This window comes from Pongo abelii, chromosome 10 (genome assembly GCF_028885655.2).
Source record: "Pongo abelii isolate AG06213 chromosome 10, NHGRI_mPonAbe1-v2.0_pri, whole genome shotgun sequence".
In the NCBI taxonomy this organism is placed as follows: Eukaryota; Metazoa; Chordata; class Mammalia; order Primates; family Hominidae; genus Pongo; species Pongo abelii.
In genome coordinates this window covers 3,115,357-3,525,995 of record NC_071995.2, presented here as the reverse complement: position 1 = coordinate 3,525,995, position 410,639 = coordinate 3,115,357, and the positions used below count along the sequence as shown (strand labels likewise).

At 49.7% G+C, this 410,639-nt stretch overlaps 1 protein-coding gene, 1 long non-coding RNA gene and 2 pseudogenes across 6 annotated transcripts; 2 read left to right on the top strand and 2 right to left on the bottom strand.

Annotated features, from left to right (window-relative positions):
- Positions 1–108,023: 108,023 nt before the first annotated feature.
- Positions 108,024–111,498, bottom strand: LOC112135728 (uncharacterized). Its single transcript, XR_002916955.2, has 3 exons — positions 111,483–111,498; positions 111,182–111,342; positions 108,024–108,341 (listed from the first exon to the last, which is right to left on the bottom strand). It is a non-coding gene; the product is annotated as an uncharacterized LOC112135728 (long non-coding RNA).
- A 31,251-nt stretch (positions 111,499–142,749) lies between these two features.
- On the top strand, positions 142,750–185,189 carry LOC100456520 (tetraspanin-11-like; annotated as a pseudogene).
- A 9,587-nt stretch (positions 185,190–194,776) lies between these two features.
- TSPAN9 (tetraspanin 9) lies at positions 194,777–401,099 on the bottom strand. Of its 5 annotated transcripts, none has more exons than XM_063711993.1 (9): positions 400,806–400,883; positions 391,546–391,726; positions 278,276–278,355; positions 202,741–202,932; positions 202,287–202,361; positions 200,874–200,975; positions 200,028–200,159; positions 199,535–199,618; positions 194,777–198,303 (listed from the first exon to the last, which is right to left on the bottom strand). In XM_063711993.1, exons 3-9 carry the CDS (start codon positions 278,336–278,338, stop codon positions 198,232–198,234), a joined length of 720 nt encoding a protein of 239 aa, XP_063568063.1. In that variant the 5' UTR covers positions 278,339–278,355; positions 391,546–391,726; positions 400,806–400,883; the 3' UTR covers positions 194,777–198,231. The 5 variants fall into 5 exon arrangements, with proteins under 5 accessions (XP_063568063.1, XP_063568061.1, XP_063568062.1 ...); XM_063711991.1 differs by lacking the exon at positions 391,546–391,726 and adding an exon at positions 358,905–359,096 and having other exon boundaries at positions 400,806–400,869; XM_063711992.1 differs by lacking the exons at positions 391,546–391,726; positions 400,806–400,883 and adding exons at positions 358,905–359,096; positions 359,339–359,456.
- Positions 401,100–406,061: 4,962 nt separating this feature from the next.
- LOC129049393 (large ribosomal subunit protein uL13-like) lies at positions 406,062–408,731 on the top strand (annotated as a pseudogene).
- The last annotated feature ends 1,908 nt before the right edge of the window (positions 408,732–410,639 follow it).

The window sequence follows — 410,639 nt, the reverse complement described above, 5'->3', positions numbered from 1 at the left end:
GTTTCCTATTACTGGTAAGGCTCAGTTAGATTAATTGTTGGCATAGATAATGTAGAGGCCCCACAAACACCAGAAGGTTGAGCAAGCCCTCTGAGGTTCCACCTGCCTTGTGCTGGGACTCTGTAATTCTGTCTCCTGTCAACTCTGAGCCCATACTGGAACCCCAGAAGGTGAAGACTGTACCATACTTCATCTCCAGGGGCCAACCAACACTTCCTTTTGCTGCTGCCCAAAATCCTAGGCCCCTAGAATCAGGAAGCAGCATTTTAACCTGCGGACCATGCTGCCTGGGAAATCTCAGGCTCTAGCTTGTTCCAATGGTCATTGCTGCTGAAAGGGGCAATGTATTATGTGGTTTTCTCCTCCTCCTCCCAGGGGACCTCACACATGGCCAGGGTTCACATATGGCCACAGCACACTGCAGTGAATCCATGGCTCCTCAAGAATCAGGCCACAGCCATGATCCATCACCACCTCATGGCAGCTAACCCAGCAGTGTTCTTAATGTCTTCTGGGCCAGATGGGAGCCAAGCCAAGGCTGCAGCAGCCAGCTACCTGGCTGAGCCTCCAGGCAGCCCCACACCTGGGCCGTTCTCCTACACAAAAGCCTTTGTGGTCCTATTCCTCCCTAACCCAAGGCCCAATATTTTTAAACTGCATTCCAAAGAACAACTCGCTGAGTGCCACCAGTACCTGCAAAGCAATTTGAGGTGGGATTTTTTTTTTTTTGCCATTAAAACCAGAATGTTATTTCTTCCTTGCTCTGATAATGTCTGATTAAATCAATTCACTGTGGTTTTGTGCTCGATATGATACTATTTGCTTTAACAATATCTGGGAGGCATTTTCTTAGTATAATACTTCTGCATTTATAGCTCAATCCTGCTGTTTTATTCTAAAAAGTTGAATACTCTTGTTACCTACCTTTCTCTAAGGATGAGAAAGACCCAAAAGATTCTGTTGTGCTGCCACAACAGAATTAGCTTTTTCTACTGGGTGGAGGTTGTACACTCTACTCCTTTCCTCCTTTTTAAATCTTTCATTAAGGCTCACCTTTTTATAGGAAATCTCTCTGGAATCCCTGAAAGCCAACTGGAAGCCATTCAGTCTTTCCAGTGCAATAACTTAATACATATTTTTTCTGTTAACCTTATATGACTATGGGCCAAGCATGTGCTAAGTATTCTGGACTAAAAGGTGAAAAGACTTATCTCTGCACTGGTGACCCTTATCTTCCGGGAAGAGTTGGTTAAATGACTAACTCTAATATACTAACTGTTATAATAGATTTAGGTACCATCGGGGGTCTTATGCATTGGTTCTCATAGGTTAAATATAGCTATAATCAATGGCTTACAGTCAGGTAGGCCCTACAAGAAGTATCTACTGATATGGACAGGGAGACCCTGGAGGCTATAGGGCCTCAACCAGAAGCATGGTAGATTCCAAGTGTGCCTGGAGACACATTCTTTTTACGAAGATACCAAAGTTCTTGTATGCCTTGGAAACTTTTACAGATGAGAAGTTTTATAGCCTTTTCTCTCCAAATGCACTATTTACCAATATCACTTGTGGCATAACACATTGTGATCTGCCTTAGCATAGGGCTGATCTCTGGTGCGTCAGGGCAACCCAACCTGAAAATGCGCAATGAGTGGAGGTGGTAAAACAAAGCTGTGATTGAGTCCACCTTTTCCTTTCTGAATCACGTAACCATTCTGATCCCTTTCTTCTCAGGGGATTTTATTTTAATTTAAACGTTGCTAGATTTTTCTTTCATTTAAAACTTCACCCCCTTAAGGTAATATTAACATTTTACTGTGTACTCTTCTCTATTTTTTGCTCATGCAAATATATATAAGACCTAAGTTATATATATAAAAGTGTGTGCTGTTGGTGTATGCTGTATATAAATGGAATCATGTTATATACATTACTCAGAAACTTGCTTTCTTCATTAAACAGTGTATAATGGGCCTCTTTCCAGGTTACTACATGTAGATCCAAGTTATTTTTAAAAGTGTATAACATCTCACTGTATGGATAAACCATACTTTCCAAACAATTCACCTACTGATGAATTTTCCAGTTCTAAGCAATATTTTAATAAATGATTTTTAAATATACCCTTATGAACAGAAGATTTTATTTTCATATGATAGTTTCCCCCAAAGTGATATTACCTTAATATTCATTGCCAGTTCCTCACCAAATTGTAATTTCTAAGACTGTAGCTGGAACAATCGGAAGGTGCAAATCTAATTTTCCTTCCCTTTCCTACCCAACATCGCCCTGGATCACGCACTTGAGGAGGAAGATCCACGAAATAAAAGACGTAATCCTGTTTTAAACGTGTTTCTATAGCAAGAGCCTTCCAATGCCTGGGGAAAGGCTCGTGAGAGATGCTGAGACCTGGGGCATTCTTTCCTAGAGGTCTTTACAGGGAACAGATAACTTCCAATTGCTGGGCAACAGAGCATGGATTTCATGTTACCAAGAAGTACTGTGATCCGAAAAACTTAAGATTTTCTTAATTGGCATCAGTTACCTGTCTCTTAGGTAGAACTACCACAAAGGATACTCAGGCCTGAGGTGCACCCTCTGTTTCCTTTCCTTCCAGAGGCTGTGCCTGCAGGAGAGCCTGGATTGATAGCAGCCTGCCACCTCTGCCCATACCAGTGCCTAGTAGAAGCCCACTCCCTCAGGAACCACACTCCCCACTCCCCAGAAGGTCTTGTTTGACTCTCTTTTAAACCAACATTTTCTGTATTCAGACTTGCCTGTAACAAGTGACCTACCCATTGCCCTCAACCCAAGGAAGCCTTGCCGTTTAAAACCTCCCAATGGAGCCTATCAAAGGGTGCTTCAAAGTGTGAGGGAGGCTGAGAGAGGAAGTAAGTGAGATGAAGGAGGCATTTAACAGAGCCTAGGGGAAAGAGCTTTGTGGTCTTACAGAACAGTAAGTCAACCTCTCCATCTGTGTACAAACAGCTTAATGGTGATCACTGCCTGGCTAAGGGGTTGTGAGGATAAAATGAGCCAATGCAGATGAAGCATCTGGCACAGTTCCTGGGACATAGTGTTGTTAACACAGGTGAGTTTCCTTTTCTTCAGCTCTTCCTAAAAGACTGTATTTAACCATAGGAGACAGAGACACAGAGTAATAAGGAGAAAGAGCATGACAGCAGGGGTCAGCGTGCCTGTGCACTACTAGTCCCAGCTCTGTCATTTAGCAGCCAGGTGGCCTTAGGAAAGTCATTTAACCTTTCTGGGCCTGTTTCCTCCTCTTTAAGAGATTTGCCTGAGACAAACCCTACATCTTCCTTCTGTTTGCCGTTTCATTCATGATGTGGATTACGATGCTAACCACCTCCAAATGACAGCAAAGACTGGTCAGAGGCATCTCAAATCAAAATTCAACTCTGATGACCAAAATAAAGGCTGAAGAGCAGAACGCCCCCTCCTTCCCACTGATGGGAAGGGAAGTCAGCCTGCCATCAGTTCAGGGGTTTACAAAGGAGGCCTGTAAGTAATGTTAATTACTGTGTTCATTGCAGCACTGGGCTCTAGTTTGGCTTTTCCGGAGGTCAAAAGAGGTGCCATTTTTTAAGAGCCCCATTTGACTCCAGCAGCCTCAACAGTAGTAGCGAAGCAGCCATTGTAAGTAGTCATCGCTCGATTTCCTCATCACTTGTCAGGAGGCAGAGCTTGATGGGGAAGTCAATGAATTTCTCAGCAATACAGGCTACTGGGCTGTAAGTCAGCATAACCCCATAGCTCTCAATGATCCATGTCAGTACATGAATGATACAAATCAGCAGATTATTGAAAAAAATTGCTCTTTGACTCATTGTGTGTATTATGTATTTTTACATGCAAATAAAATTTCTACCTGTCTATCGATTCTTGACTACAAAAATATATTCAAATTAACATGCTGCTCAGACACACACAGTGATGGCGACAGACCATAGCCCCTAAAGCAGGGGGCCAGGTTGCTGGAGAAGCCAGCCAGAGTCCTCATCTTACCAGGCACAATCTACTCGGTGGCTAATTCACCTATGGAGAAACAAAAACTCATGTTTATCCCAGTGTAGCTCTCAACCTCAAGTCTAAATAAAGTGGGGTTAAGGACTGTTCAAGTTATTCCACAGGAAAAAAAAAAACTATCATGGTTAAGTGACATTTTAAAATCACACAGCAAGAGAAGAGTGGTTTCCATTTCTTGGATCTTCCAGGTATCCATTTATTTCCAACACAGCTGTCATTTACAGAGGGAAGGGCTTTCTTCTCCAGGGATGGAAACACTGCAGGCAAGTATGAGAACTGTCTCCTGTGCTGTGGTTCTTTCTGCCTAGGGCCTCGCAGAAGGGAGAGGGAGCCTGGTATCATGAGGAGAGTGACCACAGGCCAAGTACCCACTGCGGACCAGGTGCTGTGCTGTGTACTCCCCGTGGAGCACACCCACCAATCCCCACAGCAGCCCCAGGCATTAGTTACATGGTTACCCCCACTTTACAGATCAGGGAAGGATGGCTCAGAAAGGTTGCTGAACTTGTCCAGGTCACACAGCAAGGTGTGGGTCTGAACCCTGCTTAAAAACCTTGTCTCCTTGACACCATCAATGGCACAGACCTCAGAGCCACACAGACCTGGCCTTAAATCCAGGCTCTGACAGTTAACTGACTCTATGATCTTGGACACATTGCTCAACCTCTCTGAGCCCCAAAATTCCCATTTGCCGAGAGAGATGGGCCTGGTAAAACCTACTATTATGGGCTGCTGTAAATTGCCTAACCTAAAACCAGGCTCATTGTGGACCTCAATAAATGGGAGTGATGACATGTGGCTTATGGCTGGAGGTGACAGGCTCAACCCAGCAAAACTGCATCTGTTGTTCAACTCTCAGGCACACATACAAGTGTAAAAAGGACACCCCAGCCCCAGAAGCCAGAATAACTGTCAGCCTGACAGTGGCTTTTGACAGGGCAACTCCACTTAAGTGACACCTATCAACCTGTGTTCTTGCTGCAGCTCTTTCTGTCACATCCACTTAGTAACTTCTCTAAGTGGTATCACTCCAGCTTGCATACCATATTTGCAGGTGTTGAAGACATAGCTTTTTATTTTTTAACTTCTAGAAAACTGAGCTTACATACTGCCCAGATCTGCTATGCAACGACATCAGGACTTAGTTAATGCATCCTGAGCAAATGTGGGCTTCATCACAGGAAGGAAGGAAAGATCTAGCACCTTGGCAAGTGGCTGGTGGAGGAAGGAGGAGGAGAATAGTATCAGAACAACTTTGCATATATGCCCCAACTCTTTTCCAACCTACAAAGATGGTCTTTTCTTTTCTTCCTTTCGCCTTCTTTTTTAAAACCAATCTATTGTCATCTCCTGCAGGACAGTCCATGCTACACTGGGGTTAATTTAAACTGAACATCTGTACCTTTTCCTCCTGGCCCATAAAACAAGCCCTGGAAGGTTTAAGTCAGAGTATGTGACTGGAGGGCTCTGAGCAAATCTTGCCCTTTTCCTTCAGCCTCATTTTATCTCAAGTTAGCTAAGACGAAGATTGGGCCTCTCCCTTCCTTTCCCCTGATTGGATAACAGAGTCCCTGAAGCCATTCTCATCACTATCCTTTTGCAGACAGAGTTTGGCACAGACTTTCTAGTCATGTAGAATCATAGCCTAAATTTGGTTGCATTCAAAGGGAAGAGCTTGGGCCTGTGAGCTTCTGGGCCACTTTGGTCCATCAGCATCTCAGGTGAGCTTCTAAGGATCTAAGAGGAGCTCAAGTATCACCAAGCCATGACAGCTAGTGACACACCATGTAACAATTGTCCAAAATTCCTCTTCTGGGCCCCTCTTGAGACAAAGCTCCTCGCCACCAAGGATTTCCAGGAGACTCTACAGGACCACATCATAGGTTCACGTCTTCTTCACCTCTGGCCGCCCTCAGTCAATACTCCATGACCTTGAGGTTGCTTTCAGAAGCCCTGCTGTTGCCCGCATTAACAGTGTCCCTCATGAGGTGGTTGAGGGCTATGCTAGGGTTGCTGCATCCCAGTACTCTCAGAGCTGGATGTTGTGCAGAATCAGATGAGCCTCAACCCCCACTCCTTGTGTTCAGAGTTCCAAGGCTCCTGGAGAAGCGCAGTTTCAGTTTCTGGCCCTAACTCTTCCATTCCTCTGTAAGGGCACAAAAGCCAGTGTCAGGGTGGAGTGCAGATGACACCCCTTCCCCTCTGTTGCCTAGGTCTTTTGCCCTATCTTCCACTCACAGGATAATAAGACAGACTTCTCCTCTCTTGAGCCATAGACAAAAGTGCCCATAAAGGTCAATCCATGCAAGTGAAGCCTCGGGGGAGGAGAGAGGGTACCTGTTACAGAGAAAGCACTGGGCTGGCTGCTCTCAGATAGTATGTGGGGTGGGCAGCCCTGCCTCTCCCTCTGGGTTTCCTTGGGAAGGGGATTTCCCAGCCATGTGCCTGGGTCATGGTCTGTCTTCTGCATTTGGTCAGGCAGATAGTAGCGTTTATCAAATGTCTACAAAAGAGTGGACCCACCTTCACATCAGTCTCACATGCATCCTCCCATGTGAACTCCCTGTCCTGGCCCCTCCTCTAGACCGCCACCACCACTTGTGGGTATCAGCTCTCAGAGGGACAGCCTTTCCTGTTTATTAGCTATCAACACTTAGCTTTCCCAGAGGGATTTCTGTTTCAAAAGGAGATTCTGGAAGAAAGCCTCCTAAGCTCAAGTTACAAGAGAAAGAATCTCTAATGGTGGGAGGTCAAGCACCAGTTACAGGCGGGTGTGAGCATGATTTTGAGGGTGGAAGTTCACCCTGCACTCTTTAAAATCATGTCAGACTGGTATTTAATTCTGCCTGCCAGTAAGTTATGCCCTGGACTATAGGCATCAGAGAAAGCATGAAGCTATAAGAAAGTGGGGGGAGGGGAGGAAGCACTGAACTAAAGTCAGGAGAATCAAATTCTAGTCCCAGCTCTGCCGCAAGTTACTGGAGACCTCAGAGAAGGTAGGTGTCAAGAAAAAGACCCCCGAGAAATGGGGGTGGGGAATGGTTAAGGTATGCTTCTGCCCTTAAAGTCCCTCGTATTCCTGGTTTTCATTTCTTCCTCTATAATGTGAGAAGTTTGGACAAGTGGAATTTGTCACTTTCAATTCTTCCATTCTAAGATTGTGAGCCATGTGACTGGCATTCAGAATACAGATACTGTCCCCATTTCTTGGAACAAGCAAGGGGGAAGAAGGAAGAAGTACTGGAAAAGCCTGTGCTCTGGGGCTCAGGCACTTGGGCCTCGAGAATAACCAACCCTACCTAGATTCCAGGTTGTTTTTCTTTAAAAAAAAAATTTTAAGCTTTAATTTAAATACCGCCTTTTCCCCATGAAGAGCTCAAATGCTCATGGTCTTTGGGCAGAAATCATCTGTTTTAAAATATGGCATTCAAGACAGACTTGCAGAGAAGGTCTTTCTAAATAGAAATTTTAAAGAAATATGCCCATCAGGGTTTGTGCATTATCCATGTCCATGGAAGAGGCTTGCTGATGAAATGCATCTGTGGACTGCTACTTCTGGGTATCATTTTGCCAGGCGACCCTAAACAACAGCCTGTCCCTCTCCCATCCTCCCTTTCACACGTCTTAACCTTTTCTACATCTACCATAGTTTCCTCTCATTCTGCTCAGCTGGTTTTAAGTGGGTATATAGTGCCTGATGCATGAAAAAAAAAATCTGAGAGTAGAAACTGACACTAACATGTAACAAATAAAAACTCTACAGCAGGTTCAAGAATCAAGAGGCCTTCTTATTCCTAGGCAAAGATGGCATAAGGCCAAGGGCATTCAGTGCTCTTTATGGGGTGGGGAAAATTCTCAGGCTGGCCCTTTCTATAAGTCATAGTGGGTCTGTAGAGGAGTGACTTAACCATTCTTGGTCCACAGCAAGAAATGCAGGAAAGCCTTCCCAAGAGATGCTACAGTAGCCGCTTCTTTAGGGGAGTATTGTTTTTTCTTAAAAAATTGAGATGATGGCTATCTGAGGAAACTGGTTCAAATTCTATCCTCTCCAGAGCCAAGAGACAGGACAAACAGCTTCAAGGGATTCTTCTAGGTTGTACAGCCTGTGATGACGATGAAAGGACTAAAAAAAATTAGCCAAGTCCATGGGGCTTTTTTGAACACAATCAATTAGGCACAGTGTCCAGTCTCCTTCCTATCTGGAGAGCCAAGGGGCAATGGCAGAAAAGCCAAGAGACAGATGCCCACCCAGGTGAAGGAAGATCGAGGGGGCTCTGTTCCATGGAGGGCCAGGCCCAAGTGAGAACTGGGGGGACGCCAAGGGGAGGCATGAACCCATGCTGGGAACATTAGCCCCACTTGGTTTTCTCAAACCCAATTAGGCAGAGGACAGAAATCTGAGGGGGAAGAATTACTTTAATAACCTGCAAATTTTTAAAGAGCCTCCAAACTATCCTCTGTGCAGAAGCCTGCCAGGGAATCCAGGCCACTTCCCAGTCAGAGCCTGCTGTACACTGACTCTGACTCTGGTCACCTGTGAGGCCGCCCCATGGCCTCCTCTGTCTTGCACCTGCCCAGGAAGCTTACCCAGGTGCTTACAGCAGCACGTACAGCCTCCGACAGCAACTGTTACTTCCTTCCTAATGCTTCCCTGTAACTTTTATTTTTTAAAACTAACTGTGGAATCATTGACCTAGTGAGTGATTTCAAGTAGATGCCAACCTTGGCACCTGATGGTAATCTCAGGCCCCAGGAGGGCAGCTTGCACTTGCTCCTCTCTATTGCTTCAGATTCCGCAAGGATTGATAAGCTGGAGAGAGACCCTAATATTTTCCATTAATAACAGGTGCCCACATGAGCTAACACCCATTGGTGGCTCCTGACTTCAACTTTTTAACCCTTCTGAAATATTAGGAAAATTCAGATTCTAGGGAATGGAATAGGCCCTTGTCAGTGCAAGAAGAAAGTGAATCTTCTTCCTATGCTGCCTTAGAAGCACCTAGAGAAGCTCAGGAATATATGGTCTCCTTTCATGTCATCTGAGGGAAAGCCAAGGTACAAGGTTCTCTTCTGCAATTCACCCTTACCATCAAGGAAGCAGTCACAACCAGAAATGAACCATGGCTTCCTTCAGAAGGTGGAGGGGCCCAAGCCAAAGTTCTGTAGAATAAATCCCTGCATGGCCTGGCAGGGTGGACCACAGGGTATCATCTACAACCTCATGATTAGATAGACAGATAGATAGATAGATAGATAGATAGATAGATAGATAGATAGATAGATAGATAGATATAAATATGTGATAGATAGGATGAAGACTCTATTTGTTTCCATTGGAGAGTTCAGTCTACTCCTTAATTAATTGTGTGGCTACTTCCTCTCAACTCACCCAGGCCCTCTCCTGTCCTCAAAGTCCGATTAAGTTTCCAAACCTTTCCTGGGGCCTCCCAACCCATAGGAAATCTTCTTTTTCTTCTTTACACTCTTACAGCATTATAGATGGTGCCACCCATTCTGACACCTCATCTTATAGAGGACCATCCTCCCCTAGCCAGAAGTTACATCCAACTACTGTGATTATACAGAACACAACCTAAGAGAAAGGAAGGAAAACACCCTCAGAAAGGTAGGAGAATATTTATTCCATTATTCATGCGACACCCAACCACCAAACAAGAGCTTATTAACTTTGAGCTGGATATAAAGTTAAGCTTGCTCATAAAATAGTCCTCTTGTTCCTCCAAGTCAGTCTTCAGTCTTAATGGTTACAGCCCATTCAGATACAGAAGCAATGGGGACTTTATGTAATGAGAAACGACTGCCAGTGGTTTGGAAGGAAAAAGCACCAACAATCGGAAAAGGTTGAGGGATATTCAAGGAAGGGCAAGTTTGGCCCAAACCATCAAAAAGAGATAAAATTGTGTTCTGTGAATTCTTTTTTAGGAGGCAGAGGAGGGTATCTTTTTCAAAATCTCTATCAGAAGTGTTCAAATAAAATGTTTCAGAACTCAACGTCAATAAGACTACACGATGCAAGAAAATCCAGGTGCTTGGGACACCTCACGTCCAAGCCAAGATAAAGAAAACTCAAGCCGCCTCCCCCTTCCTTGCTGTACAGGTGCTTGGCTATTTCAGGTTATACCTCTTGGTTTCTCACTGTAAGCTCCAAAGGACAGGCCATGCCTTCTGTTTCATTTCCCTCTCAATGCCCAGTCCAGTGCGGAGCACTTAGAAGGTGCCTATGCACTCGTTAAGTGAATAAATGAATGAATAAACACATCTCAGTTCTGATTCCTTCCTCTAATATTTTAGTCCCACTGGCTTTTGTTACTTTGGAGAATGACCAGGAAACAGATTTCTAAAAATAATTTTTGAACTAGGTAGCCTTGTTACTAGACCACAGTTTCAAGAGCATCAGTTGGTCTGCAGCCCCCCATACCTCTTCACCCCAACTTTAAGCTTCTCCTCATTCCCATCACAATAATAAAGAAAATGAGGTCTCGCCTATAGTCAATCACACTCCAGGCTGACCCTACAAATAGAAGTTTCTGAACAAAACAGTGCAGGATACGGATTCTCTCTAAAATGCTTCCCAATTTCTCCATGGCCTGGACCTTGTGGTCCCAGCTCTTGAGGGGCTCTCCTCTCTCCACCACTCACTAAGTGGACAGACTCAAAGCCCAGTGCCTACTTAGCTCACAGTCTTGCTGCATGCATAGATGCTCACATCCAAACCCACAAATGTAGCTGCAGACACTTTCACAGGTAGACAGGAGAAAGAGTATAAGAAGCTGCTGTTGAAATTCCCAGGGAAGGCATCCTTACACTGGCTATTCTGATTTAGCCCAACCTGAAGAGAACTCTGCCTGAGAAAGCTTTTTTTGCAACGACTCATCCAGTCCGCCTTGTCTCATGACCTTTCTGCAGAGCGACGAGAAAAACTCCTATCCTAAGAGAGAGAGATGGGAGAGGGAGAGGGAACACATGCGTGCTAATGAGCCAGGGATGAGGTTCTTGTTGAAAGGCCTAGAGCACCTGTGGGCCTTCCAGACAGATGCAGACCAGCTCACAGGCACTTCCCTGGTTCACTGTTTATGTACCTGCCAGTAACAAAACGTAATTCAAGCAGAAAATCAGATTCCTTGAAAGAAATGGTCTGTCTGAGACCAGCAGACGCAGGCTCCCAGTACCCAACAAGCCCACGTCTGGTACCCTACATAGATGAGAGCTCATCCTGTTGTAAAGACCTCTGCGGAAAGGTTACAAACGCTCAGATTTCCAAAAACATCTCAACTTCTAGCAAGGTGTGTTGATGTGTGTCTGGCCTAAACCACTCCCACTTAGAGCTGAAGCTCTCTTCAGATTGCTTGGTTCCCAGTAGGGCCAGAAAGTGTCTGGCTCTCTGCTCTGGAAACTCAGTGTTCAGAGGGAAAACGAAGTCATTTTTATTATCAGTCTTAGGACCTGTTACTCAAATGAGATTGTCCCTCTATAAAGGTGTCCAGATCCTAAAGGCTCTGCTGAGTTTCCAGCCCAACCCTATTTCTTAGCAAATTATAAGAAAGGCAACTTTGAAAACTCTGACATGGAAAAGGTGTCTATAAACAGAATTGGAGGCGTAGAATTCCTGACTCCTCGGCCCCTTCATTCTCCACATACATCATACACCCACAGGATGTAGAAGAGAATGAGCATAACAAACAAGAGTGCTCTGGGACACCAGGCTGCCTTCCACCTCCCTCCCCAAGAATCAGCAGCCGAGGCCCCCCATCCCAGCCCTTCCCCTCCACACCCCACAGTACTGGAAGGGAGGCCCTGCTCAGGCCCTTTCAGGACAAGGAATGGGAAGCTATCTGCAGAGGCCTTGCAATCTGCCTCCACTTCTGTTACAGACCAAAAGTGGCGAATACCCCCAGTGATGTCTAACAACTCAGGAGGTGGTAGCATTCTCTAGACACAAGGATGCTGTGGGCAGAGGGCTGATGAGCCAGCCTGACCCGGATCCCGAGGCAGAAAAAGTCCCCAAAGCTCCCTCTAACTAAAAACAGGCAGGCTCACTTGTGATCTGCTGGAAAGTGATGTTCTGAGACTCTCTGTCCTGCCTGAAAACTGATTTAAAAACAAAACCTAAAACCGGTTTGGTGGTAAAAGTCAGTCCTTATCTGACAGTCCCTGGGGCAAATGTCCACAATTCTCCCAGCCAGCCAGAATAAGAAATCGTTCATTTCCTGTGGGACTTTGCTCTGCCCTTCCCCTTCCAAACTTCCTCTGCCTCCCGGCCACAATGTCCCCCTCTCCTTCATGACTGCCACCACTCCAGGACCTCCAAGCCAACCCAAGATGCTCCACAGCCACTGGGTTTGGTTTGTACTAGGCGAAGTGAGGACCCAGCCTCCTCCTGTTAGACTTCCCTTCTTTTAGTGGCCAGGCAGTCAGCCACAAGATATATGTAAGAGTCACCTGTCTGCTAATTCTACAGGTCACCGAGCTGCTAGGAGCCTGCCCTCAGGGAGCCTCACAGTGTGAGGGTGGGCTGGATGACAGCCACTGTGTCTGAGAAGAGCAGAACAATAACCAAGAAACAACGAGAGCAAGGGCGTTTGAATGCCATCTGGATTTGAATTCCATGTTTGTTTGTCCATCCAGCAAATGTTAACTGATAGCCTAACGTGTCAGGTCCTATGCTAGGTACCGGGGATATGAAGATAAATAAGACATGATTCCTACCCTTGAGGAGATTCCTTGCAAGGGGAAGAGCACTTGAGAGGGAAGGTAATTGCAAGATGAGAAAGTGAAGGCCTTATGGGGGCATGCAGACTGTTTTGGAACCTTTAGGAGAAGCAGCTCATCTTGCTGTGCTTAGGAGAAACTTCCAGCAGGTCATTCCTGAAGGGAACCTTCAATGACTGTGACGAGTTAGTCAAGCAAAGAAGAAGAAGGCCAGGGGAGAGCATGGGGTCTGCACAGTCTCAGCTGGTGGAGATGAGGCATGGCTTCTCTGGGGAGGACAAGCCCCTCAGGATGGCTGGAGCAGAGAGCATCGGGTGAAAAGCTGACAGGAAGAGACAGGCGGGGGACAGGCTGGGAGCAGAAACCATGGGTCCCGCCATGCTGGGTGGCTGCAACAGAGAGAAAAAGGCAAATGTAAGAACAAAGGCACAAAAGTATGCATTTTATCCTCTCTACACTTGTGAAGCAGGCAGGGTACCCCCATTATATACAAAAAAACACAGAAGCTTATAGAGGCTAAGTAACTTACTCAAAGTCACACAGCAAAAACGCTGCCAGGATCTGAACCTGGGCCTATCTGAGCCCCTCTCTCCAAGTGCAAGCCCCTCACCGTGTGATGTGAAGGGACTTGGATGCCCCACTAAGGAGTTTGGACTTTATCCTGAAAGCAGCGGGGTTACCTTGAAGAATCTCAAGCAGGAGGAGGGCAGGGCATGAGCCAATTTGCATTTGTAGAAGCTCATTCAGGCAGCTGTGTGGAGAATGGACTGGGGGAATCCACAAACCCAGAAGAGGAAGAGTTGAGTGGCCATTGTGTTAACCCCAGCAAGTGATGGCAGGGTCTGGAGTGGATGGGAGCAGCAGGGATGAAGAGAAGGGTGACCTCCACAGAGAGTGAGAAGGTGGGCCGACAGGACAATGACACAAGGATGGGGTGTCGGCCTGAAGGAGAAGGAACTGCCCAGGATGAGAGGGAGAAGCAGGGAATGCGCCCAGCTAAACTAAGGCGGGGCTGGGGCTCATGTGATGATTTATTTGGCCAATTGGGTGATTGGAGAAAATATTTACTAAGATAGGGAATAAAAGAGCAGAATAAAGGAGAGGATTTCGGGGTGACAGAAGGAACTTTGTTGTGGGGGTGGCCAAGAGGAGATGCCCAGGTGACAGGTGGCTGTGCAGACCTGGTCCTTAGGAAACACACCTGGGCTTTAGATCCCAGTGGGGAGTTGTCAGCAACACAGGGGTCGTTGGACCTTTGAAGAGAATCAGCTCACCCAAGGAGAAAGCATTGTTTGGGAACTGCAGAGAGCACAGGACTCCGGAAAACCCCGATCTTTAAGTGAGGCAGGCAGAGGTAGAGGCTCTCAGAAAGAAGGCTGAAGAAGACCAGCTAGAGAGGCAGAGGAGAACCAGAGGCAGCACCATTGGGGAAGTCGAAACAAGAGACCCTTCTGGGTGGAGCGATCAGCAGCATTCCATGGAGAAGCCTGGAGTTCTGTGAGGCCTGAGAAGCTGTGTCTGTTGGGCTTTATGATCCAAAGGTCAGCAGGGATTTCAGCCCAAGGGGTTGCATGGAATGTTCTTGGGGAGAGGGGAGCCGTGAAAGTCAGATTGTGAGGGTTGAGAAGTGAGGGAGGGGAACACAAAGACAGTGCATGCAGGTGATGCTTACAAGAACTTTCTACTGTATATACAAGTGATGATGAGGCCACAGTTTCATAGGGACAAAGGGCTGAGAGGGGGTCTTGTTATAATTCCATTGAAAGAGCCTGGGGCATGTTTGAATGCCAGTGGGGAAGAGCTGGAGGTGGGGTGGGAAGGGAGTGGTGAGGGAAATATAAAATATGAGAACTGGTTGGTTTGGGCACCACTGGTAGAATTCCCCTCATATTTGATCCTGTCCTTTCCAGCGCTTGCCCAAGACCTGGCTTCTGGAACACAGCCCCTGCCTGCCAGACATTCTAGCCTGGCCCTGTCTCCACAGCCTCCCTAGTTCCCTGGGTGGTGAAGAGAAGACATGGAGCTTTGGACCTCCCATTCATTTCCCTCTCTCCACCACAGTCAAGCAGCTAAGTGTCCCAGGCTTCTCCATGCACCCTGCATATGGGGACGGAGATGCTCTGACCCTCCTAGCCCCTTGAGCCAGCCTAATAATTACAGCCGTCAAAGCTCACTGTGTCAGGCCCTATGCTAGAAAACACAAAGTCACTTGGACTTTCCAAAGAACTTCTAAGTGGGCATTATCCTAGCCTTACAGTTGAGGGAAAGGAGGCTCAGAGAAGTTAACTAACTTGTCCCAACTTGTCCCAATGTCACACAGCTTGCAAGCGGCAGAGCCGGGATTCAAAGTGAGGCGTTTCTTACACCAAAGCCAAGCACCTTTACCCACTCCTGTCCTGCCTTCAGTGAAGGGCTGCTGACAAATTCACTTTTCATTTATTCATCCATCCATTCATTCATTCATTTATCAAACGGTTAAGCATTTACTATGCTCACAATACTACTTGGAAATTTAGAAATGTAAAGTTTAGCATAACAAGGAAAAGGCTGAGGCCAGCCAGAATGTCAAGCAAACAGAGGCCCTGGGGAAGCCATTTCACAGGGCAATCTGTGGATCACCTCCTATAGCACAGAAGGAACACCACACACCTTTCTGATCACCTTTTCTTGTTCTCAGTTACAGAACCGCCTGACATTGGCTGCAACCTGATGGGGAGATCTGACTCAAGGAACAGTACATGGCCATTGATGTCCCCGCCCACGCACTCTGTAGAAGCCTTGGGAATCTTTTCAAAGCACTGCCCCGACCCACCGCCCGAGAGCATCATGACTTCTGTTGCTGGGACAAAGGTTCAGACAGGCCAAGTCTTGGGAGACCCGCTCTTCCCTCATTCAACATTCCCCTACCCTCACCCCCCTACCTTACCATCAGTGTAAGCAGAGAAAGCCCCTCCACGGGGAAAAGAAGCCCGTCCTTGGCAAGCCCACCATCCCAGGTGCAGCTGATTCCACCAGGGACGGGCGCCTGCCTCCAGCACAGTTGTGTCTTGGCGGCCCAGCATGGAAGTGGGTACTTACAAGGGCCATGGTGACCAATCGGCCTCATTAAATTCTCTCAGTAAGTGTGAATGTGAGAGAAAAGGCAGCTGCTCGTGTGACTTGAGGCTAAAAGCCACACAGAGCAGAGCCATGAACAAGCAGAAGTTGGGGTGAGCAGATGCCCCATGCTGGTGGAGGCAGCCCAGGGGTTGGGGGACTCAGGGCCAAGGGGGGGTGACTGAGGAGGCATCGTGCTGGGAAGATGGGGAGACAACCAGATCCTCGGAGCCCTGAAGACCCAGAGTCCTGGTCCAGGCTCTGAAAACAAATCTGCCCTTGGTGTTTATGGAAACCTGAGGATTGGTGGCCTGCTGATTTCCAGAAATATCCTTACCATAAATCCCCATTGCTGACAGTAACCTGGGAGGGTCTCTGGGGCCCTGAGGGAGTCTGACTGATACTTAGGCTCTAAGCACCTGGGGTTTGCAGAGACAGTAGGGAGAGCTGGGAGCAGAGCAAGCCACCACCCTCCCACTCTTGCCTGTTTTCACTCCACCCTGCCCCTCTCCTTCCTGCCACAGTGACAGACTGCACCCACCCAGAAGGAAGCCCTGGGTCAAGGATTTGGGTCTCAGTCCAATCTCTTAAAGTGCAGCCTTCAGACAGGCACCTCTGTCATTACCACTTGCTGCTCTATGAAGAAACCACCGCTCCTTCTGCTCCTCTGAGCCCTGCGTCACTTGGTTCCAGGCCCCTAGAGCTTAAGACATGGGTCACCATCTCTTCATTTTCAACCCCCAGCTTCCGCCCAGGGTGGCCTGAAGGAAAGCCCCACTATCAGAGTGGGAGTCGTCCCATTGAGCCTGTCCTTTTGCAGGAGAAGGTTTGAATTGTCATCTTTAAAAACTGCAAAATACTTACTTTACAAAGCAGGCCCTGGGTCCCAGGGCTTGCGGCAAGTGGGGACCTTAGGTGAAATTGCCTGAGTGTGGAAGTGGCGATGTACAGCTGAAGAGATAATCTGAATTTACCAGGCTGATGTGGAGTTGAAAGCGGGCCCCCGTTCTGTCCCTCCATCCCCGAGGCCCCTCCCATCCCCCGCCCCGGACACCCTGACCACAGAGGCAGTGCTGTGTGCCAGCCTCACTCCTGCATATTCTGGAGACCCTGTTCCAGGAAAGAGGTTTCCCCACACCTGCCCCATGCCCGCCACCCAGCAAACTCCAGTGGGCAGAACCACGCCAGCAAAGGCTTCACAGCGAGGCCCTGGAGGGACGGAGCTCACAGACCTCCCACTTACTGAGAAAAACATGGTAGACAGCCTGGGGAAGGGCGGCAGATTCAAACAGAGCCCCCACCACATCCCCCGCCTAGCCCCCACCATCCGACCTCTTCCCCCCACCTGGACTCAGCACTGTCCTGAGTCCCTGTGTAAGAGCATGTTGAGTCCTACGGAAAAATAACCAAAGTGAGAACAATTGCTGCAGTTGCCATGAGGCCCTGGATGCCCAGAGGACTGGAGGCTTTGACACCCTCTGACTCGGCCCCTCTCAGGGGATCCTGAGGACTATGGGGATGTTTGCCTCTTCACACACACAGAGCATCCCATTCCCTGAGATTTGAAACCAGAGGTTTCCATATTTCTTTAAAAGGTTGGCAATTTTGAAATGGTTTTTCGTACATGTATTTATTATAGTCCGCTCCTCTGCTTTCTTATAATTGAGCGTTTTGAAAATAATTTAACCTTTTCATCATGACTTGGGGACCTGATGACGAACACCATTTTTGTGTTGAGGTGTCATTCCCCCCAGAGTGCAGGGACCATGTCTCAGTCCTCTGTGTGCTCCTCAGCACCTTGGCCAGCATGTGGTGATGCTGTGTGTGCGTGTGCGGGGTGGCACTGACAGAAGCCCACAGAGGCTCTGACATGGAGGCTGACAGAGCCCTGCTGCTCTAGGCGGCTCTGCTTGGTGAATACACATTCCTTAGTGTCTTCCAGATCTCTCTTGCTATCAGGCTATGAACTTGCCAGATCCTGAGGCCCTTCTTCTTTTTTCCACTTTTTAAAAATTGAGATATAATTCACCTATCATAAAAATCACCCTTTTAAGGTGGTTTTTGTATATGTTCACAAAGTTGTGCATCCATTACCGCTATCTCATTCTAGACATTTTCAACACTTCCAAAAGGAAATTTCTGGCCAACGGTCACTCCCCACTCTCCTTTCCCCTAACCCCCGGCAACCATGAATCTACCTTCTGTCTCTCTGGATTTGCCTGTTCTGCACATTTTCATGGAAATGGAATCCTGGGCCACGCGGTCCCTCATACCTGGCTTCTCTCATTTGGATCATGTCTGCAGGGTACACCTGTGCTGTAGCGTGAACCAGCACTGGAAGCTCTTCTTGCTCCTGCCCCTAAGCATTTCTTCACTTCTAAGGACAATTTCCACTTTATCTTTCTCCAGTAGTCTGCCTTCAATCTTAAGGACTCAGCTCCTTACATGGGCTTTGGTGGGGGTCGTGAGGCAGCACCTGAAGGTCTAAATCGGGGTGGGGGCATTTGGTCCTTGCTGGCTTCACTAGATCGGTTCCTGACTACTTTGCTGTGAATTGCACACTCACACAGGAATATAGCTTTACCTACAGCTTGGGAAGCACATAGGCATAGAAGACACTTGCTTCAGAAATGTCCCTCACTGCTGCAGCCTCCACTATGTTTCAAATGATGAATTTCTTAATGGCCTTGTCATCAGGCATGCATCATGCACAGTTCATGCAGTGAATAGACAGCACGTGGCCATGGCCCTTTTTGGCACAGCACTAGTTCCTTCTTTTCTTTGTCATCCTGGAGGCATGGACTGGAGAGAGGAGCCTTCCTTTATTTCTAATGTTCTATGAGCAGGATAACAAGGCATGCGAGAAATGCGTGCAAAACAGCATACATAGAGCTTGAGCAAAATTTTGAGTTCTTGTAAAAATGTGGGGCATTGGAGGACTTTTATTTCAGGTGTTTCAGGGACATTGCCTGCTTGCTGACCATTTCTTGGCTATTTTCTCAATGGCTAAGGTTTCTGGATAAGTGGGCCCCAGATAAGTATCAATCTAAGACTCATTCACTTCATCTCCATTGTGCTATACATTTTTACAAGTCAACTTTCATAACTATTCTCTATTTTGAGTCTTCCATCAGGACTCAAGAGTTGGTGTATGGAAGAAAGAGAAAAGCAGCCTCTAACATCCAGGAACTGGCCCGAAGCCAACGACTGGGCCTCAGTGTTGGGAGGAGCTGGCGTGGGCACTGGACCTTGGTGTTCTGCTGCCTGTACACAATCCCGTGGGACCCATATCAGAGATGGGCACTCTGTGATGACAAAGTGAGAGAAAAAGCAAGACTATAATCTTGTCTAAGCACAGACAAAAACAAGGTCTCTGTGCACATCGCAGAACTATCAAACATCTCCTCCTCCAGGCTGATGGGAATGGCTGCTGCATCTTTCCCAGCCACATCTTCAGTCTTGCTTCATTTTTTCTCATCTTCTAGATAAGAATCATTAGGATACATGATTACCTGCTTACGCACAATATCCAGCCCAGAGAAGGTCCCGCTTCCTAAGCCCTCCTGAGACTCACCAGCCACAAGCCCACATCTATACTAAGTTCTTTCGAAGGCCCTCTTTACTGCTGGACATTCTTCCTTTGTGCAACACGTCAATAAACCCAACTTGGTTCAGCCACAGGTGAGTTCTTGATGGTTTTTAATTTAGGGGGATTGGCAGAAATAGAGGTTCCCTGAGTCAGCCAAAGCCCTCCCTTCTTGGACAAGAGCCCCCGCCTCAGTTAGGGTGGACACAACTGAGACACGCAGGTTGTCTCTGCCTGTCTGAGGTGCTGGGTGGCCCACAGCTGGGACGCAGCTCGGGTTGAATGGAGTCTGATGTTTCCATGAGGTCCCTTCACTTCGCTTCAGGTGCATTCTGTTCTAGGAATGAGGTGCTGTGAGACTTTTCCTGGTGATCTGATCACATTTGCCGGGCTCCTTGGTGAAACTGCTTTCTAGCCTTCTGAGAAATGCTCCTATGTCTATCTTCTGGTTGAATGTTATAAATGTTGTCTCTAAGTGGAAAAGTCCACAGTCGACAGGGGCCTGGGAATTCTGTCCTTAAGCTGGTCTCGGAGGCCACAGCACTCAGGAGCTCTCCTCAGACCAGCACCCATTGGAATGAGCTTTGCTGGGGGTCACCGAAGGGTTTCCACACCTAAGGGCAGATTTCCCCTCAACCTCTGTGTGGTTTCTGAGAACTGCTCGCTTTAAAGTTCTCTCTGCCTGGAATCAGGAGGATTGCGGACAATCAGCCTGTGGCCTCTGACCACGCTCCAGAGGCAAGAAGTCTCTTCTCAGACTGCTTGGGTGTCTGTGCGACCTTCTTCATCGGAAGTGGCTTTTCCCCAGGCCAAATACCTGCTGCTTCCAGATTTCCTCACTGACGTGTGAACTCATCTTATGTTTCTGACATGTTTCTTTTTTTTTTTTTTTTTTTTTTTTGAGATGGAGTCTCGCTCTGTCGCCCAGGCTGGAGTGCAGTGGTGCGATCTCGGCTCACTGCAAGCTCCGCCTCCCAGGTTCACGCCATTCTCCTGCCTCAGCCTCCCAAGTAGCTGGGACTACAGGCACCCACCAACACGCCCGGTTAATTTTTTTGTATTTTTAGTAGAGACGGGGTTTCCCCGTGTGTTAGCCAAGATGGTCTCGATCTCCTGACCTCGTGATCCGCCCGCCTCCGCCTCCCAAAGTGCTGGGATTACAGGCATGAGCCACCGCGCCCAGCCATCTCTGACACAATTTCTTAAGAGACCATTTGAAATTACAGTGGCCACTCTGGAGAATTTTCACATGAATGAGATTGTTCATTTGAGAGTTTCCATACAGCAATAAGTGAAGGAGCTCCACGAAGAGGTTGCTTTGTAGAAAAGAGACATCAATTTGTTTAATGCAGGAGACATTAAACAAACTTTTTCCTTTGTTTCTATACCTCAGGGATTAGTAAGTGCTGCTGTTTTGACAGGTTGATAAAACTGTCAAAGGCCCAAGCTATTGTCCAAAACAAGATGTCACTAGCTGTTGAGCGTATTTGTCAAAATCTATTATTCTAACTTTTCTTTTTTCGCAAAAAGAACTCAATTAGCCTGATAGTGATAATGTCATACTTATTGGAAGCCACCTCCCTCTAATTTTTTGGTTTCCATCCCTCCATTTTTCTTGGGCTAGAGGACATTAACTCATTATTTTTCAGAAAAGAAAACAGAGGCTCAGAGAGGTTAAGTGACTTGCCCAAATTCACACTACTACAGCAGGGCCAGGACTCTACTCAGACTGTGAGACCTGGCCGGGGTTCTGAACAAAAGTGCATCTCATTGTGTTGCCTCCCTCAGCACCAAAGAGTCAAAGGAGAGAAACTTGGGGATCATCAGACCGGCCACACCAGAGCTCCCAGTGGTCTCACTCAGTCCCACAAGCCCACAGGATGTCAGCACCATCCAGTCTCACCTCTCAGTTTACAGATGCAGAGACTAAGTCCCGGAGAAGAAATGTGACTTGTTCAAGGTCACACAGCAAATTAGTGGCAATGCCCAGACTTAAACCGAGATTGGCAGAGCTTGGCACAGTGCAGCATCACCTTCCTCCTCCACAGCAGGTGCAGGGAGGGTCCATCCTTCTGGTCACTACAGCATGTTATGGTTTTCTGCGTCAGTGCCCTTCCCCCTAGGAAGAAACCTCTGGACTGAGTGGCTAGCTCCCCCCTTTCAGCTATGTAGAGTTTCTCTCTGGGCATTTTAGGTAGGAGTGTTGACTACATTTCTTAGGTGTCAGAAGCTATCCCAGCTACAGAGATGAATTAGAAAAAATCAACCCTCCTGCATATGTGTGCAAAGTTCTCCATCCAAAATAAAATGTGAGTGAGAAGCAGCAAATGCTATTAGCAGGAGGGCAAGCCAAAACTGCTATGCCCTCTGAAATGTCCTCAAGTCATCCTCAAACCCACCCATGTCATTATCTTATAAGTTCATTTTCAGAAATGAGATTCTAAATTTCAGCGTCTGTTTACAGCCAGGTGATCATGGCTCTCCCCTGTTCAATAAGCCTCGATGACTCCCTATGCCTTCAAAATAAAGTCACAAATCCCTAACCCATCACCCAGGGCCACTTGTGATCTGGCTCAAACCTGCTTCCAGTAGAATTGCCCACTCTTTCCTTTCCAGGCACTCATCAGATTTCCTAGAAATAACTGCTCCTCTTTCTAAACCCCACAAACAAAAGTTCCCAGAAAAGGAATGTGGAGCAAAGAGACTTTATTCCAGTGGACAGTTTGCACACTTGGGAAACCCGCCTTCAGTAAAATGTAGGTGTGTTCAGAGAACAAAGAGAGGAGTCGGGTTTATTTTATTTTTATTTAATGTATATATAATATATATTTTTATTATATATATTATATATCTTATATATATTTATAAATATATATTTATAAATATATTTTTTATAAAATATATGTATATTTTTATTTTAAAAATTATATATATATATATTTTTTTTTTTTGAGACGTGAGTTTCACTCTTGTTGCCCAGGCTGGAGTGCAATGGCACAATCTCTGCTCACTGCAACCTCCGCCTCCTGGGTTTAAGTGATTCTCCTGCCTCAGCCTGCCGAGTAGCTGGGATTACAGGCATGCACCACCATGCCAGGCTAATTTTGTATTTTTAGTAGATACGGGGTTTCTCTATGTTGGTCAGGCTGGTCTGGAACTCCAGACCTCAGGTGATCCACCCACCTTGGCCTCCTAAAGTGCTGGGATTACAGGTGTGAGCAGGAGTCAGGTTTCATAACAAAATTTCCTACGCAGGTTTCCCATGAGGTCTGTTTATGCGAATGAAAGATTGAAACTTGCTTAGTTCTGATTGGTTGATACAGTTGAGGCCTGGTCGGCCAGGGCAGGTGAGATCTGATTAGTCAGTATCCAAGCTCCAAACCAGAAGTCTGTCAGATGTTTCTTTTAAGGGGTAGAGGCTACAGATACTGGGGTATGGGTCTTTTCTTCCCTTAAGGGCAGGGATTTATTTTTGTTAGCCTCATCTAGCAGACAGCTTGGCACATGATAAGTAATAAATATTGAATAAATGAATGCATGTGTACTTGGAAAAATTACATTTGCCCTCCCCCCACTCCATGCCTGAAAAAAACCAACTACTACTGAGGAGAGAACGAGTAATGTCTTGAGATTTTCTCAAAAGAATATAAACATGAAGCTCAAATTAGATAGCAAGTTGAAGAAAGTGTGACACTGCTTTATTTTCGGGGTTTTTTTTTCTTAAGGAAACACAGCATGTTAGGAGTTGAGGTGAAGGTCCTGACTGTCTTTGTGGTTTGTGTGCAGTTTTTTTTTTACCAGGATTCATAACTGGGGAAACAAAAGCACCTCTTTGCCTGTATAACTTTGTTCCCTTCCTTTATTGCTTTAAATAGGCAAGATGTGGTTTGCATTTCCTTCACTGCTAATGTTTGCTTTGTGTTCCTTAATAAAAATAACGTGCCATTCATATTGCTCTCAAAGGTTGCTAAAGATCCCCTCCCCCCTTACTCATTCCACTCATTTGTAACCAAGATCCTCAGTGCTGCTAACAGAGGCTCCCTCAGCCCCGTATCTTCTGTGCATAAAGCAGTGGATAGTGGGTCCAATTACATTAAACATCAGGTAATATCGGTATCTTTAACTTTGCTATGAGAATCCTCAAGACGGAAGCATTATCCTCTGCTTACAATTGCTGTAGGCAAGAATGCACCAACCCTCCCAGGAGTATAAGGATCATCACCATCACCATTGTAAGAAGAGCTCTTTACAGTTCACATATCTTTGTCCTGGTTATTCTCCCTCTTAATCATTGAGAGTCTTGTGGCCAGGTGCAGTGGCTCATGCCTGTAATTCTAGTGCTTGGAGAAGCCAAGGCTGGAGGATTGCTTGAGAGGAGGTGGAGGCTACAGTGAGCTATGACCTCGCCATCACTGCACTCCAGCCTGGGTGACAGAGCAAGAGCCTGTCTCTAAAATTAATTATTTTAAGAGTCCTGCAAGATGGGTGTAAATCTTTCTAGAGCACAGCTGAAAAGTTAAATGGCTTGTCCTAGAGTACACAGCTCAGCAGAGCCAAGAGTAAAATTGAAATCCAGTGCTTTTCCATCTACGCTGCAGTGAACCTCCACTAGAGTTTTATGAAAGTCCAACTTCCCAGCAATAGGGAGAAAAAGAAATTATAGCCTTTCTTGATATTTAACCTAGCTAACAACTTCAGCCCAGACAAAATCTTCCAAAAGTCCAAGACAGACAGGTCTGGATGTGTATACTTTCCCCCATCCACCACAACCTTAAATCTGAAGCCAGGAATTAGAGAGAAATTCTCAGGGTAACACGATTGTTTCAATCATGAAGTCTCACTTCCAGCACCAGTGAGACTAGCTGTCAGACTTGGGCAAATTACTTAACCTTAATTTCCTCAGTCTGTAAAATGGGGATATAATATTGGGTAACACACTAAGCATAATGTCAGGGATATAATTCGGGTGTTTGTCTCCATCCTCCCAGATGTGTCTGATCCCACTGTAACCAAACCCCAAGTTCTAGGGCCTTCTTCTGCCAATTTCACAGTTTCTATACATATTTTCCGGGCACTTCTACCACTCACCACCCTCCAAAAGGGATTGAGCGCTAAGCTTGTGCAGTGATTAATGCTTTCCATGTCTTTTCCATCCGCCTGCAGTTATGCTACAAGATCTCTGGGTAAAGGACTAGCCAGGTCTGTCTAACACATACTTTGGAGTGACTTAACAAACTGGTTTCTACCACTTTCAGCCTGAAGTGACAGGGCTTTTTAATGTTGGTTGCAGGCAGGGGACTGTTGCCCCCTCCCAAGCACTTCAACTTCCTTGCACGGCCTCTTCTTGGCTTCTGTCTGTCCCTGCCAGCAGCTCTTCATGGGAGCCATCCTGACACTCAACGAAAGTAGAAAAGGGAGTTCCTGATGCAAAAAGTAAAGAGCTTTCATCTGAGGAAGGTGGGTCCTTTTAAATCATCAGGCCTGGAGAGACAGTAAAATGAGAGCAATCACATCCCACTCCTTCTTTTGAGCTATATATTCATTTTTTAAAACTACTTACTATTGCCACAGGTAGCTCTAATAATGTCACACTGTACACTATCACCTATAGTTTAACAATGAGTAGCCAGTCATTCATCTAAGTTATTTCTGTAAATCAGTAAGAATTCTTGACAAACAACCCTGTACCAGCCCACTCTGTCCCCTTATTTTGCCTTTAAAAACCTTCTTGTGCTGTACATGTACCATATTTTATTTATCCCATCTGTCATTGAAGGGCATTTAGGTTGATTCCATGTCTTTGCTATTGTAAATAGCACTGCAGTGAACATTCATGGCATAAAAAGGAATGAGAGCGTGTCTTTTGCAGGAGCATGGATGGAGCTGAAGGCTATCATCCTTAGCAAACTAACACAAGAACAGAAAACCAAATACCACATGTTCTCACTTATAAGTGGGCACTAAATGATGAGAACACATGGACACAAAGAGAGGAACAACAGACACTGGGACCTATCGGAGGATGGAGGTTGGGAGGAGGGAGAGGAGGAAAAAACTCTATTGGGTACTAGGCTTTGTACCTGAGTGATGAAATAATCTGTACAATAAACCCTTGTGACATGAGTTTATCTGTATAACCTACACATGTAATCTGAACCTAAAATAAAAGTTATTTTTGTTTTGTTTTGGTTTTTTAAAAAACCTGCTTGTAACAAAGGCTGTAGGAAGCTCACAGCCAAGGGTACCTGGGACTGAGTCTCTCAGGCAGTTGTCCTCATTTTGGTTCAAGTAAACTCTTTAAATTATACTTTGTGTCTCAGCCTCTTCCTTTTAGGTTGATACTGAGCAGAGTAAATAAATGAATGGCCCCTGCTTCTCTGTCTGAAGCTTGGACTCCTCATGAGAGGACTTCCTGCTCTGAGATAGGAGGGAGCCTCACTCAGAAGAAGGAGCCTGTGTCTGCTGAGGACACAGTTCCCATCCAATGAGGTCAGCGGGGCTGTTGGCAGCTTCCGTTAATTCTGCTGGGGCAGGCAAGTGGCAAGTGGCAGTTATTTAAGCTGAGGATGCTGGGATGGATTTTTACATGAGCAGTTGGCCCTTAAATCATGAGCCCAACTTAAGTGCCCAAGGAAATGGAACAGCAGGGAGAGGGACATCACACACACACCACCAAATCCTCTTGTTAGTCTCTGCTTTCCACATCATTTTCCAAAACTTCAGGCCAGCTCATAGCCTCACTTTTCCATCTCTTCTCCATTCCTCCAAAGTAGAGCTTCCTGCTGCTACAGGAATAGCTGCGAAGTGGGAAAGATCAAGGGTTGTAAAAGCTGCCCCAGATAATCTACAAAAAGCTTTGCTAGAATTAGGTTGTGCGTCTCTGAACCTCAGCTACCACATTTGTTGGGTCAGGGACCATGCTTACTTACCAGCTCAAGAATTGACAGAGGAGGCATCTAAGAAATGCTTGTTGGATGAATAAATAAACAGCTAAGTGGGTGTTTATATGAGCCTGAAAACTGCCTGCACTAGCACAAAAGTCAGGCCCTGACACCCTCAGGCCACACCTACTGGAAAAATATATGTCAGCCCCAGAAAAATGTGGGCAACATGAGGCAAGTCTGGAGCAACACAGGAAACTGCCCTCCTCTTCTGTCTTCTCTTCCACTGTGATGCTCAAAATCTCATCAAGGCTGATCATCTAATCAGCAGGATGTAATAGGGTCATTCTTCACAGTGGCCATTCAGAACTTTCCTGGTAAACTGGCTTTCTCTTGACCATTGCCCCATGAGCATGGTGGTGACAAGCTTGGTCTCTAAAATCAGACAGCTGCAAGTTTGAAACCTATAGCTTCTTACTTGCTAGCTGTGAGACTTGAGCAAATTACTTAACCTTAATTTCCTCAGTCTGTAAAATGGGGATATAATATTGGGTAACACACTAAGCCTAATGTCAGGGATATAATTAGTGCTCAACAAATATATCTCTATTACCCCCACATCCCATTCTGCCATTCCCTTCTTTCTCTTCCTCCCGCAAACCTCCAACTTCATCATTGCCTATGAACAGCCAAAAGGTAAAACAATCACAAAACTAGGCAGTTTTGGACAGCCCAGAAGTTATTTACAAGTCTACGAGTAACCACTGCAGTCTGCCCAACTGCCTGGTCTTTTGAAAAGCACACTTAGAAGCCGGTGATGTCCATGATCCCACAGAATTTCCTAGGAATGACAGGGATGTGTATTCACAAAGTTGCTCTTGACTCTTTAAAAGAAGACAACCGTGGTTTGCTCCCATGATATCCCAAGGGGCACCTAGATTGCTGGGGGCCTGTGGTCCAATAAGTAATGCCACCTGGAAAAGGGGGTGTGACTGGTTTAGAGTCTAGGTCTGAGAACTGGGGTAAGCCACTTCGTGTCTTAGTTCCCTTATGTGTAAAACAGAGGGATTGGACCAGATGATCAGTAAAGAAACTTCCAATGTTAAGACTTCAAGGGTAAATGGCTCCTTGATAGAGAGGGATCATAGAAAAGTAAGATCCACACAGCTTAACCTCCCAGGGGACAATTAAAATGCTTTAATGTGAAGTGAATGACGGTGCAGTAGGGTTTGATGTGAATGTAATGGCATAGGAAGGTCGGAGGGCATGGGGGCCTCTCAACCTCATTCTCAGCACCAGATGTGGTGCCTGGGGCATCTGAAGAGGGGCTAAGAGGTTCTGTCCTCACCTCAGCTCTGAAGATGCCTCCACCATGAGAAAGAGACAGGGAGCCCCTGACTCTCTCTGCTCCCACCTTGGAAGACAGGGGAAGAGGAAGGCCCCAGCATCTTCCACCACTGCTGCAGACACCAACACATCCCCTGCCCTTCTCCCTGCTCCTCTGCTTCAACTCTCCCCTGGGCCCCCATCCCAAACAGCCCTCTGCTCTGCTTTAGATGTTAGCTGCACTTCACCTGCAAAACACCTTTCTTTGCCAATTTTTGTCAAAAATTTTGGCATAGTGTTTGCATAAATTTGCAGGTAGGATTCAAGAGACCCTGACTCCGATGGTGTAAGAGAAAAAATCATGACTGCACTTGCAGTCAAAGGAGGCTTTCAGGAGGGCACACTTGATTTGCTACACGGGGCTGGAAGAGACACTCAGTATGTGAGGCTGGGATGCCCTGACAGGAGCTTCCCCTCGATCCAGGAAATCGGAACTTTTTCAATGTTGGCTTCAAATCATGGCTAATAGGCAGAAAAAAAGCTCTTCTCACCATTAGGGAAGACTGGGGAGGTGGGAAGGGGGACAGGGCCCATCTATTCCATCCAAGAGGGGGCAAGGAAGGACAGTGGCAAGCCCAAGTCTGGAGCTGTTTCCTCCCCATAGTGAAAGTCTGGTAACTTTACCCAGAAGTTCTGATTTTTCTAGTTAGCCAAATGGGACTCTGATTTCCAAGATTAGGTTAAATCCAGAAGAGTTTGGGGGATGAAGGAATCTGGATGAACAATGGGAGTTGGAACCATTGCCCCACCATTAGCCTCACCTTAACAGAAACAAACTCCTCTGCCCACTCGTCATATCCATAGTTTCAGAGAAGAGAATGTCCCAGCTAGAAAAGCAAGTGGACGAGTGCCAACCCGATGAGGCCACTGAATTGTGAGTGGAGACCTCAGAGCAACTTGGTAAAGAAAGCAGCCTCCCCCTGAGAAGTGGGGGGCTTGGGAAAACCTCCCCAGATGAACAGACAGGAAGGAAGGAGGAGCTCAGTGACAGCCCTCAGAAGGGAGTGTCTATTCACTGGCCACAGTGATGACTGGGGTGACACCCAGAAAAACCCAAAGTCCACCAAAGCCAATTAGAGCAGACAGTGAGTTTATTATTTGCCAAAGAAGAGGAGGGTCTCATTTCATTAAGAAAGGTCAGGGCAGCTCTCCAAACTGAAGGTGAACAGGACAGATATACTGTGGAAAAGTTTTGTTCAAAGGTCTGATGGGCTCAAAAAGCAAGATGTAAACTCTTTTGGGACTGGCTGCTGTTCTGATTTTGTGTCACAGAGTCACAAGCATGGCTCACAGGAGATCCTGGATGGATCTGACCTGTGGTGCGCGGCCCTGGCAGGCTGGTGTCTGTGCCTCCTCACGTCGAGGTGGGAGTTTTCTCTGGCACCCACTTGGGTTAAGAGTGAGGAGCCCTGGGGCCCATGGCCCTGCTGCATGGCTCTGCGCCCATCATCACCAGGCTCTCTGATCCTCCCTGCCAAGGATGGAGAGATATGCAGCCCTCCTGGCCACAGGGATGAGGATACCTCATGAAAGCAGTTGGAGAATTTTGTTAGCATGTAGCCATCATATTTTCTAACCATGAAAACTGAGTCACAGAGCGCCAAGCCCCAGTAAGTTGGAGGATACACAATTAAAACACTGCTGAATAGGGGGGAACAAAAGGCAAACTGGGCCAGGCACGCTCATGCCTGTAATCCCAGCGCTTTGGGAGGCCGAGGTGGGTGGATCACAAGGTCAAGAAATCGAGACCAGCCTAGCCAACATGGTGAAACCCCGTCTCTACTGAAAATACAAAAATTAGCTGGGCTTGGTGGCAAGGGCCTATAGTCCCAGCTACTCAGGAGGCTGAGGCAGGGGAATCGCTTGAACCCGGGAGGTGGAGGTTGCAGTGAGCCGAGATCGCACCACTGCACTCCAGCCTGGCAACAGAATGCCGTCTAAAAAAAAAAAAAAAAAAAAAAAAAAGCATACTGGAAAGACCTAAACCAAAATTAATCATGTCCAAATCCGGGTGGGGGGTTTGCAGATTTTTATTCTTTTTTGAATTAGTTTCCTACATTATTCTTTGCTATATTGGTATTCTATATTCTCCAAATTTTCAACTATGTGTGGTTCGAAACTATATTTTAAAAAATGTTTTTCATGCAGCAAGGATGAGCTCAAGGTCAAGGTACTACAGATACAAAGATGTGCATAGGTCAGGCATGGTGGCTCACGCCTGCCATCCCAGCACTTTTCGAAGCTGAGGTGGGAGGATCGCTTGAAGCCAGGAGTTTGAGACCTGCCTAGGAAACACAGGGAGACCCTGTCTCTACAAAAATTAAAAATTAGCTGGATGTGGTGGCGCATGCACCTGTAGCCCCAGCTACTCAGGAGGCTGAGGTAGGAGGACCACTTGAGTCAGGAGTTCAAGGTTACAGTGAGCTATGATCCCTCCACTGCAGTCCAGTCTGGGTGACAAAGTGAGACCCTGTCTATAAAAGACAGAAAAAAAAAATGTGCTTAGCAAAGTCAGGACATTCTCCCAGAACAGGAGTTGAGAACTGAGAGCTTGTGGCTAAGCCTGGCAGCCTAGATAGGCCTTCCTCTGCCCTCCCACAGCTCTGAGAGCCCAGCAGTGCTCAGGGACACCAAGCCTGCCCTCACAGAGTTCACTCAGACACTGCTGCTGCAAAGACACCAAACAGCACCTCCCCTTTAGGAGATGCCTCCTCTGCAAACAAAACAAAACAAAGCAAAACAAAACAAAAAAACAACAGCACTCTTCTGTTCACTCAAACCAATGGTTGCACAATAGTCCCAGTGGTGGCGCTGGAAGTCTATTTCTCCAGCCTTAGAGTTGCCGTGGCAGGTGAGATTAGTGAGGCCCGAGCCCCCACCCCCTTAACACTGCTAGGACGTCAGCCACAACAAGAAAAGACACATCTGTCCTCTGTGTTTAAAGCCTTTAAGAGAGCCCCAGCTGCTGTTCTGTTGTTCACCTGCTTTCCCGGCTAGAGGGTTTCGATTCTCTTTGTTTGGTGACTTTTTTTTTTCTCTTGTTCAATCGTAGTCAAGGGTGTAAGAAACGGTGGCTGCTCCGGGCATTGGCCCCTTCTCACGGGTTCCTCACTGCCCTCCCCTCCAGGCCAAACTAGCTCACCCCTGCACCCTCCCACTTAAGGTCAGCTTCCCCACTGTCCACTCATTCCCTCGCCTTTCATCCTCACCCTGTGGATAATTCAGAAGGATGGTCCCGGGCATTTCGCAAGGAGAAGGCTGTTGGTGAATTGGGGGATGATCGGGTTGCACAACAAATCGCTCGTGATGCCAAATGTGTGCTCGTGGGTCCTGCCCTCCCACCTGGGAGAGGAGTTTTGCTTGTGGCTTCAGAGTTTCTGGGAGTTCCTTGAAATTCTGTCGAAAACAGTGTGGGTGATGGATATGTGGGTGCTAGGTTTTTTCCCTTGGGAAGGGGATCCATGATCCAGAAAAATGTCGTGAACACTATTTAATAGCTCCATTCTCTAAATGAACCCAGAGAAATTGTAGTTTGGGCCATTGAGAACAGTGAGGCTGGAAGAACTGCAGGCAAGGGGAGGCTGCCATTTCCCGCTCAGAGATGGCGCTTGGTATGGTAACCCTGGCATACTTGGATGTGGTCATTGGAAATGTGGTTTAAGTGAGGAAGAAAAGCACTCACCACCTAGCTCATGGCCAGGAGTTGGGCTAAATAGTTTGTATTTGTCTTCCTGCGTCAGCCTCACAGTTTCCCTGTGAGGTATGTCTTATTATCCTCATTTCACAGATGAGAACACAGGCCAGAGAAGTTAAGGGACTTCCCCTATGTCACATAGCTAGCAAAGAGACAGAGATAGATACAGAACTAGGACCACGTGGTCAAAGGAATGTGCTGTTTTCACGGCACAATGCATTCCTGTCCCATCTGTGGTGTCACTGAGGGGTGCGGTAGGGAGCACTGGCACAGACATGTCACCTGACCTCTTGGCGCTTCAAGTTCTTGTACCTTGAAAATGGAAATAAAGTCCACCTTCCTTCCCTCCTCTTTCTGGCTATTTGTCAAAGAGCAATTAAGAGAGCCAAGAGGACCAAGCCAAATTCAGTTTAGCAGGCTCAACCCCACCTCCCACTGACCCTCCAATTCCGGGAGAAGGTTCGGAGGTGAAGGCTTTTGGCCAGGTCTCCCAGGACCGAGCCCAGAGAGCAGGCTAGTGTGGTGCCTCCTCCATGCACACACCTACCCCCATGCATGTGTGAAGAGCTTGCATCACAGATCAGTGAGTGGCATTTCTTTGTTCAGGCTGGCAAGGGGAAAGGGTGTGAGTCAATTCACCTTAGGGAGAAGGAGGGCAGAGCATAAGTGAGGGCAGCATCCACGCCTGAAGCAGCTCACCCCTCCCTCCGTCCTGTCTGTGGGTTCTCTTCCCCTCCTGCCTTCCACACCCCAAGCCCAGGCTAGAAGTCACCTCCCCTCACCCTCATTCTCCACTTCCAATCTGCAGCCACAAAGGGTGTGAAAATTAATCTGATGCTTTCGTGAGGGACTGGTGTTATAGGACCAACAGGTTTGTATGCCTGCTGCACAGTAGCAGACCAGTTAGCAGACCAGTTACAGAGTAACAGACCAGTTATGCCCACTGCACAGTAACAGACCAGTTACCAGTTAGGGCTGCAGCAGAGAAAGAGTTTAATGGTCACAGGGCACTGAGCTAAGAGATGGGAGGAGCCCCCAAACTCCATCTCCCCCAGGATTTCTGGGCTGGAGTCTTTAAGGGGACTGTGGAGGACAAGGGACTGGAGAATTGGAGCTGTTGATTGGTTGCAGTAAGGGGGATGAATTCATCAGAATGTAGAAACTGCATTCTTTGGTGCGTCAGCTCCTATGGGGTCCTTTAGACCAGCTGACATGGCAATTTCACAGGTTTGTAGGACCTGAAGGAGTATCTCAAAGGGAAGACTTCACATTTCGTACTGTTCCAGTTGTTATCTGTAGGACCCTTAGGGTGACTATAACCTTGTAGTGGGGTCTGTGGGGTTCTAGGTCAATAGGCAGCAAACAACACGAAGAAGCACAGGCCGACCTGCGATGAACACGAAGTGCGCTGCAAGCTGGGTTGAGTTTCACTCCTCCCCTTCCTCTTGTCCTGATTCATTTTATAAAGTTTATAGGGGTGGTTTCACTGGGAGCGCTGTGCTCCCTTTGAACTTGGTCTCCCACTTGAGAAATGCCACATGCCGCTCTTGCCCGCCCCCCTCTTCCCTGGTCCCCAATCCTCCTCTCTCCTTGAGGGCTGGGCATGAAGGGCTTCTTTTGTGGTTTAGTTTCCCTTCCTTCCTAGACACCCCCCTCCCCTAGAGTGCTTTTACATTACGTGGCCTTTGATTAACGTCAGTAATTCAAACCTTAAATATTCTCCCTCTAGAGTGGGTGATTCTTAGAGGGGAGCCCAGGTGGCCGTCTGCCCTCTTGCTCCCTATGGCACCAACACCCCGGCCAGGGACCTCTGAGCCAACAGCAGCTGCCTTGAGGAATCTGGTCCTGGGAATCCATCCACACGCTCCCTCTCAGGGAGTCAGAAGAAGTGGCTTCAGGAGAAGGCAAAACAGAAGCCAAAAGACACAGGGCGCGAGGTCGGCGGGGGCGGCATTAAGCGGCACGACAGTGAAGAGACAGCAGGGGTTAGGAGCAGAGACAGAGCCAAGTCAGATGGGCCTCAGTGTTTGGCCCCAGGCCCCTTTGAGCCCGGTGGTGCTCCAGTTCTCTAGACGCTGGGCTAGGCTGACGCCCACATTGCTGTGCCTGGCCTTCCTGCAAGCCCTCCGCCCTGAGGTGACCCCAGCTCATCACTGTTTCTCAAAACCTGAAAGAGCCCATGGTAAATGTGCCATGAGGAACACACGAGGCACCCTGTGTTGAACGCTGAGGACAAGGCTGCACCCAAGGCTGCAGTCATTTTCAATCACCGGAGCAGGGCCGGCGTGGGAAGCCCAGACCTAGCAGGAGCTGAGAAATAGACACAGCGGGCAGGAGGACACAGGGGTCCACAGTCGGGCCATGTCAGGACGCAGACCACAGGGTGCCGCAGGAGATGTGTGGGCAGAACAGACGAGGAGATAGCCAGCATGGCTGCACCCCAACATTTGCCCTGGCTGTGAAGGGCAAGCTCCTCTCCTAAGGGTGTCCCCTGACCGTGCTCACCAGTTCCTGACCCAGACACCTCATTCTCAGCCCTACTTCAAAGTCACGATGGCATGCGGAATGCAGCGTCTGGCTTCTCCAGTAGAAAGCAGGGCCTCTGAGGTCAGAAATCATGTCCTACGGCACTGCACAGTCCCAGCAGCCTCCAGGGGACTCACTCACACTTGGCAGGGCTGGCCTGGGAATCCTCATTCCCCATGCGCTCCCTCACCTGCTGACGGTGACACCCAGCCGCCAGTGCAAACTGTACCCCTTGGGGATCTGCTCTCAGACTCAACACTGAGGCCCGAGGCCCAGGAGTCCTAAAGGTGGTGTTTGGTCATATTAGGCCTGTGTAAAGGGAGCCAGGACTAGAGTGAGTGTAGCAGCTTCCGTGGTTCTTGCTGGCCTTTTCCATCACAGGCCACTCTTCAGGACGGTCTCCCAGATTGACCCCTCTCCTCTCCAGCCTACCTGCATCCCTGTGCAGTGTCCTCTGCACATCCCCCATTTCATCTCCTTTCATGTGATCCCAGTCCAGGGTTTAGCTTCCCTCCCCTCTTAGGCTGTAAGCTCTGAATAGGCAGGAATGTTTTCTTCGTGTGGATTTTTTGTTTGTTTGAAATGCCAAGTAAGCTGCCACTCTGCCTGTTGGTCAATGGGACTTGCTGAATGGTCCTCTCACCACCCCACTCGCCCTTAAAGACGCTGGCTTCTCAGGCCTACAGTTATTTCCACAGCAGCCTCCTGGCAGCCAGCACTTCCCAGCAGGACCTAAGCTATGGCTTTACCTCTCCTCTGCCTTGAATGTTCCCCAGTCCAGGTCTTCACCATCTGGTGAGGCCTGACCTGAGAAGCCCAACCTGGTGAGGCAGAAGTCCTGGGAAGAGGCCCAGAAGACAGCAGACCCTGTTCCCAGGATAAAGCAACGTGCTTCTGGGCTGCCCTGCAGGTGACAATCCTGAGACATGTGGCTGTTAGTTACCACAGGGGATTAGAGAGCTGGAAGGGACCAGAAGAGGCCACCTAACCCAGGCTCTGCCCCTGGACAGGTGATCCCCCAGCCCAGGGCGCTTCCGAGGAGACCGCTTAGGACATTAATTCTCAGATCTATCTGGTGGGAAAATGTACGAAAAATGTGGCTAGAAATAATTCTCAAGTTCCACTGAAGACTTCTAAAGTTTCCTGTGCTCTTGCATGTCCCAGTAGGTGGTCTCCTTGTGGTGTTTTTTGTTTGTTTGTTTGTTTGTTTAATTTAGTTTCAGGGGCACATGTGCATGTTTCTTACATAGGTAAACTTGTATCACAAGGGTTTGTTGTACACTTATTTCCTCACCCAGGTATTAAGCCCTGTACCCATTAGTTATTTTTCCTGGTCCTCTCCCTCTTCCCACCCTCTGTCCCCAAGCAGGCCCCAGTGTGTGTTGTTCTCCTCTATGTGTCCATCTTTGTCGTCTTTGAAAGCAACTAAGAGGGTCCCCATTTTCTCAGCTCAGCTGTCTGGAAGCCAAGCAGGCCAGGCACTTTCTTCCTTAAAGAAAATTGCAGGTCATGGAAGGCATTTTTCATCTTAACAGTCACTAATAGTTTTTGACTGGGTGTTGTGCAGCTTATTTATGTGGAGAAGCCACATCTATCTTCTCTGCTCCTCAACTGCCAGGCAGAGAAAAATGGCCACAGTTTTCTTCTGAAACACCATGAGGCACAATGGATCAAGGTTATGACTGGAATCAAGGAAATTAGCAACGTCAAGACACTCCAGTTAAGGCAGTTCCCATGGAAAATGTTCCAGAGGCTTCCTTTAAGTGAACCAACATATAGGTGGAAAAGTAGAGTCCTCACGTCATCATAAAACAGCACTGCGGCCTAAGCGGGTGGGAAAATGCATAGCTCTCTCGGCTAATCAACTCTATAGGATGTCTAACTGTTGGAGCACAAAAGCACAGCTAAGCACCCATGTATGCCTCATGGCCAATTTGAGTCCTTGTAAGTCAAGCAACCAGAGAAAATAGGCAGCCTCCTGAATGCTGGCTGGGCAAAAGCCAATATAGAAAACAAGAGCAAATATGCCAACAATCATAAAACATTGTTCAACCTGAGTATAAAAAGGATCTTTTTTTGCACAGGAACGTGTGTTAGATGCTCTACAGAGTGCTTGCAAATAGCAGGATGTGGTAGAAAAAGCACTGGACTAGGAATCAGAAGACCTGAGTTCTAGATCTTGTTTTTCCACAACTAGCTGCGAGACTTGGGTGTGTTGCTCCCGCTCTCTGGGCTAAATATGCTTATCTGTAAGCTGAAGAGGCTGGATTAAAGCATCTCAAAGGGCACTTCCAGCCTGAAATCTTGAATCCATGACTACTTCCCTGACAGTTTGTGAGCCAATCCCATAAACAGAGCTTCTGTGCTCTCATTTCTATCTCTTGTGACAGTTTTAGTTCACCATTGGCGTAGACCAGTAAAACAACATTGGCATAGACCAGCAATGTGTTCTAGGCATCCCTGGGGTCCCAAAACATTTTGGGGGGGGTCAGCAAGATCAAAACTGCTTTCATAATAAAACTAAGATGTGATTTGCCTTTGTCACTTGTTGACATTGCACTAAAGTTGCAAGAGCAGTAGTGGTGAAACTGCTTTGCCTTAGCACAAATCTAGGCAGTACTTGTGTTTCTAGTCATCATAGTGTTTACAGCTGAGTGCTTGCCAAAGCTAAAGAAAGCCAGTTTCATTTGGAAATGTCCTTGATGAAACAGCAAACATTTTAATTATATTAAATCTCAACTTTGAAGTACACTTTTTAAAATAGTCTCTGTGACAATAAGAGAAGTTCACATAAAACATATCAAAGCATGATAGTTGTCTCAAGGAAAAGCAGTGGGGAATTGAGTTGCAGGCTAAACTAGCCACTTTTTACATGGAATATTTTTTGTACTTGAATTAACAATTTATGATCTATGGTTATATAGACTTTGGTGTTTGATAGCCATTTTCTCAAAATTAAGTGAGCCATTCACTTCAAGAAAGAAAATTGATAGTAATTTGACCAGTGATATAACCTGAGCTTTCAAGAGGAAATTGGAATTTTGGAAAACTTGCATCTGCTATTGTGTCCTTGATAGCTTTTCAGTACTTAGAAACATTTCTAAGGTTAGCAAATGTAATTTCTCTTGTATAATGAGACTTGTCAACATTTAAAAGAATGGCATAAATATTTTCCAAATGACTAGTGTACAATGTTACAAAATCTCATATGGGTAAAAGATCCATTCAACATCCAAGATAAACCAATATATTTTAATGTAACAGAGTAAGAAAAGTGTATTGATATGGTTTCAGATTCCACATTACAACAAACATTTAAGAAACCACCACTTTTTGAGTTTTGGTGTAGTATCAAAGAAAAATATTCACTATTATTATCTTTAAAAGCTATTAAGATACTCTTTCAACTATCTATCTATGTAAGGCTGTAATTTCACCATCCACCTCAACCAAAACAAGATATGGCAACATAATAAATGCAAAAGGAGATGTAAGAATCCAGCTCTCTTCTATTAATCAAGACATTTAAAAGGATTTCCTGTTTAATAAATGGCGATGGGAGAACTGGCTAGCCACATGCAAAAAATTGAAACTGGACCCCTTCCTTACACCTTATACAAAAATTTACTCAAGATGGATTAAACACTTAAATGTAAAACCCAAAACTATAAAAACCCTAGAAGAAAATCTAGGCAATACCATTCAGGACATAGACAGGGGCAAAGGTTTCATGACAAAAACACCAAAAGGAATTGCAACAAAAGCAAAAATTGACAAGTGGAGTCTAATTAAAGAGCTTCTGTACAGCAAAAGAAACTATCCTCAGAGTGAACAGACCTCATAAAGAATGGGAGAAAATGTTTGCAATCTATCCATCTGAGAATGGTCTAATATCCAGATTCTACAAGGAATTTAAACAAATTTACAAGAAAAAAACAACCCCATTAAAAAGTTGCCAAAGGACATGAACAGACATTTCTCAAAAGAAGAAATTTATGCAGCCAACAAACATATGAAAAAAAGCTCAACATCACTAATCATTAGAGAAATGCAAATCAAAACCACAATGAGACACCACCTCATGCCAGTCAGAATGGCGATTATTAAAAAGTCAAGAAACGACAGATGCTGGTGAGGCTGTGGAGAAATAGGAACGTTTTTTACACTGTTGGTGGGAGTGTAAATTCATTCAACCATTGTGGAAGACAGTATGGCAATTCCTCAAAGACCTAGAACCAGAAATACCATTTGACCAGCAATCCCATTACTGGGTATATACCCAAAGGAATATAAATCATTCTATTATAAAGATACATGCACACGTATATTCACTGCAGCACCATTCACAATAGCAAAGACACGGAATCAACACAAATGCCCACTAGTGATAGGTTGAATAAAGAGAATATGGTACATATACACCACGGAATACTATGCAGCCATAAAAAGGAATGAGATAATGTCCTTTGCAGGGACATGGATGGAGCTGGAAGCCATTATCCTCAGCAAACTAATGCAGGAACAGAAAACCAAACACTGCATGTTCTCACTCTTAAGTGGGAGCTGAACAATGAGAACACATGGACACAGGGAGGGGAATAGCACACACTGGGGCCTATGGGGGTGCAAGGAGAAGGAGAACATCAGGAAAAATAGCTAATGCATGCTAGGCTTAATACCTAGGTGATGGGTTGATAGATGCAGCAAACCACCATGGCACATGTTTACCTATGTAACAAATCTGCATGTCCTGCACACATATCCTGGAACTTAAAATAAAATAAAATAAAGTTTTAAAAAAATATTTGCAAAATAAAAAAACAGTGGTTTTCATTTAGGGTGATGTTTTTCTCTCTCTCTATCTGTCCAGGGGATATCAGGCAACTTTTTGGTTATCAAAGTGGGATGCTATCATCTAGTGGGTAGAGGCCAGTGATGCTGCTCACCGTCTGCAATGCACTGGAGAACTTCCTACAACAAAGAAGTGTCTAGTCCAAAATTTCAGTAGTTCCAAGGTTGAGAACTCTGAATCAAAATAATGCCACTCTTCTCACTACATTTTTTGTTTTGAACATATGTATGTTAGCTTATTATTTTTAAATGAACTAATTTTTAAATTTTCCTTATTTAAATTTGTAATACAATAACTATCAATAGATATAACCCACATAAACAAAAGCTCTTTGGTGCCCTCAATGATTCTTAAGATTATAAAGGGGAACGAAGCATGGTGGCTCACGCCTGTAATTCCAACACTTTGGGAGGCCAAAGCAGGAGGATCACTTGAGGCTGGGAGTTCGAGACCAGCCCGGGCAACATAACAAGACCTCACCTCTACAAAAAATTTAAAAAAGAAAGAATCAGTCAGGCATAGTGCCACATGCCTGTAGTCCTAGCTGCTCAGGAGGCTGAGGCTGGAAGATCGCTTGAGCCCAGGAGTTAAAGGGTAAAGTGAGATATGATCAATCACACCACTGCACTCCAGCTTGGGCAACAGAGCAAGAACCTGTCTCACAAAAAATTGTAAAGGGAGTCTGAGGCCAAAACGTTTAACTCTAGATGTAGACAATCGACCACAGAGATTAGAAAAGTCAGTGTGCTAAGCCTCCCTGCACATCCGTCCCTATAAAAATCAGAAGCATGGCTGGTGTGCCCAAGGACATGTAGTTTTCTCCTCAAGAAAAGAATTGTCTAAAATGAGGCAATGTAAAGAGGTCAGTGCAGGGGTGAACACCAATTTAAGCCTCGATGATGTGTCAGGGTTTGTGATGGCTACAAGGAATGTAATCATGACTGAAATTCCTCATTATTCCAAAAAAGCTATTGTCTAGAAGGAGAGAGAGACAACTGAGATTTTGATTGACATGTGGTAGGGAGAAGGGGGGTGGATGCACGGATACAGGAGGTCAGTGGGGAGGGGCTTGGGTTAGAGATGAGGCAAGGGGAAAAGAGAGGCTTCCTGAGAAAGAGATGTCTGTGCGTCTTGAAGGATGAGTGGGAATTTGGTGACTGAGTGCGAGAGGCACAGCAGGAGAGGGGGGTGCCTCAGCTGTGGGAACAGCATAAGCAAAGGCCCAGAGGTGAGAACCAGCATGGAGTATTTGGAGAAGACATGAAAGCAGATAGAGAAAACAAAAAACAGACTGGAGTGCACCCCCCAACAAAACAAATGTAATGTCCCCAATAAAATTAAGATTGAAAATCAAGAAAGAGCAGCACTGCTGACATCAAACATCTACTCTGTTTTTGGAAGAGAATAGCTGCTTCATAACTTAGGTGCACGGATACAAGCGCCTGTTTTGGAAAACAAAATGAGACTCTGCTCTTGAATCTTGATAAAAAGGGAAATGCTCCTGCCACCCCTTCCCCTTCCAGGTGCTTTTCGGTCTTTGCACGGGTTCTGTCTCTGGCTCACAAGGGCTGCCCAGAGTGGTCACTGTGGGTGAACACGTCCTTGGGAGCTAAGGGAAGGAGGAGGAAAGCCCACCCGCTCAGGGCTCCTCAGCATGGACCCCAGGACTTCACTCCACATGGTTCATAAAGGGGATGTGTGGTTAGTTCATTCCACACATGTGGAACTGTTTCTCCCAGCAAAGAAGTCAGTCACGGTTGTTGAATGTTTATTTCGGAAGCAGCGGATCAACACCATTCTGAAAAAGCAGTATGCTGTTCTAAAGCACATGGGGCAAAGGGAGGCCCCTCGCGGTATGTCAAATAAAAAGAGGAGAGGGAAGAGAAAGGGAACATTTTCTGATGGTAATCGGTGCCCACCTATTCCCACCAACAGCTTTCATCAAAGGTTGAACTGACCCAAAAGACACTCCGGCATTTGCCCAGGGATCCCCAGGGAGAAGCTGGCCTTTCCAACAGGCATTGGTGGGTGGCAGAAGAAACCTATATGATACACAGCTGGGACTTTGTTTCCAACAGAAGTCTGATGGAAAGCCCTGGAATTAAAGAGGGCTAGACAAGTCCCCAGACAGGGGACTTGGGTCCCTCAGAAGGCCTGTGCAGGCTGGTGGCAACCTCGGCTGGTGTTTGCCAGAACAGCACGTGGCCGAGGGAGCGCAGCTGCAGCTGGAGCAAGATTGTGCAGGCAGTCAGGCTGCAGGCCGAGGTGGTGCCCACAGAGAGAGCCAGCTCACAGTAGTCTGCAGGTCGAGAGGATTCTACAGACAGGAGCAGATTGAGCTGGGACTCTCAGAGCAGACTGGGGGCAAGCAGGAAAGGAATAATGATTTGACTGGAGAGATAGGAGGTGAGTCTGTCCTTCCAAGCAAAATAATTCAGCAACAGGCCACCTAACATAAAGAATCTCATTCTTAGGGACCTGGCCTTAAACCCCTCTTGCCAGTAATCCTGTGGTCTAGTGTCATTCATGGGCTTTAGGAACATCTATGGGCCAAGGAGGGCAGTGCGTGTGCCCAAGAAAGTGAGGATGGGGAGGGGGAGTGGGCCACATTTCCCCAGGAGGGCCTTGGCTGTCCCTCTCCAATGATCCAGGATGCTGTAGGAGGCCTGATAGTGAAGGGTTATCAATCTAGTCTCTGAGTCCCAGTGGAATCACATGGGTACCCCCTGCCAATGGGGCCAGGAGGTAGGTGGCTCAGGACGGCTCTCCTAAGTAGTCTGATGGTCTCACAGCTGACTGCAGTAAATATCGCCTTGGTGTTTACTCCACCATTGCAAACAAGTAGGTTCCTGTTTCGCCAACAGATGTGCACTTTGCATACATTATACAACGCATGCACGTGTATGTGGGGCCACTGGAGAGCATTTCCTTTTCAGAATCTCCAGCGTCAGAAATATTTAGTCAGAACAAATGACTGTGTGCAGAGCCATTCCTTCAACCTTTTCTCTTCATGCCTTTTAAGCCCATCAGGCCAGCAAATGGAGCTGATCAGCATTGCCCTGATCCCTGTGGAGTAACACCAAGAGCTATTTGTCTACACAGGCTACCTGAAGTCAGTAGCTGAAACATCATAGCTGCAGTAGTAACGATTGCTGTTTGAGGAATAGCTAACAGTGCCAGGCACTGGGCTAAGTTTTACAAATATTAACTCATTTAATTAGCAGTAGCTGATATGGCATTTTATAAGCAACTTTAAATCAATAAAGTGAATTACCTGTGTTTGGTAACTAATCAAACACAAAGGTTATGGCATCAACTCACTATTACACCACACTCTCGGCAGGCCCAGCCCTCCCAGGGGAGGCAATGGCTAAGCTGCAGGCTACCTGGATCGCTCCTCCCCGGCCACCTTTCCCTGGGCACCAGGAGGGTTAGCATTTCCCTCTCTTCGTGCTCGTTTTGTTTAAGTAGTGACGACAATGAGGAGAACCCATGAGGCAATGTGGATGTAACTCTGAATTCATTATTTACACGCTTGGTCTGATTAAAAGCAGGAGCAAGTGGTCTCCATACAAGAGGCTGTCTCCAAGCCACAGCTCCAAATAACCTTTTATGCTTCACTACCTACCAGTCATTCCTTTCTATGGCACAAAGCCCTCCCTTCCCCATCACCCCTAACCTTCCCTAAAGGGAACGGGGGGATCACAGGTGGTTGAGCTCCAGATGACCATGGGCTTCCACTACCCACTGTCTTTTCCTTGCAATGCCATAGCTCTGGGTGGGGTTTGCTGCCAGGCACCCGAAGGGGCATGTGCAGGGCAGCTCCAATGCAGCTTCTCCTCAGCTTGGCCCTCCACATTGGTCCCTTCTACTCTTGCCATTGGGCAAAGGCAATCTCCCACGGAACTGCTGTGTTTTCTCCTTGTTTGACTCTCTTGCTCCACGATGCCCAGTGGCCTGTACAGTTTCTCTTAAATGCGCCAGCCTAACTCCTTAAATAGAAATTGTGCTAACTGGCATGACCTGGATGCCTTTCCCTTCCCCTGTCATATAGACTTGACCTCTAAATTTCCCCTCTAACCAAGATCTTTGCTCAACATTTACTGATCACAAAACATGTCTAGAAGAAACAGAATATGACTAGAGTGTCAGGTTTTGCAAAAAGACTTAAAGTGGGTGACTTCGGAGGAAAGCTCCTTGTCCCTCTAGGATTTTGTCCTAGCAAGGCTAGCTCTGGGGCTGCTTAGGACAGTGGTCTCCAGGCTGTTACCTGGGCCAAGTGTCCTTCCCCTTCTTCCTGCTCGCCTTAGAGGTCTGCAGACCAAAACAGTACAAAAAGCAAGGGGGCAGAGTCAGATGAAGTCAACGCTAGGCCAGGAGGGCACTGCATGCAGGTCAGGAGTGTTTACTAAGCATCTGGGATGAGGATTTTTCTTGATCCAGAACTGCTGGAAAAAGCTCCATAGCACATCTGATGAGAAAGGAAATTAACCCAAGTCCTTGTCTGGGTTCTGGGCTAAGAGGAGATAGGACAATGAACCTCTCATCACTGGCCATTTCTATACATATACAAAAACGCATGAAGACTTTTAGATGGTGTTGTACATAATATAATGAAAATATAACAGGGAGATGTGATAGAGTGACTGGCAGGGGGATCCTTACATCGAGTTTAAAGCAATGATGTTTAGGCTGAACTCAGACAAAAGGAATTCCTTGTCTTTTGAGGGGCACGGATTATAGAAGAGAGAGCCAATGCAAGTCTCTAAGGCAGGAACAAATTTGGGGGACAGACACAAAAGCAATTGTGGCTGAACCATATGGGGTCCAGGGGTTGGGGGTGGTTGGCAAGGCCAGGTGCTGATGAGGTTGGCAGGGTCCAGGCCCTGTGCAGCCTCTAGGGAGAGGGGTCTCAATTTCATTGCAAATCTGATTGACAAGCCTTGGAAGGTTTAAACCAGGAGGATGATGTGATCGATTTACTTCATAAAGATAACTCCAGCTGGTCTAAGGAGAACATCTGAAAGAGGAGAGAGCACAGGCATGAAGACTGAGTAGGAGGCTGCTGTAGTGCTCCAGGCAGGAAATGATGGTGGCTTTGGCCTGGCTGGACATAGTGGAAAGGGAGGCAACTGTATCCATTCGGAAAATGCTTTAGAGGTCTCTTGACAAGACTTTATGGTGAATTGGATGTGAGTTAGACAGGAGAAGGGAATCAAGGATGAACCTCTAAGGTTTTGGCTTAAGCAACACTGGGCGAATGGCGGGGCCATTTAGCTGGGTGGAGGAGAGAGACAAAGCCGGTTTGGGGGATGGGGGAGGCACAGTCATTAAGAACTCTGTTTTTGGACATAGTGAATTTGGTTATTAATAGCTTATAAAATATAATGCTATCATAGGATCCATAACACCTGCCAGGAACTGTGGCTTTTTCACTGGGGTGTTAAGTTCCACTGGGAAAAACATCGGCAGCATCCACAGTGGGAGATGTCATCCTCAAGGGCAGTAGGCAATAGAGTTGTCTTAGGATCACTCATTCATTCATTCATCCCACAAACACATAGGTGTTAGTTCCAGAAAGTCCCTCCATTTAAAAAATAACCTATAGGGGACTTTAGATTCAGAATCTATCATTTTACTTTTTTAAAAATTATCTTTCTTAATAGATATGGACATAGAAAAGTACAAATACGGCCAGGCGTGGTGGCTCACACCTATAATCGCAGCACTTTGGGAGGCCGAGGCGGGTGGATCACGAGGTCAGGAGTTCAAGACCAGCCTGGCCAATATAATGAAACCCCATCTCTATTAAAAATACAAAAATTAGCCTGGTGTGGTGGCACACACCTGTAGTCCCAGCTACTCGGGAGGCTGACACAGGAGAATTGCTTGAATCTGGGAGACGGAGGTTGCAGTGAGCCGAGACCATGCCATTGCACTCCAGCCTGGGTGATAGAATGAGACTCCATCTCAAAAATGTACAAATAAGGCCATTACCTAGTTTAGGAAATGCATCCAAGCGGTGGCCCTGGCCTGGGCTCCCTAGCCTCATACCCCCTCCAGGCCAAGCCCTGGCTCCCCGTTCACCTTGCAGCATAGATGGGAAGCTTCTGTTTCCTGTCCCAGGAAAACAGGCAGCCACACCAGGAGGGACTGGGCTGTTCACATGGGGGTGACAGATCAGGAAAGATGTGACCAGGAGCCCAGGCAGAGCTGCCCCAGCCAGCTCCCCTTTTCTCTGCCTCCCTACACAGAGTTCTGGGAGGCAGGCTCTGAAAAGTCATTGTCCTTCATGCCTTTGTTTTTTTTATTCTTTCTCATTTTCAATCTTGTATTTCTGCTTTTTCGGTTCAAAAGAAAAAATAATAGCCACCCTATCATTAGCTCTTTGACTTTATCAAGCCTTTGGATTTTCTGAGTTGCAAAACATCTTGTTCCAATATTATTTCTGTTGTTCTGCTTCCCTTGAGTTCCTTTTTGTCCCATTTCTAGCTTTTTTAGCTTGATGCTGAGTTGCCCAATCCATTTTCACACTTTCATTTTTAGTTATGTTAAGAATTCAATGCTATGCATTTTCCTCTTTGAATAGCATTTGCTATGAGTTTGGATGTGCTGTGTTTTCACGGTTAGTATTTTCTAGATAGTTGTTCGGTTTAGGTTCTAATGATTCTCTGATCCAGAGTTTACTGAGGGGAGGTTTGTGATTTCCATAGTTGCTGTTTTTACTTCAATTTCTGTTACCTGTTTCTAAACGTACTGAAATGTCATTACAGAAAATGATCTCCTTTAGAGAATTTTATTTTTCAAACAATTTTTAGGTCCTCTTTGTAGTTTAAGGGTGAATTTTGGGGAATGGCATGTGGTCACCCAAAGGTAAACATTTGTTAAATATTCCCAATTACATTGCACGAATATTCGACATCCACAGGAGTTTTGAACTCTCCTAATGGAACCATCTGCTGCACCAGCAGAGCTTCGTGAGTGACTCCTCAGGGATGGCCAGTGCTGGCTTTGTCCCTCATCATTAATTCCCTCATGAATTCCTCTGCAGGCACATGGAGCGCCAAGCGCCCTCTGTGTGTCAGGCCTTTCCTGGGCACTGGGGAGACACAGGGTATGAGGCCTAAAGGTTACAGGTGGCCTTGTGATGGCCACACAGGCAGTAAGCAAAGGCATTTTGGAAACAGAAGAAACAGCAAGTGCAAAGGACGGAGAGATTGGTTCCTCTGGAAAAAGGGAGCCCTGGCGGCGTTGAGGAAATGTGAGTTGTTTATTTCATTATTTCATCAGAAACGTGTCTTCCCCACTCTCTCAGAAAGAATGAAAAGACCTTGGTTTTTCTGTATGTACTTACTAATATGTTCATTATGAAACAAACAAAATACTTTTAAAGAGATGCTACAAAAGTAAAAAAAATAAGTTCTTAATACATAACTTTGGTGATTAATTATACAAAAATGTCTGCTCTCATTAAAATATTGTCTGTAATCATATTATTTGTGAGAGCAGTGTCGTATAATTTGCATCATTTTTTACATGCTGGAATTATACTTTGAGATACATCAATTCAAATATCCCACATATCAAACTTTTGATACATCAATTCAAAAGTTCCATTTACGTTCATGCTTGCTTTTAATGATTGTCAGAGCTGAAAAAGATAACTCACAAGGGCGCAATTGGCACACCGAACAAAGAGTATTGTTAACAAGAGGAAGTAAATCCCTATCTTTAGAGAATTGGGGGTTTTAAGGCAAGTTCTTGTCTGATCCAATTAGATCTTCATTGTTTTTAGCTCATGATGACACTGATGGAAAGATTATTCCAGGCACAGAAGGAGGGTTGATTCTGCCATTTTCTTGCTGTTTTCTTGTCCTGGTATAATTACTGTTCTTCAACCTACCCATTTCTTTGCAGGAATCTTTAGAGCACTCATTCACTTCGTGAGAGTTCCTTTGGTTCAAACTAAATAATACAATGTAATGGAGCATCGGCAGATTGTGGAGCATTGCAATACGAAAGCTAACAAACTAGTCAGGAGGCCACTGTACACACCTTTGTATAATGAACCTCCTCCTTTCCCCAGTAACATAGATGTGATGTGACTGTCTGACATCACATCTATGTTACTGGGGAAAGGATAGTGACCAGTCACTATCTAAATAGGTTTTTTTTGTTTTGTTTTGTTTTGTTTTGTTTGTTTTGATGGAGTCTTGCTCTGTCTCCCAGGCTGGAGTGCGGTGGCGTGATCTTGGCTAACTGCAACCTCTGCCTCCCAGGTTCTAGCAATTCTCCTGCCTCTGCCTCCCAGGTAGCTGGGACTACAGGCGCGTGCTGCCATGCCTGGCTAATTTTTTTTGTATATTTAGTAGAGACAGGGTTTCACCATGTTAGCCGGGATGGTCTCGATCTGACCTCATGATCCACCTGCCTCAACCTCCCAAAGTGCTGGGATTACAGTCGTGAGCCACCATGCCCGGCCTAGATAGGTTTTTTAAAAGATAATATAATCATCAATTATCAAGGTCTAATATCTTCATTTTGCACCTCAATGGTCTGTGTGGGGACCCCCATGTAAAGACCATTATATTTGTTTTCCAGATGCAGAAAGATGAGGCACAGAGAAGTGGCAGCCTGCTCCAGTTCCCCTAATTAAAGATTACAGTCAGGATTGGAGCCCGCGGTCCAGACACCCAGTGTTCTCTCCACACTACCGTGGTGCCCAACTCATAGTTCTGCCACAACTGCCCTCTCCATTTCTGGTCCTGTTTGAAACCCCTAATTCTCACTGAAAACAATAAATCCTCCAAAATTAAGACAACAATTTCACACACAGTAGAGCAAATGGGTGGATGAGCACAAATTTATCCAGCAGCAAAGACAATGGAGCCACTTTGTGGTTCCGGTTAGGTTAAGGTTGAGCCCCCCTAGGGACACCCCCACCTTTGTTTCTCATGTGAACCCCTCTGAGTCAAATAGTAACAACAACAGTTGCTGTGATTGGAAGTTATAACATTGAACTCCTGACTCTTGAAAAGTGTACATTGTATAGTGAACACTGTAACAGTGAGCTAGCAAAGGAGTTTTTCTGCTGCTGAGTCCATCAGGAAAGTCACTGGGATGTAAGCTGAGAAAGGGAAAGTGTAAGGTTTCAGAGAAATAAGGGAGTCGTTTAAAAATACATTTGTTTGGTTTGTTTTTAACGGTTACAGAACAATAGACAATAGAGCCAGGTGTCAGGACAGACAGGGAGAGAAAGAGACCACCTAGAATAGTGTCATCTGTCCAAATAAGAACATTAAAACAGATGGGTGGAGGGAGCCAATGAATTTAAGACTTATTCAAGTTTAAGTGAAAACGAGTCATACAAAGTTGAGATAAAATATACAACAGAGTTAGATTTATTTTTACTGCTTTTATTATCTAGCTCACAAAAAATACAAATAAAATGTAAACTACACATCAAAAGGTATGCATGATACGTAAAATTAACTGGCCAACTGTGATTTTCTTGCAAACATTTCTTTAGGGACTAATGTTTTTAAAATACATCTTGCACATCAATATGAAAAACATTAACATCCAGTGGAAATGTGGACAGTGTTCTTGAACAGAAAATCACAGAAATTAAAATATTGCTGAAAGTTAAATGTTTCCCTTGTAAAAAAGGAAAGAAAAAATAAAAAGAAATGACCATCAATTTTAAAAGGACATTTAATGCCAAGAAAGTAATCCCTGAATCCCAAAGGGCAAAGAGCATCCCCATAGATAGAATATACTTAGCTTTATGAAACTCACCACTCTGTTCTTATTTTTCTCATTTCACTGCTAACCAGTGACTGAAGTCAGTCTGGGTCACTATTTGAACTACTGACCTAGAAAGTTCTGAGTGCATAGATAAGTAAGCCTGTGCAAATGGACGGAGGGGTCCTAATCCACATAAACACCCAGGATTGCTGGGATAACAAAGGAATTTGCCATCAGTGCATTTGTCTGGTGGCCCTGAGGCCTCGTGGGAGAAACAGAAGACGTTGGGACTACCCGCCCCACTTCTGGACCCTAGGATGAAGACGCTCTATCAAAAGACCATGTTGATATCACGGTGGGAAGGGAAGCTGCCCATGAAAGCAGATGTCATGAGAAGAACGCTCTGCCCTGGAGGGCAGCAAGCTGTCAAGGCTGTCGGCCCGACTCCACGTGCCCTAAGGAGAACTGCCAGTGGCTCTGGTCACTTCACACAGGGTGTGGCAGTAGCTGCAGCCCACCAGCCACATGGGCGAAAGCAGGGTCCCTGAAACCACGAATGACTAAACGGGAGATGGTCCTTGCAGGAGGAACTTGCATAAGACCCTCTCCACCAGAGCAGCCTCCCTCCACTTCTCTGAACACAATGCCCCCACCTAGGATAAGCCAGATGCCTCACAGGTGAGCTGGCAGCTCACAGAGCAGAAGCAGGAGGCCCTGAGGCTGCCCAGGACTTCCCCAGGCTCCCCACTCAGAGGTGACTGTGCCTTTTTCTGCAGGAATCGTAGACTCAGGGCAAGCTGGATCTGCATTTCTCCAACGACTTCCTCCTTGGGACCCCAGACCCTGTAAGAGTCCTGTTCTTCATTACAGCAGTGAGAATTCTGGCAAGATGAAGACTCCCACACCCCAAGTTACTGCTAGAGCTAAATGGGCCCTCACCATGTGTCAGGCCCTGCGTTAGAAGCACACAGTGTACGTCACCTCATTCCATCCTCACCGCATGTGTCACTGTGAGCTGTTTGCTGCTCTCATTTTGCAGCTGAAGGCCTTGAGGCTAGAGGACCTTAGAGAACATCCCTAAGGTCACACAGTAAGTGGTCCAGCTGAGATTCAGGCCCAGGTCTGTCTACGCCAAAAGCCCCGTGTTAGTTATACTACACTCCCAGAAAGAGTAGCTGAATGCAACATATATATATATAAATATATATAGCCTGAATGCACACCAGAAAGGGAATGATTACATAAATTTTAAGATACCCACATGGACACAAAGAAGGGAACAACAGACACTGAGGCCTACTTGAGGGTAGAGGGTAGGAGGAAGATGAGGATTCAAAAACTGCTTATCGAGTACTATGCTTTTTACCTGGGGGATAAAGTAATCTGTACACCAAACCCCTAGGACACACAATTTACCTATGTAACAAACCTGCACATGTACCCCTGAGCCTAAAATAAGAGTTTAAAATAAAATAAAATATATAAAAATAAATTGTACAACACCCATACTAGGTAACTGTACGTAGCTATTATAAATAAATGAACTAGATTTACCTGTATTAACTTAGAAACTTTCCATGTCATATGGTTGAGGGGGAAAAAATGAAGTTGCAGAAAATATATATAAATATATATTTTTCTTTTATAAAAAGCCCTGTGTATGTGATAAGTTTCTAGAAGCATCAAAAACTTGTGGAAGCCTACAGTGCAAACTCAGTGTTGGATACCCCAGGAGGGTGGGGTTGAAGGGGTAAGGGGTGGCCTTCCAGCTCTCATTTGAATTGTCAGAACTGGAATATTTCATTTTCATAACTTAAAAGGTAAAAGAGGACCCTTATTTTGTGTACTTTGGACACAGTAGGAGGTGAGTAAATGTTTGCCAAATTGAATCAAAGTGAACCTACCGAACTCTCGCCATCCACTGGGACACCCCACCAGCTGGGCAGGCTGCCCCAAAGCAGGAATGCAGAGCCTGTGCTTGCCCTGCCACAGAGACCATGGCATCAGTAGAGAGAAATGACAGCCTTGCCTGCTGGATCTGTTTCTCCCATCACCCAGGCCTCCATGCTGTCGGGGAGATGCTGCAATCGATCCGCTGGAAATAACTTCACCTTGATGTTCAACTGACTCATGGCTTTTGCATTTCCAGGCAGCACAATCACATTAGCAGCCCCGTAACCCAATTATGGCCATGAACCCAGCTGAAACTTCTCAACACAAAAGGGGACAGTGGAGCCCGGTCGGCTGCATTCCTGCCTTCTCTTAGAAAAATTACTGGTGGCATGAAGTCTTTATTAATAGAGATCTTCTGCACGCTGACAATAGCAGCTCATAAAAAAAAGAAAAAAGAAAGAAAGCAGCTACCTGGGTTCTGAGGGATAAAACCAGAATTTTATCACACTAGCTCAGCCCCTGGCTTACTTGGGGCTGCTGGTGCTAAAAAGATGAGGAGCTTTTGCCTTTCAAAGGCATGAACTTGAAAGTCACTCCCTGTTTCTGTGGTAACTGTATTAAGATGTTTGAAAAGCAAGTGAGTGTCAAAGGCGAAGGTGACGGAGCTATGCAACAGGAAAAACTAAATATTTCTCCAGGACTGAGATGAACTTAGTGCGTGATTGGATCCTAACCATCCTCACAAGGTCACAAAGGGGAGGGGATGACTTGACTTTTTTATAAGCAGGTAAGCAGGGCCTGAGGCACCCAATAACCTTCACTCAAAGTCACAGGGCAACCAGAACCAAGCCTTCGCCCAACCTCACCACAGGTGTGAACTCTCCATCCTGAACACACACCATCTCCGATTGCCTGCTAAAATCACCCCTCCTGAGGAGGAATAAATTGGACATCAAGCCTCAGTTTCCTTGTGGACACAGGGTGTCATCAGGGACCAATCCCTCGGTATCCTATAGATGAAATCAAGTTTAATTCACCATCCTAGGACTAGGAAAGGACCCACAAGCCTGAGCGGTTTAGAGAAGGTGGGGTTCAAAACACACGACGTTGGCCAGGCGTGGTGGCTCACACCTGTAATCCCAGCACTCTGGGAGGCCGAGGCAGGTGAGTCATGAGGTCAGGAGATCAAGACCATCCTGGCTAACATGGAGAACCCCGTCTCTGCTAAAAATACAAAAAAAATTAGCTGGGCGTGGTGGCGGGTGCCTGTATTCCCAGCTACTCAGGAGGCTGAGGCAGGAGAATGGCGTGAACCCGGGAGGCAGAGCTTGCAATGAGCCAACATTGCGCCACTGCACCCCAGCCTGGGTGACAAAGCGAGACTCCATCTCAAAAAAAAACAAAAAACAAAAAAAAAAAAACCATGAAGTTGTCATTTCTACAGCCATACGGCACTTGGCAGTTTTGAAAGCATTTCTGCAGGATGAACTTTATGAACCTCTTCCCCCTTCCCTTGAGAAGGAGGCAAGGTGGTCTAATTATCCCTGTCTGATACGCAGAGAGACTCAAACAGCTGGGAACAGGCAGAGCCAAGACTAGAAACCCTTCAACTCACTAGCTCAACGCCCTTTCTGCAGTGTGTAAAGAGCAAAGCAGGCTGGACCGGGTGGCTCATGCCCATAATCCCAGCACTTTGGGAGGCAGAGGTGGGCGGATCACCTGAGGTCAGGAGTTTGAGACCAGCCTGGCCAACACAGTGAAACCCCACCTCTACTAAAAATACAAAAATTAGCCGGCTGTGGTGGTGGGTGCCTGTAGTCCCAGATACTCGGGAGGCTCAGGCAGGAGAATCGCTTGAACCCAGGAGGTAGAGGTTGTAATGAGCCAAGATCGTGCCACTGCACTCCAGCCTGGGCGACACAGCAAGACTCCGTCTGAAAAAAAAAAAAGAGCAAAGCAAAGCAGACTTCACTGGGGACTCCTCTACCTCTGAGATCTTTGTCTGGCCTGAGAGTGAGGGCGTCTATGGAGCCACAGCAGTCAAGCATTGTGTTGGGAACACTTCCTCCTGAGGCCCTTCGATCAATCTTGCCTTTTCATTGCAGCCTCACGTAAACTCTTGCACCCTGTGAGAGTCCCAGCTGGAATCCGAGTTTAAAAAAAAAAAAAAAAAGATGGGGGCTTCATTCATGCTCACCATCTCCCCTCCAACACACACCCCCAACCCCCAACACACACGGAACACCTGCCCTGGGCACCAGTGTTTGAAAACAGCCCTGTCATCAGCTCCATTTTCTGGGGAGCTCCTTCTGTAACTTCCTCTGTCAGCCATGTTCCATTGTGAGAGGGAAAAGACACTGAAGAATCTGTAGGGGATCTGGACGCTGTGCCATTTTATGGTGTGTGTGTTTAAATAGCTCTTGCTCCCTAATTTCATGTTGCTTAGGGTTATGTTAAAATTAGTATGTTCAGGAAATAGCAATGAGGAAAGGTGGCCCAGAAACCTTTTTTAGATAGCAAGGAGAACGGTGGCCTGCTTTTAGTTTTGTGCGTGTGGGTAGACTACAAAGTGAATGGGAATTGACAAAATCTGCATTTTCCTACTATCTTTTCTTGCTTGTGCCTAGTAGCCCTCAGAAAAATGGACTCAATGCAGGGGTTTCTGTGGAGCACCTCAGCTTCAGCCTTCTCCTCTCTGGGCTACCTTACCCCGGATTCCTCAACAGTCCCTAAAGGGTTTTAATGGTGGTGCTTTCTTGTTAATGACTAGACCTCGAGTTCACAAAGCTCATCATCCTCTCCAGGTCACAACAAATAATTTCACTGTTGTGTCCAAGGCTCTTCACATTCCTTTTCATTGTCCCTTCCCGCTCCCGCCTATGGAGACCCACTCAAATATTTTTTCACTGAAGGACATCTAACAGCTTTTTTGTGAATGTCTGTGCTTTTATAAGAGTAATGTCGGGCTATGCATCTCACTTTTTCATGCAACATGAAATCTTTTAAAAATCTTGTCACTAGGCTGGGCACGGTGGCTCACGCCTGTAATCCCAGCACTTTGGGAGGCTGAGGCAGGTGGATCACCTGAGTTCGAGACCAGACTGGCCAACATGGCAAAACCCCATCTCTACTAAAAATACAAAAATTAGCTGGGCATGGTGGCATGCGCCTATAGTCCCAGCTAGTCGGGAGGGTGAGGCAGGAGAATTGCTGGAACCCAGGAGGCCGAGTTTGCAGTGAGCCGAGATCATGCCACTGCACTCCAGCCTGGGTGACAGAGCGAGACTTCATCTAAAATAAAAAAAATCTTGTCACTAAATCTAGTTCGTGGTTTCTAACTTCCACTGTGTCTACCCCACCGTATCTCACTCTGCCACTTACCAGCTGTGTGAAATTGAGCAAATTACTTAACTGCTCAGTGCCTCAGATTCCTGATATATAAAATGAGACAGTAGGAGTGTCTACACTGCAGGGTGGTTACGAGGATTAAATGAGTTTTGAATGTATGTATCTGAAGAGCATTGAGAAATCCTTTGCACTTAAGTGCACAAAAAAGAAAACCCTAGCTAATATTGTTATCATTACTTCTCCATTCCCCTGGTGAAGGGTATGTCTGTCAGAGCTCTCTGCTACTGCAAACAATACTGCAATGGGCATCCTCTTATAATCGTCCAAAGGATATGAATTCACAGGAGGCTAACTAATGTATGAAGGGATGCTAACGTCGCTATTGATGAAAGACACACAACACAAAACAAGATGCCACTTTCCATCCATCAGATTAGCAGCCAATGGGAGGAAGCTACCACCAAGCATTGCAGAGGATGTGGGGAGCGGGATCTCTGAAGACTGCCACTGGGACCGCTGTAAATTGCACATCCTGGAGAGCAGTATGGCATTTCCTCTGAAGCCATTTACGTACTCTGTAAATCAGCAATCCCACTGCTAGGTCTGTGTCCCAGAGAAATCTATGGATGATTATAAGAGGATGACCATTTCTTCTGGGAATAGGACGATCCCTTTCACCTGTTGATTCAATGTTCCTGCTCTATTTTTAATCCATTTCCACACTTTCACCACCTCATTTCATGTGTTGAGTCCCAAGTGACTGCATTGCTTTTTTCAAAACAAAAAATAACAACAACAAAACGAACACAACAAAAAAAGGATTCTTTCTTGGAGCTAGAGACCAATTTGGATCACATGATCAGGCCATAAAGATGAGCACCTAGAATGGAAGGTCAGGCAGGCACCGAGACCTGCAGCCTCTTGCCCAGAGAGCCTTTCTCACCTCTCCTGTTGCTGCTCTCCAGCCCCATCGGCCTCCTGAGCTCTCTCCTCCCTCCAGCCCTTCCTGCCTGGGCTGGGCAGATTTCCCTCTCGGGAGTCTCAGGTACTGTCCATTGCCTTGGGATCACATGCTTTGCATGTCATCTCCTCTGCATTCTGACCCTGCTTTTGTCTTTCCCCAGTGGAATTCCCTGAACCATTATTTCAAAGTGTTTCCATTCTGCCCAAACAAGAGAGTTAAGTTCCTTGAGCGTGTATCTTACTCTGCAGTCGGCCAGTGCTCCAAATGGCAGAATCACAGTCCTGGGTTCACCTCCACAGGCTGAAGTGCAAGGTGACTTGCTTCCTGCAAAATGGAAAGTGAAACCAAAAAAAGCCCTATCTCTATCTTGCAGTGAGGCCTGCTGTGGGCAGCCCTGTCAGATTGCGGCCTTCTCCCTGCCATCACCATCATCTCAGCCACACCAGGCCTCTGCCCAAACCCCCTCTGATCTGGGTCTTCCACTTCAACTCAGGCTTTCCCTGAGAAGGGATCCCATGTCTCCTCACAACCCCTTCTAGGGGGACTTGGGGGCACTTGCCCCACAGGCTGAGAAAGAAGCTTCAGCATTCTTTAAACTCTGCAGTCTATTCCAAACTCCTCTGTCTTTAAGCAAAAATTCCTGCTCCTTTAATGCCGTCACTGCCTGCCGAGAGCATTCTCTACCCCTCCTTGCTGCTGCCAGCCAGGTTCCTTGCAGTAGGTAAATATGCTCAAGCCTCAGCCAGCTCCCTGCAATGCCACACCATATCTCACCTCCTCTTTCAAGACAAGCTTCTTGGAAGAGTAGACTATACATTTCTCCATTTGCTCACCCCCTATTCAGTTCACAACCCTTGGCTCAGACTCTCTGAGGAAACAGTTCTGGCCAATGTCTCTAGAAGGGAGCTTCTCCTTTGATATGTATCATTTTTCAGCCCTTACCTTGCTTGACTGCAGCCTTTGACACTACGTACCTCTCCTTCTTGGAATCCCATCTTTCCTTGATCTATGGGAAGCCATTCCCTTGTGGTTTTTCATCCTCTCCAGATCCCTCCCCTCCACCAGCTCTGAAATATGCATGTCCCCAGGTCTCACACTTGGATCCTCCCCTCTCTGACTCCTTGATCCTGACCTTCCACGCTCCCCATCACAGTGAACATCATCTGCCATGCATATCTGGAGGCCTCTGCCTTCTGGAGGTCATTCTGCATCTTTGTTCTGCATTCAGCCCCACATTGAAATAGTCCCCAAGTGCTAATAACTCCAGTTTGGTGCCCTCTCTGCTACTGATCTCTCTCTGTCTGTGCCCACTCTCACTGCTTTGGATCAGGCCCCCACCCTGGTCAAGTTGAACCACTGCTGTAACTTTCTCACTGGTCTCAGTCTTGCCTCCTCCCAGCCCATTCTCTGAAATGCAAAAGGGTATTTCTAGAACAAAAATCTATGTCACTCCTCTAAGGGCTAGCCATTGCCTTCAAAACCAAATCTGAATTCCTTAGCTTGACACACAAGGCCCTGCAGGATCTGGATATTCCTTGTCTCTAAAGCCTCAAGTGTCTAACTCCTGGCTGACTCCTCTCATCTCTCCAGAGTCGAACAGCCCCACCTCCAGGACACCTGCCCGGCAATGCCCCTGCTTCTGGCTTGAAACTCTTCCCAAGTGCTCCAAGAGGCCCCCTAGGCTCACTGATCCCTACTCCTGCTCGTGCTATATTAGATTGTCCCCCACTAGGCTATAAACTCCTTGTCTTTAGCTTCTGTGTTTCCAGCAACTATCATAGTGCCTGGGCCTTAACAGTTGCTCCAGAAATGTTGGATGGATGAATGAATGTTCTACTCTGTGGGTCAACCCTGCCTCAAGTATATTATAGTATGAATAATTCTTGCTGCCAAACTAGAAAGGTTCAGAAAATGTGAGTACAATTAAGTGACGTGAAACTATGTCACTTGACAAGTTTAAAATGGGTAGGGAGTAAGGTAAGTGAAGGGGACTTAAGGTTTATTTGGGAGCTACTTATGGTTTCCTGGTAGGCATTTTTTTAAATGTTATCTTAGTTAATCAACATAAGAATACTCTGAAATCAATATTGTCTTCATTTTACAGATTTGGAAACAAGATATGAAACAATCAACTTGGTTGTAAGGGAGGAGACCACCCCTCATATTGCCTTATGCCCAATTTCTGCCTCCAAAGAAAGAAGTAAAAACTAAAAGGCAGAAGTGGAATCCACAGGAAGATAGCCCAGCACTGTGCCCTGGGCCTGGGAGTTAAAAATCAACCCCTGACCTAACTGCTTGCGTTATCTATAGATTGCAGACATTATATGGAAAAGCATCGTGAAAATCCCTTCCTGTTCTGTTCCGTTCTGATTACTGGTGCATGCAGCCCCCAGTCATGTACCCCCTGCTTGCTCAATTGATCATGACCCTTTCACACGGACCCCCTTAGAATTGTGAGCCCTTAAAAGGGACAGGAGCTGCTCACTCAGGGAGCTCAGTTTTTGGAGACGTGAGTCTGCCGATGCTCCCAGCTGAATAAAGCCGTTTCCTTCTACGACTTGGTGTCTGAGAGGTTCTTGTCTGCGGCTCGTCCTGCTACATTTCTTGGTTCCCTGACCAGGAAGTGAGGTGCATTTCTTGGTTCCCTGACTGGGAAGCAAGGTGATTAACAGACAGTCGAGGAAGCCCCTTAGGCAGCTTAGGCCTGCCCTTTGGAGCATCCCTGTGGGGGACTCCTACCAGCCTGAGTGATGCGGATCCAAAGAGCACTCCTGGGTAGGCAATTGCCCCGGTGGACCACCTTGCCAGAGCAGCGTGTGGCAGGCCCCCGTGGAGGATCAACACAGTGGCTGAACACCAGGAAGGAACTGGCACTTGGGAGTCCAGACATCCGAAACTTGGTAAGACTGGTCTTTGGAACTTGCCCCACTCCATTTGAGTGGAAGCATGACCTGATCACCCATGACATGCATGTACCGGTACTTTGGTTTGTATTTTTGACTTGACTTGGATTCCTCGATATTTTGGTTTTGGTTTTGACCTGGCTTGGATTTCTTGATACTCTGATGGTTTTGGTTCAGGTTTGGTGTAAACTGTAAAAGTGTGTGTGCCCTTTTTACCTGTTCTTTGTTTTGTGGTGTGCGTGTGGTGTGGGCATGGTGTTTTGTCTCGAGGAAGCATGGGTCAGGCACAAAGTAAGCCCACCCCACTAGGAACTATGTTGAAAAATTTCAAGAAAGGATTTAAGAGAGATTACGGTGTTACCGTGACACCAGGAAAACTTAGTAACTTTGTGGGAAATACACTGGCCAGCATTAGAGGTGGGTTGGCCATCAGAAGGAAGCTTGGACAGGTCCCTTGTTTCAAAGGTACGGCACAAGGTAACCTGTAAGCCAGGGCACCCAGACCAGTCCCTGTACATAGACACTTGGTTACAGCTGGTTTTAGACACCCCCCCCCCGCCGCCGCCCCACCTACAGTGGTTGAGAGAACAGCAGCATAAGCGGCTGGCAGAAGCAAGGAAAGACCAGCAGAGAGAGAGAGAGGAAAAGACAGAGAGTCAAAGACAGACTCAAGGAAAGACAGAGACAGAGAGAAAGAGAGAGGCAGAGAGAAAGAGAGAGAGGCAAAAGGAAAGTCAAAGAGAGAGAGAGAGACAGAAAAAGAGAGAAAGAAAGAGAAAAAGGGAGAAATATATAAGTAGTTAAGAAAAAAAAAGTGTACCCTATTCCTGTAAAAGCTAGGGTAAATTTAAAACCTATAATTAATAATTGAAGGTCTTCTCCGTGACCCTATAACACTCCAATACCACCTTGTTGTAAGTGTAAACAAGGGGGTAGCCTGAAATCACTGAGGCCACTGACAACCTGTAGCCTTCCTATCAAAAATCCTTAACCCAGTAACCCACGGCTGGCCCAAATGCATTCAATCTGTAGTGGCAACTGCTTTGCTAACAGAAGAAAGTAGAAAAATAACTTTTAGAGGAAACCTCATTGTGAGCACACTTCACCAGTTCAGAAGCACCCTAAGGGAAAAAAAAGGGCAAAAAGGTAGCTTACTAACTTAAAAATCTTTAAGTATAGGGCTATTGTGTTAAAAAAAAAAAAAAAAGAAAAAGATCATTTAACATTAGCCACTGAAAATTCCCTTAACCCAGCAGGTTTCCTAACAGGAGATCTAAATCTTAATTATCATACAAAGGTCCTACCAGACCTAGGAGGAACTCAACAGGATAACAGATGGTTCCTCTTGGGTAATTGAAGGGAAAAATAAAAAAGCCATCTATACCAATTCTAAGTTAATTTGGACTAAACAAGGTCTTATTAATAGCAAAGGATAATTGAAATCTCAAACTTACAAGGTTTTCGACAAAAGTAAAGTTTGCTAAAAGTGAACAGTGTAACATGTATTATAGTAACTTCTAATCTTGTGGCCTTAGACAGTCTATTCCACAGACATAAAGGAAGTTTGCTTTGGAAAAGAATGATTATCTTTGAAAAAAGGGAAAAAAAGGAGGGGAGCAGAATTTATGTTAAAAAAAAAAGTTATATGGTAAATTCTTGTCCTGAAATAAATTAACTAGTTGTTTAAAATATATATATTTGTAATAAGTCAGAAAGTTGAGGCATGTCGAAAAATTGTCTGAAAGTTGTGAAAAAAAGCTATAAAAAAAGAATTTATGCAAGAAATGTTATATAATTTTAAAGTAATTAGGCCTCCCGAATGTAAAACTATTAAAAAAAAACTGTTTATGTGCAAGGTGTGTAAGGAAAGTAAAATATACCTCTGGTAAAAGAATTATAAGAAGGCATAAGAATGTGAATTTTTACCTCCATTAAATGGTTTAAAAAAATTATTTTGAAGGTTTAAGCAAGTTTTAAAACATTAATTGTAAAGAAAATTCTGTGTTTAAACATATTAGCTAAAGTTAAAGGGGTGTCATTCAGTTTTCCTGTGAACTGAACATTAAAATAAAAACACAACGGGTTTTTCTTAAGGCACTAACCTGCTCTTTAACAAAAATTATAAAAGGTTAAAAAGAGTCTATAAAAATTTTACCTTATGGTCAGACATTAAAAATTAAATAAATATGTCTACAAGGTTTTATTAAAACTAAGTTTAACATTAATAACACACTAATATAAAAGTGAAATTTAGCTTATCTGGTATAAAAATCATACAGAAAACATTGTCAAATATAAAATGGTGTTTGGTTTTCTTTGGTCTAAAAAACTAATAAAAATAGGTGCTAAAGGAAATTTCTCAGAAGGCACCAAGGACTATAAAGTCCACTGCTGATGTCCCCACGTTTAAAACAAAAGGTCAATTTCTTAAAAATTATATACTTGTTTTAGCACATGTACCACCCCTAGAATTTCTGGTAAACCAGCACCAGCCTGACGATCACGTTCTCATCAAAGGGTGGAAAGAAGGAAAACTCGAGCCAGCCTGGGAAGGACCCTACCTTGTGCTGCTAACCACCGAGACTGCTTTTCATACAGCAGAAAGGGGATGGACTCATCACACCTGAGTCAAGAAAGCGCCACCCCCTCTAGAGTTGTAGGGCGTAGTCCCAGGGGAAAACCCTACCAAACTAAAGCTAAGAAAAATTTAACTCTCTTTCATCTATTCTATGATTGTTTCTTCTTTCCTCGCTCTATTGCTGACCATCTAGTTATTAACATAACCAAGTCAATTTCGCCTCAAACTATTGCATTTAATGCTTGCCTTGTTATACCATGTGGGGACTTGCCAAGTCAAAGACAGCTCTCTACTTCAGAAAAGTACCTCTATCCCTCCTGACTCTCCTAAGACTGGGCATTAGTAAATTAGGACCATTTAATCCAGGGAGATTTCAATAAAGACGCCGGTATCAACCAGTAGTCTTGTCCCCCGATGTAGAGCTTTTATGCAATAGTTGGTCCAACATTCTGTGGACCACTAAAGAGCAAGAATGGACTGCCCTCACCATTTTTTGTAGTTTCCTAAAATGATACATTCATTTTACTAGAGGATCATAGAAGTTAAAGACTTAAAACAAACTTTGGCAGTTAAGACAGGATACCAAGATGTAAATGCCAGGTTGGAATGGATCAAATACTCTGTCCACATGTTAAGCAAAAGCAATTGTTATACTTGTGCGCACGGCAGGCCAGAGGCCCACATTGTCCCGTCTCCACTAGGGTGGTCCTCCAGTCAACCAGGCATGGGCCGCATGGTAGCTCTTTTCCAAGATACTACAGCCTAGGGTAACAAGTCTTGTCAAGCTCTCTCTCTGCTATATCCCGAAATCCGGCACCCTGCAGCTCAGCCCCCGAGGGCCATCCAGCTTCCGTCTCCCAACATTAAGTTCACTTCATGTCTCTCATGACAGGGAGGAAACTTAACATTCCTTGGAGACCTGAAGGGATGCAGTAAGTTTAAGAATTTTCAAGAGATTATCAAACAGTCCACCCTTGTTCATCCCTGAGCAGATGTGTGGTGGACCTTTACTGGGCACTCTGCCGAATAATTGGAGTGGCACTTGTTCTTTAGTCCAATTGGCTATCCCTTTCACCATGGCATTTCATCAACCAGAGGGAGAAAAATAAGACATCGTAAAGTGAGAGAAGCTCGTCTTTCGACACTCACGTCTATTTAGATGCAACTGGAGTCCCATGGGAAATACCTGATCAATTAAAGCCCAAAATCAAATAGCTGCAGAATTTAAGTCAATATTTTGGTAGGTGACAGTTAATAAAAATGTAAACTAAATAAACTACATCTATTACAACCAACAGCAATGAGCTTTTCATGAGTTAAAAGAAAAATTCATGTCAGCCCCAGCCCTGGGGCTACCCGACCTGACAAAACCTTTTATACTATATGTGTCAAAGAGAAAATTTTAAAAAATGGCAGTTAGAGTTTTAACCCAGACTGTGGGGCCCTGGCCGAGGCCAGTGGCCTACCTCTCTAAACAACTAGACGGGGTTTCTAAGGGTTGGCCCCCATGTTTGAGGGCCTTGCCAGCAATAGCCCTGTTAGAACAAGAAGCAGATAAGCTAACTCTTGGGCAAAACCTAAACATAAAGACCCCCCATGCTGTGGTGACTTTAATAAATACCAAAGGACATCAATGGCTAACAAATACTAGACTAACTAGATACCAAAGCTTGCTACGTGAAAATTCCCACATAACCATCGAAGTTTGCAATACCCTGAACCTTGCCACCTTGCTTCCGGTATCATAGAGCCCAGTTGAACATAACTGTATAGAGGTGTTAGACTCAGTTTATTCTAGCAGGCCCAACCTCCGAGACCATCCTTGAACATCAGTAAACTGGGAGCTGTACGTGGACAGGAGCAGCTTCGCCAACCCTTGCAAAGTGACTCTGAAGAAGATGAAAAGCCCTGCTCCAGTCACACCCGGAAGCTGACTGGTCCACACATGGTCAAAGCATGAGGAAACTCATCACGGGACTCATTTTCCATAAAATTTGGACTTGTACATTTAGGACTTCCACTGATCTAGGACTGTTCCCAGTATATACATCAAGTCACTAAGGTAGGACAAAAGGTTGCTACAGTCCTATTATTTTATGGTTATTATAAGTGTACAAGTACTCTAAAAGGAAATTATTTCTTTAATGCTATACGAGGTATGTAGTCCAAGAAACGACCAGCCAGTGTGTGTTATGACCCCTCTGAGCCTCCCATGTACACAGTTTTTAAAATAAGATTAAGGACTGAAGACTGGTAGGGACTTGTAAATGATACAAGTAAAGTATTAGCTAGAACAGAAGAAAAAGGGGTCCCCAAATGCATAATCCTGAAATTTGATGCCTGTGCTGTCATTAATAGCAATAAGTTAGGAAGGGGATGTGGCTCTTTTAATTGGGAAAAAGGCTATATGACCGAAAATAAGTACATTTGTCATGAATGTACTCTGTAAAATGTATGTATTCTGTACATACATGTACATACATGTACAGAGTACATGAATGTACTCTGTAAAAATGAATGTGGATACTGGTCTTGTGTCATTTGGGCCACTTGGATAAAAAATGAAAAGGATCCTGTCCACATTCAGAAAGGAAAAAGTGGCCCTTCCTGTACTAAGGGACAATGTAACCCCTTAGAGCTAGTAATAACCAATCCCCTTAATCATCGCTGGAAAAAAGGGGAGTGTGTGACCTTAGGAATCGATGGAGCCAGACTGGATCCTTGAGTAAATATCTTAGTTTAAGGAGAAGTTTACAAACACTCTCCTGAGCCAGTGTTTCAAACTTTCTATGATGAACTAAATGTGTCAGTACCAGAAATTGCAGGAAAAACAAGAAATTTGTTTTTGCAATTAGCTGAGCATGTAGCCCAGTCTCTCAGTGTCACTTCATGTTATGTATGTGGAGAACCTGTAATGGGAAATCAATGGCCATGGGAAGCCTGAGAATTAGTACCTACAGACCCAGCTCCTGACGAATTCCTGGCTCAAAAAAATCACCCTGATAATTTCTGGGTCCTAAAAGCCTCAATTATTGGACAATATTGCATAGCTAGAGAAGGAATTCACTCACCCCGTAGGATGACTTAGTTGTCTGGGACAGAAACCGTATAATGGTACTACAAAAACAGTCACTTGATGGAGTTCAAATCACACAGAAAGGAATCCATTTAGTAAATTCCCAAAGTTACAAACCGTGTGGACCCACCCAGAGTCCCACTGGGACTGGACAGCCCCCACTGGATTATACTGGATATGTAGGCATAGAGTTTACACCAAATTACCTGACCAGTGGGCAAGTAGTTGTGTTACTGGCATTATTAAACCATCTTTCTTCCTACTGCCCATAAAGACAGGCGAACTCCTGGGCCTCCCTGTCTATGCTTCCCACGAAAAGAAAAGCACAGCTATAGGAAATTGGAAAGATGAAAAATGGCCCTCTGAGAAAATCATACAATATTATGGGCCTGCTACTTGGGCACAAGATGGCTCATGGGGATACTGGACCCGCATTTACATGCTTAACCAAATCATACAGTTACAAGCTGTCTTAGAAATAATCACTAATAAAACCGGCAGAGCCTTGACCATTCTGGCCTGGCAAGAAAGTCAAATGAGAAATGCTATCTATCAAAATAAATTGGCTCTCAACTACTGGCAGCTGAAGGAGGGGTCTGTGGGAAATTTAACCTTACTAATTGCTGTCTACACATAGATGATCCAGGGCAAGTAGTTGAAGACATAGTTAAGAGATATGACAAAACTGGCACATGTGCCTGTCTGTGCAAGTGTGGCGTGGATTTGATCCTGGGGCCATGTTTGGAAAATGGTTCCCAGCGCTAGGAGGATTTAAAACTCTTATAATAGAAGTTACAATAGTAATAAGAACTGCTTACTGCTCCCTTGTTTGCTACCTGTACTTCTTCAAATAACAAAAAGCTTCATCACTATATTAGTTCACCAAAATGCTTCAGCACAAGTGTACTACACGAATCACTATCGATCTGTCTTGCAAGAAGATGTGGGTAGTGAGGATAAAAGTGAGAACTCCCACTAATAAGTGAGGTTCTCAAAGGGGGAGAATAAGGGAGGAGATCACCCCTCATATTGTCTTATGCCAAGTTTCTGCCTCCAAAGAAAGAAGTAAAAACTAAAAAGCAGAAGTGAAATCCACAGGCAGATAGCCCAGCACTGCGCCCTGGGCCTGGGAGTTAAAAATCAATCCCTGACCTAACTGCTTGTGTTATCTATAGATTTCAGACATTGTGTGGAAAAGCTTTGTGAAACTCCCTCTCCTGTTCTGTTCCGTCCTGATTACTGGTGCATGCAGCCCCCAGTCACATATCCCCACTTGCTCAATCAATCGCAACCCTTTCACATGGACCCCCTTAGAGTTGTAAGCCCTTAAAAGGGACAGGAATTGCTCACTTGGGGAGCTCAGTTTTTGGAGATGTGAGTCTGCCAATGCTCCCAGCTGAAAAAAGCCCTTTCCTTCTACAACTTCATGTCTGAGGGGTTCTTGTCTGCAGCTTGTCCTGCTATAGCTGAGGCTACACAAATTAAATTTGAGGCAAAGCCAAAATTTAATCACAGATCACTGCCTGATTCCAAAACCCATGCTCATCCTACCAGATGATACCAAAGTTCTGTCCAGGTAACCACAAAGGTTGGCAGGTGGAGCTGACACCTCAGAGGCTGGTGGGAAATAACAAGCACCAAAGAAAAGCTACAATTAGAAATGCACTTGGGGATCATTTTACAGGTGAAAAAACTGAGGCCCAAAGAGCTGAAGGGAAGGCAGGCTGCTGGGCTGCTCCATAACTCAGGTGGACATGTACCCCTTCCAGGGTCCCAGATCAGAGCCCTTTCCCTATGGCCCCACCCCACCCACTGCCCCCTGGAACCAGAAGCCTCCATGTAGGCTGGCCCCTGGGAGTGCACTGAGGAGGGGGGCCGTGCTGCCCAGAGCTGGAGCCCACCCCAGTGGCAGGCCAGCAGCACAGTGGTGAGTTTCCCTGAAGCAGCAGAGAGAGATCTTGCAAACCACCTCAGCAGCCTCAGCCTCCATCCCCTTGCTCATGGCTCTGAGTTCTTTGTGAGGTTAATGCTTCTGCTTTTGCATAAGTCAGCCTGACAACCTGCTCCTTCAAACATTAAAACAAAACCAAAATGCTGCAATTAAATATGGTGTCATCAAAGTGCCTGTTTCCCTGAGATGGCAGTCAACCAGGAAGGGAGCCAGGGTGAGGACTCAACAGCAAGTCCTATTTGTCCCCAGGGACACATTTCAGGCTCTTGCGTCTCGAAGTTTTCCAAAGTGGCCAAAACAACAGCATTTGGGTAACGGGATATGAAAACTGTGTCTTTTATATGTGGCCCAGACCATTTAACATGACAGATGGCTGGAGCCCAGTCTCCCACCAGTCCTGGCACCAGCTCCTGAGGACCCAGGATCTAAGCAAACAGATATGAGCCCCTGGATCCACCACCCCACCCCCCGGCAGGATGGCAATGGCTGGAGAGCAAGTGAATCTGCTTCTGCTGCTCTGCCAAGTGAAGCCCAGACCTTAGCATGGAGTGTGTCTACTCCAGAGGAAGCTGAGGCCGGAGCATGGCTTGCAGGAGTGTCCTTCTGTCCCACCAGATAAAAATGACTTGGGAGGCTGCCAAAGCCAGACTTGAGACCCGACAGGCACGGCACAGAAATAAATGTCTGCTCCTCGATGCTAACGATCTATGGGAATGGACATGTGTCTTTCCCCATTTTAAAAAAACAATTATGTTTTTAAGCTAAATTTAAGACATGGAGGAGGAGGAGTGGGAGGGCTCTCTATTGGTAAGAAAGTCTTATATTTTCCTTGTCCTTTCCAAAGCATAGTCACAATATCGTCTCCTCCCAGTGGAATGCCTGATATTTGATATGATTTTTTACTTGGGTTCCAGCTTAATTGAAAACATGCAGTAGATGCTGTGCTCCCCATCCCAGGGCTTCACCCTTCCCCACAGAACTGCACTCCAGATTCACTGAAGCAGCCCCAGCTCCACGTTTTGCTTCTCCCTCACTGCCCTGTGAGTGGGTGAGTATTTGAGTCAAGACTCGGTTTCATCTATCCACAGAAACGGACTCTGGTCAGCTAAAGAGCACAGATGGAACTTACTGGGAGGAAATCAGGCTGTTCTCAGACATGACTAGAAAGCATGGAAGAAAGCAAGCAAGTTCATGCTGCAGCAAGAGACAGAGCTGGACACCCGTGGTGACCGCCCCCACCATCATTGTCACTGCCATCCTCCCAACCCACTGCCTCTACTGGAATGATTCTCAATGGGGCCTGCACCTTTGCATTACTCTTAAGATGCAAAGACATAGGCATGAACACCTACCTCTCTCACTGCTGGGAGGCTGTCACAGCATCTGGCTTTTTCAGCTTCTCAGTAGAAAACAGTCCACTCCCACCATGGAGGCTCATACAAAGAGGGTCCCCAATATGGAAGAGGGTTCATAGGCTGTGCAACCAAAACAGACAAACAAAAAGACATCTGCACAGCAGGTCAGATATTATCCCCATTTCACAGATGAGGAAACTGAGGCCCATGGCTTCATTACATTAAGCGACTCACTCAGTATCACACAGCCAGTAAGAAATGTCACACCTGTTATGGGTCACTGTGCTTTGGTCACCAAATCCAGATGAGCTGTCTGGAGAGAGAGAGAGAGAGTTTTGAGTCTGCCGCCTTGCACTGATGGACAACACCCACCTCTGAGGCTCGTGCCAATGCTCTTGAGTTGAGAACATCCCATATGAGATGTGTTCTTCCATGTTGGCCAACAGTTCAGTACAGCCAGGCTCAGCCTTTCTCTCTCTCTCTCTCTCTCTTTCCCCTGTCTCCCCTCTCTCCCTTCTCTCCCATCTCCCCCTCTCCCCCCTCCCTCTTTCTCCCCCTCAAACCACCCCCACATCCTGTGATGTTTCTTGGCTCCCTCTGGCTCTATCACCAACATACTCACAGCATGATGAGGTCAGGGAACTGAGCGTCCTTCTGGCTGGGGAGCTGTGTGAGGCCATGCCCTGGACAAGCCAGGAGACAGGACGCGAGCCTTGTGATGAGGTGTCTGGGCTTCATTTAACTCGAGGCCATTGAGAGCCCTGGAAGGATTTTCAGCAGGAGAGTGATCTGATTAGGTATTTGGAAGTACAATGGATAGGAGAGAATAAAGAGTGGAGGTGAAGAGGCTAATTAGTAGGCTGTGTGGTAGACAGAGAGTGGTAGCGGGGATGGAGAATAGTGAGCAAATCAAATACTAAACAGATAGAATTCAAGGTCTTGGTGATTGCTTAGGCAAGGGGTGGGTGGCGAGGGGCAAACGGGAGAAGTCAAGCCGCTTGGGAAGCTGGGAGCTCAGCCGTGTCATTTTCCAAGACAGACAACTCAGGTAGATGAGCAGGTGAAAGAAAGCATGCAGCTTCAGGGTTCGAGGGCTCAGAAGGTAGGTCTGGAGGCAGATAGGTCAGATACAGCTTTCTCCTTGGTCAATAGATCGCTCCCCTTCCCTCCTCTCTGTTCCTCCAGCTGAAGGCTGTAGCCAGTCAGCTTCCGCCTTCCTCACTGGGTATTGCAAAGCAAGTTATCCAAGCAAGGTGGAAGTCCCTGGCAGGTAGCAGCACAAAGCCAAGACATCTAGGCTCTCCCATCAGCTCAGCTGCAAACCAGCTTTGTGACCTTGAGCAAATCCTCCCTGGGTCTTGGTTTTCTGGCCGTCACTACCATTCCAGGGTTTTATGGACGAATATTTGAGGAGGTGAAGTGCTATGTAAATGTTTACTGCTAATAACAAACCATCCACAAAACGTCTGTGTATCGCCTGGGCAACCCAACGGCTTTAAAAATCTTAAGTGGCTCTTGTTCCTCTGATTCATCACATTCTATGCATTTAACTTCCAGAACAAATTTAGCCCTCAAAATATCTTGGTACATTTTCTACCCACCCTTTAACATTTAAATCCTCCATCTTCCATGCCACTTCACCATTTCTGCACACCTGTTCCCCAAAACACCCTCATCCTTTTCCTCTTCAAGCAACCAGCCCAGCCCCACCCACCCTTCCTCCAGAGGAGGCAAAAGCCACTGAAGACACTGCTTTCCTGGGTCTGCTCCAGCCATGACCTGAAAGAGAAACTGGCAGAGCATCTCAGGTGGGGAGGGGAAGTTAGGACCCAGTAAAGTAGGGTGAGGTAGCTAGAGTCAAAGTTGACAACTAGAGTAACCCCCGCCTCCACACACAGAGTGGGCCTGAAGCCACAAGATGGGGGAAAATTGCAGCAGGATGCCCCTTGCAGCATCAGTATCAAGCCTTTCTGATGGTTGGTTCGAGCACTGGCGTCAGCAGCCATGGGCTGAACCAGCTTGGAGGATAGGACCAGCCCATCCTGTCGCCCATGTGGAGCAGAAGCTCATCAAAGAATGATGAGAACCAAGGTTGGCACTGTCCTGCCAGAGCATTTGCCTTAGCCACACTCAGTCCATGCCCCCTTTTCTTTTTCAGCAAAATACCGCCTCTAAAACACCTTGCAGTTCCAAGTTCTTAAACACGGGGCTTAGAATAAGCTGTGAAGGTTGCTAAGGAAAGGGCTGAAGAGCCTTTCAAGGTATTTGCAGTTGATAAATGGAGAACTCAGAAATGTCTGCTTCCCCTGGCAACCTCAGCCTCGAACTCTTCTGCACTTGGCTGGAGCCTAGATGGGAAAATCTTTCAGAACAGCAGATGCTGTCATCCTGAAAGCTAGGAAGAATGATAGAAAATGTTTATTGAGCACTTGCTATGTGCCAGGAGCTGCTCTAAGTATCTTGCATGCATGAACTCATTTAATCCTCACAACCTATGAAGTAGGTATGACCATTTTTCTTCATTTTACCAATGGGGAAATGCAAGTACAAAGAGGTTAAATAGCTGGCCCCAAGTTCCCCAACCGGTACGGAGCAGACCTGGGATATGAAACCAGGCAAGTGGCTTCAAATAAGGCCTCTCTGAAGATAGAGCACACTCACAGTCACTCTCAAGGCAAAACAATTGAGTGCATGGGATTTTTGTCTCTTCTTCACCTCTTCTCTTCCCAGGTGCCATTCAAAGTGCCTTCAATAATGGGAAAAATAATCCTGTAAACCTCACTGGAGTGAAGTACGAGTGACGATATGGAATGAAAACCTGATGGTGAAGTTTCAGGAGCTGGGTTCCTGAGTACAGGTCATATTTTAAGCTGGGGTCAAATTACCAACCCTCTTTAAATTATATTACACTACTTCAGTGATACATAAAGTTCCTCCTGCCCTACCCAGCTCCTCTTTCTCACCCTCCCCAAACATTTATATCACCAACATGAGATGCTTTGGATGCCTTTTAAAAGCTACTTCCAAAACCCACAGGGTCCTCATTCTTTTGTGAATAACATGAGAGCTGGACGCTCCTCTGCATTCTCAATAATTTCTTGAATTAATTCATGTTGCATGGCTCCCTTTTCCACAAATTAATTCCTATGAGCCCAGCCTCTGAGAATCTGCCAAAATCCCACAGCCAGGGAAGGCAAGATTTATTCTCTCTCCCCATCCCTGTATTGCTGTCTGATCTGATCACAACAGCAGCTAATTCTAATATGATAGACTCCAAATCCTTTCCCCCAAATAAACCTCTGTGTGGCAACAAGAGACTCCAAAATTTACGAACTCCACATTTCTCATTCAAACATCCTTGGTTTATAAATCTCCTTGGCTTCCCCATTCTATTACACGCCTCTGCTCAGGCACTTAATAAAAGTCATCAAAAATCTGAAAAACTCTGGCTTCAGATCAGTATAATAGTTCCCTTAATAAGGTTCCCTCTGCTAAACTGGAAGTTGCCCCTCTTTCCAAAGCCAAGCACATTGGCTTATCATTATTTGCCACCAAAAATCTCACATACTATTTGTTCTCTGCCCAAACTCATATTCCTGTTCTTTGTTCTCAAGGCCAGGCTGCCCCACATCTGAGAAAATGTGCTTAAGCCTGCAGCAGCGCAATCTCCATCCAGGCAGTTTCTAATCTCTCCAGACCTGGGTTTCCACTACAGTGCTTCCTCCTGACATTGTCTTTCCTCAACAGCACAACTTGTTTTTCTCCTTCTAATATCTGCTCCCTCCTGACTCAGGGTCCTAAGTCTTTCTGAAACTGACATCAGAATCAAGGGCGGAAAAGCAGCCAGGAGAAAGCCTTTGACGAGCTCCTGTAAAGAGCTCTGTGCTGCCCACTACTCTTCAAAATCCTCTGTCAGCTCCTTCTGGATGTGCCCCAGCCTCTCACACATTTCTTTCCAACAGCCCACCAGTCACTCCACAAGTGTTTACTTAGTGCCTGCCTCATACAAGACATTTTCCTCCATGCCTGGGAGCACACCACCAAACGGGAGAATTGATTCCTGCCTTCCAGACCTTAGCATCTCTGCAAGAAGACTAACACCAGCCAAAGAAAAATGCAAGGCCTGGAGGATCCTCTCCACATGAGAGACTCGGGCTCCACTAGCTGAAGACGGTGAGGATTGGAATTACACCTTGAGGGGTAGGTAGATTTCAGGTAGGAGAGAGGGAGTGGAAAAAAATCTCTTGATAGGAGATGATGTCAGCAAAGACACAAACCTATTTAGGGGAAGTAAGGTCATAACTCAGCACGAAGCCACCAGAACAGAGTTGTGGGGGGTTACAGGAGTTAGAGGAGAGGCCCGTGGAGTGAGGAGACCAAGGCAGGCCGAGGAGGCTTTTGAGTGCTATGCTAGAAAGGCGTCATAGACACTGCCATCCCTGTTGAAGCTCATCTCTCGCCAGCAAAATGGAGGGCCTCCCATCAACAGCCATGTCTCTGGCAATTCCTCTACCTGAGAAGGTCCAGCTAGATCAAGCGACCCTGCACAGGCAGCCCTAGTTTGTCCCTGTCCTGCGGGAAGAGCCCTGTAATTACCCCAGCTCACATTTACTCCACAAGTTCCTCCGGAAAGAGCACTGGCCTGGGAATCAGGAGACCTGGCTCCTGACCCAGCACTGTCACTAACTCGATGGCAAGCCATGTGGCCTCATGAGCCTGCGTGTCTGCATGCATACAATGACAGTGAGGGGTTTGGAGAAGATGTACTGATTCCTTTCCAGCTCTTGGGTGTTATTTTGCAATCATCTCTCTGTAGCCCCACCTTCCTTCCTCCACTGTTCTATGGGTCTCATGGGAGATCTAATTTTTCAGTTTCTGGTATATTGTGACAGTGTGAAATATTTATTTGGTCTTCATCCAGTTTCCTGACATGCAATTCCTAAAATCCTGGAAATCTCCAAAGTGATGTATTTGTGTATGCTAATGATTGACTGGCGGCTGGCAGCCCCTAGGTAGCTTCAGGATGGGGCTGGTCACTCAAACCAAGACAGGATTAGAGGGTTGGGACTTTCAGCCCCACCTCATGACCTCTAGGGAAGGGAGAGAGGCTGAAGGTTAAGTTGATCACCAATGGCCAATGATCTAGTTAATCATGCCTATGTATTGAAGTCTCCATAAAAACTCAACAGAACTGGGTTCGGGGGGCTTCCAGAAAGCTTAACAAGTGGAGGCACCTGGAGAGTGGCACCCAGGAAAGGCGTGGAAGCTCCGTGTCCCTTCCCCATGCCTCGCCCCATGCATCTCTTCATCTGTATCCTTTGTGATAGCCCTTACAATACACTGGCAAATGTAAGTAAGTGTTTCCCTGAGTTCTGTGAGCCACTCCAGCCAATTAATCACACCTAAGGAGGAGGCTGAGGAAACCCCAATGTATCGCCGGTGGGTCAGAAGCACAGGTAAACCAACCTGGGGCTTGGGTTTGGCATTGGAAATGGGGGCTTGCTAAACCCCACCCTTAAGTCTGGAACTTCGGCCCTAAGTGAAACAGCTGACCCTGTTTTTCTGCCCAAATGTTGCTGTTTTGGCCTGCCATGCCCAAATCCTGTGCTCATAAAAAGACTGCCCCTGGCAGAGCAACACAAGCGACTGAGCAGTGGGGATACAAGAGGCTGAGTGGCGAGCAGAGATACAACAAAGCATCAGAGACTGTGGAGAGACTCACCTAACTTCAGATGGTGCAGCTTCAGGGAAAGATCACCTTCTCCCCACACCATCCCCTTTCCAACTCCCCATCCCACCAAGAGCCTCTTCTATCGCCCAATATCATCCTCTGCATACACTGCCCTTCAATCTATTTGTATGACCTGATTCTTTCTGGATGCTGGACAAGAACCCAGATACTGAGGGAGCAGGGGCTTGGAGGCTGCTGCAGGGCCTGAACAGAGTCTGCTCCAGCCAGACAGAAGCAACTGACCAGTCCCATCATTCCATCCACTCCGGTTCCCACACTCACTTGCTTGCAGGCTCCTTCTCAAGAAAAGTGGCCATTGGCAGGCTGAGTGAAACAAGCCACTCCAGTTCCCAACCACTAAGAGTGTCGAGGTCAAGGGAATTATCCCATCTCAGATAGTGTCAGAATTGAAATGAACTGGAGGACACCATCAGGTGTCCCTGCTGGAGGATGGCTTGCTTGTCGATGGGGAGAAACCCCCAGACATCTGGAGTCAGAAGTGTCGTGAGACTGTTGGGGAGTGCAGCAGGAAGAAGCCAGGTTTGTTACTCCCGTATTATCACCTTGTTCTCCAGCTTTCTTGCCTTTTCTGCCTTTCCTGATTGACTACTATTACCTGGCAGTCATCTTTTACAAAATTAGCATTTTTAAAATACAAAATATCCATATTTATTATAGAAAATTTAGAAAATACAAGAAGCACAGAGACAATAAGTAACTCACCTGTATTCCAATCATTCAAGAGAACCACTACTAACAATTTGACCTATGTCTTTTTGGTCTTTCGATACATAAATCAGTCATCCCTCTGTATGTATGGGGGATTTGGTCCCAGGACACCTATGAATACCAAAATCTGTCATTGTTCAAGTCCCTTATATAAAATGGTGTTGTATTTGCATATAACCTATACACATCTTCCCATATACTTTAAATCATCTCTAGATTAATTGCAGTATATAATATAATGTAAATTTTATGTAAATAGTTGTTATACTGTATTTTTAATTTGCATTATTTTTTTTCCCCCAAATACAATCACATACCACATGACACTTTGGTCAATGACACACCGCATATGGAATAGTAGTCCCACAAGACTACAATGGAACTGAATAATTTCTATCTCCTAGTGACATTTCGCCATTGTAACATCGTGGCACAATGCATTACTCATGGGTTTGTGGTAGTACTGGAGAAGGCATTGTTATCATAGGAGATAACAGCTCGGTGCATGTTATTGCCCCTGAAGACCTTCCAGTGGGACAAGATGAGGAAGTGGAAGACAGTGATATCGATGCTCTTGACCCTGTGTAGGCCTAGGATAGTATGTGTGTTTGCATCTGTATTCATTTGTTCTCACACTGCTAATAAAGGCATACCCAGGACTGGGTAATTTATCAAAGAAAGAGGTTTAATTGACTCACAGTTCCACATGGCTGGGGAGGCCTCACCATCATGGCAGAAAACAAAGGGGAAGCAAGACACATCCTATATGGCAGCAGGCAAGAGAGCTTGTTCAGGGGAACTCCCATTTATAAAACCATCAGATCTTGTGACTTATTCACTACCATGAGAACAGCCTGACCAATATGGTAAAACCTCGTCTCTACTAAAAATACAAATAATTCAGCCAATTCCTGGCTGAATTAAGGTGGCCTACCCTTGGACTAGCTAACAGCCAGAAGCAAGCATATATACTTTCTGGAGGAAAATCACATCACCTAGAACCTCAAATTACTCCTATATTTTTCAGACACAATGTTTAGAACTCAAAAATGTAAAATAAAGAAGCCTAGAGGGCTTTTGCTACCAGGATCGCTATGGCAGACCAATGCACCATGGAATGTAATTAGAAAAGCAAATAAAATGCAGCTGGGCTTGGTGGCTCACGCCTGTAATCCCAGCACTTTGGGCAGCTGAGGCGGGTGGATCATGAGGTCAGGAGTTCAAGACCAGCCTGGCCAATATGGTAAAACCCCGTTTCTACTAAAAATACAAAAATCTTGTATAAGGGAACCACACGCATAATTCAATTATCTCCACCTGGCCCCACCCTTGACACATGGGGATTATTACAATTCAAGGTGAGATTTGGGTGGTGACACAGCCAGACCATATCAGCTTCTTAGTTTTTAATAAAAAGGTTTAAGAAGTAAAAAAAAAAAAAAGAGAATTTTTAAATAGAAAAAGGTTATAGAACAAGACATAAAACAAGAAAATATTTTGTACAGCTGTACAATATGTGTTTTAAGCTAAGTGATATTACAAAAGAGTCAAAAAGTTTTTAAGAACTTAAAGTTTGTGAAGTATAAAAGTTACAGTGAGCTAAAGTTAATTTTTTGTTGGAGAAAGAAAAACATTTTTTATAAACTTAATGTAGCCTAAGTGTACAGTGTTTATAAAGTTCACAGTAGTTCTAGGCCTTCACATTTACTCACCACTCACTCACTGACTCACACAGAGCAACTTACAGTTCTGTAAGCTCCATTCATGGTAAGTGTCCTGTACAGGTGCACAATTTTTAATTTTTTATACCACATTTTCACTGTACCTTTTTGATGTTTTGATACACAAATACTTACCATTGTGTTACAATTGCCTACAGTATTGAGAACAGTAACATGCGATAGAGGTTTGTAGCCTAGGAGCAGTAGAGATAGCCTAGGTGTGCAGTCAGTTGTAGCATCTAGGTTTGTGTGAGTACACTCTATGACATTAGTACAACAATAAAATCACCTAACAACGCAATTCTTAGAATATATTCCCATTGTTAAACAATGCATGCCTGTATCTTCAATCTTTGATTGGTTGACCCCACCAATGAGGAACCCATGGTTAGGGAGGGCTGACTGTACATTTAGTCCATTTTCTATTGCTGTAAATGAATAGCTGAGACTGGGTCATTTATAAAGAAAAGACATTTATTTCTTAAGTTCTGGAGTCTGGGAAGTCTAACACGAAGGTTCTGGCACCTTGTGAGTGCCTCCTTCCTGCATCACAGTATGGTGAGAGGGCAAGAGCGTGCCAGCTCAGATCTCTCTTTCTTCTCTTATTAAGCCACCAGTTTCATCATGGGGCCCCTTGACCCATTAGATAAGATGACCTTATCTAATTCTAGTTATCTCCCAATGGCCCCAACTCCACATATCATCTACGTATGAATTCAGGGATCAAGTTTCCGAAACATGAAATGTGGGGGACACATTCAAACCACAGCACATATTACACGCTTTTAGTTTTAACCAAGCTAGTACCATACAGCACATACAGGGTTTTTTTCCCATGAAGAATTTTGTATTGTTGAAAGTTCCACCTCCAGTATATACTGGCTAAGTTGGTGCTGAACTTGACTCCCTGGAGAACTAGAAAAACTGGACAACATACAACAATATTTGTTGAAGGCAACTGAAAGATGATCAAAGCAATGAAATTTTGTAGTGCTACAATCTGAAAGAGGAAGGAAATCAAGATAAATGAACCCAGAATATGAGGCCTCTCCACCCCTCAAAGAAACAGGTAGACTCTATAAGCAAGAAGAGTGACTGAGGATCAGGAGCTGAGAAGTGAATGAGCTTTTAGCGGCCTTGTCAAACTGCTGTAACCAAAATGGAGGGCAGGTTCTGCCAGGGAGGAGGAAGCCTGGCAAACACCCCAGGCATTCAGCTGGGACCCCAAAGAGCTATGCTCTAGTTACAAGAGTAAACCAGCCCTCCAAAGACTGAAGCCAAGCCTCAAAGCATGCCAATTCCTGACTGAATTAAGGTGGCCTACCCTTGGACTAGCTAACAGCCAGAAGCAAGCATATGTACTTTCTGGAGGAAAATCACATCACCTAGAACCTCAAATTACCCCTGTATTTTTCAGACACAATGTTTAGAACTTAAAAATGTAAAATAAAGAAGCCTAGAGGGCTTTTACTACCAGGATTGCTATGGCAGACCAATGCCCCATGGAATGTAATTAGAAAAGCAAATAAAATGCAGCTGGGTGCGGTGGCTTACACCTGTAATCCCAGCACTTTGGGCAGCCAAGGCAGGTGGATCACGAGGTCAGGAGTTCGAGACCAGCCTGGCCAATATGATAAACTCCATTTCTACTAAAAATACAAAAATTAGCTGGGCATGGTGGCGCGTGCCTGTAGTCCCAGCTGTGTGGGAGGCTGAGGCAGCAAAATCACTTGAACCCAGGAGGCAGGGGTTGCAGTGAGACGAGATCGTGCCACTGCACTCCAGCCTGGGTGACAGAGCAAGACTCCATCTCAAAAAAACAAATAAACAAACAAAAAACCAACAACAACAAAGAAAAGCAAGTAAAATGGAAGGGTCATAGTTACAGGCATTGGAGATCTTGAGAGCCAATGGGACCTATACAGGATTTGATTGTGGGTAGGGGGAACTGCAGAGAGGAAGCTGGGAGCCTCTGTCAATTCTGTGAATAGGTAAAAAGCTGAGAAAGCTTTGCCCAGGCAGTGGGACTGAGAAACCATCAGAACTTCAGAAATCTCATGAGGTATAAGTGATAAAAATTGAAAACTTGAGAAACCTAAAAAACATGGTTTGTTTTTGCCTCAATAAGTTTGCCAAATTCTGTAACTGCACATGGCAGATGCCTCAAATTTCAAGGAGAGAATTTTGGGCAGTTTTATGGTGCTGAGGAGACAGATTAGAATTTAGGACCTTCCAGATAAAAAAGAGTCTTGGTGAATATTCCAGAAATTCATTTGGAAAACTTGAAGGTCTATGTTACAGAATCAGGAGCTAACCAGAGGTAACAGGCTGCCAGAGGGCCAGAGCCACTCCTTCCACCCCTCCCTGTTGCTTCTACATCCTGCCTCTTTTGGCCTGAGCTGAAGAGGCACCCCATCTCTGGGAAAATCAAGAATCAGTGACTTGGCTACCCAGAACAATCACACCCCCTGATGCTGAAGCTGATGTGGCACTGTGTCTCCCAGGGAATCCCTGCCTTAGCTACCCAGAACAGTCACAACCCCAGCACCTGAGCTGAAGTGGCTCCCAACCTCCAAGGAAATAAATGCCTTGGATGAGCTGAGCAGCTGCATCTTCCAGGGCTGAGCTGATGTGGCATCCCACATCCCAGGAAAACAGAGCATTGACTGAGATGGGACACCTCACCCCCGCAGGCCAAACAAGTGGAAAACCCTGCCTCCCTGGGACTAGACTAGCCACCCAGATTCGGAGCTGCTGAGGCACCCCACCTCCTCGAGGAATAGAGTCATTGCTGTGCTGCTCCATGCTTCCTGAGGCCCAAGCCACAGCTGAATTTCACCATTCCTGAGTCCTTGCTATCTTGCCAAGCCTCAGATCCTGGCATGTCCCACCATCCCAAGGTCTAGAGTCACCACTACACGGTGCCTTATTCCCCAGGGCCTGAGTTGCTGCTGTGGCCTATTGGCTCCAGCCCCTGAATTACAGCTGTGTTCTGCTCACTGGACCTGAACCTCCACAGCACCTCTTCTTTCCTGAAGCTGGGCCAGTGCTGTGCCCTGCACCCCGGAGTTAGGATCATAGTTAAAAATCCAGCAGGGCCTGAGCTGCTGCGGTGTGCCTCAGAGTCACAGACACCAGCTTTGTGGGCCATCTGCATTCACCCATGCTTCACAGAGAGTGAACCTTCACCCCAAGTCCCAGGTGCCACAGTAGGTTTGTGAGAGCCTGGGCCCAGGACTTGGGCTCTACAGCCACTCTGAGCACCTGCACCCCAGAACCCAGCACCACTGCAGCCGCTCTTGGGCCATGTCTAGCCCAACACCAAGAAGGATACCCTCATCTAAGACTCACCCTTGTGGATAAAATGAGAACAGGAAAACCCCAAAAGCTCTTGCTACTAAGAACAGCATACACTGCTGCCACAAACTTCTGCAGCCTAGACTACTGAGGCACTCACAATCATCCCTGACATTGATTACAGCTGAAGAAGCTGCACAGAGGCTATACTACTGCATCCACTTCAATCCAGAGCCACCACACCCTGCCCAACTGGCACCTGAAGACCCCTCTGCAGGTGAGTCTTTCCCTATGAAAGCCACTCTGTAAGGTTTTGAAGAGGTAGCTGTTCCACCAGATGCACAGACATTAATGCAGGGGTAAAAGAAACATGAAAAAGCAAAAAATCAATGACACCATCGAAGGAACAGACCTCAAAATAAAGAAAATCTATTAATCACCTGAAAACAAATTCACAATAATGTTCTTAAGAAGGCTCAGTTGGGTGCAGTGGTTCACTCCTATAATCCCAGCACTTTGGAAGGCCAAGGCAGGAAGATCACTTGAGTCCATGAGTTCAAGACCAGCCTAGGCAATATAGGGAAGTCTCATTTCTACAAAAAAACTTTTTTTTATTTAGCCAAGGATATTGTTGAGTGCCTGTAGTCCTAGCTACTCGAGAGGCTGAGATAGGATGATCACTTGAGCCCTGGAAGTGGAGGTTGCAGTGAGCTGAAATCACACCACTGCACTCCAGCCTGAGCAAAAGAGTTAGACATGATCTAGAAAGAAAAAAAAAGAAAAGACAAGAGAGGAGAGGAGAGAGAGAGGGAAGAAGGGAGGAAGGAAGGTAAGAAAGAAAGAAAGAGAGAAAGAGAGAAAGAAAGAAAGAAAGAAAGAAAGAGAGAAAAAGAAGAAAAGAGGGAGGGAGGGAGGAAAAGAAAGTAAAAATATTAAATAAAGATAAAAAAGAAAACTCAGCAAGACATGAGATTCAAGCTACAGATAGGTAATTCAACAAAATCAAGGAAACAATTCATGATCTGAGTGAGAAATGCAACAGAGTTATCGTAAAACAGAACCAAAGAGAAACAAATAACCAAAGAGAAATCTTGAAACTGAAGAATTCAGTGAATGAAATGAAAAGTACAATGGAGAGCTTCAAAAGCAAACTAGATCAAGCGGAAGTAAGAATCTGTGAACTTGAAGATAAGTTTTTTGAAATTACCCAGTCAGAGGGAAAAAAAGAAAAGAGAATGAAAAAAGTAAGACAGCCTACAGGACTTATGATGCACCATTAAGCAATGAAACTCTGGCATGATGGAAGTTCCAGAAGAAGAAGATACAGAGAAAGGGACAAAAAGCTTATTTAATGGAATAATTGCTGAAAACTTCCCAAGTCTTGGGAGAGACATAGACATCCAGATCCATTAAGCTCAAAGGGCCCCCTGACAGATTCAACCCAAAGAGGTCCTCTTCAAGGCATATTATAATTAAATGGTCAAAAGTCAAGGACAAAGAGAGCATTTTAAAAGCAGTAAGAAAAAAGCATTAAGTCGCATATAAGGGAATCACCATTAAGCTATCAACAGAGTTCTCAGGAGAAACATTGCAAGACAGGATAGAATGGGATGAGATATATTCACAGTGCTAAAAGAAAAAAAAAAGTCAGCCAAGAATGTAGAATACTATACCCAATAAAGCTATCCTTCATGATATGGTTTGGCTGTGTCCCCACCAAAATCTCATCTTGAATTGTAATTCCCATAATCCCCACATGTTGTGGGAGGGACCCAGTGGGAGGTAATTGAATCATGAGTGAGTTCTCATGAGATCTGATGGTTTAATAAGGGGCTTTTCCCCCTTTGCTCAGCACTTCTCCTTCCTGCCACCATATTAAGAAGGACATGTTTGCTTCCCCTTCTGCCATGATTGGAAGTTTCCTGAATCCTCCCCAGCCATGCTGAACTGTGAGTCAATTAAACCTCTTTCCTTTATAAATTACCCAGTCTTGGGTGTGTCTTTATTAGCAGCATGAGAACAAACTAATACAGTAATAGTACTAAGAGTGGGGCACTGCTATAAAGATACCCAAAAATGAAGAAGTGACTTTGGAACTGGGTAACAGGCAGAGGTTGGAACAGCTTGGAAGTCTCAGAAGAAGACAGGAAAATGTGGGAAAGTTTGGAACTTCCTAGAGACTTGGAGGGCTCAGAAGACAGAAAGATGTAGGAAAGTTTGGAACTTCCTACAGATTTGTTGAATAGCTTTGACCAAAATGCTGATAGTGATATGTACAATGAAGTCCAGGCTGAGGTGGTCTCATGATGGAGATGAGGACCTTCTTGGGAACTGGAGCAAAGGTGACTCTTGTTATGTTTTAGCAAAGAGGCTGGTGGCATTTTGCCCCTGCCTTAGAGATCTGTGTAACTTTGAACTTGAGAGAGATGATTTAGGGTATCTGACAGAAGAAATTTCTAAGTGGCAAAGCATTCAAGAGGAAGCAGAGCATAAAAGTTTGGAAATTTTGCAGCCTGACAATGCAATAAAAAAGAAAAATCAATTTTCTGGGAAAAAATTCAAGTCCACTGCAGAAATCTGCATAAGTAAGGAGGAGCCAAATGTTAATCAACAAGACAATGAGGAAAATGTCTCCAGGACATGTCAGAGAACTTCACAGCAGCCCCTCCCATCACAGGCCAAGAGGCCAAGGACGGAAAAATGGTTTTGTGGGCCAAGTTCAGGGCACCCTGCTTTGTGTAGCCCCAGAACTTGGTCCCCTGTGTCCCAGCTGCTCCAGCCTTGGCTAAAAGGGGCCAAGGTACAGCTCAAGCCATTGCTTCAAAAGGTGCAAGTCCCAAGCCTTGGCAGCTTCCAGGTGGTGTTGCTCCTGTGGGTACGCAAAAGACAAGAATGGAGGTTTGGGAACCTCTGCTTAGATTTCAGAAATGTATGGAAATCCCGAATGTCCAGGCAGAAGTCTGCTGCAGGGGTGGAGCCCTCATCAAGAACCTCTGCTAGGGCAGTACAGAAGGAAAATGGGAGGTTGCAGCCCCCACACAGAGTCCCCACTTGGGCACTGCCTAGTGGAGCTGTGAGAAGAGGGCTAACGTCTTCCAGATCTCAGAATGGTTGCTTCACCAACAGCTTACACAGTGTGCCTGGAAAAACCATACCATCAATGCCAGCCATGAAAGCAGCTATACCCTGCAAAGCTACAGGAGTGGAGCTGCCAAAGGCTATGGAGCCCACCTCTTGCATCAGCATGACCTGGATGTGAGACATGGTGTCAAAGGAGATCATTTTGGAACTTTAAGGCTTAATGACTGCCCTACTGGATTTGGACTTGTATGAGGCCCCTTTCTTTTGGCCAATTTCTCTCATTTGGAACAGGTGAATTTACCCAAAGCCTGTACCCGCATTGTATCTACAAAGTAACTAACTTGCTTTTGATTTTATAGGTGAAAGGGACTTGCCTTGTCTCAGATGAGACTTTGGATTTGGACTGTTGAGTTAATGCTAGAATGAGCTAAGATTTGGGGGGACTGTTAGAAGGGCATGATTGCATTTTGAAATGTGAAGACATGATATTTGGAAGGGGCCAGAGGTGGAATGACATGGTTTGGCTGTGTCCCTACCCAAATCTCATCTTGAATTGTAATTCCCATAATCCCCATGTGTCATGGGAGGGACCCGGTGGGAGGTAATTGAATCATGAGGGCAATTACCCTCATGCTGGTCTTCTTGTAGTGAGTGAGTTTTCACAAGATCTGATGGTTTTATAAGGGGCTTCCCCCTTTGCTTGGCACGTCTTCCTGCAACCATGTGAAGAAGGACATTTTTGCTTCCCCTTCTGCCATGATTGTAAGCTTCCTGAGGCCTCCCCAGCCATGTTGAACAGTGACTCAATTAAAGCTTCTTTCCTTTATAAATTACCCAGTCTCGGGTATATCTACATTAGAAGCATGAGAATGGAAGAGTACATTTCATAAATCAAAAAGTGGAAAAGATATCCAAGGCTAACCAAATGAAAACAGCTATGGCTATCCGAATAGAGGGAAAAAATAGACTTTAAGGCAAAAACGTTACTCAGGATAAAGAGAGATATTTCATAATTATAAAGTGGTCAATTCACCAGAAAGCTATCACAATTATAAATCTATATGCATGCAACAACATAGTTTTAATATATTTTAACAAAAATTGACAAAATTAAAAGGAGAAACAAGAAATTCCTACTCATAGAGAGAGAGTTTAATACATCTCTCTCAATCACTGATAAGGGACCCAATAAAATCAATAAGGAAAGGGAAGAACCGAACAACTTAATTAACAATTGAACTAATTGGCAAATGTAGACCACCACATGATTCCTACTATATAATGTTCAAAAACAGGCAAATTGATTTTATTAGGAATCATGACAGTGGCTACTTTTGTAGGGGAAAAGGATAGTTTTTGGAAATGGGCATAATGGAGAGTTTCTGGGGTACAGATGATATTCTGTAATGTTCTATTTCTTGACCTGGGTGGTAGTTAGATGAGTATGTTCACTTAGAGATAACTCATTGAGCCATTACAATTCAGTTTTAAAAGTGTATTAAATATGTTTGTGTAGTTAGAATGCTACATATAGCAAGAAAAATTATTTTATCTACATATATCAAACTGGGTAAAATCTTGGAAGTTGTGTTGAATGAAAACAGCACATTGAAGGAAGTTAAATGTTTGTAAATTACAAAAATGCTATATATTTTATGGAAATACATATGTGTAGTAAAAGTATAACTTCTGAACAGGAAGTATACATACCTATTTCAGAAAAATAATTATCAATGGGAAGGTAGGGAAGAGAGGAGTAGAAAAGAGGCCTCAACAGTATCTACAACATTTCATTTCTTAAAACATTCTAAAGTAACTATGACAAAATGTCAACATTTGTTGAATTTGGCTAAAGGGCATATGGATGTTTGTTTTATTTCCTGTGATTTTCTATAGAAAATATTTCATAATATTTTTAAGTTTAAAAAATTATAAATATGTTTTCATGTCACCAGATATCCTGAAATAGCAATTTTTAAAGACACCATTTTCTCTCTTTTTTTTTTTTTTTTTTTTTTTTTTTTTTTTTTTTTTTTGAGACAGAGTCTTGCTCTGTTGCCCAGGCTGGAGTGCAGTGGCATGATCTTGGCTCACTGAAACCTCCACCTCCCGAATTCAAGTGATTCTCCTGCCTCAGCTTCCCAAGTAGCTGGGACTACAGGCACGCACCACTACGCCTGGCTAATTTTTGTATTTTTAGTACAGATGGGATTTCACCATATTGGCTAGGTTGGTCTCAAACTCCTGAGCTCAAGTGATCTGCCTGCCTCAGCCTCCCAAAGTTCTGGGATTACAGTCGTGAGCCACTGCACTCATCCTAAAGACTGCATTTCTCTACTATTATAAACATTACCATGATAAACATCTTTATCTTATTTATTCTATGTGTATTTTTTTTCAGAGAAATTCCTAGATGCTGGATTCTTTTTTTTTTTTTCTTCAACTTTTATTTTAACTTCAGGGGTACAGGTGCAGGATGTGCAGGTTTGTTACATTGTTAAACCTGTGCCCTGGTGGTTTGCTGCACAGATCATCCTGTCACCTAAGTATTAAGCCCAGCATCCATTAGCTATTCTTCCTGATGCTCTCCTTCCCCCAACCCCTCCAATAGGCCTCAGTGTGTGTTGTTCCCCTCATATGTCCATGTGTTCTCATCATTCAGCTCCCACTTATAAGGGAGAACATGCAGTGTTTGGTTTTCTGTTCCTGTGTTAGTTTGCTGAGGAAAATGGCTTCCACCTCCATCCATGTCCCTGCAAAGGACATGATCTCAATTCTTTTTTTTAGGCTGCATAGTATTCCATGGTGTATCCGCAGCATATTTTCTTTATCCAGTCTATCACTGATGGGCATTTAGGTTGATTCCATGTCTTTGCTATAGCAAATAGTGCTGCAATGAACAAACATGTGCATGTATCTTTGTAATAGAATGATTTATATTCCTTCGGGTATATACCCAGTAATGGGATTGTTGGGTCAAATGGTATCTCTGCCTCTAGGTCTTTGAGAAATTGCCACACTATCTTCCACAATGGTTGAACTAATTTACACTCGACCAACAGTGTAAAAGTGTTCCCCTTTCTCCACAACCTCACCAGCATCTATTGTTTTTTGACTTTTTAATAAGAGCTATTCTGACTGGCATGAGATGGTATCTCATTGTGGTTTTGATTTGCATTTCTCTAATGATCAGGGATGTTGAGCTGTTTCTCATATGTTTGTTGGCCAAATGTATGTCTTCTTTTGAGAAGTGTTTGTTTGTGTTCTTTGCCCACTTTTTAATGGGGTTGTTTGTTTTATTCTTGTAAATTTGTTTAAGTTCCTTATAGACTATGGATATTAGACCTTTGTCAGATGGATGTATTGCAAACATTTTCTCCCATTCTGTAGGATGTCTGTTCAGTCAGATGATAGTTTCTTTTGCTGTGCAGAAGCTCTTTAATTAGATCCCACTTGTCAATTTTTGCTTTTGTTGCAATTGCTTTTGGCATTTTTATCATGAAATTTTTGCCCCTGCCTATGTCCTGAATGGCATTGCCTAGATTCTCTTCTATGGCTTTCATAGTTTTGGGTTTTACATTTAAGTGTTTAATCCAGCTTGAGTTAATTTTTGTATATGACATAAGGAAGGGGTCCAGTTTCAATTTTCGCCATATGGCTAGCCGGTTCTCCCAGTTCCTATTAACTAGGAAATCCTTTACCCATTGCTTGTTTTTGTCAGGTTTGTAAAAGATCAAATAGTTGTAGGAGTGCGGTCTTATTTCTGAGCTCTCTATTCTGTTCCACTAGTCTATGTGTTTGTTCTTGTAGTAGTATCGTGCTGTTTTAATTACTGTAGCTTTGTAGTATAGTTTGAAGTTGGGTAGAGTGATGCCTCTAGCTTTGTTCTTTTTGCTTAGGATTGTCTTGGCTATTTGGGCTCTTTTTCGGTTCCGTATGAATTTTAAAATAGTTTTTTCTAATTCTGTGAAGAATGTCAATGGTAGTTTAATGGAAATATCATTGAATCTATAAATTACTTTGGGCAGTATGGCCATTTTCACGATATTGATTTCTCCTATCCATGAGCATGGAATGTTTTTCCATTTGTTTGTGTCCTCTCTGATTTCTTTGAGCAGTGTTTTGTAGTTCTCCTTGAAGAGGTCCATTACTTCCTTTGTTAGCTGTATTTATTCCTAAGTATTTTATTCTTTTTATAGCAATTGTGAATGGGAGTTCATTCATGGTTTGGCTCTCTGCTTGCATGTTGTTGGTGTATAAGAATGCTAGCAATTTTTGCACACTGATTTTATATCCTGAGACTCTGCTGAAGTTGCTTATCAGCTTAAGAAGCTTTTGAGCTGAAACAATTAGGTTTTCTAGATATAGGATCACGTTATCCTGTATCAAAGAAATATAGAGATAATTTAACTTCCTCTCTTCTTATTTGAATACTCTTTATTTCTTTCTCTTGCCTGACTGCTTGGCCAATACTATGTTGAATAGGAGTAGTGAGAGGAGGGCATCCTTTTCTTGTGCCAATTTTCAAGTGGAATGCTTCCAGCTTTTGCTTATTCAGTATGATGTTGGCTGTGGGTTGGTCATATATGGCTCCTCAATACCTAGTTTATTGAGAGTTTTTAACATGAAGTGATGTTGAATTTTATCAAAGGACTTTTCTGCATCTATTGAGATAATCATGTGGTTTTTGTCTTTAGTTCTGTTTATGTGATGAATAATGTTTATTGATTTGCCTATCTTTTTTTTTTTTTTTTTGAGACGGAGTTTCGCTCTTGTTGTCCAGGCTGGAGTGCAATGGTGCGATCTCGGCTCACCGCAACCTCCACCTCCCAGGTTCAAGCAATTCTCCTGCCTCAGCCTCCTGAGTAGCTGGGATTACAGGCATGCACCACTACGCCTGGCTAATTTTTTTTGTGTTTTTAGTAGAGACAGGGTTTCTCCATGTTGAGGCTGGTCTCAAACTCCTGACCTCAGGTGATCTACCCGCCTTGGCCTCCCAAAATGCTGGGATTACAGGCATGAGCCACCGCACCTGGCCAATTTGCCTATCTTGAACCAATCTTGCATCCCAGGGATGAAGCCAACTTGATCCTGGTGGATAAGCTTTTTGATATGCTGCTAGATTCAGTTTGTCAGTATTTTATTGAGGATTTTTGCACCGATGTTCATCAAGGATATTGGCCTGAAGTCTTCTTTTTTATTGTATCTCTTCCAGGTTTTGGTATCAGGATAATGTTGACCTCCTAGAATGAGTTAGGGAGGAGACCCTCCTTTTCAATATTTTGGAATAGTTTCAGTAAAAATGGTACTAGCTCTGATTTGTACCTCTGGTAGAATTCAGCTGTGAATCCCTCTGGTCCTGGGCTTTTTCTGGTTGGTAGGTTATTTATTACTGCCTCAATTTTAGAACTTCTGATTGGTCTTTTCAGGGATTCAATTTCTTCCTGGTTCTGTCTTGGGAGGGTGTATGTGTCCAGGAATTAATCCATTTCTTCTAGGTTTTCTAGTTTATGTGCATAGAGGTATTTATAATATTTTCTGATGGTTGTTTGTATTTCTGTGGGATCAATGGTGATATCCTCCCTATCATTTCTGATTGTGTTTATTTGATTCTTCTCTCTTTTCTTCTTTATTAGTCTAGCTGGTGGTCTATCTATTTTAGTAATTTTTTTCAAAACAAGAGCTCTTGAATTTGTTGATTTTTTGAAGGCTTTTTTGTCCCTTTATCTCCTTCAGTTCAGCTCTGATCTTGGTTATTTCTTGGTTTCTGCTAGCTTTGGGATTTGTTTGCTCTTGATTCTCTAGTTCTTTTAGTTGAGATGTTAGGTTGTTAATGAGATCTTTCTAGCTTTTTGATGTGGGTATTTAATGCTATAAATTTCCTCCTAGATGTTGGATTCTTAGGTCAAAAGTTATGAGCAATAGATTTTGACAGTTGTCATAACACTATTACTCATTAACCAAGCCAAAAAAAAGTTTCTTCTATCTGGCCTTGGGGTATAGTCATTGATCCACTATGAGTCAGACTCACATGCTCACTCTAGCCTATGCCCTTCCCCAAATCCTTGTATTATTATGAAGATAATCTTTATAATCTGCATCCATGATGAAAGTTCTACTTGTTGTCCAACTTAAACTAATTTCCAAAGTATATAAATTGCATGTAGATAATAAGCCTACGTTATTGAGGGCCCTCCCAAGGGAATGAGGGAGGAGATGCTGTAATGGTTGTCCCTAACTTCACTGTGAGGGAGAGCACAATTCACGGCATTGCCTCCTCCAAGGACATCATTTCAGGTACAGTTATATTCCTGATACGGTTTTCTGTACACAAGAGACTCATGATGTCTCTGGGGCCCGGCTCCCTTCCACCACATCATTTTAGTAAATTATAGACAAACCTGCTGCATCTCAGCAGAGGAATACTGGTTTTTCTTCCCTGAATGCAGTTGAAAGAAAACTGGGGATACTGGTAGAAGTTTCTCCCTCCACCCTCCAAATTGCAGCCTTCTTGCTTAAACCCCCTGAAAGCTTGACACTGAGGATTCTCTGAGCCACTCTATTTTTGCCCCTCTCCAGCTCCCCAATCCCCAACTTTGAAAGCTACTTGCTGGTAAAAGGGTTGCTCATCTGCCTCTGTGTCCTGTGGGTTCATGATACCTAAGTGTTCCATCTAAAGTGAGTTACAGTGACCATAACCTTAGGTTGATGACACACTAGTGAGCAGTGCTCAGGCCTGCTCCACAATGAAGCAACAGAAGTGTGGTGGGGAGTGCCAACGAGCCCTTTCAGTTAACTTAGACTAAGTCAGAGTGAAAATGTGAGAGGATGAGACAGTCTTAGCTGTTCAGAGTCAAGGCAGGAAAGTGGACACCTTAACCTCCAGCCTGGGAACAAGCCCATTCCTTCAAAGGAATGGCTGACAGCTTTCACTTTGATATGGACTTTCATCTCCACCCTCCCAGGGCCATTCCCCCCCACCCCCACCATGAGCAGCCCCACTGCATATTTAGAACCCAGTGTGGTTCATTGCCAGATCTATCAGATGACCTCAGATGACTGCCTTTGCATTCCCCCTACCTGGTGAGCCTCCTAACGTCATCATGACCGACCCTGGGCTTTCAGGCTAAATAGTAATGGAGCTACATGCCACCCAGGGGCACAACACATCATGTCTTGACTCTACTAGTCTCCTCCAGCATAGGAGAAGAAATGAAATGAACCCGGGAAGCTTATGGCTGATTGATTTTACATAAGGGCTGGATGGTTGGATGAGCAGTGTAATGAAGTCATCACCACTCCTGAGCTGGACACAGGCTCCTACTGGAATGTACCTGAATAAACCACTAAATCTTTCACTGTGCAATGTCTGAGGGCTCCACAAAGGGGAATCCCCAAAGGCTGCTGTGAAGTATGAGATCCACTCTCCTTCTGAACGTGGCAGTATTTCTACAAACATAATTGACACAATAAACAGTGCTGTGTTGTAGCCACACTATGAGGCACTGCCTCCCATACACAACACCATTCTTGGTTTTCTCCACTGTCCTCACCAGTCGCAAGCCAAAACCTAACAGGCTGAATCTCACCCTTGAAAATGGCCCCACACCTGTAAAATCCTGCAAAGGCCCCCCCACTACCTGCAGTATAAAATCCAAATTTCTTAGCTTGACATGTAAGTCATGATCTGGCCCCAGGCTGTAATTCTGGCCTCTGATGCCATTGTGTGCCTCCTCTCATCCTGCATACCAGAAACATTTGTCTATTTGGTACTTTCTTAATTTGCCCTGCACTTTCATGCCTCCAACCCTTTGCTCCTGTTCCTTGCTCAGGAGCAATATCCTTCCTCTGTCTCTGTTTGTGGATAGACTTCACTTGCTTCTAGTCCTAGATTAAAAGGCACTTGCTCCATTAAATGCCCTTCATTCATCAATTCAGAGTGCATGTATCTGTCCTCTGGGTCCCCATCTGCACCCTAGTTCAGTTGGTTTCATTCTGCACTAGGTTCTGCATTTTTCATGTGCTCATTCATTTGATGGCCATATATTGAAACATCTACCATGTACCATTACTGTGCTTGGCACTGGGAATATATACATGGTCCCACTGTTGAGAACCTCACAGACTAGAGGGGGAGACAGATATTCAAATAACTTTGGTACAGGTTAACATGGAAAGTCAGATCACATCCCTCCTCTGCCTGAATCCTTTAGTGGCTTCGCATTCCACTCAGATTTAAAGCCAAGTTTACAACTACGACCTAAAAGACTTCACATAGCCTAGCTCTGGTCACTTCTCCAAACTCTTCTCCCATCACTCCCATCTCTCGCTCCAGTGACCTCCCCACTGCTCATCCCACACACACCGTGATTTTGCCCCAGGGCATTTGTGCTGGCTGTTCCCTCTCCCTGAGGCATTTGTATGGTTGCCCCCTGACTTCCTTCTAGCCTTTTGTCAAATGCCACCTTCTTAATGAGGGCTTTAGTAGCCACCCATCTCCCTGACCCTTCATATCTACCTTCCTAAGCATGTATTCTGTTTTATGCACTGTGCATTTTGCCTATTTATTGCTCATGGTTTTCCCCTCCAGTGGATTGCAAGCTCTGTGTCAGAGGCATTTTTATCTGCTTTATTCCAGTGAACTACCTGGAACAGCATCTGGCACATAATAGGTGCTCATTAAAGATCTACCAAATAAATGAATCACAGGATGAGTGCATGCTATAGGAGATGGGAGCAAGGGCAAAAGAAGGAGCAACTCTGGTGAATCCCCTCAGAACCCACTCCTTAGAACCCAGTTAGTTCCCATAACTGAACAATTCAGACCCAGGGAATGGCCTATACCATTGGCCTCTCCTGCTAGTGTAATTGGCAAAATACTAAATAGGCTGTATGGCCGGATCCAGAGCTATTCGCTCAGCCCAAAACATGAATGATGTGTCTACTATGTGCTAAGAGGTGCTAGGCTCCGGAGGCTCAGTGGTGAACAAGTCTGCCTGTTCCCTGACCTTATGGAACTTATAATCTAACGAACAGCAAAAGGAATGAATGACATGACCATAAATTGTAAGAAGTGCTAGAACTCCTCCCCAAGTCACATCCTCCTGGGACTAAGAGGCAATTTTCCTTAGTGGCTAGGAGTGTGGGCTCAGAAATCACACTGCTTGATTCAGTCCTAATGCCATATTTATTAGCTATGTGACCTTGGGTAAGTAACTTACCTTCTCTGAGCTTCTGTTTCTTCCTGTGCAGAACAGGAATTGTAATGTCAGCTACTATTAGGGTTACTGTGAGGATTAAATAGGTGATCCATAAACAGACTGGCACAGTAAAATGTCATTCAATTGTCACAGTTGTTAAGGAAAGGAAGGCTCACTTGGGAGGTCCAGCATAGCCCAAAGCCATGCTGTGTGAAGTCATTACATCAGTTCACTGATAGGTAAGCAGATGTTTCCTAATTGGCCTGAATTGTGCCATCGGTCAGCAGCAGGAACAGAAAACAGCAGCCAGAACTTTTCACTGCCTTGGTCTAATCAGTACAGCATACTCCTTCCTTCCAGCTTGTGATGTGATTATTCCCTTGTGCACAGTAAGATTCGGGCTTAGTTTAAATCCCATAACCGAGAGCCCATTATGCAGTGTACTGAGCAGCAAGTGGGAAGATCACAGGGCCTCCTGCAGCTGGAGCTGCAATTAGTGCCCTAGGGCAATTGCGTCCTGGCTTCTCAGCATCCTCACCACTTCTTCTACCCACTCTCTCCCACCACACTGGCCTTCTCCCCCACGCCCAGAAGCACAGGCAGCTCTGGAAACTGGGCAGCCTTGGAGGAGGCTCAAGCTCTCTTAACTGAGCCAAGCCAATAACCAGCGTTAGGCTCCTAAGGGCCTGCAGCAGATGCAGCCACCCAGCTGCACCAATTAGTGCTGAGTCTGATCGGGTGTGTTTCTGGGCCCCTTTAGAATCCCCCCAAAACTCATCAACCAGCCATGTTCTGCCCTTCCTTTGCTTCCCATACTTGCCCTCCCTTTCCTCTGGGAAGACTAGCAAAAGGAAAGGGAATTCCAGGAGTGTTCTGAGTAATGGAGCTATGCTTTGGGTAGCTCCCCAGCAAACTCCCAAGCAGCCGCATAATTCCAAAGCATCCTTCCCTTTTCTGTGTCCCCAGGGCAGTATATGAGTGTTGCTCTAGTGCTTAGCACATCCGATCATGATGTCATATTATATGCTTCCCCTCCCCTCACCTAAACAGTGGCCTCCTTCAAGGCTGACACTGTGTTTCTTTTTGCTTCATACCCATTAAGGCCAGCAGAGGATCTGGCATATGGTAGGAGGACAATAAATGCTATTTAAAAATGAACAACCCAGTGAAGGAAGGAAGAAAGGAAAGAATGAGTGAATGCCTTCCAAAGGGCAAGTCTGAGAAGGGAAGGGTGGGGAGGGGTAGCAGAGGACCAAGGGCTGGGCGAGCAGGGCTAGACAAGAGTGTAACCTTAGGGATTTTGCAGCATGATAAGCATGGAATCTGTAGTTCCAGCCCCAGATCTGTCTGTCACCAGCGTTGACCCTGGACAGTCCACTTACCAGTCTAGGGCTCAGTTTCTTCATCTACAAAGGAAGAGAGTTGGGCTAGGTGAGCTCTTCCTTTGAAACTAATAGAAAAATATATTCTCCACCTCCATCTCTCGGTACCCCCAAGTTCCCCTTTATGAAAGAACCCAGAAGTATTCACTGTAATCCTCCCTATGAATGTATGTAGTAGTCTTTCTCACACTGGAATGGATGATTCCAAAATGTAATGACATCACTCCCAGTGTGGTGCTGGCAAGCAGGTGGTCCTGGGCACGATGGGATGGAATCAAAGCAGAACTCCACAGCCTAAGGTCCACTGGACTGAAATATAATTTATTCACCACATTCCAGGTTAACAGTCAGAGAAGAGTGACACGCATCAGGCTTTGGGGAAAAAAAGTGCTTAGGAAATAAGAGGGAAGAGACTTGTTGAGAGACGAAATAAATTGTGTCTATATGATCTTGACTATCACTTTTTTCTTGTCTTGCCTGGGGCAAGTGAGATAAGAAAGTCTACTTTCAGTTAGTGCAGTGTAGTAGGTAGAGCACAGGCTTTAGAGACAGCCAGATGTGGGCTGAAATCTCAGTTCTGTCCCTTATTAGCTGTGAGTCACTGAGCAAGTTTCTTCATCTCTCTAAGACTCAGTTTCTTCATTGTAAATACATGGGTCATAAGAGTGTCTACCTCACAGGGTTATGGTGAGACTCTAAAATGATAATAAACACTTATCATCAGTGGATACTAAAAACATTAGACAAAACCTGATGAGGGGTATTCACACAACCTCAAAGTATCGCTCCACAGATTACTTGTTAATTACAATGGAAAATGGTACTTCCGCAATGTAGAAACCTGGCAAGCACTGCCTTAGCCAAGTGATCATAGCATCATGAGTGATGGGACACATTGACATTTTATGCCCCCAATGGGATGAATTGAGAAGGACACAATGTCACTTATGCAATATTCTTACTAACAATATTTAACCTGAATCTTTCCATGAGGAAACATCACACAAATCTAAACTAAAGGCATTTTGCAAAACAAGAAGCTTGAACTCTTCAAAACTGTCAATGTCATGAAACGGGGTTGAGGGGGAAGGCTGGGAAGTGACTCTAATTAAAGATGACTAAAGAAATATGAAAAGTAAATGCAATGTGTGATCCTCGATTAGATCCTGAATTGAGAAAAAGGGGAGAAAGACAGACAGACAGGCAGGGAGGGAGGGAGACAGGAAGGAAGGAAGGAAGGAAGGAGAAAAGGGAAGGGAAGGGAGGAGTTATTGAGAAAATAAGGCAAATTTGAATAAGGATTATGTAATATATAATGAAATTATTTTAATGTTAACTTTCCTGAATGTGGTTATTGTATCTTAGTTATGTAAGAGAATGCTCTTCTTCTGAAGAGATGTATGCTGCATTATTTAGGAGCAAAGTCATAAGGTCTGCATGTAATTCAATGTATTCAAAAATATTTAGAGAGAAATAAAACAAAAATGTGAAACTAAGTGTAAGAAACTAGGTGTAAGAAATAAATCAATTAGTGAAACTAGATGTTTCATTGTATATTCTTCCCAGCTGTTTGCAGGTTTTAATGTTTTCAAAATAAAGATTGGGGAGAAAGGATAATGCATGTAAAGTTCTTGACACATAATAAGGGTTCGATAAATAGTTAATAGGATATTCTGGTGATGGTGATCTCTTGATTTGATTGAAATAATTAAAATCTAAACATGCTTATTTTATGCCCACCTCTCAGTGTCTGCCTTGCTATGTGAGATGGCTCAAGCCATTAGCCCATTCTGGAGTTTAGTTTTCCCATCTACAAAGCAGGGAGACATCAGAGCCATATGTGAAATACCAAAGAGAAAAGGGATGCTGAGAGGATGATAAAGTAGACACATAATAAGGAAATCAAATTCCTCTCAGGAGCTGGCATAACTCAATCCATGTTGCTGTAATTATAATGGGGACATCCTCTATTTCTGTCAACTCTACCTTGGTTTATTTTTCTCTTTTGACATCCTCTTTCATCCGCTGATGAAATTATTGTTGCTCTGTGCTTTTTAAATGTTCTATGAAGCTTAAAAGAGGAAAAGCAATGCCTGTTGAAGAGAAGGCAGGCCCTATAGCATGTATAGTGCAATTCTACATACATTGACTGCATACTTTCCTCCACCTTCCCTTGTGTCAGGCACTTGGGATGCAAAAAGAGCAATAACATTATTTCTTGTCTTTGCTTGAAGGGCTCATAGCCTATTGGAGGAAACAAACACATAATCAAGAAATTAGGCTGGGTGCAGTGGCTCATGCCTGTAATCCCGGCATTTTGGGAGGCCAAGGTGGGCGGATCACGAAGTCAGGAGTTCGAGATCAGCCTGGCCAACATGGGGAAACCCCGTCCCTACCAAAAATACAAAAATTAGCCGGGCGTGGTGGCAGGCGCCTGTAATCCCAGCTACTCAGGAGGCTGAGGCAGGAGAATCATTTGAACCTGGAAGACGGAAGTTGCAGTGAGCCACAATTGCGCCATTGCACTCCAGCCTGGGTGACAGGGCAAGACTCCATCAAAAAAAAAAAAAAAAAGAAAGAAAGAAAAGAAAAAGAAGGTAGACAGGCATATGAACACCTTGATGAACACTGTGTGGCTTGTAAAACTTAATAGGGTCACAGTAAATAGGTATTCACTAAATCATTGGTGAACAAACGAATAGCTAAGTGGATGGATAAATGAATGGACAAACGGGCAGAGAAAAGAATGAAGGGGATGATATGGAATCAACAGAAAGAATGACCAACTCCACATGGCGACTTCGGTAGGTTGGGGAAAGGTTACTAGTTTATTGATATTCAAAGTGGGCATTGAAGGACCAAGAAAATTTAATCTGGCATGAAAAGTAAGAGGAACGGCATAATGTAATAAATAATTTTTGACTTTTTAGTAAAATCTGTCCTATCATGAGGAAGAAATCAGAGGAATACAATGTTAGTGATGTAATCACCTAGGTAAACCTATCCTGAATCAAAAGAGAGATGGCAGCACTTCCTGGAAGAGGAACCACACCGTTTTGTTCCATGAGCATTACTGAGCATGCACCATGTTGCAGGCATTGTTCAGCCCAAAGACACAAAGACAGTAAGATATCGCCATGGACCAGAGGGTCCGATAGCCTGGTAGCAAGATCTTTTCTATAGATTTTTCTGTTCTGAGCTACAAAAGCAAAAGATAAAGAACAAGAGAAAAGCAGTGTGAAACTAAAAACTAGCTCTTGAGTAGAAGTCGTTGCTGAACATCGTGTAGCATGTCAAATATAGAAGAGTCATAGTAAGTAGGAATTCAGTAAATCACTGTTGAACAAAAGAATGGCTGAGTGGATGGATGGATGGATGGATGGATGGATGGATGGATGGATGGATGAACAAGCAGACAAAAGAATGGAGAGTCAGTCATGAATAGCTACAAATGAAGGCAAAATAGAAAATGTCCCTTCTTAAGAATGTGCCTACACCAAAGCTGCCAGTGGCTGGGTTCCTGGAAGCCTTGCACAGGCAAAAGAGCTTTGCAATGCCTGGAATCACTTAGAATATGTAAAAGTGTAAAGAAAGCCAAGGCTTAGATAAGGAGTTACTGAAAACAGTACTTGAGTGAGACAACGTATACTCATTGCCATATTTTAATTTTGCCCTAGTCATATATTTGCTTAAGAGCTGTAAAGCCTAAGTTATAATTAAGACATAGCCTAATAGTTAAAGTGTTGATCTAATAAGGAGTTTTCTTTTTAGAAAAAGCAAAATAATATGGCTAAATCATGCTTTTCATCTCTTACCCCTTCTCCGCCATACATAACTGGAGTAAATGCATTCATCTTCCCTCTATAATTCCTCCAACTGGAGGACTGAAATTGTGGGTACAGTCTGGGAAGAATCACCTGGCTTTTGAAGAATGTCTTGCTACCACTCAGAATAAATGACAGCAAAAGACAACAAAGACTTACTTTCCTGGGGAAGCGGTATGGTGTAGCAGCTTATGCTGATTCTGGAATCAGACCTTGGGCAACTTCCTTAATCTTTGTAGGCCTCAATTTCCTCATTAGTCAAATGGGGACAATAAGAGTGCATATCCCCTAAAGTTGTTATAAAAAGTAAAATGATAAAGGATATAAATCAATTAGCACACTGTGTCTCATAATAAACACACAATAATTATTAGATGTCACAGCAATGAGAAATAAAAGCAGATAATTGGGAATTCAACATATACTATTAAACTAAACCAATCCTGGCTTGGTCATTCCACTGGCTGACCTAGGAGTGAATCATAATTGGTTTAAACCAATGGCTCTCAATGAGAAGTATATTGCCGGCCCCCGGCACCCCCTCCCCCCACCATGCCTAGGGGAGGTTTGAAAAAGTTGTCACCATGACTGGAGGGCTCCACTGTCGCTTAATAGGTGAGGGCCAGGGATGCTAAATGTCCTGCAGTGAGCAGGACAGTCCTGCACAACAACAAATTGTCATCCAACACTTACCAGGAGGGCCCCTGGTAAGAACTACTGGATTAAACTATTCATGGGACTCCACTCCCGTTTCCATTCTCTTTGTGAGACTGGTTTAGGTTTGGACATGGGCTCACTTTGGCCAACAAGACATAAAAGCCTGTTAGGATTCTGAGAAAGATTTTCCTTGTGATTAAAAAAAAGGAGAACATCCCCTACTAGCGGCATCTGGGACCTCTATAGCCGACTTGCAACCATGAGGGGAAAGCCCAGAGAATCACAGAGAATACCCAGAGCCCTGACAATACTGAGATGCTGAATTAGCCAACCCTGGAACTATCTGCCTCCAGATGTCTTTTTCAGAGAAAAAAATACATTTCTTTTAATTTAATCAAATTTTAATCTGGTTTAATCTATCATTTGCAGTTCAAAGTATTCAGAATAGTGTAAACAGTATATTGTTTGGACTAAAGCAGGTGAAAAAACAAAAACAAAAACATAATCATAGCAATTGAAGCAGAAAAACATTTGACAAAATCCAATACCCATTCATGATTTTTTTAAAAAGGAACTCTCAGAAAAAAAAAAATAGGAATAAAGGGGAACTTGCTCAACCTGATAAAGTGCATCTCCAAAAATATTTACCGCTCACATTATACTTAAGGGTGAAATACCGACTGTTTCCTCCTTGAGATCAGAAGCAAGGCAAGACTATCCTCTCTGACCACTCTTATTCAACGTAGTACTGGAAGTTCTATTCAGTGCAATAAGACAAGAACAGGAAATAAAAGGTATGTGAATTGGAAAGAATGGAATAAAACTCTCCCCACTTGCATATGACAAGGTTGTCTATGTAGAAAATTCCAAAGAATGCAGAAAAAGCTTCTAGAACTAATAAGTAACTTCAGCAATGTTGCAGGATACAAAATAAACACACAAAAATCAAGTATATCACCATATACCAGCATGAACACAAACACAAAAATTAAAAATACAATACCACTTACAATCACTCAAAAAAGAAAGGAAGCATTTGGATATGAATCCAACAAAACATGTGCAGGGCTTTGTCTTAGTCCATTCAGGCTGCTGTAACAAAATGCCCTAGAGGGGGTAAAACAACAGAAGTTTAAAATAACAGAAGTTTATTTCTCACAGTTCTGGAGACTGGGAAGTTCAAGATCAAGGCACCAGCAGATTCAGTGTCTGGTGAGCACTCCTTTTCTGCTTCATAAATGGCATCTTCTTGCTGTGTCCAAGTGAACAAACTCTTTTGGCTTCTTTCATAAGGGCACTAATCTCATTAATGAGGGCTCTGCCCTCATGACCTAATCACCTCCCAGAGGCCCCACCTCTTAATACCACCACACTGGGGATACCACTATATATGAATTTTGAAGGGACACATTCAGCTCATAGCAGACTTTTATGCTGAAATCTACAAAATACTGTTGAAAGAATCAAAGCTCTAAATAAAATAGAGACACATTGCGTTCATGGTTTAAAAGCCTCAACAGAGGAAAGATGATAATTATCCCTCAAATGTATATATGGATTTAACACTAGTCCTATCAAAATCCCAGCAAGATTTTTATAGATATAGACAAGCTTATTTTAAAATGTATATGGAAAGGCAAAGGAACTAGAATAGCTAAAACAATTTTGAAATAGAAGAATAAAGTGGGAGGAATTAGTCTACTCAATTTTAAGACTTATTATATCAAAATATACAGCTACACTTACCAAGACTAGATGGTACTGGTGGAAGGATAGACACATAGCTCACTGGAACAGAATAGAGAGCCCAGAAATAGACTTGCACAAATACGCATAAGTGATTTTTTGGAAAAGCTACAAAAGTAATTCAATGGAGGAATGAGAACCTTTTCATCAAATGGTACTGGAGCAATTGGATTCCTACAAAAGAAAAAAACTCTCTTCCCCTAAGTCCTACATGGTATACAAAAATTAACTCAAAATGTATCATGGAGTTATATACAGCTATAACACTTTTAGAAAAGGCACAGGAGAAAATTTTCATGATCTAGGGTTAGCCCAAGAGATCTTAGATTTGACACCAAAAGCATGATTCATAAAAGGAAAAATTGATAAACGGGACTTCATTAAAATTTAAGACTTTTGTTCTGTGAGACATCCTGTTAAGAGGATGAAAAAAATAACCCACAAACAAGGAGAAAATATTTGTAAAACACATATCTGATGAAGAACTAGTATTTATAATACATAAGAACTCTTAAAACTCAACACTAAAAAAATTAGAAAACGGGCAAAAGATATGAACCAACATTTCACCAAAGAGGACGTACAGATGGCAAATAAGAAGGTGAAAAGACATTCAACATCACTAGCGATTAGGAAAATGCAAATTTAAGCTGTTAAGCTATCTTACACACTTAACAGAATGGCTAAAATAAAAGGTAGGGCCAGCAAATGCAGGTGAGGATGCAGAGAAACTGGGTCTCTCATAAATTGCTGGTGAAAATGTAAAATGGTACGGCCACTCTGGAAAACAGTTTGGTGGTTCCTCAAAAAACCACATATGCAACAACCATATGACCCCACAATTACACTCCTGGGCATTTATTCCAGAGAAATGAAAACTATGTTCACACAAATACCTGTACACAACTGTTCATAGCAGCTTTATTCCTAAAAGTCAAAAACTGGAGACAGTCCTTATGCTCTTCAATGAGTGAATGGTTAAACAAACTATAGTACATCTGCAAGATGGAATACCACTCAACAGTTAAACAAAAGGAACTATTGATAACAGGCAAAACTTGGATGAATCTCCAGAGAATTATGCTGAGTGAAACCAAAAAAGTCAATCCCAGAAGGTTACATACTATATGATTCCATTTATGTAGCTATCTTGAAATGACAAAATTACAGAAATAGAGAATGAATTAGTGGTTGCCAAAGATAAAAGAAGGAGTCTCCTCTTTTAGGGAGGTGGGAGGGAAGTGGGCGTGGCTATGAAGGGCAACAGAGGGATCCTCTGATGGAATGTTCTGTATCTTGATTACATCAAGGTCAATATCCAGGTTACAATATTGTGCTGTAGTCTTGCAAAGTGAGGGGAAACTGGGTAAAGGGTAAGCGGAATCTCTCTGAATTATTTCTTACACCTGCAAATGAATTTACAATTATCTCAAAATTAAAAGTTTAATTGAAACAAAAGCACCAGTGTACAGTCAACAAGACTGTGGAGCCGCAAAGCCCAGAGCAGCATGTTATGAACTTAGAGACATGAGCAGGCTCTGCAGATCAAAAAGAGGAAAAAAGGCAACAGCCCTACACGAGGTCAAGATAAATGTGCACTATTTCACTTGCAGGAAGAAGAAAGGAAAGAAATTACCATACAAGCTGACTTACAGAAGAAACCTCTTTCAGCTTGAATCCATCCGAGTCCAGAGACTCCATTCAACCTGGCACACATTCAAATAGCAAGCCTCCCTGGTGCAGAAATCAGGCTCTCCAATTCAGACCGAGTAAGTTGATCCATTTACTCCAAGTCAGCAGTTTGGACACATGTTTGCAATCTGAAGGCTTCCTGTGAGGTACACAGACCCTTAAAAATATTTCTTACAGGAACTTCCTGGTTTTCCATGCCAGGCCAGGCTGGAGTTGGACTGAAGTTGTGGCTGTACATATAAACAAGAGTTTTAAAGGTCGGTTCTCCAGCCAGCAGCCTGGACTGGGTTGGACCTTGAGTGTCGGGGAGTGTGGGAAACTGCTCTCAATGGGTTTTCTCAGGAAAAGATCATTTGTGTGTGCTTCCCTTGTATCAGAGAAGAAAATCCCCAGAGGACTTTTCCACTTTGCTCCTGCATCTGATGGGGGAACAGGAGATGGCACAAAGCCCCCACCACACCCTCCACCCCCAATTCCCTTAGTCCAGGTTTTAGGAGAAATGTCAGCACGCATGGTCCCACATTAAGCCAAGCCTCCGCCTCTCCGCCTGGCACCTTAAAGAGCTGCTCACCCTGCACACCCTGAGCTTCTGCACCGGGCCCATTTTACATGAGTCACTCCCAAAGGAGCAGTTCCCTTCCTAATGTGCTGCTTGGGCATTTCAAGGGATTCTTAAACCACACACTAAAAAACCCATAATGTTCTCATGTATTCGTTTGACCGATATCTCATCTAATCTTCCCCTGCTTTTCTCAACGTACTCTACTGATCAGAAAATAGAGATCTGGAAAAGCCCACTCTTTCTTACTTAACACTAACACCCCTTTAACAATTTCGTCTCCTCCTTTTGCTTCAGGAAACAAAAATCAGTTAGAAAGGGGCATTCCCCTTAGCTACAGACACAAACTCTGCCTCTTTCTCTAGCCTTTGGCCTGGAGTCCCAAGCCCTCCCCTATACCTCCCTCTCCAGGTGGCTGTCCTCAAAGGCCAGGTTCTCAGGGGCAAAGGAAAGTTGACTAATTGGCAAGAGGCCTTGACATGGATTCTTTTTCTCCAAACTTGCAACTCATCTGTGGCCTCTCCAGCCCCACACACTGGAAACATGTAGGCTTATAGGGCGAGTATGAATATGAGCTTCTTCCACATGCAAATTGTTCTTTCTCATTTCAACTGAGGCTGAGGAAGGGCACAGAGAGAAGGAAAGCAAGAAGCAGGATCTAAAAACAGAACCACCATTTGACCCCGCAATCCCATTACTGGGTATATATCCAGAGGAATAGAAATCATTCTACCATAAAGACACATACACGTGAATGTTCACTGTAGCACTACTGACAATAGCAAAGATATGGAATCAACCTAAACGCCTATCAATGACAGATTGAATAAAGAAATATGGTATATATACATCATGGAATATGATACAGCCATAAAAAGAATGAGACCATGTCTTTTGCAGGAACATGAATGGAGCTGGAGGCCATTATCCTCGGCAAACGAACTCAGGAACGGAAAACCAAATACCACATGTTCTCACTTATAAGTGGGAGCTAAATGACAAGAACACATGGACACAAAGAGGGTAACAACACACATTGGGGCCTCCTTGAGGGTGGAGGGTGGGAGGAGGGAGAGGAGCAGAAAAAATAACTATTGAATACGAGGCTTAGTACCTGGATGAGGAAATAATCTGTACAACAAACCTGTACATGTACCCCTGAGCCTAAAATAAAAGTTAAGAAAATAACTTTGGTTATTTTCCACCCAAGCTAAAAGATTAAGGCTTGTAGCAGTTTGCTGAGCCCAAGGAGAGTTCCATTACATGTATCTTAGGAAAATTCTTACTCTTTCTTCAGTGTTGGTGGTGGCTGTGGTGGTTTGAATCTGGGGGAAGGAATATAACCAGAGCCACATCGCTAAGATTCTTTTGTGAGCTGGCTTCACCTCACCTCGTGACATGCTGTTACTGATGGTTTCCTCTCCAGTCCGTATCAGGGCTTGCAGTGCAGTACACGAAACTTGTCCTTTCTTCCACACATCTGCCCAGTTGGTTCCCGTTGCTTGACATAATGCGCTTTCCCACCCTGGCTATTTGGTGAACTCCTACTCAATCGTCAAAATTTGCTTTAGTTTTCACCTCCTTTAGGTGATAACTTGGCCTCCTTGGACTCTCTGGATGGAGCTAAGTGACTTGTTCTTATTGATGTGACATCTCCAAGGATAACTTAATCATGGAGCAGAAATTATTTTTTGTATAAGTTATATTATTGTATATACCTCTTTTTCACTAGAACCACTAGACGGATGGTTCCCAACCTTTTTTTATGTTTACTGATTTTTTTTGGGGGGGTGCACACATCAAGACATGAAAATGCTAAAGCATATTAAACAAGTCAGGAGTCATCACAGTGCAATCACTGCTGCAGTATCACTGGGTCTCACAGCAACTGTAAAAGCATTCACTCTTGCCACACTATCACTTGGTCTCCATTTAATGCTGATTTTTCTGTTCTGAGTTTACTGTCTAGTGTATCTCACATGCTACATTTTCTTATGTTGCAGTAAACACCAAGTTGGCTGGATTTTACATTTCTCACCTCATCTCATAGCCAGCTTACCCGGTTCTTCACTGTCATGTGACTCTTTGGTCTGTCCTCCATTTGAAAGACATTACTAACATCTATATCCCATTAAAACAAAAATATACATTAGACATTTATTGAAATTTGGCAGCCCACCATAATCACCGGAGTCAGCTGCATAGATTGCAGGCTACACCAGGGTACTCAGCTGAAAGGGGAAAGGGGACCGATGATCCATTATAATGTGCACCAGGCTTTGTGTTCCCCAGATGGCATCTTCCCAGAAGGGGGACCCTTTCCAAATTTGTACAAAAGTATCATTTGGACTAATGGTGATTGCTCTGATTGGGCGCACACAGGGTCAACTGGGAACTGCTGGAGAGCAAGGGCTGGATTCTAGTCATCTTTTCTTTCCTAGCACTTGCATAGTGCTAGAGAGTAACAGACTTAATAAATGTAGAATAAATATAAAACTATCAAGACAGTCTGCTGTTGGTGCACAGCATGACTTGGGCCTAGTCTATAACATTGTTAACATGAGTTTCCCAATCCCGTCTGCTGCTGGTGCAGATTTAAGTGGTTCTTAAATGTGGTGTTGGATACACTGGTGTGACATGGTAAAACTACAGCTGTCCCCCAACTCCCAACCTCCAGCCCCCCAGAATCATTCATAGCCCTGGATTCTTCACATCTGTGCTGAAGTCCAAAAAATTCCCTGGGAATACGTCAAGCTCTCAATCATCCTTCATCAAGTGAACTGCCGTTGAAAGATAGGGTGGGGTCTGCTGCCCTGACAGGCTTTCTTCTTTTCAAACTGGAACCCCCGTAGTCTCTCTCCCCGCTCCCTTTCTTGCATAGCACAGATGTGATGACCACGGCTTTAGAAATTGGCACTCACTGAGAATTCAAAAATCCTAGAGCTGGGCGATAGCTTAGAGGTCACCTTATCTAATCTCATTTACAATCAGGAGACTGAGAGTTGGGGAGGGAAGTGATGTCCCAGGGTCAGTGTTGTTAGAATAGCATCTGGAGCCCACGTTAAGACCGCCTCTCTCCTGTGCTCATGTGTGTGCCTTATTCTTTCCTTTCATTCAGGTCTGAAGCAGTTTCCCTTCCCTTGTGCCCCCTGAGCTGCTGATATGGTTTGGCTCTGTGTCTCCACTCAAATCTCATCTTGAATTGTAGCTCCCACAATTCTCATGTGTTATGGGAGAGACCCAGTGGGAGGTAATTGAATCATGGGGGCTGCTCTTTTCCGTGCTGTTCTCATGACAGTGAATAAGTCTCATGAGATCTGATGGTTTTATAAAGGGGAGTTTCCCGCACACATTCTCTTCTCTTGTCTGCTACCATGTGAGACGTGCCTTTCACTTTCTGCCATGATTGTGAGGCCTCCCGAGCCACGTGGAACTGTGAGTCCATGAAACCTCTTTCTTTTGTAAATTGCCCAGTCCAGTGCAGCACCCAGAGGCCAAGACCACATGCTTTCTTCAGTCACAGAGTTCCTGCCACGCCCCTCATTATGTCTCCAGCATTTGTTTCTGAAGCCTTGGAAGAGAGAGGTGGGGCCAGACACAGGCTTTCCAAAGATGCCTTCTTGGAAGCCTGGTGTGGGGTCTGACCCCGCCCCAGGCTCAGAGCCTATGGTTGGTCCTGACGGTTAGGGGTTTTCTGTCATGCCCCCTGTCTCTCTGCTCCCAGGCTGGCCTGGGGGCCTGCCTGCCTGCCTGCTGCAGGACCCTCCAAGGATGTCTGGGCAGCAGAGTCAATCCCTGGGGACACATGTGGGGACTCCAAAGACTGTGTGCTTTGTTCTCTGTGATAGATGGATACATGAGACTTCTGGAGAGAGGAGGCAGTGCCCAAGGTCACAACAGGACTGTGAGCCTGGACAAGGGTCAGACCAAGTTTTCGTGCTGCTGTCTGTCTGGGACCAAGGGCCGCCCTGGCTCTTGTCTCACTGTGATTGCACATACTGGATGCCAGGCTTATCTGCTTGCATTCAGGGTCACAGACAGTAGGGCTGCACTGTGTTTAATATGCTTTAGCGTTTTCATGTCTTGATGTGTGCACCCAAAATAAAAATCAGTAAACATAAAAAAAAAGGTTGGGAACCATCCGTCTAGTGGTTCTAGTGAAAAAGAGGTATATACAATAATATAACTTATACAAAAAATAATTTCTGCTCCATGATTAAGTTATTCTTGGAGATGTCACATCAATAAGAACAAGTCACTTAGCTCCATCCAGAGAGTCCAAGGAGGCCAAGTTATCACCTAAAGGAGGTGAAAACTAAAGCAAATTTTGACGATTGAGTAGGAGTTCACCAAATAGCCAGGGTGGGAAAGGGCATTATGTCAAGCAACGGGAACCAACTGGGCAGATGTGTGGAAGAAAGGACAAGTTTCGTGTACTGCACTGCAAGCCCTGATATGGACTGGAGAGGAAACCATCTGTAACAGCATGTCACGAGGTGAGGTGAAGCCAGCTCACAAAAGAATCTTAGCAATGTGGCGCTGGTTATATTCCTTCCCCCAGATTCAAACCACCACAGCCACCACCAACACTGAAGAAAGAGTAAGAATTTTCCTAAGATACATGTAATGGAACTCTCTTTGGGCTCAGCAAACTGCCACAAGCCTTAATCTTTTAGCTTGGGTGGAAAATGCATTACACTAGCCAAGTATTTGACAGAAAAACCAAGGACCAAGTTCTGCTAAGTAGAAGCCTATATTCAGGATCAGCTACCTAGTTTGTGTGACCCAGTACAAAATGGAAACATGAGCCTCTTATTCAAAAGCAATTAAAAATTTCAAGATAGCAACAGCAGAGCATTAAATGAGGGCTGGGCCCATCCGAGTGCGGGCCCTTGTGTGACTGCACTGGTTGCACACACACAAACCCAGTCTTGTCTGTAGTTGAGGGCAACCAAGAGGCCTTATTAGAGCATTTTATTGGAATTGAATTGATTTATTTGGATAAAAAAGGAAGACAGACAGAGAGAGAGAGTGAGAGGCCAACTCAAGGCAGTAAAGATATCCTTTTTGAAGCTGAACTTCCAATGTATTGTCCTCTCAACCTTTCCCTAATAACAAGACGGAGCTGCAGTATAGCAGCCCTCCACAACTGTCCAATTTGTTTCAGTTCCTATGTCATTGAAAAATGCTTGCATATTTTGCGTGCATTCTTCTTAATGATATATCAGTGTTTATTTTGGTATGAAAAGTATCATTAGTAAGGTGACTGGTTATGAGATAAATATACAAAAACTTACATTTCATGATGGATCAAGGGGTCAGATAGCATACTAGCTTTCATACCCCCACCTACTGAAAGTCCCATCAAATAATAGAAATTAATTGTTGAGAAAGAAATAGAGTTATATTGTTGCTAGAAATTAAGGAAGGATTCTACCTGTGGACTAGAAATATTAAGGATGATTTTTTTTTTAGAAATAGGTTTGGATTGATTTAAAAAAAAACACACAGAGAAGTAAAAAACAAAAAACCCTCAAGCCAAAATAAGTAGGATGAACTACACAAGGCAAGAATAACTCTAGAGCACCCCAAGTAATGAGTGATAAAATCCATGTGGAAGAAAGAGCCTGGGACGTCAGTGTCATCAGGTGAACAGTTCAGAACCACTGGGCCAGTCAGGTCTATCCCCTCCCAGACCTCCATAAACACAGAGCAATTTGTAGATAGCCTCCCAGGCTAAAGCTGTTGTCACTGCTCTCTGAAAGGGGAGCTCTGACTCAACAAATCCTGTGAGGTGGGGCCAACAGGCAGAGTAGGACCTCAGGTGACTCGGGCTCCCAAGAAGGATATAGTCCCCATCATCAGGGTCATGCTACACACAGACCCCACCTGTACAGGCACTTCCCCACAATCACTGGGAAGGGCAACAGTAACTGGTACAGGCAACAGGGATTTCCATTTGAGTCCTGGAAAAGCATTGCAGTTAGGTATCACAGCCTCTGCAATAGCTAGTTTTTAAACATTTTTGAGATCTTCCTATGGTCAGGTAATTGATGAATTTATAAGTGTTGCATTATTGAAAAGAATATAAAATCTCTGATAAGTCAAAATGTTTCTTTTATGTAATTATTAGTCCGTATTTTTATTTGTATTAATTTAAATCCTCTTCGGTGCTGTCCGATAAAAACGTAGTGAGAACCACATGTTATTTAAAATGTTCTGGTATCCACCTTAAGCAAAAAGAAACCGGTAGGATTAATTTTAGTAGATTTAACTCATCTAAAATATGATATTTTCAACATGTAATCAATATTATTAAAAATATTAATGAGCTATTTTACTTTATTTTTTCATACCAAGTCTTGGAAATCCAATGTATGTTTAACACTTAAAGCACATTTCAATTTGGACTAGCCGTCTCTGAAAGGTCAATAACCTAGTGACCATTGGCTGTACTATGTGGCTAGTGGCTACTACATTCAACAGTGCACCTGTAAATCCTTGGTTATCTTTTATCTACTTGTGCTATCATTTTTCTTTATACATTTTGAAGCTGTACACAAAGGTTCATGAATGGACAAGAACAAAACAAAAAATTTCTTCTTTGACTATCAATTCTTTTTGGCTTTGAATGCATTTTATTTCATATTAATATTGGCACAACTTTTTTTGGTGCTAGCATTTCCTGGGTTAATATATATATTTTTTTCACTCCTTTATTTTGCAACTTTCCATCACTTTCTTTTTGTACGTGTCCCTTTTAAAGAACATATAACTGCGTTTTGTTTTGTTACCTAGAGACTTGCTATCTTTTAATGGAAATATTGACCAAATCGTATTAATTCTAAATATTGGTATATTTGGACTTACTTTTTCATATCCTTGTACTTTTTATTTGCTGTGCTTTCTTGTTGTTTCTTTTCTTTTTTTCCACTCCTTAGTTTTGCTGGATTAATCAAGACTTTCGGCGTTCTGGTTCCTTTTCTTTTCTTTTGGCAGCTTAACGTCGATATATCCTATTTGTATTCTTTTAATAGTTACCTTTTTTTCAGCAGGAGAAAGCAAATAATTTCCAATGATATGTGACTGTTGGTTGATAACTATTTTATTTTGTCCTTTTTTGTTACTGTTACCTTTAATTTTAACTAACTTTAAGTTACACATATATTTTCTACTTGTGGAAAAACTAAAACATTACAAATTTGGTCAAATTCCTCTTTGAATACATCCCCAATACTAGTTCCTTCTCAAAAGATAATGGCTATATTTAAGTTTAAAATATATTTTCTGACTCTCCTCTCTCTCCTTCTCCCTCTCTCTCTATATATATACACACACGCACAAACATATGTATGCATGTATGTGTGAATGTATGTATATGTGCACATATACATATGTATATGTTTGTTTGCATCCATCCACCAAAAGAAATATTTTCTGTGACTCCATTTCTAAGAATGTATCCTGAAGAAATAGTTGAATAAGTAGGCAAATATATTTGTGAAAGAATGTTTCAGAATCACATTGTAAAATATTTCAAAAATTAAAACCATCCTAAATATTCATTAACAGGGGATTGATTAAACAAATTGTGGTATATCGAAATATTACATCAAAAATGATGTAATATATTCTTAAATCCATTTACATAAAAAGACGACTAGAATATATTCGCAAACTTTAAAAATTCGAGTTACAAACACACACTCACGCACATACACATCATCAAAAGGATATTCACCAACGTATAGCAAGACAGTGATTACTTCCAACAGATAAGATTCCAAATGAGTTTTTACTTTCTTCTTTAATATTTTATACTGATCAAATTTTCTAAAATGAGCATATATACATGTTACACTTTTGAAAATATTTGTAAAAACCTTACAAAGATAAAAATCTTATTCCCTTCTTTCCAAAAAACTCTTAAATAAAATCGATGTTCCAGGAAAACTTGTGATGTTTATCCAAAGGCTTCTCTTTCTCCCCAGCAGGTGACCTTGGATCCAGGAGACCTGTCCGCTAGTTACAGAAGCAGGTTTTTGAAAACTTCCTGGAGATGAGAGAGGATTAGCAGTATGTGCTGCACGTAGCAGAAATCTCCAGCTGTAAATATTTAAGTGTCATTTCGGGTGTTATTTATATATTTGCTCAGCTGTCTGTACTTATGTTATCTGTATCCTAGATGTGTTTTTCTATGTTTTGCCTTAACTAGTGCTCTCCTGGGAAAGAAACAGGCTGTGAAGTCCTTCCCATAGAATGCCAAGAGAGCATGACAAGCTGTTGGACATTTGAGCAATGCTTTTGACACTCCTGATGAAGATCAATAATTATTTCAAGTACCAATTAGTGCAACTGATGTTCTTAGTGTCATTGAAATCGTGCCTGAGAATAGCTGGAAACCTCCTATTTCTGGTGTAACATCTTTCTCATGGGAATTACACCTGAGATTGTGAGATTCAATTCTGCAGTCATTTCTTTACCCCAGGTATTGTTGCAAAAATGAGCAGGCTCAGTCATCAAGTTCTTAGTCAAACGCAGATTTAATTGAAGCTAATTCTAGCTGATCAATATTTAACCTCTGGTCATTCCTCACTCCTGCTAGAAGAGAGAAAGGTGCTGACAAGAGGCTTTTTAGCTCTATTTTTCACATGGATGAAGAAACCAAGGCCAGTTTCCACCCTCTAAGACTGTAAAAAGAATCTTAGGAGGAGTTTCTCCTCATTTTTTATTGCATTTTATTGTATTTTACTTTATTTTATTTTGTTTTATTTTATGTATATATTTGGTTTTGGTAAAGACGAGGTCTCCCTGTGTTTCTCCGCCTGTTGTCGAACTCCTGGGCTCAAGCGATTCTCCCCGGGCACATGGCTCATGTGTAATCCCAGCACTTTGGAAAGCCGAGGCAGGAAGATCTCCCCATTTTAAAGATGGGGAAGCAGGCCGAGTCAGACAAGCTGTCTCCTATCTGTATGCTGAGGGCATTGTTTCCTGTCTCCAAGAACGGAGCTGTTTTTCCCAGGAATGGCTCTGTCAAGAGTCTATACACAGAGTACTTATTAAGGCCACATCAGGACAGCAGCTTAACCAAGCAGGGATGTCAGGGAGGCAGGAGTAGAGGTTGTCAAGGGAAATTTTGTTATCTTGCAACTCTTCTAGATAGTGGCCAGAAATTGTTTTGAAAGACAGGCTTATGCCCAGGGGATGGAGAAATCCAAGTTTTACAGCTCCTGACCTTGAGGGTTTATGGTACAAGCTGAACACTAAGCTAATGTGCCATGTATCCTGGGGATGCCAACAATAACAGGTCAGGCTCCTCCACGCCATGTACGTGTGTGTGTGTGTGTGTGTGGTAACCATTCTCAAAACAAGCCACAATTACCATGGTATTTTCTGTGACTCCACTTCTAGGGATGGTTGTAGATACTGCTGCTGCATGGTAAGGCCATCAGGCCCTGTGCTGGCATGCAGGAGGTCTCACAAGATCTATCCTGAATCTCCAAGTAGCAAGAGATGTAGGCCATTTCAGATAAAAGCAAGGATGCCTGAGTATTATTATTTTTACATTTCTAAAGTAGTCTCTAGAACTTCCCTCACTCCTGCATCCCATGACAGATCTCTCCCATCAGATATAAAGGCAGGCAAATGGTACCAGACTGTGGACCGAATGCAGAAGCTGCTGGCACCCAGCTAGGGACAGCAGATGAGCTACAGGCCTAGCTGAGAGGCACCTGTCTCCAAATCTGGGATTTCCCTGGTCCCTCCTATTTTTCCAAATAAGGAACTACTCTCCCAGTTTGCAGATGCAGAAAATGAGGCCTAGATATAGCAGCTGCATCCACCTGTTTGTGATGCAGCCAGTGCCCAGAACTCAAGGGAAACTACTAAGATGAGAGTTTGTGCAAGCAAGAGTTGCCCCATGCATTATCACAGCACACTCTCAGTTCACTCTTTGGGGCACCCAACCTGACAAATAAACCTTGTTCCTCTTATGAACATAGAACAAAAATCAAAACGGGATACTTCCAACTCATATCTCATCTCCTTCATACCATTTCTAGTCCAAGCCAAAGCCCCATTTCCCTATTCATAGACAGACTCTCAAACTTCTCCCTCATCTTCTTCAAGTGAGTTTTGTGAAATGAGATGGAACAGATGAGGATCTTTTTAGTGGTACAGCACTGGGGGTAGGCAAGCCCATTCCTTCATAGAAAATCAGGACAAAATAAAGGCCAAAATCCAAAAGTCTCAGAATTCCAATTCTAGACCTTCGTGGTCCGATCTAGTAGCCACTAGCCCTATGTGGGGCCACTGAACACTGGAGAGGTGCTCCATGCAACTTAAGAGCTGGGTTTTTTATTTCATTTCATTTTAATTAACTTAAAGACTGATCATTTTATTCCATTATTAGAAAGCATAAGTATATATGGAGCAATTTAGGTTTGTAAATCTACTTCTTCAACCATCAATGTTATGAAATCTAAGTACAGATCGGGTATTTCCAATGAAAATTTAGTGTCTGAACTTAGATGTGCAATACATGTAAAATACACACCAGAGTTGGAAAAAAATGTACGTCTCATTATTAATTTTTTATATTGACACATCAATTTTAATGATATATTTTATTTAACACATATCTAAAATATATTGTGTTAAATAAAATACACCATTGAAATTACTTTCACCTATTTCTCTTTTTTTATGTGTGTAAACATGATTCCTGGGAAATTGTTAATTGCATATTCTATTTCTATTGGTTCACTACTCCAGACGTTTAACATTCCCAGGGATGGTGCTGCAGAGGGAATATCCTGGTCCAGAGCTTCATTCATCCCTCGCCCTCTCATGTTGCTAAAAGGTCTCTCTAGACCATTTTCCAACTTTCTCTTTCTTCGGTACTGTTTTAATATTACTAACTTCAGGGAATATCAGCTTCCTTTCACCTTTATCTCACCGACAGCCTTCCTCTCCTCTGCCTCCTGGCTTTTGAAGACCCATCTTCTGCTACGAAAAACCCTCGTCTTCACTCCCCATTCTCAATGTTTTCCTTTAACACCACCTTCTCCGGCTTTTTCTGACAATTCCTATCTCTTGAAACAGCTTCCTTGGAGGTGGAGGGGAGAGGCATCAAATCACATGCCTGCTCCTTCCTGCCTGTCTCCCACCATCACCTCTTCTTGCTCCTGCAGAGTGGTTCCCACCTCTGTTCTTCCCTCCATCCCACCTTTTCTCTGTTTTGCTCACCCTTTCTTGGTGCCGCTGGATCTTAGGTTGGATTTCTAGGATACAGACTCTGCATAGAGATGGAGATCTGCCTGCAAGGGGTCTACTGGGGGCCTGACCAGCTCATGCTCCCAAGACCCGGCAGGCCTCCCTGTGGTATTCACTCTGGCAGCAGGCCCGAATGGCTAGGTTGTCTCAAGCCATCTGTGCCCAGGTTGCTAAGCTGTTCCAGGCATTCCAGGAGGTCTACGGGGAGGCGGGGGGGCTTTCCCCCATAGACCTCCCTCACCTTGAAAGACTAAGGAAAACAGGATTAGGCAGAGACTGAACTTGAACTGCGTTGCTTTCCACAGAGGCCTCGGCAGACCCCTCTGGAAGCTGTGGCGCTGGGGAGGCCCTTCAGAGTCCTCCTGAAGGGAAGCAAAGAAATGAACCTTTGTGTCCCTGCATCAACCAACTGGATTCAGGATGCTGATGCCCCCCAAAGAGTGGCAATCTGGTCTACACAACCCACCACTCAAATAATTCTCTTGAAAGCCCCCAGAGATCTCCTGATTTCCAAATCTAAACCTGTTTTCTTGGGCACCTCCTTCCTGGTGTCCCTGTAGCCCAGGCCCCCGCTGAACATCCCTCTTCTCCTGAGTTCTCTCACTCCACACAGTCCCGACCCTCCCACATGGTTTGTCTCATGGCTCCTTCCCCTCCTTAGACTTAGCTTCTGTCTTCAGCCCTGTTCTCTCTATCTTTTCTATCCTCTCGCTCCATCTCTTCTCTTGTCAGCCCAACTTCTTTCCAGATGATTCCAAAAATCGCATCTCTTGCCTCAGTCTCTCTCCTAAGAATCACAGGTCATTCCCACTGCATTTGCTGGATGTGTGTCCCTGAAAGAAGGTGGCCTGCTTCTCAAACCCGGCTTGCCCCACACGAAACTCAACCTCACATCATTCCAGGTCTCCTCCAGACTTCAGTTTTTACCCCCTCACCCCCAGCACACTCCTTCTCCTGCACCGGGCACAGCAAGCTCTGGGGACTCCTTCGCGGCAGCTTCTGCATTCAGGTCTTCGTCTCAGGGGATTGTAGCCATCATCTCCCTCCCGCATGGCCCTGTGCGAAGCCTTTCCCAGCGGCCAGCTGCGGCACTGAGAGCGCTGGTGCTCTGAGGCTCAGTGGCGTCGTTCGCGTTCCCTGCCCCCCAGTAGCGGCCTCCCTGACCTAGCAACCTGGTATATGGATAACCTGGCTCGCTGCAGTCAAGTTTCAAAAGAACATGGTTGGATAAGCACAAGGCCACCGTTGCTCTGGGAAATAACCCATAATGCACGCCCCACTGCTAGGACAGACCCACTTAGGGACAGCTTTGCACCTCCACTGGGTGCAGGCAGGGACAGCTGGGCCCTACCGTCTACTCTTTTTGCTGCAGATTGGGAAGAATCTTGGTTCTCCCTGGGCCCAGGGAATGTAAGGCAGATGGTCCCCAGGACTCTGACAGGGACAGGGCAGTGATGGAAGTTTCCGGGCAGAGGATGAGGGGAGGGGAGGAAGAGGGAGTGGGGAAGCTCTATGTCATCAAACCTTGTCCCTAAAGTCCCTGGGAACTCCCAGGGGCCAACCACTCCCAGGGTCCGACCTAGGCAGGGGACAGAGGGATCTGAGAGGGCGGGTAGGGTGGGGGCTGGGGCCTGCGGAGGGAGGGGAGGTTTGAAAGTCGCTCCGCCGCCCCTCATCAAGTCCATCCCTTCCCGCGCTCCCCGCAGGTTTCCCCCAGACAGTCGCACAGTACCCCTAACTCCACTTAATTCGCTCCGCATGCTCTGAATCACAGAAAGGCAAACTTGCTAACAAGGAGGCGGCCCGCCAGCGCGCGGGGTTCCTGGGCGCGTCCCGCCTGCCAGGTGAGGAGAGCGGGCACCTGGCACCGCAGCGGGGCGCGGGGCGGGCTGGAGGCGCGCGGACACTCCCCCGGCCGGCAAGGAAGGGGCGGGCCGAGGCGCGGGCCATGTGCCGCTGGGTGGCCCTGCGAGCCGCTGCTCTCCGCCTCTCTAGGCTCAGCTTCCATCACCGCGTAGCGGAGCCCCGTGTCCGGGCCGGGTAAGTGCGGGCGGCTGCGGCGGGAGAAGCGCGCCCGCGTGGGGTGGGGCGCCGGGGGAGGGGGAGGGAGGCTGGGGGTCCCGGCAAGGCGCCGCCACCTCCGCCGCCCGCAGTCCCTGATGGACGGTGGGGTGGCGGGGCCGGCGGGCAGGGGGACGCTGGCTGCGGATAGGAGTGGGGCAGGCAGCCCGGGGGAGTCTCGGTGGGTGGGAGCACGCGTTGGTGTGTGCAGGGGCCCGCAGCAGGGTGTCCTTAACCACACGCCTGAGTCCGCCTTCTGCACTTGTGCCTTGGGAAGAGCTCTGGGCCTCTGAGGGCCGTGTGCCCTCCCGGGACATGGCTGTCCCTCTTCAAAATGTCACTCTCTTTGCCCGCCCTGAATTCCAGTAGCTGCCTCTTGTGCATAAGCTTAGGTGACAGGCTCAAAGTCGGCTTAGCTAGATGTGGACAGGCCGTGGCTGCCTACCCCATGCAACACAGGGTTTGCTAAATGTTGGCACCTGCTGTGTGTGGTGCACGTTGTTCTCAGTGGGTCAGGCTGCCTGTGCCGGGGAGTCCTGTGTTCCCTGGGCACGTCTGTGCATTTGTGGCAACATGATTCTGCAGGCCCTGTCACCTGTTTGTGTGCCCATCGCTGCACATGCAGCTGGCTGGCTCCTATGAAAGGAGGAGGGTGTGGAGGTTTTGGGGTGTATAGCTTTCCTAGGCTATATGTGCAGTGTTAACGTGTGCATTGGCTGGAAAGCGTGAAAGGGAGGCGGCTCAATTGGGTTCGGCTGGACAGCATCTTAACATGGGTCTCAGCTGCTGTGTATGCAGGAATAGTGTTCCAGGGGTCTGCAGTGTGTGGCAAGTATCTTGTGAGAAAAGGCAGCTTCTGGAAAAAGTCCTAAGTGCACTCTGGGGCATAGGGTGTATGCAGGCGGAGGGTGGGGTGGCAGGAGAATGAAGGTGGTATTAGGCCAGGGTGTGTTCAATTTGGGGGCAGCTGGCTTGTAGTGGAAAGCAGCAGTTGGAGTCTGGAGACCTAGATTTGAATTGGAACTTAGTGGTTGTCACTGTGTCATTTGCTTTGTTGCCTGGAAAGGTCGTCTGGGGCTCAGTTACTTTGTGCGCAAAATGGGACTAATAATCACTGGCTTATCTCCCAAGGAAGCTGGAAGCTCCCATTAGTTCATGCCTGGAAGTGCTTTGGCAGCAGTAAGGCTCCCAGGGCCAGCGGCACTGCTGGGCCCCAGGTGCGGAATTGGTGGTCTGGGGAGTGCTTGGGTGGCCTGGAGCTGTTTGGTTTGTGGATAGTAGGGGAGCCATTTGCAGGCTGCTTCCTGTCATATTCAGCACAACAGGAGTGTCTGACTTGCGTGTAAAATATGTATAGACCTGTGTAGTTTCTTATAGTTCTTGTGTGAACGCCTTCTATAGCACAGGAGGAAAACTGGCTTTGATGTCTTTAAATCGCCCTGGAGCATTTTGCCTTTCCAGAGAGCTGTCCTCCAGATGAACCAGTGGGCTTATGCCCCCCATCTTGCTTTTACCTTTATGCCAAATGAAGCAGTAAGGAACACCCTCCTGTCTGCAGCTGGAGAGATAGGAGATGAAGAGACTTTCTCAGCCAAGGTCACAGATCTAGGGTGTCAGCTTCAGGGCTCTGTCTTTTGCGGTATAGAGTCTTCAGATCCAGGGCCAGCCCTGACCCCAGCTGAGGAGGGGAGGAGAGGGGAGGGAAGAGTCACGCCATACAGCACCAAACAGCAGGACGTGGTTTGGTGGTTTATCCGCCCTTGGATGTCACCTGTTACTGAGATTTTTTTTTTTTTTTTTTTTTTTTTTTTTGAGATGGAGTGGGATTACAGGCGTCCACCACCACACCTGGCTACTTTTTGTATTTTTAGTAAAGAAAAAGCTTCACCATGTTGGCCAGGCTGGTCTCTAACTCTTGACCTCAGGTGATCCACCCCCTCAGCCTTCCAAAGTGCTGGGATTACAGGTGTGAACCATTGCGCTGGGCCCACTGAGACTTCTCTGTATGTGGTAGCTGTTTAGTAATGTCTGTGAAAGCGAAGAGCCCTGGGTGGAGGATGCTGGAAACACAAGTCAGGTCCCAGCTGTACCCCTGCCCGCCATGTCCTGGGGAAGTTTGCTTTGCCTCACTGGGTCTGCTTCCTCATTGGTCCAAAACAGGGCATCTTTCCAGATTGTCATTCTGATCTCTGCTGGTGTTTCACTTCCTCAGAGAGGCCTGTCCTTATCCCCATCTAAAGTGGCCACCTTCTTGTGATGGTCACATCGATTCCGTGATCTGTTTCCTCTGTAGCACGGGCCACCCTTTCTGAACCTCCCTTTGCCACGTCCTACCACAGTGTGAGCTTAACGAAAGTGGAGACTGCGTTTGTCCTGTTACCTGCTGGCTCACCAGCACCTAGACACAGTAGGTGCTCAAGAAATACGGCTGTGTGAACGATTGAGTGAAGAAGTTAACAAGGGGCTGGGGGTGATGCATGCCTGTTTTTCAAACTGTGCTCCTAGGAGCTTTGGACGGGGAGAGCAAGCCCCATGGCCCAGGATCCCTCACACCAGCAGCTTGGGGTTCATCTAAGTTACATGCCGGCTTCCAGGTAGGATTTCCTTTGAAGAAAGTGTTCTCCCACTAAAATAAAACTAGAAAGCCATTGCACCAGAAGACTTCAAGGGGTCTTTTCATCTTTTCAGCTCCAAGTTGAAACAGTTGTGCTGCACCTGGAAGTAATGCACATTTGGCCTTCTGTGAGGGTCACAGGCAGGATTCACACACACAGAGTGGTTGTTCCGCGGCTCATTTCTGTTTGGCCATGGAACTTATCCACAGCTATTTTTATGCAACCGATTTAATTTCCTGAATTTTTGGTTGGAGTTAATATGAAAACGATTTTGCATACAATACAGTAGCAAGGGCTATGTGGGAACTCGGATCCATGGGAAAGACAGGCCCTGGACAGGGAAAAAACACAAAACATCTGCAAGCTGGAGAAACCACACATGGATATTTGATAGCTCCTTATTTAAGGTGACTGTGTTTGTCGTCGTCCTCTGTTGGGTGCGTTCCCAGGCAGCCTGCCCAGATGTGCCTCATCCCCAGGAGATGCCCACTCAGCATTGTCTTGCTTGAGTAGTTGGCAGTGCGGGGGAGCTCTGCTCTCTGGGCGAGTGCTGAGCCTGCAGGACAGCCACGTGGTACACCAGCCTTGGCCTGTATTTACAGCAGCCACGCATCCTAGGGTTTCCAAGCTTGTCTCCATGTAAAACATTGTCTCATGCTGTTTTTTTCTATAAATACACTTGGAAATGGTAGGGCAACTGCTGTGTCCAACATTGTGCCCAGGTTTGGGGCACAGAACCTAGGTTACTTCTCCCTTTTCATTTCTTTTCTTTTCTTTTTTCTTTTTTTTTTTTTTTTTTGACAGAGTCTTGCTCTGTCGCCCAGGCTGGAGTGCAGTGGCTCCCGATCTCAGCTCACTGCAAGCTCCGCCTCCCAGGTTCACGCCATTCTCCTGCCTCAGCCTCCCGATTAGCTGGGACTACAGGTGCCGCCACCACGCCCGGCTAATTTATTTGTATTTTTTTAGTAGAGACGGGGTTTCACCATGTTATCCAGGTTGGTCTCGATCTCCTGACCTTGTGAGCCACCCGTCTAGGCCTCCCAAAGTGCTGGGATTACAGGCGTGAGCCACCGCACCTGGCTGTTACCTCTCCCTTTTCTAAGCCCCGTGCTAGGAGCATTACTGGCCATACCCACGACAGACAAGGGGGCATCATTGTTTTGTTTGGTTGGTTTAGGAGGGCTATTAAGGGAGATTGTGGAGACAAATGGAGAGAAGATGGGAGTAAAGAACTGGGCCCTCTGTTCACTCCTTTTGACGCTCCTTTGCTTCTTGTACATGTCCCCACTCTGGCTGACTTTGATGTGTTTCTGGGCTCACACACCACAGTGCAGATAGAGTTGCAGAGGGAGCAACAAATTTACACTGTGCACAAATATTCACCAAGTGTCTGCTGTAAGCTTGACCCTCCAGGCCCTAAGAAATGCATCAGGACCCAGCCCCTGAATGCTGAGTGCTAGTTGTTGAAGAGATTAAACTCACACCCAGGAATAGGTGAGAAAACAACCCAGTGCAGACTGAGTGGCACCCACCAAGCCACACCTGGAGCTCTCAAAAAGGAAAGGTGGGCAGAGACTGCAGGCGAAGGCAGCAGGCAGCAAGGGTGGCAGGAGAGCTCAGCTCTGGCGGTAGGTGGTCCAGGCGTGGATCCTGGCTATGCCCCTTCCTCTCTGTGAGAACTTCCCTGTGTTATGTGACCTCACTAAGCTTCAGTTTCCTCATCTGTGAATGGAGAAAATGACCTGTAACTCCTAGTGAGGTGCATGGATGCCTGCCCGAGCTGAACTCAGTAGAGGGTATGGAGCACCCAAGTGTCTGATGACCACAGTGAAGTGGTTTGGAATAGGGCCCATGGTGAGGAGGGGGCTCTCAGATGGTGACCGCTATGGGATTGTCTGATGCTGGTATCCTCTGTCAGTAGTCCAGAGGTCTGTGACCTCCTTCTGGTTAGGCCCCAGGCCAACCAGGCACCCCCTTTCTTCCCTTTCCAACTGTTACTTCCATGCTACTCCCCACACACAACTATGGGAAGGAAAGTGTCTGCACCCCAACAGCCTCCTCTCCCTTCCTCACCACTCATGTGCAAGCGCATGGCCCTGCTTAGAGCTGAAGTGTCCTTGTTGTGAAATGCCGAAAATTAAGGATGTTACAGAGGCTCAGGAAATGTTCGGGAGAATTGCTTTGATGGTTCCCCAGTCTGTTCTGAAGCATTGAGTAGGGGCCCCCCGTTGATGGTGGCGTGGGATAACCCCCCAGTGGCTCTCAGCCTCGTTCCAATTTACTATTGTTAAACATGGACTTCATCGTTTGAAAGACTTTTGTCAGCCAGACTTCCATATAAATGAGAATTTGACTTGTATCTTAAAAATATTAATGAAAGGCCATATCACTAATAGTTTGGTTTTACTATCCAGTGTCTAGCTTTCTGCTTGATATCATTTACATTTTTAAAAAATCAGTTTAGGTCATTTACTAACAGAATTCCAGTGTGTTTAAAAGGCTCAGAAAGGGGCCGGGTGCAGTGGCTCATGCCCGTAACCCTAACACTTTGTGAGGCTGAAGCAGGAAGATCGCTTGAGCCCAGGAATTCAAGACCAGCCTGGGCAACAGAGCAAGGCCCCGTCTCCACAATAATAAACATAATTCTATTCTCAGGTAGTGTTGAGGACTATTATTCTAAAACCAGGGTACAGGACAAAGGTCAAAACCCTACTACTTATCTATGAAAGGCAGCTATGAAAGAGAAATCTCTTTATAGTATTTCAAGAATATTTATGGAAACTTAAACTTCTACTTGCCAAAAAGGCTGTACAGTCTAGCTACCATGCCAGCTATGTGGTTAAATAAGATAATGTAATTTTTTTTTCTAACTGACCTCAAACAAACAGGACAACACAGCTCACCCCTATCCTTTGTACTTTTTTCTTCTGAACCTTTTTTTTTTTCTTAAATTTTTTTTGAGTCTCACTTTGTCACCCAGGCTGGAGTGCAGTGTCTTGATCACGGCTCACTGTAGCCTCAACTTCCCAGGCTTAAGCTATCCTCCCACCTCAGCCTCCAGAGTGGCTGGGACTACAGGCATGTGCCACTATGCCCAACTAATTTAAAGAATTCCTTGAAATGCCTAACAGTAAGTTAAGAGGGATGAAAGGAAAAGGGAACTATCCACGACCCTATTTTTTTTTTCCTTCTGTGTCATCATTTTGGTGTTAGTGGTTGGTTGAAGCAGGAAGCAACACAAATGAGAAAGGATAGGATATCACAAGGTTCCTTGGTTGTTCATGTTTCTTAGAATGTGTATCTTTCTGCATTTGAACAAAGTTCTGATTCCAACACAGAGTATGGCTTTTCAGTGCTGTGAACGACCTGTTTACTCTGTCACAGAGATCTAGTCTTGGGCTCACTTTGAGGTTCTCTGAGCTCCTACGCGCTGTGGATCCCTGGAATTCCGTGCTCACAGGTATCGTGAACACCATATGCAAATGGAGAGCAGGAAGGCACGGACACACGTATGCACATGTCTTCAGCTAATGTTCATGTCCCACTGTCCCACTGGACTTCACTTATGAGACACAAGTTCAAAGATGAAATTATCAAGAATTTCAAGATGCAAACAGCACGACATTAAACCAAATGCAGGGTCCTTCCAAATGTGAGCCTGTGAGCCCACACAGGTTGCACACCCATGAAGCCAGCCCTGCCTCAAGGCTTTGTGGTCACATTTTTAAATGGTGGCCCAGTTAAGGCAACACAATTCCTTTCAACAGGTGGGCCATCCAAGGGCCCTAGGATTCAAGTTAGTCATTTGTGTGTTTAGAAAATGATGGAGGCTTCCATTTCTGTTAACATTTCCAGATCTCCACCCTCCTGCTTTACGTCATTTACATTTTTAAGAGCTTAGGTGTTTTACTAACAGGTTCTAAAAGAGCAAATGATCGGAGTAGAGGTGGAATTGTCCATTTTGTCTGAGATTTGGAACAGATTGAAAAGCAAAAAACTTCTAGGAGTTCTTAAGCCCATTCAGATACTCACTTGCTGTTCTAGGCATGACCATTTTTATACCAAAGCTGAGCAGATAGGTTGGGACGAGGCAGAGCGGGAGGGAAGGAGGGAGTGGCTTAGTTATTGAGGGAGTACCCTTTGGGAGAGAAGAGAGGCACGAGGAAGAGGATGTGAGAAAGTGCCAGATAACGCCGCATTTGGGGATCCTTTTTGTACACACAGAGGCTTCTAAGCCAGGCTTTCCAGAAGAAAGAAACTCCTCTGTGTGGAGAGAGAGGGTGAGACAGGAAGTTAGAACTGGAAGCACTGGGAGAGAATGAAATCCTAGAAAAGCAATTAACACTTTCTGACGGCACTGAACAGATAGCTAAGGGCTTTTAACTTGCAAATACTAGGAATCAAATACTAGTACAGTGAACCAGAAAGGGAGCGGAGGCAGAAGGAAACCCCTCTCCTCTTTTTTAGAAAGGAGAACTCGGTTAGAAAGAGCAGTGATGGGTAACAGTAAAAGTTTAGTACAGAGAAGCCACATTTGCATTGTACCTTTAATTCGTTTAAATTATCCACATTCACCTTGGTTTTAATTTATTGTATAAATAATGCTAATTGTGAGTAGCTATTTTCATCATTAAATTTGACAGATACGTGCCTGGCTGATGCAAATTCTCCAGGGCTCCAAAACTGTTTTTACACTATGACCTGAAAGCTAAGAATTATTTTTTACATATTCGAAGATTTGAAACAAACAAACCAAAAGCAAAGAAGAATATACTGCAGAAACCATATGTGGCCTGCAAAGCCAAAAGTATATACTAACAGGTCCTTTATAGAAAAAGTTTGCTGACCCCTAATCTTTCCCGCATCAGCCTGGGGTTATCAACAGCTAAGTCAGCTCAGTGCATGGCACTGCTGTCTCTCTGAGTACCAGCCTCTGAGGTCCCAATTTAATTTGCCTGGGGTGCAGCCTGGGAATTGATTTTTTTTAATCCTCAGGTGGTTCTAATGGACATCTGAGGTCAAAAGTAGTTCTAATACAGTAGTTCCCAAAGTGAGGTCTGGGACCAGCAGCATCAACATTGCTTGTTAAACGCAAAATCCCAGGCCCTGCCCCAAACCCGCTGACTCAGAAACTCTTGGGAGGGGTCCAGCAACCTACCAGTGTGCATTCAGGTGATTCTGAAGCATGTTCGAGTTTGAGAACACTGCTCTAAGGCCTGGCCTTTCAAACTTAAAGGCCAGGCTCATGGTTGCTCATGGCAGGCAAACCTCACAAATGGGTCAGGTTGAAAGCGCAGGAGGAAGGGCGGAAGCTGACAAGGGGGAAACGAAAGGCTTCAGGTCTGAGCCTGGAAATAACCACAGTTGTTCCCTTACACATAACTGAGGCCCTGGGAGGTGACGTGAGCTGCAGAAACCAGAGCTTGGGACAGAATAACTCCACCAATGATAATAATGAATTCCTCCCTAGAAAATTATCGTTTATAATACTTTTAACATTGGGCTCTATTTTTCATTATTACATGTATAATTATCTTTTAATGTTAGTATAGTAATTTACAGAAGGTACCCACTTGGTAAACAAGGATTTAAACACAACTTTGGACTATCTTAAAATAATTTAAATAAATGTTATACGCGCCTGGGAAGTAGGAAAATTGGACTGCTGACTTTCACCTCGTAACTGATGGGTGAATTCTGTTCTCCCAACCTCCCCCTATGGGGAGGAAAGATTCCCACAGGGTTCTTGGCCCCAATTTCCTGCCCTCCGGTGATGTAGCCTGTGGGGCAGTTATAAGAATGTAATAAGAATTACACTGAAGGCCTACCACGTGCCAGGCACAGTATGAGGTGTTAACATACATTATCTCCTGTAATCATTACAACTCTCTAAAGTCAGCGTTATTATCCCCATTTTATAGTTGTGAATGTTGAGGCACAGAGAACTTAAAGACCTTCCCCAAATCCCAAAACCAATAAATGGCAGAGCTAAGATTCAAACCCAGGGAGGTCTGGCCTCAAAATAGGCGGGATTGGAGGTAGGGAAGCTTGCCTGTGATCAGGCGTGACGTGGCATTTTCAATAAATCTACACTAGTTGAGTTTATGAATATGCAAAGTGATCGTTCCCAGCCCTCCCAAGTCTTGCCCATTTTCCTGGGTTTCCTTGGCAAGAAGTGAGTCCACACCATACAAAGGTTGGATTGCTGATGTGCTCATCTTAGAATCCAAGGACCAGAGGCACTCGGAGCAACCAGAGATCTTCTGTCCAGGTTGTCTAGAATGCCATCGCTACCAACAGAGTTGACTGAGTCCTTAAATTCCTCCTTCTTCATTTTGGAAATTAGCAGTCAAGGTGGTATATAAATATTACACATTATCATCCTCATCAATAATAATGAGGCAGCCTTTCAGATCTTCCCATCTCCAAAGCACTGTGTGCTCATTAGCTTCTGATGGCTTAGTATCATTATCCTTGGTTACAGCCACAGACAATGGGAGCAGAAAGGCCATGACCCCGGGGGGTAACACTGTGAGTCCACAGTCCTCCCTAGCCTGGAGCACTGGGCTGAGAATCAGAGAAATGGATTTGCATCTCAACTCTCCTCAGACTTGATCGACTTGAGAATGGAGAAATGACATCCACCCTCTTGGTCTCTCTAGCCAAAATATGGGAGTGGGCTGATTTCTAAGGTTCCTTCCCCATGTGAGACAGGCAAGCAGCTTTCTAAACCTTGGAAACAGTGGGGCGTGAGTGTTGATGGTGGTGGTGATATGATGAGTACATGATGGGGGAGGTGATTTGGGAACTCTCTAGGGTATTCTGATGCCAAGTTGGTTTCTATAACATCCTCCCTCAATAACTCATGGAACTAAAATTCTTCCTTTTTTTGGAAAGAATTGGGGTAACAGTGTGGCAGTCATTGGTTAGTCGCCATGTGCGTGCATTATTTCCTTGCCCAAAAAGGTCAAGCATCTTTTTCACAGACAAGTATCTGTGTGCTTGGCTCTCTTGCAAGCAGAAGATTCTAATGCTTTCCAAAGGGATTTCTAAGTCCCTAAAATACATGTTTTCACAGACCTGAGATGGAGATACATGGTTTATTTGTCAGGGAGCTTAGCAACTTCCAAGCTCTCTTCAATAAATTACATCACCTTCGGACTTAAGACCTAACAGATTTACATCCAAGTCCCAAAGTGAACATTGGAATTCAAATCTGGATGCATGAGTGTTCTCTCCCTCACCCTCAACACAGATTTATCAGCCAGAGTAGTGTGGGAGAAGGCAGGCTGGGCCAGGAGTCTGGACACCTGGGCTACCTGACTTCTAGCTCCAGCTCTGCCTCTAGTAACATCTCTGGAGCCCACTGGGTTTCTGAGCCAACTCTTGGGAGTTGACAGTTCAGGCTTACCCAAAAAAAGAAGGGTTGGACATCAGTGGTTCTTACCCTTTTTGAGTGAGGGAGTCGCAAACCCCTTTGGAGATCTGCTAAAACCTGTGAAACTGCAGCACATAAATAGTAAAACTTTTCATACCATTTCAGGGGCCCCAAAGTTATCATTCCCTGCAAGGAATGGTCTTTTAGTCTTATTGCTAAGCCATGGTATCCTGTTCCAGAGACAAGACAGGCACTATTTTGAAAGCAAATGAGAGATTGTACAAATCCTTCTGTCTGGGAAAGAAGATGGGTTTTTAAGTTATTCGGACATTGTTTATTCAATTCCTGCTGCCAGGAAGGAAATGTCGCTGCCTTTCCTATTCCCAGTGGGCAGGTTATGAATATCCTTAAGCATGAAATGTCGTGCATGAGGAAGGCTTTTGTGGGAGAGCTCCTCCTTCCACCCCACAGCAAACTCTTCTCCAGCCTGGAAGATCCTGCCAAAGCCACAGAACATCCAAACTGCCACCATCCCTTGCTGGGCTGCAGCTGTGTGCTGGGGAGAGGCAGCTGCATGTCCAGCCAGTACTTACTGAATTCAGGCACTGGCTGGGGCATCACGGTCACTCTCTCGGGGATCCTCAGCCTTTGATCCCCACTGGGCAGAAGAAACTGGCTCAGGTAGATCAGATGACCTGCCCAAGGTCCCACAGCTGGCAAGGGTGACATTAATTTTCCCTCCATGTATGTGACATCCCAGCCCCCGAAGCAAACACCAGAGAGCCAGGCTCATATTTATGTTCACCCTCCTCCTGGCACTAGGGATGGGGAAGGGGACAAAAGCCACATTTCTGCCTGTGCTCAGGATGGTGTATGAGCTGCCCTACAGAGGACCTCTCCCTGAAGCTTGTGGGTGTCCTCTGCAGCGTCCAACCAGAGTCATTTCCCAGACAGATCTAAGAAACTGTCAGGTCAAGCAAATAGTGGCTTCAGCTCTAGTGGCTGCAGCTGTGGACCTGGGGGGTGCTGTTCTGGAGACCCCACCCTAGAAGGGGCAGCAGTGTTGTAGAGGGCCCCCTGTCCTAGGCTCTGAGTCCTCTGCATCAAAACTGGTGGAGAGCTCTTGGTTCAGACCGGTCTGAAAGCTGGGATCATTGTTGATCAGGCGCATGGACGTGCCTCCCACATCCTCTAGACAGCCTTGAGGATCCATGGTCTCTGTGCCTTCCCTTCACACCTATACACAGCAGTGAACACTCACCTTGGCCCCCGAGAACAGAGACGCATGTGGGCCTCCAGCTCCAGTCTGGGTCCTAAACCCAAGCCTGGGAGGCTGCTGGGCCTGCAGTGTTGTCTGCTTCTGCCTGGCTTCCTGGGGGACTGTGGATGTTGCTGTCAGCCTCATGGTTACCCAGCCCTCTGCCCTTCTCGAGTTTCTGCAAGGCACCAGCCCCCAGCTGCTGGCTGGACCAGCTTGGATGGACAGCAGAGTGACAGGGAAAACCCCTTTCAGATGTTTGTGTCCTAGTTCCAGGCCTGAGGAGGCAGAGCAGAGCTGACCGGAAAGGACTCCTTCTCTGGACCTGCTGTAGTTGGCAGGGTGTCCACCTTGTCATCCTCAGATCCTGAGGCCCAGGTACGGGTCCCAAAGAGCCCTCAGGTCTGGCTGAGTATGGGGTCCAGAAAACCATGTGCATAGTCTGAGTCCAATGTGTTGGGCGGCCTTGGGAGAGGGCAGTGAGCTGGCACTGGTCCTCAGCCCAGGGTCCTCAGGGCACAGAGTGCGGCTAAGCAGAGGTGCTTCTCATCATCAAGCAGGAGCTGGGCACTGATCAGGGAAGCCTGGTGCAGTGATGGAAGCTGAGGCAGCCTGGCCTCAGGAAGCAAACTAGGACACATTCCTGAGAGGCAGGCACCAGGAGCTGAGCAGGGGGATCTGCCAGACGTGTCCAAGCCAGAGAGGGCTGGGAAGTCTCCTGCGGGGCAGTGCAGGGAGTGGAGCAGAACATGGGTTTGTATTTCAGACAAGGCCATGCGTCCTTGAATCAGTTTGCCTATCTGTGAAGTGGGGACCCCAAGAGTGCCTGCACTTCTCACACGGTATCATCATTCCTATTATCTGTGCAAGTAACCAGGGAGCTAGATCCTGGAGAGGCAGACACAGCAGGCTGCCCTGGCCAGCACACAGAAGTTCCTGCTTCTTCCTGGGTGAGGGGAATTGGATAGTGAGGCCCACTTCCCCATGGCAGACACTTTATTTAAAAATGAGGTGAGACTGTGGAAGACAGTTTGGCAGGTCCTCAATACATTAAACATAGAGTTACCATATGACCCAGCACTTCTACTCTGACGTATTACCCAGAGGAGTTGAAAACAGGTGTCCAAACTAAAACTCATACATGAATGTTCATAGCAGCTCTGTTGGCAACAGCCCAAAGGTAGAAACAACCCAAATGTCCATCAACAGATGACTGGATTAGCAAAAGGTGGTATAGGCATACAATGGAATATCATTCAGCAATAAAAAGGAGTGAAGTACTGATGCATGTTACAACACCGATGAACTTTGAAGACATTAGGTTAAGTGAGACAAGCCAGACATAAAAGACCATATAATGTATAAGTCCATTGACAGAGAATATTACGAATAAGCAAATCCATAGAGACAGAAAGCAGATGAGTGGTTTCCAGGATCTAGGGGGAGGGGGATGAGGAGCGACTGCTTCATGGGAATGGAGTTTCCGTGTGGGGTGATGACAAAGTTCTGGAACTAGATAGTGGTGGTGGTCGCACAACATTGTGAATGTACTTAATGGCACTGAATTGTACACTTTAAAATGGTGACAATGGTAACTTTTATGTTGTGTGTATTTTATCCCAATAAAAAGAAAGAAATGGAAACGGGTTGGGACCAGGTTGGAGGTCAGCAGAAGCTGAATATTGTCTATGAAATGAAGGTCTTCTCCATGGTCTTGGAGGACACCTTCAGTTCTAAAAGTGTCTTGTGAGTCCATGATATGGTCCCAGCTCTCCCACATTTTAACCATAAACAAGTGTGGAGTGATGACAGGCAACTGAAGAATGGAAAACATGCTGGCTTCCTGTGGGTTGGTCTCCTAGAGTGTCTGAGCAGGAATTTTGTGGTCCCAGCTTTGGGGTCGGTGGCGGAGGGAGACAGTGGTCAGAGGAGCTTAAATGAGTGGAGAGGGGCTTAAATGAGTGGAGAGGGGCTTAACAAACCCTTTCAACCAGAGGGGCTCTGCTTTATCTTTTTTATATATCGAGGCTCTACATAAAAACTTATTTGAAAGAATCTGCTAGAACACCAACTTTCTCATTGTACAGATAAAGAAACTGAGGCATAGAGAGGGGTGGTGACTTGCTCAAGGTGCTGGCAAGTAGGGAAGGCCTCCTGAGTCTAGACCCCATCCCCAACACCTGGGCCTTTGCTTGCCCCTGCGATTGTATCCTCTGCCTTTATAAACACAGCACATCAGTTAGTGGACGGCCCTGTCCCTAGCATCACTTTGGCAATTCCCCTTTCTTAGATCATCATGGGAAGCAAGGACTTCATCAGCCCCTGCCCCTCCCCTGGGATCCAGGAGCACACATTCTTCCCCAACCAAATTCCCTCTTGCCAAGCACTGGCCTTCACTCGGGAGTGAGGAGGGGAGGTGAGTAAGCAGCTCCCGCATGGATATGGACAGGGCCTCTTACATGTGGCTCCACACAGGTGAAGAAAAGATGGGCTCTTCTCTATGGAAATCATAGATCCATTCTCCAAGTGTGGGAAAAATTATAGACTGTTTTCTTCCCTATATTTAAGCTCATTCAAGGGAGCAGTAAGTATATTAGTATATTTCTGAAAGGTGTTTTGAAGACCCAGTGTGTCAGAATTAAAACTCTGTGCTCTTAGTGTAGAAAGGCAGTGATTTTCATGAGTGAGCTTAGGGTCTGTCTTCTCCCCATCGGCCTCCTCTGCCCCTTTAGCTAGGTCCACCCCAGCAGGTGGGAAGCCTGGGCCAGCTTCCATGGACTGACCACAGGGCAGACTGGACAGCCCTTGACTGCCCTAGACAACTTGGCCTCCGCTGTGGTCTTGCAGAATTACAGGAAATCGATTAATACATGCCCAATTCTCCCTTCAGATAGCTGGGCTGCTAAGTGTATTTTTAGAATTCATTTAAGTAAATGCTCATTCCCCAACCCCAGACTCTGGTTTATACCCACTGGGCCATTTGGATTTCTTTCATTTAACCTCATAATTGGTGACTGTAATTCTCATAATCTGGTGGTCCCCTTTTGCTTACAAAGTCCACGATCATAAGCCTGAACCATACCTTCCCTGTCACCTTCTTTGCCTAATTCCTGCTCATCCTTAAAAACCTATGTCCATAGTTCCCTCTTCATCCCTCCTGCACACATGTTTCCCCCTGAAGTTCATCCATTGTGATGTTGACATGTCCATTTTTCCAGCTGTGGGCTCTTGGAGTTCAGAGACAGCATCATTCATTCCCTTCTCTTCATCTCCAGCACCTATGCCACATAGTGAGGCCTGGGATGTTCAATAAATTAATAGATTAATTAACTAGTTAATCTCAGAGGGGAAAACAGATACATGAACCTCCAGCAGACCTTCTGCATTGCTAAATGAGGAGGGGAGACGCAAGCAGGGCAGCAGTGAGAAGAGTGCAATAGGCAGATTTGCAGGATGTTCTTTGAGGAGAGCTGCAGAAGGGGGTGTCTTGGTAAAGCACTGCATGTTGGGGAGGGAAGTGGTGACACTGAGAAAAAGGGGTGAGCATTGCACAGGCGATAGAGGGTCACTTACTGAGATTAGGAATAGGGGATGAATGGGTTGCAGGGAGATGATGTTGACTGCGTTTTGGGCGTGCTGAATGGGAGGGACCTGCAGCCATGGGAGGGAGCCTGCAACTCAGCAGGGTTTTGAGTCATCAGATTGCTGGAGGTGGATGGGGTTGGGCATGAATGGGGGTGGCAAAGAACAAAAAATGTTCCCCACCTCACCCTGGAGGGAGTGCCAGCCTTAAAGGGGTAAGCCAGGAAGAAGAGGGGTAGAGGAGTGGATGAGGCCAAGGAAGAGAGGACAAAGCTGGAGACTTGGAGGTCATGATGTTCAGATCAAGGCAAATTGGAAACTCAGGAGAAGAATGAGGTGAGAATGTACCACGAAACCAGCAATGGAGAGGGTCTTCAAAAGGAAGGTGTGATCAGTGTTTCAAATTCAGCAGAGGTGAAGCAGGAGGAGGTTTGAAAAGCCATCTTTGGCTCTGGCAATTACAGTAACTTTGGGATGAGTAGAGTGGGCGAGGAGGTCAGACAGTGGTGGGGTGCAGGATGACTGGACAAAGAAATAAAGCTTCAGAGGAAGAAAGATCTGGCAGTAACTCAAGAGGGAGACAGGATCCAGGAAACTGTGGGTGACTTGAGAGACAGCATGCATTCTGATGAGGCTGAGCTTTGCAGTCTTACAGCTGAGATTCTATTCCAGCTCCATGTACTAGTCTGATTAAGGACTAATTTGTTGCTCCTAGAGCTGGAGCTAGAGTAGGATCTTTTTTTTCTTTTTTGAGAGGAACATTTACACAGAGAAGACTCTGACCCCCAAGGGTATGATTCAGTTTAGAGCAAAGGCTGAGGTGCCAACTTGGAGGCCCAACAGAACAGTGGCTTAAAAAACAAAGTTTTTCTTTCTCTCTCTCCTCTAACAGTCAGGGTAGGCAAGCTGTTCTGCTCCACACAGTCATACAGGGATCCCGGATCCTGCCACCTTGTTTCTGTGCCATCCCCAAGGACAGCGTGTGTCTCAAAATGTGGCCTCCAGACAAGCAGCACTAGTGTCACCCAGAAACTTGTCAGAAATGCAAACTTCAGGCACCACCCCAGACTTACTGAATTAGAATCGCTGGGGGTGGAGCCAGCTGCGTTTTCAGAAGTCCTTAAGGTGATTCTAATGTACCCTTAAGCTTAGAAACACTTCTCTGAGGTGCTGTCCTTGTCTGCATGGTTGAAGCTGGATTTCAGACATATCTCTGTCCCAGTTCTCAGGAAGGGAAAAGATTGTGGTGATGTGTAGGGACAATGTTTTAAGGTCCAGGCATGGAGCGGTACTTCCACTCACATTCCATTGTCGAGAACTACTATATGCCCAGATCTAGCTGCTTGAAGGGTTGGGAAATGCAGTCGCTGGTTAGGTGGCCATGTACCCCGTTACAGCTCCATTACAATGGAAGAAGAGAAGAACAAATTTTGGGAGATCACTAACAGTCTTGGCTACTTGAATCAAACTTGAGTTAAGTTTAATGTCAATTCCCATCCTTTGGAAGAAAGAGGAGATCTACCTACAGATCACAGTTAAGGCCTGTCTATTTAAAGGGATCCATGAGGGTTTTCTTGTCAGGTGTACCAGCCTCCAAACCCTCACTGGACATGAGCAGCCCAACCCTTAGTCACCTACCTTACCTGCTCATCCACGATACATTGTGCTGCCCAGTTCCTGGTTGGAAACGTCCAGTAAAAGGATTTCATCCAGCTGGCCCCATCTGAAAGAAGGCACCCCAGCTTGGCAGGGAAGGATGGGTGGTAAAGAAGTGTGGTTTGCTGGAAATGAGAGCTAGAAGAAAGATAAGCAGCTTGTCCAGTGAGCAGCTAGGTACTTGCTGGGCATTTATGCACACCTGCACAGACTGTGCACTGCACAATTCCAGGGGCAGCCATTCACAGTCACTCTGATATGGATAGCTCCCCCTGGAGCAGGGTGATGCAGGCACCTGTGTCTCAGCCATGTCCCACCCTCTGCTGAACCCCAGCACCTTGGGGTCTTGGGCATTCCTGTTGCTGCTGCTCATTGCCTTACAGATCAGGGTGAGCTCAGGCTCACCATGAATGGGCCACTCCTGAAGCCTCCATCCTTGCTCTGAACAGCTTCTCAGGAGGTGTCTCAGTGCTTCATGGACCAAGCCTGGACAGATAAATCAGTTCTGCATGGGAGCAGCTTTTCTTCCCTCCTCCAAGTCTACTAAAAGCCCAAACCTGAGAAGCCTTGACCTTGGCATCAGCAACACCTGGGCTTGATTCCTGGTTCTGCCAGCAGAGCCTCGGCTCCTCATTTATAAAACAGAAGCGATAGCAACTGCCTTAGTGAGTTATTGAAACAGTTAAATGAGAAACCTGGCCCAGATGAGGGCCCCACCACTATTTATGGCTGAAGCTGCAGGGGGCTGGGCTTTCCAACTACTGGCCAGAGTCTGGAGGACGTGCGGGGGGCCAAAGTGGCTTCTCGGGGCCCTAAAACACCTTGTCTGCATGACAAGGAAATCATACATTTCTGGAACAAGCAGGGTGACCTGCCTTCCTTGGATCTGGCATGTGTTTACTTAATGAGCTACTTTCACATCCGACACACGCACTGTCTCTCTCTACCAGCTGTCTGTGATTCTGGGTTCTGCAGCAGGAGAAGGAAGCCACTTGTGTTTGCCACACTGAGATCTCACTGTTGGTGGGCCTTAGGGGCACTGGGCTTTCCCAGCCTCTGCTGTAGGTCCATCGTTAAGACCTGGAGCAAAGGCAAAGAAAAGAAGGTGTAGAGCTAGGAGAAAGGGGTCCACTGCATGTTCATTTCTGATACCTCTCAGAGCTGTCCCCTCCTGCTGTGGGTTTCTTCTGAGGTCTGACTCCTCTATGGAAGTGTCTGATTATGCCTTCAGGTGTTTCCCATCAAGGAAACTGTCTTGTTCCCATTTGCGCCTCGTTTGGATTATTTTCAAAAAGATATTCTACTTTGATGTACAATGGATATAGGTCTGTGTTTCTCATCTGAGGCTGACATTGAAGAAGGAGGGAAAAAAGAAGAAGATGCAAAGAAGGCAGAGAAAGCTCAGGGAAAGCTCCTCTTTCTGTTTTCTTTGACAGGTTTCCTGAGGAACCGGGTGAGAGCAAGATGGGATGAGAGGTATTTATGTAGCTCTCCCAGAGTTCATGAGCATTCACGTGGCTCTTCAGTGCATTTGCTCATTCGTTCACTCATTCATTCAGCATCGGACACCAATACATGGGGTGCTGTGTTGGGTGCTCAGGACCCCAGAACTTAGCTCAGATGTTGTCAAGTAATGTAGTTAAGGGGAATGCCTTGAGCTTCATTCATGGGGGTTGGTGACCATGGGGTATAAGAGCAGGAAGTGGGTTGGAGATACCTTTAGAGTATGGAGGAGATGGGGCAGAAAGATTCAGAATGTTGTTGACAAGCAGTGTAACATCACGATGAAGAGCCAGGACTTAACACCCAGTCGGGACATTTTTGAAGTGAACTGGAGCACTGCTCTTAATTATGTTGACAATAGGTGCAAAGCAGGATTAACCTTTGTCTCTCTTTCCCCTTCTGTAACGTGGGGAAGATGTGCGTGCCTACCTTAAGGGGTTGTGAGGATTAAAAGAGATATTACTTAAAAAGGACAGTTGATCCTTGAATAGCACAGGGTTGTTAAACTGTGCAGATCCACTTCTATTTTTCAACCAAACGTGGATGGAAAATACAGTATTCACGGGATGCAAAACCCAATTATATGGAAAGCTGGCTTTTCATGTATGTGGGTTCTGCAGATCTTCAGCATGTGTGGACTTTGATTTACAAGGGGGTCCTTGAACCAATCCCCCAAGTATGCCAAGGGACAATTGTACCAAAACCATACCTGACACACCACAGTTATTCCCAGGCTCACCAGGAAATGCACAAAGATTTAAGTGATGCAGCAATGGCCCACAACTCCTGCGCTTGCAGTAAGTCTTAGAGGGAGGAAGCATCTTTACCCAACCTGGTAAAGAAGATAGTCATTCCAGTTTCATGGATGAGAAGAGCCAAGGCCAAAAGTCACAAGCAAGTAGAAATGGAAGTGAGACCAGAACCCAGGTTCCTAGATATAAGCTCAGCCCTCCTTACATTGCAGGATTGGGGACAGGGTTGATCAGAAGAGAAGGAACGTGTAGGGGTGACCTAAGCACCAAGACAGCTGTCACCTTCTGCACTCAATGACCTCACTAGCCCTGCTGGGATGGCAGAGGCCCAGGTGCTGCCTCCTGGAGCCCTACCCACAGGGCACCCCACCTGCAGCCCCACCTGGGGGGCACCTCTTTCCAACCCCCCGCCCAGGGCGTCCTTTTGCAGTGCCTTGCTGTCGTGTTGAGAACAGAGATGAGGTGTGTAACGTTCACTGCAGCCGTGGCCTTTTTTCTCTTCTTTTAAAATGGCTTTCCTGTCTGAACCAATCTGCTTTGTTAAATTGAGGTCTTGATCTTCTGCAGGTGAATTCTTCACGGCCTCCTGGGGACAGGGTCCCCTCTCAATCATCTGTACAGAGTCCACTAAGCAGGCCGAAAGGGTTGAGGGGCACAGGCCCTGAGACTCCATCATAGCCATCAGACACAGAGCCTGGCCGGTGTATTATTTAGGGTTACCCAACCTTTGCCTGTTGTCCTTCATTTGGGAAGCTCTTAGAGATGTGGGTCTCATCATGACCCTTGTCTGGCAATGAAGCTATAAAATTGCAGTATACATAGTTCTTGCAACTCTCCATCCCATTTCGTCCTCACAGCCACCATGCAAGGGAGACAAAGCCAGCCCAGCGTCATCTCCATCTTACAGAGGAGGAAGCTAAGGCTCCAGAGGTCACACGGTTTGCCCAGGGTCACACTGCTGTAGGTGGCAGCTGGTACTCACACCCAGATCCCCTAACCTGCTGACTAGCGCTGGGTTTGTGTTTGTTTGGTCACTGATTCTTGTCACAAGCGCTGGAGAAGTCCTCATTTCATTGGTCAGACAGCATTTTAAGAAAGAAAAAAAGGATCTAGGAAAAACAGCAAAATGTGATACCTGCATACAGGCACCTCCAGAGACTCCCTGTGTATGTATACACCTAGAGGATGAGAGAAGCTGAACCACTTGCCTGACAGTAGGAGCAGAATCCTGACTAATACAAAAATGCAATCTGGTACTTGCAAATGAAGTAAAAAATAGTCATGTACATAGGAAACCATGTCTCTCAGGGCATAAAGACTAGGAATTCTTAGTGCTAGGGTTTTAATTCGAGTTCCACCTACAGCACCATCCACATGACTCTATAGTTAGCAATCAAACCCTAAATTTGGTCCAAAAGAGTTGTCTGTGCTCATTTACCTGCACACAACAAACACGGTAATGGAAAAGAAAAGGCGGTTGCCGGCCAGGCGAGGTGGCTCACGCCTGTAATCTCAGCACTTTGGGAGGCCAAGGCAGGTGGATCACTTGAGGTCAGGAGTTTAAGACCAGCCTGGCCAACATTGTGGAACCCTGTCTCTACTAAAAATACAAAAATTAGTCAGGCATGGTGGTATGTGCCTGTAATCCCAGCTACTGTGGTGGCTGAGGCACAAGAATCATTTGAACCTGGGAGGCGGAGGTTACAGTGAACCACGATTGCGCTACTGCACTCCAGTCTGGGTATACTCTGGAAAGAAGGAACGAAGGAAGAAAGGAAGGAAGGAAGGAAGGAGGGAGGGAGGGAGGGAAGGAAGGAAGGAAGGAAGGAAGGAAGGAAGGAAGGAAGGAAGGAAGGAAGGAAGGAAGGGAGGGAGGGAGGGAGGGAGGGAGGGAGGGAGGGAGGGAGGGAGGGAGAGAGGGAGGAAGGAAGGGCGGGCCGTTGCCCAGAGACCCCAGCCCAGCGTGTACCTCAGTGTGGCATTGGCAGCTGCTGGATCCCCAGCCTCAAAGTCAGAGAGATAGAGGACTAGGGAGAGGTTATGATTCCCTCCAGAGGGTTCTCCAAACAGTTGGTCTCTTTGTACTGACAGCCATCATGGTCCTCCTGACCCATGCTCCTTTCAGAAAATACTGGCCTTGTGTCTCCCAGCCCCCAACTGGGGTCTCTGCCCTGGACAGATCCCCCGGCTCTTAGTTTTCACCAGAGATCCCCAAGCTACAGGAAATCCAAACTAGACCTGTGCTGGGAAAAGTTAAACATCTGCTCTGCACATAACTCATGTGCCTGGCTCTCCACTAGTGTTCTGTGCCTCAGTTTTCTCTTCTGTAAAACGGGAAGATAATCTCATCATGGGATTATTATAAGTATTAAGTTAACTAATGCACGTATTGCACTTAGGTTAGTGGTTCATGCATTTAGTAAATGTTTATTATTGAATCAGCCAATCAAAATCTTATTGGTGGCCATGGAAAAAACACTGGCCTGGGAGACAGGAGACCAGGTCCTCCCCTGCCACTGATCTGCAGTGTGGCTTTGACCACACAGTGACCTCCTGGTCCCCCACCCCACCTCCCACCCACGAGGGCCCAGCTGCCTCAGTTTTCAAAAGGACTAAGCTCAGAATCCTTCTGGCTCCTTCCAGCTGCCCCATTTCGAGGGTCTGAAGAAGTCCTACTTCTCCACTTCAGAAGGACAGTCACACTGTACACCCACCGCAGACAAGTGGAATGAAACCAGAGGGAAGCAAGGGCACAGAAGGGCGAGGCTGTCTAGATGGAGAGAGGAAATCCACCATGCGGGGACTGTCACCAAGTTTCATTAGAACCCGAAATGAAGTCATACATTCAACCACATAGACTGTTTTTTTTGTTTCCTACTGTTTTTGCCCATCAGGCAGGCGTGGCCTCTTGTTGGCCAGAAACTCAAAGATGGAAACTGGCACTTATTTAACTGAAGGGGCACGAGTGTGTGGCAGCGGGGCGGGGAGGGGGTGCTGGTTTTGTTGGGGGAGAGGGATCTTTATTTTTGCTTTCTGAAAAATTGACAGATAAAATTATAAGTATTTACTGTGTATAACATGGTATTTTGAAGTACATATACATCATAGAGCGACAATCTACCCAATTAACATATGTATTTCAGGTATTACTTTTAATGGCAAAAACTGCAATTACTTTTGCACCAACCTAATAGCATTTTAGGGTAAGAGCATATATCATCACTCAGCATTTTTTAAGAATACAATGTGTGCGCAGTGTCTCACACCTGTAATCCCAGCACTTTGGGAGGCCAAGGCGGGCGGATCACGAGGTCAGGAGATCCAGACCATCCCGGCTAACATGGTGAAACCCCGTCTCTACTAAAAATACAAAAACAAAATTAGCCGGGCGTGGTGGCAGGCGCCTGTAGTCCCAGCTATTCGGGAGGCTGAGGCGGGAGAATGGCGTGAACCTGGGAGGCGGAGCTTGCAGTGAGCCAAGATCGCGCCACTGCACTCCAGCCTGGGTGACAGAGTGAGACTCCGTCTCAAAAAAAAAAAGAAAGAAACAAAGAATACAATGTGTTGGGTGGGAATTGAACAATGAGAACACTTGGACACAGGGTGAACATTTGGACACAGGGTGGGGAGCCTCACACACCGGGGCCTGTCGTGGGGTTGGGGGATGGGGGAGGGATAGTATTAGGAGATATACCTAATGTAGATGACTAGTTGGTGGGTGCAGCACACCAACATGGCACATGTATACATATGTAACAAACCTGTACATTGTGCACATGTACCCTAGAACTTAAAGTATAAAAAAAAAAAATACAATGTGTATTAACCATACAGAGTCCCAACGTGCAGTGGATCTCTTGAGCTTATTCCTCCTGTCCAGCTGAAATTTTATACCCTTTGACCAACATCTCTTCCCCTCCCCACTTTCCCCCACCACCATTCTACACTCTATTTCTATGGGATCAACTTTTTAGATTCCATGTATGAGTGAGATCATGTGGTATTTGTCTTTCTGTGCCTGGCTTATTTCACTTAATATAAGATGCTACTGCATATTTATCCAAAGGAAATGAAATTAGTATGTGGAAGAGCTATCTGCATCCATGTTCATTTCATTACTGTTCACAATAGCCAAGATACAGAATCAACCTAAGTGGCCATCAGGGGATGAATGGGTAAAGAAAATGTGGCATATATATGCAATGGAATGCTATTTAGCCTTATAAAAGAAGGGAATCCTGTTGTCTGTGACACGTGGATGAACTTGGAGGATGTTATGTTAAGTTAAATATGCCAGTTTTGTTTGTTTGCTTGTTTGTTTTCAGAAACATCAGGCTCCCCAAAAGCCCTCCCCTGGTATGGGGTGCTGCTCTTCCCTTAGGGAACGGAGAGTCAGGTCCCTCCCAACCTCAGCTTTTGCTAATGGGAGCAGACAAAGAATAAGAGGTTGGTGAGATCCCAGGAGTAGAGAATGTGGGGAAAAGGGGAAAGTCACAACTAAGTGAGGCCAAGCTTGTTCCAGACCCAGACATGGCTTCCCAGCCCTTCCTGCTCCGCCGGCCCACCCTGCCCGGCCATGCCTCCATTCCTTTGCTCACACTGTCCCCTCTCCCTGGGCAGCCCTCCCTCCTTTTCTGCCTGCAGAAACCCTGCCTGTTTTTAAGGACCAAATTAAATGCCCCTTTCTTTTGCCATCCAACCCCACCACGCTCGTCTGGCAGAATCAACGCCCGTCCCTCTGTGCGCCCATCAGGACCGGCCAGCGTCTCTGAAAGCGCTCTCCAGTGTCTGGAAGTTGTTTGTATGCCTGTGCCCCACCCTCACGACTGCTGTGACCTCCTGAAGGAGCGAGTCCAGTTGTTCCAAGTACCAGACCTGGCACATAGCAGGGACTCAATACATGTTTGTTGAGGGAGTGAAGGATGCAGCTCACCCAGAGCCTCAAAACACCATGTGTTTACGTATAATCTATACAGTCAGCTCCCACCCCTTGCTCCCCATCACTATTAAAGGACTTGGTCTTGCCCACCAGCCAACACTTGTGGTACCCTGTGCTCCTGGGCGCTGGCCCCGGCTGGAGCCTGCCCTGCTCACCAGGACTCCCGGCACATCTGGCCAGCCGCTGGGCTCTTCCTACACATCCTGCGTCTCTGTGCTTTGAGCCTCATCTACTTGGGAGGGGGGCGATGCAGTAGGAGAGACAATGATCCTCAAGTCTCACAGCCACGCCATTACACATCCAGCCCTGATGAAAGTCCCCAAAATGCATCACTTCACCATCAAGGCATCTGTGGTTGCCTTTCTGAGATGTCCTATGGCATGGATCCTGATGATGACATTCCCAGCCCCTGCACCTGCTAGCTGCCTCTGAATCCCACCTTTGTGCTGCAGTCAGAACCTCTTCCGGGGGGGAAGGCACCCTGAGGCTCATTGCTGGGCAGTCTGGGAGATCTTCATCATTTCAACAGGAACTGTGTCCTAAATGTAAATTTGCATGAGAGGATGGGCCCACCCTCGTGCCCCACCCAGTTATGCCTGTTTCAGAGGTGAAGGGTACTTGTACTGCAGGCTCAGGGACTTTCAGAATTGGAAGGGACCTTAGAGAACATTGATTCAAAGTGTGGTCCCAAGACCAGCAGCACCTGGGAGCAGTGACTAGCCATCCTGGTTTCCCAGGATTGCCCAGGTTTAACCCTGAACAGCACTCCTGTATCCCAAGGAATCCCTCTGTCCCAGGCAAATGGGGATTATCAATCACTCTGCCTGGGAGCAAATCCTGCAGGGTCTCACACTAAACCTAATGAATCAGAAACTCTGGGGGTGGGCCCTGAGATCTTCACTTTGACAAGTCCCCCACGTAATTCTACGACCTAATCAGGAGAACCACTGCTTTTCCCTGTAGATGGGAAACCAAACACTCAGGGAGGGCAGTAGCTTGCCTCGCCAAGCACAGGCAGCAAGTAAAGGGCAGAGCCAGAAAGAGGGTCTGGACCCCGCTGTGTGGCACCGCTGTCCCCATCTCAGTCCACAAGCTCGGGAAGTTAACCAAATCAGTCAGCCTGTTAAATAAGATGCTGAGAAGCACCCAGCCCAACTGCTGTGGTCCGTGGATGCTGGGCTTTGCCCTGGGGGTCTGGGAAGGTGGGAATTGCCACCTTCAGAGAGGGATAGAGTCCCCCCCTGGAGCATTTGGACAGAGTAGCAGGGGTTTCAGATTCAGGCCACAGCCTGAACAAAGGGCCAAAGGGAGGACACAGATGTGCCTTTTAGAGGCCAAAGAAGAGATCAGCTTCGTGAGGCCAGGGATCTGGGAGGTACAGTCCCTCTCCTTTGTCCTCAGAGGCTTGTCCATGATTCTGCATCCAGCGTTGGTTATACCCGCAGTGGGAGTCTCTGCCTTGCCTGCCCCCTGCTGTCTAGCTGATGCCCCTCAGGAACACTTCCTCCAATTGGTTCGGGAGCCCAACTCCCAACTGTTATGAACAGAAATAACACCCACTTAGGAAGGCCAGTCGGCTTCCCAGCAATCATAAGACACTCAAAGCTCAATGAAAAATGATTTGGGGGATTATCCAAAGCCCTGGCCCCTCCGTTTGCTGGCAGATAAGCTCACATCAAGTGGCTTATGTTTGCTTTTCTCCTCTCCAGGGGCAGCTGCAGCCATTGCCACGCTCCCCCACCCACCTCCCCTGATATATCACTCTCCAGGCAAAAGGAAATTGGGGTACAATGAGGTCCTAGAGAGGGGAATCCATTGGGACAGTCAGGAGGAGGACTGGAAGTGGTGGCTGGAGCTCTTCCACTCACCTTCCTTCAGCCCTGTCCCCTTCGCCGGAGGCAGCAGAGCTAAGCAGGCTTACCCAGTGCACTAGGCATGCCCGAGCCTCCCTCCCTCATCACACAAAAGCACTTCCTTTCCCTGACCTTCTAGCTGCTTCCCTCCCAGCCTTCTCATTTGAAAATATTCACCTCCAGGTCTCCGTTTCCTCTCCCCTCATGGTGCATCCCTATGATCCCCATGCATCCTGCACGGGCAAAGGTGAGCCCTTGCTTGGACCTCTTAGCAAGCGTGCAGTATTGCAGCCCACCCCGTCCTCCTTGGCTTCCTGGACCCCCACTCCCCTGGTTCTTCTTCTATCCCCCCTTCCGTTTCAACTTCCCACCTGGCTGCTTCTTCCTCTGCCCGCTCCTGGGGTCTTTCCTCTCCTGCCTCTTCCTGGAGCACACTGCCTGCCTGATGGGACCTCCCTCTGTGCCAGTCAGGTGTCTGTCCCCTACTCTCCATTCCTCCACCATCTCTTTCTCGAACTTAAGCACCACCTTCCTGGGGTCGGCAGAACTTTCAGGACATTAATTCAAGTCCCCGAGCTTCACATGTAAGGCCACTCTTGACCTGACCCCACCTAACCTTCAGCTCTCACCCACTCCATGCACACTCTGCACCAGTGGTCTCCAAGGTGGCAACAGACAATATATTGGGATACAGTGAAAACTTACTCAAATCCCTATCCCTCATTATTTTTTAACTTTCAAAACTGCAAAATGAAGTTTTGATGAATAACTGCTATATAAATGGACAATAGTACATGAATAAAAATTATAAATAAGAAATTTGAGGGGGTGTACAGTCAGAAGAGCTTGGCGACCACTGCCTGCCATGGGCCTCTGGTCTTATTGCCCCCACTGCAGTGCCCCTGGCACACACATGTAGCTTAAAGAAGCTACAAGTTTGTTGTTCTCTAATGTAAACTAAGTCTGGAGGTAAGCAGCTCAGGGATGAATGGCAGCTCTAAAATTATCTGAGACCCAGAATCTTGAACTTATTGTTACTCACTTTTCAACCCATAGTTTTCAGCTCATGGTTCAATATAGCTGCTTCAGCACCAGCCACAACATCAGCATTCCAACCAACAGGAAGAAGGAAAGGGTGAAGACGGACATGCCGCCACCACTCTAAAGATACTTCTGGCTGGGTGCGGTGGCTCACGCCTGTAATCCCAGCAGTTTGGGAGGCCAAGGCGGGTGGATCACCTGAGGTTAGGAGTTTGAGACCAGCCTGACCAACATGGAGAAACCCCGTTTCCACTAAAAATACAAAAAATTAGCCAGGCGTGTGGGTGCATACCTGTAATCCCAGCTACTCAGGAAGCTGAGACAGGAGAATCGATTGAACCTGGGAAGCAGAGATTGCGGTGAGCCGAGATTGCGCCATTGCACTCCAGCCTGGGCAACAGGAGCGAAATGAAACTCTGTCTCAAAAAAAAAAAAAAAAAAAAGATACTTCTAACTGTTAAAGACAGATAATGACATTATTAATGATAAAGGGATTAATCCACCAGAATAATATCTTAACTCCAAATCTGTTTGTACTCCATAAAATATCTGCAAAACATATGAAGCAAAATTTAAGAGAGTTAAATGAGGTATAGGCAAATTCACACTTGTAGGGAGAGTCTGTAATAGGCATCTTTCAATAGCCGATAGACCAATCAGACACCAGATCAGTAAGGATACAGAAGATGTGAAAAGTGCAATTAACAAATTTGACCTAATCGACACATACGGAATTCTGTACCCTACAATGATAGGATGTACATTCTTTTTAAATGAATATGAAACATATACCAAAAAATGATCCTTCTAAAAAGCTGCATATACCACTTCTGCTTACATACCGCTCTCCAGCCAGCAGGGAATCCTGGCTATGCCTAGCAGGAAGGGAGGCTGGTAAATGTCTTTTGCTTCAGGTGACCAAGTACCCAATTAAAATGGAGATGCTCTATTCCCAGTGAAAAAGGGAAGAACAAATATTAGGGAAATCATCAGTCTCTGCCCCCCGCCCCTTCTTCCCTTGCCCTGGGTTCTCTGGTCCTGAGAGTACTGCACAGTGGGTAAGAGCTTGAGGCCAGAGCCAGGGATTCCTCGTTCAACTCTGGCTTTGCCATTTACTTGCTATGTGACTTTGGACAAGTTATTTAACCTGTGTGAACCTCGGTTATATGGCAAAATGGGACTAGCCCTACTTCATAGGGGTATTGGAAAGATGGACCAAAATAATGCATGTAAAGTATTTAGTTCTGCGTCTGGCACATGAAAGTGTTCCATAAATGTGACCTGCACAGAGAGGTTAAGTAACTTGCCCAAGGTCACACAGCCAGTAAAATGGCAAGGCTAGCTTTGAGATCCAGGCATCTGGCTCCAAGTTTCTTTGGAGACTTTGCCACTCCCAGCACAGGGACCCAAGTGTGGTGGGATATTACAGGAGATGGAGCCTTGAATAGTGGGGGATAGAAAACTACAACCATCTATTACAGACTTCTAGAGAAGTCATTTTAAAATGTGCGTCTTAACTCCGATGGGTAAATTTCCTCATTCTGTCTGCAAAAGATTGAATTAAGTGAGCCCCAAGGTTTCCCCTTAACCCTGACATTCTGTGCTTCTATCTTCTCTACCAATAATGGCTAAAATTTTACCACTAGAATTACGTTTTCCTTTGTTAAGTCCTATATTCTGCCTGAAGTCCTTTTTAAAAAATACAATTTTCCTTTCAGGGGCCCTGACCCCTTGGTTTGAGTGAGTGAATCTTGCCCCTTTGCTGCAGATTGAGAGAAGGTTCTGTGTTAGGAGTCTAGTAGGCCCTGGCTGGGAAGGGAGGGACGTGCAGAGGGAGGGAGACTGCAGACAGGAGTGCTCAGGCCCCCACAAATCCCTCAGCTTACTAAAAACCCATGGCGCCCAGAGGATGCTGCACCCAGTCTCTTGTCAGAGCCGACTGCAGAATGACCACCAAACAGCTTCTGCTCGATTGCCTGGCCGCCCCCATCCATCACCATTCTTGACAGGCTTCCTTTTTTTCTCCTGTATTTCTTCCACAACCCTATCTCTCAAACTAAATTGAAGAAAAATGGGTTTTGTCTTTTTTTAATGAGAAGACTAACAGTCTTAAATTACCTTCTTCAAGGTCTGCAAATAGAAATCCCAAATAAGACAGCCACCTTTTCTTTTCTCTCCTCTTCTCTCCCTGTCTCCGTGAGCCCATAAGCTTGAAATAAAAGGCAGAGCAGTGGCTCAGGGAAGTAATTCGGGCTTTGGCCCAGCACCAGCCAAGGACGCAAGAGCAGGGTGGGAGGAGGGCCTGATGGGGGTTTGGGAATGACAGAGGAAGAGAAGGTCATGGGCAAAACCAATGCCTCATTGCGTATGGTTCTGAAACAAAAGAGCTTCCCAAAATGGGGACAATTTCTTAAAGAGCAACTACTCTGTGAGTATGCAGGTGCCCAGGGGTACAAGTAGGTCCAGGTGAAGAGGAAACCATAAAGGCTTCAGACTTACTGAGGTTCAGACTGACTAAGAAGCAAATGGGATTACTGAGTACAGTGGGCCTTCTCTGCCTTTATCACCAATGTTGACTTTCCCTAGAAAGTCCATTGATGGGTGTCAGGACAAGAGACAGAGCATGGTGCTGGGGCAAAGAGTGGAGTTTTAGGACTGGGGTCTTAGGTTCTAGTACCAGCTCTATAGGCATGTAATAATAAAAGCTAACATTAAATACTTACTATGTGCCAAGGACTATGCTAAACATGTCACATAGATTATCCCATTTAATCTTCAAAACAACCCTATGATGTAGGTATCATTATCCCCATTTACAGATGAGAACACTGAGAGATGGGAAGTCATGTCACTTGCCCAAAGTGTCACACATCTTGTGACAGATCAGGGTTTGAACCCAAAGAGCTAGACTCCAGAGGCTGTTAGACTTCTTCTGCCAAACAGTCTGGGCCTGTCTGGACCTGCTTCCTCATCTGGGAAGTCAAGGGGTGTAGAGCCCAGGTGAGGTGGAATGGGTCATCACTGAGGTCTTTCCAGCACAGATGCTCTGATGTGGGACTCCTGCCACACCTGTGGATGTGCAGTACAGGTTTCCACTGCAAAGCAGCCATGCTGAACGTGTGTGTGTGTGTGTGTGTGTGTGTGTGAGAGAGAGAGAGAGAGAGAAAGAGTGTGTGTCTATGACAGATAAACTTGTGTCCTGCAACCCTGATGAGACAGGGAAAGAGAATAAGAACACAACAAGGCCAGGGGAAATCTGTGGAAGATTTGTAGGTTAGACCTTTGTCAAGAGGACAAAACCGGCACCTGAAGGTCTGGAAAATTCTGCCCAAATTCACCTCCACTAAGGCATCCAGTAGCCTTCGTGATTCCCTGATCTTTGCTCCATGCTGCACACCCACAGCCTCAAAGATCCCTGGCAAGACAGGCAAATAAGCCCTTCAAAGAGAACCTGGCTGAGGCGCCCTGGCTCCTGGAGGGGTGAGGTGGCTCTCGGTAATTCCCCAGCCCAGCCTGCATGCCTTCTCTAGGTTCAGCAGCCATGGCCCATTACAAGACCAAGCAGGATGACTGGCTGATAATCTACCTGAAGTATTTACTCCTTGTCTTCAACTTCTGCTTCTGGATGAGTGAATTCTGCACACACATCCCCTTTCCCGAGCACTGAATGAGTCAAGCCACCTTTGTTTTTTGTGAGTCGCCACTTTGAAGTTGATTTCTTCCAAATCAAAGACCACCCATGGGCAAATTCTGCCTACTTTAAAGCAAACGTGTATGTTTGCTACTGAGGGGGAAGAAAAGAATCCGGTCTGCAGGTTGGCGTGGAGTCCGTACCACATGACGTCTGAATAGAAGCACAAACATCACAATGAGCTTTGTGTTCTGGCCCTGCTGTACAAACGCTCGGCTTCTTTCTTCCCTGCTAACTTGTTGCACAAGTGCCTTGTGGGAAATGTGACTGCCTGAAATAGTGGCTAATAATGGCTTGTTTCCAACCGAAGCCCATTTGCCTGTCATGGTTAACATTCTCCAGGCACAGGGCAGGGAAACAGAAGTCCTGGGAGCTCAGACTGCTGCTGCCTGTGATGGAAATGGTCTCTTTGGTGACTCCCCGCAGGAAACCTGCCTGGGTGATGTCTTCCTGAGGACCACAGCCTGTCCACTTGGGGCCATCATCTGGACAATTGGGAGTCGAATACCACCAGTTCCCAAAAATAGCCAGACACCAGAATGTAAGTATTTTGTATTACAGTCTCACTAAATTTGGGAAAGCAGGAGAAGAGTAAGAGTGCAGGCTTTGCAGGCAGCTGGACCTAGGCTCTGCCAGCTACTAATGGTGTGGCCTTGGGCAACTTAAGTTCGAGGAGCCTGTTTCCCTGGCTACAGTTCAGGGATGATTGGGATTGCATTCGATAAATGCAATATTTTGAATATCAGATGTCAAATGCCTGAAAATACCACCAAATCAACCCTCGGATAAGGCAGCCGGGTTTCCTGCTACCATGGTAAGGGAGAAGACCCTTTACAGAGTCTTAGAATCATCTCAGAAAAGCAAATGCAAATGGGATATGTCTGAGTTTTGAGCATCTTTCCTGCAGGGACTTGATTAGGATTGGGAAGAGCCATGACCTAGGAGTTTGAGATGGGAAGACATGGCAAGGCAAGAGTTTTTGAAGAGTCTTGGTGAAAAGACAGTCATTAGATGCTATTAAAAAGTTGTACAATCTGCTGTTTGTGTAAATGTTATTTGCAAAGTCCCCGAAACGAACAATAAAATTATGTTCAGCTTTTATCTTCCTGGGCAAGAGTCTCCCGTGGAATAATAAAGCTGTGTTGATGAGGACAGTAAACTGTGTGGCATAGATGGCTTCGATTCTCAGGGACAAATCCAATAGGACGCTTAGGATTCCTAATGATGAGCACTTCTTTTTAAGAATGACTATGTTTTTCCTAATCATAAAAGTCTTATGTATCCACTACAGATCACCTCTAAAATATTGAAAAGTATGCTAAGAAAATGAAAATTGTCCATATCTCCCTACGTTAACTTCCCAGGGCTGCTGTAGCAAAGTGCCATAGACTGGATAGCTTTAAGGAACAGGAATTCACTCTCTCACAGTTCTGGAGGCTGCAAGTCCAAAATCAGGGCATCAGCAGGGCTGTGCTTCCTCTGGAGCTTCTAAGGGAGGGACACTTTATCACCTCTTCCAGCTTCTGGGAGTGGCTGGCAATTCTCAGCACTCCTTGGCTTGCAGCTGCATCCCTCCCATCTCTGAGGCCTCTGCTGTCACATGCTGCTCTCCTGTGTGTCTCTGTCTTTGCGTGACGTCTTTCTCTTCCAAGGACACCAGTCATGTTGGATTAGGGCCCACCCTTCTGACCTCATTGTAACTTGACTACATCTGCAAAGATCTTATTTCCAAATAAGGCCACGTTCACAGTTCCAGTGGTTAGGATTTCAACATATCTTTGGGGGGGGACACAGTCCAACCCATAACACTGGCCATCCCAGGAATGGCCACTATTGATATTTCCTCTAGACTTTGCACTGATCAAAGTGAGAGATGGTAGTGACCTGCACTGTGGGAATGACAGTGGGGATAGAAATACCTGGAGTCAAGGGATTTAGGAGGTGAAATTGACAAGAAGAGGTGCCTTTGGCTGGAAGAGGTGCCTGGGATATGAGTCTCCTGATGGATGGTAGAGCTCTTCATTGAAACCAGACTGGAGAGAGAAGTTTGGGGTCAGATGGTGAGGTCAGATGTAGACATGGTGACTTTTCGAGGTGCCAGGAGACCTCTGAGCAGAGATGCCCTGTAGGCAGTTAGCTTACAGGTCTGGATCTCAGGAGAGAGTTAGGCTGGCACCCCAGACTTGGGGATCATCCCCACCCCAATGGCAGCTGCAGCCACAGAAATACAGGAGATCCCTTAGGGAGAGCATGGAGATCAAGAGGAAACGAGAGGCAAGAAGGAGACATGGGCATCCCCACAGGTCAGGGTGAGTTTAGGGCATCCCCACAGGTCAGGGTGAGTCTAGGGTGTCCCCACAGGTCAGGGTGAGTCTAGGGTGCCCCCAAGGTCAGGGTGAGTCTGGGGTGACCCACAGTCCCGGTTTGCCCTGAACTGAGGGAGTTCCCAGGATGTGAGACTTTTAGTCTAAAACCAAGACAGCCCCAGACAAGCTGATCAGTGCTTACAGTTTGATCAGGGGAGCCTGAGGCGGAACAGCCAGCCAGGTGGGAGGGAAGCCAGGGCCCGAGAAGGTCAGCGGTGTTGAAGGGTAAGGCAACATCAAGCGTTCTGAGGCCTGGAAGAGGCTACTGGGCTTAGCAACAGAGGGGCAGCTGTGGGGAAAGCACTTTCAGGAAAGTGCAGAGACGGGAGGGTAGAGGAAGTGGACTCCGTGTAGGCACCACCGGTTAGGCACCGGGAGAGGGCTGGGCAGTAGCAGATGGGGACAGAGGGTCATCGGCTCTTTAGTCCCTAGGGCTGTCTTGAGGTGCTCTGCCCAAATATTTGTGGAAGGGCTCGGACCTTGCACTCCTGCCTACGCCAAAGTCCCGTAGGTGGGAGAGGGCAGCAGACGTGGTGACCACGGTTGGGGAGGACCCAGGGCCTGTTGGGTGTGTGCATCCTTTTGGGGTGGGAAGGAGAAGGGCCTGTCAGTGGCAGTGCACACAGCTGCGCAGCAAGTGTGTTACTGGTGCAGTTGCCAGCAAGGGGAGCTTCCTTCGTGCAGCGCTCCCTGCTTCCAGTTAAAAATACCCTTGCCGAGGGCCTGGCTGGCCGTGGACCAGCTTCCCAGGGACCAGCTCAGCTCAGACTTCTTTCCCTGGTGGGGGATGGTTGGATTTTGAAGGTTCAGACCTCAGTCTCCAACGCAGGGGGTCCTGGCGTCCGGTCCCCAAGACCTGCTGCAATCTCCTCAGGGGTAGACACTGGGCAGCCTGCAGGCCCAGTCCCTAGGGACAGAGCACCAAGTCCCTAGGAACTCACCAGAATTCCCCAGGAGGGGGCGTTGACCAGTGAGGATCCCTTCTAACAAGAGAAGGTTCCCTCCCACGCAGACACCCCCAGCGTCCAATCGCTGTCCTCCTGCCTGAGCCTGCCCAGGTATGAGGCACAGCACAGGAGAAACACAAGCTTCCTTTCTCTCCCAGAACGAGGTCCGCTCTAGTCTATCACCCTGCACTCTTTATCGAAACCCAGCACCGAGAGGGGAAACCTGGGTTGGCCCCATGCAGTTCTGAGCCCAGCATTTGACAGGTGCTGTTGGATGGTCTGTGTCATTATTATCCTCACTTTACAGACAGGGAACAGGCCACCCAGTTCTGAATCTCACCCAAGGTCTGATAGTGTTGATAAAGCTAACACTGGCACCCAGGTATTCTAATACCAGGTCAGTGATGAAAATGACAATTTAAAAATTCAGTCCACAATTTGTATGAAGCACCTAGTAAGTGCCAGGCATGGGTCTAGGCCCATAGGATCTATCAGTAAACAAAGTTCCCAGCGTTCCTGGAACTCACTATGGTGGGCCTCTGTGCTTGTCCTTGCAGGTGCATCATCCCGTTCATCCTCCCAGCCCTGCCTGAAGCTGCGAATGGCTCTCTTAGAACCCTGCTTTAGGAACGGGAAGCACTTTGCCTTGTCCCGGAGCTGTAGCCCAGTGCTGCCTGGCCCCAGCCTGTGTGCTTGGCCACCACGCTTTGCAGCCCCAGCTATAAATCGCACACTTTCCCAGTCTCCTCGGGGCATTCATGACTTAACGAGGCAGCACAACATGCTGGGAAGGCTCAGACTCAAGTTTGGATTCAAATTCAGACTTCATTATTTATTTGCCCTGGGACATTAGGTGCTACAGATTGAATTGTGTCCCCCCAAAAGTTATATGTTGAAGCCCTAACCCCCAATGTGCCTGTATTTGGAGACAGGGAGGTAAATAAGGCTAAATGAGTCCATGGGGCATGGTTCTGTTCTGCTAGGATTGAAGGTCTTCTAAGAACAGGAAGAGAGGGAGAGCTCTCTTTTTTGCCATAGACAAGCACCAGGTGAGAACACAACAAGAAGGTGGCCATTGCCCAGCCAGGAAGAGAGCCCCACCCAGAACAGAATCACCTTGATCTTGGACTTCCCAGCCTGCAGAACTGTGAGACAATTAATTTCTGGTGTTTAAGCCACCCAGACTGTGGCATTTTGTTACAGCAGCTTGAACTAAGACATTAGGCAAATCACTTAATCTCACTGAGCCTCAGTTTTTTCATGTGCTAAATGAGAATACCAATACCTGTAAGAATTAGAGGTTAATATTTAGAAAAATAGCACAATTTGTGCCACATACTTGGTGCTTAGCTATTGCGCATAACTATTATGATGAGACTAATGGGCATGCCTGGTCTCTTTAATGACGTTCTCTGTCCATAGTGCTGACTTTAAGACTTTTCTGATGGTGACTCATGATATGCATGGAGGCATAAGAAATGTTTGCATGAAACATTCATAAAACTAAACTTACCCTTACAGTGTGTGATGCTATGATGGTTAAAATTGAGTGTCAACTTGATTGGATTGAAGGATGCGAAGTATTGTTCCTGGGTGCATCTGTGAGGGTGTTGCCAAAGGAGATTAACATTTGAGTCAGTGGAGTGGGAGAGGCAGACCCACCCTCAGTGTGGGTGGGCACTGTCTAATCCGCTGCCAGCATGGCTAGAATAAAACAGGCAGAAGAACATGGAAGGACTTGACTTGCTGAGTCTTCTGGCCTTCATCTTTCTCCCATGCTGGATGCTTCCTGCCCTCAAACATGACACTCCAAGTTCTTCAGCTTTCGGACTCTTGGACTTACACCAGTGGTTTGCCAGGGGCTTTTGGGCCTTTGGACACAGCCTGAAGGCTGCACTGTCAGCTTCCCTACTTTTGAGGTTTCGGGACTCGGACTGATCCACCACTGGCTTCCTTGCTCCTCAACTTGCAGATGACCTATTGTGGGACTTTACCTTGGGATCCTGTGAGTCGATTCTCCTTAATAAACGCCCTTTCATATATACGTAGATCCTATTAGTTCTGCTCATCTGGAAAATCCTAATACAGATGCATGCTGATATTTTCTCTACTATTTTAACTCACTTTTTTTAGTGCAGGTTACAACCCACTAAATGTACTTTATCACCCAAATGGGTCACATTCCAAAGTTTGCAAAACATGAAGCAGGATTCAGGTGGCAATCCTTCCCCGTCACCCTATCTCTGACTCCCACTGCCCCACCTCACCTAGGATTTCAGTTAAGCCATAATCATTATGGGATGATCCTGCTGAGCTGGGGAGGAACCAAAATGCCAACACTTTCTTGCCTCTTTCACGGCCCTAAAAAGAAAATGTGGCCCAGACTTTCCTAGGTGGCCACCTAGAAGATGTGTTTCTTTCCCCTCCCTTTTCCTCCACGGCTCCCTGCAGCTACCATTACCCCTGCAATGTTTTTCTCTAATTTATTATTTTAATTAGCTGCTTGGCTATGTTCATAATCAAAACTTTTCCAGCCTCCCAGGAGCTCTGCCAGGCAATGGGAAGCACTCCGTGACTGGAGAGGCTGCCTCTGCTCCTGAAGCGGAGACCTTGCTCCTTCCCAGGCCACCAGGAGGGCTCAGCCTATAGGGAAGCTTGGGAGCCCTTAAAGGAGGCATGGGACCAAGACAGGTGGCAGAGAAGATGGAGGATCGAGCCTGGCAGGGGAATGAGGTGGCTTGGGAGCATCACTTCAGGATCTAGGGAGGCCCTGGTGGGGCCTTCTGCTCACCTCTTTGCCAGAGCTAGAAAGCCCTTCGCCTCGGACAGCATCACCCCACTGAACGTGGCCTCTGCCCCCTTCCTGGGCTTGCCATCTGAGGAAAAACAGGTGAGGGACCCGGTAGCTGGTTTCTCTGCTGCACCACTTCTTGAGATGCTGAATGGCATGGGACTCCCCACGGCTTTCAGGGCACCTCTACCCCTCTTGGCTGTCAGGATCTGCTGGGGGACAGGGCCATGGTTGAGGGGTGTATTAGTCCATTCTCATGCTGCTATGAAGAAATACACGAGACTGGGTTATTTATAAAGAAAAGAGGTTTAATTGACTCATGGTTCAGCATGGCTGGTGAGGTCTCAGGAAACTTACAATCATGGTGGAATGGGAAGCAAACAAGGTGGCAGGAGAGAGAGAAGTGCCACGCAGCGGGGAAAACCCCTTACAAAACCATCAGATCTCATGAGAACTCACTCATGAGAACAGCATGGGGGACCTACCCCCATGATTCAATTACCTCCCACCAGGTCCCACCCACGACATGTGGAGATTACGGGAACTACAATTCAAGATGAGATTTGGGTGGGGACACAGCCAAACCATATCAAGAGGGATGTGCGTTTGGTCTACTCAGGGCCATGGTGAGTGAGACAAGTCAGGATGAAGCTATGGTCACCCCTCCTAGCTGCCCTTCTGCAGCTCAGGGACTCTAGATCTGCTGTAGCCCAGGCACCGCACAACTTGCTTCCTGGGCCAAGCAGCTTCATGTGGGTCAGCAGCCCAATTGATAAAATGGACACTAAACTGAGCATTAGAATTCTTGAGTTCTAGACTCCATGCTTCCCCTGGCTAGTTGTGTGACTGTAGAAAAGTCACTTGTCTCTGGGCCTTAGTTTCTCCATCCAGAATATAAAAGGGGTTGAACTCAATTCCCTCCTCCTTTCCTTCCTCCCTCCCTTCCTTCCTTCCTTCTTTCTTCCCTCCCACATGTAGGACTCCATTGGAGATACTAAGATGAATAAGGTTTAATCAAGAGGCTAAAAGAGGACACACAAGGTAGCAAATAAAACAAATAGGCAGTGATGAGTATAATTACAAAAACATGGGCAAGACATGGAGCTGGTAAAGAGGACAGAATGGTTTGCTGAGGGTGGAGTGGGGAGAGACAGCTCCAAGGAAGGTTTCCCTTGGATACTGAGCTGGGTTTGGAAGGTGGTTTTATGTTCCTTTCCAGCTCCACCCTTCGGTATGTCCCATGAGATTCTGCTCTTGTTATAAGGGTAGATGGGATTGGGGAAGAGAGAGGGGGAAGCAGTGCTCTGATTTATTTTATCAAGTGCTCTTTAAAACCGGAGAACCAAGAAAAGAATGCCTCAAAGTGGAAAATGGCCCTTAGCATGACAAGCCTGTCCTTGAAGATTCAGTCAAACCAAGGCAACGGTAGCATGGACAGAGCCGGGGAGAAATTCTTGCCTGGTGCTCAGAAAAGGGTCACTCACGAGCAGGGTGAGCAGTGGTGCCTGATGCATGCTTGCCTATGCCCTCCTGGAGAGCTCGGAGGCTCGGGTGTGGCACTGAGGTGCCATCTACCCCGCATGTGAGCGCCAGGCTCAGCAGTGCACTATTGGGACTGCAGCCCGGGGTTCAGCTGACTCTTCTGATGTGGGAACGGGGCACCATTCTTTAAAAGCAACCAAGCCTTGCTCAGACGTGGCCTCCCAGTCCTCTCCTGAGCCCCCAGGCTCTGTTTGCCAGCCCCCCTCCCTGAAATTAGACCCATTCTCCTCTCTTTCTAATGGAAATCACCCTGGTGATTTCCCACCTAGTCACTGGCCTGTGACATGAGGGCAGGGGCAGTGACAGGTGTGGGCCCCACTATGGCCTGAGAGCCTGGCATCCTCATAGCAAGTGCACAGTGGGTGTGGGTTGAAAGAAAGAATGAGAATAGCCAAGCATTGGTCTGGCGTGAAGATCCTTTCCAGGGGCTTCTTCCTAATGACCCAGAGGAAAGTCCATTGCCCTCAGGGACTGCTGACACTTTGCAGACTGCCCCTCCAAAAATAAAAATGGCCATAAAACAGGGAAGGGGATACTCGTTGTTGCCTCAGGAGCTCAGCAGACAGACGGGTGAGGAGAGCAGATGTCGCTATTTCCAAAGCCCCCTACAAAGCCCCATTCATGGAGTCCCACACTCATATGGGTGGCTCCTGGGTGCCAGGTGGTTTGCTGGGCCCAGGGTTCTGAGGGGAGTCGGGGGAGTCTCCCACCCCCAGGCCGAGGGCTGCTGTGAGGTGAGCAGTGCCACAGGTGTGCAGGAGAGGGACGAGCTCACCTGCCCAGCACAGTCAGAGCAGGTGCCGCACTGGAGATGGGGCTTAACGGGTGAGTAGGAATTCTGTGGAAAAGGAAGGGCAAAGAGAACAATGTGAGCAGGTTGGGAAGGGACAGGAGAGAGCCTCTCAGAGGTCCAGAGTTTGGTAACCTCTCCAAATCCACACAGCCGTAAACAGAGGAGCTTGGACTCGGACACCGGCACTTCACCCCAGAGTTCACCCTCTTTACCACTCTCCTATTGCTGCCATGTTTAGTGGGTATCTACAATGTTTACAAGAAAAGCAACTACTTTGTTCATGGTGATTAAAGCCCAGGTATGGAGGAAGGAAAGTAGCAGAAGATGAAGCCAAAAATAGGTTAAGGCCAGACACGTAAGAGCCCTGAGGCCATGCAAAAGAGTCTGGGCTTTGGGCTCTGGGTGTTGGAGCCTGTGAGGATTGCTCAGCAGGGGGTGCCTTGGGGCACGGTGTGCCAGCCTGCATGTAGAGCAGGAGCTGGGAGCTGATGGTGGGGAGATGGAGACAGGTTTGAGAGCAGAGGGGAACTGGCTGTCGTTGAGAGGACAGGAAGGAGTCAATAGTGACCCTGAGGTGTCTGGTCTGGTCTAGGGTGGGTGGGTGATGGTGCCATTGACCAGACTGACCTGGAAGGAGAGGCACACAGGCTCTCAGGCCATAGTGGGGTCCACACCTGAATACAACAGGTTTGAAAACTCTCTGTGGGTGAGCGTTATCTGTGGCCCATACAACCTCCATGATCAGTGAGGGATTTCCCGAGTCTGGGTTCCAGCAAAATATCCTGGACAGAATTCTTTTTGACCCTCTACTGCACGCCGGGAAGGTTTGGGTGTGGGTCCCAACTGTGTATAACTAGCTCGGTGACCTAAAGAGAGTCCCTGAGCCTCTCCAGACCTCAGTTTCTTCACCTCTCGAAGAAGGGAGTGAGTTACATTAGACCAGTAGTTCCCAACTTGTAACTACCAAGGACCGTTTGATTATTTTTTCCCATGGATTTTATGTGTGTGTTTTTTTGTGTGTGGTTCCCAATGGGGGAACTCCTGTCCAGGCCAAAAACCTTTTCAGTCCAGCGTGATGCTTGGCTCGTAGTAGCAAACATCAAATAAATGAACTATACTGTCAGCCAGTGCATTTCTGCCTCCCATGCCATGGGCTCCCCCCACCCAACCCCAGCACCGAAGGTAGAGAACTCCTCTGCCCGGGGGATCCTTCTTTACTGGGGGTCCCATGGTCCTGGCTCCTGCCCCACCCCATCCTCCCCCCAGCTCTCAGCACAGAAGCCCTAGCTAGCAGGACAAAGAAAAAGCCTACATTTACTGTTACTCCGCTGCCTGCGTTCCTTCAGGCCTGCTGCCTTATTTCTATCCAGCCCCAGGCATGTGTGGCAGTTCAAGCTAACGCTTCTCCCCATGATGACGTAAGCCACACTTTGGCAATGTTTCTCTCCTATAAATGAGAAGTTCCTAAAATTACACAGCATGGGTGACCTGCTCCGCCCCTACTGGTCTGCTCACGTCCTCATTGCCTGGCTTCACCCTATGCAGGGTTTGCTGGCTAATCGGCCACAAGCTATAGATTTGAGAAATGCCGTTAATACTCCACAGAAAACCAACCCAGTTTCTACAAAGAGCCAAATACTTTTGAATCAACTCTGCGCCAACGGTTGTTAAAACCGCTCACTGGGGTCAGCTCTCTCCCTGCCCCACCAGTCTTCCACTGCTCTCTGTTGAACTGGGCAGTTTCCAAGTGTTTTGAGGGACAGCCATGAGCCGCTGGTCCAGAAGCATCTTGCTGGCGGTGTCTTGGCAGAACGTTGTTGTCCAATGCTAACAGGGACAGTTTAACCATGTGGAAGGGACCTCAGAGATATTCCCATCCAGTGCCCCCAGTTTGCAGATGAAGAAACTGAGGCTTTGAGAGGCCAACTGTCTGTCCACAGTCACATACCCAGTCAAGGGCACAGCCAGGACTGGCACGCAGACCTGCTGACTTCCGCCCTCCCATGGCACCCTCTGATGACCCATTCCAACAGTGAGCAGTTTTCCTTCCCTTGCTCAGAGGAAAGCTTGCTTTCTAAAGAGCTGACCACGTCCCCAGCAGGAGCTTCCCAGAGGACTTGCAGCACTCTGGCTCCTGCAGACCCCTGGCTAAGTATAACCAGGCCCCGTTGACTCAGACTCATCTGCTGATTTCTTCTGAAGAGCAATGCATGTGGATTTGTTGTTCTCTAGACCTGAATCAGGGAAGTGTGTCCCTCCAGACCCCTTCCAGACCCTGCCCCATGGCCCAGGATCTGGCGTCAGTTTGCAAGCTTTGCAAGATCCCAGCCCCATTTGTGTGGCCAGCAGGTGCCCTGGCAGAGAGCAGGCCTCCGTCGGCCGGATCCATGCTGCTCCTCTCCGGGGCTGCATTTCTCATAGCCTCTGACTCCCCTGGGAGCTATGGTTTTTTCCTTTCTTGCATAATCTGATTTTTGCTCCTTTAGATGAAAATTCTGTTCCTCAGGATTACCCCACTTTCTACCTTAAAGCTTCTGCCAAAGCAAACACCCTAACAAACAGACGGAGGGAAAGGATGGGGTTCAGGTCCTGAACAAATCTCAGTAGCCCTCCAGGCAACTCCTCCCAGGGGAGGGAACCTGGAGCTTCAAGGGGCCCCTCCTGGGACTGAGCGAGCGAAACGCCGCTGTGTTCTGCGAGGCTCAGCACAGCGCCACCAACTGGGAAGAGGAGGGCAGGACACCTGGACCCCTGTTGGTTAATTCTGGGCAATGGTTCTCAGCTGGGATCACCCGGGAACTTCATAAAAAATTCATGCCTGGGTCCCACTCCTACAGACACGGATGGGCCTGCAGGGGGGCCTGGGTTTTTCAAAGCTCCCAGGTGATTGTACAGCCAGGTCTTAGGGCGCCATAGGGGCGGAGGAGGCCTAGAGACCGTAAAGGCCAGAGCTCATCAGGTAGTGCAAAATAGACTTCAGCCCCTGGCCCCGAGGGTATTATTTCATGTGGATGACCATTTCTCTGGGCGAAGGATACAAAGCTTTTCATCAGGCTCTCAGTGAGGTTCTGTGTCTCCCAACAGATTGTCCCCAGACCAGTCCAAACGTATGTCTTTTGGTGGCCCCAGAGCCATATGCTCAGTCTCCACTCTGGTTTGAGGGACAGGCTGAAGAAGCCTAACGGATCACGGATAATGCGCATATTTCTATAAAGAGGCTATTCTCATGAAAAGCTAAGATTCTTGGCATTTTGCTGGAGTTAGATCAACTCAGTGTAGTCAAGTTGACTGCCTCATGCTGTTCAGAATCTCTTCCTGGCACTATATGTGCCTTTGATCAATAAAAAATGAGAAGTGAATTATTACTTAATTAATGCACTTTGTTTGATAGGCAAAATCCCTCAAAACATAAAATCCATGGGAAAAAATAATCAAACTGTCCTTGGTAGTTACAGGCTGGGAACTACTGGTCTAATATAACTCACTCCCTTCTTCTAGAGGTGAAGAAACTGAGGTCTGGAGAGGCTCAGGGACTCTCTTCAGGTCACGGAGCTAGTTATACACAGTTGGGACCTGCACCCAAACCTTCCAGGCGTGCTGTAGAGGGTCAAAAAGAATTCTGTCCAGGATATTTTGCTGGAACCCAGACTCAGGAAATCCCTCACTGGTCATGGAATTTGTATGGGCCACAGATAACGCTCACCCACAGAGAATTTTCAAACCTGTTGTATTCTAGGATTTCACTGAATCTAAGCTATCAGTTGTAAGACACACTCTTGTTTTTTTGTATCACCAAGAAAAAGTACTGCCAAGTGTAATTGTAAGATGCCATCAATCATAAGATGTGCCCCAATTTTAGAGATGTTAAAATGTGAGAAAAAATGGGCATCATGGAATTGAAAAATTATGATGTATTAGCCTCTCCCATTCCATTTGCTGCAGGCTGGGTGATGTCTGGAGGTACCTGTGGAGATAAAATGGCACTTTGAAGAAATCATGTCTATTAAAAACGTAGAAGTAAGAGAGAAGCAGGCCCAGCCTACTCTGGGGGATCCAAGGACAGAGTCCTGGATTTGCCCTCAAATAACTGGGTTTTGAATTGCACCTCAATTCTGAAACCCTCTGATGGTGTCATCTTGGGCACATTCTTATTCTCCCCAAGCCTCAATTTTCTTATCTGCAAGACAGGGATAGCCGTCCCCTCCTGCCCGGCCCCATCCTCACAGAGCTGTTGCAAAGCTCAAAAGAGAAAATGGCAAAATGGTAAAATACTTGCGAGTTGAGTAATGTAGGTGCCTGTTCATTGCTAAGGACCACCTTCCATTTGCTCAGCCAAGGTCTGCGACTCCCCGAAACAGAGAACTGGGAAGTGACAGGTTGGGTTATACAGAGAGTCTTCCTGGGGCAGATGGGAGACAACTTGCAGGGAAAAGCATCAGGGGGTGTGAACAGAGCCCGGGGGGGCTTCTCTAGCTTTGGCTACACCCAAGACCCCTTGAGGAAGCATCGACTGCCCATCAGAGGAAATGGACCCATCCCTACATGGCGGGCAGAGACTGGGAGACAGAAATCCACCTTCCCAGGAGCAAATGACAGAGATGGTCAGAGGTCCCAGAGGACCCAAATCCTGGGAAAACACTCCAAACAGCCCCCATCTGGCACCTTGGGGACACTTGCACCCACGCACTATCCCCTGTTGAGGATAAGTCACTAAAAGGGCTACTCAGCTTCATCGCAGGAAAGAACAGGCAAGCCCCGCCACCCCAGCTACATTTCCCAGATACTCTATTTCTAAAAAGGCAACCCCCAGACCTGCAAATCAGCAGCGTCCCGTCCCTGCCCCCTCTCAGGACTGAAAGGGAATCAGACAGCAAAGAAGTCTCTCCTCCCTCCTCCTGTGGTCCCAGGGAGCTCCAACTTGTCCAGCACAGTGGCCCTTCCACCATGGAGGCAGCGAGACTGAGCGAGCACACCCTGGGCTCTGAGTCCTGGTCCTGACCCTGCCCCTAACTCAGGCCATTTACCTTTTCTCCATGGGCCTCAGTTCCTTCCTCTGTAGAACAGGGAGGGATAAGGGGCCCAGCCGTGCTTCCCCAATGGGCAAATATAAGGATTGAACAAGGGGCGGTGCTCAAAAGGGCACCTCCACATCCATCAGGGAAATGTGGACAGAGGGAGGGAGCGCTCTGAGGGGAGGGGAGGCGAAGGGACTCAGGTATATTGGTCATCCCCAAAACTGAAGTCATTTCTCCCCGCCTCATATGCAGTAGGAACCATAGTAAGATGCACAGAATCAGAAGTCAGACCCAGATTCAAAATCTGCAGCTCGCTTACATGTGTGACCTTGGACAAGCCTGCAAACCTCTCTCAGCCTCCATTTCCTCATCTATAAAGCTAGGCCACCACACTGTTCTCACAGGCTCTTAGGAGGCCTGAATTGAATAAGACAACGCACGAGAAGTGCCTGGTACCCAGCAGGCACTCAAGGAATGGCAGCTCCTGAGGCCCCCGCCACCCCCTGCTCCAACCTGGTGGTCTCCTGCAGGTCAGGGGGGCAGCTGTCCTGGCCATGGGTATCTGGACCCTGGTGGAGAGGAGTGGCTACCTCAGCATCCTGGCCTCCAGCACCTTCACTGCCTCCACCTGCATCCTCATCTGGGCAGGTACTCTCGTCATGGTGACCGGCTTCCTGGGCTACAGCACCATCTCCTAGGAGCAGAAGGGCTGCCTCGCCATGCTTTGCAGGGAGGGGGACCCTGCACTACCACCCTATCTCCCAGTGAGGTCCCCAGCAAGGGAGAAGGGCTCCAGTCCTGGAGTGGGAAGGGGCTGAGGCCATGGGACAGCCAGAGAGGGGGTGGCTGCTCTCCAGCCTGGTGTTCTCCAGGATCTTAGGACACAGGCCAGGAGGCCAGCCTCAGCAGCTGCAGTAGTAGCTCCCTCTCATCTGTCTCTCCTCCTCCCTCTCCTCCTCCTCTGCCCCTTCCTTCTTCTCCCTCCTCTCCTTCCCCTTCTCCCTTCCCTTCTCCTTCCTCTCCTCCTTCTCCCTTTTCCTCTGCCTTCTCTTCCTCCTCCTCATCTTTTTTCCCCTCGTCCTCCTCTCCCTCTCTTTCATCCTTTCTCTTCCTGTTTCTCTTCCTCCTCCTTCCAGATCTTATCATGGCAATTTTCAAAGATATGCAAAAATTTTAAAAAGTGCTTTAATGAACCTCCATCTTCCCATCACCCAGGGCTCAACAGTCACCACTTCATAGTCCATCTCCATTCGCTGGCCTGCACCCTCCCCTCCATCTCTCCCCCTCCCCACCCCAGGATGGTTTTGAAGCAATTCCAGATATCAAATCATCTGTCAATATGTCAGCATGTTTCTGAAAGAGCAATAAACTTTTTAAAACATTTAAAAAACAAATATTTCAGTATGTACCTCTAAAACTTAAGGATCCTCTTTTAGAAAACATAGTAACATTACCAATATCATGCTTAAAAACTATTAACAGTTGATTCCTTAATATCATGAAATAACCAGGCAGTTTCAGCTCTCCCCAACTGACCCATAAACTGTTCTTTTTAAAAAGTTTTTGGGGTCAGAATCTAAATCAGGTCCGTGTGTTAAAATTGGTTAATTGGTCTCCTAAGTCTCCTTTAGCCTCTAAGTTCCACCATCAATCTCTCTCTCTCCTTTTTTCTCCTCTTGCAAAGTATGTGCTGAAGAACCAAGTCATTTGTCCTATCACATTTCTCCCAGCCTGGATTTTCTGATGACACCCCCGTGAAGTTGTCTAACACACCCACCTGGTGGTCTGATCATATCCCACTGATCTGAATGTTTGGAGAGCACCTGGTGCATGGTTGGTGTTACAGGCACCAGAGGCTCCTAGACAGGTTTCTGCCTGGGAAGCTGGGAAGATCTGCAGCTGCCCAGAGTGTCAGGAGGGGAGGCTGGAGTGGAACGTGCAGGACCAGAGGCCTGGAGCCCAGCTCAGGACTCAGGCAGACCCCAACTCCCTAACTTCCATGCCCTCTTGGCAGAGGCAAGCTCCCTGCTGCCTGGGGCCTCTCTTCACCCCACAGCCCCTCCCAAGGGTCAAAGCCCAGTGTGTTGGAAGAGAAGAAGAGGACAGATGAGGCTGGAAAATATCCAGACCAGCAAGGAAGTGTGAGGGGCAGAACCAGCCCAAGTCTCAAAGAGAAATCAGGCTGAGCCTGAAAGGAATCGGGCAGCGGGAAGAAGCCTCAAAGGCCCCCGTGTTCCTTCTCCGGCTTCCCAGGTTCCACCACAGACTTTGCAGCCTCTGCTTTTGCACAGTGACCCAGGGAGCCAGTGGCAGAGGAAGGGTGCTGCGAAAGCCCGCGGACCGTCCCCTGCTGCCTCTCACCAGCAGCGACCTAGTTTCCAGCCGTGGATATGAAGCGCCTGTGTACGGGCCTGTGTACAGGGCCTGCAGGACAGCCCTCCCGCTTTGAAGAGAGGGAGAGCCCAGAGCCAGGGCGCTAGGAGAGTGGATGTGATAGGCCCGAGGGGTGAAGGCCCCAGGGCATGGGCTTTGAGCTCTTTTCCAGCATTGGGGACTGGTGTGCCGGGGGCCAGCCATAATAGGCTCCTCCGGCCTGGAGCCTATTATGAGGATTTCCAGCATCCTGGGCAATGCGATTGCTCAGCTGAGGTCCCCGAGAGCCGAGTGGCACATCCTAGACCTGACCAACGTAGCTGGATGGAAGCATGTGGCATGCCAGCGAACCGGGCGCGTAGCATGGCCTGGGGCGGAGATACTCTCTCCGTGCAGCACCGACCAGCCCTTAGGGGGCCTGAGGCTTGCGGGACCAGTGCTGTTGGGCCCAGAGAGAGAACCCCTTTTCTCTGCAGTGTTGGCGAGCCCACTGTGTCCTGTCTGGCTCCGTGCCCCTCAGCAGGCTTGGCCTTCAGCTTCGCCTCAGGCTTCAGGCCAAGCTTCCGCCCCTCACACCTGGAGATCTGCCCACAGGCAGGCTGCCAAGCCGCGTGGTCCCCGCTGCCTCCTTCCTTCCACCAAGTCATCTTGTTGAGGGAGGACAGGACTCACCTCTGGACAGCACAAGAGGGAAGGCAGAAGCCCTCACCTGGAGCCTTTCTTCTGACCCAGACCCTTGGTTCTGAGGAGCCCTTAAAGGCCAGTAGTCCCTGCACAGGGAAACAGCCCTGCATTCCTCCTGGGGCCTGATTAGAACACAAATGGCCACTGTTCACCGAGAGCCACCTACCTCTGTCCTTACTATAGCAAACTGCAAAGTCCCGGTAATCTGAACTCTCTGCCAAGCACCGTTCTCAACACTCACGCATGTCAGCTCAGTCCTCTCTGTGCCCCAAAGAGCAGCTTATTCTTACTATGTGCATTGATAGGGGAGGAAGCAGAGGGCAGGGGCAGGGAAGTGATTTGTCCAGAACCACACTGCGTGTGGGATTGTTGTAGGCAATGGTCAATCGGGGCAGCCAAAAGAGGCGGCACAGGAGAGGCGCAGGACAACAGACGTTCCCAGACTCACAGGCCCCACAAAGTCACTGCACACTCTGCTGGGAGGGGTCGCATGGGAGGAGCACCCAGGGCCCAGGCTCCACCAAGCAGGTGGGGGGCAGAGAGCAGGTGAGGCTTTTTTATTTGGGATCAGAGTGAAGCACACCAAAAACAGACACGAGGGAATTCCACCAGTGCATTTGAATGTTACTAGGTCACGGTCAGGGGAACTTGTGGCAGGGCCGGCCCCATCACAGTAGTGCACTGGGTCACCCAGGCAGGTGCACACAACCTGTATGTGGGGATGTGGAGGCAGCAGGAAAATGTGAAGTTTTCAAATGCGCGATACACATTGCTGGTGAGTGGCATGTGGTCTGGCTCCAAGCCCATGCTCTGACCCACCATGACCCACCACACTCCACTGCATCCAAAGAGGTAGTATTCACCCCTGCTTTACAGATGAGGAGGCCAGGCTGAGACGTGCAGGAAGTAAGGGCCGGAGCTGGACTGGGAATTGCAGTCTGTTGGAATTGACTCCAAGAGTCTGCTTCTCCCGGGGGCCAAGGCTGAAGGAAGGCAGAGGGACGGGAAGCTGAGCGGGACAGGGATGGATGTGTGCAGGGCACACCCTGCCGTCCATCTATGGGGAGGTCTGTGTGGAGCCGTGGCTCTTGGAGATCTGGTTGATTAAAAGAGAGAGCTCTGTGCAGGGCCCAGCCCAGACCACTAGGGCAGGAGACCAGGGGTGTCATGGTGAGACCCTAGACGCCTTGGGCATCCCAGTGCCTCCTTGCCCCCATTATATAAGAAAAGAACAGCATACCTGGGTTAGAGCATATTTGGTTTGGAAGGGAACTTGAAGGTCACAAGGTCCAATCCTCCATCCAAAGGTTCCAGGCTGAAGGGCACTGGCTGGGTGAGAGTGTGGGCTACTTAGGCATTAATGGAGACACTCAGAATTATTGGCTTTTTGGGAGAACAGTCTAATCTTAAGAGCTCTTCCCAGAAAAGCCTTAGGTTTAGCACCTGACCACACTCTGCTCTCCAAGCCACTGATCACAGCCTCCCCTTCCATACTCTGTCTTATACAATCCATTTGCAAGATCTGTCCAGCCATTCAGGCTGATCCATGAAGAATGGATGTCTCCAGCCTCCCCACACACAATCTGACTGTCACTTAGTCTGGATGGCCTGCCCAGAGGGGACCAAGCCCTGAGCCCAGGGCTGTGCAAAAGAGATGTGGAGACTTAGTAAAGATCAGGGTCCTGTGCTTGCCTAAAGGCTTCATGGGCACCTCTTGACCCACCTTTCTGAGCTTCTGGGAGTCAACAAACAGAGACAGCCTTGTCATCTCTCTGAGGCTTGAGTCAGGGCTGGGGCAAAGTGGCTATTGGACAGGCTGGCATGAGACAATGTCCTTCTTCTCAGCTCCACTTTACTCACTTCTGTGGAGACCTACCTGCGTTTATTCTCATCCCACATAGAACTGGTGATCTTTCTGGCTGAAGTCACTAAACAGACACATCAGGGAGGCAGCAGCTTGAAATTGAAAGCAGAAAAAAGTGTGCATGTACACAAACATGTACAAGCATGAATGTGTGTGCGCACATACATGCATGCACACCTGCACGTGCACACACCTGCACATGCATGCACACACACTTGGCCACCAGTTCAGGACTGCAAGGACAGGCATCTCTGCCAGGGGGCTAGCAAACAGCAAACCCCATGGCCTAGAATCTGCTTTTGCTTTCTTGACTTTTCGTGCTCTGGTCTGAAAGAACCAATGACAGAACTGGCTCAGGGACCAAGAATGGGGTGAAGCAGAAGATCTGAGTAACCCATATCCCGGCCCACCAGCCCCCGAATTATTGAGCATTTGATTGTTTAAACAAAAAGGTGGCTGCAGAACCTTTCTTGGGCTAACACAAGTAGAAATTTTTAAGCCCATTTAGAGTCAAGCGTGTGGTTAAGGCAGCATAAACGCGTTGTGTGCTTCTTGGCGCTTCCTTCCTGGTTTCATTTCTTTTTTCCTCTCCATGTCCAACTTCCTTTTGAAATCTTGAATAAGCTGAGGGCTGAAGGAAGCCCCAAGGGGGAAGCACAGTGAGTCTAGCGCTAGACAAAGTGGTCCCCGAAGAGGAGAGGGAAGGATGAAAGACCAGGCCTCGAATGAAGTGCATCCACCTTGGATCAGGAGGCAGCGGGAGGCGGACATGGGAGTGCCCAGGGAGCTACCCAAAGAGGGGCCGTCCAGTTCCCACATGGGCACGTCATCTGTCCCGGCCCAAACCTTCCTCCAAGCACATCTGCAGCCCCTCAAAATCACTTTCTCAAGAAGGAAATGCTCATCGGGGACAGGAATAGCACGTCTTTGCTGGTGCTAAGATGATGATCAGCTTGGCATCAGAAATCTGCAGAGAGGGGGAGGGAATGGGGTTTAAATTATTTACACCATACCTTCTCTTTTAGCAAAGACTGCATGAGAGAGACAGATAATTCAGGCCATCTGGACCCGAGGCCGATGACCAGGACAGATGCCACCTAGATCAAAAGAGGAAGATATTTTTAGAGTTTTGAATGTGGGCTCTGAAAACTTTTACATCTTAGGCCAAATGAAGACATGATGGGTGGTTCAGACTTAACTGGGTCTTTATCAGGGGATGGATTAAAAAGAAGTCCTAGAAACTAATTTCTGAAAATGAGGGGAGCCAGAATTGCAACACGTCCATCAAATATGCCGAGGCTTGGTCAGCCAGGGCAATGGGGTCCAGGATCAAAGATAAAATAATACTTGGGCTCAGGCTGAAAAGCTGGTTTTCATGGAGCTTGCCCATCTTGCTCTGGGGCCTCAGGTAAGTCACTACTTTCTGCTTTGCCACCTTGGCCTTGCCATTTTATCTGGGACGAGGTGTGAGGATAAGGAGGAAGTATTTTCAGGTCTTAGGAAACCAGTCACCACATTATATAAAGATTGTAAAAATGTAGCTCTGGTGATGAACATTCTCATCATCATCACCATGGCCAAGCTCCTTTGAGAAGAGACCTACATAAGTAAGAGTTATTCTTGGGCCCACTGCCCCCAGACCCCCACAGCCTTGGCTGAGCCACGTCCTCTAAAGAAGCTGGGGCTGGTGGGAAGTTCGGGGGAACCTGGGTCCCTGGACCCGGGAACTGGACTGCATCCTCCCCTCATTTCTCACCCACATGTTCCTTTCTGTTGCTCCACCAGCCACCCAGCCCCACGGTGGGCCTTGCCTCGTCTGTTTGGTGGTATCTTCATCTTTGGTCAGATAACAGCCCCCGTGCTCCAAAAATTCTCCTACACCCAGGGCTTGGAGAATCCCGACCCTTCTCTGGCATGAGCCTCTCCTCATCCAGGGTGGCTTGTGTGGTAGGGCCAGGGGAATGGAGACGATGACCTCTGAAGCCTGAAGGCTCTTTGGGAAGCAGGACACAAACATCCTGAAGACCCAGCCTTGAGCTGGCTGCACAAGAGACTCATAGACTCTGCATCAACATCCACCTCTCCAGGCTGCAGTGGGTGTACCTGTTCACCGCCACCTCCAGCAGCACTGTTGCAATGGAGCAGTTCTTACAGCCAATGAGACTCCACACCACCTCCCTGCAGTTCTCTGCAACCGAGGCTCCATCTTGCACTGATGGGCTGCCTAACACATCGGCTTCAACAAGCATTTCCAGCACATTCTCAGCATTTCCTGCTCTGCTGGGCACAATGCAGGGTGAGAAGGGGAGAGGAAGAACGGGACTCTGGCCCAGTTCTAGGCTTGGATGCTAGCGAGCAACACCAGGTGCCTGTATTAAAAGGTAAAGGACCGTGCAGGTGGTTTGAATTTGTGTTTGGATTTGGTCAGAGGCTCTGACTTCTCTGGGCCTCAGGACTTTTCCTAACCTTTAGGCTGCCCTGTTCTTGGTATCTCCTCACTCTTGTTCTTGGTAGCCTTCCCTACCCCCCATAGCCAGTTTTGTCCTAGAATGAATCACCACTGCTAGGGACCCACCACTAGTCCTGCCCTGGGGCCCTTGCCACTGCTCTTATCCCACCCTTGCCACCTGCAAAGTCCCTTCTGTCCACCTGTGTGCACAGGTATCTGCAGGCTGCACCGTCTCTCTCCAAAGCCTGTGAGAAGATAGCCATGGAAATGTCTAGTCCTTTCCAGTGGGGGCTGGGAGGAAGTGGCAATTGGTCACCTCCCTATACCTGAATCCACTGATCATCCTCTGAGTCCCCTGCTCTGTGTCTCCCCATGGGGCACCTGGCCCCCATCCCCCCAGCCGGCTGGCCAGGCCCTGCTGCCCTCTCTGGGTGCTGCCCTGACTTAGCCCATTCCAACAAAGTTCTTAGTAGTCCCAACTTGAAGCTCAGTGGACGCCTGTCTTGGGCGTGTAGTTCTGGAATTCTCTTCTTCCAGGCCTGCCCCCGCCGCACCCATCCCGCCTCCCCCTGACACACACACACTGTGTGTTCCTCTTAGACCCCAACATTTGTGCTGGCACTTTGGATGGCCTCAGCCACATTTTCTCTTTTTTTCCTATTTTATTTTTTGAGAAACAGGTCTTGCTGTATTGTCCAGGCTGGTCTGGAACTCCTGGGCTCAAGCAGTTCTCCTGCCTCAGCTCCAAGTTGCTGGGCTTACAGGTGTGAGCCAGTGCAACTGCTCAGCTGCATTTTCTTGATGTGCTTGTAGAATACCTCCTGCTTCCCCAGGATCCAGTTTGCTCCCTCCCTGCCTCTTCCAACTTACCCTAACTCCATCTCATCAACAGCTCTCCTTACCCCAGCCCTGGTCCTCTTCTCTGCTCCTAGCCCCCCGGGGCCAAGAATGTATGTTAGTATCAGAAACTGGCCAGAGCACATCCTCTTGTCCTCACTGTAGAGCTGCTCCCAGTGGAATGGCTGAGTTCCAACCTCCGCCATAGCTGCAGCTGGATAGCCCAGGCTGTGAGCCCTGGGCTGGGGCCAGGAGGGGTAGAGGTCACCTTCAGCCTTCTGACAATGACATCTTGTTACAGGAATGGCTTGAGGCTCCCAAATTCACATCCTCTTGTTTGCACAAACAGGCCAGGCAGCTGCAACTCTGAGCTGCCTCCAGTCCACGGTTAATTGCCAAAAAATAATTCTCCCTGAGGTCATTGCCGTTTAAACAGCTAGCTTCATCTTTTCCTGTTTGGCCGGTTGTTCTGGGCTCCCTGGCCCTCCCTCCACCTGCTTCTGTGATCCTCTCACACACAGCCAGCTGGGAGCCTCAGGCTGGGCTCTTCTCCCTCCAGCTTAACTTGGCGATGTCTTGATCCTCATGTTGTGCTGATGCCAGGCTGTTCTGGGAATAGCCTAGTCCCTCCACCTCGTCAAGACCTGCCTGGACACCGAGCCTCCACCATCAGGCTGTCACTTGCAGGAAACTTTGCAAACCCTGTCTCTGTCTAATCATACAGGATGGTTGGAGAGACAAAGGAGGAATGAATGCTTCCACAAAGCTTCCTCTTTGTGGCAGAATCAGTCCAATGGAGAAATTCTGCAATTCCAGTTTTACAAATTCTTCAAACTTACCTCAAGGATGGCACCAGCTGAAGCTCAGTTGCCCTGTCTCTTATGCACCAGTGCATCTGCCCCAGAAACTCTTATCTGGGGCTCAGTTTGCCCCCATGTGGTATAAGTCCCTCCAAAGATTCCATTTCTAGTCATCTCAATGTCACAATGAGAAATATTTCTGCATGTTTCCTGCAAAGCATCTCATTAAAGAAAGTATTGGTTTGATTCAGAAAATGCTATGCTGTTCCAGCTTCACTTTGGATCTATAGTTTTAGAAAGTATTCAACTCTGCTTCTAGTTTAAGCTGTTCTGTTAAAGAGTTAATGGAAAAAAAACCCACTATGGTATGAGGAAGGGGGTGGGAATTAACGTTTGGGTCCCATTCTGTGCTTAAAACACCGGTTCCCTCTATGTTTTCAGCCTGAAATTGAATCGTTCTTATGGAAGGCAGATGCCAGAGGAGCTTTCTTTGGGATTCTCATTACCCGTTTCCATCAGACCAGGCCATTAGATGGTCGCTTCTAGAAGGACCGTGCAGCCCTGAGTCTGCAGGGGACAGACCAGTCACAAAAACCAGAGTGGAGCTGGGGGTCGGACTGGAGTTCATTGGGCAGGTTCAGTTCACACCCCGGTGCACAGGGTCCATGAAGGCAGAACAAGGCACAGGTGACAGCCAGGAGGGCAAGCAGGGATCCAAGTGTACACAGTCCCAGGGAGTAAGACAAGCAGAGAGGCCTGGAGCCAGAAGGAGGCTCGGAAACAAGGATGCCAGCAGTGAGCCTCACAGGTCAGAAGCTTCTGGCCCAACGCTTTATGGAGGCCATGCCTGAGTTGAATGTTGGTGGCTGAGCAGCCAATAAACGGAACACAGATGGGCCCAGGGCAGGGAATTCCAGGCAGGAGGAGCAGCCAGAGCAAAGGCAGGGAGGCTAGAGGCTTTGTTGTGTGAGGCTCTGTGCACACACAGGGCATGCTTCACAGGCTGTAGAGACAGTGACTAGCTTCTGAGATCAGAGTAGGCTGGGCTGAGTAAAGGGAAGGGTGGAGGGGGCAGAGACCCACATTACAGCCCGTGGCCGTGAACCCAGGACAAGCCACGCGGGTGGAGGAGCAGGCAGGAGATGCTCCACCACTGCTGGCAAGGAGCAGGGCAGCCTGCCCAAGGGGGTACTGCCTGGAGCATCACTGACTCACCCCATCCGCTGGCGAGGACACAGAAGCTCAGCCCACAGGGCCACCATGGATGGCCCTAAAGGTTGTGTCCTATGCAAGGGGACCACAGAAGGCTGGCGCCCTGGACAGTTGGCAAGAGGCTGAGCGCAGGGCAGTGAGGGATGCTCGTGTGCCTGGGGAGGGCTTCCCTGGGCTTCCCTTTTTTTTTTTCCATCTTCACCCTCTCATTCCTCACCTCTCCTGACACCCTGTCCCTTGGGGGAGCACCTAACACCCCTGTGTCCACCTGAACCATACCAGCCCTAATGTGCTAAATGCTCGCTAAATGAGCCCAGTGCTCATCCATCCATCCGCGCATCTGCTGTTCAGTGGGGAAAGTAGCAGGTAGGAGGTCCGAGCACAGGTTCTGCAGCCGGAATTCCTGGGTTCCATGCCTCACCCAGTCACATATTTGCCGTGTGACCTCAGGCAAGCTGCTTAGCTTCTCCACGCACGTGTGCTCATCTAGAAAATGAGGCTGATGCTCATGCACACGTGGCAATGTGATGAGTAATGCTAGTACTCATCTCTGAGGGTGGATGGGAGAGGTCACGCAAAGTGCTTGCAAGGGGGCCGGCACCTGGGAGCACTCATACATGTTGGCTGTCACTGTCATGGAACACCACCGTGTGCCAGGCTCTGCTTGGTGCTCCTGGGCTGCTCCCATGAGCAAAGCGCTGACTCTGCCAAGGAAGGGTGCTTTTTTTTTCTTTTGAAAAAAGAAAAGGGATGCTTTCTGCTGCTCCCACCCTGAAGACACTGCATGCCCCTCTGCTCTTTTCCTACTAGGCCTGAGAAGCAAGGCCAGCACACCCTGAGTTGGGGTATTGCCTCCTAAGCCACTGGCCAGCAATTCTGGGGGGCTGGGGGTGCTGAAGAGAATGCTGGGCTCTGCTGGTGCAGCATGGACCCTCCTTGGTATGGTGAGGTGGGAGAAGCAGGACAGCATGGGATCCAGTGATACTAACCGCGTAGAAATAGAACTCCTCCAAATTACAGGGCACCTGAGAATTTCTTACTGACTTTTGTTTAATAATTCAAAAAAAACAACATCAAATCAAACTTAAACAAGGCAAAAGCTGTCTCTGGAGGCTTCTTCGTGCTTCCTAGAGTCAAGCTCTTACAGAATCACAGCAGCACTCCTCTCCCCAGCTCACGAAGGAAGCTGGAGGACTCCACAGCTGCTTCAGGCAACAGACTGTGCCCAGGGAACCCTTCAGAGACCTTGGGACCAGACAGGATGTACCTGGACTCCTGGAATTCCCTCTCCAGCCTCCAGGTCCTGTGAGGATGTGAGCTGGAGCAGTATGGGCTTCCCCGATCCTTCCTGTGTCCAGGTGAGCAGCCTCCTGCCACAGAGCTGCCCTCCCAGGCAGGCACAGTGTACAAGGCTGTGCATGCTTCTGTCCGTGTTCCGTTCCTGTCTCCTCAGGAGCTGGGTAACGTTCCTTGGATCTTCCATTTGTGCCTCCCGTAGTGTATAGGGGCACATAAGCAAATCAAGTCCCAGTGTCAGCCTGAGAACCTTTCAATGTGTGACCCAGGGTTTCTCAATCTCGGCACTACCGACATTTGGGGCCTGATAATTCTTTGCTGTGGGGGACTGCCCCGTGCACTGTAGGGCGCTCAGCAGCATGCCTGGTCTCTACCCACTGGTAATACTCCTTCCCCTGCTAATGACAACAGCAAAAGTCTCCAGACACTGCCAAATGTCCCCTGAGGGCCAAATCCAGCCAGGCTGAGAAGCACTGGTATAAATTTAACTAAGGTAACTGTTCTATGGTACTGTCGGATCAGAAAAAGATGAAACTACTGCCCTCAGTGTGGGGCTGGCACACTCCCGCCGGTTCCTGCTGTCTCCCAGGTGTGCTTTGTAAGAACGCGCACGCCCACATCTTAATCAGGGGATGTTCACCAAGCATGCCTCTAGATTGAGCACCACACCAGGCACCGTGGAGGAGCCAGAGGAAACCCAAGGTGTGCTGGTCCCCATGCCCAGAAGCTCACAGTCATTCTGGGGGGACAGTGGTAACACCTGAAACAAAAGCAACTGATACAGGGCAGTGGGGGAAGTTGTGCCATTCATCCAGTGGAGACCTACACCCAGGAATCATGCAGCAGGCATGGGGAGGGACACGGAGGTGGAGCCCCGCCTAGCTGAGGATAGAAGGGGCAAAGCAGAAACTGCTGGTGTCAGGAGAGAGCAGATGACACGCTGCAAGCATTGGAGGGTAGGGAGTAGCCATCGCAGCTACCTGGCGTGGCTTAGTGGAGCCATGACTGAGCTGAGCTGGGTATTGAAGGACAAGGAGGCACCGGCATTCCGGGCAGCGGGGATGGGGAGAGCAAAGGTCTGAAGGCTAGATGCCTGGCCCTCATGAAGGGAGATTCATAAAGCAACACGAGGGATGTTTCTCCACTTTGCAGACAACCAACATGCGCCGCGAGAGCCCTGAGATGATTCCGATGCACGGAGGGAGCCAGGAAACGCTGAGTGAGTGCAGGGTAGCGGGGCAAAGGTGGATTTGTTGGCATCTGTGGCGTCACACGGCTAAAGGCCCAACAGCCCGGCCCACCGCCCAGGAGCTCTAGCCAGCCTTAGTGCAGGATCCAGATGAGCAGGACTCTTGGCCTGCTTCCTGGGGCTGTCACACCAGGAGCTGTGACTCAGGGCCTCCCCCGCCCAGGTGAGTCACACACCTGCAGCCCTCCCGCTGCGGAAACTGCTGCCTGGATCCAGCACCGGGGGCCACCCAGCCTCAGTCCCTTGAAGCCCCAGGCCGACCCCTCACTCCCCTCCCAGGTGTCTTTACATGCTGGAGCCCCTCGCTCGGGAGGCTGTCCCCACACCCCTCACCCCTGCCTAGCGCTCGGCCCCCTCCTCCTCACCCCTCCATAAGGTCAGGTAGCCTGTGTGATGCCTCTGACCGGACTTTGCAGCACCGGCAGGTGCTAACAGCCTGCCATTAAACTTAAGCGGTGAGGTTGTCTCTCCCTTCCCATCCTCCCTGTTCCCCACCCTGTCTTGAATAGCAACCAGGTTAGGGACTCCCAGGGGAGCAGCGTGACACTGCCACCTCTTCAGGACTATCTTCTGGGCCTGACTCCCAGCCCAGGGTGGTAATAGAAGGCAGGTGGTGAGATGCCAGGATGCAGCCCTCCCTGCTGCCAGCGGCCTGGGTCTTCCCGTTCAGTTACAGACGCTGCATCACCTCACCCCCTCTAGGTTCTGGGCGGCAGCAGGGAGCCGGCCTGGCGGGGAGGGCAGTTTGGAGCCAGCAGGAAAGACACCCATGTCAGAGAGGAGCTGTGGGGCCCAGCAGTGTGGGGGTCTGGGAGAGCCCCTGGGTGCGGGTGGAGGCAGCCACACTCTGTCTGATAGGCCAGGCAGCTCCCAGGAGGGTGAGTGCTGGGCTGCACCAACCACACCTGCCACTGGCTGACAAGGACCCCACCCCTCATGCTATGGGACCTCGAGTTCAGGGAAGTCAGGAGGCAGGGCAGACCACTGAAACATGTCCCCCCCACCACTTCCCTGTCAGGTCCCCCATCCACTTGGGGTGGGCAGAACCGGCAATACCGTCATCTTCCCCATCTGCTGATGAGGACAGGGAGGCTCAGCCCACAGTCAGGGCCACCGTGGATGGCCCTAAAGGTTGCGTCCTATGCAAGGGGACCAGAGAAGGCTGAAGTGCAGGCCACTCAACTCTTACTGAGACACATTTTTTCTCATTGGAGCACATTTTTCTATTTACACCAAGGCACTAGCAGCCACCCGACTGGAGTCAGCAGACGGTGGAAACTGGACCCAAGGCCAGTTCACGGGCATCTCTGCCAGCCTCCCTTGGCATTCAGGCCCTACTTCTCAGGGGCTCCCCCAGCAGAGGAACCATCCACAAACCCTCTTGTCAGCCTCCTGCCTCAGCTTCCCGTGGATACCACTCAGTACCACCCACAGACCCAGGCAAGCGGGGCCTTTGCCTGAGCCACACTCAGCCCTCCTTCCTCCACACCTCTCCCCATGGAGTGGAAAGTCTGTGGGGCTGAGAGGATGTCCCTTTGTGGAACCTGCAGCTCCCTTCCCCCACTTCTAGACCTCCTCCCAGGAACCCAGGAGCTTGGAATCCTCTGTCCGTTCAGCCTATGCATGCAGCATCTGCACAGGTGTCCCGGAGCTGACGGGACCCCTGGGACGTGCCCCTCTCACCTGTACCCACACAGCACCACACCCAGCCCTCTCCACGGGCTCAGCTAAGGGGCATCTCACCCTGGGGGAGGGCGGACAGGAGGCCTTTCCTGGTGCAGTATAGAGCCTGGGGTAGAAAAGGAGTGAGGGAGGGACCTGCTTCATAGGCTTTGCCTCCGGCCCTCAAGGGATGGGGGCAGGCCTCACACTGTTATTCTGAGACAGGAAACTCCCCCGCTATCCCCATTGTTGGCCAGCTCCAATGCTGGGAGACAACAAATACGGTGCAGTAAACTTGGAGCAGGGGGGCGAGTAACTCGCTTCATTTAAAAGGTAGCCTTGTTCTTGGGCTGAGCCTCTTTCCCTGTATGAAGAAATGTCCCCTCTCCTTGTGTTCCTTAAGCCCTGCTCATACCAGGCTCCTTGCTGAATGGTGCAGGAGGTGATTGGATAATACCCATGGGCCCCTGCATTGGCCTAGCCTCTGAAACTGGCCACAGCCCCAGTCCATCCTAAGGAGCCCCCCATCCCCAGCTGTCTCCCTCCAGCCCACGCTCCTTTCCCTGCTGGGCGAGCCCTACAGCGTCAGGTGTCACCCACAGCCTGGGCCTTCCCTAGAACCCAGCCATCCCCGTGACTACGGGCAGCCGCCCTGCTGTGGTCAGAGGGGTGGGCAGTGCCTGGGGGCAGCTAGGGGAGAGGTGCTCATGAGTGGGGCTGAACTCCCCCAGGGCAGGGCCAGTTTCCATCAGCAGTCCTCCCCCCGTCTTCTCTCCTCCCTTCTCTTCCCTTGTTCCTACCCGGTGCTCCTCGGTTGCCTGAACTTATCTGGCTTCATCCCCCTCTCCCCGCCCCCTCCAGCCCAAGTGGGCCTGACGTGCGTTTCAGACCTGTTGGCTGCTGCAAGAACACACCAGGGTCAGGAGCAGGAGCCTCCCTGACGGTGGAAAGTCAACTGGGAGTGAGGAGAGTCACACCTTCCCCACTTGTGCATGGCCAGGAAGCCAGGCAGTGGCTGCAGCGGGGCCATACAGCAAGAAGGGCAACCCCAAGCCTAGAGGCGGCCAGGCGGCGGTGAGGGGAACTGAGAACCCCTGTGGGGCCACGCAGGGCAGGAAATGGGCATCGGGGCTAGAAGAGGACACACGAGTCACCTTTCTGATTTCTGCCTTTGCTTTTTCCTGAGCCTTGGTTACTGCTGCCCAGCCTGGCCCCTGCACTCCAGCCATGTGGGTGCACTCTGCTCCCTGAACACAAGTGCCCTGTGCTCTCCTCAAGCTCCAAGCTTTGTACGTGCTCTCCCCTCTGCCTGGAATGCACTTCCCTCCTTCTTCGCTTGGCAAATGCCTGCTCGTCCTTAGCGATGCCCCTTGGGTGTCACCGCCTCCAGGAAGCCTTCTCTGACTGCCCTCCCCGCCAGGAGCCTCCCATCATTTCTAGGGCTTAACCCATAGTTACATTGATAGCAATTACATTGATTGTAATCACTCACCTGTCCCCCCCGCCATCAATAACTTTGAGGACAATAGTTGTCTTACGCTACTTGGCACCTGGCATACAGCAGGTATTTATACATATTGGATGGGTGGGTGGATTACTGAATTGCTGCCAGTCCAATGAGCAAAGGGATGAGTGGGGAACTCGCTGCCAGCAGCCAGCAAGGCTGGGACATCCAGAGCTGCTGGCAAGAGAAGGAAGATGGCACAGGTGATGGGGGTCCCTAGCAGCTATCTCTACCACCCCCACCACGTTGGGGAAACATCGGTCATAAGCGTGTCCTGATCCCTGGTGGTGACCCTATTCTCTCCTTGCTCCTAGTATTTCTGCCTGTCGCTTATTATCTGGTTGAGCTAGTGGCGGGAGTCCCGGCCCATGTGTGCTACCAGAGGGTGAGTGGACGCTTCCTCCTCCTCCACTCTCTGTCCGTGTCCCGATGAAGCCATGCGCAGGGATAAAGGGGGTGCATTGTGATGAGGGAAGCTGAGGCAGGCACAGGGGTGGGCCCGCTTTCCACCCTGGCAATCCTCCACACATCTGGATCCCAGCTGCTGGCCCTGGCTCCAGCAATTCCCTGATTCCACTGATGCTGATGTCTTCTGCATGGGAGTTGGGGAGGGGGGGGTCTCCCGTGGGAGGTTAGGTCATCCCTCTCCCCTTTCAAGGATGGTCTAGAGGATGAATCCATCTGTCAGAGGCATCCAAGAAAGGCCTGGGCCGGGATCACATGGAAGACTCTGAAGACAGCATCAGGTCTTGCCTGCCTGGATTGAACAGGGACGCAGTGACCAGTCCCATCCGCTCCCACACTGCTGCCCTCTGAATCGAGAGTTTGAGGCCATGACCTGGGCAACGTTCAGCTGGTACAGACAATACAACCCTGCTGGCCGTTTAAGCCATGCTGGAATGGTGCTCACAGGGTAACAATTGTAAGTATTTTGAATATCACCTCTTAATCAAAATTAAGATCAACAGACATTTCAGTTTCTGGTGCCTAGCCTCACCTCCGCCTCCCACCAGCTTCTGGCTGCCACCCTTTACCTGAGCCTCCCAGCCTCCCTCAGCTCTGCCCAGCGCACCTGCGCCGTGAATCAGGGCCCAGCTTCTGTAACCTCCTCTTTATGGCCATCTTCTGCCCTGTTTCCCACTGATAGTCATCGCACCGTCCACAGGTCACAGTGCTCTAGAGTTAGCTGGGGAGGCCTGGGAGCAGGCCTGGGTGGTGGACAAGGGTGGGGTGGTCCCGCTGATGCCATCTTATCACTCCTCAGCTGAGTGATGAACAGAAGCAGCACTTGAGCCGGACTCTGACCAAGAACTACAGGCAAGCTAGAGCCACACAGATCCCCGCCTCAGTAGACCGGCTGCAGCAGGAGGTACACCATGCCCTATGGCCTTGAAGGCCAAGCAGACACAGGTTCAAATCCTGACTCTCTTCTTTCCTGTCTGTGTGGCCCTGGGCAAGTTACTTACCCTCTCTGAGCCTCGGTTGCCACATCCCTAAAATGAAGCCTCTTTAGGGTGTGTGAGCATTAAATTCGGTCACATCTGTAAATCCCTACCACCGTGAGAAGTGCCTGCTGAAGCCTGGTTCCTCCCCCTCCCTCTCCTTGACTGCCTCCTCCAAACCCACCCCTGCTGTCTTCCCGTTCTGGGTCCTGGTGGGCAGGAAGCTGGCAGCACCAGGAGAACTCCATCTCCTGCCAGGATCTGGGCCAGGAAGCCTCTCTCCGGGTTTCTTCTATCTGTGAGGCTGCCTTCCTTCTTCCCTGGGGAGCGAGGAGCTGAAGCCCCATAAGAGGGAGCGCTACCCGACGGGGGTATTTCAGCTAAGCCGCCAACAGAACTCCCCAGTTGTGAGCCAGCAGGCAGAATGCTGAGGGACAGAAAGGTGGTCTCCTTTCCAAGAAAAGATGCGGCAGATCCCTCCAGCGAGGCCCACCATCCTGCCAGACATAGGGGGCGGGCAGTGGACCTCAGAGCTGTGCTGTCCAATACGGCAGCCACCACCCACATGTGGCTATTTACAGTTAAATTAAACAAAATCCAGTTCCTTGCTCACACCAACCACATTTCAGGCGCTCAGGAGCCCCAGATGGTGAGTGAACGCCGAGCTGGGCAGCACAGATGCAGGACGCTGCCTCTGTCGCAGAAAGTTCTCCTGGACGGCACTGTTCCAGATCCTGATGGGTTTGTGTGAGAAAATCCAAGGCTGCTCTACCCACCCGCTCTGGTCCCCCCTCTCTCTGCCACCCCACTCCCCACCCTCACCCCCTGGGCCTGGGGCCTTGGTCTTGGCCTGGGGAACGTCAGGCAAGTGGAGGACGTAGACGTCATGAGCTCCAAGATCCAGGGGCATCATGGCTCAGTGGGGGAGCCCTCACCCCATCTCCCCGAGACTCAGGCTCAGCTCCCAGTTGGCAGAGGAGTCTCTTTTCTGAAATAGTGGCCTAAGGCACACGTGTATACACAGGTGCACACCCACAGGCACATGTGTACCCCACAGACTTAGCCCTGGACTGGGATGGGGCAGCACACACTTCTGGTCAGCCCTGTGCAAGACTAAGTGTGCAGTCACTGGGCTGCGCCTGTGAGGACCTGTGCGAGACAAGAATAGGACAGAATCCCCGCCCGCAGGCTCACTCAGAAAGCCAGACACACAGCAGGCAACGTGCAGACAGTGCGAGGCTGGGGCACCCCCAGAATAGGGAGCAGGGGAGGTGGGGAGGGCTACATGGGGCAGGGGCAGGGTTTGCTTAGGTGGAGGGGGTGGGAGTGGCACGAGGAAAGGTGCAGCTAAGAGCAAAGGCCGTGTCACCGACCAAGACCTGCAGGGCACCAGTGCACGCGAATGCAGGCCCACACACAGGCCGGGAACAGTTAGAACCCCAACCTGCATCTCAGGCAGGAGACTGAGCCCCAAGAAAGCAGTGGCTGCAGAGCCAGGGCCAGCATCGGGCCCTCCAGCAGCACCACATGGATGTAAATGACACGGGCACACGCACCTGTATTCACACAACTGTGATCAGAAAAGTGTCTCTCATTAACTGCGGATGCTGCGCCAGGCTCTCTTCTAATTGCTTTCCATGAATCACCTCTTTCAGTCCTCACAATGGCCCAGGGTGCAGGTCCTTTTGTTGGCCCCATTTTACAAGCAAGTGGCCCAGCAGTTGTGCGGCACCAGCACACACAGGCAGAGACACAGGGATGTGCGAGGCCGCGTGACTCCCTGCCCTCGCTGTGCCAGTCCCTGCCCTGTCTGCTGCCGTTATGTTCAGCCAGGACGCCCAGCACCCCCGTCCATCCCTGTGGACGTTTCCTAGCCCTGGGCAGAGGATTCACTCCTTCCTTCTCTGGGGTTCACACACAAGCTTCCATTGTCTTCTACTAAACTACAGTAAATGCTGCACTACTTCAGGGCAGGACTGGTGCCTGACTCATGTTTGTTCACTCCAGGCACATGGCAAACCTAGCAAAGCCCTGTTAGCTGAACTAATGAGCTAATACGCCTCCGCCCGCCCAGCCCTATACCCGCACCAGAGACAGCCTCCCAGCCGCTGTGTTCTGTGGCCTGTGTAGGGACTTGGAATCTCAGGGCCCTGACTCAGGAGGGCAGGGAGTGGCCTGAGTCCGCTGCCTGTGAACTGCTTTCCCCCCCGGCTGGCACTTCCCTGCCCTGGAGTGGTGCCGACGACCCCGGGCCTCACTCAGCACTCACACCGGCCCCTCTGGCCAACACTGACCTGCCCACACCGTGGGCTCTGGGACACCCTTTGTGTCCCTGCATGTCTGGGGCTCTGAGGTTTCACCTGGGAACCTCTGGCAAGGCTGGTCCCTGTCCCCATGTCCTCCCTCCTTGCCCCTTGTGGCTTGTCACCACCCTGTGTTCTGTCAGGCAGCAGTACACAGCCCCTCTCTCTTGGGAGCCCCCATCCGTCTTGCCCACCTCACAGACCTACCCTGCCCCCAGTCCCAGCATAATCTCCCTAAAGGACCTGGGTGGCTGCAGGTCCTGGATGGCTGCAGGTAGCAGATAGGTGTCCTGCGGGCAGTGCTGGCCCCCAGAGACCAGCTCTCTGCTCAAACAGGGAAGGCAGAAATCGCAGGGAGAGCAAAGAGGGGTTGGGTGAGTATTTGAATCCTGTGTCGTCGGCCCTGGAACCCCACACAGGCTTCTCACCTCCAGCCTCTGCCTCCCCCTGCAGTTCAAGTGCTATGGATGCAACAACTCAGCGACTGGCAGCGCAGCACGCACCTGCTGTCATGGGAGGTGAGAGCCGCCAGTGCCCGACAGCGGCTGCAAGGCAGTGGTGGCACTCTGCAGCCAGCCAGCCCACCCCTCCAACATCTGCAAGGGGGAGGTAAGTGCCCCAGTGCAAGCTGGGGACAAGGAAAGGGCCCCAGCCTGGCCTCCAGGAGCCCCCAAAGGGCTGGGGTCAGGCAGATGGGTGTGGGAATAGCAGAGCACACATGATCCTTGGCCACGAGCCCACAGTGCCAGGCCCCTCAGAGGCTCTACAAAGCCCTGGGACAAGCAGCTCCTACTGGGAGAGTCCAGGGCACCAGGGCATGCCCCTAGGGCCACCCACGAAACCTGTGAGCCACTCAAGGCCAGGTCCACCCTCTGCCTCCGCCATATGCATCGGGACGGCCAGCCCTTCCTCCCCACCTGTGCCTGCTTCTGAGCCAAAGCCATGACACCTGCCCTTCCCTTGCAGGGAGGCTGCCTCGCCAAGCTACCTGCTACTCATGGGGGCAGTGGGCATCGGGGTGGCCTGCCTGGAGGTGAGTTGCAGTTGGGAGATTAGGAGGAAATACTCAGGATCTCATTAAACTAGGCTCTGAACCCGTCTCCAGTGGCAGAGACCTCCAGTAACTGGGCTGGCATGTCCGTGCCCTGCCCTGCTCTCTTCTCTCACCTTCCCTTTGCAATCAAGGCTGATTCCCACAGTCAGTCTCTACCCCAAAGAACATGAAGGAAGATGCCTAAGGGACAACATGAACTTGTCAGGAACAGCGCCTGGGAGGAGTGTGGATGTGGGCTCAGTTACGGGCATGCACCTTGAGTGTGTGCATGTGGGGGTCAGTGTGCAAGCCTGCCATGGTGTGTGTGGGTCCGTGGGGGTCCACATGCTCCCGGGTCTATGTGGATGGGGTGGTACGCACTATGTGTGTTTAGGGTGCTTGTGCATCTGTGAGTGTGTACGTATCTGCATTCATTCCTCTGTGTGTGTCTGTGTCTGTGTGTGTGTGTGTGTGTGTGTACCATCAGCCCTCCATATCCATGGGTTCTGTATCCTTGGATTCAACCAACCATGGAACAAAAGTACTAAAAAAAAGGATGGTTATGTCTGCACTGAACATCCTTGTCATTACCCCCTAAACAATACAGCGTGACAACTATTTACATAGCATGTGGATTGTATTCGGTATTACAAGTAATCTAGAGATTATTTAAAGAATGTGGGAGGATGTGCAGAGGTCATATGCAAATACTGCACCCTTTTATATCAGGGACTTGAGCATCAGTGGATTTTGGAATCCAGAACAACTGTATATATGTGCGTGTGTGTGTGTTTGTGTGTGTGTGTGCACGCACATTCCCCTATGTACATCCAGCTCTCTCCCTGAGGATGAGCAATGCCCTGGGCTCCCATTTCTCCCCTTCCACCCAGTCCCCCAGCTGCCACCCAGGAAGTCAAGGTCACTCTCTCAGGCTGCTGTAGTCAAGGGTCCAAGGGAAGGGAGCCAGGAGGGAATCCTCAGAGGCGAGAGCCCCCACAAGTGTAGGCTGTCCTTCTAGAAGGGGCCCAGCAGTCCTGCTGTCCTGCCCAGCCCTTCCCCGTCCAGGGCTATGAGCACCGTCTAGGGAAGAGTGGTGCTTAGGCCTCAGAAGACCCAAGTCCAGTCCTGGCTTTGCTCCTGTGTGACCTCGAGCTATTTAACTTCCCTATCCCTCAACCCTTCATCTGCAAAATGTGGATAATTTCTTCAACCTCCTAAGGTCTAAATAAGAATGAGGTGATGCCTGTGACCCGCTTACAGCACCTGGCACAAAGGAAAGCCTCCGTAAGCCTTTATCCAGTTGTCTGTAGACTTCAGAGGATTTCTGATACTTCCTCTCACTGGGTCCACACAACAACCTGAGACCCAGGCCAGACAAGGAGTAGCGTTCTCCCCACTTTACAGATCAGAAAGTTGAGACCCAGAGAGGCAACTTGCCCAGGGTCTCACCCCCCTGAATTGGCGCCCCGATCTCTGATATTGGCCCTTCGCTTTCGCAAACTCCCTATCCTGACTCAGAGGTCTGTGGGAAAGAGAAGTAGGGGATGGTGGCCTTGGCTGGCTTGGAGAGGCTTCCAGCGTAGGGTCCTTTCAGATGATGGTGCCAGCTACCCACATGTTCTGTGGGCCTGGAGGGTCCAGCCACAGCCTAACACGCTGGGAGGAGGGTCTCTAGCCTTTGGAGGACACTCACCTTGGTTCTGCCACCTGTAAGTTGTGTGACCTATGGCCATTTACTTCATCTCTGAGCCTCAGTCACTGGTTTGTGAAATGGGGCTGACCGGACCTCATCTGGTAGCTGGTGATGGGAATTAGCAACACCCATGGAAGTGTCTGGCTCACTGCTGAGCAGATAGCAGGTGCTCAACACGTGACACCATCATTTGTATTCTGTCTGCAAGGGCAGATTGTCTCTCAAAAAAAAAAAAAGCCCCAGTTTCTCCCTGGCCAGACCAGCCTGCTCCCCTTCATCCTCACTCACCTGCAGGGCCAGGGAGCCCAGGTGGCGTTAGCATTGCCGCTCTTTTGCACCTCCCCAGGGCAGATCTTCTGTCCCATGTGCTGAACCCCAGAGGAGTCACCACTGGGAACTGGGGCAGGGCTGCTCTGTGCCACCGCACCAGGCTCAGCTGAGGTTTCCAGAAACCTGTGACTCCCCGTGCAGAGGGAGCCTGCTCTGTACGGACTCCAACCAAGCCTGGCCCACTCTGTCTATTTCCTCCTGGCCTCTCCAGCCCCGAGAGCCCATAGAAGCTGCCAGATGAGGGCAGTGAGGCCGAGGGCCGGCAGTAGGGCTGCAGATGCCCTGAGCCCTAAGGTCAAAGTGGAAGGAGCTGCTGTGCAAGTCTGATGCCGGGGAGACCAGGTCGTTGGGCAGTGGATGCTTTCCCCCCACTCACAACCCCCGCCATGCAGTCTCTGTTCCTCCACCGTCACTGAGGAATGGCTCCTGGTGACGCTCAACCCCTTGCCCTGTTTTCTCCCCTGCGGTCCACTGAGCCAGCCCTGCAGCCAAGTCTCAGGTTAGAGCGCCCTCTGGTGGCCGATGCCGGGCACTACACTGTCCAAGTCCCAGGTGGGCCGAAGTCTTGAGAAAGGGCTCGCAGCCATCGTCGCCAGCAGGCAGACACCAGGCACCTACCTCCCCGACATACCCAGCCTGGTACCTCGAAGACCCGTAGCCTTGAGCTACACTTGGGGTTCCCAATACAGTTTCAAAACCGTCTAGCTCATCTTTCAGGAACCTTCCAGGGTTCACATTCTGATTTTTCAGTAAGGTTCTCACCTCTGTGACCAATTACCTTGAGACATGTCCTGCACCATCCTGGAGTGTTGGGATCTGCAGGTCGTGAAAAGGGAAACCAAGCAATCACTTTGGAATGACTTCCCGGAACCTCCCTGGCCCTTCCTTCGTGTTCTCTGATGACAGCCAGGTGCTGACTCAGAAACCTCCTAAGAAGCTGAAGGCATGACGGCTTCCCTGTTAAAAATGTCCCACGTGTGGCCGAGTGCCACACCCAGGCAGCTGCCGAAAAAAAGCACCAGACACCATGCAGCTGGGCCCCAGGGCCCGGCCCGACCCGGTCTGCTTTCTCCAGCACCTGCAGGGAACTTGTCCTGTCTTGTCTCTGCTCGCCCCCTGCTGGCTGCCTAGAGCCATTCCGTGTTGGTTCCTTCGCGTCTTCTGTCAGGAGGGAGATGCTGATGCTTCCTCAGGGATCCGGTGGGTCAGTATCCTGTGCCCTCTGCACGATTCAGGGTGGGGGTGTGCACGTGTGTGCACACACATTGATGAGAGCATCCTGTACCCCTCCGCATGATTCCAGGTGGGGATGTGCAGTGTGTGTGTGCATGTGGACCCACATTGATGAGTCTGGCCCATACACCTCCACCCTTATTGGACCTCTCCTGGGAGCACCCTGGGAACACACATCTCATGCAGAAGTGTGTCTGCTGGGAACCTAGCTCCTCCTGTCCTCCCCCAGCATGAGATGTACACTGTAGGAGACGTGAATTTTGCTTACGGCACAAATCTGTGCTGGCCTAACAGCTCCCTTCTGGCCTCCCCCCTTAGCACGGATCAGAAAGATCCAGAAAGTGCACAGGAAAATCATCAACCCATGAGGTGGGGACAGGGGAAGAGGGCGCGCTGCATGACACCTGCGTGGATGGAAGGGCTGTGACACCCACTTGCTTAAGCTAGTGGGACATGAAATAACCTCCTACGCCACGTTTCAGCCGTGACCCTGAGGCCCCAAGGTGGATTAACAGAGCCCTCAGCACCGAGTCTCCAAGCCGAAGGCAGTGGCCACACTCCCTGCTGCCCTCCAGGTTGGGAGGGATGGAGAGGAGAGAGGAGGGGAAGGAGCTACCTTCTTCACTAGCCTTGCCAAGAGACAAGTGGGTACGGCCCACAGCCACCTCCACCAGCCTGCCCTCTACATCCAGATTCGCAAGGTCTGGGCGGCAGCAGCTGCTAGAAACATTGGGGAAAGTTGGGGTGTTGTTTCTATACTTAGGGGAATCTACCGTCACCCCAGGTGGCACGGGACAGTCACGGGGCTGCTCTAGCCCAGTGCCCCTCTCCTGCAGACAGAGTCGAGACCTGACAACAGGTCATCATCATTATCAGGATCATGATGACATTATCCCAGTGCATCCTTGATGGATGCACTTGATGGAGGGAGGAGAGGAAGAGGAAGAAGGTGGGGGGAGGGGGTGCCCATGAAGAGCAAGGTGGGAGAATAAAGGTCCTCTGTGTTTTAGAAATGGGAAGTGAGACAGGGCGGACAGCGACCTTCCCACGCCTGCGCGTGCTTTGGGCAGGATGCTCCAGCCACTTCCTGTTCAGCCCCTGGTTGCTGACAGAGGGGCTGGCAGGCAGGACTCCTGCGGCTGGGCTTGGCGCTGCGTTCTGCGCTCATTGTCAGAGCTGGTGACAGCTCTAGGGGCTCCTCCCAGAGTCTCCATTTGCCCCGTGGCTCTTGCACATGTCAGAGCATCCATAACGGACCTGAGTTTTGTTCTGGAGTCTGAGGGCAGCAAAATACCAGCAGTTTCCCAGAGAAAAAGGCTGCTTCAGACAGCTCTGATGAGGGAGCAGAAATACTCACTCGGGATCTCATTAAACTAGGCCTTTTCTGGAGAAGCCCTAGGACCACAGACCCACAGCATCGACGGGGAGCTTGTTAGGAACGAAGACCCTTAGGCCCCCACCCAGGCCTGCAAACTTGTAATAAGGGGGTCCCCGAGTGGTTTATGTCCATTAAAGTGCGCGACGCCCTGCTCTTGGACAGTAGTTCTCGGAGTGCGGTTCCCCCACTTTCAAGGACATCACCTGGGAGCTTGTTAGAAGTGCAGAACTGCAGGCCCCACCCCAAACTAAGCGGGAAGCTGCCCTTTCTCCAGGCCCCACGGGACTCACATGTGCACTGGACATGAGCAGCACTTCTCCAGGGCCCTGAGGGCCGACAGCCTTAGGGAGTTCTGATCTCTGTTTGCTCCTTTGCCCTCTCCACCTGGCAGATCTGCAGGATGGTTCTCATCTGCTGCTTGCACTGAGGCTCCAGCGACATTTTTACTCATGGTCAACTGCGTCCCCTTCCAACTGCCCTTCAGAAGGACAGGTGCCACATCCACCTGCCAGGCCTGCAGCATTAGCACTAGCTCCACTAGGGCCACAGATGCCCCCTCCTCTGTGTCCAGCCCCTGCAAATGCACCAAGTGCCTTAGACCACAGCTCCCCACCTAGGTGGGGACCCTCAGCCCCCTCCCCTCCGTTTCTGAGCCCTCACAGCCAGAGCCTGGGCAGGAGAAGGACTCTCACCAGGCACAGGGGTGCCGGGGACTACAGGAGGGTGATATTTGGGCTCTCTGCTCCCTCCCAGCTCCCGAACCTGGGACAAGGCTGAAAACCCAGGTCCCCTGCGATGCCTGCATTCTGGGCAGGATCCCCACCGGCGCTCAGAAGCCCTCGCCTTGCTGTCCCCTCTGGGAAATGCATGGGGTGGGACAGGTAGGGGTGGCTCTTCCCCTAGATGACCTAGCTAGGCCTTCGACCTGCCCACTCCTCACACTGCCTCACCTGGAAAGCCATGTCCTGCTGGCCTCACTCCTTCCTACAGGGCCTGGAGGTGGGGAGGCCGGAGGCAGGGCAGCCACAGGCTGGGTGGAGCTGCCAGGGCAGGGGTGTGGGGTATGCTGGCCACGCTAGCACATGCTGCACCAGGAGCAGAGCCCTGCACCCTGCCTAGTGGCTTTCCCAGGAGAAATCCCTCTGGGAGACCCTGGCCCCAAGCCCCGGCCTCTATAGTAATATACCCCTTGGGGATCTCCTGGTCTGGGGCCTGATTCTCAGGAATGCCAGTGGGTTTTTTGTTTTTGTTTTTGAGGCAGGGTCTTGCTCTGTCATCCAGGCTGGAGGGTAGTGGCATGACCAGGGCTCACTGCAGCCTTGACCTCCCAGGCTCAAGCGATCCTACCAGCTCAGCCTGCTGACCAGCTGGGATGATAGGCAGGCACCACCACACCTGGCTAATTTTTTAACTTTTTGTAGAGATGGGGTCTCCCTATGTTGCCCAGGCTGGCCTCAAACTCCTGGGCTCAAGCAATCCTCTCCCACTCTGGCCTCCTATAGTACTGGGGTTACAGGTGTGAACCACTTCGCCCAGCTGAGGTATGCCCGGTTTTAAAAATATCTTCAGCTCTTAATGTTGGTGGGTGTAAAACGCTTCCCAGGGTGGACTAAATCACAGGCCCTGCAGAGTTGGAGGGCTGAGAAGGGGCAGCTCTGAATACAGGGGATCTGCCCGAACCTCACTTTTCCTGGGGCCCCCTCTCCCCAAGCCTGCGGCTCCACCGTGCTGCTTCCAGAGAGTCTCGCTCTGCTTCCCTTTTCCACCCGTCCCAGGCTGGATAGAGTCCCTTCCTTTGGTCCTCCCTTGCATCTCTCTTGAATTAGGCAGGGAGTTTTCAGCAAGAACTTTCCCAAATACTAAGGGAGAACAGAGAGGAAATCCCAGGAAATACAGAGTATTCCTGCTGGCAGTGTCATGAAGGATAGGTATCAACTTTTGCGACAAACATAGGGACCCCCCCCCCGCAAATGGCTATTACAAGTGGGCACCTTAAGCATAACACAGGAACCCCACGCCTGGCCTCCATACCTCCCAGGTCCTGCACTTCTCCCCAGAGGTGGGCCCTCTTCCCGCCTGAAGCACAGCACCTTGTGATGCGAAGGCCAAGGCTGGGAGAGGTCACGCCTGGTCTCTCCAAGTGTTCCAGCTCCCAGCCTGCTGAGCACAGCCCTTGCCGACCTGGGCTGGCCCTGAGGAGGGGTGTGCTTGCTCCCATACACAGGAGTGACCTGAAGGCCCCTCACTGCGATCACAAACACAGCCCTAAACTGTCCAGAAACTGTATCCTCAGAGCGGGAAGTGCCCACGTGGACAGAGAGAAAGCCAGCCTCTCGGGGCAGATTGCCACCTCTACTGTGGGGATTCTCCAGGGGCTACTGGGAGGCTGGGCTGGTTTATCTCCTCTGCCTAGAAGGGCCTGGGGTGGCCAGTGTGAAATTAAAAGGAAGACCAGCTTTCCCAGAAATGGCTGCTCCACGGCCAAGAGAAACAGTATGACATGATTATCCTTGCTGCCCTCCAAGCTGGGCTTCGTGCAGATCATCGAAAACTGATGGTTGACTCCCAAGAGCTCCGAAGTGCTGCACATCAACTGACAAGACCCACAGACTGAGGGCTGAGAAAGAGGGAGCGTGCTGGGCCAGGGTCTTGTTCTTCCCGGTGGGGTACTGAGAGAGGCAGCAGTGGGTAGGCGGGCTGTGGCTTGACCTGTCTGCCCTGGCAGGGATGGGAGACAAAGGTGGCAGCAGCTTTGTCACTGAGGGCAGGCCCAGGACAGCCTGCCCCGTCGACCCCAGCCGCATGTGTTGGGTTGGGCCAGCCTGACTGGGGGCAGGATTAGCTGTGATTCCTGCCCTGGGGGTTGTCCAGCCCAGATTTCTACTGGGGAGATTGGCTGGTCCAAGCTGCAGAAAGTGGCAGGACAGCCCAGAGCTTCTTGGAAATATGACCTCCATGTCCAGGCCAGCAGCCTGGGAGATGAGACAGGGTTGGAGGAAACAGAGGCCCAAGACAGGGCAGGTTCTGCCTGGGAATGCACAATGGCTGGAGTCCAGAGCCCAGGATGCAGCCCCAGCTGGGTGTAGCCCTCCTGCTGCCCAGGGTGGAGGTGGATGCCCAGGGCAGGTCCTCCCAGGCCCCTGCTTGGAGGCCAGCAGTCTTGAGTTCCTTGGAGAGAGAGGACATGCCGGTGGAAAGTCATCACCAGTCCTGTGTAGGCAAAAGGCTCCTGCCCACCAGGGCCCAGGCAGAGAAGCAACAGGTACTGGGATCCCACACAGCTCAGGCCAGCATGTCCTCACCCTGCACATGCCATGCCACCGTTCCCTAAGGGGCAGACACCAAGAGAAAAGGGTACGTCCCTGTGTCCCCCGGATGACAAGTGTTGGTGGGACGCAGGGAGTGGACAGGGATGAAACCTGGCCTTGGAGGAGGGGACGAAGTGTGTGCGCGCATTCTCCTCTTTCTCCCTCCACACTCCCCAACAGTCTAGCCTCAACCCCAGGAGCCCTCCAGGCAGGGCCATCTGCGGGGTGTCCGGGGAACGCCTTGTACTTACTGAGGGCCTGCTGTGCACTTAGAATGTGTTACTTGCCATCAGTACATTCGCTTGCAGTTACTCCAATAAAAAGGTATTACCCCCATTTTACAGGTGAGGAAATTGAGGCTCAGCAGGGTTAAGAGGCTTGCTGGTCAGCAATAATGGCTGTTTTGCCACCCCAGCCGGGTGGAAAGAAGCAAAGCTGAGCTGGGAGCCCCCTATCCTCCGTGTCCCATGGTCCTCCATCTCTGTAACAAGTGCTCAGGCTGACGTTCAGAAACAAAGTGTCCCTCGGGGCACCATCCCATAGCAGCAGCTTCGGCACCCCCTCCCAGGTTGAACGGAATCTGGCATCTGGGCCAGGCGCCAGCTGCCCTGCACATGTGCGTGGTGCAGAAGCCTGGCTTATTTCAGGCTGACAGCCGGGCCCTCCTGGTGCAGGGGCTCAGGCAGCAAGCGAGCCTGGCAACAGCCTGGCCCATCGTCTCAGGTGCCAATGCTGACCCCACAGTGAGAGCAGGGACTGGCCCTCAGCCCTCGGAGCCTTCACACAGGGTGTGGAATCTCATGCCCAAGTGGAGATCACTGGGGGCTGGAGAAAACCTCAGGTCACGCCCCCTGCCAGAGCCAGCCTGGGCAGGGAGGGGACGCCCCGGGGGTGTGTTGACCTCCTCCCGCTCAGGCGACGCCCCTCTCTGCCTTCTTTCTCCATGCTATACGAAGTGCCTGCTGCTGCCGGGGCTCTGGAGTGGACACTACTTTCTGTTCTGGGAAGTTCACCTTGTGCACAGCCAAAGGCCCTGAGAGCCAGAAGGACCCAGTGTGGCCCTGGGGGCAGGGGGGCCATGGTATGTCAGTATGATGTGCCCGGGACCCTCCAGCCCTGTAGCCAGCTTTGGTCTCAGAGTCTGCCTCTCTCGGCCCCTCTTCAAGGTTTTCAGGCAGGGGCGGTGAGGTGGAACAGTTCCCATCACCCCCACCCACCCTAGGACCTGCCTTGAAAACATGCTCCGTGTACTGGCCACTCGGGCCTGAGGAAGGAAAGGGGGTTTGACTGGCTGCGGAGACAACCAGCCTTTGGTACCACCGCTGGGTGGTGCTTACATCTGCTGAGAACGTCGTGACCAAGCGTCTAAGCCAGGAGTGATCAAACTCGAGTGGGCGTCAGCATCACCTGGGTGGGGGATGCTTTTCCAGATTGCTGCCCCCACCACCAGAGTTTCTAATCAGGAGAAGCAGAGCAAATAACTTGCATTTCTAACAAGTCCCTGGGGGCTGCTGCTGGCCCTGGAACCACACTTTAAGAACCACTGCTTTAGACCACACCCCAGGGACACTGCCACGACCCTCAGGGTTCAAAAGTCCCTCAGGCTGCCTAGCTGCAACCGTCCCCCTACCTCCATCGTGGGGTTGGGGGTGAAGCATGCCGCTGTGGTCACTCACAGCCGACCAGGAAAGCCTTTGCACTGTGCATCTGTGCGGCGCCTGCCCTGCCCTGCCCTGGACCATCCTCTTGGATGGTCTGTGGCCTTGGCCAGGAGACCCGGTGGCTGGGTCCCTTCCTGGAAGGAGACAGGTTACACTCCCCAGCCTGCTTTCCCACCACCTCCTATGTGCCCTGGGGGAGGCACAACAACATCCTTGTTGCTCCCTTTTCCTACTTTTTTAAAGTTTTTTGTAGAAACACGGTCTCCCTATGTTGCCCAGCCTGGTCTCCAATTCCTGGGCTCAAGTGATCCTCCTGCCTCAGCCTCCCAAAGTGCTGGGGTTACAGGCATGAGCTGTTGTGCCCTGCCTCCCTTTTCCTGCTTCAGCACACGGCCCAGACCATGCTCCCCGCCTCCCGTGGGCCTTGCCTCCTCCTGCTTATAAACCTGGGACTCCCCTTCCCCAGCCCACCCTGTGCAAGTACGGCTAATCCTTCAGGCAGCCCAGGGTCAGCAAGGCCAGATGGGCTCCTGGAACCAGCTGGCCCATGGATGTGCGTCATCACAGTATTCCAGAAACAGAGACGATGCCTTAACCTACTGCATATAGAGAAACTGCTCTCATTGTAAACACACCCCTCTCCATAGCTGACCTCAGTGTAAGCCCAGCTTCACGTGCTAGGGGCATGGTAATGACAATAAAGGAATTCTATCTAGACTACCTCTGTTGATGTTTTTCCCTCCACTGCGAGGAAACCCCTGCCATCAGTCCACCAAATGTATGGTGACATCCTAAAGCCACCATGTTAGCTGTGGCTTCCCCGTGAGTAAACCCGCTGGCCACATTGCGTGGGGTCCTGCTTACCCTTCTGTGTCATGATTTGTTTGAATTGACCTCTTCTGCTCACAAGTGTCATTAGCTCCTGGCTGTCAGCGAGAGCCAGGCTCAAACACATGTACTTGAATTGTGTTCCTCGTAAAGCTTTCTGCCTCCGGTCAGTCAATATCTTCACACCGTTTACCAGGATGCACGACCAGCCTGTTAAGGAATCTGCGGTGAGCCTTTCCCCACTTCGTGCATAGCCCTCTGCCTGGATGCAGCAGAGGCAGAGTGTGGGGAGAGGTCACAAGCAACGGGGCTCCCCCTGACTGAGACACACACTCCTACTGCCACCTGGACCCCCAGACCACCTCACTCCACAATGACAGGGTTTCTCCACCTTGGACCAGCTGGTTTGTCCTCATCCCCAGATCCAGAGTTGGACACCTTTTCATCTCAATGCAAAAAGAGGAATCTTTGCTGAGGCCATCAGGCTGCCCAGCACAGAGCTAAAAAGAAATACGCTTTCCCTTCTATGACATGGAACACTCATTCTCTCTCATTCACTCTTCTGTCTAGAAAACTTGCTTGAGATGGGGTGGGGAGCCTGAAGAGTACCCCGGTAAGCTGGACTCAGGGGATCCCCAGACAGAGGGGTGGCCTGGGAGGCAGCCGAGAATGGAACCACACACCTGGTGTGGTGTGAACCCGATGCAGCCTGGCCACGTGCTGTGTGAGCAGGTGGATCCTCCTGAGGTCCAGCGGGGACCCGCTTTGCACGAGAGCTCCAGCCCTGCCCCGCTCTCCTGTGTCTTCAGGACCTCCTTGGCCAATGTTCAGTTGTTCACTGAATGGTCACAGCAGCAGCCTCTGACTGGATGTTGAACAGGGGAAGGAAACCAGCCCAGGGCACGCTCACTGTCATCTGTCCCATTGGACCTGGACATCTACTCACCTCCACCATCACTGTGTGTGTGTGTGTGTGTGTGTGTACCAAGGAGGAACAAGTACCACTCCAGGACTCTCCCTGCTGCACAGCACTGTCAGTGGTTGGTGACTGCTGTCCCCACAGCCCTAAGCCTTGTCATCTGGGCAGGCAGCGAGCTGTGCTGAAGCTTGCCTTGGTGGCTGCTGGCTGGCCTGTCAGCTGCCACTACTTCCCAGCAAGTACTGATGCCTCATGTCAGTCCCGACTGGGCTGTCACTGCTGCCTCAGGGTGCCTCGAGCTGGGGACCCTGGTTCTCACTCTCTCTCCACAACTGAAAAGAGTGAGGCTGCTGGTGGGGAGGCGAGGGTACAGGGGCCACAGCCATTTTCTTCTTAAAAGCAAACACATGAGGCCGGGTGTGGTGGCTCATGCCTGTAATCTCAGCACTTTGGGAGACTGAGGTGGGCAGATCACTTGAGGTCAGGAGTTCGAGACCAGCCTGGCCAACATGGTAAAACCCCATCTCTACTAAAAATACCAAAAATTAGCCTAGAATGATGGCGGGCGCCTGTAATCCCAGCTACTCAGGAGTCTAAGGCATGAGAATTGCTTGAACCCAGGAGGCGGAGGTTGCAGTGAGCCAAGATCGTGCCACTGGACTCCAGCCTGGGTGACAAAGTGAGACTGTATTTAAAAAAAAAAAAAAAAAAAAAGCAAACACACAAGAAGCCCCTACTTCTTTTTCCTCCTGCTTCTGTCTCTGGTCAAGCCCCATCTGGCAGTGACCTGAGCAGGAAGGAGAGGACCTGTGGAGCATCTGGTGGGAGCCTTTGCACCAGGCTAGGGGAGAAGAGGGAAAGAGTGAAGCGGGAACCCAGCCCTTTCCATTAGCAAAAGGTACAAACCATGCCACTGCCCTAAGGGCATAACACAGCCAGCCAGACCCAAGGGGTTTATGTTCCCATGATGGGGGTGAGGAACAACTTCCCTGGGACTTTTTAAATATTGAGAATAGCTCAGGAATCTCTAATCCTCCTTTAGAGAACCCTGAGTTGGAGGCCAGAGGTCAAACCCAACACACTCTCTTGGAGGGGCCAACTGGTAAATAAGAAGGCTGAGTCATTTCAGGAACTGGGGTCCCTTGCCAGAGAAAAGAAATACATTGAGAATATGTAGACACTCCCCGACTTACGAAGGGGTCACGTCCCAATAAACTCATCATAAGTTGAAAATACCTTAGGTCAAAAATGCATTTAATACCTCTAATGGCCAGGCGTGGTGGCTCACACCTGTAATCCCAGCACTTTGGGAGGCCGAGGCGGGTGGATCACGAGATCAGGAGACCGAGACCACCCTGGCCAACACGGTGAAACCTTCTCCACTAAAAATACAAAAAATTAGCTGGGTGTGGTGGCAGGCGCCTTTAGTCCCAGCTACTTGGGAGGCTGAGGCAGGAGAACGGTGTGAACCCAGGAGGCGGAGCTTGCAGTGAGCCCAGATTGCGCCACTGCACTCCAGCCTGGGTGACAGATTGAGACTGTCTCAAAAAAATAAAAAAAACCCTAACCTACTGAACATCACAGCTTAACCTAGACTAACTTAAATGTGCTGAGAACACTTGCATTAGCCCACTGTGGGCAAAGTCATCTAACACAAAGCCCACTTTACAGTGAAGTGTTGAGTATCTCATGTCGTTTATGGAATGCTGTACTGAAAATGAAAAACAGAATGGTTGTGTGGGTACTCGAAAGAAAGTGATAAGCATTTTTACTGAATACCTATGACTTTCACACCATCAGAAAGTCAAAAAATCATAAACTGAACCATTATAAATTAGGGACCATCTGTATTCTGATTCCAGAAATTGAGTGAAGGAGTTGAGGTGGGATTAGGGAGGCAAAGGACAATGAGCTTCCTGAGGTCATTAAATCAGAGCATGTGGGCTGCAGTTGGCCTCAACCACCAAGGCTAGCCTGGCCTTGCTCTGGGCACTGCTCTAGGCTGTTCCAGAACTCAGTAACCAGAAGAAAAATCTCTGGGCAACAGGTGCTAACCGCAAGACCCGGCCACAGGCTACTGTGTGGCCTTCGTGTCCCAGTTCGCCTCTCTCCTCTGCACATAGGGCTAAGGAAAACGAGGCAGTGCCCAGCTCTGCCCCAGCTGGCTCTCAACTACCTGGTAGTCTCTGGGCTGCAAAGGAGAGGTTCCAGGGCATCAGCTTCAATCAGGAGGGCTTGGCTCCTGCGTGCCCTGTGGAGTGCTGTTACTCTTTTTGTTAGCTTTAGGAGACAACAGTCTATCTCGCTGCTGTCATTAAACTCAGCAAAAATGAGATGGCTAAATCAATAGCCTACCAAGCTTTGCTGATGGCTTTAAGAAGGGACCATCGCAATGTCAATATTTTTGTGTCCAAAACGACATTTATTTAATCTGGCTTCCTTCTTGCTTCTGTGGAATATTGAGTGTTGCTGCTGAGCCAGCCCAGGGCAAAACAGAGGCATGGGGAAGCCTGTTCCCTGAGCTCCTGCGGGCAGCTCACTCTCCCTTCATACACCAACACCCCTTCCCAGACCGCCCTCCTGTGTCCTTGGGCTGAAAGCTGCTCTTCCTTGGGGTCCTGCCTTTCATGTGACGACCCAAGTTCAACCAATTTCTTGCCAAGCACCTGTCGTGGTCCAGGGTCAAGCTGGATGCCTCTACATACATAGCTCTATTTAATATCCACAACAAATCTATAAAATAGGCATTATCCTCATTTGCAAATATCAAAACCAAGACAAGTTCTGAGGCTCACAGGGACACCAAATGCAAACTGGGAATTTAACCCGGGTCCTCTGGCACCCACATCAGTGCTCTTTCCATGCACACCCCCTGGTGCATCTCTGATGGTGAAAGTTTAAGCACAGTGACAGCCGATAAGACGGCTTTGGTCAGGAGGAACCTAGATCACATTTATGGAAGCATTTTGCAAGCTGTGCAGCTCAACACAAACACAGAGATTTAATTGCACCATGCTGATCTCTGTCATCTCCTGCACAGAAGCATCAAGCCCAGAAAATACATTCATCCATCCATCTGATGCAAACAATTAGTCATCTACCTGTTTGGGTTGAGGGTGTCATGCTGGGCGAGTGGCAAGAATGCTCCTTCTCTTTGCATAAATCTAATTAACCACCAAGGCTCACGGATTCTCCTGTGCATCTCTCAAATCTTCCGGCTTCGTCTCCATCCCACTGCCCTTCCCTAAGGCTCCATCATCTGTCACCTAAATCACTGCAGCACCTGTGCCTGGTCCCCCGGTGGCCTCCCCTGTCCCTGACAACTCCACACTGCAGCCACAGCCAGCTTTCTAAAGGCTACATCTGAGCCTGTCGCACCTGGGCTTAAAGCCTTTCCACAGCTCCCACTGTTCTCAGCCTGAACTTCAAGCTCCTTAGCCTGGTTCTCAAGGTTATGATCTGGTGGTCACCGCCACCTCCAGACCTTCACCTTCACTCTTTGTGCTCCAGCTCTGTGGACCACAAGCATCCACAGGACACATCTCCTGCCTCTTTGCCAGGTGAACACCTCCACCTTCAGCTCTTAGCTTTGACATCACCTGCTCTGGAGACCTCACTTCCCCAGGTTCAGCCAGTGACTGTCCCACAGGGCTTCCCAGTGCCCTGTGAACATTGCTGCCACTACCTACTTGCAATCACGTGCACTCTTCTGGGGTCCCCACTAAATGGTCGGCTCCGTAAGTGCAGGGACTGGGTCTGTGTCGTCCACGACTGTGTTCTAGGTGCCTGGCACGAGTGAGTATTCACTAAGTCTTTGAGCAAACAGACATTTGTTTGTGCAAGCGCCAGTGTTGGCCCCATGGAAAGCTGGCAGAGCTCAGAAGCCACCCTTTCTCACTTGCCCTCTGCTGAGCACCAATGGGGAGGCAGTTCCACCACAACACACAAGAATGGGGGTACAAAGGAGGGACCTCCCCCCAGAGTCATCTCAGCCATTCCCTAGACCGAGGAGCCCAGACCCAGCCCAGAGGCGCTAGCCTCCTCACTAGAAGTCCCCAGAAAAAGAAGATGCTCCTCTCTCCCGCACAGCCAGGGCAGCCAGAGCCGAGGGTTAAGAGAACAGCCAGTGTGTTCCATTGCCTGGAAGCCCCAAAACACAGCACAGTGATCCAGTGGGCATCTCAACAGGCCTGGGAGCAGGAGCGAGAGTAAGAATGAGCAGAGACAGGGTGGCGTCCGCCCAAATTCCTATGAGCTGGTTTGTCCTCCACAGATGATGGGGGGTCACCTGCTCCTCAGCCATGATCAATCCTGACCCTACAGCCACAAACTCTCTCTCGGTAAATATCCTGGGGAGGCTCTCAGGGACACCACTCCAGCGGGACCTTAGACGGAGGGTGGCTCAGACTCAAGGCACCGTCTCTGGAGGCTCTGGGACACAGCGGCTGCAGGAGGGGGCCCCGGAGGTTGATGCTTTGGGGTAATTCTGTGTGGACTTGGCCACTCCCTTGAGAGGGAGGGAGATGGAGCTCCACAGGCAGAGGAGTTTCAAGACGCTCACCTCCAAACCTCCAACTGCTGTCAGAGCCCCATGCACACTCACCCTCACGCCTGCCTCCACCCCGGGGACGTGAGCACAGTGAGGACCAGCAAGGAGAGTTCTGAGCTTCTCATCTGCAACTTTTCACCTTGACTGACAGCCGAGGAAACCCCACACGCCAGGACCCCAACCAAGGCCGCGGGAGACTTCGACTGCAAGAAGACTTCAACCACAGGAAGGCGGCAACGTCAGCGGCCCAGCAAGTAGCTCTTCCCGCTCACGGTTTTAACAGCCTTCCCTGCTGACCATCCTCATCCTGATCTTGTTCCTTCTTTGAGGCTGTCCCAGTCACCCTGAAAGGGCCAAGTCACACTGTGAGGTCCCCTCAGTCCTAGGAGACATCAACGTCAAATGAACCCCGGGAACATCACAGGGATTGGGAAGAAGACTGTTTCTGAACCTGACAGCCCCCACCCCTACAGGAAGCCCCTTACCCTACTGGAAGCTGCTAGTGACTTATTCCATACCCCTCCCACGATACACTTATGGGCCTGGCCCCAGGACTGGCCATGTGTGATGGGTGATTGGTACGGAGACAGGACTGCAGCCTCTCAGGCAGAGGGCTCGGGCACTGGGACTGACCCCTGATCCAGCCTGTTTCAAAGGGGATGTTAGGATTCCTCAGGCACGCAGAGAGGACTGAGACCCTCCCCGCACCAGCAGGTCTGTAACCTGGGCCCCAAAAGAGAGATGAGGTCCCCCTGGGGGTGTGTGTTGGATGGAGGGAAGGAGTGGTATCTGATCCCTCTGGGTCCCTCACACCAATCACAACATAAGTCACAGTTTTGGCTGAGTGAACAAAACACACCACTGAGAGACAGCCTGCTGTGCTTTTGACACTTTATCAGTTTTTATTTAAAAACATGCTAAAAACATGGTGTTCCATAAAGCCAGGACCAGGATGAAGGAATGCACAGATACGGCATCGCAAGCAGAAAGTGCATCTGAAACCAACAAGCGTGCTCGCCCTGCTCTCCCTCCTGTGCTGCCCGGGGGCCGGCAGGTGGGCAAGAAGCCCCCCAGGCCTCACCTCCTGAGTGCCCAATCAGGGCAGGGAGGCCAGGCCCCACCCCGGACTATTGCCTCACTGCAGTGGGGAGGAGGAAAGTGGGGGACACGGGAACACAACGGCTGGCCGGACTCTGAGAAGCTGAGGGACAAAGAATGGATCCCAAGCACCTCGCGCCCAGCTCCCATCCTATGCCACGTCCCTGCTAGTTAGCACCTCCACCAGTGGGTGGGCAGGGGCTGGAAAGGAGGGGACAGCCACTTCCATCCACTCAGATTGCTCTTGGGCCACCAAAGCCTGGAAAGACGGCCACCTAGTTCCAAGTCAAACCAGAACACCTACAAAAGGGTCTGGGACAGGGCTGCCTTCCAGAGAGCCTGAGACGCAGGCGCATGCTGGAGGGAGAGGGGGTGACACGGCTCAAGCTGGGGGAGGGGTGCAGGGGGAGACTTGCACCGTGACACCTGCTTGCACCACCCAAAGGCAGTTCTCAGCCTGTGCCCGCTCACCCCCGCTGCAGGAGGGCTGCAGAGAAAGGCTGAGTCTGCAGCAGATGCCCCCCCTGCAGTCCTCTACAAACCCTGAGGGGACTTTCTGAGACAAGCGTGTAAATTGCTCACATCAGGCCTGATTGAACTAACTCTGGCAAAGGGAGCCGTGAGTGAGGGAATTCTCTCAGGGGAATTCTGCCCAGTGAGCTCACGGTCAGGAGAAACTGAAGAGAGGCTGTGCCACCTTCAATGGCATCGCTGGGTGTGGCCCTCCGAGTGGAAGGGGTTGGAGGAACACCCACTCTGTGCACAGAGACTTCCGCCCAATGTAGACTAAACCAAATAACAAAACAGCCAAGTGCAGAGTGAGGAAAGAAGGCAGCGTGGGGACCTGTAGATGAGGTTCTGCAAACAGACGGATGAGGTGGGGGCTGGTGGGGGCACTGTGGCAAAGGCTCTGGGGCCAGAGGCCACCCCTGAAGCGCTCCAGAAACAGAAAAGATGTTCAGGGAGGTTGCACATCTCCCAATGCACTAGGCTTTTGCTGTTGATATTAACAGAAATTAAAAATTGCATTGATAGGCATAAACCAACCCACCCACCCCACCCACAGCAAAAAACGTGCGAGGCCCCGGGTTCCACCGTGCAACTGCAGCACTTGTGTGCTGAGTGTCTCTCCGCCGGGATGTGTCTGCTCCGGAATCTGCACTTTGGGGGTTCCTGGGGAGGCGGCTGAAGCTCCTTACCAGGAAGCCAGGCCAGGGGACAAGGGCAGGGCAGCTTTGCTCAAATGTGGGCCTCCGCCTTGTTCCATCAGCACCACTGCCCCTGTCTCAGGGAAGTGGTCTTTACTCTGCCCAACTCACAAGACCACCCTACTCTCCACTCCCACCCCCACAAAACACGAATCCTGATAATGCCAACAGTTCTATCCTCCTGGTCCCGATTTGTGTGTTACTTAAGGTGAACAGAGGAGTGACTGGTGCTGGGTGGCCGTGTCTCAGCTCTTGGAGCAGACAGGCAGGTGGAGGCTGGAGAAGAGACCTGGCCCCAGTGGGAAACCAGGGTGACAAGACAAACTGTATAAGAAAGGCAGCCACCCACCAAGGCCCCACCTGATCAAGTGCAACAGATGCTGGCTAGTCAGTCAGGTCCCCATGTTCAGTCCCACGGATTCACGACCTTTTTGAACTGCAAAACAGTAAGCCAGACCAGCTGCAGTTTGGAGGGGGCGCCCTGCTGCAGCTGAATCCCACTCCCGGCCTCACTCCCCAGCCTGTTTCTCTCCCATGCCCAGCTCTGCACATGCGTGACTCCAGCTGCTTTCTTCCTGTAGCTCCGGTAACAAGAGCCAGTCTGACCTCTCTTGGGCTTTCTGTATTTCTTCTCCTTGGGATCACAGATGATATGATCGCCACCCAATCCACTGCTGATGTCCATGGCCCCAGGGAAGGAGGCGAAGATCTTGGGACCCAGGTGGACGTGATTCCCCCCTTCCCAGCAGGGCAACCCACAGCTGAGCAAGGCTGGTGGGGAGGACCGTGGGTCCTCACCCCTGTGGGTCCCCTGCCACTGTCCCAGCACAGCAAAACCTAAGGACTGCTTCCCCTTCCAGAAGCAAGGGAGAAAGTGAGCAGCATCCAAACTAGAGAGGTATTTGTCTGACAGTTTCTAGCAGGAATGTCTGTGAAATAACTGGGGTGTGCAGAACCTGTTGTGGGAATACCCACACGGGGTGGAAGGGGAAGCCTCACGTGACAGCAGAGAGCGGGAGGAAGGAAGAAAGAAAAAAACAACTGCTCATCAGTGAAAAGTCTAAGGACCCCTCTAGCTCTGCCACATTCCTGGCAAAGCGTTTCCCCAGAACCGTGGGGACACCCTGCCCTGGCCTTTCTAGCTCGATTGGTTAGCAAACGCCACCTCCCGTGCAGGGGCGCCTCCAGCCTGCTTCATGCTCCACCCGCCTCTCCCAGGCTCCCGTCCTCGGACCCTAGGCCTGGAAAGGTCCCGTGTCCTGTCCATGCCCCCTCCTTCTCACACGTTCTGAGGGCGCAGGCACGCCCCATCCGAGAGCCTCCTGGGTGTCGCGCGCGGTGGTCTGTCCTGATTGAGACTGCACAGATGTCCTCTCTTCCCACCCATCCCTCACCCTCAGGGAAAAAAAGTCAAACCATTAAAGAAATCAACACAGTAAAAAGTTACAAATCAGAAATCTAACCCTAAACTTATCTGAGAGATAATATTCCTGAATAATGGTAGAGTAAAATAAAATAAAAAAGTTACATTGTAAGGTATAAAAAGCCTGGGCGAGATGCTTCAGGGGCCTTGCCCAGAGGCCAGCAGACCCCCGCCCCGCCAGGTGCCCCATGGTGGCCATGGACGTAGCAGCCCCCGCTGGGGCGGTATCTCCACGGGGCGGGCACTCTGCTCCCCACCCCATGTGGGGACAAAGTGTCAGTGTGAGGAAGGGCAGGGGCAGAAGCCATCAGTGCCGGGGGTTCCTCCTGAGCGCACCCCAGCCCACCCTGTCGTCTTTGGCAAATACGCATATGCAGATGCAGGAATCCAGGGGCCCCGAGCCCCAGGTCTCCGTGTGCCTCCGCCTCCCTGGCACTCCATCCACTGAGAAGTCCGAGGCTCAGGCACGGTAGGTGGGGTAGGGCAGGCTGGGGTGGGTGGGTGCAGGGGTCACATCTGGAGAGTGCAGGCAGGCGACACAAAGCTCAATCCTCTTCCCTCCACGGGGCAGCAGGGCGGGGTGGGCACTCCCGGCCAGCCCGCTCATGCGTCGTACTTCTTACCAGTCCGGTGGATGTGCTGGAACAGGGTCATGGAGAAGGCCATGCCCAGGATCTGAAAGACACGGGGAGGCGCCTGAGGCAGGAGCTGCAGCAGCCTGGACCTGACCTCAGCCCCGAGAGGCTTGGGATGTCACAGGGCACCTAGAGCAAGCGGGGATGGCCACTGGTGTGCCAGGAAAATGCTTATGGAATGAAGACATGAAGAAAACCGTGAACAGAGGTCACCCTGGAGAGACACACAGGTGGACTCTGGCTCAGCCTCATGGGGCTGTTAGACCAGAAGCCATCAAACCTCTGCAGGATGCACACGCATGCCTACTCCGAGGGGCGCTGCAGGCACGCAATGCACGGAGGACCTGGCTCTACATGGGGGCTCACAGGAGCCAAGGTGGGGAGTGGGAGGTGGCAGGGATCTTTCAGGACTCAGGCCTGCCGGGCACGGTGGCACTTTAGGAGGCCCAGGTGGGAGGATGGCTTGAGATCGATCGGCCTGGGCAATAGAGGGAGACTCCATCTGTTTTTTAAAAAAAGTTTTAAATCATGCAGGTATGGTGGTGTATATGCCTGCAGTCCCAGCTACTTGAGAGGCTGAAGTGGGACGATGGCTTGAGCCCAGGAGTTTGTGGCTGCAGCGAGCTATGATGGCGCCACCGCACTCCAGCCTGAGCAACAAAGTGAGACCCTGTCTCTTAAAAAAAGAAAAAAAAAAAGACTCCTGTCAAGCCTCTCTTGTCTGCTTGTGGAATACACGGTGCGGTGTCTTGGCAGCAGCAGGGCTGTCTTTCCAGTGATGTGTGCTCAGGACCATGTCACTACTTGTTTGTGTCCCTTCCCTCCTGAATCCTCAAAGGAGCTGGGGACCCAGAGGAGTGCAGGAGGCAGAAGGAAGCCCAGTGTGGTCTCACGGTCACCACAGATAGTGTGCCATGTGCACAGGCTGTAAAGACAGTGACCGGGGGACACCGTGTGTGTCTTGCATGGCTCTCTGGGCTCAAGGTTTGGGCAGAACTGGGGGAACCTATGGCGGGTGACTCCAGCTTCAATATCCCAGCCTAGGCCTGGCTACAGGCAGCCCTGAGCACCACTCTCAGTGCTGAGTAGACACGTGCTCTCACATCAGAGCTCTGCAGAAACGGCGGCAGGCACAGCTGCCAAGCTTGAAAGCTGTGATGAATTCCAGACCCTCCGCCGTGTACCAACACTGCTTTCACTTCTCTGTGCTTCCTTCCCCCTGCGGCTGAGGCCAGCAGGGTGTGCGAGGCTGCTGGGGACGCCCCTCTTACCTGCATGATGAGGATGCACATCCCCACCGTGCCCAGCACGTGCTTATTGTCATCGAACCACATCTTCACCTTTTCATAGCAGCCCTGGGGAGCGAGGCCCACGAGGTTAGGGTCCCAGCCCAAGAATGCGCTCCCTGCAGCCCGGCCCCCCCACCTCACTCTCTCCTTCCACCTCGTCCTCGCTCTTACCTCCCAGCCCTCCCTGGTCTCAGCCCTGTCCCCCTCCCTTGGCGCAGCCTCCACCCCACCCGCAAGGCCAGCTGCAGAGCCTCAGACCCCATTCAACCCCTCACCCTCTGACTCTCCCAACTGTGGGTCCAGCCCCACCCCCCATTTTCCATCTGCCTTTTGGCTTCATTTTTGTGAGCCCCCACCCCACCCCACATTCAGCCAACCTCTTAGTGTCCTGGGCCCAGCCTCCCCCGTAGGGCTCCTCGTGCCAGGGCATCCACACACGGGCTCTTGGACCCAAGCGGTCCATCCCCAGCCTCACCGTCCTCCACAAAGGCGTGGTGGCATTGTGCCCGCAGCCCTGGGAGTTCTCCATGCAGCAGCGGTCGGGAACCGTGTTCTCCCCCAGCACTGGGTACCAGTCTGTGTAGTCAGTGACGCCACAGCATCGCATCTGGACAGCAGGAATGGAAGGGGCAGTCAGACACGCCATGGCCCGCCCCTTCCTCCCCAGGGCCTTCCCCTGCCCAGGCCAACCCCAGTCCCCGCAAAAGTGGCCACCCTGGAGTTAAGGGAGGAGACAAAGGGCTTGCTTCTTGTCCCTTCTTTGGGCTTCAGCCGGGCCCACTGGGGAAGCGAGTGAGCGCTCCTTCCCGGAGACCAGAGTGGCAGAGGGCAATGCAGCCCACCCCTCGGGCGGGGCCCCTGGGCTCAGCCCTGTGCTTGCCCACCAGCACCTCTGCTCTTTCTGTAAACCGTTCCAAGCCGACTGCCACTCAACCCCGGGCCGGCCCCTCCCCAGGGCTTAAAATGGGCGCATCTGGGACTATGGACTTGTTTTCCTCCTAGAGCCAGGGCCTCCTCACCTAAGCCAAGCCCCGTCATGGAGGCAAATCTGTTGCTAAAATAAATTCAGTCATTCATCCCAAAGCTCAGCCACAGCAATCTTAGGCCTGCCTCTCCTGTGTCGTCATCCCTGTCTGGCTGCACCTTGCTGTATCACATCTGACTTGGCAGTTCAGGCAAATGCCCCCGTGGGGACCACCCCACTCCCGGTTAAAATCCAGAAAGCATGGGTGCCCGGCCAGGTCACCGGGGAAAGCAGCTAGAAGTGCCGGCCGCCACCCTTCCTCCCTGCCTGGCCCCGCCAGGGCGGCCCGGCCCACACCTCAGCCTGGATGATGTTCCAGGCGTTCTTCAGCCCCACGTTGTTCTCGGTGTGGTACAGCAGCAGGCCTTCCTTCAGGTCCTTCTTGGCGTTCTCGTTCACCTGCCAGGCAGAGGGACGCAGCGAGATGGTTGGGACCAGGACGCAGCTCGTCTCTCCAGCCCACCTCAGGTCACCCAAGATGGTGAGTGACAGATGAGGAGGGAGGAAGGCGGGGAGGCAGCTGGTCTGGAAGGCCCTGCCCACTGGGGTGGGGGCTCTGCTGGCCCAACAGAGGTGCGGGGGCAGGCACACACTCCCAGCTTCAGAATACAGCAGGCCCTGGTGCACCCACCACCTCCCAGCAGAGCTAAACTCAGGGCCACGGCTGTAACACCCAGAGGCAAAAAAAACACACCATGTGCCTCCACTCCCCCATCCCACGACCAGCCACGCACACAGGCCACTCTGCCACCCCCGTCCCCCACTACACAGCTTCCCCACAGACTGCCCCTCTCAAAACACACCGTGGGAACTAGAAGGAGGAAGACAGATCGTGTGACCTTCACCTCCCTCACCGCTGTTCTACCTGAGATTGAACAGCAGTATCTACTCATGGCGCTGTTGTAAGAATTAAGAGTAACAATTCTCATAAAAGGACCAAGAACAGGGCTGGCACAGAGAAATCTCTCGACATTGTTCTTTCTTCCCTTTCACAAGTGCAAAACCAAAAAATTATTCTTTCTCGTCCTAACAATGTCTCTTTCAGTGCGGCTCAGGCAGCTACTTCAAGAACTGCTCCTTACACAGTTCTGGAGTGCACGGTACCAAAGGGCCTGCCACGCCCCAAGAGACTGAAATCCCAGCCAACCTCGCTCTTGACTGAGAACTGCCCACCCTGGCGAGGTTATAGGGGGTCACCCACCATCCTCCTGAACCCAGGAGCAGCACCCGTCCTCAAGGGCTCTAGTGCAGGAAACAGAGCTTCCCTGTGCTGTCAGTCCTGCTCAGCCAGCGTCGCCCAGAGAGTTCCTCCTTGTTTCTCATGGGTTGCTCTCAAATCACCCAGCCCAACCACCTGATGAGGTCTGAATCCCTTCTCCAAGTAGCGTAATTCCTTCCAGTGAGAGGGAGCTCACTAGCGCCAAAGGCAGTCCACTGCCATCTCTGGTCATGCAGAGGATTCCACTTCCTGGGACTATACAAAGTCAACTCCCCCATCCTCCAAATTTGCCTGCCCCGTGCTGCCCCCATCAAAACCTTCCATCTGGTCTTTCCTTGGTAGCTTTCCCAAACCTTGGTTCCATCTTCCTTTCTGCATAGATGCTGCTTGCCAGCAGTCTTCCTCTGGCCAGGGAAGGGACCCTGGCCTGCTTGGCCCAACTCTAAGGGCAGTGACATTCCATATGCTCCCTCCCATCTGGTAAGGCTTACCTTGTCCATGTAGACAAAGAAGAGGATGAGTAAGATCAGCTCTGCTAGGAGGATGACCAACAGGACGATGAAAAACTGGAAAGGAAAGGGCCAGGCATGGATAGGTGGTAATGGGCAGGACTGAGGACAAGGAGGGTGTGGAAGGCAGGGACAGGTGGCGCCTAGGTGGGGCTTCCCAGGTCTGGGAGAAGCCAGCTCCTCCTGAGGAAACCCAGATACCTAGGACAGGGACATAAAGGAGCTGACTAATCAGGGAGCGGGAGGGACAACTAAGGGTATGCATAACCAATCATGAGGAGGAGAGGTGTGGTCAAGCCTAGGACATTCTAGAAACAGTTTCCCTGGGCTCAGGTTGGACACCCAGGTGGCTAATATTCCAGGTCTTGCCTGTCCCAGGGGTCCAAGTGCAAGGAGATCAGGAGTTGGAGGGGCTGGGGATTCGGACATAACTTACGCTGAGGAGGAGGCACTTGTTTTCCTTGATGGCCCCCAGGCAGCCGAGGAAGCCCGTCACCATAACAATGGTGCCTATGGCGATGACCAGGTTGGCTGCAGACAACGAAGGGAAGCTGGGGGAGAAGGTGGCAAAGTTGCCTTGGGACACGGAGAGCCAGATGCCCACTCCAAGCAGCCCACAGCCACAGAGCTGGAGAGGAAGGAAAGCCCATTAGCTTGGCGCTGCTCTCACACTCGTCCATGGAGCTGGGAACACTGCACGTCCCCACCCCATGCTCTGAGACACAGAAAAAGTGAGAACCGACAAGGTGAGAACGGGACTACCGTCGGGCTGCAGACCCGAAGCATGTCAGCTGTGTGACCCAGACAGTCCCCTAGCCTCTCTGTGCCTCAGTCTCCCCATGTGACAACGGAGACTGTGCCAGTTTCACGAGCCTCCCAGGTCATTCTGAGGATGGATTAAACCACACAGAGGCAAAAGTGTGTAACAAATACATGGAAGGTATTGGACACATGTGAGCGGTTAGGTTACTCTGCGTGATAGAGAAGAGGCCCCAGTGTCCAAGACAGAGGCCTGGTGAGAGGGGAGAAATGGGGTCAGGGAAAGCAAGAAAGACTTCATCTCTGGAGGTGGGAAGGGACCCTTGGAGTCGGGTTTCTTGGAGCCAGAACTTCCAGTGACTGTGTCCTGTTACTCTGACCCGAAGGGCCATTTGTGCACTGGAGTCTGAAGAACAATTTCCCACAGATGGAGAAAGGAGGCAGTCATCGGCTGGCTGGGGGCCTGGCCAGTGTGCGGGACGTGGGAGTCCATGGCTGCCTTCACCACCCATCCAATAAGCTGGCCTCTGGCATGACTGGCCCCAAAACCGAAAAGCAACTCTCCCCAACAGCACCCCTGGGGCTGCCGGCGCCACAAGCTCCACCTGGGGAAGCTTCCATTTCACTGGCTGCAAATCTCCACATCTGCCTTATTTTATGCTTGATATAGCTGGCACTCCCCGACTCCCTCCGCCAGCTCATGGGAAGTGTGCTGAGTCTGAGGAGCCAATCAATCAGTCAAATAGTATTTATTGAGTGCCTACAGCATGCAATGTGCCATGCCAGAAAAGCTACAACCACTTTAGAGACCTGTTTTCCAGGGGCCTCTGTTCTGGCTGGATGGGAGCAATAGAAGTGCAACATCTACCACTCCCAGGTAGGATGGACTGGTGCCCGGTCAACGCTACGGGCGTTCAGAGGAGGCAATCACTGTCGCAGTCACGGATGCCAGTTGAAGCAGGAAGTCCCTAAAGGGTGGGTGGACTAGGGGCAGATGGAGGACGAGAACATTCTATGCTGGGTGAAAGTGCAGGGGGTAAGGGCTTGGGAGTCAGAGACCCAAACAGGACTCCTGGCTCCAGCTTATCCTGGTGGTGTGAGCTTGCAAACCCCTCGTATGCAGAGTGAGGATATCATCCCCTTCCTATTGGACTGCTGTGAGAATTAGAATGGAATAAGCTACGTGAAGTGGGTGGCCAGCTCCGGGCACTGCTTGCTGGAAAGGCACTTCCCGGGCAGCTGTTCTGTGCCAGGGCCTGTGCTGACTATGCTGACTCCAGGAATCAGCCCAGCCCCTGCTCTCAAGCTGCTTTGGCTCCTGGGAAGAAACAAAGGCTCGGGGCTGAGACAAGGCAACCCACAATTAGGCAGGGTAGGGATGCCCATGGGAAGGTGAGGGGAGGGGGCAGACGCCTCCCTGAGGAAGGGCATCTCCTTCGCTTATTCTTCCACAAACCCAAGTGAACACCTGCATATTCAGTGCCAGGCCCTGTTCTCTGAGCTGGGGAGACAGTGGTACACCTTACTGGCAAAGACCCTGCCTTCACGAAGAGTAGATTCTTACAGGAGACATTGACCTTATGTAAGCAACAAACGACATCACTTCAGTTGCTGACATGCGCCACGAAGAAAAATAAGGCTATGTAAAGAGCCAGAAAATAACTGGGGAGGGCATGGGCAGCGAAGGTGTCTTGGAAGAGGTGGTGTTTAAGCAAAAACCCAAATAAACAGGGGGAGGGAGCAACATAACTATCTGGGGGAAGAACGTTCCAGACAGAGGGAACGGCAGGTGCAAAAGCCCCGGAGTGGGAAGGAGCCTGGCTAGCCAAGGAGGAGCACACTGGCCGTGTGCTACAACAGTGAGTGAGGTGACACATGGTAGGAGACAAAGCAGGCAGGGTGGCCGGGGGCCAGGCCAGCTGGGACCTCGCAGGTAAAGGAAACGTGCGTGTGTCCTCAGTGTGACGGGAAGGCCCCGGAGCTGGAGAGTGACACGATCTCACTGAGGTTTTCAGCAGATCACTCTGGCTGCTGTTTGGAGAAGTGACCGCGGGAAGGCCCGAGGGAGGCCAGCAGGGCAACTGGGAGGCTACTGTGATTAGGCTTGGGTTTGTGGAGGAATAAGCAAAGGAGATGCCCTTCCTCAGGGAGGCGTCTGTCCCCTCCCCTCACCTTCCCGTAGGCATCCCTATCCTGCCTAATTGCGAGCCTCTGTTTCTTCCCAGGAGCCAGAGCAGCTTGAGAGCTGGGGACGACTCATACCAGGAGGCTACAGAGGAGCGGTGAGACATGGTCCAATTTGAGATGCTTTGAAGGTGGCATTGACAGGCCTTGCTGGGCTTTGAAGAATGAGTAGGATTTTGATAAATGGGGAACCAGAAAGGTGGTCCACACTATGCATGAAGAAAAACGTAGGAACAGACACCGCCACGTATTACTAACCCAGAGACAGTGCAAGGAGCTGCAGGGGGGTCCGAATGACGCACGTCCAGCAGCTGCCTGGGTCCTTCCCACTGTGGAGAGTGGGTCTGTGCCTCCTGTCCCCTGGCGCAACCCCACATGGAACCAGGTCAGGGCTCCCAAGGAATGGGCACACTCAGACCCACAGCGACGCCCAGCTGGGCCATCACAAAGCTTCGCCGGGGAACGGGGCTAGCCCCGCCTACGGCCACTAGGTGGCGCTCCAGGCTGGTTCAGAAGCTCTGGGTTCGCCGGTGATGGCTGGAACTTTCATCCAAATAGTCACTCTGACTTTTCCTCAATCTGGTCAGTTTCTGTGCTGCCGTCTCAATTTTTCTTTCATTAATCATACCGTGGAGAATTTATGATCTTCACGCTGAAGATTTATGGCTCTAAAAGCCAGACCCTGGAATGAGTAAGCGGAAACCCCGCTGCCGCAGGTACTGGCTGCAGGGGAGCTGCAGGGCGCCCCCACACACTGCAGCTGGAGACACGCAGGACCCCAGAGCTCAGAGCCTGGATCCTCCGCGGGCCTGGAAAAGTTCTCAAAGTATAGCTTTCACCTGAAGCGGTTTCCCACTGTGGGTGTACCTGCAGGGAGGGGGCCCCTTCCAAGCCCCTCTCTCCACTTCCCTCCTGGGGGAAATGCTGGGACGCTCAGGAACCTCTACCTAGGAAAACCTCTTAGGTCAGACACTCCAGGACCTGGTCACCTCTCTTCAAACTGGTTCTCTGACTTCACACTCCACATCCTTTGATTTGGTCTTGCCAGACCCACCCGGGAGCCTTCTGCCTCTCAGGAAACACAGCTGGTGCCCTGTCCCCAAATCTGCTTCCTTTCCCATTTCCCATCCAAAGTCCTCCAGGCCCCCAGGAAAGATCTGCAGCCTACCCTACGGGGGCGCAGTCTGGACTGGAAGCCTTCCTCTCCAAGCCCTCTCCCACCTCCATCACAGCTCTCGCCTGGCACAACTCCACATATGGTGCACGTCTGCCCAGTGAGGAGGCCTGTGCAGTACAGCGGGTGCCACGCACATCTCCACTGCCACGCTCCCATCCCCAAGGGCCTCCTGCCAAGATGAGCCCTCTGCTCCCATCTTCCGATGACCCAACACTAACAGAGCCTCCCGGCAAGAAGAAAACACAAAGGTCACGCCTTGATTTTCCAGGAAGCTAAGCGGGGGGACAAGTAAGTCCCCAGTCACACTGCCGGGCTGGTACAAAACCTTGGTTTCTGAGCCTTCACTACCTGCTCCCAGGGGACTTCCGACTGACAGGGGACAGGCACCAAGACTGGGCCTTCGCCACGGGTCGCATGTCCAGATCACGGCCCCCACTGCCCTCCCTGCCTCTAGTTTCCAGCCCAGCCTGCATAGAGCTGCCTTATTCCTTTTCCTAAAATGCCTCTCTCATCATGCTGCTCCCTGGTGTGACCTTAAGATTTTTCAGCTCTCGGAGGCCCAATTTCCTTTAAAACGTGGGATTTGGACGAGATCATTTCTCAGGTCCCTCTGGCGCAGTCTTAGCCGAGCCTGAGACATGGTGCTCTCAGCCCTCAGCCCAGTGGTTCCCAATCAGGAGCAATTCTGCTCCCCAAGGAACATGTGGCATGTCTGGGGACATTTTTGGTTGCCACAACGGAGGAGCTGCTCCTGGCATCTGCAGGCTAAACACCCTGCAGCGCACAGGACAGCCCACACAGTCAAGAACTGTCTGGCCCCAATTGTCAATAGAGTTTGAGAATCCCCGCCCCCCACCCTATCCCCATGCCAGGCACCCACCCTTGGGCTGCCAACACCTTGAGAACAGCCATTGGAGAAAGAATCTGATGTGTTCCCTCCAGCGGTGGGGAAAGGAGAGCCAATGACAGCGATGTGCCCCAAAGTGCTGGGGAGATGCCAGCTGGTGAGCTGGGGAGGGCCAGGGCTGAGATCGGGGAGGGAGCAAGGGCAGGACGGAGGAGCTGATGGCAGAGACAGGCTGGCCATGAAGTCTTGGTGAGCCAGGCCTGCCCCGCACAGGCAGGAGGGCGGGAAGTCAGGAAGATGACCTCTGAAGCCAGTGCACTGGGCAGGGAGAGGGTGCAGCAGGAGCAGGAGAGGGAGGTGCAGGGCAGGGGAGCCACCCCTGGTGGAGGGAGCCCAGCACACAGCACAGGAAGGAGGCAAGGCCTGTCTGTGGTGGCACAGCCAAAGCTCAGGGCCGGAGAGCTTAGCTGGTGGCATTCGGGAAAATTCCCTTCCAAAACCAGGGGGTTGTCTCAGCTGAGATGACTGAGCTATAATCTAGCCCACGATGGGACAATGTGGGGTGAGGCAGGGTGACTCAGGGGATCGGGCCCCAGGCAATGCTAGCACCAACCCGCAGGAGGTCACCAGCCACTCCTGGTGTGGTCCGGGCCTGACTGATGCCCTCCCCGGAGCAGGAGCAGGCCCAGGGGCCAGCCTGGGTACCAAGCCTCCCCTGTCCCTTCCCCAACCGAAGGCATTTCAAAATAACTTCAAATCAGGGCTACAAACAAATCCACATCCAAATTTGGGAAGACGAATCCCATCCTTACATTTGCCAATGGCCTCCTTGAGGGCCAGGATTTGGGTCTGTCATTTTTGTGGTTAAATCCACAGAGCCTAGAGCAGGGCCTCACTCCTGGCAACGCCTTCAAATCCCACAGGGCGATCCAGTCTGGGCCCTGCCCTGACTCCGGAGGAGGGAGAGGGTGCAGGCCCCCAGCACAGAGAAAAGCCTCAAGTCATCAGGCTGTATCAGGATCTTCTTTGTCACCAGGGGCCCATCCACAACATGCGCAGCAGGTAAACTGAGGCCCAGTCAGGCTACGGCCATACAGTGAGCCCACACTCCAGCCTCAACTCATTTGTTAAGTCTTGTAGTTAGCTAATATCCCCACGGTGCCTTCCTTGTCTTCAGTTTGAACCATGTTGACTGTGGTTTAAATACAGGCTTCTGCCACGTGTCGTTACGTATGTTTCATGCAGGCATCCTATTCCTCTGGGGGTGAGGGACACAATTCCCGCTTCGGGCTTCCCCCGTCCTGAGCTTCTCCACCCGCTTCCATGCTGCTTAGAACCCAGGGGCAGCCACTGACCATATCTCATGGGTGCCATCGGTCTCCCACTGGTGGGAGCGGCCCCTCCCCAGGGATGACTCCTCTGCCAGCGCCAGGCCCACAGCAGCACATCTACGACCTTGTGGGCTTCTGTGTAGACTTGTTGCCTACCCTCACTAAAAACACACACAGCTGGGCACAGTGGCTCATGCCTGTAATCCCAGCACTTTGGGGAAAAAAAAAAAAAAAAAAAAAAACACACATGGACTTCCAGGACCCAGGTTCGTGTCTTATCCATTTTTCCTCCATTGCAGGGCCCAGAACATGCCTGGATTACTAGATAAATATTTGCTGGAGGAATGAATAAATGAATGAATGATGGGGATGGACGGAGGGGCCTGAGCAGACCATAGCTGGGGAACAGGACCAGACCCAGACATGCAAATCCTCCTGAAAAAGCAGCCTCCTGTTCACCCCATCTTCCCCACTCCTGGGACCCCCAGTGCCCTCGGGTTGCTCCCACCTCTGCTGCCTTATTTTAATCCCCACTGCCTCACATGCCTGCAGAGCCCCACAAGGCACCTGGGCTCCTGGCATCGGATGTCACTGGTGACCCCCAACCTGGCCCCTGGCCCCCCTGACACCCTCATCCACTTTTTACTTGCAGGAGATTTTCGAATGCTAGGACTCAGTGCTCCCTAATGTTTCTATGAGCCAAGGCCAGGCCCAACATTTAATGGCATTTAATAAATTAGTGGATGTGGAGAATTTTTAAAAAAGAAAAAAACCAAAACAGCTTTAATTTCACAGCCTGACATGCTGGCTAGTAATGAACCTGCCTGGCTCTGGAAGAAGCCGACCTGCCAAGAACTTCATTGTGGGGAGCAGAGACAATACATCAGTGCCAGGAGCGCAGCCGCTGCTTTGTATTTCAGACACCCCTTGCCTCCAAGGGCCCCCGCAGCTCATTCATTCTCACAGCCATAAAAGAAGAGGCAGGAGGGGCAGGGGAGGCGAGAGAGGAGACGATGCCTCCAATTCTGCATGGAGAGAAATGAAAGGACAAAGTCACAGACACATCTTTGCCAAAGTCACCAGCAGGCAGGAGGACCACAACTCGGTGGAACCATGGAGCGGGATGCAGCCACACAGGGTCTCCCAGGGTCTGAATGCTCACCATCCCACAATGCACTCCGTTCTTTTTTTTTTTTTTTTTTGCATACCTCTAATCAGTCAAGAATTCTTTCTTATTAACGCAAGAATCTACTTCCCTGTGGCTAAAATGCATCAATCCTAGTTTTGCCCAAGAAGCCCACTAAGAACAAGTAAAACAGGCCTGTCTCAAACTGAAAGTTAGGCTCCAGCTATGGTAGGACCAGCTCTTCCCCTCCTACGTTCTGAGCTCTATACTTCTAGTAATTCAGCCTAAGACCCCATTGGCTTGAGTGGCAGCCATAGCATAGTTTAGTCTCACACTGAGCTTGTGCATAACTTCAAGCCAGATGGCATGATTCCTCGGTCATTACTGTTGGACCCCACACTTTCTCTCAAAGCCTCCAATTCACCTTCACACCTTCACTTTGCAGCCCCTAATCTCACCAACTTACATAGGTGTCAGGGAGATGACACCCATATTTTTGTGCCTAATTTTCCTCCAAATAAACATTCATTTGCATATCTACAACCCAGTTACATTTTGATTATACCAGAATGGGGTTATTCTCCATGTGAGACAGTTCTAAGAGAGAATGTCTACCCATGGCCAAACTTAAGGGGCATTGTGTTTGGGAGCTGCAAGCCTCTGCGGTTATAAAGCTCCTGAATTATGTTTCAAGAGTGTCAATACTCTCCAGCCAACTTTGTAACCCTTCCCCAATTGACCAAAACCCCTAGCAGTTGAGAGTGAGTCCTGTTACAATACCTACACCTCTTGCAATCTAAAGCCCCGAAGTGTATATTGGGGTGGAAGAGTCCACGATGAAGGAGATTCTATCCGAGACTTTGGGGGCACCTCCTACCCACCTCCAGGGGTGTCAGGGCCCTGCATGGTGGGATAAATGCCCAGTCACCAGCAGTCCTGGCCCCCACTTGCACAAAGGGCTTGGTATCCTCTGGCCCCTGGCTGGGGGCAGGGTTGGCCCTGTTGAAGTGCTACCCATCTGTGTGGGCTTCCTGGCCTAGCCTCGGTATGGGGGGGCACCTGTCCTGCCTGGGGACTCGCTCCAACCAAGGCATCTGTGAGACTCTAGGTTGGTATAGCCCTGGGAACAGGGAGAACCTGAGTCTGTTCCGGGCTTCAAAGATGAAGGCATGGGTGAGAGATGGCCCAGTCCCCAACACGGTGATGCCTAGATAGCAAGGACCAGAGACGGGGAGGGATGGGGGCATCTACCACGTGCTGCCCCACACACCCCGTTATAAGCCATGCCTCTTTCTGGGAGAAAGGCTACAGGGCGATGCAGGTCACCTCCCACACCTCCATCTGTACCCCGTCCCCAGGCCACCTGACAGCAGGCCCCAAGTCCACTTTCTCGGGCGCCAGCATCTTTCTACTTCTCAAACTGACCCACAGGCCTTCTTCCTCCATGGGGAACTGGAAAAGAAGGTAGAGGCACGTTCAGAACCTCCTAGGGGGCCTGGTGTAGGGCCGAAGCTGTCAGAAGGAACAAAGCCCGAGGAACAGCCCTCAGAAGGACCACGAAATGACGTGTGGCCGGGATGCCAAAGAGCAGCAGATAATAGCACCTACCAGCCTTGTAGAGGAGGAGTGATCATTCACCAGTCCATAAACATCGATTCCCGCTGCCGCCGCAGCCCTACCAGAACAGGCTGCGCACGCGGGGCAGAACCACATCTTCTTCCCAATCAAGCCCATCCTGGGCCTGGGCAGTGGGGCCAGGGGCTCTTCCCAGACCGAGGATGCACAGTGCAGCCACAAGAGGGGATGCGGGTGGGTGCAGGGAAGAAGGGCCACACAGGGAGCACTTGTGACTCAGCGACCCCAAGCTCCTACCAGCCTGTGTAGCTCCTGCTCACTTTGGGCATGGAAGGATGTGGCCCCTAGACTGCAAGCCTCTGCTGCAGACCCTGGGCAGATCAAGTGAGCAAGAGGGCACAGCTGTTTCCCATCCCGATGCAGGAACACACAGAGGGCAGGCTGCAGGAATGCACGGAGGGCAGGCTGCAGCACCTACTGAACAGGCATGGGAAAGAAACTCCCAAGAGGGAGGCTGACAAACCAGTCATGGCCTCCACTGGAGGCTTCGGCTCTCTGAGCTAGTGGAAGGACTGCCCTTTGCTGGGAGAGTAGGGGGTGAGGAGGACCCTTGGACATGCCTTTTCCCCAAACTCTGGAACTTGTCAGCACTGGACAGAAGGCAGCGTGGAGCCTCAGGACACCCACACCCAGTAATACTGCATGATGTGCAGGGTGGGCACTGCACGTTGGGCAGGAGTGGGGGATGGTCAGGTGGCTCTCATGAACGGCATGCCCAGAGCCACGGCTGCCCAGGAAGGAACCACGAGGAGGCAGCCTGGGGCCCCGGCACATGGCACTGTCTCCACTCCCATGGTCACTGTAAAGTGGAGGGGAAGGCACCAAGAACTCAGAATAGCTTGTCAGAGGTGTCTGAGAAAGGATTTTCCAACCACCAGCATATTTTTTCCTTCCTGCATTTGTTTTATTTTGTGCTTCTGGGGAGAAAGTCATTTCTGACAGCATCAAAGCACGCAGTAATTGTGAAGCCAGGGCTGCTGTGAGAGGCAGGATGGGCTTAAGAAACCAACCTTCAAGGATGGCAATGTAACTGGCGGCTGCCTGGGCTTCCCAGAGAAGGCAGAACCATGGGCAGCCCAGACCTCAGGACTTGGAGCCCAGGGGAGCAGGAGGTGCAGTGCAGCTCTGGCAAGCCACTTAACCTTTCTGAGATGTTCCTCTGATAAACCAGAGAGAGAGAAGAGCACCTCCCCAGCACTCAGGGACACCGTGGGGATGAACAGGGTTCTGCCTGCTGAGCACTTTGTGTTCCTCAGAATATTAATGCTGTACAAGGTGTTATTACTAAAACTCCTTGGAAAATGCAGGGAGAACAGGACAAGGATACCTTGAATCCCCATTACATCTTTTTGGCAAAGTGCTCCAATCATCCAGGAGACTGTAACTCATTCTTCAGGATGGCGAAGGGGGTGGGGACCATTCACCCTGTTTTGGGAAAGAAGGTGCCCCCAGAGGTGAAAACTTCATGACTGGGTGCCTCCTCTCATTTGGCACAGCTGCCTCGGCTCCACCCATGGCAGGTCGGAGGCCCTTTCAGTAATGTAATAAGGGTGATCTTCCATGGCTCTAGCTCAGCAAATAGCACCATAATTACACAAACAGGTAGCAGGAAAGACTGCCTGACAACCAGGTCCACCTCTGGCCCCAACACAGCCACCCACACACTCTCTAGCTATAGCCCTTTGACAGGGCCCACACGTGGAGCACCTTCTCCCTGGGGATCCTGTGCCCACAGCCTGATTATTTATACTGCCAGCCGGGAGCCATGTCCACCCACGCCAGCATTTTGGCATTTCTGACATGCTTCATGGGGGACACGGAATGGCTGAGTGCAGGTCTCTCTGCCAGAGATGGTCTCAGCACCAACTTAAGTGACAACCCGAGATCCCTCCCTGCCCTGTGCCAGACTGTGCCCACTTCTGGGCTCTCCTGGTCACACAGGAGGCTGTGACCCATCCTGTTTGCAACATGCGCACGGCAATTCAGTTACTCCATTGAAAGCTGCTGGCCTGTCCGCAGTTTCCCCAGACAAATGTGTCCCAGGTCACAGAGCTCTTCGTGGTGCAGCTGCACCTGCTCCCAGCGCCCACGGCCCACCTTCCCTGCCCTTCCTCGTCATGTTCTGTGGCAGTGGACGAGTGCCGATCGTGCACCAGTGCTAGTCTGAGTGCTTTGCCTCTATTGCCTCATTTAATCTTCCCAACCCAGTGGCATCTTTGTCCTCCCCATTTTACAGATGACAGAACACAAGCATAGCGAGGTTCAGTGAAGAAACCCAGGACATCTGACTCCAAAAACTACATTCTTACCCACCACCTCCCGCTGCTGGGATCTGGGTCATCTGCCTGGCTCTTTCCCACGAAAGCCAGAAAGAGTGTCACCCAGACACGTCCCTGCTCTGAGAAAGGAAGGCTAGCTGTGATAAGAGTGTGCAGACGCAAGCCTCTGGGCCTGGAGCGCTCCTTGTAGCCGAGGAGGACAGGATGAAAAAGCAGTGTTGGTGAAGACACTAGTGGGGATGGAGGCAGCCAAGCCGAGGAGAAAGCTGGCATTAACTGAGCCCGTATCACAGGCCAGGAACTGTGTCCCACCCTTTCCACAAATGCCATACAGGGCAGTTACTAACATTTTCTCTGACTTTACAAAGGATCAAGGAGGTTGAGTATCCTGTCTAAGCTCACACATGGAGCTGACAGAGTGGGATTTTAACCCAACTTGCTATGACTCTTGTGATTATAACCTCTACCTGCCTCCTGCAGACCTGAGAAAAATCTAAGATTCCATTTTATTAAACATGTTCGACAAATTTCTAGCCCAACCTGAGTTGGGGGAGGTGACACAGGCATGCCAAGAAGTGGAGGGAGCCAGGCACACAGCCCGGGTGGTGGGGTGGGGAAAGGAGGGGGTGCCCGGCCACAGCAGGCAGGAGCAGCGGACAGATGCTCAGTCCAGCCGAGGGCAACTACCTGCTTTGCTGATTCTGCCAGAGGTGTGAAACTGTTGGCTCCACCACTCTCCAAGAGGAAGCAAGGAGGAACAAAACAAACAAATTTGCAGCTCAGTGGACATTTTGCACCTGTATCTCCAAAAAACAGGAGCTCATGGAAATAATAACAACACTTTGCCATTTGTTATCCAGAGGGCACTTTCATGTACTGTGTCTCTGCACACGGTGATGACGATCTTGAGTGGAGCCCATTTTACAGATGAAAACACTGGAGCCCTTGGAGTTGGGCCCTTTTGCACACGGTGCCTGTAACTGACCAATGTAGTGAGCAGGGATGTTCAGAATTTCCTTATTTGACCCACAAGGATGTGGAGTTTCAGAGGAAAGCACAGAAGCCACTGAAAGGACTTCTGCTTTTTGGAAAAGAGTAACCCGCTGGTGGATCCTCCAGCCAGTTAGTTACTCAGCAGGTGCCTTGCACACAACTGCCCTGAGCCCAGCACTGCGCTGGTTTCTACCGCACACAAGATCATGAGACAGGATCCGACCCTGGGAATAGCCGGGCCAGCTGAACCAACACCACCAGGCTGGAGAGGTGGCCGCAGTGTGAGACAGGACACTGGCCAGAGTTGGAATGTGTGGGTTAGAGACGGCCGTGGCTGACTCTCGCCTTGGGTCCAGGTAGACCCGGTTAAAGTTCCAGGTTCCCTCGTTTACCAGCCAGCAGGACCGCAGAAAACGACTTTTTCTCTGGTGCTCATGTTTCAAATGGGAATTAATGGTACCTACCACATAGAGTTGTCATCAGGATTAAATGAGGTTCGTCAAAATAAACTTCCTAGCATGGCGCCTTGTACATATACATGTACTATAAACGAAAGCCATTATTAGTATCTTTGGCCTGCAGCCATCATTCCCCAGGTTACGGAGGCCAGCCGTGAGTCAGGAACCTGTGGTGGAGAGAGGCAGGGAGGTCCTGCCACTGCCCCCACTGCCCGGCCCCAGCCGGCACACAGAGGCTGCTCCTGGGCCTCCCCGAGCCCTGTCCACCCAGGCCTGCAGCAGCATCTGCCCAGATGGGCTCTACTCTCTCTACCGTCCTGCTGGTCCCCAGCCACCCATCTCCAGGAGGCGGCTTGCTTTCCCGATTCGCAGGCGTGCTTTCTTTTGGCAGGGAGCTGCTGCCGTCTGTGCTCTGGACCGTAAAACAAGTTTTCATCAATAAATTAAGATAAGCGGAAAGCCAGCTCCAGAGGAGGCGGGTTGAGGCGGGCTGGCGGGCTGGCGGGCGGGAAGCTGTTCTGTGACCCAGAAGGGGCCGAGGCAAATCCAAAGCAAGACTGGGTCCCCACTCCCCTCCCCGGGTCCCCTGTGCCCCATTCGACCCAGGCCTCTCAGACGGGGGAGGATTGGGAGGTCACCTGCCTCCCTCTGGCCCCATTACATCCTTGAGGCGGGTGAGCCAAGTGTCACAGCGACAGGTACAGTCAGGCTCTCAGCAATGTTCTGAGCCAAAGTAATGGTCCCAAGTGCTCTGCTGGGTGACCTAAATCACTCAGACACTTGCCTGCCCAATCACTACCCAATAAAAACTCTGCAGATAAAAATGCTCCTCTCACAGGGCCTCCTTGCTCTTCAGTGTAAACCCGGTTCACAAAATGCACCTTCCACGCCTCCACCTCCAGACCCTGCTCACAGCATGTCCCTCTACCTAAAAAGCCTTCCTCTTCCCTTTGCACTGTTCTCGGTCCAATCCAGAGCCATCAAGGCCCAGCTGAAGCCCCACCTCCTCCTCCAGGCTCGCAATCCTGCCTCAGCCCCCAACACTCTGCAGTGGCTCGACTGGCCGTCATCGGCCCCAGAACATTCTCCTGCCTTGTTAGTACTGACTTTTGCCGGCTGCCTGTCCTGCCTACAAATAGCTGCATGAGGGCAGGAGCCTCCCTTCAGACCTCTCTGCACAATTCCCTAGTATCAAGCACAATACTGGGCACAGAGAGGCCCTGGTTCATAAACAGCCATATATGGATTGTGGCAGCCCGAGCGAAGGAGGGAAGTGGGAATGCTGAAGCAAAGGAAGTTTTCAGCTCAGCAACAAGAGCACCTCCCCAGGCCGGTGCGTTGCCACACCACCTCCTTCAGACCCTCACGGTCATACAGGCCAGAGCATATGGCAGGAGAAGGGCCATCTGTCCGTCCACTGCCACACATGGAGAGGTGTGCCTCTCCGCATATGCTTATGAGCTAACACAGGTAAGCCTTTAGATGAAGCGATGTCAAAAAGCCCAAACAACATGGCACACTATGTGCTGCTAACGGGGCCAGGTCATCCTGGGTGTCACTCACTCCTCTGAGCCTTGGTTTTCCCACCTATAAAACAAAAGGTTGAAACTAATAATATCCAAAGCCCTCTCCAGCCCTAAGAGCCTATGATTGTGCTTCTGCTTAGTCCTCTCCCTGGCTGTGTGAGACAGGTAAGGCAACTACTATGAGTCCATTTCACAGGGGAGCAGGCGGAGGCCTCCGAGGCTAAGTGACTTGCCCACAGAGCCAGGAGGCTGGAACCCAGCACATCTGCCTCCCTAAGAGTGGCAGGAAATGATGTCCAAGTGTCACGTGAGCTGGGCCTGAGAAGTGCTGCCATTTACCGCTCACCCCCTTGTGAGATGACATCATGGTCAAAGGAAACCTGGTTAAGGAAACCGAGGCTCGGAGATGTGACTTGCTCAGGGTCCCACCGTCAAGGTCTGATGCCAATTCCCTGCCTGCCAAGGGAAATGAGCATTTAAATACAAGGGAGAAGATGGCAGTCTCAGGCCACAATGCCATTAAATCAAGACTGCTAATTACACCCCAACCTGGATATCAGTCAGAATCAATTACATCTGAGTCCAGGTGCTTTACTCACCTGGAATGAGCGGAGTTGTGCGCGGCCTCTGACCAATTATAGGCTGGGGGAGGCTCTTAAGTCAGATCCCAGCAGGCCCTCCCTCTGCTCCTCCCACCCCTACATAGTAAGGATAAGCATTCCCACCACCAAGACCTGGAGGGGGAAAGATGCCATTTCATAAAGGGCAAACGGCAGGGTGGAGGGATGACCTATGTGATAAATAGTGAGCTGGCAAGAGGCACCGAGAACAAAGTTCAATGAACAGAACAGAAATATATTGAAAATAGCAAAAAGAAACAATTACTACACATTTTCATATGAGATCCAAGGAATACATTTGCTCTTGCTTTTGCTTATTCAACAGAAAGAAAAAAAAAGAGCAGCAGCCAGAGAGCGCCGAGGAGGGCACGGCAGAAGGCAGACGCTTGTACTTTGTGGCTCTGCATTCCCCTCAGCTCTCAAAAGAGTGACTTTTGAGATACAGGCTGGCACAGGAGCCACAAGAAATAACACTGCAAGTGGAGGGACTTAGGGTGCTGCCTCTCCAGGTACCCACAAAATAGACACCCTCAAACAAGCAGGGAGCAGTGCCACTGCCGTCCACTTGGCAGCTTTGCATCTCTGGAAGTAGAAATTATTCAAGAGAAAAAGAACCAGATTTTACTTGGAGATAGAACCTAGCTCAGGGGAGCTAGAGTCTGGCTTCAGTTCAGGAAACTCTGAATTGTGTTGCAAAAGCAAGCCTCCAACGATGTAATCCTGCAGATTCTGCCCCTTCTGCAAAAAGGGTCACCAAGGCCCTGAAATGGGGATGCTCAGCCAGTGCCACCCAGGCCAGGGCAGAGCCGACCCATCCCTGGGGGAAGGGCAAGGCTGTGTCAGAGGCCCTCACGGTCACACAAAGCCCAGTGTCCTCAGTCTGTGGACACGACATTGCGAACACTGGACATGCAGAACGGGTCAGGGTCTTGCTCTTGCACCAGGTGTAGGTACCCCTCAGGGCTTCTTTTCCCAGTTCATCACGAGGGTGAAAATCAAGGTTTCCTCAACAGGGTGCCCACGTTGCTTCTCAAATCACAAAATGCCCAAAACTCCCTGCTTGCACGGACAGGCAGTAGACCCACTTCCTATGTGTCACGCAAGCCCTGAGTCGCATCTTCTGAGGCAGACTGTCTGTCCTAGTCTTTTGAACATGTTTCTCCACCTGTGTCCCCTACTTTGGAGACGCAATTCTCCATCTATTCTTCCATCCAGGAGTCACAGCTTGGACCTGGGGCCCATGGTTGAGAGCGTAGGCTCGAGCCAACACCTAGGTTCTGAATCCCAGCTCTACCCCTTGCCAGATATAACTCTGGGCGAGCTGACCTCTGACTCCAAATCTTCATCTGTAAAATGGGGATAATAATGCTATCTCCTCCAAAAATGCATATGGTACTTACCATATTAGGCTGCTGTGAATATTAAATAGGACAAAACTTCTAAAGCTCTTAGAACAGGAGCACAGCCTAACGCGGAATCAGTACTCATACAAGTTAACTATCACCGTCACCACTATTACCCTCCACATTTCATCCATCTGCTAATCCTTAGGCCACATCCCCGCAAATCTCCTGCAGCCACCTCTTCCTTTCCACTCTCCCGACCTGGTTTCCAGTCTCATCCCTTTGGCCGGAACACAGGGTAGGCGTTCGGGTTGGTCGCCCCACCTCCTCTCTGTCACCACAATCCAATCACTCTGCCCAGAGCACATCACGCCTTCCAGACCCGAGAGGGCTCCTACAGCCCAAGGGATATGGCTGATCATGGCATTCCTTCAAGGCCTCTAGAGGCTCATCATTTCCACATTCTTTTGCAACTATACCTGCAATCTAGGGTCCTCATCCCTCTGGGAACACACCCCCTGTCTTTGGGGCTGATGCCTCTACTCTGGGAGTCCTCCACCAGCCACGCCCTTCCCTCCACCCTCCACCACTCAGCAGTGCCTATCATTTCCATGAAGGGCCCATGGCCTCCGCCCTCCCTGCCCCTCCACCTCTGTACTCCAGGAGCACCAGACTTCCCTCACCGAACACATTTTGCCCTACAGATATCCACTCCTATTGGACTTGCCCTAGCCAACTCTATCAGCAAGCCTGGGTCTTGCTCATTTTGCATCTCCTACAGTGCCTCACATAGAGTAGGCTCCCAAGAGATATTTTCTGAGCTGAACTACATTTTCGCAGAAGGCCAACTCCCAGCAGCGTGGTACTATGATGGTTTACCCTGTTCTGTGTAGCCCCAGCTGGTACCCTGGGGAAAAGGCTCCACTTATGCTGTCAAGAACCATAAGGGTCAAGCCCCATCCCTACAAATACCAAGTACATCCAAATTCTTTACTGGCACAGAAATGGTGTTACATCCACTGGGAACAAATCTGCATCCCCACCCCAAGGCATGTGACAACAGGAACTGCCAATGTGCTTTTTCTGGGTAACTCATTCACGCCATCATCTTGCTCTCTTTCCATAGTCACTTATTAAGCACAAACTATGCCAAAAACTATGCCCAGCACCGCACAGGATGTTAAAATGCCCTGAGGGGCCACCCCATCTGACTACTGTCGAGCGGGGTGGGCAGCCCTGCCTGTGAGCTCCAGACTCCTACACCCACGTGCCCCCTTGTTATCTCTGCCTGGATGCCTCACAGGCATCTCACACATACTAGGTTCTCGGCAGAAATCTTCCTGCTCAAGCTACAGAGAACCAAGTGATTCTTTCATCCATCAGTGAGGCCTGCCAGCTCTGCCTCCAACTCCCATCTCCAGTTCATCCATCTCTCCCCACCTCCACTGCTACACTGCTATCATTTTCTGTTTTCCCAGCAGCCCTTCTTGCTCTTCCAAACCATTCTCCACAGAGCAGCCAGGATGGTCCTTGTTCAAATTTCTCCAATGGTTTTTGCTCACATGTGGAACAAATTCCTTCCCATGCCCTACAAGACCTGGCCTCTGCCTTCCTCGCCACCCCCATGCTGGGTTCCCACTCACAGGCCTCTGCTGGGTCCGAGGCCCATCACTCTGTTTTGCCTTTGGTGTTCCCTTTTTCTAGAATGATCTTCCTTAGGTAGTCACATGGCTGGCTCATGCTTATCCTTCAAGTTTTCCTTGCTTCCTTTCCGTTTCTTGTGACAGTCTGTTACTACTTCAAGTGTTTATTTATCATTGTCTGTCTTCCCTGCTAAACGGGAGCTCTGTGACAGGAGAGATCCTAACTTGCTCCTCATGCACCCCTACGGTGATGCACTGTGCCAGGCACATGGTAAGGGCTCAGGAAATACCTGTAGAAGGAGGGATGGAGGGAGGGAGGAGACCAGGGCTTGGAAATCTGTCCTTGAGAACTTTCCTCTAAAGTACCATTTAGTATATGATGAATAAACTTCTAGAGCATCACCAGGATCCTGGGAGTGGTAGCAGGGTACTGAGTTACAGCAAAGAGAAATGCTGCAGGCCATGAAAAGCTCTGTCAAAGAAGGGCAAGAAGGAACTTGGGCTATGAAGTCAGTGGACTCCAGTGAGGCGAAATACCTGTCCTGGCTCTGCAAACTCAGGAAAGTGACTTAACTTCTCTATGCCTTCATTCCTCATATACAAAATGCAAATGATAGCAGCAAACTAACAGGCTAAATAAGCACCATGCTCAGTACAGAGTGGACATTCATGTAAAATTCCTTCTTTCTGGATGCCGGCTGGGGGCTCAGACCCACGCTCTATTTCTGATTAAATCAGCCCATCCTCTAGCTCCACAGGCGTTGGGCTGCCTAGAGGCACCATCACTGGGATATCAGCCATCTCATCTCAGGATCCCACCTTAAGGACAACAGACAGTGGGGGGTAATGTAGTGCGGCTGCCGTCTGGGCACTCTTGGTCCACCGAGACCATGAATACATTTGCACTGTGCATTGAGATTTCAATAAATCTCTGCTGGAAGTAACCAAGGGAAGTCTGGCCCCAGGTCAACCCACCATTCTCATGGCTTGGGAGAAGATCTTGGGAGCAGGCACTGGAGGGCAGGGGAGCGGGTCAAGGAATGATGTTATTCAGCGCCGCTTGGGTTCTAGAGTTACCCCAAGCTCCCTGCAGCCTTGTTGGTAGGAGCAGGGGGGAAGATAAGAAATGGTGTCCACAAGATTGCCTGACATTGCGGTCTCCAATGCCAAGCAGCAGCTCAAAACAGGGTTAGTCAAGGCTCCCACCATCACTCTTCATTGCTGCCAGAAGACAGCAAGCTACACGACCCAGGCCAGAGACACTCACTGAGGTCTCCCTCCCCACACTAATCTAGGGCCTGCCCTCTCTTTCCCCATTTCAAAGGAGAGGACACCAGGGTGATTCTAGGCCCCAGAACATATCCCTGGATGGAAAGGACATGTCTTAGACCCACAGGACTCAGACACAAAATGAACCTCGCCAAGGCTCTCCCTTCTTGAACCACCAGAGCCTGTGGACTCAGCCCGAGACTGAGCAAGCTGCACCTGCAGACAAACCAGCCCTTGAGACCCCTACACTGTCAAAGCCATCCCTGCACCTCTCTCCTCTGCCACCCCCTCAATCATTCTTTCTGCAACTGCTTTTCACCATGCCATGTCCATGCTCAGGAGCTTCACTGGCACCCACTGCCCATGAGCGGAGCCCAAATCCTCTGTCCTGCACTCAAGGTCTTCCATGAGCTGACCCCAGGTTTATCTCCCAGGGAGCCCCATTGTGAACATCTTACTCCACAATACAGGGAGGGATGTTTGTCATTTGTCATTCCCGCAAACATGGTTTTGCTCGGGCCACGCCTCTGCCTGCGGGGAAGGGCCCGCTTGTCCTGCAGAACCACCTAAGATCCTCCTCCTCTGAGGTCTCTTCTCTGGTGAACACATAAAAAAACAGAAGGAATGAATCAGACCCTCACCACCTCTGGGCCCCTCCTGCCCAAAGTCTCTTGACCTATCACAGCTGTGGTTAGAAAGAAACCATCACAGTAGGTAGAAAGGGTGTGAGAACAGGACAGGCAGCAGGCTGCCTCTGGGAACCCTGCTGAGATGCCAGTGAGGAGGGGGTGGGAGGTGCAGGAGACAGGCCTGGCTTTTCACAAGAGAGATTGTTGGGGATAATTTATTCCCACAGTGTCTCAGCAGGTTTCAGTCAGTTGAGTTTGTAATGGGACAAGCAGCCACTGTTGTTCTTGGATGCTGCAGAGACAGCAGCCATCAAGCAGAGGATGGCTCATCGGGGGCTGGGACACTCCATGGGAACCAGATTTCACAGTCCTGGAAAGAAGAGGTTCCAAGAAACCCATAGTGTGGTCTATAAATGCCAGCAGGAAGTAGAGCAGCATCCTCCACTTGAGAGGAAATGGGGTAGGACCTGGAAGAGAAAACCAGGTTGAAACCCCAGGGTGCATGAAGGAAAAAGAGCAGAGAACTGCCCACATGTTTCCTCCGAGACCCCTAGGAGAAAGCAGGACTAGAAACCCACCCTTACTCCCTGCAGAAATGGCAAGATGTCATGCCACCAGCAGACTCAGGTACAAAAGCCCAAGACCCGCAGAGCAGCACTTTCTGCTCTTGCCTATAAGGCTGGAGAACAGCACAAGAGTCACTGGAAACTTGGTGGGGAGCGGTCTCCTAACTCATCAGACTGTGAGAAGGGTGACAGGATGAGAAGAAAACCCAAACTTCAATGTCACCTGCCTGGTACCTGCCACCCAACTCACCCTCGATATTCAACTAAACCAGGTTCTCCCTGGATCTAAGCTACTCCCCAGGGCGAAGAAGCTGATTTCTTCATTTACTACAGGACTATCCCAGGACAGTCCTCCCCAGGGAACGGACTCGTCAGAGAGATGGCCATATGGGAGAGTCATCGTGTATTTCAGGAGCCAACCCATTCTTGGATGGATCCTCTTAAAGCCCAGCTCCATGATGGCTCCTGCTGTCTTGTAGGCAATGCGAGATAGTTACGACTTTGGGGTTTTCTGTAGTCCCCCGAAAGAGTTAACCCAGCTACCAAAGTCAAGATCAGGGGCGCCGCTGGGGAGCTTATCTGACCTCCTGAAGAGATTAGCACCCAGCTCAAGAAATGCCAATCAGCCAACAAGGCCAAATTTAACCTCATCCAGCCCTCCCAGCCCTAGCCGGGCCACTCCCAAAATCGACGATTACGCTAGAGGCAGCTCTCGCTACAGCCCGTCATCCGCTATTTATAACCCACTCGCCTTCTGGGGGGAGCCAGACACCTCCTACCCCAATGCAGTGCCCGGCGCCAGGCCTGTGGCCTCGGCCTCAGGGCCTCCGTCGTGCTGGCTGTGACTGCCGGACCCCTGCGGCAAGTGCCTTCCCTGGTCCCAAGTGGCTCTGTCCTGTCATCTCTGATGAGTTGACTGCTGCGCTCAGCGGGGCCCGGCCTTTCCAGGGCAGCTCCTTACGAAGCCCCCAGGACTGCTATCGGACGTGGTTTGGCTCCTGCAGCCTCTCTCACCAGCTCACCACTGGGCCTCAGGACCCTGCACCCACAGCTCTCCTCCCTCTTTCTCATTCTTTCATCACCTCTCCGGCTCCTGACAACCCAAGAGTCTGAAGAAAGGCCAAAGCAGCAAAGGGGTGGGAGTGGGGTATTTATGGCAATGGGGGACCGGCCTAGATCTAGGTGCAGGAGGTACCTCCACCTACTGCAAGAGGCGGGTGACCAGCTAACAGCCCTGCCTGAAAGACATAGCAGGCAAGAGAAGAGTTGCTTTCAACTCAAGAAAACTCACAAACATATGCCCTGATTACTGGGACCTCCCACACCACAGGCACAAAGGGGTGTCCAGCTTGTCGCCACACCATCTACATCTCTACCAAATCATGCTCTCATCTCTGTATGGATGAGAATTCTAACAATTTCCAACAAAGCCAAACCCTCATGGGTTCATTTATTTGTCTGCACAAAGGCTCTGCCTAGAGCATGTCTGTTTGAAAGATACTCACCATATTCTAAGGGTAACCTAAAAGAAAAAGCTTCTGTGACTTCTGGGTTACTGAGCTAGACACCCCAGTTCTTTCTAAAAATCAATTATCCTGTGACACCAAAGAAAGAAATCCCATTGGTGCTTCCATGGAACTGACACAGGCCCCCGTGCTGTCCTCCCCACACCAGCTTACAAAGGCCATGTGCCTTTGGGGTGGCACAGGGACAATCTCAGGAATATGGTGGCAAAGGGCTGAGTGGGGAGAAAGTGCTAGAGAAAAGTTTAATAATAGAGCTGGGTTGGGCTCGGCCCGTTTCCTTTTTCAGTTGCCCTGATCGCTGCTCCCATTACGTGATGTGGCCGTGGGCAGAGCCAGTCAGCTGCTGAGGAGATTCAAACCCAGGTCAGCCTGGGGGCCACGTCTCCTCAGGCCACCTCTGTGAAGGGTCCACATGCCACAGTCAGATGAGGTCCATGCACAGCTCACCCGGGCTCGCCTAACACAGCCTCTCTATAAAAAGCCCGGAGCTGGCGGGACAGACAGAGTCAGGCCGGAAGGCCCAAGGTTGACTGTCCCTGCACCCATCAGCCCTCCTGCTCAGCTGCGTGCCTTGCTCCTCATTGTCTCTCCTGATTGTGCATTGCTATTTTGGGCTCTGGGGGACAAAGGGGAGCTGAAGACTGCAGCAGGAAGCTCACGGGGTGGGGAGGTTGGCGTCAAAGCCAATCTCTTGGCGACAGGGCAGCTGCTGTCCTCCTTCCAGCCTCTCCCCTGTCCCCTGGAAACGGACAAATACAAGTCACTCAACAGTCAACACACATGTGTGCATGATGCATCCACCCCATGCAGTGGTCACAAACCATAGACAGAAATGTTCACATGAAAATACGTGGTGCATGCTGGTCATCATTCATGGATCATTAATGGAAACTGACTTGGAATCAATATTATAAGGACAGGATTGGGGAAAGCATACTCATAAACAGAGCCCTTGGCGACTCACAGTTCATCTGCGAATCATTTTCTATATATGTTAAGCAGGTTTACTATATATGTTAAGCAGGTGACCCTTCAAGGTCACCACAAAGCAAAAATAAGTTAATACACAAAAAGCACTTGAAGCAGTGCCTGGTGCCTGGTGAACATTCTACAGGGCTGGATACTGCTGTCATCATCATCATCAGAATGGACAAGACAGAACCCAGGAGTCATTCATTTTAGCTCTCACTTTGGTGAAGAAATGTCCAGCATGTAGCTGGAAACCTGGATCAGGCACAAGGTTGGTGTAGAAGGCGCCCACGGGCCTGACCCAGGGGAAGGGGCAAGGCTGGGCACTTGCGTCCATTTTCTGTTGACTTGTGGGCAGTTCTCCCTCGCTTCTCACCTCTAGAATGAAGAGACTCCCTCAGCATTGAGGAGGTAGGGCAGGGGGCAGGGGCGAGGGCAAGGAAAAGAGCGTCTGAGCATTGAAAAGGTCAGAAAAGAAGCTGGAGTCCTGAAGGTAGTAAGCACCTGACCCCAGTAAAACAAGGCAGGGCCTCACAGAGGCATGGGCCCCTGCCTGGCCTGTGCTGCAGAAGGAGTGACTACTGTCAGCACCATTTACAGAGCCAGCCTGTGCTCCAGGCTCGGGGCTGGGTGCTCCGGATGCATCCTTCCATTTAACTTCACACTAGTCACAGGAGGTGGTGTTGATAAGCAAGACTCAGCAGGAGGGCCAGGACTTGTTCCCAGCCCCATTTGACGCTATCATCCTTATCCCTCCACTCTCCTGCTGGGCGTCAGAATCACCTGAGCATTTGCACACTGTGGATGTCCAGCCTCCACCCTGGACCTCCCGTTGCACCAGAGCCTGCAGGGCTGCAGCCACGCACCTGGGGTTTTGGGGCTTCCAAACATCCACGGGTGCTGCTGATGCCTGGCCAGGAGAGCACACCACCAGGCCCACGCACAGCAGATAGAACATTCCCAGGGACACACTGCCCACATTCCCTCCAGAACAAACACCCTGTCACCACCACCACCAGCCTCCCACCCTCAATAAGAGGGGTCCAGGGGCAGTCGCCAGATCCCAATACCCACCTGTCACCCTGTGGACCTTTAATGAAGATTGCCATTTCTGCCTGAGTGGATCTGGGCTGATCGCTGGCCTGTGCTCTCTGAGCTTCATGTCATTGCAGGGACTGTCTGTCTACAAGGATGTTCTGCAAACCCCATGGCACTCGCCGAGCTCAGCAAACACTTCCTGCAGCAGACACCCTTCGTTTCCACCAACTATCTCACTGCATCCTCACCACAACCTATGAGGAGGTGGGTGCCACTGGTCACCCCCATTCACTGATGAGAAACAAGGCCCAGAGAGGTCAAGGAACTTACCAGGGTGAGAGCTAGGCAGGTCAAAGCCAGAATCCAAAATCTTAAGCACGAGGCTCCACTGCATCCTTCATGAGTGATTGTTATTACTTTGTTCACTGAGCCGGCAGGCAGCCTCCTAAGCAATTTAATGATCTTTACTGCATTTTCCCTATCGTCTTTTTATTTGGTTTTCTTAGGAACTCGGGCCTGCTTAGGGCAGGCTTGGGCTGGTGGGAGACAGAGACTGTAATACATGAAGCAGTACAACAGGCTCTGTAGACGTCCCAGAACATGTTGATCACCACCCCCAAGGACACAGGAGCACTTCTGAGAGGTGGGTCAGATCCACATGAGCCCCCCTGCTTTCCAGGTGGCAGAGAGTAAACAGGGCGGTGCAGTGGCTCACTCGGACATGCCACGCAGCAATTCAGTGGGAGGGCATGACAACCAGGTATCCAAATGCAAGTTCAGGGCCTGCTGTGCAATCGTGAAAACCTTCTTCCAGACTACCCCGAAATAGCCCCATTTCCCACCTTCTGCACCCTCCCTCTAACAGGTGTCCACTGGCCCTCAAGGGAGAAAGTGACACACCCCCAGCAGCCTGCTCACTCAGCCCTGCGAAGGAAGGGTCCTCAGCTCAGCCTGAGAGGCACCTCTTTCTGCTCCCTTCAGTTTAAAATAGGCCACACGGATGTCTGCCAAGATCCCATGCTCTTGGCAAACAGGAGGGTTATATTTCTGGCTGCGCACCATGAAACACTGGCCCAGGGAAGGATTCCCAAACCAACAGCTGACTCCGGCTGTGATGACAAGAGGATCTTGCAAGAGTCGGCCCAGGCCCAGCTAGCGGCAGGCTCCCCGCATGTGTACAGTAGGAGGGGGCTCCGTCCCCACCCCTGGAGCTCTGGGAGTGCAGGGACGACTATATAAGGGCATGGGGCTGGGGGGAGCCCAGGGGCCGGGATTTCTCCCTGGCCCCAGAGACAGCACCCGCTCACACAGGCCTGTGCACACACCTGCCACGGATGAACATTCCTACGTGCCATTCCCTGGCCTGGAATGGGCTTCCCCATCTCACTGCCATCACCATACCCTCTAAACGCCATTCCAGTCTCACCTGCTCCACGAAGCCTGGCCAGAGGCTCCACCTCTCCTGGCCACACCAGCACTAGGGAGTGTGGAAATCATATTCCCCACAGGAACTGGGTGGGAACTAGAGGTGTCTGGTCTTAGAGAACTTGAGGGACACGGCAACTCTGAACATGGAGGTATGCAGAGTTTTAAGTGCAGGGCGGGGGTGCCATGGTTCATGGGGTCTGCCCCATGAGACTCTAGCGGGGCAGAACAGGGGCCACGTGCTAGAAGCTACAAGGTAAAAAACGACCCCTCACCCTCACTCACGCAGGGACCCAGAGCTGGCTGATGTGGTGGCTTAACCATGAGGTCCCCACCATGAGAAGTCTGGGTGGAAGCCCAGTGGCCCCCTGCCAGGACTCTGCTTCAGGCAGGGGCTGTCACGTGAGCTGTTGGTCCCAGCCCCTTCTGGCTCTGTTTCTCCACTACACTAGGGGCTCCCTGGGAGCCGGGTCCCCTTTCCAGCTTAACGCTCCCATCCCAGCTCTGAGCTCAAGCCAGTGCCGACAGGCTGCCCATTCCTCCAGGGGCTGACAGCTGGTGCCAACAGTCAGAGGCAGGAGGCCCAGGCAGCCAGAGGTGCTGGAACCCACCGTCCTGTGTGTCCCTCTGTCCCTTAAAACTAAAGATGTCCTTTGCAACAAAAGAACCTCTTCCCACACATACAGCCCTAGAAATTCACCAAAAGCAGAACAGTGGTTATCTCTAGATGATGGCATTGTGAATGATTTTAATTTATGCTATTTTCATATCTCTCTATTATTTCCAGTACTCTCCAGTGACTATACTAGTTTTATAATCAGAAATCAACTTTTGAAAAAAGAACTTCCTTCTCCCCTCTCAGACATAACCATCATTAGTTGAGATCTGCCACTCAGAGCCCCCGACCCTACCCCTCCTCCTCCCCACACCCCCAGCACCCTTCCACCAGGGAGGATGCCACCAATGCGAGGGGATTTCATCACTGGGGCAGCTCACTGCTGGGGCCTGTGGACAGCCTGCGGCACACAGTGGGTGCATGCTGAATGCTTAGTCATGGAGGAGGTCTCTGCTGGGGCTCTACATGCCACCAAGTCTCCCCAACCATCTCCAAAGACAGCCTTTGATCTTGAAAATGTCCACAACTTCTAAGTAGCCCACAGTGCCACAAAGTCACCAACTGAAATCCTTCAGACACTATCCTGGGGAGAAGGTAGTACTAGATCATGCCTCTGACTGAGATAACTCCCAAAACACGGGAGTAGGGGAGGAGAAAGAAGAGAAAGATGAGGAAGAAAGGCAGAAGGGGGAGGAGGCAGAAAGGAGAAGAGAGAGTGCATGGAACAGAGCCCAGTGCCATCCCCATATGCCACCCTGTCACCCTGGTCCAACCTCAGTCCCTCTCAGGGCCCGAGGCCCTTCTTCAGGACAGGCTGCTGTACCCATCATGGCCATTCACCGGGCTGCTCCCCGGGCCTGGCAGCCAACAGTCACCCAAGAGCCAAGCTCTGCATACCTCTGGCGCTTTGTCACAGGACCAGGAAAGGGTTCTGGTGTCATGGACACTGCACCCTGAGCCAGCCAACCTGAGACGGGCAATATCTGTGGCTGCTGAGAAGCTGGCCTCAGCATGGGCTGGCCGGGCCTGGGAGTGGGAGAGGGACAGGGCGTCTTGGGCTACCTGTGCAATGAGAAGGTCTTCCTGTGTGTGGAGCTGTGGGCAGGTCTAGAGGAAAGGGAATAATGGCCCTACCCTCAGGGCACCCCACTCTTCTGGGGAGACTCATTCTCACACATTAAATACACCAGACACCCAAGAGGCATGTGAAAAAGGGAGGCATGATGGGTGAACCCTAAAAAGGCATGAACTACATTCTGCAAAAACGGGCTGATGGGGTTGGATCAGAGTCTGCAAAATCATGAAGGACAGTGAAGAGGGCCAACACAGACCTGCCTAACAGATCCTGAAATAGAACCCCAGGCAACCCTTGAAGCTCGAAAGCATTATCTGAGGACAAATAAAGGGCATCTAAGCTGTACACAATGGGCAAAGGCAAGGGGCTCATTACCATGCAGGGTGGCACAGGATAAAAACATGACTAAGATCAAGAGAACTTTGATAAACTCACCAGGGAGACAGCCACAAGGGCCATGACAGGAAACAGGGGCACCAGACGCTTCTGACCTTCAAAGACAGCCCTGGAGGAAACATCCCACCCCACCCACCATCCATGTCCGATGGGTGGGCTGCTGACCCAGCATAAGTAGTCCTAATTTCTTCAAAGAAATTGAGGAAAGTTTAATTTCTTTGAAATAAAATCCTTTAATTTTAAGGGATTTAAAATGAAATCCTTTAAGCCAGCACTGCCCTTGTGCATAGTGAGAGGACAAGGGGCAATCAACCCCACTCATCAACAAGATGCAGCATTGCAGGAGGAAAACATGCGGGATTTGGAGTCTGACATCCAGAGTTCAAATCCAGGCTCCATCACTCACGCAGAGGCTTTGAACAAATTACATAATCTCTCTGGGCCTGTTTCCTCATTCATAAAACAAAGGTAAGGATGTCTGCCCTGGAGGGACGATCTGGGGATGAAACCAAACATATGTGAAGCCCTAAGACAGCACCTGCTATGTGGAGGTGCTCGGCGAGCAGCCCTAACCACAGTCCGTTCCGACCTTGTGGACAAGTCAGACATGGGCTCAGCCCTCAGGAACGTCGGGCATGGGCACAGATGACCAAGGTACGAGTGAAAAGCACGAAGGATTGTAGGAGGGAGGCAAAGCCAAGAGGAATTCAGAGGTTCTGCCTTGAGGAGAGAGCAAAGTTTTCATGGAAGAAGCAACGTTTGAGACGGAAACTTTAAGGAAAAGGGGGCGGGCTGGTAATGAGCAGAGGTAATTGATCTGGAGAGAATGGTGAGCAGGAAGGAAAGCAGGAGCCATGTTGGCAGGAAGTGGGACAGGAAGTGACATTGGAGCACTTCCTGGGAGGCTCCATGAGCGACTGGTTGGAACAGAGAGCAGTGAGGTCTGACCGCCCGCAGGGTGCCTGGAGTCATCGAGAGAGTCACGGCTGGAGGGTCCAGGTGACAAGATGGAGGCGCATGAATTCCACCGGCTTCTGTGGTGGGGCCTTGTGCAGAAGCAGAGAGAGGGCTGTTAACATGGCTAAGGCCCTGGGAAGCAGACTCTGGCAGGCCCGTATCAAATGAACTAAGAGGAACTAGGGACAGGGAGATCAGGGAACAACCTAGTGACTGGGCAAAGTGAGGCCTGACCTAGGGGCATGGCAGTAAAAATGCACAGGAACAGGTGGGACAGACAGGAGGGGCCTCAGGGAGGCGGCATGGGTGTGAAGGGGGGCAGACAGACGTTTCCAGCCTGGGAGCTGGGCAGGCAGTGGGATCCATTACCGAACCAGAGGACCAAGGAGGACTTTTGAAGCAAGAAGTTGAAACAAGTTTGAAAGACCAGTGGAAGATGTTTATGGACACCGGATGTAGCTGGAAACGTGGTAAGGGAGGGTCCGTTCCGGGCTCAGCCACACACGGTGTGATCTCAAAGTCAAATTCTTTTGAGGAGCAGGGGGGCATAACCAAACTGTGGCTTTAATCATTCTGTGCCCCAATTTTATCCTCCAAAAAAAAATATGATCTATTCCACCTCCCAGGCTCACTGTAAGGAATGAGTGTAATGGATGTAAAAATGCTCTGTAAACTACAAAGACACTTTATAAATATAAGAAATTATCATCAGAATCCATAGCTGAAACCAAGAGGCTGCGCAGGTTTGTCAACGAAAGAGAGAAGAATGAGAAAGGGCAGGAGATCAGGACAGTAATGTTCAGGAACACTAAGTCCAGGGCAAGAAGGCAGAAGAAAACTAGGAGAGCACACATTTTCATAAAGAAACAGCAGCAGCCCCAAGAAAGGGCTACACCCCAGTCGTCCTCTGCAGCCCTCACAAACTCTATCCCATGTCTGTCCCACGAGGAATGACACCTCCAATCTGTTCCGAAAAGGCAGGACAATTTCAAAGCTAAGTAAGTAGAGAGTGTGCCTGGGGGGGGCCACAGCACCTTGAAGGAAGTCTGGAAAGTACCTAGGGAGTATGAGTGTCATGGGAGGGCAATCTCATCAAAATCCCCAGGGGACAGACATCGCCAGGAAAGAGGCATTCAGGGAGCCATTAGCTCCCTGATTAAAATGAAGTGGCTGTTGCTCTAATCCGGAGAGGTTGAGCACATCTCTGAGAAAGGGGCAAGCAGACAGTCAGTCTGTCATTTGATTAAGATGAAGTCTTCTAATCCATCATCCTCCATGCCCCGCTGCGCTTCCCCACTGGCATGCACACACAGAAGGTACATGCTGCCCTGTTCTAGCAACAGAAGCGACAGGCAAGGGGTCAGCATTTCTGCAGGATGGTGGGGGAGCTCCTCCTCTCAATAGTGAGTCTGGGAGCCCAGCAGTGGGAAACAAATAGCCCAGGGGGATGTTGACAGGGAAGCCACAAGCGCAGCCTGTGCGGCGAACTGGCACCAACAGATCCATGGAGAGGAGGCTGGGCTAGACACCAGCATGGAGGAGGCTGACCGAGATTTGAACCGCTCAGCCTATTCTCAAAACCAGATGGCCAACGTCAAAAGGAGATGACAATGGAGATGAAGTTAGACTGGCTCACAGGCAAAGTCACATCTACTCAGTGGGTATTCCCCCCACGGGTACTTTGTAGACTGGAAAACTCCATTTCTCTTAAGGTGTCTTCCCTCACCCATGTCTGTCTCTGAAGAGGATTTGAGACACTGCAAGTCTTTCTGGCCTGACGCTCTCTCGGCACTCCTGTGGTTTCTCCTGCCCTGAAGACTTAGAGTCAAAGGCAGAAAGGACCCCCAGACATCTTTAGGTGCCATCTCCTGCCCCAAGCTGGCTTACACTCCAACCATCTGGCGACTGGCACTCACTCTACTTGGGGATGGGGGTGGGGGGGCCGGCCAGTAATGCTCATCAGCCACAAGCAGCTGTCACCGCAGCTCCTCTCTCTGACTCTGCCTTTAGTAAGTTTCACGGGCCTTTGTCAAGTCTTTTCTGCTATAACCTTAACTGCTCAGGGCCAGGACTAGGACATGCTCACAGTCATTCCCAAGACATCTTCTTAATAAACCCAACGATGCTCGACACAGTGAATGTTTCCTGGGTGCCTTCCATGTGTACACAGTACGTTGCTCCTCTTCTCTGCCCTGAAAAACACGTACCCTCCCTTCCACCCATTCTCCCAGGCTGTGCTCTTTTCAGAGTCACCCATCCTCCCAGTGGCCAAAAGCACACTGCAGAAAATCTCTCCTGGAACCTGCCCCACTTCACCCAGGACGCCACTGTCCCCTGAACAGTCCTGGTCTTGTTCCCTCTGCCCCGGGAAGCAAGTGAGGCTACAAAGCAGAGATGTCTTCCCCCCTGGTCCTAGGGCAGTTCCTGTGAGCCACCTGGATGGGCAAGCTGGTGGGATGGTGGGGCGGTATTCAGAGAGGGGAGCTGGGGAAGATACCAGATGGATCTGAACAGCCACAAACTCAAGTTTTGCTCTGCCCTACCCCAAATGGGGCTATTATTAGGCCCAGGAATGCGAGTATCATGGGCAGGAGGGATGTAGGTACACTGACCCTGAGAACACGGGTTTGGAACAATTGGGCTACTGTTCCCTGGCACTGAGAGGGGAATGGGCTCGGAATCCCAAACTTCTCAAGTGGGAAATTTTGCCAGATGTCCATCTGCCTCTTTCCCTGCCCAGCACGAGGCGCATCCTCAGTAAAGAAACAGTGTTCAAGGCCTTCTGCCAAGGCAGCCAAAGTTCTCCTGACCTCAGCGAAGGCTGCAGAGCTCTCAAAGAGTGGGGTGGGGAGCTGGAGCTGGGAAAAGGTGGGGAAGAGGGTGATAGAGTTTGGATATTGGTCCCCACCAATTCATATTGAATTGTAACCCTCAATGCTGGAAGTAGGGAGGTGACTAGATCACGGGGACGAATTTCTCATGATTGGTTTAGCACCAACCCCTTGATGCTGTCCTCACAATCGTGAGTTCTCACAAGATTGGGTTGTTTGAAAGTGTGTAGCACCACCCTCCCTGCCAATCTCACCTGCTCCTGCTTTTGTCATGTGAAGTGCCTGTTTCCCCTTCATCTTCCACCATGACTGAAAGCTCTCTGAGGCCTCAGCAGAAGCCGAGTAGATGCCAGCACCATGCTTCCTGTACAGCCTACGGAACCATAAGCCAATTAAACCTCTTTTCTTTATAAATCACCTAGTCTCAGGTTATTTATTTATAGCAATGCAAGAATAGCCTAATACAGAGGGAGATACTGAAGAATCTTTGCTGGGCAGATTTGGGCATTCTCTTGCTCACCCCACCTTGCTCTCTGCCCCACAGTCAGAAGGTAAGGCAGGCTGGGCAGGAGAATGCCCAAATCTGCCCAGCAAAGACTCCTCAGTACAAGGAATTGGAGACCTCCACCAGCTACCAAAAACGCACAAATAAGATACGGAATCCATGCTGACGATGGCTCCGTGCCATAGGCCGGTCTGCCCACCACACCCAGGTGCTGTGAGCAAAGGGTGTTGGGGGTTGGGAGATGCAGCCAAATGCCTCCACCACCCTCTCTTCTGACTGTTTTGGTGGCTCTGATTCTTCCGATATACTGCAAGGAGGCCAGGCAGAGAGGACAGGGAGCAGGCAGCCTTCTCCCTCCTCAGTTTACAGGTGGCCCAAGCCCAAGGAGATGTTCCGAGGTCATATGGCAAATCAAGGGGAAACGTTGCCCCCACCTCACTCCCTTCCCCTGGGCTGCCAACTCAACTTGCTTCCCTCCTTTGCAGCACACAAAAGGGGGCTGAGAAAAAGAACACTGAAAACCATTTCTCTCCCTCGGGAAGAGTCGGCTTTCCCTTCCCATGGTCAGGGTCGAGGCCCAGGAGTGGTTCCAGGGTCATCCTTCCTGCACCCCCTGGGCACCACCCCTGGCCAAGGCCCGAGAGCCAGAAATGGGCTTGGCACCTTCCAGGGCTGCTCCACCGGCTGGCAGGTGCAAGAAACGTGCTTTGGTCCAGGCACCTGCTCACTCGCTTGGATGGTCTGGTCAGAGCAGTGCCGAGTTCCAGAACCAGGCACTGCCAGAGAGAAGCAGAGGGAATGCACCTGCCTGGGCTGGAGGGGAGTGTGGCAGTAGCTGGGGACGTGGTGGTCTGTCTTCCTCTCTTCTTCCCAGGAGCACTTAGCACCTAGATAGGCTGGGCTGCTACAGAGTCCTTGGAAAGACCGGGATGCCCACAGAGTCAAAAGGCTAACGCACAGAGTGAGAGAGAGAGGCTTGGCAGTAGGGGGCCCCTGAAACTACCACAGCACAATACTGGATGCTGAGAGATGAGGCTGCGTCCACTGCCCCAGGAGGAGCAGGGGAGGAAGAGCCTCAGCAGGGAAAACCCTTGAGGCTCCCGACTCCACCGGGCCTGGCTGGGACAGGCAAGCCTAGTGAACCACACACCCTCCCTTCTCTACTGCTGAGCTCTGGTCCCCACAAACCCTCTCCCCATTACCCGGGTCTCACACCGTGACTAAAGAGACCATCAACCACATGGTCCCCTTTAGGGGGGTGGCTGGGGGATTGCCATCTGGTGGGACCTGCTGCTACTGGCGCTCGCTGTCTGCCTGCAGCGCGTGGTCCGGTGGGGCGTGAGGTGGCTCGAGAGCACGTTCTCCTAAAGCAGACCTCGCCAGGCCATTCTTCAGAGGCCCCAGCCCACGCCACCAGCTGCCTCTGCCCCCATCTGTGCACCTCACGCCATCTGCAGAGGGCTGGGACCCGGCTCCAGGGCTGCAGCTGGCAGAGAATAAGGACGTGGCCTCCTTCTGGCTGGGGTGGAGTGGGAGAGGGTGGGGCTTCCACACACCTCACCTCCGAGATGTCCACAGGCCTTGAGGGAGTGGCTGAAGGGCTTTGGAGGTCCAGAAAAAGAAGGGGAAGTGCAGGGGGAGGATAAGGCCAGCCGAGACCCGCTTACCTACTGGGACCAGGGCCCACGTGGCTGGCAGTCTCTTGGGAAGGGGACAAGAGTCTGGGTCAAGAAGGCTGCATCACAGACATAGACATCTCCCTGCCTCCAAGAAGATTGTTGGGGTCAAAAACAGCATCGCTTAAGCACCCATCACCCTGGAGTCCACCGCGGGGGACGAAGTGCTCCCAGACAGGCCCTGTTGCTAAAGCTTACACCCAGCAGTCCCAGCGGGCAAGCTGAAAGGGCAGTCTTGGCCCAGGTGCCAGGCACCAGAGAGTTTATGACTGACTGCCAAGACCCTGCGGGTAAGCCTTGGTTCCCAGGAATGCAGAACTAAAGGACATGTGGGGACAGCAGAACCCCAGGATGACTGCAGGGGGTAGCACAATAAGAGAAGTCTTCTCAGAGGTGGTGGCCTTGAGGTCAGTCACCTCTCGCTCCCCCCTGCCTAGAGCAGCTGGGCTGGGCTCTCCACCTGCCTGACAGCCCATATCAGAGGAGATAGAAAATCAATGGGACCTTCATGGCCCTCCTCAGCCAACCTGGGAAAGACCAGACCATGGGTGTCAACCCCTACGCTGTCACCCTCCCTGAAGAGGAAGCCAGGGAGGGTGACAGCAGAGGGGCCGATGCCTGGCTGCTTCTCCACCTCATCGGTCCCCATGACTGAAGCTTCCTGTGCCGTGATCTGGCTGTGCCCTAAGCTGCTTAGCCAACAGCCCTATCTCCTGGGCTCAGGGCTCAGCCCCGTGGGGATGAGGGGGTCGGTGCAGCCCTATGGGAAGAGTGAGGGGCTTGAGTCAGACAGAGCTGGTGCACCACAAACTGCTGTGAAACCAGAGCAAATTACTTAGCTTCTCTGAGCCGCCTTATGTGCAAAACATAAGGTACAACAGGAGCCCCTGCCTCCTGGGGCTGCAGCAGGAATTCAATGAGGTGGTAAAGCAACCAGCTCCGTGCCCGGCCCATGAGAAACACTCTACATACAGTGGCTGTGATGGTGATGGTGGAAAGATGATGAGTGAGTCCAGCAGACAACGAGATGGGGAACTCAACCATGGACAGTAACTCGGGTACAGGGAAGGCGGTAGAAAAGCTCAAAGGAAACCAAAGCATCCTATGATGCTTGCAGGGATGACTCTATTGGGTTATGTTTTCTACATTGGATTTTAAGGTCCATTGATGACATCTTCCCTGCTCCTTCATCCCTCCAAATGTACCATCCACACCCCAACTTTCTCAGGCTGATTCAGAGACTGGTTAGGAGACCTGGAGACCCAGTTCTCCCACAGAGCTCCCATCTAGATGCCCTGCCACAGAGTCCCTCTATGACAGGCCCACACATCATTTCTGCACAGCAGGGAACATGTGTGAGGTACGGTGCAGCCACCAGAGGGAAACACGATGCCTGGCAGTCAGCATGACTCGAAATCCTGGGAGGAAAGAAACCAGAATAGACACGAGTCTTTCGGAGATCAGCAGGTGGCTAGGCCCTGAGAGGGGGCAATAGGTTCAGGGCAGAGCTGGGGCTCCCCACTGTGGCAGCTGCCCCTCCAGCTGAGGCCTGAGTCAAGCCCGGTGACCGCTGGAGCCCCTTGCTTGTCCATTACATCCTCCACACGCAGCCCTGAGCTGTCAGCTGGGGTCCGCAGAGGATGGCAGGGACAGTCCCCATCCTCGGGGAGCTGGCAGGCAAAGGGGAAAGAAACACCTGGCCACCAGGGGACCCAGTTTCTACTCTGGGCTCTGTTCAGAACTCACTGTGGGAGCTTGGACTGGCCGTGTCACATGTCTAGGCTGTTGCTCTTCATCTACAGAATGGGAACTGTGCTTGCTGTTGGCTAGAGGTGGGAGGTGGGGCTGGCTGGGTGGCATCCCAGGGCTCCAAGCATCAGGCAGAAGGCATGTCCAGGGCCTGGGCCACACCCACACCAGCCTAGAGCAGGGCAGGTGGCAGAGCCACTCCCAGGCTGCTGGCAAGGTCCCCCTTGCCCTGAAGCAGCTCAACCCCATTCCAACCCAGCTCATGACTTTGAAAGAGCAGCTTCTAGATGCTTGGACCAACTACACACACAGGCTTCTCCCTGCTGGGAACAAAGTTAAGAATAACGTCACCCCCAGGGGTCCAAGGAAGCCCTAACCGGGAGACCCCTGATGCTGGCCTCAGGAACATCAGAGGTTGCGGAGTGGGCGGGGAGCAAGAATGTTCTCTCCCCTGATTCGCTGACCCCACTCAGAGGAAAAGGAGGAATTCTAGGTCTTTGGGGGAACTGGCAGACTTCTCTTTCTCTAGGGCCAGTGGCCCCCTGCGTGCTGGAGCCCCAACTCCGAAGCAGCTGCATGGCAGAGATGGTGAGGAGGGGACAGGGGAGAGGACTTTGCCCTCCACTGATCTTCGGCCAGGACACGGCCCCGGCGAGCAGCATTCCATTCCATACTGAGCCGAGTGACACACACCGGAGCCCAGGCTCGCCGTGCCCAGCCGCCTCCCCAGCCCCGCTGGGCACACTGGCAAGGCCGGGGCCTCCACCCAAGGTCAGTGCCTGTCACGGCTCAGAGCCCACACCCACCACGCTGACCATGACTGGGATAAGGGCACTCACGGAATGTCGGGGAAGAAATGGGCCCAGAAGGAAAGTGCTTGTTTAAAATTATGCAGGCTGTTTCTCCAGGGCCACTTAGTTTGATCACTCTTTACTGATGTCCTTCTGGTCATATGAAGTTGTATTTGTAGACACATATGTTTTTAAAAATTAGGAACATACCATATACCATTTTTCCTCACCTAAAATTATATTGACACATATATGACTGTGTTTTTCAAAACTCAACTGTACACCAAAAAGAGCAAACTTTACAGTATGTATGTTTATAATATATAATTATATATCTATAATACATAGTATGTAAATGCCACAACACAGTGTGAACACTTTCCCCATATCATTTAATTGTTCCCCAAACTCATTTATCCACACACATATCATACTTTACTTAGCCATTCTCCCTAATGTAGGACACCTAAATTGCTTTTAATTGTCCTTTATTATAAATTCTTCCTTAATGAGCACCCTAACACATAACATTTTTGACAGCATTTCTGATTATTTTCTTAGAATGGAGTCTTAGAGGTGCAGTTATGGGTCAGAGGATAAGCCTGTTTTCAAGGCTCTTGGAACCCACTGCAAAGTGATTTTCCTCAAAGGTTTTAACACGTTACACCCCACCAGTGCTGTAGTAGAAAGCTCTATCATATTAGCAATTATCAGTTTAAAAATCCATGCACATGTGAAAGGCAAGAAAATAGCATACTATTGTTGGCATAATTTGCATTTCTTTGATTACTAGTGATATTCCCCATTCTGTCATGTTTACTGATCGCTACTATTTCTTTTTATACAGACCTAATTACAGCAACAGCCAAGCAAGCCACAACTCTCCAACGTCCATGCCATCTCAGTGCTATTGTTGTAATATATAAAATCTACATTAAATCACAGGAGTTAATATTATGCTCATATTTAACACCACAGTGCAGTGGAGACAGGCTGCCATAGTTTAAGGATCATAGATTTGAAGCCAGACAGCCCTTGGGTTTAAGCACCTACTCCCTCAAGTGCCAGCTGTGTCTTAACACCCCCAGAGGTAGTGTAGCAACAGACAAGACCAGGGCTTCGGAGTCCTGAGACCTGGATTCAAATCCTGGCCTCTTCACTGCCCAGCTGTGTGAGCTCGAGCATGTTACCGGACCTTTCTGAGCCCACCATTCTCAACTGTGCTGAGGAATGAGTACGTGAAGTGTGTGAAGTGCCCAGAGCAATGTCCTGCTCATAGCAAACACTCAATCAGCGAGAGTGACTGCTGGCCCCCTTGGCTGAGTACGCCTCCAGGACCATCCACGATGCTCCCAGGCTGCTCCCCCACCTGGCCCCACACTCTCCCACCTCGTCCACACAACTCACTCTCTCCCCGTAGCCTGCAGTGGGACCTTTGGACTCCAAACGCACCCCTCAAGGAGTTGGAAAAGTAGCTGTGGGTAAAATGACAGGATGTCTGGGATCTGCTTTAAAATACTCCAGGAGGAAAAAAGGGGGTGAAAGTAGATGAAATAAAGGAATGGTAGGTTGTGGAGGCCGGGTGAGGGTTACGCAAGGGTTCTCTACATTATGTGCTCTATTTTTGTGAATGTTTAAAATTTTCCATAATAAAAAGCTAAAAGAAAAAAAAAGGGAGTAATAGGGACAGAAGGACTAAATAAGGTCATTCATTATACCTGGCCCTTCTTTGTCAAGCCTCTCCTCTGGACCTCTGGTTGTGGAAATGCCCTCCCTCATTCCCGCCTATATAGTCAGTGTTTTTTTGGCTTTATTCCCTTTCAAAATTTCCACATCCCCAGCTGTTCTCCTCCCCTGCACTCAGCTCCTTCCTTATTCCCCATCAAGGAACCCCTTTTCCACCCCTCCCCATCAGGACCCTGTCGGAAGCTCCGATGACCCTCCCAGAAGGATAAGTCCAGGAGGGCAGACCAGGAACCAGGACTCCTGGGTTTCTGCCCCAGCAATGCCACTGTCTGCGCTGACCTATGCAAGTAACCTCTACCCAGTTCAGACCAAATGAAAGCTCAGCAGACCCGGCAAAGAGACTTTCTACTTCTAAAAGGCAAAAAACGAGCTCCTCTCTCTCTGACTCCATTTGCTGGGATCCAACTCGGGCAGTGGAGCAGGGAAGGTGGCGGCTGCCTGGCAGACACTGCTCACCCACAGAGGGCTTGCAGAAATGGGAATACAGTCACCATCATGATCATGTTAATGAGGGTAAAAGTTAAGACCAAGAGGGGAAAGAAGGTGCTGCCCTCTGTGTGGGTGTGCCAGCGTGTGCTTTTCAGATGACAGGCTTGAGTCAGGGAAGCAGCATTCACGGGCAGGCCTGGCTCAGAGAGGGGCCAAGTCCCAGCCAAGCAGGCTCCTGCCCAGCGTTCCCAGCAAGGATGTGACAACAGAGCCCCACCACTCACTACCCACCAGGCACCCCTCTACGCCTTGCCTCTCTCCCTCTTTCTCACAAGGGAGGAATGTGCGCTCGCTCTCTTCCCTCCCAGGATGATGGAGTCAGGCCTGGAAGACAGAAGGCATGATCAGGGCATGAATCGGGGCACCCTCAGGTCTAACGCCATGCTGGGTGCCAGTGGGAACTCACCTACCCCTCTCTGGGCTGAGAGGGCGGCCACCTGACCCTCCTTTAGGAGGGCCTGCATGTTCTCAGGGAAACCAGAGAGAACATGAAGCAAGGAAACAGCTTGGGAATGAAGGTGTTACACACACAAAGGGCAGCCCCACCACCCACCTACATATGCTGCACGCCCACGGGTGAGAGGCCTTTGGTGGCCCCAGTTCAACAGACGCCAAGCACTAAACGGTGCATCTGCTGCTGCTGTCAGACGGCCTCTGCTGACTTTCTCAGTGCACCTTCCTGCTGCCCCAGTAGGGACTGGGGTTTAAAGAGAGAATCTTTGCCCCATTTTTTGAGTGGAGAAATGAAGGCATGAGACTTTCTCCTCGAACAGGGAATAAAGGATAGCTGGCTTTGGAATCTAAACCCACAAGCCCCAACTCTCAGCCAGGGCCATCTCCGTGAGACATGGAAGGGTCGGCCATGTTTTCTGGGTAACAGCACCACGTAGGGTTTGGTATTCCTAGCTAGCAAAGGAGAAGGAGCCAGACCTAATAAACTCAATGACATTCACAAAGGGCATCGTGGGAATAAATAAAAGCCACAAACCACAATTCAGCACAAAGCTGGCCCCTGGCAGCTGCGGACTGTGCTCAGGCCACATGTCTCCAGGGTGGGGCAGGAGAAGACTTTGAGAGATACACAGGGAGGGCGCCTGTCATGCCAGCCAGGTCAAAGTTGCTTAGCAGAGTGGGAACAGCAGAGGACACAGATGCGGAACCAGGGTTCAAGGCTCAGCTCAGTGGCTGTTAACCATGAGCCTTGGACACATCACATGGTGTCTCTGACCCTTGGTACTGTTACCTGTAGAATGAGGATAATGCATCTTCTCACGAGACAGAAAAGTCCTTTGTAAACAGCATGGGAAAATGAGGGAATATTCTAGTCCTTCTCTTGAGGATGACTGGGGAGGGAAGAGGAGGGAGGGAAGAGGAGGGAAGGAAGAGGGGAGGAAGGTAGAGATGGATCCACAGTGAGGCTGGATTTTGAAACCCAACCTGCTGGCTTTATAACCAAGCTTTTCATCATCACAGGAAACTCAACCTGCAGCAAATGTACGCTGAGTTCATAAACATGATTAAAAAGGTTGTTTGCAAAATTCATACCAGGGAAATGAGCTGCAGATGGTGGCGACAATGGCCTTTCGCAGCAGGCAGCAGCTGGCTGTGTGGACTCAGGGACAGCTGGAGGGAGCCAATGCCCACCTCTGGCTTCGGAAGGGAAGGGGGCAAGCTGACCCTGCCCTCTCCGTGCCTGGGGAGGGGAAGACTTGCAGAAAGCTGAAACCCTACATCATAAAACTGCCATTTGTTCCGGAGAGATCAATCAGGTTTTCAATTCCAGCCCAACCAGGAGGGCAGGCCAAGCTCAGAGAAAGAAGAGTGGGCTAAGAGCACTGCCCCTTCCACAGCAGCCTGCCTCGGGTGGGACAGGGCTGCAGAGGCTCTGGCTGTCCACTGGAGTATCCTTGGTGAGGGAGGAGGGAAGGAATTTGGCAAAGCCAACTTGAGGTCTCTCCCAGCCAGAGGGACACTCTGTTCTGTGACCAACAGGTAGCGCTGGTAAAAGGAGAATGGATGGGAAATACAGGGACCAGAACGGCCCCACAGAATGCTTTGCTGGTCACATCTCACGTAGGTGGGCACCAGCCTGTCTTGGATCGTAAGTCATCAGGAGGCAAGCCCAGGAATATCTGTGTGATAGGCTTCCTATACAGCGACTGACACAGGAGACTTAAAAATGTGACAAAGGGGATGACGTTGATCAGGATAAAACAATGACCCCGTGGCCCAAATTTGGGATGAGCCTTCTCTTTTGATGTATCTCACAGCCCCTCCTCTCTCATGGACACGTTCTACCCATGCTTCAGCTGCCGCCCCACCTACTCCAGGAGGCCCTCCCTGATGAGTCATTCAAAGCAACGGCCCCTCCCACAAATCCTCACACCGCACTGCTCACTGCCTTGGCTGCTGCTCACAATCATTTCACATGTGTGCTCGCTTCTATCTGACAACCAGATAAGGGCAGGTCTGCATCTGTATGACATTGCTCAAATGTGCCCTACAGTACTAGGAACCCAGAGGGTGCCCAATGATGACAGGATCTGAGCCTGCAGAGCTTTTCATGAACTTGCAGAATGAGCTATGTCCCTGTACGTCACTACCCACCCTCTCCCTCCTGCTGAACCTGGAGAAGAGTCATGAGCCTGCTACCAAAAATACCCCACAGCCTGGCCTCTCGGATGATTCCCCTACAAAGGCTGGAAAGCACAGACCCAGGCTTACTCGTCTCTTCTCTACCCCCGCCTCCATTTTTTCCAGTCCCCAGAAAGCCCCAGTCTCTCAGCAAATTCCACAGGCTGGGGAGACTCAGATCCGGCCAACAGCATGCCGGCCGTTCTTTACATATCGTCTTATCTACTGGAGGAAGCATCCTGGTGGCAGCGAAGGGCACGGGCCTCAGAGGCAGGCAGCTGAAGTAAACGGGCTCTGCAACCTACCAGCTGTGCAGCCCAGGGCAAGTTACCTAACCTCTCTGAGCTCCAGCTGCCTCATCTGTAAAAGGGCATAACACCTTCCTCTCAGGTTTGCTGTGGAAATCATGCCTGTAAAGTGTTTACCAAATGTTTGTCACTCTCAGAAAGTACTAGATAAATGGTAATTAACATTAAATTATTGCACCAATCCCTCAAGGTAGATATTATTGTCTTCTCTCCACCAATGAGGAAGATGAAGCTCAGAAACATTAAGCAACTGGCTCAGAGTCACAGAGCTGCTGCTCAGGAGGCAGAGCAGGGGGTTCAAACCAAGGCCTTCTGACTTCAGGTGCACTGTTCTTCTCCAAACACCACAGGCTTGCAGAGGATGCTAAAGGAACAGAGACAACAGCAGAGACTGCCCCTAGCCCTGGGGAAGTTTGCAGCCTCAAGTCACAGGGACAGAGCTGTGGAACCCTGAATCAGGATCCCCTATGCCGCCCCAGCGGCAGCAGGTCCAGGGGAATCCTGGAACATGAGGCATGGCTTCAGCAAGTCCTCATTTGAGAAGATTGGCTGGACTCCCCCAAATTAAGTGCTGTTGCAGGCAAGCTAGGCCAAAGCCCCCAGAGCTAATTATATTGGCATCTGCTGTCCCCCCACACAGGAAAACTGGGAAGGTGCCACTGGCTGAAGCCAGCCATCAGCCCTCACACAGTGCAGCTCACAGGGAAAGCACAAAACTCTGGCTGCAGGACAAGCCCAGTTCACAGAGGCACCGCCTTCCCCATCTGAAATAACCAGCCGTCATCAGAGGGCGGGAGACAGCATGCAGTCGACACCTTCCAAATTCAAACCTACTCAGTGAGGGAATCACACACGCATTCGTCACACGCAGTCTTGTTGATCCATGTAGCCCCTGGTGACATTAGACAAGGACTCAAGGGAAGTGGGAACTTTCACAAACATGATGTCCTCTGATCTTCTCAACCACCGTGGGGCATATGTACTTTTGCCCAATTGTATAGATAAGGAAGCTGAGAAGACACTGGGCAGTTTTTCCAATGTCACTTAAAAAGTAAGGAAAATGCTAGCGTGCGAACCCCATGGCTCCAGGCTCCCGGCCAGGCTTCCTGCCACTACAGCACGCTGTTGGTCTGTGCTCTCGTTCACTCATTGCCGCTTCACTCCACTCATTCCTTCATTCACTTACATATATATATTATATATATATATATATATATTTATATATATATTTTAATATATATTATATATATATTTTAATATATATATTATATATATTTTAATATATTATATATATTTTAATATATAATATATATTTTAATATATATATTATATATATTTTTAATATATATATTTTATATATTTTTTAATATATATATTTTATATATATATATTTTTTTTTTTTGAGACGGAGTCTCGCTCTGTCGCACAGGCTGGAGTGCAGTGGCACAAGCTCTGCTCACTGCAAGCTCCGTCTCCGGGGTTCATGTCATTCTCCTGCCTCAGCCTCCCGAGTAGCTGGGACTACAGGCGCCCGCCACCACAACTGGCTAACTTTTTTTTGTATTTTTTTAGTAGAGATGGGGTTTCTCATGTTAGCCAGGATGGTCTCGATCTCCTGACCTCGTGATCCGCCCACCTCGGCCTCCCAAAGTGCTGGGATTACAGGCGTCAGCCACCACACCCTGCCTCACTTACCTATATTTTTTTCCTAAACGGCGACAGCTGAGGACCCTCTGGGTTGTTTACTACTGCCTTCTCCTGCTGCCTGAGAAAACCTGGGATCCTGAGATGATATTTTTCTTCTTTCCTGTAGAGATGCTAGGATTCGGCCCTTTTCCAAGCCCTGCCATCAGCAGCTGATCCTGGAATGAGTGCTGAGAGCAGCACAGACCACTCCACGCTTCTGCTCTGACTGCAGGCCTGGCCTAGAATGTGCCCCTCACTGCACAATGCATTGAAAAGCCTTTTTCAAAACAGGTGTCTCAGCCTCCCAGAAATACAGCTCTTGGGAAGTTACTTTTGGAGGTAAGGAATGGGAAAGATGGTAAAGTAGCCTGTCACCCAGTTCGCAGGCAGGTCAATTAATGCTTGCATTGAATGAGTACCTACTACTACGTCAGTGCTGCAGACTGCGCAGAGCAGAGGGAGGAGCCTCACAAAAGCGTAAGAAACAAAGGCCCTGCCCTCAAGGCCATAGTCTCAGCTACAACATAGCTGTTAAGTGCACTTGAGAAATTCAGAGGAAGGTAAGATGCCTGCATGTGGGGACAAAAAGATTTCATTCAGACCATGGAATTTCAACTAGACAATCAAAGGATGGCCAGGATTTAAATTTAAGGTGTAGAAGAAAACTGCCCAACCACCCTCTCAACGCCAGGGCCAATGTGAAAGTCTGCCTTGATTCTTCCTTCCTCGATCTTGGCTAAATATTTCATCTTTTTTATAGGCACTTGGCAGAGGTTCCAGGATGGGAAAGCAGGGCAGTAAATTAGATCTTCGAGGACGTCTCAGCCCTACACACCCACGTTTACACAAGCTCCATTCATCCCCGCTCTGTGTAAAGTAACTCTGCTATTCTCCGCAGCCTGTGGGGGCTCCGAGATGGGAGTGCTGGAAGGAACCTGGCTCTTGCTACTCAGCTTGGGAAATATCCCCTGCAGAGACCTGGCTGCTACTCAGGCTAGGACAGACACACCTCTGTAGCCCACAACCCCTGCCAACAGGACGGCTCTTTTCTTTGAGATCTGATGCATTTCTCAAAAGAGGAAAACGCCTTGCCCCGTGATGCAGCAATTTCACCAGTGTATGCCGTAGATCCAGCAATTTCACCAGTGTATGCCATAGAGGAACTATTATTCATGTGCATGAAAGAAATGTACACGGTCAGAGATGCTCACAGCAGCTTTGCTCGTGACAGCAAAAAACTGATAACAATGAACACACAATGAAATATTTAAAAGCAGGGAAAATGAATGAACTATAAGTACAAACATTACATGGATGAATCTTAGAAACACAATATTTAGTAGAAGCAATGCAAGCTACAGAAAGCTACATGTAGCACAATACCATTTTACACAGCTCAGAAGCACATGTAACTATAGAATGCGTCGTTTAGGGAAACATCTGAGGGGCAACATTTCATAAAAAGGCAAAAGGCTGATAAAAATGCCCTCAGGAGAAGGGTGCCCTCTGCCAGGGGATGGGACAGGGACAGAGCAGGGCTAGAGGTGATGTGTTGTGACAATCCACATTCAGCTAGGTGGTGGATTCCACAGTGTTTCTTACAACTTTGTAACTTACATGTATTCTTTTGTATTTATCAAATACTACTTAATAATTTTCCGTGCTTGTAATCTTACTAATTTACATAATCCTGGAAGCTTGAGAATTCAAGCTTTGGTAGCTTCAAGCTGAAGCTACCAAAAGAGACAGAAAGGAATGAGAAGACAGATGGTCCTGGAGAGAAAAAATCAGCTTGACCTAGCCAGCAAAGTCTCAAGTTCTCCGTCCCCATTCCTGGGTGGCTTTCCTCCCCACACCTGTGATCAGCAAAGGCACCTGAAAAGCCTGAGAAGGAATAGAGAGTGTACAGACAGAGGTGACAAGACCAGACAGGTGGGACAGCTGTCCTCCTGTGAGAAGGCCAGACCCCAAGCAGGGAAAGGAAAATCTTTCTGTGTGGCTCTGAAAAACAGATCCAGGCCCAGCAAGAAAACTTTCTATGGCTAAAACTTCCCCAAATGGAGTGAGCAGCCTCTGGAGGCAGGGAACGTACACCTGCAGGTGCCCACTGAGAGTAGCTGGAGCTGGGCTTCCTGTGACTGAGGAAGGGGAGAGCCAGGGCTGCACTAGACCTACGCAGCAAATCCCACTCCAAGGACGGGGAGGGCTGGATGCGCCAGCATCACTGGGGGGACCTCGTTAAACAAACATCCCAGTCTCCACTCCTGACCAACAAACTCAGTCGCTAGAGGTGGGAACTGCAAGTCTATAGTTCTGCAGCCTTCCCAGGTGATTCCGATGCAAAGCTGGCCTCAAAACCACCCGATTTAATGTCCTCCAAGTTTTCTTTTAGTTCAAGATTCCATGGACCAATTGCAGGGAGCAGAAGGCAGGAGAGGGAAAGCATCAGGGCAGGGGATGCGCTTTTGGTCCTCAGTCACCCTGATGATCCCACCCAAATGCTTCTTGCTGTATCCATATCACTCCCTCTGACTCCTCTTTCTTATCTCTTAGTGGGGTAAAAAATTAAACTGGTTTCATATCCTCTGGTTATTGGAAGCATTCTTAAAAATAAACATATCTCACTGTGGGGAAAAAAAAAAAAACAACAGAAGCCAGAGATCAGGAGAGGAGATATTTTTAAGAGAAAACTACACACATTTCTCAGGATTTACCATATAGGTAGCAGGAACAGGTACTTGGTCATAAGGGCACCTTGGTAGCTGGAAATTCTATGCCCACTTAAATTCCAAAGTTTGCCATCCTCAGGCCCACAAGAATCATACCAAAAAGAAAAATCCAGGACTGCAGTTCCTAACCAGACAGAAGGGACCTCTGGAAGAGGCCCGTGGTGAAGGCCCTACAGACTCTTAATCCCTCCAAGGGCACAAATAACCATACTGCTGTAATCAGGATAGGGAAGGTACTTCCAGGGAGAGGGGGGACGCTGCCCTGGCCTGAGACAGCCCCACTGAGAGCCAGGCCCAGGCACAGGGAGCTCAGAGCGTCAGGGGCAAGGTGGCCAGCTCTGCTGGCTGGGCATGCACGCGACAGCGGGTGAAAAGGCAGAGGTGGGAGGAATCCTGGAGGCCAGACAGCCCCCAAAGTGAAAGGCCCTGCCCAGAGCCAACAAGTAACCCAAGCCGGGAGATCATCTGAAGGCGCCGCCCGCCCACAACCTGGAGCGAACCCCATCCAGGCTCCAAAGTGAACATCTGTTGCCCTGGCATGGGGGCTGGCCAATTCCATGTGAATTTCCACCCACCCGGCCCCTGCTGACTCAGTCCTCTGCCCCTTGAGGTTGACCTCTTTAGGGTGGGCTGGCATGGGGCATGGGATGGTCAGGCTGGGACGCCTGGATCTGACTAGCTCCCTCTCAGTCTTTGCCGACGGCATCTCTCCGTAGTGACATGGGGCTGATGCCAGGACTGTCCGGGCTAAGGCCAGGTCCAGCCTGGAGTGCTGTCTTCGCTGACTCCCCATCTCAGAGCATGTTTGATGTCTTCAGTGGCGGCGGCAGGACCAGAATTTTCTGCCTAGAGGTATCCTAGGGCTCAAGTGAACTGATAGGAATTCTGAGGCCCAAAAAGGGGCAGTGCCTGGCCCAAGGTCACAGAGTTAGGGAACTTGGGACTGCCCCGCTTCCCTTCATTCTCCCCTGCCTCTCTCATTTCTGCACCTGCTGTTCTGTTGCCTTCTGCGGCGATAAGAGACTCCACAGGGTAGAAAGAAAGAATGTATGGCATTCTCTGGCGAGAAATTAAAATTATTTTTAAAAAACCACAATGCTTACACACCCAGGCAAGCACTCTCTCGACTAAGCACCGTTCCCAATTAAAGGCATCCTTCACTTCCCAGGCAGAAGGTTTATGTAGGTCATGCTGGGCCCTTTATAGCATACACCCCCGCCCCCAGCTCCCAACCCTATCTCCGCACCTCCAGGCAGGAAGGTACGCACTGAGATCCTACTGAATGGGGGCCTCCAGATGGGGATCAAGGAGGCCCCAGGGAGTCCTGCAGGGGTCTCCAGGGGGGCCGAGGACAGGTGAGCCTTCCAACAACTTGATATCTCCTCGGGGGAACTGAGGATCGGAGCAGGGACTGCATGTGGATGAGAACGGGGGTGTGCTGCAGATGGAAGGAGATAACTGAGGGCAGCTGGTGGGACAGGCCGGCATGGACTCTTATCCCTCAGTTCCCAGAGCAGTGTGGGGAAAACTCCCGGGTATGAGGCAGGGTCTCCAGGGGCTGAGGAAACCTTGCCACCCCCACTTTAGAAGACCACACTCAAAGTGTTAAAGGGCACTCCGTGGGCACCTACACTTGCAGAAGCAAATGACTTACTGTTTTCTAGGGACATTCAGTTCCAGGACATGAAAGAAAAGTCCCTATGGGCGCTACCGTACAGTAGAAAACACTACCTTGTTGGTGGTGGGGTGAAGGCAGGAGGGGAAGAAAGAGACAGTGAGATGCAGGCAGGGGAGTCAGGCTCACAAGGGAGAGGGAAGCCTGGCTGTGAGACTATGCCTCAGGAAGACCTGTCTTTTCATCCACACTTCCAGCTGAACACCAGGAAGTCCTGAAAACTAAACTTGGGTCCTGCTGACCTTCAAAAACATTCATCCTCCTGGACAATGTGTGATGCCTATAACCTGCACCCAGCCTTCCAAGCATCTCCACCCAGAGTCCCCATAGGCTCTGGGCAATCCTGGAGAGAGACCAGTGATGGGGACGCCTCCATAGAGTGATGCAGGGCCCAACCAGCTAGTAGGTTTTCTGTTCCATGGAGAGAAGTCCCAGACAGATGATGGGAGGAGAGGGAAGGAAGGGGGAATAAACGAAGAAAAAGAAAAGTATCTACACACTGCTCCATTGTGCTCTTGTCTCTTGATGGGGACCAAGCCCTGGATTCTCTCCAACCCAGGGCTTAAGAGGCAAATGTATCCAGCCCAGGGGAGCCAGGTCGGACTCTGGCTTCCCATACAGCAGCAGGGTCCCTGAGATGTCTATGAAATAGGAGCTGGTGCAACCATGCCTGCCTGCCAGAGAGAAGGCTGCTGGGCAGAGAGATGGCTAGAAGGGGCTTCATTTGCATTCAGCCCCAGCTGTGCCTGGCAGGTGTGATGAACCGCTGCAGGCCTGCTTCCTTTCACTCAGAGTTCAGCAAAACCCAGCAGGAAGATGGCATACAGCCCTACCCCAGCCAGCCCTGAATCTAGGGCCTTCAGTTTGGCCACAGCCCTCAAATACACAGATAGGTCTTGGTGAAAGCTACTTGCCAGCAAGCCCCAGACAGGGATGCTGCAGAAGGTGGTCAGGCCAGAGGCAAGGGGAAAGCATCTGACCCTGGAAGGACAAGGGAGAGAGAATACATGGGATTTGCTGGGAGCAAGATAATTAGGAAGCCACACAAGAGTGAAATGAGGACGGACGGAAGGAAAGAAGGCAGAGCGAGCGCCACACACCCAGTGCAGGTTCACAGTCAAAGGCACCTCGAAGGCCAGGCCACGAGACCACTGAGGCTGAGACCCAAGGCAGGGATTCATCTTCTTGATTCTATTTGCTGCCCCTTGCTAGGAGGCTGGTACAGATTTGTTGCCCCCACAACTCTCTGGGCCCGAAATGGGACCAACTCCTGTCCCCTGTGCCCACAGTAGCTGGGGATGCTCTATGCCATGGGTTGAATGGTGGCTCCAAAGATAACTTCATGTCCTAATCCCTGGAACCTGTGAATGTGACCTTATTTGGAAGAGGGTCTTTGCAGATGTGATTATATGAAGGATCTTGAAATAAGGAGATCATCCTGGATTACCTGGGAGGGCTAAATGCCAACAGGAATGTCCTTATGAGAGAGAGGCAAAGGGAGGTATACAGAGGAGGAGGAGATGAGGGATTGGAGTGATGCAGCCACAAGCCAAAGAATGTTGGCAGCCTCCAGAAGCTAGGAGAGGCAAGGAAGGATTCTTCCCTAGAGCCTTCGAAGGCAGCATGGCCCTGCGACACTTCAATGTCAGACATCTGGCCTCCAGAATGGTGACATAATAGACTTCTGTTGTTTTCGGCCATCAACTTTATGGTAATTTGTTACAGCAGTCCCAGAAAACCAACACACCCTGGAAGGGAGCTGTGCCAAGTTTCCTCCCAGCAACCTGCTGTACCAACATCAACTCATGCTGGGACTGAAAGGAGAGCGGGGCGCTGCTCTGCATCCAGGCAGCACAGGGCTCAGCACTAGAGCTAGGAGCACTCACTTCTAGGCCTGCCTGCCAATAGTGGGGCCTTTTTCATCCACCCCATGGGGTGGGGAGGGTATGAGCAAAGCCTCAGAAACAACTGCCTAAGGGAGTCCTGGATCTTCCCCCTAGTGCTTGTGTGACTGGTCCCCCAACACCTCTGAGATTTAGTATCCTCATGCGTGAAATGGGGACTCAAAGGCAGGATGTGAGGAGAGCTTATTTATTTATTTTTTAACAGAGAGGCTCTGGCTCTGTTGTCCAGGCTGGAGTGCAGTGATGCAATCACAGCTCACTGCAGCCCCTATCTCTTGGGCTCAAGTGATCCTCCAGTCTCAGTCTCCCAAGTAGCTGAGATTACAGGTGCATGCCACCATATTTGGCTAATTTTTCTATATTTTTTTGTAGAGTTGAGGTCTTGTGATGTTGCCCAGGCTGGTCTCAAACTCCTAGCCTCAAGCAGTCCTCCCGTCTCGGCCTTCCAAAGTGATGGGATTACAGACGTGAGCCTCCACATCCGGCCAAGTATTTTTTTAATACAGGTAAAGCATTTAGCATAGTGCCTGGTACATAGTAATTGCTCAATGAATTTTAGCGGCCTTTCTTATTTCCTTGAAAAGGACCACAAGGACAAAATGAGAGATGTATATGAAGGCGTTTTCTGAGCCAGAAAGCACCCCATGAACACCAGTCATTGTTAGATCGTTATTATAACCTCGGCAGAAGTCAAGCCTGTAGCACCCCAGCCCACACGAGCAGGACCAGCCCTCCCTGGGACCTGCCAACCGGCTTTCTCCTGTCTTCAAGCCTCCCACAGACACCAAGCGCCAGCTGCAAGTGAGCACACCTAAGTCCCCCGCCTCACATGGAGAGGACGTGGCCCGACTGGAAGAGCCAGGGGCCAGTGGAGATGGAGGGTGAGTCCGTGTGATAAGGGGAGGCTGGGGCCGGGCCTGGCACACAAACACTCCCTCATGACCCATTTTCCTGTCCACAGGTACCTGCGGCTTCCTGGTGCTGCCAGGAAGCATTAACATGCCGCTCTCCAAGCACTCAATGCAAATTTCACCCTCCACGGGGAGTCTCTCCACTAAAAACAGCTTTGTCCCTTCAGGCGTCTGACCTTAGTGTCTCAGAGGGCCCAGGAAGCACAGGCCATGATGGGCTGCCCTAGAGCTGTCAGAAGCCAGCCCTTGTCAGAGGGTTAAAGCTGCTCTCCAAAGCCTGCCACCAGCAGTGCAAAATGGCCCAGGCTGCACAGCCCTCGGGGACACATTCAGCCCAGGACACATGTATGGCCGATGACTTCTAATGCTGCTCTGGGGCTCTTAGTCTCCCTGTGTTCATTGAAACTGCTGTTGGCTTCAGCTCTTGCATTTAATTTTTCACCACTAAACAATCATTTGGATTTGCCCACTGTGGTGTTTACTGCCAGCATACAGAGGGCCAGATACAACACAGTACAGAGTGCAGTGTAGATACAGGCAGAGGCCCAGGGACGAGGATTCAGTTCCAGCCTCAGCCACCCAGACATGCAGGTAAGTGCTAGGTCTCCCTCTCTGCACTCAGTATCTCACTAACCAATGGGAGGATAACCTGGCCTCTCTTTACCATCAAGGCTACTGTTGGAAACCCTTTGGGCTTCTTGGGAAGGATTCAGACCACATATTAGGAGGAGCCAGGCACAGTGGTGTATGCCTGTTGTCCCAGCTACTTGGCAGGCTAAGGCAGGAGGACTGCTTGAGCCCAGGAGTTTGAAGAGGAAAAAAAAAAATATATATATATATATACACACACACATACATACGTATATACGTATATACATATATATACACACATATATATGTATATATATGCGTATGTGTGTGTGTGTGTGTGTCTGTATATATATATATAAAATTTTTTTAAGAGATGGGGTCTTGTTATGTTGCCCAGGCTGGCCTCAAACTCCTGGGCTCAAGCAATCCTCCTGCCTCAGCCATATATATATATATATATATACCCTCAAATCCAAGCACACCTACAGAGGCTTAGGACCCTCCATCCCTAAGAAATGAGCAGTCAGCATTTTACCCAGAAGGACGGAAAAAAGATTACATGGTCCCTTAAGAATGCTCACGGCCAGAGGATTCAGGAGTGAGCCCTCCTAAGGCTGCTTGGATGTGAATCTGACCTTTCAAGAGCGGATCATTCCCTAAGAAATACCCAGGCTCGTCCCCTTGAACTTGTGAACAAATTGAGAATATTCCTTTCAAAGCACAAAGACCAAGAATGGCAGGTTATCTTCTCTGGTCTTTAAAGGAGTTTCTCCCGCTATGTGCAAATAGAGGATAAAAAAACGTCTGCCTTCCTAACACTACCAGCCCCTCACCATCCTCCCCTCACCCCATCTCCTCCCCCTACACTCAGCCAGAGCAACCCTGTCCCCTCCTTTCCCCCAGTCTCCCCTCTAATGTTGCCTCTCCCTACAGACTTCGGCAGGAGAGACAGCAAAACCACAACTGACCCCTCTCCCCGAGTCAGGCTCAGGGTATCAACAGGCCCTGTGTGGTTTTACTGTGACTTCAGAAGGAAAGAAACAACGGTCCCCAGCTGGCTCCCAGCTTGGCCCAGCAGGTAGAATGTGTGCACAGGAACTGTCCCTCTGGGTCCTTCTGGCATGGCTTTGTTCTTCCAGCTGAGAATGAACCTGTCCACCTCTCTAGGGAGTCCACCTCTCTCAGCCTGGTGGCCCACGGGTAAAGATGGGCCCTAGTCACAAGACCCTCTGATATGCAAAACCTATTTGAAAAAAAAAAAAATCCCTTCTGCTTCCCCAGGCTTAAGGCAATTACTCGGCCCCTGGCTTCCTGTTATTGTGGAGGGCTGGGGGCTGTCTGCCCACTTTCTTAAGCTCCGGAACCAAGCATGAGTCAGGCACTGTGCAGGGGTACATTGCTCATCTTCCCACGAGGATGCAACAACGGCCCCCCATCCCCCAGGCATCAGGCTTGGTTGGGAGCTGCCTGAAAACTGCGCCCAGACCAGCGCTTCTGCACGTGCATGACTCCTGTTCTGCCCAGAAGCTGTCACTCCCCACCGTGAGTGTGACAACCTTCCCTCCAAGCGCCTTCAGTCTCTGCAGGCCTCTCTTTCAAGAAAGGTAGAGAAAATGCTATGACTGCCACCGCACAGGACAGGCTGTCCTCCAGGCCCCCTGGGCAGGCTGGGGAGTGGCAGGTGCTAAGGGTACAGAGACACCAGAAGAAAAAGCCAGGCCTCGCCTGAAATCATTCACCTCTGTGCACTGTGGGTCAGATGAAAGCATTCCCACGGCCCCCCAACTGGAGGCTGGGAGCCCCTCCTGGGTGCCCTTACGGCTTCCTGTGTTTACCTCCAACCCAGCTCTGATCACACGGTGTGAGGATGATTGATTCTTTGTCTCTGTTCCGCTGTCAAAGAGAATGGCAGCTCTTTGACCGCATGGGCTATGGGATCCTGTGCCCCGCAAAGGTGCGCACCAGCAGCTGCACACATAGTGGAGTGGCTGGATGAACCTCTGAATGAATTCTGAAGCTCTGGCTGCCCCATCAGGATGAGTCATGGGGAGCATGGCCGCCCTGTAACCCTGACCACAGCTCTGTTCCCTGCAGCAGCCCCCCCACAACCCCCTCAAGAGGGCCGATCTCACACAAATCTGCTTTTACCAGACAGGAAGAGCACTGCTGAAGCGAGGCTGACAGAACCGGGAAATCTGTCAGGGGGCCTGTGCTGACGTCAAACCAGACCCGACAGCTGTCATTACCCCCCCCCCCCATCACGTGGCCAGCCTGGCGCAGTACGTGCGTCTGGGTACGAGCAGACGCTAGGCCTCATCGGAGATCCCAGGCTGCTCGGCATCAACCACGTGGATCCTGCCCCTCTGGGCACAGCCTCCCCAGATACGCAGTCCAGGGGTCGCTTCTCCCAGCTGGGCTGCCCCAGCATGGAAAACAACCCTGAACGGGAGCCAGGCCTGGGTTCTCATTCCGCCTCTGCCCCCAGCTCGCTGGCATTTCCCAGCCAAGCCCCTCTTCTTCTGTAGGTTCTTCCTAGCTTCCTCGTGTGTGTGAAAAAGGGAGGGCCGGACTCGCTGCATTCTGCTCTCCCCTCTCTGACGCTCCACAGATCTCCAAGGGCTCTTACTCCACTTCACCAGCCCGTGAGGGCGCCTAGCACAGTGTCCAGCAGAGCAGCACCACCCTCGGTCATCCACAGCCTCCTGGTCCCATCTGTAAGTGCACAAGGGTCCCAAGGGAAACCAGATGCTGCCTGACACCTACTACACAGAGAGATGGAAGGACTACCTACCCACGTCTCAGCTAACAAAAGAAGGAGTAGGCTACGTCTGAGGCGGTAAGGATTCTGACTTGGTGGAAAGAGGAACTTCCTGCCTATCAATTCAGAAAAAAAAATTTTTTTTTTACTAGGATGAGTCCTACCTAAAGAAGCACAAATCCATCTGAAGAGCAAGAAATGGACTAGGAAGCAGCTTCAACCTTGGCTGCACAGGAGACCCTGCTGGGGAGCTTTCCCGTGTCCAGATGCCCAGGACACTCCTCAGACCAACGACACAGAATTTCAGGAGATGGAACCCAGCATCCCTATTCTGTTGTAAATCTCTCACATGACTCCAGCATGCAGACAGAGAAGACTGGGTGCCATCCCGACGCCTCGCCATCCCGTCAGCCCCTAGGCTGATCGCTCTCCTAACAAGCTGCCACCGCCACGGCTGAATTCATGTTCCTGTGTTAGAAAACACTTGTAGTCCCAGTCTCTCGCTCAATACTTGAACCAGCGCCATGAGGAGTGTTCCCCTTCCCATTTTATAGGTGAGGAAATGCAGGGACTGCTGGAGAGGCAGGTGCAGGCTGATGATCTGGCCTCAGATTCACTTTTTTACTCTAAAACAAGGTAGACACACAGACAAACCAAAGCACAGACACACACACATGCAGTACTGCAGGAAGGTCTCGGGGCTGTTACTCCATGTCCAACGCATCCTTGCCGCAAACTACATAGAAAACATGCCACAAAAGCCAGGGAGGGTTGGAACAGGCTCTGGAACAAATGAGGTCCCTGTCCCACATCTCCACGGGACTTCAACATGACAGTCCCCAGCCCCATTCCCATCAAATCCATTCGTGACGATCTCTGCCCGGGGCTGGCCATGCTGGAGGAGGCCTTGGCGGTGAGCTGTGTTCAAATTAGCCGGGCGAAGAGTACAGAATTTCACTGTAATTGGACATGTTTGTTCCAAGGATGACGACTACAGCACATTTCTCATGTTAATGTCGTCCAACTACCCATGTACTGCAATTACTCTGCATCGATTTTAAAGCCGACTTAGCACAATAGCGGCTTCTAATTTGTAAGCAAAACCGCGGTGGCATAAATCAAACTGATAGAGGCAACGGCACTGACGCATGCTAATGGGGAGTTAATAGACAGGGGAGGACAGCTCAGGCACTCGGCTCCTGCAGGCCCCTCACCTGCCCGGTGGGCCGGCACAGCCCGCCCACACCCCACCCCTCTGCCTTAGCCTGACAGGCACTTTCCAGTGATGGCACCCCGGGTCTGGATGGCCAAAGCTGTGACTTAGGGCCCCCTCTGGATCTCTGCCATAGGACAAACCTGCAGTGAGGATCCGGGTCAGCTGGTCTTTCACCCCAGGGTGGGACCTGGGGTGTGGTTTAAGGAGAGGGCTATTAGTCATGGTAGAACAAGGACCTGAAGAAGCCAGCACGAGTGAACCTCAGTCTCTGGTCCTCATTACCAGTTAATATTTCTTGAGGACCACTGCAGAAAGGGCCCTGCATCAGGTATGCTCTTGGCAGGAATGTGGGCTGCAGACCCAGGAAACAAAATGAGCCATCTGTCACACAGTCTTCCCTACACAATCTGATCAGCGTCACCTCTGGGCAGCATCCAGAGAGGCAGCCGGGTTTAAGGAACAGAGATGAGGCTGAGAGCCAAGACCCCTGTAAATCCATCCAGATGCAGTGCCATGGGGTGCCAGGGGTGGCCCATTGGCCTGGAGACATGTGCTGATAAATGCCCAGGAAGCACTTGCTGCTAATCCCTCTGCTACCACCACAGTCCAACCTGGACAAGGTTTCCAAACCTGCCAGCATCTGCTACTCCTGACTCTGAAAGTACAAGTTATGGACCCAAGACCAACCAGGCCTCATCTGTGATGGAGCCAGGGCCCTATGTATAGGAAGTGGGGATCCCCCTCCACATGCCCCCCTCTTCCCAGGGCAGCTGTGGCCATGTCCCTCCCTTCTGCATGCCAGCAGGACCAAGCCCTGTGCCTTGGGCATAGTAAAAGTTCAATAAACGTTTATTGGAAGAATTTTCAGGAAAAGACAGTTAGAGAACCCTGCGTGGGTCTAAGGAAATGCATTAATAACAGAGCACCTAAGGCAGCTGGCCGCTTTCTTTCCAATATATTCTCGTCCCGTATTCCTTAAACAACATGTTTTACAACATCGAAAGGAAAGCTGTAATTAGGTGCTCAGATATCTTTAAAACTTCTCTTTAGGCTGGGCACAGTGGCTTATACCTGTCATCCTAGCACTTTGGAAGGCCAAGGCAGGAGGATTACTTGAGACCAGCCTAAGCAACACAGGGAGACCCCATCTCTACAAAACATTTAAAAATTCACTGGGCATGGTGGTACATGCCTGTAGTCCCAGCTACTTAGGAGACTGAGGCAGGAGTATCACTTGAGCCCAGGAGTTCAAGGTTGCAGTGAGCTGTGATTATGCTACTGGATTCCAGCCTGGGTGACAGAGTGAGACCCTATCTCAAAAAAATTTTTTAGGCTGAGCACGGTGGCTCACACCTGTCATTCCAGCACTTTGGGAGGCCAAGGCAGGTGGATCACCTGAGGTCAGGAGTTCAAGACCAGCCTGGCCAACATGGTGAAACTCTGTCTCTACTAAAAATACAAAAATTAGATGGGCTTGGTGGCATGCACCTGTAATCTCAGCTGCTTGGGAGGCTGAGGCAGGAGAATCACTTGAACCTGGGGGGCGGAGATTGCAATAAGCCAAATTCACGCCATTGAACTCCAGCCTGGGAGACAAGAATGAGACTAAAAAAAAAAAAAAGAGAGAAAAAAATTTTAAATAAAAAATAACTTATATTCAATGGAAAATAAACTGTTGTAATATGTTGCACAATCTAGCCATGACAAGGCAAAGACTGTTTCATCCTTGCTTTTGTCTTTCCCAGTATAAGCAGATATTTGAATGAATAAATGAATAAGGGAAGGGACCAGTAAAGGATGGGTGCAAACCCTAGAGTGTGGTCCCAACAAGAGGACTGCCCTAACAACGCCTGCAGTCAGGACAGCCTGGAAAGTCTTGGCCACCTGCTGAGGGTGGCGACCCAGTCTCCCGGTCCCCGTGGCTTCTCTCCCCTCCTCCCCACACCAACAAACCACAGGCTTGCAAAAGTTCAGCCTGATGCTGAGTCTCCAGGGCTCTCCAGTCACCGAGCCATAAAAGGAGACTTGAAATATCTCTCTGCATCTTTGGAAAAGAGCAACAGATGAAGGATGGCCCCAGAGTCAGGAACCACCTCACAGGGAAAAGCCAATGTGTTCCTCATCCAAGGTCTAAGATAGGAAGGGCCCTGTCCTCTGAACAGAAGAACCCAGAAATGACAGCCCTTCTTGGGCCTGCCTTCCCACCGAGAGCCCTCTGTGCTGGGCGGTGTGGTGCGCTCTTCCCCGGCAGCACAGGAAACAGGTCTCATATTATTTTGAGACAGCCCCGGCCCAGCACACCAGTAACATCCCCCACAGGCCAAGGCAGCAGGACTAAGCCTCCGGGCTTGGGTCCTCCAGTGGGTCCCAGGAAAACGCATCAACATCAGATTCTTCTGCAGACCTCTCCTATGCGTCCACCTCCCAGCCAATGGCCCGGGTGCAGCAGAATCGACGAAGCTTCACCTCTGCCTGCTCCAAAGAAGCATCTCGGCCAATATTTGTGAGCTACGCTGTGCCACAGACTATGCGTGTACCGCTGGGAAGTCAGGAAGGTGAGGCTCAGCCTCTGGGGTACCCACCCATGCACCCTAGACCCACTGCAGGCATCTGCCTAGGGCCCTCCTAACGCTGAGGGCGCTTTACTCCCAGTGAGACTCCTTGGTCTGTTACCAGCCTGGGACAGTAAAGGGCAAAATAAGAGCACGGAAGTCTTTGGAATCAGTCAGACACAAGGTAGCACAGGTTCAGAGCCTGGGCCACGGCGCAGCACGGTGTCAGCTTCAGAAATGGTAGCTGTTACAGGTAACTACTAGTAAGGCCTCTTTGAAGAAACTTCCTAGATTCATTCCTTTTTTTTTTTTTTTTTTTTTTTTGGAGACAGAGTTTCACTCTTGTCGCCGAGGCTGGAGTGCAATGGCGTGATCTCGGCTCACTGCAACTTCCGCCTCCCGGGTTCAAGCAATTCTCCTGCCTTAGCCTTCCAAGTAGCTGGGACTACAAGCATGCGCCACCACACCCGGCTAATTTTTGTATTTTTAGTAAAGACAGGGTTTCACCACGTTGGCCAGGCTGGTCTCGAACTCCTGACCTCAGGTGATCCGCCCGCCGCAGCCTTCCAAAGTGCTGGTATTACAGGCATGAGCCACAGCGCCCAGGCTCATTCCCTTTTTTTTTTTTTTTTTTTTTTTTTTTAATACTTTAAGTTCTGGGACACATGTGCAGAATGTGCAGGTTTGTTACATAGGTATACACGTGCCATGGTGCTTTGCTGCACCCATTAACCCGTCATCTACATTAGGTATTTCTCCTAATGCTATCCCTCCCCTAGCTCCCCACCCCACGACAGGCCCCAGTGTGTGATGTTCCCCTCCCTAACATTCCCTTTTTAAGGCATCCCTTCCACCTTCCCTCCATTTTTCTCTACTCATCTATATTCTCAAATCCCAGAGAAAGATGTACAAACAAATCTTTATAGTCTTCAAAGGATCTCCATTTGAGAGAGCTGCCTGTCTGGCTGACTCTTGGCTCCTGAGGCAGGAGGTGAAGGTGCCCTCCCTCCATCCTCACAGAAGGTCCGCCTTGGGCAGGTGCCCGACCCACACCGGGAGATGGGGGTCGGTACTGCGGCTGAGCAAACACAGCTCCCTCAGGAGGTGCCACTCAACAGAGATAGGGTAATGATGGTGACAAACTAAGGCAATGGCCACCCTTCCTTGAGTGCTGTGCTAGGACAGTCCCTGTGCATCCCACTCAACAACCGCACGGGGCAGGTTGCATGTCACCGTCATTGTTCACAAAAAGGAACAAAACTGAGCCTAGAGAGGTCAAACATTCTTGCTAGATCACACAGGCAACAGTGACCGACACCCAAGGCTGTCCAACTCGGAGCTTACACACACAGCCCCCATCACAGCCACTACACCGTCCAGCCTCCCCCGGCCGCCCGGGGGGTGGGAAGGGCCACCTGTAAGCCCTTGTCTCTGGCACATCGCTCTGCATTTGGGGCTTTCACTTCACAACAACTCAGACACAACAGAAAACAGACATCCAGCAAGAGTGGCTGGCTGGCTGCCTGAGTGGCCCTGACAGCTGACATGTCCACCATGGTTTTCTGCAACTCCTGACCTCTCTTTGGGGGGCTCCAGCTATATTCCAGAGGACGGATTGCTGGGGGGTAAAGGAAGAAGAGAAATACCAGGTTGTTTTTTTTTAATGACCCAGATTCCAGCCAGATGCATTTGTTATTGGCAGCGGAGAGCCAGCGGGGCTAAGAACATAGGCAGCTGGTGATGTCTTAATCACTGCAGAGAGGAAGGGAGGGGGCCCGAGGCACCCGGCCAAGCGGGCTCAGCCCCCAATGCTAGTGTGCTAGCCTTCCCGGTACCTTCTCCTTCCTTTCCCCTTTGCGTTTTTCCTCTCCTCCTCCCCATTCCCAGGTCCTGCTTTTATCTTTTACTCCATCTCTGCCAAGGCCCTCAGGAAGGCAGCCAGCCCCGCTCCTACCACCATCACCCCTGGCCCACCCAGGCGTGCCTGAGAAGGCCAGGTGAGAAGTCCCGGCCATCACAGCCCCACCCAGATCCCTAGCTAGTCTGACCAGTGCAGGCCCCAGAGGTCTCCTCCTGGCGGTCCTTTTGAGCGCTCAGTAAGAAGTTTCAAATCTAGTTTAAACTTGCAGTCTCAAGGGAGCATCCTAAAAGCACAGAACACCCCTCCTTCTCTTCTCCCTGAGCTCAGCTGTGACCTCAAAGTACTCGGTGTTGTGAGCTCACTCCTCATCTGTCCTTTGCTCCCTGCCCCGAGGAAGTTGGGGTTGGTGGGAGACACAGAACACCTCATTCTGCTGAAGAGAAAACCAAAACAAAGCCTAGAGAAAACCAGGCCCACGGAAAAAATGGGGGCTGAGCACAGGACGCAGGCATTGACACCCAAAATCTGTACACATCCCATATTGTCCTGCCAAGGAGCATGGCTATGCCACCCCAGAGGGTATCATTATCCCATGCAAAACTCAGCTGGCCCCAACACACCCACTACATACCACACAATGACCTGAAACCTCTTCATACAGTGTTTCAGTTGCTCCGTGAACCCATCTAGAAAGTAGTCTTATCATCAACCCATTTTACAGATGAGAAGGTCAAGGTTCTAAAAGTTAAGCACCTTGCTCTGCACTGTACACACAGGAAGTGGTGACACCGAGAAGCAAGCTCACCTGTCCCTACAGCGCGTGCTCTCTCCCCCATATTACATCTCACTTTCCAGACCAGGCTACAGAAGGCCTGGAAGCAGGGAAGGGAGAGATGATCAGATGCTGGGGTGAAGGGGTGAAGGGATGCAGGCAGCAGACAGCTGAAGCCAGGGGAGCTTAGTCCCTGCGGGTTCTGGTCATCTTCTCCCCCTCCCAAAGGGAAAAGTCTCTGAATTTCCTAGGGAAAGTGAAAGGGAATAATATGGTCTGGGGTGACTCAACTTCCTCCTCTCCAAGAACAAGCCCAAACAGGGCCCTCTCCGCTGCCTCAGTGACACAGGGCCTCTGGACATCACAGACCCAGCATGACAGAAGGGAAGGAGTGGCTCATTCCCAGCAACACTGGGCAGGATCTTTCCGGATGACACTTCCATAGCTAGACAGATGTCAGAGAAGCTGAGGGTGTGTCTGACCACCTCCCTTGCCGGTCACCTAGAGTGCAAGATCTAAGTCCAACCCCAGCCAACTCAGGGAACACTGCCATCAGGGACCCCAGGATGCTACACCTCAGCCCCTGGCATCCAAGGTCTGGGCATGAGCCCCAGGGGCAGGTGGAAGGCTCAGCTCCTCAGTTATCTCCTAAATACAGTGACGTGAAGAGAGCTCAGCAGGGAAAGAGCCACGAATAGCAGCCTGGGAACACCAAAGAAAGGGAACGATGAGGAAAAATAACTCCAGTAAATTAAACAGCCGGGCAACAGGCTGCCCTCCGAGCAGTCTCTCAGCCAGTCTGCCGCTTCTCATCTCCTCTCCAGCCCTTCCTCCAAAAGCAGTTCAGGGGCCTACTCAGGAGGCTCAGCTTCCCCCAGGACAGTGGGCCCTTGGGGTGGTGGCCTGGCCTGGACCTTCACCAGAACCCAGGGAGCCCTCAGAGCCCTCCAAAGCAGGGGCCTTGGGGATCTGTGTCTCAAGGCTAGAGATGGGGGCTTTGGCCAAGGAGCTTTCACCTCCCCAGGGTGTCTGCAGAGAAAAAAGTTCACATGGATGTTTTTGAAAGGAGAGAAAGGCAGCAGGTGACCCCTTAGGGGATCCACATGGCTGAATCTGGAAGCCAGAACCGCCTCCGGACCACACCTGTGACAAACAGGCTTCCAGGCCCACTAGGGCCACTCCGGGTTCCAGTGGGTTCCACCTCAGCCCTGCAGGCCCTGTGCCCAGTGGGACCTGGACACCAGGCACCCCATCTCCCTCTCTGTATAAGCCTCCCCACTGACGAGATGTGTTTGAGAAGAGCTTTGGGTGCTTTGAGATGGTACGAAAATCCTGGTAAAAGGGAGACTTGACACTGGAGAAGCTCCCCATATCCTCCCAAGCCCCGCCTCCAGAACCCCAACCACTCTGACCAGCAAGTGCCCAGTGTAAGCTTGGACATCTCGGGGGAGCAAAAGAGATGTGGACCCGGGGCCATGTGGGCACGAATGAGCACCTCCAAAACCTACTCCCACATCTGGATGGTCCCAGCAGAAGCCATCTGGCTGCTTAGTCAGTAGTCACAGGATGATCCGGCTGAGAGCCCCACGGGCAGATAGCACAGGCAAGCAAATCTGTCCAACTCCTGCCAATCACAGCACAGACTCCCCAGCTCCCAGAGGGCCCCAGGGCTGGGGTGGGTGGGGGGGGGGGATGGGGTGGCTCTGAGCACAGACTGAGGTTACTTCCCAGCCCAGGACCCCAGGAGGGAGCAGAGGCCAGAGCGACTGAGAAGGAAGCAGGGTGACCAGGGATAACGGATCAACTGCTGGGAACATGGAGCCGTGTCCCTGTGATTCCAGGACGCACAGGTTTTCGTGCTCATCCCTGTAAGTCCCCAGACAGAAGAAATGAGCCTGAGCAAGCCAGACAGAGAGGTCCCGGTGGAATGTGCTCCGGACCAACCTACGTTCTCCACTCTGATACAGGCTCCAGACAGAGAGGTCCCAGTGGAATGTGCTCCGGACCAACCTACGTTCTCCACTGTGATACAGGCTGTGCCCGGCCCACCATGGAGCCTGGAGAGAGCAGCAAATGGCAGCTGGAGGGAAATGAGGGGCCCCTCCCACCCCCACACTTCCCAGACAACCCACAAGTGGGGTTCTCCAGGTGTCAGACGCTGGGGTGCCTCGGCAGGCAAGTGCAGGAGCCAGCAACATGACTTGGGGCTGCCTGGTGGAGAAATTCCGCAGGGAACAAACCATTGCACAGCTTTAGGGCCCTCTAGGAAGGCGGAGAGATGGGACAGAAATAGATACAGAGAACAACAGGAAGTCATGAAAAGAAAAATAAGCTGGCGATCCTGATTCCAATCAGCAGAACCCTTCCTAGGCCTCAGAGTACTTTCAGGATCACCATCCCATTGTGGCCCACGGACAAGTCTCCCAGGTTGGCCAGGCAGATTTGATTAAGCTTTGATTCCCACCTTACCGAGGAGAAGCTGAAGTCAAAGATCCTCCCAGGGAGGCGATGGCAGAGCAGCAGGGGAGCCCAAGCCTTCCCCCAGCCAGCTATGGCCTGGGGCAGTGGTGCACGGACGCCCCCTAAATGTGTGCAGTACTTTCCAGTATAAGGCACCACCCTTCTCTTGGTTTGGATTCTCACAAGCACCAGAGAAGGGGGTAGGACAGGTTCTTGAATCAACACACAAGGTAAAGCATCCCTGGCTTTGAGCCATGAGTTTAACGGGGAGACTTGGGGATGGGGGTGGGAAGGGTATGTGTTTGTTTTCTAAAGGGGTAGCAGGTGGGAGAGCAGGCCAAGGCCAGGGGATGAGGGAGGTGGACCCTCAGGGCCGCCCAGGGTAGAAGGGCGCGGTGAACAGGGGAGAGCCTGGTGAGAGGTAGACAGCGCCAGGGAACAGCCCTGAAGACATGTTCAGGGGGATTGGGGGAAGGAGGAAGAAACAATGACGACTGCTGGAGGGAGGAATTGGAACAATCGTAATTAAGGCTTCTAACAATAGGAAGGGAGCCGCGACAGTTCTGTATGTCAAACAAGGTGCAGAGCTTCTCCCCAGCGTAGCGAGGGTGCTTAATACGGCAGCCCGCCCCCTCATCACCTTCTTAGCGGGCGTGAAGGCCCTCCCCTGCAGGGGGGAGGGTGTGTTCAAATCAACTGACTGCTGTGGCTGTGGCCCCATCTCCTGCCCAGGCCCAGAAACCACTTCATTTCCTCCTACCCTGAAGTGGGAAATGGGCTAACAGGGAAGATTCTCCCCCCCAACCACTAAGCAAGGAACTGGAGGTCCGAAGAGGCAAATCCAACAGGGGTCCGTTCAGCCTGGAACCCAGAGCTCCTGTCCCGACCCAGCCCCGCAGTGGGCAGCCGCTCACTCCAGGCCTGTGAGCTCCAGGAATGGCAAAATCTAGGGCAGTGCTGTCCAGGCAGTGAGTTCCAGCACACTGAGCACACGCGCAGTCCAGGTGAGGCAGTCCCCTCTCAGTGTCCCCACCTATGAGACAGAAGAAACTCATCCCTGGTCCATCACTCTACCAACACTACTATGAGGATAAGGAAGATAAAATATCTCAATAATCATCAGCTCCTTAAAAACACAAAGGGAACAAAAGAAACATATAACCACAGAACGTCAGGGCCCAAAGAGACCTCAGAGATGAGCTGGTCCAAGTCTATCATTTTCCAGATGTGGAAACTGAGGCCCAGAGAGGGAAGCAGTTTGCCCAGGATCACACGGCTAGCTAGCAAGCATGCCCAGGACTAGAACCCAGGTCTCTGGGATCAACTCCCTGCTCTTTTCCACTCTGCCACTTTGATCCCAGATACAAGCGAGAGTTAACCGGCACACATCTTCTGAGAAGAGCTGCACACCTGCACTTCTAGGAGTGGGGAGGAAATGCAGGATGCATGGCCAGGCACCCCAGGATCCCACAGGCTGTTTGGGTGGCCACCCAGCCCAGCCCCTCCCTGCCCCAAGTTGTGAGAAGTCTCCATTTAGGTGGGAAGACAGAAAGCTAATCAGCAATGCGGAGAATCTTGTCAATATTCCTCCCACAGCTCCTGAGTAAGACCCACAGCCCTCTATGCAGTGGCTTTTGTGAAATATGCACTTTTCAGACTCCCCTCCTCCCAAGCAGGCAGGCTGAGAAAGAGGCAGGTGAAGGGGGGCTGGAAGGAGGAGGGAGGGGGGCTTCGTTGCAGCTCTCTTTAGCTGCCATAAATGGGAACAAATTGAGCACCTCGTGCACTCAGCTCCTCTTCTGACTGCATCAGTGTTCCTCCCTCCACCCTTGCTCTCTCCTGAGGGTCCCTGAACCTCCTCCCCAACCAGGCCTCTGAGCCCCAGGGACTGGTCACGATGAGTGTCCTAAATGGCTCAGACATCACAGAGCTCCTGCCCAGAGCCCAGGCTTATCGGCCTGACAAGCTGTCGCTCTGATTTGGGTCCAATGAGCTCTTGCCAACAAGCGGGGGAAGCCCCCCTTGAGAGGGCAGGGGGCAGAGTGAGGCTTCAGAACACACCCGCCCTCACTGTCCAGAGAACAGAAGGCACAGGATCCTCACTGCCAGCAACTGCCGTTTGCTTAGAGACCCCTGCAGACAGACTCCCCAGGTCACCTGCCCAGCCACAGTCCCACGTCCTCTAGACCTTCCTCCACCTGGCATTCTTTAATGCCCTTCCCCGTGTGATCCAAAGCGCCATTGCTAAAAGGGGTCTTCTGCAACCAGCACACCGCTGTGCCCAAGCAATTACTAGCGCTCCACAGATCTGTTTGACGCCCTTTGCATTAGCCCCTTTCTCTGGCTTCCAATATCACCATGTTTTTCCTGCCTTCTCTTCTCTACCCTCCCCACTCCCTCTGCTTGTCCACAATCCCTTCACCGGATAGGCCTCCTCCCATCCTCCAGATCCTCGTACATCTTCCATCCTCCAGATTCTCAGGCCTTCTCCTTTTTACCCTTCTCATAGTCCCTGGAGAGCCTGCCTCCTCTACAAAGCCTGTTCTGATCAGAAGACAGATGGCAGGTGCGGGACATGAACACAGACACTGGGCCCCCCTTGCTAGGCAAGAGCACTGAGCACCACACCTGGTACTCACCCCTGACCTGCACCCACTAGAAGACTAGCTGGCTAGCTGGCTCCTCCACCCCCTCATCTCTGGGTGCCCCATTCCCTCATCAGGTCTGCAGTGCGTGTGCACAAGAGCTCAGCTGAACCCTGGAGGAGGGTGGCAAATCATGGAAGATCAGAAGTCTCTAGGCTGGGTGCAGTGGCTCATACCTGTAATCCCATCACTTTGGAGGCCAAGGCAGGAGGATTGCTTAAGGCCAGGAGTTCAAGACCAGCCTGGACAACACAGGGAGACCCTGTTTCTACAAAAAATTAAAAAATTTTAAAAATATATAAAAAGAAGTCTCTATATAACATAAGATGTATAAAACCTTCATGAAACTTTACAGAAAGACATTAAAGAAGACCTAATGTATGGTGAAATATACCATCTTCATGAATAGAAATAGATAAGTAGAATACTATTCATATTCATGAATAGAAATATAAAGATAAGCCAGTCATGGTGGCTCACGCCTGTAATCCCAGCACTTTGGGAGGCCGAGGCTGGCGGATCACGAGGTCAGGAGTTCAAGACCAGCCTGGGCAACATAGCGAAGCCCCATCTCTACTAAAAATACAAAAATTAGCCAGGCATGGTGGCACATGCCTGTAATCCCAGCTACTCGGGAGGCTGAGACATAAGAATCGCTTGAACCTGGGAGGCAGAGGTTCCAATGAGCTGAGATCGTACCACTGCACTCCAGCCTGGGTGATGGAGAAAGATTATATCTCAAAAAATAAAAGAAAGAAATACAAAGACAGCAATTTTCCCTAAGAAGATGAATGAATTCAATGAAAGGCCAACCAAAATATCAAAAGGGTTTGGGGGAAGAGGCTGGCTGACTGATTTTTGGTGAAACAAGACAAACTAATTCTAAAATGTATGCAAAAGAACAAAGGGCCAAGAACAGCCAAAATACTCTTGAAAAAGCATAAGAGGAAAGGATTTGCCCTACCAGATATTGAGACTTATTATAAAGTTGTAGTAATGAAGACAGTGCGGCACCAGGATAGACAAATAGTCCACTGGAAAAGATCCAGGCATACACGGAAACACAGGTGGCAGTACAGGTCTATGCAGAAAGGTGGACTAGTTAATCAATGGAGCTATGGAGGAAAAATCAGAGCCCTATCTTATATGCAAATATAAATTCCAAATATATTAAGTACTTAAATATAAAAACAAAAGCTTCCAGAAATCAGTCCAGGAACTCATCTTCAGTCATTTACTCGTTCATTCAACAATTCACGGGCACTATGTTGAGACAAGCACTGTCTTACTACCAGGCTGTAAAGATGAAGCAGGGCGCCGTGGCTCACGTCTGTAATCCCAGCACTTTGGAAGGCCGAGGCAGAAGGACTGCTTGAGCCCAGCAGGTTGAGACCAGACTGGGCAACATAGGGAAACCCTACCTTTACAAAAAATACAAAAATTAGCCGGGCTTGGTAGCACATGCCTATAGTTTGAGCTACTCAGGAGGCTGGTATGGAAGGACCACTTGAGCCTAGAGAAGTCAAGGCTGCAGTGAGCCATGACTGTGCCACTGCACTCCAGCCTGGCTGACAGGAGTGAGACCCTGCCTCAAAAGGAAAAAAAAAGACATCCATGAGATAGCATGTATTTCTTAAATACATAAAAAGTACAGTCTAACAAAGAAGAGGCTGAAAATTTGACTATATTACAATAAAGAATTTCTGTTTACCAAGACCCCATGAAGAAAGTGAAAAGACAAACTATAAACTGGAAGCTACATACTGTGTTTGCAATACATTTAATTAACAAATTAGTATTCAAAACATAAATAAAACTCCTAAAAATTGTTAGAAAAAACGCAACTCAATAGAAAAATGAACAAAAGACAAACATGCATTCATAGAAGATGAAAGAATGGCTAAGGAACATATGAAAAGATGTCCACTAGTGATCAAAGAAATGCAAATTAAAACCATTATAATATAGCATTTTACATCCACTGTACTGGAGAATGCCAAAAACCATTTCCCATTGACTTTCCACTGGTGGGAATGTCCACTGATACATCCTTACTGGAAAACAATCTGGCATTATCTAGGAAAGGTGGCAGGTACATATCCTGAAGCTCCATGGTACCATTACACTCCTATATACCCAGAGCAGTGCTCCTCAAGGTGTGGTCCATGGAACTGCTTCACGCTTAGAAACTTTTTTTTTTTTTTTTTGAGACAGAGTCTTGCTCTGTTGGCCAGGCTGGAGTGCAGTGCGTGATCTCGGCTCACTGCAAGCTCGGCCTCCTGGGTTGACGCCATTCTCCTGCCTCAACCTCCCAAGTAGTTGGGACTACAGGCACCTGCCACCACACCCGGCTAATTTTTTTTTTTTTTTTTTTTTTTTGAGACGGAGCCTCACTCTTGTCGCCCAGGCTGGAGTGCAGTGGCGCGACCTTGGCTCACTGCAAGCTCTGCCTCCCAGGTTCACGCCATTCTCCTGCCTCAGCCTCCCGAGTAGCTGAGACTACAGGCGCCCGCCACCACGCCCGGCTAATTTTTTGTATTTTTAGTAGAGATGGGGTTTCACCGTGTTAGCCAGGATGGTCTCGATCTCCTGACCTCATGATCCACCTGCCTTGGCCTCCCAAAGTGCTGGGATTACAGGCGTAAGCCACCGCGCCTGGCCCACGTTTAGAAACTTTTATAGCAATCTGACATTGCCAGAACATCCCAGCGCACCATCAGCTGACTCACTCAGGTACAGCTGAGCTCGTCAGGTGAGTCACGTGTGCTCTGAACCGTGTACTAGTCACGTGCAGCAGGACCACCTCTGAGAACTAAAAACTTAAAAGACGGTCCTCCACCATAGATACTTCCAGAAGCACTGTCCTAAAGAAACGCCTCCACATGTACACCAGAAGACTTATACAAGAATGTTTACAGAAGTGTTGTTTAGAAAAAAGAAGAAATAACCCAAATGTTCATCACCGGAAGAATACACCTGCAGCACATTCACGTAATGAAATACTACAGAGCCACGAAAAGGTGTGCACTGTGGCCACAACTATCAACGTGAATGAATCCAGAAACACAACGCTGAATTTTTATTTTTTTATTTTTTTTTTGAGACAGAGTCTCACTCTGTCACCCAGGCTGCAGTGCAATGGTGTGGTCTTGGCTCACTGCAACCTCTGCCTCCTGGGTTCAAGCAATTCTCCTGCCACAGCCTCCTGAGTAGCTGGGACTACAGGCACTTGCCACCACGCCAGACTAATTTTTGTATTTTTAGTAGAGACAGGGTCTCACTATGTTGGCCAGGCTGGTCTCGAACTCCTGACTTCGTGATCCGCCCGCCTTGGCCTCCCAAAGTGCTGGGATTACAAGCATGAGCCACTGCGCCTGGCACAACGCTGAATTTTTAAAACTACATTCAGAATTATTCTGTTTACCAAAAGTTTAAAAATCAGTCAAACTAAATGATGCTGTGTTTAAGAATGCCAATACATGTGGAGTACACTTCACACAAGCTTCAAAGAGAATGCTGCTCTCTCAGGCAGAAGCTGGGGGTCACAGAGGCTCATGGGTATAGAAAGTCCTCTATTTCATAAGCTAGGCTTCTAAGTGGGTAGCCGTTTGTTTTATGATTTTTTTAAGTACATGAATTTACATATGATGTATTTTACAACTGTCACTTATTTTAGGTGATGGTGTTTCTGGTTGGGAAAGTGACCCAGACCTGGAGCCCTGTGTGCTGTGTCCTGATCAGCCCAGGTCACAAGCCAAGCTGCCCAGTGGAATCCAACATCCACCAAAGGGCCCGTGGGGGCCCCGCACTGTGACCACCAGCCCAGCTGGCTGGGTCCAGGCCCCACTCGTCACTCCTAGGACAAAGGGAGGCAGAAGAAGCACGTGGAGCTGCCCCTTCTGGGAGGCCAAGAGGCGTGGCAGGTGCAGCTGCAGGCCTTGGGGTCAGAGACCACATCCTCCTCCACTGCTTTCTCCAACCTATAACTCTCATTCCAAGAAACCTCCCTGGCCCTCTCAGCTGCCCCCATTCTCCCATATACCCCGAAGGTCCGAAGACATTCAGAACAATCCCCAGCCCGAGGGACACTTGGGGCTCCTCCCAGGGCTCCAACGCCCTGCCTGGCATTGTCATCCAAGCGGTCCGTACTCCAACCCGTGGGCACCTAACTTCCTATTCATACGCTCTCACTGCAGGAGCTACAGTAATACTAACAACCACAGCTCCTGTGCACGAAGTCCAAGGTGCCAGGCCTCCTGCTAAGCAGTAGACCTGCATCATGCACACAGCACCTCCTGCAGGCCTCAGCACGGCCCTATAGGAGAAGTGGTATTGTCCAAGGCGAGGAAACCAGACAGCAAGACGTTAAGGAATACCTTCAAAACACAGCCCTCACTTCTGGAGGCTCCCACTCAGGTCGGGCTTTGTTCATGTAAAAGCTGCCCGGCTGATGTGAACATCCGCTCTAGTGAAGAACCCCTGAAGTGGAAAGAAAGCTACCTGAAAGCGGGGCCCTGCCCCTCTCCTCCTTGGCCGGTCACTCACCCCCCACCAGCTACTAAAACAGGGCCTCTCTCCGTGGTCCCGATGCAGTAAGCTAGCCACTGCAAGGGAGATTTGAAATCCTGCAGCGTCCCCTGCCCAAGGGCTTCTCCAGTTCTCCTGGGAGCCTTCAAAGTTTGCTGGGGTGCACAGGAGAGGAGGCAGACCCCACCTGAATCAAACCAGGGACTCACTAAGTGAGAAGAGGTTTCAGATCTCCCCTGAAGTCCCATGGCTGGTTAAAGAGTCGAGTTTGAAGCCACATCTCGACCTTGTGCTGCTCCCCCGCCTGACCGTCTGCCATTTTTAACATCCCTGCCAGGATCGGACCCCAACCCCCCACCACTTCTGCTGGCAGATTAGCTTTCAAATGTGAGCAGAGACAAAGCTGGCTCAGAAGACTTAACTCTGCCCGATGGGTTTAGCTCGGCTTCAAAGCTTCCTAACTGGAACCAAATAAACGGGCATATCACAGCTGGATGGGAGAGGCCGGAAAGGGGGGAGAAAACAGGGGCATCTCTCTAAAGCTGGATTACCTACAGCGATAGCTTGAGCCCGAGTGACACAGCAAGACGTGTCACGGTGGTCTCTGCCAGAAAAACAAAACAACCCTGACCTAGGAGCCCTGGAAAGCCAGCATCCCCAGGCACTGCTGCATACCTTCCCATAGGCCAGCACCCCTCAACTTCGGAACCCACTCCAAACTCTCCACCCCCAGAAGCCGTTCCTGAAGGATGCCACCAGACTGGCACGACCCTTTGTTTCTATGGGTTCAGCCCATTGCATGTGTCCAGCAGGTGCTGTCTCCCCCTTGGGCTGCTAGCTCTCCCCTGGCATAGTCTCTGGACCAATGTGTTCTCTCTTCCCACCCTTCTCCCTGCCCTGGACCCCCTAGTCTGATCTAATCAGTAAACTCCTATTCATCCTTCAAAACCCAGGTGTCACTTGCTCTACTCTGTTATCTCTATATCTTGTCTCTATTAAGCAGTATTAGTTACTCCATTAAGGAGCTCTATTAAGCAGCTACCACTCAGAACTGTAATGATCTGCTTATGTGTCTGACTTCTCCACGCAACTCTGAGCAGCTCAAAGTCCCGGCTTACGGCAGGTGCTCAACTAGCCACAGAGCATCTGCCAACCCTTTCAGTGGAAGAAACAGAAGGCCACAGGATTCGCTGATTCTTTTTTTCAAACTAAGGAGGAAAAAAAAAAAAAGAAGGCTCTTTTTCTCACCTCTCTTTCTGACAGGAATAAACATTTTCGAGCAGGAGAGTCAGAATGTAGCTGTGTGGGCGTAGAGGGGAGGAAAGGACAAGTCAGGCCACCAGGGCTCTGGGTGCAGGCCTGCCGCTGCCTCACCCTAGAATGCTCTCACCTCTCCCTTGGCAGCCCTGTGTTCAAATGCTCAGCGCAGGACAAGCCAGATGACCTCTCGATTCCACGACTTCCTGGCATGAGAAAACTGATCTGCCTTGTGCGAGCCCAGTCAGCCCATTCTCACCAACTGGAGGATCCTGTGCACAGAGCGGGCATTCAGTAAATAGTTGTGGCATGAGTGAATGGATCCAATTGGGACCCCAGCACCCTGATAAGCCACAGAAGGCCTCTGGCCACAGAGTCTGCCACCAAGTTCAGCCAAGGGCACCCAGGCGCCTGGAGGTAGGAGCAGGGGAGGACAAGGCCTCTCCATTTGGGGAAGAGGCCGGAGGGTGTTTTCTGTGCTCTTCACGGGCCAGGGTGGAGGGCCCAGCAGCCCTTTCCTCAGGCTAGAGCGAGCTGCTTACCCTGTTTCAACTGGGACTTTCTCTTCTCTACCCGCCTCCTCCCCACCCCCTCCTGATTGACACCAATGCTTGCTCTGACAAGATTTAAAAATAGATATTAAGACAAGGAAGTTTAATTTTTAATGCTGTGGAGAGGAAGTGAACACAGACCTGGCATTCCCTCACGGCCACATTCCAGGAGTCTCGGGGTATCTGCCAGGCCCCGCACCTGTCCCCCTTCCCCCAGCAGAGGCAGGCCTGACCCACCCTTAAGATCTACTTGTTGCAGCCCTCTAGGAAGACAGCCTGAACCCCTCACACCTGAGCACTCTGGGGGGGCCCTAAGCGCCTCTTGCTGCCCAGGTTACCCTGTGTCTCCTCTGCCTGGAGAGGCCAGGTGAGGCCAGGTCCGAACCCGAGCTCCCTGCTGGGACCCTTGAGCCCACTTACTCCTGTTTTCAGACAGAAGGCACCCCATAGACTCCTTATGATACTCTAGGCCACCCAACACTGACCGTGCACAGACCCCAGCCGGAGCCCACAGAGGCACTCGTGACATGGCTGAGACAGTACTGAGCGTGTGCCACCAATGCAGCTGGCGAGCCTGACCATGCTGCCTGCACCCTAAGGCAGCCAGCGTCTGCGAGGGCCCTGACCTCACTTAAGGGAGTTTAATCAGGGCCCCATCAGCACTCTGCCCGGGGCCACCCTGCACCAACCTTTCCCCTGTTCCAGCAGGCTGGCTGAACACGGCCTCCTCAGCTAATTAGCCTTCATTAAGAGAGCGATCCACAAGGAATAGGCTTTCCAATGGGCCAGAATGTCACTGCTCTGCCAGCCATAATTTAAAGTGATGGGACAGCTCTGCTGGCAAGCATGAAAAATGACCATTATCCTAAGTAGCAATTATGCCAGCAGCCCCAGCCCCGCTCCCCCCGCCCCCCAACATCAGACAGGAACTTGATTTGGGCTGGGAAGAGTCGGGCGGGATCAGGACTTGCTACTCCAGGAAGGGTACACATGACCCCAGCATTCAGAGGGCCCTTTTCCAGCCCACCCCTATACGCTCTTCTCTACTCACAGTTTGAAGCTCTGAGCCTCCTTTGCCCTCTGGGAGGGGCTTAGAATCATTTAATCTCTACTACCAGTATTCTACCAGATGGCCCTGGGAGGACCCAGAGATGGGGCTGACTGAGGAAAATGCCCAGATGGTTTTCAGTGCTAGGAGAAATCCCTTAGGGTGAGTGTGCTTACTGGGGAACGGGATCCTCAGTATGGGGAAATTTTTGTCCCAATTCAAACCTCCTATTCCCTATCCACCTAGAAGCCAGCATTGTCTTTAGCCCTGAGAGTCGGGGCAGGGGATGCAGAAGACAAGAGGAGATGGGACTCAGTCAGGAGTGACCACTGACTCCCTCTCCTCTACCCTCACCTTGCTGCCCTCCTGGAGGCCCCAGATTCCCACAGTGCACTGGGCTGCCAACATGGCTAGCACTGTCTGGTTGAAGTCGCAGTGTCAGGAGCAGACCTGGACCCCCACAAGCAGGCAGGCACCCAGCAGCCTGTAAGGCACCTGCACTTTTCTTAGTAAGGAGGAGGACCATGGGCTGTGTGGCTCCACCTCCCAGCCTACCCCCAGTGACGTCACCCAGCCCTCACCAATACTAGTACCCTAGAAGCTCCACCCAGTGGTGAGGAACCCATGCACGCCTGTGAAGGGTTGCAGTGTACGACAGCTGCACCTCTCTTCCACATGGGAATCCTCCCAAGTGCTCAGAGGCGGGGGGGCGGGGGGGACTGGCAGCAGTAGTGAGTTTGGAGAAATACCGGGTAGACTCCGGGATCTATGGGAAGAGCTCTATCTATTGATTGCAGGCCTCAGGTTCAACTCTAATCCTTCAGAAAAGCCTCTTTTTTGGATCTGAGCCACAAGACTACAACAAGTTAAGGCTACAAAATTCCTAACAATTGCACCTGGTCCCAGAGGGCTGGGCTTGACCCAGCCTGCACGCTCCCCCTGCCCCCCTGCACAAGACAGCAACAGAGGCCTCCCAGGGAGCCTGACTCATCAACACCCCACCTGCCTTTGAGGTTTTCCCTTCCCATTCTGCTCTTTCCTCTGCTCCTTCCCCAGTATCAGGCCAAGCACCAGCCTGCAGGAAGCCTCCATTTGAGTGGAGCACAGTGACCCACCGCCCCCAAATCCTGGCCAACACCCTGCTGCACCTGCTCCTCCACCTCCCGATAAACACAGTGGCAAACACTCTTACACACAAGCATGAACTTGTCTTCTGCTAAATTCCCCATCTTACCTAAGGTCTATGTCTTATTTCATCATCTCATTTGCTACTAGCATACAAGAAGTGAGTCTTGGAGATTCAATTTTTCCCTGCTTACAGCATGTCATGGGAATTCTGAAAATATTAAGTAATCAGAAAAGTCAGAATCCAGGAGAGAACAACTCCTTGCCTGGTAAAGAGAGTGTAATCAGTACCTTCTAATTAGGAAGAGACAGCAAGTTCTCTCGCTATCAACCATAACGAAAATATATTCCACCAACTAGCTCATTAACCTCTGCCAAGCTTTTAAGGGAAGATGGGAAGAATCGCTTGTCATCCCATAGCTATGGCGCTAGGAGAGCCTTTATCAGAGTCAAGTGTGAGATCTAACTTCTCTTCCCCATCAAATGGAACTCAGGAACCACTACCACATGACAACATGTTGTGGATTTACAGCTCTGGCCCTCCATGCATTCACTCACAAACATATAATGAGGGCCTACAATGTGCAGGGTACAGATCACCGTACTAGCCAGTGAAGAGGTCGCCAAACCACGTCGGGCCCATCCTGGAGAAGAAAGGCACCGCAGGCAGTTATACCAACTCCGGCCAGCAGGTGGCAGGGTGGGGGTTGGGAGGAGTGAGCACAGCTGAGTAGGGTTACAGGCCCCAGGGTCTTCCTAATAAGGCTTAATATAGGCAGGGTGGGGCAAAACAAAAAGGTAAGTTGAGACTACAAAAAAGGATGGAGAAGGAAGCTGTAAACAATGAAAAGGACAGCATTCGTGTGAATCCAAAGGCACCAGGGAAGCACACACCAGTACTTGGCTGACAGATGCTGGCAGTTGGGTCACAGGACCAGGAGGCACTGGCCCACAGGCAGCCAGAGACGTTCCAGTGGTGCTCGCCACCAGAAAAAGAATGAGACTATCTGCCCCAGCTTCCATAAAACTCTAGGCACATGACAGGTAACATCCTAATAGGGTGGCTGGAGGGCCCAACCCATGGTGACAACTAGGGGAATCCAACTCGAGTCACCTCAAACCAGTCTCCTTGGAAAAGCAGCCCACACCCCAGGCAGGGAGGGGGGCTTCTCTCCCCAAGAGAGACGATGAGGATGCCTGCCCCCCACCTCAGATGGCATGTAACTAGTGAGGTGAGGACAAGCAGGGAGACCATCACGACAGCCCCTGTTGGACCCGAAAGGAAGCCCAGTCCTTCAGGGACCAAGTGATTTGCCCAAGGTCACACAAGAAGCTAATGCAGAACCAAGACTAGAGCCCAGTCTTCTTCCTGCGCTTGTCATTCTATGGGAAAAATCACCCCCTCCACACACATCCCCACCCTAAAAAGTGTTTCAGCTAATGTGGATCACTCCACACAAAAGCTGAATGCCTCTTCAGCACAGCTGCAACTTCACTCTGAATGACTTTCTCCTGCCCCCAGTGCTCCTCCTGGACCACGGGCAGCGGGCAGCTGACAGCCTCCAGTGGGCAGGACAGACTCTGGGACAGAGCCAAACATCTGTGCTATGTCAGGGCTTGGGTGAAGAAAGGCAGAGATGGCAGTTGGGATGAAGGAACGATTCGAGATGAATTTAAGAAGTTTTCAAATGTTCCTAACCAGTATTTCTTATGCACGTGCACATATGTGCGCACAGCCTCCAGAGTCACACAGAGGACAGACAGCAATTCCCAGCTGCCCTACCCATTCATACCTTCTCTAGAAAAGTGCCTCTCACCAAGGACAGGGGCACCCTGCTTGTCTCCCTTTGTCCCTTCCGGCCACTGGGGCTCCCAGAACCTGGAAGCACGTGGCCGGCCAGCTCCCTGCCCGGTCCACTGCAATCCCTCAAAAGCAGCAGCCAGCCACCCGATGGCAGCATGCCCCCACACCCCTCCTTTCCCACCCAGGCCCCAACCCGGGAGCACATCTGAGGACTAGCAAGCAGGTCCATCGGCTTGAGCCAGGGGCTCCTCCTCTTTTTCCTGGGATTCACCGAAAGGAGTGGGAAGATGTGGCCTCTACACCCCGCCCCCCTCCAACCCACTGCCATAAAATGCTGCAGATTGTATTCTTGTGCATTCAGGAGGAATACAAGAAGAAACTCAGAAATACATCCTCACTTGTGCCTATCTCCAACTCAGGCTCACAGCTGTTAAAAATTCTGAGCCCACAGCCATTACTGCAGGCTGCCCAGTCGGAGGCACTTGCAGCCTGGGTTTTCTTATAGGGGAAGGAGGTGGTGCCAAACTTTGCCAGCCTCCTAGGAGTAGAGCAAGTCTCTCCTGAAGACAGGCAAGCTGGAGCCCCCATTCAGCCACCAAAGAGAGGGAGAAAGGAAAGACAAAGGTGCATGAAAGGGGGGCGGGGGCAATTTTTTTAAAAAGCACACTTACCTCTGTGCAGGGAGCAGAGCAATGCAGCACCGAAGAGGGAAAGGGTATTCACGCTATGGTAAGCCAAGAGGAGGAGAAGTGGGCAAAGGGAGAGAGAAACGGAAGGACTTACCCAGAATATCAAATTGAAGAGGAACATCATGTACTTCAAGCAGCAGAGGCAGCCCCTGGCCATGTTGCACTTCTTAAATTCTAGGAGGAACACAAAGGACAGGTCCAGGTAAAACACCACGTACTTGCTGCCTTTGGGTGCATTGTACTTGTCGGTCTTAATGCCGGCCTCGGCGCGGCTCTGGCCCCGGGAGCCCGCGGTGCCGTAGAAGGCGCCGGCCGTGAAGCCGCGGCCGAAAGGGCGGCCGGAGGTGGACGGCTTGGCAAAGTCCGAGTCCTTGCTGTCCAAAGATGGACTCCGATGGATCGAAGAATCCTCGCTACTCGACTTCTCCATGCTCGCGGCGTTCCCGGGGGGCGCGAGGGGCGGGGGGCATCGCTCCCAGAATGGGACGGAGGGGGCGCCCAAGTCGGGCGCGGGCTGCGGGAGGGCCGGCGGAGCCTTGCACGCCCCCTCTCTGCACCGGGGCGCACTCGCGGCCGAACCCCGCGCCCAGGGGCTGCTGCCTCTCGGACGGCGCCCTGCTTCTAGCCGGCGGGCCCGGGAGGGCTCTGCGGCGCCGCGCGGCTCTCTGCGCGCTCGCGAACGGTCCCCGGGAACCTGCTCGCCCGCGTAACTCAGCGTCTTTGGGGAGGCTGCAATTTGATTTCTCTTTCCAGGGCGTCAGCTCGCCTCTGGCCGCACTGGCCGCTGCACACGAGGCAGAAGGGCACCGGGATCCAGGCTCCCTGGGCACACCTCTCCCAGCCCAGCCCAGCCCCAGCGCTGAGCCCCACCACTTGGCCGGCGCTCCGCCTCCTCTCGTTCCGCGACTTTGCGGAGCTGCCGCCGGCCCTGGGCTGCCCCGGCGCGCGGCGGACAGTGCCGAGGGATCCGCCGCAGCTGCAACCGCTGGGCTTTCCCTGCGAAATCCCGGCCCCGACTCGCGACTCTGAAATCGCCTGGAGCCCCCACCCCGGGCCCTCGGCCCCGCCCCCTGCTTTGCATTCAACCAATGGGCGCGAGGCCTTCCCGGCCCCGCTGGGGAGCCACCCCCTCCCCAATGACACACTATCTTTAATGGGATTAGCGTTCTGCTGTGTGCCTAAACAAGTGCGCCGCGAGCACTCGATAAATGTCAAGGGCTCTGCAGCTGAGGGGTGAACCAGAACCTTCAACGGAAAGCGCTGGTCTCTTTTACCCGAGCAAGGGGGCGGCGAAAGGAGGGGGATGGCTGGAGGTACCCACGGCCCAAGCAAGCCAGAGGAAAGGTCTGGGGAGAAGGACTGGAGGGGGACAGAAGCGCGGCCGCTGTCGACTGGCCGCCACCCCCTATGCACTTGGGGGCCTGTCCCGCCAGGGCACGCGGTCTCCCGGACAGACCTACACACACTCTCTCACACACACGCCTCCCCGCCTCCCCTCCTCCCCCCATGCCTTTGCACACGTGGGTCTGGCTAGAGCGCACAGGGAGAAGGGACCGCGGGGAGGCGCGAGGTATCGGAAAGCGCTGGGGGCCTCTGCGGGGTGCGCGCCGCCCTCTCCGTCCCCTCGGCGCGCACGCACGGGCGCGCACACAAGTCGCTCCGCCAGGCTCCTGCAGCTGCGCGAACCCTTGCCCCGCGTTCTCGGTTGGGACGCTGCGGCGGCTGGAACCCCAGGCAGGCTGACAGGGACAGGTGCGAAGCGGGGTCCTACCTTGCCTTTCCTCACCCCGCGTGTGCCAAGAGTGATGTAGGGGTGCCCTTGGCCACTGTCTGGGTGCTCTCCCGTGAGGTCAGAGAAACGAGCTTTTGCTCGGGGCTTGGGAACATCCTACCGTAAAACACTACAACTGGGCAGCCTCCCTTGGGCTGGTGCAGAAGTCTGCATTGCCGACCGGGACACCACACTTTGCAAATGATGAGGATTAGAAGACTTGCGGGTGGGGAGCCCACCTCTCTTTTCTGCTACCCTTCCAGTCACTCAGGAAGAGAGTACTGAGAGCACCCGAGGGCAGGAGCCACATTTTACCAGGTTCTGTAACCCCACCCCCTACCACAGGGCTTGGCCTCTGGGAGGCGCTCAATAGGGATGGCTGGATGGAAGAATTCATGTCCTACCTGGGGCTGTGGGTGTGAAAAGTCCTCCCTGGATGCCAGCAGGTATTCATGTCACACCTAGAACTGTGTGCTAAACCCTGGGCCAGGCCCTTGAAGAAACAGATATGAGAAGTGGGGCTCCCTGCCCTTCAGGCAGCCACAATCCAGTTAGGAAGACAGGAGGGCATTAATCACCAGGCAGCACAAATGGGCAGACACAGAGCTACCACAACAGGCATGGCTATGGTGGGAGGGGGACATGAATTCCAGCCAGAGGGACTTCCAGACCCTCATCACAGAGCTGTTGTGGTGACCTGTGCTGGTGAGCCTGCAGCCTCACTGGCTCCCTGGCAGGCCCGCCTCCTAGAGGTGAGAGCTCTCCCATTCTGAGTGCAGCTCCCTTACTTTAAAGGAACCTGCAGTGGTTTTACCATCCTGAGCCCCTTCCCAGCTCAGATGGGGACTCCAACAATAAAACCTAGTGTGTATTACAGCCACCAGCAGCTACTCTCTCTGGGTTCGGCACAGCAGTCCCACCGATGCTGTCTGCAGATGAAGGGGCAGATGTCTAGTCGCTTCCTGATGTAGCATCAGGGCTGCCTGACTGGCATGGCTAATGTCTTTTGTCCTCTGCAGCCTCTGGCCGCTTCTGAGGGGCCCATGGCTGTCACTTCATTCTCACAACATTACTTCTTTGATGCAAGGATAGATCATTTACCAGCCGGACCAAGAGTCAAGAGACCTGTTTTTCACTTTGAGCTCTTTTTAGCTGTGTGATCAAGGGCAAGGCAGTTTGCTTTTCTGAGCTCCCATTTCCTCTTCTTTAACATGGGGATTAAAAGAGCCTACCTCCTAGCGGTGTTACAAGCATAAAGTCAGCTGGTGGATGTGAGGAGAGGAGAGTCTGAGGACATAAGACTGAACAAATTGGAGGGGCTGATCCTACCAGTCTCAGATGGGGGCCTGGTGTCACGGAGGGCCCTCGCAGGGTGGCCCCCTCTACTTCCTAACCCTTTTTCATCTCTTCTGCCCAGCTCACGCTTTGTCCAGGCAGAATAGTTTCCTCATTGTCCCTAGATCTTTCCATCTTCATTTCTGATTATAAATGAATTTGTGCCACTAACCACTTCCTCAGAAGTCTGGGCCTTGGGGTTGGGATGGTCCCCAGCAGGTAGGGAGAAACAACAGGCAGGTAAGAGAGGAAGTGGAGGCTGCAATGCAACAGTTCTGCCTCCTCTGGTCACACTTGTCAAAGGGCACTGAAGTCACACTTGTCAGTCCCTGAGCAAAGCTGCAGTGAAGTCCCATCAGGGCACCCAGCTTAGTCATCAGAATCATAAAAGCAACTTTGACGTATAAGTCTTTATATACCCCAGGGACCAAGCTTCCCACAAAGTAACTCACTCAATCTTCATGACAACCCTACAAGATAGGTATACCCTATTACCCCATTTTACAGAAAAGAAAACTGATTTCACAGCCCATGCGCCACACTCTCTTAGACTCTATAACAGTTTCTGCCCTTAAGAATCTTCCAGGCTAACAGATTCTTAAAGCACAACGGGGAACCTGAAATACCATGTCCTGATGTGAGGTCATTAGATGAAAGGACCCTGAGTAAGGGGCAGTGCTCCTGGACTGCTAATGAGAAAGGCGAGTCATCACCCAGATGGCCTTGAGTTACCTGACACAGGCTGGAAGAAGGAAGCTGGTGTGGGGAGACGCAGCGTAATCTAGTCCCATCTTAAGAGGAAGGTGGTAGAGCAGCCTCAGGAAGGCAGCTCTAGGAACACGTCCCTCCTCCTTCCTCTCTCACCATGAGCACACCATCCATTGGTGCTGGCTTGTTCAAGATAGGAGGACGCGGAACAAGGACCCACGGAAGACACAAAGCTGAGTAAGACAAGGCGTGGGCCTCAAGTTGCTCAGGATCTAGCTGAAACGACCCACCTTCTACCCCCACTCACAACTGCAGCTAGAGAAGCCCAAAGCAGAGTGATGCACAGAGCACAGACCGTGGCAGGACGGGCACCAAGCTGTCCCTTGGCCTCCCCTTGCAGAAGGGCTCTCTGAGGTGGGTGGCCACCCTAGAAAGGCGTGAGTGTGGTACCTTCGGGAGGCAGGGAGGGGACAGGCCTGACTGAAACAAGAGAAGGTGCTTAGAGGTCAAAGTGAGCTACCCTGTGAAACCTTGCATGGCACATGAAAAGTCTGGGCTGCATCCTGCAGTGTCCCAAGCAGTGGGGCCCATGATTAACTGGTGCCCTAGGAAGCTGGGCCTGGCACTGGCATCAGGGTGGAGGAGAGATGAGAGATGAAAAGACCAGTGGCTGTGGCTGCCTCAGTTCCTTAGATTGGGGGTACAGACGGAACAATCAGATAGAAATGGTGCTGTGAGACATCATCCCTCTGGCAGCTCCCGATCCTTCTCAGCTTGCCACCCAGGCAAGCTGGCAGGTGCAGGCTGCCCTTCAGGGGTTCTCTGAGCGTGTGAACAAGGCAGCCTGACTTCACTTTCCTTTTATTTTTTTTTTTTAACAAAAAAGTGAAGCAAGTACAGCATTCTCAGAGGGGAAGAAGAAAAGTGAATACATGAAATCGACATGCCACATCTCTGCTGGCTGGCAACGGGGGAGATGTGGGCTTTGGAGTAAATGCCAAGCTCTCTCTGCCTCTCTGTGAATTCCTCAGGCTGGCAGCATGAGACAGGGCTCAGTCTTTGGTCTCTCCCTCACCCACACACAATCAGAACCAATGGGCCAGCCCACAGCCCCTTTCTGACCCATGCTGAATATTCCCACATTTGACACAAGGTACAGCTTGTAAGGCACCTTGTGCCTTTAAGCCTCAAACAAGGCAGCCTCCCACAAAGCCAGGGTTCAGGTTAGACACAAAGTGGCGCCTGCTACCCAAAAGAGCATGTAAGACGGGCACCATTTTAGAAGGGAGAGCTAGCTACTCACCTCCCCCCAATTTTTAAACTCCAAATTTGGGATCTTCTTTCACTGTACAGTACAGAAAATGCTTTCATTGCTGAGCAAACCATTTAGCAACCGTGCCAAAAGAGAACGATGGAGAGGTCCCTAGCAGGGGGCCCACATGGTGTGGGGGAGGCTACAGGGCAGGGGCTAGGAGATTGGGTGTTACCATACTTGGCCATGATTCAGGAAGGACGGTAACATCGATGGTGAAGGGGTTGGGGTAGAAAAGAAGGAATGGTACTGTTACTTGTTTTTAATCTGTTTGTTTTTTGAAGTTTCTGAGACCAGTAAAGAAAAGAAAGGCCAGGCATGGTTGCTCACACATGTAATTCCAAAACTTTGGGAGGCCAAGGCAGGTGAATCACTTGAGCCCAGAAATTCGAGATGAACCTAGGGAACATAGTGAGACCCTATCTCTACAAAAAATACAAAAATTAGCTGGGTGTGGTGGCATGCACCTGTAGTCCCAGCTACTCAGGAGGCTGAGGCAGGAGGATCATTTGAGCCTGGGAGGTCGAGGCTGCAGTGAGCCATGATTGTGCCACCACACTTTGCTTGGGTGACAGAGTGAGACCCTATCTCAAAAAAGAAAAGAAAAGAAAAAAACAAGCAGGGTTTGGCTTTTGTGGGAAAGTTCACAGACAGAGGGACACAAAGGGTGGCCAGGGTACCTCCCTCTCTGGAGAAAGGTCTGCTCCTCCCTCCTTCTTGGCCCTTTGTTCAGACTGCAACTGCAGTTTGCCCACCTGCCTCTGCTCTGGTCACTGAGCTTCTATAAGAAGGCAGAGGCTGTGTCTGGGTCATTTTACCCCAGCCTCCAGTGCCTGTCAGTGACCGCCCCACAGCAGGTACTCAGGAAGTGCTGGAGGACAGAGGGGAAAGGCAGACCAGTGTGCCTAAATCTTGAGCTCTCCTCAAGGACAGCCTGAGAGCCCTGAGTTCATTAACTAAAGGATGGGGCCCAAGCCAGAAATCTATGGAATTGTTCCTGGAAAGCAGGCTATCCAAGGGCGTCTGAACCTGACGAGCTGAAACACCCAGCTACAGATAAGAGTGCAAATGCCATGCGGTCAACTGTTTCACTCACAGCCATATCCCCAGCACGTGGCACGGCCTGGAACGGATGGATGGATGGACAGACAGAAGGACAGATAAACAAATGTATGGAGGAAGAGGTGGGAAAGATCTAGGTAGAAAAAAGACTGAGACAGGAGCAAGTCAGGGAACAGGGCAGCCCCTCGACCTCTGCCCAATTGGAGTAGGCTAGGCCTCTTGGAGGGGCTGCACGGAGCACAGCCAGGAGCACTGCTGCCCCAGCTCCAAGTCTCTGGTGAACTCTTACACATTCCCTAGTGTTGCGTGTCACCTCTCAAAGCCCAAGAGCAAAGCTGCCCCCCGGCTACAGTCAGCCCTCATCAGAGGCCACTTCTGGCTAGCAGAAAACATGGCCATGCAGAGACCCTTGGCTATGTGTGCACTCTACCCACGACAGGTGGGCACACTGCTCAGAGCATGTACTGGGGCCTTCGGAAAGATCAGTTAGCTTAGCGCCAAGGAAACACGGGCACAGCTATAAACCAGCTACAGCAATCCTGCCCCAGCCAGGAGTACTGAAAATGTGGCTTCTGGACCATGAGGAGCCAGGCAGGTGGTGTGGATTGTCACAAAGCCAACCTCACTCCCACTGTCCCCGAAATCGGCTCACACCACATGCCCTGGTGACTGTGGGTCAGCCGGGCTCAGATGCCTTCAATGACCCCTGTCCATACCACTATCCAACTCAACCACAGAGAACAAAACTCTAGTAAAATAACGAAGGGGGAACACTCTGGGCCTTGGGACTAGATGAATCTGTGTCCAAATCCCATCTAGAGTGAGTTACCCCACTGCTGGATGCCTAGAATGACCACTTAACTGCTCCATATCTCAGTTTCTTCAGCTAGAAAATGGAAATAATATGCACCTTCCCCAGCACTATGTAAAAAAATAAGGAATAAAGGTTACGAGGGAACACAGAAGCTGTTCAATGGATGGAGGCACTATTATCATTCCCAACAATACTTATTACAGTCAACATGGGCCCAGCTCCTGTCTAGCTACAGTGTAGCTGAACAGAGAAAGAAACATCATCAATACCTAATGTGTGGCTGAAATTCTAAGGGAAATGCTGGCTGCTCCTCCTCCTCCTCAGGGAGGCCCTCAGCTCTGAGCCCTCTTCTCTTCTGCCAACTTTCCTCTATTTGACCATCTCCTCCGTTCCAGGGCCATCTGCATGCTGGTGACCCCTAAATGCACAACTGGACCTTACTTGTCTCCTGAGCCCCGAGCACAGGTCCCCACCTCCTGCTTGTCATCCCTGTGGCTGTCTCCCAGACAGCTCCAGGAGGGACTGACCTTGCCCCAGACGTGCTCCCTGGCACTATCCGCTCCTTCTCAACAAACGGCTTAAGTTCTCACCCCACTGCTTACACCAGAAGCCCCAGACTCATCCTTGGCTCCCGGTTGTCACTTGCTCCCACCTCGAAGCAAACACAAGTCCAAGCCGCAGAGCCTCCCTGCATCTGGCATCCTCCCCGGCCCCGCCCTTGTCCAGCCCTGCTTCATGGCTCGCCTGGGGTCCTGCGGCAGCCCCCGCAGCCCTCCATTCCCTCCTGCGCCCATCCATTCACCAACAGCAGCCAATGCGGTCTTCCCACTCATGTGCCTCTCCACTGTAACCTCATCAGTGGCTTCCCATCTTACTTGGATTACAATTGTGTGTGTGCCTGTGCGTTTCCTAGTCTACTTTTCTAGTACAGTCCAAATCCTTAGAGCAACCCTGAAGGGCCGGCATGACTGATCCCTGCCTTTCTCTCCAGCCCCCGTCCAACATTCTCTGCTCACCCATTATTGCCACAGCCATGAACTCTCGGTGCTCTGACCTCCTCAGAGCCTCCGCCCATGCTGTTCCCTCTGCCTGGATGCTCTTCCTGGGCCCACTGCCTGGCTTCACTCTACTCACCCCTGAGCTCTTGTGAATTATTGAAGAAGGTCTATTCTGGTTTTCTGGCTGCCCCCCATTGTCAAAATTAAAGCCCTCTTTCTTTTCAATACATCTTCTCACAGCACCATTTGCCCCTTTTTTTCTCATAGCAGTCACCATCATTGGAAAGTCCATGTTTGTTAGGGTGACAATGTTACTGTCTGATTCTTCTACTAGACCATGAACCCCAAAGAGGCAGAGACTGCCTATGTCTCTCTCACTGCTTTACACCCAGTACCCAGTACTATTCCTGACCTACAGTAGGGGCCCAATCAATACCTGATGAATACATGCAGAGGAGCTCAAGTGAGGGCAGGCACAGGGCAGGCAGGGCCAGCAGGGAGGGCTTCCGGGGCTTTCCAGGTGTCTGATCACCTCGTGCCACCTAAGGAACAAAGCCTGAGGACACTGATGACCTGTATGGTTGCTCAACCTCTGGTTCCTCAACTACAAAACAAGCAGGCTGGACTAGCTGTTTCTCTAAGGTTCCTTGGAGCCCTGAAATTCACACCCTATGAAATGGGACCGGACGGGCAGGGGGAAGGGGAAGAGCACCCTGGCAGGGGGGCAGCTGGGCAGAGCCAAGGCACAGCAGAGGGCCCAGGACATGTGAGAGGCGCCCACACTCTCCACTGGAATGAAGCTTTGCAGAAAGGGAGCCTGAAAGGAGGGTGGGCCAGAGCACAGATGACCCTGCATGCCAGTTTAAAATCTGCACAGGTGCTTGCCCATCCCACTCCTCTCAGCAACTCCATCTCCTATACCTTTATTGCCTACACTCCCACCAAAATGAACCCACATCAAATTCCCCCTCATCCCCTGGCCTTTGCACTGGATGCTCCCTCCTCCTGAAAACCCCTTTCCCACACACCCCGAATGGCTAACATCCACAATCCAGTTGGCATCAGGGTGCTGTCACCTCCTCCAGGAAGCCTCCTTGGTATACCAATAACACATAGTTAATCCTGCCATGACGCTACCTGTTCCCTGACCTTCCCCCACTCCCAAATTGTGAGCTCCTTGAATGCAAGGACTGTGTCCCTCCTCTTTGTCTTCCAAGCACTTGGCATTTGTCTAGCACACTGGTGCTCTGAAGTCACTGCTGAATGCATGAGTAGCAACAGGAAGAACCTTTGTGTGCACCTTAAGGTGAGAGCAGCTCTTTAGAAAAATCAGCCTTTGCTTGGAGCAGGGGAAGCTTTACAAAGAGTCAGAATGGCCACTCCTGCAGGACAGTCATCTCCTCTTAGAGAAGGTTTACCAGGTAAGAGGGGACAGCAGAGATTGGGCCCTAGAAGAACGGGGCTGATAGTCTGCCTGGACAAAGAGTCACCCACTCTGGCCTCTCAGGCCCTGTTTTCCAGGAAAGTTCCAAAGCAGCCCATCTTTCATCCTAAGGCCAATCAGCATCCCTGTCAGATCCTCAAAAGGGCCTGGAGTAAGAGGCAGTGTGCTGGACAGACAGATGTACCTGCCCATACACATATGCACACACTGAGCCCACTGCTCCTGGAAAACAGGAGAAAGAAAGCATTTGTTATTAGTGCTTATCAAGGAAGGCAGGTGGCTGCGGGGAGGATGAGATAAGGCAGACCGCCGGGCACACGGAAGTGTGATGAAGCCTACGACTTATTGCCATGCACCAGTGGAAATGTACTGACCCAGCAAATCCAATATTCCTAAACCACTCCACGGAGGGTGCTGACTTGCCAGCTGGGACGGTGCTCTGTAACCTCACATCCAGCCTGACTGTGCAGCTGGGACCTTTCCGCTGATTTCAGGAGCTGCTGCCTGCTGCCTCCCTCGGCCCACTCTCCCTCTACGGGGCTGGTACTGGAGCCAATGTAGAAGGCGGCAGCGTGTGAGCAGCACTTGGGGGTGCTCTAAAGTGAAGAAGATGGAGAAGAACCAGCGCCCCAGATTCCACACTGCTCTGCAGCCCTCAGGGGAGGGAGCCTGTGCATGTTCCACTCTCGCTGATAGAGTGAGAGGTGTCTGGATGGGTGGCAGGGACAGACTTGGGCATCCCTAATGGCTGTCATGGCTCGAAGGCCCACAGTGCATTAAGTCACTTGTGGTCTCTGAACTTCCATTGGCTGCTCTGTAAAGTAAGACAGGAGCACTGGCTGTCGTCTCACTCCGTCTCTCTTCCCTCCTCCCCATCAGGCTGGCCCACAACTATGGGGCTGTCATTCAAGGTGCCTCCCACTGAAGGGGGCCTCCTAAAGGCATCCAGCCCGTCTGAAACCTGGAGGCATCTTTTCTCATTTCAAGGTACTTGAGGTGGAAATGGTCACAACTCACACCCTCGAATCAGCCATCCAGGCTACCAAGCCTCTTACAGTCCCAAAAGGTGCTTTCAAAGGCTCTTAGGTTGCTCCAGCCCAGGTCTGTTCCTGTTGTAACCCAGTCACACATGACTGGGCTGCCTCCTGTCTGCCAGTCTCCTGACCAGGCTCCCTGCACCCACTCCCTCCTTAGTCACCCTGCCACATGCTGCCACTGGTACTGGCCCAAGGCAGAGCTCAGCACATGCCATCAGCTCAAAAACTTCCCCAGGGATTTAAACACAAATACTCAAGCTTGTCACTGGGGCCCTTCTACATGGTACTCTGTCAGCCTTCTTCTCCACAAATCCCAGAGCTGTGCCCTCTGCTTCCAGCAACACCAGCCCCTCGAGGGGCAGCCCACCCCTGTGCCTGCATGCACCTGCCCTCCACCTCCAAAGCCTCCCCCATCCTGCTCGGCCTTGAGGAGATGTTTCAAGGTTCATCTCAAATGCCACATCCTCCACAAAAGATCCCCCAAAATGAAGAGGCACTCTTCTTGTTCTAGTCGTCTCTTTTGGACACTGATTTTACTCTGCATTGCATCACAGTTCTTTGCATAAATGCTTTTTCTTTGTACAAGACTAGAAGCTCCAAGGGGGGAGAGCTCACCTGTGCTCCTCTTGCAGCAACCAGCGCAGCTCCATACGTGGTGCACACTTAGGAAACTAAAGGGAAACTGAGTCCCTCCCACAATGCACAGAGCCCCCGAGCCTCACCCCCACCTTCACCACACACACTCACCTCAGTGCACATATCCGACACCCTCTAACACTGCCCTCAGCCTATCTGGGAGGGATTCACCTTGATAGATCACCACCATGTGTCCTCTCTGGAGGCCCTCTGTGGAGTCACCCACCAGATCCAGCCATCTACAGAAACCACCGGGGGGCTCAGATGTCCAGCCTGGAGCTCTGAGAATGTGGCTGGGCTCCATGAGGCCCAATGTGTCCGGGTGGCTGCATGTCACTCATCCCCCAAGCTCCGGCCCCAAGAGGCGCTTCCACATCCCAGCCAGGCCAGGCGCCAGGGCACACCTGCTCTTCCCCTCCCCCACACTGCTGCCAGAGGAAATGCCAGCCCGAAGCCACGGCCAGCCGGACACAGCAGGGACACACCCTGGGCACTGGTGCTGCCCCCCTCCCTTCCTCTGCCACCCAGGCCTGGGTCTGACTAGCACCCTGGTGCAGCCCCCATCTCTCCATGCATGCATATTCCACCTGCTGCTCTGTCTGCTTCCTGCAGAGATGAGCACACAGCAAGCAAAGTAGTACCGCAGGAGCCTGGCAGGGCACAGAGCAGGCCACCCCAGTGCTGTGGAACCCGGGGAGACACTGACAGCCCCCTGAGTGCAGGACACATGTGTTGAATGAATGGATGAATGAATGAATGAATGAATGTGAGCATGCTTCTGTTTCCTCATCAGTATAACAGGGTTAAGTGTGACCGTGAGGAACAGATGAGGCAGTGTCTGGGAAACTACTTTATCAGGTGGGAGGCACTTGTCTTTGGAAACTTTCACCCCCACACACCACAGCCAGCCATCACACTTCACAGGAGCTCGATAAAACCGAGACACCTATGCTGATGAATCAATCCCTGCAGAGTTCCCCAGCACCCATAGGTACACCACCCTGGGTTTGCCACTACAGATGTTGCCAAGGAGAATTAGCATTTATGGAGCAAATGCTCCATCTGCATCTGGGCGAAGAGCAATAAAATGAAAGGGTGGAACAGAAGTACCCCTGAGTATGTGCAGGAACTGGGGGTTCAGCCTGGCAGTGCCCCGAGGACCTGCCCAGGGAGAGTCTGGCCCATCAGGAAGGGCTTCTTGGAGAAGGGGTACATGCTGGGCTTGCATGGCATCCAAACAGAATGAGGACAGAAGAGACAGAGTCCTGCGTGCCTGAATACCACAAGCAAAGGCCTGTTCATGGTGACCCTTGCAGCTTTTTTGAGGGACTCTCATACTAATGATCACATCTGATCCTCACCACACCCCTGCAAGATAAGCAGGGAAGTTGTCTCCGTTTGTAAAAGAGGGAACAAAGGACCAAAGAGGGGAGAGCACTCGTCTAAGCAAGTAAGGAGAGCTGGGACTGGAACCTATGTCTCCTGACTTCCAAAAGAGTGATCTTTCCTTACACCAAGCGGCCTTACCTCGGTCCAGTGCTGGGCCCTGCTTTTATGGACGAAGCTGGCCACTCCTGGACATACACATACTCATGCCACATGCATAAAGGGAGGCAGAGGAAGGAAGGAAGCAGGCCGAGAGGACGCTCGTGCATTTAGGATTACCCAGCTAGGAAAAGCAGAGACGCCCCACACTGCAAGACCAAAGGACAAGCCCTGTCAATCCTGGAAAACACACCACTGCCCCGCCAACCCCAACCTCCATCACCCTCATCCAGTGTCCCCTGTGCTCTTTCTGACATGGCATGAACACAGGTGATCTGCCAAGTGAAAGAAAACAGAGGCCCTCCCCTCTGAAAGCACAGCACAGGTACAGTAGAGGTAACAAGCCAGTGGTGGGCTGGTAGATGTTCAACAATCAGCTCTACAGGGGAAAAGCCCCAATTCACAGTGCTTGCCAATGCCACGGTGTAAGTACTTCCACCACAGCCAGTTTCAAGCTACTGGCAGGCAAATGTTCTAATTACTTTCTAATAGGCTCTCAAGAACCAGTACAAGTAGGCTCCAGCAAACAACTGTAACAAACCCATCTCCCTCCCTCCAAAAGAAACTCCAGGCAGAGAAAAGAAATCCAGCACCATCCTGCCTCCTCCTCCCCAGGAGTAAAAGTCTCAGGTCAGAGCTTGGGGAATAGAAACAGAGGCTGGACGAGTCATAGGGAAAGGATGGGGCAGCCCCCTCTCTGGTCTCCTGGGGCCTCCCCAAGAAAAACACAACTGAAATTAGCTCTTATACTACAGTGATCGTGTCTCTTAAATGAGACCATGCCACTGCTCTGTGCAAAACCCCCAATGCCTTCTCATGTCTCTCAAAGAAAAAGACAAAGTTCTCAGAAGAACACACACACACACACACACACACACACACACACACACACACACACAAACGAACTCCTGGCCCACTCACTCCACTCCAGCGACATTGTCTTACATTGGAGCCTTTACATTGGCTGTCCCCTCTGCCTGGAACATTCTTCTCCTAGATCTCAGCATTGCCACTCCTCTCAGCTCCTGTAAACCTCCACTCAAATGGCATCTTCTCCATGAGGCCTTCCCTGACCACCCCATTCAAAACTGTACCTCCCCCAGCACACTCCCATCTCTCTTCTGCTCTGCTTCACTTACTACTGTATTCCCAAGGCTACGAACAGAGCTTCACATGAGGCAGGTATAAGTATTTTTGAAAGAACGAATGAATGCCTGGGAAAGGTCTCTCCCAAACCCCTAGGTGCCATCTTGGTTTCCCAAGAGCAGACAACTGGGGAGTGAGGGAGCCCCGTAGTTAGCGCCTACCCAGCTGAGATTCAGGATACCTGCATTCTTGCCCTGGCCCTGACATGTGACTTGGCACAGCTGCACCCTCCATCCCAACTTCACACTTCATCTTCTCTCTTCATTTAGGCTTTAATGGGACCCTATATGGCTAACCCTGGGCAGTACCGAGGGCCGGAGCTAAGGCCAAACAGGACACCAAGTCTGAAGGCCCCTGAGCTCCGCAGTGAGAGGCTCCGAGGTCAGGATCGAGGCATTCCCTTTATTCAAAGGTCTAGGAAAGACAAGCCCTTTGCTTCCCCTCTGCACCAGCCACACCCAAACTCCAGCTACATCCATTCCCCATTATCCAGCTCTGGGCCTAGAAGAAACCCCCCAAAACACTCTCTACCCCAGTGGTTAAAGCCAGCAGAGCCCCAAGCCCAGGCGGCTGCCCCATCAGGCCTCAGGCGGGCTCCCCACATGCCCAGCGGCCAGCTCACGCTGCTATTTTAAGCTCTGCGGGCCCAGCTGCAGCACGTAGCCACAGCAGGCTGGCAGCTAGGGTGGAGGTAGGGAAGCGAATTCACTAAGGAGTGCTGACCTGAGGCGCTCCGAAAGGGGAGACTGGTCATCCCCTTACCACCACCCCTTCTCTACACAGACTGGAAACTCCCAGGCCCACCCTCAAATCCACCAGCCATGGGGAAAGTGAGTCAGGAGCTGCATTGAGCACGCCCACATTCCATTTCTGAAAGTGACCCCGAGTTTCCACAGCAAAATGACTCCTAGCCCCACCCTGCCAACCCCTAGAAATCCCAGCAAAGCTAGAACAAGCACAGCACCCATCTTCCAGGTGCTAACAACATGAGACAGATACCAAAAGCACAGGCCAAAGAAAGGAGTTAACCTGCTACTGTCTGAGACGGCTTATCCACCGAGTCCCCCAACTCCCTTCTCCCGCCCCGTCTCCCCTCAGTGACTGTGCACAGTGCCAGGCATACAGCCACACTCAATAAATACTTGCTGATTAAATGACTGCTTCTAAATGCATGCTAAAACCAAACATGATGGAAGTGGTCCAGGGATAACACAGTCTTCACTACTCTTATCATGAGCCTCGTTATTATCTGTGTTTCTGCTGACCTCATCGGACACTGAAACAGAATAAAGACTATAGAACCAGGGAACCAACAGAGTTTAGTAACAAAGCAAGGATGCCTCCCTGCTGGCCAGGGAGGAAGTCTGCCATTGCACCACTCCAGCAGGACAGTTACACTGCATTCCCTGTGAACTGTGCCCCCTGAAGTTGTGCAACACAGAGGCCCTGTTCTAACCCCCACTCTGCCATGGACATCCAAGCCTCCGAGAGCCGGCTTGAGAAGGAACGCACAGAACAGGAATTCTGGGTGCAAGCTATTCCCATCCCCAACCTCATGCTGCAGAACATCAGCAAAACCGTGCAGGGCAGGACGGGTCACACATGCCCGGGGCTCCCGGCAGCATCCCATGCCTCTAATCGCTCAGCTGAAGCAACATCAGCACCAGGGAAAGAGGAAGGAAATCCAGACGGTGCTATCATCAGGGAGCCCTGCTACCTTTCCCCTTGCTACCTGTCTCTCTCAAGACTAAACCAGCACCCACACCTTAAAGAAATAGATTCACTACCTGGATTTGGGGGAAGACGGAAATTCCTTGGACTCTTTCTTTTTTTCTCTTTCTCTCTTTCTTTCTCTCTTTCTCTTTCTTTCTTTCTTTTTTTCTTTTTTTAATAGGGTCTCACTCTGTCACCCAGGCTGGAATGCAGTGGCACGACCTCAGCTCACTGCAGCCTCCACTTCCTGGGTTCAAGTGAGCCTCCCACTTCAGCCTCCCAAGTAGCTGGGAGTACAAGTGTGCACCACCACGCCCAGCTAATTTTTGTATTTTTTCTGGAGACGGGATTTTGCCATGTTGCCCAGACTGCTCTCAAACTCCTGAACTCCTGAACTCAAGCGAGCTGCCCATCTCGGCCCCCCAAAGTACTGGGATTACAGGTGTGCACCGTGCCTGGCTGGATTTTCTTACTGAAGGAAGATCCCAGAAGCTATGGGCCTTCAGACATCATTTGGTCTACTTCTCCCTCCCCCTCCCTTCCCTGGCTTCAATCAATCCAGACCCTTCTAGACATTTCTATTATAATTGTAGAAGCAATGACAACAGCCTGCAATTACAGAAAAATGTATGCTGTTCAAAGGGATCTCACATACACGACCATCACAAAAGCCCTAGGAAGTCACTGCAGCAGACATCATTGTACCCAACGAACAAAAAGATTCCAAAGGTGAAGTGGCACACACCTGAGGCCAATCACCGAGTAGACTGGAACCCGGATCTTCATACATCTAGTCCAGTGTTCTTTCCCAAATGCCGAGTTCCCTCTAAAACTACTTCTCTAAGCGTGGGTCCCAGGCCAGTTGCTCCAGAATCCCTGGGTGTTTGGTGATGAATGCAAATTCTGGGGCCCACTCTGGCCTAAAAGTATCTGGAGGCAGAATGTCGATAACCTGCCCTGTGAATGCTCTGTGGGGGATTCTGAACTGTGTTCAACCCTGAGAGCCCCTGCTTTCTTTGTTGACTGGATCTAACTGGCTCGTCCTTTCACTAACCAAGCAGCAGCTAATCTCCTACCGCCACCAGCAACTCTCCCCAAACTAGAGCCTCTCTGGGTACAAAACCTCCATTGCTGTCCTTGGGTTCATCTCCCTGAAGATACATTTGCACCTAATAGCCAAGGTGACCCTTACACATTTCTGTCAAGAACTGGAAGTCACGCCAGCTGGGGAGACAATCCTAGCCAAAATCTCCCCTCCCCATCTTGAGAAGGGACAGATCTTAGACCTGCCTAAATCCCTCTGTTCAGCCCAAGCCCATATTCCAGATGTGCCTAGCACAGAGGGATGCAGTGGGAGAGATAGGAAAGGAAGAAGCAGCATGAAATCACTCCGAAGTGGCCTTTCTTTATGGCACCCTGGGGCCCCCACCCCCCCAGAAGCTTTCTCTGAGCACTTGGCCACCGCGGGTGCTCCTACTTGCATGTGTCATCAGCAGTGGCGCGAGCTCTGCCTTTGACTGTTTACTTTCAGGTACGCCCTCACCCCAGCAAATCCGACAGAGCAGATCCCCAGTATTCTGAGCCTCAGTCCCGGAGACAGCTCTCAACCTGCCTCGGGCATCTGTCTCCAACCATGTGGCCCTGACCCTGTCTCCACCACTCTGTGTTGTGCTCAGCTCTTGACTGGCTGTTGCAGCCTCAGGGAGGGCTGTGTGGCCTGGCTCGCCTCTCTGCCTGCCTGCCCCAATTCTAGGCTCCAATTAGCCTCCCTTCCCTTGGCATGGAGGTTCCTCAGGCTGATGGCCCAGTTACAGATCCCCGCCTGGTGGTCCCAACACACAACTTCCTCCCACTTTCTCCCCCTCACTGCCTCTCGATCACAAGGCCTGGCTGACAGCCTGAGGGGCAGGTCTCTCTTTGCGGACAGACCCGTCAGCTGCAAGAGAATGGGGTGCCAGTTGTATTCGTGCTGAGTCACCTTTAGCATCTCCCACACCCTAGTCATGTGCCAGTTGCTCCATAGCACTGTTGAATGAATGAATGGGCAGATGAATGAATGAAGAACTGCAGCCCAGCCAACTTTTCTGGTGGTATCTAGTGAAAAAAAAAAAAAGGTAGGAAGAGGGAAGAAAGTCATAGGAAGAGAAAGAGAAAAGAGCTCCCTCACATAAGGCCAAGAACAAGGCCAACAGCTCAGAGGAGGCTGTGGGCCCCAGGCAGCCTTGGGTGGGCGCAGCAACAGCCTTCCTACCTCCAAAACCCTGAAGCCCCCCACCCTCCATCAGTAACCAGAATTAGCAAATTAGCAGTTTCTCCATTCCATCAAGCAGAGCATCCCCCAAGCAGAAAGCCAGTCTGATCTGGGTGAATTAACTGAGTGAGTAACTTCCCTGATCTGCTCCCTCCCAGCCCACCTTTCAGAAAGGGTTGGTAGCACCCCACAGGAGGGCTGACTAGGGGCTGGGGGTCCAGGGGGCTACAGCCTTCTCCACCAGCCCCAACTTGCCAAAAATTCCTGTCTACCCTACATCACACACAGGCCCTCCAAAGACCTCAAAGCCCCCTCCCAAGGCACACAGGCCTCCAACACACAAACACAAGCACACAACACATGTGCACATTCATGTCCACACACTGGCTGTGGGAACACCCCTCAGTCAGCTTGGATTCTGGCTGTGGTTCCAGTTTTGAGCTGAGGCACCCATGGGACACTGCAGGTGGCCTGTCAGATACAGCAAAGGAGCAAGGAGAAGCAGGTAAAATGAATCTGGAGAAAAGACTGAAGCAAATCACAGAAAGTAAGAGGCAGTGCAGGGCAGAGGGAAGGGCACAAGGGCTGGGGTCAGAAGGCCCAGGTGTGAGTCCCAGTTCTGTCCCCTAGGGACAATGTGACTTTGGGCATGTCACTTAACCCCATGAGCTTCAGTTTCCCCCATCTACGAAATGGGCATAAAGCCTACCTCCCTTCTGGGCTGTCCTAGGATGAAACGAGCTCACTAGGTGTTACTTATGTCCAATCTCCTCCTCTCTGCCCAGGCCAGAGGTCACCAGGCAGCCCTGCTGTCATTTCTCAGCTCTCACTACCATGGGCATCGCCTTAGGATTCTGGGCCCCCACCTGCCTACCTCCACTTTCTTCCTGAGAGATGCGGATGAGGTGGCAGGGAGACGTGGGTCAAATCAGTCCTATCGTATTCAAATCCCAGCTCTGCCCCATGACACTCTCCTTCTCTGCATCTCAGTTTCCTCGTCTGAATTATGGATACAATAAATGTCCAACCACACACAGTTAATGATCTATGTCCAGGGCCCAATTCCGTGCCTGGCACACACCACACTTCATACACAGTAGATAATATTTCTTTTAATTATCATCCCCATCATGATTCTGGCTAATGGAATTAGTCTTCCCCTCTGGAGAAATAAAGCAGAGGCCTAATTCCTCTCCCAGGTGCCAGCCTCTCACACATAAGATGGTGCCACGGGCCCCGAGTCTTCTCTTCCCCAAGCAAACATCCCCCCCACCCATCTTTCCACTGTGACACCAAAGCCCCCTGCCCAGTCTCCTCCTTGTCTCTCCTGGTCTACCAGTGCTCTCCCTAAAATGCAGGGCCCTGAACTCCTACATCTGAGCCGTGCGGTACCTCTAGCACCACCTAAGCGCCTGGCACACAGCAGGTGCACAGAAAAATAGAATAACTTAGTGGATTCACAAGTCAGGGCTCTGTTTATCATTTTAGTATGAAAAATAATCCTGTTAACCTAAGATCCTAAGACCTCTGTCTCAAGATCAAATTTGTTTTAGAAAGGTGATGTCAAGGTGATGGAGACCTTGTTAAAAAGGGCCCATCCAAGCTTCCTAGGTGACAGGCACTTACTCTGGAAACATCGACGAAAACAAAGAAGGTGAAAATCCAATTTCAAGAAATAAAGCATCTGAGTTATAACAGATATTCAACCGTGAGCCAAATAAGTTAACCTGTTAATTGTTTCCATTTGCTTTCATCTGTAGCAACCCCTAGATCCATGCTTTTCAAACTGCAGGCTGTGACCCATTATTGGGTTATAAAATCGGCTGAGTGGGTCAGAAGACTTTTTTTTTTTTTTCTTTTAGATACAGCATCTCGCTCTGCCGCCTGGGCTGGAGTGCAGTGGTACAATCATAGCTGACTACAATCTTCAACTCCCAGGTTCAAGTGATTCTCCTGAGTAGCTACAACTACAGGTATGGGCCACCAGCCTGGCTAATTTTATTTTTCTGTAGAGACAGGGTCTCACTATGTTACTCAAGCAACTGTCCCACCTTGGCCTCACGAAGTGCTGGGATTACAAGTGTGAGCCACCGTGCCAAGCCCAAAAGAACATTTTTTAAAAATAGAAAACACCAGAATGTATCTCACACAGTAAAGATAAGAATTAATTAATGAAACATTTTCTCAGGTGTAGCTGTGTGTGCGCTGAATTACAATGTTTGGAGAAACAATGCCCTGTGTCTTTAATGGTGACACGAATGGCCCACAAGTCTCGGAACATGGGTTGACCGCCCATGAGAATACAGACTTTCTAGGCATGAAACTCAGAGCTGCTTACTTTCTGCAAGGAGCTGCACCTGGCCAGGAAGCTTTACCAGCTGCAGGAAATACACTGGGATTCACTCTCAAGATGGAGATGTGCCAAAACGTTACGTGTACCGTGAGAAGAGACGGCGCACGTCTTGTCAGTGGACATGTGTTCCTGAGTCCGTCAATCTCACCATTATCTGCCAGATAGAACTCTGGCTGAGAATCTGGATTTAACATGCTCGCCTGCAAAGTGGGGAGAATCGTGCCCCAAATCTGGAATGGACAATATGTAATGTGGACTCTTTATTCATGGATTCATCACTTGATTGCTGAAACAAATCAACGTTGGTTTAAAAAAATGCATGATGTTAGCTCAGAATACAAGTATACCTTCCTAACCTATTAAATTAGAGAAAACCAATTCTAAACCAAGCCAATATCTTACCCGTTACAAATTCTACTCAGCTGTCTGCCTCATGTGTCTACAGTAGACACCACCTCCTGCTGGTTCTCCAAAACAGAAGGAAAACATCACACCCTCACGCATCTGAAGACTCTGTGCAGCGGGGACAATGGCTTCATCTCTTGTTTCACTTAGGGCAGAATGAGAGGAATGGGCTTAAAATGCAACAGGAAGCCTGCAGAAGACAGAGCTGTTAAAGACGGGAACAGGTGACTGAAGCAGGTGCTAGGTACCACCCTGGGCCAGTTGAACCCCACCCCACCTGAAGTCAGAGCGGGGTGAGTGTCGGGGTGTGTAATGCACCCAGCACGGTCCCTTCCTTCCTAGATGACTTTGGGAGGTGCCTTCCTGTCTGCGGCATCCACGGTTCCAGGATGAGGCAGGATGATGAGTGTGGGGTTGCCACAAACAATGGGCCCTCTCGGCCGGGCCCCGCAGCCTATTTCCAGCTCCTGATAGTTCCTGTCTAATGCCAACATCGACGGAGGAATCCAGGGCATCCTGGGCCCAGCATTGTTCAAATCACACATTCCTCTTCAGAAAAAGCTACAGAATAACTCTCATTCCTCCACCCTCCCAGGAGAAACCACATCAGAGGATAAGCAACCAGATCCCCACGTGTGATGGGGACCAAGGGGGATGGGCGCGAGCCACAGGGTGTCTCCACCACTGTCCATCAGATCCCCCACAGCAGATGCAAAGAATGTCCAGAAAGCTCGCCTGCCTCACCCACAGCTAAGCCCACCCTCAAACCACACAGCCAAGGGCATGTGAGCGCGACCAGAGGCCCACCTGTACCCCCACCCAGACACACCACATTCTAAGTGTTAATGTTTTACACCACCCGTCTCTTTGACATTTTGTGAAAACTGCAACTAAACTCTCAGGAAAGGGAAGAAGAGATGTTTATATGGAGTGCCTACTAAGCGTCAGCCACCGGGGTAAGCATGAGTATCAGAAACCCCTTCATCTGGCCGGCCACAGTGGCTCACACCTGTAATCCCAACACTTTGGGAGGCCAAGGAGGGCAGATCACCTTAGGTCAGGAGTTCAAGACCAGCCTGGCCAACACGGTGAAACCCCGTGTCTACTAAAAATACAAAAGTTAGCCAGGCATGGTGGTGCATGCCTGTAATTCCAGCTACTCGGGAGGCTAACGCAGGAGAATCGCTTGAACCCAGGAAGCGGAGGTTGCAGTGAGCTGAGAGCACGCCACTGCACTCCAGCCTGGGCAACAAGAGCGAAACAACTCTGTCTCAAAAAAAAAAAAAAGAAAGAAAGAAAAAGAAACCCCTTCATCTCCATGGGTCACCAGCCACAGCTGAAGACAGAAATGCAAATGGAGGGAAAAAAAAGCACAACTGTTATGCTAAGCACTGTAGGGAGAGTGGATACATGGGTAGCGGAGACGGTGAGAAAAGGTCACAAAAAAAGATAAGAACAGCAGAGATACAAAAGCATACAGCGGGGAAAGGCTGGCACTGCCCATCCCTGATCAACACCACTACAGGAAAACACCACTGCCCTGTGTGCCCATGGCACCATGCCACCTGCAGAACAGAAACCTGCACGACTGAGGGCCAGGGGCTAACCATCTGCCCGGAGACCCATCAGCGGGCAAGACACAGCCCAGACACAGCCGACAAGACCTCACACCCCTGGCTGACAAGGACACTGGCCGTCACCCGCCTGTCCTTGAGTAAGTGGGCTCTGGCTGAATCATTCTGTGATTAGGAATTTCACTTGTTTCCTAGCTATAAACTTGGAAACATTACAAATCATGGAAATCCAAATTAACCAAGCCATCACTGTTTACCTAGCAGGTTAAGGCTGGGCGCGGTGGCTCACACCTGTAATCCCAGTACTTTGGGATGCTGAGGCAGGCAGATCACTTGTGGTCAGAAGTTCAAGGACAGCTTGGCCAACATGGCAAAATCCCATCTCTACTAAAAATACAAAAACTAGCTGGGCATGGTGGCAGGCACCTGTAATCCCAGCTAGTTGGGAGGCTGAGGCAGGAGAATCCCTTGAAACCGGGAGGCAGAGACTGCGGTGAGCCAAGATTGAGCCACTGTGCTCCAGCCTGGGCAACAGAGAGAGACTCCATCTCAAAAAAATTTTTTTGGCTGAGCACGGTGGCTTACGCCTGTAATGCCAGCACTTTGGGAGGCCAAGGCGGGCAGATCACAAGGTCAGGAGATCAAGACCATCCTGGCTAACAGTGAAACCCCGTCTCTACTAAAAATACAAAGAATTAGCTGGGCGTGGTGGCAGGCGCCTGTAGTCCCAGGTACTCGGGAGGCTGAGGCAGGAGAATGGTGTGAACCCGGGAGGCGGAGCTTGCAGTGAGCCGAGATCGCACCACTGCACCCCAGCCTGGGCAACAGAGCGAGACTCCAGCTCAAAAAAAAATTTTTTTAAGTGACAAAATACCTATCAGCTTAAATTTTTTTTTATTTATTTAAACAAGCTTACTCAATGCTGGCAAGAGTGTGGCACATCTCTTGGGGGTCCCACCACCTCCCCACTCCCCCAGCCACCTCTTGCTCACGGACTCCTAAGTGGCCTCCCAGTTTTGCCCTAACTCCTCGTCTTGCCCTGCTGTCCATGGTACTCTTCGCGCACATGCGGGGCACCTTCCTAACACTCAGCTCTGTGCACTTCATTCGCAGCTGACACACTTCAATGGCCCCAATTTTCATGGAATATTTAAAGAGGGGCTCTGCTGGGTAATCAAGAAAAGACTGGGCAACTCAGGAGGGCCTGAAAGGTGCACGATTCTCAGCCAAGTGTGGAGGCAGATGACGTAAAGATGGGAGAGCTGCTTTCAGTTTTTCTTGGGATTTTCCCTAATGTAGGACATACTTTCTTCGCGGTGACGAGGGCCCAGAATAGAGTCCGAGCCACCAAAGGAAAAGGAAGGAAGTCTTAGCGGCAGCAAAGTGCTTAAACTATTTAGTCTTCTTTCAGCTAACTTTTAAATTGTGATTGGACCAAGAGACAAAAATATCTTAATCAATCAACAGATGTGGACGGAATGTCCTTCATTACCACAGGAGGCTAAAAGAAGGTGACAGGCAGCACACGGACGTGACAATCCCCAGCCCACACTTAACTAGCAGCCATGAGGTGCCTGGTATATGCCAGCTGCTTGCACACAGCCGCGTGGTTCCTCATGCCTTTGCACATTCTGTTCCCTGTGCAGAACGCATGCCCCTCTCTTGGACGCTCAGTTTTCTCCATGAAGCCTCTTCCTTCCCCAGCCCAGGCAAAATTGGACCTTCTCTTCTCCAATCGCTGGGCTCCCCCCATTCAGACTCTCACTCTGCACACTGCTCTGTGAGGCTCGATGCTGAGACAAGAGGAGAAGGGGCACTGGGGTGATTGTTGTTCATCTTTCAATCCCAGAACCTAGCACCGTCCCTGGCTCACAGCAGGGGACAAATGGATGAACAAGCCAGGGAACAGAAGCGCGTGAGAGCCACTTCAGGTAGGGAGCACCCACAGAGGTGAGGGCTGGGACGAATCCCATCCCCGTGGCTCTTCAGACCCTCTGAGAGCTTGGATGGGCAGGGCTTGTTCTGCGAACGAGAAAGGCATACAGGCAGGGCTGAGCAGTGCCCTGGGAGCCAACGTGGGTCTATTTAATATGCAGTGTGCCGATTCCCAGAAATCAATGCTCATTTCTAAAACTCTGCTCCCCAGAGCCACCTCCCTGTTTGATTCCAGGGTCGGTGTTAAGTATCTTTCTATTTATAAAGCAACTCAACTGCAGTGGTGCAATGCCGGTCCCACACCCAGCCACGGAGATGGGGCAGGGTAGCACAGAAGGAGAAACTGAGGCCTGGAAACAAGATACCAAAAAGGCCAGGTAGTTACTGCAACAGTGAGAGAAATCTGGCTAGATGCACTCCCTCCGCGACCCTGGGCCTGCTCACTTAGAGGCCTCCAGACAAGCTGGGAAGTGCAGCTCTTGCTCTGGGCTCCCGTGAGCACAGCAAGAGAGACTAGGTCTTTCAAAGTTATTCTACCAAGTACCAAAGGAAATGAACCCAGAGAGATGAGAAGGACGAGGTACCTGGCTTTCCCTGGCCATGCTTCTGATCTTCCCGGTGTCTGCAGCTCTCTATCTCGCACCTCCTGCAAGGCAGCCAGTGCCACTGCAGCTCACAGGGGCTGCCACTGCTTGGCAGGCCCCTGCCGGGCGCTGACCTCCACCTCCTTCTCTGCCTCTCCATCTCACACCCACCTCCAGGAGGCCAGACACCCTGATGTCCTCAAGGTCAAGGCTGAGGAAGACTGACCAGTCTCATGCCACTTCCCCCTCCCAGTTCTGGTTTCAGGCTTAGCGCACTCCTGCTTGCCAGGTCTCACTCCAGGTGAGATGCTGCCCCTGCTCCTAGGTCCTGCAGGACAGCACATTCATCCCAAATGATGCCCCCAGCCTCGCCCAGCAGGGGTCGTGTGCACAGCACTCAGGGGTGTGTCCACAACACTTCATATCACACGAGGCGCAGAGCTGCGGACAAAAGCCTCACCAGTTCTCCTGGCCACCTCCTCAGAAAATAAGGAAGAAAAGAGGACAGGCAGGGCAGGGGGCGTAAGGTCCAGGCAGCCTTCTCACAGTACCAAATCAGGAGCTCCTCAGGTATTAATCATGTCAATTAAAATCACAGCTGAGGCCGGGCGCGGTGGCTCAAGCCTGTAATCCCAGCACTTTGGGAGGTCGAGGCAGGCGAATCACAAGGTCAGGAGATCGAGACCATCCTGGCTAACACGGTGAAACCCCATCTCTACTAAAAATACAAAAAATTAGCCAGGCATGGTGGCGGGCGCCTGTAATCCCAGCTACTCGGGAGGCTGAGGCAGGAGGATGACATGAATCCGGGAGGCGGAGCTTGCAGCGAGCAGAGATCACGCCACTGCACTCCAGCCTGGGCGACAGAGCAAGACTCCGTCTCAAAAAATAAAAATAAATTTAAAAAAAATAAAAGCCACAGCTGAAGGCCAGGTGTGCTGGGCCTGTTACGAAAAGAAGCCCCTGGCCCCAAGCACAGCAGGACACACGGGCTCCTGGAAATGAACACACAAACCTCTCTCTTCATTTTCTAACACACAGAATCACAGAATGTTAGAATGGGAAGGAAATCTAGAAATCATCAGCTATAAACACTCCTTACAAATTAGGGAAATGGCCAGATGCAGTGGCTCATGCCTGTAACCCCAGCACTTTGGAAGGCTTAGGTGGGAGGATCGCTTGAGGCCAGGAGTTTGAGACCAGCCTGGGCAACATAGTAAGACTCTGTCGGTACAAAAACTAAAAAACTAGCCAGTTATGGTGGCGTGTGCCTGTAGCCCCAGGTACTCAGGAGGCTGAGGCAGGAGGATCGCTTCAGCTCAGCAGTTCAAGGCTGCAGTGATCGTGCCACTGCACTCCAGCTTGGGCAACAGAATAAGATTCTGCCTCAAAAACAAACAAACAAATGAGGGAGAATGAAGTTTTGGGGGATAAATGAATGTATTCAGGGTCATCTAACAAGGTCAGAACACAACAAATACAAACATCCCTTCCTGGTCCACATTCTTTACACCACGCTGTAGTCATTCAACAAACATTTATCAGGCAGAGATCTACTAAGCACTTCACTTGGTATATGGGCTCAACTCAGCTGGTTCCTGTTTTCAAGCAGCTTATAATTTTAAGGAGGAGGAGGAGGAGGAGGAGGAGGAGGAAGAGGAGGAAGAGGAGGAGGGAGGAAGAGGAGGAGGGAGGGAGGAAGAGGAGGAGGGAGGGAGGGAGGAAGAGGAGGAGGGAGGGAGGGAGGAAGAGGAGGAGGGAAGGAGGGAGGAAGAGGAGGAGGGAGGGAGGGAGGAAGAGGAGGAGGGAGGGAGGGAGGAAGAGGAGGAGGGAGGGAGGAAGAGGAGGAGGGAGGGAGGAAGAGGAGGAGGGAGGGAGGAAGAGGAGGAGGGAGGGAGGGAGGGAGGAAGAGGAGGAGGGAGGGAGGGAGGGAGGAAGAGGAGGAGGGAGGGAGGGAGGAAGAGGAGGAGGGAGGGAGGGAGGGAGGGAGGGAGGAAGAGGAGGAGGGAGGGAGGGAGGGAGAAAGGAGAGAGAGAGAGATCTTTAAACAAACGACAGAGCCAGGCACAGTGGCTAATACCTGTAATCCCCCAGCAACTTGGGAGGCCGAGGAGGAGGATCGCTTGAGACCAGGAGGTCAAGACCAGGGACAATATAGCAAGACCCCCATCTCTACAAAAACTTAAAAATTAGCCAGGCATGGTGGTGTCCACCTGTAGTTCTAAGTACTTGGAAGGCTGAGGTTGGAGGATCACTTGAGCCCAGGAGGTCAAAGCTACAGTGAGCCATGATCATGCAACTGCACTCCAGCCTGGCCCTCATGTCTAAAAATAAAAAAAATAAACAAAAACAAACTTTTTCAACAGCACAAGTATGTGGTAAGTGCTAGAATGCCAGTATGGGCATAGATGAGGAGGTGTCCTGTGAGAGTACCTGCACTGCACCCAGCGGGTGAGTACAGTCTGCCTGGCAGAGGGAGGAGAAAGGGCATTGCAGGGAGAGCAAATAGCACAGGCGAGACCCAGCGGACGGCAAGGACGTGGCAGAATCAAGAAAGCACGAGAAGAGTCTAGCGGGTGGTCATACAGCTCGTGAGGGCCACAGACAGGGCTGCAGCCACACAGACTCTGGGCTTTCCTCGGGAAGACAGGGAACCACTGAACTCATCCACCCGGGCACAGTGAGCATCCTCCACACGCCAGGCACAGCCAACCAGGCACAGCAGACCAGGCACAGCCGACCAGGTCAGTGGGCACAGCCACTCTGCAGGACAGCAAAGGACAGCTTGGAGGAGACTTGTCAGGAAGCTACGGTAATGTTCAGGTAAGACGCCTTGAGCACCTGAACTGGGAAAGTGGCATCCGGAGACAACGCAGAGGCACAGTCAGCAGAACCCGGGCGTGGAGTGAGAGAAACCGCTGAGAATGCTTCAAGATCAGGTGGTGGGAGGGCCCAGCGGTGGTAACAACCTACACCGGGACCAGCCTCTCTGTTTAATAGACTCGCCTGCCGCGTGCGGTTAGTTACCTTTCCAGGCCTACGTGCTTGGTATTCCCCGCAGGCTCAATCAGCACCTACAGGTTGATGCTGATTACGAAGCCAGCATGCCTCCAAAGCTGAAGAAAGCCTCGCTAAGTGACAGTGCTGATGGATCTAGTACAAGAGCGGGTCAACGAAATGGCCCATCACACTGACCGCCCCATCGCCCATCTCAGTCCTCACTTGTACCAGGAGTGGCTCTTGGCCAGGAGTGGGCCTCGGAAGCCCCGCTGGCAGGGGCCACCGAACGTCAGTGAAAACACCCCAGACCAGACCCCCGCGGTCGTGACTCTATGCACTAGGGTGGGACTCAGCAAGCGGCTTTTAAGTTCCCCCGGTGAGTGACACGAGCACCTAATCGCGCCAGACTAAGAACCACCAGTTATTAATGTCTCTCGTTTTAGAGATAAAGAATCAGGTCTGCAAAGCTAAGCACTCGTCCACAACTGAAAACAGCATGACCCTGGCCATCCCGGCTCCCCGGGGCTGACTCCAGAGCTGGGCGGGGAGACAGAGGGCCACCAGACAGAGAGGGCCACCTGCACCAGGACCAATCTGCATCCCTCGCTCCCCAGCAGTGCACTGAGAGCTGAGGCTGGGGTGGGGGCGGGGGAAGGGTGACGGATGGATCCTGCTTTGCTGGCTGCTACCAGAGGGCCAGGCAGGAAGAGGAGAAATGAAAAGCCTGGGAGATATTTTCCCTGTGATTTGTGCCGCTGGAAATGTCCTGTAGCAATATTTATCCTGCAGCTCTGTCCCACTTTCGTTTATTATCCAGCTTAGCCTGAGTTATCACAACCAGGACGGGACCCATAAACTAGCTACCTGACACCATGGGGACCGTGAAGCATATTTTAAAATCTCAAGGAGCAGTTTCAACCCACCATGGAAATTTAAAGAAATAGGTGCACCCTTCATCCCCTGGGGACTGCGGCCACTCTGGATGCAGACACAGGGAGAACGTGACACACGAGAGAAACTGCCACGCTCCCAGAGATTCACCGCAAACAAGGACCACACCCTACCTACAAGTGCAGAACCACCATCTGGTCACAGCCCCTTCTTCGGGCCCGTAGGACACACCTTTCAAAGGCCCAGAACATTTCTGGGATTGAATTTTAATCATCTGTCAATAGCAGTTCATTAAGAAATTTGACAGTAAATGAATGAATGCTGAATTTACTGGGCATTTTCTATTATGTACTAGGTCTGTGCTGGGAAAAGGGGGTTAGAAGTATATGACCAAGTACTCAATTATCTTACCTATCAGATCTAGTCACAGGGACACACAGGGATGGGTAACTAACAATACAGGAAGGATAGGTGGGTCTGATGGCTGAGAGAGGGGACAGCAGGGGCTGTCAGGACATCCAGGGTTAAGGGATCCTCAAGGTTGGGGCTGGCATTATGGAAAACACGAGAAGAGAGTGGGCAATCATTTGCAGACTGACAGCAAACAGTTTCTGTGGATTACGGATTAGTCATGTGATCTAGTTACTGGATTTACGGCAGTGCACAAAACCAGGAGGAAAAACAAACAAGCCCTCCTATGGCTTGCATTCCGATTTGAGGACATGGGGGTGACAAATAAAGAAAAAAGAATATATATATCATATGCTATGTAGAAAAATAAAGAGGGATAAGGAAGATAGGACTGGGCAGGGGCAGCTGCTTTAAACAGAAAAGTCAGAAGGTCTCAGCGCACGTCGGGACAGGGCAGCAGCAGGGAGACGTGCTGGGAAACTGTTCCCATAATCCAAGCACGAGGTGACGAACGGTGGCTGGATCAGGGCTATAGCCACAGAAGCAGCAAAAGAAGGAAGAATCCTGGTTGATCTACAAAGGAACACAGGAGTGGGGAGGCAAGGAGTGTGCTTTTCAGTACATTAGGACGTCTATTAGTCATCCAAGTGGAGATGCGGATGCGATGCTTTTATGAGTCAAAGAACTTTAGAAACAGAAGCAGCTTTAGAGAACACCAACCCAGGAGTCCTTACCCGGCAGATAACGAGGTGATGGTGGACCTCGAAGCCTCAGCCAGCAACCCCACAGGTGCCACAGCTGTGCAGGTCCTTCCGCTCTACCTCCAGCCATCCTCCCCAACTGTCCTGCGGTGTTTTCAGCTGGGTAGGCCTGATCTCTGCAGCCATCTCATTCTACAGATAAGGTGCTCTGTGGCCAGGAGAAGCCACAGGCATGACCAGGGCCATCTGCTCCCCCATCACAACCCCCCCACACAGAACTGACTCAGTGATCTCTTCTCTACGCCACGCACATCCACCAGATCAGATTTTGTTTCCAACAATGTAATTTTGACGACAAGGAGGAAGAGAAAAACAAAATCTCTGCTTCTAAAAGTCTTTTAATTATAAGGTTTGCCTTTGGAGTCTGAGTTTCTTCCCACAGATGTATATTACATGTGGAATCCTATGCTACATGCTATCTGGAGCAAGCTGGCCATAGATTGGTGTGTCCAACGCAGGAGTTTGGGTTATAGGTATAAAACTGGAGTAACTACAAAGTCTGTCTCCATGGAAAAGGAAGGAAAATACTGAGCCCTGGCAGGGATCAGTGCAGAATATTCCCTGCAAACACCATAAACGAGATGGATGGGAGAGAAATTCAGATGTAAGTGACATTTATTGAGCACCCTCTATTTCCAGGCTGTTTGCCTCACTCAATCCTCACAGCAACCCAGTGAGACAGGTATTATTATTCCCAGATGAAGGACGTGGAACAAAGAGAGGTAAAGGGACTTGCTCAAGGTCACGGCAGCCAGAAAGTAGCAGAGATGAGATTCAGGATGCCCCCACCCCCACCCCAAGACATTCTGACTCCTCAATCAGGGCTCTTTCCTTCCCCATGCTGCCTGGCAAAAATGAGGAGAGAAGGGGCCCCACGGTTGGGTTCAAGCAGATGGCGTGAGTCTCACTCAGGGAGCTGCACACACCTCTAAGCTTCTCTGCACCCTCCACCTCCCCCTGGCTCCAGGAAGCCACCCTGCCCACCCTGATACCTGATACGATCTTCTTCCTGCCTTCAAGTGTCATTCAAAACTGCCTCCTTGATAAGTCTTCCAAACTCACTCGCATGGTTCCCATTCCTCCAACAAGCTCACAGGCATGGAAGCCTTTCCCACATGCCCAGGCAGGGATCTAGGCCTTTTCTAGCTGTGATTCCCACATCCGGACTGATGCCTATGCTGCTGAGTGTTCACAGGGTTTGTTATTAATAATGGATCACATTACTTTTATCAGCATTTTTCACTTTTCCCAGGCTGTCATGCCGTTAACTCACACGGTCCTTACGGCCACTCCGGGCAGTAGGGAGAGCAGGTACACGTGTTGCCCATTTGACAGGTGGAGAAGCTGAGATTTGGGGGATAAAGGACTTTTCCCAGGACACCAAACTAGAAACCAGAGCTTCTCCTTTCTAAGCCAAAGGTCTTTCCACCAGATCACATGAACTCCCTCTCTCTCTGCCCTGACTTTTAGAGCAGGGACTTCTTCCACTCCTCTCTCAGAGAATGCCAAAGCCAATCAAACCTTCCCCCAGCCCTGAGGTCAACCTGCCCACATCTACCCGAAACAGAGTGGGTGCCTTCTGCAGACTAAGGAGGAAGACAGAGCATTGAAGGTGGGCCGTGCAGTGAGGGCTTCTGCCCCTCTCCCATGCTCCACGTGCAGAAGCTGGAATGGTCCCTGAGAACTCACAGGCGGGTGAAAATGGAGCCAGTTTTCTCTCCTCTGGCTGCGCCATAGTCTCATCCTGGCAGACTGTTGCCAGGGGGTCTGGAATGAGGAGAGAAATGACGAAAAGAGAAGCGGACACACACTTCATGTTCCCAGCTCCGTTTAATGCCACATGAGATCATCACCTTGTATTTCCCCACTACCTTCCTCCTGAGTCACGTCCAAACCTGAGCTCATCCATCTGCACACCCACACTGGCCCAGAGGGAGGCGGGGCCCTTGAGGCAGTGCATCTGATTCATTCATTTACTCAACGAGTACTTTATGGTGGAGACACAGAAAAGGGAGGGGATGGAGAGTGGCCTCAGCTTCCCAGAGAGACAGGGCCTGGTCTGGGAAGAGAATTAAGATTTATCAAATCCTCTCCATCCAGAGCTCCATTTTTTCCCAATGCCTATAACTGCTCTTGAGACATCCATTCGTAAAGAGATTGGATGCAGCACTTCACAAGCAGTGACAATGATTCACACATGAAATAGAAGGGGGCAAAGAGAAAGTAAGTCGGCTCCCCACCGCCCCCCAGCTCTGGCACCTCCCAGCTTGTCACACTCTCTTCTTACCCCTTGCAGCCTCTTCTTAGACTCTGTCCTGAATGCATTCTCTCCTGTGTGCTTGACGCTGAGCAGCTGCAGACAGGCCCAGGTCTTGTTCACCCAGCACCCCTGCAGCACCCAGAACATACTGGGAAGGCACAGATTTTGGCTCCCCTCTCGGTCTTGAATTGAAGGAGGCAAAAAGATGAGGGCTAGAGGGGAGATTTTATGAAGACCTTAGCAACTAAAAAGGTTTGAAGCATCTGGAAAGAGCTGGCACAGTGTAGAGGGATGAAGATTTTTCCCATGATAGAGAAAAGAGCGAATGATTCTCTGCCAAGGATGACTGGTGCTACTCCTGCCTTGCAGGGCACTGAGCTAAACGGTGGAACGGTGGTGTGGCCTCCCCCGGCCTGGGCTTCTGTGGCACAGAATGAGTGACATGGGAGGGTACCTCCTGCTGCTGTTTCTCCGCTGGACCCCAGGACATGCTTTCATCCACAAAGGCCTGCAACCCAGAGTGACCCCAATCCTCCCAGGAGGACAGGCCCATGACCTGACCCTGCAGAATAAGACTCAGAGCTCCCAAAGGAGCCAGTGGGATGGGCCCAGGAGGGTGGTCCAAGCAAACAGGCATACTGCCCTAGATGGGAACTCTGCAGGTGTGGTGTAAGGCCCCCCACCCCCAGCCAGACTGATGCCAGCCAAAGCCCCCGGAGGAAAGTCAGTCAGCCCTGGCCCCTGCACACCAGGTCAGCAGCCACATCTGGCCCCCAGCCGCTCCTAGCCCCTGCCATCCCGATCCCAAGTGGGAGGCCATGCTCACAGCTCTTAGGCAGCAGTTGCCTGGACTTGGAGCCACATTTGTGAGGGCTGTGCATGCCCCAAATCCAGCTCATCATGGGCTAATGACTCCACATCCACCCCAGCCCATCACCATCATCCCTTCCTGGCTGAACCTTGGGCTGACCCTCCCACTAGTTTTATGAGCACCTATACACCAAGCACCGTCCTAATCATTAAGGGGAAAGATGTGCAAAAGTACACAAGAGATAAGCCCAATCTCCAGGGGCTCAGTTTTTTTCTATTCTAAGCTGATCAATACTGCACTCAAGTTATATGTTTATCTATCATCCCTAAAATGTGTCGTAGTCTCTCTGTGTCCTCGTTGGCTGCCACAGAGTAGCTAACTTAATGGAAGAGCTAAAAATCTCCATCTATGTTCAAAATCCCATTCCTACTGCTCATCTTCACTGAAATCAACAGTCACAGTGAAATATCTCATTAGTGAGAGATCATCAATGAACTACAGCCACTTGTAGCAATGTGGATGAATCTTATTTTTTTAATGTTGAGAAATAGAAGCTAGACGAAAGAACACAAGCTGTATGATCCCATTTATGTAAAGGCCCTAGTCTATGGGCTGGGCATGGTGGCTCATACCTGCAATCCCAGCATTTTGGGAGGATCACCTGAGGTCAGGAGTTCGAGACCAGCCTGGCCAACACGGTGAAACCCCGTCTCTACTAAAAATACAAAAATTAGCCGGGCATGGTGGCGCATGCCTGTAATCCCAGCTACTCGGGAGGCTGAGGCGGGAGAATCGCTTGAACCTGGGAGGTGGAGGTTGCAGTGAGTAAAGATTGCGCCATCACATTCCAGCCTCAGCGACAGAGTGAGACTCCATCTCAAAGAAGAAAAAAAACAAAAACAAAAAACAAAACACTAATCTATGCTGTTAGAGATCAGGTTGGTGGCTACCCTTGAGCAGGAGTAATGTCTCGAAAGGGGAATGGGGATGATGTACAAAGTGTTAGTAATGTTCTGTTTCTCAATCCGGATGCTGGTCCCACAGATGTGTTCACTTCTCTATAAAAACTCATCAAATGCTGCATTTCTGCATACGTATGTTATACTTCAACAGAAGGTTAGAATATTTTCCATTTCTGTCCACTTATTCATCCCCGTAGCCCTTTCATATAAAAGGACAAAGCTGTTCATGTAAAATAAATCACTGATCATCTATATGTATAATACTAGTCTTTTTTCATCTCTAAAATGAAGAATATGAGATAATCTCTAAGGAACCTTCCAGCTTTAGATAGTATGATGCTTTGATCCTATTCTTAGTAAAACCTCATTAATCAGTAATAACAAATCCTTCCTAAATTAGTGGAAATTGCAAAATATGGAATGTTTGTTTAAAGAAAGGCAGCGTTACTGCTTGCAAGAACCAAGACATCACAAATTAAAATATAAATGTCTATTAAATTGAAGTTAATGAAAAATATTACAATATACATTAGGCTTACACTACTTAATACTGCTTGAACATTGTTAGAATTCTGTGTCTCTCCCATGTTAGGTCCTCATTTCAACCATTTTCATCAAGAGGAGTCATGAATGCCAAACTATTACACCTGCTGTATCATTAGTGACCAAATGAGAGCGTTTTGAGAGTAACATTGACTCAGTCACCTATAATTCCCACACCTCGGCCACTTCCCTCCATGGCCCTGTTAGACCGACGAGCTCCATCCACACCTGGGCAAATCTGAGCCTCGGTGCGGAGCCACTCCTTGAGGCCCTGCATGAGGGCTGCTTCGAACATAGCTGAGACGCAGATTACTTATGAGACTTAAGACACCCCTGGGAGCTTGGCAACCCCAATGATGCAGCAGATTCTAGCAGGCAGCAGAATGAGAATACTAGGCGCCATCATAAATTAAACCTCTGCTCAGTGGCTAATCTCACGGGCGCCTCACAAAGACACAGACAGACTGCCTACAGCTCACTCGCAGCCTTGAGAGCTTACAAGCAGAGGCTCCTCCCTCCCAGCTGCCAGCAGACCCACAGCTTTGCGAGCAACTCTCTCTGGGCCTCAGTATCTCCTTCTGTACAATGGGGAGAAATGCTCCGTGACCCTCGCCTTGCAGTACGGCGGCAACAACAGAACTATCTCACTAACATTTTAAATACATCTGGACTCCCCTGTGAAATAAGAGAGCAGGGGGTATGTCTCAAAGGAAGTGATTTCCTGGAGGTCATCTCCAAGTCCAAAGAGCAGAACCTGCCCAAGGAACTGACACTTCATAAAGTTTACTGAAAAATGAGCAAATGAACCCTGATTCCTGGCAAACCCCCATTAACTAGCAATAAGAAATCCCTCTATTTTCCCCACCAACAGAGAGGATGAGCAGTGGGATTCGTGGCCGGTACTTCCTGCTTCTTTGCTAAGATCTAGATGCACTGAGGACTCAGCTCCAAAGTCACTGAGGTCTCAGATCCACTGAGGACTCAGCTTCATTCCATTAGGAAAAGCAGCAGCTGAGTTAGGCCTCCCTTCCCCCAGCCTAGGGCTGTGAGTGAACTTCCCCTCCTCTAGCTCCACCACCTGTCTCTGGACCAAATACAGATCACAGAGAGGCATTTCCTGAGCTCTGCAAGCTCGCTGACCCTGGAGGTTAATCCTACCCATCTATGGCCAGAGGCCACCAGACGAGAGCCTCTTTCCTCCCAACCAAAGGGACTACAGAATCCTAGAATTTCAGGGCTTGAAGGGACCTGAGAAGCCAGCACATTCAAGGCTTTGAAATGTCCAAGGATTATCCCAAGGTCACGAAGCAGAAATGGAGAGGCCAGGATTCAGAGCTAGGTCCTCTGACCCTCACCCTAATGCTCTTTACTCTACCCAAGACAGGGCCTCCTTGCCATCCGAAATGCCACTGTGGCCCATTGGTGGCGGCAACCTGGAGTGCTGTACTGAGAAAGCTCAGCAGGCTCAGTCTGGGTGCAGAGTTAACAGTGCTGTGATCAAGTAGCAATATCCACCTGCAGCAAAGAAGGAAGGTTTTGCAGTAAGCACTTGCCGACCTACCATGACACTGCTAGCTCCCAGGGGTCACTGCAAGATGCCTCTGCATCACCACGATCCAGCAATCTCTGGGTGTCATTCTCCCCTCGCAGGCCTGGGACAAGTTCAAGGGCCAGGAGAGGAGCTAACCCAACAGGGAAGAGAAGAAACAGCCAGAGAGTAAAGAAGACCAGAGTGAGCTGGGAGCAAAATCCAGAAAAACTTTTATTTCAAATCAAGGATGATTTGTTGAGTGCCTGCTATTCATTTATTGGACAAACACGTATCAAATGCCCACTGCATGCCAACCATGGTGGAGCTCCCTGACCAATGCTACATACCATAGAGTGTCAAGCAAACTCCTCTTTCATTTCTGCTATGCATCACCTTCTTTTCTGCTCTGTAGACCCTATGTCTGAAAACAGAGATAAACCACCTCCCAGGACTGTTTTGAGAATAGAAAGCGAAAACTCATATGAAAGCACCTTAGGAAGGAGAAAGCCCATCTAAATACAGAGCAGGCCACCATTTCCTTCCTTCCCTTTCCTCTCATCAGGGACTTTGCACCTAATGAACGGTCCCAGCCTCAGTACCACTGGTCTATCCCAAAGGACCTCTATAGCTTGGCCTTCTAAGTGGGCCCCCTCCCGCTGGCCCTCCTGCCCCTCTCAGCCCCACCCTCCAGATCAGGAACTGGGGTGGAGTGGCCTCCTCCCTGCAAAGAGGAGAGAACAGAGAGAGCTGCCTAATCAATTGGAGAGGGAAATCCAGCCTCTACATTAATGACAGCAGGTGAGTCTCTAATATCCACAGGCAGTAACTCACACCAGAGGTTTTCTGTATCCTCCAGGGCAGAGCAAGGGATTACCACTGATGTGTTATCTGCTCCAATTCTTCCTGCCAGGAGTCAAGCATAATATCTTAGTAGTGTGGTCTCGCTGATGCTAGCTGCACAGAGATACGTAAATTATACGCAATGGATTGGGAACACCACATGCTGACATCTGTCTCTCGTAGATACCTCCTACTCCAGGATGTGAAACCCAGGAAAATCCTCTGAGTGGCAAAAAGCTATAGGCAGAACAGTAACCCGGGAAAAAGACCCAACACCAACATGTGTGACCCAGGTGCTACAGTTAAGCAGACTTTGTTGAGTGGCAAAGGTCTATGAAACACCATCCTAGGTGTAGTGGGGTGGAAGGGAGGAGAAATGACATAAAACACAAACAGAAAGCCATGGTCCCTGCCCTATACAGGGTGTTTCAATGCTGGGGTTAAAACAGACACACAAATATCTTACCACGGGGTAGAGTGTGGAAAGTGCCGAACAGAGGTAGAAACAAAAGAGCGAGAGGAGCAAAAGATGGAAGTGTCATATTCAATTATGGGGCTTATAGACAAGACATTTAAACCGGCCCTTGAACAGTTGGCAGGCTTCTGAAAACAGCCAGAGAGCAATGGGGAATGAGGTGAAAGGAACAGCTTGAGCTCAAGGTAGAAAAGCATTCATTCATTTATCCACTATTGATCATGCCAGGCAGTGTCTAGATGCTGGGGACTCCGCAGAGAGCTACACGAACAAGCATGGGAGTGCTCTGTGTGGAGCGCAGCCAGGGACCATGGAAGGGGATGGGAACGCACTTGGAGAAGAGAGGTGGGGCCCTACTGGGGAGATTCGCCAGTGACTGGCAAGACTCTCCCTTCCCATGCTGTCCACAGTGGAAGGAAGGAGAAGACGTGTGCCTCCGACGTTCTGCTGCCCCTACCTTGACACTCTCTCCAATAGGCTGCCTGGGGCCTCCAGGGCTGCCTCAACTCTCACGGCAGGGGAGATGGTGCCTTGAGCCTCAGCCCTGGAGGCCTGGGAGAGAAGGGAGACATGTAGCCTAGAGCCTGGTATAACCATAACTTGTTTCATTAACTTCCCTTAAATCTACCCGGGGGACCTACTAGCTCTTCTGAGAAAGAGCTGAGGGGAAAGAAAATGGTCTTCTTCTGGCCCAAAAGCAGGGTTAGATTAAAGGAGCCAAAAAGCTGAAAATTACTTCTTTTCTTTTTTTTCTAAACATTCATCACCTCTGGTCTTGGCTGTCACTATCATCTTTTCCCTGGCCTGATCAACGGCTTCCAAGAGCCCCATCAGCTGGACCCAGGGGCCCTCAAATACCTCTCCAGGTAGAACAAGAGTTGATAACCTCTCTGCTGTTGGTTCCAGCAGGTCTCTCAGCCAGGGACACTCCCCTGCTATGATGTAAGCCCACATCCTCCTGTTCTGCCTTCACTGTCACCTGAATCAATTATTTAGCATGCAGCTGCATACAGCACTGTCTTAGTCTGTTTTGTGTTGTTATAAAGGAATACCTGAAGCTGGATGATTTATCAGGGAAAAGGTTTATTTGGCTCACGATTCTGATGTCTGAGCATCTGGCGAGGCCTCAGGCTGCTTCTGCTCATGGTGGAAGGCAGAAGCAAACCGGCATAGGCAGATATCACATGGTAAGAGAGGAAGCAAGACAGTGGGGGGAGGTGCCAGGTGCCAGGCTCTTAAACAACCAGCTCTCACAGGAACTACTACAGTGAGGATGTACTCACTCGCCAGGGAGGACATTAATCTATTCATGAGGGATCTGCCCTCATGACCCAAACACCTCCCATTAAGCCCCACCCCCAACACTGGGATCAAATTTCAACCTGAGGCGGCCAGGCAGGCACCATGGCTCATGCCTGTAATCCCAACACTTTGGAAGGCTGAAGCAGGAAGATGGCTTGAGCCCTGGCATTCAAGGCTGCAGTGAGCTGGAGTGCACCCACTGCACTCCAGCCTGGGTGACAGAGTGAGACCCTATCTCTAAAACAATAGACAGATAGATAGATAGATAGATAGATAGATAGATAGATAGATTTCAACCCAAGGTTTGGAGAGGACAAATATTCAAACCATAGCAAGCACCATTCTGGGTCTAGTGAACAGCAAGTTACAGACACACAGAATTGTACAATCTCAACACAAAAGGCTGAGAAGCAGGGGCTGCGGAGCTGCTCACTAGTGCTCTTCCAGCAGGAAAGGGCATTTTCCAAGAGCACTTTCCCCAGGCCAGGCCCCACGCTAGGTGCTCCACCTACCTTCTGCTCCCCAGGTGGCGGGTTTTAAAGGGCTCCAGGTGTCCTTTAAGATCCTATTTATGTCAACAAATGGTGCTGGGACAGCTGCATACCCACAGGCGAAAAATGTAGTTGGCCCCCTACCTCACACCATACACAAAAAGGAACTCAAAATGAATCATGGACCTAAATGTAAGAGTTAAAACTATAAACCTCTTAGAAGACAAGATAGGTGCAACTCTTTGTGACCTTGGGTTTGGCAATTATGCCTTAGATATGACACCAAAAACATAATAAAAGAAAAATGAGATAAATTGGACTTCAGTAAAATTAAAAACTTTTTTTTTTTTTGAGACCAAGTTTCACTCTCGTTGCCCAGGCTGGAGTGCAATGGCACAATCTCAACTCACCGCAACCTCCGCCTCCTGGGTTCAAGTGATTCTCCTGCCTCAGCCTTCCTGAGTAGCTGGGATTACAGGTATGCACCACCATGCCAGGCTAATTTTGTATTTTTAGTAGCGACAGGGTTTCTCCATGTTAGTCAGGCTGATCTAGAACTCCCAACCTCACATGATCCACCTGCCTCGACCTCCCAAAGTGCTGGGATTACAGGCGTGAGCCACCGCGGCCCGGCCGCAAAATTAAAAACTCTTATGTTGCAAATAACACCATCAAAAAAAGTGAAACCTACAGAATATGAGAAAATATTTGCAAATCATATATCGATTAAGGGGCTTATAACCAGAATATGTAAGAATTCTTACAACTGAATAATAAAAAGACAAATACCCAATTTTAAAATAAGCAAAGTACTGGCAAATAAGTGTAAGAACAGATGCTCAACATCATTCATCACTAGGGAAATTCAAATGAAAACCACAATAAGATAACATTTCACACTCACTAGGATGGCTCCAAAAAGACAGAAATTAACAAGTGTGGACAAGGATGTAGAGAAATTGGAAAACAGTCTAATTCCCAATTGGAATACATTACTGGTGGGAATGTAAAATGGTACAGCCACTTTGGAAACCAGTTTGGTGGTTCCTCAAAAAGTTAAACATAGAGTTACCATATGATCCAACAATTTCACTCCTAGATACCTGAAATAAATAACATGTCCACACAAAAATCTATATACAAATGTTCATTGCAGCATTATTCAAAATAGCCAAAAAATTGAAACAACCCAAATATCCATCAAGTGATGAATGGATAAACAAAATGTGGCATACCCATGGAATGAAATATTATTCCGTAATCAAAAGGAATGAAGTACTGGCATATGCGACAACATGGATGAACCTTGAAAACATTATGCTAAGGATGCTAAGAAGCCAATCACAAAAAAATCAAAACCCGTATTACATGATTCCATTTAAAATAAGCATCCACAATATAAGCAACACCACAGACAGAACACAGATTACTGGTTGCCCAGGGCTGGGTGAGGAATGAGGGTTGGGAGGATATAGAGAATGGCGTCCAGTGGGTATGCGGTTTCTTTCTGAGGTTATAAAATATTCGAAATATAAATTGTGGCAGTGGTTATACAACTTGAACAGATTAAACCATTGAGTTGTATACGAAATATACAAACAGGTGTAACAGTTTGCTAGGACTGCCACAACCAAAGCACCACAGGCTGGGTGGCTTAAACAACAGAAGTTTATTTCCTCATGATTCCGGAGGCTGAGTCCAAGATCAACGTGTCAGCTGGATTGGTTTCATCCATTTTCTCCCTCTTCTTGGCTTGTAGATGGCCGTCTTCTCCCTGTGTCTTCACGTGGTCTTCCCTCTGTGTTTGTTTCTGTCTTAACATCCTCTCTATATATAGCGTCTTAATTGAGATGGGGGTCTTGCCAGGATGCCCAGGCTGGTCTTAAACTCCTGGGCTCAAGTGGTCTTCCTGCCTCGGCATCCCAAAGTGCTGGGATTCTAGGTGTGAGCCATGGTGCCAGGCCCCTAACATCCTCTTATAACGGCGTCAGTCATGGTGGATTAGGGCCTGCCCTGGTGACCTCATTTAACCTCAGTCATCTCTTTAAAGATCTTCTCCCTTCAAATACAGTCACATTCTGAGGTATGGGGCTAGGATTTGCGGGGGGCACAACTGAGCCCATAACAATGCGAGAGTGTGATGGTATATGAAGTATATCTCGAGAAAGCTGTTCTTTAAAACCGCATCCACAAATCCTAGAAATTGGCTAGCCCACCCCTTGTTTTACAAATGGGGAACTAAGACCGACCCAGATAAGGTTAGCTACTTGCCCCAAATCACAGTTGGTGAGAGGCAGAGCTGGGAGGAGAAGGCACGGCTCCTGCTCTCAATCTAGTGTGCTTTCTACTACACCCTCCTGTCGCCATAGCCTCTGAGGCTCAGAAACAACAGACAATAATGGGAAAAGTAAGAGAACTTTAAACTTAGAAAGAAAAATGCCTAAGAACTTAGATCATGTACAATAAAAGTGTAAATAGGCTCCCTTGCAGGGGGCGGGAAGCACAGACAATCAAGCTCTGAGGAGGCCCTGGAAGAGACCTGCACAATCACAGCAGAGGGCCCTAAGCAAAGCCAACATTAATTTCATATCTGTGACGTGCCAGGCAAAGGAGGAGTACGTTCCCAAGCAAGATGTGCTTTACAGAGGAGCTGGCACTCCAGCTAATCCGCGAAGATTGGGCCTGATTCCACTGGGGCGAGGGCTGTCCAAGCAAAAGAGGCTGAGCGATCAAAAGCACAAAGGCAGGTGGCTTCCAGACCTGTTCAGGAAGTAGCAAGTTGGCCGACACAGTGGAAGCCTATGCTTTTTTTTTTTTTTTTTTTTTTTTGAGAGAGAGTCTTGCTCTGTCACCCAGGCTGGAGTGCAATGGTATGAGCTCGGCTCACTGCAACCTCTGCCTCCCGGGTTCAAGCCATTCTCCTGCTTCAGCCTCCCAAGTAGCTGGGACTACAGGCATGTGCCACCATGCCCAGCTAATTTTTGTATTTTTAGAAGAGACGGGGTTTCACCATGCTGGCCAGGCTGGTCTCGAACTCCTGACCTCGTGATCCACCTGCCTCAGCCTCCCAAAGTGCTGGGATTACAGGCGTGAGCCACGGAAGCCTATGCTTTATGCAAGGAACAGTGGAGGACGGCAGCACAAAGACAAGCTGAGGTCAAGTTCTGCAGAGCCTTGCACACTATACATGGAAGCACAGATCTGAGATAGGAAAAGGGAGTGACATGACCTGGGGGGTGCTAGGGAAAGGTGGCTCCACCCACAGGCAGCAGACAGACTGAGCAGCCACTTCCACAGATCTTGTGGGAGGCATCCATGGGACAGGGGAGAGTGCTGACAAAGCGAGCCCCAGGAGACGCTCCTCCGGGACACAGGGAAGCAGGAAGCCCTGCGCTCCGAGGGGAGCCCTCAGATTTACCTCAATTAGATGGGAGCCCTCAGATTTATCTCAATTAGACTTGGTCGAGGAAAGCAAGAAGAGGAAACCCCGCAGGCACTGAAAAGCCGCCAACTCCTGGAGCCCATGTTGTGATCTGGTGCTGACAGTCCTTCATCTTTTCCATTTCATTTTTTTTTTGGTAGATAAAGGGAGGGGTGGAAAAGGGGAGAAAGACACAATGGAGTTGCTCAGCGAAGAAAAGCCCGGGTGCGTTTCTGCTCATCGTCTTAATCAGGGGGTGCTGCTTTTGTCAGCACCCTATAATCATGTCTGAGGCCAGGCACAGCCCACAGCTTACAATTCAGGCATAAATGCATCCTGGACGGCGGTGGTGCCTGCCTGCCGGCGTCTGCCCAGCGCCCACCTGATCAGGGAAGTGGAAGAAGTGTCCCGGGGATGGGAGAACATGGCCTACGAGGTCCGGGACTGTGGTTCCAGTCCTGGCTGTTTCCCTCGGGACCTCCAGCAGGACAGGTGACCTCTCTAGGTCTGTTTCTTAGTTTACGCTGACAGCAATAGCAGCTGCTATTCACTATTCAATGTCTACTATGTGCCAAAGACTATCTTAGGTTTTCATCCCTTACAAAATACCCAGTGAGGCAAGCACTGGTCTCCCTGTTTTACAGATGGAGAAACTGAGGTTCAGAGGCTAACGAGATTCATCAAGGTCAGAAGGCTAACCTTGAACCCACATCTGTCTAGCTTCAAAAACCCACATTCTTAAAATACATCACATTCAGCCTGAATTAAGTGGAAACAATAAAACCTGCTCTGCCCTCTCTCGCCTGTTTCTATGAGGCTCAGCGGGGGAGAATTTATACTCAATACTGCAAAGGTACTGTCCTTATCAATACTATAGTTACTCAAGGTCAAAATGCAGTGGCCCTCAAATTCATCAGACCTCACCTCAACTTTGGCCCTCAGCCCTTGCCCCTTGCGCCAGGCCCTTCTCCTGCTCCAAGCCTTCCCAGCTAGCCAGCTAACCCTCCCACCCATCTCCGGATTCCATTCAACTCTAAGAAGCAGGCCAGGCACGGTGGCTCACGCCTGTAATCCCAGCACTTTGGGAGGCCGAGGCGGGCGGATCACTTGAGGTCAGGAGCTCGTGACCAGCCTGGCCAACAAGGTGAAACCCCGTCTCTACTAAAAATACAAAAATTAGCCAGGCATGGTGGCGCATGCCTGTAATCCCAGCTGCTCAGGAGGCTGAGGCAGGAGGATCTGGGAGGTTTGAATCTGGGAGGGGGAGGTTGCAGTGAGCTGAGATCATGCCATTGTACTCCAGCCTGGGTGACAGAGTGAGACTCCATCTCAAAAAAAAACAAAAAACAAAAAAACAACTCTAAGAAGCAAAGTCCAAGTCTTGCCTAGATCCCAAACTCCAACACCTCCCCTATCAAGAAGACAGGAGATGCCTCTATCAGCACCCTGTCTCCTGGCCCCCCAACTCCCCACCTGCTGCCCCTCCCTCTCCCAGTCCTGGAGGGGGCTACATGGAGGGAGGACACAGATAAAAGCAAAAGACCCAGCACTGGAAGGCAGCTTGCTTTATTATTCACGAGATCCGTCCTGGCCCTGCACAACCTTCCGGTCTTCAGTACCATTTTCCCTTCCTCTCAGGGAGTCATCAAACGCCAAAGGTGCACCCAGACACACTTCTCAATGCTGCTGACACAGGCTGGGGAGGAGGCTGGCCTGTTATTAACAGAGGAAAATTGGAGCTGACATTGTCACTGATCTGAAACCTCCCAGCTAAGAAAGCTTTGTTTTTTAAATAACTAATAAATAACACTGGGTGTTTACTTCCCTAGCAAGTCGTATTTCTTAAGTATCACTAGGCTCATACGTCATGGCTATCACCCAGGAAAACCATGGAGCAACATCCTCAAGTCCTTTTGGCGTCCTGAAGAGTTCAAAGCACTTCAGACAGACTCCCCTTTATCTCCCCCTAGAGATCTTGGAGGGGAGGAAGAGGGGGCCCTGGCAACTCCGCCTCCAGTGTGCCTACAATAAATACTTGCTAACTGCCCAAGGGGGATAATTTTCCTCACTGTGTGATGGGAAAACGGAGAAAAGGAAATTTACTCGGCACCCACCTAATCCAGTCTTCCCAGTTCCAACTCCATGCTTCAAGCCGTCCCTCACTCAAGGCCTAACTCTTCCCAAAGGGACTAGAAAAGGAAGACGTGGTCTTGCTCTCACTCCCTCTTTATTTATTTTTTTTTTTTAAAGAGACAGGGTCTTGCTCTGTCATCAGGGCCACGGTGGCATAATCATGTTTCACTGCAGCCTCAAATTCTTGGGTTCAAGGGATCCTCCCGCCTCGGCCTCTCAAAATGCTGGCATTACAGGTGCGCACCACCACACCAGGCCTGGAAGATGTGGTCTCTTCTAACAGCTATTCAGGAGCGGCCTCCTCATGCTGATTTCCTAAAAGCTCAGAACATGAACAGTCTCTGCCCAGCATTCCCGGAACAGCCCGCCTTCGGTTTCACTTGCGTAGCCAACTGTGTTATGCTGTGTGTGTGAGCTGCCTCTCCCATACGCCATGATTTTTATTAATTTCATCACTTTATGCTCTTTATATTCCCCCCAAAGTACCCAGCATAACACCCTACCTTTAATACATGAAGCAGGGGTCACAAGCTGGTACCCCCAGACCAAACCCAGCCCACGCACAGGTTTTATTTGGTCCGCATCACGTTTTAATTTTTTTTAATTAGCTGCCAATAGTTAAAAATTAGGAGATTTTACCCAAAAATCAGAAGTTCAAATTTTCCTTGAAAAATGGAAGATCTAGGGAACCAAGAGAACCATGTAGAATACTTAACTGTTACAGACCACTGCCCTTCGAGAAACTCCAGTTGTCTCTGTCCTAGCTAGATGATATCTGTAGGGGGCTGGAGAAGTCACTAGAAAAGGGGCTCACTGTGATCACGTTCAACCACTGGCACTCCAATGCCATGTAATGATTACTGGGCATGCAGGCAATCATGGAATCATGGCAGGTCCATGTGAGAGGCAGCTCAGCTGCTCAGGCCTGGAGTGCAGATGCTCACAGGACCGAAGTCATGCTAAGTATTTATTTAAAACAAAAGAATCATGTCTCCCATTTGTATTTAAGCACTAGCTGCTCTTTTGCACGGCTGAACGTGTGCATCATGTTCTATGCTGGTCATTCTGCTGCAAAACAATGAAAGCAGGACGCGAGGGAAGGAAGAGAGGGAGGAAGGGAGGAATATGCTGATGGGCCCACCACCCTGGGCTGTTATCGGTCATCTGAGTTTGCAGGCTTGCATAAAGTTGATGGAATATAATTGAATGGGTGAGCCCACGGTCACTTCAGACTGCAAGTTCCCTAAGGGTGCGAGCTAGACCTATTTCTCTTGCATTGAATAGGGTCAGATGGGGAGTGCACTTAGGAATTATTGAATGAGTGAAGCAACATACTCAAAATCTATGTACCAGGCCAGCGGGCTTCGAAGCCGGAGATAGGATAAAAATGCACAGTGAACAGCCTTTAAAGCAGGGCCTCTGCTACCTGACTGCCTTCCCAAGGGCAGTGTGTGAAAACAGACTCGGGCCAAGATCTCAGCTAAACCCTGTGGCTGCTCTCAGGCACCTGACTTCCGGCTGGTATTTAATAACCCAGAATGAGATCCCTCATTGCTCTAGGAAAGAATGCTTGGCTTCTTGAATTGTCCTAAGGAAATAATGCAAAAAGGGGAACAGACAGCTAGACAGAGAAACAGATAGAGACACATCCACAGACACACACACACACATATATATATAATACTAACATATTAATGTATTAATGAAGTTTCTACTATTTAGGTAAGTTAAAATTGTGAGCTAAACATTCAACAGTAGGAAAACGGATAAATAGGAAACATTTCCTATGTAACCACTTGAAAGTGTGATGATGATGATGATGATGATGATCATAATTGTGATGATTATGTAGCTTATGGTAAAATGTTAAAGAAAGCAAATAGAATGCAAAATTCTTAAAATGTTAAAGCAAATAGAACACAAAATTCTGTCTACATTATTGACTATAACCATGTAAAAAAAAATATGTTTGCGAGCAAATACAGACTGAAGGCATCATGGAAAATAGAAAACTGATTTGTCATGATGGCAGGTTTGTGAGGCATTTTTTACCCCTATTTCTTTGATTTGTGTTCTTATTATACAGCATTATTTATATGATAAGTATTTTTTTTAAATGCCCAATAGCTCCTGACCCTGAAATAAACTAGCACATGATGATGAGGGCTAAGCAGGAAATGTCTGCTTTGTTCAGGCCCTTCCGGGAGTGTCACAGGGGTGAGGCACAAGGAAAAGGTGTCACAAGTCAGTCCGAAGAGGGCTTCAAGGAAGGCCCGCCCTGCACCACCACCACCACCCCACCCCACACACACGCAGGTGTGCACGCACTATAAAAGGAAGCTCAGCATTCGCACTGAGCACAGACACCGTCCTAGAGCCCCCACCTGTCAGGTGTGTGTGAGCCTCTGCTGCTCTGTCATTTCTGCTGTGGTTTCAGAGTCCCTGTCTTCTGATGCAGCATAAGGAAAGAAGGGGGCTCGGCTGGGCATGGTGGCTCACGCCTGTAATCTCAGCACTTTGCGAGGCCGAGACGGGTGGATCACCTGAGGTCAGGAGTTCAAGACCAGCCTGGCCAACATGGCGAAACCCTGTCTCTATTAAAAAATATAAAAATTAGCCAAGCGTAGTGGCAGGCATCTGTAGTCCCAGCTACTCAAGAGGCTGGGGCAGGGAGAATTGCTTGAACCTTGGAGGCGGAGGTTGCAGTGAGCCAAGATCGCACCACTGCACACCAGCCTGGGCAACAGAGCGAGACTTCGTCTCAAAAAAAAAAAAAAAAAGAAAAGAAAAGAAGGGGGCTCTGATGACAGCCTCTAGGCTAGAAAGAGCCAGTCCAGCATTCTCCCCCAAGACTGTCCTTCCCTCATTCTTTTCAATACATGTTTCACTGTGTCCATTGCTGGGGACACTCAGGAACCAGACCTCAGGGGAAGGCTGCTTGCCAAGCAGGGGGCAGGTGTGTCAGAAGGACAGAAGGACTGCCACACGACCTTCCAAAAAGAGGGGCCGATGGGATGCCAAGTCCCAGCCCACCCTGGCATCAGCCCAAACCCTGTGGCAGGTGAGGGAGGAGCTGGGTGCCAGGATCCTGCTGACAATCAGGAGAGCTGACCTCGCAGTGACCTCCTTGGTGGCCAGGCAAGGAGGGCTGGGAAGTGGCAGCTGCCTCCCTGTAAGCTATGACAGAGGGGGGTGCCTTGGAAAACAGAAAGCCCTCCTTACCTTACCTCCTTCCAAGCTGGTCAGACTCTCCAGGGAGAGATTCCCCGCTATGAATTCCCCAAGGGAATGAGAGCTGGAGAGGAAAAATTCCTCAGAGAGTTGTCTGCGCCAAGCAGCAAATCACAGCCCCCTCCAGCAGGCATCCCATTTGCAGGAAATTCACTTACGCCTGATTATTGGGCTTTTACTTTTCAATTCCAAAGATCGGCTGTGTGTTTTTTGTTTTTTGTTTTTTTGTTTTTTTGAGGTGGAGTCTCACTCTGTCGACCAGGCTGGAGTGTAATAGCACGATCTTGGCTCACTGCAACCTCCGCCTCACGGGTTCAAGCGATTCTCTTGCCTCGGCCTCCCGAGTAGCTGGGAGTACAGGCGCACACCATGGTTTTTTTGTTTTGTTTTGTTTTTAAGCAAGGAAAAAAGGCTGGAGGGAGCAAGGAAGGGAGGGAGTAAGAGACATTTCACGTTGGAGGCTGCCCTATTCTGTTCCATATCTGGGTTTAAGGAAGAAGACCCTGGAAATGGGCGCCATGTCCCACCAAGCATGGGTGGGAAGAGGGCAGCCAAGTGCTGCAGGCCATTAATCACTGAGGGGCATGCGCAGCCCCAGTGCCCACCCAGCTGGTGGCAACTGCCTTGAGGGGAGGTGGGAGGGCAAGGCTGGAGGGGGCCGACAGGGGCCAAATGTGAAGGCTGGTGGCAGGCAGCCGGCCCCTCCTGTAAGCAATCCCCACCACAGGGTTATATCCAGGCACTTTTTCCTGTGAGAAAAGAATGGGAGGAATGCAGCCCTGCCATTACCCAAATCCACCCCACCACAGGCTTCGTGCCCAATTACGTACAGTGCAGGGGAGCCCTCCCGAGCCTGGAATCAGAAAATCCGCTTAAGAAATGCAAACTGGCAGCCAGAAACTAGCAACATAGGTAATGCAATATGAGGACCTCCCTTAAAGCCAAATACACATGCATGCACGCACCCACTCACACACAGGCACACACGTGTGCAAACATGCGACTACAAACACACACACACTCTGCAGGCGTGTGTAAGTGACAGTGCACTACAAACCACATGGAAAGGTGGCCAGAAACACCACTGGATTTTTATAGCTCTTCAGGGACCTGATCTCCAGGAAGTGCTAGAAATTGCAATCCAATTGTATCCCTGGCTAGCGAAGCTGGCTGGAGACTGGGGACGGTGCAGAGGGAGGAAGAACTTCATTGGGAAAAAATGTTGACAGAGTTTAATGTTGAGCGGAAGGACAAAGGCTTGGACGAAGGGGCCTTACTGAGAAATGAGGCGTTCTGAGTGCTCTAGCAATTTGCATGGAGCTGTCAGAGAGTATTGAGTTAAAAGGCACAGGACAGGGGAGGGCTCCCCAAGGCCAGGCCAGGCGTGGGGTGAAGAAGGGGCAGCATTCGATCTCCTGCAGGGCCTGGAACTCAGCACCCTGAAATCAGCTCATAAGTGGGAATTAGCTAAGGCAATCCCCAGCTAGAAGGAGGGCTCAGAGAGTCTGAGGCCCCAAAAAGTACACTCTCCTCACTTGAGACACCAAATACAACGGTAGAGAAGAAAAACTGGCATTCATTGAGCACCTAGCATGGGCCAACCACACCATATCTCTAATTCTAAGAACCAGCAGCAACGTGCGTATATATCAGCCTCAGCATGTAGACAAGAAACCAAAGATTCACACTAGGCCACAGGCTGAAACCAAGACTGACACCATGTCTGTCTGCCACCTGCAGAGCCCAGATACACTACAATCCATTTGGGGGTTTTATGACACAGATTTTTCAAAGGAAACCCTCCCCATCCCTGCCCCCCATCAACAAAATCCTAACTCACTGTGCGGCCCTAGTCAAGCCCCCTAATCTCTCTGGGCATCAGCATCAAGTCAGCTATGCGCCCTATTCTGTTCAAATACACATAAAAAGGGTATTAAGCCTATAACTGGCAGAGGGGCGGAAACAGACCGAGGGAGGCCGAGACATATTCTCTGAAGTCCAGCCAAATGTAACGGGCCCAGCGGGCATCTCCCACACCTCACCTTTCACGCTACATTGTCATTGCTGGTGCCGTCTGTCTCCCAAACTGGACTGGGCCCTCCCTGAGGGAAGAGCACTCCCCCTAATCCTGCCCCCACCCCTCTGCCCAGAGCTGTGTCTGGCATACCACGGGCGGTCACTACATGTCCGCTGGCTGGATGAATGAATCAATTCACAAATGCTCCCAAAGTCAGGCATATTTCAGAGAAAAGCACTTATGAATATCTGTTCAGCAAGGGATTTCTCCTCAAAGGGGCAAACCTACCTTTGCATCAAAATCATGTGGGAAGCTTTTCAAAATACAGCTTTCTGCCCCCCGTTCCCAGAGCTTCAGACTCAGAAGATCTGGGATGTGGGCCCAGGAGCCTGAATTATTGAAAAGCTCCCCAGATGTCTCTAACTCCAAGCCAGGTCTCGAATCACTGGTGGCTATTACTTGGCTAACACCCATCCTGTCCTGCGCTGAGATCAGATAAAGCTCAGAATAAAAACAAAATAAGTGCCTCTCCCCTAGGGCCTTTTTTCCAAAGGGCTCAAAATCAACTCTTTACACCATGATGCTGTTGTCTGTTGGACTGAGACAGGTGGCACTGCTTCTCCATTCTTCAGGCTGGCAAACTGAGGTCTGGCCAAGAAAGAGGACCACTTCTCTCTTTGCGTCTCTCTCTTTAGCTTCTGAAGAATGCAAGGTCATTAGAGACTTCAAGGACTCTGCTGAATTTCAGGAAAAAAAGAGAGAACAAGGCTGGGCATGTATCTGACTGCAGAAAATAGTAATGCCAGGATGGGCATCTCTCTACTTCCTGCCACACTTGGAGGACAAAATACACCCATCCTTACAGCTCACACTCCCCAAGTCCAGCCCCTACACACAGGCCCTGACCATCATCAAACCAGTAAGCCGGAAGAAACAAAGACCTCATCTCCCTACCCTGGAGGCAGGTGAGGAGCTGTTCATTTATTCATTCACAAAAAGTACAGCAAAGCTAAGAAGTGCCAAAAGAACTTATTAGATGTAGATGAAGGAATAATTCGACCATTTCTACTGTTTTCAATAAAACACTGGCCCTCCCAGAGAGACAAATGGCGGGGGGCTGAAAGCTGAGCTACCCACACCCCACAATTTACCCAGGATCCAGGAGGCAGCCACCACCCTCCCCTCTTTCCTCAGCAACTGGAGACCTCCTTAGAGGCAGGAGCCAAAGTTACCTCGGCCAGGCACGCCCGAGAGGCCCCCTCTTCTCCTCATCCCCTCCTCCCACCCAGCCTTGGACGTGACTGATGGAGCTGGGACAGCTGCAGCCGTGGGGAGGCTGGGAGGTGGACAACAGCTGGATGGGGCAGTCCCTCCCCCCGCCTGGGCAGCTTCCCAGCCAAGCTGGAGAGGATGCAGAGACGCAGGTCTCCTCTGAGTGCTGCTCTGTCAGGAGTGGAATATGAGCATTCGGCTCCACTCTGACCTTGCTCCCTTGTCCCTCCTGGTCCCTTTCAGGCAGGCGTCTCTGGATTCCACAAACAGCAAGGCCACTTGGCAGTGTAGTCATGTGCACCCTCTAGGCCCTGGAGCAGGCAGTCCCACACAGCCACGGCCACACTCCCTGCCCACGTTCCATACCCTGCCAGCCACAGCCCCACCGCTGGCCACCTCACAGGCCGCAGGTGCTGAAGGAGGAACCCCAGCATCCTGAACCCAGCCCGAGCTGCTGGAAAGGATGCAATGAGCTGGCAGTGTGGGTGTTGGCCTGAGAGTCTGAGAAACTCAGCTTGTGACTCTGGACTGACTTGGGACCAAAACTTGGTTCCACTAAAATGCCTAATGGCTTTGATTTCCAGTTTCTAGTTTTTGCTGCAAAATGAGACAGATAATTTACTTTACAGGGTAGTTCTTAGAAGTAGAGGGATCAGATTCTGGTCCAATGCATGATGGGCCTCAGTTTCCTTATCTGTAAAATGAGCAGGCTACACACGAGTGCCTCAGGTCTCCTCCAGCCCCTATAGAATCCATACAGTGCTTTAGCCAATGGCCCTGGGATGTATGCCCTTCCTCCCTTTCTTTCAAAGGAATCACTGCTCAAAATTCCTTCCCTAGTTTTGTGCTTTGTCTCCAGGATGAATGAAGTGCTTGAGACTTTTCTCCTCCTTCTCCCCTATCCAGACCCTCCACTCAATCTCCAAATGTACCCAGATCAGACTCGCAGGAGCCCACCCTTTATCTGCCAAGCTGTGCCCCCTGGCCCACCCCACTCCACATACATGTACACCACTCACACAGCTTAGTAATCTCTTACTAAGAACAAGGCACTCACAACGCACCTCCCACCAAAGGGCACCCACCAGTGTGAGCCAACACTGCAGGTGAGAACTGCTGGTCTAGAACAGCACCGTCCGACGTGGCAGCCACGAGCAACATGCGGCCACCTACATTTCCATTTTAAGTTAAAACTGGATAAAATTTAAAATCCAGCTCCTTGAGGCATTTTCAGTCCCATTTTCAATGCTCAACGGCCACATGTAGCTGGTGACTACTGTACTGGGCGGTACAGAACAGAAGACTTCCATCGTCGCAGCACTGGGCTGGCTGGTTCTCTCTCTTTGGGGGCAGAACAGGCCCTAGGTGACTCAAACTGAATCTGGAAGTGGGCTGGGAAGGTGGGGGCGATCCTGAAGGAGGGAGAGGCCACTTCCCATTGCGCTGGTGGAAATGCCACCAGGATTCAGGCTGCAGCATGCCCACCAACCTTGCTCCTCAGCGAGGGTCTCTCGGGCCCCAACACTCAGCAGGATGCAGCAGGCAGCTGTCACACCACACTGCATTTTTGGGATGCATGGGATGCCTGTCATTCTCTCCAGCCCCTGGCGGGCTCCTCATCCCAGGACAGGGACCGTGGCCCCCGCCTCCTGCTGCCCAGCAGCTCCTCCATACCTCACCTGGGTTCCAGGCTGGAGCGTGACCTGCAGAGAGCCAGGGCTCCCCTGCTTCCACTCTCCACCCTAAACTCAAAAATATCTCGCTACATACCCTGCAGAAAGGAAGAAAGGAGAAAAGGGGAGAGAATGCTAGTTTTAATCAAACACCTTATAGTCAAGGCACCAACAATGAACTTTCACTTACATCTACCCATTTGATATCCAAAATAATACTGAAAGGTGAGTGTGGTTAAACCCATTTTCAGATGAGGAAACTAAGGCTCAGAGAAGATAAAGGACTTGTGCAAGCTTGTAAGTGTCACAATCTGAATGCAAACCCAGAAAAGCATGGCCCCAAAGCTTACAATCTACCCACACCCCTTTCAGGAGGCCATGGGGTCCACCACCATTCTCCTCCCAGAGAATGCCCAGACACACAAGCAGAAAGGTCAAGATCTATAGCTTTTTGCATTTCTGGCCTGGAGAATCCCAGGAAGATCTCAGCACTGGGTGGGTGCAGAAAGGCCATAGAGATGAAGCAGGTGGAGAAGGATAAGGAGGCAGGAAAGAGGAGGAGAGTGGAGGGAGCAGAAAAGATCAAGGAGGAAGAGCAGAGCGCACACAGGCATTTACACTTATTCCAAGTGTAATTAATTATTTGTGAACTGTTTGTCTAAATGCCTGTCTTCATCAATTGGATCTTGGGTTCCACGAAAGCAATGACCTTGTCTGTCTCGTGCACAGCTGTGTTCCCTGCACAGGAGGTGCTCCACAGATACTGGTAGGAGAGATGGAGGGTAGACAGACAGGTGGGCAGAATGAAAACCAAACTGTCAGGGGACTATGGAGAAAGAAAAGTCCTCTTTTCAGAGAACATCTCCACACAGTCTCCCCACCCTAAGCTCCCCGAGGGCCTTGAGACACCCAGGGGAAGCTGTCCTTCTCCAATGGGCTCCATCCCCTGACCTCACATCCCAGTGCCCTCCTGCCCCTTTGCCATTGGCCACAAACCTAGTCACCACTCCCCCGATGGCCACAGGTCACAAACCTAGGCTGTCAGGGCCAGAGAGACCTCAAAGATCCCCTGGCCCAATCTTCCCATTTTACAGATGACAAGACTGAGGTCCAGGAGGGGAGTGGGCTTGCCGGGGGAGCTCACAGCCTCAAAGTGGGAAAAGGTCCTCATGCCTGTGCCTGCAGGAGCCTCATGGTGGAAGCCCACTGCCAGGCCCCGTGTGCCCTGCGGCTCACTCGCAAGGCCAAGCCAGTGCCTGCAGCCCATCTGCCTCTTCTGCCTGCCAACAGGCCTTCCCTCCCCTGTGCCCGTGCTAATGAAACCCACCACAGGTGATTTCGGAACACTGCACCAGGAGGAGGTTTTGCTGGCCACCGCGCCAGGCCTTTAATTTCCGATTTCCCAGCCTGACACCCCTAATGGTCTGAGCCCTCTCTGCTGAGCCCCATGTGGTTATGCATCACCTTGGCTGATGCCAGCCATGCCTTCCCTCAGCCATCTGGACAGAAAAATGAGGAATGAGCAGGACAGGATGATCCTGGCAGAGAGGACTGCCGGGAAGCTCCGGACACCTGGTCCCTGTTCTTCTGCCCTCACTGTGTATGTGCTATTAGAATGCAGGGTGACGAGTGAGTTTCTCTTCACCTGGGACTCAGTTTCCACATCTGCAGTTGAGTCTTCTGCCCCAAACTCAGCAAGATGTACTGAGGTGGGTGCTCCTCTGCCCACAGGTATCAAAAAGGAGGAAATCCACAGCAAACCCTAGTTGAACACCTCCTAGGGACGGGAGGACCCCGGCCCTGGAGGAGCTCTTCATCAAGCCGGCACGTCAAAACAAGTTCACACAAAAAAGTCATTTCCCAAACAAGAGCACTGCCAAGAAAGAGCAAGAGCACCATGGACTGGCAGTCAGGGAGGACACAACGGGAGAGAGCCTTGAGCTGGCACTGAGAGCTAGCTGTGCATGTGCTCAAGAGTCTAGAGGTGAATTCAAGGGCAGTCGCGGTCCTGACCGGAGGGCCCCAAGGTCCAAGCAGTTGACAAACGCGTCATCCACCAGAGGACGCCGAGGGCTGCTGCACGCACTGTGTGCTCACAAGGGAGTGGGGGGAAGAAAAAGGAGCCCTAGGAATGACCTTGATGTGTGAAATCAAGGAGGGACATTTCCTAGGAGGTGCCCTTGAGCTCACTGCACAAGGAAACAAAGCAATGCAACTGATTTGAAGTCCAATTAAATGCTAAGAAACACAATTTGACGATCAGATTATCCTCGTAACATAAAGGTCTGGGGGAATAGGGAAAAGGGACAAATATCATCAGCAGCTATGGTTTAAATGCAAGCTTTTTGGGTTCTCATTTTGCCCAAACACAAGCCTCGCTGAAGGAGCACCTGGCCATGGCTGACATGCTAGCAGTGCCTCTGTGTTCACTTCTCAGGGCGCAGCCCAGGGCTACCCAGATGTGAGAGAGGACGATCTCAGGCAGGAGCCTGAGAGAAGCTGCCTGCACCTGCAACCCCCACTAGAAACCACTCCATGTGATTCCCGGAGCCACTGCAGCAAAGTACCCCGAGCTGAGAGGCTTCCACAGTAGGGATTTACAGTCTTGCGGTTCTGGGGGCTGGAAGTGCAGAATGGAGGCACTGGCAGAGGCTCCCTCTGCAGCCTCTAGGGGAGGACCCTTCCTGGCCTCTTTCTCACTTCTGGTCATTGCTGGGAATCCTTGGCAGGAACATTGCTCCAACCTGTGCCTCCGTCTCTGTCATCACATGGTGCTTCCTGTGTCCCTCTTATAGGGATACCACTCACTGGCCAGGCACAGTGGCTCACGCCTGTAATCCCAGCACTTTGGGAGGCCGAGGCAGACAGATCACTTGAGGTCAAGAGTTCAAGACCAGCCTGGCCAACATGGTGAAACCCTGTCACTACTAAAAATACAAAAATTAGCCAGGCATGGTGGCAGGCGCCTGTAATCCCAGCTACTAGGGAGGCTGAGGCAGGAGAATCGCCTGAACCTGGGAGGTGGAGGTTGCATTGAGCCAAGATCGCACCACTGCACTCCAGCCTGGGTGACACAGCAAGACTCTGTCTCAAAAGAATAAAATAAATAAAAAATAAATAAATCAGCACAAACTCATGATTTTATAAATATAAACACAAATAAACAGAACAACAGAGATACAGATATGTGTCCATGCCTGGGTTGGCATATATCTATTTCTTAGTTCTGTTCTCTGAGAGGACCTAGAAGCGATGACACCCCAGTAGCAATGGACACACCTAGCACCTAGATCTTGGTTTCTAAACACCATGCTCCAGCAAAAAGAAGCAGGGCTCCTTAGAGAAGTGATTGATTCAGGCCTGGGGCAGGAGAAACATAACATGACCTGGAGCATCTTGTGCCAGAAAGTAAGGAAAAGCTCAAGCAAAGATAGGAATCCATCAAAGGGCACAGAAGCCAATCTGAAAGTGCTCCCTAGAGCTCCCCATGGCCAAGGCTGCAGCAAATTGAGCAACAAAATGAATATCTATTGTACTGTCACTCTAATCTATAGGATAAAATATATATATTGATATTTATTATATATCCTATATCCATACATTTATATATTTTTTTATTTATGAAGTAAATAAATATCCATGAGTCTGTAATGATAAAAATAACTAATTGAATAAATAAGTGGGACAGAAGAAATAGCTCTTCCTTCTTGGAGAATTCCAATTAATAAATGCAGAAGAAATGAGGGAAACAGAAAACTACCATTAGGCAAACACCACAATTATAAGACTTGCAAGCAAAAACCACTGATGGATGCTAAAATTAGTGAGCAAAAGTTTGAGAAAAAACCAGGAGAGTTTCAAAGTGCCTGCCCTCAAGACATTAATGGTGTATTAATTATAATTAATATAATTCTAAATATTATTAATTATAAAGAAAAAGGGGCCACTTTATATACTGGAGATACCTGGCATACATCACCTTCTCCAAGTGAGCAGGGCATCATCACCAGTAATAAGACACACGGACATCACATTTCCCTTGACGCCACACACCTAGAAGGACACGACACCATGCCACGGTGGTCTCTCCAAGGACAAAGAACCTCCGTCTAACCATGAGAAAATGCCAGACAGAGCCAGAGTGAAAAACCGTCCTGCAGAGTGACCGAGCAGCACTCCTCACCACTGTCAAGGTCGTGAAAGATCTGGAGAAACTAAGGAACTGTCGCAGGATAGAGGAGCCTAAGGACCTAAGGAGACAGGACAACTCAACGCAATGGAGGCTCCTAGAGCAGAAAAAGGGCGCTCATGGGAACAGCGAAATCTAAATAAAGTCTATTGTTAATAACGCTATTCATGTTAACTTCTTGGTTTTGACAGTTGTCCTATGATTATGTAGGATGTTAACAACAACCCAAAAAAGCAAAAGCAAGAGCACGTATGCACAGGTGCAGCACGCACACAGGGAGATACGCGCCGCAGGCACCCGGGGGCAGGGATGCGGGGCACCAGGAGTGAGTACGAGTATGGCGTGGGGGACAGGGGCGAGCAGGGAGGGAACGTGGCCTTTTGCTGTTTCAGGCGGCTTGCTGAGCCTTGGATCCGATTTTCACAAAAGGATTACTAGATTACATTTTTTACCACAGGCAGCTGTCCCTGTCAAATAGATAATCATCGCCTTACATTTACATATCACCTTTCATCCCACAGCCCTTGTCCTGCATCTGGGGCCAGCCTGGGAATGGTTTCAGCCCTTCTCAGGGAAAAGAGGAGGGGAGAGGCGGGGAGGGGGCCCACACAGAAGGGCCAACGTGAGCCCCATTCAGTTTCCAAGGAAAGGAGGAGGGGCCCCCAGCCAAAGAAAAAGGGGAAACTCAGTTGCCAAGTGGGAAGCCCAGTGGTGTGGCTGGGTGGGGACACTCCATGATAAAATAAAGGCTGCAGTGAGGGAGGACAGCAGGCAGTGGGCTCCCTGAAGGGCATCTGGGCCCAGCAGCATCACCCCAGCAGCAGTCAGGCAGAGTGGTGACAATCTCAGTCTGTGTGACACTGGGCATCTTCCTTAACCTCTCTGTGCCTTGGTCTCCTCCTCCGTAGAAGGCACCTGTCACACAGGATTCCTGTGAGCACCTGGCCATGGTAAGGCACTTAGCACAATACCTGACACCAAGCCTTGCTATGCACCAGCTGGCCACATATGAAAGCGCCAGACAGGGGAAGTCGGCTTCCAGGGAACAGGAGAAACTATAGGGACACCTTGGGATGGGGTCCTTGCATCCAAGTCTGAGGTGGCTGCCACTGGGAGGGGGTGACTTGTTCTGATGTGGGGCTGTTCCTGCAAAGGGGAAAAGCAAGAGCAGCCCACAGAACAGGTCTGGGCCAGGCTTGGTGGGTGGGGACTAAGGATAGGTGGCCCCAACTCAGAGAAAAGCCTTTAGACCAGTGGCCTTGCATTTCCCCAGCAGCTAAGATACAACACAGAGACCGTGCAGCCCAGCCTCTGGGGTGCCACCATCTAGGACTTGGAGAGACACGTGCACACCGAGGAGTCAGGGCAAAACACAAGTGCAGCTGCAGCTGAGACACAGCCAAGGGCAAATGAGGGCACGCAATGAGGGACAGGCCACTGGGTGACGGGGTCACGCACGGCCTCCTCAAAGACACAGGCCTCCTGCTGGCCCTAGAAAGATGTGTGGGCCTCAGAGGAGCAGGGCCCGGGGCAGGAGGAAGGTGAGCTGGTAGAGGCCAGGGCATCACGGCGCGCTGCAGAGGCCGGCGGGATAACCATCACCACCATGCTGGCAGACCGAGGGGAACGGGCTGGAAAAGCCACTGGGCGTCACCCTGAGTTAAGATCCCTGTGTGCTCTCACAGCACGCCACAGCTGCCTTCGTGTGGAGAGAGTTGGGGAAGCTGAGGAAGGGAGAACGTTCTGGCACCAAGGAGCAAGTTTGAAGGGGACAGGTTAAGATTCCTTTAGACTTCCTCCTGACACTGGATATTTGAGAGCTGACAGAGACTGTGGAAGCTGAGCAAACTCTGGGAAAGGCAAAACTCAAACCTCTCCTTCGGTGAGGACCCCAAAGCCCCGTGGTCCTCGTCAACTGAATCTCACGGACCCCCTCTGGCTCCATCCACAGAACCCAAAATTCCCCCTCCCTCCCCTACTATGAACCCCAACACTTTTCACGGCCCTTCCCCACCCAGCCCCCGTGCTTCCCTTCAGCCTTCTCCAATAACCCAAAATACCCTTGGTCCTTAATCTAGACACGTCCAAACGCCCTTCCACCTGGCAAGTAAAACCCCAAATCTCTCCTCAGCCCCCCACTATCACCTCCAAACGTCCCCTGGTCCATACTCCTGAACCCACTCTTCCCTTGGGCTTTCCCAGGAACCTCAGAGCATTCTGTCCCCTCCCTAGAGCCTTCCCTCTGGGCCCCCACACCCCAAACATCCCTGAGTCCTCCTACCTCAAACTCCAAACTACCCTTTGACTTCCCACACCAAACTACAAATCTTCCTCATTCCAATTCCCCCAAGAAATCCTGAACTTTCCTTGGGCATTCATCATCGAACCCCAAACTCCTCCTCACCACCCCATACCAAATCTAAAAATCCCTTCAGCTGCTCCTAAGAAACCCTCTGAACTTCCCTGCAGGGACTTCTCTGCAGGCCTGGGATGCAGAGGGCCGCACTTCTCAGCTGATCCATGGCCGATGCCAGGCTTTCTATTTCCCGTCCATCCCGGGCCAGTGCATGATCCCACTGTGACCTGTTTCGTACCACACATGACTCTCCTCCAGATTTCAACAACACCCAAACTGGCCGGTACCTTGTTCGATGAGAGAAGTCCTTCAGTGTCGACTAAAAATCCCTACAAGTTTCCTTGGTACCAACCACCAAATTCCAATACTCCCCTGGAGCTACCCCTGGGAAACACTAAACAACCTAAAATGTCAGGGCCAGGTCAACCGCTACAGCATTACTAAATGCACGCTTTCCGCTCCAGGACTTAAGTTCCTTATAGATCAGCCCAGGTCCACGGGCAACACTCTGGGTAGTAATCTGATGATTACTTGCACCGGACTGGCCTGGTGGCTGCCTGAGACACCCTTCCTAGGCCTAAGCAAGCAGGCTTCCCCAGGTGTGTGGATGAGCTAAGGCGGTGGTGCAAAGCAAATTCTGCAGCAGGGAGAGTGGATCTGCCCGGGGACCAGCTGGAGCTGACAGTTGCCATGGTCTTGGGGGTGCAACGTGGGTGCAACGGCCTGAGCCCCTGATGGTCAGCTGCAGGGGCTAGAGAGTCACCTGCTGTGAAGGAACAGAAAAGCTACCTGAGGCCAGGCACAGTGGCTCCTGCCTGTAATCCTAACACTATGGGAGGCTGAGGGAGGTGGATCACCTGTGCTCAGGAGTTTGAGACCAGCCTGGGCAGCACGGTGAAACTCCTTCTCTACCAAAAATACAAAAAAAAATTAGCCGGGCATAGTGGCTCACACCTGTGGTCCCAGCTACTTGGGAGGCTGAGGTGGGAGGATGGCTTGAGCCCGGGAGTCACACCACTGCACTCCAGCCTGGGTGACAGGGCAAGACCCCATCTCAAAAAAAGAAAAAAAGAAAAGAAAAGAAAAGTTATCTGAGGGGATGCAGGGAGTTGAGGGGACCCTTGAGGCTGAGCACTAGGCCAAGGGCCAGGTCAAGGAGGAGCAGAGGGCAGTGCAGGCTGACACGAATCCCACCATCCCCAGGCTGGCCGACTGCAAGCCCCTCCACTGCACGGCAGGGGACACTTGGGGTAGGCTGGCCTCTGGCAGGGTGAGGGGAGGGGGAGGGGGAGGGGGAGGTGTGAACAGAAAAGGGGGAAATCTAATTAGAACTGGTTCCTACTCAGCCACCTGCTGAAAACCACAGCTCACCAACACTTGGACGGAAGGATCGAGAACAACCCTGCCAAGGATTTTTCTCCACAGTCTCAGACAGAGGAAGGGAGGGAACAAGCTGAGCCTTCCCACCAAAAGCAAAAGAGCCATGAAGCTGAAACCTGAGAGGATGCCAAGGGGCAGCAGGAGGCAATTTACAGCCCGGAAAACTGAGCACTTTGGCCAGATGTGGGCTCTGGGGAGGGGCTGGGGCACAGCGTGTAGGGAGGGTGGGGGAGCAGGCCCAGAGAAACCCTCCTCAGGGTGTCCACAGCCTGTAGCCCTGGGCTCTGAGCTGGGAAGCAGGGTGCAGCTTTCCGCCTGCCTGGAGAAGAACAGAGCAGGGGCTGAGGGGCGGAGAACAGGGTCCAGGACCCACCCTGCCCACAGGGCTTGGAACCTACGGCCAGCAGTCAGACAAGGGCAGGGAAAGAAAGCCAAGCAAAGGAAAGGAGGTAGATGAGGCAAGACAAAGAAGAAACAGGGTAGCCCGGACGCAGTGGCTCACTTTGGGAGACTAAGGTGGGCGGATCACTTGAGCCCAGGACTTTGAGACAAGCCTGGCCAACATGATGAAACCCCATCTCTACAAAAATACAAAAGAAGAAAAAAAAAAAGCCCTTTTTTTTTTTTTTGTATGGCGGATATGGTGGCACGTGCCTGTAGTCCCAGACACCAAATACTTGGGAGGCTGAGGAGGGAGGATCACTTGAGCCCAGGAGGTGAAGGCTGCACATGATTGCCCCACTGCACTCCTGCCTGGGTGACAGCACGAGGCCCTGTCTCAAAAAAAGAAAAAAAGAAACGGGAGGAGAGAGCCCAGCGAGGAGACAGGACTGGGCAGAGCTGGGCACTGGGGCCTCTTCCCATCCCACCAATTCACCCTGGACTAGCCCCCTCCTCTAACCGACTCCGGGAGGTGGTGAATGACCCGCAGTGGGGAGACTGAGCTCACTCTCCTTCTCAGCTGGGCCCTGCACTTCCCAGCCAGCCCCAGGGCTCTCGTCTCCTCGGCACTAAGGAGATGCCTCATTCCTAACAGGTGTGCCAGCCACACCCTCCCCAGGCAGAGGGGCCAGCCCAGGGGTGGAAAAATCACACTACCAAACCCACGGGCAGAGCCCTCCATTCCAGAACAGGCACCGCTGGGCACTGCCCCCTCACCACCCATGGATGACAAATGCAGTCCTAGGCTCCTGAAGGGAGTGCTGAGGCCCAGAGAAGGCAAGGATGGTCCTGGGGTCACACAGCCAGTGAGGGGGACAGCGGGACCCAGACACCTGACTCCTCACACGACCTTCCTCGGAGGCTCAGAGCCAGCAGCAGCCCCTGTTTAAGGAAACAAAGCTGCTCCTCTCTCGAGCTTCAAGGGGCCTGGGATAGGACGAGGGAAGGAAGTCAAGCCCCTGAAGAGCTGCATGCAGAAATCCGTGTGACAAGAGGTGGAATTATTTCCCCTGGAAAAAAATTAACAAAAAGCCCTCCCTTAGCAGACCCCAGGGGTACGGGGCTGTAGGCTGATGTAATAGAGAGAGGAGAGGCCAAGAGGAAAGGAATCCCCCTTCCCTCTCAGCAAACCTACTGCCAGGAGCACAACAGGGAGGACGCAGCTGGAGCAGGGGGTGGGGGAGATGAGCCAAGCAGGATGTTGGAGCCTGGGATAGAGCCCTCCTCCATCTGGCTGGAAAGCAGAAGCCTTTGAACTGCAACCCAGGAGGTAGCACTCCCTTGGGGCCCAAATCTGGGCCTGGCATGGATGTGGGGTGCCCAGAGCAGAGTATGTATCTACAGGGGCCGTGTCAGCTAGCAAAACCCGCAGGATGTGAAGCCACTTGGGAGACAGGCAGCAGGAGGCAGGCGAGGGAAGGGCGAGGAGTCAGGACAGTGGCCTGGGCTCCAGGGGCAGGCACTTAGGTGTTCCAGTGAGAGAGTGGTGAGGCCTGGGGCGGCCAGGAGAGCGTGGCCCAGGGAAACGTGGGCAGGGCCGGCACCCAGCTTCCCATGGACTCCCGCCACCCAGCTGCGGGAGCTCCAGGGAAGCTGACATGCCCAAGTGGGCCCTGTGTCCACACCCCAGAGAGGGCGGGATGGGGGCGGAAGCCCAAGGCCTCAAGAACACCCATCTCAGAGAGGCGACGACAAGGAGCCCAGGAGCCATCCACTGCTGCCCCTTAGTTTGGAAGGTCCTGCCCCTGAGACGGTCCAATTGGAAAGAGGGTCCCAGCCGCAGTCCCCTGCCTCAGTTGATCCCAGAGTAGCAGTGGTAGCTCCACAGGCCAACTGGGATTCAGATCCTACCATGAGCACACAATGCCCTTCCAGACCCTAAGCCTTCACAGCAGGATTGGACGGGGCAGGGGTTCTGGCAGCTGGGACCACCTGGTGGCTCCACAGTGCACAGTGGGAGCTGTCTCTCCAGCCCTGCCTTAGAGTGGGTCCCCAGCCAATATGCCCCCAACCCCTGCCTCTAGCTGAGGGTACACTATGGTGGGAGGGGATGGCTGCGGTCACCACCTCCTCATTCTCCCTCCAGCTCCTGTTTACTTACTGGCTGGGCAGGAGCTTAAGCTTCCCATGGGCACCTGCACGTGTGTTCCTCTTACAGAGGGTTTGGGAACAGAATAGATTTTCTGACAGTTGCCCTGACCTCAGGCATCTGAGGGCTCCTCTCCCTCCTACCAACCCCACTCATGCAAACCCGCTTCACCACAAAAGGAGAGCCACCCCGACTCAGAATCTAATGACAGGGTTTGGTGTCCTGTCTTTGCAATGCTGGAGGCATCCTTCACTTCTCTGAGCCTCAATTTCCTCATCTGCAAAAAGGAGGATCCCCCAGTACCTGACACAGGGGCTGTCGGGGGGACCAATGAGACAAGGCATTTGAGGAAGAGCCACGTGAACTGTGACACAAACTGTCGAGCCCCACGCAAAGGCTTAAGAATGCCCATGATGAGTGGTGCGTGACTTATCCCGGGACTCTGGAGCCAGCCTGCCTGCATTCAAGTCCCCACTCAGCTGCACCTGATTAGGAGGGATTCAGGGCTGCCCCTTAAAGAGGAGGAAACCAATAAATGTAAGCAAAGGAGTCAGGGCATCCCTGGCTCACGAAGTGCTTCCTACATGTTTGCTGTTACTGCATGTCACTGCTGATGTGCTGCACGCCCTTGCTCTTACGCTGTTGTCCCTCCCAGGCCAGGAGCACTGTGTCCCACCACCCCAGTGCCCTCAATAACTGTACAGGTTACCAAGCCGGGGACTCCTCAGGGAGCAACAGGACTTTCCTCAGGGACACTGTGTCTCGGCTTCTGGACCCTTTAAGACACTGAAAACCCAGTCAGCAACATGTGGCAAAGATTTTCCTAATGGTGGGAACTCTACTAAAAGGGAATCTCCCAACCCTGGGACTGCCTGAGCTGAGACAGCCACTTCTCAAGAATGTCACAGGAGAGTCAGACACAGGGTACGTCTGAGAGGGCTGCCTCGGCTTCATCCCAGCCTTTCCTCAGACCCATCCTGGAATCAGTGAGATGTGGAATTTGAGTCCCCATGCCATCAAGGGGCGATGGCTGATCCACCCAGACCAAAGGGCTTGACTTGAATACGATGGACCTGGGAGAGAAATTGATAGGTTTCCTGCTGCCATCTAGTGGTCAACATCAGTAAGAACAGCAACAAGCCAGAAGGCCACCGAGCAAGCCTCAGGGCCACAGCCCCTCACCCCCTGCAGACCTGGACCAGGGCTGAATGATGAGCTGGCTGAGGCAGAACCTAGCAGGAAGCAGAGGGTGTAAGAAGGATAAAACGTGTCGAAAACCCACAGAACACCAAAAGCCTGCTGCCTATCTTCCCAGGGATTAAGGAGTATGCCTCACACATCCCTGTAACAAATAAAAACGTGGTGGCCGGTCACAGTGGCTCGCTCCTCTAATCCCAGCACTTTGGGAGGCCAAAACAGGAGGATCACTTGATGCCAGGAGTTCCAGACCAGCCTGAGCAAAATAGTGAGACCCCATCTTTACAAATCAAATTTACAATTTAGCCAGGTGTGGTGGAGTGCATCAGTGGTACCAGATACTCAGGGGGCCAACGTGGGAGGATTGCTTGAGCACAGGAGGTTCGAGGCTGCAGTGAGCTCCGATCGTGACACTGCACTCTAGCTTGGGTGACAGAGCAAAACCCTGTCAATCAATCAATTAGTAATGTTGCCCCAACTCTAAAGCAATGCAGCACCTAGGCACTGAGAAGGAACAGGCAAACAAGATGCCAGTCCTGACTGCAGACACCTCCCTGAGAGGTCTCTCCTCTACTCCCCCATGTCCTCCACAGCTAGCCAGCCCCTGCGTTTGCCATGCTTTTCCCCACATTGTTCTTCTTCCTCCCTTCTATACATGGATGACGTGCCTGTGCAAACGTCACTGCCTCTTCCACGCTACACGCCATCACCCTCATCCACCCTGGACTGTGATCACCTGACCATACGTCCACCTCCCCCAGCAGAGCTAGCCCCTGTTCTCAGCTCACAGTCACATCCACAAGCAGAGCGGCTGGCTCTCCAGGCCTGACCAAACTGGATCCCAGGGCCCCAAATGCTTCCCACCTCCTGTCTTGGAAGCTGGGGGTCCCAAACAGCCATCGCCCATGCCACTGTCCCCAAACTTCCCTCCATCCCTCCAGAAGGCCCATCTGCCTGTGACCCAAGGCCCTCTGACCCAAGCGACCTTCCACCCCAAAGCAGCAGCCCCGAGCGGATATGAGGCAGGACAGACAGAATCAGGGGAACTGGGCTCCAGCCTTGACCATCCCCTAACTGGCTGTATGACATGCCTGGCAAGTTTCTTCCTTCCTTGAACCTTCAAAGTTCCCCATTTATACAATGAAGGATCATCTCGGGTACCTTTCAGGTCAAAATCTCTATGACACTAATTCCTGCTAAAGTTCCAATGACCTTTAATTGTGTAACTGTTCCCACGATACTCTCATCTTGGGAGAGGAGAAAGTCTCAACCCATTACCCATTCATTCACACAGTAAAAACACACAACACCCACATCCTGGGAGTGGAGTGCCTATTTTTAGCAATGCGACCTACTGAGCTCTGCTCTAGCCACAGTCCACAGCAGGAAAGGCTGATGAGGAAGGCCAAGCATCCATGCTGAGCTGACGCAGGAAGCAAAGCACCAGCCTGGAGCCTGACACCCCGCAAGATCGTGACGGCAACCCTTACATTACACACCTTGTAAGGGGCTGTTCCAAGAATCAGTCCCTCACAACAGCCCTAAGCGTTGACCCTGTTTATAATCAAAGAAACTGAGACCCGGGGGGGTTCAATAACTTACCCTCACCAAAAGATGCAAAGCCAGTAAGTGTCAAGCTAGAAACTGCGCCTGGGTAGCTGTCTGGCTCTTACCCCGTGCCATGGTGGGTGATCGAGAGGTGATGCTAATGCCAATTTCCTCTCCTCCCCGTCATCCATCCATTTCCACAGAACCTGGTTCTTTGGAAACCTCCACCCTCTGCACTCTGGTTTCCTTCCCCAGTCACCCCTTATTCAAGTTTGCACACCAGAGTTGAGCAGAGCCACCTCGGGAGAAAAAACCACCTGCTCATCCAACTTCAAGCAGCATCATTTTAGGGCACATCTGACCTCGTTTTCTTTGATACACTCAGCCTGCTGGTGTTATCTGTTTTGGAGGTGCCCTTAGATACAGGTGGGGGTAAAAATGACTGCATTGGAATGAAAGGCCTGGAAGGATTCTGAATCCATACCAAGGCTCCCCTGTGATTTCCCCTGGGAGGGTCCCCCTGTGATTTCCCCTGGGAGGGTCCCTGGGGCTGGGAGAGAGGCATAGGAATGGGACCTCACATTTTACTGATACTTTTATGTTATTTTATTTTTTACAGCAAAAAATATATATAATATCTAATAATTGAGTCTTATTTTAAAATAAATAAACACTTTAGACAGATTGCTGGCAGATGACCAAACTGTGTACTTGTAGGAAGTACTGGTGAGACAGGCCAGGCCTCCCGGGACACAGCCCTCAAGTGGGAGGAGAGGACCCCTCTTTTTCCGGGATGGGTGGGGCCGTGTGCACGGAGGCAGATGGTAGAGTGGTTTCTGGAGCACAGGGACAAACTCTCTGCCCCCAAAATACCTCACGCATCTGCTCATTCATGCCTGAAATTCCTTCACCGAGGGACAGTCTTTGATTCCAGTCAGAAATAGGCCTGAAACCATAAACCCACCCAAAAGACATAAAATGGTGCCTTCAAGTCATACTCCAAGGGAGCAAGCTTGCTGGTGCTGGGGAGTGAGGCTCTTACAACGCCTCTCGGGACAATCTGGAGGAGGCAGGACCTGACGGCTTCCTAATGGCCCCAAAGGTGATGAGGAGGAGTTCTGTGGCAGCCTCAGGGTGGTGCCTGTCCTCACCCTGACCTACCTGACAGGCAGGCGGTGGGGACAATGAGGCTGAGAGCCACAGGGCCACTAGGGATGGAAGAATCTGAGCCTGGGAAGCTTCATGGGCTAGGGAGCGGTGGTGCCTTTCAGAGGAGACTGAATAGGAAAAAGTCAAATATCCGGAACCAGGGAAGCGGGAGTCGCCCATGCCAGGCTTCGCCCAACCTAGCTGGAGGCCTGCCCTGGGGCCTGGTGTTTTAAACAGGATCTAGACAAATGGGGCCACATGTTGAGAAGCATGAACAGAACAGTGGGAGAGACTCAAACCGGGTCAGGAGAAAACAGGAATGCGGGAACTGAAGGAGAATGCTCCATGTCATGGTCCATCAGGGAACGCAAATCAAACCACAGTAAGATACCACTTCACACCTAGGATGGCCATAATTTTTTCAAAATGGAAAATAACAAGTGTTGGCAAGGATGTGGAGAAATTGGAACCCTCATGCGTTGCCGGCAGGGATGTAAAATGGTACAGCCGCTGTGGAAAACAGTTTGGCTGTTCCTCAAAATGTAAAAACATAGAATTACCATATGATCCAGCAATTCTACTCCCAGGTAAAAACCCAAAAGAACTGCAAACAGGTGTCCAAACAAAAGCTCGTGCATGAATGTTCATAGCAGCTCTATTTACAACAGCCCAAAGGTGGAAACAACTCAAATGTCCATCAACAGAAGAACAGAAAAACAAAATATTGCACATACGTATAATGGAGTAGTATTCAGCCTTACAAAGAATGAAGTACTGATGCACACTACAGCATGCCTGAGCCTTGAAAGTATGCTAAGTGCAGGAAGCCAGACACAGCAGGCCACATACTGTATGATTCTATTTATACAGAATGTCCAGGAGAGGCAAATCCACAGATAGAAAGCAGATCAGTGGTTGCCAGTGGTAAGAGGCCTGGGGGTCATAGGCAAGGGGTGCAGGATTCATAGTTAGGGTGATGAAGCAGCCGTGGAAGCAAGTAGTGGTGACGGTTTTACAAACACGGTGAATGTACTAAATGCCACTGAACTACACACTTTAAAATGGTTATAATGATATATTTTGTACGTTATTTTACCACAAGAAAAAAATGTTTTTAAAAAATTGCGAGGACGTTGGGAAGGACACAACACCTGGTAACAAATACCTGAGGGCCTATCCGACAGGGGTCCGAGGACAGGACCTTTCCTGCAAGTTCCCAGAGTACGGAACCTCCCGGAAGCCAAGCTCCAGCATCACAGCACACATCACAGCCAGCATTCCCTGCACACCTGCCATGGTCAGGCCAGAAGCTTTCATCAGCATTAGAGGATTTTCTCACTTCATACCCACAACAGCCCTAGGAGGTAGATGTGACTGCCCCCAGTTTTGGGTGAAGAAAATGAGGCTGGGAGAAGGTAGGTAACTGGCCCACAGGCATCCAGTAAGCGCAGGGGCTGAGATCCTAATATGAGCACCTGTGCAACTGGGTGCTGCTGTACGCCACCATCAGCGCGGGGAACGTGGGCCGCAGCTTCCTCATGTCCGGGCTCAACCAAGTCCCACTGTCGCTCACTTGCATGTGACCTCTGGCTATTTACTCAGCCATGCGGTGCCTCAGTAAAAACTGCAATTACACCACCAACCTCGAAGGCCTGCTGGGACTATGAAATGAGATGACTGTGCCCAGCAGCTCCTGGCATGTAAAGGGCTCCATAAACAACCAGTTTCTCTTTTTTTTTTTTTGCACCAAAAGTGGAGAAAATGACAAAGATGGAGGAGACTGTCTCAGCAGGTAGAGTGTGTGCACCCCGTCAAAGGAGGTGAGGAGATACAGCACAGCAAAGAGCCGCTCAGCAAAAACAAATACCACACGGTCACTGGCCCCAACGACCTTGAAGGTCTGCCCTTGAAATCTGATGCGGCTACAACGTAAGACCCCTTCCCGAGAGTGGGCTTTGCTAGAAGCAAGAAGGGAGTGATCCAAGGGCACTGGGATCCTAAAGGAATCAAGGTCGCCACAAAAAAAGAAAATGTGCAAAGAAACAGAAGGCTGGGAACAGCAAAAATAAAGTTTGCCGGTAAAAATAGAAGTAACTCACATTTTTAGAGCATGGCCATGTGTGCCAGACACTCTGCTAAGAGTTTTGTGTAGGTTATCTCACTGACTCTGCACATCTCTGTGGGCCGGTACTATTATTATCCCCATCTCACTGGTGAGGAAGCAGAAGCCAAAAAAGGTTCAGGAGCTTGCCCGAGGTCACGCAGTTAGGAAGGGCCCACTCTGCCACCCTGCCCCAGGCCAGTCCCGAGAAGCCCTATCACCTGGATGCAGTCACCTGACTTTGGGGTGTTGCCTCCAGACACCATCTGCCCAGCTCCCACCCTCTGCTGTCCATCACACCTGGAGATGCCTTTCCAGAGCAGAAAATCAGCCCCAAGCAGCAGCAAACCTCTCCCTGCCTTGCTGTGGCCAGCAGGCAGAAGCTAGAAGCTGACGCGAACAAGAAAACATGAGAGGATCAAGTAAACATTTGGGGAAATGTTGTTAAATAGAGGGGGAAAAAATGGGGAACTTCTGTTTTCACCAGCTCGATCAGCTTTAGGGCGAAACCGCAGGCTGCTTCAAGCGGCTGCCAAACGCCCAGCCAGATCCTGCCGGTGCGCTGGCACTGAGGGCAGGAGGAATCAGGTTTCCCAGGCTGGCGGGGCACCAGGGGAAGGGGAAGTAGGAGGGAAGCAACCCTCTGGCCACCCCAACAGCACTATCCTGGAGAGGGCCAAATAGGCGATACAGCCGCCCAGAGACCTTCCCAAGTTGCCAAGTTCGTCCCACACGTCGGTGATCCACGCAAGAAAGAGGCTGCAGGGAGGGATCAAAGAAGACCCAGGGGCCTGGGCACCTCCAAGTACACCCGATATCTGAATACGCAGAAGGCATCTGGAGGGGGTGGTCAGGGATGAACAATAAACAGGGTTCTACCTCTGCCAGGCTCCCATCACTGCTTCCCCGAGGGACAGCTGGCCCCAGGGGTGCCGCTCCGCACGACAGGAACCATTCATCCTACCCTTGAGCTGCCCAGCAAGGGAATTATGAAGATGAAAAAGGCAAATGCTGAAAAGAAGCTGAGCTCTTAATTTTTTTTTGCTTAAGCTAACATTCAGGGGCTTACAATGTATCAGACACTAGGCCAAGTCCTATACATGGATTATCTCATTTAATTTTCTTAACAGCCCTACAAGGTAGTTACCACCAACATCACCATTTCATAAGTGGACAAATTGAGTGCCAAAGAGTTAAGGGACACAGCTGATGACGAGCTTGTGTGTGGTGGAATTAGGATGCAAACCCATGTGGTCTGACCTCACAACCCACACTCCTAACCAACATCCTTTACCACTTCCTGAAACAGACTCTCAGAAGGTAGTAGAAGGAATTATTAATCTTAGCTCCTAGCCTCTGAGCATTTACAGCTTCATAAAGGGGATGGATAGATGGATCCAATGCATAGAAAAACTACCTCGGAAAACACATGTCACATTACTAAACATGTGCATCCGTTTCGGTTATGCAAAGTCCTGTGGGTGGCTGTGCAGGCAGTGGGGAGCTACTGGAGTGACTGCAGAGGAGGAGAGTAGGCACTTGATTTTAAAATATGATGCTGCACAATAGCCGAAAGGTGGAAGCAACCCAAATGTCCATCACTGGGTAAAAGGGCAAAAAAATGTGGCATATAGACACAATGGAATATTACTCGGCCATAAGAAGGGAGGAAACTCTGACACAGGCTACAGCATGGATGAACCTTGAGGACACGATGCTAAGTGAAGTAAGCCAGTCACGAAAGGTTAGATATTACATGATTCCACTTACATGAGGTACCTGGAATAATCCAATTCATAGCCAGAAAATGGACGGTGGTAACCCGGGGCTAGAAGTAGAGGGAGAATGGGAAGTTATTGTCTAATGAGTGCAGAGTTTCAGTGTGGGATGATGAAAAAGTTCTGAAAATGGATAGTGTGATGATTGCACAATAATGTAAATTGTACTTAATGTCAGTTAAAAATGGTTGAAATGGTAAATTTTATGTTGTATATATTTCATAATAAAAAATTCCAAAATATGGTGATGGTGATGTGATGAGGTGCTGAATCTCAAAGTGTTTAGTCTTTCCTTTTAGTGAGGAACAGAGTGGTTACCCAGGCAGCCTCGTGCAGAGTGCAGGGGTGCCTGACTCATCATAAAGCCGGGAAGGTATTTCTTGGGGGGCTATGGGTAATTCAGCCTTTCATGGGGCTTTGGTTGGGGCAGGGGTTGAGACAGGGTCTCACTATGTTGCCCAGGCTGGTCTTGAACTTCTGGGCTCAAGCAATCCTCCTGCCTTGGCCTCCTGGGTAGCTGAGACTACAGCCGCACCACCATGCCCAGCCTCCTTTTGTGTGTAAGGCCCCCTTGAAGATACTCTGAAATCAGGCCTTCTATGTTTTCAAAGTTCATTTCCCACTGAGCTTGAATATCCAAGAAAGTAGGTGAGATTAGCCATTTTGTGTTTGCAGGCCCAAAAGGAGGGCATCCTACAGGTGGAGCTGGAGAAAAAGTGGTCAGGGTCCTGGATCCATGAGATAATGGACACTGAACCACATCCCTGGCTCAGTCTGCCACCCCAAACAACTTGAGAACAGAGACAAGAATGGGAAAGACCTCTCTGCCAAAAATAACAGTATTGTAATATCAGTAGTACCGTCATGCACCACATAACAATGTTTCAGCCAATGACGGACCACACATACGACAGTGGTCCCCTAAGATTACAACGGAGCTGAAAAATTCCTACCACCCAGTGACATCATAGGTGTCGTAATCCAACAACACACATTCCTGACGTGTGTGTGGTGATGCTGATGTAAACAAGCCCACTACACTGCCAGTCGTGTAAAAAAGTCTACCACAAGGTGGACATGCCACCAAGCCTGTAGTCCCAGCTAATAGGAAGGTGGAGGTGGAAGGATCACTTGAGCCCAGGAGTTCGAGTCTAACCTGGGCAACATAGCAAGACCCCATGAATTTTTTAAAAATATATCTAGCACAGCACAGATAATTATGGACAGTACATAATACTTAAGAATAATAAACAACTATATTACTGGTTTATGTATTTGCTATACTATACTTTTACCATTATTTTAGAATATACTCCTTTAATTAATTTTCTTTAAAGTTAAGTAAAACAGCCTCGAGCAGGTCCTTTACAAGGTATCCAGAAGGCATTGTTGTCACAGGAGATGACAGCTCCGTATGTTATTGCCCCTGAAGACCTTCCAGCAGGACAAGATGTAGAGGTCTCACTGTGTTACCCAGGCTGGTCTCCAACTCCTGGGCTCAAGTGATCCTCCTGCCTCAGCCTCCCAAAGTGCTGGGATTATAGTCGTGAGCCTCCGCATCTGGCCAGAAAAATATTTATATAAATTTATAAATTTAGTGTAGTCTAACACAAGCTGGACATGCTACCAAGCCTGCAGTCCCAGCTACTTGGGAGGCAAAGGTAGAAGGATCACTTGATCCAGGAATTCGAGTCCAGCCTGGGCAACACAGCGAGACTCCATGAATTTTTTATGCTTCCTGTATCACCTGCAGAACCGTGAGTCAATTAAATCTTTTTTGTTGTTGTTTTTGTTTGTTTGTTTGTTTAAGACAGGGTCTCACTCAGGTGCCCAAGCTGGAGTGCAGTGGTGCAATCCCAGCTCATTGCAGCCTCGACCTCCTATGCTCAAGCAATCCTCCCACTTCAGCCTCCCAAGTAGTTGGGGCTACAGGTGCACACCACCATGCCCAGCTAATTTTTGTAGTTTTTGTAGAGACACGGTCTCACTATGTTGCCCAAGCTAGTCTCAATTTCCTGGGCTCAAGGGATCCTCCTGCCTCCGCCTCCCAAAGTGTTGGGATTACAGGTGTGATTCCCCCATGCCTGGCCCAAATCTCTTTCCTTATAAATTACCCAGTCTCAGGTATTTCTTTATAGCAGTGCAAGAAAAGTCTAAAACAGGGGTACCATTTTAAATCTTTTATACTGTATTTTTAGTGTACCCATAGAAAAGGTACGGTAAAGGTACACATATCCAAATTACTCTGGCAGCTCCAGCGTATAGACACACAAATACTATTGTGTTAGAATTGCCTACAGTATTCAGTACAGAAGCATGCTGTACAGGTTTGTAGCCTAGGAGCAAAAGGCTCTGCCCTAGAGCCTAGGTGTGCCGTAGGCCATACCATCCAGGTTTGCGTAAGTGCACTCTGATGTTCACGCAACAACAAAATCACCTAACAGTGCATTTCTCAGAACACATCCCAGTCGTTAAGCAACGCGTGACTGTATAGTTATCGATCCCTTATTAAGCATTTTATAAGTACTCTCCTTTAATCCTCACAACATCCCTGTGACATCTTACGCATTTGACAGAGGAGGAAAGTGAAGTTGCAAAAGCTTAAGAGAAGTGTTCACAGTCGCTACACTAGCGAGCCAGGATCTGAATCTCTCATCCAAAACTTACTTTCTCAACCACTATAGGAGAGCATTTCCGTTAGACACTTGAATACAACAAACGCAACAGAAGTCTCTATTGTTGGGAGGGAATATTGCTACAAAGGCCAGTATTCATCCAAACAACAGGTTTTGAGCCCTTAAATGCCAGGTGATGTGCTGAGTCCTGGTTCATAATCCATGAAACACAAACAAAGAGGCTGTTCTTGGGCTATGATCACAATTGTTCTCTGGACTCGCTTGAGGGTCAGTTTCAAATGTATTGTCAGCCACAGAACTTTGTTAAAACAGCAAGCCACAACAAGGTATTATTTTAAATTGGGCTTTCAAAGGCCATTTAAGGCAGGAGTAGCAAATTCTTCTATCTGACAAACATCATCTGAACTACAGAGAAAAAAAAATCAATTACATTGCATGAGAAGAAAGAAACTTAAATTAGGGTCTTCTTATAGAGTGAAAAATATGAAATGTCTCTCTCGTCATAGTATTCGGAAAAACAGCCAATAAAAACAATACATATTTTTAAAAAATCATTCTTTAGTTGTAAATTTACATCCAATTAAGGGAGAAAACTGCGGGGTGAAGAATGTGTTACAGGAGAGGAAGAAGGAACTCCAATGCAGAGGCCCCATCTCCCAAGCACACTTAAAGCCCTGTTCTGGAAAGTGCTGGAGCCTGTTTTGCAATGAAAGGTGCTGTGCTGAGCACGCAGCAAAACACCCTGCAATCCTCTGAGACACCAAAGCACTTCTGATGTTTTTGTTGTTGTAGTTCACTAGAGAAATGTTAGCAAGTACATAACATAAAAAAAAAAATCACTAATAATCAATAACTACCATTAGCATTTTTGGTGTATTTCCTCTAATCTTTCTTCTTTTTTAAAAAAAAATTACGATTTGTAGTGTTATATCTTGCAATATTTGCTTGACATTTTTTCATTAACATTATTTTTTTTGTTTTTTCAGAGACAGGGTCTCACTCTGTCACCCAGGCTAAAGCGCAATGGCATGATCATAGCTCACTGCAGCCTCCACCTCTCAGGCTTAAGTAATCCTCCCACCTCAGCCTCCTGAGTAGCTGGAACCACAGAGGCACACCCCTATACCTAATTTATTAAAAATTTTTTTGTAGAGACAGGGGTCTCACTATGTTGCCCAGGCTAGTCTCAAACTCCTAGGCTCAAGCGATCCTCCTGCCTCAGCCTCCCAAAATGCTGGGATTACAGATGTGAGCAACCACACCTGGCCTATTTTGAGTCATTTTATATAATTTTTGAAGACATAATTTTTAAAAGCCCATACAGTGGCCCATCAGGCCGGGCACACTGGCTCACACCTGTAATCCCAGCACTTTGGGAGGTCAAGGCAGGTGGATCACCTGAGGTTGGGAGTTCGAGATCAGCCTGATCAACATAGAAAAACCCTGTCTCTACTAAAAATCCAAAATTAGCCAGGCGTGTTGGTTATGCATGCCTGTAATCCCAGCTACTCAGGAGGCTGAGGCAGGAGAATTGCTTGAACCCAGGAGATCAAGCCATTGCACTCCAGCATGGGCAACAAGAGCGAAACTCCATCCAAAAAAAAAAGAGAATGTATCAAAATTTATGTAACTGGTTTTCTATTGTTAGACATTCAGTATGCTTCCAATTTTTAGCTATTATAAATAGTACTGCAATGAAAAAATATAAATATAACTTCTTTGGTATAAACTCCAAAGAACAGAATTATGAATGAATGTTTCTAAGGCCCTTGATATAAACTTCCAAATAATTGCACTAAAAATAATTCTAAGCAATGTTGCATTTTTGCAACTCTAGACATAAATGGGACTATATCTCAGTATTTTCTTTTTTTTATTATTATTATACTTTAAGATTTATGTTACATGTGCGCAATGCGCAGGTTAGTTACATATGTATACATGTGCCATGCTGGTGCGCTGCACCCACTAACTCGTCATCTAGCATTAGGTATATCTCCCCATGCTATCCCTGCCTCCTCCCCCGACCCCACAACAGTCCCTGAAGTGTGATGTTCCCCTTCCTGTGTCCATGTGTTCTCATTGTTCAATTCCCACCTATGAGTGAGAATATGCGGTGTTTGGTTTTTTGTTCTTGTGATAGTTTACTGAGAATGATGATTTCCAATTTCATCCATGTCCCTACAAAGGACATGAACTCATCATTTTTTATGGCTGCATAGTATTCCATGGTGTATATGTGCCACATTTTCTTAATCCAGTCTACCATTGTTGGACATTTGGGTTGGTTCCAAGTCTTTGCTATTGTGAATAGTGCCACAATAAACATATGTGTGCATGTGTCTTTATAGCAGCATGATTTATAGTCCTTTGGGTATATACCCAGTAATGGGATGGCTGGGTCAAATGGAATTTCTAGTTCTAGATCCCTGAGGAATCGCCACACTGACTTCCACAAGGGTTGAACTAGTTTACAGTTCCACCAACAGTGTAAAAGTGTTCCTATTTCTCCACATCCTCTCCAGTACCTGTTGTTTCCTGACTTTTTAATGATTGCCATTCTAACTGGTGTGAGATGGTATCTCATTGTGGTTTTGATTTGCATTTCTCTGATGGCCAGTGATGGTGAGCATTTTTTCATGTGTTTTTTGGCAGCATAAATGTCTTCTTTTGAGAAGTGTCTGTTCATGTCCTTTGCCCACTTTTTGATGGGGTTGTTTGTTTTTTTCTTGTAAATTTGTTGGAGTTCATTGTAGTATATCTCAGTATTTTCTACATGGACAGTTTAAGTCATGCTGACAGATAAATCCATCCTGTGGGCCAGGAATTTGTCACTTCTGTTTTGAAGTGTCTTCTACTAGTTGCTCACATACCAGCTGAAAATGTGCTTCCAAACTACCCTGGCAGCTCCACTGCTAGCACCAACCACACTGTATCTTACATCAGAGGCAGTTGGTGGCCTGCCTGCTTCCTGCACTCCAGGAGTGCAAAGACCAAGCCCGGCTCACCTCTGCCTCCTCCCTGCACAGCTCCTTTTAAACCTCTCATCTTCATCAACAGTTCTCAAACTATTTTTTAAACTCTTCCGCACATCCTCATCCCTCCCTAAGTCACGTGTCACAGGATACGACGTGGGAAGGATCTGAGACCTTGGGCAAGCTCCCTAGCCTCTTTGACTTCAGACTCATCTGTAAAATGGGAGTAATCATCCCTCTCCCAGAGAGTGCCTGCAAGGATTAAGGTAGATAATGCACGCAAAGCTCTTAGTAACCATGACAGGAGCCTTAGAAAATACTCAATAAGTAATAATTTCTTCCAAAAAAAAAAAACACATAATAACAAACCCACCAAAAAATTGTTTAATCCTCTACACACTGGAGGAGATTAATGAATCATACAGCTGTCTCTCTCATTTGAAGCTCGCCCAGGCCCTGAATGCCTGGAAAGAGACTCAGAACCTTTGGGGACTGTGCCAAACCCACTGAGCCTCAGGCCAAGGGCAAGGGAGGTCTGGCAATGCCAGGCTTGGGACGGCAGGCAGGCAGCTGGTCAGCACAGAGCCGCAGAAGCTCTAGGTCAGCTGTGCACAAAGAAGGGTTAAGGACAAGCTACGGGGAAACCAAAAAGAAACAGCCTGAATCAATCCAACTGGGACAGGGCTTTAGGGCACCAAGAGTAAGCAGGGAAGTGGTTCAAGGAGCAACAGGTTCCTCCCAACTGGCAGCCTGGATGCAAGTGTGGGACGCAGATGCCACTCCCGAGCTGACCCTGGCTGGACAAATCTCCTGTTGCTCGTCGACGGGGCTGGAGTTGAGTCACTGTGGCATGGTCCAGCCACTCTATCAGGAGGAAACAGCTGGACAGACCAACATTAAATGCAGGAAGCCTCAAGCTCCACCAGGGCTCCCTGTGGGGCCGCCTCCCTGTTTGGGAGGCCTAGCATCCTGCCTGCCTCTCCCCCAGGGACCCCTGACCAACCCTGAAGCATCCACTGTCCAAACAGACATCCCTGTTTCCTGCCTCCAAGTGCCTGGGGCAAAACGCAAGCTCTCTGTTTGGCATTTTGGCAGCCCTCCTAGGGGCAAGGAGGTGGGGTCACCTGCTTTCAACCTGCCAGTAAATAGAAACCAACGTGTAGGAAAACAAGTGGTAGAGAAAAAAACAATGACATCTAATTAATTCGGGAAGGACATACTGTGTAGCAAGAGGACAGTCATGAGCAACATCCAAAAGTGGACGCCACCTCCCTGCAGGAGCACATTCAGACAGATGCAGGGACTCAAACCTCTCTGTTAAGAGGGGTTCTTGCCAACTTCCTTATCTATGGTCTCCTAGGCTCAGGTAAAGATTCAAAATCCCTGTTAGGATTTAGAAATAACTCAGGGCCAGGTGCGGTGTCTCACACCTGTAATCCCAGCACGTTAGGAGGCCAAGACAGAAGGAGACCAGTTTGAGACCAGCCTGGACAACATACAAAAAAAAAATTTTTCAATTTGCCAAGCATGGTGGTGTGTGCCTGAAGTCCTAGCTACTCAGCAGATCAATGCTGCAGTGAGCTATGATTGTGCTACTGCACACCAGCCTGGGTGACAGAGCAAGACTCTATCTCTTTTTTTTTGAGATGGAGTCTCGTTCTGTCGCCCAGGCTGGAGTGCAGCGGCGCGATCTCGGCTCACTGCAAGCTCCACCTCCCGGGTTCACACCATTCTCCTGCCTCAGCCTCCTGAGTAGCTAGGACTACAGGCGCCCACCACCACGCCCGGCTAATTTTTGTATTTTTAGTAGAGATGGGGTTTCACTGTGTTAGCCAGGATGGTCTCGATCTCCTGACCTCGAGATCCACCCACCTCGGCCTCCCAAAGCGCTGGGATTACAGGCGTGAGCCACGCACCCGGCCGACTCTCTCTCTTTTTAAGAGAAGAAATGAGGGAAGGGAAGGGGAGGGAAGGGGAGGGGAGGGGAGAACTCAGAAAAACAGCAGGATGGTTCACAGTTTAATGTCAGACAGACTCAAGCTGGAATACTGTCCCTAACAGTAGCTGTGTGACTGATACAGTATAACATCACAGCCTTCAGCCAAGGTTTGCAAACTCAAGTACCTACGAGGTGGAAAACATAAATTCATGAAGTTAGCTGTGTACAAGGGCATGTCCCAGCACTGTGTCAAGACTGAGGGGTCAGGAAAGCACAGCCCCATGTGGAGGTGGTACCTGAGAGTCAGATCCAGCCAATTGTTGGCACCGGGCAGCACAGGCTCAGTGTAACTAGACCTTCCAACTTTAAAAAGCCAACATCAGCCAGGTGCAGTGGCTCATATCTATAACCCTAGCACTTTGGGAAGCCAAGGCAGGAGGATCGCTTGAGCTCAGGAGTTTGAGACCAGCCTGGAAAACATAGTGTGAGGCCTTGTCTCTACAAAAAAAAAAAAAAAAAAATTTTAATTAGCCAGATATGGTGGCATGTGCCTGTGGTCCCAGCTACTCAGGAGGCTGAGGTGGGAGGATCACTTGAGTTTGGGAGGTCGAGGCTGTAATAAGCTGTGATCACACCACTGCACTCTAGCCTGCGCAACAGAGCAAGAACCTGTCTCAAAAAAAAAAAAAAAAAAGAAAAGAAAAGCCAACATCCCGTGTTTTGAAAAATCTCTCCAGTATGTCAGTTGAGCCCAAACAAAATGCATCTGTGGCCTGGATCAGACCTAGAGGCCACTTGATTGCAACCTCACCTCTAAGCCTGAGATCTGCAAAATGAGGGCAAATAAAAGAGCCTCGCTCTGGGAGAATGAGATGGGATTAGGTCTGTCAAGCATTTCACACCACCTGACACACAGAAAGCACTTGATAAATGGTGACTATTAACTATGCAGAGTTGGAAGAGACTTCAGGAAGACCCACCCCAACCTTCTCATTCCACAAGATGAAACTCAGAAAGGTCCTGTGACTGAGCCACAACCTGCAAAGGAGCCGGTGGCCAGCGGCAGGCTGGACCCAGGCCTACTGACTCACACCTGAGTTCTGAAGGCCCAAGCCGCCTCTCTCACTTACAGAAGCAGTTTATCACCCACCACTCCATAAGGGTCCCTCCTGGGGGCTGGTCTACCCATTATGGGCAGCTCCCCCAAGGGAAGTGCTGTGTGTACATCTTTTTGATTCACCGGAAGAGCTCAGCCTCACCTCGGGCAGGTGATGGGGGCTTGGTCAACATGAACTGACTGACTGATCAGTGGCAATGCTCCCCTAGCCCTCCCAGCCCCACAGTCCAGTTTACACTGTATGTGGTCCCTGGCCCAGGCCTGTGCCAAGCTCAACCTCCTGCCCTAGCCCAACCTGGGCTAGTGGAAAGGAAATGCTGGGCATAAAAGGAAGGGGGTGATATCAATAGGTAGAGAGATGAGGAGGGGACAGGGAAGGGCTGAGCTAAAGAAGGCAAGCCAGAGGGACATGACGTGTATTTGGGACAGGGCCAGAGTGCGGGCTGGCACAGCTGGGGAAGACAGAGTGACGGGCTGGCACAGGAGTGGGGAGAGCAGGCTCCAGGGGAAGGCTGTGGCTGCTGGTGGCACAAGGGTCCCCAGACAGAGAAGCTCTGACCCTGCTGGGTTTCTGCCACCCAGGTCCTGCCAGGTTTAATCAGCCAGGTTCCAAAGAGCCAGCTGTGTTTCCTGAGGTGAATGAGCACGCCAAGGTTGTGTCCTGTACCCAGGCCCCCAAGATCCTGTTTGAACTCGTTCTTACTGAAAAACTTTCCACGCTTGAGGGCTCAGGGAGTTATGGCCTTGGAATTCCTCCCACTCATTCCAAAGCATACATTAAAGCTTTCCAATTAACACCAGCTGAAAAATAAACCTTCGTTTTAAAGAGGCAACAGAGGAAAGGAAGAGGGAACGAGTGGGCAATGAATTTCCCAAGCAGGCATCTGAAACCGCGGAACTGCTGGGCTGAAAGGACCTCCAGGATCATCTGGTACAAACCCCTTGCGCTACAGAGAGGCACCCAGGCCCAGAAAGCAAAGCGACGTGCACATGGTCACACAGCCAGCCCATTTGGAGCAACACCAGACTCCGGGGCGGCTGGCGGCCAGGCCCGTGCCCTTTGAGTGACAGGGCACTGTACTTCCCCGCAGTCCATATTCTCATCTAGGAACAGCCAACACCTCCCCACGGGGGCAAAAGCTCAAAGTCACCCACACCTTTCAGCACAGGTTTCTCTCACCTGCCAATGGTTCACTCCCCTCCCCAAATCAAAGGACCTGAAAGAAGGGAGAAGGCAGGGGCACAGGACCCGGTCAGCGGAGAGGAGCAGGGGTGCATTCACAGCAGAGAGGCCCTCCAGTGAAGCACACAGCCCTCCGGGCAAGGGCAGGACGGGCTGAGAGGATGGGGAGGGAGAGAAGGCCAAGACTTCCTGCAGAAAAAAGCACACACAAACATCACATGGTCAAGGGCATTTCACAACAAAGCTCCTGGAAGGCAGGGGCTGATCTGGGAGTCCCAGCAGGCCTGGCGAAGCTCAGACCCAAGATTCCCCACCTGGAAAGAACACGGACTTTGGAATGCCCCAGATTTGAGTTTAAATCCCTTCTCCGGCATCCAAACTGGATGACCCTGGGGAGTCAGTAAACCCCCCCCGAGCCTTGTTTTTCTCACCTATAAATAGATGTCTAGTGCAGCACCCGATGCATCAAAGGTAAAGCAGGAGCTGCTGGTTATTCCACCACCGAGACTTTCCTCCTGATATCTTATCCACCCTTGGCCACTTTATAAGCATCCTGAGGGCAGAGAGCATAGCAACTTGTCCAGTATGGGCTCAGGGAACCAGCTTGGAGAATACCCATTTGTGGACTGACTTTCTAAACAACATCCCCCTACCTTTGCTGTTGGGGGTACAGCCCAAGGGGCTGCATCTGCTGACAGTGTCCCAAAGGCGGTGCTAAGCTCCATTTTCACCCTCCTCCATCCACACTCCAGGGTCCCTGTGGACAGGATGATCTCAGTCCTGCGCCCACAGCTCTCCCACACTGTCCACCGAAGTCCTGCCTGTCTTTGCAAACCTGCGTGCCAGACTTAACATGTCACCTGACCCTCATCACATCTCTGGAGGGGCCGGAGGGAAGAAAAGGAGGTGTAAATGTTTTCCACAGGTCACAGATGATGAAACTAGGCAGAGAAATTAGGCTGCTGCTACCTGGCAGTCAGCGCAAGGCCAATTCACACCGTGGCTGGGAGTGGGAGAGACCCGCTGGGCACAGCTGCAGGGAGGGAGTGCTAAGGAGCCCAAGGGCAGCAGGTGCAGTGGGGCTGAGCTCAGAGGAAAGTTTCCCCATATTTGTCAATAAATATAAAACAAGTATCCCTGTTCCATTAAAAAAAGAGCAGGGAGGGGGCTGGCTGGGCGCGGTGGCTCATGCCTGTAATCCCAACACTTTGGGAGGCCAAGGCGGTCGGATCACCTGAGGTAAGGGGTTCAAGACCAGCTTGGCCAACATGGGGAAACCCTGTCTCTATAAAAATACAAAAATTAGCTGGGCATGATGGTGGGTGCCTGTAATCCCAGCTACTCGGGAGGCTGAGGCAGGAGAATCACTTGAATCCAGGAGGCAGAGGTTGCACGAGCCGGGATCATGCCACTGCACTCCAGCTTGGGCGACAGAGCAAGACTCCATCTCAAAAAAAAAAAAAAAAAAAAAAAAAAAAAAAAAAAAAAAGGCGGGTGAGGGGGCGGTGCGGGAATCAGGTAAATGTGATAATGTAGCTGTTAGTGGTGGAAATGAGGACGAGGATTTTCTACATGCCAGGGGGGTTCTAGATGCTTCACATATCAACTCACTTCACATTTGAATAACCTTGTGAACTAGATCCTTTATAATCCCCACTTCACAGGCGAGAAAGGAGTCTTAAATAGCTTCCCATGTCACATAACTGGGGAGTGGCAGGCCCAGGATGGGAACCTGGCATGGGGCGCTAACCACCTCCCTGCACTGCCTCTTACCACACATGCCTCCTCCACCTGCAGGCCATTCCCTTCACCTCCCAGCCCTGAGATGACAGCTCCGCAGGTCCCAGGACCAGCAGCCACTGCCTACCAAGGTGCTTCCTCTCACTGGAGGGGTCCAGGACCTGGACCTGCTCAGGGGATTGGACAACTGCTCCAACCCCCTAAATCAGGCCAGAATTCTCCTGGGATGTGCTGTTCCCACTGTCTCAGATTCCCAGAAGAACAGATGGACAGGGGAATTTCTGAATGAGTAACTAACCACAGAAAAATAAAGTTATGTAAATCAGCCTGGAGCACAATTACAAAGAAATTAGGCATGGCCTTTCCAAAACTCAGCCTGAGGAAGTGGGAGATACCCAGAATGTGTGCTGCCTGCCCCGGGGCAGAGCTGGGCCCATGGTGGGTTTCCAGGCTGCCCCTCTTTACAAAATGACAAGGTTTTTACCCCACGGGCAGCAGCAGAGGGACTGCTAAATGCACTTGGATTTCTCCCACCAACAGAAGAGACAGGCCCTAGGATATGAAAATCAGGCAAATAGTCCAACCGGTTCCTCTCCCCTCCCCTTGTTCTGCTTCTGCTGAAGTACTTTTATTAATGAGCCACTCGCCACAATCTCCCTCCTGCAGCTTATAAAACAGAGTCCAAAAAATGTACCAACGACTCTACCCTATCAGGATAGGAAATGACGGCAGGAAAACTCAAAACCCTCCCATCGCAAGCCCTTCCAGCAGAATGGGTCACCCTTCAGGAAACCTGGATGACGAGGAACCGTCTGTGCAGCCACCCAAGACAGTCTGGAAAACAGGAGGGGAAATTGGGACAGGGCTTAGCCGGAATTTTATGTTTTCCATAATTTAGAATGAGGCTATCTATCCTGCTTGACTACTTCCTTTCCTAAAGCCATCCTGCTTGTAAAGGTGAAGATCTGTCACCCTGAAAGGCTTAATAACTCTTCTGACACTCAGTTTGTGTCTATCCCCAATGGAGATGTCCCTCCACCCCTCAGAGGCACCTCGGGCTGAGGATGAGTCCAGGAAACAACAAATAACAACCAAGCCAGAATGCGTCCAAGGGCGGCCGGTGGTGGGGTCTAGAAATGAAGTTATCTGAGAAACAGCTGATGGAACTGGAGAAGAGACAGAGGGGTTCTGTTGTCAAATATTCCCAGGTTGTCATGTGGACGACAGGGCAGGCGCGCGCTCCCGGGCTCTGACGGCAGAGGCATGGCCAAAGGATGGCTCCGGAAAGGCAGGGCTGAAAACCTGAGCTGTGCAGCAGTGGGGGGCAATTCTCAGCAGCAGAAACAGCCAAGCAAATGCTGGCCACATGACGGGAATCCAGTATGAGGGTGACCTATGGGGACCCTTCCTCCTCCAAGGGCCTCTCTTTACCTTACAACAATCACAAGCCCTGCCGAGCTGTGTGACCTCAGGACAGAGGGCTCTTTCTCGGTTTTTAGTATCGTTTATTCTAAGTGCTCACTAAGTGCGTTATGCTCAGCACTTCACAAGCACTGCCGTGTTTCATCTTCATCAGAACCTAGTAAGACAAGTACGATGCCTGTCATTACATGGTAGGTACCCAAAAACATCCCTTTTACCAATGAGAAAACTGTGACTCAGAGGATTCGCAGCTTGCTAAGGTCAAGTGTCCGGGCAGCAGCAGAACTTGTTTGTGAACCCCAGTCTGAAGCCTCAGGGCCTGCATCCTGATCTGCTATGCAGCTTATAGGGGCAGCAGCCTTGATCTTGAGAGACCTGGTAAAGAGTTGGCAGGCTGTGATCAAATGCAACAGGGACATCACTAGCAGGTATCACGTTGTTTTCCCAGTATGCTCAATAAACATACATTGCTTTTACAAAAGAAAATAGCGAAACTTTTATCTAAATGATCAAGTTCAGCCCACTGTCTTGCAATCAGAAATGTGTCCGCTTAAGAAGCAGTTAGCCAGTCAAAAAGACAGACAGTAAAAAGGGTTGTTAAAAAAATAAAAATAAAGGTTGTCTGCAAGGATGTGGAGAAACTGGAGTCCTCACACACTGCTAGTGGGAATGTAAAATGGTACAGCTGCTTTGGAAAACAGTCTGGAAGTCTTTAAACAGTTCAACACACAGTTATCATATGACCCGGTGCTACAGACTGGATATTTTTGTCCCCAAAATATCCCATGTTGAAATCCTCAGCCCCAAGGTGATGGTATTGGCAGGTGGGGCCTTTGGGAGGTGATTAGGTCATGAAGATGGAGCCTTCAGGAATGGGATTGTGTCCTAATAAAAGGGACCTCAGAGAGCTCTCTTGCCCTGTTTCCACTGCACAAGGATATAAGTTTAGAACCCAGAAGAGGGCTTCAGCAGGACCTGACCATGCTGGCACCCCGATCTGGGACCCCCAGCCTCCAGAACTGGGAGGAATAAATGCCTCTTGTTTATAAGCCACCCAGTCTGTGGGACTTTGTGATATACAGCAGCCTGAGCTAAGACCACCTGCAATTCCACTCCCAGGTATTTGCCCAAGAGAAATGAAAATACACGACCACACAAAAGCATGGTACATGAACTTCACAGCTACATTATGTGTAAGCCAGAAAAGGTGGTAATAACTCACATGTCAGTCAATGACGAATGGGTACGGAATAACAAAATGTGGTCTGTCCGTATGCTGGAATATTACTGAGCCCTAAAAAGGAATGGAATTCTGACACAGGCTACAACACAGATGAACCCTGAAAACCTTATGCTAAGTGGAAGAAGTCAGTCACGGAAGACCACATATTGTATAATTCCATTCATATGAATGTCCAGGGTAGGTAAATCGTGGAGACAAAAGACACATTAATGGTTGACTAAGGCAGGGAGAAAAACTGGAGGCAGGGGCATGGGAGTGACTGCTAATGGAGTTTCTTTTGGGGGTGATGAAAAGGTTCTAAAATTGACAGTGCTGATGGTCACACGCTGAGAATATAGTAAAAACCACTGAACTGTCCTCTTCAGATAGACAAATTCTATGGTATATGAGTTACATCTCAATAAAACAAATCTGTTGGCCTTCTTCCTTAATGTTATCAGATTACAGGGAATCTTTTTTTTTTTTTTTTTCTTTTTTGAGATGGAGCCTCACTCTGTCACCCAGGCTGGAATGCAGTGGCACAACCTCGGTTCACTGCAACCTCCACCTCCTGGGTTCAAGCGATTCTCCTGCCTCAGCCTCAGGAGTAGCTGGGATTATAGGCACCCGCCACCACGCCTGGCTAATCTTTGTATTTTTAGTAGAGATGGGATTTCACCACATTGGCCAGGTTGGTCTCGAACTCCTGGCCTCAGGTGATCCACCCACCTCAGCCTCCCAAAGTGCTGGGTGTGAGCCACCATGCCTGGCCAGACTGCAGGGAAGCTGATGAAGGAGAGCGATTATGGCGTTAATGAAAGAAAGACAGCACCCCACAAACTCACCACCTCCTGCCAATGTCTAAGGTGTCATTCACTCACTCAACAAACACTCATTAAACACATGCTATACGCCATGCACTGCCCTACATGAGGAGTCAGCAAACTACAGTCTGTGGGCCGAATACAGCCCATCGCCTGTCTCTGTATGGCCTGCCTGCTAGAAATGGTTTCTATACTTTATAAGGTTGAAAAAAAATCAAAAGCAGAATATTTCATGATGTGGAAATGACATGAAATTTAAATTTCAATGTCCGTAAATATCTTTTTTTGGAACACAGCTGCACTCACTTACGTAGTGTCTGCAGCCACTTCTGTGCCGCAAGGACAGGGTTGAGAAGCTGCAACAGAGACCATATGGTCTGCAAAGCCTAACATGTTTACAGTCAGGTCCTTGACAGATGAAACTGGCTGATCACAGAGCTAGATGTCAGAGATGCAGGAGAGGAGAAGGGATGATTAACAGTCAGGGCCTCTGTCCTCGTGGGGTTTATGGCCCACTGAGGATGACAGTCAGGGTCTGAGGATCACACAAGTGAGTACACAATGTAAATGGGGGGAAATGCTGCTGGGATGGGAAGAACCTACTGCCCAGTGAGCACGTGGAACAAGGGGACCTGCCCAGGCCAAGGGTCAAAGACAGCGTTCCTGCAGAAGGACTTGCCTCTGGACCTGGGGACATGGAGGGAGCTACATTTGCAAACCCTCAAAGAGGGAGGGCGCAAGGCCCAATAGAAGAGTAAAAGGACACTGAGGCTGCAGGGCAGAGCGAAGGGCAGGGCGTGCATGGCAGCTGGCACTCTCGAACTGGCACACCCGAGGGTCTCCCGGGGTTCACAGCTCCAGGTCTGTGTCACTGGAGAATGTGGGAAGGGGACTGAGAACCATCTGATACACCTAGTACAACCCCACACCAGGCAGCCTAAGAAGATAGAAGATGGAAGAGTTCATCAACCAAAAAAATATCTATTGATCACTTAACAAAGTACCCGTCACTTTATTTACCCAATATAGTACAGGACACAAAATAAGAAAGAAGCCATCTTTTGACTTCGACAGGAAAGAGCAAGTTGAAGAAACAAGCCCAATTTCTCATCATGGCCTCCGGACCTGATCAGAGCCGGGTCCCAGTACTCAAACATAATTGCACTTGTGTTGCCAGTGCCTGGAATGAGCCTCCCCAGGCATCCACCAAGACTGCTCTCTCCATCCTTTGGAGGGTCCATCAGATGTGACTGACTGGAGATGCTCTCCCTCCCCACCACACATGCCCTCTTTTGCAGCCCCTAGGCCTTTACCCCATCCCTTTCTCCACCACACTTCCTGCTACCCAACAGACATGTATTCCCTTGATGGGCTCTTACATTAGAATGTAAGCTTATGAGGGCGGCAACTTCATTTTTCTCACTGCTGTATTCCCAGCACTACGACCTGACATAGAGTTAGCTCTCAATAAATATTCATGGAATAGCTTCTGAACGATCATTGGGTCAATGTAGAAGTTAAGAAGGAAATGTAAGAATTTCTGGAAGCAGGCTGGGCACAATGGCGTATTCCTATAATAGCCACACTTTAGGAGGCCAAGGCAGGAGAATCGCAGGAGCCAGGAGTTCGAGACCAACCTGGGCAACAGTTAAACCTTATCTCTACAAAAAAATTAAAAAATAGCTAGGTGTGATAGCATGTGCCTATAGCCCCAGCTACTGGGGAGTCTGAAATGGGAGGATCACTTGAGCCCAAGAGGTCGAGGCTGCAGTGAGCTATGGTCATACCACTCACTGCACTCCAGCCTGGGTGACAGAGTGAGACTCTGTCTCCAAAAAAAAAAAAAAAAAAGTAAAAATGAATGAGATTGAGAATAAAAAATATATATATATAAAAGATCAATGAAACAAAATCAGTTTTTTTAAAATAAATTCTGATTCTGCTGACAGCATAAAAACAAAAATTTTTTAAATAAAAAGAGAAATAATTTAATTCTAGAAAAAAACAAAATTGACAAACTTTTAACCAGACTAAGGAAAAAAAAAGAGGACCCAAATAAATAAAATCAGAGATAAAAATGGAAAATTACAGGCCGGGCGCGGTGGCTCACACCTGTAATCCCAGCACTTTGGGAGGCTGAGGCAGGCGGATCACCTGAGGTTGGGAGTTTGCGACCAGCCTGACCAACATGGAGAAACCCCGTCTCTATTAAAACTACAAAATCAGCTGGGCATGGTGGTGCATGCCTGTAATCCCAGCTACTAAGGAGGCTGAGGCAGGAGAATCACTTGAACCCAGGAGGCAAGGTTGCAGTGAGACGAGATCGTGCCATTGCACTCCATCCTGGGCAACAAGAGTGAAACTCCATCTCAAAAAAAAAAGGAACATTACAATTGATACCACAGAAATTCAGAGGCTCATTAGAGACTACTAATAGCAACTAGATGCCAATAAACTGAAAAACCTAGAAGAAACGGATAAATTCCTAGATAATAAATATTCACGGACTAAATACAAACACAAAACACCTAAAGAAAATGTAAAGGCGACCTGTCCTCAATTTGTAACCTTGAGCAAGTTACCTCTTTACAGCTCAGCCTCCTCACAGTGAGATAAAAATAATCAATGTGAGTAAAAAAGGTAATGCAGCCGAGTGCAGTGGCTTAAGCCAGTAATCCCAGCACCTTGGGAGGCCAAGGCGGGTGTATCACCTGAGGTCAGGAGTTCGAGACCAGCCTGGTCAATATGATGAAACCCCGTCTCTACTAAAAGTACAAAAATTAGCCAGGTGTGGAATTACACCTGTAATTCCAGCTGCTCAGGAGGCTGAGGCACGAGAATCGCTTGAACCCAGGAAGCAGAGGCTGCAGTAAGCCAAGATCGCACCACTGCACTCCAGCCTGGGCGGCAGAGTGAGACTCTGTCTCTGTCTCTGTCTCCAAAAAAAAAAAAAAAAGGTAACACACATAAACACTGATCATTCTTATTTTTTGTGTTAGTATCTATTTTGTGTCACACATTAAAGGACAGCAGTTTTAAATACATGTCTCACTTAATCCTCACATAAACCTCATCGGGTAAGTTTTACGATAAATTTCTTTTAGATAGATGAGAAAACAGAAGCTCAGAGATACTAGGTGAGTTTTCCAAGGTCACACAGTGAACAAGTAACAGAATTAAAATTCAAACCTGGCTCTATCAGGCCTCAAGTTCTATCCTCCTTCCTCTATATCCAACCATGAACCAAAAATGTCACAGGAGGCTGGTGAAAGGGGATTGGCATCTCCTGGAGCAGCTGAGAAGTGCTATGAGGAGGTAGGATCTGGACTATGTTCTGAAGTGGTACAAGAATTCACAGGAGGTGCAGAAGAAAGGTATTCTAGGCCCAGAAAAGTGAAGGCACAGCAGTTCTTTTCCACAGGAGACTGACACTGTTGTGCCACAAATGAGAGAGGACAATAGCAGAATCTCAGCACTTGCACCTGGATGAAACCTTCGATGCAGCCAGTCCAACCACTTGTTTTACAGAACAAGAACTACGGTCTACGGCGACAGAGTGACCTGCAGAAGGTTGTAAAAGCTGTAGACTGTGCCTGGGTTGCCACTTCCTTTCTAAACTGGATGCTTTTTTTATTTTTGTTCATTTAACTCCTGGTTAAAAATTGAAGAATCAACACATGTTCACTACAGCCAGAGAAAATAAACCAGGATGAAGAAAAAGTCAACAGTGTCCCCACCGCTAGCCAGAAACAATGCTAAATACTTGCATATGTAACATGTTCAGAGTTACAGTAAATGACTGGCACATCAGAACAGTCTGAACCTGGGTGAACTGTGCTTGTGTTTGCATTTTTGTTTCCAACTCTGTTTGCAATTCATTCATGTGTTCACTCATTCAGCCAGCAAGGACTGAGGACCTCCTATGTAACCAGCACAGCTCTAGGCACAAAGGATCCTGCAACAAACAGACATAAGGAAATGGACTTTCGTTCCTTTCCCACAAGGCTGAAAAAAAAACACCCATTGGACTGTTAAAAACAACAGATGAAGGCAAATAAATGCACCAGCTATGTCCTGGCCAAAGATCTCCAAGAGAATGGGTACACTTACCTCCACTGTGACCCATACCTCACTAAATCAAGAGAAAAGAGACCTTTGGCCAGCATGGTGGCTTGAAGAGACCCTGTCTCTTTAAAAAATTAGTAAATTAGTATCCTAGGTATTTTTTATTGAGCTGTTAATATTTCCTAGAGCAGAACCTTCTAGTCTACCAGGGAGATCTAAAATGGAATTCCTGTGCCCAGGAGCCTATGGAGGAAGAGGGCAGGGTCTTGGCCTCTGTACTTCAACCTAACACCCTATCTTCCCTGTGCCTGGTTTCCTCAGTCCACAGACTAAGGACCTCCTGCTTTACCCCTTCCACAGAAAAAGCCCACTCCCCGGTCTTGTGCTGAGGTGGAGGAGGGACACTTACCTGGCTAAGGGAAGTGGAGGCAGAGATCTGGGGAGTGGAACTGATTCTTAAGCAGACATTTAACCTGACCTCCTGTTTTCAGCCCCTCCTGGTGCTGCAGATTGCTGAGCCTTTTAGGGGTTCTGGGTTGCTCATAGGGTTGCTGATGCTTTAGGATTTAGCTTTCACAAGCCAATTAACATCTGTCCTTTTACCTACAGTCTCTAAGATTGTGTTGCTATCATCAACTCCTCTGGTCTCTTTATGCCCTAAAAAGTCTTTTTTTTTTTTTTGAGACAGAGTTTTGCTCTTGCTGCTCAGGCTGGAGTGCAGTGGTGCGATCTTGGCTGACTGCAACCTCCGCCTCCCAGGTTCAAGCAATTCTTCTGCCTCAGCCTCCTGAGTAGCTGGGATTACAGGCGCCTGCCACGATGCCTGGCTAATTTTTTGTATTTTTAGTAGAGACAGGGTTCACTATGTTGCCCAGGCTGGTCTCAAAGTCCTGACCTCAAGTGATCCACCCTCCTCGGCCTCCCAAAGGGCTGGGATTACAGGCGTGAGCCACCACGCCTGGCACTAACTTATTAGGTTCCTAACAAAACAGGCCAACTAGGTCACCCTACACAAGGCCCAGAATCCACAAGCGACATACACACACAAGTTCCAATCACCTTTTAATGCCTCACTCAAAATATAAGGACTTCCAAAGATCACTAGACTTCTGAAGAAAGTGTTCACAGGAAAGACAGAAAATACACACACATACACACACACAAACACACACACACACTCCCTCTCTCTCTCTCACACACACACACACACAGACTATATGAAACAGTAAAGAATCCTTCCTCCTGGCCGGAAGCGGTGGCTCACGCCTGTAATCTCAGCACTCTGGGAGGCCAAGGCGGGCGGATCACGAAGTCAGGAGATGGAGACCATCCTGGATAACATGGTGAAACCCCGTCTCTACTAAAAATGCAAAAAATTAGCCGAGCATGGTGGCGGGCGCCTGTAGTCCCAGCTACTCGGGAGGCTGAGGCAGGAGAATGGCGTGAACCCGGGAGGCGGAGCTTGCAGTGAGCGGAGATCGCGCCACTGTACTGCAGCCTGGGCAAGAGCAAGACTCCGTCTCAAAAAAAAAAAAGAATCTTCCTCCCAAAATGAAACTATCATTAATATCCCTAGAGAAATAAGATAATGATATTGTACCCATGAAACCAAAACCAAAAGGGTGCTATAAAAGAGAAATACTTAGAAAACAAAATTTCTTGAAATTAAAAATCTGCTAACTAAAATAAAAACCCCAATAGAAGGCTGGAAGATAAAGTGAAAGAAATCTCCAGGAAAGGAAAGGAGGGGGATAGGAAAGAAAATAAAATTTTAAGACCAATCCAGGAGATTTAATATCTAAATTCTATGAGTTCCAAAAGAAAGGAGAAAATGGGGGAAGGAGACCATCGGTGAAGTAACTCAAGAATATTTCCCTGAACTAAACAGTGTGTGTTTCAAGATCAAAAGGATCCACAGTGGATGAAAGTCAAGCCACACTAAATCACGTCATGTGTGACACAGCAGAACACCAGAGACAGAGAGACTTTTCCACAGGACACCAGAGACTCCAGAGAGAAAAGCCATGCCACCTTCAAAGGAATAAAACTGGAATGGCATTAGACTTCTTGAGAGTAATCCTGGAATTTAAAAGAAAATTAAGCAATGCTTTGCAAACGGCTGCGGGTGGGGGGCTGGAACCTAGCTGAGATCCTATACCAAGCCAAAATATCAATGAAGTGTGAATGCAGAATGAATAGTTTTTGCAGATTTGCAAGACCAACAAATATTCACAGAGTACCTACTATGTGGTCCACTGCACTGCCCCGTGGCATATTTATCACACGGCATCGTAGCATCCGATGACTCACTGTCTATGCGATAGACTTTAGAGGAGAGACTGTGTCTTATTCCTCTCAATACCTTGAGCACAGGGGTGAGCACAGGTGCTATGGGGTTACACAGGAAAGACACTCTGCCCAGAGGGGAACGCTTAGTTAGTGGAGGGAGATAACATCTAAACTGAGTCCACAAGGAGTATCCAGAGACGTGAGGATCAGGTATTGAGGTTTTAGGGAGTTTCTTACTGGGTTTAGTAATAGAGTTGAAAGTATAAATAGTGCGAGGTTGGTCCAGGCAGCAGGAATATGTGCAAAGGCTTGGGGACCTGACCAGAGACAAGAGTCCCAGTTGACATTTGAAACTCAAGCCAGGAAAAATGAATTCATGCCCAGGTAGCACTAGCGATATCACCAGGTATCTGGATTTGTTTTGATCACCTTTTCTGGAACAAGGTAATTTACAAATAAATAAAATACAGCCAATCTGAGCCTGAAGAATGAGGACACTGAAGCAAAAGGCTGTCTCTGGGTGTGACCTAAAGGTCCCTGAAGCAGCTTGGCAGTCCCACACAGAAGAGGCCACCACGAAGCCAGTGCCCCAAACAGAAAGGGAAAGCCAGACCTAACAAGAGGCATGCATGGCCCCAGATGAAGGGCACAGGGATAGAGGGGCTGGATTGGGGGTCTGCTGTCCTTGGTCCCTCTCTCCTCACCCCAGCCTGTGAAACCCAGAGATTTAAGGCTCAGAAAGATCCCAGGCCCAAAGACTGGGAAGGAAGGCCCTGAGTCAACCCATCAGGCAGCCAAACAGGCTGGGGATCTCATCTCAGCCTCCAGGCCACTCCCGCCCCCTGCAGTGCCGCCTGGCAGACCTCAGGGTTTCACGCAGATTTTCACTCGCTGGATTTCGAGGTCAGAAGAAACAGTCAAGGATGAGTAACAGTCTGGCCCCTCCACCACTCTAACTCAAATTTATGGAGGCAGCTTTCTAGATAGAGCCTCCCTCCCCCACTCCCCATGGAGGGGGCCGCCGGCAGCTCAAGTCTAATTGGATTTCCACAGCCCTGTGATGATTTCATGCTCTGCCGTGGCAGCAGTGGTGGTGGTGGCGGCAAGGTTTCTGAAATAGAAACAAAGTCAGGGGCCTGTTTGCTTTGCTTCTGTGGCTGGAAACCCGCTGGGATCTGAGCAGCCAGGAGGGAGCCTTTCCTTCTCAAAATGGTCCTTTTCCACCCTACTGAACAATGCACCCTCCATCCCCAGGGCCCCAAGGGCTCTGCAGCCAAGGTCTTGGTTTTGCTGATGGTACATATTCAAGGTCGGGGAAGACAGTCAGCCTGAGCTTGAGAAGCCAGCTCCAGCCCGGCGCTATATAGCCAGGGAGCCTAGGGAGGGGCACCTCTTTTACTGTTGTTTTGTTGTGTTGTGTTGTGTTGTGTTGTGTTTTGACAGGGTCTCACTCTGTTGCCCAGGCTGGAGTGCAGTGGCACCATCACGGCTCACTGCAGACTCGAACTCCTGGGCTCAGGTGATCCTCCCACCTCAACCTCCCAAGCAGCTGTGACTACAGGCACATGCCACCCCGTGTGGCCAATTTTTTTATTTTTTGCAGAGACAGGGGTCTCATCATGTTGCTGAGGGTGAACTCAAATTTCTGGGCTCAAGTGATCCTTCTGTCTCAGCCTCCCCAAGCACTTGGATTACAGGCGTGAGCCACCAGGCCCAGTCCCGTCTTTCTTTTTAAGGACCTCCTCCACTTCCCACCACCAGTTTCTGCCTTTGTTAACTTTATGTTTTACAGGCATAATGCCTCCCAGTCTGCAGATCTCAGAACACTCAACCACCTGTGTCTCCTGTGTCCTCAGTCTCTCCAAGCTCTCTCTCTTCTTTATTATACAAGAGGGGTAAACTGAGGCACAGGATGTGGTAAGCTAAAAGCCATTATTGTGGAGACTCCACCACTGTCGGAAACTCCCATGCCAAGTCAGCTGCCAGCTGTTGGTGCCCGTCTCTGACATGTGTCCCCCAAACACCTCCCTGTGGGTAGAGGTGGGTATATGCACAAGTGAACTAAGCAATCATGCAAACGTGTGTGTGAGAGCCACAGCATGGGCAGGCATGCGCGTGTGTGTGTGTGTGTCTGCAAGAGCGAGTGTGCATGCTATGTGTAGGTGCACATGGGGTGAGGATGGAGTGGGTGAGGGGTGAGCGGGCATATGAGTGTGTGTATGCAAGACTGAGTGTGCACTGCACATATGAATGAGCACGTGAGGGTAAGGGAGATGGTGATGAGTGTGGATGTGACCAAGCACACCTGAGAACATGAGAGTGTCCATGAGTGTGTGTGTGTGCGTGTGTGTGTGCGTGAGTGCGTGTGTGTGCGCGCGTGTGTGTGCGTGAGCATGTGTGTGTGTGTGTGTGCACAAAGCAGGCCCTAGGCCCCCAGGGGCATGTTCACTCCTTGAGACAACTACTAGGTAGGGCAGGGACCCTCACCCCACTGGGATTCAGACACCAAAGCACATGGTTAACAGAAAAGGAAGCACCCCAAATCCAGAAGCCCCTGTTTCCCACTCAGCTCACGTCTTCCCTCCCTGTCCCTCTCAAGGCAAGCTGCACAGAGGCCTGGGCTCCTGGGTTCCCTCCCTTGCTCCACCCCAGCCTTACTCTCTGACCCCAATTTTTCCAGCCTGTAGCTTTTTTTTTTTTTTAAGACAAGGAAAAAAATCTTCCTTACTTCCTCGGGGAGCGATAAATATAAGGATTATGGAAGTGACGTTCTGAAAGTGATCTGAACTACTTGGAAGGAAAGGGATAGGTAAAATACGGGGCATGTTGGCCCAGACTTCACTCAGAAACAGAAGGAGCTTCTCTCCCCTGGGAGAGGACGGCACATCTGCAGCACTCCTCCATCTGCCTGCCTCAGGGCGCTGAGCCCAAGTCGGCAGCAGAAAGCTCAGGCCTCTACACAGCAGGGCTTGTCTGAACACAAAGACATAGGGTCCTATAGGCCCAGAGAGGCTGCTGTGCGCAGACAGGGCACAAATTCCACTCCCCAGGCAGCTTCCCCTCATCTGGAAACAATTTGCTTTTTCTCCTACCACACAAGTGAGTTAAAGGAGAGGGCCTGCCCCTCACCCCTCTCCCAGGGTGACCAGCTGAATGCCTGAGAGCAGCTGAAGAACAGGCACAGGGTCCCCCTGCCCATCACCCCCACATGCCTGTCCACTGTTATCCCAAAATGACCGTCCTTTTGCTCTGGAAGTATGGACAAGAGTCCAGGGCACAACCTTTGGAACCTGACTGACCTAAGCTGACAGCTGGCTCCACCACCTTTTAGCTCTGTATCCTTGGACAAAATGTTTACTTTCTCTGAACTTCTTGCTAAGTAAATTGGAGTAAAGTTGCTAGGAGGATTAAATGAGGTGTCCACAAAAAGAGTCTGCACCGAGCCAGGCACACGATAAGCACTTGGTAGCTAACAGTTATTAGAGGCCAGGCGCGGTGGCTCACGCCTGTAATCCCAGCACTTTGGGAGGCCGAGGCAGGAGGAATGCTTGAGCCCAGGAGTTTGAAACCAACCTGGGCAACATAGCAAGACCCCCATTTCTGCAAAAAATACAAAAATTAACCAGGCGTGGTGGTACATGCCTATAGTCCTAGCTACTCAGGAGGCTGAGGTGGGAGGATCTCTTGAACCCAGGAGTTTGAGGCATCAGTGAGCCATGATCATGCCACTGGACTCCAGCCTGGGTGACAGAGTGAGACCCTACCTCAAAACAACAACAACCATTAAAAAAAAAAAACAGTTACCAGTACTGCTACTGGCACTTAGCCGATTTTCTACCTAGCAGCCACAGCAATCCTTTTGAAATGTATGCCAGCTCTCCCACTCCTTTGCTCAAAGCCCTCCATGGCTTCCATCTCACCTGCCATAAGAGCTAAAGCCCCTACGATGGCCTAGATAATCCAAATCCCACGACCTTCCCCTTACTCACTCCCCTCCAGCTGTACCAGCCTTGAACAGGCCTCATGTGCTCCCACCTCCTGCTCCCGCTGCCCCGGGAGGCACCACCCCAAGATGTTCACAGGTTCACTCCCTCCCCGTCTTCCAGTCTCTCCTTAAATGCCACCTCCTCAGTAAGGCCTTCGTGGCTCCCTGACTCCGCCTCATCCTCCCGTCCCGCCCTGCTTTACTGTCCTCCATAGCATTTGCCACCTCCTGATATACACCAATTTTCATTGTCTGTCTCCTCCACCAACATATGAGCTCTTGAGGGCAGGGATTTTTCCTCACTCCTGCAGCCCCAGAGCCGGGAGCAGTGCTTGGCCAGAGGACCCCTTCAAATATTTGTGGGATGAGGCTTAGGACACTTAGTGTGAACCAAGCAGAGTCTGGGACCAGAAACACAAGCCCTAAGCCCACTTTCCCACTCTCCAGGTGCCAGTCCTTTGAGGCTGGTGGCTGCCTCCTCCCAGCCACTTCTCAAAGTCACAGCCAAGAGACAACAGGAGCAGTGTCTAGGAATACATGTTCGTGCATGGCATGGTGGGGAGCCCTACAGAAACAAAGACCCCAGAATGATTTCTCCCAGCAGCATCCCCCAGGCCGACTTGCAGTCCCAGTTTAGGGGCCCTGAGTGTGGAGAGGAAACCACTGAGAGAGTCACAGAGACACAGCTCCTGCCTTGGGGACCCAGCTGTCAGGATCTTTGAGGTCCCTAGGTGGGCATGTCCAGTCCGATTCACCACTGAGTCCCTGGTTCCTAGAACCTGCCTGCACACCATAGTGTTCAATCAGTGTTCAGCAAAAGCATAAGTGAGCAAATCCCATACAGATAAGCACGTGAGGAATGGAAAGATAACCAACATAAGAATCCTCAGTAAAATATTAGTTGACCTGAAACAGCATGCAGACAACAGCTACCACAGATAAGGCCGACAAAAAATAGGAAATATATCTTCATCATAGTCACATCGAGGGCAAGTGTGTTCTGAGGCAGGAACTGGTGACGGCAGCCAAGGGGAATGGAGAACAGGCTCAGGAAATCTCTTTTCAGTGAGCGCATTTTAAGAAGTAGGACAAAACTCTGCACATCACGACAGAATGTACTTGGTCAACGCTGACTGTGATTATATCGTTGTTTTTATTACTGTCTTGACACCCCCCAAGGGAACCAGCTGGAAACTAGGAGGCAGAACATGTAGGTTTCTAGACAGGCTCTCCCACCTAACAGCAAGTGGCCTGGAGCACATGGCTTCACCTCGTGAGTTCATCTTCCTCATTCAAAAGATGAGCAGGTTGGGTGGAACACTGTCCTGGCCACGTGGACACTGGGATGTCCTTCTCTGGGGCTCACTCATTCAGTCCACAAATATAGGTTAAGTGACCTCTGTTCCAGATCCAATTTTGAAATATGCAACATGTTATTATTTACTGTAGCCACCATGCTGTGCAATAGCTCTCAAAAAAACATTCCTCCCTGGGGCCAGGCGCGGTGGCTCACGCCTGTAATCTCAGCACTTTGGGAGGCCAAGGCGGGTGGATCACGAGGTCAGGAGATGGAGACCATCCTGGCTAACACGGTGAAACCCCATCTCTACTAAAAATACAAAAAATTAGCCGGGCGTGGTGGCAGGCGCCTGTAGTCCCAGCTACTTGGGAGGCTGAGGCAGGAGAATGGCATGAACCCAGGAGGCAGAGCTTGTAGTGAGCTGAGATCGCACCACTGCACTCCAGCCTGGGCGACACAGCAAGACTCTGCCTCAAAAAAAAATAAATAAATAAATAAAATTCCTCCTTGGCCAGGCTAAGCAGCTTATACCTGTAACCCCAGCACTTTGGGAGCCAAGGCAAGAGGATCATTTCAGGCCAGGAGTTCGAGACCAGCCTGGGTAAAACAGCAAGACTCTGCCTCTACAAAAAAATAAAAAAATACTGGCAGGGCATGATGGCATGAGCTTGCAGTCCCAGCTACTTAGGAGGCTGAGGCAGAAGGATCGTTTGAACTCAGGAGTCAGAAGATGCAGTGAGTCATGATCACACTACTGTAGTCCAGCCTGGGAAACAGAATAAGGTCCCAACTCAAAAAAAAAAAAAAAGCAGGGGGAAAGAGCAGGTGTGTGAAAGATTCTCTCAAGAATTCCGCCAGCACCACTACTAACTGAGCCTCTACAATGTGCAGCAAACCATCCTCGAACCAGTGGGGTGACACCTCCTCAGGAGCTTCCAGTCCGAGGAAAAGAAAGACCCTAGGGGAAGAGACATGAGACCCAGAGAAAGGAGCAGATGAACAGATCAAGGGTGACAGTATCCGTTCAGAGCCATATTCCTGAGCACTGGAATGGCTATGGCAAGGCCGCCAGGCTTCGCTGGGAGCCTCCCAGCCACCAGGGAGCAGGGAAAACAACAGACTAATCAGAGCCATCCTCTGTCTCAAAGGCACTGTGTCTCCAGACACAGGAGACAATGGGACAAGGTGCTGACAGAAGGGGCTGACCCAGATCAATGGGGTGCCAGTCAGGCCGAAGTCAGAAGGATGGAGATGAGCACAGACACCTGGGCAGGAAAGAGGGGGTGCTTGTTTCATAAAACGGTAGTAAGGAGCACATTCCAGGTGTGTTTTCTGGATGTGTGTGTAGGCTGGGGATGGGAGGCTGCCAGAGGATGAATCACGGGGCTCAGAGAAGGAGTAAGATCCAAAATTGTGTGGAGTGGCATCTAAGAGATATCTCATGCAACATCTTGGTTAACTTTACAACTCCAAACACAGCATCCCTAAGCAACAGACATGGGTTTGGCTTAAATCCCAGCAGCAACAGGGAGCTCACTATCTTCAAGGTACCCATTTCTCTGCTGGATGGTTCAATTTTTAGAAAGTTCTTCCTGGAGTGAGGAGCGCCTCTGCCCGGCCGCCCTGTCTGGGAGGTGAGGAGCGCCTCTGCCTGGCCGCCACCCCGTCTGGGAGGAAGTGAGGAGCGTCTCTGCCCGGCCGCCCCGTCTGGGAAGTGAGGAGCGTCTCTGCCCGGCCGCCCCGTCTGGGAAGTGAGGAGCGCCTCTGCCCGGGCGGCCCCGTCTGGGAAGCGAGGAGCGCCTCTGCCCGGGCGGCTCCGTCGGGGAAGTGAGGAGCGCCTCTGCCCGGCCGCCCCGTCTGGGAGGAGAGGAGCGCCTCTGCCCGGCTGCCCTGTCTGGGAGGTGTACCCAACAGCTCCGAAGAGACAGCGACCATCGGGAGCGGGCCATGAGGATGATGGCGGTTTTGTTGAAGAGAAGGGGAGGAAGTGTGGGGAAAGGAAGGAGAGATCAGATTGTTGCTGTGTCTGTGTAGAAAGGGGTGGGCATAGGAGACTCCATTTTGTTCTGACTAGAAGTTCTTCTGCCTTGGGATGCTGTTGATCTCCGGCCTTTCCCCCAGCCCCGTGCTCTCTGAAACATGTGCTGTGTCAACTCAGGGTTAAATGGATTAAGGGCGGTGCAAGATGTGCTTTGTTAAACAGGTGCTTGAAGGCAGCATGCTCTTTAAGAGTCATCACCACTCCCTAATCTCAAGTACCCAGGGGCACAAACACTGCAGAAGGCCGCAGGGTCCTCTGCCTAGGAAAACCAGAGACCTTTGTTCATGTGTTTATCTGCTGACCTTCTCTCCACTATTATCCTATGACCCTCCCATATCCCCCTCTCCGAGAAACACCCAAGAATCATCAATAAATACTTCATAAATTAAAAAAAAAAAAAAAAAAAAGAAAGTTCTTCCTGGACCTAGACCCAAATCTAATGGCCTAGAATCCTTCACCAAGAGTCCTAGGTTCAGTCCTCAATCCTACACATGTTGGAAAACTGTTATTATGCCCCCCTCCAATAGCACTCCATAAAAGACAACTTCCCAACAAAATGAACATTCCCAAATCCTTCATCCAATTCCTATGGAGTGTGGTTTCCACTCTCCCAGTCACCCTCCTCCAGGTGACTTCAGACTTGCCAATGCCCCAATCAGAATTAAGTAAACGCAATGCTACAGATGTGATCTGAGCTCCTGGGAGCCAACCTCCACACCCAGGATGGTACTGTTCTTCTTAGTAACCATGAAGCATGGTTCACTTATATTGTCTTCCATTTATTCTCATTTACTTGTTTAATCAACAAACATTGGCCACCTAGCACTGAGCTAGGTACAAGGGATGATGAGAAAAACGCCATATCATCTTTGTACTCAAAGACACAGCCAACTTAGAGAGATAACAACAAAACTAGATAAATTAAGTAAGGGGAAAAGAACATGCGGCTTATGGGTTCTTGTAGGAGTGTTTCCTAGAGGCACCCACCCCAGTGCAGAAGGATGACACCAGAAAAGGAGGTGATGCCTGGGGTGAGTCTTAAAATAATGCAGGACTCCCAGGGACAGCCCTGGTGAAGCCACAGGGTCTGGACTTACCGTCCCACCTAAAACAACTGAAAAATTGGACAGAACACACGAAACTACTTCAGACGTTGGGCAACAGGCAACACAGGACTGCAATCCCTGACAGAAGAATGGAACAAAACAGGCAAGTCCTTTGATTGTCCAGCTTACTTCCTGGAGGCAGCTTCCAGGCAGCAGTTCAGACAACAGGAATCCAAATGGAGCCCAGAGGTCTCACCAAGTTGAGGAGACAGGAATTAGAGTTCATGCAGCTAAGATTCTTAGGGCAGAATACCAGAGAGGAGAGGACAGCACAGAGAGAGTGCGGAGAGACTTGCAAAAGAGTACCCTGGACTCTCTGATTGATCTGCACACCAGTGGGGTGAAATCCACACGACTGAGAAAAGAACCACTGGAAAGCAACAGGCCCAACAATCCGTGGAGCACACACAGGGCCAGAGTTCACATTCCCACCAGCAAGAGTGGACAGACCTTGGCCGGGCACGGTGGCTCACGCCTGTAATCCCAGCACTTTGGGAGACCGAGGTGGGCAGATCACGAGGTCAAGAGATCGAGACCATCCTGGCTAACACGGTGAAACCCCGTCTCTACTCAAAATACAAAAAATTGGCAGGGCGTGGTGGCGGGCGCCTGTAGTCCCAGCAACTCGGGAGGCTGAGGCAGAAGAATGGCGTGAACCCGGGAGGCGGAGCTTGCCGTGAGCCGAGATTGTGCCACTGCACTCTAGCCTGGGCGACAGAGCAAGACTCCGTCTCAAAAAAAAAAAGAGTGGACAGACCTCAAAAACACAAGGTATTCGGTAGAATCCTCAGAAGGGTGTTGCCTTAGTAGTGAGGCTAAATGAGCCCTAGACTAACGGCTGGTCTGGGTCTACCCTAACAAAGCTTAACAGCAAACCTCAAATGTATGAAACTGAGCCCAAGTAATTTAAATGAATGCCAGAATAAAGCCCAATACCCAACAACATTAAATTTACAGGATCTGGCATCCAATTAAAAATTAGTAGACATTCAAAGAAGCAGAAAAATATGGAGGAGAAAAATCATAAACAGAAAAATCAGTCAACAGAACAAACCCAAAAACGACAGAGATGATGAAACTAGTAGACAAAGATGAAAAAAACAAGTATTATAAGTACGCTCCAAAGCTCAAGAATGCAGAGGAAAACATCAACATGATGAGACAAAGATACAACAAACATTCAAATGGAATGTCTAGAGATGGGAAATACAATGTCAGAAATGAAAAATACACCAGAGGGAATTATTGAACATGAGATTACCCACTGCAGAAGATCAGTGCGCTTGAAGACACAGCAATAGAAACTATTCAAAATGAAGCACAGAAGGAAAAAATACTGAAAAAACTAACAACATCAGCAACCTATAGGACAATATCAAACAGTCAAATATCCATATAATTGGGGTACCAGAAAGAAAGGAGAGGGAAGTGGAGACGGAAAAATACTTAAACAACAGCTGAGCAAATTTTCGAATTTGCTAAAACAATGCAGTTAAGAGATAAAATAGGCCAGGCACCACGGCTCACACCCGTAATTCCAGCACTTTGGAGGGCCAAGGCAGGTGGATCACCTGAGGTCAGGAGTTCGAGACCAGCCTGGCCAACATGGTGAAACCCCATCTTTACTAAAAACACAAAAATTAGCCAGGCGTGGTGACGCACACCCATAGTCACACAGCTACTCAGGAGGTTGAGGAGCAAGAATCACTTGAACCCAGGAGGCTGAGGTTGCAGTGAGGTGGGATCACACCACTGCACTCCAGGTTGGGCAACAGAGTGAGACTCCATCCCAAAAAAAAAAAGAGAGAGAGAGAAAAAAAACAATGCCATATCCGGGAAGCATTTCAAGCAAGGTAGATCACACTGAGAACAATGAAAAATGAAACCTCATGACTGGGAAAGGAAGAAAGAGCTGCAAGTAATTCGGCATTACAGAAACAATACGGACAAAGTGACTCTAAGTGGAGAACGAGGCTGGATGGGAGCAGATGTCAGTCCCCAGCAGGCTCTGTGGGTCTCATGCAGTCACTCAGCCCTCCTTGCACGCCAAGGATGAACCACCTTGTTCTAGACAGGTGCAACTGATTTTCCGAACCGAAAGGCAAATTTGGCAGTTTTCCTAACAGGAGGGTCCAGAGAACAGAAGCGAGGTCTGGGATCCAAGTGTAACACCTGAGCCCTCAGCCTGCCCCCTCTTCATGGGAACAACCCAGCTGAGATGGGTCCAAGGGTGGACCCCATTTGGAACAAAGACAGAGGCAACGAAAACATTCTACCCATCTTTAAAGTTCTTCTCCCTGCAACTCCTGGAATCAGGTAACTCTTAAGCCAGAAAGGACTTCAGGGATCATAAACCCCTCACTTGACAGATGGAAAAATCTGAGGCACCAAGAAATGACATGACTTGTCCCAGGCCAGCTGGGGGCCCTGACTCCTACTGGGCAGCTCTTCCCACTGACCCGCTCTGCCTGTCACGTCCGGCTGCACTCTGGCCCTCTGCGCCGCTCTGGCCGACGTCCTGCGTCGGTGCACATCTACACATGCGTGTCGACACTAGCTCCTCAGGGGCAAAGACAGACCCCGGCATCACTGAGGTCCTGAACTTCCACGGAGGAGGTGCTCACACGTCTCCCTCATGTGCACTGAGTGAAAGGGGCTTCTCTGCCTGACTCTGGGGAAGGGAGAAGGAGATGAGGACTCTCCAAGCATTTGAGGCCAGAGCTGTCCCTAGCCTGACGTGGGAGAGGGACAGAGAAACTGAAAGAGACATTCAGAGAGGCTGATGCACCACCCCAGCCAATGGCTGTTACCAGGCAACTCCCCCAGAGGCATGGATTGGTGGGGGGGGGCCATTCCTCTGGGCTCTAATTCCTGCTACCTTATCAGATTGGCCCTGGGCCAGCACTGTACTTGCCACCCCTCCTCCAGGAAGTCACAGAAGAGGAAGAGGAAATCGTCTTGAACTTTCCCTCTCTTCCCCTGCGCCCTCCCTGCCATAGTCCCTTCCCCCAGCCCCATCCTCCTTGTGGGTTCCGGGGTGAGCACCTCCTCCCAGAGGTTAAGAATGAGCAAATTCTTGGGCTGCTCCTGGAGCCTCACTTTTTAACATCCTTCCATTCTCCTGAATTCTCAGAAGCCAGTGGCCGGGAATGCCAGAGAGATCTGAGCTCAGCCCACCAAACCCAAAATAGCCACACACGTGCCTCTCTCAAGTCCTCATGGATTTGGCCATTTTGGATGCATGTTTTCCTCCAGAGCTGCCCACAGACTCTGCTGGGAGCTCTGAGGTGACCCTGGGTCGAGGTGACGAAGACAGGCGCAGGCATGGGAGGGGGAGAGAAACGACAGAATCTGGGTCACGATCCAGAAAGCCTGGCTCCAGCCTCCTCTGCTGAACTGCCCAGACACCCGAGGAGAGCCAGCCTCAGTATCCTCAGCGTGAAATTCTGAGCAGTAGCCTCCTCTTCCCTCAACGTCCTCGCCACCTCTTTTGGGAAAGGCAGCATAACTCCCCTCCCAGAGCCATGGACACTTTAACAAGGAGCTCCTGACTTAAGAAAGATCCTCTGTAATCCCAGCACTTTGGGAGGCCGAGGCGGGCAGATCACGAGGTGAGGAGATCAAGACCATCCTGGCTAACATGGTGAAACCCCGTCTCTACTAAAAATACAAAAAAACAAAATTAGCCGGGCGTGGTGGCGGGCGCCTGTAGTCCCAGCTACTCGGGAGGCTGAGGCAGGAGAATGGCGTGAACCCGGGAGGCGGAGCTTGCAGTGAGCCAAGATCGTGCCATTGCACTCCAGCCTGGGCGACAGAGCGAGATTCCGTCTCAAAAAAAAAAAAAGAAAAAAAGAAAGATCCTCACTGCCTCTCCTGAGATGTTTGAAACCCCTGCGATACAAAGATGGGTGGTTTTAAAGCAAGCAAGTATTCTAAGTGTCCTGGGGAAATGGACGAGATTAAGGACACGTCTTAGATCACAAGTGCAGTATTCATTCATTCATTCAAAAAATATTTGTGTGTCCACCAGGTGCCAGGCAATGAGAAAACAAGGAAAGCACCAGTGAATGGAAAAACAAGGCCTCTGCTCTTCAGAAGGAATAAAGAGACAATGTACAAGAGATACTCAGGAGAGATGTTAGAAATGCCCCTGCCTCTAAGAATGCCAGTGAGGCCGCAGAAGTCCCATGCCAGTAAGTCAGTTCTCTAGCAGGCAGCGCAGACCCTGGAGTCGTGGGGAATCGGGAGGTAGAGGTGGCTACAAAGTCTCAGAAACACCAGGGTGCACAGACCAGTCCCTACAGCACTGGGTTTAGGATGTGGCAGTATCTATGTTTTAGTTCCTGACTTGAATCAAGAATGTATTAAAGATTATTGATTTTTGCCGGGGGTGGTGGCTCACGCCTGTAATCCCAATACTTTGGGAGGCTGAGGCTGGCAGATCACCTGAGGTCAGGAGTTCGAGACCAGCCTGACCAACATGGAGAAACCTCATCTCTGCTAAAAATACAAAATTAGCCAGGAGTAGTGGCAGCCACCTGTAATCCCAGCTACTCAGGAGGCTGAGGCAGGAGAATCGCTTGAACCCAGGAGCGGAGGTTGCAGTGAGCCGAGATTGCACCACTGCACTCCAGCCTGGGCAACAAGAGCAAAACTCCATCTCAAAAAAAAACAACAACAACAACAAGATAATTGATTTAAAACAACCACCCAAAAAAATAGATATTCCCTTAGGTGTTTCTTTAAAGCCACGCCATCGTCCTATGAATGCCTATGAGGACTGCTTGGCAATAATTTTCTTGGAGAGGCATGGGGAGGTCCCTGGAGTCTTCTACTCTGCTGCAGTTTCCACAGAAAGAAAAGGTTTGGGAATTTCTCCCCTAGAGGCAATGTTGGGAAGGTGCACAAAGAAAGCAGGAATCTGGGGGTGGCTTGACCCTACCTCTTAGATTTCATCTCCAAAAGGCCATGCTGATCTCCTGCCACTGCTAGAAACAGGATGCCTCTCCAAGAGGCTGTGGCATTTTAAGAGAAGACTCCTGGGCTGGGCGTGGTGGCTCACTCATGCCTGTAATCCCAACACTTTGGGAGGCAGAAGCAAAAGAACCCCTTAAGGCCAGGAGTTCAAGACCAGCCTGGGCGACATAGTGCGACCCCATCTCTACAAATAAATAATAATTAGTCAGTCACGGTGTTGCACACCTGTGGTCCCAACTACTCAGGAGGCTGAGGCAGGAGGATTGCTTGAGCCCAGGAGTTAGAGGCTGCAGTGAGCTATTATTGCGCTACTGCACTTCAGCGTGCATGACAGAGTGAGACCCTGTCTCTAAAAGTAAATAAATAAATACAAATTAACAATAAAACAAACCAAATCAAGAGAAGACTCCTGAAAACCTAAGAGCCTCCAAAAGAACAAACATCTAACGGCAGGTGTTCCACCAGCTGGCCAAGCTAGTGAAGAGGCATTTTAAGGCAGGATGGGGTCTTTCCCTCAATCCCTCAAACTGTGATTGGCCCAGTTGAGTTTCTTTCCATAGCTATAACTCACTATCCCCTTCCTATCTCCCATCAACAAATATCTGTTAAGGCCTACTCTGTCAGGCACTCTTCTAATGCGGGATTTATTAGATCTGCCCTCTGTTCCCTGCAACAGAAAGCTGTGGCTGGGTTGGAGGTGGCATGAGGCAGCCTCCAGCCCCCATCCACATTCTGTAGCAGAATCAGGAACTGCAGCTGATGCCCTCCCCACTGCCCTGAGGGCACTCAGAGACTCACCAGCTTTTATGGGTGAGCTGGAGACCAGACCCTACCTCTCCACTTTTCTCCCTGTGGTCAAATTCACCTTCTCCCTTGCCCCAGAAGCAGGATAGGGGCCCACACTCAAGATCCCTACTGCCCCCCCACGCCTGGCCCCCAAAGACAAGGTCAAGTCCATCTACTTCGGCTGATGGGCACAGCACAACCAAAGCCAGCTGCAAGGTGGGCCCAGGAAACCAGACTGCCAGCCCATCTCCCAGAACTGGGGGCAATTTTGTGGTTCCCTTGTTGGCCTAAGTGTGTCCTGCAATTAGTGTCAGCATCCCAAAGGCCAGCGGCCCCAAAAGTATTCCCAGAGAAGATAATGTGTATGATTCAGGTCAATTCCAGGACTCTATATGGTTTCCATGTTCCAGGTTCAATCTGAACATCAGAATGTGAGCTCCTTGCAGGAAGAGGCCCAGCCTGCAGTGTCCAGGCCAAGAGCAGGCTCGAAGCACTCGCCAGTTCCCCCAGCCCTGGGCGTGGTGGCTGGGAGGCCTGCCTACTCATTTCTAACCTCCCTTTCAGCCAGTCGACTGCGGCCTCTCTGGGAAAGCCACACACTGGTTCCAAAGATGTTGCTACTGTGCTCCTGAAGAACAATTGTCAGAGACAAGGGAGTCCACAGAGCATCCTCAGGGAAGGACCATCCTTATCCTTACGGGGACATCCAATGTGCCAAACAACTGAGACCCATTTGGATAAGCAGTGGGTAAGGTGGATGATGAAAGTGGGTAGCGTCATTTTTTAAGTCAAATTAGGTGTGACCATACAGCAGTGAGAGCTCCCTGCTGAGTCAAAGCAGGCATCTCCTCTCAGGGGGCTCTGGCTGTATCTGTACCAATCTTATCCCTTCCTACTTGGCTTGCTGCCTTCAGAGCCCACTCCTGGGTGTTACCGGTGCTACAGGACTGGGCCCTCGGGAACTATGAGGGAACTGGGTAAAACAGAAATAGACATTCGTAGCCATGAGCAGAAAGAGCTGGGGACTGACGTAACTTTACACTTGGCTAAAGCTCTCTTATCACACGGAGCACCTGGGCCAAAAGATGCCTCAGACCCTTGAGGAATCAAAGCACACAATAACGACTTACTGATCACTGACAGTATCACTTGAATTCATCCTCACAGCCGTGGAGAACAAGTAACGGAGGGGTGGAGTGGGGACCTGAGCAGAGAAGTAAGGAGTCAGGGAGGGCCTCGCAGGTCTCTGCTTCTGGGGAATTTACCTGCTAGAGGCCTCAAGCTAGCAAGCCCTCAGTTGGAGCAGGCTGAGGAGCTCTATCCATTTTTTCCACTTCTATGGCCAAAAGCAGTTGCTGAGGTTTCTTTTCTTGTCCGTGATGCCAGATTTCTCAAAGGTTTGCAGAGTCAGCATTGCATGTTTTTGTCAACACTGAGCACTGATTAATATAAAACCTGTGAGCTGATCAGCTCATTAACCCTGCAACAGGAGCACAATGCTGGCACCCCCAAGTCACCCGGAGGCACTGGGGAGCTCCCAAGGGTGCTGCAGTGCCAGGCCATACTCTCTCCTCCAACATAGTCTTCAGCAACTCCTCTCCCACAGCACAGTTGAAGAGGCCAGGCCAGAGGCTGAATAGTGGGGGTACATAACGCTTTCACAGTGAACCTTTTCAGCGACAAAACATTTCTTTACTAAAAGCTGCTGAGGGGGAGCAGGGAGTCCATAAAACACCAAGGGGATTTCGAAGGCGAAAGCCCACTCTGCCTTTGTTCTTATTTGATGAATGCAAAAACCACCCAGCAGTTGACAGGCAAAAGAACACTGCTGCACGGGAAAGTGCATTTCATCAGGTCCAGCCTCAGATCTCCAGGGAGAGGTAAGTTTGATGAATGATTGGCGCTGGGGAGAACTTTTCCACCAGCAGCTCCACTGCAGCATCCTCTAAGCTGGGGTTTGGGGATTCATTAATGCCCCTTAACTGGCTCTTCCCCTGCCTCCTCCTGCCTCCCTGCCATTGATGACATTTCACAGGAAGGGAACAGCCACTAAGGCAGGTGATGAGAAAACTAAATATAAAAATGAACACCTTGTGGGAAGTCACAGTGTCGAGTCCATTGTGAGTTGCCTGAGAAGGAAAAGTGAAGTCTGTGAATCACATAGGCCTGGGCCCTCTTATTTCATATCCGAGGTTATGAGGGGATGCGGATGAAGCCTGGAGCATAGTGGTTGGCAAATGAATGAATAAAATCCCAGCAGACGCCTGGGCCTGGAAGGCTGGACTAGCTTTGTTAAAGACCTGTCGCTCACTGACACATTTTTCAGAGATGCCATGAAAATTAGCAGGGAGTACCAAGAAGACAGCTCTTGGCAGCTTGCAGAGGGCAGGAAGGTTTGACTTCTACAGCTCTCAGAGCCATAGGGCAGGAGACACTGTCTACTACAAAGCCCAAGCCTCTGCCAGTGCTAGCCGGGTGCACACACACACAACACACTGACTCCACTTCAAAGGACACCCAACATGAAGATCAAGTGTTTGCCAGTTTCCCTGGATGACCCATCTGGGGATGAACGGTGATCTGGGAGGAGAAGGGGTTTGCACTATCTTCCAAAGATCGGTGGGGTCTATTCCACATTATCTCTGCAGTCTAGTCCTCATTATTCCTCATTATCTGTGGGGTCTATTCCTCATTATTCCTCATTATCTGTGGGGTCTATTCCTCAGGCTTCTGGACACAGGGAGGGATCGCATGTCCGCGTCCTCCCCACCTGGAACACACATACCTTCCTTATGCCGTGGCCAGCCTTGCCACCAAGAGGTGGAGTCTGCCCGCCCCCGGAGTTCTGCTGGTCCCATGACTTGCTTTTACCAGCAATCAACAGACAATGAGTGTGTGAGGCTTCAGAGCCTAGATATTAAGAGCTCTTGTAGACTGTTTTCACCTGAAAAGCTAGTTTCCTTGACAGTGAGAAACCACGCAGCAGGGGAGAAGCTCAGCTGACAGCCAGCACCAACCACCAGATATATGAGTGAAGCTCCCTTAGACTGTCCAGGGCCTGCAGAGCCACCAGCTGTCTGCTACCACATTAATAAGCCCAGGGAAGACTGCAGAGACCAGCCCAAAAGGCTAACCCATAGAACTGGAAGCAAAGAAAATGGTGTTTGTGTTAATCCACTATATTTTGGGGTGGTCTATGCAGCACAGATCTCAGTGATGAATGGAACAAAATCCATTCAGCAAGTCTGTGCAACTATGGAAAAGAATAAGGTTGTTCTGAATGCACTGATGTGAAAAGATGCCTAAAGAACGGGCAAAACAGTACATTGAATTCAATTCTATTTATGGAAATTGAGAAGATAAATAGGTGGACGGCTGGATGCTAGTCTATCCAGAAATATCTGGAAATAATACAAACCAAAGTATTAACAGTGATTATCTCTGATGGGTAGGATTAGGGGAGATTTTCCTTTTCTATAATTTATGTAATGTTTGGATATTATAATGAGTTTTTACTATTTTGCAACAAAAAGGATGCTTTTATTTTATTTATTTATTTATTTATTTATTTTGAGACAGGATCTCACTCTGTTGCCCAGGCTGGAGTACAGCGGTGTGATCACAGCTCACTGTAGCCTCAAACTCCTGGGCTCAGGCAACCCTCCCACTCAGCCTCCTGAGTGGCTGGGACTACAGGTATGCATGCCTGGCTACGTTTTTTAATTTTTTGTAGAGTCAGGGTCTTGCTATGTTGCCCAGGCTGGTCTCAAACTCCTGAGCTCAACTGATCCTCCCACCTCGGCCCCCCAGAGTGCTTGGAGTACAGGCATAAGCTACCACACCCAGCCAAAAGGATGATTTTTTAAAAAAAATTCACCTTGAGACCAGGTACAGTGGCTCACACCCGTAATCCCAGCACTTTGGGAGGCCGAGGTGGGCAGATCACAAGGTCAGGAGATCAAGACCATCCTGGCCAACATGGTAAAACCCTGTCTCTGCTAAAAATACAAAAATTAGCCAGGCGTGGTGGCACATGCCTGTAATCCCAGCTACTCAGGAGGCTGAGGCAGGAAAATCACTTGAACTAGGGAGTCCGAGGTTGCAGTGAGCTGAGATCGCGCCACTGCACTCCAGCCTGGGGGACAGAGCAAGACTCATCTCAAAAAAAAAAAAAATTCACATTGAATTCTGCTACAATCTAATTTTTCCTATAATGTCCCTTGTTTTTTTCTTTTTTTGAGATGGAGTCTCGCTCTGTCACCCAGGCTGGAGTGCAGTGGCGCAATCTCAGCTCACTGCAAGCTCCACCTCCCAGGTTCATGCCATTCTCTTGCCTCAGCCTCCCGAGTAGCTGGGACTACAGGCACCCGCCACCACGCCCGGCTAATTTTTTGCATTTTTAGTACAGACGGGGTTTCACCGTGCTAGCCAGGATGATCTCGATCTCCTGACCTCGTGATCCGCCCCTTGGCCTCCCAAAGTGCTGGGATTACAGGCATGAGCCACCACACCCAGCCTATAATGTCCCTTTTCATCCTGTCATTCCACTGTTCAAAGACCAACACTGGCTCCCACCGCCAGCCTCCCGCACCTGAGCTGCTCCGAGCAGTATGTCAGGTGCCCCAGAGGGAACAGCTCACCCTCTCCTGCAGGCCACACCTGTCCCCACCCCAACCAAGCTCCCGGCCAGCACTACAACCCCTCAGAGACCCTTCTCCTCCCTCCCTAAATCCCAGCCCTCCCTCAAGGACCAGCCTGATCCCCTCTGAGTTTCTCAAATGGATGCCGAGAAAAAGTTCCACCAACCCTGCCCTGAATTGCATGGTCTCCAGTGTTCTCCCTGCACTGCGGGCACGAACTGCTCCGTCCAGGAGACCTTCACAGACACAGGCCACCACCAGCTCTAGCTTCTCTGGCCAACAGTGGGGGCAGGCAGAGCCAAGACAGGTTGTTCCAGCCCCCTCCCCTCTCTGCCGGCCACAGCCTGGATGACGGGTGACAGCCAGGCCTGGAGCTTCCCCCCCAGCCCCACCCATCCCCAGCAGCAAGTCAGTGGAAGCCAATTTGAAATGGCTGCTAATTTGGAGTGACTCACACCATGGGTGATGCTGTAAGCGCCTCCAGGTCCCACATGCTGCAGACAGCACTCAAAATGGTCGAACAAATCCAAACTCTGGCTTCAAACCTAATTGCTTTCCTGGGGGACCCAATGGCTCTTCCTCACTCAGGTCTTTGCAATCGGTATGTCCAGCTTTTAAACAAAGCTGTTTAGAATCTCCCAGGATTAAGACAAGTGGAAAATTGCAAGCCCAGACCTCTACCTCATTTTCTCTAAAACAAAACATGTCATTCTGCATGTTCACACACCCGGAAAGACACAGTTCATTCAAACTCAGCTGGGCACCCTGCCCCTCTGAGCCCTCCTGTAGAGCCTGGCCCTCAGAGGGGGCTGGGGACTTGCTGAAGCAGGATCTGCTCCTACTGTCCCTGGCACTGCCACCCCCAGGGCTTGTCGGAGAGCTTTGGGCCCCTACGCCTCAGTCTCCACACTGGCAGATGGCCAGGGGAGAGGCCGTCAGCAGGGTTCCCAGGTACTGTGTCCAGGTTTTACCCTGCCATCTAAGGGGAAGGCACTCACATCACAGGTATATACTGACATTTTTTTTTTCCAAGATGGAGTCTTGCTCTGTTGCCCAGGCTAGAGTGCAGTGGCCGATACTGGCTCACTGCAACCTCCGCCTCCCAGGTTCAAGCAATTCTCCTGCCTCAGCCTCCCGAGTATCTTGTATTACAGGTGCGCACCACCAAGCCCGGCTAATTTTTGTATTTTTAGTAGAGATGGGGTTTCATCATGTTGGCCAAGCTGATCTCGAACTCTCGACCTCATGATTCGCCTGCCTTGGCTTCCCAAAGCGCTGGCATTACAGGTGTGAGTCACCATGCCCGGCCCCTTTTTTTCTTGAGACAGGGTCTCACTCTGTCACCTAGCCCGGAGTGCAGTGGTACGATCATGGCTCACTACAGCCTCAACTTTCTGGGCTCAAGCAATCCTCCTGCCTCAGCCTCCCAAGTAGCTGGGACTACAGGCACACACTAATACCACACCTGACTAATTTCTTTTTCTATTCTTATTAGAGACGAGGTCTCACTATGTTGTCCAGGCTGGTCTCAAGCAATGCTCCCGCCTTGGCCTCCGAAAGTGCTGGGCCTACAGATGACAGCCACTGTGTCTGGCCTATACTGATCTATTGAGAGTGCACACGTGGGCCCCTCCACTAAGTGCCAAAACAATGCAGAGTGCCCTCCCACACAAACCCATGCAAGCACACCCAACACACATGTAAGGCAAGTGTGCACATAGTCACTAACACCCACGCATGTGTATGGCTGCCCCAGGTTTCAATCTTGCTCTGAGAATCCCTCCCACCCCAGCTCACTTCCCTCACCTGTTCACTGTCCTCAGAGGCCCTCTCCCTGACTCTGAACCTGACACATTCCCCACATTGCAAGGGGAGGGACCAGACTGTGTGTGTTTCCAGCAACATGTGCACCCCGTGATTGGAGGCGGTGTGCCTCCAAGTGTGCGCACAGCCAGGGTCACTGCCCACGAGGGCTCCAGAGGGTTGCCTCTGACACAGTTGGACTTTGTTCCAGCTGTACAATAATATATTCACTTTAATTTTTGCTTGTAACCTGAAGAAGGGCCATTTTTCAAATTTTGCACAAACGTGCTGTAAGAGTTAGCAGCAACCCTAAGCTACTAAGGCCAAGGCCAGGGCCTCACCAAGATCCTGTACCCCAAAGGCCACAAGACCCTCCAGGCTTCCTGCAATAACAAAAAAGCCTCTCCAGCAGGTGGGGGGATTTCAGGGGGCACTTACTGAGCTTCCTGACTCTTCAGACTCCCTGGACTGCTCTCTACCAGATCTTTTCCTGTTCCTCTCACAAGATCAGATGTTCTAAAAATGATGACCATCGAGAGGAGAAATGGCCACAAGACTCTCAGAAAGTGAGTGAATATTCAAAGCATCATCAATTTCCAGCCATCCACTGTAAGGCAGCCTGAGAGAAAACAGAGGGCGGAAGGGGTGTGGTAAATCAAAGCACAGATAATACTAAACAATAGGCCAAAAAAAAAATCTACATTTGGCTCCCAAGTATTGGTCTGAAATGCAGAGAGGATCATGCTCCCAACTCCAGATGCCAGCAAAGGGTTTCTTCTGTCTCCTTCCCATTCTGAAGAGCACCCTCCTGGTTCAGGCTAAAATTCTGGTCATGCTTTTGGTTTGAGAGCAAGGAGAGAGTTTGGAAGCTAACCTGCTCCAGGCAGATATTCTCATTTTGTTATGCCGTGGCTATGACTGAAGTTGAAATGATTAACATGCAGGGCTGGAGTCCAGCAATGGAGGCTTACTCCTCACTGCCTCAAGCAGGGGCACGAAGAAGAGTTAAAACCAAATCAACAGCAGAGCCGTCAGCACAGGACAGAAGTCAGGCAGTAGGACCCCGCCACTCGCCACTCACGGGACAGGGGACCATCTCCGCAAACAACCTCCACCCCCTGTCTGGCTCCTATCAGAAGTCAGCATCTCCAGTTTACTCATTAACTTCACTCTTTCCTCCTCCATCCACCTCCAGGTCAGGGGCCGAGAAGGCACTAGTCAGAGGCAGAAGGCAGGCCTAGGACTGGAAGCCAAAACCCAGGCATACCAACTCATCCCACCTCAGAAACCACCTCCAGCAGAGCCAGAAGGAACCTTGGCAGTGGGTCACCCAACCTGCCGCTTTGTAGGTGAGGAAAATGGCCTGAAGAAGGCAATCAACTTGCCCAAGTTCGCACAGCAGTTAGAGGTAGGAGCAGGAGCCAGGACAAGAACCTCCCACCCCAGAGCTGGTCAACATCCCAGAGCACACGGCTCCAGAGCATGACAAGAAATGGCAAAACCAAAGCCCCCTGGAGACACAGCCACCAGAGAGGATCAACGTCCTGTCTGCCGAGGCCTCCGCTCACGTCTCCCTCACTTGGGTTTCAACGCAGATGCAGAGAAGAAAGACGGTCATCTGGATAGACACGGCTGGTGATGTCAGGGGCTATCTGTGTCTCCCCAAGGCCATACAGGCCTCCTGGGGAGCCCTTCACCAAGTTCTGTCTGGCAGGGCCCACCAGGAACAGGCCCCACAGGATGTGGGGGACATGCCCGCACAGCAGGACGGTCATTCCCTCGTCCTTAAGTCCTTCCCTCTCTGCTGCCCAGTCTTTTTTTTTTTTCTTTTTTTTTTTTTAATAGGGACAAAGTTTTTCTATATTGCCCAGTCTAGTCTTGAACTCCTGCCTCAGCCTCCCAAAGCGCAGGGATTCCAGGCGTGAGCCACTGCACCTGGACGGCTGCTGCCTGATGTTCACCAGACTAATTTTCCTCCACCCAAGCCCATGTGCCTGGCTGCACTGCACCACCCAGTGATACGCGGTGCCTCAAATCCCAGAGCTGCGAGAATGAAAGCAGACACCCATCCGGGCCCCAGGGAGGCGGGACGAGGACTTAAAATGGGAGCTCAGGCATTCCTGCCACAAGCAGGCTCACGGAGGGACCTGGAGCGGATTCCCACAGTCAGTTAAGAACAGCCACAGGTCTGCATTAGAAAAGGCAGGCGCTGCAGAGTCATAGCATCTGGGCTGGAGCCCCTGCTCCGGCTAACACTATGTGGGCCTTACCTGCTGCCGCTGGTAAAGGAGGAGGACATGACGGCTACCCCACGGGGCCTTTGTGAAAGTTAAATGAGATTTAAATTATAACTTCATCTGATTAAGTTAAATTGGTTGTGGACGTTTGTGAAGGGTCTAAAACTGAGTCTGATGATGATGACAAATATAAATACTGGCATCCTAAGTATAACGTGCAAAGCATGGCAGGACAATAAGAGGTTCCTGGCCACTCTTGGGGCACCAAATAATCCCTGCTGGAACTCACAGACAAGAGAATGTTTGGCAAGATGAGCCACCAGCCAGCACCATTCTGTCCCCTCTCCCTGCTCCACCGACTACACCATTGGGTTCAGGGAAGGTAAGATTTTACAAATCACCCAGCAGGGAGAAGCCGCAGGAGAAAACACACATAAATTAAACATAAAAAGGCCCAGGTCAGTAAACAGCACCCCAAGGGAACCTGAATCAGCACCGTCCACCCCCACTGTCTGGCTGCCTGGTCTGTAGTCTGGCACAGCGGAGGCCTCAATGCACAAGTGCTAGGAACAATGAACAAACCATCAGCAAGACCCCCAGGAGCCTGGAGGAGCAGGGAAGAGGGCCCCGTAGGGGTCCTGGTGGGGGGCGGTGGGCAAAGCAAAATGGAGACACTGAGGATTGGCCAGGACTGCTGCATCTTCTCTTCTGGCCTGTTGTGGGAGGCCCCTCCACCCTGGCTTCCAAGCCTGCTGGGAGGAGACAGGAAGCAGGAAGTTACAGGCCTCTCCCTAGGCTTCCTCCACACAAATGGGGTGGCCAAGAAAGAATCTAAGAGTACCATCAGCCACCAATCAGAAACAGTGGGGAGGAGATCATTCTTGCCTGGCCCCCAAAGCCCAATTTAAGGAGCTTAGAAAATCAAAGCCAGGAGTCAGGGCAGGACAACTAGAAAATGTCAGCATCCTCTTCTATCCTACCCAACCCACAGTTAAAGGGCAAGAAAGACCTTGACTTCAGATGGAGTTTATAACACACAGACGTTCAGAGGCCCTACCCCGCAATGGACCCGGATCAACACAGACCTGTTCTCTCCCAACTTCCTGCAAACACCTTGGTTGCTGACAAATAAAAGAAGGTTCCAGGATATTCCTGCGGGAAGGCAAAAAATTAGATCATCACTTTGGTAAGAAGCCACTCTAGGGTGAATTCTGTCCGTCAAGGACCACTCTTCGGGGCAGCAGTCCCCCACCAAGAAACTGCTCACTCAACAAATGGAGAAGGCCAGAAATGGCAAACAGGAAGGCAGTGTGCTAACACCACTCCGTTGGTGGGTACCCAAGGCATTATGAGCAGAACCCAAGCCCTGGCCCAGCAGAAAAGACAGCTGCAATTGATTAGTGATGTCTGCCACGGGCAGTTACAGAAGTAACAGAATCCTCGCCATGTATCTGTCATCCCTGGGGTAGACCTTTGCCATCCAAGGATTTAATATTACAATTTTGGCCATTCACAAGTGACCCAAAGTTTCAAGATATATAAAAGCGTGTAAACTTACTGAGATGTGTTTGCATCGCACACGCTATGAGGTCAATATAAAGGAACGGGCCACCTTGTTGTTTTCATCTCTACCACATTCAAAGCTACTCTTATGGAGCAATAAAAACTTGGTGGAAAATGGCCATCAAGTGAGAAATAAAACTGCAGCAGAAACTGAAAGGGCAGTTAACTTGGAGTGTGAGGATATATACAGGAAACATTTGACTCTGCAGAAACATGACTCTGGAGAAAGACAGGCCCATGAACAAATATTGCTGTGGATACAAATTTGGGATGCTAGAAAGTGCAAGATTCATTTCTTGAGATCGTGAGGGGTCCACTGTGCCTACTCGGTTCTGTGCCTCACAGCAGTGAATTCAGGGTCAAGGAGAACATCAGAGGCAGTTAGAATCCATGCCCTGAAGGGGCTTGCAATCTAGTTGACGAAACAATGCCTACTGGAAACAGCAAATGGCATTGCATTTTCACAATCACCCAGCACAGAATTGGCTTCAAGTCCCCTTCACCTTCATCCTTTCCTCACCTCCCCATCCAATCAAGTTACAAATGATCCTGATCCTACTTCCAAAATGTCTCAGGTTCATTGCCTCCTCACCATTCCTCACAGGTGCCCAGCCACTCTCCCTACCATGACGTCCCCTCTTCACAGACCTCAGATTCACCCTCCTTAAGCCCAGCCCTGCTTCTGTTACCCTTGCTCAAAACCTGCAAACTTCCCAGGGCCTCTCAAGGTTGATGGCTGTCTCCACAGTACCAGTTTAATGCCGGCACACGGTGGGCACTCAAGTTCTCTTGGAAGAATGAATGGACAGATAAAGTTCTTGGCTGGTGATTTGAAGGCCACCCACAATACAGCTGTTGTCCACCTGCCCAACTTCTCCTCCCTGGTTTCCCTGCACACATGCCACACCTGCCCCCCCACCTCCCCCGTACCATTCACAAGCACCATTCAACTTTCTCAGTGCCTAGCCCCAGACTGATCCTTCCTCCTTCTGTTGAAATGCAAGCTCCCCTCCGGGGTTCGTGTCCACCACCACCTGCTGCATGAAATGGTGCTCCTCAGTCAAGGTGACTGAATTGTTTCAACCCACATAACATTCTGCTCTCAGAAGCCATTCGCCTTGTCCTTTGAACTGTTATCTTTCGAACCCATTTCTCAAATCTTTACTGGCGTATAAGCCCCATGAAGATAAGGACATTTATCTTTTTTATTTTTGCAGCATCAGAACTTAGCACAGACTTTTTTTTTTTTTAAGAGACAGAATTCTTGCTCTGTTACTCAGCCTGGAGTGCAGTGACACAATCATGGCTCACTGAAGCCTCAAACTCCTGAACTCAAGCAATCCTTCCATCTCCAGCTGGGACCATAGGTCCACAGGTGTGTACCACCACACCTGGCATATAAAAATATATATATATATATATAAATATATATATATATAAATATATATATAAATATATATATAAATATATATATATAAATATATATATATAAATATATATATAAATATATATATATATAAATATATATATATATACACACACACACACACACACACACACACACACAATTTTTTAGATACAGAGGCCTCACTATGTTGCCCAGGGTGGTCTCAAATCCCTGGGCTCAAGTGATCCTCCCGCATCAGCTTCCCAAAGTACTGGGATCACAGATGTGATGCACTGAATCCAGCCCACCACCGACTCTTATACATGTGACACATACACTGTTTGTGGAGTTCACTAGAGAACCATCCAAGGAAGTATATAAAGGCCAGGAGCAAAATGAAGACAGAAAATGCCATAGGGGTTCCCAGGAAAAACAGGTTCCTTTGGGATGGGATGCCAGGGTCTTGAAAGGAGCTCAGACATGAGAAGGGTCCTGAAAGAGGAGAAGGATGGAAGAACTATCCAGGAAGGTGGAAGAGGATGAACTAAGGGGCCAAGAAGGAATGCGCAAAGCATGCCTGGGAGATTAGTCTGGCTAGAACCAAGGGTTCCAGGAGGGAGGAGAGTGGCGATAAGGCTAGACAGGCAGGATGCTGAATGCCAGGCGAATGCACCTGGATTAGATCCACTCCCTCTTAGTCAGTGAGGATGACAACCACTGCAGGCTGGCCCTCATGGTAGAGAAAAGAAGTCTTGTCCTCTCTTGTTCCAAGCATATTAGTCCAGTCTCCTCCACGAGGTTATAAATAACAGCCACCATTTAGTGCACACCTGCTGTATATGAGGCCCTGAGCTACGTGCCTCACATACATCAGCTCATGGCTCCTTCCCAACACCCCGAGTACTTGGTACTGTTATCCTCATTTTGCAAGCAGGGAGCTGAGGCTAAAGGAGGTGAAGGCAACTGCCCAAGTCCCAACCCACTCACTCATTCACTTAACAGTGCTGGCTGGCCCTGGGGTTACAGGCCTGCGACAAGGGGGCACTCCCTCCAGCCACGCCAGGTTCAAGGGCTTCCCACCTAAGCTGGGCTGCTTCTCCACAACTCTCCCGATTAATTCCTCAAGGTCAGCATTTACTAAGCACACAGCAGGAGCTTAATAAAGCACACTAAACAGACAGAATAGTGGCTGCCAGAGGCTGGGAGTAGGGGGAAACAGTTGTTTCAAGAATATTAAAGCTTCAGTTTTACAAGATAATTTCTGGAGCTCTGTTGCACAACAATGTAAATATACTTAATGCTACTGAACTGTACAAATGGTTAAAATGTACACTTAAGATTTTACATTTGCCAGGCGCAGTGGCTCATGCCTGTAATCCCAGCACTTTGGGAGGCCGAGGAGGGTGGATCACGAGGTCAGGAGTTCAAGACCAGCCTGGCCAACATGATGAAACCCCGTCTCTACTAAAAAAAATACAAAATTTAGCCGAGGGTGGTGGCGGGTGCCTGTAATCCCAGCTACTTGGGAGGCTGAGGCAGAGAATTGCTTGAACCCGGGAGGCGGAGGTTGCAGTGAGCTGAGATTATGCCACTGCACTCCAGCCTGGGCAACAGAGTGAGACTCCATCTCAAAAACAAAAAACAAACGAAAAAAAGATTTTACATTCAGTGTTTTTTTAACCACAATTTAAAAATTTTTTTATACAAAGCACACTTCCTAATTGATTGAGTGGCTGCCAATATCTTACACTGTTAATTATCTGATGCTGGAAGAGACTCTAGAATATTTCTAATCCAATAAACCACCAAAACGGAGAGTTGGAAAGAGGAGGTAAATTGCCCAAGGCTGCACGAATAAGTGGTGCCAGGTGAAAACAAGGCTCCACATGGAGGACAGGGGCTGGGGGGGGGCTCACACCTGTAATCCCAACACTTTGGGAGGCCAAGGTGGGAGAATTGCTTGAGGCCAGGAGTTCAAGACCAGAGACCAGCCTGGGCAACAGAGCACAACCCCGTCTCTATCAAAAAAAAAAAAAAATTTTTTTTTTCATTATCTGAGCATGGGGCCTGCACCTATAGTCCCAGCTACTCGGGAGGCTAAGGCAGGAGGATCACTTGAGCCCAGGAGTTGGAGGCTGCAGTGAGCTGCTTGCGTCCCTGTGTTCCAGCCCAGGCAACAAAGCAAGACCCTGTCTCTAAAAAAAAAAAAAAGAAGAAGGGGCTGAGTACGGTGGCTCATGCCTGTAATCCCAGCACTTTGGGAGGCCAAGGCAGGTGGATCACCTGAGGTCAGGAGTTTGAGACCAGCCTGGCCAACATGGTGAAACTCCATCTCTATTAAAAATACAAAAATTAGCCAGGTATGGTGGCAGGCACCTGTAATCCCAGCTACTTGGGAGGTTGAGGCAGGAGAATCACTTGAACGCAGGAGGCAGAGGTTGCAGTGAGCCGAGATAGTGCCATTGCACTCCAGCCTGGGCAACAAAAGCAAAAGTCTGTCTCAAAAATAAATAAATAAATAAAATAGAAGAAGGGCAGAGAGGCAGATGGCAAAATAGATGGCACAAGGCAGGAAGGTCAGAAGCCAGGGTTCAAGTTTTGCTTCTTTCACTTAATGAGTTTTGTGACCTTAGATAAGATACTTATTCTCTCTGAGTATCATTTTCCTAACCTATAAGAAGGCAATTAAAAGTAACAAACTTTAGCCAGTGCGGTGGCTCACGCCTATAACCCCAGCACTTTGGGAGGCCGAGGGAGGTGGATCACTTGAGGTTAGGAGTTCGAGACCAGCCTGGCCAACATGGCAAAACCCCATCTCTACTAAAAATACAAAAATTAGAAGGCATGGAGGCACGCGCCTGTAATCCCAGCTACTCAGGAGGCTGAAGCAGGAGAATCGCTTGAACCTGGGAAGCAGAGGTTGCAGTGAGCTGAGATCCTGCCACTGCACTCCAGCCTAGGCAACAGAGTGAGACTCTGTCTCAAAAACAAAAGTAACAAACTTCACAAGATTATGTATGAATTAAATAAAATTATATACAGCTAATGTAATGTGCATAGAAAACACTTGGCCAACTATAAATTACTTTATCAACACTAGTTATTAATATTAAATATCTGTTCATAGGTTTAAAAAGCCCTGCCAGAATATTAAAATCTGATTAAACCAGACCAAAAAAAAAATCCTACTCTCACCTGTTCAGGGACTTGCACACAGGGGGTCTTCAGTGAGTGAGAGTAGAACTGAATTACACTTCAAGTTTTATCTACCCCAATCCTCTCCCTCCAACCCACAGCCCAGCTGCATCAGCCATGCCAGGACCAAGCCGAGGGTAGGAAGCCGGTGTAATTGTCTGCCTCTCTGGCTGCATTCCTTAGCTAAATATAAATGATTTGTCCAGGCTATTGTGTGAAATTATCCATAATCCCTCTCCTCCCCTCCCCATTACTTATGATGGCAAGCTAGCTGCGTATCTCTATAGCAAAGCATATATTCAACATTCTCTGCGGCTATTTTCAGTAAAGAGAAGGGAGCTGGCAGGTATATATAGGGATCCTCGCATGAGTCTTCAGTTTTCTCCACTAGTCCAGGAAAGCTTCCCGGAGGAGGAAATACCTCAGTCACCCCAGGGAAAAGGACAGCTGCAGGTCAGAAGGGCATGCGCACATAATGAGAGATTGGGTCTCTGAACCAAGAGTTACCAGGTAAGGCAGGTAAGCCCTTGCCTTCTTACCCCCGTTTTGGTGATGCGAGAAAAACGTAGCTCAGGGGATCCCATACTAGCCCAAGCTTCCCCAAACAATACAGGCATTTGGGGGAAGATGAAGAAGTGACTCGTATATTTTTCAAAGAGGGAGGAGATCCAAGACTCCAGTTCCAAGATGTACAAGTACAAATATTGCTCTTACAACAACAAGCCGGTTTCTTGTTTGCATCTTTTTTTAAAAACCACAAGAAAGTTTTTTGAAGTCCCAAACTTGAATGCACAGATGGGCTAGATCTCCAACTTCGGGGTGTGCCAGAGTCCTGTCACTCGGAGTGCTGATCTTCCAGCAGTGGCCCAGGGAGTGGTCGCGGGTGCCGGGGGGCTGCAGGCCATATCCCAGCCCTGCCCGAAGGCCCCCTGGCCCTCTCTGGGGTCCTTGTATGGACTGTCCCAAGCGGTGCACTGGGTCACACAGTCGGAAACCCTTGCCGGCCCCGGGGTACTCCCTTTCTGAAACGGTCTTCCTCGGAGCCATCCCCTGGAGGACCCCACTTCGCTCGGTGCCCGGGCCCCGCACCCATCCTCCCCTTCCCGGCCCGCTTCCCGCACGGCGCCTACTCTGTTCCTCGTCCTCTCGTCCCACCGCCGCCCTGCCCACACCGCCTCCCGTGGGCGCCCCCGGCCGCTCCCCCTTCTCGGGTCCCGGCCTGGGGGTGCCCAGCCCGCCCGGCGCCGGCTCAAGGCCGCGCAACTCCGCACGCTCTCGAGAACCGCCTCGCCGCCCGCCGCCCGGGCCGCACTCACCGCGCCCGCAGGACTTGGGGGTCTCCGCTCCGCTCGCGCTCCGGCACCGCCGCCGCCGCCAGCGGAAACAGGGGGCGGGGCCTGCCCGGGAATGGCGAGCCTGCGGGGCGGGGCTGCCTGGGGGGCGGAGCGGGGAGGGGCGGGGCAGAGAAGGAGTGCGGGGCTGAGGGGGGCGCCAGCGCCAGTGCCCTGCACCGCCCCAGGCTGGGTCCCCTGCGTTAAAGGAGGGGGAGCCCGGGGACGGGGCACGGGGCCCGCGAGGAACGGGTGCTCTCCCGGGGTTCCGGAAGCCCCCCTCCCCGCCCCGCCGCCCGCATGCCCCGACCGGCCTCTCCTCCGAGGTGCTATGATCACGCCTTCCCCCTGCGGCGAACGGGCCTCTTCCCAGGGTAGGGGCGGGGAGGTCCGGGCCTGCCAATGCGCTCTCCTGGGCTCTGCGCCCACACGGCACCCAAGGGCCTTCCTGGCCCAGGCCTCAGCTCTCTCCCTCGCGCCGGGCTGCCTGGCCTCGCCACCCCACCCCCACACCTACGAACCCCTTCCCTGGTGCTTCGGGCGGTCTGTAGGAGATGCTGACAGCGCGGGTGTGTGTTGGAGCCTGCCTGAGACACCTCCTGCAGAAAGAGCCATGCCTCCCCAGGAGCTGGCGGCCTCCAAGGGCGGCTACAGGGCACTGTGTGCGGGAGGGGTGCACTAAGGCAGGAGAAACTCCAGCTAGGCATGTCTGGCCCGGGCGCTTTTCCAGGCCTGGATTTTATGTGTTTTTTGTTTTGTTTTGTTTTGTTTTTTCTTGAGACAAGGACTCACTCTGTTGCCCAGGCAGGAGTGCAGTGGTGCGATCACGGCTCACTGCAGCCTCGACTTCCTGGGCTCAAGTGATCCCGCCTCAGCCTCCAGAGTAGTTGGGACTGTAGGCGCGCACCACCACGTCCAGCTAAGTTTTTGATATTTTTTTTGTACAGACGGTGGTCTCCCTGGGCTCAAGCCATCCTCCTGCCTCTGCCTCCCAAAGTGCTGGGATTATAGGCCCGGATTCTTAAAGCTAGAAGGCCTAAACTTGTTTCCAAAGAGCACTAAAACGCCGTCTCTTCTCATCATTACTGTCATCAAAAATGTCTTCTAGGCCAGGTGCGGTGGCTCACGCGTGTAATCCCAGGACTTTGGGGGGCCCAGGTGGAAGGATTGCTTGAGCTCCGGAACTCAGGAATTCAAGAACAGCCTGGGCAACACAGGGAAACCCCATCTCAAAAAAAAAAAAAAAAAAATGTTTTAATTAACCGGGTGTGGTGGCACACCCCTGTAGTCCCAGCTGCTCCGGAGGCTGAGGCTCAGGCGTTGGAGGCTGCAGTAAACTAGGATCATGCCACTCTACTCCAGCCTGGGCAGCAGAGGGAGACCCTGTCTTTAAAAGTGAAAATTTTAAAAATTTTAAATAAACTGTATTCTGTGCTTCCCATGTGTTCTACCATTGCACTAAGCTTGACTTGGGACAAGTTTTTAAAACCTGGCTATAATCACCAGGGTCGCTTTTGCTTTCTGCTAATGAGACTGGAAGTTTCCACTCATCTTCTGGGCCCCTTTCTGTTAACACACATGCAATCTTGTTTTTGTCTATTAGACTAAACCCATAACCTATCTCCTTCTGATCTCCCTTTCCCCACAAGGAAAATATTCTCCTTCCACATTTTGCTTCATCCAAAGCCTTGTTCAATGCCCCTAACAAAGTCTTCCCAAGGAAACCCCACCAGCCCCAATCTCTCCAGTCACTACGGCAGAGTTGGGTACATGTACCCAACTCTGCCCAGGCTCCAGAAGAGAAAACTGGGTCTCAGAGAGGGAAAGAGATATACCAGGATTGTCTGCCAGCAAGCCAACTCACTGGTAGACCATCGGATGCAGCCTGGTGAGGGAGTAGCCGCAGGACTTGGGAGCCAGACACACCTGTCTGAATCCTGGCTCTGCTTTTATGGGCTGGGACCTCTTCAGGCCTGTTTTCTCACCTGTGGAATGGGGCATAAGAATACCAACTACGGGTGCGGGCACGGTGGCTCACACCTGTAATCCCAGTACTTTGGGAGGCCGAGGCGGGTGGATTACCTGAGGTCAGGAGTTCGAGACCAGCCTGGCCAACATGGTGAAACCCCGTCTCTACTAAAAATACAAAAATTAGCCGGGCGTGGTGGCACATGCCTGTAATCCCAGCTACTCGGAGGGCTGAGGCAAGAGAATTGCTTGAGCCTGGGAGACGGAGGTTGCAGTGAGCCAAGATCGTGCCACTGCACTCCAGCCTGGTTGACAGAGCGAGATTGTCTCAAAAAAAAAAAAAAAAAAAAAAAGCCAATTCCACAGGGTTGATGGGCTGACCAAGATGATGGAGCAAAAGCACAACATGTGATGTGTGGTGACTGCTCAACAAATGCTAGCTTCATCCTGCCCTTTTTGGGTTTTGTTTTGTTTTGTTGTTTTTGAGACAGAGACTTGCTCTGCCACCCAGGCTGGAGGGCAGTTGTGCCATCATGGCTCACTGCAGCCTCAAACTCCTGGACTCAAGGATTCTCCTACCTCAGACTCCTAAGTAGCTGGGACCACAGGTACATGCCACCATACCCAGCTAATTGGGGTTTTTGTTTTTTTGTTTTGTAGAGACAGAGGCCTCACTGTGTTGCTCAAGCTAGTTTTGAACTCCTGGCCTCAAGCAGTCCTCCCACCTTGGCCTCCCAAAGTCCTCCTGCCCTTTAAAAAAAGATAGGTGGAGCACAGTGGCTCACACCTGTCATCCCAGCACTTTGGGAGGCCGAGGCAGGTGGATCACTCGAGCCCAGGAGTTCAAGACCAGACTGGCCAAAGTGGCAAAACCCCATCTCTACTAAAAATACACAAATTAGCCAGGCGTGCATGGGCATGGTGGCACATGCCTGTACGGGAGGCTGAGGTGAGAGGATTGCTTGAGCCAGGGACGTCAAGCCTACAGTGAACCATGATTATACCACTGCTCTCCAGCCTGGGTGACAGAGTGAGACTCTGTCTCAAATTAATTAATTAATTAATTAATTCGAGCAAATCTGAAATAATGGAATTCTGAAGTCTTAGAGATGGATGAAATCTTAGAAGAAACCCCTCAGCAATAACCCAGAAAATGGCTTCACTGCTCACTCTCCTTCACCACATTCAGAGATGAGTACCTCAGTGCCTCTGAGGGGCTGACAGCTGGAAGGAAGCTCTGAAGAAAAGCTGGAGAGGAGATGGGATTATTCAGCATAAAGGACACAAAGGTGACTAGTGGTCTGTGAAGCAGACACACTGATCGCGTCCACTAAGGACTAAACGCAAGTAAACCTGACAATGAGGCACCACCCTCTTGGGGAAGGGACTTACAAACACACGAAGTCACCGCTTATCATACCAGGCTTCTGAGGAAATGTCATTGAGTTTCCCTCCTGGAGGAGATTCCAAAAAATGCTGAGGAGTACCATATATCAGGTTAGATATAGGTAGGGTGACTGTATCCAGGTTTCAGGGGCACATCCTACTTACTCCTCTTGTCCTGGCACAGTTCCTAATAGTCCCCCTTTCACTCTGGAAATATCCTGGTGTGGATGATAAATTATATGCCACTTTAACTGTGAACAAAGGCAGGACTCCAAACAGCTCCTTCCAGGCCTGGATGTCAGCAACTCTGCTGGAATTTCTGGATCCCCGGGGACTTCAAAAGATAGCATGTCAGTTTATCCCCTTGAAATCACCAAATCAAATCAAAAATGACAATAGGCTAAAATTAAAGTCCCAGCCAACCACCCCAAGTCAAGCTTCAGGACTGTGCCTGCTGAACTGCGACACCTAGTGGCGAAAGTGCACGCTGCTGGAGCGGGGTTCCGCCAACACTTCACATTTGGCCATAGGTTTCAAGTGACTTGCAAAGCAGCTAACAGCTAACATGTACTAAGTGTTTATGTGCCAGGCACAGTTCTAAGTACTTTACATGTTCTAACCCATTGATCCTCACAACAACACCATGAGGTAGGTAGTAGCGTCACCATCCCGACATTTTTACAGATGAAGAAACTGAGGCTGAGACAGGTTAAGTAACTTCTCCAAGGTCATTTCACCAGTAAATGACTAAGCTAGGATATACCCCCAGGTTGTCTGGCTGGAGGGCCTGCACAGTTAACTACTGCTCCATCCAGACTGTAATGCACAAAGTTACTTCGGAGGACTCTTCCACCTGAAGAGACTTCCACCACCCCTCTGACATGGAGATGACGTGAGGGTGGACTGAGAGGTAGAGGTAGAATGTATGAAGAGTTCCACTCCCGGCCAGGCGCAGTGGCTTACGCCTATAATCCCAGCACTTCGGGAGGCTGAGGTGGGTGAATCACCTGAGGTCAGGAGTTTGAGACCAGCCTGGCCAACATGGTGAAACCTCATCTCCACTAAAAATACAAAAATTAGCCGGGCCTGTAATCCCAGCTACTCGGGAGGCTAAGACAGGAGAATCACTTGAACCTAGGAGGTGGAGGTTGCAGTGAGCCAAGATCCTGCCACTGCACTCCAGCCTGGGCAACAGGATGAGACTTCGTCTAAAAAAAAAAGAGTTCTACTCTCATGTCTACCAGTACAGAATAGTAGTTTCCACATCTATAAAAATCGCCTGGGCCTGGCGTGGTGGCTCATGCCTGTAATCCCAGCACTTTGGAAGGCCGAGGTGGGTGGCTCACCTGAGGTCAGGAGTTCGAGATCAGCCTGGCCAACGTGGTGAAACCCCGTCTCTACTAAAAATACAAAAATTAGCTGGGCGTGGTGTCGGGTGCCTGTAATCCCAGCTGCTTGGGAGGCTGACGCAGGAGAATCGCTTGAACCCGGGAGGGGGGCATTGCAGCGAGCCGAGATCGCGCCACTGCACTCCAGCCTGGGCGACAGAGCGAGACTCCGTCAAAAAAAAAAAAAAAAAAAAGTCGCCTGGGCACGGTGGCTCACACCTGTAATCTCAGCACTTTAGGAGGCCGAGGTGGGCGGATCACCTGAGGTCAGGAATTTGAGACCAGCCTGACCAACATGGTGAAACCGTGTCTCTACTAAAAATACAAAAAAATTAGCCAGGCGTAGTGGCGAACGCCTGTAATCCCAGCTACTCGGAGGCTGAGGCAGGAGACTTACTTGAACCTGGGAGGCGGAGGTTGCAGTGAGCAGAGATCGCGCCACCGCACTCCAGCCTGGGTAACAGAGCAAGACTCAGTCTCAAAAAAAAAAAAAAAAATGCTTTCCCAGGCGACCGCGGAAGATGGCGGAGGTGCAGGTCCTGGTGCTCGATGGTCGAGACCATCTCCTGGGCCGCCTGGCGGCCATCGTGGCTAAGCAGGTACTGCTGGGCCAGAAGGTGGTGGTCGTACGCTGCGAGGGCATCAACATTTCTGGCAATTTCTACAGAAACATGTTGCATGTTGAAGCACCTGGCTTTCCTCCACAAGCGGACGAACACCAACCCTTCCGGAGGCCCCTACCACTTCCGGGCGCCCCTACCACTTCCGGGCCCACAACGCATCTTCCGGCGTGCGGTGCCCGGCATGCTGCCCCACAGGACCAAGCGAGGCCAGGCCACCCTGGACCGCCTCAAGGTGTTTGACGGCATCCCACCGCCCTACGACGAGAAAAACCGGATGGTGGTTCCTGCTGCCCTCGAGATCGTGCGTCTGAAGCCTACAAGAAAGTTTGCCTATCTGGGGCGCCTGGCTCACGAGGTTGGCTGGAAGTACCAGGCAGTGACAGCCACCCTGGAGGAGAAGAGGAAGGAGAAGGCCAAGATCCACTACCGGAAGAAGAAACAGCTCATGAGGCTACGGAAACAGGCCGAAAAGAACGTGGAGAAGAAAATGGACAAATACACAGAGGTCCTCAAGACCCACAGACTCCTGGTCTGAGCCCAATAAAGACTGTTCATTCCTCATGCTTGGCCTGGCCTGCCCTTCGTCCATCGTCACCCTGGAATGTGCGGGACCCGGGGGCAGCAGCAGTCCGGGTGCCACAGGCAGCCTGGGACATAGGAAGCTGGGAGCAAGGAAAGGGTCTTAGTCACTGCCTTCTGAGGTTACTTGAAAGCACTCGGAGAATTGTGCAGGTGTAATTTATCTATGACCAATGGGAAGAGCAACCAGTTACTATTAGCAAAAGGGAGCCGGAAGACTAATTAGAGGGGCCCTACCTTGTGAGTGGAGCGTCTGTTTAACTTTCCACCTGGTCATATAACAATGCAGCTGTTAGAATGTGCAAGCGCTTGGGGACAGCATGAGCTTGCTGTTGTACAAAGCGTGTTTATAGAAGCATAGACTGGGAAGATGTGCCACCAAGGGGCTACAGGCATTGCCTTTGCTCCTCACCTGTATTTTGTAATCAGAATCAAATAAATTACTTTTAAAGAAAAAACAAAAATCAGGGCATTGCCTGGGCACAGTGGCTCACACCTGTAATCCCAGCACTTTGGGAGGCCCAGGTGGGGGATCACTTGAGCTCAGGAGTTTGAGACCAGCCTGGGCAACATAGTGAGCCCTTGTTTCCACTTTTTGTACCTTTTTTTTTAAGAAAAAGAGAAAAATAATAATAATAATTTTTTTAAAAAACAGGGCAAGAAACTAGACAAGGAGAAAACTTATAAACCATCAGTTAAATGCACACTGGAGCTGCTATTTTAAAGAAGCACATGCCAGAGTGAGGAAACAGTTCCTTACCTACCTCACCTCCTTGACCACATTCACTTGTGCAATTTGTCAGGTGGTTACTCGTCACTGACACCTACCAGGCATGAAGAGGACCTCAAATGCTAGAGCTCCCACAGTTGTCAAGGTGAGGCAGGGAAAAGTGACCAAAGACTGTTCTTCTGCTTCCATCTCAAATGTCCTCTTCTAACGGGTGCACATCATCCCAAGGGCCCCTCCTTTCCTCACCTTCTTTCTCCTCCAAGGCTCAAAGTGAGGCAGGTGGCAGAACTGAGAGGACCACAGGGGTCTTTTGTAAGTCTTTGTTATATAGGGCTGCCATGTGATTGTTGAGACATGCTTATTCTTTTTTAAAAAAAAAAAAGCATTTGTTGTTTATCTGAAATTCAAATTTAACTGAATATTCTGTTTTTAACTGCTAAATCTGGCAACTCTACTTTGTTACTGATTGTTGCTAAGACAATTAGAAAACATAGATTAGAAGAGGCTAGCAAACTTTGTAAAGAGCCAGATAGTAAATATTTTCAGTTTTGTAGGGTACACAGTCTCTGTCCCAGCTGCTCAGCTCTGCCATTGAAGCAGGAGAGCGGTCATAAAAAATACATAAATAAATGAGCATGACTGTGTTCCAATAAAACTTTATTTACAAAAACAGGCATCAGGGACCATACCAGACTGTGTGTTTTTCAAATTGGGGCCTTCAGACTCCTGGCTATCCTCAGATGTCTTGTGGGGGTGAGAGTGGGCTGGATCCAAGTTTCCAAGTGTAAAAAACAGAAAGATTGATCAAAAGCATTGAGCGTAATGAGTGTCAGTAATTCTGTGGGTGGGTGTGTGCGTACGTGTGTGTGTGTATGTGACCTGAGATGGGTCACTGCCTACATAAAGCATGCACTTCTGGAGTAGGAGGGTGTCTGGAGCCACCTAGGTTTTACAAGGTCGTGGTCTGAAGAAGAGCAGATTCTATGTCTGGGATTGCTGATGGTCAGCATGTACTCTTTAAAGACAAAAATGCACAGACAACGTTGTAAAATCAGACAGTAAATACAGAGGCCAAGAAAGGCAGAATGCCCCTGCAAAATGTCTTCAGGTATAGCTAAAGCTGTTGGCATTTGTCCACTTGATGTACAGTATTCAGAAACACACGGGAACTATCTGCAAGTGCTTCTGTGTGTGCGTGTGCATGCGCACACGTGCTCACACGTGGACATGTACACCATCTATCAGAACAGGTGGGTAACAACTGAGGAATTTGCATGGTTGGTTGGAATCAATAAATGTAACAGTAATAGCCATATCAGCATTTGTATCAGCTTTCTTACTGAACTTAGAATATTCCTATGTGTTTATCAAGGGCAATTCCACGGTTTAAAATCACTTTAAATTCTGCCCTACAGACCAAAACCACCTATAAAAGTTCTGACCTATTAAAAGCATTGAACCCAAACACAAACTTCCCAGCGCACAGAAGATGTTAATATGTCTGCAGCAGAAGTTGTGGGGATCACAGTGCGAGCTAAAGACAAAGAATTAGATGAGCCTCAGCCTATGGCAGGCCAGGTGAAAAATGTAGGCATGTATATATGTCCTAAAATAAGTCAGTCATCAGTGAAGTGTTTTAAATAAGAGAGTGACATGATTAGATTTGCATTTTGAGGGCCAGGCGCGGTGGCTCACGCCTGTAATCCCAGCACTTTGGGAGGCCGAGGCGGGCGGATCATGAGGTCAGGAGATCGAGACCATCCTGGCTAAAACGGTGAAACCCCGTCTCTACCAAAAATACAAAAAATTAGCTGGGCTTGGTGGCAGGCACCTGTAGACCCAGCTACTTGGGAGGCTGAGGCAGGAGAATGGCGTGAACCCGGGAGGCAGAGCTTGCAGTGAGCCGAGATCACACCACTGCACTCCAGCCTGGGCAACAGAGCGAGACTCCGTCTCAAAAAAAAAAAAAAAAAAAAAAAAAAAAAAGCATTTTGAGACTATCACTCTGGCCATAGCGTAGAGAACAAATTAGAGAGGCAGGAGTCAGAAAGGATAAAGGAGGCTTTAGCAGTGATCTCGGCACAAGAGGAAGTTAGCTTGGTGCAGGTTGGTGGTGGTGAAAAAGGAGTAATATGGATAGACTTAAGAGAGAGTTAAAAGGTGAAATTTTCCTGGCTAACACGGTGAAACCCCGTCTCTACTAAAAATACAAAAAAGTAGCTGGGCGTGGTGGCGGGCGCCTGTAGTCCCAGCTACTCGGGAGGCTGAGGCAGGAGAATGGCATGAACCCGGGAGGCGGAGCTTGCAGTGAGCCGAGATTGTGCCACTGCACTCTGGCCTGGGCGAAAGAGCGAGACTCTGTCTCAAAAAAAAAAAAAAAAAAAAGTGAAATTTACATCAGCAACGAACATAAGGAATAAGAGAAAGGAAGGTGTAAAGAAAGACACATCGTCCAGGTTCAATGGTTCCTATCTGTAATCCTAGCACTTTGGGAACCCAAAATGGGAGGATGGCTTGAGGCCAGAAGTTTGAGACCAGCCTAGGCAACATAATGAAACCCCCATCTCTACAAAAATTAGCCAGCCATGCTGGTGTGCACCTGTGGTCCCAGCTTCTTGGGAGATGGAGATGGGAGGATCACTGGAGCACAGGAGTTCAAGGCTGTAGTGAGCTGTGATCATGCCACTGTACTCCAGCCTTTGCAACAGAGTAAAACCGTGTCAAAAAAAAAAAAAAAAAAAAAGGACTTATTATGTTTTATTATGTTCTGGCCATTCTAAGAGGATGGTTGGTGGAGTAATTAACTGAGTTAAGAAACAGTGGAAGAGGACTAGATGTAAAGGGAAAGATGCCGAATTCAAGGAAGATTAGAGCTAATAAGTGTCCATCAGATTTAGTAAGTTGAAGGTCACCGGGGAACTTGGCAAAAGCCATTTGTTTGTTATGATGAGGCAGAGACCTGTGTTGGAGGGGCTGAGACGGGAGTAGGGACTGAGGAATAAAACTGGTAAAACGATTCTTTCAAGAAAATTGGCTGTGGATGGGAAGACACATAGGGCAGATTGCTGAAGGAGACTGTAAATCAAGGGAGGGTTGGGGAATTTTATGGGAGAATTGAGCCCATTTAAAACTCAGAGGCAAAGCC

Bases quoted from the DNA above. Each gene is read 5' to 3' on its own strand.
- TSPAN9 (XM_002822778.6), bottom strand. From the start codon at position 278,611: ATGGAGAAGTCGAGTAGCGAGGATTCTTCGATCCATCGGAGTCCATCT. The intron at 202,933-278,275 runs GTAAGTCCTTCC...CTTCCTCTCCAG, and splicing joins TCTTCAATTTGATATTCTGG to CTCTGTGGCTGTGGGCTGCT. The intron at 199,619-200,027 runs GTGAGGCTGGGG...CTCGCTCCCCAG, and splicing joins CCACGCCTTTGTGGAGGACG to GGCTGCTATGAAAAGGTGAA.